Source organism: Hypanus sabinus, chromosome 9, assembly GCF_030144855.1.
Source record: "Hypanus sabinus isolate sHypSab1 chromosome 9, sHypSab1.hap1, whole genome shotgun sequence".
Classification (NCBI taxonomy): domain Eukaryota; kingdom Metazoa; phylum Chordata; class Chondrichthyes; order Myliobatiformes; family Dasyatidae; genus Hypanus; species Hypanus sabinus.
In genome coordinates this window covers 128559616-129024913 of record NC_082714.1, presented here as the reverse complement: position 1 = coordinate 129024913, position 465298 = coordinate 128559616, and the positions used below count along the sequence as shown (strand labels likewise).

Genomic DNA, 465298 nt, shown 5'->3' with positions numbered 1-465298 from the left:
TTCGCTGGAAGTACATTCCACATATCCACCACTCTCCATTGAAAAATTTACCTCTGACATCCCCTTGTACCTGCTTGTATGCACTTTAAAACTATGCCACCTCATGCTAGCCATTTCAGCCCTGAGAAAAAAAGCCTCTGGCTACCTACGCAATCAATGCATCTCATCATCCTATACATCTCTACCAGGTCATCTCTCATCCTCCATTGCTTCAAGGAGAAAAGCCCAAGTTCACTCAACCTATTCTCATAAGGCATGCTCTCCAATCCAGGCAACACCCTTGTAAATCTCCTCTGCACTCTCTCTGTAGCATCTACATCCTTCCTGTAATGAGGTGACCAGAAATGAACACAGTTCACCAAATGGTGTCTAACTAAGGTCTTATATAGCTATAATGTTACTTCACGGCTCTTAAACTCAATCCCACAGTTGATGAATGCCAAAACACCATATGCCTTCTTAACAACACTGTCAACCTGTGCAGCAGCTTTGAGTGTTCTATGAACACAGACCCAAGATCTCTTAGATCCTCCACATTGCCAAGAGTCTTACTATTAATATTACATTCTGCCTTCAAATTTGACCTACCAAAATGAGCCACTTCATGGTTGAGCTCCATCTGCCACTTCTCAGCCCAATTTTCCATCCTATCGATGCCCTGCTGTAACCTCTGACTACCCTCCAGACTATACACAACAACCGTCCTCCATGCAGAATACGAACCATCCACAACCATCTTTTGCCTTCTATGAGCAAGCCAATTCTGGATCCATAAAGCGCTGTCTCCGTGGATCCTCAATGGAACATACCTATGCAGAACACCATGCAAATGTTCCCTGAACATTTACCACATTCCTGGCATGCACTTCCCTGAGAACATCTGCTCCCTATTTATGTTCCCAAGTTCCTGCCTAATAGCATCATATTTTCCCCTACCACAATTAAATGTTTTCCCAAATGGTCTGTTCCTATCCCTCTCCAGTGTTATGGTAAGGAGATAGAGTTGTGATTACTACCTTCCAAATGCTGTCCCACTGAGAGATCTGATGCCTGACCAGGTTTATTTCCCAATACCAGATCAAGTATAGCCTCTCCTCTAATTGGCTTATCTACATATTGCATCAGAAAACTTTCCTGAACACACTTATAAAACTTCATCCCATCTAAACCCCTTGCTCTGTGATACCAGCCAATATTAAGAAAGTTAAAATCGCCTATCACAACTTTTCTATTATTATTGCACTGTTCCAGAATCTGCCAACCTATCTGCTTCTCTCTGTTACTATTGGAAGGGGAGGGCTATGAAAACACCCAGTAGAGTTATTACACCATTCCTGTTTCTGACTTCCATCCTCAAGGACTCAGGAGACAATCCCTTCATGATTTCCTCCTATTCTGCAGCTGTGATACGATGTTTTGGGCTTTTCTGCAACCCAAAACATTGACTGTACTCTTTTCCTAGATGCTGCCTGGTCTGCTGAGTTCCTCCAGCATGTTGTGTGTGAAACTCTAGAGACCACTCTGCGTGAAAATCCCAGGAGATTAGCAGTTTCTGAGATACTCAAACCATCCCATCTGGCATCAACAATCATTCCACAGTCAAAGAAACTTAGATCACATTCCTTCCATTTCTGATGTTTGGCTGAGCAACAACTGACCCTCTTGACCATGTCTGCATGCTTTTATGTATTGAGTTGCTGACACATGACTGGCTGATTAGATGTTTGTATTAACGGTTTAAGAATCTCAGACAATACTGATCTCCTCACGCACAGCAGTCTCTAGAGTTTACAGAGAATGGTGTGAAATACCATCAGTTACTGTCATCCTGTTTCTCCCATGAATCCAGAAGTGTGGTGATTATAATAGTGCTTTAACACCCATCTACCACCCTACAACTGTCCTGAGTCAAATTTGCAACATAACAGGTTATTAAATTAAAATTGATGTGTTCTGAATAATGTGTGCCAAAACAATCAAGTAGTTCATTAGAATTCTTTAGAGAATAGAACTTGCTAAACTTAGCAGTCCTCTATATGAATTGAATGCTCTATATGTATAGCTCCCATGAAATTTAAATAGGTCTAATTACGTAGTGGTTAGCACAGCACTTTACAGTACCAGTGACCTGAGTTCAGGTCCCTCTGCTGTCTGTAAGGAGTATGGATGTTCTCCCCATGACTACGTGTGTTTCTTCTGGGTGCTCCAGTTTCCTCCCACAGTCCAAAGACATACTGGTTGATAGGTTAGTTGGCCTTTGTAAATTGTCCCAAGATTAGATTAGGGTTAAATCAGTGGTTGCTAGGTGGTATGCCTTGAGGGGCCTGAAGAATCTATTCTGCGTTGTGTCTCAATGGACAAATAAATAAATACAATGAGTCATCAAACAATGGCTGCCTTCTCAAATGGAAAGGTGGAATCTCAACAAAAAGCAATTTAAAAATGAATTTGTTTAAAAAATTGTTATAATTGTGATCTCAATATCTATACAATAGAGCGAAAGTTTGACATTAAAGTGAAAGTGCAATTCTTCGGTGATTCTTAAGGTTGAGAGAGCTGTGACATTAATTGCATTAAACGTACTACTATTCCAGCACCAGTGACCTGATTTCAGTTCCTCCCGCTGTCTGTAAGGAGGTTGTACGTTCTTCCCATGACCATGTGAGTTTTCTCCAGATGCTGTGGTTTCCTCCCATATCCCAAAGACTTGCAGGTTAGTTAGATAATTAGTTACTTGGATAAAATTGGGTGACACAGACTTGTTTACTGTTACCATGCCGACTGTTACCATGCTGTATTTCTAAATAAATTATTAATCTGGTTCTGATACAATACAGATTATCCAGTGTGTATGAAGCAATTTTTTATCCTGGATCAATTTAACATTCAGTCATCATCATCATCATCACAATGATCATGTGCCGTGTCAAATGACACAGGCGATCATGGTCTTCCATTTGTCATGACCATGATTGTTCTTGGAAAGTTTTTCGACAGAAGTGATTTGCTATTGCCTTCTTCTTGGCAGTGTCGCTACAAGACAGGTGACCTCAGCCATTAGCAATACTTTTCAGAGATTGCCTGCCTGGAGTTAGTGGTCACATAAAGAGAACTTGAGATATGCACCAGCTGCTCATACGATCATTCACTGCTTGCTCCTATAGCATCATGTGACCCTGATGGGGGGGGGGGGTGACTAAGTAGGTGCCACATCTTGCCCTAGGGTGACTTGCAGGCTAGCAGATGGAAGGAGAGTCATGCACCTCCTTTGGTTGAAACATATCTTCACCTCACCACCCTTAAACTTCAGTATTGTTTTCATACGAACTTTTTTGTAAATCTATGTCAGTTTTAATTGACTCTTTAAAATTTACCCTGGCTTTTCCCTCATCATAACTTTCATGTATTTATTTATTTAAAATTACAGAAGTTGGTAAAAAGGTATCCTGGTATATTAGTACAGGTTGTCTGCATTCCAGATTGGCAGATCAAAGTCTTCCATTTTCCAAGTCTTCTCATGACAGAACATCATGCCAGGAATTCAGTGGTCATAGTGTGTCCAGTTATATTCAACAACTTTTTTTTGTAAGCACCAGCTGTTGACTGCACAAAACAGAGCTTTGGAGCACACCACTGATGAATTAGCCTGGAGGAAGTCACCAATTTGAATGTCAAAAACTCTATGAGGTGAAGGGAAAACCCTTTCAATGTGATACAAAAAAAACATTCTTTTACTGCATTCACCATTTGCAAATCCCAAAAATAAATTTTTAAAAAACATCAAAGGTTGTGGGAAAAAAGGCAGGAAGATAAAATACTGTGTCAGCAGATCAAGCAATTGCATTGAACAGCAGAGATAGTCCAAAGAGCCAAAATACTTGCTCTTGCTCCTGTTTTGCTATGTTCAATGTTCAGCATGTTTAACTTCAACATCATATCATTTGTGAGGACTGTAGAAAACTGCTGTAAAATATACAAAATTATGTACTGTATACACATGAATTTTATCAGAATCATAATCTACATGGAAGCATTGAAGCCATTAAAAAGTAGAACATAAATTGACTGTTAACATTTGTAATGAACAAATGTTTAATTATTTATATGACAAAGTTTTTGAACATATAATGGCACAGTGCAGAAATAGGCTCTTTGGCCCACAATGTTGTGCCAAACTATTTAAATTAGTAATCAATTGGCCAGCTAAACTAGTCTCTTCTACCATTGATTTTTTAATTGATTTTATTTATTTTATTTTTATTGATTTTTATAAATCAATAAAAAGATTGAAAAAGTAAGAAGAAAAGAAAAGAAAAGAAAGTAAATGAGGGAAGGGGAAAGGAGATAATGGGGGAGGGGTGGGGAATGGAGAGAATGGTTAGGGTTAGGGTTAGATATTTGATGATCATAAGCATAGGCATAGCGAGTCAAAACACCCTTCTCTGTGATTCATGGTTCTATGACTATTTGACTCGCATGCTGATAGCCAGAATACTGTTGCTTCTGGAATTGCAATAGAAGAAAAATACTGTTTTCAGTTCCTCCTACCAAACAGCAGAACTAATATCTTTGCACAACATATTCCAAGCATCACCTCACACCATTTGCTTAACATGATAGCATCCCTTTGCAAACATTTTACATCCTCTTGACTGATTACTTTCCCAAATAGTTAGGAAGTATTAGCAGACTTGTGTTTGCTACAGGCTGTTTTATGATCAAATATACATTATGAAAAGTTGAGGGCCCATTATTAAACATGTTAACATGCCCCCTCCCTCATTACTTTAATTTCCCAACTGAGAGCTTCCTCATGAATTCCTTCCATTTTCCATAACCCATTGTATTCTTTGCCTGTCTTCTACACTATCCACAGCACCATTTATCTTCATATCATCTGCAAACTCTTCAACCAAGTCATTTATAGGGATGGCAAACAGCAGAGATTCCAGTACTGAGCCCTATGGGACATCACTAATAACCATTTAACCATATAACAATTACAGCACCGAAACAGGCCATCTCAGCCCTTCTAGTCCGTGCCAACACTTACACTCACCTAGTCCCACTGGCCCGCACTCAGCCCATAACCCTCCATTCCTTTCCTGTCCACATACCTATCCAATTTTACTTTAAATGACAATACCGAACCTGCCTCTACCACTTCTACTGGAAGCTCATTCCACACAGCTACTACTCTCTGAGTAAAGAAATTCTCCCTCGTGTTACCCTTAAACTTTTGCCCCCAACTCTCAAATCATGTCCTCTTGTTTGAATCTCCCCTACTCTCAATGGAAAAAGCCTATCCACAACAACTCGATCTATCCCCCTCATTATTTTAAATACCTCTATCAAGACCCCCCCTCAAACTTCTACGCTCCAAAGAATAAAGACCTAACTTGTTCAACCTTTCCCTGTAACTTAGGTGCCGAAACCCAGGTAACATTCTAGTAAATCTTCACTGTACTCTCTCTATTTTGTTGATATCTTTCCTATAATTTGGTGACCAGAACTGTACACAATACTCTAAATTTGGCCTCACCAATGCCTTGTACAATTTTAGCATTACATCCCAACTCCTATACTCAATACTCTGATTTATAAAGGCCAGCATACCAAAAGCTTTCTTCACCACCCTATCCACATGAGATTCCACCTTCAGGGAACTATGCACCATTATTCCTAGATCACTCTGTTCTACTGCATTCCTCAATGCCCTACCATTTACCATGTATGTCCTATTTGGATTATTCCTACCAAAATGTAGCACCTCTCACTTATCAGCATTAAACGCCATCTGCCATCGTGCAGTCCACTCTTCTAACTGGCCTAAATCTCTCTGCAAGCTTTGAAAACCTACTTCATTATCTATAACGCCTCCTATCTTAGTATCATCTACATACTTACTAATCCAATTTACCACCCCATCCTCCATATCATTAATGTATCTAACAAACAACATTGGACCAAATACAGATCCCTGAGGCACACCACTAGTCACTGACCTCCAACTTGACAAACAGTTATCCACCACTGCTCTCTGGCATCTCCCATCTAGCCACTGTTGAATCCATTTTACCACTTCAATATTAATACCTAACGATTGAACCTTCCTAACTAACCTGTGCAGAACCTTGTCAAAGGCCTTACTGAAGTCCATATAGAGAACATCCACTGCTTTACTCTCGTCAACTTTCCTCGTAATCTCTTCAAAAAATTCAATAAGATTTGTCAAACATGACCTTCCATGCACAAATCCATGCTGACTATTCCTAATCAGACCCTGTCTATCCAGATAATTATATATATCATCTCTAAGAATACTCTCCATTAATTTACCCACCACTGATGTCAAACTGACAGGCCTATAATTGCTAGGTTTACTCTTAGAACCCTTTTTAAACAATGGAAGCACATGAGCAAATCACCAATCCTCCAGCACCATCCCTGTTTCTAATGACATTTGAAATATTTCTGTCAGAGCCCCTGCTATTTCTACACCAACTTCCCTCAAGGTCCTAGGGAATATCCTGTCAGGATCCAGAGATTTATCCACTTTTATATTCCTTAAAAGCGCCAGTACTTCCTCCTCTTTAATTGTCATTGTTTCCATAACTTCCCTACTTGTTTCCCCATACCTTACACAATTCAATATCCTTCTCCTTAGTGAATACCGAAGAAAAGAAATTGTTCAAAATTTCCCCCATCTCTTTTGGCTCCACACACAGCTGACCACTCTGATTCTCTAAGGGACCAATTTTATCCCTCACTATCCTTTTACTATTAATGTAACGATAAAAACCCTTTGGATTTATTTTCACCTTACTTGCCAAAGCAACCTCACATCTTCTTTTAGCTTTTCTAATTTCTTTCTTAAGATTCTTTTTACATTCTTTATGTTCCTCGAGCTCCTCATTTTACTCCAAGCTGCCTATAATTATTGTACATCTCCCTCTTTTTCTAAACCAAGTTTCCAATATCCCTTCAAAACCATGGCTCTCTCAAACTTTTAACCTTTCCTTTCAACCTAACAGGAACATAAAGATTCTGTACCCTTAAAATTTCACCTTTAAATGACCTCCATTTCTCTATTACATCCTTCCCATAAAAATAAATCCACTCCTTCTAAATCCTTTCGCATCTCCTCAAAGTTAGCCTTCCTCCAATCAAAAATCTCAACCCTGGGTCCAGTCCTATCCTTCTCCATAATTATATTGAAACTAATGGTATTGTGATCACTGGACCCGAAGTGCTCCCCAACACATACCTCTGTCACCTGACCTATCTCATTCCCTAACAGGAGATCGAACACTGCCCCTTCTCTAGTTGGTACCTCTAAGTATTGCTGCAAAAAACTATCCTGCACACATTTTACAAACTCCAAACCATCCAGCCCTTCTACAGAATGGGCTTCCCAGTCTATGTGTGAAAAATTAAAATCTCCCACAATCACAACCTTGTGCTTACTACAAATATCTGCTATCTCCTTACAAATGTGCTCCTCCAATTCTCGCTCCCCATTAGGTGGTCTATAATACACCCCTGTAAGTGTTACTACACCTTTCCCATTCCTCAATTCCACCCAAATAGTCTCCCTAGACGAGCCCTCTAATCTATCCTGCCAAAGCACCGCTGTAATATTTTCTCGGACAAGCAATGCAACACCTCCTCTTCTTGCCCCTCTGTTTCTATCACACCTGAAGCAATGAAATCCAGGAATATTTAGTTGCCAATCACACCCCTCCTGCAACCATGTTTCACTAATATCTACAACATCATATTTCCAGGTGTCAATCCAAGCTCTAAGCTCATCCACCTTTCTTACAATGCTCCTAGCATTAAAATAGATGCATTTAAGAAACTCTCCACCTCTTCCTCTCTGTTTATCCCTAACGATGCAATCAACTTTATTATCTTTTTCTTCCTTCTCCCCCACATCTTCGGTCTGAGTGCTCCCCTTCTCTTTCACCTGCCTATCCTCTCTCACACACTGTCTACTAGCTTTCTCTATTTGTGAACTAACCTCCTCTCCCCTAGTCTCTTCAAATTGATTCCCACCCCCCAACCATTCTAGTTTAAAGTCTCCCCAATAGCCTTAGCAAATCTCCCTGCCAGGATATTGGACTTCCTAGGATTCAAGAGTAACCCGTCCCTTTTGTACAGGTCACACCTGCCCCAAAAGAGGCCCTAATGATCCAGAAACTCGAATCCCTGCCCCCTGCTCCAATCCCTCAGCCATGCATTTATCCTCCACCTTATTCCATTCCTACTCTCACTGTCACGTGGCACAGGCAGTAATCCTGAGATTACTACCTTTGTGGTCCTTCTTCTTAACTGCCTTCCTAACTCCCTATATTCTATATTCAGGACCTCTTCCCTTTTCCTACCTATGTCATTGGTACCTACATGTACCACGACCTCTGGATCCTCACCCTCCCACTTCAGGATATCTTGGGCGCGATCAGAAACATCCCGAACCCTGGCACCAGGGAGGCAAACTACCATCCGTGTCTCCTGATTGCGTCCACAGAATCGCCAATTTGACCCCCTAACTATCGAGTCCCCTATTACTACTGCCTTCCTCTTCCTTTCCCTACCCTTTTGAGCTACAGGGCCGGACTCTGTGCTGGAGGCATGGCCACTGTTGCTTCCCCCAGCTAGGCTGTCCCCCCCCAACAGTTCTCAAACAGGAGTACTTATTGTTAAGGGGTACAGCCACTGGGGTACTCTCTAGTACCTGACTCTTCCCCTTCCCCCTCCTAACCATGACCCACCTGTCTGCCTCCCATGGTCCCGGTGTGACCACCTGCCTGTAACTCCTCTCTATCAACTCCTCACTCTCCCTGACCAGACGAAGGTCATCGAGCTGCAGCTCCAGTTCTCTAACACGGTCCCTTAGGAGCTGCAGCTCGGCGCACCTGGTGCAGATATGGACGTCCAGGAGGCTCAGAGACTCCAGGACCTCCCACATCTGACACCGAGAACAACAAGCTCCCCTCACACTCATACTACCCCTTTCCTCAAATAACAGGAAAAACTGAAACCTGAACCTACCTTGCCTTGCTCATTTCCGCCTAAGCCCGTTGAGCCAAAGGCCTTAAGCCTTCACTCTGCTCCCAGCTCACTCCGCTGCCCGCTGTATAAGGCTGTGTTCCTTTTAAATCTTCCACGCTTCACTGCCCACCATTACATGCCTGCGCAGTCCCGCCTCTCTTAACTCCGATGAGAGTAAGAAAAATTCAAGATGGCTCCCGCCGCACTTCTGTTCTGATCCTCAGACTCCCTTCTCCAAACGAAATTGCAGACCTTCAGCTAGAATAAGTTCCTTTAACCACTACTCTCAATCTTCTACTGTCTGTCTTCTATTGCAAACCAGTTCTGAATCCCAAGGGCAATTCACTCTGGAATCCATGCATCATAATCTTCCGTATGAGCTTTGATGAAGGACCTTGTCAAACAACTAGCTAAAATCCACATAACATCCACAGTTCTACCTTCCTTAGTCACCCGTGTCACCTAATCAAAAAACTCAGTCAAGTTAGTAAGACATGACTTGCCCTACTAAAAGCCATGCTGGCTCTCCCTAATGGTTTTCCAATGCTAATAAATCCTATCCCTAAGAATTCTCTCCAATAATGTCCCTACAACTGACACAAGGCTCACTGGTCTATAGTATCCAGGATTACTCCTGATTCACTTCTTGAATAATGGAACAACGTTAGCTACTCACCAGCCCTCGAGAACCTCACCTGTGGCTAGAGGGGACAAGAATATATTGGTCAAGACCCCAGCAAACTCGTCACTTGCCTTTCTCAATAACCTGGGGTATATCCCATCAGGCCATGGGGACTTATCCACCTTAATGTTTTTTAGGGCCCAACACTACCTCCTCCTTTACACTGACGTGCCCACACATATGAATATGCTCAACACCATAAGGCCATAAGACATAGGAGCAGAATTAGACTATTTGGCCCATCGAGTCTGAACTTCCAGTCAATCATAGCCAATCATTTCTTCCCTCCTCAGCCACACTCCCTGGCCTTCTCCCTGTAACCTTTGATGCCGTGGCCAATCAAGAACCTATCAATATCCGCCTTAATGATCTGGACTCCAAAACAGCCTGTAGTAACAAATTCCACAAATTCACCACCTTCTTGCTAAACAAATTTCTGCACACCTCTGTTTTAAGTGGATGTCCCTCAATTCTGAGGTTGTGCTCACCTGTTCTAGACTCCCCCACTATGGGAAACATCCTTTCCACATCTACTCTGTCTGGGGCTTCCAACATTTGAAAGGTTTCAATGAGATTTCCCCCCCCCCCCCATCCTTCTAAATTCCAGCAATACAGTCCCAGAGACATCAAATGTTCCTCATATGATAACCCTTTCATTCCCGGAATCATCCTTGTGAACCCTCTTAGAATCCTCTCTAATGTCAGGACATCATGGATGTTACCTGGGTTTCAGCACTTAAGTTACAGAGAAAGGTTGAACAAGTTAGGTCTCTATTCATTGGAGCGTAGAAGGTTGAGGGGGGATTTGATCGAGGTATTTAAAATTTTGGGAGGGATAGATAGAGTTGATGTGAATAGGCTGTTTCCATTGAGAGTAGGGGAGATTCAAACGAGAGGACATGATTTGAGAGTTAGGGGGCAGAAGTTTAAGGGAAACACGAGGGGGTATTTCTTTACTCAGAGAGTGATAGCTGTGTGGAATGAGCTTCCTGTAGAAGTAGTAGAGGCCAGTTCAGTTGTGTCATTTAAGGTAAAATTGGATAGGTATATGGACAGGAAAGGAGTGGAAGGTTATGGGCTGAGTGCGGGTAGGTGGGACTAGGTGAGATTAAGAGTTCAGCACGGACTAGGAGGGCTGAGATGGCCTGTTTCCGTGCTGTGATTGTTATATGATTATCATTTCTTAGATGATGAGCCCAAAACTGTTCACAACTCTCAAGGCGAGGCTTCATCAGTGCCTTCCCTCAGCATCACTTCCCAGCTCTTACATTCTAGACCTCTTGAAACAAATGCTAACATTGCATTTGCCTTCCTCATCACTGATTCAATCTGCAAGTTAACCTTTAATGTGTTCCACACAAGGACTCCCAAGTCCTTCTGCATCTCAGAATTTTAGATTTTTCTCACTGTTTAGAAAATAGTCTGCACATTTATTTGCTCTTCCAAAATGCATGACCATGTATTTTCCAACATTGTATTGTATTTGCCACTTTCTTGCCCATTTTCATAATCTGTCTAAATCCTTCTACAGCCTAACTGTTTCCTCAGCAGTACCTGCCCCTCCGCCAATCTTCATATCTGCAAACCTGGCAACAAAACCATCTACTCCATTATCTAATTCATTGATATACAGCATAAAAAGAAACGGTCCCAACACTGACCCCTGTGGAACACCACTAGTCACCGGCAGCCAACCAGGAAAGGATCCTTTTATTCCCACATGCTGCCTCCTACCAATCAGCCAACGCTCTAACCATGACAGTTACCTTTCTGTAATACCATGGGCTCTTAACTGTGTAAGCAGCCTCATGTGGGACATCTTATCAAAGGCCTTCTGAAAATCTAAATATACAACATCCACTGTATCTCATTTATCTACCCTAATTGTAATTCCCCCCTAAAAATTCCAACAGGTTCATCAGGCAAGATTGTCCCTTAAGGAAACCATGCTGGCATTGTCCTATCTTTTCCTGTATCACCAAATACTCCATAACCCAATCCTTAACAATTGACTCCAACATCTTCCCAACCATTGAGGTCAGGAGCTCTTCCCAATTAACTCACCCTAGTTCTTGCCTAATGCTCTCGTAATTTGTCAATAATTTCCTTTCTGCTGTCTCCCTCCTTTCTTAAAGAGTGGAATGACACTGATCTCCTTATCCTCCACTTCCTTCTTCCTGGTAAATGCTGATGTATAGGATTCATTAAGGACTTCACCCACATTCTTCACATTCAAGCAAATGTTCCTCTCTATTCTTAAATGGTCCTATTCGCTCCCTTGTTATGCTCTTACTCTTGATGTATGCATAGAATGCCTTGGGATTCTCTTTAATCCTACATGCCAATGACTTTTCATGGCCCCTCCTGGCTTTCCTAATTCCCTTCTTTTCTTGCTTCTTTATAATCCTTCAGAGCTCTGTTTGATTCTATATTCCTAAGCTTTACGTACTTCTCCTTTTTCTTCTTGGCTAAATTCATCACCTCTCTTGATATCCAAGGTTCTCTTACCTTGCCATCTTTATCCTTCGTTCTTACTTGAACATATCTGTCCAGCTGGTCTTTTAACACCCTCCACATGTCAGATGTGGAGTTCCCAAAAAACAGCTCTTCCCAATTAACTCTCCCTAGTTCTTGCCTAATGCTCTCGTAATTTGCCCTGCACATTTGTAATGCTCTCCGGCAGGATCCATACTTATCCTTATCTATAGGTATCCTAAAACCCAAGGAGTTGTGATCACTGTTCCCTAACCATTCATCACTGAAAGGCCAGTCACCAGCCAGGGCCATTGACTAACACCAGGCCCAGTACAGCCTCACCTCTTGTTGGACTAACTACAGATTGATTTAAGAAACTTACCTGGATGCACCTACCAAATTCTGCCCCTACCTTTTGCACTCAGAAGGTCTCAGTTTATATGAGGGAAGTTGAAGTCCCCCAAGACATCAACCCTACTGTTTTACACCTTTCTTTAATCTGTAGGAGTATCTGTGCCTTGATGTCCCTGTAGCTATTGGGAGGTCTGTAGTATAATCCCATCAGAGTGATTGCACCCTTCTTATTTCTGAGATTTACTCATATGGATGCAGTAAATGAGCCCTCCATTATGTCCTCTCTTAATGCAACTGTGATATTGTCTCTCATTAGTAATGAAACTACCCCACCTCTTTTACCTTCCTCTCTATCTTCTAAAACATCAAAACCATGAGACATTAAGCACCTGTCTCTCTCTGAATCAAGTATGTCCGTAATGGCCTACAACATCATCATTCCATGTACTAATCCATGCTCTATGTTCATCAACTTTATCCATAATACTTCTAGCAGTAAAATATTTCAAACTATCCAACCCATCATATCTATTATTTTGCTTTTGCCTGTTTTAACTGGCCCTGACATCTACCTTCCTCTCTATCCCTCTACTTTCTGAACTGGTTCTCTGGTTTCCATCCCCTGCCAAGCCAGTGTAAGCCTTTCCAAGTGGCACTAGTGAACCTCCTGGCTAGGATATTGGTTCCCCTCCAGTCTTGGTGCAACCCAACCTGTACACGAGGTGCAAGAGAAAAGGTTGCAATTATCCGAGAACCTGAATCCCTGCCCCCCCTACTCCTGTTCCTCAGCCACTTATTCATCTGTACTACCATCCTATTGCTGACATGACCATCATGTTGCATAGGGGTAATCCAGAGATTACTACCCCAGACCTCCTGCTCTTCTATCCCTTTCTAATCCCCTATTCTCATTGCACAGGACCTCTTCCCCCTTTCTACCTAGGTAATTGGTGCCAATATGCACCACGATGTCTGGCTGCTCACACTCTCCCTTGAGAATATTCTTCAGCAGCTCTGAGGCATCCTGGACCTTAGCACCCAGGAGGCATTGCTTTTGTGACCACAGAATCTCCTGACCATCCTCAAGCTATCAGGTCTCCTATCACTAGTGCTCTGCCTGACTTTACCCTTCTCTGCTGAGCCTCAGATCAGGCCACAGTGCCACTGGCCTGGCTGCTGCTGCTGTTCCCTGACAGGGCTGATAGGTCACCCCCCTCTAGCAGTGTGCAAAGGGGTATACCTGCTGCTGAGGGGAATGAAATTATCCTTGAAATTATCATTCAGGGCTTGAAGTTGAGTGCATTTCCTGCAGATGTAGTCATCAGGGAGACTGGTAGGTACCTAGTATTCCCACATTTTACAGGATGAGAATTCTACTATCTTACCTCCCTTCTGCCAACACCTGTTATACCTTTGGCTCTCACTTTTTAAGTTAAGTTCTACAATCAACTAGATGATTTCAAAAGGCTTTGCACCCTTAGCCTCTGCCTGTTCATGCTGTTGAGCCAAAGCCTTCCACTCTAACCCTAGCAACTCCCACAATAGCCACTCTGCATTCATTTGGCTTCTTTTTATTGGTCCTTACTAGGTTGCTAATAACCCAAATAATATTCTGCTCTACAGACAAGTTTCAACAGGCCCTGCTCTCTTTTTAAAACTGGTGTGTACAGTCTACAACAAATTGTCTCTGAATCACTTCTGATCTCATGTTCTGCAAAAAAGTCCTGACGGTACCAATCACTTTTAAAAACTGGCACCTAAAGTCCACAAAGAACTGCCTCCAACTCAGTCCACAATCTCCCACTCCACAGTTCATAGTTTCCTTCTCCATTTTGCAGCAAACTCCAAACCATTCATTCTCAAGTTATTGATTTTGCAAGCATAGCAAAAATGGGAATGATGGCTTTAGGCTATGTCCACACTAAGCCGGATAAATCTGTAACTGAAGCTTTTTCTCTTCGTTTTTACCCTCCGTCCACACTAAAACGGCATTTTTGTCCCGAGAAACTGGAGCTTTTCAAAAACGCTTTCCAGGTGGGTATTTTTGAAAACGCTGCTCAGGCAGATCAGTGTGGGTGGGGTAACCGGAGACCTCTGAAAACGCTGTCAGACCACAGCGCGCTATTTCATTGTTTTCTTGAACGCAACCTAACAATTTCAGAACAGATGGCAACAAGACTGAAGTCAGAAGAGTTAGAAATGTACTCACCAAATACTTTGACCCATAACTTACTGAATAAATAACTATACTCACTTTGCCCTGTTTTCTGTCCTTGCTCGTATGAAGGTGGTTTACCTATTTATGCAAGTACTTCTCTGACAATAGATGTGTAGCAGCCTAATGTAACATTGTATGGAAATACAAGATAACACTGATGCAGACATGTTTTATACATTTAACAAGGTGCTTTATTAATGCAACAGAGTTAGTCAGTTTTTCAATGTTCATCGTCAGCCGGGTCAATCTGTCCGTGAACTCTGTTGGTTGCCACCTTACACTCCAGTATTTGTTTTAATTTTACTTTTAAGTTCTCCTGCGCGAGAGCCAACAGCTGTCCGTCATTTTAAGTTTTTCTAGTCTGTAACTACACAAACATGCACTTTTACGGCGTGATTTGACACCAAACACGTCGCTTGTTTTCGGTAGATGTGTCCTGCGCATGTCCAGTAGGAGGAGATTCACTGAAATCTCCATTTCAATGTGGACAGAGATACTTTTAAAAACGCATAGTGTGGATACCTATCATTTTTACACGAAACCGGCGTTACCAAAATTATCCCGTCTAATGTGGATTTAGCCTGAGATTTAAAATCTTTGGACAGCAGGGACAGTGGATTCCAGTTGGTTGCCGAGATAAGACAACACCTGCCCCTCCACCTACCTCTAAATCACGTGCAAGCTCCCTGCAAAGCCATTAATGCCATCAGCCAGATCATTAACATGGAACATCAGAAGTAGCAGACCTGATACTGACCCCTGTGGAATACTACTAATCACAGGCTACCAACCAGAAAGGCCTTCTTTATTTCCACTCTTCACCTTCTGCAGTCAGCTAATCTTCTGTACATACTAGTATCTTTCCTGTATGAGCTTGTATCTTGTTTAGCAGGGTCACGTGTAGTGTCTTGTCAAAGGCCTTCTGAAAATTCAAGTCCACAACATCCACTGACTCTCCTTTGTCTATCCTGGCTGATATTTCCTCAAAGAGTTCCAACAGATTTGTCAGAAAACAGTTCCCTTTAAGAAAATCATGTTGACTGTATGCTGTTTTAGTCAAGTCACTTTTATTGTCATTTCGACCATAACTGCTTGTACAGTACACAGTGAAAATGAGACAATGTTTTTTCAGGACCATGGTGTTACATGACACAGTACAAAAACTAGACTGAACTACATAAAAAACAACACAGAAAAAAACTATACAAGACTACAGACCTACCCAGGACTGCATAAAGTGCACAAAACAGTGCAGGCATTACAATAAATAATAAGCAAGACAATAGGCACAGTAGAGGACAGTAAGGTGTCAGTCCAGGCTCTGGGTATTGAGGAGTCTGATAGCTTGGGGGAAGAAACTGTTACATAGTCTGGTCATGAGAGCCCGAATGCTTCAGTGCCTTTTCCCGTACAGCAGGAGGGAGAAGAGTTTGTATGAGGGGTGCATGGGGTCCTCCATAATACTGTTTGCTTTGCGGATGCAATGTTTAGTGTAAATGTCCATAATGGCGGGAAGAGAGACCCCAATGATTTTCTCAGCTGACCTCACTATCCGCTGCAGGGTCTTGCGATCTGAGATGGTGCAATTTCCGAACCAGGCAGTGATGCAGCTGCTCAGGATACTCTCAATACAACCCCTGTAGAATGTGATGAGGATGGGGAGTGGGAGATGGACTTTCCTCAGCCTTCGCAGAAAGTAGAGACACTGCTGGGCTTTCATTGCTATGGAGCTGGTGTTGAGGGACCAGGTGAGATTCTCCGCCAGGTGAACACCAAGAAATTTGGTGCTTTTAATGATCTCTACCGAGGAGCCATCAATGTTCAGCGGGGAGTGGTCGCTCCGTGCCCTCCTGAAGTCAACATCCATCTCTTTTGTTTTGTTCACATTCAGAGACAGGTTGTTGGCTCTGCACCAATCTGTAAGCTACTGCACCTCCTCTCTGTAAGCTGACTCGTCATTCTTGCTAATGAGACTCACCACGGTCATGTCATCGGCGAACTTGATGATGTGGTTTGAGCTGTGTGTTGCAGCACAGTCGTGGGTCAGCAGAGTGAACAGCAGGGGACTGAGCTCACAGCCCTGGGGGGCCCCCGTGCTCAGTGTGATGGTGTTGGAGATGCTGCCCCCAATCCGGACTGACTGAGGTCTCCCAGTCAGGAAGTCTAGGATCCAGTTGCAGAGGGAGGTGTTCAGGCCCAATAGGCTTAGCTTCCAATCAGTTTCTGAGGGATGATTGTGTTGAAATTGCTGAACTGAAGTCTATGAACAGCATCCGAACGTACGTGTCTTTTTTGTCCAGGTGGGTTCGGGCCAGGTGGAGGGTGATGGCAATGGCGTCATCTGTTGAGTGGTCGGGACGGTACGCAAACTGCAGGGGGTCCAGTGAGGGGGGCAGCAGGGTCTTGATATGCCTCATGACGAGCCTCTCAAAACACTTCATGATGATGGATGTGAGTGCAATGGGACAGTAGTCATTTAGGCAGACACTGAAGATTTCTTCAGTATGGGGACGATGGTGGCGGCCTTGAAGTACATTGGAATGGTGGCGCTGCTCAGGGAGATGTTGAAGATGTCAGTGAGAACATCTGCTAGCTGGTCTGCACATCCTCTGAGCACTCTACCAGGGATGTTGTCTGGTCCAGCAGCCTTCCATGGGTTGACACTGCACAGGGTTCTTCTCACATCGGCCACAGAGAGACACCGTGTGTGCATTCAAGTACCCTGAAACCTCATCTTTAATAATAGTCTCTAATATCTTGCCAACTGCTGAAGTCAGGCTAACTGGCCTATAATGTGCTGTCTATTGCCTCCCCCCACCCCCACCAGAGTGGAGTGATATTTGCAATTTTCCAGTCCTTGAGAAACATTGCAGAATCTAGTGATTCTTGAAAGCTCACTGCTATTGCCTCTATAAACTCTTGAACTACCTCTTTCAGAACCCTTGGTTGTAGTCCATCTGGTCCAGGTGATTTATCCACTTTCAGCTTCCCAAGCACCCTCTCCTTAATAATAATGACTACACTCTCAAATTTCTGGCATGCTGCTGGAGCCTTCCACAGTGAAGACTGATACAAAATATTTATTAAGTTCAGCTGCCATTTTTCTGCTCCCCATTGCTGCCTCTCCAATGTCGTTTCCCAGCAGTCCAAATTCCACTCTTGCCTCTTTTTAACTCTTCAAACATCTAGAAAATATATCCCTTTTATTGTACAGAATGCCAAAGCAGGAACAGAAAATCTTTAGTAATAACAGAAGCTGCTGGAAGTACTGAGCTGGTCAGGCAGCATCTGAGTAGTGAAAAACATAGTCAATGTTCCACATCGATAACCTACTTGCAGAACAGACCAAAGTTCAGAACTTTTTTGCTTTTATATGTACTAAATTATTTTACAGTTATTTTTGGAAAATTCTGTATAATTTGAGAACTGTTCAAAAGATGAATAACCCAATAAAAGTTGCATCTGATTTTATTGTATTGGCAAGTATTCACAATTTTCTATAAGTATACATCCTTTCAATTACTTGCTCCACCGGTAGCAGATTGATTCCAGGTTTACGAAACAGGAATTGCAATTTTCTCTATAAGTTAATAATCTGTACATGAAAATTAATCTTCAATACATTGCTATTTTCCTCCCCGTGGAACGTGTGGATTTTCTCCTGCTCCTCTGGTTTTCTCCCACAGTCCAAAGATATACTGGATAGGTTAATTGATCATTGTAAATTGTCCCGTGATTAGGTTGGGGTTAATCAGGTTTGTTCGGGGTTGTTGGGGCAACGTGCTTTGAAGGACTGGATGGGCCTACTCCTTCCAGTATCACTAAATAAACAAACAAGCATGATAATGGCATGAATGAAGTTATTTTCTGTATTAGCTGCATGAAGCAGCTAACGTTATCCAGAAGCTACCAAAAATCTAGGCAAACTACATCACTTCATTCTGTCTAAAAGTTAACTGCTGTAATTTCACAGCACCTAATCCCCACTGTAAAAACAGATATCAAGGAATGATGTTATTTAACAACTTTCCTCACAGCAAGGTTTTTTGCAAAACTATGAGCTATAGTTTCTGGCCAGGATGTAGATGCACTGAATTGCATCAAAGGATATAATGTTTACTGTATTAATCAAGGTTTAAAAGGTTTATATTAGCCACAATAAAGGAAAATCAACCTCTGATTTCACCATCCTGCTAAAGCACAACATTTTAAAATCAAAATCATCACCATTGTTGAATTATTTCTTGAGTTGTGTTAATTCATTAATATTAAATGATTTTGAAATATTGTTTCTAGTATCATTAGCTTTAGTGTTTAATGCTTTTACAGTTATTGTCATGTTAAAATGAAAAATACATATATACATTGTTAACACAAGAGATTCTGCAGATGCTGGACATCCAAAGCAACTCTCACAAAATGCTGGAGAAACTCAGCAGGTCAGGCAGCATCTATGGATATGAATAAACAGTCAATGTTTCAGGATGATACCCTTCTTCAGGACACTTTGTTTTATACATTTACACAGTGTTTTTGAAATCTGGAATAATATTTAGGTAATGTTTAAGCATTGGTAATAAATATATACTGTATATTTGTGTGTGAAAAATCAATTGGTACAAAAGATCTCCAAAAATCTGAAAAGAGAAAGGGATAAAAGGTGAAAAATAATGAATTACAGATTTCCTTTGTGTCAACTCCAATAATTTTTGACTGTGTTTCCTTTTGGGATGCTTATTTCTTGCTATATGTTGAAAGTATTTATGTCAGTAATCTTATCAATAAAACTTCCTAAAATTAGCACATAAGCTGGTTTGTATCCACTGACTGTGATTGGATTGTTTGGGTACAGAACTGCATAACTTTTTACAAATGGGCCTCTCTGTGCCAAAAAAAATATAATTTTAAAAGCCTTCAAAGCATTAGTTGATTGATTTTTTGATACAAGATCAAAATTGTCTTTAAGTATAAGGAAATGATTGTCTAACAGTATTTCTCAGTTAGGGAATTGGAATAATAAGTAAACGTGGAATGCATGCTGTTTAGTTAAGGAAGGTTATGTGCAAACATTTTGCCTTTTTGGGCCATCTGGGTGACAAGTGTGGTAACATTCTTCCAGATCTTAAGTGAGTTTGTTATGAGGAAAACATCACATTGCAAGTGTTCTTGACACATGATCTGGAATATTCTACAGAGCACCATCTGACTTCTAAGATCACCACCTGACTGCTTCCTGGATATTCTTGGTGAGGGAGATGCTAATGGGCTGCCTGCCATTTTCATGTGGTCTGACGCTCCCTTGCTGTAACTTGTAATAATCTTCTCCTGTTTGGTATGTTAGACATTTAAGCCTCCTGGAGCTCCCCAGAACTCTAACAGATAATTAGCAAGGAATTAAAAGTACTGTTTCAAATTAGCACTTGAAACACTTTTACAGAGGGCGAAAAGCTGATTTGAACATACACATGTTAAGGTGGAAACTGAGATGTTATATTACATTTCAAAAAAAATAACTTCTGTGGTAAAGTTTCTTTGATCTAAACTGTTAGCTCTGTTTCTTTTGCTACAGTTGCTGCCTGGCCTGCGTGCTTCCTGTATGTTTTTTAGTTTTTATTTTAAGGATTTCAGCTGGCAATACAAATTCAAACAGGTAGACCATACTAATCTTTTGCATTTTGCTTGAGTGCAAGTGGGATTCTGAAAAACTGCCAGTGGTTTGAACTTTCCAGTAGCAATGAGAAGCACATCCAGGTGGACAGGCAGAGTTGCCAAGTGAAAAAATCACTGGAGAAAGTTGCTCGTCAGATCCTTAAACTTCTTCCTACCTTGTTGACTCGGACAACAGCTCACTTTATAAATCTCAGTTAACTCAGATTACATTATTTTTGAGTACCTCAAATGTAAAAGCAACAAACTTTGAGATAGAGCAGCACTGATCCACAAGATCAAATGTTTAATTAAGGCTTTCAGGAATCGGTGGCTTGATTGTAGGTAGAGCCAAAGTGCATGAATGAATTAGTGAAAGTAGATTGTTGGTAGAAAGTTAGTGGCAATGGCACCTTTTCAGCTATCTGCCACCAATGTTACTTCCTTGACAGTGAGGCAATTCATTTGCTCTGTGTTGCTTCCTCTGTTCTATTATGTGGGTCCGGAAAACATAGCACAGAATTTTCAATACTGACATAATTTAAACCTAAATGGTTATTGGCGAATTCAAATTGAAGTATGCCATTTTCGTTCAGTGTACCCATCCAATATCATAGCATCAGAAGCAGATTTAGACAGATGGCGAGTGTATAGAAGCAGAAAATCATATCAAGTCAAGTCACTTTTATTATCATTTCGACCATAACTACTATGTACACTACATAGTAAAAATGAGACAATGCTTTTCAGGACCATGGTGTTACATGACACAGTACAAAAACTAGACTGAACTACGTAAAAAACAACACAGAGAGAAAAAACAACTACACTAGACTACAGACCTACCCAAGACTGCATAAAGTGCACAAAATAGTGCAGGCATTACAATAAATAATAAACAGGACAATAGGGCAGTAAGGTGTCACTCCAAGCTCTGGGTATTGAGGAGTCTGATAGCTTGGATGAAGAAACTGTTACACAGTCTGGTCGTGAGAGCCTGAATGCTTTGGTGCCTTTTCCCAGACAGCAGGAGTGAGAAGAGTTTGTATGGGGGGTGTGTGGGGTCCTTCATAATGCTGTTTGCTTTGCAGATGCAGCATGTAGTGTAAATGTCCGTGATGGCAGGAAGAGAGACCCCAATGATCTTCTCAGTTGACCTCACTATCCGCTGCAGGGTCTTGCAATCCGAGATGGTGCAATTTCCGAACCAGGCAGTGATGCAGCTGCTCAGGATGCTCTCAATACAGCCCCTGTAGAATGTGATGAGGATGGGGGGTGGGAGATGGACTTTCCTCAGCCTTCGCGAAAAGTAGAGACGCTGCTGGGCTTTCTTTGCTATGGAGCTGGTGTTGAGGAACCAGTTGAGACTCTCTGCCATGTGAACACCAAGAAATTTGGTGCTCTTAACGATCTCTACAGAGGAGCCGTCGATGTTCAGTGGGGAGTGGTCGCTCGGGTGGAGATAATTTAAAAAATAATGTGAATTATCTGTCAGAAATTGTCAAAGTCTTTGAAGGATTACAGATGTCTTATCCAAGTGGTACCATTTGACTAAGGAATAATAGGAAAGATTTAGTAAGGGGCAACTTGGCTCTCGACACTTTCCCTACATTGCATGAGCAAGAATCTTAGAAGAGCAAAACATTACCTTTGATTACTCCACAAGCTTCATCTGTTCCCCTGTTCATTTTCTCAAGCCAAAATCAGTTGTCATCTTTGAAGAGCAGGAAAGCTCTGTTATCATTAGCATGCTTTTCCATTTCTATTTCTACCCTTGTCTTTTGCCTACCTGCTGCTGAAACCTATATTCAAGGTTTTGTTATCTCTGGACCCAACTACTCCACAGCTCTCTTGGCCAGTGTACCATCCAAGAGCCAAAGTTCTGTTGTTAATATTCTAAAATCACTAGGTGACTCACTCATTGACACGTGTACTATCTGATTTATATTACATCCCAAAGTTGCAACATCGTGCTTTAAAGAATCTCTTCCTTATTTATTAACGTCATGTTTCTTATATGCTCTCATGACATATGTTGAAGCCATTCAGCCTATTGTGTCCACGCATTCCTATCCACTCCATTGGGCTACTTATTTCCCAATAACATTTTGTCTTACATGCCAAACAGCTGGTCTATGATGTGCCTAACACTACCATGACATCAAGATTGCCACAGTAGACAATTAACCTTTGTCTTTGGGATGTGAACAATATTTTGAAAAGAGCTGGCTTTCTTGGAATTGGATTGTCTTCACTGTTTACAACAGTTTCCAAGAAACACCAACTAATTCTTCATGTCCATACCAACCATCAAATATCTATCTATATTAATCCTATTTACCAGAGCTTGATATCTCAAGTGTTTGTGTCTTTGCTAAGGAAATACCAAAGATGACATTACAAAATAGAGTGCTTTATTGAATGTAGTCAGCTCCCTGCTAAAAGCAGTGGCTAGCGCAACAATATGTCAAAAGTCATACCATATTGCATACTACACTAACTCGTAAATGTACTACAGAAGGAAGACAAGGTAAAAGTTGTACTGCCTTTATTGGTAGTGTGAAAATAAAATTGCTTTGATATATGTTAGGTTACAGATAATTTTCTAATGCCAATGATGCTTCAATATTTTTCAAGCAATGCTGTCACTAGAAATCGGCATAGGGTCAATGTAACATTAGCTGGGTGGGTATGACACACATAATATTCTCCATCCAAATCAGCTGACAACCAACTGGAAATTCTAAGGCAACTATCCACTTTTAGTTGCATTGAATGGCATTTTACTTAATGGAATTTAAAATGGGCAAAGTGTAAAAGAATGCAGTTCCAGGAATGTCAAAAGCCATCATGAATACTTTTAAAGAAAGATGCTTATTAAATAAATGTCATTTTAAATTAACTTTTAAACAGTCTGTTTTCCTGCTCTCTTGAAGTTTTTTTGAAGGTTTGTACTGAAATCACACCTTAGTCGGAATGTAACTGTTGAGACAAATGAAATTTGTGCGGTTTTGTTTAGATACAATTTAGATTGTATTTAGATGCAATTTTGTTCCAACTATGTGTTGACCATTCAGCCCCTTGGTCCTGCCTTATCTTCCAAGCAAATCAGAGCTGATCTTAGAAAAGTAGAAGAGTGAATTACATGGTACCCTCTGCATTTGAATTTTTTAAGAGATTAGCTTTATTTGTCACATGTACATTGATACATCAAAACCCTAACCCTGATCCTTATGTCTTTTTGGAATGTGAGAAGAAACTGGAACCCATGTTGTTTCGGGGAGAACAAGTTCCTTATAGACAGTGGCAGGAATTGAACTCCCATACTTCCAATCACTAGTGCTGTGAAGTGTTAAGTTAACCATTACACTTACCATGCTGCCCTTCACACTTAACTTGCATAAAGGAAACTGCCACTCTTGTAAATCCTTATTGTATCCAAATTGTGCTTTATTACATTTCCTATGGTAAAGCTTTTTTTAATCTTTATTTTGAATTTTTGTGGTTAATTTATGTTATTTCTCTGTTCAGCAAATGGATGTATTAGAGCAGCTGGTCACCAGATGTTTGAAATTGATATTGGCTTTCTGCCTTTTCGATTAATGCCATTAAGCAGCCAAATATTTTGAAGTAAAAGAAGGAAATGATACCTGGATTCCATAAATTTCCATCAAAGCAACATATTCTTGTAAATTGCAAAAAGTGGTTTCACAGCCAGTAGCGATGCGCACCGTTTAACGACGTTAGGAAAACTGTAGAGGCATAGTGCTAGTTCAGAGCTGGTTGCAATTTCTGAATTCTTGCTTGTGGTTAGTATTTAAATGTCCTCTTTCGATGTGAAATACTGGAGCTTCCACTGAACTGCTGATGAGCAAAACAATGTGTTACGACACGCACCCCACCACGCCAGACTCCGGGGTTTAGATGCTTTAACTCTGCAGAATATAGATAGCTAGTGCAACGCAGCCACATTTTGGCACCAGAATTTTAATATTTAAAGAGCACCTTGGTCGGTGCTCAATCATCAGCTCAACTTTCAATTCTCAACCAGCATCCAGTTTAGTACTCGGTCTTCATTTCAGTCGCATATTGTTTCTCCATTCTAGTCTCGGATAATCTAGCGCCTGCTTCCTAACACCTTCACCTAGGCCTCTTAAGAAGAAGAACAATAGCCTTTAACTTGGCAGTGGAATTATCGGGGCATCCATAGCAAGCTATTCTTTTTACGAGGCCAAATTGCTAACTCGGCGCTCAACACGACTTGGATTCGAACTCCAGAACCTTCGGTCCAGAGTCCAGTGCTGATACTATTGTGCCACCAAGCAGGACACCTAGGTCTCTTGTCACAGTACAATTGAGCCTAACGGGGAGGCCTTGGCCACTTTGTACCGCCACAGACTCCAAGGCAAATTAAAGGATAGCTGACAGAGGACAGAGGCTCTGATTGATCAGTCTATCTGCCTCAATAATTGCCTGGTGGAGTGAAAGAGGGGCTACCTCAAGAGGTTGAAGAGGGCTAGCCTGAGTCTGGCTTCAACACATCCACTTCCCGACCTTAAACAATGACCCTCCCGTCTCCTGCTCAAGATCCTGTCAAGCCCATGCAAATCGGTCGAGCAAGTCTCCTCATCAATGAGAGATCCCTGCACTGGCGTCAAGGTTGCTGCTATTACTGCAGGAAAGCAGGTCACCTGTGGGCCGAATGTCCAAAGCTGCAGCCCTCAGGAGAACATTTAAGACCATCCAGTTTTGGGAGGACTGTAAAGGTCGGAGCCATTACTCCCAATCCTACAGACGCTGGTGTCATGCCGAAGGAGGAGATCTCCTGGGAAAAGAATCAGCTGGAGGTGAATGCCTTTATGGACTCTGGCACAGTTAGTAATTTTCTAGACTTGGGGACCGTACGTCAGCTCCACATACAACTGCAGGAGTTGAGCCAGCCCATGCTCGCAACCACCCTGGGTGGTCGTCCTCTTGGTTCTGGGCAGATCCTGCAGTAGACACTGGCTTGGCGGATGAGGGTTGAGGAATTTGTGGAGGACATTTGTTTCTATATCATCAGTTCTCCACACGTACCCTTGATCCATAGGCATCCTGTCCCAGCATAACCCTTCCGTGAACTGGAAGGAAGGAAAGATTATGCAGTGTACAGTCATTTTAAGCTTGATGTTCTGACCCCCAGACTCTCCCAAGACTAACAACTAATGAAGAAGTAGACTTTTGTTCAGGGTATCCTGGAGCCTTTGGGAGATTCAAGGGCCTACAACCTGGCCCTAGTCAACAGGACCATGCGAGTGCCAACCCAGTCTAATCAGATGTGAGCTGGATCCAGTGAGAGAGGGTCTCTAGTTTAGGAGAAAGTCAATGAGGTACCCTAACAGCCCAGAGCACTGGCAGCCAAGCCTAAGGGATCCAGTCACCAGGTCCCATCTAAGGGAAAGGCTCCTAAATGTCAACCTTGGAGCCTAGTCCCAGGAGCACAAAAACTGTTTGTAGCTCCTCGCTGCCATTGCCTGAGGATACGGATGAGGATTTGGAGTCTGATTTGGTTTCTGTTTCAACAGGAAATTCTATTCAAACCATGGAGGAGACTTTGAGGTGTGCTGAATTATGACCACCCCCCACCCCACCCCACCTAAGGAGCCCAAGGAGTCACCCTCCGAAGGACGTTCAAGGGTATTGGAACACACAAGTTGGTCGAAATCCCTTCCATTTACAAGGATTTGGAAAGGGAAAGGGTTCGACTCTTCCACTGCTCTGACCCTACAATTGTGCAATAGATCTACTGCCCAGTATTTGACTTCCACGGGGTCAATTGTACACACTCTCAGGCCTGGAGAGAAACACTATGGAGTACATAAAGGAGGTTCTTGCCATTGCCGTGGGATTCATTCAGCCCTCTACGTTACCAGCCAGCGCAGCCTTCTTCTTTGACAAGAAAATGATGGAAGCCAGAGGCTATGCATTGATTATAAGGGGCTGAGTTGCATAATGGCCAAAAATCACTACCCCCTTCCACTCATGAACACTGCCTTCGAGATTATCCATATGGCAAGAGTACTCTCAAAGCTAGACTTGTGAAGTGCGTACAATCTGGTCTGTATAAAGGAGGAAATGAGGGCAATGACTACATTCAACACATCAACAGGGCATTGTTAGTATCTGGTCATGCCCTTCGGCCTTGTGAATGGGCCAGCAGTTTCCCAGGCCTTTATAAATGATGCTCTCGAAAAGTACGCCTTCGTCTACTTGGAACATAACTTAATCTTCTCAAAGTCCATGGAGTACCACATCACTCAGGTCAGAGCTATCTTGATGGAGACTCGTCACAACCACTCGCTGTGAACCAAGTCCAACGATTCCTAGGATTTGCCAACTTTTACAGAAAATTCATCAGGAAGTTCAGCTCAGTGACGTCTCCACTGACAGCACTAACTGAGTGATCCACGGGCTCTTTTGTTTGGACTACCAAAGTGGAGGCTTCTTTTGCAGAGCTCAAACAGTGGTTTACAACAGCTCCCTAATCTGGACCTTCCCTTCATTGTGGAGGTTGTCACCGCAGACGTCAGAGTGGGTGCAGTGTTGACTAAACAGACACCTTTGGACAATAAGCTGAACTGTGTGCATTCTTCTCCAGGTGGCTATGCCTGGCAGAGGTGTATTATGACACTGGAAATAGAGAGTTGCTCGTGGTCAAATTGGCATCACTAGCTTGATGGGGCCAAGAATGCTCTTACTGTATGGACAGACCACAAGAAACTGGCTTATATGCAGGAGGCCAAGAGAATGAATTCAAGGCAGGCCAGATGGTGTCTCTACTTTAACTCAATTTCATCCTCATTTATCGACCCAGGAATTATCCACATGTTCCAGGTGCAAGGGGAGATTCCCAAGAACACTCCTCTGGGTCACCTGTTCATTCCAAGTTCTGTCAAATCTCAGGTACTTCAATGGGAATGACCACTTACACAGGGGTTGCCAGGGCCCTCGAGTTTATTAAGAGAAGATACTGGTGGCCTGGAGTGGTAATAGAGGTCCAACAATATCTGCAGGCATGCGAGGTTTGTGCCCAGAGCAAGGAGACCCACACACGTCATCAAGATCTCCTTCACACTCTCCCTGTTCCGACAGAACATGGGCACACATCTCCATGGATCTTACATAGAAACATAGAAAACCTACAGCACAATACAGGCCCTTCGGCCCACAAAGTTGTGCTGAATATGTCCCTACCTTAGAAATTACTAGGCTTACCTATAGCCCTCTATTTTCCTAAGCTTCATGTACCTATCCAGAAATACCCTATCGTATCCGCCTCCACCACCATTGCTAGCAGCCCATTCCGTGCACTCACCACTCTCTGAGTAAAAAACTTACCTCTGATATCTCCTCTGTACCTACTCCCCAGCATATTAAACCTGTGTCCTCTTCTGGCAACCATTTCAGCCCTAGGAAAAAGCCTCTGGCTATCCACATGATCAATGCCTCACATCATCTTATACACCTCTATCAGGACACCTCTCATCCTTCGTCACTCCAAGGAGAAAATGCCAAGTTCACTCAACCTAATCTCATAAGGCATGCTCCCTAATCCAGGCACCATCTTTGTAAATCTCCTCTACACCCTTTCTATGGCTTCCACATCCTTCCTGTAGTGAGGCGATCAGAAATGAGCACAGTACTCCATGTGGGGTCTGACCAGGGTCCTATATAACTGCAACATTACCTCTCGGCTCCTAAACTCAGTTTGACCATTGATGAAGGCCAATACACCGTACACCTTCTTAACAACAGAGTCAACCTGCGCAGCTGCTTTGAGTGTCCTATGGACTCGGACCCCAAAATCCCTCTGATTCTCCACACTACCTAGAGTCTTACCATTAGTACTATATTCTGCCATCATATTTGACCTATCAAAATGCACCACTTCACACTTATCTGGGTTGAATATCTGCCACTTCTCAGCCCAGTTTTGCATCCTATCAATGTCCCACAGTAACCTCTGACAGCTCTCCACACTATCCACAACACCTCCAACCTTTGTGTCATCAGCAAATTTACTAACCCATCCCTCCACTTCCTCAGCCAGGTCATTTATAAAAATCATGAACAGATCTCTGAGGCACTCATCTGGTGACTGACCTCCAAGCAGAATATGACCCGTCTACAACCACTCTTTGCCTTCTGTGGGCAAACCAGTTCTGGATCCACAAAGCAATGTCCCCTTGGATCCCATGCCTCCTTACTTTCTCAATAAGCCTTGCATGGTGTACCTTATCAAATGTCTTGCTGAAATCCAAAAACACGACATCTACTGCTCTTCCTTCATCAATGTGTTTAGCCACATCCTCAAAAAATTCAATCAAGCTCGTAAGGCACGACCTGCCCTTGACTAAGCTGTGCTGACTATTCCTAATCCTATTATACCTCTCCAAATGTTCATAAATCCTGCCTCTCAGGATCTTCTCCATCAACTTACCACCACTGAGGTAAGACTCACTGGTCTATAATTTCCTAAGCTATCTCCACTCCCTTTCTTGAATAAAGGAACAACATCTGCAACCCTCCAATCCTCCGGAACCTCTCTCATCCCCATTGATCATCGCCAGAGGCTCAGCAATCTCCTCCCTCACCTCCCACAGTAGCCTGGGGTACATTTCATCCAACCCCAAATTGTTGCTTTCCAAAAACTTCTGCACATTCTCTTTCTTAATATCTACATGCTCAAGCTTTTCAGTCTGCTGCAAGTCATCAAGATCTTTTCCACCAAGATCCTTTTGCATAGTGAATACTGAAGTAAAGTATTCATTAAGTACCTCTGCTATTTCCTCCAGTTCCATACATAGTTTCCCACTGTAACACTTGATATGTCCTATTTTTTCTCATCTTATCCTCTTGGTCTTTACATGCCTTGGGGTTTTCCTTAATCCTGCCCGCCAAGGCCTTCGCATGGCCCCTTCTGGCTCTCCTTATTTCCTTCTTAAACTCCTTCCTGTTACCCTTATAATCTTCTAGATTTCTAACATTACCTATCTCCCTGAACCTTTAGTAAGCTTTTCTTTTCTTCTTGACTATATTTGTTACAGCCTTTGTACACCACGGTTCCTGTACCATACCATAACTTCCCTGTCTCATTGGAAGAGCACACAAATAATCCCTGAACATTTGCCACATTTCTTCCACACTTTTCCCTGAGAACATCTGTTTCCAATTTAAGCTTCCAATTTCCTGTCTGATGGCCTCATGATTCCCCTCACTCCAATTAAACATGGGCTTAAACACGGGTTTTTGACATGGGTCTTCTGCCTTGCAAGGGAAAGACCATCATCATGGTAATTGTAGATATTTTTCAAAGGCCTGAAAATTCATTGCCTTGGAGAAGCTTTCATCTGTGGCAGAGACAGCCAAAATTGTCCTGTACCATTCCTTCAGGATCCACAAATTTCTGGTGAACATTGTTTCAGATCACTGTCTTCAATTCGTGTTACGTTTTTGGAGGGCATTCTGAACACTGATTGGGCAGCAGTGAGTCTTTCCTCTGGATTTCACCCACAGTCCAATGGCCAGACAGAATAGGTGAACCAGGATATGGAATGAAACCAAAGTTGACTGGCCTCAGAAAGACCAGATGTATGGTGCGACAATTTGATGTGGGCTGAGGTCGCACACAACACTTTACAATATTCTGCGCACAGGATGTCACCTCCAGTCTTCCATGAGCAAGAGGCCAAGGTTGGGGTTCCTGCAGCTGAAGATCTTGTCCAGTGCTGCAAGGAAAAGTGCGCTAGGGTAAAGGAGATATTTTTGGCCTCTACCCAGAAGGCTGAAAAACAGGCTAACTCAAGAGAACACATGGTCAGGATTTACCCCTTCGAGTGGAGTCTAGGAATTCAGTGCTCCAGTTCATTGGACCCTTCAGGGTTCTCAAGAAAGTAAACCCAGTGGCTTACACCTTAACGCTCTCCAAGACCCTCAAGATCAACCCCACCTTCCACATTTCCAAATTAAAACCTGTAAACACCAGTCCTTCAGCACCACAACCATCAGTCTCGCCGCCACCCAAGTTTGTCAATGCAAGAACAGGTCTTTGCCGTTAAAAGAATTCTGGATTCATGAACTGTTAAGGATATTTGGCAGTTCCTCGTGGACTGGGAAGTATTCCGACCTGAGGAACAGCGTTGGGTTCCTGAAAGGGACATCTTGGATCTGGTTCTTATCGATGGCTATCATCATTATCTCTGCTAGCAGCCAGGGTCGTCAAGAGCCAGCTGTAGGGGAAGGGGTCCTGTTATGACACACATCTATCTGTGCCAGCCTCCAGAGTCTAGACATTCTAACTCTCTGGAATACGGGTAGCTGGTGCAGCCCCTTAAAGATTCTGGCCCGCCTCGCTAATTGGCAGCCATGTATTGGTGCCAGGATTTTAATATTGAAAGAGCACCTGAACAGAGATTCAGTGCTCAGTTGTCAGCTCAACTTCCAATTCTCATCTAGTTTAGAACTCTGTCTTCGTTTTAGTCTCAGATACTCCAGCACTTGGGTCCTGACCATCCTCGCCTCGGTCTCTTGTCAAACAATGTCTACTCAAAATCACTCTCTTCAAATCATACTGGAAAAATACCCAAAGAAGTGTTTTCCTATCTGCTTACCCACAGAAGGCAAAGAGCGGTCGTAGCCGGGTTATATTCTGCATGGAGGTCAGTCACCAGTGGAGTGCCTCAGGGATCTGTTCTGGGACCCTTACTTTTTGCGATTTTTGTAAATGATCTGGATGAGGAAGTGAAAGGATGAGTAAGTAAGTTTGCTGATGACACAAAGGTTGGGGGTGTTGTGGTTAGTGTGGAGGGCTGTCAGAGGTTACTGTGGGACATTGATAGGATGCAAAACTGGGCTGAGAAGTGGCAGATGGAGTTCAACCCAGATAAGTGTGAAGTGGTTCATTTTGATAGGTCAAATATGATGGCAGAATATAGTACTAATGGTAAAACTCTTGGCAATGTGAACAATCAGAGGGATCTTGGGGTCCGAGTCCATTGGACGCTCAAAGCTGCTGCGCAGGTTGACTCTGTGGTTAAAAAGGCATACAGTGCATTGGCCTTCATCAATCGTGGGGTTGAGTTTAGGAGCTGAGGGGTAATGTTGCAGCTATATAGGACCGTGGTCAGACCCCACTTGGAGTATTGTGTTCAGTTCTGGTTGCCTCACTACAAGAAGGATGTGGAAGCCATAGAAAGGGTGCAGATGAGGTTTACATGGATGTTGCCTGGATTGAGGAGCATGCCTTATGAGAATAGGTTGAGTGAACGTGGTCTTTTCTCCTTGGAGCGACGAAGGATGAGAGGTGACCTGATAGAGGTGTATAAGATGATGAGAGGCATTGATCATGTGGATAGTCAGAGGCTTTTTCCCAGGGCTGAAACGGTTGCCACAAAAGGACACAGTTTTAAGGTGCTGGGGAGTAAGTACAGAGAAGATGGGGTAAGTTTTTTACTCAGAGAGTGGTGAGTGTGTGGAATGGACTGCCGGCAATGGTGGTGGAGGTGGATACGATAGGGTCTATTAAGAGACTTTTGATAGTTACATGGAGCTTAGAAAAATAGAGGGCCTAGTAATCTTAGTAAGCCTAGTAATTTCTAAGGTAGGGACATGTTCGGCACAACTTTGTGGGCCAAAGGGCCTGTATTGTGCCGTAGGTTTTCTATGTTTCTATGTTTAAACCAATGCTGAGGTAACAGGAGGGCTAAGTGCAGAGACACACCTGAACTAAAGTTGTTACAGCTCTATGCAGAAAGATATCTTTGTTTTTCATATCCATGCTGGCAATACATTAAAGTTATTTAAGCTGACACTGCAGTGCTAATCCAGTTACTGTCAGTTATATCCTATTTACTTTAGCGGATAGTTAGACTGCTGGCATCAGGCATTGAGTTTCCAGAGCAGTGTGATTGCTGGAAAGCTGAATGTGAATTTTATGGGGTTGTTTTAAATGTCTTAGTTAAGACATAATCTGGGCATACTGAAGGGAGGTGGTTTTGGCAGTAAATACCCCAATCTTAATGATAAATTGAATAAACTGACCTGCTCTGGCAGAGCAGAGAAAAAGCAATCAGTTATGAGTATGATTACCACATGCCTGCCCTCATTGTGTCACAGTGTTTTAGAGTTTATCATTAATATTTCCCAGAGACTAGTAACCTTTTCCTTGTAATACTCCTTTCCTCACAATCATCATGCAGTTACTGCTGCTTAGACTAATGGAGAACATGATTCATAATGCTGAAAGAATATAAGCATGGCAACGTTGCCACCCCTCCGTCCCACTCACCTCTGAATCTCAAGACTCATTCAAACCCAACAGCCTAAGGCAAGCCAAGGAGGAATTGAAGAAAGAGAAGGTGGAAGCCATAATCCAGTAGCAGCCTTGTTCTCAATTGCTCTGCAGTTTATGTTATATGGTTCTGCTTTCTGTTTAAATTGCTCTTTTCCCTGATTTTAGTTGGGACAGATTGGCCCTGCGGCCTGCAGTCAGTGAATGACATAGCGCTAAATTGAACAGAAATAAACTAAACTGGACATTCCTAGACCATTTGAAGGCTCGGCAGTTTGATGTGTAATATTCAGTATGTTATTCGCTTGTTTTTTGCCATTTGTACGACTTGTTATTTTTTTGTGAATTGAATGATGTTTTCTTTGAATGGGTTCCATGATGTTTCTTTGTTTGGTGGTTGTCTGCAGGAGGACGTATCTCAAGGCTGTATACTATATACATACTTTGATAATAAATGTACTTTGCATCTTTGGATCTTTCATGTTTGGGCTGCATAAAACCTCTCAGGTAAATCTCATGTCCTGCGTACTCAAGTCACATATAAACTGTGCTGCTCAAAAGTCTTGAAATATAGTTCATGCATTATGAAGTCAGCCAGCTTGAAGGAGCAGCAGAGGAAGAATAAATGCTGCCAACCTCATCTGCTGACAAAGTTTATGCATTCACTGAACATACTGTCATTCAGCCCGTCTCTGCCAAGCATCACTCTAAATACATTCAACCATGGAGATTAAGTCAGTGAGCCAAAAACATCTGAACTAAATGATGTGCAAAGCAAAAAACAAATGAGGATGTAGTTGCTCTTATCTGAATATCTTCGTTACATGGATCTTGCAGATTTGGTTTTTAATACAAGCATTCTATATACAGTATGTTAGACAATGGATTATTTTTGTTGCATTTTCTCATATTTCAGATCTGTATCTTTTATTAAACTGATAAAATAATGACTATCATCCTGAAGATCAAGACCATAAGCATATGTTGCTGGATACAGATTACAAGGATTCTGAAGATCTCATTAAAGTAGAAATACAGAAGTTCTCAGAGGATTTGAGTCATATCATCTTAACCGATCCATTTACACTCAAGCTGTCCTGTTCTTGCATAGCACCTCCTTCAAATTCTGCAAGAATGGCAAATTATCAGATATTCCATCCTTTACTTACCCATCCACAGCTGCGACACAAAAATTCATGTGTACATTCCGTGGCACTACACATGGTTCTTGTATGCAAAGAGTTTGTGCTGTGTAGGGTTGTATCCCTTTTTCCTTACTCCTATGGTTGGATAGGAATTGAGGGGATTGGAACAGATGGGTCTCAAAGAAGACTCAAAACTGAAACTGTTCACAGTTATTAAAATTTATTTTGTTTTGCAAATTTATTATCTTCTACAGATCTGCACCCCATGAGAGTGGCAGGGACTCCTAGCCAGAACATTTGGTGTGGGGCACCTACATTGACAGTAAATATCTTTCAGCAACAAACATTTTAAACAATGAGATATAAACTAAGATTCAAAGTGTGAGGAAAAATAATTCAAGTTGATTCCACAAAAATCTATTGGAGAAGGAGGAGTCTCTGAATTACAGCAACTTGCAGTTAAACATCCCGTGTAAAGGGGGGTGGGGGGTGGTTCTGGCTTTTCTCTTATTCAGAGTATGTTGATATTACTAGGCGTACATATTCAAGATTCAAGTTTGTTTGTCACATGTATATTGAAATAAACAGGAAAACGTGCCATTTCTGTTAACAACCACTACACCCAAAGCTGTGCCAGGGACAGCCTGCAAGTCTCACCACATAATTTGATGCCAACATGCCCACGATGCTTGTCAGAACAACAGAGAACATAACAAGACAACAACAGCAAAACAAGCTGCTCTCCTCTAACCCAAGACAGTCTCCTGTCTTCTTCACTGACCAGGCCTAATTCCCAATGAACATTTGGGCAGTTGTTTGGGAGTCACCTATGGGCCAGAATGGTTAAGGATAACAGATTTCCTTCTCTGAACACAAGGGAACCAGCTGGGGTAATGCTTCAATCAAGTAGAATCACAGCTATTTTTTTAAAATTACATGTTTATTTAATTACTTACTTACTGCTTGCTATGCTGCTGGTGTTTAGGGCAGCAATGAAGGTTCTCCATCTTTGTCTGTCCTTGGCCATTGTGCCCCAGGTGTGTTTCAAGGTCCTCGTTTCTGCCTGTCCGGTATGGTGCCAAGTTGTTTTTGGTCGCCTGTGTTTCCTCCGTTCTTCAGGGGTCTAATGAAGTGCTATCGTAATGATGCAGTTGGCCACTCTTCTCATCACATGCCCGATCCATCCCCAATGTTTCTTCATGCTGATTGTTGCCATGTCCTCTTGATGACACTTAAGGAGAAGAGTGTTGGAGATCTTTGTTGGCTAGAAAGTACAGAGTATCTTCCAGAGGCTCATGCTGTGGAATGACAACAGCTTGGCTAGGTCACATTCTATAATGCGCCAACATTCTGACCCAATTTATTTAATTATTTGATTTTAAATTCCCCATCTGGTAAGGAAGGATTCAAACTCATGCTTCTGGATTACTGATCCAGAACTCTGGCCCTAGTCCAGTCATGCTACCAGATAATGGCTGGATGGTAGCATACTGGTTAGCAGATCGCTTTTCAGCGTCAGCATGTCACAAGTGTTCGGTTATGGCCCAAGTACAGAGGGAGGGGCATTGAAGCAGATGAACTGCTCACTGACTTTTAATAAGAATTGTGCAGGATTAAATGAAAAACAATAAACGCAAGGCCAACATGGCTGTTAATTAGAACTCTCATACTGAAAACTGACACTAACACTGCAGCTAGAAAGCAGTAACTTATTACTAAATGAATACTGCTCCTTTACAGCATCAATACAAATGGTCATCTGGTCATCCTCCTTCCTGGAACAAGAACAAACGTAAGCAGGGAGCGTAGAAATCGTTGTGTTTTTGGTCAAGTCTTGACAAGACTGAAGCGAGAGGAAGGGAGTTAAATTCCAGCAGAATGAAACACTAATTGGCTGGAATGAGCAAATTCATGGTCATGAATGTTGAACTGGCGAGGACAGACCCCGCGGCAGAGTCCGTGCTGGTGACACAGCAGTCGCTGATTGGGGTTCGATTCCTGCAGCTGCTTGTAAAGTGTTTGTACGTTCTCCCCATGACGGTGTGTGTTTCCTCTGGGTGTCCTGGTTTCCTCCCACAATCCAAAGATCTACTGTTCGGGTCAGCAAATTGTGAGCATGCCAGCAGAACAGTAACACTTACGCACAACCTTCACTGATTTGATTTGACACAAATATCCCACTTCACTGTATATTTCGATGTTCATGTGACAAATAAAGCTAATTTTCAACCTTTATTTTCTGAGCACATCCCATGCTGAATCACTACAAATCTATCACATCTGCAGTGCAGGTCTGGGTCAGGTTAAGCTGTAATGAGCTAATGGCCTTCATACATTTCAAACCAAATGCAACATTTTATTATAAAACAGGCTCAAGTGACACTTGCTTTATTTTGTCTCTGATCTATGAAAAATGAGGTTGATTTAATAGCTGCAGTGTCTCATGCTATGCAGAATATGTGAGAATAACAGTAAAAGAATGTATTTGTTTCCAAGTTGCACAACATGGATCTGTCAGCCCTTTCATGCTGATGAGATGTTATTTTCCTGGATAGTGCAAAGACACCCCTGGAGACTACCATGGCCAAAGACATTAAGCCTCATATTAAGATGCTTACCAAAGTAAATATCTTGCCCATCTGTATTGCACTTAAAAAATCAGCTATGATCAAATTCCAGCCATCTCCACTGACATTTCCAGATTTTGTTCTCAACACACACCCTATTTTATCTTCCACAATTCAGTTTTGGTCACTTCAAGTCAAGACACTTTCTTGACTTGGATCCCAGATTCAGTGCATAGTTTGGAAATCATTCATGCCTTGATCATTTTCCCTTATTCCTATGGAAGGGAAGAGATTGAGGAGACTGTAATAGGTGGGTCTGCAAGAAGACCCATTAATGTAAAACTCCTCTCAGTTGTTCTATTTAGATTTTGTTTTGAAAATATGCCATCCTCTGCCCCATAGATTAGGATTCAGCCATTTTTGGTATTGATCGTTGGCAAGACAAGAGCTATAGCTTAAATGATAAATTATTTTTAACACTAAAGTTTACCATCCTGACAGTCGAGGTAAAGTAGAAGGCGCCAATGTGATATTGTTACCACTAATGGTATCTTAAATAAAACAAGAAGTGATAGAAATACTCAGCAAGTGTGGTAGAATCTGTAGAGAAATAAGTGAAAAGATAGAAATGAAAATAACCTCTTTCTGGGTGGGGGGGTTGGCATTTGAGTATCCAAGAGGGAAGAGATCAGGAGACCATAGGTGACCCAAGTGTGTACAGTAGTGCCAGCTGAATACTGGGGGTGAAAGTTTGTCTGGAGGAGGTACAGTATGCAGGTGGGTATGGGAAGAGCTGAATGAAATATGAAATAGTAAAAGAGAAGAGTACAGAAAAAACTGAATTTTGAAAATCTGAAACTTATTAACGTGTTGGATGAAACTATGGAATTCGACACTGAGTTCTGAAGGACAGAAAATAAGATGTAATCTACTTGTGTTTTGTTAGAACTGTGTCGGATAATGAAAACAGAGAAGGTAATTGGAAGCTCAGGGCCATTGCTGTGAACAAGTACAGTGAACAGCCTTGTCTTATTCTCTCTGACTCTTAACCTTTCATCTGAAACTTCAGACTTGTTTCATCTCTAAATTTTCAAGTTGTGAAAAAAGACACCAACATGAAATCTCTCCACAAAGATGTCTCCTAACCAATTTACAGCATTGTACAGGCATTGTAGTAGCTTGCTTTTGGATCAATGACTTTTTAATGCTAACCTATAGAGCTGGAAAATAAATGGGACTGGTTAGCTTATCACCAAAGGATATGGAAATAACACTTACACCAATCCCTTCTGTTCAGAGCCATTATGAACTGGAGAAAGTTAGCTTTTAATTTCTCTCTGTCTTTCTGTATGTCTCTTTATTAGAGATCAGTTCACACAGTCCACCTGCTACATCACTGACTGAATTACCAATGTAGTCAAAAATCAGCAGTTCCCAAAGTGGGTGATATCACCCCCGGGGGAGGAGGGGAAGTTTCTGAGCGGATGATAAAGTTAAAGGGAGCCATGGTAAGGGGGCTCTCGATAGTAAGGGAACAGCTGAGGGAGTACGGGCCTTATTTAGGAAATGAATTTCTTATTACAAGCATTTCATTCCTCATAATTGATTACAATGATTACGTAATCACCTCATCTCCTGCTAACCAACCGTTCTCCTAGACTATGGTCAAGGTGCATTATAGTTGTAAAAAAATCAATGTGACTCTTCTATATTTGGCATATCATGAGAAATCTGGGTGGAAGAAATTGTGCTATTTCTGGGCCCAGTCACACATTATTGCCATTCACTACTGTAGTACAGTGTTAGCTAGTACGATTCCTATACTCTAATCACATAGAGAAGCAATTCCTGTGGATTAGGGTATGGTATTTAATGGGGTAAAGTTCAGAATCTGCCCTTCCGAAAGTTCTTGACAACATTTCTCTAGTCCACAGCCCAACCGAGATATCACAGCTCCACTTAATGCACCTTCAGGCAGAGAGTCAGGTTTTCCTGAGCAATCATGATGTCATAACTTTCCCCTTCATTGATCGTGGCGCTTTAGGTTGGTCTTAAACAAAAGATGATTGACAGTGGTCATCAATCCATAATGAAAATGGCAGAAGCAGACAAAAAAAGTGTTGACAGTATAGTGTGGAGTATCTGAAATATGGATTTACGCCAGCACCAAGCAACCACCAGCAGCCAATGTGTATGTTGTGTGAAGAAGTTCTTTCAAGTAAGGCAATGAACCCTTTCAGGCTCTTTAAACATTTGAAACACCCTGATAGAGCAAATAAGAACTTGGTTTACATTTAGTCACTTCACAAAAACTTACAGAAATAGAAAACACTTCATAACTTGCTTGCCAGCACTTCACAACTGTTACAAAATCCCGTAACTGGATCACTTACCAGCAAAGATAGAGAGGTCTGTTGAAGTCTGATGGTACTATTTTTAAAAGTATTTATTGATAAAGGGTACAAAAATAAGATTAATGCAAACATACAGATAATATACGTCATCAATACTAAATCTAAAGCGTGGGTATAATAATAACCAATAAGAAATAGCTCTATCGTTGTCTAGGGGATAGTGTATTGTCCGATGGAAATATAACAGTCACTGTTAGTTCGTTCACGCTGCAGCATTTTGGGTTTAAGAGAGCAGCGGTTTAAAACTTGCCCAGGTCTTTTAGGATGCCAATCCGTTGAGTCAGGGGAATGGGTTTCCCCGTTGTTAGCTAAAAGCCGTTTTCCGTGGTTCCAGCCACCAGTTCCAGCAACGGAACTGAACACACGTGGCCTCCTTCAGACGACTTCCTGCTGTTACGTGGTTGCTTAACGTTTCTTCTGGTGCATCTGAGGGGCTGTTCCTACAGACCCTCTTTTATCCCGACTCGCAGGGTCGTAGATGTCAATCAGGTTGGGGGTGTGCACTCTCTCCCTCAACCAGCCCACTTTGCCTGAGGGCATTCACATAGCATAGCATCTCAATCCACAAATTGGTCTCCAAGAGACAATGGCCATGTCCCGTAGCTTTACATCGCCGGGGAAACGAGACAGTCTGCACGTCTCTTCTCCCATTTCCTGGGCCCCTTGACCCAACCCAACAGTGATCTTGTGATTCTCACAAAGGAGGGGGCTACGGACATAACACAACAAACAGTGATGGTTTGCACACTTCATATGACATTTCATTGCTCATTGGTAAATCTTGAAAGCCCCATAAACTTGGAGAAGAACTGATTCTACCAGCAGTAAGGGAAGTTCTCAGTACTGTTTTGCATAGGTCACCAGACCAAATAATTAAAGCAATTCCACTCAGCGATAACTCTGTTCATAGATGAATAGGTGAGATGTTTGAGAATGTGGAAGACATATTGTGTAACATATTAGGACAACAGAATTTGCTGTGCAGTGGGATGACTCAACTTTGCCAGGCAACAAACCTTTGCTTCTTGGTTACATTCACTTCAGAAATGATGAGAGCATGGTTCAAGAGTTGCTATTTGCAATGGGACTAGGAACAGATACAAAGCAGGAGTAAAAATACCAGGTTGTTGAGCAATATTTCAAAAAGAAGGACATTTCACTCACCAACATTCTTCCTTGTGCAAAAGATGGGGCACCATTATTGACAGGATGTCATCATGGGGTTATTACTTTCTTGAAAAGAGCTGTAACTAACATAGTTAGCGTTCGATGTGTAATTCACAGACAATATTTTGTCGCAAAATACTTAAGCGACCAGATGCACAAATCATCAAATACTGTTATCAGAGCAGTAAAAAACATCGGGTCCCATGCTTTCATTTTCAACTATTTCGAGAGCCTTGTATTGAGAATGATGAACAGTCTGAACAATTGCTGTTGCACACAGAAGTCACATGGCTCTCAAAAGGAAACTTCCCGAAGCACTAATATACATTCTTTGAAACTGTAATAAAATTCTTTGAAAAGACTCAGATGTTTTATACAATAATTAACTCAAGAATACTAGGCAACACATTGCTTATTTATCAGAATATTTGCCAAGTTTAATGAAATCCATCTTCAAATGCCAGGAAACGATGTGATCTTATCAAAGTCGAATCAGCTGTCCTCACACTTCTGTCCAATATAAACCTATTTAATTGGCCGTCACAACCTTTTCCAATTTCCGAGCCTCTCTGAGTTGGAAGAGAAAGAAAGAATACTAGATGACAATCTTCAAGTATACTACCCACCTGGGTGAGTTGCATAAAGACATGTCAAAGAGATTCCAGGATCTTCTCTCGATCCAAATTCCAGATCGGATAATAAATCCATTCCTGAACATTTGCAATGAGGAATGAACAGGAAGGATGGAGGGAGAACTGATCTCACTACAAAATGACTTGAGTTGAAGCAGAAATTCAAAAAAACATATCAAAACCTTTGCTTGCAGAAAGAAATCTTCAAATGCTATCCTGCACCATGGAAAATATCAAGATGTTATTTAAGGCCTTTCCATCATCAATACAACCCAACTTCCTTGAAAGCAATGAAACAGACTGTACATTACGGAACTTAGGGATGTGAGACTCCCTCTGAGTGACATTCGGTCTGATGTTGAGAAGCTGATCTCACTGCACCAAGCCCACCCATCTCAGTGAAAGGTGTAAAAACAATGAAGTGGTGAATAATGGGACTACTAATGCATGCTCTAAAATTGTTGATGAAAGTTACTTCCACTGTAATTAAAAAGGAACTAATTTATTTGTAGCTTTAAATAAATTTGAATAATTTTTGCAATTATTTGTCACTACTTTCTTTCTGATGAAGACAGCATGGCTTGGATGGTGGGGGTCCTTGATGATGGATGGCGCTTTCTCGAGACAATGTTCCGTGTAGATATGCCCAATGGTGAGGAGGGCTCTACCAATGAGGGATTGAGCTGTATCCACTAATTTTTGTAGGATTTTCCATTCCAGGCCCTGATACAACCAATCAATATACTCTCTACCACACATCTATAGAAGTTTGCAAAAGTTTTGGATGTCATGCTGAATCTTCACAAACTCCTAAGGAAGTAGAAGTGTTTCAATGCTTTCTTCATAATTGTACTTATGTGCAGGATCCTCTGAAATGGAATGGAAAGTGGTTGATCCTCTCCACCTCTGATCCTCCAATGAGGACTGGCTCACAGACTTCTGTTTCCCTCCTCCTGTTGTCAATAATCTGTTGGTCTAGCTGACATTGAGTGAGAGGTTGTTGTGGCACCACTCAGCCAGATTTGTTGTTTTGTGGTAGCAATGCCATGCAAGGCATAAAAATTACTATAAGTTAAAAAAAATGAAGAGTGCAAAAAAAAAGTAATAATGTAGCGTTCATGGGTTCATGGACAATTCAGAAATCTGATGGCAGAGTGAAAGATGCCTTACACTGAATGTAAGGCTTTAGGCTCCTGTACCCCCTCCAGGTGGCGACGCTTTCGAACTCTGGATAGCAAGCTTCGAATCATACCCGGAGGAGATTCAAGTAACCAAGCCTGCCACGATGCACAGAGTTCTCTTCTCCAGGGTCAGTCTATGGGTCTGCTCCATGATCAGGGACCAACTGAGCTACCAGGGCGCGATGGACACCCTCAAACGACAGTACCTGTGGCCGGTGAACACCGTCTACGCAAGACATTACTTAGCAACACGTCGGCAGTGGGCAGGAGAGTCGAGCGCTGATCAGGACAGTGTATGTGCACCAGCGGCTGCTGGAACACGCTGAGCTTACCTTACATTCGGTAATTGAGCTGGCCGACATGCTGGAGGCTGCTCTGCACAACGCTGACGCTCTCCAGGCGCACAATCTCCTGACGGCCTCGTGGATGCCGCAGACCCTGCAACCCGCCATCGAATCGACCACAGCTGATGCCAGTCGCGAGTCCGTGAAGTCCCCGCAACCCGCCGGCGAATAGACCTCGGCTGCTGCCACTCGCGAGTCGGCGAAGTCTTACTTCTGTGGACTCAAAAAGCACCCCTGAAAATGCTGCCCGGCCCAAGTAGCTACCAGCTCCAGCTGCAGAAAGAAGGGCCACTTTGTCAAGGTCTGTAAGTCCAAACCGCGAGCGGGGTCGAGCAGCGCCGCGTGCAAAGCATGGGGGCAGCCATCTTGGTCGGCACCCCCTCGCACCGACTACAACCCATGGGTGTTTACCGGGCACCCCACCATGCCGGACCAAGACGGCGATTCAACTCTGGCCTCCGTGACCCTCAACCAAAGCACTCCATACCAGCTTGCAAGGTCCATGATGGACATTCTGGTGGAGGGGCACAGGACTAGATGCCTGTTTGACACGGGCAGCACTGAGAGTTTTATTCACCCGGACACAGTGCAACGCTGCGGACTTGTGACTCAGCCGGTAAGCCAGAGGGTCACCATTGCTTCTGGGTCGCATACAACAGTCTTCCGGGGGGGGGGGGGGGGGGGGGAGGTTGTGTAGCGACACTAGTGGTGCAGGGCAAAGAGTATCGGGACTTTGTCTTACTGGTCATGCCTCAACTGTGTGCCCCTGTGCTATTGGGGCTGGGCTTCCAGAGTCACTTGAAAAGTGTGACAATGGAGTGTGACGGGCCCCTCCCACCAATCACTGTCAGAAATCCTCAGTTCTGTGGGACTTCATCATATACCCTGCTACTGACCACACACACACACATCAACCTGCACATCCCACCCAACACCATGCCAACAGCCGTGCTACTGACACCACTTGCAGCCTCTCCACCCTCAAGACCCCTCCCACACACTGTTCGCCAACCTGACCCCTGACTGTAAACCTGTAACAACTAAAATCAGGAGGTACAGCGCGGAGGACAGGGCCTTCATTCAGTCGGAGGTGCAGCGACTGCTCAGGGAGGGGATCATTGAGCCAAGCACAAGTCCTTGGAGGGCCCAGGTGGTCATTGTTCAGAACGGGCAGAAAAATAGATTGGTCGTGGACTATAGCCAGACCATCAATAAGTTCATGCAGATTGACGCGTACCCCCTACCCCACATCGCGGTTATGGTCAATCAGATAGCTCAGAACAAGGTGTACTCGACCATAGACCTGAAATCTGCTTACAATCAGCTCCCCTTCCGCCCGGAGGACCGCCCCTACACCGCCTTCGAGGTGGGCAGCAGGCTCTATCACTTCCTATGCGTCCCCTTCGGTGTCACGAAAGGTGTCTCTGTCTTCCAGAGGGAAATGGACCGGATGGTGGACCAGTGTCAACTGAAGTCCACGTTCCCATATCTGGATAACATTACCATCTGCAGTCATGACTGGCAGGATCACGACACCAACCTCCAACAATTTTTCCAAGCGGCCAAAGCTCTTGACCTTACCTATAACAGGGACAAGTGTGTGTTTGGAACCACCCAACTCGCTATCCTTGGGTATGTTGTGGAAAACGGGGTCATTGGCCCTGACCCTGACCGTATGCACCCCCTGTTGGAACTCCCTCTTCCCAACACCCTCAGAGCCCTCAAATGGTGCCTAGGCTTCTTTTCCTATTATGCCCAATGGGTCCCTCACTACGCAGACAAGGCCCACCCCCGGTCAAGTCCACCACATTTCCCCTCTCAGCCAAGGCCTGCGCAGCCTTCAGCCGCATTAAAGGGGACATTGCCAAAACAGCGATGCATGCGGTGGACGAAACCATTCCCTTCCAAGTAGAGAGTGACGCCTCTGATTTCACGCTTGCTGCTACCCTCAATCAGGCAGGAAGGCCGGTAGCATTCTTCTCTCATACCCTTCAAGGCTCTGAAATTCGGCACTCCGCAGTGGAGAAAGAAGCCCAGACTACAGTGGAAGCTATTAGGCACTGGAGGCACTATCTCGCCGGCAAAAGGTTCACTTTGCTGACTGACCAGCGCTCAGTTGCGTTCATGTTTAGCAACCAACAGCAGAGCAAAATCAAAATGATAAAATTTTGAGGTGGAGAATCGAACTCTCCACCTACAAGTATGACATCCTGTACCAGCCTGGAAGGCTCAATGAGCCCCCTGATGCCCTATCCCGGGGAGCGTGTGCCAGCGTTCAGCTCGACTGGCTATACGCCCTCCATGCAGATCTTTGCCACCCGGGGGTCACCCGACTTTACCATTTTGTGAAAGCCTGGAACCTGCCGTACTCCCTTGAGGACATCAGGACGATGACCAGGGACTGCCAAGTCTGCGCTGAGTGCAAACAGCACTTCTACCATCCTGAAAAGGCACAACTTATCAAGGCCACCTGCCCCTTTGAGCGACTGAGTGTCGACTTTAAGGGCCCCCTTCCCTCCACCGACCGCAATGTCTACTTTCTTAACATAATCGACAAGTACTCGCAGTTTCCCTTTACCATCCCCTGCCCCGATACCACTGCCACATCCGTCATAAAAGCCCTGCACCAGGTCTTCACTCTGTTCGAATATCCCTGCTATATCCACAGTGACAGTTGGTCCTCCATTATGAGTGACAGGCTGCGCCAGTACCTGCTGGCTAGGGGCATTGCTACTAGTCGGACCACGAGCTATAATCCCCGGGGGAATGGACAGGTGGAGAGGGAGAATGCCACAGTGTGGAAGGCCACACTCTTAGCCCTTAGGTCAAAGGGGTTGCCGGTCTTTCGCTGGCAGGAGGTCCTCCCTAAGGTGCTCCACTCCATCCGCTCCCTGTTATGCACGTCCACCAATGCCACCCCTCATGAGCGACTCTTTTCTTTTCCCAGGAAGTCTGCCACTGGGACCACCCTACCGGCTTGGCTGATGTCCCCAGGGCCAGTGCTGATCCAGAAACATGTGAGGAGCAATAAATACTCCCCGCTGGTCGAGAGGGTTCACCTACTTCATGAGAACCCCCAGTATGCCTACATGGTCTTACCTGATGAGGACACAGTCTCCATCCACGACCTGGCACCTGCAGGAGCACCAGACCCCTACCCTGAACACTCCACGGTGACTATGAACCCTGTACCCACTGATGTATATACCCACGAGACACTGGGCACGCCAAGCCCTACACAGACTCCTCACGACACTCCCATACCGGGCACCTCGCACATGCATGAGGGATCACTGACGTCTAACTGGCTGGCACTTCAAGTCAGGCCGGAGCCAGCACAACCACCATCACCGGTGCAATCACCACCGACACCAGTGCAATCACCGCTGGTGCTACGTAGATCGCAGCGACGGACTCAACCGCCTGATAGACTTAACCTGTAAATATACTTGTCAGAAACATTGCCCCGTGGGGACTCTCTTTTAAAACAAAGGAGGGGTGACTGTGGTAAACTATGTATACCTGTCTGGAAACGCCCCTCTGCTGACTGCTCCTGTGGCTCCTCCCACAGACCCCTGTATAAAGGCTCCTCCCTCAGTCTTTGACATGTCATGCTCCCTTTTCGCTGCTAATAAAAGCCTATCGTTCACTTCCAGTCTCCCAGAGATATTGATGGTGCATCACCCGGCACTGGTAAGAATGGTGGATATGGAACTTCTGCTTCACATTCCAGCCATTCTGGCTGGCTATGTCGACTTGAGCCGTGTGGGGTCTTTTCTGCTTTCCCGTTCGTTCATCTGACGTAATAGGGAGACTTTCAATTTGCATTAGGGAAAATACATCGAGGAGTGTCCTCAGATATTTCCTTTTCTAATGGTAAACAGGACAATCTATCAGTATTTCCATGACTAGTTGTTATCTTGTATTTGACTTCATAATTGTTCCTTATGGCTGCTGTTAGTGGAACACCCGTCTTTTACCCTTGGAGGATCAACCACTGCCTAAATTTTTGTAATCCCTGTGCATCGATAATGTGACCACAGTAAGTGATGCTTGGTTTAAATAAACACACTTATTGTGTCATGCTCTGAGTCCATGATCTTCTAAGATTTTTAAAACTGTTTTGAGATTTTGGAGATGTTCCTTGTCGTCTAGATAACACTGAGCACCTGGGCAGCCTTGCAGCACCTGGTCCATAGCTTTCTGCAAGAGTGAGGTGCAGATTCTACACCAGAAATAAGCCCATTCTAGTGAGAAAGCCCTTTGTGTGTGTTTATGGTGAAAAACACTTTGGACTCTTCTTCCATCTTCATCAGTAAGTAGTCCTCAGCTACATCCACTTTGCTGAAGTGTTTCTCTCCAGAAAGGTTTACAAAGATATCCTCTATCCTGGGCAGAGGGTATTGATCTACAGTCAGTACTGGATTGATGGTCACCTCAAAATCAGCACAGACCAGTTTTCCTTGGCTACTGGGACCATTGGTGTAGCCTATAGACTCCACTCAACCTTGGAAAGAATTCCTGCAGCCTCAGTGCAATCTAGCTCACTGGCTGCTTTATCATGAATATTCAAATTTTTCAATGCCATCCATGACCACTGCTGTGGCATCATCCAGTGCCTTTCTTAATTTGCCTGCAGTTGACTCTGTTACAGGGGATGTGGCATAAAAATGGTTGATGGATCTCCAATTAAGCTGTAGTTGTTTTAACCACTCGTGACACCACAATGCTGGACCTCCTGATTTTGCCACATACAAGCCCAATATGGATTATTTCACTGTTACAAACATCATTCCCACAGTAGTTATCTTGTCTCCAGTATAAGATTTTAGATGGATATCTGCACACTTTAGTTCATATTCTTTAAAATTCTGTTCAAACCCATTTTGTGGAATGGCTGAAACAGCCGAGCCAGTGTCCAATTCCATTTTAATTAATTTGCTATTCACTTCTGGTGTAAACCATATTGCTTGTTTATTGTCAGTTTTCACATTGTAAATTTCAAAGCTACCCAGTCCCACGTCACTCTCATCCTTATCAGATTTTTCATCAACAATTTGCAGATTAGCGCTCTTAGTGAAACTGCAACTTGACGTTTTAGCTTTTTCTCTTCACTATACAACACTTTTATTTTTGTCTCCCTGACATCCTTTTTGTATGTGTCCTACTTTGTTGCATGTTCTGCAAGTTTTGCTTTTAAATCTGCATTGGTCTGGTCTGGTGTATGAGAGCCCCTACCACAATGGTAAAATAATTTGTTTGCCCAGGCCAGTTTCTGTTTAGCTGTTGCAGTTTTGTTCACACACATTTTCATTCCTGACCACAATTTAATTGTGTTCCATGTTTCCATTAATACAGTTATTTCAGCTGTTTAAATGTGAGTTGGGCTTCAGTTATTAGCCATTTTTGAATGCTTTCTTGTGATATTCCACAAACTACACAATCTTTCAGTGTATTTTTAAGACAATGCTCAGACCATCTCTTAATTCAACCACTGTGCTAAAATGGACTCCCTTTCCTTTTAATTTCGCTTATGAAACCTAAAGTGTTCTACAATCAACAATGGTTTCAGTTCTAAATGGCCCGGCATTACTTTCATGACATCAGCAAAGTTCTTTTGGCTGGATTTGTTGGAGAAGTTAAACTTCTAAGCAAACAGTATGCCTTTAGACACAATGCACTCAGCAAAACTGGTGCTCATTTCTCAATGTCTATTCTATCTTAAAATACAGGTTAATACACTCAGTATACAATATCCAGTTAGCTCTTGTGCAATCGAACATGTCTATCTTTCCAATGTAGCCAGCCATTTCAGCTCTTATTTAATTTATGATTACTATCATCCAGTACTCACTGTTTGTGAACCTGTGAAATAGTCCATTTTCTGCCTTTTTTTCAAACTTAAATGTCTCTGCCTCCTCTCAAAGAGGCTCGTGCTGCATTGTTTAGTTACTCAACTCTTACTCACTGCCCTTTTGTTAAAGCTCAAATCTCTCGCTATGCTTCAACACATAGGTAGTTGTCTCAGGTTCGTTTAAAGCTTGCTCGTCACCACTGTTACGTTTTGTAACTCTAAACAATGAAGTGAATTGAAAGCAAAAGCGCGGAGCCGAGAATAACGTGCCCTAGTGTCGCCTTTACTTTAAGCGAGGTGGAGACATAAGACGTGGTAGTGTCATGACATACGGAATTCAAATACTTTTACATGAATTATTTAAACAAACAAAGAATTCTTTCTCAACAATATATTTACAATATTACTCAAATATTACTGAAATATTAAATACACAACACACTGCATTTCACCCTGGGTGATGGCTTCTCCTTCTAAGGTTGGGGCACTAGGCACATCATTTCTCTAATCGCAATAATATTTCCATAAGACTTGCACAGCTCCTGTGGGCAATTCATCAATCCTCACTTTATCCACTATTGCCTTTAACAGGGCTTGAAATATCCACTTGTGAATTACCCGGCGTTTACTGCCTACATTACTGTTAACACTGCCCATGCCTTCCTTTGACTTCAAAACACTAACTTTCATTTCTCCCTCATCAACTTGCCTTAATACCTTCATCCTCTCTAGTGCTTCACCCATAGGGTATCCCACTTGCACCCCCAAGAAGCATATCAGATTTCCCCTTAAATGTGAGGGCTCATATTGAGGCATCCTGTTCATATGCCAAATTTGAAGACAAAACGTTGTCAGGTCAGAGTGTGGTAATGGCCTGTTTTCCCTCTTATACATCAATTCTGAATGCACATAATTAAGATGAGATATTGGTGAAGACTGTTTTCCTCCTTTCAAACCTATTGACTCCTTTTCCCTAAATTATGTTTCGGGGCTAAAGGTTGTAAGAGATAAGGGGATGCAGCTGGTAGCACCAAGGTATGGAGAGGCACTGGGCTGACAATTATATTTTGAAGGAATCTTAAAAGGTATAAAAGAGGGGCATTTTCTTTGTCCTGGTGAAATTCTTAGTCTTGGGCTAAGGCATGACCTGAGCTAGTGGTGAGAAGATAAGGACAAGTATGTAGAGAGAGTTGAATATGCTGAGTTAAAGTTAGAAAGTAGAAAGAGAGAGCAAAGGTTGTGTAAAAGATTGTTGAATTTGTTGTACAGATCAACTTGTTTAGGTGATAAGTATTATTTTGATTTTTGTACTGCTACTACAGTAAATATTTGTTTTTCTTCCACTATTGCACTCGTAGTATTTCTAATAGTGTTTTCTTGTGGCCTTGAGCACATGGCAGTGTCTACTTTGTTCGCGAAGGCTTAAGTTAATAGCCTGAGCTGAATCAGAAAAGAAAACAGAGTAAATTTTAAAATAATTTCTGATACACAATTGGCGTAGTTGACAGGATTCAGTATAATGGGCGCTATGTTTCACAAACAACAAGATGAACCCAAGGATGAGACTGAGATTAAGGTACTGGGGTGGGCAGACAACACCTATAGATTTGCAGCAGGGGCCAACATATTGTCCGAGTGTTGCCCTCCCTCATGTTGGAGAGCTGAGATGGAGAGCAGTAGAGGTGACATCCTGGGCATGGTAGCCACTCTAATTGAGGTTGAGTTCCCCAAATGGGAGGAGAGTTAGTGGATGGCCTGTTGGATTATGCTACATGCTTTCAAAATTGTATTTGACGTGTATAGGGTAGCAGAGCAAAGATCACTGAGAAACATAGAGTGAAAAAATGTCATCTTAATTAAATTGTTTATGTCAGCCTATGAACGAGCTGACAAAGCTAAAACCCAGCAAACCACCCTAGTCTGCAAGTTGCTTAGAGCATGTCTGGAGCATTGGGCAAAGCTGATTGACTAGCATCCAGATCCTATCGAAATGAGGGCATTAATGGCTGAGAGTTGGGACCCCGACAGTTGGGATACTTACTTTGGCAGTGTCCTGAGGATCTCCCATCAATACCTGAGCAGAACTTTACACGTGAGAACCCGGCAGTACAGGCTCACTGGGTAAAAGTACATAGGCATAAGACTAAAAGGACACGGGGGGGGGGGGGCGTGGGGGTGGTCTGATGACTCAAGATGAAAAAGTGATTAGGGCATGGGAGACTGAAGAAAAGGGGGATCATTTGAGATAAGTATGTGCAGAGAAACAGAGAACGTCTTGTTGTATGGTTAGCTGGCATGTGGGATATGAGTGCTGGCATGGTGCATTTGGCCAGGCAGGAGGTGATTGACTTGCTCCCACTGTCTACACATTCAGATTTGGAATGGCAATGATGACCCTACAGATTTGTTCTCACGAGTCTGTATTAAGAATTTATCTAACTGTCGAAGACTGGAGACAGTAGAGTACACATTGGCACACCGTATGCAGGGGAATTGTGATGCTTCAAGCTATAGTCAACCAACCTGACTCCTCAGCTGTACAAACTTTGAGTGAAAAGGTAAAATCACCCAACATTTTGTTTATTTTCATTTTGCGTATTCTTACACTTTCATTAATTAACAGTTCCATAATGTACTTTATGCTAAATTTAATACATTATTTTTAACTATTTCAGCTGTTTTACGACATTATTGTGATCCATTTCAATTATAGCCAGATGTTTCTGAACATTAAGCACATTTAAAACAGTGAAAGAAAACATTCGGAGTAGTAAATTGCCAAAGATGGTCAGTGCTACTGGGAGCAGAGCAGACACTTTTCTCTTTGAGGTCTGATTACCACATGAAGTCTACTCTCGCATGAAAAAGGAGCAGAGGCCTGAGGCAGGCTCACCCTGTGGGTGTCTTCCAGTAGGTGCAGAAATAGGCCATGGTATGATTCTACAGGCTGCTTTGAGTATGTTAGGCTCATGGTATCAGTGATTAATTCTACTTGAGTACAGTTACATTCTAATTTTCTGTCCATACATATAAACTTCCCAAATTGGAGTTTCAATACCGGATCCCTGAATTCCCAACAAATAACTCAGGTGAATTCATGAGATTTGTAGCCTTCCGAATTTCGACCTAACTGAGAGGCTTTCCTGCTTTACCCAACAGTAGAAATACAGAGAAGCCTTACAATGATTCTGACCACAGAATTCTTCCAAGCCAAATATCACTAAAGTGAATCATTTCCAAGGTTTGCAGATTTTAGAAATTTCTCTGCTAATTTTCCTCACTTTTAAACTTAATGAATTGACCCCATGATATAGAAGAAGTTATTTTGGAAGAGAATAGGAAGTGTTTGCAGAGATATTAGAGAATCACCACTCATATCCTGCTCCAGATCTGATCTGATAGAGGAATGAATACACTACATATTTCAATGTGGGTTCTGGGCTGTAGATTAGTAGGCAACAGAGAAGGCAAATTTTTAAATGATTTTGCTTTAGTTTAATGTTTTAACTGTTCTCATCAAGTTTATTTATGACCAAAACCACTTTGGGTGATGGGGTGGCGATACATCTCTAACAAAGGAAGTGTAAGGCATTCCTTCCCTCCATTAGACTGCAGGTCACCCTGGGCACACTGTAGCAGCTCCTTAGCCCTCCAAACAAGGTCACATTAAGCCAAAGGAGCAGGTCTTATGAGCATCTGGTGCACATCACAAGTCCTAGTTGTGCAACCACTGACGCCAGGCAGACAACCTCTGAAAAGTATGAGTAATGGCTAAGGTCACCCGTCTTGTAAAGACACACCCAGAAGAAGGCAATGGTAAGCCACTTCTTTGTCAAGGACAATCATGGTCATGGAAAGCCATGATCGCCCACACTATTACAACACAGCACATAATGAACAAACAAACAAAATTATTATTAATTTTAATCCATAATTATTATAGACATAGAACATAGACATAGAATAGTACAGCACATTACAGGACCTTCGGCCCACAATGCTGTGCCGACCCTCAAACCCTGCCTCTCATATAACCCCCCATCTTAAATTCCTCCATATACCTGTCCAGTAGTCTCTTAAACTTCACTAGTGTATCTGCCTCCACCACTGACTCAGGCAGTACATTCCACGCACCAACCACTCTCTGAGTGAAAAACCTTCCTCTAATATCCCCCTTGAACTTCTCTCCCCTTACCTTAAAGCCATGAATTATCATGAATTTGATAAATTGTAAACTTCCCTAAATGTCAGAGAAGTTTAAAAGGCTGTACAAATGTTTCACAGGATTGTCAGAATTCTCCAACATCAGCTCTGACTTTGCCAGAGCCTGTCAGGGAACTGAGCTTTGGAACTGTGATGCTTGAGGTCTTCCTACTGTCTCACCTCATTGCCTGCAGTCCAGAGTGAGTATAAGGTGAGTGCAGGATCTCAGCTTGTAAATCTGTGTAACTGACTGGGCCTAACAAGATCACACCCGTTATTAGCCTCCATTACATGAATACCTAGATATGAAGAAACCCCAAAACATCACAACATATAATTTTCCTTGTGAGTAGCCTTCCTTTCAGTTCTCATCACCTCACTGCAGAAAGGGTGTGGATACTAAAGAAGGAGAGCAGAGGAGATCAACCAAAATGTTACCTGGATTTGGGGAGTGTGCCTTATGAGAATAAATTGAATGAATTTAGCCTTTTCTCCTTGGAGTGACGGAGGCTGACAGGTGACCTGATAAGAGATGTATGAGGTGATAAGAGGCATTGATCCTGTGGATAGCCAGAGGCTTTATCCCAGGGCTGAAATGGCTAACCTGAGGGGGCATAGCTTTAAGATGCTTGGAAGTAGGTACAAGGGGAATGTCAGAAGTAAGTTTCTCGCACAGAGAGTGGTGGGTGTGTGGAATGCACTGCCGGCGATGATGGTGGAAGCTCATACAATAGTGTCTTGTAAGAGACTTTTAGATAGGTACATGGAGCTTAGAAAAATAGAGGGCTATGTGGGAGAGTACTTCTAGGCAATTTCTAGAGTAGATTACATAGTCAGCACAACACTGTGGGCCGAAGAACCTTTAATGTGCTGTAGATTTCTATGTTCTATGAGTACCCAAATTTTAACTTGCTGTTAGCTTCATTTTCATAGAGGGAGAGAAAATCTATTAGGGCTCTTGTGGAATGCAAATATTATTTAAGTTCAGGATCAGAACCAGTTGTAATATCTTTGCAATTAAGTTATCTCCTAACACAGAGAAAAGTAAGCTGGGAAAAGAAACGTAAGATAAAGGTGCTGTCAAAACTGTGCCTGCCTAAAGGGTTAGCACGCTCACAGCAGAAGTGATGGAAATAATGGAAGAAAATTATGCTGGACATAAAAACATCTTCATTCTGTTTCAGATTATTCCCTTTAGAGGCATGTGGCTTGAAATAATCTATTTTCAGTTTTTATTTGTTGTATTTTCATTTTGTTATTTTAAATTTGAGTAATCTGGGGTAGTTTGATTCTTAATCCTGTGATTCATGATATTCCTTATGTGAAGCATCTTTCTTTGGGGTTCAGATTGATATCCACACTGCGGGCAACCACCCAAGGTTCAAAATGCGAAATATCTACTCAAACTATATGGTTACCAATGGATTAGAAGCTACGTATTTACTTAGAAGGAGGCAGCCAGCAAGAATACATGAAAGACGACATGAAAATAAAATCCATTCCCAAATGGTCCACGTCCAGATGAAGAATACTTGGAATGCGATGATTTCCCCTACAAATAATCATTCTCATATTGCTGATAAAGATTACAAAAACTATGTATGCAGAGAGCAACCTTAAATAAATGCTCTTCTGGCTGGAGAGAGAAAGCCTTCCAGATGTTTACAACCACAAGGAATTTCACTAGGGATACAAAGAAGTATGTCATATTCCGGATTCCTTCCCTGAACTGAACAGCCAGTGCTTTCTTACACAAAGGAATGAAAAATAAGCTTTAAGTGCCAAAAGGCCTTTTTTTTTAGCATGTAAAATGTGAACGCATTTTATTTTGTAAGTCCCATCATTTTCTTTTGAAAAAATCCAATTTTTATTCATGGGAAAGGAATATGTAATCTTATCGTTTTCACATCATGTTACCTTGAAGGTAACATTTACCATTACTTTATCACTACTACCGGTACTTTATCACTTCCTCTCTGAGTCACCTTATGGACATACAATCAATCTATATGTATAAGCTACAGTGTGTACTTATATTTATCTCATCTTTCTATTATTGTATTCCTTATTTTATAATTTTCCTTGTGCTACATCAGATCTGAAGTAACAATTATTTTGTTTTCCTTTACACTTGTATATGATGCACTATCAATAACTCCAAAAGACTGGAAGTAGAGTAAATACTGAAAGGCTTTTATTAGCAGTAAAACAGAGCAAGTCCATGCTGGATGACTGTGGGAGGAGTAGTGACACAATCACCTTTATACAGGGGTCTGTGGGAGGAGCCACAGGAACAGTCAGCAGAGGGGCGTGTCCAGACAGATATATATGGTTTACCACAGCATACCAGAAATGACACTAAACAATCTTAAATCTTAATTCAGGGGCAAGATATCTTTAACATCTTAAATAAGGTATTAAAATATATAAAATGTTCTGATCTGCGTATATTTCAATATGTTAAAAACATGGGTTATGAACTTTAATTTTACCAAAAAATGGCTGGAGTGACTTAGCACTTTAGTGCAAAGGTGTTTATTAGATGCATCAAAAATCAAACTGATAAAGATTAAAGAGAATTAGTGAGAAAGTGAAAAATATGTCAATATTTACAAAAAAGATACCTACAAGAACCCTGTACTTATTCTTGATCAGGGTGAACACCTGGCAGCCTCCTCCCTATCTATCTCCCCTACTGAGGGTGATGGGCTCTTTTTATAGGTCCTCGGACATACCATCTTTAGTTACCAACAAAGTTAACTGAAGACTACACATGAATTAGAATATGTTCACCCCACAATGAAACGACAATCACATTACAAAATATACAGTAGTATCTGCTGTAAGTACAGTACACAAACAACATACACACATTTGCATATCCCCATTACTAAAGAAATGGAATATTCTACTATGTATGGTGAGAAAGGCATATGATAAAGACAACCCGAGTGTAACAGCTCAGTTTAGGACCCAGCCGATGCCATGGTAGTATTGGGAAACGACAGTATGATAGAGCAGAACACTCCACACTATGGGGTCCGACTGTGAATGTACATAGCAATGGGAGGAGGTTAATTACGTGAATATACCAGGGAAGACATTAAATTGTGTGCACTCTCGGCAATGACAGCAAAATGACCAAGCAATGTTTGTGAGTGTGTGAATGCGCGTGTGGATGGAGTGCATTTACACAGTGCTCTCTGTCACACAATGCAAGCATTGTAGGAAAGGCAGATGAACTTAGGGCATGTGAAATTATGACATTGTAGCCATTTGTGAGACTTGGTTGCAGGAGGGGCAGAACTGGTAGCTCAATGTTTCTGAGTTCCTTTTAGAGGTGATAGGGCAGAAGTGATAAAAGGGGAAGGGGTGGCATTACTAGTCAGAGAAAAGGGAAGTGCTCAGTCAGGACTCGTGAGGTTTTATGTAGAACTGAGGTACCATAAAGATATGAAGACATTAATGAGGTTATACAGGTTGAGTACTCCTTATCCAAAATTCCTAAATATGAAATCCGAAATGTTTTTGAGTGCTGACATGACGTCACAAATGGAAAATCCCACAAGTTGCTAGGAAAGTTCCCAGGCAATGTGTAGGTTCCTGCCCATCACAGACAGTAACGAGAAGTGACATCAGATGTGTAATGAACAGAAGTTAATGAAAAATAGAAAAAATAAAAAGCGAGAAAAGAAAATCTCAATCACGTATTGGAAGAGTTGATTCATCTGCGTTGGAGTGAACATATGCTGATCATGAAACAAGCAAAAATTTATCACGACTAAATGAAAATTGAAGGTAATTGTGAATATTCAGCAGGCTGGTTGCAGAAATTTAAGAAAAGGCATGACATCAAATCTTTAAGGATCTAGAAGTTTTTAAAGATAAAGCATCTGTAGACCACGAAGCAGCAGAGAAATTCATTGATGAGTTTGTGAAGATCGTTGCTGATGAAATCTAACAGCAGAACAAGTCTAAAATGTTGATTGCTTTTATACCTTACATAAAACCTAAACATACATGGAATACAAATACAATATACTATAACCTTTTAATCAAAACATGGCATCTTAAGTGGAGACTGAAAGCCTGCCATCATCAGAAGTTGTTCAACAGCTGATTCAGGTATTCTCCCAATGCTGCTGTTTTTATTACCCTGCACTTTAAATCACTGGTATTTGTGATGAACAAGTATAAGACAAAGACTGCTTACCGGTAGCACATAAATTCAGCCCAATCAGCGGCGGGAGCAGTGCATAGTGAGGAGGTTTCTCGTTGGTCAGTAGCACTCGTTTAGAAGGAGAGCTTCGCAGGTGTTCGGTGGCATTCTGGCAGCCCAGCCTATGGTGGGAGAAACACGGAAAGGAGGAAATGAAAGCACAGAATGGACAAGTGGAACAGCCATTGTTGGGAGAGTCGGAGTGTCAGGCTTTGGCTCAAAGGATGCTTCAGCCAAGAAGGGGTGTTGGCTCCGGGTAAGTTTCTGTTAAGTTTTCTGTTTTCTTACTGTGCCAGGGGTGCTTAGTGTGGTTCAAATGGCTGTTGGGTGTTCTTCATGATGGACGTTGGAGTCCAGAGTCTGCCAGGGAACTACATCTGCGTGAGGAGCGTCCAGCTGCAGATCCTTGTAGACCATGTTAGGGATCTGGAGCAGCAGCTGGATGACCTTCGGCTTGTACGGGAGATTGAGGAGATTATCAATCAGAATTACAGGGAATTAGTCACCACTAATTCACTAAATCTGAAATCCAAAATGTTTTTGAGTGCTGACACGACGTCAGAAATGGAAAATCCCACAAGACGATAGGAAAGTTCCCAGGCAATGTGTAGGTTCCTGCCCATCACAGACAGTAACGAGAAGTGACATCAGATGTGTAACGAACAGAAGTTAATGAAAAATAGAAAAAATAAAAAGCGAGAAAAGAAAATCTCAATCACGTATTGAAGGAGTTGATTCATCTGGGTAGCTGAGTGACTGTCAGGAGAAATGGAAATGTGAATAGGCAGTCAGCAAAGAGCACCCCGTGGCCATTCCCCTCAATCATGAGTATACTGCTTTGGATACTATTGTGGGGAATGACCTCCTCAGAGAATGCCACGGAGAGCAGGTTACTGCCACTGAATGTAGGTCCATGGTGCAGAAGGGAAAGAGGGAGAAGAGTGGAGCAGTAGTGCTAGGGGACTCAATACTCGGAGCAAAGGACAGGAGATTCTGTGGACATGAACGGGACACCCAGATGGTATGCGGCCTACCAGGTGCCAGATCAGGGATGTTTCAGATCATATCCACAGCATTTTGAAGGGGGAGGGAAAGCAGCCAGATGTCTTGGTTCATATTGATTCCAAAGACATAGGAAGGAAAAACAAAGAGGTCCTGAAGAGAGAATTTAGAGGGCTAGGCAGAAAGCTGAGAAGCAGGACATCCCGGATAGTATTTTCTGGATTGCTGCCTGTGCCACACAACAGTGAGGGCAGAAACAGGATGAATTGTCATTTAAATGTATGGCTGAGAAGTTGGTGCAGGGGGCAGGGCTTCAGGTTCTTGGATCATTGGGATCTCTTCTGGGGCAGGTATGACCTGTTCAAAAGTGACGGGTTGCACCCTAACCTGAGGACAGGTTTGTTAGACCTGTTGAGGAGAGTTTAAACTAACTTGGCAGGGAGATGGGAACCTGAGTGAAGGGACTCAGGATAGGACGGATGGTAAAAAGGCAAAGATGGCATGCAGTCAGACTGTCAGGAAGAATAGGTAGATGATAGGACAAAATTGCAGCCAGCAGGGTGAGTGTCAGTGCATTAGGGATGCAGAATCAGAAAGGGTAGCAAATACTGTACTCAAAGTGTTATCTCTCAAAGCACAGGGTATAAGAAACAAAGTGGATGATCTTGTTGCACTATTACAGATTGCCAGGCATGTGGCCATCACTGAATCGTGGCTGAAGGATGGTTGTTGCTGGGAGTTGAATATCCAAGGTTACACATTGTATTAGAGGGATAGGAATGTAGACAGAGGCGGTGGTGTGGCTCTGCTGGTAAAGAATGGCATCAAATAAGTAGAAAGATGAGACATAGAATGGGAACGTGTTGAATCCTTGTGAGTTGAGTTCAGAAACTGAAAGGGTAAAAGGACTCTGATGGCAGTTATATGCTGGCCTCCAAACAGTAGCTGGAATGTGGACTACAGATTACTAGGGGAAATGGAAAAAGCATGTCAAAAGGGCAATGTTATCTTAATCATGGGACATTTTGACATGCAGGTTGATTGGGAAAATCAGGTTGGTAATAAATCCCAAGAGAGTGAATTTGTTGAATGCCTACGAGACAGATTTTTAGAGCAGTTTGTCATTGAGCCTGTCAGAATAAAAAGCAATGTTATGTCTTGTAATTTCAGAAACTAATTGAAAGAAAAACCCAGGAGCCAGGAGGAGTGCCTACTTAGTTTTTCTTTAGTGAAGCGTTCACAAATGACATGGTGGGGTAATGATGAATATCATTTACGTACTTCTCACATATAGCCCATGAGCAAGCAAAGAACACTTAATCTAACAATATATTTATAATATTACACAAATAGTACTGAAATATTGAATACACTACAAGCAGATTTATGGGAATTTGGTTTCCAAGAGATATTGCGGTGCGGGTTGAGGAAAAGATGGAGGCACACTGCAGATATAGGGAGGACAGAACAAATGAGGTACTTAAGGAATGTAAGAAATCCAAGAGAACCCTTAAGAAAATCAGGAGGGCTAAAAGAAAACATGAGGTTGCTCAAGCAGACAAGGTGAAGGAGAACCCTAAGGGCTTCCACAGATATATTACAAGCAAGGGACAAAATTGGTCCCTTGGAAGATCCAAGTGGTAATCTCTCCATGGAGCCAAAAGAGATGAGGGAGATCTTAAATGCATTTTTGCATCTGTATTTAGTCAGGAGACAGACACAGAGTCTATACAAGTGAGGCAAAGCAGCAGTGAGTTTAGGGACCCTATACAGGTTACAGGGGAAGGAATGTTAATTGTCTTGAGGCAAATTAGGGTGAATAAATCCCCAGCGCCTGACAAGGTATTCCCTTGGACCCTGTGGGAAGCTAGTGCAGAAATTGCTAGAGCCCTAGCAGGGATATTTAAAACATCCTTAGCTATGGCTGATGTGCCGGAGGATTGGAGGATAGCTAATGTTGTTCTGTTGATTTGAACATTGATTTCTCGAACTTCCAGTAATGCTCCCCCTTCAACAATCCCTTTTCCCTCTTTCACCTTATCTCCGTTACCTCCCTCTGGTGCTCCTCCCCCTTTTCTTTCTTCCATAGCCTTCTGTCCTCTCCTATCAGATTTCCCCTTCTCCAGTATATCTCTTTAAACTATCAACTTCCCAGCTCTTTACTTCACCCCTCCCCCTCCCAATTTCACATATCACCTTGTGTTTCTCCCTTCCCTCCCCCCCACCCCACCACCTTTTATCTCTGACTCCTTGTCTTTTTTTCTCCATTCCTGCTGAAGGGTCTCGACCCAAAACATCGACTATACTCTTTTCCATAGATGCTGCCTGGCCTGCTGAGTTCCTCCAGCATTTTGTGTCTGTTGCTCAGATTTCCAGCATCTGCAGAGTTTCTCTTGTTTTTGTTGTTTAATAAAGGCTCTAAGAATAAGCCAGAAAAATATAGGTTGGTGAGCCTGACATCAGCAGTGGGAAAATTATTGGAAGTTATTCTAAGGGACCAGATATATAAGTATTTTGATATACAGGGACAAATTAGGGATAGCCAACATGGATGTGTGCATGTTAGCTGTTGTCTAACTAATTTTAAGGAGTTTTTTGAGGAAGTTATCAGGAAAAGTGCTGAAGGCAAGGCACTGGATAAGGTCCCGCATGGGAAGTTGGTCAAGAAGGGTTAGTTGCTTGGAATTGAAGATGAGGTAGTAAACTGGATTAGACATTGGCTTTGTGGGAGAAGCCAGAGAGTGGTAGTAGATGACTGGCTCTTTGACTGGAGGCCTGTGAACAGTAGTGTACTGCAGGGATCATTGCTGGGACTGTTGTCGTTTGTCATCTATGTCAATGATCTGGATGATAATGTGGTAACCAGTATCAGTACATTTGCAAATGACATCTAGATTGGGGGTGTAGTGGACGGCAAGGAAGACTATGAAAACTTACAGTGGGATCTGGACCAGCTGGAAAAATGGGCTGAAAAATAACCAATGGAATTTAATTCAGCCAAGTGTGAGGTGTGGCAATTTTGGAGGTAAAACCAGGGCAGACCTTATATGGTGAGCAGGAAGGCACTGGGGAGTGTGGTAAAACACAGCGATGCAGGAGTACAGATCTATAATTCCTTGAAGGTGGCATCACAAGTAGATAGGGTTATAAGGAAAGCTTTTGGCACGTTGGCCTTCACAAATCAATGTATTGAGTACAGGAGTTGGGTTGGTATTTTGAAATTGTGTAAGACATTGGTGAGGCCTACTTTGTAGTATTGTGTGCAATACTACCTGCAGGAAAGATATAAATAAGATAGAAAGAGTGCAGAGAAAATTTACAAGGATGTTACTGGGACTTTAGAAGCTGAGTTCCAGGGAAGGTTTGAATAGGTTAGGACTTCATTCCCTAGAATGTAGAAGATTGAGTGGAGAATTGATAGAGGTATACAAAATTATGAGGGGTATAGATAGTATAAATGTAAGCATGCCTTTTCCATGGAAAATTGATGATACCATAACTAGAGGTTATGGGTTAAGGGTGAAAGGTGAAAAGTTTAAGGGGAGCATGAGGGAGAACTTCTTCACTCAGTGGATGATGAGCATGTGGAGCAAGCTACCAGCACAAATGTGGAAATTGTGGGTTCAATTTCAACATTTAAGCAAAATTTGGATAGATACATGGATAGGAAGAGTATGGAAGACTATGGTCTGGGTGTAGGTTGATGGGACTGGCCAGATTAACAGTTTGACTAGACTGGCCAAAGATTCTGGTTCTGTGTTGTAGTGTTGTATGACTCTAAGGCGCATTAATATAAATATAAATGATAAATTCCATACATGCCATAAATGGAATTAATGTTGAATAACTGTAGAGAGCAGTTTAAAAATAAATATAAATTATATGCAGAAAAGATTACCTAGGGCTTGCCATATAATCTTCTCATCACTTTACTGGATTTGTATGGAAATGAAATTCATATCATTTTCCCATGTGGTACGTATGAACCAGTTTATATTTTTAAGGCAGATATCTAACCACTGTAGATATAGTTGTCTCCAGAAAGGCAGACTGAAGTCACTGATGTGTTTTTGAACCAGCATAGGAAAAAATTATACTTCCTTTATTTTTCTTCTAGTCTTGGTGAATTAAACTGCATACCATCAAATGGAAACTGGTAATTTGCAAAGTGGAAAAATTGCCAAAAGAACATTCTGAGCATTTTATCTACTCTACATGAGAGATTTGGCAGTATCAACACTTTAAGCATGCTAAATTATTTCCATAATACATAAGAAGATGAATGGCAGGGTTTATGCTACACATAGTTCAGGTGACTCCTTGAAGACTTCTTCAAAATTTCAATACAGAAGCTGGAGGGAGAAGCAGTGCAGTTCAATATTAGGTTGGAGTGGAGCTAATAGCAAAAGTGGAAATGCAAGACTAGAGCAGAAGGAGGTGGACTTTTAAGATTGAGATTAAAATGTATTGTCAGAAAAAAAACATGAAGAGGGTTTGGTATTCTGTAAAACACTGAACAGAATGGAAAGATATTCCCTAAAAGTTAGGATAAAAATACACAAGAAAAGTTGTGCAATACGGAGATGACAAATATCAGAGAGCAAATAGCAAAGTTCTCCAGAGGTTCTTGTGTGCTTTCTTGGCTTGTATCCTATGCACACTGACAGTATATAGTGTAGATTGTGTATTGGATCTACAGGCAACAATGCCCTAAGGTCCCCTGTAGCATCCAAAATAACAGGTAATATTGTGCATCACTTAAGAGTGCAGTTAAGCTGGTTTGAAAAATATTGTCAGCAGGTGGTGATATTTTTCCAGTAATTGTCAGCTTAATTAAAAAAGGGAGCCTAGAAATGCTTTTGCATAATGCATTGTTTTTCAAATGAATTTATTTTTAAAAATGCATTTGTGAACATGTCAGGGAATACAGGGTAATTCTGGTAGAAAGGCAGATTGCTGCGCTCCATCTGTTCATCAATTGTGCATACACATGAAGCTACAGGCAGCAAGCTTGCTGATTACACTTGTGTAGACTTCACTTGTACATTAAAAGGCAACACATGGCACAGTCCAGTCACTCAGTTCCCGGCCAGGTCAGTTCCCTTTCTGCCCAGTCTAGAAGAGACCACTAGGTTATTGGTGGTGGAGTTTGCAGGTCCTCCTAAAAGTCAGTCTACCTGAAGGTATTCTTCTTGCCCTTCTCCTCATTAGTGGATGTTCCATAGGACCTCCAACCATATGCCCTGAACCAACCCCCAAGCCCTATCTTCTGCCAGCCGATTTGTCACCCAGAATACTATTGGCTGATCACAACTCTTTATTTTTATTTTATTTAGAGACACAGAGCAGAGCAGGCCCTTCTGGCCAACAAGCCACACAGCCCACCACCTACTTATTTAACACTAGCTTAATCACAACAATTTATAATGACCAAACAACCTACTAACCGGACAGTAAACACAAGGTGCACTGCAGATGCTGTTGTCAAATTGAGACGTACAAAAAAGCTGGATGAACTCAGCAGGTCGGGTAGTATCCGTTGAAAGATGCAGTCAACGTTGGACTGTGGGAGAAAACCAGAGCACCAAGAGGAAACCCATGTTTCCCGGGGAAACCCGGGGAAAACATACAAACTCCTTCCAGACAGCACTGGAACTCTTCTCACAGATCTGACCCTCAAGGTACCACATATCACAAATTCCCTCCCCTGACTTCCTTCCTTAGCCACAACCATTACAGTAATAGCAGCATTCATCCCTCTGGAGCACCACTGATCACAGACCTCCAACCGGAGTAACTCCCCTTTGCCTTCTATAGCTAGCCAATTTTGAATCCAGTCTATCAGCTGAGTATGATTCACATGCATCTTAATTTTCTGGTAAACATACAATGAGGGACCTTGTCAAATACCCAACATATAGACAACATCCATTGCCCTACCCTCACCGATCATCTTCATCACCTCTTCAAAAACTCTTCCAAGTGTTTTAAGGCATTACCTACCAAATAGAAAGTCAAGCTTCCCTAAATGTGAGTAAATCCTATCTCTAATCCTTTTCAATAGCCTGACTATCTCTGATGTGAGGCTCACCAGTTTATAATGTTCTTCATTCTTCAGTTGTCTGGTACCTCACCTGTGGCTAGAGAAGATACAGGGGCCTTTGTCAGGGCCTTAACAATCTCCAACCTCAATAACAATCTGTTGGAGGAACTCATTGGATCAAATAGCCGAGTTCCTCCAGCAGATCATTGCTCCAGATTCCAACATGTGTAGTACCTTGTGTATCCACTCTTCTCTCCCGCGATGGATATCAGGCTCTGGGAACTTATCCGACTTAATGCTCTCTTTCTTGATTTCCATATACCCTAAATTATTAGCATATTCTATCCCAATCTTGCTATTGTCCATTGCCTTCACCATGGCAAATACTGATGCAAAGCATTTGTTTAATACCTCGCCCACATCCACTGGCTCTAGAGAGAAATTCCTTCCTTTATACTTGAGCAGTCCTGCTGTCTCCCTGATTACCCTCTTGTTTTTAATGTAGGTGTAATATTCCTTTGGATTTTCCTTAAGCCTACTCACCAAGAACATTATGTCACAGTAGCATAATGGTTAGATCGACACGATTACAGCTTGGGACGTTGGAGTTCGGGGTTCAGTTCTGGCATCCTCTGTAAAGGGTCTCTGGGTGTCCTTCCTATGAATGCATGGGTTAATTGGACATTGCAAATTGTCCCGTGATTAGGTTAGGGTTAAATCAGGGTTGTTGGTCTGCTGGGGTGGTGCAGCTTGAAGGCCCGTAAGGGCCTACTCCATGATAAATAAATTTTGTTTTGTCGGCTGTATACAGCATCTGGAACAAAATACAGCACATGGATATTTGGGTAGAGTTATCTTTTAATCATTCAGTGAGATAATGTGCTGATAACTGAATTCTCTAACCAGATTGCTCTCAAATGACACAATAGCCACTGCTCTACATACCGTCCTTACACATCTGCAGAAGAAGGATGCTTATGTGAGAATGCTGTTCTTGGACTACAGTTCAGCATCAAACACCATACTTCCATCCAGGCTTGACAAGAAGCACAGAGACCTTGGTCTTGACCCTGCTTTGTGCAGCTGGATCCTGGACTTCCTGTCAGATTGCCAGCAGGTTGGAAGCATGGTCTCCCTCACCTCCAACCCTCTGACTCACAACACAAGAGCCCCTCAGGGCTGTGTGCTGAGTCTCCTCCTTTACTCCCTGTATACCCATCACTGTATCACCACACACAGCTCCAATCTGCTAATGAAATTTGCCAGCAATACTACATTGATTGGCCTAATCTCAAACAATAATGAGGTGGCCTGCTGGGAAGAAGTCATATCTTTGACACAATGGTGTCAAGAAAACAACCTCTCCCTGTTGCAAAAACAAAGGAGTTAGTTGTGGACTACAGGAGGAATGGAGTCGGGCTAACCCCTATTGGTATCAATGAATCTGAGGTTGAGAGGGTAAACAGCCTTAAGTCCCTCGGCATCCACATCACCGAGGACCTCAAGTGGTTTGTACACACCAGCTGTGTGGTGAATAAGGCACAACAGCGCTTCTTTCACCTCAAACGGCTGAGGAAGTTTAGTATGAGCCCCCAGATCCTAAGAACTTTCTACAGGGACACAATTGAGAGCATCCTAATTGGCTGCATCACTGCCTGGTATGGAAACTGTACCTCCCTTAATCCCAGGACTCTGCAGAGAGTGGTGCAGACAGCCCAGCGCATCTGTAGATGTGAACTTCCCATGATTCAGGACGTTTACAAGGACATGTGTGTAAAAAGAGCCATATGATCATTGGGGACCCAAGTCATTCCAATCACAATCTATTCCAGCTGCTACCATCCGGGAAACAGCACCGCAAGTTAAAAGCCAGGACCAACAGACTCCGGGACAGCTTCTTCCACCAGGTCATCAGACTGATGAACTAACACTGAACTGAGTGTACTCTATATTACATTGACTGGTCTATTTATTATGAATTATTATAAATGACTATGATTGAACTTTGCATATTTAGATGGAGACTTTATGTAAAGATGTTTAATCCTTGTTATGTGAAGGATGTAAGAAATACAGTCAATTCAATTCACTTCAATTCAATTCTTTCTTACTACCTCTGAGTATCAAAAATTATGACCATCAAACTTAAAGTTTAGGGAAATAGGACTGATACTTTTGGACACCTAATCACACATTGCTCATAATCATGTTCCAATGCTGATGAGTCATGGGCACTCAATAATAGCCTTGCTTTTTAATTCAACTAAAATCTCCTTCCCTTTGATTTCCCAGGATGTGTAAGTTGCCGACAAGGTCAGTATTTATCTCTGTTGAACCACATGAAAGGTTTTGGACTGCAGCCAGCTTGTGGAGGTAGGACACAAAAGAAATGCAGCAACAGAAAAAGCACAGGGATAAAGGTGAGGAACAGATCCAATATGATCCAGCCTATTGCCCATGAATGTGGCTTAGAGTCAATATACATTGCCATGGAAACAATATAGTTTTGTGGGTGGCAAAAGGCCTTCATATGATAAGATGCTTGTGAGAAATGTTACAGCTTTATTGCTTGATAGTTAAGCTGCAAAGCATATCTTGTAGGAGATAACATCATTTTTGGAAAGAATGTGTGAAATTGGGAAGGATGACCATGTGTGGCCTTCAAGGAGAAGAGAATCACGGTACGCATATCACTTGTTAGTTGAGAAGACTGTCCAAAGTCCGACTGTACTGGCAATGAAACAATAATGGGTGACCTACTATTTCAAAGTTCAAGCAAATTTAATTAACCTAGTACCTATTGTCCCCATATACAACCCAGAGATTGGTATTCTTGTTGGCGTACTCAGCAAATCTACAGAATAGTAACTATAGCAGGATCAATGAAATATCAACCAGAATGCAAAAGGCAACAAACTGTGCAAATGCAAATATAAATAAATAGCAATGAATAACAAGAACATGAGATAATGAGATAAAAAGTCCTTAAAGTGAGATCATTGCTTGTCATAACATTTCACTGATGGGCAAAGTGAGTGTAGTTATCCCCTTTTATTCAAGAGCCTGATCGGTGGATGTAGTAACCATTCTTGAATCTGGTGGCGGAATTCCTGAGGTGCTTGCATCTTCTACGTGATGGCAGTGGCGGGAAGAAAACATGGCCGAGGTGGCTGGGGTCTCTGATGATGGATGCTGCTTTCCTACATCAGAGTTTCTTGTAGATAGGCTCAATGGTTGGTAGGGCTTTACCCATGATGCACTGAGTGGAATTCATTTCATTTAGTAGACCAAAAGAGCAATGTTACAATAGTCATGGAAGATTTCAATATGCAAGCAGATTGGGAAAATCAGGTTAGTGCTGCATTCTAGAAGTGGGAATTTCTAGAATGCCTACAAGATGGCTCTTTACAGTAGCTCATGGTTGAGTCCACTTGGGGATAAATGATTCTGGATTTGGTGTTGTGCAATGTTCCAGAATTGATTAGAGAGCTTAAGGTAAAAGAACCCTTAGGAGCAAGTGATCGTAATACGATTGAATTCAGCCTGAAATTTCAGATGGAGAAGCTAAGTTCAAATGTGTCACTATTACTGTGGAGTAAAGAGAATTACAGAGGCTTGAGAGTGGAGATGGCCAGTATTGATTGGAAAAGAACACTGGCAGGGATGACAGCAGAGCAATAATGACTGAAATTTCTGAAATCAATTCTGAAGCACAGGATATATATGTCCCAAAGGGGAAGAAGTATTCTATAGGAAAGATGAGTCAACCGTAGCATGCAAGATAAGTCAAAGCCAACATAAAAGCCAAAGAGAGGGTATATAATAGAGCAAAAATGAGTGGGAAGTTAGAGTGTTGGGAAATTTTCAAAAACCAACAGAAGGCAACTAAAAAAGTCACTAAGATAAAGATGGAATATAAAAGTAAGCTAATCAATAATATTAAAGAGGATTCCAAAAGTTTATTCAGATACATAAAGCATAAAAGAGAGTTGAGAGTGGATATCAGACTACAGGAAAACAATGCTAGAAAGGTACTAATGGGTGACAAGGAAATGGCGAATGAACTGAATAAGTATTTTGCGTCAGTCTTCACTGTGGAAAACACTAGCAGTATGGTGGAAGCATCAGGAATCACGAAGTGTGTGAAGTTACCATTACTAGGAAGGTCCTTGGGAAACTGAAAGGTATGCAGGTAAATTAATCACCTGGACCAGATGATGTACATCCCAGGGTTCTGAAAAAGGTGGCTGAAGAGATTGTGGAGGCATTAGTAATAATCTATCAAGAATCACTAGATTCTGGAATGGTTCTGGATGACTGGAAAATTGCAAATGTTACCACATTTCAAGAAGGGAGAGAGGCAGGAGAAAGGAAATTATAGGCCATTTAGTCTAATCTCAGTGGTTGGGAAGATGTTGGAGTCGATTGTTAAGGATGTGGTTTCAGGGTACTTGGAGGCACATGATAAAATAGGCCAAAGTCATCATAGTTTCCTCAACGGAAAATCTTGCCTGACAAACCTGTTGGAATTCTTTGAAGAAAATGACAAGCAGTATGGACAAAGGAGAATCAGTTGATGTGTATTTAGATTTTCAGAAGACTTCAGAAGCTGTTTAACAAGCTAGAAGCCCGTGGTATTACAGGAAAGATTCTAATATAGATGAAGCGGTGGCTGATTCGCAGGAGGCAAGGAGTGGGAATAAAGAGCGCCTTTTCTGGTTGGCTGCTGGTATTTAGAGGTGTTCCACAGGGGTCTGTGTTGGGACTGATACTTTTTACATTATATGTTAATGATTTGTATGATGGAATTAATGGCTTTGTTGCAAAGATTGCAGATGATATGAAGGTAGGTTGAGTAGCAGGTAGTTTTGTAGAAGTAGAGAAACTACAGAAGGACTTAGACCAGAGTTTCTCAACCAGGGTTCCATGAGCGGTTGCTGGAGGTTCTGTGAGAAATCATGATTAAAAAAAATAAACATTGCTTTTTGAACTTTGTGTGATGCTAGTGCTCCCAGTGGTGGGCAGCGACCGAGCTAACCCGTTAGCAATTTCGTTAGAGGACTCTCATCCAGTATGACAGTACACAATAAGACGTTGTTTATTTGGTTGAGTCCATTCTCCGTTTTTGACTCAAGATGGGGAGGCCGTTGATAATGGGTGAGGGCTGTATTGCATGGAGGAGAAGACAAAAGGCTGAAGAAATACATGAAGTTCGTTATCCAAGCATTGAATGGACTCATCCAACTTGTGCTGTTAGGGGGCTATTGTTTTACAGACATTTCTGACAGTCCAGTGTGGTCATCTCTGAAGAGGAGGTATGAGCCGGAAGAGGATAATTCTGTGCCTAGGCCTACGGACAAATCTGTTAAGGTTAATGTTGAACTATTACAATTTTCTGAATCATTTCAATCCACTAGTGCAACAACAGATAGAACTAAATCCGTCTTTACAATGAAAGCTACTTATCAATGGGTTTTACATGGACAGGTGATCCAAGCTGTCCTGTTCCATTGTGCCTAATCTGTGGCAAAGCCACTTACAAATGTAGTAATGGCTCCAGCAAAACTGAAAAAACACTTAACTAAAAACCAAACCACATGACATGTAACAGAGCTGATCATTTTAAATGGTTATTGGAATCTCAAAACCAACAGAGTAAAGCTTTTGTTAATAAAGGGTTTGTTAAAGCCGGTTTCACGTGCTAGGCCTATATTTGAGCCTGGTCATGTCACCTAGTAAGAAAATGCATTTTCAAAGTCTTGTATAAATTTATTTCTTAAGCTATATATATATATTCATATTACTTTGGCTAAAGGGTTTTAGTAACTTTACTATTCAACATCGTCAATAAATTTTCACGTCATAAATGGCGTTAATTAAAATTATTTTACAACCTTTATTTAAATTAAATGTTCTGAACCTACCTTTAGAAAAATTAAATCCCATTCTGCTTAAGGCATTAATTTAACAGAAATTTATTATGTTTGCCTCATGAAATTTTAAAATTTATGATAGGCAAAGAAATTAATTTCAAGAAAGGTAAGCTAAGCTTAACTACCTGTTTTTTTTTTCAAGAAAGGTTGGCTAAAAATTAACTCTCTACTCAGAAGAGAGTTGACAATTATTTTTGGATTATTATATCTGCAATTTACTGATCATGCTAAGGCAGGGATAGCCAACCTATGGCACATTGGATGATTAGAAATGGCGCAATGAACAGTGGGAAAATGAATTCTCAATTATAGTGGGTCCATCCGGAAAACCTTTGTGCATTGTTTGTAAAAACACGTTCTCATATAATAGAAGACATGATCTTAATAGACACTATAAAACACAAAATCAGACTGAAACCAAAGGAACATTGAAGCTAGTGCTCAGGTCTGAGTTACGGAAAGAATATGTGATTAAGCAAAAGGAAGAAATCAAAAGAAAACAAAACATATTTGTTAAAAGACTCATTAAGGTAAGTAATGTTTATCTTGTTCTTATATTAATCAACATAACATGTAGAACTGCTAAATATGTCTTTTTTTCTTTTTCAATCTTTTTATTATTATTAATATCAACAAAATAAAATTGATACATAGATAATGGGATTACAAACATACACATTTCAACTGAACATGAAAGAATACATAAGCAATGGTTACAGTATAAATGAGTATTCCCAAATCATGGACGATACAATTTACAAATAAACAAGGCAAACCTAGGTATATCATAATAGATATATTTAAAAAGACAGAAAAAAGAAAAAGAAAAAAAAAATTCGCAAAAAAAACTAATCTAATAATCTAGTAGCTAATAAGGAAAAAAAAACAAAAAAAGAAAAAAGAGAAAAGAAAAATGGAAAAAAAAGGGCTGTTTATGATATCTCACAAAAATACAAAATCTTCAGTGTCGTCAACTCCAATCCTCTCAACATATATAAAATCGAAACTGGAAAAACAAATAGGCTTGGAACAGGGTCACATTACATCATATGAAAATATTGAATAAATGGTCTCCATATCTTTTCGAATTTAATAGAAGTATCAAATACAACACTTCTAATTTTTTCTAAATTTAGACATAACATAGTTTGAGAAAATCAATGAAATATGGTAGGAGGATTAACTTCTTTCCAATTCAACAAAATAGATCTTCTAGCCATTAATGTAAGAAATGCAATCATTCGACAAGCGGAAGAGGATAAATGGAGTGAGTCCATCATTGGTAAACCAAAAATTGCAGTAATAGGATGAGGTTGTAAATCAATGTTCAATACCGTAGAAATAATATCAAAAATGTCTTTCCAATATTTTTTCAAAAGCAGACACGACCAGAACATATGAGTTAAAGACGCTATCTCAGAATGACATCTGTCACAAATAGGATTTATATAGGAATAAAAATGAACCAATTTATCCTTGGACATATGAGCCCTATGCACAACCTTAAACTGTATTAATGAATGTTTAGCACATGTAGATGATGTATTAACTAACTGAAGAATTTTATCCCAATTCTCAATAGGGATAGTAAGGTTAAGTTCTCTTTCCCAATCATTTTTAGTCTTATAGAAGGGCTCTGAACGTATCTTCATAATTATATTGTAAAGTTTTGATATTAGCCCTTTCCGAGAAGGATTTAGTTCAAACAAATTCTCCAAAATACCTGAAGACACAAAATTTGGAAAAGTAGGAAGTACAGTATTTAAGAAATTCCTAATCTGTAAATATCTAAAAAAATGAAATCTAGGCAAATTATATTTATTAGATAATTGTTCAAAAGACATAAAACAATTATCCAAAAATAAATCGGAAAATCGTAGTAATCCTTTAGTCTTCCAAGCTGAATAAGCTTGGTCTATAATAGAAGGATAAAAAAAGCAATTGGATACAATAGGAATATTTAAAACAAACTGAGTCAACCCAAAAAATTTCCAAAATTGAAACCATATATGTAAAGTATGTTTAACTATCGGGTTGTCAATTCGTTTCGGCAATTTAGAAAGAGCCAAGGGAAGAGAAGTCCCTAAAATAGAACCCAATGCAAATCCTTGTACAGATTTAATTTCCAGGTTCACCCAATGAGGGCTAAAAGATATATCCCAATCCTTTAACCAACATAACAAATATCGGATATTAACTGCCCAATAATAAAATCTAAAATTAGGCAATGCCAATCCACCTTCCTTCCTTGCCTTCTGTAATATTTTTTACCTAATCTAGGATTTTTATTCTGCCATATATATGAGGAAATATGTCTTTATTAACAGATTTTTACAAGAGTTGAATGGGGGTACAAGAGTTGTATAGCGCATCTGAATCATGCGTGAAAAAATGGACGTATGGAATGTAAAAGGTTAGCCACCCCTGCACTAAAGTAATGTGAGCTGTAGATCAATAATTTTTACGCAGGGATTCCTTGAGACCTAAAAATTATTTCAAGGGTTCCTCCAGTGCAAAAAGGTTGACAATGGCTGACATAGACAGATTAGGAGAATGGGCAATGAAGTGGCAGATGGAGTACAGTGTTGGTAGAAGAAATGAAAGGGTTGACTATTTTCTAAATGGAGAGGAAATACAAAACTGAGGTGCCAATGGACTTGAGAGTGTTTGTGCGGGATTCCCTACACGTCAATTTGCAGGTTAAGTCAGTGGTGGGAAAGACAAATGCAATGTTAGCATTGATTTCACGACGACTAGAATATAAAAGCTAGGATATAATATTGAGACTTTATAAAACACTGAGGAGGTCTCACTTGGAGTATTGTGGGCAGTTTTGGGCTCCTTAACTTAGAAAAGATGTGCTGAAGCTGGAAGGGTTCAAAGGAGGTTCGCAAAAATGACTCTAGGGTTGGACAGCTTGTCATATGAAAAGTCTTTGGTGGCCTTGAGGTTGTATTCACTGGAATTCTGAAGAATGAGAGGTGATCTTATTGAAACCTATTGAATGGGGAGAGGCTTTGATAGAGTGAACGTTGAGAGGACATTTCCTATGGAGTCTATAACCACAGGACAGCTTCAGAATAGAGGAGTGTCCTTTTAGAATGGAGATGAGGAGCTATTTCTTCAGCCAGAGAGTGGTGAATCTGTGGAATTCTTTGCCACAGGCAGCTGTGGAGACCAAGTCTGTATGTATATTTACATACAGATTGATAGATTGATCAAGTTTTGATTGCTCAGAACATGAAAAGATATGGGAGAAGGCAGGAGATTGGAGCTGAGAGGAAAATTGATCAGCCATATGGATCTGCCAAATGGCAGAGCAAACTCGATGAGCCAAATATCTTAATTCTGCTCCTATGTTGTATGGTCATATGGTCTTACGGATTTTCCATTCAAAGGCATTGGTGTTGCCATACCAGGGTGTGATGCAGCCAGTCAATGTACTCTCCATCACACATCTATAGAAGCTTATCAAAGTTTTAGATGTCATAGTGAATTTCCATAGGCTCCTAAGGAAGTAGAGACACTGCCGTAATTTCCTCATAATTGCACTTAAGTCCTGGGTCTAACATATGACATAGTAGCATCCAGGAATTTAAAGATGCTAATCTTCCCCACCTCTGATCCTCCAATGAGGACTGGCTCATGGACTTCTGGTTTCCTTCTCCTGAAGTCTATAATCAGTTCCTTGGTTTTGCTGATGTTGAGTGAGCCGTTGTTGCAGTATATGATACCATTCAGCCATATTTTCAGTCTCCCTCCTAATGCAGATTCAGCCCACAACAGTAGCGTAAACAGCAAACTGGAATATGTCATTAGAGTTGTGCTTAGGCACACAGTCATAGGTGTAAAGCGAGCAGAGCAGGGGAATAAGCACACAGTCCTCTGGTGCATCTCCGCTGATGGAGATCATGGAAGTAATGTTGTCGACAATCTGAACTGACTGGGGTCTACAAGAAAGGAAATCCAGGATCCAATTCCACAAGGGAGTATTGAGGCCAAGGTCTCGGAGCTTATTGATTAGTATTGATTATTTCTATTAGTTCAAGATAGACATGAATTTCCTTGGGTCCAAATTTGGACTAAAATAGATTTAGGACTAGCTTGAACCAATAGAATAACTTCAGCACAGAATTTCTTCTGTAGACCCTGAGCCCAAAATAATCTCCCCAAATGTGTATATCCATTTGTTTACAAATTCCAACCTTAGGCAGTCTTGCAGAAATTTTCCTGCCAATTAGCCTACAGGTGTCCACTCATTATATTTTATTCAACTGCTTGTTATTAAGTTTGCACAGTTTAAGAATTCAGAAGACTCTGTGGTAACTCGAAGTTAACGCTGCTGCTGTGTATTGTTGTTGAAGTGAATCAACCTCAACATTCAGCATGTGACTCTGAATACTTCTTGATATAATTTTCATTTCTACGTGGCCATTTACAAATACAGGAAGCTAGCCTTGGAGAGGGCAGCTTTTCCCATGTTACTCGAGTTAATGCAGGCACAGAGGAAAGAATGGGAACCTATGGGGACAATTATGTTAATGTTACAGGATGCATCAGATTCCTGTCATCTGTAGGCAGTCAAATGTTTTAAATACATCCAGGCAGCTGGGAATTCCTATAGTGTTGCCTCTGTCAGGTAATTTAATAAGATTGATGTAGTATATTAATATTCCATTATGTTCTTTAACATAAAAGCAAGAACTTCTGGAATTGTTTTAATACAAAACATAATGTTGCTCCCAAATGTCCACAGTTTTCTTCTGCACAAATACTGTAGGTGCTAGGAATCTGAAATAAAAAAAACAAAATATTGGAAATATTCTTCAGATTGTTCTCACCAAAATCATTCTAAAGTCAGAAGAAGAGCAGTTAAACTGTTCACTTAGTAGATAGAAAGGGCAACTGTACACTTCAAGATGTCTTGCATTCATCACATATCTAATAAATGTGCTGGTGCCCTACTCAATGCCCAATGGACCCAGAGGTGATTGAAAATTCCTTCAAATATTACAAGTTGAATTTTTCTTCATGGTTCATAGACCAAATTTCCCATGCATTATGAACTCAGTGCTCTGACAGGATGGACAAAACCCATTTTGAGACATGTCCCATGACTCACTTTCACCAATTATACTTGTTTCAAAACATGCACGTGGGATCATACCACTCAATTTGAAAAGTAGTGCAATGCTGCAAATATGCCCTCATGATTGACGATCTTGAAGTTAAATTAGCAGCAGCAGCAACACTGAAAAAACTATTTCCTTAGCCAATAGATTTATTTAAGTCAGGTCAAATATTCCACATTAAAAATAGAACTACAGGAGTCCCCCCCCCCCCTCCTTTACAAAGGTAGAGCGTTCCTATGAAACCTTTCTTAAGCCAAAATGGTGTAAATTGAAACACCTCTAACTTATACGGGAAAAATTTTCGTAAAAGCGAAAATCCTGTTTGTGAAGTGAAAACAGGTTACTAACCTAGGTCTTTCATAGAAGTGAAGTGGCGTAAAGCGGGGGACACCTGTATAAATGCAAAACATGTCATCTTCCGTTTGTCATGTGGTCTCAATATTTTACATGTTGAACGCTTGAATATAACAACAGCAACTTGCATGTACATAGAAGCTGAAGGGTGAACAAATATCGAGATATTAGTCAAATATCAGATGCTGCTCGACTGCTGAGTATTTTCTACTGTATTTCAGATTTCCAGCATCTGCTGTTTCTTTTACTGATTTCCACACATTTTTATGCATTATTCCCATTAGCTGTTAAAACAGATTCCCTCAGCATGAGTACCCTAAGGAGATGTAGATTCTGCCAGCAGTCTTTCTCTTTGCTCCTGTTCCTCTTCATTGCCTGGGAGTTTATACCACTCTACTCGTTCTCCTGGTTATGCTTTATTCCTTTACTGGGAAACAAATAGGCACTGCTGATATTTTGCTAAAACTCACACAAAATGCTGGTGGAACACAGCAAGCCAGGCAGCATCTATAGGGAGAAGCACTGTTGATGTTTCGGGCCGAGACCCTTCGTCAGGACTAACTGAAAGGAAAGATAGTAAGAGATTTGAAAGTAGTGGGGGGAGAGGGAAATGCGAAATGATAGGAGAAGACCGGAGGGGGTGGGATGAAGCTAAGAGCTGGAAAGGTGATTGGCGAAAGTGATACAGAGCTGGAGAAGAGAAAGGATCATGGGACAGGAGGCCTCAGGAGAATGAAGTGGGGGGAGCACCAGAGGGAGATGGAGAACAGGCAAACAACTAAATATGTCAGGGATGGGGTAAGAAGAGGAGGAGGGGTATTAAAGGAAGTTAGAGAAGTCAATGTTCATGCCATCAGGTTGGAGGCTGCCCAGCTGGTATACAAGGTGCTGTTCCTCCAACCTGAGTCTAGATTCATTTTGCCAATAGAGGCCATGGATAGACTCTTCAGAATGGGAATGGGACGTGGAATTAAAATGTGTGGCCACTGGGAGATCCTGCTTTTTCTGGTGGACCGAGTGTAAGTGTTCAGCGAAATGGTCTCCCAGTCTGCGTCGGGTCTCACCAATATATAAAAGGCCACACCGGGAGCACCGGACACAGTATACCACACCAGCCAACTCACAGGTGAAGTGTCACCTCATCTGGAAGGACTGTCTGGGGCCCTGAATGGTGGTGAGGGAGGAAGTGTAAGGGCAGGTGTAGCAAGGATAAGTTTCGTTTACAAGGATAAGTGCCAGGAGGGAGATCAGTGGGAAGGGATGGGGGGGACAAATGGACAAGGGAGTCGCGTAGGGAGTGATCCCTGAGGAAAGCAGAAAGACGGGGGGAGGGGAAAATGTGTTTGGTAGTGGGATCCCGTTGGAGGTGGCAGAGGTTACGGAGAATTATACGTTGGACCTGGAGGCTGGTGGGGTGGTAGGTAAGGACAAGGGGAACCCTATCCCGAGTGGGGTGGCAGGTGGATGGGGTGAAGGCAGATGTGCGGGAAATGGGAGAGATGCGTTTGAGAGCAGAGTTAATGGTGGATGAAGGGAAGCCCCTTTGTTTAAAAAAGGAAGGCATCTCCTTTGTCCTGGAATGAAAAGCCTCATCCTGAGAGCAGATGCAGTGGAGATGGAGGAATTGTGTGGTATACTGCATCCGGTGCTCCCGGTGTGGCCTTTTATATATTGGTGAGACCCGACGCAGAATGAGAGACCATTTCGCTGAACACCTACGCTTGGTCCGCCAGAAAAAGCAGGATCTCCCAGTGGCCACACATTTTAATTCCACGTCCCATTCCCATTCTGATATGTCTATCCATGGCCTCCTCCATTGTCAAAATGAATCCAAACTCAGGTTGGAGGAACAACACCTTATATACCGTCTGGGTAGCCTCCAACCTGATGACATGAACATTGACTTCTCTAACTTCCCCCCCTCCCCTTCTTAACCGATCCCTGACATATTTAGTTGTTTGCCTGTTCTCCATCTGCCTCTGGCGCTCCCCCCCGTTTCTTTTTCCAGAGGCCTCCTGTCCCATGATCCTTTCCCTTCTCCAGCTCTGTATCACTTTCGCCAATCACCTTTCCAGCTCTTAGCTTCATCCCACCCCCTCCGGTCTTCTCCTATCATTTCGCATTTCCCTCTCCCCCCACTACTTTCAAATCTCTTACTATCTTTCCTTTCGGTTAGTCCTGACGAAGGGCCTCAGCCCGAAACGTTGACAGCGCTTCTCCCTATAGATGCTGCCTGGCCTGATGTGTTCCACCAGCATTTTGTGTGTGTTGTTGTTTGAATTTCCAGCATCTGCAGTTTTCCTCGTGTTTGCTCTTGCTAAAACTTTTTAGCAGCTGTTGGACTACTCTTTCCAACAGCCTAGAAATTTTAAGATAAAGCCCAAAAACAGGCAACAACCTGTGTAATCACAATAAACATTAATAGTCAACCAGATAATCTGTGCTCTGCATTCAAAGGCATGTTTGTTTCAGCAAGCAGACGAAAAACTTTCATCTAGAGTTTCAAAATGTAAGTGCCAATTAATCCCATAATCCGCCTAGATCAAGAGGTCAATGTAACACAGTATGCAATTTCTGCAATAACATACCAGCCTATAACACTGTGCTTCCTTCTTTGCATCTAACTTTGGGAGAAATTCATCTGCTTGGTATGTAAGAGGTCTCAAACTGAAAGCAAATTTAGGACCAATTTTTCTGATGTGAGCACAGTATATATTCTAATGTATATACATATTCTTACTCTTGTAACATAAGTGTGTCAACTGCATCCTGTTGTATAATTAGCTCCTTTCTCTTTTTTAGTTTTTTATCTTCAGTTCAAGTTTAAGGTTTTTGTTTAGCTTTCCATGCATTATCTGCCTTGTATGTGCTAATGTGTAAGTTTTTAAACTGAACGTACAAACTAACAGGTAGGTTTTGATAAAAATTTATTCTAAAATGAATTTTGGTCTTTTTGCAAACTAGCATCTGTAAATACTTCTCTACATGTCCTTACATGAGGAGAATTCTAAATGCGATAAGGTTTTCAGTTTTCTTTAGTCTAAATAATTAATTCACTGTGCATGCTTTAACCAGAATCAACATGCCACAGTGTGTTTTCATAATTCGTTGCTTACTTGCTGCTCAAAGATCAGAAACCTACAGGTCCTAGCAGCTAAAAGGCACAAACAAATCAGTCAGGCATTTTATGACATTTGTTCTTTCTTTTCTTTTCAAATCTTTTTATAATTACTATCCAAAATTAACAAGAATACATCAAAGTAGGTAACACTTACAATGTCTCAAAGGAAAAAAAAACATTGTTTTAAAGATTGAAAAATTTGGTGACAAAAAGAAGAAAAAAAAGAAAAAGTGAGAAAAAGAACTCATTAGGAGATCAACCTCGGAGCCATGCGTCATACAAACAGCTTCTAAAGATAAACATCAAACCGCCAGCAAAAAAAAAATGTACCAGAATTTACAATTAGATTGTGGAGGAAATCTATCAATTAACTCAAATGGTAGTAACGAGCAAATGAACCCCACCTTTTCTCAAAATCAAACATAGGTGCAAAGGATTGACTTCTACCTTTCTCCAAACTAAGACATTGCATCACGTGAGAGAACCATTGTGACAGAATGGGAGCCGACGTGTCCTTCTACTTCAACAGAATGGCCCTCCTAGCTATCAACGTAACAAACGCAATAACATGTTGGTCAGACAAAGAAATACCGTGAATATTTTGAGGAATTATTCCAAAAAGCAGAGTTAATTTGTTAGGTTGTACATTAATTTTAAGTGCATTAGAAATTGTGGAAAAATCTGACTTCCAGAACTGTTCCAGTATAGGACAAGACCAAAACATGTGTCTCAGTGTAGCTGTCTCAGTTTTACATTTATCACAATAACTATCAACATTAGGAAACATTTTAGAAAATCTTCCCTTCATCAAATAGTAATGATGTACAATTTTAAATTGAATCAGTGAATGACTAGCACACATCGAAGAAGAGTTAACCAACTTCAAAATCCGAGACCAGTCCTCCATCATAAAAGTCAAATTAAGTTCCTTTTCCCAATCCTGCTTAATCTTAAATAAAGGACGCTTATTCCATTGTAATAGTAAATTATAAACTCTTCCAATGGAACCCTTCATCAAAGGGTTCATACTCGTAATAGTATCTAATAGGTTGGCATCCAATATATAAGGAAAATTACTTAAATATTTTTGTAAGAAATGTCTAACTTGAAGGTATTGTAAAAAGTGTGAGTATGAAAGCGAGTATTTATCAACTAATTGTTCAAAAGACATCAGTCTATCTTCTTTAAATAGAATTAATACCTTTATTTTTCCAAAGTAAAAAAATTAGATCACTTAAAGAAGGCTTAAAAATATAATTCTGAAAAATTAAACTACAAAGTTTAAATTTTTTAAGATTAAAACAATTACGGAACTGGAGCCAAATTTGTAAAGAATACTTAATCACAGGGTATAAATTTAAATTAGCAACTTTAGCTAATTGTACAGGTAAAGCAGTTCCCAATAACACGGTTAAATAAAATTGTTTCACAGCTTTCAATTCCAAGTCTACCCAAATTGGCTGCTTGTTCTTATCAACCCAATGTAACCAAAAGGACATATATCATACATTAACAGCCCAATAATACATTCTTAAATTAGGCAAAGCAAGACCACCATCCTTTGTCAATTTTTGTAAGTGACATTTACTAATTCTTGGTCTTTTATCATTCCAAATAAAAAATGAAATAATAGAATCAATCCGATCAAGAAACTTCTTAGTCAAAAAAATGGGGATATTCTGAAATAAATATAAAATTTTGGTAAAATCATCATTTTAACTATATGGATGTGACCAACAAGTGAAAATATGTGGGTTCTATCTACTACATAAATACTTCATAGAATCTACCAAGGGAAAAAAATTAGTTTAATAAAGATCCTTATATCTTTTAGTGATTATAACACCTAAATATCTAAAGGAATCCATAACTTTGAAGTATTATCACATATAGAAACAGATTCATTTAAAGGAAACAATTCACTTTTATTAAAATTTATTTTATATCCTGAAAAGTCTCCAAATTCATTAAATAATTTTAGCAGGGCAGGGATAGACTCCTCGGGATTAGATATTTAAACCAGTAAATCATCAGCGTAAAGAGAAATCTTATGAATAGTCTCATTCACAAGAATCCCATGGATATCTTTAGCTTCATGAAGACCGCTAGCAAGGGATTCTAATATTAAGTTAAATAGACAATAGACAATAGGTGCAGAAGTAGACCATTCGGCCCCTCGAGTCTGCACCGCCATTCTGAGATCATGGCTGATCATTCACTATCAATACCCAGTCCCTGCCTTGTCCCCATATCCCTTGATTCCCCTATCCATCAGATATCTATCTAGCTCCTTCTTGAAAGCATCCAGAGAATTGGCCTCCACCGTCTTCCGAGGTAGTGCATTCCACACCTGCACAACTCTCTGGGAGAAGAAGCTCTTCCTCAACTCTGTTTTAAATAACTGACCTCTTATTCTCAATCCATGCCCTCTGGTACTGGACTCTCCCAACATCTGGAACATATTTCCTGCCTCAATCCTATCAAATCCTTTAATTATCTTAAACGTTTCAATCAGATCCCCTCTCAATCTCCTCAATTCCAGCGTGTACAAGCCCAATCTCTCCAATCTCTCTGCGTAAGACAGCCCTGCCATCCCAGGAATCAACCTAGTGAATCTACGCTGCACTTCCTCAACTGCCAGAATGTCCTTCCTTAAACCTGGAGACCAAAACTGTACACAATATTCCAGGTGTGGTCTCACCAGGGCCCTGTACAAATGCAAAAGAACATCCTTGCTCTTGTATTCAATTCCCCTTGTAACAAAGGCCAACATTCCATTTGCCCTCTTCACTGCCTGTTGCACTTGCTCATTCACCTTCATTGACTGGTGAACTAGGACTCCTAGGTCTCTTTGCATTTCTCCCTTACCTAACTCTACTCCGTTCAGACAATAATCTGCCCTCTTGTTCCTGCTTCCAAAGTGGATAACTTCACATTTATTCACATTGAATGACATCTGCCAAGTATCTGCCCACTCACCCAGCCTATCCAAGTCTCCCTGTATTCTCCTAACGTCCTCTTCGCATGTCACACTGCCACCCAGTTTAGTATCATCAGCAAACTTGCTGATATAGTTTTCAATGCCCTCATCTAAATCATTGACATAAATCGTAAAGAGCTGTGGTCCCAATACAGAGCCCTGTGGTACCCCACTAGTCACCTCCAGCCAGTCCGAGAAACACCCATTCACTGCTACCCTTTGCTTTCTATCTGCCAACCAGTTTTCTATCCATGTTGAAACCCTGCCCCCAATGCCATGAGCTCTGATTTTACTCACCAATCTCCTATGTGGCACCTTATCGAATGCCTTCTGAAAATCTAGGTATACAACATCCACTGGCTTACCCTCGTCTAACATCCTTGTTACACCCTCAAAAAACTCCAACAGATTAGTCAAGCATGATTTGCCCTTGGTAAATCCATGCTGGCTCGGCCTAATCCTATTTCTGCCATCTAGATGTGCCACTATTTCGTCCTTAATAATGGACTCAAGCATCTTCCCCACGACTGACGTTAGGCTAACAGGGCGATAGTTCTCCGTTTTCTCCTTCCCTCCCTTCTTGAAAAGTGGGATAACATTAGCCACTCTCCAACCTTCAGGAACTGATCCTGAATCTAAGGAACATTGGAAAATGATTACCAATGCATCCGCAATTTCCTGAGCCACCTCTTTTAGAACCCTCGGATGCAGACCATCTGGATTCGGGGATTTATTAGCCTTCAGTCCTACCAGTCTACTCATCACAGTTTCTTTCTTAATGTCAATCTGTCTCAATTCCTCTGATATCTTATGACCCTGGCCCATCCATACATCTGGGAGATTGCTTGTGTCCTCCCTGGTGAAGACAGATCTAAAGTACGCATTAAATTCTGTTGCCATTTCCCTTTTTCCCATAACAATTTCTCCCAATTCATTCTTCAAGGGGCCAACATTGTTCTTAACTATCTTCTTTCTCTTCACATAGCTAAAAAAGCTTTTGCTATCCCCTTTTATATTCCTGGCTAGACTGAGCTCATACCTGATTTTTTCTCTCCGTATTGCTTTTTTAGTTAAGATCTGCTGCTCCTTAAAACTTTCCCAATCATCTGTATTCCCACTCATCTTAGCCCTGTCATACTTCTTTTTCTTTAATGCTATACAATCTCTGACTTCCTTTGTCAACCACTGTGGCCCCTTCCCCCTCTTTGAATCCTTCCTTCTCATTGGAATGAACTGCTTTTGCATCTTTTGTATTATCCCCAAGAATAACTGCCACTGCTGATCCACTGTCTTTCCTGCCAGGGCATCCGCCCATTTAACTTTGGCCAGCTCTTCCCTCATGGCTCCGTAGTCTCCTTTATTTAATTGCAACACTGACACCTCTGATCTGCCCTTATCCCTCTCAAATTGTAGATAAAAACTTATCATGTTATGATCACTACTTCCCAATGGCTCCTTTACTTCAAGATCACTTATCAATTCCTGTTCATTACACATCACCAAGTCCAAAATAGCCTCGTTCCTGGTTGGCTCAAGCACAAGCTGTTCCAAAAATACATCCCTTAGACACTCCACAAACTCCCTATCCTGGGGTCCAGCACCTACCTGATTCTCCCAGTTCACCTGCATGTTGAAATCTCCCATAACGACTACATTACCTTTAGCACATGCCAATGTTAACTCCCTAATCAACTTGTACCCAATATCCACGCTAAATAACAAAGGACTTAATGGGCAACCTTGTCTTGTCCCCCGTGAAATCTGAAAAAAGGGGATCTACAGTTATTAGTAATAACAGTAGCAATAGGAGTTTCATATATCATTCTAATCCAATTACTAAAATTAACACCAAAACCAAAGTTCTCTAAAACATTAAATAACTATTTCCATTCGACTCGATCGAATGCTTTTTCAGCATCCAAAGAGACGACGCATTGTGGAGTTTTGAAAGAAGATGAGTATATAATGTGAAATAATCTCCAAACATTTGAAAAGGAAAAACGACCCTTTATAAAGCCTGTTTGATCTTTAAAAATAATTTCACCCAAAACATTTTCCAACCGATTGGCCAGTATCTTTGATAGGATCTTAGCATCAACATTCAATAATGAAATAGGTCTATATGAGGCATATTATGTAGGACCTTTATTCTTTTTAAGAATTAAAGAAATAGAAGCCTCATTAAAAAGTAAAGGGTAAATCACCTTTCACAAAGGAGTCCTTAAACATTTCCAACATATACGGAGAGAGCAAATTTCCAAATTTAAAAAAAAAATTCTACAGGGTACCCATCAAGTCCAGGGGCCTTACCAGATTGCATTGAAAAAATAGCTTTATGAATTTCAGCTTCAGTAACTTGGGCATCAAGAGTTTTTTGATCCCCAACAAAGAAAAAGCAATCTTTCATTTAAAAAAGCATTCATTTTAGAACAATCTACTGGAAATTGAGATTTATATAGTTCAGTATAAAAATCTTGAAAAATCTTATTAATCTCTTCATATTCCCAAACCAGGATGCCATCTTTCCTATGGATTTTCAAAATTTCCCTTTTGGCTCTGGCCGTTTTTAATTGAGATGCAAGCAGTTTGTTATTTTTTATGTCCAAGCATATAAAATTGACTCTTTAAGCTTAAGCAAATAGCCTTCAATAGGATGAGTTAATAATAAATTATATTGTGATTGAAGTTCCACCCTCTGTTTAAATAAGTCAATATTAGGGGAGATCGCATACATATTATCTATATCTGTAATTTGTTTTGAAATCTTATCTAATTCTACTTTAGTCTGTTTTTTAAACTTAGCTGAATAAGAAATTATCTGACCACATAAAAATGTTTTAAACGTATCTCATATGATTAAATTAGATGTACCCCCTATATCATTGAAAAGAAAAAAATCTTTTATCTGGGTTTCAATGAAGCTAACAAAGTCAAAATTCTGCAATAATGTCTGATACAGGTGCCAAGGTGGGCGGGCAAGAATGACATCATCGAATTCAAAAGACAAACGCAAAAGCGCATGATCAGATACAGCAATAGCGCCATATTCACAATTCTTAACACTAGGCAAGAAGCGAGGGTCAACTATAATATAATCAATCCTTAAATATTTTCTATAAATGTGAATAAAAGAATATTCTCTGTCATCAGTGTGTAAATATCTCCATAGTTCAATCAATCCAAAATCAGTCAAAAAGGAATTAATAAGTGATGCGGAGTGATTTGGAAGTCGCTGGTTGGTTGAGCTCTTGTCAATTAAAGGATTTAAACAACAGTTAAAATCCCCACCCATTATCACCATATATTCACTTAAATCAGGCAGTAAAGCAAATACATTTTTTTAAAAAAGGATCATCTAAGTTAGGACCACACAAGTTGACCAAAACAACTTTTCTGTTACACATTACTCCTTTAACAATTAAAAATCAACCATTAAAATCTGACTTAATATCCTCTTGAATAAATGAAATATCAGATTTAATAAAAATAGACTTAGTTTTACTTTGAGAAGTGGAGTGAAATTGCAAACCCTTCCACCATCCAAAAAATCTATTTTAATCTCCCGCCTTGATATGCATCTCTTGGGACATTTGCATTTATGACATTTTCCTTAACTTTTCATTTCTAGTACAGTTTTAATTGTTCATTTTCTAGGTAAGTGTAACATTTTCCTGAAGCTTAAGTCATACAGCATTAAACTGGATATTTTTCCTCATCCACGTGGGAAGATATGAAATGTAAAGAGTTTCTGGCTAGTACTCATTAAAAATATGGGAGAATTTGCACATAATTAGTTATTTTAATTATACCTGTATCAAGTACAGGCAACAGAAATTTGGTTTAATTCAGCATTCTGTTTGATACGTGTGAACAGTGTGGACTGAAAGGCTTCTTCCTACACTGTACTACTCTATCAGTTTCATCGTCAGCCATAAAAATGACTCTACGAAAATCCTTTGCTTACTTATCTGAGGAAAATCATTAAGATTTCCATCTAAATACCTATAAATGAAATTATCAATTGACAAAATATATTAAAACTTACATCATTGCAAGTTATACCTGACAACAGTACTTGAGCAGCATTACATCCTGAAACAAGCTATAGGTTTGTGATCAATAGACGAAATTGAGCCTTCCGTGCAAGAACTTGTTTCACTTGACGAATGGTGTTGAAACATGGCAATGGAGCACAACTGATGGTCCTCGTCCAACTAATGGCTTTTGCATCATACAACAAAATATGCTGCAGAAGAAGATATAGCAGGTTGTGCAGCACTGACAGCGTACAGAGCTTTTGTCACCACTGCAGACACGCAGAGCCTGGACACTTCTGCAGGAAGGCACATGAAAGGAGATGGCAACCTGCATGCGTAAGAATGCACACATTCCCAGTCAATTAGGGTTTCTTTGTAATAGTATTTAACTCTCTGCCTTTGGGTGCAGTCTTGTCAAGTCTTGATTGAAGCACAAGGACAATGCTCCCAATTTATCTTAGTCCACATACCCGGAAAAAAAATTAGGGACCGTTAAAGGAGCAGTATTAGTTTAGTTCTAGGTTACTGCTTTTGAGCCACAGTGATGGTGTAGGTTTTAGTTAGTTTGAGAGTTTTTTAGTTGGAGGCCCTGTTGGCCTAACATTTATTATTTTCTTTAGTTCTGTAAAGTTCTAATTAAAGCCAAGTGAACTGTGCATTCCAAGTCCGTGTCCCTTCCTCTACACTTGGGCCATCACTGAATGCCCGTCCACAAGATTGACCATCAAAATGGACCAAGTGGAGAGAGAACAGCTGAAGTTGGCCCTGGATTTTCTTGGTCTGGTGGGGAGAAGATAAAGAGAGTGGAAGCTGCATTGACAGAAATAGCTCATTCTGTGTGACAACCACTTTCAGAGTGGCAAGCCCATTCCGAGCTGGTAGAATATGTGTCAGCACTCCCAATGACAGGTCAGCAACTCACAACAGAATCAGCTGCTCTCACTGCTGCTATTTCGTTTTCGATTCCACTTCAGTGAGCTATGCAGACTGCCACAGCACGCAACCATTTTATAAAATGGAATATATTTCCACGATGTTAAACAACGCTGTGCTCTACACATTTCACATTCACAGGTACGGATTACACTTGACAAGTGTCTTCCAGCATCTGAGAATCTTCATCAAGTTTGATACTTGAGCATTCTGAGTCTTCAATCTTTGCTCATCTCTTTTTGAAGCATTACATTGTCCTGCTCAACCATCATATATTTTTGGTTTCTTTTAGCTAACGCAAGAGCTTTAGTTTTAACTACTACTTCCAAGGGTGACCTGCCTTGATACTTGGACTTAGTCTTGGAGATCAGTGAAGGACCATATGTGCTTGGCTCATTCTCTCTTCGCTGCTTTCCAGTGTGGGCTGAGCACAGAGATTCAGCTTATAATCGCAGTGTGTGTGAAGAACAGGACAACCTCGTTGACCTGGTAAATCTGACGGCTTGAGTTGTCAACCGGGCACAAGACTGGCACAGAGAGAGGGAATGCCCCAAGCCTCCTGCTCATCAGATCACCGGCCGTCTTCACGCCCTGTGTCAACACCCAGTACAGAGTCCACGGAAGAGAATTAGCAGGTGGCCCTGGGCCTATCTCAGGAGAAACGAGCCGCACAGCGGAACAGGTTGCTGCCTCTGCTGTGGCACTCCAACGCACTTCTGGGCATTGTGTCCCAGGCACCCAGTAAAAGAGGAAGACCTATCAGTAAGAAGGGGAACCCTGATGGGTCGATTCTCCCTGCAAACATCTTCCCCAAATCGAGTAATGCTCCCAGCTTCCATGTTCTCAGCATCCCAGACAAATGTTTGGCATTTATAGACTCCATGGCAGCCAGGAACCTCATGGACATCTCTGGGGCTCTAGGATGGGGAGTTTGTATTCAACAATTGTGAGAGATTATTGATATTGAGGCTCTGAATGGTTGACCTCTGGGCACTGACAAGATCTAGTCCAAGTTCAAAGTTCAAGTTTAATTGTCATTCAACCCTACACATTAATACAGCCAAATAAAACAGCGTTCCTCTGGGGCCAAGGTGCAAAACACAGAACCAACAGTCACACACAGCACAGTTAGCACATACAATAATGATAGCAGAGCAACTTACAGGTACAAAAATAGTTTTAAAATAACAATATAGTCCAGACCCCTGAGAGGCGGGGCCTCTAGATTGATGGTGCATGGAGGAGTTCTGATGGGTATTGCCCTGGAGCCATGTTTCTGCAAGAAACTGCAGCAATTCCTCGATTCAAGCAATTGCAGCTGCAGGGGAACATAACACAACTTGATTTTCTGGGAGTGAACACTAAGGGGCAGTACTGACCGGGGAGACCAGCATCCAACCCGGTATGGAATCTGGTGGCACAAGCCAGCTCCAGTGTCTCCTTCGCCAGCAACCGCATCAGGCAAATCCAAGGCATGAGGGTAACAACTGAGGCAACAGAGCTCCCTCGCTGATGGTCTTGTCAATAAAGCAGTGAATCTAATTTGCAGTACCAATGTCCAACAGGGTCTTGTGATCATAAGAAAGCGTCCATGCCGATCATTTCCAGCATTTGTTGGATCGCGTGCCTCCTGGATTGCTGAAGCAGCCTGCAACATGGTGTGCAACAAGTTCAGCAACAATGCTTGATGTTCTTAATGTCCAGCAGACCTCCCTTTCCACAGTACCCCTCCAACTTGAGGGCAACCATATGGAACAGCTCTCCTTCTGTCTTGTTGATTCACCTCAACTGCCACTGTTGCTTGGCCTGCCTTGCATTTTCTCCAGCACAGCCAGCCTCTTGTTTTCACTTGAATTTGATTTTTGTTTCCACTTCAGAGAACTACACTGATTGCCATAGTATGTAACCATTTTATTAAAAAATTACGCAACACTTTCATCCTTACGTATCACATTCACAGGTACAGATTGCCTCTGACAAGTGCCTTTCAGCATCTGAGAACCTTCATCAAGTATTGTTTCAAGTTTGATATTTGATCATTCTGAGCTTTCAACCTTTGCTGCAGCACATCAATCTATTTTTGAAACATTGCTTTTTCCTGCTCAACCATCATATATTTGTGTTTCTCTTTGTAGAGCTAACACCAGAGCTTTATTTTTAAGTACTTTCTTCGTGGGTGAATTGCTTTGATACTTGGACTTAATTTTGGAGATTTACTAGGCTCCTTCTTTTTATCAGAAAATTCTGAACCACTGGTGGTTCTGTACATTGCTCCACTTCCCATGTTTTGAACTATAAACGCCACTATTTTTCAGAGGCCGATAGAAATCCCCACAATTGTTTCTTTTTGTTCCCTTTTGTTTTCAGCCCTATGTAAGATGATTCTATTTGCTTTTCCTTGAGATCCACTCTGTCATATCTAATTCTTATTGTGGAATGGCAAAGATCCACTAATCTTTGTAACTGCTGCAAGTGCAGGTGTTAGAGCAGTAACTATTTCTCTAACAAAGTCCCTCCTACGACACTAGCCATATGCCTGACTTTTATCTAGTTCTAGTCCTCCTTGGGTGGTGAGGCATAGGCAGTGGGTAGAGCAGATCAGCAGGGTACTGACATGACATCTCGTTCTGGACACAAGTGGGACATGCAGAGGCAAAGTCATGGACATCTTGCGACATGGATGGCCATCAAAATTTTCTCTTTATAAACTCCAGGGCCTGTTGAATCCCCGAGTGGCCAGCCAGATGGGAAGAGTGACCCATTGCAACACTCTGGGGCACACAGTGGCAGGGGCAAACAGTTGTTCATAAGTCCCCACCTGGGCCTGAATCCGTCTGTTGGACAGTCCTCACCTTTGCTTCTGTTCCCCAAATCACTGGAGCAGCTATGCATGTGTGAGGAATGATGGGTTTTGAAGTGGTGTTTTCCTCAGAGGCGTCAACAGGTGGGAGACAGCATTGGCCTTAATATTCTTGCTGCCATGGTGGTAAGTAATGGTAGATTAAACTGGCTGAAGAAGAAAGCTCAGCCTTGATGAGAGTTGAATCACTTCACATCATGAATGAAGGAGAAGCTTTTGTGATCTTTCCATACGAGAAAGCGGTGCTCTGCTCCCTCCGGCCGGTGTCGCCTTGCCTCCAGGGCCTCCTTGACAGCTGAAGTTCTCGGTTTCTGACATCATAGTTACGCTCTGCAGGAGTCAATTGACAGGATAGAAAGGCACAGGGATTCAGCCATTTTCTATTAAAGAGGTCTGGGGGAGTACAGCTACAATGCTGACATCAGATGCATCTGCAAGTTTTCACAAATAAAACAGCAGAGACGATTTATGTTTAAGTAAAACTGTAACAACTCATTTAGAACACAAAGCACAGAGTAAAAGTACATTACGTAATTATATCATTGTATTCTAACAACCTATTAAAGTGAACCCCAAGTCAATGTTGGTGGTTATGAATGGTGTGCGTTACTACCAATTACATTACCCGACACAGGCCCCTCCCAGAATTCATTAAAACCGGTGTTACACGAGCTGCCTGGCTTGGATCCTAATTTCCATGGGTGGAGAAACACGAGAGGCCTCTGACTCATCCTGAGGTGTGTTGTCACGTTCATAATTATGTTGTGACGGCAAGGATATGGTAAGACTGGTTTTGTGTAAAAATCCCAGGAAATCAGCAGTTTCTCAGATGTTCAAACTACCCCGCCTGGCACTAGAAATCATTTCACAGTCAAAGTCGATTATCATTTGGTCTGTATAACAACTGAAAACTGACCATGTCTGCATGCTTTTATGCACTGAGTTGCTGCCACATGATTGGCTGATTAGATATGTGCATTCATGAGCTTGTGTGCCTAAAAGAAGTGGTCACTGAGTGCAGATGCATTTAAGGAAAAGCCAGATTCATATAGAAACATAGAAAACCTACAGCACAATAAAGGCCGGCCCACAAAGCTGTGCCAAATATGTCCTTATCTTAGAAATTACTTAGGGTTACCCATAGCCCTCTATTTTACTAAGCTCCATGTACCTACACAAGAGTCTCTTAAAAGACCCTATCGTATCCGGCTCCACCACCGTCGCCAGCAGCCCATTCCATGCCCTCACCACTCTCTGCCTAAAAAACTTACCCATGACAACTCCTCTCTACCTACTTCCAAGCACCTTAAAACTATGCCCTCACATGCTAGCCATTTCAGCCCTGGGAAAAAGCCTCTGACTATCCACATGATCAATGCCTCTCATCAACATACTATAGACCTCTATCAGGTCACCTCTCATCCTCCATCGCTCCGAGGAGAAAAGGCTGAGTTCACTCAACCTATTCACATAAGGCATGCTCCCCAATCCAGGCAACATCCTTGTAAATCTTCTCTACACCCTTTGTAGTGAGGTGACCAGAACTGAGCACAGTACTCCAAATGGAGTCTGACCAGGGACCTTTATAGCTGCAACGTTACTTCTCGGCTCCTAAATCCCATGATTGGTGAAGGCCAATGCACCATATTCTTTCTTAACCACAGGGTCAACCTGTGTAGCAGTTTTGAGCGTCCTATGGACTCGGACCCCAAGATCCCTCTGATCCTCCACACTGCCAAGAGTCTTACCATTAATGGTATATTCTGCCATTATATTTGACCTATCAAAATGAACCACTTCACACTTATCTGGGTTGAACTCCATCTGCCACTTCTCAGCCTAGTTTTGCATCCTATCAATGTCCCTCTATAACCTCTGACAGCCCTCCACACTATCCACAACACCCCCAACCTTTGTGCTATCAGCAAATTTACTAACCCATCCCTCCACTTCATCATCCAGGTTGTTTATAAAATTCATGAAGAGTAGGGGTCACAGAACAGATCCCTGAGGCACACCACTAGTCGCCAGTTTCCATGCAGAATATGATCCGTCTACAACCACTCTTTGCCTTCTGTAGGCAAGCCAGTTCTGGATCCACAAAGCAATGTCTCCTTAGATTCCATGCCTCTTTACTTTCTCAATAAGCTTTGCATGGGGTACCTTATCAAAAGCCTTGATGAAATCCATATACACTACATCTACTGCTCTACCTTCATCAACGTGTTCAGTCACATCCTCAAAAATAAAATCAATCAGGCTTGTAAGGCATGACCTGCCTTTGACAAAGCCATGCTGACTATTCCTAATCATACTATGCCTCTCCAAATGTTCATAAATCCTGTCTCTCAGGATCTTCTCCATCAGCTTTTCAACCACTGAAATAAAACTCACTGGTCTATAATTTCCTGTGCTATCCCTGTTCCCTTTCTTGAATAGGGAACAGCATTTGCAACCCTCTAATATTCCAGAACCTCTCCCATTACCATTGATTATGCAAACGTCATCGCCAGAGGCGCAGCAATCTCCTTTGTCACCTCCTATAGTAGCTTGAGGTACATCTCGTCCAGTCCCAGTGACTTATCCAACTTGATGCTTTCCAGAAGCTCCGGCACATATTCTTCTTCTATATCTAAATGCTCAAGCTTTTCAGTCCGCTGTAAGTCATCCCTACAATCGCCAAGATCCTTTTCCGTAGTTAACACTGAAGCAAAGTATTCATTACTTGCACTGGACGCTTATAACTTGTTTTTAACTGACATGCGGCTGTTGCGTTTTACTATTTATTATGTTTATTATTTAGTGTTGTGTTTGTTATGTTATGATTGCACTGCTCCTGGGAAACACTGTCTCATTCTGCCCTGCAGAGCTGATGTACAGTTAGAATGACAATAAAGTTTTTGAATCTTGAATCTTGAATTAAATACCTCTGCTATCTCCCCCAGTTCCGTACACACTTTTCCACTGTCACACCTAACAGAATCCTCCAAATCTTGGAGGGCCGGTTAAAGGTGAACTACCAAAATACGTTCAGGTTTACGCATCTTATCTATGATAAAAGTCTTTTCCCTCTGTTCCAAAATGTGGATGGAGATCCACTTCATAAGTGGATCTAAGGGGATGTTGGTGTGCATCATGGCAGACAAAAACAAACAAGGCAAAATGTAGGCCTAAAGGAACCCCAGAGCACTCGACATTGATGGGAAGTAGGAATAGGTGAAAAGGATTTGAATTTACTGAGAAGGGTGGAATGCTGTTGAGAGGCCAACCAGGTGGTCGTGGCGGTCAGGAATAAAATCACTTGGCATTCATAACGGCTATCCATATACCAACTCAGCCGCAGATGACTACAGGTCCTCTTTTTGAGCTATTCCGAGCCCCAGCAGGACCCACAGGAGATGATAATGCCAACACTTGTCCATCAGCCTTTAAAGAGCAGGGAAACCACTTGTGTAGTGATACACCGTGGTGTGACGTCCCCTAACCCCGAGGTTCTGGGCCATTTCAGCGAGCTCTGCAATGGGGACCACAGTCAGATGGGGTGTCAAACTGAGCAACCCAGGTGTGGTTGAAAGCCTGAGCCATGTCTGCAGCGGTCATTAATGCTAGAGGGATACATCTGGCCACCTGGTGGTATGGTCTACCATGGTAAGGAGCAATGTTCCCTCTAACTTTTAGTAGTCAGTGTGCGCAAAAATCTTATGCAAACTTTTCTCTTGTGACAAACTATGTGTGCACTGAATGTACACATGGCACAGTTTATCTAGGTTTACAAAATATTTGACATAAAACTGCACAGAATAACAACAAAATAACATACATATTTAAGTCACTCAGTTATTTTTTCTCTCCTGTCTTCGGCATTTACCCATTCTTGGTAAACTCTATCTAGACTGATATAACTTCCAACCAATTGATAGCTTTTGATTCTCATTAACATAGCCAAATGACATTCACCTAAACGGTTTCTCAGCTTGTTTTTGAGTTGATTCATTAGGCTAAAACCTCGCTCACAGTCCACACTAGACAGAAGAAAGGTTCCCCCAATTCCATCAATTGCGTAAGGTCACAAAACTGTTCATTTTGAAGTTCAAATGCCACCATTTGAGCAAAGTGTGAAAGCAGTTTGGATTTAATTTTTCCTTGCATGGAAAATTTGAAATCATTAAACTGTCTAACTATTACAGTATTTTCAGCTAGAAAATCATGATATTGGAATGCCGTGATATAGCTTACAAACCGGAACAGGAAAGATGAGGTGATGTAAATTAATTACGTGCATTGTTGAATTTGAAAAACGGACTAACTAGTTAACAGAAACAGTTAGCTAAAAGATTACTTTCAGTAAGTATAATTATTAATTACTACACTATTTTAGGTAAGTAACCTTTTGTGCGCACATTAATTTCCTTTGTGTGCTGGTTGAAAAACGTGTGCGTGCACGCACACGCGCACAGCTTAGAGGGAACATAGGTAAGGAGGTGCATGGGAGGGGGAAGAGGACCAACAAGGTTCACTTTGACATTGTCTAACCATCGTTCAGGGACCTCAAAAGGTGCCAATAGCACACGGCACTCCACACAGGCTGCAGTCGAATCACGCACTTTCTTTCCAAGGCCAAGCTACACAAAGTTCAGCGTAACCAGAGAAGTTCACAATCAAATGTGCTGTACTTCCTTCTGGGGGGATGGAGCTGCCAGCTGAAGAAGGCGAGCAGCTGCCACATGACTCTGACCAACTGTCCGTGCACAAATCTGCAGAATGGTACTAAGTGTTAGTAGTAATGTCTTTAGGTGCATTGGGGAGTGGGTGCACCAGTAGAGTCACACTGGAAAGAGCTTGTTTGGTACCATCAAATGCCCTGGTCATATCTATTGACCAGTCAAGCCTGTGATTAGGGGTATTGCCTTTGAGCCATTATACAGGGGATGCATATATTCAGCAGCTTGCAGAATGAACCAATAATAGAAAGTCACCATGCCTAAAAGCTCCTGTAGTTTTTTATTAGTGCAGAGTGGTGCAGAATCCATAATAGCAGCTACTTTTGATGGGAGGGATTTTGCAGATGTGCAATGGCTGTGAAAGTCAATGGTTAACCCAAGCTGGCATTTAGCAGGGTTGACAATCAACCAGTCTTGGCTTATACACTCAAAAAGTGTGTGGAGATAAGACACGTGTTTAGATTTGGATGGACTGGCAACAGGTATGTCATCCAGGTACACAAAAAGAAAATCTACGTCTTTTAATTATGAGTGCATCAACCTTTGGAAAGCCTGTTCTGCAGTTTTCAGCCGCAAGGCATCCACAGAAACTCAGAGGCCAAATGGGGTTATCACAGCTGTTTGGGGGATGTCCTCTGAGCACATAGGCACTTGAAGTTAGCCCCTAACTAGATTGACTTTGGAAAAAATGAACTTTCCGGATAAACATACCGAAAGGTCATGGTTATGTGGGACCGGGTAACGATCGGGGCTGGTGGCCTATTAAGACATCAGTAATGCCACATGTGTGTGAACAGCCAGTCAACTGTGGGATGATATGGAGGACCGAACCCTAGGGGCTATATTCGACTGATGTACAATGCTAATTCTTTCCATGTTAGCAAACTCAGCCTTGCCAGCTTTTCAGGGTCATGTGAGCATGGACTGGCGGGCCAGTTGTAGAAATATGGTACTCAATTCCATGCTTTGTGACTGTATTGGAGAATGGGGGCTTGGTGAGGTTTGGGAATTCGCCCGGCAGTCAAGTAAACTCACATGTGGTAGCGTATGTGCTTGACAGAGTTGTTGTGGAGAACTTACTAGAGGAGCAGGGTGATGGCCCAAAATCCTTGACATCCACAATCCAGATGTTTTTAAGATCAATTAATAGTCCTCGGGCACACAGGAAATCTGCAGCGAGCAGAGGTCTAGCCACTTTACCCAGGATGAAATCTCATGTATAACAGGGCATCACCCATCGTTCCCGTAAGTCTGGATCTTGCTGCTGTTGACAGCCCCCAGCGAGGTTTGTTGCTCTTTGCCTTCACACCAATAGGCGTTGCTGGCAGCACACTCACTTGAGCACCCGTGTCACACAGGAAGCTTTGCCCTGAAAGAATGTTTGCAATGAACAGTAGATGGCAGCTAGAACTCACTGTGTTTACTGATCTCTGAAGTCCTGATGTGCAATTGGCATTTCCTAGCATTCATACCAAGGTGAGCATGATAAAACCACGGGCCCAGTGTCATCTGTCTTGCAGTCACATGCGTTCTTATGCTGGGGCCTTACTGACCGGGCTTACTGAGACAGAGAAAGAAGAGTAATGATGCACTGCTGCCTAGCTGAGTGTAGACATCAGCCATTTTAGTAAGCTCCCTATAGTCCTTCATGGGTGCATTAGCAAGGGCTATGTGAACTTGATCAGGCATTTGCTGCTTGAAGAGTTATTTAAAAATAAAACAAGGATGGTGGTTTCCCAGGAGGGGCAGCTTGTGATCCATTAGCTCCGACAGCTTGGCATCACCGAGGCTGGGCAAGGAGAGCAACTGTCTAGCATGCTCAGATTTCGATAGTTCAAACGTCAGCAAAAGGTGCATTTTCAGCAATCAGTATTTATCGTATTCGGGTAAGTGTTCTAGTAGACTCACCACATGTACGTAACCATGGAGATGCTGACCAATGCTACCACACAGAAATATCTGGTGTTGTCAATAGAGGTTTGCAAATTGGGCCTCGGCTTGCACAAACCAAATGATGCCATTTTTCTCCCAAAACCCTGACAGTTTCAAAGCAACTGCATTAGTTGAGATGGTCAATAACTCTGAAATTGTCCTAGAGTATCGGGGTCACCAACAAAGTCTTTCACAAATAAAACGACATAAGTGTTTTGTGTTTAAGAAAAACTGTAGCAACTCATTTATTGTAATCCCAACACTGAGCACACTATTGCATCAGAACAGCCTCTTAACGCAATGTGAATTATGTTCATTTCCACTAACTACATTACCCTATACATCAACCTCAACAATGAATGGATGAGATAGGTCTGTATGTTGCAGAAATAAGCTCTGAGAAAGCTTCACTTGTCCATTGAAATCCCACAGAAATGCCAGGGCTTCTATGCTGCACACCCAGAGACAATATGCCCAGCAACCTGATCAGCTCTGCTGGCAGATGAATCCTCTCAAGTCAGGTAACTAACAGGAAATGCAGCTACGATCTGTGCAAAGTCATCAAGGCAGTGAAACGACAACACAGGGATAAGTTCCAGACACAACTCTCTACCAACAATTCACACAGCTTATGGAAAGGAGCTGATTGTGAACTAAAGGAGGAAAGGGTATAGTCTAACCCCTATTAGCATCAATGGATCTAGGATTGAGAGTGTGAACAGCTTTAAGTTCCTTGGCATACATATCACTGAGGATCTCACATGGTCTGTACATACCGGCTGTGTGGTGAAAAAAACACAACAATGTCCCTTTCTCCTCAGATGGTTGATGAAGTTTGGTCTGGGTCCCCAAAGCCCAAGGACTTTCTACAGGGGCATAATTGAGAGCATCCTGACTAGCTGCATCTCTGCCTGGTATGGAAACTGTACTTCCCTCAATCGCAGAACTCTGTAGAGAGTGGCGCGGACAGCCCAGCACATCTGTAGATGTGAACTTCCCACTATTCAGGACACTTACAGAGACCGGTACATACAGAGGGCCCAAAGGATCATTGGGAACCCGGGTCATCCCAACCACAGACTGTTCCAGCTGCTACCATCTGGGAAATGGTACCACAGCATAAAAGCCAGGACCAGCAAGCTCCAGGACAGTTTCTTCCACCAGGCCATCAAACTGATTAATTCATGCTGACATAACTGTATTTCTATGTTATATTGACTGTCCTGTTGTACATACTATTTATTACAAGTTACTATAAATTGCACATTACACATTTGGACGGAGATGTAATGTAAAAATTTTTCTCCTCATGTATGTGAAGGATGTAAGAAATAAAGTCAATTCAATTCAGTTCATCACTGGGTTAACCTTCATGGATGATGGTAAGCATTGTTTTTAGGAGGCTCTGTTGATAGCCGTCTCTACTTGTATGATTCCACATTGCATGGGGCCAACTTGCGGCTCTCTGCTCTCAATGGACAATTTCTAGAGTTTCTCACCTGAATTGAATTGAACCATCTGAAGTGAAAGAGGCACTGTTGTGCTTTTCTCACCACACAGCCGATATGTACAGATCACGTGAGATCCTTGGTGATGTTTATGCCAAGGAATTTAAAGCAGTTCACCCTCTCAACCCCAGATCCATTGATGTCATTAGGGGCTAGCCTGTCTCCATTCCTCCAGAAGTCCACAACCAGCTCCTTTGTTTTTGCGACATGGAGGGAAAGGTTGTCTTCTTGACACCACTGTATCAGAGAGATGGCTTCTTCTCTGTAGGCTGCCTCATTATTATTTGAGATTAGGCCAATCAATGTAGTATCATCAGTAAATTTAATTAGCTGATTGGAGCTGTGGGTGGTGACACAGTCATGGGTATACAGAGAGCAAAGGAGGGGGCTTAGGACACAGCCCTGAGGGGCAACTGTGTTGAGGGTCAGAGGGTTAGTTAGTTCCATGCTTCATAGCTCAGATTGGTGATTTCCTTCCCCCCCCCCAGCTCCAGTTAACCACTCCTCCCCACTTGGTGGATGCGTCCCTGATCTATCCTGTGCAGTTCATCATGGCACTTCATTGTGCGCGCAAGGTGACCAGTACCACGTTGACAGGGAGGGGTATGACCAGAGGAGTGTTCTGGGGTCCAGCTTGACGTATCCCGGACAAGTCTGTCATCCGGGACTTTCAGCAGGCACGGGCCTCTGCTGCTGTGGGGAGCTGCAGCCAGTGAGGTGGGGCTGAGCCGGGGGTGGGGGGGGGGTTGCTGTCACAACTGCAGACACTGCCGTGGAGTCTGGACTCTCTCACAGCTGGGCGGCTGAAAGAAGATGACAATCATGCTCATGAGAGTGCACACATTACAGCCATTTAGGATTTATTTGCTATTATGTTTAACTCCCTACTTTTTGTGCAGTCTTTTCAAATCTTGATTGAAGCACAGTGATAATAATGTTCCCCACTTACCTCAGTCCAAGTTCCAGGAAAGAAGGTTAGGAATTTCAATAGACGCTGTTGAAGGAGTGGTATTAATTTAGTTCTAGGTTGCTGCTTTCCATCTGCAGTGACACTTTTAGTTAGTTTAAGAGCTTTTAGGTTAGCAGCCCTGTTGGCCTAGCATTTATTATTTTCCTTAGTTCGGTACAATGCTAGTTAAAGCCCAGTGATCTGTTCAACTGTGCCTGTGTCTCTTCCTCTCTGCTTTGGCCAGCACTGAACTCCTGTCAGCTTTGAAACAAACGTCAGTTGTTTGTCAGCCATTTCTCATACAGCTGCTGAACTTTTTGTGAATTATATTACAGTGAAATATGGTTATTATAATCTTATTCCCGCAGACCAACAATTAAAGTGCTGTTTCTACGCACAATTATTTAAATCCTGATCTGCAGAATATTGTGAGCATGCACCAAAAGAAAAATATGGAAATCTGAATGAAGATGTGCTTCAAAACCAGCTGCAGGGTAAGATTACAGATGCATCCAACAGTTACACGATAAGATAAAAACTAAAAAAACATACACAGCAGCTAATTCAACATTGGTGAAAAGATAAACAGTGTTTACCTTTTAAATCAAAGTCCCTTGTCAAAACAGATGAAAGTTAGGATACAAGGAAGTTTTAAGTTGCAGAGTGGCGGTAGAGGGTTGAATAGGACAGAGAGAATTGATAGTGGGGTGAGGCATGGTTTACCATGGAGATAACACTATTTGGTTAACAAATGAATAACGGCAGTTGGAGACAGCAAGCAAACAAATGGACAATTAAAATGTTGCTGAGCACAGAAAGAAAAAGGAGAATGTTGAAAATTAGCAATTGATCAGGCAGTAACTATAGAAGAAGGAAAAATTATATTAATATAATAGGTGGTTGAATTTACGGCTGAGTTGCAAACACAATAAGATCTGAAGATGCTGGAAATCCAGAGCAACACACAAACAATACTGGGGGAACTCAACAGGCCAGGCAGCATCAATGGGAAAGTGTAAACAGTCAGCATTTTGGGGCAAGACATTTTATCAGGACTGGAAAGAAAGAGGAGAAGTCAGGGTAAGGCAGGAAGGTGAAGTAGAGAGCTGGGAAGTGGTGGGTGAAAGAGATAAAGAGCTGGAGAAGGGGGAATCTGATAGGAGAGGATAGAAGACCATGGAAGAAAGGGAAGGGGAGGAGCACCAGAGGGGGGGTGATGGGCAGGTAAGGAGATGAGGCAAGAGAGGGCAACATGAATGGGGGTTGATGAAGGAGAAGGGTGGGGGCAATTATTGGAAGTCAGAGAAATGAGTAATCGTGCCATCAGGTTGGCAGCTACCTAGGTGGAATATATGGTGTTGCTCCTCCAACCTGAGGACACAGCATTAGAGAAGGTTATGGACTGACATGTCAGAATGGGAGTGGGAAGTAAAATTGAAATGGGTGGCTACTGAGGATCTTGCTTCTTGTGGCAGATGGAACATAGGTTTTTGGCAAAGCAGTCTCACAATCTACTTCGGGTTTCATCGATATACTGTAGGCCACACTTGGAGCACCAGATACAGTTAATCACCCAAACTGACTCACAGGTGGAGGGTCGCCTCATCTGAAGGGACAGTTTGGATCCCTGAATGGTGCAGAGGGAGGAGCTGTAGTGGCAGGTGTGGCACTCACTGCTCTTGCAAAGATAAGGACCTGGAGGGAGTTCATTGGGGAGGGACCAGTGGACAAGCGAGTCACGTAGGCAGCAATACCTGCAGAAAGTGGAAAGTGGGGAGAGGGCAAGATGTGCTTGGTGGTGGAATCCTGGATGAGATGGTGGAAGTTGCGAAGATTTATGTGCTGAATGCAAAGGCTAATGGAGTGGTAGGTGAGGACAAAGGGAGCCCTTTCCTTGGTGTGGCAGTCGGAGGATGGGGTGACAGCAGGTGTGTGTGAACTGGAAGAGATGCAGGTGAGGATAATGTTGATGGTAGAGGAAGAGAAGCCCCTTTCTTTGAAGAAGGAGGACAACTCAGTAGTTCTATAATGACAAGCCTCACCCTGGGAGCAGATGCAGTGGTGGTGGAGGAATTGAGAGAAGGGGCTGGCATTTTACAAGCGACAGGGTGGAAAGAAACAATGTTTTTATAAAAGGTATCAGTAGATAGACTGTCTCCAGAGATAGAGAGATCGAGAATGGGGAGGTAGGTCTTGGAAATGGACCAAATAAATTTGAGGGGAGGATGGCAATTCAAGGCAAAGTTGATGAAGTCAACGAGCTCCACATGGGTGCAGGAAGCAGCACCAATGCAGTTGTCAATGTACCAAAGGAAGAATTAGGAAGCAATACCAGTGTAGGTTTGGAACATGGACTGTTCCATGTAGCCAACAAAAAGGTTGGCTGAGCTGGGACCCATGTGACTGCCCATGACACCTTCGATTTGAAGGAAGTGGGAGGAGCCGAAGGAGAAACTATTGAGGGCAAGGACCAGTTCCACCAGATGGATGAGAGTGGTGTTGGAGGGCAACTGGTTGGGTCTGTTGTCCAGAAAGAAATGAAGAACTTTAAGGTCCTCCTGATGGGGTATAGGGACTGGACATCCAGAGTGAAAATGAGATGATCGGGCCAGGGAACTTGAAGTCATTGAAAACATTCAGAGTGTGTGCAGTGTCATGGATTTAGGTAGGAAGGGACTGAACCAGGGGGTATAAAACTATGTCAACAGAATCTCTCGGTCTCCATCTGTGGAGCTAGTCTATCTACTGATACCTTTTATAAACTCACTGATTCTTACAGCTACCTGGACTATACCTCTTCCAACCCCTTCATTTGTAAAAATACCATCCCTTTGTCTCAGATCCTCTGTCTCCATGGCATCTGCTCTCAGGCTGAGGCTCAAAACTACTGAGATGTCTCCTTCTTCAAAGAAAAGGGCTTTCTTTCTCCACCATCAATGCATCCCTCACCTGCATCTATTCCATTTCAGTGCACATCCTCCCACTGCATCCTCCCATGGATAGGGGGCCTCTCATCCTCACCTACCACCCACTATCCTCAGCATCCAGCAGATAATTCTCTGCAACCTCCGCCATCTCCAAAGGGAACACACCACCGGCTGTGTCTTTCCCTTCCCCAACTTCCTGTTTTCCACAGGTATCACTCCCTAAGTGGTTCACACCTCCCTCCCCACTGACCTCCCCCCCCCCCCCGGTACTTATCCTTACAGAACAACAAGTGCCACACCTGCTGCTACACCTCTTCCCTCTTGACCATTCAGAGCCCCAAACAATCCTTCACCTGTGAGTCTGCTGGGGTGATCTGTATCTGGTGCTCCCAGTGTGACCTCCTCTATATTGCTGAGCCCTGACGTAGATCGGGAGACCACTTCACCGAGTCTGCAGAAAAATCGGCAGCTCTTGGTAGCCACCCATTTCAATTCTACTTCCCATTCCCACTGCAATGTGTCAGTCCATTGCCTCCTCTACTGCCGCAATGAGGCCATGCTCAGGTTGGAGGAGCAACACCTTATATTCTCCCTGGGTAGCCTCAAACCTAACTTCCACTAATTGCCCCCACCCTCTATCCTTCACCATTCCCAATTTTGTTTCCCCCTCTCACCTTATCTCATTACCTGCCCATCACCTCCCTCCGGTGCTCCTCCTCCTTCCCTTTCTTCCACGGTCCTCAAAGGTGTCAAAGGTACATTTAATGTCAGAGAAATGTATACAACATACATCCTGAAATTCTTTTTCTTCGCAACCATCCACGGAAACAGACGAGTGCCCCAAAGAATGAATGACAGTTAAACATTGGAACCCCAAAGCCCCCTCCCAGCTCCCCCCTCCCATGCACATGCAGTAGCAAAACAACGATCTCCCCCCCCCCCCACACACCACCACCATCGAGTACTAAAGCGTGCAATGAATACAATGAAGACAGAGGCATGCAGAACCAACTGTTCCAAATGTAGTTGCCTAAACGTAGGCAAACCCGGATTCTTCCGCTTGGGTTTTCAACTATGAGAAGTACAGTACCGAAGTTGGGTGTGTGGCAGCGGAGTTCCCTCATGCTGAGATTCCTGCTCACCAGGGAGTGAGCTTTCAAATTCTGTACTAGTCAATGGCGATGCGGGAGAACTGGTTTTAGGCCAAAAAGACATTTTCCTTATAATTTATAAGTTAAATGTCTAATTATTTAGGGATAATAATTTTATTTTAATATATATATTTAAATACTATTGCCTTTGTAATAGTTCTCAAATGTACCGGGATGTAAGATCTTGAAAACAGGGAAAGGGGTTCCTGAAGTCTTCGAGCCTGCTCCCCTTGAGCTATTAAATATTCCGATACTCCTCAGACAAGGCAAGTTTTCCACATCCCCACTGTGAGGAACTTGGCGCCTTAAATGTACGGTGCCATTTGTGATCATAAAGCATGAAGTACCTTTTAATTAGTATGTTCACGTTTCCGTAACAAGATCCTGCATGTTTTGTGAAATAAGGTGCGGCTTTAATACTTCAAAGTTTGACTTGCCCATCACTCCCGCATTCTGAACCTTAGCGAATTGACGCCTCTAGTGAATGGCGCTTCACCTCTGGGTTTTTCTGATCTAAAAGTTTGTTTTTATTTGGTTCGCGGGACAGCCGATTGGACAGTGTTAATGGGCGGTTGCTTCTGACCTGGAACGTGTGTTTGATGGAGGTGAGCTCTTTGATCGCAGTTTCGTTGGCACCTGACTTCATGCCCCCGAACCGTACTGCCGACTGTGAAATCGATAAGATCTTTCATTACAATTTCCTTTCAGTTACATACGCTATTGTGTTCCTGGTGGGTTTCACCACAAATTCCGTGGTGCTGGTCTGTTTGTGTTTGAGGCGGAGGAAATGGGTCAGCGGGAATTTCTTCGTGTTTAACTTGGCCCTTGCGGACCTTCTCTACGTCGTCACCCTGCCGTTCTTTGTGGTGTACTATGCCAGACACGGTCGGTGGATTTTTGGGAAATATGCTTGCCGAATAAGCAGGCTCGTTTTCCACCTGAACTTGTACGGCAGCATCGGATTCCTCACTTGCATCAGCGTCCAGCGTTACCTGGGCATCGTGCATCCTATGAGGATGTTGGGCAGATGGAAGACGCGTCACTCAGCACTCATCAGTCTTCTGGTCTGGGGGCTGGTTCTGATTCAAACCCAGGTGGATTTATATTTTACCAAGACAAGCGCCGATGGTTCAAAGTGCCACGATACTACAATAAACGAGGAAGTAACCTCTTATCTACTGTATGTTAGGGTCATTTCTGTGACTGGGTTTTTGATCCCTTTCCTCCTTATCTTAGGGTGTTACTGTCAGATCGCCGTGGTGCTCAGCAGAAAACGCAGCCAGCACACCGGCCCGAAGGAACGATCCCGGAACCTTGCGATCATTATTATGCTTCTATTTTCGGTTTGTTTTGCCCCTTATCATGTTTTACGATATCTCAATTTGATGTCCAGGCAACTTCAATGGAAAGGTCTCTGTGCCGGAAATAACAAATCGGTTTACTTGTTCTACCAGATTACCAGGGGGCTGACCAGTTTAAACAGCTGCATTGACCCATTCATTTATTTCGTAACCAGGGATGGCACGGTGGATCAAATGAGAACTTTCAGCGTTAAGGTGCGTACCTTTTTGGTCAGAAGAAGCCAACCTTCGCAAAGAAATTTGTTTAACTGTAAAATACCAACTCCGAACGAAACAGTCGTGTAAACCCATTTAATATCGTTCACGAATCACGACTGTATATCCAAGAAAAGTCGTGATATTGAATAATTCAAATCAAAATAATTCAACGCAATATTTGACTTATTAAAAAGACTGGATTTTGTAGTCTGCGTTTAAAGAGCTGCAAAATCTCCTTTAATTGCACCTTTCTTTCTTCCTGTCTTCAAGATTTCCAATCAAATACTTCCGCGACCCAGTTTAGATCTTTGTCTGTAAATAAGGATTCTTGCATGTGACCAGTTGGAGAAACCTGCCATTGCTTGTTATTGTTCCCCTTGGTCCTAAATCCAGATTCCCAAGACACTATTGCAACAGGTTATGGGTTAGGTTGTTTGTGGGAAACGATAGCAGGTCAGGACAATCTCAATTGCATTACAGAAGATCTCCAATGGAGCACGAACAGGATGGATTCAAACAGTTTCCTGTAATCATGGATATTGTATGAAATTAAGGATCTGCCAGTATTTGTCCATGAAATCTGACCATTAAAATTCAAAAGTATTCCAGAACTAAGGAACCATAAAAACACAAGAGATTCCGCAGATGCTACAAATTCAAAGCAACACACAAAATACTGAAGGAACTCAGCAAGTCAGACAGCATCTATGGAAATGAATAAACCGTCGACGTTTCGGGTCGAGACCCTTCTTCGGGACTGGAGAGGCAGGGGGGAGACGCTAGAATAAAAAAGTGGTGGGGGTGAACGAGGATAGCTAGAAGGTGGGAAAGGAAACGGGCTGGAGAAGAAGGAATCTGACATGGGAGGAGAGCGGGCCATAGGAAGAAGGAACCCAGGGAAGATGAGAGACAGGTGAGAAGAGGCAAGAGGGGAGGGAACCTTTTTTTTTGCGGGAAGGAGAAATCGGTATTCATGCCATCAGGTTGTAGGCTACCCAGACAAAATAATTGTAAGGTGTTGCTCCTTCACCATGAGGGTGGCCTCATCGTGCGCAAGAGGAGGCCATTGACCGACATATCAGAATGAGAGTGGGAATCGAAATTAAAATATTTGGCCATCGCTTTTGGTGGACGACGCGGCTCCGCAATTTGCGGCGGAACTCTCCAATACAGAGGATGCAGCATTGGGAGCGCCGGGCACGATAAATGACCCGAGCAGATTCGCAGCTGAAGAGTTGCTTCACCTGGAAGGACTGTTTGAGACCCTGAATGGAGGGGAGCGAGGAGGTGAATGGGCGGGTGAGTACTTTGTCCGCTTGCAGGGAGGGATGAGTGTAGGGAGGGACGAATGGAGAAGGGAATCACGGCGGGAGCGATTGCTGCAGAGAGGGGTGGGGAGGTACGTTTGGTGGTCGGATCCCTTTGGAGATGGCAGGCACAACGGAGAATGGTGACGTTGGATGCAGAAATTCACGGGGCGGTAGGTAAGGATAAGATTAACTATCACTGTTCAGGTGGCGGGAGGATGTGATGAGCGCTGATGTTCGGGAAATGGAGGAGATGCGGGTGGGCGCAGCTTCAATGCTGAAGGAAGGGAAAGCCCGTTCTTTGAAAAAGGACATCTCTGATGTACTGGAAAGAAAAGCCGCATACTGCGATCAGATGCGGCAACGCGAATGAACTGAGAAAAGGGGAGAGCGTTTTTACAGGAGACAGGGTGGGAAGAGGTATAGTCAAGGTAATTGTGGCACTCGGTTAACAAGCAGCTTGGCTGCAGGGAAAGGGGAGGAGCTGTCAGAAAAGAACCAAGTGAATTTAAGGGCAAGGTGGAAGTTGGAGGCAAAGTAGATGAAATGGACGAGCATGGCGTGGGAGCATGAAGCAGCAACATCCAGTCATCTGCGTAGCAGTGAAAAAGTTGAGCATTGCCGGGGAAGGTTTGGAACATGAACAGCTCCATGTAGCCATTAAAAAGTCAGCCATAGCTGGAACTCATGCGGGTGCCCATGGCTACTCTTCGAGTCTGGGGGAAGTGGGAGGAGCCAAAGGAAAAATTGTTGAGGGTGAAATATAATTGTGCCAGACGAAGGAGGGTGGTAGTGGAGGGGAGCTGGTATGCGAACAGCCGAGCATTGGACCAGGAGTGCCTACAAAGGACTGTGTGAACCGCCGAGGGGATCATAGGTGTATCTCTACCACTGGGGACATCTATCAAGCGCGCTGCCTACCAAAGGTCCTTAGTATTATTAAGGATCCCATCTATCCAGCATCCTCTTTGACTTTTTACCTTCGCGTGTGAGACTGCAAGGCATAAAAACAAGAACGGTTAGAATCCCTCAGGTCATTAGAGTTCTGAGCTCCCCGCCACATCGCATTCAAAGTGTCACTGGTTAATCTATTCTCTGCCTTACAATATTTAAAATATGCACTTAAGTTTATTTATGTGTAATCTATCTGTAGATTTCATCCTTGCTTACATAAGTTATTATGTGTTATGTAGACTACAGTTCTTTACACCCTGATTCGGAGAGATGTTGTCTCATTTGACTATATACATGTATATAGTTAAATGACAATAAACTTGACTTCACTTGACTTCATTTATTGAGAAAGAAGCGGAGAGCTTTAAGGCCTTCTTCAAAGGGATAGAAGTGCACAAGGACTGGACATCCCTGATGAAAATGAAGTAGTCAGGCTAGGAAGTTGAAAGTTGGTGGGGAGATCAAGAGCATGAGAAGAGTCGCAAATGTAATGTTTGTATCTTCTTTTTATCTGGCTATGCAGACATCTCAGGCCATACTCTCCTAAATTAGGAAGCTGGCCACACTTCCTCCATGTTCATCTTCTACAAACACTATTTTTCACTTAAGAATTCTATAAGTTTCACATGAAAGAACTTGCTCAAAAAACAACCCAATTTATGAATTTTAAGAGTGAAATCCATTTGCAGGGAAAATGCTAACCCATAATGGAAGTAAATTTCCCACATTGTATCTGCTACTCATTTTGAAGCCATTGTGAGTGTTCAAGTGATTATGGCGCATTTTGATATATACCTATTCCATAAATGCTGAACCTGCAAATAGAGCTTCTACAAAAACAAGATGGAACATTAGAGAACCTATCTCATTAGAAAACACAATTCTTGCTTCAGTGGGTCGTCAACTAAGTATTGCTTAATAATTTGTTTGGTTTTGTTGTCACATGCACTGAAAAACTTCGTTAGCACGCCATCCAGACAAATCATTCCATACATTAGTACAGTGAGATAGTACAAAAAGAAAAACAATAACATAATGCAGAATATGGTGGGACCATTACAGATAAAGTGAGTGCAGATAGCCAGGCAAATTGTGAGGGCCATGATGAGGTAAATTCAGATATCAAGAGTTCTCTGTTATACAAGAGGTCCATTTAGGGATCTTATAACAGCAGAATAGAAGCTGTCCTTAAGTTTGATGGTAAATGATCTCAGCATGATGGGGGGAGGGGGGGAGAGAGATGAGAAAAGAACTGGGGTGAGTGGTCTTTGATTGTGTTGGCTGCTTTACAGAAGTATAATCAGAGTCAATGGAAGGGAAGCTGGCTTTCATGATAGACGAGGCAGTGTTCACAACTTGATGCAATTTATTGCAGTCTTGTACAGATCATTTACCATGCCAAGTTGTGGTGCACCTGGAAGGCATGCTTTCTGTAGTGTCTTGTCAAAGTTGGTGAGGACGCTAACTTTTCTTAGCTTTCTGAGGAAGTACAAATATTAGAGTGCTTTAGTGGTGATGGTATCTAGATGGCTGGACCAGAACAAGATATTGTTGATAGTTACACCAAGGAACTTGAAACTCTCAACCATTGTTAGAGCATATTATGGACTTATTGCATATAGCAAAATGTTAATTCAGCAATTAACTTCAGCAACCAACCTTCAGACCTGAATATGGACTGTAATTAAATTTAAAACGCAGCTTTGGACAAGTTCCTAAGTGCTGTGAGCTGCAGTTAGTTGGAAGACCAGACAATGCTGATTTAAAATTCATTTGTGTGTCTGTAGTAAGACTATAATACCATAACATATGGGAGCAGAAGTAGGCCATTCAGCCCATTGAGTCTGCTCAGCCATTCAATCATGCGCTGATCCAATTCTTCCAGTATCCCCATTCCCCTGCCTTCTCCCCATACCCTTTGATGACCTGGCATCCATCTCTGCCTTAAATACACCCAGTGACTTGGCCTCCACAGCTGCTCATGGCAACAAATTCTACAGATTTACCACAATCTGACTAAGATAATTTCTCCACATCCCTGTTCTAAATGGATGTCTTTCAGACCTGAAGTTGTACCCTCTTGTCCTAGAATCCCCTATCATGGGAAATAACTTTGCCATCTGTTTAGGCCTTTTAACATTCAGCATATTTCTATGAGATCCCTCCTCATTCTCCTGAACTCCAGGGAATACAGCCCAAGAGCTGCAAGACATTCCTCATACGGTAACCCTTTCATTCCTGGTCATTCTCGTGAATCTTCTCTGAACCCTTTCCAATGTCAGCACATCCTTTCTAAAATAAGGAGCCCAAAACTGCACACAATTCTCCCAACTGTGGTCTCATGAGTGCCTTATAGAGCCTCAACATCACATCCCTGCTCTTATATTCTATACCTCTAGAAATTAAGACCAACTTTGCATTTGCCTTCTTCACCACCAACTCAACCTGGAGGTTAACCTTTAGGGTATTCTGTACAAGGATTTCCAAGTCTCTTTGCACCTCTGCATTTTGAATTCCCTCTCCAGTTAAATAATAGTCTGCCCGTTTATTCCTTTCATCAAAGTACATGACCATACACTTTACAACATTGTATATCATTTGCCACTTCTTTACCCATTCTCCTAAACTATTTAAGTCTCTCTGCAGGTTCTCTGTTTCCTCAACGCTACCTGCTCCTCCACCTACCTTTGTATCATCAGCAAATTTAGCCACAAATCTATTAATGCCAGAGTCCAAATCATTGACATACATCGTAAAAAGCAGTGGTCCCAGCATTGACCCCTGTAGAACTCCAATGGTAACTGGCAGCCAGCCAGAATAGGATGCTTTTATTCACACTCTCTGCTTTCTGCCGATCAACCAATGCTCCACCCATGTTAGTAACTTCCCTGTAATTCCATGGGCTCTCATCTTGCTGAGCAGCCTCATGTGTGGCACCTTGTCAAAGGCCTTCTGAAAATCCATTGCATCTGCTTTGTCTACCCTGCTTGTAATTTCCTCAAAAAATTGCAATAGGTTAGTCAGGCAGGATTTTCCTTTCAGGAGGGGTTGTGAAGAAAAAGTTATGAAAGTTATACATAATTCAAAGGGAAGCGTTGTGGATACATTGTAATTATAGAAATGTCCTTTGACCTTTAGTATATAAAATATCATGTAGTATTGGGTTGCTTCCTCCAAGAGTCTGAATATGATGCCTGTTATATTTTATTTTGTTGAATAAAGAGACTACTTCATATCTACGAGCCACCTATCTCCAATGACTGTTTACGCAACAACATTCGGGAGCTCATCCAGGATACTTTTTTGTAACCCGTCATATGGCCAGCAATCTCAGCAGGCAAAGTGGGTGAGTATTTTTAAAATCGGTATTCACACTTGGACCTGGTTGGATCACTGACTACAGGATCATGAGGAATCACAAACACCACAGAGAGCTGAACTGGCAGATTATAAACGGGGGAGGGGAGGGATGTTATTTTGCAAGAGACTAAACTTTGTGTGTTAATTTGGTGAGACGGGGCCACCAGTTGCAAAATGTGGTTATTGAAGATTTGGGACACAAAGCAATACAGAATATAGGTATCATGAGTTCAGATGCACTTAAGTGGAAAATTGTAGAGCACATACTCTACGGTTTTAAATGTGTACTGTTTAACTTCTATCCATCATTTATATTTTGCATAGTGTGGAAATCAGTGTGCAGATATTTCCGGGAGAAGTTTGACCCAGATATACTGTATCTGTAGGGATGGCACTGATTGGCAATATCAGGTCATGAAGCCTGATCACTCAAGCCAACCTTTGACTTTGATTATGATGATCCATAAGCCCTTCACCCCCAGGGAGAAGCAGAGTACTTCGTCAAAGCTATCCTCACTTGAGGTCTCCTGCAGGAATGCAGAATTCTGGCACAAGCTTGAAAAAATGTTTGAAATTCACCAGATCCACCCCAAAGATACACAGTAAAAGAACAGTGTCAAAGGAATATGTGGGTCTGTATGGCCAAGGGAATGCTGGAAGGTACATGGCCAACTACTGGGAATGTCAGCAATGAAGAGAGATATCTTTGAGGGGGAAGTGAGGCAGCGATGGGGTGTTGGAGGTAAGGTAAGAGTAACTAGAGAATGAAAAGCTCCCTGATTCAGAGAGCTGATGAGATTATGCAAAACATAAATATCGAGATACGAGGAGTATTCGGTCTTGGATGATCTAGGGAGGGATGACCCAGTCTTCCTAAAAATGTAAAGGAAGGCCTGAGCTCGGCCTCTGGGAAGTTTTAGATTTGGAGACAGTGGTAAGATCAACATACTCTGCAATAATATCATGGGCCGGTAAGATAGACCAGAGGAGGGGGAAGAGAAGACCTAAGTGGCTGTAGTGAATGTGGGTGCTGTGATATCACAGGGAACTTGCTTTGTGTGGGGCACATAGCAAGGAACTGCTGGAATAGACATGGAGGGGTGGGGTAAAGGAGGTGATTTGTTACAGCTGCGGTTTCTCAGGCTATGCTTGGAGGCAGTGTCCTAAAAACAGAGGAAAGTATGAAAATTGCTCACCTAAGCAGGCAAGATCCACAGCAACGCCCTCTCTTTCCAGTTTTACTGCTGACTAGATTATGGAGCTGGTGAGGTCAGACAAACAGCTGACAGCAGCCTCTATTACCAGTGGTGGTCACCCATAGATGTACACAAGAGGTATATTAGGGGGCAAGCAATGTGAAATGTTAGTGGACATGGGGTTGTCGGTATTGATAACTGATCTACCCTTGCCCAGGACTGGAGAGGCAATTTACATTACCAATGCAGGAGGTGAAAGTATGAGGGTGGAGTGAAGTCAGGTACCTGAGATTGAGGGATAACAGCTTCCTGTACATTTCTGGGTGTGCCCAGATAATGCAAGTACTGTCCTGAGAATAGACACACTGAGTAAAGCAGGTATATATGTTATATGTTATATATGTAAAGCAGGTATTACCACAGACTCAGGAAAAGGAGCAATAAGGCAGGGCAATGTGTGGGAATCATGTCAGGAGGTCCCAAGGAGAGGGGCCAGGCACAGTCAGGAGCTGTTAGAAGTAGTGCAGCTGTCCAAAGCGATTATAGTAAAGACTCACCGGAAAGGGGATAGTAAAGAGCAGAAAGGGAACGAGTGGTTAGACATCAGTATGAGGAGGGCAGCAGAGGAACAAGAAGCTAAAGAAATCAGAAGTGTACAGAAATAAACTACAACTGTCAATTTGGTAAGATTACATGGGGATTTGAAGGAACTTTGTAACCAACAAAGTGTTGAAGGACTGAGCAAAACAACAACAGCACACTACTAATCAGAGAGAGCCAGAGGGAAAGGAGATCGTCCTTCCACAGCCGGGTGACTAAGTCATGGTGAGGCTGCTGCCTCACGGATAGGACCACAGATGGCCCGACTCGATAGGCCAGATGGTTGAATTCTCCTCCTATATCTTATGGTCTTATGATATTTTTGACAAATGACATGTGTCTGTGTGCAGGCTTGACAAGGTAGCCAGCGGAAACACTGAACACAGGTTAAAGCCTTCTTGTCACCCCCAGAGACAGAGCGGGAGATCAACTGTAGCCAACTACAGTGTCATTGCGGAGAACCTAAGTGACGGACGCCAGCCAGATGCACCAGGCCTGACCACAGTTGATGGAACTGACCCACTGCAAACACGAAGGCAGAGGAACCAGGAGAGTGTGACAGAACACCATGAATAGCATGTTAAAGTGTGATGGTGACGGTACTCAGTAATAAAGGCTGCTTGTTGAAGGTAGATGATTAGTTGTATAGCAGAGAATAGAAATCACATTGGGAAAAATAGATGGGAAGTTTCAGCAGAGACATCAGGTTCCACAACTTTGATGGCATGGCAGACTGAGAAAGAGAAGAACGTGCAAACAGCATCTAAAGCAGTCACCCCCAGCCTGAATGGGGACTGAGTACAAATGAGCTGGTCCCTTTCAGCACTTAGGCCAGTGATCGACTGGGCAGTTCGGAAGGGGGTATCACCAGGGAGAGGTAGATCCATGCACTCATTCAAATAGAAAACTCCCCAGCCTCTCCTGGACATCAATGAGAGGGCTTGTGAGCCTGATATGTTAACCTTGCTAGTACCCCTGGAAAGAGAGAGTTTCAGCTACCAGAGAATAAAGAGGTGAAGATAAAGAATGTGATTAAACTGCAATCAACCAGCAGGGAAGGAGGCAACAGGCACACAACGATGAAGCTGGATTTTTAAAGATAGTTGTTCAAATTTCTGGAACAATCTCTCTGCTTAGCATCTTGCAGGTAGCCATTAGGGAAGATAGGGTAGATTTAGATGCACATAAAGTATTTGGGGGGATTCCGAGGCAGGGCATTTCTGCTGTCCTATTTGAGTAGATTCTCCTTAAGGCTGGCCTTTCCTGGTGCAGACTTATTTCTGAGCTGTAGGGCCAAGAGGAGGGACTGTTAGAGAGAACATTCTGGATTTAAGGTGTATAGCAAAACATTAACTTCAGCAACAAACTTCAGCCACCAATCTTCAGATCTAAATATGGACTGTAGAGTAAATTTAAAATGCAGCTCTGGACAATGGGTTTCTAAGAGCCGTGAACCACAGTTAATTAGAAGACCAGCTGATTTAAAATTCATTTGGGTGTCTGCAGTAGGGGGTGTGAAGAAAGAGATGTGAAAGTTATATGTAATTCAGAGGGAAGCATTGTAGATACATTGCAATTGTAGAATTGTCTTTGATCTTTAGCAAATAAAATGTTATGTAATAATGGGTCAAGCAGGCCTGTTCATCTGAAAGGGTCTGAATATGATGCCGGTTGTGTCTCATGTTGTCGAATAAAGAGACTCCATATCTACCAGCTATGTCTCCCTGGTGACTTTATTCATGGGACAACAACCATCTTCAGTCAGGGTAAGAGTACAATGCCCCACTTCCTGAAGTCAATGATCAGCTCCTTTGTCTTGCTAACATTGAGGGAAAGATTATCTTGATGCCAGCATACTTCTATGACTTCTATAAAGACTAACGTTATTTGTCACATATACATTGAAAGATACAGTGAAATGCATTCTTCGTGTCAGCAACCAACGGAGTCAGAGGATGTATTGGGGAGTAGCCTGCAAATATCACTATGTTTCTGGTGTCAACAAGCATACCTACAAATCACTAGCCCTAACTTGTATGCCTTTGGAATGTGGGAGGAAACTGGAGCCCCCACATGGTCATGGAGAGTATGCACCTTAAGGCCTTAAGTTCATGACTGTACAAGTAATGAAATAAAGTGCAGAGAATAGAGCCTTGCAGGACACCAGTGCTGAGAATAATCACACTGGACGTGTTGTTGCCTATTCTTACTGTTGGTTAGTAAGTCAACGATCCAGTTGTGAAGGGTGGTGCCTAGTCTTAGTTCTAGGAGTTTGGAGGTGAGTTCGTTTGGAATAATGGTATTGAAGAAGGAGCTACAATCAATAAATAGCAGTCTAATATAGGTATCTTTGTATTTTTAAATAAATAGGATTGCTTGTTAATTGCAGTTGCTTTTTCTGTAGGAATGTAAAAATAGGAAGTGAATGAGGGCAATTACGCATGCACTGAACCCATCCTGATAAAGATGGCAGAGTTTGTCATCGAGATGCTGGTCAAAATCAATCCCTCTGCCCGGCTGGAAGCCTGAGAAGACTTTATTTGACAGAAATGCTGGGAAAGCACTAGTTCCTTTTGCAGTATTATAACCTTTTACGTTGTATTCCATCTGGGTAGCCTCCAACCTGATGGCATGAACATTGATTTCTCTACTTCTGTTAATGCCCCTCCTCCCCTTCTTACCCCCATCCCCTATTTATTTATTATTTTTTCCCTTTTTTTCTTTCTCTCTGTCCTTCTCACAATCACTCCTTGCCTGCTCTCCATCTTCCTCTGGTGCTCCCTCCCCCTTTCTTTCTCCCTAGGCCTCCCATCCCATAATCCTTTCCCTTCTCCAGCTGTGTATCCCTTTTGCCAATCAACTTCCCAGCTCCTAGCTTCATGCCTCCCCCTCCTGTCTTCTCCTATCATTTTGGATTTCCCCCTCCAACTTTCAAATCTCTTACAATCTCTTCTTTCAGTTAGTCCTGACGAGGGGTCTCAGCCCGAAACATCGACTGTACTTCTTCCTATAGATGCTGCCTGGCCTGCTATGTTCCACCAGCATTTTGTGTGTGTTGATCCTTTTACAGCATGTGTAGATACTTGGAAAAATACCTGGCACCAAACTGACCCAGGACATGTTTTCCAGTGTCCAGTGTGGTAATGTAGTACCAGAGTTCAGTTGCATGCCAATAAAAGAATCAATATATAATTTAGGATTCCTGTGAACAGGTAACATCAACCTAATTTCATTCAAGTTTCCCGGATTTGAATGTGGAATAGTAAGCTGCCAGACATCAGAAGTTAAGTTCAAATAACTTCATCTGAATTCTTGTAGATCCAGGAAAGGTATGGAGACATGTGAAACTGCAGATGCTCCAAAAAAAAGGAATGTTTCTTTCAGCACCACAACACTTCTAGGAGTCAGAAATGACACAACTCACCATCTCCCCTTTCTCACCACTACTACCACCCATGCTATTCAAGGAACCTGAAGCTCACAAATTTATGACACATAAAGTGACACCTCAATATAGTTATTGTTTGCAAGCGAATTGCAACTTCTTTCTTACCATTTCTCAAATGGTATTATGTTGAGCACCTCATCTCCCACCTTGACTGGACATAAATGGTTCTGACAAGACCACTCAAACAACAAGGGATAAACCAATATTTATCCCTCAGTATTGGCAACATTTAAAAATGCCATCAGTGTTGTCCCTGCAAGTTCCTTGACATTCATTGGAAGGCTATGTAAATGAATGTCTATGCCCTTTCCCAGGCTGACACCCAGCATTGAGGCCATTGTCACTCTCAGTAGGCAGTGCTGGACAGATTTTGCTTATCTGACACCAGACGTATACACTCTGCTCTGAGCTCTGTAACAGGAGTTTACCAAGTGGATAGAGAAAAAGATTCAAAACCTTCTTTGAAAAGGTGCAATATCCCCTCTGACTCCTGGGAACCTCTGAAACATGCCCATTTAAAGTGCAGGAGTATTTAACATGTTACTGAGAATCACAGGGCTTTGTCCCAGCAGCTCCGAGCCAGTATACCACCTCACAAATTAACCACACACTCACTATATTAGCCATATGGCTCACTGTCCATGGCACCCACACAATCCTCTTCAGAAACTGCAAAACCAGAATTAAAGAAACACCACGAGGCTGCCTGAGAGGAATTAACTCATCAAATAAAACCTTAAAAGTACATAGATGATCAAATCATAGATGTGCACCAAATGTTGCTGAAAACAAATTGTTCTTTTCCTAGAAAACTGATGACACTACAGAAGTAAATTATAAAATGAAAAGCGCTTTGGGCAATTTGACCTTGTAATAGTGCAAGATGATAATTTTCATTCCTAAGAAAAAAATATGGACAGAATAATTGATTGCTGCCACTCCCATGTTGCAGGCAAAGAAAAATTATCTGGTTTTTCCAGATAATTGGTCTTAAGTCTAATTGATGCTTTCTTTTCAAAACTTCAGAATAGAACAAGTTACTGCCCTGGTATAGTCATTTAAACAATTTGCCACAAGGCAATGAGAACAGAAAATGTATCAGACCTTTATTGCGCTCCTATATGTTCTTTGAATCATGGGGCTAATCAAAGAATGCTTATCATATCGTTCAAGCACAAATTCACACTAGTCTTCACTAATTGTATCACTGATTGAGGGAAATCACACTGATTAGATAATTCCTTCATTACAATGATTTGTTCCTGTAATGGTTTGTTTGAAGTTACAATTAAATGTATTAAGTTAAAGACATTTCTCAATTAAAGAGCATGAGTGCAAAATACAACAAACAAAAGGCTGGAAAAGAAGAGTTGCTGTTTTCTGCTACTGAATATTGTAATGCAAAGATTCTGAAGGACCACCAGTGTATTTTGATTAGGTATTAGCAGTGGAGAATAAGAAAGAACACAAAGGGGTTTTGGGAATATTGGCATATTATTTGCATAAGCAAAGATGTGATAGATGGAACATAATGTGAAATCAACCCACTTTGCTAGAAAAATAATTATAAAGCCAAGTGCTTTAAATGGTGATAGATTGCAGGTGCTGAGGGATCTGGCTGTCCACAACATCACCTCTTTCGATATCCTTCACCCTTCAAAGATGACTCCAGTTTTGATGCTGTGGTAGCTGATAAGACCAGTCCAGGAATCACAGGTGAAGCAGGTTGAGCGTGAAAGGAGGAAATGCATAATTTTTGTGGGCTTCCAATACAGATAAAAATTATTCTTAATACTTTTCCAAATGCTGCATCTCCACTGTGGATGGTTATTGGCCAATGAATCCCAGGTGTCAGTTGGATTGTGAGATTTTTCAGCACCTCCTTACATCCTTCCAACTGTCTGCCTGCTAATCTCTTCCAATGATGGAGCTCTGAATAGAATATCAGTCACCCGAGTCTAGTGTCAGACACAATAAAGATGTGGCCTGTCTGACTCAGAGTAATTAGAGCCTGAATGCTGGGGTCTGTTTGCTCTCAAGTTTAAAAGGATTTTGCAGAGACAGTACTGGTGGCATTTTCCTAATAGATAATACTACAAGATACCTACCTACCTGCTACAAGATAACTGTAGTAGGTATATGTAAGCAACGATAAGGACGTATGTCTATTCTGAGGCTGTTCCCTATGGCCTTAGACTTCCACACGAAAAGGAAACATCCTCTCCATGTTCCACATTCGATAGGTTTCAATGAAGTCTCCTCTCATTCCTCTGAATTCCAGTGAGCACAGTCTCAGAGGCATCAAACGCTTCTCATATTTCAAGCCTTTCAATCCTGGAATCATTTTCGTGAACCTCCTTTGAACTGTGTCCAATATCAACACATCCTTTCTTAGATAAGAGGATTAGAATTGCTCACAATACTCCAAGTGAGGCCTCACCAGTGCTTTATAAAGCCTCAACATTACATCCTTGCTTTTATATTCTAGTCTTCTCAAAATGAACACTAGTTTGAATGAAGAAAATTCTTCTCACCTCTACTTTGAATGGTTCAACCTTTATCCCAGCTAAGGGGGAAATCCTTATGTTAACATACAAAATTCATTTTGGGCCTGTTAATTTAGGTGTGGGGATGTTTGCTTTGGTTAAAGACAGCAGGATGCAGAACTGTCTGTTGTATTCTAGCTGTGGTCTATCTAGCATTGTATGCAGTTCCAGTACAACTCCCCACTCTTATATTCTATGCTCAGCTAATAAAATTATTTTGCTTTCTGAACCATGTTATTGACCTGTCCAGCTCCCTTTAATGATCTGTGAACACATATTCAAAAATCCCTTTGTTTCCTACCACCATTCAATATTCTCTCATTTGTTCTCTCTTTCTTGTTGCTCCTTGCATCGACCTGATTACCTCGCATTTTGGGAATAAATTCCAATGGCCCCCCTTTCTGTTCAACTTACCAGACCATAGATATCTCCCTGCTGTTGTAAATAGTTAAAGATATCAATGTCTCCAGATTGTTAGGGAGTATTTTAGAGTTATGTGAATATAGCAGGTATTAACTCAAGCAACAACCAATCTTCGGTTCTTAATGGCATTATAAATTGTAAGCAGTAAATTGAAATTAAAAGCATCTTTGCAAAGTGATGACTATGAATCATATTTGCCTATGTATCAGCCTAATGGTAAGACAATGGGTTGTGTTATTTGGCTTGCACCAAATCAGGCACATTGGTTGTTATTTGTACCATTGTGACTGAGTTCAAGCTGGCAGATCAGGCTAATGTCACTTAGCATATCAAACATTACCACAGGCATAACTGCAATCAACAGCTGTTCCATTGTGTACTCTGGCATCTGGCTCTCTGCCTTCAGAAGTTTTGAGAATATTTGTGTCAAAAGAAATGCTTGGACATTCAGAGGTGTTCCCATTCTAGATATGTAATTCAAAGGAAGCATTGGCAATCCAAAATATTGAAGTAAAAGATGTTATTGTAACTACTGAGATTGTATTTTAATCACCTGCTGTTACCTTTGATCTTAAGGGCATAAAAATGTAATGTACAAACATGTACAATACTTTTGGGTTTGTGAGCCTCTACCATAAGTAAACACAAGAAAGTCTGTTTGTCGTGATGAATAAAGACTTTCATATCCACAACTCCAGTAAATCTTTGATGACTTTGATCACAGTCACAACATTTGGGGACTTGTCCAGGATATATTTGTGACCCAATTACATCGCCAGCAACCCAGCAGTCTAAGGAGTGAATATTTCTGACTGTGAACACCCCATGCTTAGATCTGCTTGGGCCATAACCACAGTGTCATCAAAGAACACAGTGGAGATCTGGAAAGGTAGATGTGAAATTGTCGTGGTGTGTGTTTGTGCTTGTTTTGTTTAAGAGACCGATTGCTAGATAGCGCTGGATAGTTTGTCGAGACACAGCCACCAGGTGGTTACTGACCATTTTGGATGCCCAAGGGATGTGTACATACTCGCTCAGGAGATTGTACGTGTGGGAAAAATCTTATAGAATCAAAGCACAAGCCGAGAAGATAGTATAAGAATATTTAACTTGTAAAATGGATACAGCAATATCATGGGCTTAATTGTGAAAAGGAGAGAACTCGCTGTGTGCTGTATATACTTCATAAACTTGAGAAAGTTGAATAAGAAATGCATAAAGCCAGGTAGGTTAAGACCTGGAGCCCAGAGGAACATTGACAGTGGTGGAAAAGCCAGTCAAAGAGGAAGGGAGGTAAAACAGCAGTCATTCTATGTCACGTGTATTTGCAAGAGGGTGTCAGGAGTCACATAGTGTACAAATAGCAGAGCTACAGAAGGAAAGGGATGAATACAGAGAAAGTGAGACAGTGTACATGAAGATTGAAGAAACAATTAGAACACTTACAGAAAGCAAGCGAGAGAGAGATGTAGGTGAAAATGGGTGAAGCAATTAAAAAAATACACAAATATATTCGTCAAGGATCTGGGTAGACTGAGAGGTAAATGGGATAAAGCCCAGCAGGTGGGTGATCGCTGAGCAGCAGTCATGGGAATGGCTGCTAAGGAAAGCAATGTGGTGGATTGGGAAGAGTTAGACCAGCAAGTTGACAAATGGGAAAGTACCCACAAGCAGGAGAAGTTAGACCCAGTACCGCCCGCTGGGACGGCACCTATACAGACCAGCAACGACAGGCTCAGAACCCCAGTGATCCCAGCCAGCCACTTACACTCATCTCTACCATCCACAAGCCCTTCACCGGTGGAGAAAAGCATTTTATCTGAAATGCCCTCATTTAAGAGTTGCATGTAGCAATGCAGAATTTTTGCATAAGTTAGAAGAAATGACCAAGGTCCATCAGATGCACCCTAAGAACATGCACATTTTGGTTAAAGCTAAATGCCTACAGAATATATGAGCCAATCTAACCACAGGGGTGCGGGATGAAACATGGGCAACTAATGGTAATGGCAGTAATGAGGAGAAGTATCGGAATTTTAAGAAAGTAATGAAGCAGATACGAGGAGGAGTTGAGAACAACTGGGGAATGATAATGTCAATTATTCACAAAGCCAGTAAACTTGCCATGGACAATGCAGAATGAAAATACTGGACCTATGGGGAATACCCAGGACTGGGTTATACAGAGAGTGATGATCCAGTTTTCCTGAAGATGGAGGTTTTAAACTGTGAGATCCACCTACTCTACAATAGTTTCATAAGCTAGGAAAATAGACTGAAAGACAGGAAAGAGAAGTTGTGACTTGGCTGTAGTGGATATAGCTGCAGTAAGGACACAGAGGACTTGCTTTGTGTGCCAACAACTGGGCACCTAGCAAAGGACTGCCAGAACAGACATTGAAAGGAAAAGATGATCTGTTACAGCTGTTGCCTCATAGGCCATAGAGTGAGACAATATCACAAGAAGGAAAGAAAGTGAGTCAGTCATCAACCAAGACAGGCAGAAACCACAAAATAATCTTCTCTCCCACACTGACCAGACTATAAAACTAGTAAAGATAGCATACAAGTCAAACAAACAGCTAACGGTAGCCCCCACTGCCAGAAATGGTCACCCACAGGTATACACAAGAGCATTAATAGGCAAGCATCAATGTGATACATTAGTGAACACAGGAGCTTCAGTAACCCAAATTACCTATCCTTGCCAATGACTGGAGAGGCTATCTTACAGGTTTGGTGGGGGTGAATGACAATGAGGATAGAAAAAAGTGAGCTTCAGCTACTTGAGATAGAGAGAGTGCCCTTTCCAGTGGCTTTCTGGGTCTGTCCAAATAATGAAGGTAATGTCCTGAGAATAAATGCACTTTGTAAGGCAGATGGTGTCATAGATTCAGAGACGGGACGTCAGGGTCAGCAAACAGATAAGAATCACAGAACCGACAATATAGCCACAGCATCCCTGATGAACAGGAACTGGAACCAGGCTGGTTCCATATATTACGTCAAGAGATCCCGGGGTACAAGCTGAACACAAAAAAAGATTGTGAAACAGTCAGAATAGACCCAATTATAACAGAAAAACCACATAAACTCACAACTAGGTGGAAGCAAATGTCTGAACTAAAGGGTGGTGTGATAAGGATGAGATGTTCTAAAGTAGGATACATTATCCAAGACTCAAATAGGTCATATAATCAGAATTCTACAGATCAAGCTTCAAACTTCAGAGATCGGAATTTGAGAAAGCTCAGACAATGCTGCAATTTTGGTTGAATGCTTGTACATATAACCATATAACAATCACAGCATGGAAACAGGCCATCTTGGCCCTCCTAGTCCGTGCCGAACCCTTAATCTCACCTAGTCCCACCTACCCGCACTCAGCCCATAACCCTCCACTCCTTTCCTGTCCATATACCTATCCAATTTTACCTTAAATGACACAACTGAACTGGCCTCTACTACTTCTACAGGAAGCTCATTCCACACAGCTATCACTCTTTGAGTAAAGAAATACCCCCTCGTGTTTCCCTTAAACTTCTGCCCCCTAACTCTCAAATCATGTCCTCTAGTTTGAATCTCCCCTACTCTCAATGGAAACAGCCTGTTCACGTCAACTCTATCTATCCCTCTCAAAATTTTAAATACCTCGATCAAATCCCCCCTCAACCTTCTACGCTCCAATGAATAGAGACCTAACTTGTTCAACCTTTCTCTGTAACTTAAGTGCTGAAACCCAGGTAACATCCTAGTAAATCGTCTCTGCACTCTCTCTAATTTATTGATATCTTTCCTATAATTCGGTGACCAGAACTGCACACAATATTCCAAATTTGGCCTTACCAATGCCTTGTACAACTTTAGCATTACATCCCAACTTCTGTACTCAATGCTTTGATTTATAAAGGCCAGCGTTCCAAAAGCCCTCTTCACCACCCTATCTACATGAGACTCCACTTTCAGGGAACTATGCACAGTTATTCCTAGATCTCTCTGTTCCTCTGCATTCCTCAATGCCCTGCCATTTACTCTGTATGTTCTATTTGGATTATTCCTGCCAAAATGTAGAACCTCACACTTCTCAGCATTAAACTCCATCTGCCAACGTTCAGCCCATTCTTCTAACCGGCATAAATCTCCCTGCAAGCTTTGAAAATCCACCTCATTATCCACAACACCTCCTACCTTAGTATCATCGGCATACTTACTAATCCAATTTACCACCCCATCATCCAGATCATTTATGTATATTACAAACAACATTGGGCCCAAAACAGATCCCTGAGGCACCCCGCTAGTCACCGGCCTCCATCCCGATAAACAATTGTCCACCACTACTCTCCGGCATCTCCCATCTAGCCACTGTTGAATCCATTTTATTACTCCAGCATTAATACCTAACGACTGAACCTTCTTAACTAACCTTCCATGTGGAACTTTGTCAAAGGCTTTGCTGAAGTCCATATAGACTACATCCACTGCCTTACCCTCGTCAACATTCCTCGTAACTTCTTCAAAAAATTCAATAAGGTTTGTCAAACATGACCTTCCACGCACAAATCCATGCTGGCTACTTCTAATCAGATCCCGTCTATCCAGATCATTATAAATACTATCTCTAAGAATACTTTCCATTAATTTACCCACCACTGATGTCAAATTGACAGGTCTATAATTGCTAGGCTTCCTTCTAGAACCCTTTTTAAACAATGGAACCACATGAGCAATACGCCAATCCTCCGGCACAATCCCCGTTTCTAATGACATATTAAAGATCTCCGTCAGAGCTCCTGCTATTTCTACACAAACTTCCCTCAAGGTCCTGGGGAATATCCTGTCAGGACCCGGAGATTTATCCACTTTTAAATTTCTTAAAAGCGCCAGTACCTCCACCTCTTTAATTGTCATAGGTTCCATAACTTCCTTACTTGTTTCCCACACCTTAGACAATTCAATATCCTTCTCTTTAGTGAATACCGAAGAGAAGAAATCATTCAAAATCTCTCCCATCTCCTTCGGTTCCACACATAGCTGACCACTCTGATTCTCTAAGGGGCCAATTTTATCCCTCACTATCCTCTTGCTTTTAATATAACTGTAGAAACCTTTCGGATTTACTTTCACCTTATTTGCCAAACCAACCTCGTATCTTCTTTTAGCTTTTCTAATCTCTTTCTTAAAATTCCTTTTACATTCTTTATATTCCTCGAGCAATTCCTTTACTCCATGCTGCCTATATCTATTGTAGACATCCCTCTTTTTCTGAACCAAATTTCTAATATCCCTTGAAAACCATGGTGCTCTCAAACCTTTAACCTTTCCTTTCACCCTAACAGGAACATAAAGATTCTGTACCCTCATAATTTCACCCTTAAATGACCTCCATTTCTCTATTACATCCTTCCCATAAAACAACTTGATCCAATCCACTCTCTCTAAATCCCTTCGCATCCCCTCAAAGTTAGCCTTTCTCCAATCAAAAATCTCAACTCTAGGTCCTGTCCTGTCCTTCTCCATAATTATATTGAAGCTAATGCTATTGTGATCACTGGACCCGAAGTGCTCCCCAACACATACATCTGTCAGCTGACCTATCGCATTCCCTAACAGGAGATCCAACACTGCCCCATCTCTAGTCGGTACTTCTATGTATTGTTGCAAAAAACTATCCTGCACACATTTCACAAATTCTAAACCATCCAGCCCTTTTACAGAATGAGCTTCCCAGTCTACGTGTGGAAAATTAAAATCTCCCACAATCACCACCTTGTGTTTACTACAAATATCTGCTATCTCCTTACACATTTGCTCTTCCAACTCACGCGCCCCATTAGGTGGCCTATAATACACTCCTATCAGTGTTACTGCACCTTTCCCATTCTTCAATTCCACCCAAATGGCCTCCCTAGAGGAGCTCTCTAATCTATCCTTCCAAAGCACCGCCATAAGATTTTCTCGGACAAGCAATGCAACACCTCCTCCTCTGGCCCCTCCTACTCTATCACACCTGAAGCAACTAAATCCAGGAATATTTAGTTGCCAATCACACCCTTCCTGCAACCATGTTTCACTAATAGCTACAACATCATAATTCCAGGTATCAATCCACGCTTTAAGCTCATCCACCTTTCTTACAATGCTCCTAGCATTAAAATAGATACATTTAAGATACACTCCATCGCCTCCTCTCTTTCCATCCCTAACAATGCATTCAAATTTATTATCCTTTTCTTTCTTCTCCCCTACATCTTCGGGCTGAGCGCATCCCTTCTCCATCACCTGCTTTTCCTCCCTCACACACTGTCTATTTACTTGCTCCACTGGTGAACTAACCTCCTCTCCCATAGTCTCCTCAAATAGTCTCCCGCCCCCCCATCTTACTAGTTTAAAGTCCGCCCTGTAGCCCTAGCAAACCTCCCCGCTAGGATATTCGTCCCCCCACGATTCAAGTGTAACCCGTCCTTCTTGAACAGGTCACTCCTGCCCCAGAAGAGGTCCCAATGATCCAGAAACTTGAATCCCTGCCCCCTGCTCCAATCCCACAGCCACGCATTCATCCTCCATCTAATTCTATTCCTACTCTCACTGTCGCGTGGCACAGGCAGTAATCCCGAGATTACTACCTTTGCGGTCCTTCTTCTTAACTGCCTTCCTAACTCCCTATACTCTCGTTTCAGGACCTCTTCCCCTTTCCTTCCTATGTCATTGGTACCTACATGTACCACGACCTCTGGCTCCTCACCCTCCCACTTCAGGATATCTTGGACGCGATCAGAAACATCCCGAACCCTGGCACCAGGGAGGCAAATTACCATCCGGGACTCCCGGTCACCTCCACAGAAACGCCTGTCTGAGCCCCTGACTATTGAGTCCCCTATTACTATGGACCTCTTTCTTCTAACCCTACCCTTCTGAGCTACAGGGCCGTCCTCTGTGCCGGAGGCTCGGCCACTGTCACTCCCACCAGGTAGGCTGTCCCCCCCAACAGTACTCAAACATGAGTACTTATTGTCAAGGGGTACAGCCACTGGGGTACTCTCTAGTACCTGCCTCTTCCCCTTCCTGACTGTAACCCACCTATCTGCCTCCCGTGGTCCCGGAGTGACCACCTGCCTGTAACTCCTCTCTATCACCTCCTCACTCTCCCTGACCAGGTGAAGGTCATTGAGCTGCAGCTCCAGTTCCCTAACTCGGTCCCTCAGGAGCTGCAGTTCGGCGCACCTGGCGCAGATGTGGACGTCCGGGAGGCTCGGAGACTCCAGGATCTCCCACATCCGACACCGAGAACAACAAGCTGCCCTCACACTCATACCTCCCAAATAACTGAAAATACAAGAACTAAAAGATAAGCCTACTGTGCCCTCTGAGCCCAAGCCCTACACTCTGCGCCCGGCTCACTCCGCTGCCCGCAAACGAAGCTGCCCGCTTCTTAAGGCGGCGTTCTTTGTATATCTTCCCTCCTTCCCGGGCCTCCTTCACGTGCCTGCGCAGTCTTGCCTCTCAGAACTCCGATCTGAGAAGCAATTGGACAATTTGAAAATGGCCGCCGCTGCACTTCCTCTCAAGCCTCATTGTCCTCTTCCAAAAGAGCATTACATGACCATTACTTTCCAGCATTATTTGTTTCAAAACCTTAATGTCTAAAATTCTGGAAGGGGGTTGCAAATATATGTTTTACGATGTTTGTCTGAATGTTTAATCTTTGAGAGAAAGTAAGTTCAAAAAATTTGAGGAAGAAAAGTGGAAGCATCAATTTTAGTTTTGTCTTATCTGTGTTTTTTTTTGTGTATGTTTTTTTGCTTTGAAATCAAATTGGAGAGACCCAGATTCCACAATGGCACTGTGGAATCTGGGTTAAGGTGAGATTCCTGCATTCTGGGAATTTAAAATTTATGTTGTTGGAGGGAGATTGGAACTCCTGGGACTGTTCTGAAACTTTGTTTTTCTTAACAAGTATGTTCCATAAGGTTAAAATCTATATTGGGTATTGTCAGTCCATGGCCTCCTCTGTTGCCACGATACAGCCACACTCAGGTTGGAGGAGCAACACCTTATATTCCATCTGGGTAGCCTCCAACCTGATAGCATGAACATCGATTTCTCTAACTTCCAGTAATGCCCCCCCCCCCACACCATTCCCTCTCTCAGCTTATTTTCTGCTTGGAGGAGGGTGGTGACCAGTGGTGTGCTTCAGGGATTTGTTCTGGGACTCCTTCTCTTCATGAATTTTATAAATGACCTGGATGAGGAAGTGGAGAGATGGGTTAATAAATTTGTGGATGACACAAAGGTTGGGGGTGTTGTGGACAGTTTGGAGGGCTGTCAGAGGTTACAGAGGTAAATCAATAGGATGCAGAACTGGGCTGAGAAGGGGCAGATGGAGTTCAACCCAGTTAATTGTGAGGTGGTTCATTTTGGTAGACCAAATATGGCAGAATATAGTAGTATAGAATATAGTAAGACTCTTCTTGGCTGTGTGATAGATCAGAGGAATCTTGGGGTCTGAGTCCATAGGTCACTCAAAGCTGCTGCGCAGGTTGACTCTGTGATTAAGAAGGCATATGGTGCATTGGCCTTCATCAACCGTGGGTTTGAGTTTAAGAGCTGAGAGGTAACATTACAGCTGTATAGGACCTTGGTCAGACCCCATTTGGAGTACTGTGCTCAGTTCTGGTCACCTCACTGCAGGAAGGATATGGAAACTATAGAAAGGGTACATAGGAGATTTACAAAGATGTTACCTGGATTGGGGAGCATGCCTTTTGAGAATAGGTTGAGTGATCTCAGTCTTTTCTCCTTGGACCAACAGAGGATGAGATGATGAGAGGCATTGATTGTGTGAATAGTCACAGGCTTTTCCCCAAGGCTGAAATGGCTAACATGAGAGGGCACGGTTTTAAGGTGCTTGGAAGCAGGTACAGATGCCGGGGTAAGTTTTTTTATATATAAATGCAGAGAGTGGTGAGTGCGTGGAATGGCTGCTGGCAATGGTGATGGAGGCAGATACGCTAGGGTCTTTTAAGAGACTCCTGGATAGGTACATGGAGCTTAGAAAAATAGAGGGCTATGGGTAAATCTAGGTAATGTACATGTTCGGTACAGCATTGTGGGCCAAAGGGCCTTTATTGTGCTGTAGGTTTTCTATGTTTCTAATAGATATTGGGGAAGGTAGCTGAGAGCGATCCTAGTTATGGCAGAGATATCAGGTTCCACAACCTTGATGATACGACAGAGAAAGAGAGAAGACATTGCAGTGTCTGAAGGCAACCAGCCCAGCCTGAATGGGGAGGGACCACAAAGCTGGGCCCTTTGAAAGGTTGAGCCAGCAATTGAAAGGACAGCTTGGGATGGGGTGTCACTGGGTGAGATCCTTGCAGCTATTCTGAGGCCACCTCAAACCCTCCTATATATTGATCAAAAGGACAGAGAGATTTATTGTTAGATTATTCTGACATGACATGGAATTTGAACTGTTGATTCTGAACTTTTAACTACTAATAGCTAAAACTTAGCAGTGGCCATCAGAGGAGGAGATAACATGCGCACAAATCAGAAAACTGCATTTCAAACCCACCTATTTAACCCTCATCTAATCACAAGACAATTAACAATGACCAATGAATTGACTAACTGGTACACCTTTGGATTGTGGGAGAAAACCTCAGTGCCCAGAGAAATCCCACATTCATGGGAAGGATATAGAACTGAGCTCCAAATGTCCAGACGCCTGTAAGAGTGTCACACTCACTGCTACATTACTTTAATTTCTTGATGTGGCAGAAAGCAATTTAAGTTCCTGGTCATTTCATTCAGCTTATCAATACGTTACCTTATGTTTATTCAAACACTGCCACATAAAGCATTTTTGTCAACCTCCTCCTCCATAAACATTACCACCCTTGCCAGTCTCAGCCCAAAGCATCGACTCTTTACTGTTTTCCATTGATGCAGCCTGTCCTAGTGAGTTGTTCAGCACTTTGTGTTTTATACATTTACTACCTTGCACTTGACTACACCAAGTTGCACTTATGCACTAGCCTGTACATGTTCACTGCTGTGTATCACAGATGTCATTTTGAAATCAAATTTCACCAAATTCTGTTTCACCTCTCTGTAGCATCTTCCAGTTCACACACACTTTTAATGTTGAGTTCCTCTGCTGTGTTACCTTCAGATGGTATTTCAAGTTTTCAATGAGTGCATTAAACAATCTAGAAATAAATAAGGTCTATATGATACAAACAGCTGTGAAGTTTCCAGATCTACTCTAATGCTTAACTGAATGGTGTCAAAGCTCCTCAAATGGCAAGGTGTTAATCCAAGAATCAAAAATAGTTTATTATTTGAAATTGACAATGCAATTGAACTTCCAGTCTGTAAACACATGAAAACAGAAAATTTCTTTATTTTCAAATACTTATTTTACACTATTACGAGTTTGATCTGAACAATTTGAGGTTTGCCTTGAGTTTAACTCTGTGTTTTTAAGTTGTACAAAATCACAGGTGAACACAATTTTCAGGACTGCAGCTTATAATTTACATGACTGAAACAGTTACCGTCTTAAAAAGTATTTTTTTAAAAAGTTAGTAGAGCAACTGTGATGTCAGAGCACTCACATAAAGTTTCTAATGGAAAAAATCTTTACTTTTTAGTGAAACCTTCAAAAAGAGATACTAATAACACAAACACTAAGGACCATTTTTACACATCAATTTCATTGCATATATTTTACAGAGGAAAATGCCGCACAAATTGGTACACTTCAAAAATGAACAAACAGCACTGTAAGATTTAAAATCAGAATTTGGTCATCATCTTGTGCGTGTCTGCTCTCTTTTGTTCACGCTGGGCCCCGGATTCCTGAGACTTTAGATAGGACAATTGCTTCCTTGCATTAGACAACTTCTCTTCCAGATGAGAAGTTACTGCTTTGTCTCTGTAATAAATCAGTAAAGAATGCTGAAACATACCATTAAGTGATGTTAATGTTACATAATTCTTGGCATTCCTCCATTGTGGAGTTAAATCTTCACTTTTACAAAGGATTGAAAAATATTTTACTGTTTGAGACCACTTTTGTGGTTCTGTACCAGATAAACAACATTTATTCTTCCCTTTAAAAGTATTAATTTTTGCAATGATTCAACAAAAGAAACTTGAGATCAGTTACAATGTTGACAATAAATTAATGGCTACTACTTAATGTTAATTTTGAAATTAGAATCTGAAAATGCTATAGGTAGCAAATTACAAAGGGTGAAGTGTTGTAAAGGAATGAAGAAAACAGCTAGATCATATAATTAAGTGTGAGGTAAATAAAACATTCTTGAGGATTGAGTGGTACAAGACCGTTGAGTTTGGAAAGGGCTCTGTAGGTGAATTGGTTATTATGAATCTACAACCATTGGGGGAAAATTTGGAAGATGCTAGCTGAGGATTGTTGGATGTAGATTTCAACGCAAAGGTAGCAAAGATCACAAGGATGGAAATGATAAGAAGATTTGAGAATCAGTACACTGGAGAATTAAATGAAATATCAGGTGAGCAGGAGGAACAATAAATTGGCAAGGTAGCACTGGAAAACTGAATGAATGTAAAAGCGCTGACGATGTGTGTATGAATTTGCAGAAGACACCAACAATGGTGGACAGTGAAGATGATAGTCTTCAAGGTTACATGATCTGGATCAACTGGGAAAGTGGGCAAGAAAATGGCAAATGGCATTTAACTTGACATTTGCCAAGAGATGCATTTTTGGAAGCTGAACCAACTGCAGATACACTCCAGGGGCCTGGAGAGTGTCAGTGAGCAGTGAGATCTTGGGGTAAAAATACAGAGTTTCCTGAAAGTGACAACAACATGTAAATAGTAGTGAAAGCAGTGCATTATGTATTTGCCTTCATCAGCAAAGCCATTGAATATAGAAGTCAAGATAAGATGTTTCAGTTGTACGAATATTTTGTTAGGCTGCACTTGAATTATTATATTCAGTTCTGGTTACCAGATGTGAACAAGTTAAAAATGTTGCAGAAAGGATTCACAGGAATGTCGCCTGGACTAGCGGCTTGGGAGTCAAAAGGAGCTATTGGACAGGCTGTGACTAATTTTTCCTGGAGCAAAGGAGGCTCAGGGGTGATCTTAGTGAGTTTTATAAAATTATGAGAGATATAGATAGGAAATACAGTCACAGTTATTTTTCCAGGGTAAAGGAGTCTAAAACTACAAGAACATGATTTAAGGTGAGAGGAGAAAAGATTTAAAGGGGATCTGAGGGACAGTTTCTTTTCTTCCCCCAAACACAGAGGATGATAGGTATATGGAACAAGCTATCAGACATGAGACAGGCAAGTACAATTACAACTTTGAAAAGACATTTGAACAGACAGTGGACAGGAAAGGCTAAGGGGGTGGGGGGGGGGGATGAGCTAAACACAGGCAAACATGTTTAGTATCAACAGGCATTTTCGTCAGCATGGACTAAAGTGCGTTGAAGGTCTGTTTCTGTGCTGAGGGGCCATTATGGTAATCTGAGCAAAAACAATCCTGCAACATTACATAGAGGAATAATCTACCTCCAACTGCCACCTTAGCCCACTTGGTTTCACTATCACAGATTTTCCTTTGTTCCACTCATCCCTACTTCACCTTTTCTGCAAATGACAACCTAGTTTACTCCCCTTTCCCAGTTGTAACAAAAGGATACAGACCCGAAACATTTAACCCCTTTTCTCTTTCCACAAATGCAATGTAACCTGCTAAGCATCTCCAGCATTTTCTGTTTTATTTCAGATTTGAGCTATGTGTTTTGATTTTCTTTCTAAATTACTATCTAATTGGCGAAAGTGAAAAATACTGCCAGTTTCTCCCAGTTAACATACTGAGCACGCGAGAAAGTGATGGAGTGCCTATTGAGTCAAATTCGAGAGTAACTACACACTATCATAACCGAAATGATTTAATAATGTTATAGAATCCACCAATTAAAGATGAAATTATAAAGATTGCAGAAGATACCTTCCAACGTTTCTTGCAAGTGCTTCCATAATTTTTGCAATGTCCTTTTCAGTATGGTCTATCTTTTGCATTATCTGAAAGAGCTGGATACTTAGAATTTTCTTTGTGCTTTTGCTTGCCTTGTAACATTCTTTGCTGTTTCTCTCTCTTTTTGGAAATTCAGCTTGAACTGACAAGCTGCTAGTTTGCCCAGTACTTTTAAGATTATCATTCAAAAAGTCAAACACAGTTTGTTGAGGTTTTCTCTCTTTAACACATGAACCCCCTTGACCTTTCCTCCTGTGTTTCTTTTTATGAAGATGGTTCAGTTTTCCTTCTCTCTTCTTTTGCAGGATTTCAGTACACTGATCCAGGGACTTCCCTGGTGGTAAAACCACTGCATGTACAGGTTCCAATCGACCTTCAGCATTTTTTCCTAAACCTAAAAGAAGAACAGACTCGCACTAGAAATCGAAAAGTAAATGAGTACATGTAACTAAAATAAAACAAAGTTGTAAATACTCAGGAGGTCAGGCTGAATCTGGGGAGACAGGCGCAAAGCTTATCTTTCTGATCAATGATGAATTGTCACTGACCTGAAATATTAATATAATTTCTCCCTCTAAAGCTGTTGCCTACCCTGCACTTTCAATTTTAATTTGTGTCAAACATGTTGCACATAGTTATTTTCATTTAGAAGGGAGTAGAGTTTATTAATTAAAAATACAAATTATATATCTCTTCAAAAGAGTACAATTACTTCTTTAGTAGTATCTCTTGTTCACAACACTACACCTCTGTTGAAAGTCAAGAATATAAGTATTACAAGCATCAAGTTTAATTTGGGAAACTGTGTTCAGTTTGTGATACAACTTTACCTTTCCTGAAGTTACAGAGGACCATCAGTGATTCAACATGGTCCAATTTCACAACAAAATTATATTTTACATACAAAAGTCAGTAAATTAAAAAGGCCATTACTAATAGAAATAAACGCACATGCAAATTAATATTTTATTTGGATCTCAGCAGAGTACTGAACATGTTAGGAATTTTTCTACTAGGTGACTCTTAATAACCAGGGTAATTGCTTACTCTTACCTTTGCCAAATTCATAACCCATCTTAATCATTAGTTTGGATCCCATGCCACGAGTGTGGGCTTCCCAACCAGCAAATGACGAGCTGGAAGCTGCAGTCCAACTTTCTATCCCCTCAGATTTTGTATCCAAAACTGAAACAAAATAATACAAGTACAAGTAAATAGAAAGTAAACCGCTATGAACATGAAAAACATTATATAATGTAATACAAGTAACCCTTATTTGAAATTTCAAAATCTCAAAACCTCCAAAATCCATTTGAGCACTGACATAACGTCACAAATGGAAATTTAAAAACTCGCTGGGAAGGTTCCCAGGTGATGCACAGGTCACTGCACACTATGAACAATTCTAAGAAGTAAACTCAAATATGCAATAAACAGAAGCTAATGAAAAACAGAAAAACTCTGCATAAAGTGAAAATTAAAGATCTCAATCGTGTATTGAAAGAATGGATGCATCAGCATTGGAGTGCACATCTGCTGCTTAATGGGATGCTGATCATGAAACAAGCAAAGATCTATCGTTGACTGAACACAAAGTGCACTGCAGATGCTGTGGTCAAATCAGATGTACAAAAAAGCTGGATGAACACAGCAGGTCGGGCAGCATCTGTTGAAAGAAGCAGTCAACGTTTCGGGTCGAGACCCTTCATCAGGACTAAAGGAGGAGGGGCCAGGGGCCCTATAAGGAAGGTGGGGGGAGGGTGGAAAACCAATCAGAGGAAAGATCAAGGGTTGGGAGAGGGGAAAGGCAGGAGAGGTGAAGAAGGAATCTAAGGGGAAAACACTACAGGTAGTAGAAGAAGGCAGAGTCATGAGAGGTGATAGTGTTATGATCCCAGCCCCCTCCTTTGTGAGAATCGCAAGAGCACCCGTTGGGGGGGGGGGGGGGGGTCAGTAGACCCAGGAAGTGAGAGAGAGAAACGTGAAAAATTGCACATCCCACCAGGGATGCAGAATAATATGCCAGCAACTATTGTCTCATGGAGACCACGTGAAAAGCCCTCGGGCAAGGTGGGCTGGTTGAGAGAGAGATTGCATCATCCCAACCTGATTGACACCTGCGACCCCGTGAGGAAGTATAAAGGAGAGTCTCAGGGGGACAGCCCCTCAGACGCACCCAGAAGACACGAGAGAAGAACTTGAGAGTTCTAAAGGTGTTACCGATAACGAGAGGAGGGCAGTCCTAGATGGAAAGGATACCCTTGCCTCGAAGGGGTCTGCTGAAAGGACCGAGGAGGTTGTTTCAGCTCGCAGAGTTGCGCCTTCCCCGGGTGGGAGCTGCCCAGAGAGTAACTGGGAGGATCGGGGGAAGTTAGAATTTGAAAAAGGTACGGGTGTTGAAAGCCTGGAAGAGGCCAATGTCCCGTTTGAGTGTGTCCGAGATGGGGATGCCCGAGGTGCTGAACCTAGTAACGGAGCTCAGAAGAAGTCTGAGGTATCTGACCCAGTGGAACGGGGCGGCCGTCCTTGTGGGTCAGACAGACTCAGTTCAGTGGGAAAAGGGTTAACCTTGGTAACCGGGGAAAGTGTGAGTTCCCCGGCGTCTGTACTCGAAGGAGTGTTCAAAGTTAATGAATAATTTAAGAATGGGGGGTGAGGATTGTTGGCGAAGGAAACGAAAAGCCTGTAGTTTCCAAATCGAAGGAAGAAATCTTAAACCTGGCAGATCGCTCACAGAGTGAGCCGGGGAATAGCGGGGCCCCCCACTCTATTGTTATGCCAGGATGGGGTGTGAAAAGGCTGCCTTCGACAGGCTACTTGAGCAAAGAGTTCGAATCAAATACCAATAGCCTGAAGGGGACTGATAAAAAGGCCAGCCACCTGGGTAAAATCGAAGAATTGGGTGAAAAGGGTCTAAGTTTGGGGCAAGGTGTTGCAAAAATAACCCCGATGAACGAGGCTGGCGGGAGTTCACCACGAAAAATTACTCACGTTCCCCACGGGGGGGGGGGGCTCGCCAAAAAAGAGGCGACAGTTAATGGAGATGCCATTGTTAGACAGCCAGGCAGGTTGAACGGGTTTGCGCCAAAGCCTGTGAATAATAAAGACAGTCCTTTTGAGACCTGCCGGTTAAGTTAAACGACTGAAACGATTAGTATTCGCGTAAACTTTTCTAAATGCACCTAAGCTAAGGTCACACCTCCTTAGTTTTGGTGCTTAGAGAAAAAAAATTTAAATAGGTGGTTATTGAATTGAAGTCTGATGTACGGTTCGCAATGTTAAGATATGAAAGAAAGGGACACTGTAATCGTTAACTATTTAGATACTGACTGGAAGGTATAACGGTAGTATTTTGTGAAAAGAAAAACTTGTGTATTGTGTTAGATCCAAAACTCCTGTAAGGCTGTGGACCACTCCGTTTTAACCGCTGGTAAAATGTTTTTTTAAGAGAGGAGGTGTTATGATCCCAGCCCCCTCCTTTGTGAGAATCGCAAGAGCACCCGTTGAGGGGGGGGGGGTCAGTAGACCCAGGAAGTGAGAGAGAGAGAAACGTGAAAAATTGCACGTCCCACCAGGGATGCAGAATAAGATGCCAGCAACAATTGTCTCATGGAGACCACGTGAAAAGCCCTCGGGCAAGGTGGGCTGGTTGAGAGAGAGATTGCATCATCCCAACCTGATTGACACCTGCGACCCCGTGAGGAAGTATAAAGGAGAGTCTCAGGGGGACTGCCCCTCAGACACACCCAGAAGACACGAGAGAGTGATCCTGCAGCAGCGGGAAGCCATTTTGAAGGAAGCCACGTGCGTTAGATTCTGGGATTGGAATTTGTGGCTGGAATCACAGAAAACCGCTTTTAACTAACATCGGGGAGAGGAAACCAACGCTCCCCCGATTTCACGGAAGATTCATCAAGACTCGGCAAGTTCTTTCTCTTCTCCCCCAATCTCTCTCTCTCGGTTGCCCCACGCAAAACCCAGCGATTTTCAAAGGGCTGAGGCCTGCAGACTTTCAGAGTGACTTTTATATTTCCAACGGACAATTTATTAACCCCTAGTCACCAGCAGAGCTCACTTCTTAATGATGATCATTACTATACCCGCGCTTTAGATTGAATGTTGACAATGTGCACTATCTGAATATATGTATTAACCCTACTTTTGTGTCCCTTTATAAATGAAAACGTTTGAAAATAGTGACAACAGACTTCAACAGACCTCTCTATCTTTGCTGGTAAGTTATCCAGTTACGGGATACGTAACAACAGGCTGCTAGAAGAGGAGACAGAGTGAAGGTGGGATGGGGGAAAGGAGAGGGAGAGAATTACCGGAAGTTGGAGAATTCAATGTTCATACCAAGGGGCTGGAGACTACCCAGATGGTATATGAAATGTTATTCCTCCAACCGAAGTTTGGCCTCATCATGGCAGTAGAGGAGGCCATGTATGGACATATCTGAATGGGAATGTGAAGGAGAGTTGAAGTGAGTGGCAACCGGGAGATCCTGTCTGTTGTGGCGGACGAAGTGGTCCCCCAATCTGCGTCGGGTCTCGCCAATGTACAGGTTGCACTGGGAGCACCAGATGCAATAGATTACCCCAACAGACTCACAAGTGAAGTGTTGCCTCACCTGGAAGGACTGTTTGGGGCCCTGAATGGTGGTAAGAGATGAAGTGTAGGGACAGGTGTAGCACTTACGCTTGCAGGGATAAGTGCCAGGTGGGAGATCTGTGGGGAGGGACTTGTGGACCAGATAGTCACGGAGGGAACGATCCCTGCGAAAAGCAGTGAGGGGTAGAGAGGGAAAGATGTCCTTAGTGGTGGGGTCCTGTTGAAGGTGGTGGAAGTTGCAGAGGATAATATGCTGGATCCGGAGGCTGGTGGGGTGATAGGTGAGGACAACGGGGACACGGTCCCTGGTGTGGTGATGGGAGACTGGGGTGAGGGCTGAAGTGCGGGAAATGGAGGAGATACGGGTGAGAGCATCATTGATAATGACAGAAGGGAAACCACGATTCTTAAAGATAGAGGACATTTGGGATGCCCTGGAATGGAAAGCCTCATCCTTGGAGCAGATGCGGCGGAGATGGAGGAACTGGGAATAGACAATAGAATTTTTGCATTTGGCATGGTGGGAAGAGGTATAATCAAGGTAGTTATGGGAGTCAGTGGGTTTATAGAAGATGTCAGTGGACTGTCTACCTCCGGAGATGGAGACCAAGAGATCGAGAAAGGGGAGAGAAGTGTCTGAGATGGACCAAGTGAATTTGAGAGCTGGGTGAAAGTTAGAGGCAAAGTCAATGAAATTGACAAGCTCAGCATGGGTACAGGAAGCAGCACCAATGTAGTTAACAATGTACTGAAGGAAAAGTTGGGGAGCAGTACCAGTATAGATTTGGAGCATAGACTGTTCCACATAACCCACGAAGAGGCAAGCATAGCTAGGGCCCATGCGAGTGCCCATAGCTACACCCTTAGTTTGGACTGAACATTGAAAGTAATTGTGAATATCCTGCAAGCTGTTTGCAGAAATTTAAGGCATGGCATTAAAGCGTCTGCTGATCATTGATGAGTTTGCGAAGATCATCACTAATGAAAATCTAATACCAGAACAAGTTTACAATGTTGATTTTTTTATACCTTACACAAAACCTTAAAAAATAATAAAACAGTGTACTGTAACCTTTCAATCAAAACACAGCATTGTAGTTGGAGGCTGAAAACCTGCCAGCTGATTCAAGATTCTCCTGATGCTGCTGTGCTGCTTTTGTAACCTTGTACACATATTGTCATGTATGTAATAATGTTTACTGTTAAGTACATATTGTCTGTGCAATGAACATGGTAAAACACTGTCTGCCTACATAAGTTCTGAGTCAGAAATAACGGTAATCCCAAGCTTTCTGATTATATATTCCAAGTCAGAAATCCAAAACACATTCAGTCACAAGCATTTCGGAAAAAGGGCAATGAACCTGCATTTTGATTTCAATAGTCTATTTTACTTCAACAGTTTACTCAAAACATATATAAAATATCTCACAAAGCCGCACAGGAAGAAATAAAGTCATCAAGCAGAAAATAGTTAAGTGTGTTTCGACCAGGTTTATGAAGTCGGTCAATGCTGGCATATTCTTGAAAGACCGTTAATAGTGGAAGCACAATCTACCAAAACAGTCAAAATAGAAAATAAGCTTCAGAATGCTTGCCTACAGAGTTAGCTGCTGGGGGATGGGGTGGCGGGAGGAGTTCAGAAGTTAGCACAGAGAGAAAAGGACTCAGGAAGTGCTTTAATACATCAAATATTAGCAACTTTATGAAAATCAACATTTGTACTTATTAAATAACATTACAGAATATCTTTGTTAACAAAATTACTATGTAAAATGGTTGTTATACTGCATTATTTAGGGAATAATGGCAAGTAAAAAGTCTGTATATGCTCGAACAACAAGCGCGGGGAAGAGCACTTTCGGGTTTTCGCAATCCGTGGTTGGTTGAATTCATGCATGTGGAATCCGCTGATAAGGAGGGCCGAATGTACTTATCTCATTAGAGTGAACAATCACAGACCCAACTTATTCTGTGAATATCAATTAATTTCCTAGCTAAGTTCCTCAAGCATTTTTATACGAATTTGTCAATAAAGCTGGCACAATGTGCTAATATTGGATGCCAACAAGTTTCTTTGACCTATAAAAATTATTTATAGACAAGGGTTCAAGTCACACTTCCTTACACCTTTGAACATACATAAAGAGCCCAATGGAATAATACAAATATATGCTGTAACGTTTGATAATTTTGTATCCTTAAGAAGTTGGCAGTCCAAAAATGGGAGATATTCTGGATTACTGGACATTATTTCTATTAATACCTCCACACACTTAATTCACTTTTCTTTAGCTGTTTAACTGTAGTAAAATGAATTTTCCAATGAATAAGGTGAGTTTTAAAGGAACTTGGGAAGCAACCCCAGTGAATTTCAAGGAAGTATGGGAAACAAGCCGCTGCTGAGATTAAAGGAAGCATGGGAACAAGAGCTAGAGAACAGATAATGAACTATAGTGATTTCCCAAAAATTGCATTGCAAATTATTGGAACTTATTATATATCATAATGAACTGAATTTACACCATAGCCCCTAATTTTAGAAATAACTGAGAAGAGGTTGAGCTCATGTGTGTTCATAAAATAATGCCTAAAAACAAATGGAGCTCAGCCTTGAATAATGAAAATTAGACTGTTCTGAAGCTCGCATACCTAAGCCCAACTCCGGTCAAAGATAAAATTTAAATAAGTATTTCAAAAGATTACCACATACAGGACTCCCCCGCTATCTGAAGGTAGAGCGTTCCTATGAAATCGTTTGTAAGCCGAAATGCCGTAAAGCGAAGAAGCAATTACCATTAATTTATATGGGAAAACTTTTTGAGCGTTCCCAGACCCAAAAAATAACCTACCAAATCATAGCAAATAACATATAAAACCTAAAATAACACTAACATACAGTAAAAGCAGAAATGACATGATAAATATACAGCCTATATAAAGTAGAAATATTGTAAGTACAGTGTAGATTCACTTATCAAAATCGGGAAGACAGCAAGCCAAAGTCGATTTGGAGAGAAAAAAACTGGCACGTACACACCTACGCACGTACACCCATGCGCACATAACTGCTCGCACGAGGCTTCACGGTCACTGTAGTCTTTCTCAGGGTAAATACATGTATAAAGTGGGCGGCTTTTTTCATAAAAGCGAAAATCCTCTTTGGTTAGCGAAAACAGGTTCTAATGTAGGTCTTTTGTAACAGCGAGCTGTCGTAAAGCAAACGTTCAAAAAACAGGGGCCAGCTGTACTGGGATTGGCCCATAGATCCAATTGCATTTCAGGCAAATAGTCACCTTACAATTTCATCCTAAGCATTACGTTATAAGTATTGCTTAACATTTTTTTTTAAATGTTAAAACATTCGCTCTTCTCAAAGAATTGTTTTTATATAATATTGTGCAATTAATCCAATTTACGGAAGCAAATAACCAGCTATAACTTTCTGTTGTAGAACATACCTTTAGCATAACCAAGTTGGCCTTCATCCTCAGAGCTAGATGATGAGGAAGACTCATCAGTCTGATGAACTGGCATAATCCCATCCCCTTCCACTACCATTTCTTTCTGAAGCAAGGATTCAAATTTTACTGTAAAGTAACCATTGTCTATATCTGAAAAAAAATTATTTTCATGCATTAGCCAAAATTCAGAAATATTTATACTTTTTCCTAAATTGAAGTGCTTTGCCTATGGTATTATAATGAATGTGCTCCAAACTTATTATTTGTAACTGCTTTTCTTTTTATAACCTGCTTTCTCATTTTTAAATACAAGTTCTGTCATGTTATATTTTGGAAATTTATTTTGCACAAAGACAAAATAATTTCATATCACAGAATGGTGTATCAGAGAACAAGGGCACCAGGTACAAATATACACCGTTTCAACAAAATCCAAAGCATAAAACAGGCCTTCAGAAAGAAACTGGAATGATTGAGATAGCCGAGGCTATTATGAAAATCATGTTGTCATATTTTAAAGATGTACTTTAAATGCTATTAAGTTTCAAACTTATCTACATCCAAAGTCTGAAAACAAATTTTAAGTACAGTAAATGAAAGAAAGCCGTTCTAGAACGCCACCTGCTGACCAAAGCCTAGAACAAAATATGATGAAGTTCACATGCTAAAATAATACAACGAATTAAAAAGAACACATCATCTGGAAGTTTATCTAATGCAGTAACAGAATTTCAGCTCATTTAAAGCAAATAGCAGGTTATATGCTTCTTCAAGATTTTATAATTTAAAAGGCATAGTTTAAATAATAATGCTGACCTAAATTATAGAACTTATAGGGCAGAAATGGTAATTTTATTTGCAAAATAATTGAAAAAGTTTTAATTAATACATACAGAGCTGAGGAACTTGCATCTTAAGCAGTTTTTCTAAAAATCTGCTTCTGAACAGATTCAGTAGCCTGGGAGATTTAGTTTGAGACATTTCAACCTAAAATTATGGAAGCTCAGAAACAAGCCTCTATGCCCATGAAAGATGAGTTCTTCCCTTGTCAGGTTCATAGGTGCAGTGAAACCTACACACTAATGTCATGCATCACCTCTGAGTGATAAGCCAAAGCATAATTATGTATTCACAGTTTTACTGCAGACTTGTTTAGAGTGCTTAGAGCAAACACTTTTTAAAAAGCTTCAGCTGCCTGAGCTTATGTTGATAAAGCAGCAATTTTTGTCACTGATAGTTGGCAAGAAATAAGCAGCAAGACAATTCATAACTGTTTTGCTCACTGCGGTTTCAAGCAGTCAGGCTTGGAGATATCAGAAACAGCCAGGAATGAAAATGAAATTATTTTACTACTTCGTAAAGTTAAGAACTACAAAGAATTTGAAAGTATTGACAATCATCTTGAATGTTCTAATGAGAATAAAGATTTGGAGGAAAACCTGTATGAAGCCAATCGATTATCTGCACTAACTGTCTATGTTAATTTTGTTCATTTCCAATCAATCTACACGGAAGTGTATTGGCTGTCCAACAACCTGACAATGACAGTGAGACCTGGGTGGGAGAGTTCTTAAAAGTGGAAAAGCTGTGGCACTGGTACAGTTCCACTCTTTCGATTTTGGAAGTCCAGGTCGAGTGGTATGAGTAGCCATAACAAACTGGAGTCTTCCCCGGTTGCAGTGCATAACCATGACTTCCTCTATGCCCCATCATGCCCTTCACTCTCCACAAAGCACTGCAGAATTGCCTTCTCACTGTTAAGCTCATCTGCCCAGTCAGCCAGAGCTGACTTCAAATACTAGGACAGGTTGCCCCTATTTCACTAGGGTACAAGGCATGTTGGCTACCCTTACCTAGTTTAGCCTGCCTGTTAAAGTTGTGTATCAGAGTGTGACTGCTATTACATACAAATATCTACTTGGAGCCACAGGTGAGAGATGGGGACCAAGGTGATTGAGCTACCCCAGAATGAAAAAGACCAGCCCATGTACCAGAGCTACTACCCCTCCCTGGACACTCCATACACAGCAGCATACGCTGGATAAATTCCTCTGTCATTAACTATTATGAACTGGTTTGGTTTTATAGCACTGTAGTAGGATTGGTAGTGTTCTAATCTGTTCCATATTTTATTTAAATACATTATTTGCTGCTCAATTAAACAGTAGTTTATCTTCTTTTAATACGTTTTTACCCATTTCCTTGAAACTTCAGCTAAGTGGGCCAAGATGTACTGGTCCTGATGTGTCACAATTAACTGGAATCCACTTAAAATAATGTTTTCTTTTCTAATAAAATGCATTATGTTTAATAATAACAACTGATAAAAATTCAAACATTTCTTACACAAAATCTAAATAACAATCCAGGCATCCTGTAACTTTTAGCAGATCATTAGCCTCTGAACTGTAAAAGTTGAATTTATCTCATGAATATAGGCATTAAATAATTAATATTCATATTCTGAACTACACAACATACTCAGAATCTACAGTTTTAATATTATATTTTTCAGTTTCTTGGAATTAGAATTAAATGTATATGTAATGTACTCACCTAGGATTTTAGCTGGGTACCAAATCTCATCTTCAAATTTAGCTAAACAGGATGACCCCACTTCAAGTGAACTGAGGTCCAGTTCTTCAAATTCCCGTAGTTCAGATATAGCCACCACCTCTCCATGCGAGTATCTAGTCAGACAATTATTTTCAGCTCAGTAAATTTCTTCAGAGAATAGATACTTTAAAACAAGTTTATGTCCCTTTATTTTGCACTTAGTTGTGTGAAAACCTCACATTTCCCCTCCTCCCCAGTAAGTAATGAAAGGATAGTCAACAACATTGAGCATCAAAACAACTATCTACATACATACACTTTTCATTAGGACCCACTGAATAGCAAAAGGAAACCCTAGGTGATACGGCACCATACACTGCTATCCTCCAGGGCAGTTACAAATGTGAATCAAAATGGATGTCTTCCTTGGTCTGCATAATTTAGTTTCACCTACAACACATTTCTAACATCTAACAGGAAGCAAAACTGACTGGAAGATTAACTGTGAGCTACAAAAACCAGGAATTTTATCATTTACACAAAATACTACAGAACTTCCAGTCACTACGAGAGAATTCTCCTCAGCTTAACCTTATTGAAGACATCTAGTGGGTACAAGAAGCTACTACAGCAGGGTAAAACTTCTCACTTATTTGCATGCATAAAAGGTGAGGTGTGAGGAGGGGTGATCAGGAGGAAGAAACACAAGGAATGTGGGTTACCTGATATTGGAGAATTCAATGTTCATTATATTAAGTTATATTAAGAGGCAGAACATGAAGTATTGTTCTTCTAGTTTGTGTTTGGCCTCAAATTGGCAATAGAAAAAAAAGGCTGAGGACAGAAAGATCAATGTTGGAATGGGAAGGAGAGTTGAAATGATGTGCAGATATTACTCTCTGAAATGGGTGAAATATTATTCTCTAACATCCTTCCCTCTTCTCCTGTCCCATATTACCCAAAAACCTAATTTATACAAGTTCCACATCATTAAATGTAAGAGAAATGACTGAAGAAATAATAATCAAAAGTAACATTCAAAAGATGGGCTTTTAAAATTATTTAAAGACGGTACCAGAAGGATGTAGCTGAATAAAGAAAGAATGAAGATTCAAAAGACTTAAAGTACATTTAATATAAAAGTATACAACCCTGAGCTTTATCATCCGACAGCCACGAAACAAAGAAAACCATGGAACCTGTTCAAAGAAAAACTTCAACCCCCCCCCCCCATGCTCAAAGAATAAATCGCACAAATAGAACAAAAAAGTAAAAAACACTGAATATAAAACAACAAATATATAACACAAGATTTTGAACAGTCCAGGATTAGTCAGTTCAGTTCAATCTAGCACCACCTGATCAAAATAGTACAAAAAAAGCAGTAACAGGAGAGCAACCAGAAACACTTCACAATGTGGACCAGAGTCCAATTCACAAACCAAGGTTTGATTAAACCTTGCCCGAGACCCAAGTCTCCGGCACCATCAAATGAGAGGGAGAGAGACCAGTCGAATGCAGGCACCTTCCTTCAGGAGCAGCAGCGAGATCAATCACCCACAGGCAAATGGCACAGGACAAGAATTCCCACATTCTCGTTGATTTCAATCTTCCTCAAGCTTTAAGACTATAAGATACGGAAGCAGAATTAGGCCTTTTGGCCCATCAAGTCAGCTCCACCATTCAATCTATAGGAAGAAGCACTGTCGACGTTTCGGGCCGAGACCCTTTGTCAGAACTTCTGACGAAGGGTCTCAGCCCGAAATGTCGACAGTGTTTCTTCCTATAGATGCTGCCTGGCTTGCTGCGTTCCACCAACATTTTGTGTGTGTTGCTTGAACTTCCAGCATCTGCAGATTTCCTCGTGTTTGCTTTTTAAATCCACCATTCAATCATGGCTGATCTTTTTCTCCCCCTCCTCAATCTCATTCCCCAGCCTTCTCCCCATGACCTTTGATGCCAGGTCCAATCAAGAATCTATCAAGCTCTGCCTTAAATACACCCAATGACCTGGCCTCCACAGCTGTTTGTAGTAACAAATCCCACAAATTCACCATCCTCTGACTGAAGAAATTTCTCTGCATCTGTTTTAAATGGATGCCCTTCTATCCTGAAGCTGTGCCCTCTTGTGCTAGATTCCCCCACCATGGGATACATCCTTTCCACATCTACTCTGTCTAGGCCTTTCAACATTCTAAAGGTTTCAATCCCCCCCCCCCCCAATCCTTCTAAATTCCAGCGAGTACAAACCCAGAGACATCAAATGTTCCTCATATAACATTACCCTTTCATTCCCAGAATTATACTTGTGAACCACCTCTGGACCCTCTCCAATGCTAGCAAATCTTTTCTCAGATGAGGAGCCCAAAACTGTTTAAGCGGTGGGATTAGCGAAAAATGGAGTTGATCGTAGGCTCACACCCTCCAAGCTTGTTGGCCTCAAGGCAGCACACTTTGCACAAAACCTCATTGAACGCCTTCGGAAGCAGCAAAGCACCAGATTGCTCAATCAGCCCGAAAATGCACCATCAAAATGTACAGTTGCAATAACAAGTTTGTGAACCCTTTGCAATTAGCTTGTTTTCAGTATTAATTACTCACAAAATGTGGTCTGATCTTCATCCAAGTCACTATAATATAAAAACACAACCTGTTAAACTAATAGCACACAAAGTGTACTTCTCATCAACACTCAGTACACCATTTAAACAATCACAGTCTAGCTTCAAAAAGAATGTGAAATTCTGGGGTAATGCCTTCTATAACCGCAATTTGGAGTCAGGTGTTCCAATCTATGAGAGGAGACTGGAGGTGTGAGTTGTAGTGGTGCCCTGCCCTATAAAAAAAAGATGCCAGGTTAGGTGACTGACAGAGCCTGTTCTTCTCAAGAAATTCCTTGATCAAAACAACTTTCAGAGGACCTCAGAAGAATTGTAGATATGCATGAAGCTGGAAAAGGCTTCAAAAGCATTTCTAAAGATCTGAGTGTTCATCAGTCCACAGTAAGAGAAATTATCTACAAATGGAGGAAACACAGTACTGTTGCTACTCTCCCTAGGAGTGGGCATCCTGCTGATGGAGATTAAAAAGAACCCAAGGATAACAGCAAATGACCTGCAGAAATCTCTAAAACTTGCTAAAGTCTTTGTTCATGTGTCCACTATAAGAAAAACACTGAACAAGAATGGTGTTCATGGAAGGACACCACAGAGGAAACCACTGTTCTTCAAAAAGACATTGCTGCACACATCAAGTTTGCAAAAGACCACCTGGATGTTCTACAACAGTTCTGGGACAATGATCTGTGGACAGATTGAGACAAAAGTTGAAATTTTTGGCAGAACTGCACGCTGCTATGCTTGGAAGAAAAAAGGCACTGCACACCAACACTTAAACCTCATCCGAACTATATGGTGGAAGGAGCATCATGGTTGGAGAGCTGCTTTGCTGCCTCAGGGCCTGGACAGCTTGCCATTGTTGAGGGAACAATGAATTCAAAATTGCATCAAGACATTTTTTTAACAAGAGAATGTCAGGGTAGCCATCTGACACTTGAAGCTTAATATAAGTTGGATGATGCAACAAAACAATGATCCAAACCACAAGATTAAATCAACAACAGAATAGCTTAAAAAGAAGAAAATTCATGTTTTGGAATAGCTAAGTCAGAATCCACACCTTAACCCAATTGAGATGCTGTGGCATGACCTGCAGAGGGATGTTCATGTAAGGTATCCCAGTACTATTGATGAACTGCATCGTTTTTGTATGGAGGAATGGTCTAAAATTCCTCCTCGCTGTTGTGCAAGTCTGATCAGCAGCTGCAGGAAATGTTTGGTGGAGGTTTTGCTGCTGAAGAAGGTTCTACCAGTTATTAAATACAACAGTTTGCATACTTTTTCTAGCCGGGACTGTGAATGATTAAACAGTGTGTTCAATGAAGACATGTAAATTACAATTGTTTGTGTGTTATTAGTTTAGGCAGATTGTGTTCGTCTGTTATTGTGACCAAGATGCTCAGACTGTGGCAACCCATTTCTACTGCACTTGAACCGGCTCACAAAGCGGTGTGCGCCGGCACTGAGGCCGGTCCCAAAGAGGGCGCCAAGCCTGCTTCACCAGCAAGGGGAAAAACCTGCGCGCGGGACGGGACTGTGAATACGCGCCCTACAGTATTCCCGCCCTCGCTTTAAAGCGAGACCGTGAAGTTTGAATAAATCTCTTTTGCAACTGCAACTCACTGACTGCGTGTCGTTATTTCAGTGCTGCGTGTAGCACACTGCTACAATTGGTGACCCCGACGGTCCAAACGATATTTGGACCGGAGATGACTGACGCCGCATTGTTCATGCAGTTTCGTTAAAACTGCCAAGCTTCTGGACGCTGCAACCTCACCTATGGTTCCAGCAAGCAAAAGCCCAATTCCACATTCTGCAGATAACCTCAGATGCCACACGTTACTACTACGTGGTGAGCTCCCTCGACCAGGAGACAGCCGCCCAGGTTGAGGAGTTCATACAATCGCCTCCAGTGGACAGCAAACACACAGAATTCAAAGCCTTGCTCATAAGGACTTTCCGACTCTCACGGCGCGAGCGAGCTGCCTGCTTACTGCACCTGGATGGTTTGGGGGTCAGGCCACCGTCGGCTTTGATGAACGAGATGCTGTCCCTGGCTGGAGGTCACAAGCCCTGCCTCATGTTTCAGCAGGCATTCCTGGAGCAGCTGCCCGAGGACATACGCCTGCTGCGGTCTGACGCGGATTTCAGTGACCCCCGGAAGGTGGCGGCCCGGGCAGACGTGCTGTGGAAAGCCAAGAAGACAGTGGGGCATCCATCGCACAGATCACCAGGCCACACTCCCAGCAGCAAACCAGACCAGGCCCGGCCACAGAGCCCGCTAACCCCAGAGGCAGCGGTGAGGAGACCAACAAACAATGGTGCTTCTACCACCAGTGGTGGGGCGCAGAAGCCCGCCGCTGATGGCTACGGCAGCTGGCCATCGGGATAGCCTCCTGTACGTCTGGGATCAGCAGTCGGGACGCCGCTTTTTGGTCGACACTGGAGCCGAGATCAGCGTCTTACCTCCGACAAGTTACGACACCTGCAACAGAGAAGCAGGTCCCACCCTGAGGGCCGCAAACGGCAGCACAGTAAGTACCTACAGCACCTGTATGGTGCGGCTACAGTTTGGCTCCAGCCAGTTCACGTGGGACTTCACAATGGCCGCCATAGCCCAACCGCTCCTTGGAGCGGATTTTTTGCGAGCTCACAGCCTACTGGTCGACCTGCCAAGGAAGAGACTGGTCCACGCTGAGACCTTTCAGACGTTCTCCCTGGGTAAAGCCCAGTTGCCGGCCTCACACCTAGACTCCAACACACTGTCCGACAACAACTTCACCAGAGTCCTGGCGGATTTCCCATCGGTTCTGGCACCACAGTTCACGGCAGCCATGCCCAGACATGGCGTACAGCACCACATCCCGACACAGGGACCACCCCTCCATGCCTGTGCTCGAAGGCTTCCCCCGGACAAGCTCCCACTGGCAAGGGAGGAGTTCAATAGGATGGAGGAATTGGGATTCATACGGCGGTCCGACAGCCCATGGGCCTCCCCCCTGCACATGGTGCCCAAAGCAACAGGGGGCTGGAGACCATGTGGCGACTACCGCAGGCTGAACGAGGCTACAACACCGGACCGCTACCCTGTCCCGCACATTCAGGACTTTGCAGCAAACCTGTACGGCGCACGGATCTTCTCCAAGGTGGACCTCGTCTGGGGATACCAACAAATCCCGATGCATCCCGACCCCAAAATGGCACTCATCACCCCTTTCAGCCTTTTCAAGTTCCTCCACAAGCCGTTCGGCCTAAAGAATGCCGCACAGACGTTTCAGCAGTTAATGGACACGGTGGGACGCTTTGCTTTCAACTATTTGGACGACATCCTCATAGCCAGCAGCAGTCGTCAGGAGCATCTGTCCCACCTCCGTCAACTCTTCGCCCGACTGAGTGAATACGGCCTGACAATCAACCCGGCCAAATGCCAGTTTGGGTTCGACACCATTGATTTCCTGGGCCACAGGATTACTAAAGACGGGGCAACCCCTCTGCCTGCCAAGGTAGATGCGGTCCGCCATTTCCCCCGACCCAACACAATCAAAGGCCTTCAGGAATTCGTGGGTATGGTGAATTTCTACCACTGCTTCCTCCCTTCAGCTGCCCGAATCATGTGCCCCATGTTCACCCTGATGTCGGGGAAGGGCAAAGACATTACCTGGGATGAGGAGTCCGTCGCCGCTTTCATTAAAACCAAAGAAGCCTTGGCAAACACCACGATGCTAGTGCACCCCAGAACGGACGTCCCTACTGCCCTCACAGTGGATGCATCTAACACGGCAGTCGGTGGAATGCTGGAACAACTCATTGAGGGTTGCTGGCAACCCCTGGCGTTTTTCAGCAAACATCTACCACCACCCGAGCTCAATTACAGTGCTTTCGACCACGAACTGATGGCGCTATACCTGGCAATCCGTCAGTTCAGGTACTTCTTAGAAGGTAGACCCTTCACCACGATCACGAACCACAAACTGCTTACCTTTGTGTTCACGAAAGCATCCAACCCCTGGTCGTCCCTCCAGCAGCGACATCTGTCCTACATCTCCGAATACATGATGGATGTCCGGCACGTCTCGGGTAAGGACAATGTCGTGGCGGACGCCCTCTCCCACCCTAACATTCAAGCCCTGTCCCAGGGGGTAGACTATGAAGCACTGGCGGAGGCGCAGCAGGCAGACGAGGAGATCCCTAGTTATAGTACTGCAGTCTCCGGTTTGCAGCTCCAGGACCTCCCCGAAGGCCCAGGTGAGAGGACCCTACTCTGTGACGTCACCAGCGGCCAACCTTGTCCCTGTTGTTCCGGCAGCCTGGCGGGAGCACTTTTTCAACTCCATTCACAACTTAGCGCACCCCTCCATCAGGACAACCGTCCGGATGGTAGCAAACAGGTTCATTTGGCACGGACTCCACAAGCAGGTCAGTGAATGGGCCAAAATGTGCATGCACTGTCAAACAGCCAAGGTGCAGCGGCACACCAAAGCTCTGCTGCAGCAGTTCCATCCCACCCGCTGGCGTTTCGACCACATTCATGTGGATATCGTGGACCCCTGCCAGTGTTGCGAGGAGCACGGCACCTCCTGACTATCATGGACCGGTTCACAAGATGGCCAGAGGCCGAGTTGGTGTACGGCGCACCCCTGGTTGTCCCAGGGGAGTTCATAACAGCCCCAAGGGGGCAAGAGGAAGAACCCGCAGCAGTCCTGGGCAGACTACGTGAGAGGTTCGGTAACCTGGCCCCCATACCCACTTCGCAGCATGGGCAGAACCCGACCTGCGTACCCAAAGACCTGCTAAACTGTAAGTTCGTTTTTGTACGACAGGGCAGACATCGGGCACCACTACAGCGGCCGTACGAGGGGCCGTTTACGGTGATCAGGAACAACAGGTCCACATTTGTGCTGGACATTGGGGGGAAAGAGGAGGTTTTCACGGTGGACCGACTCAAACCGGCCCATGTGGACTTGGCGCAGCCGGTCGAGATTCAGGCACCGCGGTGCAGAGGCAGACCTCCCAAACAGAGTCCGACCCAGACTGTGGACATTGGGGAATGTATCGTCGGTTCTGGGGGGGGGGGGGGGGGGGAGGGGGGTTATATGGTGACCCACTTCCCAGCGCACTCGAACCGGCTCACAAAGCAGCGCGCACCCGTATTGAGGCCAGTCCCAAAGAGGGCGCAGAGCCTGCTTCACCAGCAAGAGGAAAAGCCCGCGCATGGGACGGGACTGTGAATACACGCCCCCTACAGTATTCCCGCCCGGGGAGGGCAGGATCAGGAAGACTTTAAAGTGAGGCCACGAAATTTGAATAAATCTCTTTTGCAACTGCAACTCGCGTCGTTATTTCAGCGCTGTGTGTAGCACACCACTACACATCTTATGAGTAATTAATGTAGAAAGCAGGTAATTGCAAAAGGTTCACAATCTTTTTCTTGCAACAGTAAATCATGGGCTCCAATAGTGGCGGAATCACATTAGAAAGTAGAAGCAAAGACCTGAAAGAAGCAGTTTTGTAAACTATCTGAAGGATGTTGGCCCTGGCACCATCTTCTACAAATACTGTATTTATATTGTGCCTTCACAGGAATAGTAACTTGGCCTATTGTATCTATGCTGGTCAAAAATATTTAATAATTTTTTACAATTTACTACCAGAGACTTGCATACTATTGTTTAATGTCCATTTTAGGAAACATATTGGTTTAAAACATCATACAAGTCTATTTAGAAAAGTTCAGAGTAAGAGTCATAGAGCACTACAGCAAAAAAAAAACAGGCCCATATGGCCCAACAAATCCTTGCCAAAAACTGTTATCCAACTTAGCCCCATTGGCCCACACTTGGACCACAGCCCACACATCTCTCTCATCTACATAGTTATCCAAACTTTTCTTAAATGTTGCAATCAATCCTGTATCCACACTTCTGCTGGCAACTCGTCCCAGATTCTCACTACCTTGCAAGTGAAGAAATTCTTACACAGGATCTCATTAAATATTCAACTTTAATTCCCAACCTATAAACTCTAGTTCTCGTCTCACTCAACCAAAGAGCAAAAAGCCTGATTGCACTGTTGTATCTATACCCCTCTATTCTGTAAGATCACATCTCGTTCTCCTACACTCCACTGAATAAAGTCTTAATCTATTCAACTATTGCCTACAACTCAGGTCCTGACAACATCTTTGTAAATTTTCTCTGTACTCTTTCAAGCTTACTGACATCTTTCCTGCACTTTGGTGACCAGAATTACACATAAAATACCAAATTTAGCCTCACCAACATCTTAAGACAACTCCAACATAACATGCCAACTCCTGTTCTTCCAATATTTTGACTCATGAACGGCAATGAGCCTAAAAACCTCTTTACACCCCTATCTAGCTGTGACTCCACATTCAAGGAGTTAGAACCCTAGAACCATAGAACATTGCAACACAGGAACAGACCCTTTGGCCCTTGGCTGTGCTGAACCATTTTTCTGCCTAGTCCCACTGACCTGCACCTGGATCATATCCCTCCATACCCCTCTCATCCATGTAACTGTCGAAGTTTTTTCTTAAATGTTAAAAGTGAACCTGCATTTACCAAGCAAACACGAGGAAATCTGCAGATGCTGGAAATTCAAACAACACACACAAAATGCTGGTGGAACACAGCAGGCCAGGCAGCATTTGTGTGTGTTGCCTGCATTTACCTCTTCATCTGGCAGATCATTCCACACTCCCACCACTCTCTGTGTGAAGAAGCCCCTCCCAATGTTTCCTTTAAACTTTTCCTCCTTCACCCTCTGGTTTTTTTTCCCTCCCCTAGTCTCAGTGGAAAAAGCCTGCTTGCATTCACTCTTATCTATACCTGTCATAATTTTATATACTTCTATCAAATCTACCCACATTCTTCTACGCTCCAGGGAATAAAGTCCTAACCTATTCAACCTTTCTCTGTAACTCAGTTTCTCAAGTCCCAGCAACATACTTGTAAACCTCCTCTGTACTGTTTTCTTTTTTATATATTGGTGAGACCCGACGCAGACTGGGAGTACATTCCGCTGAACACCTACGCTCTGTCTGCCAGAGAAAGCAGGATCTCCCAGTGGCCACACTTTTTAATTCCACATCCAAGTTCCATTCTGATATGTCTATCTATGGCCTCCTCTACTGTCAAGATGAAGCCACACTCAGGTTGGAGGAACAACACCTTATATACCGGCTGGGTAGCCTCCAATCTGATGGCATGAACATTGACTTCTCTAACTTCTGTTAATGCCCCTCCCCTTCTTACCCCATCCCTGATATATTTAGTTTTTTTTCTCTCTCTCTCTGCCCATCACTCTGCCTGTTCTCCATCTCCCTCTGGTGCTCCCCTCCCCCTTTCTTTCTCCCTACTCCTCCCATCCCATGATCCTTTCCCTTCTCTAGCTCTGTATCCCTTTTGCCAATCACCTTTCTGGCTCTCAGCTTCACCCCACCCCCTCCAGTCTTCTCCTATCATTTTGTATTTTCCCCTCCCCCTCCTACTTTCAAATCTCTTACTATCTTTCCTTTCAGTTAGTCCTGACGAAGGGTCTCAGCCTGAAACGTCGACAGCGCTTCTCCCTATAAATGCTGCCTGGCCTGCTGCGTTCCACCAGCATTTTGTGTGTGTTGCTTGAATTTCCAGCATCTGCAGATTTCCTCGTGTTTGCCTGTACTCTTTCAACCTTATTAGTATCCTTCCTGTAATTAGGTGACCAAAACTGCTCAAAACACTCCAAGTTTGGCCTCACCAATGTCTTATACAACCTCACCATAACATTCCAACTCTTATACTCAATACTTTGATTTATAAAGGCGAATGTACCAAAAACTCTCTTTACTACCCTACCTGTGACACCCCTTCTAGGGAATTATGTATCCGTATTCCCAGATCCCTCTGTTCTACTGCACTCCTCAGTGTCCTACCATTTACCTTGTATGTTCTACCTTGGTTTGTCCTTCCAAAGTGCAATACCTCACACTTATCTGCATTAAACTCCATCTGCCATTTGTCAGCCCATTTTTCTAACTGGTCCAAATCCCTCTTTGAAAACCTTCCTCACTGCCCACTACATCTTTGTATCATCTTTGTATCATCAACAAATTTGCTAATCCAGTTTACCACATTATCATCCAGATCATTGATATAGATGACAAATAACAATGGACCCAGCACTGATCCCTGTGGCACACTACTAGTCACAGTCCTCCACTCAGAGAAGCAATCCTCCAGTACCACTCTCTGACTTCTCCCATTGAGCCAATGTCTAATCCAATTTACTACCTCTCCATGTATACCTAACGACTGAATCTTCCTAACCTCCCATGCGGGACCTTGTCAAAGGCCTTACTGAAGTCCATGTACACAACATCCACTGCCTTCCCTTCATCCACTTTCCTGGTAACCTCCTCGAAAAACTCTAATAGGTTGGTTAAACATGACCTACCACTCACAAAGCCATTTTGACTCTCCCTAATAAGTCCCTGTTTGTCCAAATACTTGTAGATCCTATCTCTTAGTATTCCTTCCAATAATTTACCTACTACTAACGTCAAACTTACCGGCCTATAATTTCCAGGATTACTTTTAGAGACTTTTTTAAACAACAGAACAAAATGAGCTTAAAAAAAAAGAGTTGTGGATCTATTCCCAGATCCCTCCATTCCTACTGCTCACCATGCAAGTTTTACCCTGGTTTGACTTCCCAATGTGTAACTGCTCACATCTATCTGCATTAAATTCCATCTGCCATTATTTGGACCATTCTCCATCAGGCCCAGATCTGTTGCATGTTCTGATAGTTTTTACTTGCTGTCCACTACACTCTCAATCTTGGTTTCATCTACAAATTTGCTGATCCACCTTCCACATTACCATCGTTGGTACAGATGATAAATAACAATGGACTCACCACCAATCCCTGCTTCACATCACTAGTCATAGGCCTCCAGTCAGGAAATCATTCACCTACTCTGTGGCTTCTCCCGCAAAGCCAATGTTGAATCCAAGCCACTGAACCTTATTGACCAGCCTTCCATACGGCACTTTAACAAAATCCATTTTCTTTCTTTCATCAATTTTCCCAGTAATCACCTCAAAACAGTCTATAAGATTGCTTAGGCATGACCTGCCACACACAAAATTATGTTGACTATCGTTAAACAGGCCCTAACCACCCAAATATTAATATATCTGGTCCCTTAGAGAAGTTCCAATAATTTACCCACCACCACATTAGCTATCCTCCAGTCCTCTGGCATCTCACCCATGACTAAAAATGTTTTAAGTACCTCTTTTGAAGGCCTACAAGCATCCCTTTGCCAGAAAACAAACTATCCCAATGTTATCCATGCTAACTTGACTCAGTTTTAACTGACCCTTAGTTCCAGTACAAGAGTATGGTTTTCTTTCTCAAAAGGATGCTATGTAATTGGGTAAAAAGGATAACAACAAGGAAGTCGAGATGAAACTTTAACAACTCGACTATTGTATTCAGATCTAGGTAACACACTTCAGGAAGATGAAGGGTGGAAAAACACGAGAAAAGGTTAATCCCAGAGAAATGGAACAGACTGGAAAGATTGTGAAATGTTGCAATGTACTCCTAGGAAGTAATTATGCGGGGGGGGGGGGGTGGGGAGGCAAAAATCAGTGATTCAATGTACTCCTTGGAGGAGATGGCTGCAAGTGAATCTAGTTGAGGCGTGTAAACTCAACTGTATAAAGTGGATGGACAGCAACTGTTTTTATTGGGCATAAGGGTCAAGAAGCATGAAGCAAAGAATAAGCACAAGAAATTCTGCAGATGCTGGAAATCCAAAGCAACACACACAAAATGCTGGAGCAAAGAATGATTGTTACTTACAGAACAGCTGTGACTAATATGAAAAATCTATTTTACATAGCATGGGGTTGAGGTTTAGAATGCATTATCACAAACAGTAATGGAGCCAGATTCAATTTTACTGAACTAGGGGGAGATGGATCTGTAAGGACTCTGGGATGTTATGTAATTGGGTAAAAATTACCCAAAAAGTTTAACCAACTGGATTGCTCTTGGTACAGACTTGGACAGAATGGTCACTGGTGTGCATATTCTATGATTCTATGAAATCATATTCTATGATTTCACTGTGAGATCATGCCAAGACCATGTATTAAGAGTTTTAGTATATTACTTCTTCCACTTCTAGAGTACCACACAGTTCACATTTACGGAAGCCAATGACCTGATTTTAATTATCAGCATCTTGCTTAATTTTGATTGGTATGAAGGTCATTCTTGGTAGAGCCAGTTTCATAGTTAATCTGGTCATATTTTCATGGTACTTGCAATTCTGCAGACCTTGAGGCAAAAGATCAATTTATATTGCACAAATGCAACTATATTTTTGGCTAAATAAGCAAATGCTAACATTTATAATTTCTAATCATTTCCATAACTGAGAAATTTTTACCTCTTGCATGGGGATGGGAGAGATTCTGGAGGATTGGAAGATTGCAGTTGTTCCCTTATTCAAGAAAGGGAGTAGAGATAGCCCAGGAAATTATAGGCCAGTGAGTCTTACTTCAGTGGTTGGCAAGTTGATGGAGAAGATCCTGAGAGACAGGATTTATGAACATTTGGAGAGGCATAATATGATCAGGAATAGTCAGCATGGCTTTGGCAAAGTCAGGTCATGCCGTACAAGCCTGATTGAAATTTTTGAGGATGTGACTAAACACATTGATGGTAGAGTAGATGATGTAGTGTATATGGATTTCATCAAGGTATTTGATAGGGTACCCAATGCAAGGCTTATTGAGAAAGAAAGGACACATGGGATCCAAGGGGACCTTGCTTTGTGGATCCAGAATTGGATTACCCACAGAAGGCAAAGAGTGGTTGTAGATGGGTCATATTCTGCATGGAGGTCGATGACCAGTAGTGTGCCTCAAGGATCTGTTCTGGGACCCTTTCTCTTCATTACTTCCATAAATGACCTGGATGAGGAAGTGGAGGGATGGGTTAGTACATTTGCTGATGACACAAAGGTTGGGGATAGTGTGGAGGGCTGTCAGAGGTTACAGTGGGACATCAATAGGATGCAAAACTGGGCTGAGAAGTGGCAGATGGAGTTCAACCCAGATAAGTGTGAAGTGGTTCATTTTGGTAGGTCAAATATGATGGCAGAATATATTAATGGTAAGACTCTTGGCAGTGTGGAGTATCAGAGGGATCTTGGGGTCCCGAGTTCATAGCACACTCAAAGCTGCTGCACAGATTGACTCTGTGGTTAAGAAGGCATACAGTGCATTGGCCTTCATCAACCGTGGGATTAAGTTTAAGAGCTAAGAGGTAACTTCACAGTTATATAGGACCCTGGTCAGATCCCACTTGGAGTACTGTGCTCAGTTCTGGTCACCTCACTACAGGAAGGATGTGGAAACTATAGGAAATGTGTAGAGGAGATTTACAAGGATATTGTCTGGATTGGGGAGCATGCCTTACGAGAACAGGTTGGGTGAACTTGGCCTTTTCTCCTTAATGTGACGGAGAATGAGAGGTGACCTGATAGAGATGTCTTAGATGATGTGAGACCTTGATTGTGTGGACAGTCACAGGCTTTTCCCCAAGGCTGAAATGGCTAACACAAGAGGGCACCGTTTTAAGGTGCTTGGAAGCAGGTACAGATGTCGGGGTAAGTTTTTTTAAAAAATGCAAAGAGTGGTGAGTGCGTGGAATGGGCTGCCAGCGATGGTGGTGGAGGTGGATACGATAGGGTCTTTTAAGAGATTCATGGATAGGTACATGAAACTTGGAAAAATAGAGGGTTATGGGTAACCCTAGGTAATCTCTAAAGCAAATGCATGTTCGGCACAGTATTGTGGGCCAAAGGGCCTGTATTGTGCTGAAGGTTTTCTATGTTTCTATACTAATCTGGCTTTTCCTTAAATGCATCTGCACTCAGTGACCATTTCTTTTAGGTACACAAGCTCATGAATGCAAATATCTAATCAGCCAATCATGTGGCAGCAACTTAGTGCATAAAAGCATGCAGACATGGTCAAGAGGTTCAGTTGTTGTTCAGACCAAATGATAAGTGACTTTGACTGTGAAATGATTATTGGTGCCAGGTGGGGTAATTTGAATATCTGAGAAACTGCTGATTTCCTGAGATTTTTACACAATACAGCCTCCAGAAATTATAAAGAATGGTGCAAAAACCAAAAAAAGACCCAATAAGCTTCAGTTCTGTGAGCAAAAATGCCTTTTTAACGAGGGCGATTAGACAAGAATACCCAGACTGGTTCAAACTGATAGGAAGGTAGCAGTAACTCAAATAACTAATCATAGGAAAAGTGGTGTGCAAGAGAGCATCTCTGAATGCACAGCCTGTTGAATCCTGAAGTGGATGTGCTACAGCAGCAGAAGACAACAAATATACATTCAGTGGCCACTTTATTAGGTATATGATGATGACGTCGACTCAGGCCCGAGAGACCAGCGTCGGGTATTTTCATACCTCACAAGGCGCGGAACGAAAGACTGTGCGGCGCGCCACTCCTCACACAGACATTATTAGGAACAAGAGGTACATAATAATGACCACTGACTGCATTGACATACATGGGTATGAATGTCAACATTTACATTAATAGGTTCTTTCATGGTTTATGGAGAGAGGGGAAAAATTCAAAGGGGATCCGAAGGTGAACTTTTTACACAGTGGTGGGTATAGGTGCCAGAAGAAATGGTAGAGGCAGGTACATTATTTAAAAGACATTTGGACAGGATAGGCAGGAAAGATTTAGAGCAATATGGGAAAATGGAGGCAAATGGAACTAGCTCAAGAAGGTACCTTGGTTGGCACAGCTAAATTGGGGTAAATGGCCTATGCTGTGTAATTCAATGATCTTAAAGACTTTCTCTCAGTTCAATCTTCAGATATTTATTTTCTTTTAGAAAACCAGAATAAGCAATATGGCATCATTTCTAATGGATATCGCTTGATCCTACTGTCATACTGGCTACTTGACCTACTGGTTTAGAATTCTTATGACCTGGCTTCAAACCTGAGCTCTGATGTGTCTGCCAAGAATTCCCCTCCACGTTCAAGGGCCATGCAGGTTGGTAGGTTAATTAGCCACTGCAAATTGACCCAAGTGTGTGGGTGAATAATCTGGACGAGTTGATAAAAAAGGAAAAATTAAACTTTCTTTCATTACAGAATTGATGTAATGAATTTTGATGGCCCATGCAGATCCAGTAGTCCAAAGGCCCTCTTGCTGTGCTATATGAATCTAAGACAATGGCTTGTTATTTCAGGCATTATTATATTTATTCCAGTAGTTTGTGTATGGATTCTCTCTCTTTGCTCATTAAATTGATGCTGCTTGGTACACAAGAGTACTTTCAGAAGATTGTTTGTTAATCCAGATTCTAGAATCTAGTCTCATGTCTTCAAACCCATAAAAGATTTTAGTTCGAAGACCATTTATCCTCATTAGAACATTAGACATTTTTTGACAAGAGCAGGCCATTTAGCCCAACAAAGCTTGCCAAAGTCCTATTTACGTACTGCTTTGAAATAACTATCAAGTTTAAATTCGAAAGTGTCTAAGGTACTACTCTCAACTATACAACTAGATAAGTTCGTTCCACGTGTCTACATCTCACTGTGTAAAGAAATGCTTCCTGATGTTAGTTTGAAATCTCCCCTTAACCAATCTCCATTCAAGGCCCTGCGTCATTGATGACGGATTGATTTTGAAGTAGCAGCTGGCATTCACTTTACTTATACCCTTAATGACTGAGAACAATTCTATCATGTCTCCTCCCATTCTACGTCTACTTAGGCTAAAAATATTTAATTTTTTCATCTTATTGCCCTTCTCTGGACTCTCTCCAGTGCCTTCATATCCCTCACGAAATATGGAGACCAAAAACTGTACACAGCATTCAAGGTGCAATCTCACTAGTGCATTATACAGCTTAAGGAGAACATCTCTTGACTTGAACCCCACTAAGCGCATTATATAGCCCAACATTCAATTTGCCTTCCTAATTCCTTCTGCGCGTGATCCAGATGTTGATAGTGATGAGTCTGCCAAGATGCCCAAATCCAGTGTGCTTTCTAACTCAAGATCCCCATTGAAAATATATATTTGATATTTCTTAACTTTACTTACACAACATTTCATCTGCCATTTACCTGCCCACGTCTGAATTTTAAGCCTGTAAAATACAGGAGTAGAATTAGGCAATTTGGCCCATCAAGTCTTCTCCGCCATTTAATCATGGCTGATCCTTTTTTACTCCCCCTCCTCAGCTCCACACCCCGGCCTTCTCCTCATAACTTTTGATGCGGTGTCCAATTAAGAACCTATCAAGCTCTGCCTTAAATACACCCAATGACCTGGCATTCACAGCTACCCGTGGTAATAAATTCAGCACCCCGACTAAAGAAATTTCTCTGCATATGCTTTAAATCAACACCTCTCTATCCTGAGGCTGTGCCCTCTTGTCCTTGACTCCCCCATCATGGGAAACTTCCTTTCCATGTCTACTCTGCCTTTCAACATTCAAAAGGTTTCAATGAGATCCCCCCTCCCACCCACATATTTCTAAATTCCAGCAAGTACAGACCCAGAGCTATAAAATGTTTCTCCCATGATAACCATTTCATTCCTGGAATTATCCTTGCGAACCTCCTCTGAACCCTCTCCAATGCCAACACATCTTTTCTTATGTCAGGAGCCCAGAACAGTTCACAATACTCAAGGCAAGGCCTCATCCGGGCCTTACAAAGCCTCAGCATCACATACCTGCTCTTGTATTCTAGACCTCTTGAAATGAATGCTAACATTGCATGTCTTCTTTACTACCAACTCTACATGCAAGTTAACTTTGAGGGTGCTCTGCACAGACTCTCAAGTCCCTTTGCAGCTCAGATGTTTGGATTTTCTCCACATCTATAAATCAATGTGCACATTTATTTATTCTACCAAAGTACATGACCATGCATATTCCAACATTATCTTTCATTTGCCACTTTCTTATCCACTCTCCTGATATGTCCAAGTCCTTCTGCAGCCTACCTGTCTCCTTAGCATGACTTGCCTCTCTACCAAACTTCATATCATCTGCAAACTTGGCAAGAAAAAGCCAGCTATCCCATCATCTATATCATTGATATACAGCATAAAAACATCCCAACTCCAGCCCCTGTGGAACACCACTAATCACTAGCAGCCAATCTGAAAAGTATCCTTTTATTCCCACTCACTACCTCCTACCAATCAGCCAATGCTCTAACTATGCCAGTAACTTTCCTGTAATACTATAGGTTTTTAATTCAGTAAGCAGTCTCATGTGTGGCTACCTTGTCAAAGACCTTCTAAAAGTCTAAATATACAATATCCACTACATCCCCTTTATCTATCCTACTTGTAATGTCAAGGAATTCCAACAGGCTCCTCAGGCAAGATTTTCCCTTAAGGTACCAAGACATCTGGCTGCGCTCCCCCACTCTCCAAAATGCTGTGGATGCGATCTGAGACATCCCTAATCCTGGCACCTGGGAGGCAACCTACCAATTAGGTTCATGTCCACAGAATCTTGTCTGTTCTGCTGACTATTGAGTCTCCTATCATTACCGCTCCCCTCTTCTCCCTCTTTCCCTTCTGCACCACAGACCAATGTTCAGCACAAGAAACCCAGTCTCCGTGGCATTCCCCTGGAGGTCATCCCCCACAACAGTATACTTATTATTGAGGGGAGTGGCCACAGGGGTGTTCTGCACTGACTATTTACATTTCCACTTCTAATGGTCCTCCTGCAACTTAGGAGTGACTACTTCGGGATAATCTCCTCACTCTCCCTTACAAGTTAAAGGTCATCTCGCTGCTGCTCCAGATCCCTACCATGGTCTTCAGGGAGCTGCAGCTGAATGCACTTCATGCAGGTGTAGTTGCTTGGGAGACTCTGGATCTCCCAGGACTCCAACATCTGGCACGAAGAACACACACAGCCATTTACTACCCTGGATACAGTGAGAGAGAGAGAGAGAGAAAAAGGGAACCTTAACAGAAGCTTACGCAGAGCCAATGCTTGACACTCCTACTTTCACCATTGGCCTACTCCCGACAATGGCTGCCCCACTTATCATATCCACACCTTCAATGAGTGTTACCAATCTGTGAGAAAATTCACTGCTGTAGCCCAATCCTACCACTGACTGGAATGAGCCTGAATGCCCGCGAATCACACCTTTTAACAAGTGTCGCTGCCCTGCGAGAAACCTCATCACTGTGTCTTGCTCCTGCCTCTGAAATGAGCCTGAACGCCCACAAAGTTCTCCTTTGAAACAAGTATCGCTGACCTGTGAGAAACATTGTCACTATGGCCTGCTCCTGCCGCTGATTGGGTAACTTTTGTTTAGATCTAGCTGCATTGATCCTGCTGCCTGAATGTTTCCAGCCCATCCTCCTAATTTTATGTCATCGGCAGTGTATTTATTATTTACTTATCCAAATCATTAATGTAAAAAAATAGCAGCACCCCCAAAACCAGTCCCTTTGGAACCTCACTTTTAAGTGTGAAAATGTTTCTCTCACCATAACTTGTTTTCTGTTTTTGAGCCAATTCTGCACCCATTCGCAAACTTTAACCTGAATCCCTACTTCCTGTAATTTGATTATTAACCTATCGTGGAGTACCTTGTAAAAAGCCTCTGAACGTCCAAGCAAATTATACCCACCACTCTATTGTTATCTTAAATTTTAGTTGCCCCTTGATAGAACTCCACAATATTAGTAAAACATGATTTCCCCTTTCTGAACTCATGTTGGCTTTCTGCCTTTTTGTATCAGCTGCTTTTCCATCTCATTCTTTATTTTTGTTTCTATTATCTTGCCTCCGATACATGTTAAGCTTAGTGGTCTATAGTTATCTGGGTCAGTATAGTTACCCTCCTTTTATACGTTGTACACGTTAGGTCATTTCCAGTCCTTGGGGATTTCACTAGTCTTCAATGACTTTTGAAAAATACATGTTCTGGATTTACAGATATTATCACAGACCTCTAAGTACCGTTGGATATATGTTGCCTGTCCCTGAAGATTCATTAACTTTCAGCCTCTTTACCTGAAGCAGGACCTCATTTTCTAAGATCTCTATGTCACTTTAAACAACCTTATTTTTCTCTACACTTACTGACATATTGCTAACACCTTTGCAAGTGAATGCTTTAGCAAAATATGAGTTAAAAGACTAACTGCTATATCATTCTCGGCATAATTTATCATTCCACTATTATTCCTAACACACATAACTTCCTCCTTGAAGTTTCTTTTATATTACTTGAAAAAAAATCTCTTAGGGTCAATCTTAGCATTATCGGCAATATCCTTCTCAACCTGCCTTTCGGCAATCTGAATCTCTCTCTACTATAGCTCTCATATTTTCATATGCCCTACCGATAACATCATGAATATTTTTTCCGTAATCCTTATTTTCAATTTTTATGTATATCTTTATTCATCCATGTAGTTGATCTATTGTTTTTATTGCTTCACCTAACCTTGGACATGAACATTTCCTGCACTGTCTGTATTACCTCTTTAATTCAACTCAATAGTTCCTTAACTGACTCAACATCAAGCAGTTCTTTCCAGTTTACATTCTGAAGTCTTTGCCACATCTGCACAAACTTTGCCTTTCTAAAATTCAATTTACTGGCTGATTTTTATTGATATACTCTTCCAAAAAAACTGGTGAGACTGCAAATATAGTGATCACTTGTTCCTAAAGGCTCAACAACTTCGGTACTCAAAATTCTATTCTGATTGTTACAGAATATCAAATCTAGACAGGCTTCCCCTCTTGTTGGTGCATTAACACACTGGGTCCAAAAAAACAATCATTCAATAACTCTAATTCACTTTCCTGTAATCCATTAGCCACTCAATATTTGGGAAATTAAAGTCACCCATAACTATAACCTGACCCTCAGAACTTGCTTATTTTAATATTCTGATAGAGCAGTTTATTAAGATCACTATCAGCATTTGGGGGTTTATAACATACAATGTTTATAACATCCAATGTTATTCCTTTATCTTTATAGTTTTCAATTTTCATCCAGATATCTTCACCAAGTCTCAATTCATCTCCTATCTCATATCATGTTTAAATTATCTCAGGTATATTGCTACTCCTCCAAAATTACAATCTTTGCTAAGTATATCCTTTAATACTTATAATTCTTTATATTCATCACCATCCTTTGAGGTCAGATAAGTTTGTTACTGCTATTATATCATAGTAATATGCACTTGCATATAATTCCAGCTTTTTTTTTTATTCGTAATACTTCTTGAATTTATACAAGTCATCCTTAATCTATTACTGATCTTTCAATCTATTCTGACCCATTTTTGTATTTTTGAAGCCTATAATCAGTTTATCTACTCAGCCAGGGGATCTCCTACTTGTGGCCCTGGTACATAACACACCATACTAGACTCCTTGTCAGTACACAACCGATTCTCAACCTCCATCTCCCCTCCCAATAATTAAGTCCCCTACTATCAATACTTCTTTTTTACGAGGTTTCGGATTAGGAGAGTCTTGTGGGGTTCCTCTGTCCTGCCTACCACTTCAGAGGTTTCATGGTCGCCACTGAGCATCACTAGATGTTCAAAACTTCCAGCTCCGGAGTTGTCACCCCAGGACAGTGTGCATCTCTTATCCTGCTCTTCCTTCCCACAGTCACCACCTGTCTCTTTCTTTCTGGTCTGGAGTCTCAACCTGTGGTCATCTTGGGATGCACTCTATATCCCTAAAGGACATCTGGAGCACATCTGCCAATTTTCTACATCATGGGTCAGGTTCCTCCTCAAGTTCAGCCACCTTGCTCCCTTAAATAATATTCAAGTATTCAAATAACTTTTGCTTATTGCTTATGTTTATTATACTTCAAGAATTTAACTGACTTAAACTTTGCAACTTATGGCTAATGTTCATAAACTACCTCCTTACAAGTATCAGCATATTTTCTTTTCATTTCTCCCTCATGCAGGCTTCTGGATAAATAAAGCTCCCCTTCCCCCACCCCTCCATTTCAATCAGCTAATTCTGCTGGAGACAGTGTTGATAATTTACCTGATATTCACGGAGAATTGTGTGGGAGATTTTACTTTAATTCTCCTATTCTATTTACTGGGGAGCAACTTACACTCAGGCCCCACAAATGTTGATACTCAGGCCCAGAGATTTTAACGCTCACCTAAGTAGACAAGTTGGTCTACTAATATCAGCACGTCAAGCAGTATCTGTGAATGGAGAAACAGAATGAACATTTCATGTCCATGAAATACCGTTTCTCTCTCCACAGCCTAAATCTGTTCAGAATTTCCAGCATATCTTTGGGTTTTACTTCAGATTTCCATTACTTGCGGTCTTTTCAACATCTGGTCTACCTCTCAAATCCTTCCGGAACCCAGAGAATCTCTATCAGGCCAGCCTCGGGCCTCAACTACCTGCAGGAGTCCTGGAAGCGACATGTCCCATTGAGATAGAAGGGGCAAGGCTTCATGGCGCGCTGGGTTGGATGGATCCACAGGACACGAACGGTAGGTTCTGGTGGCTCGTCGCTCTCGATGCCCACGATCATGGCGTTGTGATATTGCAGTGGCCCCCACGGCGTGCGGTAGGGAGCCCGCACCTTAGTGCCGCTGATCTCTTCCTCAGATCCCTCCGGTACCTCATCACCAGCCTCGGGGTCCTGGTTCCTCCCCACCGTCTCGCCGTCAGGCTCCCCGGCCAGAGCAGCCTGGAAGGCGGCATATTCTGCGTCCAGCTGAGCCCCTTCTCCAGATTCGGGCCCCGGGGAAGCCGTCTGGTGCAACTGCTCCAAGAGCTGGCTCTTGCGGACCGAGAGGAGACTGGACTCGGTGAGCGCGATCAGCTGCTGCAGATCAGCTTGCAGCTGAAGCAGGTCAGACTGAGCCTCGGCCTCGGGCTGGTTCTCGGCTCCCAGCGCCGCCTCCACCTGCTGCAGCTGCGCTTTATACAGTTCGATAGCCGCCTCCAGGCTCGCCTCGTTCATGGCCATTCCGACAAGCAGCCGGGACAATGTAGCAGAGAGTCGGGCGGCCTACGGCCTCTCAGACCGGCTTCCCGGTACCATCTCAGCTGCCTGTCTAATCACGGCCCACTGAATACACCTCCACTCCCGCGACAGCGGCACCTTGCGGCGCGCATGAGGAACTGCGCCAATTCCCTGCCGGGTCAGCTTCTGCGCTGGACCGCCGTCTACCTCGTTCTTCTTCCTATTCTTCTGACTCTTAGTAGCGGTTGGCACATTACCAACTGGCCTGGAGTGTGGTAAACAGAATGGGAAACAAACCCCTACTGTTTCAAATGAATGCTAAACTACCCCCCAAAGCCCTAGATTTTGCTATTAGAGTCCATTGCCAAGAAGGCCCACCAGCGCCTTTACTTCCTGAGAAAGCTTTAGAAATTTGGCCTGTCCCCTAAAACCCTCACTAATTTTTATAGGTGCATTGTAGAAAGCATTCTTCTAAGGTACATCACAACATGGTATGGAAGTTGTCCTGTCCAAGACCGGAAGAAGCTGCAGAAGATCGTGAACACAGCCCAGCACATCACACAAACCAATCTTCCATCCTTGGACTCACTTTACACCACACGCTGTCGGAGCAGTGCTGCCAGGATAATCAAGGACACGACCCACCCAGCCAACACACTTTTTGTCCCACTTCCCTTCGGGAGAAGGTTCAGGAGCATGATGATTCATACTGCCAGATTTGGGAACAGCTTCTTTCCAACTGAGTTAAGACTGCTGAACAGATCCTGACCTGAATTTGAACCGTACCTTCCAAATATCTGGACCTGACTTGCACTACCTTACTTTCCCTTTTCTATTTTCTAATTAAGATTTATAATTTAAATTTTTATTATATTTACTTCGATTTGTACTTCAGGGAGCGCGAAGCACAGAAACAAATATCACTGTGATGATTGTACGTTCCAGTATCAATTGTTTGATGACAATAAAGTATAAAGTATTAATGAAAGACGATACTGTGAATTGTAATGAAGCCCACATATGATTTCTTTCAAACTTATATGCTTCACACTGTAATAATATATATTTGAATGTTTCATAATGATGACAAACCTACACAACCCAGAATGATTTTTTCCAACAGGATGCAAGGAACAAGTAAACATAGTATTCCCAATTCTAAGTCGAGTCGATATAATTCTTTCCCTTCTTTTTTTACCCCCCTCTCCTATAAACCCATCAGTTTTGTTCTTCTTCAAAGCTGGCTCCCCTTATGACCATTTTCCCACAAGTCTTGCCATAACCCCCTAGCTTCTGATTTGCTAAGTGGAAGGTCTGTATCCACTGTTATTAGCTAAACAATCAAACTGCTCATTCCCCTCTATACCTCTATACACCAGGACCCATAAGAAGCAAACATATAAACCAATACTTTGTATATAAAATGACATTTGATGAGCTTCCAACAGTAAAACTGACCTACTGCTAGAATGTCCTTTGATAGATCCATCATTTCAGTAAATCTTCAGTGTACTCATGTATAACAAATATACAAATTTTGAACTAAGGAGTTAAAGCAGATGATCTTGCAGCAGAGTTAGAAATTAGTAGGTATGATGTTGTGGGCATCAATGAGTTATGGCTGAAAGATCACTGTTAGGAGTTTAACATCCAAGGATACACATCATATTGAAAGGACAGGCAGAAGTAAGAGATGACATTAAAATTGTAGGTATTGTGGTGACCCACTTCCCAGCGCACTTGAACCGGCTCACAAAGTGGCACGCACCGGCATTGAGGCCAGTCCCAAAAAGGGTGCCAAGTCTGCTTCACCAGCAAGGGGAAAAGCCTGCGCAGGACAAGACTGTGAATATGTGCCCCTACAGTATTCCTGCCCGGGGAGGGAGGGATCAGGAAGGCTTTAAAGCGAGGCCGCAAAGTTTGAATAAATCTCTTTTGCAACTGCAGCTCATCGACTATGTGTCGTTATTTCAGCGCTGCGTGTAGCACACCACTACAATTGGTGACCATGACGGCCCAAACGATATTTGGACCGGAGATCAACGACACCACATCTGTTCATGCAGTTTCGTTAAAACTGCCAAGCTTCTGGACGCTGCAACCTCACCTATGGTTCCAGCAAGCAGAAGCCCAATTCCACATTCGGCAGATAACCTCGGAGGACACACATTACTACTACGTGGTGAGCTCCCTCGACCAGGAAACAGCGACCCAGGTTGAGGAGTTCATACAGTCTCCCCCAGCGGATGGCAAATACACGGAATTCAAACCGCTGCTCATAAGGACTTTCGGACTCTCACGGCGCGAGCAAGCTGCCCGCTTACTGTACCTGGATGGTTTGGGAGACAGACCGCCATCGGCTTTGATGAACGAGATGCTGTCCCTGGCCGGAGGACACAAGCCCTGCCTCATGTTTGAACAGGCATTCCTGGAGCAGCTGCCTGAGGACATACGCCTGCTACTGACCAACGTGGATTTCAGTGACCCCCGGAAGGTGGCAGCCCGGGCAGACTTGCTGTGGAAAGCCAAGAAGGAAAGTGGGGCATCCGTCGCACAGATCACCAGGCCACGCTCCCAGCGGCAAACCAGACCAGGCCCGGCCGCAGAGCCCGCTAACCCCAGAGGCAGGGGTGAGGAGACCACCAAACAATGGTGCTTCTACCACCAGCAGTGGGGCGCAGAAGCCCGCCGCTGTAGCCCGCCCTACAAGTTCCCGGGAAACGCCAGGGCCAGCCGCCGCTGATGACTACAGTGGCTGGCCATCGGGATAGCCTCCAGTAAGTTTGGGACAAGCAGGTGGGACACCGTTTTTTGGTCGACTCTGGAGCCGAGATCAGCGTCTTACCTCCGACGAGTTACTACACTCGCAACAGAGAACCAGGTCCCACCCTGATGGCCGCGAACGGCAGCACAGTAAGGATCTACGGCACTCGTACAGTGCAGCTACAATTTGGCTCCAGCCAGTTCACGTTGGACTTTAAACTGGCCGTCGTAGCCAACTGCTCCTGGGCGCGGATTTTTTGCGGGCTCACAGCCTACTGGTCGACCTGCAAGGGAAGAGACTGGTCCACGCCGAGACCTTTCAAATGTTCTCCCTGGGCGAAGCTCAGTTGCCGGCCCCACACCTGGACTCCATCACGCTGTCCAACAACGACTTCACCAGAGTCCTGGCGGATTTCCCTTCGGTTCTGGCACAGCAGTTCACGGCAGCCATGCCCAGACATGGCGTACAGCACCACATCCCGACACAAGGACCACCCCTCCACGCCCGTGCTCGAAGGCTTCCCCCCAGACAAACTCTGACTGGCGAAGGAGGAGTTCAAGAGGATGGAGGAATTGGGGATCATACGGCAGTCCGACAGCCCATGGGCCTCCCCGCTGCACATGGTGCCCAAAGCAACAGGGGGCTGGAGACCATGCGCCGACAACCGCAGGCTGAACGAGGCTACAACACCAGACCGCTACAGTGCTGCACATTCAGGACTTTGCAGCAAACCTGCATGGCGCACAGATCTTCTCCAAGGTGGACCTCGTCCAGGGATGCCATCAAATCCCGATGCATCCGGACGATGTCCCTAAAACGGCACTCATCACCTCTTTCGGCCTTTTCGAGTTCCTCCACATGACGTTCAGCCTAAAGAATGCCACACAGACGTTTCAGCGGTTAATGGACGCGGTGGGATGCGACCTGGACTTCGCTTTCATCTATTTGGACGACACCCTCATAGCCAGCAGCAGTCGTCAGGAGCATCTGTCCCACCTCCGTCAACTCTACGCCCGACTGAGAGAATATGGCCTGACAATCAACCCGGCCAAATGCCAGTTCGGGCTCGACACCATCGACTTCCTGGGCCACAGGATTACTAAAGACGGGGCAACCCATCTGCCCGCTAAGGTCGACGCAGACCGCCATTTCCCCCGACCCAACACAATCAAAGGCCTTCAGGAATTCGTGGATATGGTGAATTTCTACCACCGCTTCCTCCCTTCAGCTGCCCGAATCATGCACCTCCTGTTCGCCCTGATGTCGGGGAAGGGCAAAGACATTACCTGGGATGAGGAGTCCGCTGCCACTTTCATTAAAACCAAAGAAACCTTAGCAAACGCCGCGATGCTAGTGCACCCCAGAACGGACGTCCCTACTGCCATCCCAGTGGACACATCTAACACGGCAGTCGGTGGGGTGCTGGAACAACCCATCAAGGGTCGCTGGCAACCTCTGGCATTTTTCAGCAAACACCTGCGACCACCCGAGCTCAAGTACAGTGCTTTCGACCGGGAACTGTTGGCGCTATACCTGGCAATCAGGCATTTCAGGTACTTCTTGGCAGATAGGCCCTTCACCGCGTTCACGGACCACAAACCGCTTACCTTTGCATTCACGAAGGCATCCGACCCCTGGTCGCCCACCAGCAGCGACATCTGTCTTACATCTCCGAATACACGACAGATGTCCGGCATGTCTCGGGAAAGGACAATGTCGTGGCAGACGCCTTCTCCCGCCCTACTATCCAAGCCTTGTCCCAGGGGGTAGACTATGAAGCGCTGGCAGAGGCGCAGTAGGCAGACGAGGAGATCCCTAGTTACAGAACCGCAGTCTCCAGTTTGCAGCTCCAGGACCTCCCTGTAGGCCCAGGTGAGAGGACCCTACTCTGTGACATCACCACCAGCCAACCCCATCCCGTCGTCCTGGCGGCGGCGCGCTTTCAACTCCATTCACAACTTAGCGCACCCCTCCATCAGGACAACCATCCAGATGGTAGCCAACAGGTTCGTTTGGCACAGACTCTGCAAGCAGGTCAGTGAATGGGCCAAAATGTGCATGCACTGCCAAACTGCCAAGGTGGTTCCACCCCACCCACCGGCATTTCGACCACATTCAATTGGATATACTGCCCCCTGCCAGTGTCGCAAGGAGCGCGGCACCTCCTGACTATCGTGGACGATTCACAAGATGGCCAGAGGCGCTCCCGCTCACCGACACCACCTCCGAATCTTGCGCCTGGGCACTGATTGCAAATTGGGTATCTCACTTTGGTGTACCGGCCCACATTACCTCCAAAAGAGGCACCCAGTTCACCTCCAGCCTGTGGTCAGCTATGGCCAGCCTTTTGGGGACACAGCTGCACCACACCACTGCCTACCACCCACAGTTGAACGGACTGGTGGAGCGTTTCCACCATCACCTGAAGTCGGCTGTCATGGCCCGCCTCAAGGGGCCTAACTGGGTGGACGAGCTTCCCTGGATCCAGCTCGGAATCTGCACAGCGCCCAAAGAAGATCTGCACACCTCGTCGGCCGAGTTGGTGTAAGGCACACCCCTGGTCGTCCCAGGGGAGTTCATACCAGCCCCAAGGGGGCAAGAGGAAGAACCCGCAGCAGTCCTGGGCAGACTATGCGAGAGGCTCGGTAACCTGGCCCCTATACCCACTTCGCAGCATGGGCAGAACCCGACCTGCGTACCCAAAGATCTGCTAAACTGTAAGTTTGTTTTTATATGACGGGGCGGACATCGGGCACCACTACAGCGGCCCTACGAGGGCCGTTTACGGTGATCAGAAACAACAGGTCCACATTTGTGCTGGACATTGGGGGGAAAGAGCAGGTTTTCACGGTAGACCGACTCAAACCGGCCCATGTGGACGTGGCGCAGCCGGTCAAGATTCCAGCACCGCGGCGCAGAGGCAGACCTCCCAAACAGAGTCCGGCCCAGACTGTGGACATTGGGGGGTGTATCGCCGGTTCGGGGGTGGGGGGGGAGTTATATGGCGACCCACTTCCCAGTGCGCTCAAACTGGCTCACAAAGCGGTGCCCACCGGCATTGAGACCAGTCCCAAAAAGGGCGCCGAATCTGCTTCACCAGTAAGGGGAAAAGCCCATGCGCGGGACGGGACTGTGAATACGCGCCCCCTATAGTATTCCCGCCCGGGGAGGGTGGGATCAGGAAGGCTTTAAAGCGAGGCTGCGAAGTTTGAATAAATCTCTTTTGCAACTGCAGTTCATCGACTACGTGTCGTTATTTCAGCACTGCGTGTAGCACACCGCTACAGTATCAGTATTACAGCAGAGTAAAGGGAACTACAGAGACATGAGAGAGAGCTGACCAAAGTTGATTGAAAGGGGTCACTAGCAAGGATGATGGCAGAACAGCAATAGCTGGTTTCTGGGAGTAATTCGCAGAATAGATTGATCCCAAAGAAGATGCATTCTAAGTGGCGAATGAAGCAACCAAACTGACTAGGGAAGTCAAAGACAGCATAAAAGCAAAAAAGAGGGTATGCAATATAGTGAAAATAGGTGGGAGGCTAGAGGATTGAGAAGCTTTTAAAAATCAATGGAAGGCAACTAAAAGAAGCAACAAGTCGAGAGAAGATGAAATATGAATGTAAGCTAGCCAATAACATAAAAAAGGATACCAGAAGTTTTTTTCAGGTATATAAAGAGTAAAAGAGAAGCACAAGTAGGTATTAGGCCACTAGAAAATAACGCTAGAGAGGTAGTAACGAATGATAAAGAAATGATAAATGATTTCAATAAATATTTTTCATCAGTCTTCACTATGGAAGCCTCCAGCAATGTGCCAGAAATACAACGCTGTCAGGGGGAAGAAATGAACTCAGTCACTATTACTAAGAAGCTGAAAGGTCTGAAGGTAGATAAGTCATTTGGACCAGATGGACTACACCCCAGGATTCTGAAAGAGGTAGCAGAAGAGATTGTGAAGGCAATAGTAGTGACCTTTCAAAAAACACTAGATTCCAGAATGGTTCCAAAGGACTGAAAAATTGCAATTGTCACTCCACTCTTTGAGAATGGAGGGTGACAGAAGAACGAAAATTATAGGCCAGTTAGCCAGACCTCAGTGTACACAAGATATTAGAGTCCATCATTAATAACGATGTTTTGGGGTACTTGGAGGCACATGATAAAACAGATTGAAATCAGCATGGTTTCCTGAAGGAGAAATCTTGCTGACAAACCTGCTGGAACTCTTTGAGGAAATAATGGGCAGGTTAGACAAAAGAGTTAATGGACGTTGTTTACTTGGAGGCTTAGAAGGTGTTTGACAAGGAGCCATACATGAGGATGTTAAACAAAATAAGAGCCCATGGTATTACAGGGAAGATGCTAACATGGACAGGGGATTGGCTGCCTGGAAGGATGCAAAGAGTGGGAATAAATGGGGCCTTTTCTCGTTGGCCACCAGTAACTATTGGTGTTCTGCATGGGTCAGCATTGGGGCTGTTTTTTTTCATATTATATGTCAGTGATCCAGATAACAGAATTGATGGTTTTGTGGCCAAATTTATGGACAATATAAAGAAAGAAGAAGGGGCAGATACTATTGAGGAAGCAGGGAATCCGCTGAAGGACTTGGACACATTAGGAGAATGGGCTAAGATGTGGCAGATAGAATATCGTGTAGGGAAGTGTATGGTCATGCATTTTGGTTGAAAGGATAAAGTTGTAGACTTTTCTAAATGGAGGAAATTCAGAAACTGATTGTGCAAAGAGACTTGGGAGCCTTAGTGCAGGATTCCTTAATGGTTAACTTACAGGTTGAGTCGATAGTGAGGAAGGAAAATGCAATGTTATTCATTTTGAGACGACTAGAAGGTAAGACAAGGATGTATTGCTAAGGCTTTGAAAGGCATTGTCAAACTTCACCTGCAGAGCTGTGACCCTCTGGGTCTAGAGGGCTCAGCCTCAGAATGGAAGGACATCCCTTTAGAATAGAGACGAGGAGGAATTTCTTTAGCTAGAGGGTGATGAATCTGTGGAATTCATTGCTACAAGCCTCTGTGAAAACCAAGACACTGGGTATACTTGGAGCGGAGGTTGACACATTCTTGATTAGCAAGTGTGTCAAAGGTTACTAGGAGAAGGCAGGAAAATGGAGTTAAGGGGGTTAATAAATCAATCATGATCAAATTGCGGCACAAACTCAATTGGCCAAGTAGCCTAATTCTATGTCTTATCAAAATTGGATACAATATTCAAGGCATGGTTTCACCATGTTCCTTTATTGTTACTCTAGTTCAAAATACTATTCATCTTTCTAATTGCCTGGTGCACATGTCAGCTTTGGAATCTGGAGCTAAAAGGAAGCAAACAGCTGGAAAACCTCTGTGTGGCAGGCAGCATCTGTGGAAGGCTCTGTGCTACTGTACAGGAACCTCGGTACCTGAAACAACAATCATTCCATTTCTTCGACAAATGCTGAGTTCTTCCAGCAGTTTGTTTTTCGCTACATTAACTTCCATTGAGTATGTCAGCAATCCCAATCTCTCACCATTTAAAATATACTTAATATTTCTTTTTTTTCTCTATCAAGTTAGAGGAATTCACATTTCCCACATGGTATTCCATTTGCCATGTTACCGCTATTAATTCACACCTGCTAATGATTCCCAAATCCTTGTGCTCTAATCTTGTTCACAAATCTAATTGGGTGGGACCATCCCAAAAACCTCCTGAAAATCCAAACAGATCGCAAACACTAGTGCCCCTCTCTTACTCTCCTGGATATATTCTCCAAAAGCTCCATGAGATAAGACAAACATGATTTCCTTTTAATAAGGCAGTAGTGAGTTGGCTCAATGATAATATCATTTTCCCTGCTACTGATGTCGAACTTGCAGTTTAGTAGTTCCCGAATCATTTTTTCCTTGTGGAACCCTACTTACTATCTCCCAATCTGAAGGAACCATTGCAGAGCCTTTGGAGTTTTGGAAGATGAAGGTTAGTGCACCTACTACCTCTATAACCACCTTTTTCAAAACTCTAAAATGTCCTTGGGATTTCTGATTTTACAAACTCATTAACTGCTCCAGTAGTATTCCTTTAGAAATATTTCTTTTATGTCCTCATTTCCACAGGACCCTGAGCTTATTCACTGTTTTTGGGAAGATGTTATATCTTCTTCTCCAAAGATGTAGACAAAGTATTTGTTAAATTCCTCTGCCACTTTGGCAGAAATTTGTTAAACAAATTGTTAATTGTTAAATTGTTAAATTTGTTAAACAGGAGTTGTTTAACAACTCCAAATTTGTTAAATTTGTCTTATTCCCACTATATCTTCTCCTTGTGAGGCAAACACCTTTGTCTTCAACAGCCGTTTTATTTTTCCATATCACCAGAAGCTGTTCTTGCTACTTTACTCCCCTATACTATATTCACTTTCTTTATCAATTTCATAGGCATCAGTTGCTGAAGTCCAAAGCTTCCTTACATTTAATACCATCTAAAACATATTTTTCAATCCATTGATTGGCCATATTTTCTATTGGTTCTTTGTACCTTCAAGGAATTTTACAATTCATGCATGAATTTTTTAAATGCAAATCTATTTCTCCAGTCCACCACGGCCAGCCTGCCCCTCAAGCCTTTATAACTTCATTTCTTTTAGATTGAAGTCCTGGTTTCAGATTTACTACATCACCGATGACCAATATAAAATCAGATCATGTCATGTCCACTCTTTCTCTTAAGGCCTCCTTTACAGCAAATGGTTTCATTGCACTGACCTACATCTAAAATAGTTAGCTCTTTCATGGGTTCCTCAACACTTTGATCTAGAAATCAATCTCAATCACATTCCAAAAAATCATCTTAATCTACATTGTTAGTTCTATTTGATTTTCCTAATGTTCCCCCACTATTACTTTATTAGCCTTGATAAAGGCGTCTCTTTCCCACTTAGCGCTACCCCACAGTGCTGATTTGTTATACACAGAGTGCACTTGGTCCTTTAGTCAGAACACTTATGGCTGTGTATCCTGCTCTACCTTTTTAAAAAATGTCACTCAGGCTGCATGCTACTGTGCCAGGCACTTGGTGCAGGGAATCTGGTACAGACCCTTGTTCTCTCTGCTGTTGTGAGCTGTTCTGCAGAGAAACTGGCACTCACTCTTGCTCCCATAGCAACAGTTCTGCCACAATTCAGTGTGAAGTCGGCTCATGGGGGCTGGTGATGCTGGTGCCAGGTGTCGTATTATAGGGGTTATGTGCTAATCTATGGGACTCAGCACTCCATCCTGGTTGGTGAAATGCTAGTCCCTGGTTGGGACTTTGCTAGGAATTGGCACTGCTGCCCCATGCATTGACTGCTCAGATCCTGCAGCCCCCTCATCATCTTTTTGTGGGCTGTGATAAAGACATTGCCTCCTCCTCCATTTATTTGACTGCAAAGTTCTCTGCAGCTCTGAGATTTCTCTGTGGTAACAAGCTCAAAGGTGTTTGCTGGCCAGCGTGCCCTTCCAACAGTGAGGAGAGAGGTATTAGGATCTGGAAAAGCTGTCAGTCTCTAGATAGAGTAGCACCCACCTGCTGTCCTACATCAGTGTTGAGCAGCCACACTGCTCACTTTGGCGGCCGAACACCAGACCTTGCTGTGCAGTAGAAACATACATTGCTGTAGAAGCTCCAGTAGAGGGCAGCAGTTATCACCAGGTTTCCTATGCAGCATTTGTGAGGGCAGATTCCTGCCAAATACCTGGCACAGCAGTGTTATCAGTGACAAATTTCTCTCTATATAATTACCCCTTTTAGACAGATTCCACCAGCACACTCATTTCAGGGGTTCATCCTGAGTACTAGGTGAGGGGGCAGTGCAATTTTTCTTTAATATTGTGCCCTACATCACAACCACTAATATCAGAATCAGAATCAGGTTTATTATCACCAGCATGTGTCGTGAAATCTGTTAACTTACAGCAGCAGTTCAATGCAATACATAATATAGAAGAAGAAGAAGAAAAATATAATTAAATAATAATAAATAAGTAAATCAATTACAGTATATGTATATTGAATAGATTGTGCAAAAAACGGAAATAATATATATTAAAAAAGTGAGGTAGTGTTCACAGATTCAATGTCCATTTAGGAATTGGATTGCAGAGGGGAAGAAGCTTTTCCTGAGTCACTGAGTGTGGGCCTTCAGGCTTCTGTACCTCTTACCTGATGGTAACAGTGAGAAAAGGGCATGCCCTGGGTGCTGGAGGTCCTTAATAATGGATGCTTCCTTCCCGAGACACCGCTCCCTAAAAATGTCCTGGGTACTTTGTAGGCTAGTACCCAAGATGGAGCTGACTACAAACAAACAATTCCCACCAACAATTTCAAACCTGTTGCTACACAGCTTCATTAAAATTCATTCTACTGTAATTCCAACAATTATCTGAAAAACTGAGATCCTTTCAAACTAATGTGCAGAGGTCATCCCTTACTGTTTCTTATTTTTCCGTTCTGTTGGTCCTACCAAATTAATGAAACCTTGAAATAATTAGTTCCACCTGAGATCACCCTGCATGCATATTTGTAAAATGGCAAATGGATCCTAAGAATGTACAACCAAAGTTCAAAGTACATTTATTATCTAAGTATGTACACCATATACAACTGTCAGATTCATCTCCTTATGGGCAGCCACAAAACAAAGAATCCACTTAAAAATGACCAAATTGCCGAAAAAAGCAAAACAATAAAAGAAAGCAAATAGTATTCAGAACTGAAGTTCACGAAAGTGAGTCCACAGCCACGAAGCCATTCATCACTGCAACCGATTCAGGAGCCCATTAGTTATAGGCCACAGCCTCAGTTCAGTGCAGAGATGAGTAAACCTCGCAGAGCAGCCAGCTGAATTGGGACCCTTGCCTCCGACCCTGACACCCTGACCTTTTCAATCTGGCCCAGTGCTTAAATCAGCCAAACTTTGGGTTGTTCCTCGGTCTAGGGCCAGGGCGCCGTCCCCTCCATTCAGCCCGTACACAACCTTTCCAATACAGCCTAGCACTTAAATCAGTCAGACCTCGGGTCTTTTCTTGCTCTTGGGTCCTGGCTTGGGCGGCGATGACTTGCCTCTGTTCTGCTGCATCGATTCACCTCCAAGTCCGCTCCAGCAGTAGCCAAATATTGGCTCATTCCCTGCTCGAGCCCAGGTCTCACCGTCTCGATTTGGCCAGTACACACCACGCTACAATTGTCCTGCATCTTCGAGACTTCAGTTCACACTGCAAAAATGCCAGGTTGTACCAGCAGTTCAGAAGCTCAACTCCGAAAGGGATGTTGGCTATTGATCGCAGTGATTGTATTTGAGAAAAAGTGTGATTAAAGCAGTGATTTATTGTTTTGTTTGCTAGCAACAAATTGTCGCTGTGCTTCACTGGCACCATCTTAAACTAGAACATAGAAATGAGACATGAGTAGAATTAGACCATCATACCTATAACCATATAACAATCACAGCACGGAAACAGGCCATCTTGGCCCTCCTAGTCCGTGCCGAACCCTTAATCTCACCTAGTCCCACCTACCCGCACTCAGCCCATAACCCTCCACTCCTTTCCTGTCCATATACCTATCCAATTTTACCTTAAATGACACAACTGAACTGGCCTCTACTACTTCTACAGGAAGCTCATTCCACACAGCTATCACTCTTTGAGTAAAGAAATACCCCCTCGTGTTTCCCTTAAACTTCTGCCCCCTAACTCTCAAATCATGTCCTCTAGTTTGAATCTCCCCTACTCTCAATGGAAACAGCCTGTTCACATCAACTCTATCTATCCCTCTCAAAATTTTAAATACCTCGATCAAATCCCCCCTCAACCTTCTACGCTCCAATGAATAGAGACCTAACTTGTTCAACCTTTCTCTGTAACTTAACTGCTGAAACCCAGGTAACATACCTACTTATGATTGTTTATTGTATTAATTCATACACTTTGCTCTAGATATAAAGCACATTTTGATGTAATGCCTTTAAATTATTTTCATGTTTTCCATACCATGACTGTATTTACATCTTGCCTTTATTTCTGCTACCTGTTTTATGCTTACTAGATTTCTACCTTCCACTTTTAGCTTTCTTACTCTCACCTTCTAAGGACACAATCTCCCTGTCAAACTAGTTCAACCACAAAGCACTGCTACTGCTCTGCAAGATACTGGCCCCAGTCATTTTGAACGTTGTTGCATTTGACCTATATTTCACAATCAGAAATGCCCCCCATCAGAAAAGTTTCCCCTTTGAATTTTTGAGCTTTGAACCTGATGAACACTCTCAAAATTATAAAACCTTCCCTCTTGCACCATTTCACCAGGGACACATTCCTTTCCTCTTTCTCCTTCTGCTTCTGTAGTTGTTGGCACATGGTGTTTGAAGAAATCCTGAGATTACTAATTTTGAGATCGTGATTCTTAACCTGCTTCCCAGCTGCCTAAAATCTGCTTGCAGGATCTTTTCCCTTCTTCTCTTCTTGTCCCTGGTAGCCGTGTGAACCACAATTTTTTCCACTATCTCCCATCAGGATATTTTGTAGCTTTTCTCTAACTTTAGCACCAAGGAAACAACATGCCACGGGCACACAATCCCGATGCAGGATCTTAACCTGAAATATCAACAACTCCTTTCCCCCAACAAACATTGCTCGACCCTCAAGCAGATAACTTGTTGAAACAACACACCGTCCTGGTGTCCTGTCTGAAGTTACAGCTACGCCGGCCTCTCCCTCTAGATATTGAGTCCTCATCACTCTCCTGTGCACCTGAGCTACTTGTGATTCCATTCTTTCATCTCTGGCTGCACTCCCCGGAAGAATCATTCCCCTCACCGGTCTCCAAAAGGGAAAATCTGTTGTTGAACAAATTGATTGGTGGGGACTCCCGTACAATCTCCCTGCTCCTCCAACTTTACTTGGTGTCCATCTAGTCTATTTCTTTTTGCACTCCCTTTGGCAGCAGAGTGACAAACATGTTATTCCCAAAGTCTTCAGCACCATGCATGAACCATCTACATTGCTGCAGTCAAAGATACTTCCCTTACGTGTGGTTGTCTAGGAACCGAGAAATGGCCATGGCATTCCACATGGGCACAAGATGTATATTCCACTCTGCTGAGTTGCCCCGTCATATCTAACCTTTACAGATACAGAATGAAGTAGAAACTTATCAGAAAATACTCATCAGCTGATTACCATTGTCACTTTTGAATGGTTTATCACACTTTTTTAAACTGCAGCCATCATTTTGGAGTTGGCAAAATCAGTCTGTGACTTTGTCTCTCGAGTTTAGTTTTACTGATTCCGCTCTTTTTATTTGGTCCTGTTGTTCTGATTCCTGTTGCCTGTTCTCACACTAATTAATCTGTTGGTATTGATATATGGGGGGAGGGGAATAAACATTTTGGGCAGAGACTCTTCGTCAGGACTAGAAAGGAAGAGGACAGAACCTGCCTTTCTAGTACTGACGAAGGATCTCAGTCCGAAACATTGACTTTTTATTCCCCTCCATGGATGCTGCCTGACTTACTGAGTTTGTGCAGCATTCTGCATGTATAGCTCAAGATTTCCAGCATCTGCAGAATTTCTTGTTATTGGTGTTGATACTGTTTATTGCCTGTTGAATGCATCAAGCCTACAAAAGATTTAACATAAATACACCTTGTGTCTTCTTTTGGTGGAAGGATAATTGCTGGGTTACCACGTTAGAAATTTACTGCTTTTGACATGATGTTGTTGCATCTTCCACCTTAATAGTTATAAACATGGTTTAACATTTTATAAAGAGGCCACATTTTGACTGCACAGTCTTGAGTTCTGGAGTATGTCCAGTTTATACAATGATTGTGGAAATACTGCTTTCAATTCAGCAGGTCAGGCAGCATCTATGGAGGGAAATGGACAGTCAACATTTCAGGTCGAGACATGTTATTTGTGCTGGTTATTAACTATATCTGCTACTAACTATTGTTTCATTGATACCGACACATTTTACTGCAAGATGGCATTATTTATGACTCTATGGGTCAGAAATTCAGGATTACAAACTCATTACAATTAGAGACTGGGATTCCAGATTCGAATCAGAAAAAATAATTAGAGAAGAATTGCGCAAAAGCAAAATCCTACGAATGCTGAGAATTTAAGATGAAAGTGATTCTCTGATATTAAATCGAGCCTTTGCATATGTTGTAAATTCTCAAGTCAGGCAACGAGGGAGGAGGGAAACAAGAAATCGAGGAATATTGTTAAATGGCCACATTATCCCTGCTGAGAGTAGCTCACTGTGTTGCTGGACGATTCTTGCTGAAAAGCAAACAGATCTACTGCTACCTTCTGCTTTCATTAAACATTTTACCGCCGCATTTTTCTCGTTTGTGAAACGATCCATTCGCGCTGCGCATCTGCTTCGTCACAGTACTGGTGTTGCAGTGGAGCATGGGTATTGTAGTTTAGAGTAGCGAATCCTGTCAGAAGGGTCCCTCATTAGAACTACAGAGTCCAGAAGCCAACGATACTTCCGGTGGTTCCTGCTTGTTTCGGGCAGGCTTGCTTTCATAAAGTGAGGGGGTTTAACGTAATAAATGGCTAGAAAGGTGTAACAGGTAGGAGATATATTTTTCCGAGTGTTGTCCAGAAGGTGACAACCTTCTGAATTCCTTCCGAATTAAGGATTTGTTAATGGTAGCTGAAGCTGCTTCTATTCAGTTCCGACTACCAGGAGGTTGACAACTAGACACGTTTTAATGTGTTTACGATTGAAAAATTAAACTCTTAAATGTATTCTGTTATGTGCGCAGAAGCTACAGGCATATGGACGTCGACAGATTTCTTCGGAATTAGGAAACATTGTTGTATCTTCTGGGCTGCTTTATATTGGCCTAATACGTCTAATCAAGATTAAATGGTGCTTTTGGATTAAATGTCCATAAACCCGGGCAATGATGGTCCACGGGCGATGTTAGATAAATACAGCACCTTACTTTGAACAGAATCGGAGTTAAGAATATTTTCTCAAACAGGAAGGCATTCTATCACTACGTACCGTAAAAATAGAACACAGCAGCGTTTTTAGTTTGGGGACAGTAGCAGCTGAGACTCTTCTGTCGAAACTAATTTACAGTATTTCACCAGAATCTCGCTATACCTTTTTTAAATAACAACTATTAATGTACTGATGTTTGTCTAATTATCTATATCCTTACCAGGTTTTCAATGAATATTTTTACATTTTTGTGTGATTTGTCACTCTTCTACCCTCTCACATATTTTAGCCTTATTGACTAAATAAGCAAGCAATATCTATCTTGCCCTGTATTAACTCTCTTCAGTATTTATTAATAATAATTTATTATTCTGGCGATGAGGATTACAATGCAAAGAACCAAGTTACTAAGGAATCTGGACTAGTTAGGATAGAATGGGAATGTAGTGTGGAGTGAGGCTTGGGCATAGTGGAACTGGTCTGGGCTGGGGTTATTATGGAGGAATAGATTAATGTTGGAAGTTGCACACAAGTTGGGGGGGGGGAGAGAAGGTTACCCCAAATAATGAGCAAGCAACAATTTTGTGAGTAAACAGTTGATGATGGGAAATTGTGCATATCTGTTGATACCAGGATGGGTGTTGAAGGAAGATGAGTGTTTTATGGAGCTAAGTGGAAGAAACCTGATTAAAGCTAATCCATCTGAGGCTGGAAAGAAGGTGAAGACTATACAAACCTTCTGGACTAGGTTAGCTGCAGCTGATGGAGTTTGAGAGCCTCAGGTGGCAGCAGTGGAAGATCTGTTTTAATAATCAGATTGTAAAGTGTAGGGGTGGAGCAATAAGAACGTTTAATTTAAAATAAACAACATTAAGAAATAAACAACACTGCTCCATCAGCCAAAAATGAAATATCCAGGTGATCAACCATTTTATTTTCTATCTCCATTTCTATTCCAACGTGTTAGTCCATGCCCTCCTCTTTGCCAAGATGAGGCCATCCTCAGGGCAGAGAAGCAATACATCATATTCTGTCTCAGTGGCCTCCAACCTGATGGCATGAACATTGATTTCTCCTTCTGGTAACTCCCCCTCCCCTTCCTCTTCTATTTCCCACTCTGGTCTTTTTCCTCTGCTCACTTCCCTGGCCTTTCTCCCCCCTCGGTATCCCTCCTCCTTCCCTTTCTCCCATGATCCATTCTCCTCTCCTTACCAGGTTCCTCCTCCTTCAGCCTTTTACCTTTTCTACCCAGCTGGCTTCACCAATCACCTTCTAGCTAGTCCTCCTCCCCCCCCCCCCCCCCACTCCCCCACCACGTTTTACTCTGGCGTCTTCCCCTTCCTTTCCAGTTCAGAAAAGGGTCTCGGCCTAAAATGTCAACTCTTTATTCATTTTATGAATAAAGTAATGGAAGAGTGGGCCAAATGTGGGAAACAGAGCTGGCTCGATGGGCTGTCAGCATAGACGAGTTGGGCCAAAGGGCTTATTTTGATGCTGTAAGACTATGGCTGTGTTATCCATAACCCTTCATTTGATGCTTATTCACATCTCTCTAAAAGCCTCTTAACATTACTCTCATTTCTACTTCCACCACTACTTCTGTTCTAGTCAACTACCATTCACTGTATGCTTTACTTAAAAAAAAACTTGCTCCGCGCATCGCCCTCTCACCTTAAATGCATGTTCTTGTGAAAAAGATATTGATGGTCTAAATATTATTTTTAAATCTGTGGAACAGTATCACATGTATGGGTGTTTTTAACAGGCGGTGCTCATACCACAAGCAATTTTATGATAACTGGAAGGATCCTTTACTTGGCCTTATATTCACAGCATTGAGTCTCCGTGGGTTATGTTGTTTGTACGCCTGATACTAGTCTCCTGAAACAGATGCCCTGTTCCATTGTGGGAGGAGATCCACAGATTAGAATGGAAGGAAAAAGGATCTGCTTGAAGTCCAATATCCCCATTGACTACTGGCCCTTAACGACTCAAAGTGCCAAATAAACATACAAGTTGGTATTGAGAACCTCAAAGCCTCACTCTGGGAGCACCGCTGATCCTCTAACGTAAGCAGCAGGAGAAGCGCACACTCACATGATCTGCCGCTTCAGCCACTGTCAGTGACATTGCAGTTCCCAGATTGGCCTCATTGGACACCGCAGAATCCATAAAACCAGAGCTAGATATACATCGTCCACTTAAGATCAAAGTTTGTAAACAGAGTCTGATGTTGTTTGTGGCCATTCTGTATGAGGTGGAGCCTCTACATATTTATTTGAAATGAAATATTGATAACAGCCATTTTGCTTTTCAGGATGTATACATTGTTGTCAGGCCTGTGGAAGTACATGTTCCAGAAGGATGAATATTGCATACTTATCCTGGGATTGGATAATGCAGGCAAAACAGTAAGATGATATTTGACCTTTTTCTTTCTCCATCTCTTATCTCTCTCTATATATAAAAAGCTTGTATCATCATATTCTTCTCTTATCTTCTGGGGGATTGATGGTATGGTAAAACTCCATCACTATTTTTCAGAGTGCTGAATCTGTGGAATTCTCTGCCCTATGAACCAGTGGCGGCTATCTTAAGACAAGATTGGATAGATTTTTGCATAGTAGGGGAATTAAGGGTTGTGGGGAAAAGGCCGGTATGGGGAGATGAGTCCATGGCCAGGTCAGCCATGATCTTACTGAATGGTGGAGCAGGCTCGATGGGCCAGATGGCCTACTCCTGCTCCTATTTCTTATGTTCTTAATCTGACCATTTGAATATCTGAATGTTTTGACGTCTAGATCACGAGATAATATTTGCTGTATTGCCTTCAAACTTGCTGGGGCCTCAATTCCTACTCTTCCTTTAACTCTGCAGGTCTCACAGGGAAATTTATTGTATGGATGTTATCCATACTTGATTGGCTCGGTGATTGGCAAGTCGTGTACTGTCTAGGGATAGTCAGTATGACGTTGTGTGCAGATCCTACTTCAAATGTCATTTTTCAGGAAGTAATGATGTTGGATTAAGTTAGGACAGTGGATGTTGTCTGTGAGGACTTCAGTAAAGCATTTGACAATGTCCCACATGGAAAGCTGCTGTAGAAATTTGAGCCACATGGGATTCAGAGTGAGTTAGTAAGTTGGATCAGAAATTGGCTTTGCTTTGGAAGACAGATAGCAGTGGTATGGGGTGTTTCTCTGACCAGAGGTCTGTGACCGTAGTGTTCTGCAAAGGACCAGTTCTGAGACCTCTCCTATTCGAATATGTATTTATGATAGTGATAAAAGATAAAGATCAGCTTTGCTTGTCACATGTATTTCAAAATGTAGAGTGAAATGTGTCATTTGCATCAGATCAAATCAGCGAGGATTGTGCCGGACAGCCGCACGTGTCACTGTGCTTCCGGTGCAAGTGTAGCGTGCCTGCAACTTACTAACCCTAACTGCATCTTTGTAACGTGGGAGGAAACTGGAGCGCCTGAAGCAAACTCGTATGGTCACGAGGAGAACACACAAACTTTTTGTGGGCGGTGGCAGGAATTGAACCCCATTCGATGATCACGGGCATTCTAAGGCGATGTGCTAACTGCTGTGCCTCTGTGCCGATTTCGAATGAAAATGTAAGTAGATTGATTTATAAGTGTTGCAGATGACATAAAATTTGATGGAAGAAGGTAATTAAAATTATACAGCAAAATAGATTTCTATGCGCAAATTTCCAACTGTGAGGTGGAGTTTAATCCAGATAAATGTGAGATGACTGTAGGAGGTCCAGAGTAAGGAAGTGGTAGGACCAGTGGGGACACTGATGTACAAAGGTACCATGGGGTGGAAGTCCATAACTTCCTGAAAGTGGCAATATAGGGTGCTAAAAAGAGCATATTGTCATACTTTCCTTTATCAGTTTGGGCATCAAGCATTAAAGTCTGGAAGTCATTGCTTTGAATAGACCACATTTAAATTATTGCATGCAGATCTGTTCACCACACTACAAGATGCAGAACAGGTTCACCAAGTTGTTGTCTGGACTTCAGTGTATCAAGCATAAGGTGAGGCTGGACGACCTTGGGTTGCTTTCTCTGGAATGTTGTTGGCTGAGGGGGGCAGCCTGATAGAAATATATACAATTATGGCAGGAATAGATCGGGTAGATAGACACTTTCCCTAGGTAGAAATGTAGTAACTTCTATGCTTGGTTTGAGGCGGAAAATGACGTGGTGGCGAGGAAGTCCACCCCTCCTGCCAATGACCAAGTGCTGTGACTCTCCGTGGCCGACGTGAGAAGAACCCTGTGCAGGGTCAATCCATGGAAGGCTGCTGGACCAGACAACATCCCTGGTAGAGTGCGCACAGGATGTGCAGACCAGCTAGCAGCTCGCATTCCCACGAGGCGGCGCGGCATGGCAGCAGCAGCCTTGTAGACCTGGTGTTACTTTAATTTAATTTTCTATTTTAAATTTGATACACAATTTTCGATTAGGGCACAGGGATAACAGAGCGACTATCTACCATCGCCAGATACTACTACAATACAGAGATCACCCAAAAACAAACCTCCACAAAGATCTGCTGGCTGAATTACGCAACGTCGGCTTGCTGAGGGGAACGGGCCTACAATCCTCAGACTTGCCTGATGTTGGGAGCCGGAGATGAAGACATTGAAAGCGATGTGCGAGAAAGCAGAAGCGAGGCAAACGGGCAGGGGTCCGTGCCAGGCTAAAAGCAAACCCTAGCCGGCCGGCTCTCCTTTCCATTCTGCTCTCCAATGTCTGCTCCCTGAGCAAAAAAAATGGACTACATCCGACTCCAACGTAATACTCAGTGGGAGTACAGAGTTTGCTCCGAGTTTGTCTTCACAGAGACATGGCTCACTAATGGGATTTCGGACACTGCCATCCAGCTAGACGGGCTAGCTTTGTTTCATTCGGACAGAGATGCAGCCTTCTCCGGTAAGACTCACGGTGGCGGTGTCAGTGTTTACATCGACACGGAATAGTGTAAGAACTCTGTGCTGGTTTCCAGACACTGCTCATCGTTAGTGGAATTTGTGGCAGTTCGATGCAGACCATTTTATTTGCCACGGGAATTCACCTCTGTCCTTATATTCGGTGTCGACATTCCCCCCAGCACTAATGCTCTGTGAACTGTACGGGACTATTGGCGAACTGCAGAACGCACACCCTGATGGTCTGTTTATTGTTGCTGGTGATTTTAACCACGCAAACGTTAAGTTAGTGCTTCCCAAATTCCATTAGTATGTGGACTTTGCAACGAGGGGGGAGAACGCATTGGACCTGGTTTACACAAACATTCCCGACACGTACTGGGCTGAGCCCCGCCCCCACCTCAGATACTCAGACCACATCTCTGTTCTGCTAATCCCAGCATACAGACTGCTCATCAGGCACTCCAGACTAGTTCAGAAGCAGGTGAAAACCTGGCCAGCAGGAGCCATCTCTGCTCTTCAAGACTGCTTTGAGCACACTGACTGGCACATGTTCAGGGAGGCTGCAACCGATGGCGACTCTACCAACTTAGAGGAGTACACAGCATCAGTGACCAGCTACATCAGCAAGTGCATTGATGATGTTACCCTGTCCAAGATCATCACTATACGTGCCAACCAGAAGCCATGGGTGTCCGCAGAGGTGCGTGCGCTGCTGAGGTCCCACGACTCCACCTTCAGAGCAGGCAGCAAGGCAGCGCTAACAACAGTGAGGGTCAAACTGTACCGGGCCATCAGAGGTGCAAAGCGTGCACACGCCCAGCTAATCCACAGTCACCTCCAGGACAGCGGCGACACGCGGCGCATGTGGAAGGGCATCCAGGACATCACCAATTACAGGACAACATCATCTGACTGTGCAGTTGATGCCTCCCTCCCAAATGCGCTGAATAACTTCAACGCCTGGTTTGAGGCGGAAAATGACGTGGCGGCGAGGAAGTCTACCTCTCCTGCGAATGACCAGGTGCTGTGTCTCTCCATGGCTGACATGAGAAGAACCCTGTGCAGGGTCAACCCACGGGAGGCTGCTGGACCAGACAACATCCCTGGTAGAATGCTCAGAGGATGTGCAGACCAGCTCCCCACTGAACATCGATGGCTCCTCGGTAGAGATCGTAAAGAGCACCAGATTTCTTGGTGTTCACCTGACGGAGAATCTCACCTAGTCCCTCAACACCAGCTCCATAGCAAAGAAAGCCCAGCAGCGTCTCTACTTTTTGCGAAGGCTGAGGAAAGTCCATCTCCCACCCCCCCATCCTCTTCACATTCTACAGGGGTTGTATTGAGAGTGTCCTGAGCAACTGTATAACTGCCTGGTTCGGAAATTGCACCATCTCGGTTCGCAAGACCCTGCAGCAGATAGTGAGATCAGCTGAGAAGATCTCTCTTCCCGCCATCACAGACATTTACACTACACGCTGCATCCGAAAAGGAAACAGCATTATGAAGGAACCCATGCACCCCTCATACAATCTCTTCTCCCTCCTGCCATCTAGGAAAAGGCTCCGAAGCATTCGGGCTCATACAACCAGGCTATATAACAGTTTCTTCCCCCAAGCTATCAGACTCCTCAATACCCAAAGCCTGGACTGACACCTTGCCCTACTGTCCTGTTTATTATTTATTGTAATGCTGATACTGTTTTATGCACTTTATGCAGTCCAGTGTAGGTTTGTAGTCTAGTACAGCTTTCTCTGTTTTTTTTATTACGTAGTTCAGTCTAGTTTTTTGTACTGTGTCATGTAAACCACGGTCCTGAAAAACATTGTCTCATTTTTACTATGTACTGTTCCAGCAGTTATGGTCAAATTGACAATAAAAGTTGATTTGACTTGACTTGAACTATTAAAGGAATTGACTTTAAAGGCGAGAGGTGGAAAGTTTAAAAGAGATATGCTAGGCAAATTTTAAACATAAAGTGGAGTAGGTGTCTTAAGACACTGCCGATGGAGAAGGCAGAAACTGTTGCAACAGCAACTTTGAAGGGGCTTTTTAACTGACATAGGCAGGGAATACAAGATTGAGCCATGTGGTCAGTGCCATTTGGTGGGCTGAAGGCTAACTTCTGTAACAATGCTCCAATTTCTAAAAGAAAATAATTTAAAAGGAATGTAAATTAATAGTTTTTTGGGAGTCTAAGGAATATCCAAATCTTCAAAAAATGTGCTAATCTGGCACCATGCAAGTCCTAAATGTTGGATTGTTAAAATTGGGAACTGAAATTCTATAATTGAAACTGGATTGCTCAAATCATAAACGCAGCAGATGCTGGGAATCCACAGTAATTAATACAAAATGCTGAGTTTTGGAGAGCTGCGTATTAGTACTGAATAACATTAATCTTTTAGAGTAGCATTAGTGGATGTTTGGATAAATGTCACCAGGACCTTTTACAGGAAGGATAAATTGATGAAAATATATTCTGAATTAGGAAGTAAATGTGTTTTTTTTGGATAATATCAAGGATTGTGTCCTGGTAATGTAAAAAAAAACAAAATTCAACACAGTGACTAAAATCCAAAATCTATTAAATGTATACATGTTCTCTAAGAGTGTATAGACCTAAATTCTTAGCTGTTACAGATTGAAAACTTTTATCAAATATCCTTTCCTCTTGTATTGTTTAGCATTGGGTTATAGTAGTTAGTTAGTTAGTTAGTAGTAGTTAGTTTTCATTGCTTTAAAATAGAATTAGGTGACTTAATCGAGTTAACTGCATAAAAAGAAAATGCTATGTTGTCTGTCACTTTAATAGTGTAGGGGAAAACACATCTTGTGGATTTAATGTTTGAGGAATAACATCTTGTTGAGTTTATAAATAACATTCTGTCCATTCACTGCTGCACGTTGAATTGCCTTTTATCATGTTTCTATGCCTCGTATATAAGAACTATTTTTTTGTATGGTAAAGTTACCATTTTTATAAGGTAGAGTCTGACCATTTTTCTCTTTTGACCAATGTGTGCAGACCTTCCTGGAGCAGACAAAAACTAAATTTAGCAGAAACTACAAAGGGATGAATTTCTCAAAGATAACTACTACAGTTGGCTTGAACAGTAAGTTTCTAAACTGTGGCTGTGTGAGATTTATTTTTAATATTGATGGATTGTAGCTATGTTTAGAGTTTAAGAAGTATGCATAGATTTTTAATTGAAACATTAATTTGATGAAGTTCAAAATCTACGTATCAAAGGAAAGTGCCTTAAAACTCAGTACAGGTAGTCCCTGAGTTACGAATGACTCGTATTTACAAACCGAGGAAGGAGAACACCGTCCACCATTTTAAGTCAGATCGCGAAGCTGCCTGCCATTTTAAGTCGTTGCCATTGACACTGTGTTGAGTTTGTGACACTGCCATTGACACTTTGTATTTGGCTTAAATTTTTCTTAACAATATTCACCCTGAACTACCCCCCCCCCCCCACCCCCGTTCCGGTCAGCTGGTGGCGCAGTGAGATCAGCGCCAGGGTCAAGAATGAAGGTTCCTGAGTCCGATGCAGTGACAGACCGCTCCCATGCCAGGTTGATGTCGATCCTGTGAGTCCTGTACCATCCGTGCTGGATTGATTTCGAGCTCGCAACTCAACCTCATAAAAAAAACACTGCCACCTCCAGTTTAAATTCCCACGCAGAATATTGTGGAGGATCAAATACCCAAACCCAGCACAGCCCCCACTTGTCCCATTTAACCTGTCTCAGTACGGTGGACTTTAGGATCCAGAGAATTCAGTGCGGTGGTCTTTAGGACCGGCGGAGCTCGGGACCCGCCACCCGCAATGTTTCTGTTCCATTGACGGGAAGCAATCGCAATTAAAAATAAAGTGGAAATAATAAAGCGCTTGGAAAGAGGTGAAATGTCATTTAGGTGAAAGAGCTGAAAAAGCGTTAGGCTACATTTGGTCAACAAGTGGAACAATTTTAAGGGATAAAATGAGAATAATGGAGCATGTGAAAGGCCCTGCCCCAATGAAAGCTACAATTATTACTAAACAAAGCAGTGGTTTAATTATTGGAATACATATGTATCGAAAGGTAAAATATATACTATGTACTAAGACAAACATTTGACTAACTGACACTAAATAATACCGGATGTACTTGTTCTGACTTACATATAAATCCAACTTAAAGACGGACTCCGGAACGGAACTCGTTCATAACCCAGGGACTGCCTGTAGTGGTTTCACTGTACATAACATACTAGAACTTGCTGCTGCTAATATTTAGTTCCATTGAAGTTATCTATGTGCTTTATTTATTTACTTGTACACTAGTTAATAATCCTTTTAAACAATTTAATTTTATTTCTTAAAGTTGGCACCATTGACATTGGTTCAGCACGCCTCATGTTCTGGGATTTAGGAGGACAAGAAGAGCTCCAATCATTATGGGATAAGGTATTCTACTTTTTCTTTTAAAATGCAAACGAAGGCTTTGTTCAAATCAGAAAACTAAACTCATTAGAAACCAGGCAGTGTTCAAATTGCTATACCATGAGTTATTAATTTATGGAAAGTAGCCATCCAGTATTCTTCTTAAGTGATCATACTTTGTAGACAACTGGATGCTTAATGTTGATAGATTCCATTTGTGGAAGCGTCACATTCGAACTTCATGCTCTCATCTATCATTCGATGCAGACAAATTCTGGCATTCTTAGTAGCTATATTCCAGTCTGAATTCCTTGCATTTTTCTAACTTGGAGCCAATTATAGTGATTTTAAAGCAAACTTTGCTGTGCTGTGGTATGACTAAATATCCTGCAGCATTAAACATACAAATCTGAAGTAACATAGAAACATAGAAAACCTACAGCAAAATACAGGCCCTTCAGCCCACAAAGCTGTGCCGAACATGTCCCTACCTTAGAACTACCCAGGCTTTACCCATAGCCCTCTATTTCTCTAAGCCATTCAGGAGTCTCTTAAAAAATCCTATTGTATCCGGCTCCAGTGCCGCCGCCGGCAGCCCATTCCACGCGCTCACCACTCTCTGCGTAAAAGTACTTACCTCTGACATCTCCTCTGTCAGCATCTTAAAACTATGTCCTCTCATACTAGCCATTTCAGCCCTGGGGAAAAGCCTCTGACTATCCACATGATCAATGCCTCTCATTATCTTGAACACCTCTATCAGGTCACTTCTCATCCTCCGTTGCTCCAAGGAGAAAATGCAGAGTTCACTCAACCTATTCTCATAAGGCATGCTCCCCAATCCAGGCAACATCCTTGTAAATCTCCTCTACACCCTTTCTATTCCCCACAAAGTCGTTAATGCAAGAAGTAATGAGAAGAATATAACTTACATGATGTCAGTTTAGCTACTGTCACGCACTTCCATGCTAACTTCACTTTTTCAGTTTGAATGGTTATTATCCCTCTGTAATGTTTAATGAGTCATTAAAAAGAAAAATGCAATTAATAAATGGACTTAACTTGCACCAAGCCTTCATTGTTGCAGATTTGAATAGTTTGTGCTGTTCTGTTCTGCAAATTGTGGAGTAGGGGACGCAAATGGGTAAACTAGAGAAATTTCAAAAGATGTTTGTGGGAACAGTACCAAAGTTAGTCATAATTATCAGCAAAAACCTAAATGTGTTAGGGTTCTTTCCTATGGAAAAATTGAAGTTGTGGGATGACAAATGGCTTATTTCTGTGATGTACACTCTTTACATTGTGATTCAATATGAAACGTGCATGTTATTTTGACCTTGTAACATAGCTTGGCCAGGCCTCAATGAGAAAATTTAATTTGCCATTTTCTTAAGGTGTTTGTATTGGGGAGAACAAATGAACTCTCAGTTTAAATTGGCTTGGTTACCCAGACAAGGTCGAGTTTCTCTCATTACTGAACAGTAGAACATCATATTGTTTTGACTAACATTGATAAGATGAAGAGAGGTTTGGATTATACCAAATCCAAACCTCTCAAGGGGTTGGGTTCAGTGATTCTTTACTTTGGAAATGATTAATTATAAGTGAGCCAGTGATTCCAAATGAGACAACAGTGGAGTCTAGGCTGCTTTAATTGGAGGTTTGGTCAGAAACTATGAATTAAAGTCTAATGTATTTATTTCATGGAAGTAAATAAGTGTCATTAAGTAATACCATGCGGAACCAGGCCCTTGGGATCAACTTGTCCATGCTGACCAAAATGCTCATCTAAGTGAGCCCCATTCAGTGTGATGCTGGAGGTCAGGCAGCATCTATGGAGGAGATGGCCAGTTGACATTTGGGTCACGATCCTTTCAGATACAGAATGTCAACGGTCCATTTTCCTTGAAGGATGCTGCCTGGCCCGTTGAGTTCCTCCATGTTCCATCATCTGCAGTCTCATGTGTCCCTATTTGGCTGTGTTTGTTCCATATCCTTATAAAAATTTCCTATCCAATTACCTGTCCAAGTGTCTTTTAAATGTTACTGCACCTGCCTCAACCACTTTTTCAGGCAGCTCATTCCGCACAAGCACCGCCCTCTGTGTGAAGAAGTTGCCCTTCAGGCCCATTTTAAATCTTTCTCCTCTCACTTTAAAACCACACCACCTAATTTTTGATTTCCTTTCCTGTGGAAAAAGACTGCATTCACCCTTTGCGTGCCCCTCATGATGTTCTATATCTCTGTAATATAATCCCTCAGTCTCCAAGCTCCAAGAAATAAAATCATAGTGTTAGAACTGGGGCCCTCAAGTCCTAGCAGCAGACCAGTGCATCTTTGCGTAATGACATCTTTGTTGTAATGCAGTAACCAAAGCTATACACAATACTGCAGTGCTATTATGGTAACCAATGTCCTCACATACAGTTTCTGCTGATAAATGAGATTGGTAGCAGACTGTGACTTGGTTAAGACTTGAAAAAACATGTAAATTTGGATAATAATGAAGAAAAACAAGTGACTGTCTGCTGCTCATAATGACAATTTGCTTTAATTGCTGGCTCATGACTCTGTCAAGTACTTTGAAATAACTTAAAAATCCCCTTGATTATAGAAATATTGCTACAAAAAAGGAATTGGGAAATGAGTCTGAATATCTGACAGATTAACTAATAACTACATTAGTACTGAGTCAGGAGAGGGCTGTGATAATCAAAGGCCAAAATTATTTTTGTCTCATGGAGTTGAGAAAAATGTTTCCCAAAATGAGCAGTATTCTGATATGCTGTTTTGTCTTTTATTGTCAGTTCCTTTTGTGAGAATATAATATCACAATGAGTAGATTCTTACTGATGTTCTAATGCATAAAAATGTTAGACTTTATTTTTCCCCCAGCCAATCTCCACTCAGTAAAATTTGAGAGAATCCATGCTTAGAAGCTACTTTCCATAGTTGTTTGGAGCTCATCACTTTCTACCCTTTGCTAAGTTCTGTGAGACAGGAGTGGGGATGAAATGTAAGAGGATAGAGTTGATAAGTATTCAGTAATTGGGGGACAGATGGGCAGTTGTGTCATCCTAGAAGGGATTTGCAGGATGTTATTGTTATAAGGATCTACTCCTTTGTAATAATCATCAGGGAATGACAGAGAGAATCTGTATTACTGCCAAATAACCTTTATTGTCTTAACTAAAAAGCTCATTGGTTTACAAGCTAACTAACTGCGTACACACCCACTAGGATTCCCTGATCCTCCATGAAAGTCTATGAAAAGAATTACCTGGGACGGGAGTCTGCATCTTGATCTCCACCTGTCTGTGGGGTCCTCCTCATCCAGAATGGTGGTTGTGTGGTTGCTGAAGAGTTGATGCTGCCTCGTATTTGAAGCTTCTGATTCTTATAGTGTTCCTCATCAGTTCGACTGATGTATCTCCATCCAGTTGGCTCAAGGTCACATGACCTACCGGAGTCACTTTTGGTCCAGGGCTACAACCGGCATTGTTTGATGGTTCCTGCCCCCCACCACCGTACCTAACCTCGTGTGTTTATTCCTGTCAACTCTGACTGGTTCAAACCAGCTAAACTAGGTTACCCTGACACTGAGTCGAATAAGATTACAGATTGCATCTCCAGCAAGCCTGCCACTTTACATAATAAATAGTTGCTTGTCTGAGAATGGTCTCAGGGTTAGCAAGTCATTGATCATTGAGGACCCGAGTCACCGCAACCACAAACTGTTCCAGCTGCTGCCATCCGGGAAACAGTACTGCAGCATGAAAGCCAGGACCAACAGGCTCCGGGTCAGCTTCTTCCACCAGACCATTAGACTGATTAATTCATGATGACACAACTGTATTTCTGTTTTTCTTTCTTTTTCTGTCGTACGTACTATTTATTATAAATAACTATAAATTGTACATTTAGACAGAGACATAACGTAAAGATTTTTACTCCTCATGTATATGAAGGATGTAAGTAATAAAGTCAATTCAATTAGTTGAAACTCCTTGTGTCCACATTCAATTGCTCTGATTAGATTATCCCAGAGCAAGAATCAGTTCTGAGATCTCAAGGTAATGGCCGGCTCCGTCTCCTTCAAGCTCATGGCAAGAACAACGACAATTGGTTTGTCTACTTCCACTAACGTTGATTAATTTGAATTTACTAGCTTGTAGACTGTAGTTCTTTCTGGCCAGTAGTATGTTGCCTCCTTAGAGGTGGGGTCAAGTACATCACTGAAGAGTCAGTGTGCCTGGAAAAAGAAGAGTGAACAACAAAGGTCATAGTCCATATCGATGCCAGTGATGACATGGGAAAAAGTGATGATGTCTTTGAGGCAAAGTTTAGCAAGTTAGGAAAGAGGTTAAAGGTAGGACTTCAAAGCTGATAATATTTGTTTTGCTGCCAGGGCCACGTGGGTGTGAGTACAGAAACAGAAACGAAAACTAGACAGGTGGTGTTGGAAAGAGGGCATTAGACTGCTGAGCAAATAGAACTGTTTATGGGGAATTCGTGTTGCACCTCAACAGCAACAGGACCAATGTGGGAGAATTTGCTAATGCTGTTGGGAGGTTTTCGGTAGTTCAGCAATGCTAAGGATGGAATCAGAAGGGAAAAAAACCTAAACTGCAATGGAAAGTAGGCTTTCAGGTGAGGGACTGTTTGGAAGGGAAGAGAGAGTAATATATAGCAGTGACAGCCATGCTGTTGGAAAATGACACAGTACACACAAAGATAACCATGTTCCAGCAAATAGAATCACAGAGGTAATAAAAAATGGAGAAGATAGTTCTTACTAGATTAGATAAGCATTAGAATTTATTGGGATCAGTGAAATTGATATAACTATATTTGGTTAACTGTGTATGAAAATGAATGGGCAGAGTTTGGTAAACAAGAATAGTGAGTCGCAGGTGGGCACGGTTAGCTATGTGGGAATGCAATATGCTGTCATGAACAGAAATTTGGCTCGAAAAGGGACAGAAGTACAAACTGAATATTCCTGGATATAATGTGTTTAGGAAGAATAGGGAAGCAATGAGAGGAGGCAGTGTTGACTAAATTTAGCAGTTTTGATTCAAGATTATTACAGTGCTGGAGTCAGATGGTACAGAAGAGTCAAAGATGGTAAATTCTCCTCCTCCCCCTTTCTTTTTTACATTCACTCTTCTGGTTCCCACTCTCACCCTTTCTCCTCTCTTGGCCAGCTCCTCACTCTGGTGCCCCTCCTCCATCCCTTGCTTCTACCGTCCACTGTCCTCTCCTATTAGATTCCTACTCCTTCAGCCCTTTTTGCCTCTTCTACCAATCATTTCCCAGCTTCTTTCTTCATTCCTCACCCCCACCTTATCCTGGCTTCTTCCCCCTTCCTCTCCAGTGCTGATCAAGTCAAGTCACTTATATTGTCATTTCGACTATAACTGCTGGTGCAGTACATAGTAAAAATGAAACAGTGTTTTTTCAGGACCATGGTGTTACATGACACAGTACAAAAACTAGACTGAACTACGTAAAAAAACAGCACAGAAGAAAAAAAACTACACTAGACTACAGATCAGATCCCATACGGCATGAGGGAGAAGAGTTTGTATGAGGGGTGTGTGGAGTCCTTCATAATGCTCTTTGCTTTGCGGATGCATCGTGTAGTGTGAATGTCCGGGAAGAGAGACCCCGATGAATGAAGCGTCTCTGCCCTAAATGTCAATTGTTTATTCCCCTTCTTCGATGCTGCCTGACTGGCTGAGTTCTTCCAGTATCTTGTGTGTGCTGTTCAAGATGTTCATCATCTGCAGAATCTTGTCTGTGTCTGTTTGGTTAGATCTGAGAAGCAATAGAAAGAATATTATACTGCAAGATCTTGCATTAAAATTGGTCACCAGTGCGAGGGAGTGATGCCCAGTTAGATGCATAAACGATAGGGGAGTTATAATAGGGCAATTTATTCCTATCCCAGTTTGTGTTGGATTCATTAATGTTAAGGGTGAAGAATTTCTAAAATGTGTCCAGGATAACATTTTAGAGCAGACAGTTTCTGCTCTGACAAGGGAGGAAGCATTGTTTTATTTGTTGAGTCAAGTGCACCAGATTTCTGTCAGGAAACACTTGGCCTAAGACCTCTGAAGTTAACTTTAGAAAAGATGGAGCAATTCAAAGTAAAAATAAGTAACTGGTGGGACGTAAACCAGCCTCAATGAGATGAAAGTGAATCTGGCCCAAGAAAACTGGAACCAAACGATGATGAGAAAATTTGATTTCATTTCAAGAGGTCTTGAATATAAGAGTAGGGATGTGATGCTGAGGCTTTATAAGACACTTGAGGCCACACCTTAAGTATTGTGAACAGCTTTGGGCTCCTCAACTAAGAAAACGTGCTGGCATTGAGAGGGTCTGGAGGTGATGATTCTGGAAATGAAAGGGTTATTGTATAAGGAACATTTGATGACTCTGGGTCTGTACTCGCTGGAATTTAGAAGGATGAGGGGTGGAATCTTATGAAACCTTTCGAATGTTGAAAGGTCTAGACAGAGTAGATATGGAAAGGATGCTTCCCATGATGGGGCAGTCTAGGACAAGAGGGCACAGCCTCAGGATAGTGGGCGTCCATTGAAAACAGAGATGTGAAGAAATTTCTTTAGCCGGAGGGTGGTAAATTTGTGGAATTTGTGGAATTTGTTGCTGTGGAGGTCAGGTCATTGGGTTTATTTAAGGCAGAGATTCATAGGTTCTTGATTGGGCACAACATCCAAGGTTAGGGGAGAAGGCCAGGGAATGGGATTCCCCAGGGAAAAAAGGATCAGCCATGATTGAATGGCAGAGCAGACTCGTTGGGCCAAATAGTCTAATTCTCCTCCTATGTCTTATAGTCTAACAATGAAGTTGTAACACAACAAACCCATTAAGAAAGGGACGGTTTAGATGCAGTTGTGACACATTCCCACACAGGCAAATGGAAGATCAAACAACTGCAGAGTGCTCAGTGTGATGTAAGAGAACTAGGAGAAGATAAAGCAGGAAAAATTTACTAATGACAGGACTCTGAATACCAGAAAAAATCCAGTTTGACTACAAAAGAATAAAGGAAAGTGAAAATTAATGTGAGCTGCATAGGGAAAAAAAAATTAGCTACCAATACAAACTAAAAATCTGATTGGGCATATAAATAGTTAAAGGGAAGTATTGGAGTTATGCCTAAAACAGTCAAAAATAGGATCATGGATATGGGTGCTGAGAACCTTGTTAAAAATACTAAATGATTACTTTGTTTTTATCTTTGCTGATGTGACTGTGAATGGAGTTACCAGAGAGACAATGAAGTTGATGACATAAAAGTCTTCAAGCAGGTATTCTCCTGGAGACTGTCAATCGAGTCTCCCAATCTCAAAGCACAGCTGATATTGTTATACTCTTGAGAGCAAAAGTAACAGCAAGTGATACAATTCAATTTCAGTTGATATTTTGACATCCCTTACTTCATTACCTTGAGTCTAGTCAGTGTCACTGAGTTAACTACTTCATTGAGAGACTTTCTGAATGTTCAGACACCTTTACTGGGACAAAGTAATTCAGATGGATGGTCTGAAAGCTTTTGAAGACAGAGAACGCAGATATCCTATATTAATCCCGTGTGTGCACAAGTATGCCTGTGACCATGTTTAATATGCTAAGTGACAATATCAGTATTGTCTGCAAGCTTCCTTGAATTCACAACAGCTTTTAGATAACTATAGTCACTTGGTTTTGATGCAGGCCGATTTACATAATCCCATTGTCTTGCATTTGGCTGATGTATATGAGAACCATCTTGTGGCCACTTCACTTTGCAACCATATCTCTTGAGCAGCCTGCTCTCTACTGTGAGCTATCAGCCTGTGCTCTGTAGACAGTACAGCTTGGTTACAAAGTTGTAACTTCAAATTGATTATTGGTTGCAATTTACATTAGGAACTGAAGACTGGGTGCTGTTTGAATTAATGAGTGAGATATTCATGTAATTTCATAACTCCTGAATCCCTAACATGCACCATAGAAAAGGTGGCTTTCAAAATAATATTAAAGGAGAACATTGTGTTACTAGATGACTCAATACATCCAGGCTTCAATTTTGGAAATGTAGGCTCCAGAGGGTTCTAGACTTGCCCAGCTCCATCACTATCCTCACTATCAAAGACCTCTTCAAAAGGTGGAGACTTAAGAAGGCAGCATCCATCAGCAAGACCCTCATTGTACAAGACCTGCCCCCTCCTTGTTACCGCCATCACGGAAGAGGTGCAGGAGCCTGAAGACCCACACTCTATGGTTCAGAAACAGCTCCTTCCCCTCTGCCATCATATTTCTGAACAATCCATCCGTGCTACCCCTTCATTCCTTTTTTCTGCACTTTATTTTTCTTGCAATTTTGTGTCTGCATTGGACTGTTGCCACAAAGCAAATTTCATTTCACATCAGAGTGATAATTTGATTCTGAATGTAAAGTTAATGTTGCATGAGGATTTATCGGAATGCAGTTTGAGGGAAACCTGAGAGGAGATAGGGGCCTCTCTAATATTTCAATGCTCTTTAACGTGGGGGTGATCCAGAGAACTGGAGTGTAGCATATGTTACTCCCTTAAAATAAAGGGATTAAGGTTCAGCTGAATAACTGCAGCCTGTCAGTTTAATGCCAAAACTTTCCACTTGCTATTTATATTTTTCCAATTATGTTGGTAGTTGATCTATTTTTTTGCTGCCTATGTACCTCTTGTTTTATGTTTAACTCCCACTTAGAATAGAATAAAACTTTTGTCATTGCTCAAGACAACAAGATTGCGGTGCTACTCCAGTCTGTGCGAAACAGATATTTATAATGCATACCATGTGGCTTAATTTAAAAAAAACACTTCCCATATTTACATGAAATAAGTACATTACACTCAAATGCCTTTGGCAAGCTGCGGTGTAGCATTTTTCAAATGCATGACAGCCCTTGGGAAGAAGCTGTTTTTCAGTCTTACTGCCTTGGCTCAGATGTTTTTATATCTCTTACCAGATGGTAGTAAATTGAACAGACTGTGTCCACGATGGGATAGGTCTTTAATAATGTTACGAGTGTGCTGTAGGCATCAAGAGTTGTAGATTGTCTCCAGGTCCACTAGTTGTCTCGATGACTCACTGAGCTGTCCTGATCACCGGTTGGAGTGCTGTGTTCTGTCTTGCAGCAGCTAGAGTACCACATAGTCATTCTATATCTCAGTATGCTCTCTATTGCACATCAATAGAAGTTGGCCACCAATTGTTTGGGCTGATTAGCTCTCTTTAAGCACATCAGGTGGTTTAGTCTCTTTTGTGCCTTCCCTACTATTGAGGTTATGTTGATGGACCAAGAGATACCCTTGGTGACATTCATCCCCAAAAACTCGAATCATGGAGACCCTTTCCACTACCTCACCACTTATGAATAGTGGGGCTTGTTCAGGACCTGTTGCCTTCCTGAAGTCAATGATGATTTCCTTTGTCGTTTTGATGCTGATTGATAGGTTGTGGTTCCTGCACCAGTCAGCTTCAGCACCTCCAATGTGCAGATTCATTGTGATTAGATCAATCCCAGTAGGGTCATCTAAAATTTATTCAGAATCAGGTTTATTATCACTGGCATGTGACATGAAATTTGTTAACAGCAGCAGATCAATTCCATGCATGATACAGAAAAGAAAAAAAAATAAATAAGTAAAGCAATTACAGTATATGTATATTGAACAGATTAAAAATGTGCAATAAAACAGAAATACTGTCTATTTTAAAAAAGTGAGGTAGTGTCCAAGGGTTCAATGCCCATTTAGGAATCAGGTGGCAGAGGGGTGGAAGCCGTTTCCGAATCGCTGAGTGTGTTTGAAAGATTGAGTTTGTAGCATGATCAGGAGTGCAGTCACGGGTGAAGAGAGAGTAGAGAGGTGGGCTCAGTACACACCCCTGCGCCACACCACTGTTCAGTCAGGGGGAGTTGATGGGCATTTTGAGTCATTGATGCATGATGGTCACCTGGAGGAAGATGGATTAACTAAGGGGGCCAGTTAGGGGCAAATAGTGTTTAGTCAACTTGGTAGATGTTTCTGAGGTTGGTGATGATTGATGTCATGTCTGTGGACTCCCTGAAGGTTTTTGATAGGGTGCTACACAATAGGTTTGTAAGCAAATTTGAAGTGTGGCATAAAAGAGACATTGACAGTATGAATTCAAAGTAACAGGGTACAGTGTCATAGTGAATAGTTGTTTCTCAGAATGGAGTTCCCCTGGATTCAGTGTTAATCTTGTTTTTTCTCTATTAGCAAAACCTAAGCTACTAATTTGAAATGTATGGATGGCACAAAATAGAATTGTGAATTTCAAAGAGGATAGTGATAAATTACAGCAGGGTTTAAACTGATAACCTGGGCTGTTGTGGCTGTTGCATTTCAGTAGAAAGAATGAGGAGAGACAACATAAATTTTACTCAAAACAGGTGCTAGAGGAGCGAGACCTTGGCGCAGAAGTGATTGGAAAAAGACACTTAAGGTTGAGAAGTGGTGAATAAGGGAAACACAGTTCTGTGCTTTATCAAGAGAGTCATTGAGTATAAAAGATAGGGTAGTCACCCCTAGCCTTTATAAGTAGGCCTCAGTTGGAGTATCATGTTCAGTATTGGCTGTCTCATTACAGGAAGGACGTTGAGGCAAAACAAAGGATTCAGAAAGACTTTTCAAGAATGTCGTCCCTTATCTCAGGAACCTGTTACAAGGGAGGGACTGAAACAGAAAGTTGAAGGTTCACCTGATTGAAGTATAAATGAGGAGTCTGGGCAAGATAAGATGACATTCAATACCCAATGGTAGAGAGGACAAAGTGTGAGACAGTATAAAATAAGTTACAGGCTTGTGGTTGAAATCTGGAAAGTGTTGGCTGCAGATGTGGTACATATAGGTTCTCTTTTGGGAACCGTATGAATGTGAAAAATCACTACTGTGGGAATAAATGGGGCCATGCAGGTTGGTTCAAGAATAGAAAGTTGAAGGGAAACAGCTCCTCTTGAAGAACATGGTGGTTTCAGACTTCTGCAATCAATATTTCTTTTGTTTGACTATATGGGTCTCGAGTCACTGCAATATGGGACTTGACCCCGACAGCCAGCAGATCCCCCATCTGCTACTTGTATTGAACATTTTAAAATCAGAAGCAAGGGGATCAAGTGTTGCTGCAGAGAGGTACGTGCATTCATAAAGTAATGGCAGCATGTCAGGGCAGAGGCAACGCGATTTGCACATTCCCCTTGGACCTTATGATTTCCCTCCCACATCACGTAGCTAGAGCAGTAAAACAACATAGCTGGTTTATTGGTTACTGTATATAACCCCAGATATAGATGAGTGACAAAAGAATCAACATAGAATTAATGGATGTGAAAGAGCATAAATTGATGGATCACAGAGAAATAAGAGGAGGAATGGGATTGCTATGCTAGGGGACTGGTATGAACTCAATGGGCCAAATTGCCTCAATATCATAAGTAGAGCAGGGTGAGCTGCCTCAGTGACGTTGTCTAGTAGCACTGTGCTTTAGGAGGTTGGTCATGGCTAGAATTAACTCCTGCTTGAACAAGGACCTGGACACCCTGCAGGTTGACTACCGCCACAAGACTACAGCGCGCGCAATCTCACTCACTCTCCACTTGGCCTTTTATCACTCAGACAACAGCAAAAACCATGCCATGCTGTTCCTTATTTATCACAACTCGGTGTTCAATACCCTCTGTGCTAATCAGCAAGCTTCAAAACCTGGGCCTCTTTACCTTATTGTGCAACGGGATCCTTGGTGTCCTCTTTGTGGGACCACAGTCAGTGCAGATCAGTAATAACATATCATTGCTGATATAATCAGCACAGCTATATGTCACGGATGTATGCCAGTTCCCTGCTCTACTCTCTTTACACTCATTAAACTGTATGGCTAGGCACATCTCAAAATGCTATCTACAGATTTGCTAATGACACCACTGTTGAATTTCAGATGGCGAAATAGGTAGTTTTTAGGTGCGAGGCGGATTGGCTGGTTAAATGGTGTTGCAGCAACAAACTTGCACTCCCACACCTCAACATCAAAAAGGCCAAAGAATTGACTGTGAACTTCAGTAAAGGGAATTTGGGGTACACACAGCAGTCTTCATTGAGAGATCAGCAATGGAAAGGATGAGCTGCTTTAACATGGCAACATCTCGGAGGATCAATCCTGTGCTCAACGTATTGATGCAATCATGAAGAAGACACGCTAGTAGCTATACTTGGTATGCTACTAAAGGCTAGCCAGTTTCTGCAGATGTGCCATGGAGAGCATTGCAGCTGGTTCCATCACCATCTGGTATAGAGGCTCAATACAGAGGATCAAAAGAAGCTTGAAGGCTCAGTCAGCTCCATCATGAGAACACGCCTGTCCACCATCAGACACTTTCAAGAGATAGCGCCTCAAGAAGGTGGCATTCATCATGAAGAACCTTCACCATCTGGGACATGTACTCTTCTCATTACTACCATAAGGGAGGAGATACCAGAACCTGAAGGTTAATTGTCCCACGGTCAGGCCCCGATTTAAAATGGGCAATTGTTGGGTGGCGTGGTTCGAAGGGCCTATTACGTGCTGCATCTCAATTTAAGAAATAAAAATATAAGCCACACTCCCAGTTTACCAAAACGGGATGTGTATGATGGTGAGACATTGAAAAGGTACAAAAGGTTAATTGTCATTAGTAAACAAAAAAAATAATCATTTAAAAGAAATAAAAATAATTAAATAAACATAAACTTTGAAATTTGCTAGTCTCTGTTTGAAATTATTCCACTCCACTGAAGTTAATGGAGTTGCTAAAACTGTATAGATCTTGTACCAAGTCCAACCCAGAACAGTTTTCATAAGCAATGGTGGGGGGGGGGAGGTCACAGGTTACATTCCATCTTGGAGCAATTTGGTAAAAACTGGGACTTGGTTTATGTCATTTAGTTTTCAATTTGCAGCAGATTTGTTCATATAATGCAGATAACTCTGTCAGTTTGAAGCAATTACATATTTTGAACAGAAGAAGTCACTGTGACCTTGTGTGCATTTGTACATTATGTGGACACATCCATTTGATCGTGCTCTGGGCATTTCAATGTCAAAGATGTAATAGTGATTAATAAATGAATTTAATATAGAATTGCGCATAGAAATAGTATCAGAGTCAGGTTTATTATCACCAGCATGTGTCGTGAAATTTGTTAACTTAAATAAAGATAAATCCTCTACAGTTTTTACAGAATTAAACTGGTTCACAGAGAAATCTTTATTTTTAAAAAGCAAAAATCCTTCACTTTGACCAAAATACACCACTTATGTTTTTGTAGTTTTGGGATCAAAATATAAAAGGACCAAAGGCAGTTAGGAGGGAAGGAGCATTCTTAAAGCTCACAATCTTCTATCACTAGTATTTGCCTCTAACTATTATAATAATCATTGTTACTGTTTTAAGAAATTTCACCTCTAAGCCAGTTGTACTTTTCCATCCAACACAATCTACTACAATACTGAAGACCCTCATACACTGTTGACCCACTATGTAGGACATCGATATTGCACTTTTATCAGTGCTGCAAGCAATCTTCCTCTTAATTGTCTTTGCCTTCATATCTCTTCCTGCTCTCTTGCACAAGTTTACCGTCCTAACTTTACTTGATGATATAATCCACTTTCTCTTGCACACGTACTCTCCATGTATAAACGTGTCTGGTTTGGAGCTTGGTGAAGATGACATGAAAGATATCCTACTGCTAAATTAAATATTTAGTTTATAAAATAATGAGGGTAGTTAAAAGTAATCTTAGTGATGAAATGTTTCTTCCTGTTTGTCTTGGCATCCCCTTGCAAACGTGGCTGTTGAATGTAAGGCTGACGTATTCTAAAATACTCTAAACAAGTTGATTTTTACAAATATTGTAAGGCAGTAGTTTTGGCAATACATTAACTATACAGTGGCATGCAAAAGTTTGGGCACCCCTGGTCAAAATTTCTGTTACTGTGAATAGTTAAGTGAGTAGAAGATGAAATGATCTCCAAAAGTCATAAAGTTAAAGATGAAACATTCTTTTCAACATTTTAAGCAAGATTAGTGTATTATTTTTGTTTTGTACGATTTTAGAGTGAAAGAAAGGAAAGGAGCACCATGCAAAAGTTTGGGCACCCCATTTGAGCTTTCAGATAACTTTTACCAAGGTCTCAGACCTTAATTAGCTTGTTAGAGCTATGGTTTGTTCACAGTCATCATGCAAATTTCAAAGCTTTATAAATACCCTGACTCCTCAAACCTTGTCCCAGCAATCAGCAGCCATAGGCTCCACTATGCAGCTGTCTAGCACTCTGAAAATTTAAAATAAATGATCCCCACAAAGCAGAAGGCTGTAAGAAAATAGCAAAGCGTTTTCACGTAGCTGTGTCCTCAGTTCGTAATGTAATTATAAACGGCAGTTAACAGGAACAGTGAAGGTCAAGTTGAGGTCTGGAAGACCAAGAAAATTTTCCAAGAGAACTTCTCGTGGGATTGTTAGAAAGGCAAATCAAAACCACTGTTTGACTGGAAGAGACCTTCAGGAAGATTTAGTAGACTCTGGAGTGGTGGTGCACTGTTCTACGGTGCAGCGACATCTGCTCAAATATGACCTTCATGGAAGAGTCATCAGAAGAAAACCTTTCCTCTGTCCTCACCACAAAATTCAGCGTTAGAAGTTTGCAAAGGAACATCTAAACAAGCCTGATGCATTTTGGAAACAAGTCCTGTGGACTGATGAAGTTAAAATAGAACTTTTTGGCTGCAATGAGCAAAGGTATGTTTGGAGAAAAAAGGGTGCAGAATTTTATGAAATGAACACCTCTCCAACTGTTAAGCACGGGGGTGGATCGATCATGCTTTGGGCTTGTGTTGCAGCCAGTGGCATGGGGAACGTTTCACTGGTAGAGGGAAGAATGAATTCAATTAAATACCAGCATATTCTGGAAGCAAACATCACACCGTCTGTAAGAAAGCTGAAGATGAAAAGAGGATGGCTTCTACAACAGGATAATGATCCTAAACACACCTCAAAATCCACAATGGACTACCTGAAGATGCGCAAGCTGAAGGTTTTGCCGCGGCCCTCACAGTCCCCCAACCTAAACATCATCAAAAATTTGTGGATAGACCTCAAAAGAGCAGTGCATGCAAGATGGCCCAAGAATCTCACAGAACTAGAAGCCCCCAAACAAGAAGTGGAAGATTCTTAGCTGGCTACAGAAAGCATTTACAAGCTGTGATACTTACCAAAGGGGGTGTTACTAAGCACTGACCATGCAGGGTGCCCAAACTTTTGCTTCAGGCCCTTTTCCTTTTCTGTTCTTTGAAATTGTAAAAGATGGAAATAAAAAAGTAATCTTGCTTAAAATATTAAAGATATGTATCATCTTTTACTCTATGTCTTTTGGAAATGAGGTCATCTTTCACTAGCTTAGCTATTCAGCGTAACAGAAATTTTGACCAGGGTACCCAAACATGCCACTGTATAATGCATCATGTTGAGCAATGCCCAAGAAAATTTAATACAGTACCTACAAAGCCAGTTAAATCTGTATTCTGTCAGCAAACTCTGAAATACAATCACCTACTTGTTTTTTTTTTCTCTCAGTATTATGCAGAATCCCATGGTGTAATATACGTAATTGATTCAACCGATGAAGAGCGATTGTCTGAATCAAAGATAGCTTTTGGTATGTACAAGACAATGAAATATATCGCTGCATTGCAAGCTAACATCTTATAAAAACTTCTTCTAACGTGTATAATGTGAATTTTGAAAAGTGGTCTCAGATTCCCACAAGCACTAACCCAACAGTTCCCCATGCAAGTATCAACAAGATCTACATTCCTACAATTGCATGTGAATTAAATACTGTAGTTGCTAGCCACTAGCTGGCTGTTGGAGTTATGTTGTATGAGGTTTATGGGCATTTTTTAGATGTTTATCTTGGGGAATTTGCCAAGGAAAATCCCATGTCATAGATGCTCAAGTTCATTATAAAAATTTTCATTATTTAATGGGAAGGAGCAGATACAAAGGAACAAAATTAGTGCAAAGATGGTTTTCATTAACTTCTGTTTAGCTTAATTTTATTAATTATTTTGATAATCCTTAAAAATATTTCAGAATTATTATAATTATCAGATACCCAGAAATAATTTTGACATCTGCCAATGTCAGTTGTTTGCCTTGTTATCTGCCAATATTTCAGTTGATACGTTTGATGGGACGTCGTGCTATGTTTACTATTGTTAATCTGTACCATTATGCAAGTGTTATTTAAAGTTTTGTTCAAAATTTTGACCACATTCTGTCTGCGCTGCTTCTAGACTTGGATAATTTGGGGTATTAGAGGCAAGGAAAATAAATTTATTTGTAGCAATGTTACTGAAAATGCCTGAATAGATGTTGGTTTATATCTTGTATTCTGCCTTTATCTTGATACCTTTTAGAATATTTTGTAGTATTTCTACCAAATGCATCGATTATTCCAATAGAGAGATTGACGCACTGTATATCAACAATATACATCAACATAATGAAATGGGCCTTTAGTCTGCTGGATCTATATGTGATTTGTGAAATAGTCATATGCCAACAAACTGTCATTATACTTAAAACAGCACATTTTAAAGAGCAGAGGGGACTGTACTTGTGACATGTATTCCCGAAAATCAAAAAAAGGGAAGTCTCTTAAATTTCATGAATAGACATTTGTTGTATGCTATGCATCAAATAGACCTGTTACTCACTGCAATAAGGTTACTGAACATGACTTAATAGGGGATCTTATCCTATCATGTTCATTCTGGCTCAGAATAGTTTTCAGTGTCAGCAATCGTATAAATGGGCAGGTTTTAAACCATGCAGGGAATACAAACTATTCTGGTTAAGGTGCATTTTTCACCAGTCATTGTAAAATGAATTCAAGTCCAGATCCCAAAAGTGATGGGATTACATGTCAATCCTTTGCATTTGTGGGTTACTGGTTGCATGCATGTCATTACTTCTCCTTTTGTTTGGAAATGGTTTTATTGGTATTACTTGAGATCCTGGGAATGTGCTGAAGTTTCTGTTAAATTCCACTTCTCTAGATGCCATTAATGTGTTTGAGAATTTTCACATTTTCATATTCCATAGAGAAAATGATCACAAGTGAAGTACTTGAAGGAGTTCCATTGTTGGTATTGGCCAACAAACAAGACATTGAGGTATTTTTCTTGTTGCCATAATTAGTCCCATTTTCTTTTGTTAGTTATAGCAATGTAATTTTTGAAGTGACAATGTTTGTCTTAACACTTAAAGCTGAGAAGGCTCTTGGATTATGAGTAAGGGGAATTATTCTCTTACGACATATGGGAATTACAAATCCATTATCCTTTCATGCCATGGCCTTATTTGTAGAAGATAGTTATGTAAAACAATGTTGTTTGTATTTCAAGTTCTTCCCCCTCAAAATTGCTTGCTTTTGTTGCGAAGAATGTTCATAATTCTGATAGCTCACCCAAGTAGCCCTGTTTCAAGTCTGAGCTCTGTAAAAGATGGTATCATCCAGATTTGTTTCTGCATTTTGGGTAAGAAATAGGAGCACAGCTGTAGTTTTATTTGCTCAGCTTCCCCATCCTCTACCCTCAGAGTCTGACTGGTGCACAAAAGTGTGACTGTTGATTAGCCACGGTTGAAACCAAACCAATGGACTTGTGGTCTGTACAAACATCAGGTAGTAAAGCTACTTGAGGTGAAGGGAAGTAAACAAACTATGTTGTGTATTCACTCATCAATTTCAATATGCTGCATAGGATATTTGCATTTGAATTTAACGAATTGCTCCCTAACTCTGTTTCCAGTAAGCCAACTGAAAATGCATCAGAGATTGGCATTAGTGCTCTTGTGTGACGAAACAGCTCACTCACATCATGAGCTGAACCAAATTAACCTGAACCAAATTAACCTGAACAAATTAACCTGTTTGTCATCTTTCTGAATTAATGTAATTATTCCTTGGAGTGAGGGGGTGGAATAGTAAAATCTGGAATTCAGTACAATTAAAACCTCTATTATGTCAGTATGCAATTGACGTTGTTATGGTCTAGATTCTTTTTGCCCTGTATTTTTGCAGTTTTAGATCATTTAGATTACAATTAATGCTTTGGTCTTTCCCATGATTTGATAGACCTGCCTCTCAGTTGGAGACATAAAAACAGCTTTTAGTGATTGTGCTCCAAAAATAGGGAAGAGAGACTGCTTGGTGCAACCATGTTCAGCACTTACTGGGTAAGTACTGGTTCATAGTAAATGAGATTGGGGGCATCAGTACTTACACTCACCATCTGATAAATGTTGATTTATTTGAGATGGATAATGCTCATGTTGGTTAGCTGGTTGATGGGAGGTGAAAGAAGACTGTTAAGGTATGGATATAATATAAAGAGACTAACATACAATCTGTAGTATCATGTAGCACTGAGGAATTGATTATTGGAAGTAAACTTGATGATCTGTAGTCTGAGTATTTAAAAGAAACAGAAGGTGGCCGACATACTGTTTATTTATACTTAGTTTCCCAAGAAGACTATGGACAGCTTTGTCATATTGAATTTAACTCTCAATATTTCACTGTTGAACCAGTTCAACTAAGGCCAAATGGGGCAATTCAGTATATAATAGGTCAGAATAAGAAATTTATTTGTTTTTTTTTTACCCAAAGTGTATGAGAAAAGTATGTTGTGTTGGGATATGGGGAATAAAGTGTAGTAGTGGAGAGGGTCAGATTTTAGATTGAGGCTGCTTCTAAGTAACTTGAATTCACAGAACTATTGTAGATGCTACCACATTACATTGGATTTCAACAGATATATCTTAAAACAATGTCTAGAAAATAAGTTGAATTAAATCTACAAAAACAGATAAAGGTTGGAGAAATTAATGATAGAGGTATCTTATGATTTGTATTGAATTGTCTGAGGATAAGAGGATTTGTAAACCCAATGTTCATTGGCAAGGTGTTTCCACTAGGTGTCACTGAGTTTCACAGTGCAACTCGCACAATTGGCCAACCATTCAGGTGTTAAGCACAGTATTTTTGGTATGTATTGAAGATTATGCATCCATTTGAACTAATTTATGCACGTTATTTGATTTTTTTTTTTGCCCAGATTTGCTCAACCAGTTTCAATTAATTACAGTTTCTGCTAATTGGACTTCTAGGTCTTTGAAGACACTTCAAAATTTTCTTTATTGTGCAAGGTTGCCTATATCTTGTTGGGTGTAATTAGCTTTGATAAATAAAGGACCATTCACAACACCAAGATAGTTATTATCCAGATTGCTCTACACTACATCAACATGATTGTTTGTAAGAGCTTTGCCAAATGGTTCCAGTCTTAGTTAATATCCATTGTTGTGCAAAAGTCTCAGGCACATGTAAAACAAACATGTAAAAGCTAATATGCCTTCAAAAATAATAAGTTGAATATTTTCTAAATATCAAAAAAATTACAGTAAGAGCAATAAACAGTTTAAAAAAAACCTAAATAAAATTAATATATATTGTGTCTACCCTTTGCCTTTAAAACTGCATCAAGTCTGTTGGGCAGTTTTAAGGAAATTGGTTGTTTATTCCAAGAATGTTGGAGAACTTGCTACAGTTCTTCTGCAGACATTAGCTATCTCGATTGCTCTTTGCAGTTAATCCCGGACACCCTTGACGGTGGTGTTATCAGGGCTCTATGGCGGCTATACCATCTGAAACCCTATAAATAAAAATCTAGTTTTTGCACAGTACTGTAGTTACTAGCAGTAGAGGAAAATGTTAATTCAGTACAATACTTTCCTATATATTGCAGGCCTAATATGAGAGAATAGAATTTCAAGCCAATATAAGCTAACAGCAGGGAATTTTTAGAATAATTTATATGTAAAGAGGTCCGGATTCAGTAGTGTAGGCAAGATTTAGGATTAATTTATCAAGTGATTGGACATAGTAAATGGAGTTGTTCTGCCATGTGAATTAATTGTTTATTATGTTATGGAGCATGTAGTGTATGTCATTTGGGAAATAAAGGGGGCAGGGATCCATTGATTTTGTCCTGGGTTTGGTCATTTGTGTTTGACCTAGGTATTGAGACCCAGGTGAAAACTTGGGAAAGTGCTAAATTATCTTTGGACTTTTTTGATATATTCATGAATATTAAATCTCAATTGAAGCACAAAAAGATTATTTTTGATCCCAATGGCACATTGGCACAACCAGCGGTACTAGTGGAGTGTGGTGATTGTATGTTCTTCCTGTGATCACAGGGTTTCTACCCACATCCCAAAATAGATAGGTTGATAGGCTAATCGGTAAGTGTGAACATGGGCTTTATGTGTGGATGGGTGGCAGAAACTGGGAGGGGGAGTTAATAAGAATGCAGACAGTATAATTGGTGTGAAAATGGGCCCATGAAGACCATAGGCTGAAGGCTCTGTTTCTGTGCTGTATTTCTCCATGACTTTTGACTGATTGCTCTATCAGGCTACTTTTTGCAGTGTTCCAGAAAAGATTGAAAAGAAATTTGAATCAGTTTGAATCAGCACAATAATACCGAAACAACTGTCTGATGCATTTGTCATAGTTTCTCATTCCTCATCCTTGACTCCTGAAAGGACCTGTTTGAATTGGAAACAATGTAGGCGTGATTTAATTGGATGTAAATTAATTGTGTGGAAGGGCATTCATTCAAATTAAGTTAATTTTCTAGAAAGAAGAAAATTGTTTTTGAAGATTGTTGTCAGAACCTTTCTTCAGGCCTTCAATTTGATGCTAGTTTAGCAAAAAAAGAATGATGGCACACAAAAAGCCTCAATCTGACTAACTGATTTTCATAACTGACTATATTGTTCTTTCACTATTTTACAGATTTTGTTAGACTGAACCATTTTTTTTTCTCTTTCTACTAGGCAAGGTGTAAATGAAGGTATTGAATGGATGGTCAAATGTGTCATTAGGAATATTCACAGGCCACCAAGGCAAAAGGATATCACATAAAGACTCTTCTTTGCTTAGAAATGCAAAATGGACTGTCAGTTGGTTTTGTGGATCTCCAACTTTTACAAGCAACACCAACATGAAAAGAATTGGATTGTATTGACTCCAGTATTTTTTTTAAATTTATTTTTCATTTTACCTACTCCTTTAATTTTGTGGCAGTCTTTATCTTCTGTACACTGCATTGTTTTGTACCCAGGGGAACAAACCCAATTGCATCATAGTAGCTGGGACCATTATGATGAGAATCTTTCCCTCCCTCTTGCCCACTTTTTTTTAACCTTAAGTGCAAGAGAAAGCTTTCTGAAAGCTGAGTTTAATGAGTGATGGAAGATTGAAGGTAGAAAAGATCCAGGTTTGATACTTTCTTTGGAAACACACGAGACTTCAGGTGGTAGAATCTGAAGCAAAAACAAACTACTGGAGGAATTCTCTGAAGGGGAATTGACAATTGACCCAAAATGTCAACTGTCCATTTCCCTTCATAGCTGCTGCCTGACCCACAGAGTTTCTGCAGCAAGATTTTCCTTCTTAATGTTATTTGATTAGTTGGCTAATCATAGCTGGAGTACCAAACTAATTCCAGCACCCTTGCTCAAGATTTAGACAGCCAGCTCCTATGCAGCAATCCCTTCCTGAAGCATGCAGATCAATATGGGATGTGGATATAACTGGACTTCTACAGTTATACTGAGGGTTAATCAAGAATAAAAGTCATCAAGCTAGATACAAACAGCAGTTCAATAGGGGAGTGGCAAATAAGGGTGATAAAGGGGCGGACAATGGTTAGTGCTTGATATTTTGAGTTACTATGTGCAATGTTGTGATGTAATTTGATACAATTTAGTTTTGAAGCTTGCATATTTCCATTCAGAAATAAAGCTGTATGTTTAACCCATGACAAGACTGTTTTCCAGAAAAGGAATTGGATTGGAAATGTTATTAACTGGTGCAGGGTACGTGAGATGAGATTGCAACAGGGCAGTAAGGATATTTAAACTGAGAAGTTGATGAAAAGCCTGGAAAGCTTTATTTCCCTGAGTAGCACATTATTCCGGGTTGGGAACCTCTGAACTGGTATGAAGCCAGAAATGCAATGTGCACTTTTATCTTTCTTTGCTGACATCTTCATTTGAAGCTTTGGAGCTAACACTATCCTTTGATTAAATATTGTTACAACTCTAACATTTGTAGCCAGCCTTTGCAAAAGAGCACTTTGCTTTCATTTTGGATTCAGACTAGTATTGAGGGTAAAATTTCAAACAACATTAATTCTGAGATTTTAATAGTAACTATATACATTTTCAGTTGTGTTATCAAAATAATCTCACATTGTAGTTGAATACTGAAATTGGGTGTCAATTATTCTTGCTTTTGTAATAGCTTCAAATTCAAATGATCTATAATGTAATTAATTTCATTTTGTATTTAACAAATAAAGATGTGCCCTGTTTTAAATATCTGTCAATCTAGTGTAAGCATTATTCTCTGCCCTATTGCTTGTGCACTTAACTGATAAGAGTTATGTAGATTCTGTGTGCATGTGTTTTTGTATTACAGAATTGTCACCAAGCATTTTTACTTTTATTTCTGCATTTCAGCAGAGGAAGTAATTTAGTTGATTAGATCCTGTGGCTCTGAAATTTGGCGTTGATTTAGTAGATTTAAAGAGAGGGTAATTTACTTGTGTCTGTGACTTGCTACCTTTTGGCAAACATAACAGACAAATGTCTGTGCCAACTATGATGCCAAATTAAACTCCAGTTTTCAAGAATCCTTCTACCGATAAATATGAATTGCTTCTAGTTGAGTGATGGCAGAATGTACAATGTATCCCAATCACTCAGCCAGCTCTTCATGTCCTATACCTGTGATGACCACCAAGGACAAGAGAAACAGCCAAATGAGAGCAGAGCCATTTGCAAGTTTCCCCTCCGTCCCCCTATCCCTGAAGTCACACAACACCTTGATTTGAAAATATTGTTGTTGTCATTAGGTCTAAGTCCTAGAGTCCTTGTGACAGTATTGTCACCAGAAGCACTGCAGCAAATCAAGGCTCAACTATCATCTTCTCAACGCATTTTCAACTGGGCAGTCAATGGTGGGCTTACCACAGATGCCCAGATCACAAATATGTTAAAGGCATCATGATTTGTTGTGCTCAACATTTGATAAATTCAATCCAGCCGAACAAGTAGCCACCATAAAAAAATAATCAATTTTATGCACATGTTTTGACATACAGCCAGGAGCGGCAGAATGCTCTTCAGGGCTGTATCATCCTGAGAGCCACTAATGTTCACTCTCTTCTCGGTACTTAGCTAGGGAAACTGACAAAGGCTGTCATGCTAGAGGTTTGGAGGTACACAAAATGTCAGATGCTGCGGTCTGGAGTGAATAAAAAGTACTGCTGGAGGAACTAAGCAGACAAGCCAGCACCTATGGAGTCGAAGGGCTAGTTGATGTTCACAGAATGTGAAGTAACCCATTGCTACCAGACCCGCTGAGGTGGTCCCGTGTTTGTGTGTTTTTTTAATCCCAAACAGGGGTGCTGCCTACGAACATTCAGCAACTGTCAGTAATTTTCCAGATTAAATATACAAGATTCAAGGACTTCAAAATAATGTTTTCAAAAGGATATGATTTTACTTACACAACTGAGGAAGTGATACATGTTCAAATGTTCAAGTAGATTTTAGCTTGAAACATTGAGCTGCAGCTTAATCTGTTCTCACATCTGGATATAAGAAGTGTATTTATCAGTAGAAGAACGGAATTATTTTATTGATATTTTCATCAATGTCTTCCCCAACAGACATCACGTAAGCGCACTTCATTGTGATTATCTCCTTGCGGGTTCATTCATTTCTTTACAAGAATGTACTCTCAGGTGTACCTGTATGCCTGCTTGTTAATGCAAATGGTGGCATCCGTCGGTCTCGAGAGACCATGGATCTGTGCCTGGAATTTCCAGGGTGCAGGCCTGGGCAGGGTTGTATGGGAGACTGGCAGTTGCCCAAGCAGCAGGTCTTCCCCTCCCCATGCCACGGATTTTGTCCAATGGAAGGGCACTAGGACCCATGCAGCTTGGCACCGGTGACGTCGCAGAGCAATGTGTGGTTAAGTGCCTTGCTCAAGGACACAAATACGCTGCCTCGAACCAGTGACCTTCAGGTTGCTAGTCTGACGCCTTGCCCACTAGGTCACGCGCCAACATAATGCAAATATCAGCCAATCATATGACAGCAACTTCATGCCTAAAAGTATGCAGATAAAATCAAGAAATTGAATTGTTGTTCAGCCTAAATAACAGAGTAGAGAAAAAATGTGAACTAAGTGACTTTGACGATGGAATGACAATTGGTGGCAGATGGGGTGGTTTGAGTATCTCAGAAACTGCTGATCTCCTGGGATTTTCACACACAACAGTCTCTAGAGTTTACAGAGAATACACACAACAGTCTCTAGAGTTTACAGGGTCTGGGGAAAAAAATAAAAAAAAATCCAAGTGGCGATTCTGGGGGCGAAGATACTTTGTTAATGAGAGAGGTTAGAGGAGAAGAGCTGGACTGGTTCAAGATGTCAGGAAGGTGACAGTAACTCAAATGATCGTACATTGCAACAGAAGCATTCAGAAAAGCATCTCTCAGTACACAATAAGTCAAACCTTGAAGTGGATGGGTTACAGCAGCAGAAGAGCATGAACAAACACTCAGTGGTCAGTATATCAGGTACACGACCTACCTGGAGGGAAGCAACAGCGCCATGCTTCTGGCACTGAGTCTGACCCTGTGGCTCAGAAGGGTAGGGAACTGAAGAAGATGGTAGCAGTAATAGGGGACTCTATAGTCAGGGGGACAGACAAGCAATTCTGTGAAGGTGAAAAGGAAACACGGATGGGAGTTTACCTCCCAGGTGTCAGGGTCCATGATGTCTCTGAACATGTCTACAATATCCTAAAATGGAAGGGTGAGCAGCCAGAAGTCATGGTACCAATGTCATGGGTAGAAAAAGGGAGGAGGACATCCTGAAAAAAAGAATACAGGCAGCTAGGAAAGAAGCTGAGAGGCAGGACCTCAAGGGTAGTAATTTCAGTATTGCTGCTGAGCCATGTGACTATGAGGATAAGAACAGAATGAGGTGGTAGATAAATGCATGGCTGGAGAATTGGAGCAGGAGGCAGGAACTGGGATTTCTGGTTAATTGGGACGTCTTCTGGGACCTGTAGAAAAGGGACGGGTTGCACTTGAATCCGAGGGGGACCAATATTTTAAAGTGCTGTAGCAACCCGGCATAAAACTGTAATCAATGTTAAATACACTGGCATTACACAACCTTGGATCCCCTGCTGATTTCCTATTATTGTTTGAACATGGTTCTTTCATAGAGATTTTGAATTTCTGTTTCAATTTAATTCATTTGTTGCTTGTGCTAATCTTTAGAATGACTAAAGCTAATCTTTATTGCCATTTTATCTAAAAATCAAAGTTATACAATAGTTTCTATTGATGTCAAATGATCTAATGCAAAGCAATATCTGTGTAAAGAAATAATCATAGACCAATCAGTAAGGAAACAAAGGACAAGAGCTCTGATTGAGCATACGAGAACTGAAACTAAAATGCAGATTTTCAAGAATTTGATACGGGTGCAGTTTTTCTTTTATTTATTACTTGATCCTGTTTAAACACGTTGCTGAATTAATTCAGGGTAACCAGAAACTACTACTTTGCTATTGGTTTTAAATGTCCATAAAGTCATGTTGTATCAAGAATGATTCATGCTCCTTTTGTAATTGTGCATGATATTTGCCCTTGTAATTTTTTGAAATTTTATGTCTGTCATTTGTGGATAAAAAACTATCTACAACATTTGCATCAGGAAGTTATACTGACTTAACATAGGTAATGTTTGTGGCATAAGTATGAAGTATAATATTTTAGTCTCATAACAAAGATTCTTTAAGTTGAAGGTTTCTTAGGATAGGAATTTCCATTATGAAACTTAAGTGAGGATGAAGCAATATAATTAATATAATCTTCCCTGATGTTCAACTTCATTAAAAAGGAATTTGAAATGTGTATTTGTAACTGGTTACAAATAGGTGACGAAAGTGCCTGTTGCATTATTAAGAATTTGCTTATTTCTCACAACCTCCTCGGAAAGGAGTGAGCTTTTCTGATTGTATAGAATGTATTCCAGGAGCGTGAGAGATTGCACGAGATGTGCACTACCAGGAGTTTGAAACTGAAAGAGGAATGTGAGTGTTGCAAGTCCTCCTGAAGTGGATAATCATTTCCTTTGTCTTGTTGGCACTGTGGAAAAAGTTATTTTTCTGTCACCAGGCCTTGAGCTCTGCCTTCTCCTCTCTATAGGCCATCTCATTATTGCTGGTGATGAGCCCCAGCTCTGTTGTATCATTGGCGAACTCGACAATGTGATGACTCCGGTGTTTGGCCGGGTAGTCATATGTGAGCAGAGTGTACAACAAAGGGTTCAGCACAGATCCCTGGGAGCACCTATTTTGAGGATGATGGGGAGGCAGAAGTGGGTGTGCGCCCTGACTCTCTGAGGTCTGTTGGTTAGGAAGTCCAAACCTAGTTGCTTAGTGGTGTACTTCAACTGAGATTTAGGAGTTTGTTCACCAAGTTTTGTGAGACAGTGGTATTGAATGCTGAATTAAAATCCAGAAGCAGCATTCTGATGAGCGTACCCTTGTTTTCTAGGTGTGTTTGGGTCAGGTGCATAACATGCTATGGAGCAGTTCTATTGGTAAGCATGTTGGTGATTGACCGTGTGGCTGGAATGGAATTTTTGATACATGCCATTATCAGTCATTACCAGCCATTGCTGCCTTCTGAATTCAGCTTAAATCTGTCTAGGTGGTCTAAAGCTAGTTAATCTGGAGCAAAAAACAATCTGCAGGAGGAACTCAGCAGGTCTGGTAGAACCAGCACAGGCAAAAACTTTGCTGATTTTCCTGGAACGTCAACTACCCCGTTGCTTGCACAAAGGCTGCCTGACTGACTGAATTCCTCCAGAGATACGTTTGCCTTTGTGGCGGTGGGGGCAGGGGTAGGGGGGTGGGCTGCCGATGAAAGTTTAGCAACTGTCAGTAGTTTTCCAGATTATTCAGACAAGATTCAAGAGCTAAACCTGGGCTGGTTTGGGCCGGTTTGGGCCTTGTGGTTGAAGTATCTATTGTTGTCTCTGTATTTGAAAATATGTATTGATCAACTTTGTCTATATTTTATAGCATATCTGTCAGGTGGGACCTAAGTGTGGCCCTCTCTCCTTTAAAGATAATGTTTTCAGGATAAGGGTATTGTTCTAATGGCACTGCTGAGGAAATGATGCCTGTTCAAATACTCATCCTGATTACGTATTATCTGTCTCGTCTGTCCTTCCACCTGGATATAAGAGATGGAATCATCTGGAATAGAACAGAGAAATTTCTGGTGGCTTGATGAACAAACATCACAAGAACACCACCTCCTGATTATCCCCTTGAAGGACCTTGCACTTCTCCACAAGAAGGCATTTCTCAGTGTTGACAGCCAGAGAAAGCTCAATTCCTGGAAAGATTCTTGCCTCAAAAGCACAAGCGAGCGAAGCAACAAAATAAAACTGGTGGTGATGTAAATAGAAAAATAATTACTGCATGGAAAATTCTATCATAACTCTGTCTAATGAAACACATTCTCATGTTATTCCTTTGTCCATTTAGCATAGCCTTAGCTATAAAAACTATAATCTTAAAACGTGGGAATAAACATTTGGGACCAATTAAGCAGAAGATATTTTTTAAAGGTCAATGAGGAACATACTCTCAGTGGCTACGTATAAGGCACACCTGTACACCCACTTGTTAGTGCAAATATTTAATCAGCACATCATGTGGCAGCAACTCAATACATAAAAGAATGTAGACATGATCACGAGGTTCATTTGCTGTTCAGAATGGCAAAGAAATGTCATTTAAGTGACTTTGTGGAATGATTGTTGGTACCTAACAGGGTGGTTTGAGTATCTCAGAAACTACTGACCGCCTGGGACTTTTGCACACAACAGTCTCTAGCATTCACAGTGAATGGTGTGCAAAACAAAATAAAAACATCTGCCAAAGGATTTCTGCCGGAAACGTTGACTGTACTTTTTTCCATAGATATTGCCTGGCCTGCTGAGTTCCTCCAGCATTTTGTGTGTATTGCTCGGATTTCCAGCATCTGCAGATTCTCTCTTGTTTGTGAACGTCCTGCAAGTGTCAGTTCTGTGGGCAAAGACATCTTGTTAGTGAGAGAGGTCAGAGGAAAATGGCCAGAATGGTTCAAGGTGACAGTAACTCAAATAACCACATGTTACAACCCTAGAGTGCAGAAGAGCATCTCTAACCACACAACATGTTGGAGCTTGAAGTGGATGGGCTACAGCAGTAGAGAACTGTGGCTGCTTTACTCAGTACAGGAGTTGCCTAATAAAATGGTGACTGAGTGTCTATATGGATGTAGTACATCTGAATTTGCCAAGACATTGAATAAGGTACCACATATAAAACTCATCTATCAGAGAGTGCCATCTTCCATATCTATCTTATGAATTCCCTTTTGAGAACTCCAGTCATGCTTGTCTATAAATGCTGTGTTGCAAGCAATTTAAAACAATACTAAACAAGCTGATATTTCAAAACTTTGGATTCTCTGTTGATTTCCAAACATTGTTTGAATATTGCTCTTTTGTGGAGATTTTGTAATTTCTGTTTCAAACATTTTGTCTTGTGCTGACTTGACTGGGATGACTAAAGGTAACATTTCTTCATTTTTAATTTTATGTAAGACCATAACACCATACAATATAGGAGCAGAATTAGGCCATCTGGCCCACCGAGTCTACTCCACCATTCAACCATGGCTGATCCTTTTTTCCCTCCTCCTCAGCTCCAGATCCCAGCCTTCCCCTGTAACCTTTGATGCCATGTCCAATCAAGAACCTATCGATCTCTGCTTTAAGTACACCCGATGACTGGGCCTCCACAGCTGCATGTGGTAACAAATTCCACAGATTCACCATCCTTTGGCTAAAGAAATTTCTCCACATCTTTGTTTTGAAAGGGTGCCCTTTTTTCCTGAGGCTGTGCCCTTTCGTCCTAGATTCTCCCACCATGGAAAACATCCTTTCCGTATCTACTCTGTATAGATCTTTCAACATACGAAAGGTTTCAATGAGATCCCCCCCCCCCCATACTTCTGAATTCCAGAGAGTACAGATCCAGAGCCATCAAATGTTCCTTGTATGATAACCCTTTCATTCCTGGAATCATCTTTGTGAACCCCCTCTGGACCCTCTCCAATGCCAGCACATCTTTTCTAAGAGGAGGGGCCCAAAACTGTTCACAATGCTCAAGGTGAGGCCTCACCAGTGCCTTATAAAGCCACAGCATCACATCCCTGCTCTTGTATTTCAGACCTTTTGAAATGAATGCTAACATGGCAGTTGCCTTCCTCACAACCGACTCAACCTGCAAGTTTACCTTCAGGGTGTTCTGCACAAGGAATCCCAAGTCCCTCTGCATCTCAGATTCCTGGATTTTCTCCCCATTTAGAAAATAGTCTGCACATTTGATCGACCATAACTGATGTGTGGCACCTTGTCAAAGGCCTTCTGAAAGTCTAAATATTCAACATCCATTGCATCCCCTTCATCTATCCTACTTGTAATCTCCTCAAAGAACTCCAGCAGGTTTGTCAGGCAGGATTTTCCCTGAAGGAAACCAAGCTGACTTTGTACTATCTTGTCCTCTGTCACCAAGTACTCCATCGCCTCATCCTTAACAATTGACTCTATCATCTTCTCAACCACTGAGGTCAGGCTAACTGGTCTATAATTTCCTTTCTGCTGCCTTCCTCCTTTCTTAAAGAGTGGAGTGACATTTGCAATTTTCCAGTCCTCTGGCACCATGCCACAGTCCAGTGATTTTTGAAAGATCATTTCTAATGCCACCATAATCTCCAATGCTACCTCTTTCAGAACCTTTAGGGTGCAGTTCATATGGTCCGAGTGACTTATGTACTTTATGTACTTTAGATCTTTCAGCTTTTTGAGCACCTTCTCTCTTGTAACAGTAACTGAACCCACTTCTCTTCCTTCACACACTACAACATCAGGCATACTGCTAGTGTCTTCCACAGTGAAGACTGATGCAAAATACTCATTTAGTTCATCTGCCATCTCCTTGTCCCTCGTTATTATTTCTCCTGCCTCATTTTCTAGCGGTCCAATATCCACTCTCATTTCTCTTTTATTTTTAACATACTTGAGAAAAACCTTTACTATCCACTTTGATACTATTTGCCAGCTTGCTTTCATATTTCATCTTTTCCCTTCTAATGATTTTTTTAGTTGCTTGCTGTAGGTTTTTAAAAACTACCCAATACTCTATCTTCCCACTACTTTTTGGTTTGTTGTATGTCCTTTCTTTTGCTTTTCTAATAGCTTTGACTTCCCTTGTCAGCCACGGTTGTACTATTTTACCATTTGAGCATTTCTTCACCTTCCCCATTTTTCCCAGGAACACAAGCCATTGCTGCTCTGCTGACATCCCTGCCAGCAGCTCCTTCCAATTTACTTTGGCCAACTCCTCTCTCATACCACTGTAATTTCCCTTACTCCACTGAAATATTGCTACATCAGACTTTACTTTCTCCCTATCAAATTTCAAGTTGAACTCAATCATATTGTGATCACTGGATCCAAAAGCTTCTTTTACCTTAAGTTCCTTAATCACCTCCGGTTCATTACATAACACCCAATCCAGTATAGCTGATCCCCTAGTAGGCTCAATGACTAACTGGTCCAAAAAGCTATCTCTTTGGCATTCAACAAACTCACTTTCTTGAGATTCATTACCAATCTGATTTTCCCAATCAACCTTAATGTTAAAATCTCCCATGACTATCATAACATGTCCTTTTGACTCGCCTTTTCAATTTCCTGTTGTAACTTGTGGTCCACCTCCCAGCCACTGTTGGGAGGCCTGCATATAACTGCCATCAACGTCCTTTTACCCTCGCAGTTTCTTAACTCAACCCACAAGGATCCTACATCTTCCAATCCTATGTCACATCTTTCTACTGACCTGATGCTATTCTTCACCAGGAGAGCCACATCACCCCCTCTGCCTACCTTCCTATCCCTCTGATATAACGAGTAACCTCGGACATTCAGCTCCCAACTATAACCACCCTTCAGTCACAATTCATGATTCAGTGATGGCCACAACATTATGCCAGAAATCTGTATTACAAAAGCACTGTAATACAACAGTTTCAGTCATTTGTGTTAAATGGACTTGAAATGTAAAGTAGTAACTTTGACAAAAAATTATTATTGCAGACCAACAGGAGAGGAAAGTTTTTGTGGGTGCAGATCTTCTATTTGAACTATTTTTAAACACTTATGCTGAAATAGTGTAATGAACAATTGTCGGGTTTCAGTCTTTTGTTAGTTGTTTTAAAAGTCATTCATGTCATGTCTCATTTTCAACATCAAAGTAAGGTATTGCTTATTTAATACACAGATGTGATGAAACCTTTCATGAAACTTTCCTAACACTCTGAATCTTAGGGTGGGGACAGCAGAATGGATAGATAACTGATAACTAATGATGGGTGGGTGGGGAGTCACATCTCACAGGGCAGCACAACCCAGTCTTCACTTCTGCAGATGCTGGAAATCTTGAGCAACCCACACAAGTAACTGAAGGAACTCAGCAGGTCAGGACAAGACCCTTCATCAAATCCTGATGAAGGGTCTTGGCCTGAAACATCGACTGTTTATTCCTCTCCAAAGATGCCCTCTAACTGGCTGAATTCCTCCAGCATTTTGTGTGTGTTACCTTTTCATGAAGGCCCAGCAAAACGGTACTAACAAAATAATGTAAAAAACGTACTTCAAATAATACTCAGTATCGAGCAAGATGCTACATGTAATTATTAAATTATGTAAAATACTACAAAATATTGTGAACCAATACAATCTCCTTCTTCTAACATTACTACATAACTTCAACGTAATTGGAGTTGTGTTTTGATGGCATCTTGTTCTTATAGTTTTGGATTTCTCTTTCAATATTTTTATTAGTTTCTGCATAGAGGAATGCAAATTTTGACATATTATGTCAAAAGGAAAAAATAAAGTAGTACCAAATACATTGTATTAAAAATACAGTTACAATCACAAAACCCTGTATTCATAAAAATTAAATTAAATCATAATATTGAAATATAAAAAATTAGGTACACCAAAAAAAAAATCTAAACCCACTACCAAAGCCAGAGCTGTTAGGAAAAGCAAGAAAAAAGGGGAAAAACCCTTATCATATAATAAAATATATTATTAGCCACCATCTGTACCTTTACAACAAATTAAAGGTTTTGAAAATAACTCAAAAATGGGCCCCACAATGTATTAAAGTCTTGGCTAGATTCAAAAACTGAACATCAGATCTTCTCTAAATTTAAGCATGACGTAACATCCCATAACCATTGAGCATCAGTAGGTGGAATTGCATCCATCCATTTAAGCAAGAGCACCCTCCTAGCTATAAAGAAGTAAAAGCCAAAATATGCAAATTGGGTGTCTCCAAAATAAAGTATTTTCCTCCAAAAATACCAAATAATATGGTCAAAGGGTTAGGCTTAAAATTTACCCTGAAAAGTACCAAGAAAGTTTGGAATACTTCCTTCCAGTATCTTTCAAGGCTTGGACATGTCCAAAACATGTGAATTAATGAAGCTTCTCCATTATTACATCTATCACAGAAAGGAGATATATCCGAATAAAAACAAGATAGCTTATCTTTAGACATGTGAGCCCTGTGAACCACTTTAAATTGTAAGAGGGAATGACGGGCACATAATGAAGTTTTAACCAATTTAAAAATTTCATTCCAAGTTTCCTCAGAAATTTAAATCTGTAAGTCTTGTTCCCAAAGATTTTTAACTTTGTCTATAGGAGCATTTCTCATTCCTAGCAACATACCAAAAATACTGGATATCGAACCATTATAAAAAGGTTTCAAATTAAAAATTACATCTAGTAAGTCCTTATCAGAACTTACAGGAAATGTATATAGTTGGGAATGCAGAAAGTCTCTAATTGTAAATAATGAAAAAAATGAGTTTTGGCTAACCTATATTTAGCTGACATTTGCTCAAACGAAAGAAGACTTCCTCTAACAAACAAGTCCAGGAAGCATTTAACACCCAATCAATCCCATTCTTTAAAAATTGAATCGGTCATCAAAAGTTTAAAAGAATAGTTAAAACAAATGGGACTAGACAAAGAAAATCTCAATAGAGCAAAGAATTTCCTAAATTGTACCCAGATCCTCAAAGTATGTTTAACTACCAAATTTGCAGTTAATTTACTAAAAGATAAAGGGAGTGAGGATACGAGAAGAGAAATAATAGAAAATTTATTAACAATGTTAGCTTCTAAAGAAACCCATATCAGACAGTCCTCATGGTTAATATATGTACAAAACGTAAGATTTTGTATATTGACTGCCCAATACTAAAACCTAAAATCTGGTAAAGCTAAACCTCCATTCTTCTTAGATTTTTGAAGATAAACTTTATTTAGTTGAGAATGTTCGTTTTTCCATATATAAGAAGGTATAATAGAATGGGGACAACCAAAAAAAGATTTAGGAATAAAAACAGGTAATGCCTGAAAAAGGTATATAAATTTAGGTAAAACGTTAATTTTAATAGAGTTAATTCAGCCAGTCAAGGATAACAAAAAAGGCAACCAGTTTGATAGTGTCCTTTTAACCAAATTCAGTAAGGTAAGAAAAATTTCATTAAATAGGTATTTACAGTTCTTGCTAATTGTTACACCCAAATAGGTAAATTGTAAAATTTTAAAAATTGTATAATTGTAAAATAGGAAATTGTAAGCTTTGGATTTCATAACTAAAATTTCTCATTTTCAATCTTTTTTAAAATTGATTTTTCAACAGAAAACAAGATACAAATCAGAGGAGAAGTTTTAGCAAACAAATAATACAAAAAATGTAGAAACAACAAAAATAAATATACTGTCAAAGTCAAATAAATATAATATTAAGCTATTGTATGTAAACAAGAAACAACAACTCCTCTTGGCACATCGAAGAGAGAAAAAAGGATTGGAAATTTTAATAATAAGAAGGAAAAAACCCTGCTAAACTAACCTAAAACAAAAAAAAAAGAAAGATTGGGCAGTCCATTTGAGGATAAAATTTGAAAAAAAGAAGAAAGAAAACATCCTTCTAATCATCTCTAAACCTTCAAGGGTCAGGATGAACAAAAAAAAGAAGGAAAAGAGAGAAAAAATTAAATCATATGAGTATATTGAATGAAAGGTCGCTACACTTGCTCAAAGTTAAAAGATATGTCAAATGTCCGGCTTCTTTCTTTCTCAATCTTTTTATTATTATTATTAATAATATGAACAAAATACAAATGATATATTAATAAAGAAATTACAAACATACAAATTCCAGTACAGATGAAAAAATACATAAGCAATGGTTACAGTATAAATGAGTTTACCAAAACATGAACCATACAGTATATGTATGAACATGGTAAGTCTAGATATTTCATAATATATGATATAAAAAAACAGAAAAAAGAAAAAAAAATATATATAATGCAAAATTAACTAATCTACTAATCTAATGACTAATAAAGAAGAAAAAAGAAGCAAAAAAAAGGAAAAAAAGAAAAGCTAGAAGAGAAAAAGAAAGGGCTGTTTATAATACCTCACAAGAATACATAATCATCAATGTTGTCAACTCCAATCCTCTCAACATACATAAGCTAAAAACTGGAAAGTCAAATGAACTTGGAACAGGGTCATATTACATCATATGAAAATATTGAATAAATGGTCTCCATATCTTTTCAAATTTAATAGAAGTATCAAATACACCACTTGTAATTTTTTTAAAAATTTAAACATAACATAGTTTGAGAGAACCAATTAAATACAGTGGGAGGATTAATTTCCTTCCAATTCAACAATATAGATCTTCTAGCCATCAGAGTTAGAAATGCAATCATTCGACGGGCAGAAGAAGATAAATGCAGTGAGTCCATCATTGGTAAACCAAAAATTGAGGTAATAGGATGAGGCTGTAAATCAATATTCAAAACCGCAGAGATAATATCAAAAATATCTTTCCAATATTTTTTCAAAAGCGGACATGACCAAAACATATGAGTTAAAGACATGATTTCAAATTGACATCTATCACAAATAGGATTTATATAAGAGTAAAAATGAGCTAATTTATCCTTGGACAAATGGGCCCTATGTACAAACTTAAATTGTATTAATGAATGTTTGGCACATATCGAAGATGTATTAACTAATTGAAGAATTCTATCCCAATTCTCAATAGGAATAATAAGATTAAGCTCTCTTTCCCAATCATTTTTGGTCTTATAAAGGGGCTCTGTATGTATCTTCATAATTATATTAGAAAGTTTTGAAATAAGCCCTTTTTGAAAAGGGTTTAATTCAAACAAATTCTCCAAAATATCTGAAGGCACAAAATTTGGAAACGTAGGAAGTACAGTACTTAAAAAATGCCTAATCTGTAAATATCTAAAAAAATGAAATCTAGGCAAGTTATATTTATTGGATAATTGCTTAAAAGACATAAAACAATTGCCCAAAAATAAATCAGAAAATCTTAGCAATCCCTTAGTTTTCCAAGCCGAATAAGCTTGATCTATAATGGAAGGGTGGAAAAAGCAATTAGATACAATAGGACTATATAAAACAAATTGAGTCAACCCAAAAAATTTCCGAAATTGACACCATATACGTAAAATATGTTTAATTATCGGGTTGCCAATTCGTTCCGGCAATTTAGAAAGAGCAAAAGGGAGAGATGTCCCTAAAATAGAACCCAGAGCATAACCTGGTACCGATTTAATTTCTAAACTCACCCAATGAGGGCCAAAAGATCCACCCCAGTCTTTCAACCAACATAACAAATATCTAATATTTTTTAAAGCTTTTTTTTATTGCATTTTTAAATGGTTACAAAGTAAAGTATGAAAAAACAATGTATATAACCCTTACCCCCTCCCCTTAACCCCTCCCCACTAACTGCCCTATAGAAAAAAAAAGAGAAAGAAAGAAAAAAAAAGAAAGGAAGAAAGAATGTCTGGTTGTTGGAAGATCTCCACGTGCTCCATGGAATTCGTAACAACTTTAATATGTATATTTATTTCTTTCCCCTAATAACCAATTGTTTCATCTTCAGAGCATCTATATATTTAATCCTGTCTTTTGTAAATAAGGGCTCCAAATTTTCAGAAATGTTTCATATTTATCTCTTAAATTATAAGTAATTTTTTCTAATGGAATACAACCATAGATTTCTTTCTTCCAAGAGTCAATACTTAAATGTGTATCCGATTTCCAAGTAACTGCAATAGCTTTTTTGGCTACTGCCAGTGCAATTTTTATAAATTCTTTCTGATACTTATTTAGTTTGAGTTTCGGTTTTACCCCTTCAATATCACCTAGTAAAAATAATATTGGATTATGAGGAAATTGTGTTCCTGTAATTTGTTCCAGTAAAAGTCTTAAATTTGTCCAAAAAGGTTGAATTTTAGAGCAAGACCATGTCGAATGTAAAAAAGTACCAGTTTCCTAGTTACATCGGAAACACTGATCCGATAAATTTGGATTTAATTTTTTTATTTTTTGTGGTGTAATATATAATTGATGTAGAAAATTATACTGCACTAATCTTAACCGAACATTTATTGTATTTGTCATACTATCAAGACATAGTCTTGACCAATTTGTTTCTTCAATTTTAATATTCAAATCACTTTCCCATTTTTGTCTTGACTTATGGACTCCTTGTTTAATTACCTGTCTTTGAATCAAATTATACATACAAGATATAAATTTTTTAATATTTCCTTTTTGAATTAAAATTTCTATTTCATTAGATTTCGGCAATAACATTGTTTGACCTAATTTTTCTCTTAAATAAGCCCTTAATTGAAAGTAACAAAATAACGTGTTATTTGATATTTTATATTTATTCTTTAATTGATCAAATGACATTAATATACCTCCTTCAAAACAATTCCCTATATATCTAATCCCATTTTGAATCCAATTATATAAAAGTTGATTGTCCATTGTGAAAGGAATAAGTCTATTTTGAATTGAAGATCTCTTTGCTAATAAAGATTATTTTGTCTCATCATCAACATTTATCTTATTCCATAAATCAATCAAATGTTTTAATATAGGAGATTCTTTCTTTTCCCGTATCCATTTAGATTCCCATTTGTATATAAAATCTTCTGGTACGTTTTCTCCTATTTTATCTAATTCTATTCTAATCCATGCCGGTTTATCTTTCTCAAAAAAAAGATGCAATAAATCTAAGTTGATTTGCTTTATAATAATTCTTAAAATTTGGAAGTTGTAATCCTCCTAGATCAAATTTCCATGTCAATTTTTCCAACGATATTCTTGACATCTTACCTTTCCAGAGGAATTTCCTCACATATTTGTTTAACTCTTGAAAAAACTTCTGGGGTAATTGTATTGGTAATGATTGAAATAAATATTGTAACCTAGGGAATATATTCATTTTTATAGTATTTACTCTACCTACTAATGTTATTGGTAATGCCATCCATTTTTCAAGATCTTCCTGAATTTTTTTCAAAAGTGGTAAATAATTTAATTTGTGTAAGTTTTTTATATCATTATCAACTCTTATACCTAAATGTTTTATACCATTTGCTGGCCATCTAAATTGAGTTATTAATCGACATTGATTATAATCTCCTTTAGTAAGAGGTAAAATTTCACTTTTATCCCAATTTATTTTATAACCCGATATTTTCCCATATTCTTCTAGTCTATAAGATAATTTGCGTAGTGAATGTAATGGATCTGTTAAATAAAGTAGAACATCATCAGCAAATAAGTTAATCTTGTATTCTTCCTGATTAACTCTGAAACCCTTAATATCTGGGTCCATTCTAATTAATTCAGCTAGTGGTTCTATTGCCAACACAAATAAAGCAGGTGATAGTGGGCAACCTTGCCTAGTTGATTTTGTTAACTGAAATGATGTTGAAATTTGACCATTTGTCACTACTTTAGCTTTGGGATTAGTATTTAAGGTTTTAATCCATTTTATAAATGATGTTCCTAGTCCGTATTTTTCCAATACCTTAAATAAAAAATCCCATCCAATCTATCAAATGCTTTTTCTGCATCTAAAGCAACTGCCACACTCATTTCCTCCCTCTTTTGTGCTAAATGGATTATACTAAATAACCGAGTTACATTATCTGCCGATTGTCTATTTTTGATAAATCCTGTTTGATCCATATGCACTAATTTTGGTAAGCATTTAGATAATCTATTAGATAAGATTTTTGCTATTATTTTATAATCGGTGTTTAATAAAGAAATAGGTCTATATGATGTTGGTTTTAAAAGGTCTCTATCTTTTTTTGGCAATACTATTAAAATAGCTGTTGAAAAAGATTCTGGAAGTTTATGCGTTCTTTCACAAATATCTAATATTAACTGCCCAATAATAACATCTGAAATTAGGTAATGCTAACCCCCCTTCCTTCTTTGTCTTCTGTAAATATATTTTACCTAACCTGGGATCTTTATTCTGCCATATATATGAGGAAATTTTTGAATCAACATTAGTAAAAAAAGATTTCGGAATAAAAATTGGTACAGCTTGAAAAATATATAAAAACTTAGGTAAAGTAACCATCTTAATAGCATTAATCCTGCCTATTAGAGATAGAGATAATGGTGACCACTTAGTAAACAAGCCTTTAATCTGATCAATTAAGGGTAAAAAATTAAACCTAAATAAATCTTTATGGTTTTTTGTGATTTTGATCCCTAAATAAATAAAAGAGTAAATGTAAGACAAGATCATGGAATTTATTTTACGAAAAAATATTTTCAGAACAAAAGATGGAACTGCTTGAAATGTATATAAAGATTTTGGTAAAATAGCCATTTTTATAGCATTTATTCGACCAATTAATGACATCGACATAGGCAACCATTTAGAAAGCGCTTGTTGAGTATATTCAATTAGAGGGGAAAAATTATACTTATATAGGTCTTTAAAATTTCTTAACCAGCCTCAACATTACATCTTTACTTTTATATTCTAGTCCCCTCGAAATGAATGCCACCATTGCATTTGCCTTCCTTATCACTGTCTAAACCTGCAAGTAGGGAATCCTGCACAAGGATTCCCAAGACCTTTGCACTTCTGATTTCTGAATTTGTTTCCAGTTTAGAAAATAGTCTACTCCTTTATTCCTTCTACCAAAGTGCATAATCATACACTTCTCTACATTGTATTCCATCTGGCATTTTGCCCATTGTCCTAGTCCCGCAGACCTCTGGCTTCCACAGTACTACCTGTCCCTACACCAGTCTTTGTATCGTCCGCAAACAAAGCCATCAATTCCATCATCAAAACCATTATAATGTGAAAAGAATTAATCCCAATACCAATTCCCACAGAACTCTACTAGTTACCAAAAGCCAACTAGAGAAGGCTCCCTTTATTCCCACTCTTTGCTTCCTGGCAGTCAGCCAATCTTCTATCTATGCTAGTATCTTTCCTGTAATACCATGGGCTCTTACCTTGTTAAGTAGCCTCATGCGTGGCACCTTGTCAAAGGCCTTCTCAAAATCCAAGTACACAACATCCACTGACTCTCCTTTGTCTATCCTGTGTGATATCTTCTCAAAGTATTCCAACAGATTTGTCAGGCAAGATATCCCCTTTACGAAATTATGCTGACTTCAAACTTTTTTATCATGTGCTTCTAAGTACCCTGAAACTTCATCCTAAATAAAGGACTCCCTCATCTTCCCAAGTAAGGCTAACTAGCCTATAATTTCCTGTCTATTGCATCCCTCTCTTCATTTCCAATTTTCCTATCCTCTGGAATCATTTCAGAATCTAGTGATTCTTGAATGATCACTACTAATGCCTCCACAATCTCTTCAGAACCATTGGATTATTAAAACTTGATTGTATATCTGTGAGTTAACATCTGCCGGACGATGCTGAGGATGTTCTATGAGGCTGTGGTGGTCAGTGCTATCGTGTTTGCTGTTGTGTGCTGGGGCAGCAGGCTGAGGGTAGTAGACACCAACAGAATCAACAAACTCATTTGTAAGGCCAGTGATGTTGTGGGGGTGGAACTGGACTTTCTGACGGTGGTGTCTGAAAAGAGGATGCTGTCCAAGTTGCATGCCATCTTGGACAATGGCTCCCATCCATTCCATAATGTATTGGTTAGGCACAGGAGTACATTCAACCAGAGACTCATTCCACCGAGATGCAACACTGAGTGTCATAGGAAGTCATTCCTGCCTGTGGCCATCAAACTTTACAACTCCTCCCTCGGAGTGTCAGACACCCTGAGCCAATAGGCTGGTCCTGGACTTATTTCCACTTGGCATGATTAACTTATTTTTATTTAATTATTTGTGGTTTTATATTGCTATATTTCTACACTATTCTTGGTTGGCGCAGCTGTAACAAAACCCAATTTCTCTTGGGATCAATAAAGTCTGTCTGTCTGTCTGTCTGTCTGTAATTAGAAATGATATGAAGTGAACAACTGAAAATGAATTTCAGTTTAAATCAATAGGAAATTTAGGGAAAACATTTTATCTTGAATTAATGAGTCATTTGCTTTTGCATACCTATATTTATTGTACACTTTAATGGAACATATTCCCATAGCTCCATGTATACTCCTGTCAACATACTTATAGAGGAAATTACTATGAGGTTAGAGGATTAACGTTCCTAGTAATAAAGCACTAGTTCCAAAGGGACATCGAAGGAGTCTGTTTTGGTTAATATATTTTATAAGGAAAAGGCCATTCAGCTCATTGAGAGTCTGCCACCTTTCAGAGCACTCCACGTTCCCATTTATTTTCCTGTAGCCTACTCTCCACCAATCACAACTTACAGTAGGCGATTAGTTTAGCCTCCAGCAGGTCGGTGTCATGTGCGAGGAATCCAGGAATGACATGCAGCCATAGGGAGAAGGTGCAGGACTGAGCCTGGATCACTGGAGCTGAGAAGTAACAGCACTGCCCACAGTGCCCGTTTGTAGCAATGTAGTATATTTTAAACGAGAAGCACTATGAAAGCTGGAAGTCAAAATTCAATGGATAACAAACTAGCATGAAATAATTAAAATGTTCGATATATAGGCAGTACAATAAAGACAATAGGCACAGTAGAGGGCAGTAGGTTGGTGTCAGTCCAGGCTCTGGGTATTGAGGAGTCTGATGGCTTTGGGGAAGAAACTGTTACATAGTCTGGTCATGAGAACCCGAATGCTTCGGAGCCTTTTCCCAGATGGCAGGAGGGAGAAGAGATTGTATGAGGGGTGCATGGGGTCCTTCATAATGCTGTTTCTTTTGCGGATGCAGTGTGTAGTGTAAGTGTCTGTGATGGCAGGAAGACAGACCCCGATGATCTTTTCAGCTGACCTCACTATCCGCTGCAGGGTCTTGCGATCCGAGATGGTGCAATTTCCGAACCAGGCAGTGATGCAGCTGCTCAGGATGCTCCCAATGGAGTGATCACTCCATGTCCTCCTGAAGACAACAACCATCTCTTTTGTTTTGTTCACATTCAGAGACAGGTTGTTGGCTCTGCACCAGTCCATTAGCCGCTGCGCCTCCTCTCTGTAAGCTGACTCGTCGTTCTCGATGATGAAACTCAGCACGGTCGTGTCATTGGCAAACTTGATGATGTGGCTCAAGTTGTGTAGTCAGAAGCCTCTGACTATTTGATGATCTGGATGTCTTGAAAACTTTAGTGCAACTCTGACTGCTGAAGCAGGATACTGTCTGCCCTCCTGAAGCCGAGGAGATTTCATCTCCCAGTAATGTGGGGAGGCAAGTGTCAGGGGCCCAATTCACCCACAAAATCTCCATTGGTTTCCAAGGAACTCAGCTGAACTGGCCACCTTCTAAAGTAAAATGACAATACATAAAAGCAATAAATGCCTGGAGTCTGGTTAGCCTTTCAGTCTGTTACAATGTTCTTTCATTGCTTTGAATGAGTTCCTCAGAGAATATTAATTAGCATCTTAAATGATCTAAAGTATGGAAATATACAATTAAGTGGCAAACTGATGAACAAATCCAAAATAACTTAAGATAAAATAGCAAACATGAAAAAGTTCACAGATGCTTGAAATCCAAAGCAACACACACAAAATGCTAGAGGAACTCAGCAGGCCAGGCAGCAGTTCTAAAGAAGGATCTTGTCTGAAATGTCAACTGTTTACCCTTTTCCATAGAAGCTGCCTGATCTGTTGAGTACCTCCAGCATTTTGTGCATTTTTCTCAAGATAAAGTTGATAAGATATTAATCAGCGAAATCCAGGTGGTGAAGTTGTAGATTGAATCAATGTACAGCATTCAAGTTTTGATAAATTTTGCTACTGAAATTTTGTGAAAAACAATGATTTAATTCACAACAGTCATACAACCAATTCCTTTAATCAAAAGAAATCCCATACTTTTTATCTGAAATGTACCTACTCACTCCTGTATATTGTGTACACCAACTATCATCGGAGGAATACAAGTAAGAAAATATTTGTTTGTAATGCATAGATCATTTGCTTAATCTGTAGTTTCAATGTAAACTCTGGCCCCACCTACAGAGGTATCACCTTTGACCTACTCAACCCTAAAACGTAAAACTATCTTTCCTAGTATTAATAATGTCTTTGACTTTAACTGATCTGCTAAGCGCTTTGTATTTTTTTTAACTTTTAGTTCAGAATTTCAGGAAAGCAATTTGTTTCAATGTTCATTGGTACTGGTATGGGATTACTATCATCACATACAGTGAAAAAAAGCATGTTATTCAGACAGATCCTTTAATACAGTGAGGTAGTAGAAAAGGAAACAGAGTGCAGAATATAACATTAAGATCCTGGAAAAGTTCAGTGCAGATAGTCAAATAAATAACAAAGGAGACCGATACTTCTTCTTTTTGTATATGAAATGTAATTTGAGAGTCCGATAGGTCAGGATAGAGGCTGACCTTTAGCTTGGTGGTAGGTACTCTCTTCCACCCAGTGGAAGAGCGAATGACCAAAACAGGAAAGGTCCTTGATTATGCTGGCAGCTTTCCCGAGGTAGCAAGAAGTGTAGGAGGAGGTCACAGAGAGGAAGCTGGTTTGTGTGTTGAACAGAGCTGCATTCACAGCCTTCTGCAATTTCCTGTGGTCATGAACAGAGCAGTTGCCATACCAACCTGTGATGCGCCTGGGTAGAATGACCATGCAGTGTCTTTGTAAAAATTGGTAAGAGCACTGGGAACATAGTACATAGAACAGTACAACAACTGAAAAGGCCCTTCTGCCTATGATGTCTGTGCTGAACACAATGCCAAATTAAACTAACTCTCATCTCTCTGCACATGACCCATACCCATTCATTCCTTGCATATTTCTGTGTCTATCTAGAATCAGATCAGATCAGATTCAGATCAGATTTAGTTTATTGTCATTTAGAAACCACAAATGCACTGCAGTTAAAAAATGAGATGACGTTCCCCCAGAATGATATCACAAAAGCATATGACAAAACAGACACCAGAAAATCCATGTAACGTTTGGCAATCCCCAATCCAGAGTCCGGAGAGGCTGCTACGTATTAATATTGCGCTACCGTCTAGCGTGTTCCCTGGAAAGGAGCTCCAAATCCACCAGACAAAAACAAGACCAAAAACTAAAGCTACAAGACCTGCACAAAACCACATAGTTACAACATATAATTACAACAGTGCAAACAATAGCATAATTGATAAAAAAAAAACAGACTATGAGCACAGTAAAAATAGTCCAAGATGTTAAAGGACTGTAAGTTCAAAAGAAATCACCACAGTTTCCACAAGTCCACAGGGTCCCGACAGACTTGCCATTCCACACCGGCTGCAGAAGGGAATACCCTCGCTATGGACTTCCAAGGTGCCGCCTGACTCAGCCTCGTAGACACAGCACACACCGAAAGCGACCTGAGTCCGTCAAAAAGACTCTGAGTCCGTCGAACCTCCAAGCTGACGACCATCCCCTTTGGCACAGCTTCTCCGAGTACCATCCTCTGCCGAGTGTATTAGGACACCTCCGCCAACAGCCATCGGCAATGCGACCCCAAGGACTGGGGGCCTGTCCTTCCCAGCAGAGTCCCGGACCTCACAGAGGCAGCAGCAACAAAGAAGGTCTTCCTGGAATTTCCCTATGTTTCTCTGTGATTCCATGTCCGTTTTCAATCAACTATGATTGCGCACGGCACCCCACTTCACAAATAACAGATAATCAGTTCCAGAGTGGCCGCTGCAAGCTGTGTCGCGCTGCCATCTTGGATATGATAGAAGCCTCTCAAATGTCTTTATCATATCTGCTTCCACCCCCTACATCCTGAAGAAGTAAAGACGTGTGCTTTATGCCCGTAATATCCAAGCAGCTGCACAAGGATAAATTTTTGGTGATATTTAACCTAGGAACTTGAAGCTCTCAACATCAGTACCGTGAATACAGACAGGGACATGTACTCAGCCCCACTTGTTGAAATTAATGACCACTCCACTGTTTTGAAAACGTTGAGGGAAAGGTTGTTGTCCAGATATAATGCCACTAGACTTTTCCTTTCTCCCTCTCTATCTCCTTCCTGTACTGTATCTTATTGTTGTATGAGATCGAGTCCACTGTGACAGTATCTTCTGCAAACCTGTTACAGATTTTTAATGAGTACCCTTTTAAAACATAAAATCTAACTTACCAGAAAATCAATGAGAGAGTCATCAAATTCATGAGGTACATCAGAACTAACCATCTATGAGAAAAACTAAGATTTTGTTGATAAAGAAAGTATTAACTCTCAGATTACTTCACAAAATACCAATCCCCAAATCATCAGTTTTGAGCATCCATTAATTTTGTTTCTGGAATAAGGGTTTCTCGTATCATATTAACAAATATTGCAAATGGATATTAGGAAATTCAGCCTCTTATTTTTGTTCCAATATATTATTAATAATAAAACGCCAAACACTGATAAACAATGGAGAAGTAAACAAAAGGAAATTAAACAATTAGAATCCACAGGAGATGACTATAAAATGTAACAAAAAAAGATTCCCACAGTGAAATAAAAATTTAACAAACATACTAAAGGTCAAAGAAGAAGTTTGAAGGTGAGTGATGTCTCACAGTAACGCAGTTCTTAAAGAGCCATGTGTGGACGACCTGTCCTGTGAGTGAGACAGGAATTGTGATGGTTTGTGATGGAGGAGTCTGACATATGTTAGGTTTCCTCTCTGGTTTATGGAACCTCTCTCGCAGCTTAGAAAATAGCTCCCAGGTTATTATAAGGAGGCATTTGCAAAGCTGTCTAGGAAAGGATTAACTCCAACATGTCAGAACTTGATTCCTAGTTCAACACCAGCTCCATTGTCCAGGTTTATTCTTTCCTTGTTTGAAAATGGTGTTAATGGTATAAGCGGGTGACACTGTGGCCACATAATATTGAAAGGCATGGACAGAGTGGATGTGTCAAAGTCGTTTCCCACGGTGGGGAGTCTAGTACGAGAGGACATGACTTAAGGATTGAAGGGCGCCCGTTCAGAACAGAGATGTGAAGAAATTTTTTTAGCCAGAGGGTGGTGAATCTATGGAATTTGTTGCCATGGGCGGCTGTGGAAGCCAAGCCATTGGTTGTATTTAAGGCAGAGATTGATAGGTATCTGAATAGCCAGGGCATCAAAAGTTATGGTGAGAAGGTGGGTGTGTGCGACTAAATGGGGGAATGGATCAGCTCATGTTAAAATGGCGGAGCAGACTCGATGGGCCGAATGGCCGACTTCTGCTCCTTCGTCTTAAGATCTTATGACTCCCAACCACAAGGGAGTGTCACATGAAAACAGGTCTGAAGGGCATTAAAGAAGTTGATGGTGTTTTTATGGCAATCCTATGGTTTTGCAATGTTATTTTCAAATTCTAGATTATGGGCTGAATAAAAATTCCACACTTTCCAGTGTAGGACTTACAGTCAGCTATCTAATAGTTGTTCTAGTTCTCTGAAATTTTAATATGTGCCACTTCTCTGAATCAGTTCTGGAATAAAATAAGACTTATTCACAAAGGTTAAACGGGCAGGACAGTGTAAAGCACAATCATGCTCAGTGCCAGAAGACTAATTAAACTTTCATGCTGAAGCTCTGTAATACTTTGCTTAGGCCACTCTTAGAGTATTGTATGTGTTTCTGATCTCTCCATTATTAGAAAACATTCATCAGGATATCGCCAGGACTCGAGTGTACGTGCTTGTAAGGAGAGGCTGGACAAACTTGTCTTGTTTTCTCTGGAACTTTGGAGACCTGATGGAAATTCATAGGGTACACAGTCGGAGGCTTTTTCTGAGGATATTAACGTGAAATACTAGAGAACATGCATTTAAGGTGAGAGGAAGAAAGTTTAAAGAAAAAGTGCAGTTCAATTTTTTTACACCAAGAACGGTAGGTGCCTAGAACGGGCTGCCAGGGCAATGATGGAAACAGATACAAGAGCTGCATATAAAAAGCTGTTGGATAGATATATCAATAATGATCACATGCAAGCTGAAGAGATATAGTTTACTGCAGTGTCAAGTTTGATGCAGGGCCTGCCCCTGTATTGTTCTGTTCTAAATTCTATGTTCAATAAATGCTGTAAACTACAGATCATGCAACCACCTACATTCAAACACCATTCACCACAAAAAAAGCATTAACCACAATTCCAGTCGCCTCTAAGCTTTCACACTTCCTCATCTCTGATCTACTACTAAATTCATTTTATGAAACCTGCTTCCCCAGCAGTATTGGGAAACAGGCCCAAACTTGTCACTATCAATGCGTCTTGTCAGCAAAGCACCTTTCGTTTCAGACCTTTCTCCTTTTCATTTATGCTTTAAACATCTTGTTTGTAGAATATGTTTTCTAAGAATCAGAAGGATTTGAATTCCACTGACAGTTGGACTGTATCTTTGATCTAAAGTTATCATTGTCAAGGTCTTGTTAAGTTTGTACCATCTGAATTATAACCAGCCTCCCCAAATTAACTTATGTTTCTGTTGTGCTTGTGTCTCTGAGATACTGTTGACATACTGTTTTAGCAGTAGGTTTCATGTGAGTTACGTGAGCTTTTGTTCATCAGTGACTGTGATCTAACCCACCTCCTGTGCTATGCTGTAGGCAAACCTTCCTTTTTATTTCAAAAATATGCTTTATCCATAATAAAAATATATATAAACAAGGTAAGAAACAGTGCAATGAACTTCTCCGTTCATATTCACTACATTTAGTAGTATAAACTTTTATTGAAAGGAACAAACAAACATAACACATTGATGTGTCTCCTTGAGGTGTTACCTATTTCATTATTCAAGAGCCTTGCCCACCAATGATGCCCCATCATGTGTGGTAGTGAAAGGAGCTTATACTGTGGTCCTTCCTCACAGGGCCCAGGCATTGACAGTACCAAACTTCAGTGCATTCCTCAGAACATATTCCTGCAGACTGGACTGAGTGAGCCAGTTTGCAGTTGGAAGGTCATCAAGTTTTGGGCAGACCAAAGGGTGTCCTTCACCAAGGTGATGACCTTACAGTAACCCTTGTCTGTCTCAATGTGTGTCGCTCTGATCAGAGCTGTGTCCTCTGCTACACAGCTGCTGGGGGTGAACAGGAACAAGGATCCTTGCATCCAGCTCCATATCCTCTTTGCAATTCCACACCATGCAAAGAGGTGAAGGGTCATCTCTTCCCCACCAGAGCCCTTCCAAGGGAAGAGTATTGTCCACAACTGATGTAGTCTCACTGGCTCTCTAATCTGCTTTGAAGCTCCTAGACAGCACAGGACATACTGTACGTATTTATCAATTATAGCTCAAATCATCCTTTCAATACTAGTAATTCAGCTTCAAGCCAAGTCCTTTGTACCACCTCCAGAAATGGATCTTCATTTTTCTTATTGGGAGACCGCAGCCAGTGTGATTGGTGATAACATCTGCTCTTCTCTGAATATCAATGCAAACCCAGATAAGGATGCTTGCTTAGCCCACTGCTCTTCTTTCTCTACGTTCATGACTGTATGGTTAGACACTGCTCAAATGCCTTCTCTGTGTTTCATGATAAACCCCTCATGGTGCTCAGACATAGCAGTCTTGTTATACTCTTGTTCCCCTGACCTGGAACATCTAATGATTAGGTTCTCCTTCGTGATATCAACAACGGTTTACATACTGCAAAAGTCGAAAGTTAAGCAAGCACTTGAGGTATCTAGTGTTGCCATTAGCAAGCAAGAGACAGCCTACCCCAACACCTTTCAAATCATTGTTGGGGACTTCAACCAGGCTTATTTGAAGAAAGCCCTGCCCAATTATCGTCAACGTATCACCTGCAGTGGAAGTGGATCCAACACACTTGTCCACTGTTATACCATGATTAGGAATGCCTACCGTTCCATCCCTAGACCGCATTTCAGGAAATCTGATCATTTGGGCTATCCTCCTTCTACCTGAATACAAGCAGTCACTACAGAGCAAGACACCAAAGACAACAAAGAGCTGGTCATAAGAAGCAGAGAAGCATTGTGGGATTGCTTCAAGTCAGTGGACTGGCCTGCGTTTGGGGACTCAGTAGAGGATCTGAACACCACAGTTGTCACAGACTTCACTAAAACAGTCGTATGTGTCCCCATAAATCCATTCAGAGTCTTCCCCAACCAGAAGCCCCGAATGAACCACAAGATCCACAATCTGCTGCATGCCAGCTCTGTGACATTCAGGTCTAGCAACCAAGTGAAATACAAGAGGTCAAGGTACAACTTCTGGACAGCCAGTTCACATACAAAGGGACAATCCCAGACCAAAACTGAGCCACTGAAGGATGCTTGGCACCTTCTATCACCTCCTACAAAGTGAAACCAAGCAACGCAGGTGACCACACGGTTTCACTCCCAGATGAGCTCAATGCCTTTTATGCTTGCTTTGACCTTAAAAACATGGCGGCACCTGTCATGAATTCCTTGACAACTCGGTGATTTCAGTGTCTGAGCCCGATACGAGAGCATCCTTCAGGAGTATGAGCCTACAGAAAGCACCTGGCCCAGATGGGGAACCTGGCCAAGTACTAAAGACCTGTGCTGATCAGCTGGCTGGAGTGTTCACTGAGATCTTTAACCTCTCACTTTGGCTGTCTGAGGTACCCACCTGCTTTGAGCAAGCTTCCGTTGTACTGCTGCCTAAGAAGAATGTAGTAACCTGCCTCATCCAGAAGCACTTACATCCACTGTGATGAAGTGCTTTGAGAGGTTAGTAATGAAACACGTAAACTCCTGCCTGAGAAGTGACTTGGATCCACTCCAGTTTGCTTACTGTTACGCCTGTGCCCCAACTCTGAGGGGCCGAAGGGTACAGAGTAGCCCCCTCCTTTTTGAGAATCGCAAGATCGCTATTAATGCGGGTCTGGGACCCAGGAAATGAGAGAGAGAGACGCAGAATCCACAAGGGGTTTGGAATTGGTGGGCCTCACCACGGAAGAACGGCTTTAACTAAAAGGAGAAACCAGCCCCAACGAAATTTCGAAGGATCGACATCATAAAAAGGAAAAACTGGCAAGTTCTAAAAATCCATCTCTCTCTCTCTCCAACCAAAAGCTGCAGCCTGAATGAACTTGAGTGACTTTTATATTTCCATTGGACAATACATTATCCCCTAGACAACGATAGAGCTATTTCTTGTTGATTATTATTATACCCGCACTTTTAGATTTAGTATTGACGATGTATATTATCTGTATGTTTGCATTGATATTATTTTTGTGTATTTTTATCAATAAATACTGTTAAAAATAGTACCATCAGACTTCAACGGATCTCTCTATCTTTGCTGGTAATTGACCCAGTTACGGGGTTCGTAACATTACCATTAGAACAGGTCCGCAGCAGATGCTTTTTCAGTGGCTCTTACTCAACCCTGGAACATCTGGAGAGTGAAGGTGCATTCATCAGGATGCTCTTCATTGGCTACAGCTCATCATTCAATACTATCATCCTCTTAAAACTGATCAATTATTTCCAAAACTTTAGCCTCAAAACCTCCTTGTGCAATTGGATCCTTGATTTCCTCATCAACAGACCCCAGTCAGTTTGGATTGGCAGCAACATCTTCTCCACAATGACCATCAGCACAGATGCATCACGAGGCTGTGTGCTTAGCCCCTGCTCTACTCGCTTTATACTTATTCCTGTGGGGCAAAGCACAGCTCCAGTGCCATATTTGATTGCTGACACCACCACTGTTGTTGGCCAAACCAAAGGTGGTGACAAGTCAGCATATAGGAGGGAGATTGAAAATCTTCCCAAGTGGTGCCTCAGTAACAACCTCTGACTCACCATCAGAAAAACCAAAGAGTTTATTATTGACGATGGGAAGAGGAAACCGGAGGCCCAAAAGCGAGTTGTCATTGGGGATCAGAGGAGGAGAGGATCAGCAACTTTAAATTCCTACTTTTTATCATTTCAGATTTGTCCTGGGTCCAGCATGTAAATGCTATTACAAAGTAAGTAGGGCAGTGTCTCTACTTTCTTAGAAGTTTGTAAAGATTTGGCATGTCATCTAAAACCCTGACAAACTAGAGGTGTGCAATGAAATGTATATTAACTGGCAGCATCATGGCTTGGTATGGAAACACCAATGCCCTTGAATGGAAACACCTGCAAAAAGTAGTGGATACAACCCAATTCAGCACAGGTAAAGCCGTTGAACACATCTACATGGAGTGCAGTGGCAGGCAAGCAGCATCCATCATCAAGGACCTCCACCATCCAGGCCATGCTCTCTTAATAGTGCTGCCATTAAGAAGGAAGCTACAGGAATGTCAGGAACCACACCACTATGTTTAGGAACAGTTATTGTCCCACAATCATCAGGCTCTTGAACCAGAGGGGATAATAGCTGCGTAGGAGAACGATGGTGCCTAACGGCAACTCCTTTGCTTACATCTTCAGAAACAGCTTTATTTCTGTCTTTAACATTTCTTTTTCCCTTTCAATGTTCTTTTGAAGACCCCGACCTGGAGTTACACGCTGACTTTAGTTTGTTGTAGGAATGGGACCTGCTCTCAGGGTCTCATGACTGGCTGTTATTCAGTACGCCAAAGATGCAGCCTAGAAGATTAGTGTGCCTTCAGGATTCCAGGATTTTGTGGCTCTGGAAGTGGGTGGACTCAAGGACGGTACCACTGCAGGAAATCAGTGTGTCATGGGAGACGGAAGATCGAAAGCAAGCTGGGTGCTGGTTGTGTGCACGGAGACCCGAGTTCATTGGGCTCAGCGCTCAGAAGAAGCGATGCAATGGACTTTTAACATCATAAATCAGTGAGTTGTTTGTTATGTCTCCCCTCTCGCTCTGTTTCCCTTATTAGGGAGAGAGAGAGCTTGTGGTATGTAGAATTACCAGGTGAACGAGTGGTACTTGGGGTACTGAAAGTCTGTGTCTTTATTGATGCTTTTCTGTATGCTTCAGTGCTTGGTGGCGGGGGGGGGGGTGCAGATTTTTTTTTGCTTGTGGGGGAGGGTGTTGCTTTGCAGCTGCTTATGCATCAGTGGGGTTAGCTGGGGGGGGCTTTGGGGTTCTAACATTTAACTGTCATTCATTATTGGAGCACTCCTCTGTTTCCGTGGATGTTTGTGAAGAAAAAGAATTTCAGGATGTGTATTATATACATTTCCCTGACATTAATTGTACATTTGAAACCTTTGAATTTCACTCAAATTTGCGCCAGCACTGTACTGTTCCCGCAGTTTATAGACTCACTTTCAAGGACTCTTTATTTCATTTTCTCAATATTTATTATCTCTTTTATTATTTTCTTTTTCTTTTGTATTACATGGTTTGCTGACTTCTGCACATTGGGTGTTTGTCCATCTTGTTATATGCAATTTTCATTGATTCTGTTGTGTTTCTTTGTGTAGCCTGGGAAAAATACACACTCAGGACAACAAATACCGTTTTGGGTCTTTAATTCCTAAATCTGTTTTAAATGTTTTAATGCAGAAAGATGGTATCAAAATAAAAAAATAAGTCTGAAAAAACACAATTCCTTACAGTCTCAGGTTAATTTTGGTCCACTTACTTGTATATCAACTAGTTACATATGCAGTATGAAAATACTTAAAATAAAATAGACAAAACTAATATGGCAGTTGCAATTTTTGGCACACACGTACTTAAATTCCAAACATGTATAGGCTAGACCTTGAAATGAATTCTCCTCGTTCACACTACTAGTCTAATAAGGAATTCGCACAACGAAGCTATCCACTGCCAATACCTTAATTGTGAAAATCTTTCCTCACCACACGACCAGTATGCCCGGGAAAAGCAGCTCCCAGTACTTGATGTTCGTCTTTCTAGAATATTGTAACTCTTATTTTCTACTCTGTATGTGCATAATGATGTCATCGTTCTCTCTTAAAGGCACAGGCAGCTGTTTTCGCATTACTGGGGTGAATACATAAGTGCACTTTTAACAATAATAAAAAGTAATATTCAACAGTCACCTGGTTACATTTATATTTACTGTGAATGCCTGCAAGAAAATGAATCTCTGAGTTGTACATGGTGATAAATACGCATTTGATTATAAATTTATTTAAAACAGCCCCATCTCTGGGTTGATCATCCATATGTTGTTTTGAGACACCCTCCTGAATGCACCAACAAAGTCTAATCTAATTCCTTGGCACTAAGAGAGTTGACATGGGGAAGTTAAAAACACTCAGTACAACTACTCTTGTCATTTTTACATCTTTCCATGATCTGCTTGCAATTCTGTTCCTCTAGCTCCCACTGGTTATTAGGAGGCCAATAGCATAAGCCCATCATGATGATTGCATCTTCCTTATTCCTGACTTGTACCAATATGGCCTTGCTGGATAATCCCTCCAAGGTGTCTCCCTCTCTCTGAGCAGCCATGACATTCTCTCCAATCAGTAAAAAAATTGCACTATTTTCACATATGCCATGCCTAAAACATCTATTCCCTGGAACACTGACCTGCCAGACTTGCTCTTTTCTCAGTTTCTATTCTTTCCTACCATGTCTAAATCATTCCCTCCATCCACCAACCCTCCCACTGCTCAGGTAATGCCTTGTAAATTCTGCTGCAGCCACATCTGTTGAATAATTAAATTAAATCCACTCTGATTCTATGTTGTAAAACAATGAAACATGAAAACCTCCAAGGGGGTTGAATACTTTTTATAGGCACTGTAAATGTAGATCTTCATCCCATTCCTCTGTCTGGTTTGAAAGAACTGTGTACTGTTGCAATTAATATGTACATTGCTGGCTTTCACACCTAATCTTCAAGTTAAATCTGAACCCATGCCAGCTGATTAAAACTTGTCAAGATTCACAAAGTACCACAATTCAGAAAGTTAATAGTTTATTAAAACTGAATAAGCACAATCTGCAATGTGACATATTACATGACAAATAATATTATAAAAGCCTACAACAAGTTATTTGAAATGAAATATTGTAAAATGCTATTGGCTTACATGGCCTTTGTACTCCATATGTACATCCTTAACTCTTCATTGTAACTGACTGAATCTTATGTATCCCTAACTGGAAATATTACACACTTCTAATCATCACTTAAAGAAGATTGATCCTAGAGATGGAGATTTACTGTGTTCTCAGTTTCATTGTGACATGGCTTACTCTGGATACGTAGGTAAGACCCGGAGGCTTCATATTACAGAGGATGGACCAGAATGCTGATTTGAAGAAGGCAAAAGGGGAGGGTCTGTGTTTCATGATAAACACCTTGTAGTGCTTGGATGCAGCAGATTAATTACACTCTTGTTCCCCTGACCTGGAATGATTAAGTTCTACTTACCAAGAGAGTTCTCTCCTCGATCCAAAGGCCAACATTAAGCATGCACTTGAAGTACTGATTGCAATCATTAGCAAACAAGAAACAGCCTACCCTAACATACTTCACATCATTGTCGGGGACTTCAATCAGGCTTGTTTGAAGAAATCTCTGCCCAATTATCATCATCATATAACCTGCAGTACCAGGGGTCCAAACACTCTCAACCAATACTGAACTACAATTAGGAACCCCTACTGTTCTGGGAAAGTGGATCACTTGGCTGTCCTTCTTCTACCTGCATACAGGTAGAGGCTAAAGAGCAAGGCTCCAGAGATAAGGACAACAAAGGGGCGGTTATGGGAGGCAGAGGAGCGGCTACGGGATTCCTTTGAATCAGTGGACTGGGCTGTGTTCAAGGACTCAGCGGAGGATCTGAATGAATACACCATTGTTGCCACAGTCATAGACAAGTATGTCCCCACAAAATCATACAGGGTATTTCCAAGCAGAAGGCCTGGATGAACCATGAGATTCGCAATCTCTTGAGGGCCAGATCATAGCATTCAGGTTTGACAACCAAGTAAAATGCAAGAGGTCCAGCTACGATCTCCAGAAAGTCATTTCAAGTGCAAAGTGTCATTCTGGATCAAATGTGAATCACTGAAGGATGTTCCACAGCTGTGGCAGGGTATGAATGTTTTTAACTCTTATAACGTGAAAAGAAGTGACATAGGTGACAACAAAGTTTTTCTCCCAGGTGAGCTCAGGGCTTATTATACTCACTTTGACTGTCAAAACGTGGAGGCACTTTCACAAACTCCCACAGCCCCTGATGATCCAGAGCTTTCAGTCCATGAGACCGATGTGAGAGCATCCTTCAGGGCTGAGAACCCACAGAGAGCACTTGGTCCAGACAGGGTTCCTCATGGAGTGCTAAAGAGTTGTGTTGATCAACTTGCTAGAGTGTTCACTGATAAATCCAACCTCTCATATTGGTAATCTGAGTACCCAGCTGCTTTAAGCAGGCTTCAATTAGACCAGCGCCTAATAAGAATGTAGTAACCTGTCTCGATGATTATTGTCCAAAAGCATTTACATCCACTGAAATGAAGTATTTTGAGAAGTTTGTGATCAAGCATATCAAACCCTGCCTGTGAAGCAACTTGGATCCATCCCAGTTTGCCTACCAACACAACAGGTCAACAATAGATGCCATTTTATTGGCTCATTACTCAACCCTAAAACATTTGGGCAGCGAAGATACATACATCAGAATGCTCTTAGAAAAACATAGAAAACCTACAGCACAATATAGGCCCTTCAGCCCACAAAGTTGTGCCAAACATGTCCTTACCTTAGAAATTACAAGGCTTACCTATAGCCCTCTATTTAACTAAGCTCCATGTACCTATCTAACAGTCTCTTAAAAGGCCCTATAATATCTGCCTCCACCACCGTTGCCGGCAGCCCATTCTATGCACTCACCACTTTCTGAGTAAAAAATTTATCCCTGACATCTCCTCTGTACCTACTCCCCAGCATCTTAAACCTGTGTCCTCTTGTGGCAACCATTTCAGCCATGGGAAAAAGCCTCTGACTATCCACATGATTAATGCCTCTCATCATCCTGTACACCTCTATCAGGTCACCTCTCATCCTCCATTGCTACAAGGAGAAAATGCCAAGTTCATTCAACCTATTTTCATAAGGCATGCTCCCCAATCCAGGCTACATCCTTGTAAATCTCCTCTGCACCCTTTCTATGGTTTCTATATCCCTCCTGTTGTGAGATGACCAGAACTGAGCACAGTACTCCAAGTGGGGTCTGACCAGGGTCCTGTAAAGCTGCAATATTAACTCATGGCTCCTAAATTCAATTCCATGATTGATGAAGGCCAATACACCGTACACCTTCTTAACCACAGAGTCAACCTGTGCAGCTGCTTTGAGTGTCCTCTGGACTCGGACCCCAAGATCCCTCTGATCCTCCACACTGCCAAGAGTCTTACCATTAATACTATATTCTGCCATCATATTTGACCTACCAAAATGAACCACTTCACACTTATCCAGGTTGAACGCCATCTGCCACTTCTCAGCCCAGTTTTGCATCCTATCAATGTCCCACTGTAACCTCTGATAGCAGTTACACAACACTTCCAAACTTTGTGTCATCAGCCAACTTACTAACCCATCCCTGCACTTCCTCATCCAGGTCACTTTTAAAAATCACAAAGAGTAGAGGTCCCAGAAAAGATCCCCGAGGCACACCACTGGTCACCGACCTCCATGCGGAAGATGACCTGCCTACAACCGCTCTTTGCCTTCTGTGGGCAAGCCAGACCTGGATCTACAAAGTAATGCCCCTTGGATCCCATGCCTCCTTACTTTCTCAATAAGCCTTGCATGGGGTACCTTATCAAATGCCTCGCTGAAATCCATATACACTACATCTACTGCTCTTCCTTCTTTAATGTGTTTATTCACATCCTCAAAAAATTCAATCAGGCTCATAAGGCATGACCTTCCCTTGACAACGCCATGTTGACTACTCTTAATCATATTATATGTCTCCAACTGTTCATCAATCCTTCCTCTCAGGATCTTCTCCACCAACTTATCAACCACTGAGGGAAGACTCACTGGTCTATAATTTCCTGGGCTATCGCTACTCCCTTTCTTAAATAAAGGAACAACATTCGCAACCTTCCAATCCTCTGGAACCTCTCCTGTCCCCATTGATGATGCAAAGATCATCGCCAGAGGCTCAGCAATCTCCTCCCTCATCTCCCACAGTAGCCTGGGGTACATCTCATCCGGTCTCAGCGACTTATCCAACTTGATGCTTTCCAATAGCTCCAGCGCATCTTCCTTCTTAATATCTACATGCTCAAGCTTTTCAGTCCGCGGCAAGTAATCCTTACGATTGCCAAGATCCTTTTCCGTAGTGAATACTGAAGCAAAAGATTCATTAAGTACATCTGCTATCTCCTCCAGTTCCAAACACACTTTCCCACTGTCACACTTGATAGGTCCTATTCTTTCATGACTTATCCTCTTGCTCTTCACGTAGTTGTAGAATGCCTTGAGGTTTTCCTTAATCCTTGTCACCAAGGTCTTCTCATGGCCACTTCTGTCTCTCCTAATTTCCTTCTTAAGCTCCTTCCTATTAGCCTTATAGTCGTGTAGATCTCTAACATTACCTATTTTTTGAACCTTTTGTAAGCTTTTCTTTTCTTCTTGACTAGATTTATTACAGCCCTTGTACACCATGGTTCCTGTACCCTGTCTCAATGGAATGTACCTATACAGAACTCCACACAAATATCCCCTGAATATTTGCCAGATTTCCTCCGTACTTTTCCCTGAGAATATCGGTTTCCAGTTTAAGCCTCCAATTTCCTGCCTGATAGTCTCATAATTCCTCCAATTAAATGCTTCACTAACTTGCTTGTTCCTACCTCTCTCCAATGCTATTGCAAAGGACGCAGAATTATGATCACTATCTCCAAAGTGCTCTCACACTGAGAGATCTGACACCTGACCAGGTTCGTTTCCCAATACCAAATCAAGTACAGTCTCTCCTCTTGTAGGCTTATCTACATACGGTATCAAGAAACCTTCCTGAACACACCTAACAAACTCCACCTCATCTAAACTCCTCACTCTAGGGAGATGCCAATCGATATTTTGGAAATTAAAATCTTCCATCATGACAATGCTGTTACTATTACATCTTTCCAGGGTCTGCTTCCCTATCTGCTTCTTGGTATCCCTGTTACTCTTGGGTGGTCTTTAAAAAAACACCCAGTAGAGTTAATGACCCCTTCCTGCTCGTAACTTCCACCCACAGAGATTCAGAAGACAATCTCTCCATGACTTCCTCCTTTTCTGCAGCTGTGACACTATCTCTGTTCAACAGTGCCACGCCCCCATCTCTTTTGCCTCCCTCCCTGTCCTTTCTGAAACATCTAAAACCCAACACTTGAAGTAACCATTCCTGTCCCTGAGCCATCCAAGTCTCCGTAATGGCTACCACATCATATTTCCAAGTACTGATCCACACTCTGTTCATCCATCTTGTTCACAACAATCCTTGCGTAGAAATAGACATATCTCAAACCTTTGGTCTGAGCATGTCCCTTCTCTATCACCTGCCTATCATCCCTCTCGCACTGTCAACAAAATTTCTCTATTTGTGAGCCAACCTCCTTTACCCCAGTCTCTTCAGTTCGGTTCCCAACCCCCAAGAATTCTAGTTTAAATTCTCCCCAGTAGCTTTAGCAAACCTCCCTGCCAGGATATTGGTCCTCCTGGGATTCAAGTGCAACCCGTCCTTTTTGTACAGGCCACACCTGCCCCAGAAGAGGTCCCAATGATCCAGAAATCTGAATCCCTGCCCCCTGCTCCAATCCCTCAGCCACTCAGTTATCCTCCACCTCATCCTATTCCTATTCTCACTGTCACATGGCACAGGCAGTAATCCTGAGATTACTACCTTTGTGGTCCTGCTTCTCAACTTCCTTCCTAACTACCTATAGTCTTTTTTTCAGGACCTCTTCCCTTTTCCTTCCTATGTCATTGGTACCAATATGTACCACAACCTCAGGCTGTTCTTCCTCCACCGCAGGATATTTTGGACGTGATCTGAAACATCCCCGGACCCTGGCGCACCTGAGAGGCAAACATCTGAGTTTCTTTCCTGCATCCACAGAATTGCCTGTCTGACCCCCTAACTATAGAGTCCCCTATCACTACTGCCTTCCTCTTCCCTTCCCTACCCTTTTGAGCTGCAGGGTCAGATTCTGTGTCAAAGGCACGACCACTACCACATCCCCCAGGTAGGTTGTCACCCCACCCCCAACAGTACTCAAACAGGAGTACTTATTGTCAAGGGGTACAGCAACGGGGGTACTGTCTGGTACCTGACTCTTCCCCTTCCCCCTCCTGACTGGGACCCACTTGTCTGTCTCCCATGCTTCTGCTGTGACCACCTGCCTAGAACTCCTTTCTATCACCTCTTCACTTTCCCTGACCAGGTGAAGGTCATTGAGCTGCATCTCCAGTTCCCTAACTCGGTCCCTCAGGAGCTGCAGCTCAACACACCTGGTGCAGATATGGCCGTCCGGGAGGCTGGGAGACTCCAGGACCCCCCACATCTGACACCGAGCACAGAAAACTGGCCTCACACACATACTACCTCCTTTCTGCAATTAACACAGTTAAACCTACCCTGCCTCGTAGTTACCGCCTAAGGCTGTTGAGCCAAAGCCCTGTCACTCTGCTGCCCGCTCCGCCGCTGCCTGCTGCATATGGCAGTTTTCTTTTTAAACCTTTCGTGTGCTACTGGCTGACGTCACGCGCCTGTGCAGTCTTGCCTTTCTTTTACCCGAGTAGTTAAAAACTCCCTTCGCTCCGAAAATTCAGCTGTTCACTTGCAGCCTTCTTGTTCCGAAGCAAATTGACTTCATTGACTTCACTCTTCATTGTCTACAGCTCAGCGTTCAATTTTATCACCTCCAAAAAACTAATCAATAAGCTTCAAGACCTTGGCCTCAATACCCCTTGTGCAGCCAGATCCTCGATTTCCTCATTTGCAGACCCCAGTCGGTTCAGATTGGCAACGACTTCTCCTCTATGATCTCCATCAGCATAGGTGCACCACAAGGCTGTGTGCTTAGCCTCCTGCTCTACTTGCTTTGTGAGTGTGTGACTACGCCTGGTTCCAATGCCATATTTAAATTTGCAGACAACATCATTGTCATTGGCTGAATCAAAGGTGGTGATAATTCACCATGGAGGACTGAGATTGAAATTCTGGCTGAATAATGTCATAACTCAACCTTTTACTGAATGTCAGCAAGACCAAGGAACTGATTAGAGACTTCAGGAGCAGCAAACCAGAAGTCCATGAGCCAGACCACATCAAAGATGGAGAGGGAAACAACTTTAAATTCATAGATGTTATTATTTTGGAGGACCTGTCCTAGACCCAGCATGTGATTGCAGTTACAAAAAAAGCATGGCAGAGCCTCTGTTTTTTAGATGTTTACAAAGATTCTGTGTGTCATCTAAAACTTTGTCAAACTTCTATAGAAATAGAAATATGGTGGAGAGTATATTGACTGCTTGTATCACAGCCTGGTATGAAAACACCTATATTGTTGAATGGAGAATCCTGTAAATGTAGTGGATACAATCCAATTCAACACAGGTAAAGCACTCCCCTACACTGAGCACAGCTACAAGAGCAGTCACAGGAAAGCAGAATCCATCATCAAGGACCTTCACCATCCAGGCCATGCTCTCTTCTTGCTGCTACAATCAGGAAGAGGGTACAGGAGCCTCAGGACTCACACCACCAGGGAAAGTAACAGTTATTACCCCTCAACCATCAGGCTCCAGAACTAGAGGGCATAACTTCACTCAATCTCACATGCTCCATCACTGACCTGTTGTCTCATCGATAGACTCATGCAGCAACTCCTCATCTCATGTTTTTGATATTTATTGCTATTATATTTATTATTACTATTATTTTTTCTCCATTTTTGCATCATTTTTGTCTTTTGCACATTGTTTGTTTGTCCTTCCTGTTGGGTGTGGGCCAATAGAATAGAGTCCTGTTGATTCTATTGTGTTTCTGAAGTTCACTGTGGATGCCTGCAAGAAGCTGAATCTCAGGACTGCATATGGTGACATATATGTACTTTGAACTTTGACAAATAGGTGATCAGTCGTGCGCTCAATTTCTTACAGATTGGTGTAACTACATTCTCCAACATCTTTATTAGAACATAAAAGGTCATGCTCACTACAATAGACATCTCTGCCTGGTATAATTTATGTTCAAGATCATATAATTTAATGAATTGATGGATTTCATTAATCTATGACATTAATTGTCACAGAGGAAGATCTCTGAGCCCATCAGCACCTTGAAAAGATCTTACTCATTCCGTCACTTGTAAATTGACTTCAAAATTCTGCTGACAGTCATATTACAAAGGATCCATGCAGCAGGCAAATAAATCGCAGTCTTAGATCTCCTTGAACAATTCCCGTCAGAGATTCATATCCAGTCTCTTTAGAAAGCTCTGATTCTTCAAGCATCTAGTTTTAGTCAATGTAGTAACTGACTGCACCTTTATCAAGCATCTTTCAAACTGACAATGCAAAACATTGGAAAAAGCAATGGATAAAAAAATACTTGATTTTTATTTAGAAATTCTTCAAGTACACCGTCTATTATAGCATATCTCTAAATATAAATGTCGATAACTTAGTGGCAGCTTCACAGCTTTGTATTGTTTCAATATTCAGTCACAAGTTATTCACATGTTGTCTTTAATTCAACTAATATAAATTAAATTTCAATGTCAAGGTATCCTAAAATAATATAGAACAGACAAATACTTTTCAGGATCAAGTGTTTGAACAGATTTCCAATGACTTACTGTTGCCCTGTAAAATTCATTGGCTGCAATCTTGTTGAATGTTCTAATGGTATACAAACATAATTCCGGAATGACCTCAGATTTTATTCCTGTGCAATATTTTTTCTTCATCCACATCAATATTTTCATGCACTTAATCTTTTTAAAATGATTTTACACCTTTCTCCTTCATTTTTGGTGTTAATTTTATTTTACTTTCTGTCAAATTAAGTATGATAAAAGCTACTGGTTAGTTGCTTTTTGCTGTTACCTGGAATTCTTCCATGCAATTTATCAGCCTGGGTAAGATCAGAACTGTTTTTGGATTTTCAGAAATTGAAGGCTGAATAAAATTAACATAGGGGTGGTAGAGTACATGCTAAGTGAAATGTTAGACCTTATGAGTAACTTCTTTTGATATTTAGTATATTATGATGTGGAAATTCAACAAATAGCTTTAGAAAATTAATAAGACATATTTCTAGCTGCGTGGCGTTCTCTCACACCTTTGTTAAATTCAATGATTGTTGAACAATTACCATTGACAAATTCTTATTTAACGGTAAAATATCTTGTTATTTACAAGAACACGAGCCAAAAATTGACTCCAGAGCAAAGAAGCAGATCATCTAATCAGTGAGATATACAGCGATTGACTGTTGGATAAAGGGAGCTGCATATGCTTACAAGGCTAGACTTACAGGAATGTAGAATACTTGGAAGCTTGCAGCATGCATAAGGAGGAGTAAGGTCACAGAACAATGGGGGAAAGAATGAAATCAGGATTAAAATTGGGCTTTCTTTAGTGCCCAATACCATAGAGCATTTGCTGCTAGTTAAGATACAGGCGATAGAGTTTTTGGATCAAGATTACAGACGAGAGAAAATAGAAGCCTGACTGGTGAAGCACTGTAACAGATAGGTTGGATCAGGGCTTCAGTAGCAAGTGGGCGAGGTAGGAAGAAATGGGCAGTATTAGAGAAGTTTAGGTGCACTGCTTTTCTAATTCCGATAGAGACATGGTGGAATTAGAAGGCCTTCCCAAGGTCAAAATGACATTTGGGTAGTCTCCATATTCTCCTCCTGTCGAATTTCTCCCCTTTTACGACATTGATATTTGCTGAAGTAAAATTGCCCAGATATCAGTAATATCCAAGTAACAGTTTTCCATGTGTAACTCCAGACAATGCAAAACATGATAGATGAGCCAAACTTCAGCACACACATGTCACAGGATACCCAGCAAGAGTGGAAAGCTCAGCTAGCTTTCTTCCTCCATTTGCAAAGTTGCATTCAACAGCTGCTGAATTAGTTTATTAAAAACTGGAATAAGGTCCAGATCCTCCATTTGCGTATAATTTACTAATACTTTTGTTTTAAACCCTTGGCCTTTAGACCAAGGGGATTGAGTAATTCTGAACTTAAATGATTTTGCACCTGAAACGTTCCTTCACATTTTTTGAAATATTTTTCATCTTTGCCTTTTCAAGTACTGAGACCATTTTTTCAAATACACGCTCTTCATTGACATCTTCTTTCCATTTCATTAACAGGGGGTGTAATGTTACAAACATCATGTTCTTGTCCTCCAGTTTTTCTTGCTTACGTATTTTCCGAGCATTTTGAATCTGAAGTAAATTAAGAAATCTAGCAAGCCTCTTTACTGGGATCCTCTGATAGGCCACAAACTGAATAAGTGCTTCATTGCACTCTGTTGAAAAAAGAAAAACCAAGGTTGAACAATTTATTCAACAATCTATATTGGTATTAAACTATTGATATTTCCAGCCATAATAAACCTTTGTCTTTTCCTTTCTCGAGAATGTCACAATAGAAAGTGCCAATAGAAGTTCTAATTGAATTTCTTTTTAAACTGAAGACTTGAGTGGAGCTAATATTATGCAGGAATGTACAATGCAGAACTATTAAAACAATTCTCATGTCAAGCAAAATAAATAATTTCAGCAATTCAGCTATATTCATGTATTTCATTGTAGTTCTACTTATTGAATGGAGTTGATGGTGAGGATGAACGAAGAGTGAAAGTATATTTCTCTCCTTTGTTTCTTCTGATGGTTCTCCTGAGCTCAGATATTTGTTAACCTGTGCTTTATGATCTGAATGATTCTAAAGCTGTGGTTGTTATATGTGTGCCTTTGTGTTGGAAGGCTGGGGTTCAGGTCCTATTCCAGAAAAACTCATACATGCTGCAATAGTAAAGAAGGAGTGCACTGCAAGAAATGCCTTGAAGGAGAGATAAGGAATTACTCAGAATTCAGGTCGATGGATTTTGTCTACACTTCTCACTGCTTCAATAAAGCAGCCAACATAATCATAGACCCTACCAATTCTGTACCTTCTTTCTTCAATTGTATCCCTTCTTCCACTGTGCAGAAGATACAAAAGCATGTAACACTAAGCTTAAGGACAGCTTCTACCTGCTGTTATAAGACTGTTGAATGGCTCTCTGGAATGTTAAGGTTAATTCTTGACCTCAACATCTACCTCATTATGATCTTGCACTTTATCATTTACCGACACTGAAGAGAAAATTCCAAAATGTGAGATGCATAGGGACTTGGGGGTCTTTGTGTAGGGTTCCCCAATGGTTAATTCACAGGTTGAATCTGTGGTGTGGAATGTTGGCAATGTTGGCATTCACTTCGAGAGGACTAGAATATAAAACCAAGGATGTAATGTTGAGCCTTTATAAGGCACAGGTGAGGCCTCACTGGGAGTGTTGTGAGCAGTTTTGGGCCCCTTATCTAAAGATGGATAAACTAACATTGTAGAGAGTTCAAAGGAGGTTCAGAATAATGATTCCGAGATTGAACTGCTTATCATATGGGGAGTGTTTGATGGCTCTGGGCCTGTACTCACTGGAATTCAGAAGAATAAGGGGGAAGATCTCACTGAAACCTAACAAATATTGAAGGGTCTAGATAGCGTGGATGTGGAGATGATGATTCCTATGGTGGGGGTATCTATGACCAGAGGACACAACCTCAGAATAGAGGGATGTCCATTTGGAACTGAGATGAGGAAGAATTTCTTTAGCCAGAGAGTGATAAATCTGTGTAATTTATTGCCACAAGTAACTGTGGGTGACAAGTCGTGGGTATATTTAAGGCAGAGGTGATTATTCAAGGCACGATAGAATGCAGGGAGAAGGCAGGAGATTGGGGCTAAGGGAGAAATGGATCAGCCATGATGAAATGGCAGAGCAGACTTGTTGGGCCAAATGGCCTAATTCTGCTCCTATATTTTAGGGTCTTAAGATAATTTTGATTAGAAGAAGTTTGTTACTGGATGGCTAAACTGTTCATGCCAGTAACTGCTTTATGTGATGAGCAAGAGAAATGTAAGGTCCTATTCATGACTTTTTTTAATCTTATAAGTTTGTGGAAGGTGCACAGAACATCCAGTGAGATTAATATTTTGATTCTACCGACCTCACAATGATAAATTCTGATTATAGAGAAAATATTTGATTGCATATTGGATATTTAAGAGAATCTAAGCATTACAATGAAAGTGAGAAACACATACCTGTTTTATTGATAGAAGATCCAATATATTTCTTGCAGGGAGTACACAAAGTGTTGTGATATCGGTTACCTGGGACATTAACCACTAAACCTTCATCACAATTTGTGTGAGCTTTACAAGGTTCTGAACTAGAGGGTGTTGAAGAGAAAAAGCCATCAGAACATTGTTCACAGATTGTGTCTTGGAAAGCCGTTCCTAGGAAACACAAAACACATGGGTCCAGTTAAAATTCAGGAGAAAGGAAATTCCTTTCAGAAATACATAATATTATTGAATACTTTGTATTTCAATCTCAGACTAACATATTTGTGGTCTATAATGAATTTAGGAACCCCATTATTTGACACATAAAGTAGAATCAAAAAGAAAATTATTCATCTGTTTGAATATAATCTCTTATACATCAACCTATTACAGTTCACGTTTACAAAAAAACCTATGTGCTGTAGGTTAAAATGACAGCCAAATTCAGCTTTAATTCTGAACACTTACTTTCAACTGATTTAGCAATAGAATTCTGTCTTTCAGAATAAGCCCACCATCTGTACATATCCTTACAGTTTCCCACACATCCTTATATAGCAAGTTATACACATCATGATTTGCAGAAAAATAAATGTATTATATTTCCCGATAAAATCCACGGGTATCAATACAACAGGTGTCGATAAGGATCCATTAAGAGAGGTATTAAATTTACCTGCTTTAGTCACACCAGAACCAGCGGGGCACTCTTTGTGTTCCAGGCAGAATTCAAACTCTAAGTAATAACCAGGTTTGCATTCGCACACTCTGTTATGTGTGGAGTTACATTGCTGCTTTTCGTACTGATGCTCCACACAGAAAACATTACAGTAACGACATTTCCGAAGATAATTCCAGTACTGAGTATAATGCAACTCTGGGCAGGACCCACATATTGTTGGATGTGAACTGTTACAGTGCTTTTCTACAAACGTCCCCGGTGGGCACTTCTCACATGTCACCTGACCATCACCATTTCTTATTTGGTAAGTAGGTTTGGCTTCTAACAGAACAGCATCTGCTCTTGAAATAATTCCTCCGAGTGCAATAGAGATGATGTACTGTAGAGGAAATTATAATAAAGGAATTATTCAATCTATCTATCTTTGCCAATACATTCGAAATAATTTTGGACAAATACTCCTTTTGTTTGCCTGTTTTTAGAAATTAATAGCACTTTAAAATGTACCAAAAGCAATCAGCCGTTTCATTCTTCAATAAACACGCAGGCACGATAAGCCGAATGGCAGCCTGGTTCAATGAAGTACAATTTAAAACTCAGATCTGTAAGTTATTAAAGTTATTAATACTTCAGTATTGGGGTTTCCGACTTAAGATCCCGAAAACTCCAAACATTTCCACACCATAAGCACAAAATCTGCACTATAAACCAAAAGAGTTTGGCTAGCGGGAGCTCAAGGGATGACAACTCTGCCTTCAGACTTTGATCGAGCTGTAAACTCACTCTGCTTCACGAATGGAAAGTGGTACACAGATAACTACCAGGATCTTTGAAGCGCAATTTAAATAATCTACTGATTCTCCTACGAGTAAAATGCTTAGTCAATTGTGCTGCTATGTAAAATATGTATATTTATAGTTCGACACATAATTATTACATTGAAGACAATATATGAAAAATGTTTATATATAAAAGACTTTCAATTATTAAATGTGGGTAAAGTTTCTAAAAATAGGAACAGCGTGACACTTTAAACGCTTTCGAACCACAGTTTAAACATTGTCAATGCAGAGTCAATAGCAGCGAAACCTTTCACAACTGTTCATCCGCTTACCTTGAACATCATGTTTGCTTGGGATTAGCTCAACTATTGAAGAACCTGATAATCGCATCATTTATAGTGCTGCAATTACGTAAGGGATGAATCATTGCAAAATGACTCAGGAAGAAGGAAATGATTGGAGGGATTTCCCAGTGTTCCTCTGGATTACTTTAAAAACATCACCTTTGGGGAAATGATCCCAAAGACTTCATCGGTATTACAAGCTATTTATTACAAGAGTGACCGCGCAATTATAATTCCTGGAATATGACTGGTGGGTCTAAAACAAATGCTCGTCGATATTACGCTAAGCGACTAGAACGGCTGCTTGTCGTTAATGCAATATACACTGTTCTTGTGTGCGGCAATTGCAAATAACGTGATTTCTAAGTTATAAAGAGCAGGGTTTATATGATTTTCAATAAAGAAATCAAAAATTGCATTAAAAGATTCAGCATGTGCAGTCTCTGTAAAAGGCTACCAATAATTGTATAGGAACAACATGGGGCCGAAAGTTTATTACAGCTCTTTTCACCTCTCACAACACACACAAAATGCTGGTGGAACACAGCAGGCCATGCAGCATCTATAGTGAGAAGCGTTGGCGACGTTTCAGGCCGAGACCCTGCGCCAGGACTAACTGAAAGAAGAGATAGTAAGAGATTTTCAAGTAGGAGGAGGAGGGGGAAATGCGAAAAGATAGGAGAAGACCGGAGGGGGTGGGATGAATTGGAAGAGTTGGAAAGGTGATTGGCGAAAGTGATACAGAGCTGGAGAAGGGAAAAGATCATGGGAAGGGAGACCTCGGGAGAAAGAAAGGAGGGGGTGGGAGCTCCAGAGGGAGATGGAGAACAGGCAGAGTGATGGGCAGAGAAAGAACAAAAAGGGGAGAGGAAAAATAAACAAATCAGGGATGGGCTAGAAAGGGGAGGAGGGGTATTAACGGAAGTTAGAGAAGTCAATGTTCATGCCATCAGGTTGGAGGCTACCCAGATGGAATATGAGATGTTGTTCCTCCAACCTGAGTGTGGCTTCATCTTGACAGTAGAGGAGGCCATGGACAGACATATCAGAATGGGAATGGGACGTGGAATTAAAATGTGTGGCCACTGGGAGATCCTGCTTTCTTTACACCTCTCATATTTTTATTTACAAGGTAGAAGGAAACCAGGTCTTTGTTGGCCCTCAGACCAAACCCATCTCAGTATCATCTTCCCACTTACTTCCCTGTAACCTGGTCTCTTTCACAGAAACATTAATACCCACAACTACCCCCACCCCACCAACAAACACTGATATACTGCAGAACTACTGCTTAACAATATCTATGCTAATCCCGTATCACATCCTTGGGCATATTGGCTGCAAACACAAATGACACGTTTCACTGTATGTTTATATGTACATGTGATCAATAAATTTGAATCTGAATAGGAATCAGATCAGAAAAAAATCTTTGGACTAACACTGAAGCCATCTAAGGAGGTTTGCATTAGCTTCATTGAAAATCTCGTGCAAAGACTTGTGCTCAGTAAACATTAAAAGATTCTGGCCATGCAAATGCTTGTGGAACTTTGTCAAACAGAAGTGTTCACTAACCCTCCCCTTCTCAGTCACATTGCTTAGTTTAGGCTTCAAGCTCACTTTCCAATGAATTGCACATACTGCCATAAGATCACGGGACTGCAGCAATGTTTTTGTTCCCTTGTGATCAACAACTGATGCAGACGTCCGACAGATGGCAGTATTCATCGTAGTTAAGCATTCAAAAGCATGTCTTCGGCTCTGTCAGGGTGACTGGAAGGAGCAGGAGCACAAGGGGTGCACACAAAATGCTGGAGGAACTCAGCCGACCAGGTAGCAGCTATGGAAACGAGTAAAAGCTATGGGACGAGACCTTTCATCAGGACTTGGATTTGGTTGCTTGGATTTCCAGCATTGGCAGATTTTCTCATGTTTGAGGAGCACAACGAGAATTGTTAGTCAAGTCCAACACCTGGCATGTGTCATAAGTGTGTTTTATGGCACGTGCTAGGTCCTGAATTTAACTGATCATTGCCCCGCAGGAAGAGGAAACCAGAGGTTCTAGAGCGAGTTGTCATTGGGGATCAGAGGAGGAGAGGATCAGCAACTTTAAATTCCTAGTTTTTATCATTTCAGATTTGTCCTGGGTCCAGCATGTAAATGCTATTACAAAGAAAACAGGGCAGCGTCTCTACTTTCTTAGAAGTTTGTGAACCTTTCAGGGTTCCGGGATTTCGTGGCTCTGGAAGTGGGTGGACTCAAGGACGGTACCACTGCAGGAAATCAGTGTGTCATGGGAGACGGAAGATCGAAAGCAAGCTGGGTGCTGGTTGTGTGCACGGAGACCCGAGTTCATTGGGCTCAGCGCTCAGAAGAAGCGATGCAATGGACTTTTAACATCATAAATCAGTGAGTTGTTTGTTATGTCTCCCCTCTCGCTCTGTTTCCCTTATTAGGGAGAGAGAGAGCTTGTGGTATGTAGAATTACCAGGTGAACGAGTGGTACTTGGGGTACTGAAAGTCTGTGTCTTTATTGATGCTTTTCTGTATGCTTCAGTGCTTGGTGGCGGGGGGGGGGGGGGGGGGGTGCAGATTTTTTTTTGCTTGTGGGGGAGGGTGTTGCTTTGCAGCTGCTTATGCATCAGTGGGGTTAGCTGGGGGGGGGGCTTTGGGGTTCTAACATTTAACTGTCATTCATTATTGGAGCACTCCTCTGTTTCCGTGGATGTTTGTGAAGAAAAAGAATTTCAGGATGTATATTATATACATTTCCCTGACTTTAAGTGTACATTTGAAACCTTTGAATTTTATTCAAATTCACGCCAGCACTGTACTGTTCCCACAGTTTATAGACTCACTTTCAAGGACTCTTTATTCCATGTTCTCAATATTTATTATCTTTATTTATTATTATTATTATTATTATTTTATTTTTCTTTTATTTTGCATGGTTTTCTGGCTTCTGCACATTGGGTGTTTGTCCATCTTGTTATATGCAATCTTTCATTGAATCTGTTGTGTTTCTTTGTGTAGCCTGGGAAAAATACACACTCAGGACAACAAATACTGTTTTGGGTCTTTAATTCCTAAATCTGTTTTAAATGTTTTAATGCAGAAAGAAGGTGTCAAAATTAAAAAAAAGTTTGAATAAACACAGTTCCTTACAGTCTCAGATTAATTTTGGTCCACTTACTTGTGTCTCAACTAGTTACGTACGCAGTATGAAAATACATAAAATAAAATAGACAAAAGAAATACAGTAGTTGCAATTTTTGGTACACACATACTTAAATTCCAAGGAGTTAGAGGAGATTGAGTCTGTCACCAAAGGCTCTTATGAATGTCTATAATACAGAGTGTTATGGTGGTGGTATGGAGCTTCCAACGCACAGGATCACAAGAGACTACAGAAGGCCCTGGACCCAGCCAGCTCCATCACAGTCACAAGAAGATGACATCCATCATTAAGCAACTTTACCATCTAGGACATGCCTTCTGGTTGTTATTATCATCAGGCAGGAGGTACAGGAGCTGAAGACCCACACTCAACAATTCAAGAACAATTTCTTCCCCTCCATCATCAGATTTCTGAATGGTCAATGAACACATGGACCTTTACCACATTATTCCTTTTGTCACCCTATTTATTTTTGTAATTTATGGATTTTTATATTTTTGCACCATACTGCTGTTGTAAAACAACAAACTTCACCTAATAGGTCAGTGAAAATAAATATAATTCTGATTCTCGTTATGATTCTGACTGGGACAGAACCACCAGCTTGGTGAGGACCTGGTGCTTTTTGTTTAGATGTGGTGATAAAGCATTCTGTCAGATGGCGAGGACAGTCTGCTTAGGGAATTAAGTTCCTTCTTATAATGCAGTGACCAAAACTCCACACGTGGTCTAACCAGAGTTTTATAGAGCTGCAACATTATATTGCAGCTATTGAACATAATCCCCCAACTAACGAAGGTCAACACACTTTCTGAATCACTGTATAAACGTGCATGCAACACACACAAAATGCTGGAGGAACTCAGCAGGTCAGGTAGCATCTAGTAAAAGTGTATAGTCAATGTTTCAGGCCAAAACCGTTAAGCAAGACTGGAGAAAAAATGCTGAGATTTAAAAGATGAGGGAGGGGAAGAGAGGAACACAAAGTGATAGGTGGAGGGGGAAGGATGAAGTAAAGAGCTGAGCGGTTGATTGGTTAAAGGGACAAAAAGCCATGGAAAAATGAAAAGGGGGAGGGCACCAGAGGAAAGCGATGGGTGGGCAAGGAGCTCTGAGCGAGGGAAAAGGGGTTGGGAAATGGTGAAGGCAGACATTACTGGAAGTTTGAGAAATCGATGTTCATGCCATCAGGTTGGAGGCTATGCAAACCAAATATAAGGTGTCATTCCTCCAATTGAGTGTGGCCTTATCATGGCCAAGGAGGTCATGGATGAACATATCAGAATGGGAATAGGAAGTGGAATTAAAATGGGTGGTGGCCCTGGGAGATCCCACCTCCAACCTGATGGCATGACCTTATGATATCTTTTGACGTCAGAGGTTCTTGAACCTTGCCACCCTTATCCATGATCTTCACAGAAATATGCTAGTTCCGAACCTTAACCAACTGGTCTTTAAAACACTTCCACTTGTCAGATGTGGATTTGCTCTCAAACAGCCACCCCAGTCTAATTCTCCACTTCCTACTTAATACTGTTTTAATTAGCCTTCTTCTGATTTAGTACTTTCACCTGAAGACCAGCCTTATACTGATCCACACCTATTTTAAAACTAACTTAAATACGATTGCTATTCCTAAAATGCTCCCTCCACTGAAAATTCACTCACCTGGCCATGATCATTCCTCAATAGTACAGCCCCATCTCTGGTTTGATCATCCATATGTTGTTTTGGGACACCCTTCTGAATGCACCAACAAAGTCTAATCTAATTCCTTGGCACTAAGAGAGTTGACATGGGGAAGTTAAAAACACTCAGTACAACTACTCTTGTCATTTTTACATCTTTCCATGATCTGCTTGCAATTCTGTTCCTCTAGCTCCCACTGGTTATTAGGAGGCCAATAGCATAAGCCCATCATGATGATTGCATCTTCCTTATTCCTGACTTGTACCAATATGGCCTTGCTGGATAATCCCTCCAAGGTGTCTCCCTCTCTCTGAGCAGCCATGACATTCTCTCCAATCAGTAAAAAAATTGCACTATTTTCACATATGCCATGCCGAAAACATCTATTCCCTGGAACACTGAGCTGCCAGACCTGCTCTTTTCTCAGTTTCTATTCTTTCCTACCATGTCTAAATCATTCCCTCCATCCACCAACCCTCCCACTGCTCAGGAATGCCTTATAAGTTCTGCTGCAGCCACAACTGTTGAATAATTAAATGAAATCCACTCTGATTCAATGTTGTAAAATAATGAAACTTGAAAACCTCCAAGGGATGTTGAATACTTTTTATAGGCACTGTAAATGTAGATCTTCATCCCATTCCTCCGTCTGATTTGAAAGAACTGTGTACAGTTGCAATTAATATGTACATTGCTGGCTTTCACACGTATTCTTCAAGTTTAATCTGAACCCATGTCAGATAATTAAAGCTTGTCAAGCAAGTACCACAATTTAGAATGTTATTAGTTTATTAAAACTTAATAAGCACAATCTGTGATGTGTCATATTACATAACAAATAATATTATAAAAGCCTACAACAAGTTATTTGAAATGAAATATTGTAAAATGCCATTGGCTTACATGGCCTTTGTACTCCACATCCTTAACTCTTCATTGTAACTGACTGAAAACTATGTATCCCTAACTGGAAATATTACACACTTCTAATCATCACTCAAAGAAGATTGATCCTAGAGATGGAGATTTACTGTGTTCTCAGTTTCATTGTGACATGGCTTACTCTGGATACATAGGTAAGACCTGGAGGCTTCATATTACACAGGATTGACCAGAATGCAGATATGAAGAAAGCAAAAGGGTCTGTGTTTCACGGTAAACAGTTTGTGATGCTTGGATGCAGCAGATTAATTACTCTTGTTCCCCCGACCTGGAACGATTAAGTTCAACTTACCAAGAGAGTTCTCTCCTCGATCCAAAGGCCAACATTAAGCAGGCACTGTTTCTTGTTATACAACCATAAGCAAACAAGAAACAGCTTACCCTAACACATTTCACATCATTGTAGGGGACTTCAATCAGGCTTGTTTGAAGAAATCTCTGCCCAATTATCATCATCATATAACCTGCAGTACCAGGGGTCCAAACACACTCAACCAATACTGAACTACAATTAGGAACCCCTACTGTTCTGGGAAAGTGGATCACTTGGCTGTCCTTCTTCTACCTGCATACAGGTAGAGGCTAAAGAGCAAGGCTCCAGAGATAAGAACAACAAAGGGGCGGTTATGGGAGGCAGAGGAGCGGCTACGGGATTCCTTTGAATCAGTGGACTGGGCTGTGTTCAAGGACTCAGCTGAGGATCTGAATGAATACACCATTGTTGCCACAGTCATAGACAAGTATGTCCCCACAAAATCATACAGGGTATTTCCAAGCAGAAGGCCTGGATGAACCATGAGATTCGCAATCTCTTGAGGGCCAGATCATAGCATTCAGGTTTGACAGCCAAGTAAAATGCAAGAGGTCCAGCTACGATCTCCAGAAAGTCATTTCAAGTGCAAAGTGTCATTCTGGATCAAATGTGAATCACTGAAGGATGTTCCACAGCTGTGGCAGGGTATGAATGTTTTTAACTCTTATAACGTGAAAAGAAGTGACATAGGTGACAACAAAGTTTTTCTCCCAGGTGAGCTCAGGGCTTATTATACTCACTTTGACTGTCAAAACGTGGAGGCACTTTCACAAACTCCCACAGCCCCTGATGATCCAGAGCTTTCAGTCCATGAGACCGATGTGAGAGCATCCTTCAGGGCTGAGAACCCACAGAGAGCACTTGGTCCAGACAGGGTTCCTCATGGAGTGCTAAAGAGTTGTGTTGATCAACTTGCTAGAGTGTTCACTGATAAATCCAACCTCTCATATTGGTAATCTGAGTACCCAGCTGCTTCAAGCAGGCTTCAATTAGACCAGCGCCTAATAAGAATGTAGTAACCTGTCTCGATGATTATTGTCCAAAAGCACTTACATCCACTGAAATGAAGTATTTTGAGAAGTTTGTGATCAAGCATATCAAACCCTGCCTGTGAAGCAACTTGGATCCATCCCAGTTTGCCTACCAACACAACAGGTCAACAATAGATGCCATTTTATTGGCTCGTTACTCAACCCTAAAACATTTGGGCAGCGAAGATACATACATCAGAATGCTCTTAGAAAAACATAGAAAATCTACGGCACAATACTGGCCCTTCAGTCCACAAAGTTGTGTCGAATATGTCCCTACCTTAGAAATTACTAGGCTTACCTATAGCCCTCTATTTAACTAAGCTCCATGTAGCTATCTAAAAGTCTCTTCATAGACCCTGTAGTATCTGCGTGCACCACCGTTGCCGGCAGCCCATTCCACGCACTCATCATTCTTCGAGTAAAAAAATTACGCCTGACATCTTCTCTGTACCTACTGCCCACCACCTTAAACCTGTGTCCTCTCGTGGCAACCATTTCAGCCATGGGAAAAAGCCTCTGACTATCTACACGATCAATGCCTCTCATCATCCTGCACACCTCTATCAAGTCACCTCTCATCCTCTGTCGCTCCAAGAAGAAAAGGCCAAGCTCACTCATCCTATTCTCATAAGTTATGCTCCCCAATCCAGACAACATCCTTGTAAATCTCCTCTGCACCCTTTCAATGGCTTCGACATCCTTCTTATAGTGAGGCGATCAGAACTGAGTACAGTACTCCTAGTGGGGTCTGACCAGGGTCCTATATAGCTGCAACACTACTTCTCGGCTCCTAAATTCAATTCCATGATTGATGAAGGCCAATACACCATAGACCTTCTTAACCACAGAGTCAACCTGTGCAGCTGCTTTGAACGTCCCATGGACCCCAAGATCCCTCTGATCCTCCACACTGCCAAGTCTTACCATTAGCACTATATTCTGCCATCATATTTGACTTACCAAAATGAACCACTTCACACTTATCTGGGTTGAACGTCATCTGCCACTTCTCAGCCCAGTTTTGCATCCTATCAATGTCCCACGGTAACCTCTGACAGCCCTCCACACTATCCACAACTCCTTCAACTTTTGTGTCACCAGCCAACTTACTAATCCATCCCTCCAATTCCTTATCCAGGTCACTTATAAAAATCACGAAGAGTAAGAGACCCAGAACAGATCCCTGAGGCACACCACTGGTCACCAACCTCCATGCAGAATATGACCCGTCTATAACCACTCTTTGCCTTCTGTGGGCAAGCCAGTCCTGGATTCACAATGCACTGTCCCCTTGGATCCCATGCCTCTTTACATTCTCAATAAGCCTTGCATGGGGTACCTTATCAAATGCCTTGCTGAAGTCCATATACACTACATCTACTGTTCTTCCTTCATCAATGTGTTTAGTCACATCATCAGAAAATTCAATCAGGCTCGTAAGGCACGACCTGCCCTTGACTACACCATGCTGACTCTTAATCATATTATACCTCTCCAACTGTTCATCAGTCCTTCCTCTCAGGATCGTCTCCATCAACTTACCAACCACTGAGGTAAGACTCACTGGTCTATAATTTCCTGGGCTATCTCAACTCCCTTTCTTGAATATAGGAACAACGTTCGCAACCCACCATTCCTCCAGAACCTATCCTGTCCCCATTGATGATGCAAAGATCATTGCCAAAAGCTCAGCAATCTCTTCCCTTGCCTCCAACAGTAGCCTGGGGTACATCTCAACCGGTCCTGGTGACTTATCCAACTTGATGCTTTCCAAAAGCTCCACCACATCTTTTTTTCTTAATATCTATACGCTCAAGCTTTTCAGTCAGCTGCAAGTCATCACTACAGTCACCAAGATCCTTTTCCATTGTGAATACTGAAGTAAAGTACCCATTAAGTACCTCTGCTATTTCCTCAGCTCCACACACACTTTCCCACTGTCACACTTGATAGGCCCCATAATTTCACGACTTATCCTCTTGCTCTTCACATACTTGTAGAATGCCTTGGGGTTTTCCTTAATCCTGTCCGCCAAGGCCTTCTCAAGGCCCCTTCTGGCTCTCCTAATTTCCTTCTTAAACTCCTTCCTATTAGCCTTATAATCTTCTAGATCTCTAACATTACCTATTTTTTTAAGCTTTTTGTAAGCTTTTCTTTTCTTCTTGACGAGATTTATTACAGACTTTCTACACCACAGTTCCTGTACCCTACCATAAACTTCTCTGTCTCATTGGAACGTACCTATACTTCAGTAGTAAGTGGGCGAGGTAGGAAGAGATGGGTAGTATTAGAGAAGTTTAGGTGCACTGCTTTTCTAATTCCGATAGAAACATGGTGGAATTAGAAGGCCTTCCCAAGGTCAAAATGACATTTGGGTAGTCTCCATATTCTCGTCCTCTCAACTTTCTCCCCTTTTACAACATTGATATTTGTTGAAGTAAAATTGCCCAGATATCAGTAATATCCAAGTCAGTTTTCCATGTGTAACTCCAGACAATACAAAACATGATAGATGAGCCAAACTTCAGCACACTCATGTCACAGGATACCCAGCAAGAGTGGAAAGCTCAGCCAGCTTTCTTCCTCCATTTGCAAATTTGCATTCAACAGCTGCTGAAGTAGTTTATTAAAACCTGGAATAAGATCCAGATCCTCCATTTGCGTATAATTTACTAATACTTTTGTTTTAAACCCTTGGCCTTTAGACAAAGGGGATTGAGTAATTCTGAACTTAAATGATATTGCACCTGAAACGTTCTAGCACATTTAAAAAAAATATTTTTCATCTTTACCTTTTCAAGTATTGAGACCATTATTTCAAATACACGCTCTTCATCGACATCTTCTTTCCATTTTGTTAACAGGGGGTGTAATATTGCAAACATCATGTTCTTGTCCTTCGGTAATATTTGCTTACATATTTTCTGAGCATTGTGAGTCGAAAGTAAATTAAGAAACTTAGCAAGCCTCTTTACTGGGATCCTCTGATAGGTCACAAACTGAATAAGTGCTTCATTGCACTCTGTTGAAGAAAGGACAAACAAAGGAAAACAAAGGAGTACAATTTATTCAACAACCTATACTGGTATTAAGCTATTGATATTTCTAGCCATAATAAACCTTTGTCTTTTCCTTTCTCGAGAATGTCACAATAGAAAGTGCCAATAGAAGTTCTAATTGAATTTCTTTTTAAACTGAAGACTTGAGTGGAGCTAATATTATGCAGGAATATACAATGCAGAACAATTAAAACAATTCTCATGTCAAGCAAAATAAATAATTTCAGCAATTCAGCTATATTCATGTATTTCATTGTAGTTCTACTTATTGAATGGAGTTGATGGTGAGGATGAACGAAGAGTGAAAGTATATTTCTCTCCTTTGTTTCTTCTGATGGTTCTCCTGAGCTCAGATATTTGTTAACCTGTGCTTTATGATCTGAATGATTCTAAAGCTGTGGTTGTTATATGTGTGCCTTTGTGTTGGAAGGCTGGGGTTCAGGTCCTATTCCAGAAAAACTCATACATGCTGCAATAGTAAAGAAGGAGTGCACTGCAAGAAATGCCTTGAAGGAGAGATAAGGAATTACTCAGAATTCAGGTCGATGGATTTTGTCTACACTTCTCACTGCTTCAATAAAGCAGCCAACATAATCATAGACCCTACCAATTCTGTACCTTCTTTCTTCAATTGTATCCCTTCTTCCACTGCGCAGAAGATACAAAAGCATGTAACACTAAGCTTAAGGACAGCTTCTACCTGCTGTTATAAGACTGTTGAATGGCTCTCTGGAATGTTAAGGTTAATTCTTGACCTCAACATCTACCTCATTATGATCTTGCACTTTATCATTTACCGACACTGAAGAGAAAATTCCAAAATGTGAGATGCATAGGGACTTGGGGGTCTTTGTGTAGGGTTCCCCAATGGTTAATTCACAGGTTGAATCTGTGGTGTGGAATGTTGGCAATGTTGGCATTCACTTTGAGAGGACTAGAATATAAAACCAAGGATGTAATGTTGAGCCTTTATAAGGCACAGGTGAGGCCTCACTGGGAGTATTGTGAGCAGTTTTGGGCCCCTTATCTAAAGATGGATAAACTAACATTGTAGAGAGTTCAAAGGAGGTTCAGAATAATGATTCCGAGATTGAACTGCTTATCATATGGGGAGTGTTTGATGGCTCTGGGCCTGTACTCACTGGAATTCAGAAGAATGAGGGGGAAGATCTCACTGAAACCTAACAAATATTGAAGGGTCCAGATAGTGTGGTTGTGGAGATGATGTTTCCTATGCTGGGGGAATCTATGACCAGAGGACACAACCTCAGAACAGAGGGATGTCCATTTGGAACTGAGATGGGGAGGAATCTCTTTAGCCAGAGAGTGGTAAATCTGTGTAATTTATTGCCACAAGTAACTGTGGGCGACAAGTCGTGGGTATATTTAAGGCAGAGGTGATTATTCAAGGCACGATGGAATGCAGGGAGAAGGCAGGAGATTGGGGCTAAGAGAGAAATGGATCAGCCATGATGAAATGGTGGAGCAGACTTGTTGGGCCAAATGGCCTAATTCTGCTCCTATATCTTAGGGTCTTAAGATAATTTCGATCAGAAAAGGTCTGTTACTGGATGTGTTATGAGTGCTGAACAGACCTGATGGAAATGGGGTCCAGAGTTAACCCCCCCCCCCCCAAACTATGCTGCTAATGAGGGAGATGAAGAACAGAGGTAGAGACATCTGCTACAGATAAGAGAGAGAGACAGCTGATTTATGTATTTTGGCTCTTCACTGATTATTTACCTTTCGCTGGAAGGACGTTTCTTTGCTCATTAACATTCTTGAGGAGACAGCAGGAGTGGTCTAGTTTGATGGACGTAGACATGTGGAGTTGATGGATAGTTGATACCCCGTCCATGTGGATAAAAGACAGGTCTGGGGAGACACCCTCAGGCACACCAGTGGGCACTGACCAAGTGTTGTGCGCCCATAGGAAGGTGGGGGCTTCGAGGACCAAATCAGGAGATCAGTCAACAAAGCTCACAGTGTGATGGCAGGGTCGGTGGGGACTTGTGTGTGTGTCCACTCATGTCAGAGTGACGAGTCCACCACAGAAGAACGGTATAGCTGAAGACCAGAGGGGTCATGACCACAACAATACAACGGATTAAGAAAACAAAGGAAGGTTTGGCTGCTGTAGCTGTTACCTCTCGCTCGCTCGCTCTCTCTCTCTCTCTCTCCAACGATTTCAACACAACAACCATAACTACTTCAGCATTTATGAACTGAACTTTATACTTTTCTATGACAATTCATTTACCCCTAGACATCGATAGAGCTTGTTTATTATTGATTATTATTATTCCTACACTTTTAGGTTTATTACTGCTAGCTTGTTTTATATGTATATTTGCATTTTTGATATTGTATTGTGTAGTTTAATAATAAACACCTTTAGTTTGGTACCACCAGACTCCAACGGATACTCTTATCTTTGCTGGTCTGACACCCAGTTACGGGGTACGTAATAGTGAAAATCCCAGGAGATCAGCAGCTTTTGAGATACTCAAATCACTCTGTCTGGCATCGACAATCATTCCATGGTCAAAGTCACTTAGATCATATTTCAAAGTTCAAAGTAAATTTATATATGTCACCATATAACAACCCTGAGATTTATTTTATTGTAGGCATACTCAATAAATCTATAGAATAATAACCATAATAGCATCAATGAGAGACCATCCAACTTGGGCATTCAACCAGAGGGCTTTAGACAATGAACTGTGCCAGTACAAAAATAAAGAAATAATTCTTACCCTTTCTGATGTTTGGTCTGAGAAACAACTGAACCTCTTGGTCATGTCTGCATGGTTTTAAGCAAAGAGTTGCTGCCACATGATTAGCTGATTAGATATTTGGATTAATGAACACATTTATAGGTGTAGCTAATAAAGTAGCCAATGAGTGCAAATACCTTGTTTGTACTCTTCCAGCTCATTGTTTTCCTCATCTAATTCAAGTCTTTAAATATCAAAAAAAGAAAATGCTAAACGTTCAGGTGCACAGGCCATGTTTATGGAAGGAGAAACAGCTAACGTTTCTGGTTGAATGATTTTCTTCCAAATATTCATCACTTCTCTCTCCACAGTTTCTATTTGATCTGTTGAGTACTCCCAGTATTTTCTTCCTTTATTATTTTAGATTTTCATCATTTTCAGTGTTTTTGATTTTCAATGATCCATGGACCTCTTGCTAATAAGCTTTTCTTGCTTTAGGTGCCTGAATTTGTCTAAAATCCTAAAATCTAATGGAAGACATGTAACACTCCTAAAGGCAAACTATTTAGTTTTAGCTTTTTCTTTTCACTAACTATCATGACTATGCCTTTGCATGATGAATAAAAGCTGCTAATATTCAGCAGTGAAATGCATGTTAAAGTTTTTATTTTTATTTAAGGGCAACTCATTCAATCGAGGGCTTGATAACAAATACAGTTTCCTACAGCTCTTTAAATACTACTTTAAATACATTAGTATTCTTTAAATATAGAAGGTCAAGAATAGTCTGGATAATAAAGATGAATTTAAATCTAAATCAGCTATCAATTTCTTTACAGATATAAAATAATGGTATTGAAAACCTTACCTTTTTGTAAAGTAACTTTTCTATGTGGAACCAATATCCTCCATTTCTTGGGACAATTTTTGTCTTTTGATGAATGATCATTGTCATCACATATGGCTGGACTTAAGGTATTTTTAATTCAACAGACTCGTCACCTTCAAATTATTGGCCCTCAAAATGGTATCAGCCTTGATGGCCCAGCTGTTCCATTACCAGATGTCACCCTAGATATATTCAAACTGTGATGTAAGGCAACTACATAAGTCTTCAGTACAACACTGATTTGGTGATCCAGCTTGTGGACATCAGGTCCTCTCATGACCCCTGTGCTGAACAGTGTGTGTCAGAGAACAGGGCAATGAAGTAATCCAGGAGGTGTCCATGCCCCACCCCAGATGTCTCCAATCTTAGTGCTGTTTATTCTCATACCATTCCACTTGATGGTTCCATTCCATATTTTGCCATCATATCCAACACCCACATTGAAGTTGTTCTTGAGAATTACTTCATCATGCCTGGGATGGAGGCATTATCAAAATCATTATCTTTCAATGTTGCTGTCATGGAATGCCCTGGTGATAATGGCATGTTAATCTGGTACAGGGTCATTAGCCTTCCAGTAACATTTACGGCAGCATGCCAGTGTAACAATATCCTTTCTACAAAGAAGTGGATCTTCCACCGCTGATCCTTCAGCAAGCTGAGAGCTACACTGTGGTGTCTGTTGAGCTCCGAACATGTTTAAGTACTTCATGCATTCCCTTTAACCTGCCCACTTTTATCATTCATCTATATACTAGCAACAAAATCAAATATCAAATTACTTCCCTACCCACACACTCTTGGAATGCAGGTAATTCTGAGCAGCCAGAGGAAGCCAACATAGTCAAAGACACAATGTGAAAATTCCACACACACAGCACCAGAGGTCAGGATTGAAACCAGGTCATTGGAGATCTAAACACGAGGAAATCTGCAGATGCTGGAAATTCAAACAACACACACAAAATGCTGATGGAACACAGCAGGCCAGGCAGTATCTATAAGGAGAAGCACTGTCGACGTTTCCGGCTGTCCTGACGAAGGGTCTCGGCCCGAAACGTCGCCAGTGCTTCTCCTTATAGATGCTGACTGGCCTGCTGTGTTACACCAGAATTTTGTGTGTGTTCATTGGAGATGTGATTACATTAAGGTTGTTCCTTGTGAGATCCTGGACAACAATGGCTACTCATTATTCTGGGTGGTCACTCTTTGAGCTATCCATGTGTGTTCCCATGTTCCAGATTCCCAAGTTTATCTTTTCCATGTCTTGGCCCTAGTAACAGAGATTCCATTAAGTTCAACTTCCCATTCAGTAGAGATGGTAAAGCCTATATTTACCACTGAGGATGAGCAATGTGTTTACCTTGAACAGGGCTGATCTGCCATTGATCCAGCTGCTGCAGTATACTCCTGTCCTGAGATGGGTGCCTGGGCGCCCCCATCACATGGCTGCTGTCAGTAGGCAGATTTTGACTGGGGGGCTTTGTGTATCCCAATCATGCCCCTATTGTTAATCCTCCACTACCACGGAGTTTTTGAACTTGATGTAAACCTGGATGTATTTTACTTAGCAAAATTTCACCATCCTAGGAATCAGTTTTATGCTCACCCATGCCAGATTTATCATTTCTCGGATAAAGAGACCAAAGCCGTACAGAATATGGATTTTTTACAATGATTCAAATATTGAGTATTGAACATGAGATCGGTTTTAATCTGTTTGAACAACTTCTGAGCCATTCATATTAAAGTGCTGAATTGCAGAGAATGCCTACTCATTCTTTTTCTCATGTAATTGATCTGTAAATGCAAAACATTTTCAGGTAAATCTTGTGCTATTTTGACTCATACTCTTGAAATTAAATTAAATTGCATTCTGATATTGTCATCCGTTATTCAGTCTGTCAAAAAATATTTTACCATCTGAGTCATCGGTTTGCTTTATCATATGGGGGAGTGCCTCAATACTAGAGAACTTGTGGAATCCTGTAATGATTAATAATCACAACAAGCTGAACTGATGTGACACTTGTCGCAGTTCATCGATAAACATGTTGAAAGGTCTGAGACAGCACAGGTGTATGTGAAAGAATGTGAAAGGTGTATTTGAAGCCTCCCAGCTTCAGTAATCTGGGTTCAATTCTGACCTGGGGTGCTGCGTGTACAGAGCTTGCACTTTGTCCCCATGACCGTGTGCATTTAGGTGCTAAATTCCTCTGCTTCCTGGTTTGGCAGGGTAACTGGATATTGGATGTTGTGGTTAGGGTATAGACGAGTGATTGAACCTGAGTGGAGATAAAGGATGTGTGTGAAGAATAACACAGGTTTAGTGCAAGTGGGTCCCTGCTGTTCCTATGCTCTATGGCTGCATTTTTGAAGACAAGTGCAGGGCCTCCAAAAGTCAGAAATGGTAGGATTCACAATATGAAAATGGCAGATCTTTTCAAGTTACTTTCAGAGAGGTTGTGAGGAGGACGCAAGTGACTGCAGGTGACCTACCACAGAAATTGTTTTGTCAGAGGAGCACGTCAGACAGACCACTGGGCCTCAGTTCAGTGATGAATAAAATAGACTGAAACATGAACAATTTCACGTGGTGGATGCAGTGTTGATTTGATGACTTAAGAGAAATTTGGATAGGAACATGGATGGGAGGGGTATGGAGGGCTATGGTCATGTGCAGTCAATGGGATAGGCAGATTAATAGTCCAGCACAGGCTCGATTGGCTGAAGGGCTTGTTTCTGTGCTATAGTGTTCTATGTCTCCATGACTGTAAGCATGTTTCACATCCACGGCATCCTGAACAGAATCAGAGTCACAGAGTTGTATACAGCACAGAAACAGGCCCTTCAGCCCAACTTGTTCGTGTTAATCAAGATGCCCCATCCAACATTTGACACATCATCTTCAAAGCCTTTTTGATCCACATACTTGTCTATCTGCATTTTTAAAGTTGTTATTGTACCTGCCTCAAATGCTTCCTTGGCAACTGATTCCACATAAATACCATTCTTTGTATAAAACAAAGTTTCCCCTCAAGTTCCTATTTAATCATTCTCCTGTCATCTAGTTCTAAGTTTGGCAAAAACTACTGTGCGCATTCACCCTATCTCTGAACTTCATCATTTTATACACCTCTATACGATCACCTCTCAGCCTCCTGTGCACTAAGGAATAAAGTACAAATCTGTTGAATGTCTTCCAATGACTTAGTCCCTCAGTGTTCTTGAATATCTCTTTTTTTGTACTTTTTCCATTTTATTACTACCTTTCCTATACTAGGGTGACCAAAGCTAAACACAATATTCCAGATCTAGCCTCAATGGTTTTATTTATGAAGGTCAGCATGCCAAAAGCTTTCTTCACCACCAGTCTATTTGTGACTTTATTTTCAGTGAACCATGTATTTGTGCCCCAAGTTCCCTTTATTCTACAACAATCTCCAGAGCCCTGACGTTCACTGTGAAAACTCTACCTGTACTGAACATTCCAAATTGTAACATTTCACACTTAGTTTAATTAAACTCCATTTGCCATTTCTGGGCCCAATAGCTCAGCCAATTTTTGATCACATTCTTCATTATGCATTATAACACCTATCTTAGTGTCATTTGTAAACCCACTAACCATGCCTTGTACATTGCGTCCAAATAATTGATATGGATGACAAACAATAGGTGTTGCACCAGTTTCTGAGGAACATCAATAGACATGGGCCTCGAGTCTGAACAGCAATCTTCTTTCGTCATGCTCTACTTTCTACTATTAAGTCAGTTGTATACCTAATTAACAAGCCCTCCTTGGATTCCACATGATATAAACTTTTAGAGCAATTGAGCATATGGGACCTTATTAATTTATTTACTGAATTGCCACCATCCTATCATCAATTTTCTTGGCTACTTCATCGGAAGTCTCCATCAAGTTTCTAAGACATATTCTTCCACAAGAAGCAGTAGTTATTATGGATATTGGGGAAGGATCACGGCCCAAAATGTCAACTGTTTGCTCTTTTCCATAGATGCTCCCTGACCCGCTGAGTTGCTGCAGCATTGTGTGTGCGTGTTGCATTCATTAAGGACCTTGCTCATCTCCTCCAGCCGCACAGAAAGATGTTTCCTTTGGTTGTTGAGGGTCCCTGTTTTTCTCAAGTTAATCTTTTCCCCTTAATATACTTATAAATTTTATTTGTATTTTCTTTAATTTTGTTTCTGCCGAAGTTATCTTAAGCCTAATTTTAGCATTCCCGATTTCCATATTAAGTACACCTCTGTATCCCTTATATTCCTCCAGAAGTTAGCTTGACCTTCCTGCCTGTACATGATCCATGCCTCCTTTTTTTTTCTGGCCAGGGATCAGTATCCTTGGTCATTGAAGGCTGCCTAATCCTACCAGTCTTCTCTTCACATCAACAGGAACAGGCAGGCTTTGAGCTCTCACTATCTCACTTTTAAACCCTTCCATTTGTCTACGGTTCCTTTGCCAACAAGCAAGCTACACCAATCAATCTTTGTGAGCTCCTGTTCCACACTGTCAGACTTCACCTTGCTCCAATTTAGAACCTGAACAATAGATTATTTATTCCCATAACTATTTAAAAACATATAGAACTTAGAAATCTACAGCACATTACATGGTTGTTCTGACCATGTAAACTACTCCAGAAACTACCTAGAATTACCCTACCGCATAGCCCTCTGTTTTTCTAAGCTCAATGTACCTATTATCTAAGAGTCTTTTAAAAGACCCTATTGTATCCGCCTCCACCACCTTCGTTGGCAGTGCATTTCACGTAGCCACCACTCTGTGTGAAAAACTTAAACCCCTTACATTCCCTCAGTACCTACTTTCAAGCACCTTAAAACTATGTCCCCTTGTGTTAGCCATTTCAACCCTGGGAAAAAGCCTTTGGCTATCCACATAATCAATGCCTCTTATCATCTTACACACCTCTATCAGGTCACTAATAGAACTATGGTTACTGGTCCAAAAGTGTTCCCCCATTGTTATCGCAGTCACTTGCCGCACCTTATTGACAAGAATAGACTGAGCTTTGGCCTCTCCCTAGAAAGGCTTTCTATGTAACAAATGACGTGCACATAACAAATTCCATCCCACTTAGGTCATTAATTGTATGGCAGTCCCAGTTTATATTACGAAGGTTATAAATCGCCTCAGACAATTCTATTGTTCTTGCAGCTCTGTACTTCTTCCTGCATACTGTATTTGTTCAATTTCCAATTGACTATTTGTGGCCTTATAGTATATGAGTGATTGTACTATCTTATTTCATGGCACATAAAGCTACACTGGATGATCATCAGTGATTTCATTTCTGAATACAGCTGTGAAATTCTCCTAAAATATTCCCTCTATTTTTCTTTCCCCAGCTGCATGGGTAAAATCATTGCTCTGAGCAGGAGATTTTTACGTGGCCTGAAAACACAGTGCACTGTAACTTTTTCTTTGTAATGTGCATAATATGAGTGTTTAGAATGAAAATTGAAAAATTACTTTCTTTTGATTTTACTAATTAACAGTACAACATAAGAAATCTTTCACGTTTTGTAAACTTTATTTGGGTTGGTGCATGGCCTAGTGGCATCGGTCTAGTGATCTGAAGGTCACTGGTTCGAGCCTCAGCTGAGGCTGTTATGGTCCGGTCCGGAGCCCGCATTCCAGGTCTTGATCCGGTCTGCGGACTCTGGACTCCGGGTCTTGTAGCCGTCCCTCCTTTCACCCTTGACCCCAAATAGGATCATCTTGGCTTAAGGAGGTGTAGTTGGGTAAGCAGGCTGGACTGCTGTTGCCCAGTGGTGGTGGGGGGGGGAACTCTGACCCTTTCCTACCCCTTGCTTCTGATGGATGGTGCCCTGCATCCTGCCCAGGTGTCCTGTGACCTGCCCAGGCCCCCGTGTTCCTGCCTGGGAGGCTGGGCCCTGCCCAGAAGTAATGTGGCCTGCCCAGGGGGCTATCCTCCCAGCATTCCTTGTCCCATAGACCCATCCTTTAGCCTAGCCAGGGTCCTGCCTTTGCCATGAACTCTCTGAACTCCAGAATCACCTTTGCATGCCACAGTCTCCCCATCTTGTTCTATCCTTTAGTTGTTCCTGTCCTGCCCCTAGTACTTCAGTGCCTGTGTCCTGCATTTGGGTCCAGTTTCCATGCCCCCATGTGACAGAGGCAGTGTGTTGTGTCCTTGAGGCACTTAACTACACATTGCTCTGTGATGACACTGGTGCCAAGCTGTTTGGGTCCTAGTGCCCTTCCCTTGGATAACATTGGTGGCGTGGAGAGGGGAAGGCTTGCAGCTTAGGCAACTGCCAGTCTCCCATGCAACCCTGCCCAGGCCTGCGCCCGGGAAACCTTCCAAGGTGCAAATACATGGTCTCATGAGACTAATGGATGTCTATAAAACTTTATTTGCTTCTGCCTTTATTACAAGTACATTGTTTATAAACATTATCCAAATTAATTTTGCATCCAGACAAAAGATATGTCTTAATCCTTGAGATCATTCAAATGTTTGAGAGAGAAAAGAAAAAAAAAGAATAAATAAATAAACAAATAAATAAATTGGGGAGGGGGCATTAGTGGAAGTTAGAGAAATCAATGTTCATGCCATCAGGTTGGAGGCTACCCAGGTGGCATGAACATTGATTTCTCTAACTTCTGTTAGTGCCACCTTCCCCTTCTTACTCCATCCCTCATTTATTTGTTTGTTATTTTTTCCCCCCTATTTTTCTTTTTTCTCTCTCTCTGTCCCACTCACAATCACTCCTTCCCTGCTCTTCATCTCCCTCTGGTGCTCCCCTCCACCTTTCTTTCTCCCTAGGCCTCCTGTCCCATGATCCTTTCCCTTCTCCAGCTCTGTATCACTTTGCCAATCAACCTTCCAGTTCTTAGCTTCATCCCACCCCCTCCTATCATTTCGGATCTCCACCTCCCTCTCCCACTTTCAAATCTCTTACTATCTCTTCTTTCAGTTAGTCCTGACGAAGGGTCTGAGCCCGAAACGTAGACTGTACTTCTTCCTATGGATGCTGCCTGACCTGCTGCGTTCCAGCAGCATTTTGTGTGTTGGTTGAATACATTTCATTTGAATTTTTTAAATAGTGCAAGAAATTTGTACTTTAAAACTTCATTAATTTTAAAGCAAATATTTACACTAACTGAAATGGGATCACACAGGGTACATATGGTATGATAATGGGCCTCCGTCAGTCAAGGTCGACCACGATGTGGCACCCTTGCCGTTTTGGTACATAAGTCCACAGTACAATATGGAGAGCAAGCCGTTGCCCATGTAGCGAGTTCTCCCTCTCCATGCATCTGATGAACTCAAAGGAATGTCAGAGACCGATAAGAGTCTGGCACCCGCAGCGTCACAGGACTTGTCAGTCAACATTAATCTCAGTGTAAGACTACCTTAGGGACTCCAGCTCCAATTTTTTCCTGTGGGGTTTACATCTGAAGCCTTCCCCATGAGAGCAAGGCAGTGGAGATTTGAGATCAGAGTTCTCCTTCTCCTAGATGAGGGGCCGACCAGAACTGATGAGCCCCATCTGCCTGAAATGACTGTTTTAAGGAGCCAGTAACCCACCATTGCCCCTTCTCCTGTCAGTAGAAGTGGTTCTGCTGGGCTTAGTGGCTAAGCCAGACATGAAGGCCAGGAGCTGGATTTGGTTATCAGAGGTTATTTGAAGCACATGCCATTGGAAGCATTTAATACATATTGGGAACTTGTCCCCATTATCAGCCCTGGCTATAACAACCTTAAGGAATCACACAGGGGTCACACCTGCATAAACTCTGCACCTTAGAACTTCACCATGGAGTTGGAAGCTCAGACACAGTGATGCATAAAGGGTGGGGAAGTTATGTGGATACATTGTTTCAAGAAGCAGACACATTCCCTTTGGATTAATTTTAGAGTTAAGTCAGCTAAGACAAACAGGAAACTGTGGTTATGAGTAAGGCTGGAATGCAAATCCAGAACATAGGACTGGAGAAACCTCAATGCTTGGGGTTTATCCAACAGCACAGAACTCTTACAGCTTCTGAGGATGAGAGCAGAAACCGTTGGGACGGCACGTAAACTGTACACAACTTGAGGCTATTCAAGTAGGGGAATGAAAAGGATTGTCGTAATGATAACTATAGTTAGGGGGACAGATACACCATCTTCAACAATGAACACAGCACAGCGCAACACAGGGCCCTCAGCTTTCAATGCTGTGCTCTCCTTTTTAATCTAATCCAAATTCAGTCTAACCCTCTTTCCCACATGTGTCAATCTAAGAGTATCTTAAAAGTCCCTAATGTATCTTCCTTTACCACTATCCAGAGAGCACATTCCATGCATCCACCACTCTCTGTTTTATTTTAAAAAAACCTACCTCTGATATTTCTCCCTCTAATCAACTTAAAATTATTTCTTCTTGTACTAGCCGTGACCACAATGGGTAAAAGTCCCTGCCTGTCCACTCTATCCATGTCTCTTACCAGCTTATACAATTCTGTCAAGTCTCCTCTCATTTTCCTTCGCCCTCAAGGAAAGATTGAGCCTCATGAGGAAAACCTCAAACTTTCCTCACAAAAGCTGCATTTTTTCTTTGCGTTTTCTGGAGAGAGTCTCGTGGATACAAATACACAATTAGTTTATAAATTGGTAGCATAAAACAGAAGAAAAATAATGCAGAATAAAGTTACAGTTCAAGCAGACAAATAAAATGCAAGGACTGTGACAAAGTTGATGGGGAGATCAAGAGTTCATCTTTACGGATAGAAATTTATCTTCCTGTTCCATATAGCCCTATCACCCTCTGGTGAATCTACAGAATTGTTAACACTTAATTAATTACTTTGAACCTAACAGTACTACTTCAACCATTTCAACAGAATCATAGCTGATTTTTTACCTCAGCACCACCTACCTCACCAGCACCCTTATCCCTCTCTTTCCTTTAGAGCTAGACATCTCCCCCTTTGGTACAATCAGAGAGTCCCAAAAATTCACGATTAACATAGAACAGTACAAGCCTTTTGGCCACAAAGTCACGCCAAATTTTTAACCTACTCCTAGAATCAATCTAAGCCTTCCCTCCCACATAAACCTCCATTTTTCTTTCATCCAGGTACCTATCTAAAAGTACCTTAAATTTCTTCAAAGTACCTGCTTCTACCACCACAACATCAGTGTGTTCCAAGCAATCTGTGTCAAAACAAAAATACCTCTGACATCTTCCTTATGCTTTTCTCCAATCACCTTAAAATTATGCCCACTTGTATTAGCCATTTTTGCCCTTGAAACAAAAAGGCACTGGCCTCAGATGGAAGTCAATAACTGGAGGTTGTTAAACTCAGGAACCACTGAGGAATGGGTGAAGTGGAAGGAAAGGAGGAGGGAAAGGGTAGGTTGGTTGGTGTGCTGGCATCAGTGGGACAGTGTATGGTGGGAGGAGACACAGTGATAACTCCATCTACTGGTTACAGCATAAGTAGTCCGAGCACTCTGCTGGGCTAAATGGGGGAACTCCATTCAAACTGTTGACTTTAAATGTGGGAATTAAATTCTTACTGCAAAATAGTGACAGTGTCGCACCATGACGGGAAATGCAGATGTAGTGAGAATCGATAAAAATAGAGTAGTGGCATAAAATGTTTGTCAAGTGTCTGGACAGAGATCTTGCTGACAGACCAGCTGTGCTGTTGCCTGGGCAAGAAGTCATAAAATAATACAGCATGGAAGTAGGTACTTCAGACCAACTCATCCATGCTAACCATGGCACCCACTGAGCTAGTTCCATTTGCCCATTTGATCCTTAACCCTCTAGCTTTTCCTATCTGTTTACTTAGTGTTTACTCACAAACAAAAAAAGACTAGTTTATTTCATTTAAGGAACTTTACTTAGTCCTTTCAAGTTCAGTACGAAGACTGCCATCTTACCCACAATCCCTCACACACACATGCCATAACAGAGAAAGTGATCACATCTAGATGACCGGAACTCAACAAGCTGTCATCCTTCATGTATATTAAACAAATTTTTAAACATTTAAAAAAAAACAATTCAAATGTCTATTGGGATAAGGGAATTAATTCTAACCTTTAATGTTGATACATTTCTTAAGCCTTCGCTAAGTGCCTTTAGCAGCACAAGAGCTGGTGCTCCCTTCTTTGTGAGACAGTCAGCTAGTTGTTCCTTTGCAGTTCACCATAGCACGTGATGAATTTTCTGTAACTCGGCAGACCAGACTGCATCTATGGAAAAGAGTACAGTCGACAATTTGGGCCGAAACCTTTCAGCAGAAGTTAAAAGGTGTGGGGAAGGGAGGGAGAAACACAATGCATTGTGCATGGATTAGTTCCTTGACACTGCTTATCTCTAGATGAAGCCTCTTCTCTGTAAATGACCTGGTGGATTTGATGGCAACAACCAAAGAGTAGTTGTCTGCGAAGCCATTTATTTCTTCTTTGGGTCACCATGGACAATCTCAGAATCGCAGAACACTGCAGCAGCAGCTGCGTAAAAAGGGCCCAGAGGATCATCAGTGACTCCAACCACAAACTCTTTCAGCTGCTACTGTCTGGCAAATGGCACCACAGCATTAAGGGCTGGACAAACAGGCTCTGGGACAGCCTCTTTCAGATTGGTCTATACACATTGATCTGATTGTATATCTGACTGTACATTCATATATACAAAACAATTATGTATGCAATCTTACTGTTTGGGCAATATCCTCTCACATTTCCCTTCCTTATCGCTTGTACATTATAACAGAAATGCAACATAAGGATTTTTATTTCCTCATGTTGTGAGATGGATACAAGAAATACAATTCTAATTGTAATTCTAATTCCTTAATTTCCCATGCTCTTACGGATGAAGGCCTAGCCTACACAACTTCTTCGAATTTGAATTTACTTGGAACAATGCCACAGTCAAGTGGACAACGATACTTTAAAAGAAACAGTGGTAAACCACTGGGAAGGGCTCTAGAGATTAGAAGTTGCAAAAGATAAAGAGAAGGAACAATGATAAATTTCAAGAATATAAAGTTAGTAGTACAGTCGGCCCTCCTTATCCGCGGGGGATTGGTTCCGAGACCCCCGCGGATACCAAAAATCGCAGATGCTCAAGTCCCTTATTTAACCTGTCTCAGTGTTGTGGTCTTTAGGACCCAGCGGAACCCAAGATTTTATTTAACATTTTCAGTGTGGTGGACGTTAGGACCTGGCGGTGGAGCTCTGAATCGGCAGTGTTTCTGTTCACGAAAATAATCATGATCACGATTGAAAGTAAGCTGGAAGTAATAAAGCAATCGGAAAGAGGTGAAACACCATCAGTCATTGGAAAAGCGTTAGGCTACAGTTGGTCAACGATCAGAACAATTTTAATGGAGCATGTGAAAGGCCCGGCACTGATGAAAGCTACAATTATTACTAAGCAACGCAGTGGTTTAACTATTGAAATACATACGTTTCTTAAGTGTTATATATGCATAGAAAGGTTAAATATGGACTATATACTAAGAAAAATATTTGACTAACTGATGCTTAATAATACCGGATGTACCTGTTCCAACTTCAAATCCGACTAAAAGACAGACTCAGGAATAGAACTAACTCGTTCATAACCCGGGGACTGCATGTACTTTTAAGTCATTTCTAGATTACTTATAATACCTTATACAAGGTAAATGCGATGTAAATAGTTGTTATTCTGTATTGTTTAGGGAATAATGACAAGAAAAAATAGTTTGTACATGCTCAAATAATGAGTGCTGGAGGGAGAACTTCCAGGTTTTCCCGATCTGCGGTTGGTTGAATTCGCGCGTGTGGAATCCACGGATAAGGAAGGCCGACTGTATACCTGAGTGGGAGAAAACATACTAAAAATATCTTTAATGAGTCAGCCTAGGTAATAAAGGTAAAAATGTAAACTTGAAGGCTCTTTACTTTGAATATATAAAACATTCATAACAAGAAAGGTGAATTAATGGCATAAATAGAAATAACTGACAGAAATATGTAAATTGATTAATGCTATTCTAGGGTAAGAGATGGCAGAGTGAAAGGTAGTTTAACACAGGCACTAAGAATGAAATAAAGGTAGCAGAGGTAAAGAATTTTCCCTTAGAATATCCAGTAAATTCAGTTTGCAATGTGCTAAATAAAAACAAGGGGCTGAAAACAATGGTTGTAAAGTGGACCATAAGATAAATCAGGGGACTACACCCTCAAGAACAAGAGGGCAACTTTCACCAATATATAGACTGACAAACTAAGCCCAGAGAATGAATTTGTGCAGTAGATCAGAAATCACAGCTCCAAAAGTCCTATTTATTGTAATTGAATTCTTTTGCTTTCAAATAGAGAATGTACACATTTAATATTTGCAATCAGTGATCCACATTCTTGCATTTTCAAGGAATTGAAACCAATTCCTCAATTGGTCAGCACTGCCTCAATCATCCCACAAAATTTGAACTTTTATGTCCAACTCCAGAGATTAGTGCAAAAATCTAGGTTAACAATCCAGTACTGTACTGAAGAATTGATATATTGGAGGGATTGCATTCTAGATAACAATTTAAAACAGGGTTTCTCAACCAGGGTTCTGTGAGATTGTGATCAAAAAAATATCTGGTTTGAATGTTGTGTAATGCGTGATGCTAACACTCGCACTGCTGGGCAGTGACCAAGCAGCCTCATTAGAGGTCTCTCAGCCCAGTGCACACTCGGACCATGTCCATTCTTAGCTTTTGATGCGAGGCAGAGAAGGCCATTGATAATTGGTGAGTGCTGTATTGCACAAAAGGGAGGACAGTGGGCTGATGAGGAGCGTGAAGTCATTTTACTGCTCTAGTGCAACAACGGATACAAAAAAGTCTGTCTTTTCAATGAAAGCTACTTATCAATGGGTTTTACATGGACAGGTGATCCAAGCTGTCCTGTTCCATTGTGCCTAATCTATGTTAAACAGCTTACAGATGTAGCAATAGTTCCAGCAAAATTGAAAAGACACTTAACTATAAATCACAGCCGTGTGACATGTAACAGTGATGAGTATTTTAAATGGCTATTGGAATTTCCAAACAGAGTGAAGTGTTTGTTAATAAAGTCACAGTCAGTAAAAGAATCTGGCAGCAAGTTAATTAGTAGCAAATTGATTGGATTACTGAGCAGACAGAAGCATTTGTGTGCAGGTCTGGCGAAGAGCTTCAGAATGCAGGGATTTTTCGATGGGAGTCAGACGCAACAGAAATATTCCCATGAAGATCTGGCAAAGAGCTTTAAAAAGCAGGAAGGTTTTCGATGGGAATTGTTGATTGGAGTACTGCACAGATGCAACAGAACCCTGCCTGTGCAGGTCCGGTGAAGAGCTTTAAAAACCTAGCCTTTATAAAAGAGAAGTATCACCTAGCAGAGCGGTCATTGTGGGAGAGGTCACTGTCAGAGTTGTCTAGCAAGGCTTTGGCTCTGCGAGAATAGGCAGAGTAAGAGAAGTAGGTAAGTTCATTCCATCTGGGTAGCCTCCAACCTGATTGCATGAAAATATTCCCATTCCGATATTCTGAATGTTCCAGAGATTAGAACATGTCCACATTATCCTGAAAAGGGAGGGTGAGCAGCCAGTAGTCGTAGTACACATTGGTACCAATGACATAGACAGAAAAAGGGAGGAGGGCCTGAAAAAACAATACAAGGAGTTAGGAAGGAAGCTGAGAAGAAGGATCTCAGGGGTAGTAATCTCGGGATTGCTGCCCATGCCATACAACAGTGAGGATAGGAATAGAATAAAGTGGCAGTCAAATGGGTCGCTGAAGAATTGGAGTGGGGGACAGGGATTCAGAATTCTGAATTGGGACCTCCTCTGGGACAAGTGTGACCTGTACAAAAAAAGATGGGGCATACAAATCTGAGGGGAAACAATATTCTTGTGGGCAGGTTTGCTAGAGCTGTTGGGTGTGGTTGAAAGTAAGATTTGTGCAGGTGTCACTGCATAGTAGAACAGTGCACCACCACTCTAGAGTCTGCTAAATCCTCCTGAAGGTCTTTGCAATCAAACAGGGGTTTTGATTTGCCTTTCTAGCAATCCTACAAGCAGTTCTCTCGGAAAGCTTTCTTGGTCTTCCAGACCTCAATTTGACCTCACCGTTCCTGTTAACTGCCATTTCTTAATTACATTACAAGCAGAAGAAATGACTACCTGAAAACGCTTTGGTATCTTCTTATAGCCTTCTCCTGCTTTGTGGGCATCATCTATTTTAATTTTCAGAGTGCCAGACAGCTGCTTAGAGGAGCCTACGGCTGCTGATTGTTGGGACAAGGTTTGAGGAGTTAGGGTATTTATAAAGCATTGAAATTTGCATCACCTGGCCTTTCCTGACGATGATTGTGAACAACCCATAGCCCTAACAATTAAGGTCTGAGTGAGACCTTGGTAAAAGTTATCTGAGAGCTCAAATCTCTTGGGGTGCCCAAACTTTTGCATGGCGCTCCTTTCCTTTTCTCACTCTAAAATTGTACAACGCAAAAATAACACTAATCTTGCTTAAAATGTTGAAAGGAATGTTTCATCTTTAACTTTATGACTTTTGGAGATCAGTTCATCCTCTACTCACTTAACTATTCACAGTAACAGAAATTTTGACCGGGGTGCCCAAACTTTTGCATACCAATGTATACAGACTGCATGCTAACAACTATATTTAATTACGAGTTTGAGTGGATTTGGCATAGTGTTTTATGAAAGATTCTGGCAAATATTACAGATGTATTATGGAGAACATTTTGATAGACAATAGACAATAGGTGCAGAAGTAGACCATTCGGCCCCTCGAGTCTGCACCGCCATTCTGAGATCATGGCTGATCATTCACTATCAATACCCAGTCCCTGCCTTGTCCCCATATCCCTTGATTCCCCTATCCATCAGATATCTATCCAGCTCCTTCTTGAAAGCATCCAGAGAATTGGCCTCCACCGTCTTCCGAGGCAGTGCATTCCACACCTCCACAACTCTCTGGGAGAAGAAGCTCTTCCTCAACTCTGTTTTAAATAACTGACCTCTTATTCTCAATCCATGCCCTCTGGTACTGGACTCTCCCAACATCTGGAACATATTTCCTGCCTCAATCCTATCAAATCCTTTAATTATCTTAAACGTTTCAATCAGATCCCCTCTCAATCTCCTCAATTCCAGCGTGTGCAAGCCCAATCTCTCCAATCTCTCTGCGTAAGACAGCCCTGCCATCCCAGGAATCAACCTAGTGAATCTACGCTGCACTTCCTCAATTGCCAGAATGTCCTTCCTTAAACCTGGAGACCAAAACTGTACACAATATTCCAGGTGTGGTCTCACCAGGGCCCTGTACAAATGCAAAAGAACATCCTTGCTCTTGTATTCAATTCCCCTTGTAACAAAGGCCAACATTCCATTTGCCCTCTTCACTGCCTGTTGCACTTGCTCATTCACCTTCATTGACTGGTGAACTAGGACTCCTAGGTCTCTTTGCATTTCTCCCTTACCTAACTCGACACCGTTCAGACAATACTCTGCCCTCTTGTTCCAGCTTCCAAAGTGGATAACTTCACATTTGTCCACATTGAATGACATCTGCCAAGTATCTGCCCACTCACTCAGCCTATCCAAGTCTCCCTGTATTCTCCTAACGTCCTCTTCGCATGTCACACTGCCACCCAGTTTAGTATCGTCAGCAAACTTGCTGATATAGTTTTCAATGCCCTCATCTAAATCGTTGACATAAATCGTAAAGAGCTGTGGTCCCAATACAGAGCCCTGTGGTACCCCACTAGTCACCTCCAGCCAGTCTGAGAAACACCCATTCACTGCTACCCTTTGCTTTCTATCTGCCAACCAGTTTTCTATCCATGTTGAAACCCTGCCCCCAATGCCATGAGCTCAGATTTTACTCACCAATCTCCTATGTGGCACCTTATCGAATGCCTTCTTAAAATCTAGGTACACAACATCTACTGGCTTACCCTTGCCTAACATCCTTGTTACACCCTCAAAAAACTCCAACAGATTAGTCAAGCATGATTTGCCCTTGGTAAATCCATGCTGGCTCGGCCTAATCCTATTTCTGCCATCTAGATGTGCCACTATTTCGTCCTTAATAATGGACTCGAGCATCTTCCCCATGACTGAAGTTAGGCTAACAGGGCGATAGTTCTCCGTTTTCTCCTTCCCTCCCTTCTTGAAAAGTGGGACAACATTAGCCACTCTCCAATCTTCAGGAACTGATCCTGAATCTAAGGAACATTGGAAAATGATTACCAATGCATCCGCAATTTCCTGAGCCACCTCTTTTAGAACCCTCGGATGCAGACCATCTGGACCCGGGGATTTATTAGCCTTCAGTCCTACCAGTCTACTCATCACAGTTTCTTTCCTAATGTCAATCTGTCTCAATTCCTCTGATATCTTATGACCCTGGCCCATCCATACATCTGGGAGATTGCTTGTGTCCTCCCTGGTGAAGACAGATCTAAAGTATGCATTAAACTCTGTTGCCATTTCCCTGTTTCCCATAACAATTTCTCCCAATTCATTCTTCAAGGGGCCAACATTGTTCTTAACTATCTTCTTTCTCTTCACATAGCTAAAAAAGCTTTTGCTATCCCCTTTTATATTCCTGGCTAAACTGAGCTCATACCTGATTTTTTCTCTCCGTATTGCTTTTTTAGTTAAGATCTGCTGTTCCTTAAAACTTTCCCAATCATCTGTATTCCCACTTATCTTAGCCCTGTCATACTTCTTTTTCTTTAATGCTGTACAATCTCTGACTTCCTTTGTCAACCACTGTGGCCCCTTCCCCCTCTTTGAATCCTTCCTTCTCATTGGAATGAACTGCATTTGCATCTTTTGTATTATGCCCAAGAATATCTGCCACTGCTGATCCACTGTCTTTCCTGCCAGGGCATCCGCCCATTTAACTTTGGCCAGCTCATCCCTCATGGCTCCGTAGTCTCCTTTATTTAATTGCAACACTGACACCTCTGATCTGCCCCTATCCCTCTCAAATTGTAGATAAAAACTTATCATGTTATGATCACTACTTCCTAATGGCTTCTTTACTTCAAGATCACTTATCAATTCCTGTTCATTACACATCACCAAGTCCAAAATAGCCTCGTTCCTGGTTGGCTCAAGCACAAGCTGTTCCAAAAATACATCCCTTAGACACTCCACAAACTCCCTATCCTGGGGTCCAGCACCTACCTGATTCTCCCAGTCCACCTGCATGTTGAAATCTCCCATAACGACTGCATTACCTTTAGCACATGCCAATGTTAACTCCCTAATCAACTTGTACCCAATATCCACACTACTGTTTGGGGGCCTGTACACAACACCCATTAGGGTCTTTTTACCCTTACTGTTCCTCAGCTCAATCCACACAGACTCTACTTCCCCTGTTCCCAAGTCACCTCTTGCTAAGGACTGAATCTCATTCCTCACCAACAGGGCCACCCCACCCCCTCTTCCCATATTTCTGTCTCTACGATAGCACGTATACCCTGGTACACTCAATTCCCAGGCCTGATCCCCTTGCAGCCATGTCTCCGTTATCCCAACAATATCGTAGTTCCCCATTTTCATCTGAGCTTCAAGCTCATCTGTCTTATTTCTGACACTACGCGCATTCAAGTATAGAATTCTTAGCCCATTCCTCCTCTCTTTGCTTAAAACACTGTCTACTGTACCTAACCCAGCTCCTTGAACTTCCATCGGGCAAATTGCACCCTGAATTTTGATGACCTTCTCAAGATCACCCAAACCTTGTACACATTTAACCCCATGCACCTTCTGACCAACCCTCTGGATCTGGATCCCTGCCCCCTGCACATCTAGTTTAAACCCCCCCGAGCAGCACTGGCAAATACTCCTGCAAGAATGTTAGTACCCCTCCGGTTCAGATGTAGACCATCCCTTCGAAACAGATCCCAATGTCCCTGGAACAAAGACCAATTATCCAAAAACCTGAACCCTTCCTTCCTGCACCATGCTCTCAGCCTCGTATTAATGTGCATAATCATTCTATTCTTCGCCTCACTCGCACGTGGCACAGGTAGCAATCCCGAGATTGTCACCCTGGAGGTCCTACCTTTCAGCTTCACTCCTAACTCCCTGAACTCTCTAAGCAGGACCCCCTCACTCACCTTACCTACATCATTGGTCCCTACATGGACCACTACATCTGGGTTCATGCCCTCACTCTCAAGAATAGCCTGCACCCGATCTGAGATGTCCCGGACCCTGGCACCAGGGAGGCAACATACCATCCGAGACTCCCGATCTGCCCCACAAAATCTCCTATCTGCCCCCCTAACTATAGAGTCCCCTAAAACTATCGCTCTCTTCTCTTCCCTCCTCCCCTTTCTAGTTGAGGGTTCAACCTCTGTGCCAGAGGCAGGACCACTACAACTAATTCCTGGTAGGTCATCCCCATCAAGAGTATCCAGTACGGTATACTTATTGTTAATGGGAATGGCCGCAGGGGTGCTCTGCTCTCTCTGCCTGCTCCCCCTGCCTCTCTTGACCGTCACCCATCTGCCTACTTCTTGGTTTTTTGGTGTGACTACCTCCTGATAACTCCTATCTATCTCTGCCTCCACCTCCCGAATGATCCGTAGTTCATCCAGCTCCTGCTCCAACTCCCTAACTCGGTCTGATAGGAGCTGCAGCTGGACGCACCTTTTGCAGGTGTGGTCATCAGGGACAACTGTGTTGACCCTGACCTCCCACATACTGCATACGGAGCACACCACTGCTCTGACTGTCTCTCCCATACCTGAACTGGATTAAAAGAATAAGTCTAAAAAGCACCTAGCAACCTTACCTTCTTCCCCTCAGCGAGCAATCACACAAGCTTACTGAAGTCCCCTTACGCCGAAGCCCACTTAGCCAAAGCCCAGGACTCTGCTTCCACGGACTCCGCTGCCCGCTCTGAAAAGAAGTCCTGCCTTTTAAAGTGCGCGCTCGACGCTGACGTCACTCGCGCCTGCGCAGTTCCCCCTGCTCCACAGGTATTGACCAGGTAGGCTTAAATCCTACCTACACGGTCGAATTCTCTGAGCTCCCAGCTGAATCACAAGCTGTAACTTGCTCCCGACAGGTTGCGTCACTGTCTGGAATAGAGACATTAATGTACAAGATCAGGAAAAAGCTGCAGAGGGTTGTAAATTCAGCTAGCTCCATCATGGACATGAGCCTTCCAACCATCGAGACCATGTTCAAAAGGCAGTGCCTCAGGAAAGGACCCATGATTAAAGACCCACACCATCCAGGACATGTCCTCTTCTCATCTCTACTGTCAGGGAAAAAGTATAGGATCTGAAGAGATACACTCAAAAGTTTTAGGAGCAGCTTCTTCCCCTCCGCCAACAGATTTGCGAACAGACCTTAGATGCCACCTCACTTTTTGCACAACTTATTTTTAAAAATAAATTACTTTTTGTAATTTGTAAATTTTTTATATATTGCATTGTATTGCTGCCACAAAATGAAGTTTACAACCTATAGTACATCAGTGATAATAAACTTCATTCTGATTCTGATACTGAGCATTCATACACAGTGCCTTGTTTTCAGGCCCCAACTCTTTGTTCACAAAAGTGAGCATTACAACCATGGATTTTTATCAATTTAGCTGTGAATCACATGTTCTGTTTTTCACAGTAGAGCCCCAAAAAAAAGAAAGTTGTAAAGCATGAAAAACAAAAATAACTGAAATGTTAGCAGTTCAAAAGTATTCACCCTGTTTGCTCAGTACTTAGTTCATCCACCTCTCGCAGTTACTGTATTACAGCCAGTAGTCTTCTTCGATAAGTCTCTATTAGCTTTGCACAATGTGTTGGGCCAAGATTTGTCCATTCCTCCATGCAAAATTGTCCAAGCTTAGTCGGTGAATGGCAGTGGACAGCAATCTTGAAGACTTGCCAGAGATGTTCGAACAGGTTAAGGTCATGACTCCGACTGGGCCATTCAAGGATTTCAATTTTCTTAATTTATACCCACTCCATGGCTGCTTTGGCATTGTGCTTTAGTTTGTTCTCCTGCTTAACTTTCTCCCATCCAGTTTTAGCTTTCTGGAAGAGACTAGCAGGTTTCAGAATCAGAATCTGGATTAATATCACTGATGTATGTTGTGAAATTTGTTACTTTTGTGGCAGCAGTACAATGCAATTCATGATAATAGAGAAAGAAATTGAAAGTTACAGTAAGTGTGTGTGTATGTATGTATGTATGTGTATGTAAAAAGTGGTGAGGTAGTGTTCATGGGTTTAGTGTTCATTCAGAAATTGCACGGCAAAGGGGAAGAAGCTGTTCTTGAATTGTTGAGTGTGTGCTTTCAGGCTTCTGTACCTCCTCCCTGATTGCAGCAATGAGAAGAGGGCATGTCCTGGATGGTGGGAGCCCTTTCCTTGATGAGGTTCTGGAGATTACAGAGGCTAGTGCCCATGATGGAGCTAATTTTTCAACTCTCTGCAGCTTGTTTTGATCCTGTGCAGTAGCCCCACCTAACCCCATACCAGACCAGACAGTGATACAGCCAGTAAAATGCTCTCCACAGTATACCCATAGAAATTTGCCAGTGTATTTGGTGACATACCAAATCTTCTCAAACTTCTAATGAAATATAGCTGCTGTCTTGTCTGCTTTACAGCTGCATCAATATGTTGGGTCCAGGTTACATCCTTAGAAATATTAACACCCAGGATCTCTTTCCACTTCTGTATGTTCCCTCGTCTTTTCCTTTCTTAAGTCCACAATCAGTTCTTTAGTCTTACTGATGTTTTTATCCAGGGTATCTTCATATTTAGCAGCATTTATCTTCCACCAATCCTGACCAGATTTCCAGCCCCTGCTGCTGAAAAGCATCCCCATGGCATGATGCTAACTCTACCATACCTTACAGTAGGGGTGGAGTTACCGGGCCAATGGCTGTGTTAGAATTATGACACACATACTGATTAATGTTGAAGCCACAAAGTTCCACTTTAATCTCATTCATCCACAAGAACTTTGACATACTTACAGAATCTTCTAAGTGATACTTCGCAAAGTCTTTACAGGCAAGGATATCCTTTTTTTAAGCCAGGGCTATTTCCTTGCCACTCTCCAATAACTACCCTTTTTGTGCAAGGTCTTAAAAATTGTGGAGCCATGAACTTCATCTCCAGTTGCAACCACTAGTTTCTGCAGATCACTCAGAATGATGGTTGGTGCCTTAGTCGCCTCTCTTACAGTGTCATGCTTCTCTGGTAATTAAGTATAGAGGGACAGCCTGAACAAGACAGTGTAGATGTGGTTTCATATTTTATCCACTTTTCACAATAGATTGCACTGAGCTCCAAGGTATGTTCAGTGCCTTTGAGATAGTCTTTTACCATTCCCCAGAATATGCTTCTTTATTATCAATTGCTTGATTTGTCTTGAATGCTCTTGTCTTAATTTTGGTTCAGTCTATTGAAAATCTATCATACTATTGGACCTTACCTTATTTATTCTTATGAATTAATTGAAAACAGGTGATCATCCAGTTTTCTACATCAACAAATTGGATAAGTTGGTAAGATAATATATTGCTCCTGAGGAAACTTAACATAGTAACATTGTCACATGGTGCAAGCAGAATCATCTGCAGCTTAATGTGAAAAAGACTAAGGAGCTGGTGGTGGACCTGAGGAGGGCTAAGGCTCCAGTGACCCCTGTTTCCATCCAAGGGGTCAGTGTGGACATGGTGGAGGATTACAAATACCAGGGGATACGAATGGACAATAAACTGGACTGGTCAAAGAACATTGAGGCTGTCTACAAGAAGGGTCAGAGCCGTCTCTATTTCCTGAAGAGACTGAGGTCCTTTAACATCTGCCGGATGATGCTCAGGATATTCTATGAGGCTGTGGTGGTCAGTGCTATCGTGTTTGCTGTTGTGTGCTGGGGCAGCAGGCTGAGGGTAGCAGACGCCAGCAGAATCAACAAACTTATTCGTAAGGCCAGTGATGTTGTGGGGGTGGAACTGGACTTTTGACGGTGGTGTCTGAAAAGAGGATGCTGTCCAAGTTGCATGCCATCTTGGACAATGACTCCCATCCACTCCATAATGTACTGGTTAGGCACAGGAGTACATTCAGCCAGAATTTAACACTGAGCGTCATAGGAATATTAGGAATTGATATATTCCTGTCTGTGGCCATCAAACTTTACAACTCTTCCCTCGGAGTGTCAGACACCCTGTGCCAATAGGCTGGTCCTGGACTTATTTCCACTTGGCAAGATTTACTTATTATTTAATTATTTATGGTTTTATATTGCTATACTTCTTCACTATACTTCATTGGTGCAGCTGTAACAAAACCCAGTTTCCCTCGGGATCAATAAAATATGTCTGTAGTAATTACCAAGCGGATGAATACTTTTTTCAGCTTCACAATTTGGTTTTAATTTTTGGTAAATTGTTAACAGGTTTCTTTTGATTTGACATGATGCATAATGTTTTGTATGTTAACTCAAAAATTCTACTTCAATATTTTAAATTTAGAAATTGAGACAGTAAAATGAGAAAATATTTGCTTTCTCAATGCAGTGTAAATGTTTTATGAAATCATAACTTAGGTGAAAAAATCAAAATGACAGTTATGCCACAAAATCATGTCAAAACATTCAGTGTACTTAGTAAAAATATTGTTTTTTGACCAAAATATTTATTATTCACATACTCTGTGCCTTTTACAAAAAAAATGATAATGGTTGCTACAAATTACAGTCCTACACTTTGACACTCTCTGAGAATCATATTCAAGCTGTATTCATTCATGAATGTCCGTCATAGCCTTGTGAATTATCTGTTTCAAAGAAAACTTGCCTCAAGTATCTTCTGGTGGTGGTTCCTTTGCATCGAGGGCACATTTTACTCTCCTGGAAGGATAGAAGGACAAAGAATAAGTTTGTAAACTGAACTGCATTTCAATATAGGTGTGTACATTAGACAGCTGAGAAAACAATGACGCTCTTTAATGCTCTCAACTTAATATGGCTTACAGTGCGAAATAATTGTAAATATTAGAATAAAAATATCAGTCAAGAATAGCATCAAAGTGATTTTCATGTTTTACAAATAATACTTAAAACAGCTTTATTTTTTCTTTTCAATGTAATTTATGTGTTTTCCAAAGGGAAAATTCTGCAGAAATGGAGAAAACAGATTAAATGCCGTGACCAATTGAACTGCAGTGCCCATAAAAAGTATTCCACCCCCCCCCCCCCCCCCCCCCGGGGAAGTTTTCATGATTTACTATTTTGCAACATTGAATCATAGTGGATTTAATTTGCTACTGATCAACAGAAAAAGACTCTTCTGAGTTAAAGTGAAAACAGATCTCCACAAAGTGATCTACATTAATTACAAATATAAAAGTATTCACCCTCTTCAAGTCAGTATTTGATAGATGCAGCTTTGGCAGCAGTTACAGCCTTGATTTTATGGATAGGTCTCTATCAGCTTTGCACATCTGAACACTGCAATTTTTAACTGTACTGTATAAGATTAGCTGTGTATTTCAAAACCTGGAAAAGGTTTTGTGAATAAAGTTCCTTTGGAACATTTAAGTATATGGTAATTATTGTGTTGCTTTATGTGCAATTTGATTGGAACTCTGTCAATACTACTTGTTTCCCCAGAACATTTCATACAACCCACATGCTGCTCCCAATTAAAGATTATGATTATTGACTGTAAAACCTTAAAGATCAAGAGAGTGTAGATCTAATGTACTCTAATGTACAGAGTTATTACAGACTTCATGATTGTTATCAATTTTTCATAATCTAACAACTTGTCTGGCATTTCACAATCCAGACAAAGCTTGTTTAACATTAACAGGAACTGCTATTCCACTGAAACACCATTGAAACATTATACGTCATGAACATAATATAATACCTGGAACTTAACTGGCAAGTGCAAGTAAGGAACATTCCAAACAATATGTACTTTGTTTTGGATTTAACTATTTAAATTGCATCCATAGACTGGAGAGTATTAGCTATAAGGAGAGGTTGGACAAATTAGTTTTTTTCTGGAAGGTCTTACACTAAGATCTGATATAAAATTATGAAGGTCATAGGTAGGTCAGATAGTCATTTAGTCTAGGTGCAAGTGTCAATAGAACAGAAGGCATAGATTAGCAGCATCTCCATGACGACCAAAACCTTGTCGTGGTTTGGAGGCTTGGGTGCCTCAATGATCCAGATGGCTATGTTGGCTGCAGTCAGTGCTTTATGCTTTGGCTCTTGGTTGGGTCACTTATGCCAAACAGATGAAAGAGTAGAGGACATACTAAGAGTGGCTCACAAGTCCTCCAGGCTCAGGGGTTCAGATCAGGAGAACACTGATAGGAAAACAAACTTGTTACTGAATCAATAGTGACAAAACCTTCTACAACTGAGTGCAATGGTATTCCCAAATCTCTACCTGGGACTTGCATGACTGAAAACCAAGGAAGCTATCACATGATGAAGAAAGCCATGAAAACTGTCAGAAATGTATGACCTTCATTGATGCCCTAAATGCCAGAGGCAGGAGCCTGTAACGTGGTGCCAGAGGCAGCTAAACAAGAAGATATGATACCAATTGCTTGCATCCATTTACAAATAGGATACAGACCATGTTCATGCAAATGTAATTAGTTACATTGGCCTGTAGCTATGCAGTACTTTTGTATGTTCTGTTGTAGGCCATAAGACATAGGAGCAGAATTAGAAAATAGAGCAGCCCATCGAGTCTACTCTGCAATTTCATCATGGCTGATTATTTTTTCTTCTCAACCCCATTCTCATGCCTTCCTGGAATGTTCAGAATAACCAAAAACCTATCAACCTCTGTCTTCAATACATCTGAAGACCTAGCCTATAATACCATGGGTTCATAGCTTGTTAAGCAGCCTCATGTGTGGCATCTTGTCAAAGGCCTTCTGAAAATCCAAGTACAGAACCTCAAGTGATTCTGCTTTATCTATCCTGCTTGTTATTTACTTCAAAGAATTCCAACATATCTTTTCAGGCAAGATTTTCCCTAAGGGAATGATGCTGGCTTTGGTCTACTTTATCATGTGCCTCCAAGCACCCTGAGACCTGATCCTTAATAATCAACTCCAACATCTTCTAACCACTGAGATCAGATTAAATGGTCTATAATTTCTAGGGGGTAGTCCATCTGATCCAGGTGATTTATCTACCTTCAGACCTTTCAGATTCCCAAACATCTTTCCCCTGGTAATAGAAACTGCACTCACTTCTGCTCCCACACATTCTCAAACTTCTGGCATATTGCTAATATTTTCCACAGTGAAGGTTGATGCAAAATATTTATTCAGTTTGTCCACCATTTCTGTGTTTCCATTCTACCTCTCCAGCACCATTTTCCAGCTGTCCAATATCTGCTCTAGCCTCTTTCACACTTTATATACCCGAAAAAGTAACCGCTCTTTTGCTTTTATGGTGTAGTTGACTTCCTTTGCCTGCCACAGTTGCATCATCCTGCCTTTCGAATACTTTTTCTTTGGGATGTATCTATCCTCCGTCTTCTGCATTGCTCTCGGAAACTCCAGCCATTGCTGTTCAATGAATATCCTTGCAGGTGTCCCTTTCCAATTAACTTCAGCCAGCTCCTCTCTCATGCCTCTATAATTTCCCTTACTCCACTGTAATATTTATACTTCTGACTTCAGCTTCTATCTCAAATTTCGGGGTGATTTCTATCATATTATGATCACTGACTCACAAGGGGTCCTTTACCTTAAGCTCACTAATTAAATACGGTTTATTACACAACACCCTATCCAGAATAGCTTCACTCTAGTCAGCTCAACCACAAATGATCTCTCTTAGGGTACAGTTATGTGTTTTATACAAGAGTTTTCTTCTGACCTCAATGAATTAAAAAAAGTAACAATGCTATGTACCCTTATTCCAAAACACATAGGATGAAAAAGATAATTAATCCTACATTATCCTATTGGATACTGATAGGCTTGGATAGAGTGGTTGCTTCTATTAGGAGCAGAATCTAGCATAAGAAGGCAGAGACTCAGAATAAAAGAGATGAGGAGAAATTTCTTAGATAAAGGGTGGAACTCTGCAGAACTCATTGCCACAGAGGGCTGTAAAGGACATGTCTTTGGGTTTGTTTCAGGCAGAGATTGATAGGTTGTTGTTTGATAATGGGATTATTGATTATGGAGAGAAGGTAGGAGAATGGGGTTGATTAAAAATAATTCATGATTGAATTGTGGAGCAGACTCAATGGACCAAAAGACCCACTTCTGCTCCTCTATTTTATTGTCTAATGGGGGACATACATCTAAGGTACACTTGGGAACCAGTGTCAATGTGTGACAGCTGCACTTTCAACTTTTTAAAACTCTCCCAACATGCATGGAACTATATAAAGTTAAAGAATGGTGTCCATTTCGTCACTAGATCTAAATAGGCCAATAGTGAGAAAAATCCAATTCCACTGCCTGATTCTTCTTCTGGAGACCTGCATTTAGTAGCTTGAAGTATTTATCCAATTTCTCTTGAAAAGATGCAATATCCCTTGCCTCAAACATTTATTAAGTTCAAGTTTATTATCATTTAAGCATATACATGTATACTGTCAAACAAAACAATGTTTCTCCAAATCAGGGTGTAAAGCACCGTAGTGCATACAACACACAATAACTTATGAAAGTAAAGATAAAATCTACAGATGAATTACACATAAATAAAATAAGTGCTAAATTAAATATCATAAGATAGAGAACAGATTAACCAGTTTGAATGCAATGCGGCAGGGAATTCAGAAGCCTGAGAGAACAAGCTGTTTCTCATCCTGACTGTTCTTGTTTTTATGCATCGGAGTCTCTTGCCTGCTGGTAGAAAATCAAAGAGTATGCTGGATGGATGGGCAGGATCCTTAATAATACTAAGGACCAGGTATACACAGTGCTCCTGATAAATGTCCCCAATGGATGGAAGGGAGACCCCAATGATCCTCTCAGCCGTTTCTCGCAGTCCTTTGTGAGGACTTCTGGTCCAATGCTCAGCTGCTCACATACCTGATGGAGATGCAACTTGTCAGGACGCACTCAATGTGCTCTTATAAAATTCAATTAAGATGACAAGGGTGGGTGAGAAGGAGCTTCTCCTTAGGAAACGGAGGCACTGCTGTGCCTTCTTGTTCAGGGAGGTGATATTAAGAGACCAGATGAGGTTATCTGTGATGTGAACTCCCAGGAACTTGATGCACATAACTCTCTCCATGCATTTGCAGAAGGGAATGGTTCATCTGCACCTTCTTGAAGTCCACAACGATTTCCTTGGTCTTCTCCATGTTCAAACTTAGGGTTTGCATCTCACACCAATCCACCAGCTGCTCTACTTCCACTCCGTACTCCGTCTTATCGTTTCATTTGCAAACACGATGGCACAGTTTGAGCTGAATCCTGTGATACAATCATGGATCAGCAGTGTGCTGAACACACAGCCCGGGGGAACGCTCGTGTTCAGCATAATAGGACTAGAGACGTTGTTACCCACACACATTGACTGTGGCCTTTCTGTTAAAAATTCCAGGAGCCAGTTGCAGTGGGAGGTGTTGAGACCCCAGCACTGACAGTTTCCCCATTAGTCTCTGGGGTATGATGGTGTTAAACATCGAACTGAAGTCTATAAAATAGCAGCTTGGTATTTGAGACCCCATTTTCCAGGTAGGGACATGACAGAGTGGAGGCAGAAGTTACTGCATTGTAGTGCATCAACTTGAGCAATAAGCAAACTGGAAAGGGTTCATTGTAGCTGGGAGGAAGACTTTAATGCACTCCATGACTAGTGCTCAAACCATTTCACATTGGTTATGTTAATACCACTGGACTATAGTCATTTAGAGAGATTACTGTCACCTTCTTTGGCACTGGAATGATAATTGCCGCCTTAAAAACCAAGGGGATAACGTACTGTTCCAGAGTGATGTTGAATCCATTAGCACCTCAGTTAGGTGGTCTTTCAGAACCCAACCTTGTATATTATTGGGCTCCATAGCTTTGCATGGGTTGACTCTGGCCAGGGTCATCCTCACCTCAGCTTCAGCCAAACGGAGTGTCTGCTCCCTGGGGGAAGGTACGTGAACCTCACAGGCACCTTGATCTGTGCATCAGACCAGGCATAAAATACATACAGCCTCTCAGGGAGTGAAGCATCCTGGTCACTGACGTGCAGGGTAGCCTTGAAGTCTGTAATCCTCTGAATTCCCTGCCACAGGCGCCTCGTGTCTCTGGTATTGGAGAAGTGGCTATAAATTCTTTGAGAATGCTCCCATTTCGCTGTCCTAATGGAGTGGAAAAGCAGTTCTTGCTTCCCTGACAGCTGTCACATCCTTCAATTTAAAGGCAGTATCACAATCCCTCAGCCATGCACGGACCTCTGCAGTTAAGCCATGGCTTCTGATTTGCCCTCACCTTTGTGTGCTTGTGATGTTAACATCCTCAGTACACCTCTCTGTGTAGCTGGTCACGGAATCCATATATTCCTTGATGTTAACGTGGTTGCCATTGGTAACAGCCTCCCTGAACCTTCTCCAGTTTTTGTTTTCAAAGCAGTCCTGCAGTACTGCCATTGCCCCCTCAGGCCAGGTTTTCACCACTTTAGAACCAGTTTGGCCCTTTGATCAGTCGTTTGTAAGCTGGAATTAGCATTACAGATAAGTGATCCTAGAGCCCAATGTGGGGATGGGGAGTTGCTTTATATGCACCTATGTTAGTATAAACCAGGTCTAGTGCATTTTCACCTCTGGTAGCAGAACCAACATTCTGGTGGAATTTAGGCAGGACTGTTTTTAGGTTTGCATGGTTAAAATCACCAGAGACAAGGAAGATTTGAAAGTCACTGATGCACTGCAGAGCTCACGCAGTGCCTTGCCAGCATTAGTGGGGGGGGGGGGGGTAGGGGGAGATATATACACTTACCAACACAACTGTGAACTCCCTCGGTATATAAAAGTCTGCATTTCACAAAAATGAACTCAATTATTGGTGAACAGTGGGATGCCACTGTTAAACCATCCGTACACCAGTTTTCATTTAGATATATGCAGATACTGCCACCACAGGTCTTGCCTGAGATCGCTGGGCTCCTGTCACCCTGAAACACGCTGAAACCTTCCACCTGGATGGCCGCACCTGGCATCAAGTCCTGAAGCCAAGTTTCCGTGAGAATTAGTGTGCAGATGTTCTTCATCTCCCGCTGGATCAGTCTCAGGTGCAGGTAGTCCAGTTTATATTCAAGTGAATGGATGTTTATAGTAGGAACGATGGGAGAGCTGCCTGAAAGGCTTTGATCTAAGTCGCTCCTGGTTCCCAGCGTGCTTTCTTCTCTTTAACTTTTGTGCGCACCACTTTTGACGGCGCCTCTTGCAGAAATCTGTAGCAGCCAATGGCGTGCACAGTAAGCACAAGCTGTGGAGCTCCTCTGCAGTCCAACAGTTCACTAGTGAGGTGGAATTGCTGTACAGTATATTTAATAGCCAGCAGCGTTTTCTGATCATACTAAAGATGTACAGGACACGGATGCAGCAAAAGATTCAAATTTCCAACAAATTTTTGTGTTTAAAGAATTCTCTTCATCTCCTTCCCTAGTTTGTCAACAACTCTCAACCACAAAAAATACTTTTAAACCTAGTTACAATCAGATCTTTGAATACAGAATTGGTTAAATTTTCTTGTCTATCCCACTTTATTGATAACATAGTATTTGAACCATCCTCTCATGATCAGATTTTCTTCCCAATAACCACAATGGTGATTCCACAATATACACTGAAAATGCCCCTCATCTCTTATTATGTAATAAACTCCTAAGCCTACTGTACCAAGGCTATATCCTGATAATGGTGCTTGTATCCCCATATGCCCAAAATTCTAATTCATTTTCTAGCACATGGCACTTACAACTTTAAGTATTGATATATTTAAATATTTAGATTTTTTTATGGCCTTATACATTCCTCTGTTCCTCTATATTTATCAGACAAATTATGATGGGAAAACATAGTTACTTCCAATTGAGCATATACTCAGTGGCCACTTTATAAGGCATACCCACTCATTAATACAAATATCCAATCAGCTAACCATGTGGCAGCAACTCAATGCATTAAAACATACAGGTACGATCAAAAGGTTCAGTTGTTGTTCAGACAATACATCAGAATGGGAAAGAAATGCGATCAAATTAACTTTGACCATGGAATGATTGTTGGTGTAGGATGGAGTGGTCTGAGTATCTCAGAAACTGATCTCCTTGGATTTTCACAGACAACAATCTCTAGAGTTTACATAGAATAGTGCAAGAAACAAAAAACATCCAGTGAGCTGTAGTTCTACTGGTGAAAACACTATGTTAATGAAAGCTGTCAGAAGAGAATAGCCAATCTGGTTCAAGCTGACAGGAAGTTGACAGTAACTCAATCAACTAAGCATTACTACAGTCAGTGGCGTATCTGAGGTATGGCATGTGCCCTGGGCGCCACTGAGCAGTTTCTATTAAAGCCAGACAAACCATCTTCGGATAGTGGAAAAAAATGTTCTTCAGATGTATGATCTGTCTTTGATTATCAGGGGTGAGAAGCACTAGGATGGCCTTATTTCAGAGCATTATGTAAGAAGACCATGAAAAGTTTCTTCGCAAAGCAGGAAAGTGGAGCTGAATGATGGAAGAGATGAAAGTTGGAGGTGGAGGAAGCCAAGATGTCAAGCAAGTTCTTCATGCCCTTCTTTGAAAAGCCCGGAACAAGTAGTTCAACATGTTCCATGGAGTCGTCTGCACCTACTACAAGTTTGTTAGAATCCAAAGGTGGATCGAGTACAAATGCATCACAAGCCAAGCAGGAAGTCAAGTCAGATAAATCCGAGTATGACGAGATTAAGAGTGAGGCTTCCACAGAGAATGTGGACACGACAGGAGAGGAAGACAATGGTGGTGGTGGTGATGTTGAGTTTATTGACAAGATTGTACCTGATGAGATTGAACCTGACAACAATGAACCTAATGAACTGGATCATGTCAAAGAGCCTCAAACTGTCATACCAGAAGTGATTGAACAGCATGGCATTGGACTTCTGAAATTCGATAAGGATACTGGAAAAGCAATTCTGCCTGATGTGTTGAGAACAGAAATAATAAAGCTGGGTTCAATGTATTTCCAGAACAGTGAGAGGCCTTTCCTACCAACAAATAACTGCTCAATGAACAAAACTTGCTTCAAGAGGAAATTGGGAAATGGTCATGGTGAGGAAGTGCCTTGTTCATGACTGGTCTATTCCCCTTCTAAAAAGTCTGCATTTTGTACCTGTTGTCTTCTCTATTCCCCATCAGACCATCAATCCTCATTGGAGCAGGAAAGTGGATTCAACCAATGGAAAGCACCTGAAAGGATCAGTGTTCGTGAAAATGCAAAAATCATCGGGAATGCTTCACACAATGGAAAGAAATTTAGCTGGAAATAGAGGAGATATTGACGCAGTATTTCAGTCACAGATTGAGAAGGAAAAGCAGAAGTGGCGTGATATGTTGATGAGAATCATTCATTGCATAAAATTCCTTGCGACTCAGAATCTGGCTTTGCAAAGAGAGATATTTCAGCCAGACGATGACTTCAATGTTCCCACAATGTTTCCTTGGCTTACTGAAACTACTGGCCATCTTTGACCCTGTCATAAAAGAACACCTCACTCATTTGGAAAGTCCCCTGGATCCACGTCTTATCATTCACCGGGTGTCCAGAAAAAATTCATCCACATGATGGCATCCACTGTTCGCCAGAATTTACTGAGAAACATCGGTAAAGCCAAGTACTATGGTCTCATGTTTGACTCGACTCCTGACCAAGCACACCCGTGAGCAGATGTCAGAAGTAGTGAGGTATGTGGAAGTTGATTTGAGAGTAAAACAGTCCATGTTAGAGAATCCTTCCTTGGTTTTATCCAGGTAAGCCAGAAGGATGCTGAGAGCTTGGTTGAAGACATCTTGAAACAGCTAGAGAAGGATGAAATGGAGCTACAAGATTGTCGGTTACAGTGCTATGACAACACTGCTGTGATGGCTGGACACAGATGTGGTGCTCATCAAAGAATAAGTGAGAAAAACAAGCAGTGTTTGAGAATTGCGATAATCACTCACTCAACTTGGTGGGAGTACATGCAGCCAAGCAGGATATAATGATGGTCATGTTTTTGGAACCATCAAAGCTCTTTATGTATTTTTCTCTCGTTCAACACAGTGCCGGGAAAAACTCAAAAACTCTGTGCCTGCGTTTGTTATGTCGGAGTCCAAAACCAGGTTGAGTGTAAGGACAGAAGGAGTGAAGCCCGTCAACAAATACCTTGAGGAGATATTTCAAGTTCTCTAGGACATGATAGACAATGAAAACAAGATCAGTGAAACAAGAAGTGACGCAAGGCAGCTGTACAACCGCATGCTGAGTTATGATTTTCTGATTTTGCTAGGATTTTGGATCAAAGTACTTATTCGCATTGACCGTATTCAAAAGAGGCTGCAGGATCCTAGCATGAACTTCCACGATGCTGCCCTGGATCTGAAAGCCCTCTGAGATCACTTTTATGATGAAAGAGAAGTGTTGGTCAATGAGTCACTTGAAGAAGGAGTCGGTCTCTGTCAAGAATGGAATACTGAAGTTGAAAGACATCAGAGACGAAAGAAAAGAATGGCTGATGAGAACTCAAGAATGTTGCTATCAAGGTGGGTCAACATTAAAATATCAAGACCTGAAGAGCTTCTTGAACTTATTGTTCAGTATGGAGATGAGAGTGTCTTCCCCAATCTTCGCTCTTCAGATAATACTAACCATCGCAGTTTCCATCCTCAGCTGTGAGAGATCATTCAGCAAGTTAAAACTAATACTTTCCTATTCGAGAGCCTCCATGGGTCAAGGCAGATTCTGTGATCTTGCTCTGCTGAGTGTAGAAGGAGAAGAAACTGAAAAAACTGACTTTGATCACATCATAGACCAATTTGCATCCGTGAAAACAAGGAAGGTGCAGTTATAATTTTTATGCAGTGCCATAATTTGTTAATTAAAAGATTAACGAGGTTGACTTGTATTTTTGAGCTGATATTAAGGTAAAGTTATCTAAAAGATGGGTGTCAGATGTTTGGACAGGGGCACAATTTCAGTGCTTGCCATAGGCACTATTTTCCATAGATGCGCCCCAACTACAGTGGTGTGCAGAAGAGTATCTCTGAACACAACACGTTGAGCAATCAAGTGGACAGGCTATAGCAACAGAAGACCATTCCTGTATCTAATAAAGTAACCACTGAACATGCATCAGAGGAAGCGAACTCAATAGACAGTTATGGATGCACTTTATAATTCCCAAGTAGCAGAAAAACAAACATACACTTGGCGCAAGTCCAACTTATAATGAGCCATCAAAAGGAGAAAGTAGCAAAGGAAAAACAAATAAACTTCAATCCAATTTAAAAATGAATGTGCACATTTACATAAGTTAAGCATTTACATTTAAGCATTGCAACCCAAGCCAAACTAAATAAACAATTACATTTTAATTAATAGTGAAAAAAACCTAGTTAACCATCTATCTGCTCCTAAATATACATGCAACAGGAGACTGTCTTTTCAGTTAATTTTCTCAGACTTGATCTGATCATGATTATAATCGATCAACCTTCCAAAACAGTTAGAATCTTTTTCCCCATCACAAGTTTAAAGATCAGTCTAACCTTCAATAACTGCTTCCAGCAGGACATGCAGGAGGTGAAGTCACAGTACTGACAACTAAATGGCACTGCTGCATCAATTCTACAATGTGTGCAGTGGAAACCTAGCAGAATATGTTGCAAAGTTTTCAATATTAAAAAATGATTCAAATAAATTAAACATTATTGTGCACATTCTTTATGTCATACAGTACCTTTCAGTACAATGCAGAAAATGAATCAGGAAACAGCACAGAAGGAGAATGTTAAGGAAAAATTTTAAGCAGACTCTGTTGCTGTATTTACCTAGCTGGAAACTGTTTTCACACAAATTTTCATACAATGGCAGTTACTACATTACAAACAACTCTACAACTGTATCTTTTTTGTAACTTAACTACTGAGACAATAATAATATGTGAGCAGGTGATGATATTCCTTTGTGGTTAAAAGTCTGAGATCAAGTTAGGGAATATTTTCCAAACTAATATGTTAGCCTCACACACGAGCCTGAAGTGTACAGGTATCAACAATCTAGCTCTAAAAAGCAAATTATACTCAATAAAACAACATCAAAAATTTAAATTTGGTAGAAAATTAAAAGTTAATCTTAATCTGATTTTTAAAAGAACTTTTAAAATGTAAACTTTGTGGCAATTTTGTTTTATTCCAAATCAGTTCAGTCTGAGAATGTTGAAACTGGAGTTTACAATGAAAAAATGCAACAGAGATTGCTTTAAATACCTAAAGCATTTCAATATCTAAATCACCAAACATGCAATTCAGATATTTTAAATGGATTACATCACATTTCAAAGTAATATAAAATCCATCTAATTTTTCTAACACATCTGTTTACTGGCTTATAATGACTGCTCATCAAACAGACTTTGTATTAAAACCATAATTTGTGATGTCATTTCTGACTCAGTGATTATTTTTATCATCAGGTTTAATTAAATCAAGACGATGTCTGTAGGCTAAAGAGATTAAGCAGTTTTGGAATGTCCTGAGGAAGTGAATGACACCATAAATGCAAAGAAAGGCTTCAAGCTCTTCCCTGTCACTTCTTCCTTCAATCCATATTAGGAAGTACTCAGACTGACCTATGAAGAATTTCCAGGTAAGTTAGTATAGGCAAAAACTCTAGAACTGTGTAAACATGCAGAGAAGCCTTTGTTAATGGCAAATAACCACAAAAGAAAGCCAAAATATTTCCTCCAATTTACTAAAAGAAACCTAAAAGTTATACAGTAATTATTATGCAGTACAAAGATGACTTGCAATGGAATATACACTAAAAAGCCTATTACGCTTAACACAGCTTCCATTAATCTTCTACATTCTATTGCTTATTCTCTGGATATTTACTTACCTTTTCAAAATAAACCATGACATTGATTTTCACCGAGATGAATGAATAACACGTAAGCAAGCTAGCTTATCCAAAAAGATCTGCTTTACAGAATGCCTTGAACAACATCAGGACAACATTAAGTGGTCTTCAATCAATTAAAAAAAACAGTCTATATTATAATCGAGGATACACAGCAACTAACTCACTGAAACAAATGGTCAGCTCAACAGATTTAGACTTTGATTAAGAGATAAATTTTGTCTTGGTCACTGGAAAAACTCTTGCTTCTTTTCAGATTGTGCCACTGTATTTTTGAGTCAGTGTTCCTTTCTAAAGACAGAAGCAAGAGTATTATCACTGAACACTTTGTCCAGTAGAAGCATGGCAAAGGGCAAATACCTGAAAGTGGTAGATTTTAAAAATTAACTTTGGATATGGAAACTATTTTAGCAAGTTAAAAGGGTATGTTTGTTAAATGTCAGAAATACTGTAAACTTGAGCTCAGTTCTAGCATAATTTAATTCATTTAACTTACCAAACTTCAAATTCACATCAGAGGAGAAAGGCAACAGTGTTTCAGTTGATGTTGGAGGCCGTATAGTTTTTGTTGTTATTTCCTGAGCTTCAGAGGGACAGCTTTTTACTGAACTGTCAGAAACACAATGCCAAGTGTTTGAAGTCCCTGAAGCATTTGATGCTTTTAATTTCTCACTCTTTGGAAAGAATGCCGAAATCTTACATTGTGTTGAAACAGATCCTTCACCTATCAAAATATAATTGTAAATTACATTAATTATTTAAGCAGAAAAAGGTATCACTACACACAAAAACTTGTGACAGTGATCTTTATCTTGATTACCCACAAACTGTACCTGAATTTATTGTTCTACTGAATAATGCTGCTGTGAATGTACCATTCAGTTTTAAGTGAAAATTTTTTTTGAAGATTATCAGTTACAATTCAGCATGGCTAAAGCCTCATACAGGATTTAATTTTCGACTGTTCTCTTAAAAGTACATTTCCTCTCCCCATAGCTGAGAAGCCATTTGGTTCTAAGCCATCCCAGTTATTGTGCTTGTCCACTGGTTCTTTTCAATGTAATAACTATGCAGAATCTACAAGTATAATTCTGTTCAACCAATATTCAAATATGGTCAGATTATGCCTTTTGATGGTGGTACAATGTTCATGATGAGAAAAAAATGACCTGTTGCTCTGTAATATAATAAATATCGATTGATAATGCTTTCATAGAAAAATACAGCGCAGGCCCTTTAGCGCAATTAGTCTATGCCTACCAAGATTCCTATCTACATTAGTACTATTTGGCCCATATCCCTCTAAACCTCTCCTATCTGTCTGGCTTACTTTTAAATGTTGTTACTATATCTGCCTCAAATACTTCATCTGGCAGCTCATTCCATTCATAGATCATACTCTGGATGATGAAGGGTCTCGGCCTGAAACGTTGGCTACTCTTTTCTCACGGATGCTGCCTGGCCTGCTGAGTTCTTACAGCGTTGTGTACATATTCTTTGATCCACAGCATCTGCAGTTGTATTTTTGTGTTTTTATACTCTGGATGAAAAGGCTGCCCTTCAGATTCCTATTAAATCGTGCACATCACCCTATAGCACTGCCTCCTGCACGCATGCTGAGCTCTGACGAAGGGTCTCGGCCCGAAACGTTGACAGTGCTTCTCCTTATAGATGCTGCCTGGCCTGCTGTGTTCCACCAGCATTTTGTGTGTTGTTGAACTTCCAGCATCTGCAGATTTCGTATTTGCACATGCTGAGCTCGTTGACTTCATTAACTTTGCCTCCAACTTTCACCCTGCCCTCAAATTTACCTGGTCCATTTCCAACACCTTCCTCCCCTTTCTTGATTTTTCTGTCTCCATCTCTGGAGACGGCTTATCTACTGATATCTGCTATAAGCGTACAGACTCTCACAGCTACCTGGACTATTCCTCTTCTCACCCTGTCTCTTGCAAAAATGCTATCCCCTTCTCACAATTCCTCAATCTCTGCCGCATCTGCTCTCAGGATGAGACTTTTCATTCCAGGACGAAGGAGATGTCTTCCTTTTTTAAACAAAGGGGCTTCCCTTCTTCCACCATCAACTCTGCCCTCAAACTCATCTCTCCCATTTCCCATACATCTGCCCTCACCCCATCCGCCCGCCACCCCACTCGGGATAGGGTTTCCCTTATCCTCACCTACCGCCCCACTAGCCTCCAATGTATAATTCTCCGTAACTTCTGCCACCTCCAACGGGATCCCACTACCTAGTACAACTTTCCCCTCCCTCCTCTTTCTGCTTTCCGCAGGGATCGCTCCCTCATCCCCCCCATCCCTTCCCACCGATCTCCCTCCTGGCACTTATCCTTGTAAGCAGAACAAGGGCTACACCTGTCCTTACACTTCCTCCCTCACCACTATTCAGGGCCCCAGACAATCCTTCCAGGTGAGGCGACACTTCACCTGTGAGTCGGCTGGTGTGGTATACTGCGTCCGGTGCTCCTGGTGTGGCCTTTTATATATTGGTGAGACCCGACACAGACTGGGAGACCGTTTTGCTGAACACCTACGCTCAATCCGCCAGAGAAAGCAGGATCTCCCAGTGGCCACACATTTTAATTCCACATCCCATTCCCATTCTGATATGTCTATCCATGGCCTCCTCTACTGTCAAGGTGAATCCACACTCAGGTTGGAGGAACACCTTATATACCGGCTGGGTAGCCTCCAACCTGATGACATGAACATTGACTTCTCTAACTTCTGTTAATGCCCCTCCTCCCCTTCTTACCCCATCCCTGACATACTTAGTTGTTTTTTTTCTCTCTCTCTGCTCATCACCCTGCCTGTTCTCGATCTCCCTCTGGTGCTCCCCCGCTCCATCTTTCTTTCTCCCAAGGCCTCCTGTCCCATGATCCTTTCCCTTCTCCAGCTCTGTATCACTTTCGCCAATCACCTTTCCAGCTCTTAGCTTCATCCCACCCCCTCCGGTCTTCTCCTATCATTTCACATTTCCCCCTCCCCCCACTACTTCCAAATCTCTTAGTATCTCTCTTTTCAGTTAGTCCTGACGAAGGGTCTCGGCCCGAAACGTCAACAGTGCTTCTTTCTATAGATGCTGCCTGGCCTGCTGTGTTCCACCAGCACTTTGTGTGTTGTTTGAATTTCCAGCATCTGCAGATTTCCTCATGTTTACCCTATGTCCTTTATTATTTTGTACACTTCTGTAAGCTCACCCCTCATTCTCCTACACTCCAATGAATGAAGTCCCAACCTCCTTAAAACCTTTCCATAACTCAGTTCAAGGCCAAGCAACATTATCGTAAATCACCTCTGCATTATTTCCACTTTAACAACATGTTTCCTATAGCATTGTGACCATAACTAAACAGAATATTATTCCAAATGCAGCCTCACCAATAATCTGTACAACTGTAACATCATATTACATACTTCATCATATTACAACTTCCATACCGGCAGTCTGCGGGTTACGAATGAGTTCTGTTCCCGAGTCCATCCTTAAGTTGGATTTGTACGTAAGTTGAAACGAGTACATCTGGCATTATTCAGTGTCAGTTAGTCAAACGTTTGTCTTAGTATATAGTATATACTTTACCTTTCTATGCATTTAAAACACTTAAGAAATGTATGTATTCCAATAATTAAACCACTGTGTTGCTCAGTAATATTTGTAGCTTTCATCGGGGCAGGACCTTTCAGTTGCTCCATTATTCTCACTTTATCCATTAAAATTGTTCCAATCGTTGATCTAACGCTTTTCCAACGACCGATGGTGTTTCACCTCTTTCCAAAAGCTTTATTTTTTCCACTTTATTTTCAATCGCAATCGCTTCCCGTCAATGGAACAAAAACACTGCGGGCAGTGGGTCCTGAGTTGTGCCGACTCCTGAGGTCCGCTTGCTCCTAAAGACCACCGCACTGAATTCCCTGGGTCCTAAAGGCTTACTGCACTAAGACAGGTTAAATGGGACAAGTGGGGGCGGTGCTGGGTTTGGGTATTTGATCCTCTACAATATTCTGTGTGGGAATTTAAACTGGAGGTGGCAGTGTTTTCTTTTACGAGGTCGAGTTGCGAGCTCGACATCAACCCAGCACTGGATCGAACTCAGGAACCTCCATTCTCCAGCCTGGCGGTGATATCACTGAGCCACCAGCCGACTGGAATGGAATGGGGGAGGGGGGGCGGGGGTCAGGGCGAATCTTGCTAAGAAAAATTTAAGCCAAATACAAAGTTACACACTCAACACAGTGTCAACGGCAACGACTTAAAATGGCGGACGGCGTTGCGATCCGACTCAAAATGGCGGACGGCGTTCGTAACTCAGGGACTACTTGTACTCAATGTCCTGACTGACAAAATCCAGCATGCTAAAATCTTTCTTCACCACCTTCTATGATACCACTTTCAGAGAGTAATGTACTTGTACTCCCAAGTCCCTATATTCTCCAACACTCTCCAAGGTCCTACTATTCACTGTGAAATCCTACCTGATTTGTCTTCTTAAAATGCAAATGCTCTTATCCAAAAATAAGATCCATTTGCCATTCCTCAGCTCACTTACCCACTGATCAAAATCCATCTGTATATTCTGATAACAATCTTGACTGTCTACACCAATCTTCTCTACCTTCCTGTGTTCTTGATCATCCCTAGAGATTTATCTATCTTCCTAAGTATTAAGACATCCAGCATTTACTCTGTTATAATGTGGACTACCACAAGACTCATCTCCAGCTCCAAAGTCCAGGTTTTTCTTCACAGGAAAAAAAAGGGAGAAATATTCAAGACATCGCTCAACTCCTGCAGCTCCAGACAAATTGTCCACTTGGTCTGTGAGGTCCATTTAAGCAATTAACACTCTGGCAGTCCATAAGCATGACCTTATTATTTCTCTTCTGCACTATTTATTTTGTAATTTATAATGATTTTTGTTTTAGTGTTAAAATATCTTTTTCCCTTAATATTCTTATAAATCTCTTTGAATTCTCCACAATCTTATCTGCAAAGCTACCTCATGTCACCTTTTTGCCCAATTTCTTTCTGAAGTATACTCCTGCATTCTCCTATAATGATTCACTTGGCCCCAGCTGCCTGAACCTGCCCATGCCTCCTTTTCTACCTTACTACAGGATGACCCTTTCCATCCAGGGTCTCCTACTTTTGCCAGACTTGATTTTTACTTTAACAAAAATATGGCAAACTTAAACTCTTGTCATTACACTTTTTAAAGCCTTAAAGCCCTCCACTTCCCTGTGGTTCACTTGCCCTCAACTTACTCCAATCAACATTTGCAAGTTCCAGTCTAACATTGTCAAAATTTGCCTTGCTCCAATTTAGAACTTAAACTGAAGGGCCAGTTCCATAGCTATTTTAAAATTAATAGAATTATGAACTATTTCTCAAAGTTTTCTTCCACTGTCACCAGTCCCCCCCCCCCCCCCACACACACACATTACTCAAGAGTAGGTCAGGGTTTTGCCCCTCCCTGTAGGGCTTTCTATATATTGCCTGAGAGAACTTTCCCTGAACACTCTTAACAAATTCCATCTATTTAGGTCCTTATCACTCATTATATCAATCCATAAACACAATCTCATTACTACTTTTTTACATTATTTATTTTGTCATTTATAATAATATGACTTTGTACTGTACTGCTACTAAAAAACCAGATTCTATATACTATACTGTAGGTCAGTGATAATAAACCTGATTCTGTTCCATTTTATATTAGGAAAATTTAAAATCCCCTACTATAACTATGTTATTATTCTTGCAAATTTTTACAATCTCGCTGCATATTTATTCCCTTAATTCCTGCTATTAGGAATCCTATAGTACATTCCCAACAATGTTATCATCACCTTCTTATTCCTTATCTCCAATCATGAAGATTCTTTGGATGACCCTTCAGTAATTTCATCTTGGATTACTGTGTGATGTTCTCCTTAATGAGGAATGCAACTCCCTCCTCCTCTACCCCATCATACCTATGGCACCTGTAACCTGGAACATTTAGCTGCTAGTTCTGCCCATCCTCTAGCCACGTTTCTCTAATGACTACATCCCAGTTCCGTGAGTTATCTATGACCTGAGTTCATTTGCCTTTTCTGTCAGGCCTTTTACATTGAAATAAATGCAATTTAATCCAAAAACCTTTCCTTGTTTTCTGTCATGCTGCCTTTCTTGTAAACTCAACTTACTGACATTGAATTCTGCATCAGATTCCAGCCCCCCACTGGCCTTGCTGCTTCTTTGTAACCTGCCCCACTGCATTCTAGTTTAAGCTCTCCCTGGTAGCACAGGCAATGGCCTTACCATGGAAATATTGTACAAATATTACTTGTGAAAGACAGTAAATGGCTACCTACCATTTTCTCTATTGCTGGCAATTTCCTTTTCTGTCATAAGTGTATGCTTAGGGAGCTTCTGTTGATCCTTGTTCAGAATTTCCCCTTGTTTATCAAGCTGATGCTCCTTCTCGAAGAACTGATTACAGTCTGCTCCTGTTAGTTCTTTGCACATCTGGTTAAACTGTGTTTTGTGATGTGTTCTAACAAACATATAAAATCCTGTAACGATATAATTAGTAAATATTGCCACTGTTTAAGCAATTCAGTACTTTATTTTTGTTGAAAACTACTTTGAAACTGATATCAAAATGTGTCCAACGCTACCAAATAATTCTCCCATAGGCGAGCTGAGAATATCGGATCAACTGAGATTTCTATAAAATGCTCACTTTTACTTGTGTGTCGATTTTTGTTCCTACTGTAAAATTTTCCAATAGCTTCTCCTTGATTTCTAGCCATGATTACATCAAATGGTATGCTAGGCTTTTTTGCATTCTTTTAAGCTAATTGCAACTTCTGGGCCACATGATCAACAGATATGTATAAATACTTTTAAACTCAATGCAGCTCTCCCTTCTTTGCCACCATTTCAATGCCTTTTCCTGCAAGTGATGGATTTGACAGGCAAAACACAAAATAGAAAAGGATCAAGAGCTAGAAAATGGGAAAACAAATTTATGACTGCGAGGTTAAGTCCAGCTCTGATGCTATATTCAAGTTTGCTGAAAATACCACTGTTGCTAGCCAAATCAAAGTTAGTGACAAATTGGCATATTGGAGGGAGATTGAAAAGATGGCTGAATAGCGCCACATCAATAACCTCGCAATCAACATCAGGAAACCAAACATCTGATTATTGACTAGAGAGGGGAAAGCAGAGATCCATGAGCCAGTCCTCAGTGGGGATTAGAGTTGGAGAGGATCAGAAACTCTAAATTCCTTGGCATTATTATTTTAGAGGATGTATCTTAGGACCAGCACATAAGGCCTTTGTAGGCCATTGTAGGCCTCCATTAGTCTCGATAGACCATGGATTTGCACCTTGGAAAGTTTCCAGGGTGCAAGCCTGGGCAAGGTTTTTTTTTATGGAAGACCAGCAGTTGCCCAAGCTGCAAGTCTCCCCTCTCCACACCACCAATGTTGTCAAGGGAAGGGCATTAGGATAAGTGCCATTACAAAAAAGGCACAGTAGCACTTCTACTTACTTTGAAGTTTGCACAGATGCAGCATGTCATCTAAGACTCTGACAAACTTCTATAGATGTTTGATGGACAGTATCCTGACTAATTGCATCATGGCTTGGTATGGAAAAATCACTGGCCATGAATGGAAAAGCCCACAAAAAAAAAGCGGGTACAGCCCAGTCCATCGTAGGAAAATCTCTCACAACTGCAAGGAGTACTGCCACAAGAAAACAGTATCTATCATCATGGAGCCCCACCATCCAGGCCATCCTCTCTTCTCACTGCTGCCATCAGGAAGAAGGTACAAGAACCTTAGGTCCCATACCACCAGGCTCAGGAACAGTTATTACCCTTCAACCATCATGCTCTTGAACCAGCGTGGATAACTCACCTCAACAATGAATTGATTCCACAACCTATGGACTCTACAACTCATGTACTCAATATTATTTATTTATCTAGCTATTTATTATTTATTGCATTTGCACAGCTTGTCTTCTTTTGCACATTGGTAGTTCATCTTTCTGTATAGTTTTTTATTGACTCTACTATGAATATCTGCAAAAGTGAATCTCAGGGTAGTATATGCTGACATCTACATATTTTAATAATAAATGTACTTTGAACTAAAGAATGTTATGAATGCAAGACATTGTTTATCCAAAGTAGATGTAGCATTAACACTTATTCATAATGAGTCCTGAACAGTTTCTATAAATTTAGCAATTCCTTCTGTTATAGTCAGGTTTAATCCTGTCCTTAAAGATCATACATCATGATCAATGGTTCAGATATTTGAGATAAATTACATTCCTGTGATGACATTAGCAATGATTGAATGACAATTCATTGATAGTTCTTAAATGCAATGGCAAAGAACTTTGAGCTTCTAAGGTAGAGTAATTTATTAGGTACTGTATTTATGTAACTGATAGCAGTTTTAACTGTTGTAAACAGTGATCAGCAAGTAATCTTTTCTTCAGAACTTTAACAGACTTAAACTACTCAGCCCCAATTGTGAGCTTCCAGATCCTGTACACTAGAGTCCTTACAAACATACTCATTTTATACGGAAGTATTTTAAGACAATTAAATGGAGGTGAAGAACATACTGCAGTTGCAATGAGTCAATTCATTTGGTACATGACAAAGCATAAATAGTATCAAGCTGAAATGGAATCTAAATTAAGGAAGCACATGTAATCAACATTAAAACAACAATCTGTAAATCTGAAATATCAACAGAAAATGCTTAGGTCAGCCATCAACCACTTTACAAATCACAATTCAAGCAACAAAACCACTATTAGCTGTGCTGCCTGTGTTCTGTAAAATTGTTTTACAATCATTGGAGAATCTAGGTATTTTCAGAAGAACTTAGTGAATGTCTTGGAAGTAGTCAACCATATAAACACATGGAGATAGATGTAGCATTGGAGAACTAACTGCAAAACAAATACAACCTTACTATACAATTCAACATTATTGGAACAGTAGTTACTTACTTCTTAGCAAATGAAAATCCTCACACTTTTCTGTAAATAGCGCTGCTATTTCTGACACCATGTTTTCATAGTTATCAGTCCTTTTATACGTCTGAAGTATTGTCGAGAATCTGCTGTATTTACAAGGTCCTAAAGCTTTCTTAACATCATTAATATAAGCAGCAAGTAATTGTTGCTTCTTCTGCTCTGCTGCTGTAATTGATGTTTTAGATGTGCCCGCAAAACTGGTTAGTTCATTATTAGATATTTCATCTATATTTAAAGACAAAAGCCTATATTAATGCAATATTTTAAGCAAGATAAAATAATTAATTGAAAATCTCATTCATTTTTAGTTGCAATAGAGAGGACATTCATAATAAAACTTAAATTTCTTAGTCCTAAATTCCTAATCTTTCCTACAGGAGTTTTAAACTGTAAAACACTGAGATATTGCAATAGCAGAGCTTATTAAAAAATGACAGGTGAATCAGAGATCAATGTATGTTTAAATTTCCCAAATCATACTCTTGGGAGTTTTCCAGTTAGGATTATTGAATAGCAAGGTTTCCTAAACAAAAATAAAATTGAGAGAACACAAAATAGGAAAACTAATCAGCAAAAGAAATAATAATATTACATAATACAGCCTAAAAATTCACATACCTTTGGTAAGAGGTCCATAGTTTAAATGCTGTCCACCTTTATTAAGGTGTGTGCAAGCATTTAGCTGTTGAGTTGAACTTGCTGTTGATGTGAACTTACTCATGTCGGAATCTGCACTCGCAAATTTCCACTTATTTTCACCACCTGCATTTTTCATAAAATGATGAACTACAATTATTCTGTTTAAACATAAGGGTAGTAAATTTGCAGCCTTCAATTTAACCTAGATAGTAACCAATTTTAAAAATTCTATGGCTATAGTAGAATTCCAATAATTATTTGTAAATAGTAACCAAGATGTGAAAGTCTGCATGTTTCTAGCTTATTTTTATCATGATTCAAAACTGATTCTTGCCATTCCGGATCTTATGCAGCAAAAAAAAAACACAGTTAGCATAAAGAATGCAATAAAAACAATAAATACAGTAAAGGCCGGTTAATTGGGACATTGGTTTATTAGGCAGCCAGTTATCTGGGACAATTCTTAAAGAACAAAGTCAAGTTTGAGCAAATACCTTGGGATTCCCTTAATTTACTTGGGACACTATACTACTTAATCAGGACAGGAGACAGATACTAGCGGTGTTTGCGTGCACTTGTGTGAGATCCTACACTATGCTCAGAGCACACACTTTTTAAATAGCATCAGTTGTGTGTATTTCTGTTCAAAAACTAGCGATTTCTGTCACTGATAGTTATCAAAATAAGCAGTAAGATAATTCAGAATTGTTTATGCTGACTGCGGCTTCAAGATTGAGACTGGAGGTGCCAGAAAAGCCAGGAGTGAAAATGAAACTATTTCATTACTTCAACAGGATAAGGACTACGAAGAATTTGAAGGTATCGGCACTCTTCTTGAATGTTGCAGTGTTAATGAAGATCTGAAGGATACAGTCGGTGAAAGCATTGTACGAAGGCAATCCATTATCTGCACTTGGTGTCTGTGCTGATTTTGTTCATTTACAGTCAAAAGAATATGGCAGTGTACACTGGATGAATTCCTCTGTTGATAAATATTGGGAACTAATACACAGTTTTACAGTACTCTGTTAGTATTGGTAGTGTTCTAATTTATTCAGTATTTCATTTAAATACACCCAGACCCTGCATAATACTACCCAGCATAGTGCTGATTTGTTACAATGCGTTTATTCAATCCTTTATTGAAATTTTAAAAAATGACAAAAATTCATTCACACACGTCTATTTACATAATGTTATAATGACCCTGCATAGTGTTGATTTATATAGCATTCCAACTATAAGGAATGCATCCTCAGTGTTAAGCAGGTCTGAGTGCACATAATTTGTTATTCTGTCAAACTGTAGTTTGCCTATTTAACTCTTTAACTATTTCCATGAAAGTTTGGAGCTACTAGCTTTGTCTCTTCATTTCTCTGTGAACTCAGATCAGGATCCTGATTGAACCAAAACTTTTGGTGTGAGGATTTACATTTAGCTCCCCACATTGACCTCTGCTTTTGAAGACAGCACATACTCTGGGAAACAATTTATGGTTTTGATGAACCCTGTTATAGGCTATGCCAATATTCATTTTAACAAATTCCAGATGGTGCCCTTTTCTTCTTAGGGTGAGACAATCCAAATCAGCTCGATTCATCACGATTATTTAATGGCTGAAGAATAAGCTTAGTTTCAGAATCATTAGTGGTCCAAGCAAAATAAGAAACAAATCTGAAACCATCTAACCGTATAAGAAATATTCTACATGTGCATGACAGCTTAGAAGCAGGGGAATAATCAGAAAATAAACACTAAAGTGAAAGTAATTATTGTTCTGTGAAAAAGAGTTATGCAATATGAGGAACTACATTATTTGTATTTCCTGGAAAATTAACCTTGTGAATTCCAGATTGTTCCACTTTTAAGAATAAATATTAGTCACAGCTGTCAGTTATAAAATTTCTTTAGCTTCTTTTAAAACTTATTGCTAGAAAATAAACCTTTTGCAGTAGCTTCTGCTGCAATCTTCATATGGTTATATTGCAAGCAACAAACAAAAAAAGCTTGAGGAACTCAGCAGGTGGCGGGGAATGGACAGTCGACATCCAATCCAGATGAAAAGTCTCGATTTGAAATAATGTCTGTCCATTTTCCTCCACTGATGTTTTAGATCTGCTGAGTTCCTCCAGCTTTCTGTGTTACTCCATATTCTAGCATCTGCAGTCTCTTGTGCCTCCATTTGTAAACTATATTGAAGTATTCTGAATTGAACAGGCACATTGTTATGTGCTGATGAAATATACACACAGATTTCAAGAGTCCAGGACTTTCCAGAAACTGTAACTTTGATTTATTGATTTGATGCATAAATTTGCTATTTCAAATTTCTTATTAAATCAATAAGCTGATTGACAATGGAGCATGCAGTAAAATACATATTACTTAAAACCTCAATAAATAAAACAATTTGTTTAAAGTTAAACAGGATTTAAATTTCACATTCAGTTTGGGCTCTCGGATTTTACTCTGTCTCTCAGATTCTAGGACACCATGGTGAAGACCACAAGACCATAAGATAAAGGAGCAGAATTAGGCTGTTTGGCCCATCTAGTTGGTTCAGCCATTTTATCATGGCAGGTCCATTTCCCCCTCAGCCCCAATTTCCTGCCTTCTCCTTGTATCCCTTCATGCTCTGACCAATCAAGAATCTATCAACCTCTGCCTTAAATATAAAGCCTCCATAGCCGCCTGTGACAATTCCACGGATTCACAGACTCCGGCTAAAGAAATTCCTCCACATTGCTGTTCTAAAAGGACGCCCCTCTATTCTGAGGCTATGTTCGCTAGTCTTTGACTCTCTCACCATAGGAAACAGCCTCTCAACATCCACTCTGTCAAGGCCCTTTATCATTTGATAGGTATCAATGAGACCCTCCCATTCTTCTGAATTCTAGTGAATACAGGCTCAGAGCCATCACTCTTCATGACAAGCCATTCAATCTTGCAAACATTTTCATGAACCTTGTCCAGTTTTAGCACATTCTTTCTAAAATAAGAGGCCTAAAACTGCTCATAATACTCTATGAGGCCTCACCAATGCTTTATAAACTCCCAGTGTAACATCCTTGCTTTTATGCTCTAGTCCTCTTGAAAGGAATGCTAACGTTGCATTTGTCTTCCTCACCACACACTTATCCTGCAAATTAACCTTTATGGAATCCTGCACAAGAACTCACAAGTCCCTTTGCGCCTCAGTTTTTTGTATTTTCTCTCCATTTAGAAAATAGATAACCCTTTCATTTTTTCTACCGAAGTGCATGACCATAACTTCCCAACGTTGTATTCCATCTGCCCATTCTCCAAATCTAAGTCCTTCTGTAGCCACTTTACTTCCTTAAAACTACCCCTGCTCTCTGCCTATCTTCATATCATTTGCAAACTTTGCAACAAAGCCATCAATTTCACCATTCAAATCATTGACATAAAACGTAAAAAGAATCGGTCCCAACACAGACCCCCGTGAAACATCACTAGTTATCTGCAGCCAACCAGAAAAAGCTTCCTTTATTCCTACTCTTTGCTCCTGCCAATCAGCCACTTCTTGAGCCATGATAGAATCTTCCCTGTAATACCATGGGCTCATAATTTGTTAAGCAGCCTCACATGTGGCAGCCACAAAGGCCTTCTGAAAACTGAAGTACACAACATCAACCAATTCTCCTCTGTCTATCCCACTTGTTATTTCTTCAAATAATACCAACAGATTTATCAGGCAAGATTTTCCCTCGAGAAATCCATTCTAAGACCTATTTAATCACGTACCTCCATGTATCCCAAATGACATCCTTGATAATCCATTCCAACATCTTCCCAAACATTGTGGTCAGACTAACTGGCCTATAATTTCCATTTCTGGCCTCTCCCTCTTGAAGATTGGAGTGACATTTGTAATTTTCCAGTTTTCCAGAACCATTCCAGAATCTAATAATTCTTGAAAGATCATTACTAATGCCTCCACAATCCCTTCAGCCATCTCCTTCAGAACCCTGGGGTGTACACCACCTGGTCCAGGTGACTTAGCTACCTTCAGACCTCCAGTTTTGCAAGATCTACTGCCTAGTAATAACTTCAGACTTCATGACCACTGACTTCTGGAACTAACACCATACCACTAGTGCCTTCCACAGTAAAGACTGATGCTAACAATTTTTCAGCTTGTCTGCCATTTCCTTGTCCCTCATTACTAACTCTCCAGTATCATTTTCCAGTGGTCCGATATCCACTCTTGCCTATTCTTAAACTTTATGTATCTGAAGAAACTTTTGGTATTATCTTTAATATTATTGTCTAGCTTGTTTTCATATTCCATCTTTACCTTCTTAGTGACTGTTTTAGTTGTCTTCTGTTGGTTTTTAAAAGCTTCTCAGTCCCCTAACCATACTAATTTTTGTTCTATTATATGACTCTCTTCGGTTTCTATGTTGGATTAGACTTCTCTTGTTAGCCACAGTTGTGTCATCTTGCCTTTAGAATACTTCTTCCTCTGTGAGATGTATATATCCTATGCCTTCCGAATTGCTTCCAGAAATTCCAGCCATTGCTGCTCTGCTGTCATCACTGGCAGAGTGATTTTCTAATCAATTCTGGCCAACTCCTCTCACAAGCCTCTGTATTTCCCTTGAATCCACTGTAATACTGATAAATCTGAATTTTGTTTCTCCTTCCCAGATTTCAGGGTGAATTTGTTCATATTATGATCACTTTCCCCTAAGGGTTCTTCTACCTTTAGCTCTCCAATCAACTCCAGTTCTTTGCATAACATGCAATCCAGAATACCTGATTCCCTTGTGGGCTCAACCACAAGCTGCTCTAAAAAGCCATGTTGTGTGCATTCCAGAAAATGCCCCTTCTTGGAATCCAGCACCAACCCAATTTTCCAAATCTACCTGCATATTGAAATCACCCATGACTATTATAACATTACCCTTTTGGTATGCATTTTCTATCTCCCATTGTAATTTGTAGACCACATCCTCACTACTGTTTAGGGGCCTGTATATAACTCCCATCAAGGTTTTCACTCTTGCAGTTCCTTAGCTCTATCCACAATGATTCAACACCTTCCGACCCAATGTCACATCTAATGACTGATTTCATTTTTTACCAGCAGAGCAATGCCACTCCTTCTGCCTTCCTCCCTGTCTTTTTGATACAATGTGTATCCTTGGACATTAAGCTCCCAGCTATAATCTTCTTTCAACTACTATTCAGTGTGCCTACATCATACATGCCAATCTGTAACTAAAAGTTCATCTACCTCATACCATATACTGCGCACATTCAAATATAACACCTTTAGTCCTACATTTTCCCTTTTTTATTTTGTCTGCCTTTTAAATTGCAACTCATTCTGTAGACTACAATTTTGCCCTATCATCAGCCTCTCCTTGCTAGGAGTCTCACTGCACATTGCCTCTGTTTGTAAACCAAGTACCTCATCTTCAGCACTATCACTCTGGTTCCCACCCCACTGCCAAGTGAGTTTAAACCCACCCGAACAACTCTAGCCAACCTGCCCACAAGGATATTGGACCCCCTTGAATTCAGGTGTAACCCATCCATTTTGTACAGGTCGTAGCTTCCCCAGAAGAGATCTTAATAATCCATGTATCTGAACCCCTGCCCCCCGCATCAGTTCTGCAGCCATGCATTCATCTGCCAAATTATCCTTTTCTTGTCCTCACTGGCACAGGCAGAAATCCAGAAATTACTTTCCTGAAGGTCCTGTTTCTCAACTTTCTACTTAGCTCCCTAAAATCTCTCTTCAGAATGTTGTCTACTTATGTCATTGATGCCAATATGTACCAGGACTTCTGGATGCTCACCCTTGCTCTTGAGAATGCCATGGACCTGGTCCGAGACATTCTTGTCCTTGGCCTCAGAACCTGCCGCAAAGCTCTGCGTTTTAAATCTTGAATGCAGACTTGCCTGAAAAGTAGCTCTTTTCATTCACTTTGCAACTCAGAGAAACTCTGCCTTTAAAATCTCAATTGCCCTCCTGATTAAAAGATAGCTCTTTTTATGCAGTCTTGACGTTGATTGTCGTTAACTCAGAGAAAACTGCCACAAAGCACTGCTTTTTAAACCTTAATCATCATCCTCATTAAAAGGTAGCTCTTTTTACACAGCCCTGACATTGATTGTCCAACTCCATGGCAAAATGGTGCCAGTTTGTATGGAATCATAGAAACCTAGAGCTCAAGAGCTCACAAATGATACATACAATTATAAAGTTGATGCTTATCTAGCTCAGCAGTTCTTCACCTTACAAGTTTCCGCATGTTAAAATTTCTTCTAGGTACATTATGAATGCATTGAAGAGTTCTACCTTGCTTGTGGCTAGTGATCCTATCACTCTTTGGGTGACAAAATATTTCTTTGAATTCCTTCATTAGATTTTGACTCCTGCTAAGTGAACAAAGCTCTTCCTACTCACATAATCGAGACTTCGTGCACTGCAGTCCTAAAGAAAATGATCTCCACCTCGTAATCATGCTTCCTATCTAATCTTTTCCAGTCTCAACCAATTCTTGTAATTCAATTCGAACTATATCCATACTCCAATTGTGCTCTAACGAGTACTTACAGTTCTTCCATCCCCTCCCTGTTCTTGTATTCAATGTCCTTGGAGCACACTTTAGCATATTTCAAAATCAGTGACATTTTCCATTAGCAAGTACAAAATCCATAAAAGCTACAGCACCATTTTACAAAACTTCATATAAAACATGCATTGCATTAGTCTTGCTCTTCAGCTACTTCTCGGGAAGCATGTGCACTGGGACTCCAGCTGTACATGAAAGATCTGACAAGTAGGGCCCCTCTCAGGCCCAGTCAAGCAAGGTTTGGCACCAATTTGAAAGTTTGGACAAGGAGATGTTCTGGCAAATGACTTAATGACTTTAACAGACTGCCCAGTAAACCATCCACCAGGATCCATCATCTCCTTCACAATACCTCCTCCTAATAGGCTTTGAGTCCGGATGAAGTGTTTTGGCACAAAACATCAACTCTTTACTCCCTTCCACAGATGCTGCCTGGCCTACTGAGTTCATCCAGCATTTTGTGTACGTTGCTTTGGATTTCCAGCATCTGCAGATTTTCTCGTATTTGAGGTTTTGAGAATGTTTTATGTAGACAATGACTTGCGGTTCTTCTGGATGAAATGTTCCATCAGGGACAGGAGGAATAGAAGAATGCTGCTGAAAGGAATGTTCTACGGCAACATTGCCAACATCATCCTTCACAATATTGGAAACAGTCAGAATTCCAGTACATAACAGTACTGCATTTGGTATTGTACCAGGGTCTATGTCAGGGGTGGGCAAACTTTTTGACTTGTGGGCCACAAAGGGTTCTAAAATTTGACAGGGGGGCCGGACCAGGAGGAGATGGACAGAGTGTTTTGGTAATACACCTCATAAGAGAAAATAAAATATCATGGGATATGTAGAAAACATGTGCTTTAATTTCAATTGAAAATGAACAAATGCATTACAACAAAATATCTGTCTTTGAAGTCCCATGGTATTTAGCTATTTATTGAAATGACTTTTTAAAACCGAAAATTAAATTAATAAAATACAGCTTTTTTTAATAGTAACAGTTATTACTTTAAAGCACTGAAAATTCTGTTATCCTTCAAGATATTATCATCATCACTCTCTTCCTGACTGTCTTTATTTCAAAAACGGTAGGAGATGCAGGTCTACTTGTCCTGCTCCTTCTTATTCAATTGTCCCGTGCCAAAACTCAACAACGACCAGCACAAGGACAGAACAGTGACAGCGCGCCAGTATGCGGAGTGCGTTATTTGATCTGGAGCGCATTTTTTATTTTGAGAACGTACGTGCACCTGCGCACTACTCATGTCCATCACTTAACAGAAATGACATGTAACATGTAAGGCTTATTGAAAAAACTATTTTCAAATGCATTTTTTACATAACACAACGAAGAAACTTATTTTTAATTTCAGTGGGAACAGTGTTGTTGGTCTCCCTTTTTAGCCAGCGCATCAAAGTCAGGACTTAGTTTTGTTGTGGCGATTCTCAGGATGGATCTGAGGTGTTGGTCAGTCAACTTGGATCTGTGGCTGGCTTTGTTGATGTTCATGACGCTGAACGCTTGTTCACACAAATAGGTTGAGCCGAACAAAGAGTAAAGCGCAAATGTGGAGTCATACGCTGCACCTCAACAAAGGTCAATGTATATAGAGTGCGTCATCTATTGGGGAAACGCCAGAATTGTGGGGAAAAAAAACGTTAACAAGGTTTATTAATATAATTTCATCAAATTCTGCGGGCCGGATTAAAAAGCTTATTAAAGCTTTATTATTAAAGCGGATTAAAAAGGCATATGGCCCCCGGGCCGTAGTTTGCCCATGCCTGGTCTATGTACAACTTGATGTAGCCACACACAAAGGTTGTCTTTAGGATAAAAGACAAGTTAAACACATTTTCCACCACTTTCCTTGGAGATATATACGGTGTATTTTTGATATTGGGATAAAACAGAAAGTGGTTTGGGCAACTGCACTTGAATACTGAGGTGCAAGGCCTGGTATCCTGTATATGATGAACAGCTTCTTTGTCCAAGTGGGAGTGATAGCTGTTGTTAGAATCCAGTTTCTATTTCAGCCTAACTGCAGGCAATGTTCAGCTTATGGTGTATATCCCAGCTCTCCTATACCATACTCCCAGAACCTACAGATAGTCAGAACTGACAGTATAGGGAGATTAGATAATTCGGAGCTATAACCAAAGAATGTGGCCTCACTTTTGCCTGACCCTTAACTTAGTACAAACCGGTTTCAGATGCCAATCAATCTGCAGAACTATCTTGAGTTGCATTTAAAGATTTATAAGATTCGTCCTGAGTGGCAACACTGTCTGGGCTCAGCTACCCTCTTTTGCCCACATCCTTCCAGACGGGCTCAGCAAAGGATACAACGTAACATAGAAGACAGAGGATAAAAGGGGAACCTTGTCTAATTCCTGAATTTCCTTTGATTTACTGAAAAGCAAACACTCATTAGTTATTTCATAATTTGCAACATTTCCCATTAGAATATCTTAACTGGAGGTACACATATGGTTACAGTAAAACCAGACAAATTATTGTTGAGATTGGTTGATGGAAAGTACCTTTAGATACTTCCTATTTATTATCTCAACAGAAAATGACAAGTGAGTGTTTAATTTCATCTGTTCTGCATCTTGAGGGGAAATATGAAGGAAGCTTTTTTCGCAGGCTCGTGCAAAATTGCTTTCTCCTTAAGAGGAACTGATCAGAAATTAACATATTCCAGTTAATAAAGGTTTAAAATACATACCTGCATCGGTTTCGTGTTCTCTCTTCTGCCTCTCTTCTCGTGGAATGGCATGCTGTGGTTTAAATCCACAACCTTCACCAGTCAAATTATAGCAGGCTTCATCAAACATCTTCTTGTGATGTGGGCGAACAAACTGATAAAAATCTGTTTGTAAGGAAATGCATCAGAACCAGAAAATATCTCAAGAGTGTTAGTTTGTCATTATTATGTAGCATTTCACAACACTCCAACCTGATATAGTTAACATAGAATCACAATTATCAAGCAGTATTGGAGTTCTCCTCTTTCATCCTACACATGTAGACAGCTAACGGTGCCAAGGTGCAGAAGAACACATACAGTGGCGTGCAAAAGTTTGGGCACCACTGGTCAAAATTTCTGTTACTGTGAACAGCTAAGGGAGTAAAAGATTACCTGATTTCCAAAAGATATAAAGTTAAAAATGACACATTTCTTTAATATTTTAAGCAAAATTAATTTTTTATTTCCATCATTTACAGATTCAAAATAACGAAAAAGGAAAAGGGCCCAAAGCAAAGGTTTGGGCACCCTGTATGTTCAGTACTTAGTAACACCCCTTTTGGCAAGTATCACAGCTTGTAAACACTTTCTGTAGCCAGCTAAGAGTCTTTCAATTCTTGTTTGGGGGATTTTTGCCCATTCTTCCTTGCAGAGAAGGAATCTGTGAGATTCAGAAAGAATCTGTGAGATTTTTGGGCAGTCTTGCATGCACTGCGTTTTTGAGGTCTAACCACAGATTTTTGATGATGTTTAGGTCGGGGGACTGTGAGGGCCATAATGAAACCTTCAGCTTGCACCTCTTGAGGTAGTCCATTGTGGATTTTGAGGTGTGTTTAGGATCATTATCCTGTTGTAGAAGCCATCCTCTTTTCATCTTCAGCATTTTTTTTTACAGACTGTGTGTTGTTTGCTTCCGGAATTTGCTGGTATTTAATTTAATTCATTCTTCCCTCTGCCATTGAAATGTTCCCCATGCGACTGGCTGCAACACAATCCCAAAGCATGATCGATCCACCCTTGTTCTTAACAATTGGAGAGGTGTTCCTTTCATGAAATTCTGCACCCTTTTTTCTTCAAACATACTTTTGCTCATTGAGGCCAAAAAGTTCAATTTTAACTTCATCAGTCCACAGGACTTGTTTCCAGAATGCATCAGGCTTGTTTAGATGTTCCTTTCCAAACTTCTGACACTGAATTTTGTGGTGAGGACACAGGAAAGGTTTTCTTCTGATGACTCTTTCATGAAGGTCATATTTGTGCAGGTGTCGCTGCACAGTAGAACAGTGCCCCACCACTCCAGAGTCTGCTAAATCTTCCTGAAGGTCTTTTGCAGTCAAACAGAGGTTTTGATTTGCCAAACTTATGCATGCCACTGTATCGTCACACCCATCACATACAGTTACAATCCAGCACATACAGACACAAAATAATATTAGCACAAGTCCACGAGAGACATGGTCTGAAGACTGACAAATTGACATAAAGTGCAAGGTGTAGGATTATGTAATATTCCTGGAACAACTAAAATAAAACAAGAAATAGTACAAACATGTGAAACAGCAGCAATAAAAGATAAAAATGAGCAGTGAAAGATGAGAGAGTGTCTGTAATTTAGGAATTGACTCACTGAAAGTGGAGTACAGCTGGCAGAACATAAAGTGGCATGCAAGAGTTTGGACACCCCGGTTAGGATTTCTGTTACTATGAATAGTTAAGTAAGTAGAAGATGAACAGGAAGATTTAGCAGACTCTGGAGTGATGGGGCACTGTTCTACTATGCAGCGACACCTGCACAAATGTGACCTTCATGAAAGAGTCATCAGAAGAAAACCTTTCCTCCGTCCTCACCACAAAATTCTGTGTCAGAAGTTTGCAAAGGAACATCTAAACAAGCTTGATGCATTCTGGAAACAAGTCCTGTGGACTGATGAAGTTAAAATAGAACTTTTTGGCCTCAATGAGCAAAAGTATATTTGAAGAAAAAAGAGTGCAGAATTTCATGAAAAGAACACCTCTCCAACTGTTAAGAACAAAGTGGATCGATCATGTTTTGGGATTGTGTTGCAGCCAGTGGCATGTGAACATTTCAATGGCAGAGGGAAAAATGAATTAAATTAAATACCAGCAAATTCCGGAAGCAAACGTCATACCGTCTGTAAAAAAAAATGCTGAAGATGAAAAGAGGATGGCTTCTACAACAGGATAATGATCCTAAACACACCTCAAAATTCACAATGGATTACCTCAAGAGGTGCAAGCTGAAGGTTTCATGATGGCCCTCACAGTCCCCCGACCTAAACATCATCAAAAATCTGTGGTTAGACCTCAAAAGCGCAGTGCATGCAAGACTGCCCAAGAATCTCACAGAACTAGAAGCCTTCTCTGCAAGGAAGAATGGGCGAAAATCCCCCAAACAAGAATTGAAAGACTCTTAGCTGGCTACAGAAAGTGTTTACAAGCTGTGATACTTGCCAAAAGGGGTGTTACTAAGTACTGACTATGCAGGGTGCCCAAACTTCTGCTTCAGGCTCTTTTCCTTTTTTGTTATTTCGAAACTGTAAAAGATGGAAATATTGCCGAACTATTAATCTGCTTAGTCCCATCAATCTGCACACGGATTATAGCCTTCCATATCTCACATCTGTGTACCTATCCGAATTTCCCTTAAAAGTTGTAACAAACCTGCATCTATCACTTCCACTAGCAGCTTGTTCCACACTCTCACCGCCCTCTGAGTCAAGAAATTTTTCCTTATGTTCCCTTTAAACATTTCATCTTTCACCCTTAACCCATGACCTTTAGTTCTACCCACGCCCAACCTCAGTGGAAAAAGCCTGTTTGCATTTAGCTCATCTCTAACCCTCCTAATTTTGTATACCCGTCAAATCTACTATCATTCTGCTATACTCCAGGCAATAAAGTCCAAACCTATTGAACCTTACACTTGTTTGCATTAAATTCCATCTGCCATTTTCCCAGCTGGTGTAGATCCCACTGCAAGCTCCATGTCACCACAATCTTGGTGTTATCAGCAAATTTGCTGATCCAGTTAACCACATTATCATCCAGGTCATTGAAAGATGACAACCAACAATGGACCCAGCACCAGTACCTGTGCACACTACTAGTCAAGTGCCTCCAGTCAGAGAGGCATCATTTACTACCACACTCTAGCTTCTGCTGTGCAGCCAATGTCTAATCCAATTTACTACCTCATTCTGAATGAATGACCTTCTTGACCAATCTCCCATGCGGGACCTTGTCAAAACCCTTGCCAAATTCCATGTAGACAACTTCCAAAGCCTTGCCTTAATCAACTTTCCTGTTAACTTTCTCAAAAAACTTCACAAGATTGGTTAGACATGACCTACTATGCACAAACCCATAAAGACTATCGCTAATCAAATACTTATATATCTAGTCCCTTAGAATACCTTCTAATAACTTACCTACTACTGATTTACTTTCTATTTCCCACTGCTTAAAAATTGTTTTATGTAGCAGTGTCTCATTCTATTTTATATTGTTTCATTTAATATTACTGAAATGTGCTATTTTCCAATTAAGCCTTTAATCTCTCCTTGTTCAATTTTAGTACTGAATCTAATAAAGCAATGGTTACTATTTTACAGTAATTTTTGGCATTTTTCACAGAAGGTACAAAGTTCTAAATTGTTTACGTTTTACCTTGATGCATGAGTGTTCAAACAATTCTGGAGCCTCAACAAACATATTCAATTACACAAAAGTCTATTTAAATTAAAATATTGTTGCAAGAGAGTCCAGAGATATTCAGAAAAATAAATTAGCTTAATAGCTGAACCCCAAGAAAATTTAGATTGCTTAAAAAGCTTCGGAATAGAAGTATGGCATTATCATCAATTCTATTTTCAGTGATAGAAGCATTTCTATGACCAATACAAAATAATCTATTACCTAAAGAAATACAAAACTGTGAACTTGCAGATTGGCATTCCTAGCACCAGTCAGGCAGATCAACTTAAGTTTATTATACAGAACATATCAGAAGTATTTACATTTACTTTATTATGAGGGGGAACAGAGAAGCAATGATATATTTTTGAACATCTATAGTGCAAATAGTGCATATAGTATATGGAGATAGTATAGTATATAGTATCAGAGTCCAATGGGTACAGTTGTCTATTTTTAGATGGCGTGACTCAAAATAACTACTTCATTTAAAACCTTATTTGGTAGTATTTAGTTCTGTGTTTTTGGTGAAGCTGCACAATACTTAACTTTTTACAATTAATTACCTCGCAGAAGGTTGTTTTTCCTCGAATCTTCTATAAAAAGAGCGGCCATTTCACTTAACATGGCATTAAAATCATCAGTCACTTTGTACTTCTGCATTGCTTCTGTGAAACGCTCATAGTTTGCCTTGCTGAGAGTCTCTTTTACAGCTACTATGAAAAATTTGGCTTTTTCTGCTTTTGTCTTCTCTGATGGTGGTAACACATCAAAGCCCTATATAGAAAGAAACATATCAACTGCCAAATAAACAAACCTATTGCTGAAAAGATATTCAATAAGATTAAAATTAAAGTAAACACTGAAAACAGAATTATCCTGACAGTGAAGTGACATCAATTAATGCTGAATTTTCAGTACAATTAAAAGCAATAGTTTTTAAATACAGTTGATTCCAGTTAACTGAGCCATCAATTAATCAGGGCAGTCAGTTATTTGGAACAACTCTATAAGAACAAAAACAAATGGAGAAAATACCCAGGATTCCATTTGTTTATTTGGGACACAATGGTGCTTAATTGAGACAGGACATAGTTGCTGAACATTTTCTAACCAACATCAGTAGTATGCATGTCACTTGGCTGTTAGACACTACAATAGTGCTTAGAGTGAACAGTTTTTAAAATAGTGTCATTAGCATGCTTGTGTTCAAAAAGGTAGCGACTGTTCTCACTGATAGTTGATGGTTTCAAGCATTCAGGCTCAGAGAAGTCAGAAATGGCCAGCAGTGAAAATGAAACAATTTCACTACTTCAACAAGTTAGGAACTGCAAAGAATTTAAAAGGTATTGACAATCATACTGAATATTACAATTAAAATAAAGACTTGGAGGATGCAGTCATTGAAAGCACTGCTTGAAGGCAGTCCACTACCTGCACTAGCGCTGACTTTGTTCATTTACAGTCAATCAAAATATGTCAGCGTGCACTGAATGAATTCCTTCGTCAGTAACTATTTAGAAACTAATAAACAGTTTTATAGTACTGTAGTAGTTTTGGTAGTGTTCTAATTTATTCTGCATTTCTTTTAAATACATAATTTGTTACTCAGTTAAACAGTAGCTAACTGGTGCAGTTGCTTAATTGGGTCACAATGTACTGGTTCTGATATGTCCCAATTAACCAAAATCCACTGTACTGAAGTAGTTGGGAATACTTTAAATACAGTTCTATTGAAGTGCTAAGAAGCTTGAAAAATAACATTGTGTATTTTACTTTTCAGAAACTGGCCACTCATCCTTTTTATTGGTTCATTGGAAGTACAGAAGTTCTTCCACTCACGACTCACATTTGGTCATAAACTTGTATATTCATCATTCTCAAATACCTCTGCAATTCAATTTTAAGTTTCAAAACCAAATTAGTTTCTCCACCTTTTAGGTTTGACATTCCAGATCCAGAGTGAAAAAGAAAATTTCTCTTCTCTTCTCTCCAAAGGAGCTTTTGGCATTGAATTCATAAGACCATAAGGCAGGAGCAGAATTAGGCTATTCAGCCATTGAGTCTGCTCTGCCATTCCATCATGGCTGACCCTGAATCCCACTCAACCCCATACACCTGCCTTCTCGCTATAACCTTTGATGCCCTGGAGCAATCAAGAAACTATCAATTTGTGTTTACAGTCTTGACATCCACAGCTGTCTGTGGCAGAGCATTCCACAGATTCACTACTCTCTGGGTAAAATAAATTCCTCCTTACCTTTATTCTAAAAAGTCACCCCCCCCCACCCCCAAATCTGAGGCTGTGCCCTCTAGTTCTGGATACCCCCACAATAGGAAACATCCTCTCCACATCCACCTAATCTAGACCTTTCAAAATTTGCTAGGTTTCAATGAGATTCCCCCTGCATTCTTGTAAATTCCAGTGAGTACAGGCCCAAAGCTGCCAAATGCTCCTCCTATCTTCAGCCCTTCATTCCTGGAGTCATCCTTGTGAACCTCCTCTGAACTCCAATGACAACATACCCTTTCTGAGATATAGAGTCCAAAACTGTTGACAATCGTCCAAGTGTGGCCCAACTAGTGTCTTACAAATTCTCAGCATTATCTCCTTCTTGAAGAGTCAATTGACATTCTACTCCCTTTAAAGTAAATACCAATACTGAATTTGCCGTTTTACCACAGACTTAACTTGTAAATTAATCTTCTGGGAGTCTTGCACAAGGACTCTTAAGTCCCTCTGCACCTCTGATGTTTGAATTTTGTCCCCATTTAGATAATAGTCTGCAAATTTTGTTTCTTTTACCAAAATGCATTATCATACATTTCCCAACACTGTATTCCGTATGCTACTTCTTTGCCCATTCTTCCAATTTTTTTTAACTACTTCTGCAATCACATTGCTTCCTCAGCACTTCCTACCCCTCCACCTGTTTTTGTATCATCTGCAAACTCTACCAAAAGCCATCAATTCCGTTATCTAAATCACTGACAAACAATGTGAAAAGTAGAAGTTCCAATATCAACCCCTGAAGAACACCACTAGTCACTGGCAGCCAACCAGAAAAGACCCCCTTTATTCTCACTCGCTCTCTCCTGTCTGTCGGCCATTCCTCTATCCATGCCAGTATCCTTCCTGTAACACCATAGGATTTTATCTTGGTAAGCAGCCTGATGTGTGGCACTTTTTCAAATGCTTTCTGAAAACCCAAGTAAATGACAACCACTGTCCAACCTGCTTGTTACTTCCTTGAAGAGCTCTAACAGATTCATCAGGCAAGATTGCCCTTTACAGAAACCATGCTGACTTTGACTTATTTTATCATTAGTCCCCAAGTACCCCGAAACCACATTCTTAATAATGGACCCTAACTTTTTCCCAACCACCGAGGTTAGGCTACCTGGCCTATAATTTCCTTTCTTTTGCCTTCTTAAAGAGTGGAGTGGAGTGACATTTGCAATCTTCCAGTCTTCCAGGACTACGCCAGAGTCAAGTGATTCTTGGAAGATCATGACACATGCATCTGTTATCTCCTCAGCAACCTCTCTCAGGACTCTGGAATGTAGTCCATCTGGTCCAGGTGACTTATCTCTCTAAAGACCTTTCAGTTTGCCTAGAATTTTTTCCTTTATAACACAGTGGCTCTTGCTCCCTGATACTCACAAACCTCTGGCACACTGTGTCTTTCAGAAGACTGAAACAAAGTACTTATTAAGTTCATCCACCATTTCTTTATCCCCCATTACAATCTCACCAGCATCATTTTCCACTGGTCCAATATCAACTCTCATCTCTCTTTTACTCTTTATACAATTGAAAAAAAAACTGTTGGTATCCTGCATTATATTATTGGCTAGTTTGCCCTCATATTTCATCTTTTCTCTCTTATGGCTTTTTCAATTGCCTTTTGGATTTTAAAAATTTCCCTACCATCCAACTTCACACTTATTTTGCTACTTTATATGCCCTTTCCTTAGATTTTATGCAGTCCTTAAATTCTCTTGTTAGCCATGGTTGTCCACTCCTTCCATTTGAGAACTAGTACTTCTGTGGGACATATCTATCTTGCAACTATTACCTTCTTTCAGCCATGACTCAGTGACGCTGACATCATACCGAACAATTTCTAATTGAACCACAAGTTCATCCAGCTCATTCTGAATTCCACGTGGATTTAAACACAATTCCTTCAGTCCTGCATTCTTTGCTCTTTTGAATTTTGTCTCTGAGATATAATTTTACTCCCTATACTGTCTACATTTGAACTCAATCATTGGCTTGTCCTTCCTTACCTTTATGATCTCTTGTTTTGTTGGTATACTTGCAGAGGGGATAGTTTACTCTGTCAGTTCTATTAAAACAGTTAATTATTTTTAAGTTCTCTATGTAGCCACCTTTCAAGTGGTTGAAGCCTAGTACCAACTTATCCTACCTCTCCTCATAACAGTTTGTTCCTCACATTTACTTTGTAACTTTTCTGTGATCTATACTCAATGATTTCTGTGATTTATACTCTTTTGTAATGTGGTCTCCGGAAAAATTCTAAATACTGAGGGCTTACTTTTCGTGTTCCTTTTCTCTATTTATAAACTCAAGTAACTCATATGCATTCAGATCATTTGTCAACTTGACTTGCCATCTGTAAAGATTTGCAAATAGAAGTCTATTTACCAACACTCATTCATTGCTTTTGGATAATACTCTTCCAAAACTGCATAACCTCACACTTCCCCAACTGTACTCCATCTGATGTATTTTTGGTCTTTTATCACACTGTCTTGTCTTCCTCACTATCCAATACTCTGACAAGTTTTCCATCACCTGCAAACTTTAAAATGTTACACAGTACCCCAGGTCTTGGTTAATGAAGAAATTTGAAAATAATGCGTGAAATTATAGGCATACATACATAACTATTCACAAGTGTGATTTTTTTTCTGCCTCCTTTTTGTTCTCCACTCAGATGTTTAAGTGATGTAGTTGATATCTTAACTGCCTAAAGAAATAAGGAAAAAAATAACAATTTGTCACATTTACCTATAAAGCAAAAGGTGATAAATGTTCAGAAGTAATTCATTCATGTCACATATAATGTTACATTAATGTGATTTCCGTATCTACTAATTATCTCAGTTATTATAGTGCAAGAAATGGGCTTACATCTGACTCAATACCAACACTGAATTAGAACTCGAATTTTATTTCTTACATCTCACAACATGAGGGAGTAAACATTTTTATGTTGCGTCTCCATCACTAAGTACAAGTGATAAGGAAGGGAAATGTGAGAGGATATTGCCCAAACACTAAGATTGCATACATCATTGTTTTGTATACATGAATGTACAGTCAGTTATGCAAGTAGATCAATGTGTATTGATCAATCTGATGGCCTGGTGTAAGAAGCTTTCCTGGAGCCTATTGGTCCAGGCCTTAATGCTGTGGTACCATTAGCCAGATGGAAGCAGCTGGAATAGTTTGTGGTTGGGGTGGCTGGAGTCTCTGATGATCCCCTAGGCCCCTTTTACATTGCTATTGCTGTAAATGTCTTGAATAGAAGAAAGTTCACATCCACAGATGTGCTGGGCTGGCCACTCAGTTATTCACCATGATCTTCACAAGTTCTCAAGTTCAACAGGCTGATGCATCAGCAAATCCTTGTGCCATACTGGCCTTAAGGGTGCTGCTGGGTTGTAAACAGATTTGAAGATTTATTTATCACCTCCACTTATAACTAAGTGGAAGCAGGTGCCTCAGAACTAGCTCCCCTCCAGATCATTTGGAAGACTAAAGGGAATAAGACTACAGAATCCAGAGTGGAAGAACCTTTTACAGCAACTGAGAAACAGATGTTGCTGAATGAAATAACTGCTGTTAAATGTCAATGAAAATGTTCCTTTTTGGCAAGGGAATTGAAAAATTAAAGGAGGCTCATCATCTGAATCTAAATGATATACACGTCCTTTTGAAGGTTAAATTATTAAGTAAAGTCTGGTCCATGCTGCCTGACAGTGTCCAAATTAAGAATTGGCTTAAAGAATGAAGCAGATCCCCAGAGGGAGCCAGTTAAGGATGCAAACACGAGTAAGTCTGCAGATGCTGGAAATTCAATCAACACACACAAAATGCTGGTGGAACGCAGCAGGCCAGGAAGAAGTACAGTCAATGTTTTGGGGCGAGACCCTTTGTCAGGACTAACCAAGTCCTAACTAACTAAGCAATGGTTAGTTCAGTTAAGGATGCAATAGTTAAGGGTCAGGCGAACCAGAACAAGGTCAGTTTAATTAAGCAAGGTCCATAGGAGAAAGTTGAGGATTTTCCTGAGCAAAGTATCAGGCATTTGAGCAACATAGTTGCCTAAAGATGATCCAATGGATTGATGACATCTTCTTACAACTCCTGATGGAAGGTATGGGTCCACATTTGACATTAATAAAGATGCGATTATCTGTGGGTCACATGTTTAGCCAGATTCTAAATTGGATAATGGAAGCAGAGGCAGAGGGGGGAAAACCAGGAGAATGCCATAATGGCAGCTTTGAGGCAGGACAGGCAAGGTGATGTAGAACTTTTCAGCTGAAGAAGTAAGAGGCATGTAGTCCAGGGCTGTAAAACAGGAAAAGTCCAAATTAGGTGAAACAATTGTGAAATGACAGGACAATTGTTGGTTCAAAGGCAAGTGGAAGACAGTACATGAACTGCAGACCCAACAGGCTGAGGATTAGCACTTGGCTTCATGTGGTAGTAGAAAAAGACCTATCTTCCAGATCTCCCAGAGGAGTTGAAATGACTCCAGATCTATTAGCAAGTATTGACCCTTTTCAGGAAGGGTGGGGACCCCAGAATGTTTGTCATTGTGCTTGATTAGTTTGCAGACACATAGCTATGTGGATGATTAAATAAAGATAACAAATAGATAGTAAATAATGATATAATGAAATAAACAAACTAAACTGATTAACAGAAACAGAAATGGGTGTAGAAGGATTCAAAGTGGATAAAGGGCAACTAAATTTAAAGGTAAGGGTGTGGCAGATGTGACATTTTAACCTTCAAATCATCAACTCTTACATGTTACGCGTTAACATAATATAGCAACACGACACAAGGTGGCCATCCTACATCTGTAAGGTCTCTCCCAACCAGAAATTAAATGGCAAACAGGACTTTCAAGATGTGCTGTCTGAACTCTTTTGAAGAACCACAAAGAAGCGGGCAAGGTTGAAGACCAGAAATGCAGTGGTTAGTCACAGAAACTGAGGGCAGCACATGAGAGAATCAGCAAACTAATGTCAAGATTCAAGAATCAAAAACTTTATTGTCATTCTAACCATACATCAGCTAGGCAGGGCAGAATGAGACAGCGTTTCCAGGAGCAGTGCAATCATAACATAACAAACGCAACACTAAATAATAAACATAACAATAAATAGTAAAACACAACAGCCACATGTCAGTTAAAAACAAGTTATAAGTGTCCAGTGCAAGTTAGAAGTGTCCAAAGCAGAGTCAGGTAGAGCAGCTATTTAGCAGTCTGACTGCCTGTGGGAGGAAGCTGTTTAGTAGCCTTGTGGTTTTAGTTTTGATGGTCCTGTAATGTTTACCTGTTGGCAGAAGAACAAACAGTTAATGGAGAGTGTGAGGGGTCTTTAATGATGTACTGTGTCTTCTGGAGGCATCAACTCTGAAAGAGGTCTTGGACAGAAGGTAGGGAGACCCCAATAACCTTCTCTGCTCCCCAACCACCCTCTGCAAGGCTTTTTTGTCGGCAGCACTGCAGCTGGAGTAACAGGTTGTGATGCAAAAGGTCAGCACACTCTCAGCCACTCCTCTGTAGAATGTAGTTAATGTTAGTGGGGAGTGATGCTTGTTTAAGTTTCCTCAAAAAGTGCAATCTCTGCTGGGCTTGTTTCAAAATCCCAGTGGTGTTCCTGGACCAGGGGAGATTGTCCGAGATCTGCACCCCAAGGAACTTGATGTTCTCTACTCTCTCCATTGCGGAGCCGCTGATGCTGAGGGATGTGTGCTCAGGCTGAGACCGTCTAAAATCGACGATCATCTCCTTGGTTTTGGTGACATTGAGCATCAAGTTGTTGTCACTGCACCAGCTCTCTAGGTGTTTAACCTCCTCCCTGTACATTGTTTCATCATTTTTGCTGATGAGCCCCATCACTGTGGTATCAGGTTCTCCTTGAATCTGGCTGCACAGTCATATGTTAGCAGTGTAAACAGCAATGGGCTAAGCACACAGCCTTGTGGGGATCCAGTGCTCAGTGTGATGGAGTCAGAGATGTTCCTGCCAACATGGACTGACTGTGGTCTCTCTGTCAAGAAATCCAGTATCCAGCGACACATGAATTGGATAAATTGAAGTTGTTGAGTGCTGCTATCAGCTCTGAACTCACATAAACCACTAGGACCCAAGTACACCCCTCTATAGTCTGTAGAAGTCTTGTCTGAAGTGGTCTTGAATGAGTGAATGAATGAATGAATGAATGAATGAATGAATGAATGAAATTAATTTATTTCTGTCATAACAAAAATGATTTCATAGGACCAAATTACAAAAAAAACTTAGATATTCTTTAAAACAGACCAAAAGGGTGTAGGCTGAAGCTACAGCTTATTACGCCTACCCCTCTTACTTATACAAAAACATATTTGGCGTCAATCATCACATCAAAAACAAAAAAATTCATAATCTTTTTAACACAAAATCCAATTCCAAATATCAGTTATTTACATTACTCCCATTCATTTTGAATCATGTATTTTATATTTGTTCATTAAATAATTTTTAAACTTGTTAGGTCAGATTCAGATTCAGTTTATTGTCATTTAGAAACCACAAATGCAATGCAGTTAAAAAATGAGACAATGTTTCCCCAGAATGATATCACAAAAGCAAATGACAAAGCAGACTACACCAGAAAATCCACATAATGTTTGGCAATCCCCAATCCAGAGTCCAGAGAGGTTGCTACGTATTAATATCGTGCTACTATCTTAGCGCATTTCCTGGAAAGGAGCTCCAAAGCCACCAGACAAAAAAAGACCAAAAACTAAAGCTACAAGACTTGCACAAAACCACATAGTTACAACAGTGTTACGTGTAATGCATGTTTTTAAATTCTTACTACAACTGTTCCATAGATTCACCCCCCTGACTGAAATACAATGATTTTTTACATTTGTTCTTATCCTTTGTTTTTGAAGTATACATGTTCTTCTCAAATCATGTTGCCTTTCTCTCATCTTAAACAAACTTTTGATACTTTATGGTAGCTGTACATTTTTTACTCCATACATAATTTGTATTATTTTAAAATCTACAAAATCTCTAAATTTTAAAGTAATTAGTTAAATAAATAGTGGATTGGTTGGCTCATAATAACTTGTCTTATTTACAATTTGTATAACCTTCTTTTGGAGTAGAAAAACAGAATTTGTATTTGTTTTGTATGTATTTCCCCATACCTCTACACAGTAAGTCATGTATGGGACTATAAGTGAACAGTATAATGTACACAAAGATTCCTGATTTAAGGAATCTTGCACTTTTGTACAGTATTGCAATAGATTTTGACATTTTTGCTTTGATATAATTTATTTATGGTTTCCAGCTTAATTAACTATCTATTACCACCCCTAAAATTTCATTTCAGATACCTTATCAATTTCAACATCATTTATTCTAAGTTTACTATATGATTTTGGTACACGGTTTCCAAATATTAGGAATTTAGTTTTACTTAGATTCAGTGACGATTTGTTAGTATCAAACCATTTCTTTATAGTTTTTAGTTCTTTCTCCACTGTATCCAAAAGTTGTTTCAGATATTCCCCACTACAAAACATAGTTGTATCATCAGCAAATAAAATACATTTTAATGTCAGAGAGATCATGGAAGAGTTCCTGGTAAAGAGCCATTTCTCCAAAGTAGAAACAGAGCCAGACTCACCTACGCACAAAAACACAAAAACTGGGGTACTGAATAATGAAAGCAAGTGCCCTGGACTGACAAGTCAAAATTTGAAATTTTTTACTCAAACAGGAGGCAGTTGGCCCAAAGAAGAGCAGGAGAGTGCTACATGGATGAGTTTCTGCAACCAACAGTGAAACACTGCAGAGGTTCTATGCAAGGTTGGGGCTGCATTTCTGCAAATGGGGTTGGTGATCTGGTCAGAATTAATAGATTCCTCGATGCAGAATTAATAGATCCCTGAGAAGTACAAGCAGATTATCATCCATCACGCGGCACCATCAGGGAGGTGTCTGATCAGTCCCAACTTCATTCTGTGGGCGGACAATGACCCAAAACACATGACCAATGTCATAAAGAACTACCTTCAGCAAAAAGAAGAACAAGGAGTTCTGTAAGAGATAATTTAGTCTCCACAGAGCCCTGATTATACAGACTGTCTGGGATTACCTGGAGAGACAGAGGCAAGCAAGACAAACAAAGTCTGCTGAAGAACTCTGGCAAGTTGTCCAAGATGCTTGAAACAACCTACCAACTAATTTCCTTCTAAAACTGCACGATAGCATACCTAAGAGAATGATGCCATTTTAAAGGCAAAGGGTGGTCACACCAAATATTGATTTGACTTAGTTTTTTTTTAAAAGCTGTTGACCTGCCCTTTATAATAATTTTTTTGATATTTAATAACGTTTCATTTCATTATTTTTGAAAGCACCTTTACAGAATTATTTTTACATGTACCCAAGACTTTTGTACAGTATTTCTACAGGAATAATAAACATGGAGTCAAACAAGCGTTATCCAGAATATTTTGAACAACTGGGTGGGTTGTTGTTTTGAGCTCTCCTAAGACAGCAAGTAAAATACATACTGTAAATCAAGGAAAATATGCAGAATGACTAGTGGCAATGGAAGCAATGGTATATAATTTTACATGGGGACATGATAGCATGTGATGCTATGAAATGGATATTTGAAAATAACATGCACTAGAGAAATGTCTGGTGGCGAATGACCAGGCATGAGGGGGGTATATTTCCTGTTAATACCTGTCATCGGACAAATAAACCATTCATGCCTGACTGCAGCAGATATATGTATATCTCAGGCTACAGGCACATTCAGTTATCTTTTAACATTACACCTCCCAAGGTGGTGTGGTGTGGGGCAGCACCCAACACCTCTTCCAACATTTACTCTATAGGTAAGTTACTCATTGTGGGTTTAAGGCAGAAAGTTTGATAGGATTATTATATACATTTTAATGTCAGAGAGATCATGGAAGAGTTCCTGGTAAAGAGCCATTTCTCCAAAGTAGAAACAGAGCAAGACTCACCTACGTACAAAAACACAAAAACTGGGGTAGTGAATGATGAAAGCAAGTGTCCTGGACTGACAAGTCAAAATTTGAAATTTTTTACTCAAACAGGAGGCAGTTGGCCCAAAGAAGAGCAGGAAAGTGCTACATGGATGAGTTTCTGCAACCAACAGTGAAACACTGCAGAGGTTCTATGCAAGGTTGGGGCTGCATTTCTGCAAATGGGGTTGGTGATCTGCTCAGAATTAATAGATTCCTCGATGCTGAGAAGGACAAGCAGATTATCATCCATCACGCGGCACCATCAGGGAGGTATCTGATCAGTCCCAACTTCATTCTGTGGGCGGACAATGACCCAAAACACATGACCAAAGTCATAAAGAACTACCTTCAGCAAAAAGAACAAGGAGTTCTGTAAGAGATAATTTAGTCTCCACAGAGCCCTGATTATACAGACTGTCTGGGATTACCTGGAGAGACAGAGGCAAGCAAGACAAACAAAGTCTGCTGAAGAACTGTGGCAAGTTCTTCAAGATGCTTGAAACAACCTACCAACTAATTTCCTTCTAAAACTGCACGACAGCATACCTAAGAGAACTGATGCCGTTTTAAAGGCAAAGGGTGGTCACACCAAATATTGATTTGACTTAGTTTTTTTTTAGAAGCTGTTGACCTGCCCTTTATAATAATTTTTTTGATATTTAATAACTTTTCATTTCATTATTTTTGAAAGCACCTTTACAGAATTATTTTTACATGTACCCAAGACTTTTGTACAGTATTTCTACAGGAATAATAAACATGGAGTCAAACAAGCGTTATCCAGAATATTTTGAACAACTGGGTGGGTTGTCGTTTAGAGCTCTCCTAAGACAGCAAGTAAAATACATACTGTAAATCAAGGAAAATATGCAGAATGACTAGTGGCAATGGAAGCAATGGTATATAATTTTACATGGGGACATGATAGCATGTGATGCTATGAAATGGATATTTGAAAATAACATGCACTAGAGAAATGTCTGGTGGCGAATGACCAGGCATGAGGGGGGTATATTTCCTGTTAATACCTGTCATGGGACAAATAAACCATTCATGCCTGACTGCAGCAGATATATGTATATCTCAGGCTACAGGCACATTCAGTTATCTTTTAACATTACACCTCCCAAGGTGGTGTGGTGTGGGGCAGCACCCTACACCTCTTCCAACATTTACTCTATAGGTAAGTTACTCATTGTGGGTTTAAGGCAGAAAGTTTGATAGGATTATTATATACATTTTAATGTCAGAGAGATCATGGAAGAGTTCCTGGTAAAGAGCCATTTCTCCAAAGTAGAAACAGAGCAAGACTCACCTACGTACAAAAACACAAAAACTGGGGTAGTGAATGATGAAAGCAAGTGTCCTGGACTGACAAGTCAAAATTTGAAATTTTTTACTCAAACAGGAGGCAGCTGGCCCAAAGAAGAGCAGGAAAGTGCTACATGGATGAGTTTCTGCAACCAACAGTGAAACACTGCAGAGGTTCTATGCAAGGTTGGGGCTGCATTTCTGCAAATGGGGTTGGTGATCTGCTCAGAATTAATAGATTCCTCGATGCTGAGAAGGACAAGCAGATTATCATCCATCACGCGGCACCATCAGGGAGGTATCTGATCAGTCCCAACTTCATTCTGTGGGAGGACAATGACCCAAAACACATGACCAAAGTCATAACGAACTACCTTCAGCAAAAAGAACAAGGAGTTCTGTAAGAGATAATTTAGTCTCCACAGAGCCCTGATTATACAGACTGTCTGGGATTACCTGGAGAGACAGAGGCAAGCAAGACAAACAAAGTCTGCTGAAGAACTGTGGCAAGTTCTTCAAGATGCTTGAAACAACCTACCAACTAATTTCCTTCTAAAACTGCACGACAGCATACCTAAGAGAACCGATGCCGTTTTAAAGGCAAAGGGTGGTCACACCAAATATTGATTTGACTTAGTTTTTTTTTAAGAAGCTGTTGACCTTTATAATAATTTTTTTGATATTTAATAACTTTTCATTTCATTATTTTTGAAAGCACCTTTACAGAATTATTTTTACATGTACCCAAGACTTTTGTACAGTATTTCTACAGGAATAATAAACATGGAGTCAAACAAGCGTTATCCAGAATATTTTGAACAACTGGGTGGGTTGTCGTTTAGAGCTCTCCTAAGACAGCAAGTAAAATACATACTGTAAATCAAGGAAAATATGCAGAATGACTAGTGGCAATGGAAGCAATGGTATATAATTTTACATGGGGACATGATAGCATGTGATGCTATGAAATGGATATTTGAAAATAACATGCACTAGAGAAATGTCTGGTGGCGAATGACCAGGCATGAGGGGGGTATATTTCCTGTTAATACCTGTCATGGGACAAATAAACCATTCATGCCTGACTGCAGCAGATATATGTATATCTCAGGCTACAGGCACATTCAGTTATCTTTTAACATTACAGCTCCCAAGGTGGTGCGGTGTGGGGCAGCACCCAACACCTCTTCCAACATTTACTCGAAAGGTAAGTGACTCATTGTGGGTTTAAGGCAGAAAGTTTGATAGGATTATTATATACATTTTAATGTCAGAGAGATCATGGAAGAGTTCCTGGTAAAAAGCCATTTCTCCAAAGTAGAAACAGAGCCAGACTCACCTACGTACAAAAACACAAAAACTGGGGTAGTGAATGATGAAAGCAAGTGTCCTGGACTGACAAGTCAAAATTTGAAATTTTTTACTCAAACAGGAGGCAGTTGGCCCAAAGAAGAGCAGGAAAGTGCTACATGGATGAGTTTCTGCAACCAACAGTGAAACACTGCAGAGGTTCTACGCAAGGTTGGGGCTGCATTTCTGCAAATGGGGTTGGTGATCTGGTCAGAATTAATAGATTCCTTGATGCTGAGAAGTACAAGCAGATTATCATCCATCACACGGCACCATCCGGGAGGTGTCTGATCAGTCCCAACTTCATTCTGTGGGCGGACAATGACCCAAAACACATGACCAAAGTCATAAAGAACTACCTTCAGCAAAAAGAACAAGGAGTTCTGTAAGAGATAATTTAGTCTCCACAGAGCCCTGATTATACAGACTGTCTGGGATTACCTGGAGAGACAGAGGCAAGCAAGACAAACAAAGTCTGCTGAAGAACTGTGGCAAGTTCTCCAAGATGCTTGAAACAACCTACCAACTAATTTCCTTCTAAAACTGCACGACAGCATACCTAAGAGAACCGATGCCGTTTTAAAGGCAAAGGGTGGTCACACCAAATATTGATTTGACTTAGGTTTTTTTTTTAAAAGCTGTTTACCTGCCCTTTATAATAATTTTTTGATATTTAATAACTTTTCATTTCATTATTTTTGAAAGCACCTTTACAGAATTATTCTTACATGTACCTAAGACTTTTGTACAGTATTGCTACAGGAATAATAAACATGGAGTCAAACAAGCATTATCCAGAATATTTTGAACAACTCAGTGGGTTGTCGTTTTGAGCTCTCTTAAGACAGCAAGTAAAATACGTACTGTCAATCAAGGAAATAATGAAGAATGACCAGTGGCAGTGGTAGCAATGGTATATAATTTTTCATGGGGACATGATAGCATGTGATGCTATAAAATGGATATTTGAAAATAACATGCACTAGAGAAATGTCTGGTGGCGAATGATCAGGCATGAGGGGGGTATATTTCCTGTTAATACCTGTCATGGGACAAATAAACCATTCATGCCTGGCTGCAGCAGATATATGTATATCTCAGGCTACAGGCACATTCAGTTATCTTTTAACATTACAGCTCCCAAGGTGGTGCGGTGTGGGGCAGCACCCAACACCTCTTCCAACATTTACTCTGCAGTAAGCTACTCATTGTGGGTTCAAGGCAGAAAGTTTGATAGGAATATTAGGAGTAGGATGTGCAGTGGGATATCCTAGATACACAGCAGAGATAGATTCATAAGCCAATTATGTTCTGCAAAAGTTGAAGGAGCAAAATTATGGTGATCTGGCACAAGTTGGTAAACAAGGAGCAGAAGTAGTGTTAGAAACTATTCAGTTACTGCAGCCATTAAAAGACATAACTAGTAAGAATATTGATAGAATGAATAATGACACTCAACACAGTGAAAAAGATTAAATTTGTGCAAAATACTGTGTGGTTCATATCTGTAGTCGGAGCACATATTCTGCATTTAGAAGGCCATAGAGTGCCAGATTGGATTAACAGACAAGCAGATGAAAGAAAAGGTAGAAGATGCCCATGTGTGCCACATTTGGAATCTCACTCTCACTAGTCACATCCTGGGGGACTGCAAAAATAAGAGGAGTCCACTGTATACTGCAATAGTCCTGCTTATTCTCTATCATGGCGAAAAACATAAGTACTCACTTATTAGAGTGCATCACTTTGGAAAATACAATGAGGGAATGTCAAAGTGAAATGTAATTTATTTTCAAAGTATGTACATATATGTTACCAAGTTGTACCTTGAAATTCATTTTTTGCAGGTATTCACAGGAAAATAAAGAAATACAAAAGAATTTATGAAAACCTGTACATAAAAAAAGACTGAATATCTCTGAGCAACCAGTCGACTTAAGTTATCAAGTCTAAGACAGGAGATATGCACGTGATGCAATGCCAACAGAGGGGAGATCAATGAGTATATCCAGAGATCATACCAAGGGGCCTGACTGAAAGAGATTTGCTACATATGACAGGTGTTGCTTGTCCACTTTGCCTATTAATACTGGGATCTTCTTGAAGTGTGCTTTGGTGAACAATATTTACTAAGCCATGACAGCAGCAAAAACATATTACCGTACAAGAAGCAGTTACAATGCAATTCGCCTGGCTGTAATGTGGCAACAACTGATACCTCATAATTGTAGGACAGAGCTATTTGCTGACCTAAGCTAGTTACAGAAGAAATGCTGAAGTTGGAATTTACCACTTGTAGTTTCATGAAGAACCGCAGAAGTATTGTATGTAGCTACAGAATTACTACCCATTTCACACTTTACTGCTGATTGGGAAAAGACCATCCAGGAGCAGAATCAGAATCTGGTTTATTATCACCGGCATGTGACATGAAATTTGTTAACTTAGCAGCAGCAGTTCAATGCAATACATAATTTAGCAGAGGGAGAGAAAAATAATAATAATAAATAAAATGAACACCATAATAAGCAAGTAAATCAATTACATATATTGAATAGATTTAAAAAATGTGCAAAAACAGAAATATTGTATATTAAAAAAAGTGAGGTCGTGTCCAAAGCTTCAATGTCTATTTAGGATTCGGATGGCAGAGGGGAAGAAACTGTTCCTGAACCTCTGACTGTGTGCATTCAGGCTTCTGTACCCCCTGCCTGATGGTAACAGTGAGAAAAGGGCATGTCTTGGGTGCTGGAGTTCCTTAATAATGGACACTGCCTTTCTGAGACACTGCTCCCTGAAGATGTCCTGGGCACTTTGTTGGCTCGTGCTCAAGATGAAGCTGAGTAGATTTACAACTTTCTGCAGCTTCTTTCGGTCCTGTGCATTAGCCCCTCCATACCAGACAGTGATGCAGCCTGTCAGAATGCTCTCCACGGTACAACTATAGAAGTTTTTGAGTGTATTTGTTGACATGCCAAATCTCTTCAAACTTCTAATAAAGTACAGCCTTCTTTATGACCACATCGATATGTTGGGACCAGGTTAGATCCTCAGAGATCTTGACATCGACGAACTTGATGCTGCTCACTCTCTCCGCTTCTAATCCCTCTGTGAGGATTGGTATGTGTTCCTTCGTCTTACCCTTCCTGAAGTCCACAATCAGTTCTTCTGTCTTATTGACGTTGAGTGGCAGGTTGTTGCCGCAGCACCATTCCACTAGTTGGCATATCTCACTGCTGTACACCCTCTCATCACCACCTGAGATTCTACCAGCAATGGTTGTATCATCAGCAAATTTGTAGATAGTATTTGAGCTATGCCTAGCCACAAAGTCATGTGTATACGGAGAGTAAAGCAGTGGGCTAAGCACACACCTCTGAGGTGCGCCAGTGTTGACTGTCAAGAAATGGGATGCACCATTGAAAAGAATGATGGATCACGATGGACTAAAACAGCGAAGTGTAGAACTTCCTCTACCCAGTATCTTGTTATCAAATGTAGTCATTGGAGAACAAGATCGAGGACTAAAGGACAAGATTGCTATATTGGAGGGAAATGAGAGATTACTGCATTCTCTGTTTCACTAAGACATGGCTCACCCCTGATAAAGCCAGATACAGTGGTCAGGCTCGAGGGCTTTTTAATCTTGGCAGTCAAAGGCAGACGTTAAGCAAACACTCAATGTATTGAGTGCTGCAATTAGCAAACAAGAAACAGCTTACCCCAATGCCTTTCAAATCACTGCTGGGGACTTCAGTCAAGTTTACTTGAAGTAATCTCTGCCCAATTATCATCAATATATCACCTGCAGCAACAGGGGTCCAAAAATTCAACCACAGCTTCACTACTATAAGGAATGCTTATCATTCCATCCCTAGACTGCATTTTGGGAAATTTGATAATCTGGCCATCCTTCTCCTATTACATACAGGCAGAACCTAAAAAGTACAGCTCCAGAAGGAAGGACAATGAAGAGGTAGTCACAGGAGATAGAGGAGCAGCTGTGGGACTGATTTGAGTCACAGACTGGGCCATACTCAGGGACTAAGAGGATCTGATCGAATACACCATGGTTGTCACTTGTAGACCAGTCATTTTGGATTGGTAACAACATCTCCTCCATAATCACCATCAGCACAAAGCTGTTTGCTTATCCCCCTGCTCTATTAAATTTTTACTTATGACTTTGAGGTTAAGCACTACTCCAATGTCATATTTAAGTTTGCTGACGACACCACCGTTGCTGGCTGAATCAGCATATAGGAGGGTGATTGAAAATCTGGCTGAATGGTGCCACAACAACTTCTCATACGATATCAGTAACACCAAAGAGCTGATTAATGACTACAGGAGGGGGAAAGCAGAAGCCCATGAAGAGGTAGTCATAGGAGTTCTCATTAGGGGGGGTGGCAGAGGTGGGGAGGGTCAGCAACTTTCAATTAACTGGTGTTACCATTTTCAAGGATCTGTCCTGGGTGCCATTACAAAGAAGGCATGGCTGCGCCTTGTACTTTCTTAGAAGTTTGCAAATATTCAGCATGTCATCTCAAACTTTGACAAAAATCTATTAGATATGTGCTGAAGAGTATATTGACTTATTGCATAATGGCCTGGTCAGGAAACACCAATGCCTTTGAACAGAAAACCCAACAAAAAGTAGTGGATACCACCCAGATCATCACAGATAAAGTCCTCCTCATGCTGAGCACATCTCAAAGAGCCCTGTCATAGGAAAGCAGCATCTATCCTTGAGAACATTTCCACTATCTATGTCATGCTCTCGTCTCACTGCTGCTATCAGGAAGCCTCAGGTTCAGGAACAGTCATTACACCTCAGCTACCAGACTCTTGAACCAAAAGGTATAACTCCTCTCAACTTCACTCACTCTTAATCTCATGTTCTGAATATTTATTGCTTATTTATCATTATTATTTTGTTTGTTTTTTTTTGTATTTACAGTTTGCTGTCTGTTGCACATTGGTTGTTCGTCTGGATTTGTGTACAGTGTTTCATTGATTCTATTATAGTTCTCTGTATTTACTGCAAATGCCATCAAGACAGCGAATCACAGGGTAGTATGTGGTGGTTTATACATGTACTTTGATAATAAATTTACTTTGAACTTTGGGGCCAAAGTGGCTCTGGAGAACCTCTCTTTTTGGGACATTACTTGGAACTGGAGTTTGAATATATAATTCCATTCCTGGATTCAACTTGTATCTCATACTGTTGTTGTTGAACAACTGATTGCTTTAAAGGCTGTTATTATTTTAATGTGCTCTGTGACAACAGATAAAGCATTGGCATCAGTGGGAGGGCAGTTTAGAAGGCCAAACTGAGATACTTCTAGGGATAGAATCTTGTACACTGTACTGGCTACTTTAGACCAAAGGCTAAATGGCATGCTTATCGGAACTGATATCTGAACTTTCCTTATGGGCAAAATAAGCATTGCTTTTCATTTCTACTTAGTAATTCCTCAACCTTGTATCCTTCCAACACAACAGCTCTCCAAAACGTTAGGACCAGACTATGCCAGAGATCACCTTCCTTCCCCAGATTTCACTGAGCTAAAGGTCTCCCACCATCCAGCAGGCATGAACTACTGATAATTCCCAGTAGAGTCTCAGCTGATCAGAAGAGAAGGCTTCAGCTAACACAATGATGGATGATTCAGCAACTCATGCCATGGTCAGGGAACCAAATAACTAGCCAACTGTGAGGAATTTGTTGTCAAATAATTGGTGAGAGATTTTACCAATCATCCCACCTTCTAAGCCTGGACTAAGTACAGACAGACATAGCATATGCTTCTTCTATTTAGGAAAAAGATCCAACAAAACTTTGCATTAGAAATTTACTTATCAACCCTGCAGCTGACAGTAATTCTACTTGTGTTGACACACAGACATGCACAAAAGCCAATTTCTTGAACTAGATGGTCCACAGTCCACAAGTTAAATAAAGTCCATCGACCATAAGACATAAGAGCAGAATTAGGCCATTCAGCCAATCGAGTCTGCTCCGCCATTCCATCATGGCTAATCCCAGATCCCACTCAAGCTCATACACCTGCATTTTGCTATATCCTTTAATGCCCTGAATTGTCAGAAAACGATTAACTTCCACCTTAAATATACCCATGGACTTGACCTGAATGCTGTGACAGAGCATTCCACAGATTTAATACTTTCTAGCTAAAAATATTCCTACTTACCCCTAAAAGGTCGTCCCTCAATTTTGAGGCCATACCTTCTAGTTCTGGATACCCCCAACGTAGGGAGCATCCTCTCCACATCCACCCTATCGAGTCCTTTCAACATTTAGTATGTTTCAATGAGATCCCTTGCAGTCTTCTAAATTCCAGTGAGTACAAGCCCAAAACTGCCAAATGCTCCTCACAGGTTAACCCTTCATTCTCAGAATCATCCTCGTGAACACCCTCTGGACTCTCTCCAATGACAACATATCCTTTCTTAGATATGGGGCCCAGAACTGTTGAAACTCCAAGTGCAGTCTGACTGGTGTTGGTATTCTATAAAGGCTCAGCATTATCTACTTATTTTTATACTCTATTCCCCTTGAATCAAATGCTAACATTTGCCTTCTTTACCACAGACTCAACTTGTAAATTAATCTTCTGGGAGGCTTGCATGAGGTCTCCCAAGTCCCTATGCACCTCTGATATTTGACACGTACAAAACTTGGATGAACTCAGCAGGTCGGGCAGCATCCGTTGAAATGAGCAGTCAATGTTTCAGGCCAAGACCCTTCGTCAGGTCTGCGGTGGAGGCCAAGTCCATGGGTATATTTAAGGTGGAACTTAATTGTTTCCTGACAATTCAGGGCATTAAAGGATATGGCAAAATGCAGGTATATGAGCTTGAGTGGGATTTGGAATTAGCCATCATGAACCTTGCCCCCATTTAGATATTGTTCCATTTACGAAAATGCATCACCATACATTTCCCAACACTGTATTCCATCTGCCGCTTTTTTTGCTCATTCCTCCAACCTAAGATTTGCTTCAGTCACATTGCTTCCTCAGCACTACCTACGCCTTTATCTACCTTAGTATCATCTGCAAACTTTGCCACAAAGCCATTAATTCCATTATCCAAATCACTAACAAACAGTGTGAAAAATAGCAGTCCCAATACTGGCCACTGAGGAATACCACTGGTCACTGGCAGCCAACCACTATAAGGGTCCTTTTATTCCAACTCGCAGCCTCCTGTCTATCAGCCCTTCCTCCATCCATGCCAGTATCTTTCCTGTAACACCATAAAATCTTATCTCATTAAGCAGCCTCATGTGTGGCATCTTATCAAATGTCTTCTGAAAATCCAAGTAAATGACATCCACGGCCTCTCCTTTGTCCACCCTGCTTGTTATTTCCTCAAAGAACTCTAATAGATTTGTCAGGCAAGATTTCCTTTCATAGAAATCATGTTAACTTTGATTCATCATTAGCCTCCAAGTACCCAGAAACCTCATCTCTAAAAATAGATTCCAACACTTTCCCAACCACTGAGGTCAGGCTAACTGGCCTATTATTTCTTTTCTTTAGCTTTCCTCCCTTCTTAATGAGTGGAGTGACATTTGCAATCTTCCAGACCTCGGGACCATGTCAGAATCAAGTGATTTCTGAAAGATCATGACCAATGCATACATTATCTCTTCAGCAGCCATTCTCAGGACTCAGGGATGTAATCTATCTGGTGCAGGTAATTTATCCACCTTAAGATCTTTGAGTTTGTCTCGCACTTTTTTTCCTTTGTAAAAGCAATGGCACTCACTCCTGCTCACTGACACTCACTGACCTCCTGGCACACTGCTAGTGTCATAGAAACATAGAAATCTACAGCACATCTGTGTGAAAAACGTACCTCTGACATCCCCCTTGTACCTACCTCCAAGCATCTTAAAACTATGCCCCTCGTGTTAGCCATTTCAGCCCTGGGAAAAAGCTTCTGGCTATCCACATGATCAATGCCTCCCATCATCTTATACACCTCTATCAGGTCACTTCTCATCCTCTATCACTCCAAGGAGAAAAGGCCGAGTTCACTCAAACTATCTCATAAGACATGCTCTCCAATCCAGGCAACATCCTTGTGAATGTCCTCTGCACTATCTCTATAGAATCCACATCCTTCCTGTAGTGAGGTGACCAAAAAATGAACACAGTACTCCAAGTGTGGTCTAACTAAAGTTTTATATAGCTGTAACATTACCTCCCAACTCTGGAACTCAATCCCACGGCTGATGAAAGCCAACACACTATACACCTTTTTAACAACACTGTCAACCTGCGCAGCAAGTTTGAGAGTCCTACGGACACGAACCCCAAGATCTGACTGATCCTCCACACAGTCAAGAGTCTTGCCATTAATACTGACAAACTGAAATGAACCACTTCACACCTACCTGGGTTGAACATTATCTGCCATTTTTCAGCCCAGTTCTCTATCCTATTTATGATCTGCTGAAACCTCTGACAACTCTACAGACTATTCACAACACCCCAACTTTTGTGCCATCAGCAAACTTGATAACCCACCCTTCTACTTCCTCATCCAGGTGATTTATAAAAATTGGAAAGAGGAGGGGTTTCAGAACAGATCCCTGCAGAAAACCACTGGTCACCATTCTCTGTGCAGTATACGAACCATCCAGAACCACCCTTTGCCTTGTATGGACAAACCAATTCTGGATCCAGAACGCAAGGTCTCCTTGGCTCCTATGCCTCAATACTTTCTGAATGAGCCTTGCATGGTGAACCTTATCAAATGCCTTACTGAAATCCATATATACTACATCCACTGCTCTACCTTCATCAATGTGTTTTGTTACATCCACAAAGAGTTCAATCAGGTTCGTAAGGCATGCCCTGTCCTTTACAAAGCTATGCTGATTATCCCTTTTAAAAGCTTCCCAATCATCCAGCTTTCTACTCACTTTTGCTACCTTATATGCCCTCTCCTTTACTTTAATGCAGTCCTTAATTTCCCTTGTTACCCACGGTTGCATACCCCTGCCATTTGAGAACAATTTCTTCTGAGGGACATATTTATTCTGCACCTCAAGAACTATTCCCAGAATCTTCAGCCACCTCTGTTCTGCCACCACCTTTGTCAGTATCCTCCTCTAAATCACCTGGACAAGCTCTTCTCTCATGCCTCTGTAATTTCCTTTATTCCATTGTGATACTGATATGTGTGACTTATGCTTCTTCCTCACAAATGCAGTATGAATTCAATCAGATTATGATCACTGTCTCCTAAGGGTTCCATTACAGAAAGCGCCCTGATAAGATCTGGGTTATTACACAACACCCAATCTAAGATAGTCTTTTCCCGAGTAGACTCAGCACAAGCTGCTCTGAAAAATAAACTCATAAGCATTCAACAAATGCCTCCCTACCCCTCTCAGCTTTTCGCAGGGATCGTTCCCTCTGCGACTACCTGGTCCACATGTCCCTCCCCACAGAACTCCCACCTGACACTTATCCCTGCAAGCACAAATGTTACACCTGTCCCCACACCTCCCCCCCTTACCACCATTCCGGGCCCCAGACAGTCCTTCCAGGTGAGGCAACACTTCACCTGTGAGTCTGCTGGAGTCGTCTATTGCATCTGGTGCTCCCGGTGCAGCCTCCTCTACATCAGTGAGACCCGATGCAGATTGGGGGACCGCTTCGTCGAGCACCTACGCTCCATCCGTCACCATAGACAGGACCTCCCTGTTGCCACCCACTTCAACTCTGCCTCTCATTCCCATCTAGATATGTCCATACATGGCCTCCTCTACTGTCATGATGAGACCAAACTCAGATTGGAGGAGCAACACCTCATTTACCTTCTGGGTAGCCTCCAGCCTGGTGGTATGAACACTGAACTCTTCAATTTCCAGTAATTCACTCCCCCCTCCCCTTCCCCTATCCCAGGTCCCTCTCCGCCTTTCAACTTTCTGCTTCTTTACCTCTACAGTTCTTTCATGCTTATCCCCTCTCCCTCCCCCCTTTATCTTTCCTCTGATTGGTTTTCCACCTGGTGCCTCTAGGCCCTACCCCCTCCCCTATCTCTATTACTGGGCTTTGGCCCTCTCTTCCCCCCATTCCTGATGAAGGGTCTGGGCCCGAAACGTTGGCTACTCTTTTCTCACGGATGCTGCCTGACCTGCTGAGTTCTTCCAGCATTGTGTACGTATCCCTCTCTTGCGATCTAACACTAACTTGAGTTTCCCAATCCCCTTGCATATTGAAGTCCCCACCTCAATTGTGACATTACCCTTAATACTTGCCTTTTCCAGCTCCCTTTGTAATCTCAACCGCATATCTTGGCTACTACTTGGAGGCCTATATATAATTCCCATAATGTTTCCTGCCCCGTTGCAATTTCTTATCTCCACCCACAAAGATTCAACTTTCTCTGACCCTAGTCACCTCTTTCTAAAGATGTAATTCCATCTCTCATCAACAGAACCACACCATCACCAATGCCTTCTTGCCTGTCCTTTCGATACAACATGTATTCTTTGATGTTAACATCCCAACTGTGGTCTTCTTTCAGCCATGACACATTGATGCCCACAACATCACACCGACCAGTCTGTAATTGTGCCACCAGCTCATCCACCTTATTCTGAATGCTACTCATATTTAAATACAGCACCTTCAGTACTGCACTCTTTGATTTTTTTCGAATTTTGCCTCTGGTAAAATCTAACTCTTTGCTCTGTCTGCATTTGTACTCAATCAGTGGCTTGTCCTTCTTTACATTAATGTTACATCCATCATGTACTTGTAAACCTGCTGGCTCATCATCTCTATCATATTGGTTTCCACCCCGCTGTTGTAGTAGTTTAAACCACTTCCAATAGCTCTAGAAACCTGTCCGCAAGTTTCTTGCAGTCCACAGTGAATTACAACCCGGCATTTGAATGTGATTTGCTTAATCCTACTCTCCAGTGAGGGATCGATTTGAGTGATGAACATCAAGCGGGAAAAGATATAACACTCCGGCAAGGGATGATCTGCATGAAGGCTCACTCCAGCAGGACCTTCTACCTGATTAAATGTTTGGAGCACAGTCTAAAGCAGAGCATGGTAACTCGTTGCAAGCTGCTCCCAGCAAATCCACTCAGAACTATTATAATCATTCTGTTTTCTTCTACCTCAATGCACTATGTGTAATGACTTGATTTATATGATCAAAGTATTAAAATAAGCTTATCACCATATCTTGGTACGTGACAATATTAAAGCAATAAACTTTGTTCATCAGAGACAAGTAAAACTTCTTGGTAATACCCTGGCTCTAGACAATGGTACTGATTGAAACACAAGATTGGCCACATTACGTGTGCAGTGCTGATGTCTGTAGACTGACTATCACCGAATCCATTGTTACCTCTGGTTCTAAAACAAGAAAATCAAGTTACAAAGATAATTCTGCACAGATGACTTTTTGGCTGTCTGCCAAAGGTGTAAAGTTTATTGACTTCCCTGAAGTTTGTTGTTATTTCGGCTGTGTTGGAACTCATGTGTTTTTGCACACAACAATCAGGATCTAATTTCGTGAAAATGACAAGGGCAGGCATACCAATCTAATTGATCTCAAGCATAAGGCATCATTGAATCAGAAGTAGCAGTAAGTAGCAGAAATCAAGGGTCTCATCCACTAAAAGCAGACCAAGGAAGAGTCCATATTCCTTCTAGCCAGCCCTTTAAAGATGTCCCGACTAACACAGATCAATATTCTATATGCCTTCTTAACCACATTATTTCCCTGGATTGCCACATTTGAGGATCGTTGGATTTGTGCTGTTTAATGCTCTGCTGTTTAATGCTCCTTCAGACCTTAACATGGTGTACATCTTCTTCATTAAAATTCCATTTATTTAAAGTTCAAAGTAAACATATTACCAAAGAAAACCCAACAGGACAGACAAACAGCCAATGTGCAAAACGGCAACAAACTGCAAATACAAAAGAAGAAAATCAAGCCATGCCACCCAGCAACCCACCTATTTAATCTTAGCCTACTCACAGGACAATTTACAATGACCAATTAACAGACTAACTGATATTTGGACTGTGGAAGGAAACTGGACACCCACGAGTTCATGGAGAAGACATATAAACTCTTTACAGAGAACTCTGGAATTCCTAAGCAGTAATAGCGTTGTGCTAACCACTACATTACCAAGGCACCCCCACTGGATTAAAACCCATCTGCTATTTCTCACCCCATTTCACCAGCACATTGCAATCAACTCTGTGCCCCAAGACCCTCCACCAATCTTCATGTTATTTCCAAACTTCCTGATCATGCCCCCAATATCTGCACCCAAAGCATTCAAGTATATTACAAACAGCAAGGGTCCTAGCACAGATCACTAGGCATTCAGTCACAAAAATAACCTATTACCATCACCCTCTGTTCTATCATCAAGACAATTTAGATCCAATTCACCCAGGATCCCATGGATCATCGAACAGTACATCACTGGCATAAAAACGAGAACATCTGCAGATATTGAGAATCCAAAGCAACACACATAAAAGCCTGGACGAACTCAGCAGGTCAGGCAACATCTATGAAAAGGAATAAACAGTCAATGTTTCGGTTTGAGACCCTTCTTCAGTACTGGAAAAAAAAAGAGAGAAGTCAGAGTAAGAAGGTGGGGGGAGGGGAGGAAGAAGTACAAGGTGGTAGGTAATAGGTAAAACTGGGAGGGGGGAAGGGGTGTAATAAAGAGCTAGGAAATTGATTGGTGAAAGAGATAAAGGACTGGAGAAGGAGGAATCTAACAGGAAAGGGAAGGAGCAGCATCAGAGGGAGGTAATGGGCAGGTAAAGAAAAAGGTGAGAGAGGGAAACAGGAACGGGGAATGGTGAAGTGGGGGGGGTGGGGGGGAGAAATTAACAGAAACTCAAGAATTCAATATTCATCCAACCTAAGCGTGGCCTCATTGTGGCAGTAGAGAAGGCTATAGAATGATGTGTCGACATGTCAGAATAGGAATGGGAAGTAGAATTAAAATGGGTGGCTACATGGAGATCCTGCTTTTTCTGGCAGATGGATTGTAGGTGCTCAGCAAGGTGGTCTATGTTGGGTCTCACCAATACATAGCAGCGGGCAAACTATTTGGTCCACATTGTTGGGCCGATTTTGATGTTAGTTTATACTAAATGTCCTCCTCCTATCATCCATATCACTACATTCCATTTATACTTCTTGGTGTCATCTGCATTTTTATCTGAAATTTTTATCTTAAATGCTACAAAACTTCTACTCCTATCCCGGGTAACTTATTTCAGGCACCTACCATTCTGTACATAAAACACTTGCCCCTCACGTTACCTTTTAAATTCCTCCCTCTAATCTTAAAAGTATGTCCTCTGGTGTTTGACATTTCTACTCTGGGGAATAGCTTCTGACTCTCATGATTTTATCAAAGACTCTCAATCTTCAAAACTTTTATCTGGTCTCCCCTTAGTCTTTGAAGATCTAAAGACAGTAACCCAAATAGCCCATCCTTTCCTTATAGCTCATGCTCTCTCATCTAGGCAACATCATGGTAAACCACTTCTGTACCCTCTTCACATCCATCCTATATTGGGGTGACCAGTTATTGACACAATATTCCATGTGCAGTTTGACTAAAGTTTTATATGCCTGCAACACGTCTTCCATAGTTTAAAACTCAGAACACCCAAGAATGAAAACAAGCATGCATATGCTTTTGTTACCACCTTCTCTACTTGTGTAGCCACTTTCAGTGAACTATGGCTCTGGACCCCAAGATCCTTCGGTACTTCAAAGTTATTAAGAGGTCTAGCATTAACTGTATACTTTCTCCTTTCACTTAACCCCCCAAAACGCCACACCTCACATTTGCTTGGATTAAACTTTGTCTGCCACTTTTCTGCCAATATCTGTAACTGACCTACATCCTATTGACAGTCCTTCACACTGTCCTTATCTCCAACAATCTTTGTATTATCCACAAACTTGCTAATCTATCCATATATGATTTCATTCAGATCATTAATATACTGTATACACAAATAACAGAGCTCCCCTTTAGAACACCACCCACAATAACAGCCTTACACCCCTGACTTCTGACAAGAGAAAATCTATAGATGCTGGAAGTCCAAGCAACATACACAAAATGCTGAAGGAACTCAGCAGGTCAGGCAGCATCTATGGAAAAGAGTATAGTCGACACTTTGAGCCAAGACTTCCACAGGACTGGAGAAAAAAAGATAAGTAGATTTAAAAGATGGGGGAAGGAAAGGTAGAAACATAGGGTGATAGGTGAAACCAGGAGGGGAAGGGGTGAATAAAGAACTGGGAAGTTGATTGGTGAAAGAGATATAGGGCTGGAAAAGGAGGAATCTAATAGAAGAGGACTGAAGGACAGAGACCCCTAATCTCTGTCTTCTATTGGCAAGATAATTCCAAATACAAGCTTGCAATTCACTCTGGGTCCTGTGCATCTTTATCTTCTGAATCCATCTACCAGGAGGGACTTTATCAAATGCCTTACTGAATTCCATGTTGATAACATCCTCTGCCTTACCTTCATCAAGCTCCTTTGTCATTTCCTTGATAAACTCTATCATGTTTGTGAGATATGACCTGCCCTACACAAAGCCACACTGACACACTAAGCAGGTCATATTTATCCCTCAGTATTCTTTCCAACAGCTTCCATAGCACTGATGTGAGGCTCACTAGCCTACAATGATCTGGAGGCCACACAAACCACAACTACTGCACTGCATGTCAATACTCCACTGTCAATGCACACTTTGCTACCACTTCCGAAAATGCAGGCAAAATGGTCAGACAAGATAGACACTTGACGAAGCCACGCTGGCAATCTTTGATATGTCTCTGCTTTTTCAAGTTATACTCAGAAATGTCCCTCAGAATTTTTTTCCATTAATTTTACTACTAATCATAACCAGGTCACAAGACTGTAGTTACCACTGCTGCCCTTCTTGAAAAGAGTTCAACATTTGTAGTCATCTGCAATCTTTTTTCTTTATTTCCTTAGCAGACTACACCTCTCTATAGGTCCTCCTCAACCAAATTCTCCCAGTGACCCGAGAATTGTTCTGCAAATTCTGCTGTACTGTCCTCCCATCAAGAAGCTCAGTGGAAATGATCTTCATACAGTGGTAGTTTCCAAGAGAAATGCAGGGAGTAGCTGCAAACACTATAAATAGCTTATCCTTATTCTTCTGTCTCGACAACAGAGCAGCCTTCTCAATTTGGCTGTCCTCATGAATTTGGTTTCCTCTTATGTTTCCTTTGTGGTGGTTTGCAAGGCATGATTCTAACTCATGATTCACAACAAGTTTGGAGCAGCTCAGTGTCAAGCAAGGCTTTGTCATTGTCCTCAGACTTTCTCACTACAGTGGTATACCTCATCTACAACAAGCTTGCTGGTGGAGTGGATCTAAGGAAAATTGCTCAAATTGTATACCAAAGTTACTCCAACCCCAATATCCAAGCTGCATAACACAGGCTATTTTACATTTTTGCAACAGAGTTCTAAGTTATGGAGGTCTTACATGATGAAGCATTTGAGAGGATGGGTTTTATACTCAATATCCACAAGACTAAGATGACCCTCACTGGTCAACACTGTCCTTTATAACAATACAGATTCACATCATGGTACTGGAAAACATGTCTCGTTCTGTGTATCTCGGATGACACCCCCTGATGAAGGTACATATTAGTGATGAGATCCACCATAGTCTTAAATTTGCCACATCAGCCTCTGACCAACTAAAGCAAAGAATGTTTGAAAATCAAGACCAGGCACAAAATTCATGCTCTACCAGTCAATGATGATTCTGCCCTTCTTTATGTTTTTGAGACGTGAACTTCCTACAGGCACTTCAAATCAATGGAAAGACATCACCAACATTATGAAATTAATGTCTCCACCAAAGAACTTCAATGGTGTATGTTAACTTTTTAAACTTGTCATGTTATAAAATGCTTTTGAAAAACTAAATCCACTGTTTTTACTTACTTAGCTACATCCAAAAAACTATTACATTTGTTACAAACTCAACAAAATAACTAGAAAATGGAGTGACCTGTTGGGGCATCCTTTGAGAGAAAGTTAGTGCAGTCTGACGTGACCAGAATGAACATTAAATTTTCCTTAATGCTATTGGTACTGCTTTGCTTTGGAAATTGAAGAATTTTATTGAAGAAGTTTATTAAAGAAGAAAGACACGTAGCAAGGCAAACAACACACACAACATGCTGGTGGAATGCAGCAGGCCAGGTAGCATCTATAGGAAGAAGCACTGTTGACGTTTCAGGCCGAGAAACGTCAGGACTAACTGAAAGGAGAGATACTAAGAGATTTGATAGTGGGGAGAGGGGGAAATGCGAAATGATAGGAGAAGACCGGAGGGGGTGGGATGAAGCTAAGAGCTGGAAAGGTGATAGGCAAAAGTGATACAGAGCTGGAGAAGGGAAAGGATCATGGGATGGGAGGCCTCGGGAGGAAGAAGGTGGGGGGGGGGGGGGGGGCACCAGAGGGAGATGGAGAACAGGCAAACAACTAAATATGTCAGGGATGGGGTAAGAAGGGGAGGGGGGGCATTAACGGAAGTTAGAGAAGTCAATGTTCATGCCATCAGGTTGGAGGCTACCCAGTCGGTATATAAGGTGTTGTTCCTCCAACCTGAGTTTGGATTCATTTTGACAGTAGAGGAGACCATGGATAGACATATCAGAATGGGAATGGGATGTGGAATTAAAATGTGTGGCCACTGGGAGATCCTGCTTTCTCTGGCGGACCGAGCGTAGGTGTTAAGCGAAATGGTCTCCCAGACTGTCGGGTCTCACCAATATGTAAAAGGCCACACCAGGAGCACCGGACGCAGTATACCACACCAGCCAACTCACAGGTGAAGTGTGCCTCACCTGGAAGGACTGTCTGAGGCCCTGAATGGTGGTGAGGGAGGAAGTGTAAGGGTAGGTGTAGCACTAGTTCCGCTTACAAGGATAAGTGCCAGGAGGGAGATCAGTGGGAAGGGATGGGGGGTTACGAGTGGACAAGGGAGTCGCATAGGGAGCGATCCCTGCGGAAAGTAGAAAGAGTGGGGGAGGGAAAGGTGTGTTTGGTAGTGGGATCCCGTTGGAGGTGGCAGAAGTTATGAAGAATTATACGTTGGACCTGGAGGCTGGTGGGGTGGTAGATGAGAACAAGGGGAACCCTATCCAGTGGGGTGGCGGGCAGATAGGGTGAGGGCAGATGTGCGGGAAATGGGAGAGATGCGTTTGAGAGCAGAGTTGATGGTGGAAGAAGGGAAGCCCCTTTGTTTAAAAAAGGAAGACATCTCCTTCGTCCTGAAATGAAAAGCCTTATCCTGAGAGCAGATACGGCGGAGATAGAGGAACTGTGAGAAGGGGATAGCATTTTTGCAAGAGACAGTGTGGGAAGAGGAATAGTCCAGGTAGCTGTGAGAGTCTGTAGGCTTATGGTAGATATCAATAGATAAGCTGTCTCCAGAGATGGAGACAGAAAGATCAAGAAAGGGGAGGGAGGTGTCAGAAATGGAACAGGTAAATTTGAGGGCAGGGTGAGAGTTGGAGGCAAAGTTAATGAAGTCAACCAGCTCAGCATGTGTGCAGGAGGCAGCACCAATGCAGTCGTCGATGTAGCGAAGGAAAAGTGGGGGACGGATACCCATATAGACTTGGAACATGGACTGTTCCACAAAGCCAACAAAAAGGCAGGCATAACTGGGACCCATACGGGTAACCATGACTACACCCTTGGTTTGGAGGAAGTGGGAGGAGCCAAAGGAGAAATTATTGAGAGTAAGAACTAATTCTGCTAGACGGAAGAGAGTGGTGGTAGAGGGAAATTGGTTAGGTCTAGAATCCAAAAAGAAGCGAAGAACTTTGAGACCATCCGGGTGGGGGATGGAGGTATATAGGGACTGAACGACCATGGTGAAAATAAGGTGGTGGGGGCCAGGGAACCTAAAATCATCGAAAAAATTCAAAGCATGAGAAGTGTGACGAACATAGGTGGAAAGAGATTGAACAAGGGGGGGATAAGACAGTGTCAAGGTATGCAGGAATGAGTTTGGTGGGGCAGGAGCAAGCTGAGAGAATAGGACTATCCGGACAGGCAGGTTTGTGGATCTTGGGTAGGAGGTAGAAACGGGAAGTGCGGGGTGTGGAAACTATGAGGTTGGTGGCAGTGGATGGGAGATCCCCAGAGCTGCTAAGGTTGGTGATGGTATAGGAGACAGTGGCCTGGTGCTCCTTAATGGGGTCATGATCAAGGGTTAAATAAGAGGAGGTATCAGAGAGTTGTCGCTGTGCCTCAGCCAGGTAGGGGTCAGTACGCCAGACAACAACAGCTCCCCCCTTATCAGCAGGTTTTATAGACAGGTTGGGATTGGTGCAGAGGGAGTGGAGAGCAGAGCGTTCGGAAGGAGTTGGGTTGGAATTGGAACAGGGTGTGGTGAAGTCGAGACAGTTGATGCAAGGCAAACATAGCTCCTCCCCGTTTAAGGAAGGACACTTCTGATGGCAACATTTCTAGTTGATCTGCCACCCTTGTGCCTCTCATTGTCATCCTGGATTCGTGCAGCCCTTTCATCCCCTATCTCTTCATTTCTTCTGCTGTTTGTTCTTCGTCTCTGACCTTGGAGACGTGCATTTCTCTGCTCCTTTGTCTCTTCCTCTCTCCTCCTTCTTGGCCTGTTGTTGTCATTCTGGAGACGTGCATGCCTCTCCTCCTCTGTCTCTTCTTCTCTCATCTTTTTTGTTCTGACTCTGATCCTGGAGTCGTAAGGCCCTGGCCTCATCCAATTCATGTTCTCTCCCTCTCCTTGCCACTTCCTGATGATGTCTGGCGTTCCCCCTTCTCTTTCCACACGGCATAATTAGGGTGACTATATTCTTTTAACCCTAATGCTGGATAGAAGATTTGAAGCAGTAATACCAAAAGAAGCTGATTATTCTTGATGATGTGGTTGGCACTCTCCTAAATGGATGTAATATAGTCACCGGTGTCCTTTGACTGCAGCAAAGGGTTTTATTTGTGTCTTGAAGTACGTCATTACGGGTTATAGGATGTTATGTCATGCTTAAATTTAGAGAAGAGCCAATGTTCAGTTTTTGAATCTCGTCAAGACTTTTATACATTGTGGGGACCATTTTTGAGTTATTTTCAAAACCTTTGATTTGTTGTAAAAGTACAGATAGTGGCTAATAATATATTTTATTATATGACAAGGGTTTCCCCCCTTTTATCTTGCTTTTCCTAACAGCTCTGGCTTTGGTAGTGGGTTTAGATTTTTTTTTTTGTATACCTAATTTTTTATATTTCAGTATTATGATTTAATTTAATTTTTATGAATACAGGGTTTTGTGATTGTAACTGTATTTTTAATACAATGTATTTGGTACTTTTATCTGACATATAATATATATCTTCTTGTACTCTGTATTCCTTTATGCAGAAACTAATAAAAATATTGAAAGAAAAGTATGTCATTACAATAAGATTTAATGATCACTTATTGATGGGTGGCAGTTAGATCTGTCCCAGTCTTGCACATGCTGATGGTGATACGTGACCACTCAAAATAGAGCTGTCCTGCCCTTTTGCTCCGGTTGGTGTCGCTGCTGAGGCTGGCCGTGCACATGCGTCGCGGTGTTGCGTCCCGATTTCCATAATGGTGGATCAGCTCTCGGGTGAAAGGCGAATGAGCAAGTTTATACGAACATATAACCCTGAACTTTGCCTGCATTCTGTAAGTTAGCGCATTTTAAGTTGATTTATTGGAGGTCACAAACAGACAGAGCATGAGAGCTTTAGAGGTATATAGATGTTAATTCTTCAATGTTATCTTTGTCTCCCTTTGAAATAGATAGAGTGACTTGGCATTTTCTGTTTTTATTTTTAAGATGTTAACTCTGCTTAATCATAGTGATCTTCCAAATCCACTGCATGATAGTTAATTAATGTTTGTGTCCTCCTCTAGGTCAACATTCCCAGTTACAAAGTCCGCGTTATACTCAGTCAGCTCTGCTTGGGTTGAGCATGTCATTTACATGCCCAATACCAGATGCTGAAGCAAATGCACTATTCTGAGTTCCATCAGGAATTGGTGGACATGAATACGAAAGAACCAAAGATATTTTCAAAGCTTTCCCACAAAAATATAAGTAGCATTCATGGCTGATGACCACACAAAGTAGATCAGCAGGTCAGGTAGCATCTATGGATGACGTTTCGTGCTGAGACCCTTCATCAGACTGGAAAGGAAGGTGGAAGAAACTTGAATAAGAAAGTGGGGAGTGGGAGGAAGAAGTACAAGGTGGCAGGTGATAGGTGAAACCGGGAGAGGAGGAGGGGGTGAAGTAAAGGGCTGGGAAGTTGATTGGTGAAAGAGATAAAGGGTGGGAGAAGGGGTAATCTGATAGGAGAGGACAGAAGACCATGGAAGAAAGGGTAAGGGAAGAGCACCAGAGGGAGATGATGTGCAGGTTGAGAAGAGAAGGCATGAGAGGGAATCAAGAATGGGGTATGGTGAAGGGGGGAGGCGCAAATTTCAAGAAATTGATGTTCATGCCATCAGGTTGGAGGCTACCCAGAAGAAATGAAGGGTGTTGCTCCTCCAACCCGAGTGTGACCTCGTCGTGGCAGTAGAGGAGGCCAGGGACTGAAATGTCAGAATGTAAATGGCAGGTAGAGTGGAAATGGCAAGTACAGTTGAAATGGATGGCAACCAGGAAATCCCACTTTTTATGGCAGATGGGGCAAAAGTGCTTGACACAACAGTCTCCCAATCTATGTCAAGTCTCTCCTCCAGGAGGCCACAGCTGGAGCATTGGACAAAGTAGGTGACCCAAAGACTCTCAGGTGAAGTGTGGCCTCACCTGAAAGGACTGTTCAGGGCCCAGAATGGTAGTGAGGGAGGAGGTGTGACACTTGTTTCACTTGCAAGAATAAGTGCTAGGAGGGAGATCAGCGGGGAGGAACGAGTGGACAAGGGAGTCACATAGGAGTGACCTTTGCAGAAAGCAGATGTGCTTGAGTGGGATCCTGTTGGTGAAGGCAGAAGTTACAGAGAATTACATGCCGAATGTGGAAACTTGTGAGATGGCAGGTGAGAGCAAGAGGAAACCGACCCCTGATGAGGTCTTATGTGCGCAAAATGGAAGAAATGCAGATGACAGCAGCGCTGATGGTAAAGGAACAGAAGCCACTTTCTTCGAAAAATCTCTCAGTTGTTCTTGAAAGAAAAACTTCATCCTGTAAACAGATGCGGCAGAGAAAGAGGAACTGAGAAAAGGGGGAAGTCATTTTTACAAGTGACAGGTTAGGAGGAAGTAGAATCAAGAAAGCAGTGAGAATGAGTGGGTTTATAAAATTTGTCAGTGGATAGACAGTCTTCAGAGACAGAGAAAGAAAGAGAAAGGGGAGACAGATGTCAGAAATGGACAAAGTAAATTTGAGAGCAGGGTGGAAGTTGGAGGCAAAGATGATGAAATTGATGAGCTCAGCATGGGTGCAGGAAACTACACAAATGCAGTCATCATTGTCGTATAGGAAGAGCTGAGAAATGATGCCGGTGTAGGCTTGGAGCATGAAGAGTTCCATATAGCTGACAAAAAGGCAGGCATAACTGGGACCATGCAAGTGCCCACAGTTACGCCTTGAGTTTAAAGGAAGTAGGAAGAGCCGAAGGAGAAATTTTTGAGGGTGAGGATTAGTTTTGCCAGATGGAGGAAAGTGGTGATGGAGGGTAATTGGTTGGGTCTGTTGTCCAGAAAGAAAGCTTTAAGGCCCTCTAACAGGGAGGGACTAGACAACCATACTGAAAATGCTACAATCAGGGCCAGAGAACTTAAGGTCATTGAAGAGATCGAAAACATGTGAAGCATCATGGACATAGGTAGGAAAGGACTGAACCAAAGGGGATAAAATAGAGTCAAGGTATGCAGACATGAGTGCAGTGGGCCAGGAGCAGGCAGAAACATTGGGTCTACCTGGACAGTCAGGTTTGTGGAACTTGGGTAGGAGATAGAAATGGGAGCTGCAAGATAAGGGAACTATGAAGTTGCTGGCAGTGGATGGGAGATCCTCAGAGTTGATGAGGTCAGTGACGGTGCCCAAGACAATGGCCTGGTACTCCTTAGTGGGATCCTGTTCAAGGGGTAAGTAAGAAGTGGTATTCTGAGAATTGCCATCTGGCCTCAGCAATGTAGAACTCAGTCCACCAGACTACAACACCCCCACCCTTATCTGAGGGTTTGATGGGAAGGTTGGGATTAATATGGAGACTGGAGAGCTATGCGTTTGAAGGGAGTGAGGTTTGAATTGGAGCGAGAAGTAATAAAGTTGAGATGGTTGATACCTCATCCAGAGCAGGCAGAAGACCATAGTGGGGTGTCTAAGAATTTGGAGGAGGTTTGAAAACAGGAGAAGTGGTCATTGGTACGGGCTGGAGAGTCCTTGCCAAAGAAGTAGGTATGGATACGGAGGTGACAAAAGAAGAAGTCAACGTTATGGCAGGCACAGAACTCACTGAGAGTGGGCGGATGGGGACAAAATTGAGGCCCTTACTAAGAACAGAATGCTCTGCCACAGAGAAGGGGAGGTCGGAGGTGATGGCGAAAACATAGCAGGGGTTAGAGCTAGGGTCGGGGTGCGTTGAGTGTTGGAGGGGTCAGAGGAGGGGATGGGGGTGTTCTGGGAATGTAGAGTGGGAGAAAGATGGGGTGGGACTGTTCTGGGATCGTAGGGTGGGGAGAAGACTGAGGTAGTGGAAGAACAATGGAGAGTAGCCCAGGAGACCCAGGATTAGTGTGGAGTAATGGTGGTGGAAGAGGAACCACGGGACCCAGTAGCAATGAGAAAGGTCTCGGCCTGTGGAAGGAGGTGGCTGAGGTTAGAGCTGGAGACAGTGGGATCTGCAGTTTGAATGCAGCTGGCGAATGGGTTGAAGAGAGAGCTGGTGACAGCGAGGTCTGCGGTTTTGAGGGGGCCAAGTTCAGTACCGGAGTTGGAGGCGTCGGTGTCCACAGTATGGAGGAAATTGATTCCGAAGTTTGAGCCTGAGCTGAAGGCAGCAGAGTCAGCGGCTTTCAGGAGGCCGGGGTCCAAGCTGAAGGAGGCAGGAGCTACGGCTCCCATTCCTAAGTGGATGCAAGGAGAAGAATCAGCCGTTGGAGGTGTGGATTCAGCAGAGGACGAAGCGTTAGGGAGGTCCATGGTAGGCAGTGAAAAGTGAGGTAGAGATTGGGAGAATGCTTGCAGGTATCTTTGCACAGTGGTGAGTGTGGTGTATCGAGGCTGGAGGGAGCAGCGGCAGGAGAAACAGTCAATCAAATGTAGGTACTTTGAATTCTTGCTGGGTTTAAATTCAGAGACCCAGAAATGGAGCTGGAAGCTACATGATATAAGATGGCAGCAGAGGTAAGTTCCCAGGAAGAATAGTGGCTGGAATAGTGAACCTGGGTGAGCACGTGGTCGAAGAATCGGAAAGCAGCAGAGATTCCAGTGGAGGAGCAATGAGAGAGGCTCACTGAGCTCCTGTTGAAGAGAAGATTTAAACTACTTCAGGGTAGACTTATCTCAAAGAGACTTTGCAGTGGCGAAGTAAATCAGACACAAGAGGTACTGCAGATGCTGGAAATCTAGAGCAATGCACACAATGTGCTGGAGGAGCTCAGCAGGTCAGGCAACATCTACGGGTTGGAATAAAGAGTCAACTTTTTGGGGCAAGACCCTTGATCAGGACTAGAAAGGAAGAGGGTAAGAAGTTAGAATAAGGTGGCAGGAGTGGAGGAAGAAATACAAGATGTCAGGTGGTAGATAATCCAATCACAAGCAAGACAAAACCTACAGATGCTGGAAATCCGAGCAACACACACAAAATGCTGGAAGAACTCAGCAGGCCAGGCAACACCTATGGAAAAGAATACAGTCAAAACCTTGGAGTAAAGAAACTGAAGAGTAGATTTAAAAGGTGATAGGGAAGGGAGAGAGAAAGACAAGGTGATAGGTGAAGCCTGAAAGGGGAGGAATGAAGAAAGAGCTGAGAAGTTGATTGGTGAAAGAGACAGAAGACCATGGAAGAAAGGAAAGGGGGGAGGAGCACCAGAGGGAGGCGATGGGCAGACCAGATGAGAGATAAGAGGGGAAAAGGGATAGTAAATGGTGAGGGGGGGGGGGGGGAGCATTACCGGAGGTTTGAGAAATCACTGTTCATGCCATCAGGCTGGAGACTACCCAAACGGAATTTAAGGTGTTATAAGGTCCGACTTAAGTGTGGCCTCATCTCAACAATGGAGGAGGCTATGGATGAACATATTGGAATGGGAATGGGAAGTGGAATTAAAATAGATGGCTACTGGGAGATCCTGCTTTTTCTGGCAGACTGAGCATAGGTACTCAGCGAAGTGGTCTCCCAATTTATGCCAGGTCTCACTGATATACAGGAGGCCACACCGGGAGCACCGAACACAGTAGATGACCCCAAAAGACTCACAGGTGAAGTATGCCTCACCTAGAAGGAGCATTTAGGGACCTGAACGGTAGTGAAGGAGGAGGTATAGGGGCAGGTGTAGCACTTGTTCCGCTTGCAAGGATATGTGCCAGGAGGGAGATCAGTGGGGAGGGACGAATGAACAAGGGAGTCACGTAGGAAGTGATCCCTGCGGAAAGCACAAAAGGTGGGGGGGGGGGGGGAGGAGAGGGAAAGATGTGGCCGGTGGGGGAGAGTGGGAAGAGTGGAAGGTAAAAGAGCTGGGAAGTTGATTGGTAGAAGAGGTAAAGGACTGGGTAAGAGCGAATTTGATAGGAGAGGACTGAAGACCATGGGAGAAAAGGGGGAGGAGCACCAGAGGGAGGTGATAGGCAAGTAAGAAGAGAAGGTGTGTGAGGGAAACAAGAATGGGAAATGGTGAAGAAGAAGGATGGGGAAAATTACTGGAAATTAGATAAATTGATGTTCATGCCATCAGTATCCAACAATTGAACCACAGATTCTCAGTTGTAGCCAAAATGGTACAACTTATTCCATCTGGGTAGCCTCCAGTAATTCACACAAAGATCCTGGATTAGAAGCAGGAGTACACCACCTCACAAGTGAACCAACTAACCATCTTCTAACAAACTGAAGGAAGAATTTGCAGTTGCTACATTAGTTTCATCATCCACCTCAGAACTCAAAGAACTGGTCTGAAATCAGGCCAGCTAACATTTTGAAGGACGGCCATAAAGAAAGGGTTTATATCTAGCAAATTACCATTAATAAAACAGACCCATCCTAACAGCCATGATCTTATGATTTAATGTTTGATGTCTCATGTTTTCAAATACCAAATAAAAATCCGATGACCTACGATTGAGAAGAATTACATGATGACATTGAGATAATAAGTCACAAATCAAAATATGAGTTACTCTGAATGCATAATTAGGGAGTAAACCAAACACCTATTCACACTTGGATAGCTCATATTATTACACCTTCAAGAAATTCTATTTGATTTATGACACACTATTTCCTTTTCATAACATTGTTCAACTTTATGGCAGTAATTTTCCAGAATCCCCATTTCCACTCCCTCAGTGATAAATACTAGTATTTTCCACCCTTTTGATGTCAAGTAACATGGATGGATATTTCCCTCTTTTCTTGACTAAGTGATCAGCAGAACAGTTTAAATTTGCTACCTTCCAGTCCACACAGATCATTCTAGAATGAAGGGGTTCCTAGAAGATTAAAACTATCAAATGCATCTGTGGTAATTTAGAAACTTAGAATGGGGGCATATGAGTCCAGTAGGTCTTTTATAAGTAAAATTAAAAATATATCGATGTTATTTACTAATATTAGCAAGTTTACATACATCAATCTCATTTGACCCTCTATACCTTGGAAAGGAGATGAGACTAGTTGGAATGCTTTTCAAAGTATTCAGTGTGGGCTTGATGGGTGGGTTATCATTGGGCGAGGAAGGAAACATCACTCTGTGAAGAGTGACAGTACAAATACAATGATGGGGAAAGACTAGACAGCAAGAGGGAAAGATATTTGATTTGGTAACCATAATAGCGAAAACTAAATCATGCTTTCTCTCCCAAATGTCTATTAGAGCAGTTTCAGAGAAAAACAAGTTGAGCTAATGGGCTGATTAGTAATAGTTTAAATACGAGCCGTTAATACTAACATTTCAAGGACAGTGAATTTTTTTGGAATGATCAGGTAAAAATAACTTACATTTTCAGAAATACTTACTTTACAAAAACATACCGGGTAATGGAGAACATTTGTGTTGGTAAAGTGTAAATGGTATTGTAAAATATTTCATTCGAGGACATATCCTACCTTTTTCTCACCTAGGGAAGTCCCTTTATCCGCGTTCGTTTCACTATGTTCTAAAGCATCAAGGAGACTTTTGGGTTTCCTTCTTGTGCTTGCAGAGTCTCTGTCATATTCAATGCAAAGCTTAGCCATTCCATCTTCCCCAGAATGACCATCTGTGTAAAAATACAAAATTAGTTAAGAATCCTTCTTCAAGGATGCAGAAAGAGTTAGTGACCTCACAATCTGAAAAAAAATAAAAGTTAATCTTGTCCAAGTGAAAATGGATATGCTTTAAAACAATTAAAATGGCATTAACTGAAACAAAAACTGCACTCTTAGAAGAGAAAATAACATAACATTTCACTAAACCAGACTTTCAAATGTTGTACTGTAAAACACGCTACTTTTTCAAAATATTTTGGATCTGGGTATCACTGACAAGGTCAGCATTTATCGCTCATCTCTAAAATATAAGGGAGAGTGTTGGCTACATTTCCTTTTAATGAAGATATTTCTTCTAATGAGGGCACACAGTAGTGTAGGGATTAGTGCAATCGCTTACACTGCCAGCCCCACCATCGATCGGGATTCAGTTCCCACTGCTGCCTGTAAGGAGTTTGCACGTTCTCCCCATGACTACATGGGTTTCCTCCAGGAGCTCCCGCTTCCTCCCACATTCCAAGCACATGCAATCAGTGAGTTGTGGGGACGTTAGGGTTGCACCAACAGCATGGTGACATTGGCAGGCTGCCCCTGCATATTCCTTGAATTTTGTTGGTGATTCACACAAAATAACTCATTTTACCATATATTTTAATGTGCAAATTATATTGTACAAATAGAGCTAACTATTAGTCTTTAATTTCCAGTGGACTGTTGAGTAGGGAATTCTAGGCTTTAGATTCAATGACAATAACAGGAAAACATTTCTAAGCTGGCATAGTGTATGGATTGTACATAACTTTTAAGTGCTGGTGTCCCATCGGTTTGGCTGCCTTTGCTTTTCTCGGTAGTAGAAATTGAGTGTTTGGGAGGTGTTTGCTAAAAAACCTAGATGAGCAGCTGGAGTAACTTCTGTGGGTGACTTTCACCGTAATCACTGTAGACCGGTGTCTAAGGACTGAATATTTATTCAGCTTGATGGAGTACGCTGCTTTCTTCTGACTGATACAGTTTCCAGCAAGTTGACAGACTTCCAGAACACCAGTGACTTAGAAGGAAAAAAGGGTTTGATGTGTCAGAAAGCACACCACACACCACAGGATATCTTGCCTCTAACCTTTTATGGCAGCCACATATTGCTGGCTAGTTTCCAGCCGATGATGGCCACTCAGATGTTAATTAGAATATCAAGGCTCCTTCTTGCTGGAGACAGATATTGCCTAACACTTCCGTTGCATGAATATCGCTTGACACATCAGCTCATGCTTGAATGTTATCTGGAACCACTGTCTGGTGACATAGAAACACAGAAAACCTGCACCTTTTGGCCCACAAAGCTGTGCCGAACATATCCTTACCGTAGAAATTACCTAAGGTTGCCCATAGCCCTCTATTTTTCTAAGCTCCATGTACCTATCCAGACATGGACTGCTGCACTTGCTGTCAAGTTGGGAATTAAACTAAATTGTGTCATCATCAGTGAACACTTTCACTCCAGACCTTGGGATGGAAGGGAAGTCAGCGATGAAGGAATTGAAGATGACTGTGCTGAGAATAATGCTCTGAGGAACCCCTACAGTGATACACTGGGGCTGGAATTATGAATATGCAACAACTCCTTATTGTACTCCACTTCATAATGTACTGGTTAGGCATAGGAGTACATTCAGCCAGAGACTCATTCCATCAAGATGTAACACTGAGTGTCACAGGAAGTCATTCCTACCTGTGGCCATCAAACTTTACAACTCCTCCCTCGGAGTGTCAGACACCCTGAGCCAATAGGCTGGTCCTGGAATTATTTCCACTTGGCATGATTAACATACTATTATTTAATTATTTATGGTTTTATATTGCTATATTTCTACACTATTCTTGGTTGGTGTGGCTGTAACGAAATCCAATTTCCCTCGGGATCAATAAAGCATGTCTATCTGTCTGTCTGACAACAGGCATTTTTTTGAGTTATAAATCCAACTATTTTAGTGTTTTCTCCTTCAGATTTACCAGATGTCACACTTGGTCGATTGCTCTGTCGGATTCAAGAACAGTCACTCTGATCTCACATCTAGAATTCAGCTTATTGGACCATTCTTAAATAATGGCTGTTAAGAAGAATGAAGCTAAGTAGCCCTAGATGGGCATAACTGGGCATCAGTGAGCAGGCTATATTGGTTAATAAATATCACTTGACAAAACTGTTGACAGTACCTTTCATCATTGAGTGTAAATTGACAAATTAGTAATTAGCCAGATTAGAAATCAATATTGAAAACCATGGATACAGCAAAAGCTACAGTGGCACATAACATTGCTGCTGAAGATCTACACTCACAACTCAAGTGTAGCCAAGCTGTACAAATAAAAGAACGTAACACAACAGCACAATCATCAGTGAATTCCCTTACCTGACTAAATCTAAAGCTTTAGCATTCCTGCTGTATTACAGCCTGATCCATGAAAGTGTCATCATTCCCAAAGTGATATGTCCACAATATTCCTCTAATACCTCCAGCCCACACAATTGCCTTTCATTTTAATCCACCAACCACACGCTGGTTTGGTAGAGATATAGACAGAAGGTACCTTCCAGTCTGCCAGTCTTATTGTGATTTGGCAAGGGAAACTATATCTACAACAAATAGAACTCAGATAAACATAGACTTGCAAAGAATAACTAACTGCCACTGTTTGTTCAAAATAAATGAGATCCTAAAGGAACTTTTCCTATTGGAAGGCAATCTGAAGGAACAGTTGAAACCAAAAATGCAATTTCCTGTTTTCATAATATCGAGCACAACTTGGATACTTGTTATGCCATATGGTAGCAAGAGTTAACAATAAAAATGCAGTAACTGTTAAACAAAGTTTGCGGTGAACTTTGCAGAATGTCATGTGTCATGTGCAAATGTCATGTGTCAAATACTCAGCCACAATCCCACTTCCTCCCATCCCCAAGTCACTCAGCACTAATTATATCTTTTATAACAATGTTCTATAAAATAACAATATGAACTGGCAAGTAGATAAATGTGTACTATGCTACACTTTCAACATTACATCTTTAACCACAATCCCAACCAAGAAGGAAATCTGCAAAAGAGCCAACTCAAATTAAATGGCAAATAAGTACCTCTAGGAGAGGTAATGTCATGTTCTTCTACCACACATAGAGCTGTATTATTTTTTATTTCCTCTTTTCCACTAACATTAAAAACCTACCTTTGACATCCAACGTTCCGCATCATCCACAGTGACACTTGAAAAAAAAACTAATCATAACAAGCTCCCAGTTGACAGGAGTCTAGATAAATTAAGATCCCTCCCATAAAGCACTTGAAAAATTGAATTTAATCTAGCCATCAGTCTCTCATCTCTAAACGGTGACTAAATTGCATTCCATGTCTATCTGAGAAACCAACACTCAAGGAACAGAAATACTATAACAGCCACACAATTTCAAAGTGAATTCTACCTCCAGCATCAAAGACAACTTGTTCCCTTCATAAATATGGGTTATACCTAAACAAGATGCAAAGTGTTAACTCATTTAAGTGATAATGAGCATAAAAAACTAAAAAGAATGGGCTTCACTAATCTGTTTTTCTCCTCATATAAATCAGGACATAGGAGAGGAGTTGCTATTCTTATCTCAAGTAAGCTAAATTTTGAAAAATATACGAAATAGGAGATAAAGAAGGCCAATATATTCTGGTAAGGGGGAATATAGACGGCAATTCAGTTACTCTATTGAATATATACGCAGCCCCGGGAAGTGATATTGGTTTCTTTCAGAAAATTACTGATATTATGGTAACGGAAACAGAAGGTCTCCTGATATGTCGGGGAGACTTAAATTTACAATTACAACCAAACTTAGACTCTTCCAATAAAAAAACTTATGAAACAAAATCTTTACATAAGAAAGTTAATACACTTTTTGAGGATGTTGGTTTAATTGATATATGGAGGGACCTTTTTCCTGACAGAAGGGATTACACTCATTACTCTGCTCCCCATTACACTCATTACTCTGCTCTTGTATATACAAGAATAGACTATTTCATAACATTTGGAAAAGGCAAAGACAAAATAAACACCTGTGGAATTGGGACAATAGATGTAAGTGACCATGCACCTATATATTTATCTATTGATTTTGACCTACAACCAAAGAATACTATTTGGAAACTAATTTCAAGTCTACTCAATGATCCGTACTTTAAGGAACAAATTGAAAAAGAAGTTGGTCTCTACTTAGAACTTAATGATAATGGAGAGGTTTCACCTCTCATTTTATGGGATACTCTGAAGGTGGTCTTAAGAGGGAAAATTATAGCAATATCTTCATATAAGAAAAAAATAAGGAATAAAACATTAGAGGAATTACAAAATAGGCTGAAGGAACTAGAGAAAAAAACACAAGTTGAATTTGGCACAGGATACATTAGGGGAAATTAAAAGAATTAGGAATGAAATAAATAATTTGGCTGCGCAAGAAATCAGGAAAAACTTAATATTTCTGAAAGAGACATTATGAAAGTGGATCGAAATCTATGAAAATACTGGCGTGGAAACTGGAAAAAAAGATAGCAGTAAATACAATTCATAGAATTAGGGACCCAAGAACAAAAATGATAAAAAAAATAAGCTAAGTGAAATTCAAGAAGCTTTTGAAGTGTTTTACAAAATGCTATATTCCAAAGTTCCAGGGGTAAGCATAACCCAAATTGACACATTCTTGAATTCTCTAGAGTTACCCACTTTAAGCGAAGAACAAAATAGAAGAATGACTGCTGACATAACTGAAGTTGAATTAAAAGCTGCAATTAGTAGGCTTAAATTAAGCAAGTCACCAGGATCAGATGGGTATATGACAGAGTGGTACAAAGAATTCAAAAATGAGTTAATTCCTGTTTTACTCCCCACACTGAACCGGGCTCCAAAAAAGGCACAAATGCCACCCAGCTGGAAGGAAGCGATAATCTCAGCTATACCGAAAGATGGCAAGGATAAAATGGAATGTGGGTCATTTAGACCAATATCCGTGCTTAATGTAGATTATAGGTTATTTACCTCCATCATGGCCAAATGATTAGAGGAGTTTCTACCCATACTGATACGTAATGATCAGACAGGTTTTATACGACAATGCCAGACTCAAGATAATATATGAAGGACACTTCGCATTATGGATCATATACAAAAAAATAAAATCAAAGCAATAGTGATAAGCGTGGACGCTGAAAAAGCATTTGATTTGGTTAATTGGAATTTTCTTTACAGAGTTTTACATAGATTTGGTTTCCAAGACACAATTATTAAAACTATACAGACACTATATGACAATCCTACTGCTAGGATTAAAATCAATGGATATTTATCAAATAGTCTTACCCTAGAAAGGGGCACGAGACAGGGTTGTGCATGGTCACCACTACTCTTCACGCTATATCTGGAACCATTAGCTCAATACATCAGACAAAATGAAGATATCAGGGGAATTATTATTAAAGGGACAGAGCATAAATTGGCTTGTTATGCGGATGACATTTTGATCTACCTACGGCAACCAACATACTCTTTACCTAAATTGATGCAATCCTTTGAACAATATGGTTAATTATCAGGATACAAGATCAACATAGATAAAACCCAATTACATTCATATTACTATAGCCCACCAAGAGAAATTGAAAGTCGATACCCCTGGGCATAGCACAGAGTCTTTCAAGTGTTTGGGCATCATTATGCCAAAAGATTTGGCAAAATTATCATAATGTAATTATCAGCTTCTATATAAAAAAATTAAGGAGGATGTGGCAAGATGGAGCCTGATTCATTTTTTCAGTCTCAGTTCAAGGATTGAGTCTATTAAAATGAATACACTGCCCAGACTGTTATATCTCTTTCAGACCCTACCAATAGAGATTAATCAAAATCAATTCAATGAATGGAATAAGATGCTATCAAGGTATATTTGGCAGGGTAAAAGGCCTAGAGTTCATCTCAAAACTTTACAATTAGCAAAGGAAAAGGGGGGATGGGGCTTGCCTTCTCTTAGAGATTATTATTTTGCAGCACAGTTGAGAGCTGTGATATGTTGGTGCAACCCATCATATGACGCTCAATGGCAAAACATTGAAGAGCGGATACTTCCCATCCTCATACAAGCAATTTTGGCTGATAACAACCTGCAAAGGTACATAAATACTATTGATAACCTATGGGTGAAATTGACTCTTAAAATATGGAAAACCACTATAAAAGAATATAATCTAGAGGGAGGTATTGCAATCCTTAAATGGTGTGCATATGACTCTGATTTTACACCAAATAAATTGGATGCTAGATTTAAGGACTGGACAGCTAAAGAAATAACAGTTCTTTGCAACATAATGAAAGAAGGAACACTGTTCAGTTTTGAAATGCTTAAAGAGAAACTCTTATTGGAAAAACAAGATTTTTATCGGTATTTACAGATGCGACAATATGTTAATAAGACGCTTAAAAATGTAACCAAGGCAGATACAAGCTTGATAAAGCTCTTTAGAAAAGCATTTAATTCAGATAATGGTAGTAGAGTCATTTCAAGCATGTATAAGGGGTTGTCAAATCTTAAAACACATTCGACTTCATACATTAGAACAAAATGGGAGAAGGAAGGAGGAATAATTATATCGGAGGAAGAATGGACAATATGGAGATATCAATGGAAGTGTACCAATTCACAGAAATGGAGGGAGTTTGGATATAAAAACTTGATAAGATATTTTAGTACACCCTATCAGAAATCCCATTATGATAGTAACCTCCCTATTTGCTGGAGAAATTGTGGAAATCAAAATGCAAATCATTATCATATTTTTTGGGACTGCCCTGTTATCAGAAACTATTGGAGGGGGATACACAATGCCCTACAAGACATCTTTAAATGTGAAATACCCTTAGAGAGTAAGACCATATATTTTGGATATATACCTCAAGAATGGTTGAAAAGAGATCATGAATATACTGTTGGTGGCTGGTAAAAAGACTCTTACTAGGAAATGGTTATCACAGGAGAGCCCAACTTTAAATACATGGATGGAAATTACAATGGACATTTATAAAATGGAGAAGATAGATAGATAGGTACTTTATTCATCCCCAAGGGGAAATTCACCATTTTTCCAGTGTCCCATACACTTATTATAGCAAAACTAATTAAATACAATATTTAACTCAGTATAAATATGATATGCATCTAAAATCACCCTCCCAAAAAGCATTAATAAATAGCTTTTAAAAAGTTCTTAAATAGTTTACTAAAGTGCATTGAGTGGTAACTTAAGCTCAGTCCTAACCCCGGCACTTTAACATGTCTTGCCCCTGGTGGTTGAATTGTAGAGCCGAATGGCGTTGGGAAGTAATGGTCTCTTCATCCTGTCTGAGGAGCATTGCACTGATAGCAACCTGCTGCTGAAGCTGCTTCTCTGTCTCTGGATGGTGCTGTGCAGAGGATGTTCAGGGTTTTCCATGATTGACCGTAGCCGACTCAGCGCCCTCCGCTCTGCCACCGATGTCATACTCTCTAGTTCTGTGCCCACGACAGAGCCCGCCTTCCTTACCAGCTTATTAAGACGTGAGGCGTCCCTCTTCTTAATGCTGCCTCCCCAGCACGCCACCACAAAGAAGAGGGCGCTCTCCACAACTGACTGATAGAACATCTTCAGCTTCTCACTACAAACATTGAATGACGCCAGCCTTCTGAGGAAGTACAGTCAACTCTGTGCTTTCCTGCACAGGGCATCTGTGTTGGCAGTCCAGTCTAGCTTCTCGTCTAACTGCACTTCCAGATACTTGTACGTCTTAACTTGCTCCACACATTCTCCATTAATGATCACTGGCTCCATATGAGGCCTAGGTCTCCTAAAGTCCACCAGCATCTCATTGGTCTTGGTGATATTGAGACGCAGGTAGTTTGAGTTGCACCATATCACAAAGTCGTGTATCAGTTTCCTATACTCTTCCTCCTGACCATTCCTGACACACCCCACTATGGCCGTGTCATCAGTGAACTTCTGCACTTGGCAGGACTCCGAGTTATATTGGAAGTCTGATGTGTACAGGGTGAACAGGACCGGAGAGAGCACGGTCCCCTGCAGCGTTCCTGTGCTGCTGACCACCGTGTCAGACCTACAGTCTCCCAACCGCACATACTGAGATAACAGCATCTGTTAATCATAAGCTGGAACAATTTGATTCATACTGGGAAAAATGGTTTAACTACATAATGCCTCATAGGCCTGATTTTATTCTCACAAATCAATGAATCTGTTGTAAAAAAAAAAGATCACTCCTACTTGTAAATAGTTCTTTCCTTTTGCTTGTTTTTTCTTTCCACTCTTTTCTATAAGTGTATACCCTAGATTAATACTTTGTGGAGATTTTGTGATATATATGATTATATGATATATATGTACAATGTCTGAAATATATCTTATGGAAATGTTTGTTTGATGAACTTGAATAAAAAAAATACAAAAAAAAAGATGCAAAGTGTTTAGGGTGTACAGAACTAATAATTCTACTTGGCTGGCAGAAAACCGACCTTTCAATAAATCAATATTAACATTGCTTTAATCATCAAAGCCCCTAGAGGTCTCCTAACCAACACTGTAACACAGACCATTAGAGCCCACACTCATCACTGGAGGCCACATACCTTCTAACACGTTTGACCAGATATTATCCTTTTCACCTGATTATACGCACAAACCATAAGACCATAGTAAGATAGTACAGGAACAGAATTAGGCTATTTGTCCCATTGAGTCAACTCCATTACTCAATTATGGTTGATTTTTTAAAATCCCATTCCCTTGCCTTTTCCATAAAACCCTTAAACTTCATTAGCAATCAAGATCCTATCAATTTCTGGTTTAAATATACCCAGTGGCCTTCACAACCCTCTCTAGCAAGATTCCATAGAATCTGGTCATAAATGTGGTCTGACCAGTGCCTTATAAAACCTCAGCAGGACATCCTTGATTTTGTGTTCTAGTTCTTGTGAATGAATGCCAACATTAAATTTGCCTTCTCTAGTACTGATTCAAGAAGTGGCACCACCAAATTTTTTTCACTCTCTATCCTGACCTCTTCTAGGTCAAATTTAATTAACCTTGGTCATCTAAATCAATTTGAACTGAACATGGTACATGACCTTGGATTCCCTCTGTGTAATACTGTAAAACATTAAATTCTTGCATGGTAAACACTGCTGAATTTATCATATAATACTGTCTAGCTGAAGAAATTCCTCCACTTTTCAGTTTAAAGAATCATCCCCTTACTCTGAGGCTGTTTCCTCAGAAGCTAGATTCTGTTAAAAATAGAAACATTTTCTCAACGTTCAGTCTATTCAGGCCTTTCAATATCTGGTAGGTGTCAATGAGCTCTCCCCTCATCCTTCTGAATTCAAGTACAAGCTTAGAGAAATCAAATTCATATGTTAAGACTTTTGTTCATGGGGTAATTCTTATAAACCTCCTCTGAACTCTTTCCAGGGCCAGCATATCTTTCCTTAGATAATAGGCTAAAATTTATCACAGTATTCTAAATGTGGTCTGACCAGTGCCTTATAAAACCTCAGCAGGACATCCTTGTTTTTGTGTTCTAGTTCTTGTGAATGAATGCCAATATTAAATTTGCCTTCTCTATTACTGAATCAAGAAGTGGCACCACCAAATTTTTTTCACTCTCTATCCTGACCTCTTCTTAGTCAAATTTAATTAACCTTGGTCCTCCAAACCAACTTGAACTGAACATGGCACGTGACCTTGGATTCCCTCTGTGTAATACTGTAAAACATTAAATTCTTGCATGATAAACACTGCTGAATTTATCACTACTATTTCTTTTGCAAAGATTGAAATTTTGTTTATTTAGTTAATCTTATGGGAGCGTTGTCTATTCAAAATCACTGGAGATAAGATTTCTAACACACATATAAATACCCAAGTATGAAAATGGTTGATTTAATTTACAATAATTATTATACTGTACCTGTACGCTTTCTTTTGAGGCTGGGGACATGAGAATCTAAAGTTTTTGCTTTCTTCAGAATTTGTACAGAAGCAGAAGGAAAAGATGAGGTAGAATTTACTTCCGAGCACTGGGCACTACATGTCACCATCTTTGGTTTTGGTGGAGGCATCTGTTTGTGCAAGGGAAATGCTGTTATTACACTAGTAAGCCTGTAAGTAATGGTCATGCAACTATATCATTTTATGATTAATAAATGTATTTAATTTGCCTAGAAGTGGCATACCATAAATTCCGGTGTATAAGCCGAGAATTTGGCCCAAAATTTTGGTCTTAAATTTAGGGGGTCAGCTTATACAGAGGGTACCAACTTTGGAAAAATGAATACACGGAAGACAGGTTGTATTTATTGGTTGTTTTTGAATCAAATTGGTTCCACTGCCGACACATGAATTCTTTGGTTTGTTTAAACTCACATCCAGTGGCTGGAGCACGGACATCAAACCACCGGGGATGACTGCAATGTCTGTATTTTCAGCTTTCAATGCTGCTTTTGTCTCCTTTGACAAGTGCGCTTTGAACATGTCCCAGACAAGCAGCGTCTTTTCCTTCCTGACACCTTCCGGATGTTGACGCCACACATCTTTGACCCATTTCAAGCAACCAGCTTTGTCCATCCAACAGCAGCCTTGAACGGGAATTTTCTGAGCAATCTTTGTATTTTTGTCTCAACACAAGATCACGTCTATTCATAAATCGGGTGCACCAACTTCGCGTAGCTTTGAAATTTTTGCTGACCTCATGGTGTTTTTCGTCCCATTTCAACGCTTGAAATCGAATCATTTCTCTGGTAACAATGTATCCAGCCGATCGCTGCCTTTCTCCACTCTCTCTCGTTTACACTAAACTTCTTAGCAGCTGCAGAATTATTTGTTCCTTCGGCGAAATCAACAACCTTCAGCTTGAAGCCAGCATCATATCGCACTTGTTTTAATCTTTTGTACATGGTGGTCGCAAACTCAATACTGAGTACACGTTTTGATCCCGTCACCTTGTGTTATGTTTTAACGAGATTATGATGGGTGCTGAATGGTTTCACGAGGGTTACATGTCAGAGGATTCTTTTCCATTGGAAACCTAATCCAAAATTCCTCTCCCTGATTTATTTATTAAGAACTTGCCTATGACGCTCTACTATGTGTAGGCCTGCTTTCTTAGCAGGTACTGGTTCACAAATTTTCCAGGATCCGGATCCAGCAAAGCTGAGTACTGGCATATGAGATCTTCTGATCTTTTCTGGTTAAATCAAAAACCTCTACAAAAGGGGTCTGCTTATACAAAGGTAACATGAAAAAGCCACATTTTTAAACCTTGAAAATGGGGGGTCAGCTTACACTCCAGGTTGGCTTATACTCCGTAATATACGGCATTCTTAAAAACAACATGTGGCACTAAAGAACCTTTTGAATAGGCTAAAAAATTCATGGTTGATGAAAATTCATGGTTGAAATATATCAAAGCTTTGATCAACTTTAAACTGAAATTCTAGAAGGGATGACACTTGTTTAAAATTACATTGCATTAATTTATATAAAAGGTTGACACAACTTCCAAATAACCTTTTTAAAAAAATTAGCTGTAGTGCATGGTGCGAAAAAAGATCACAGTACTAAACTACTCTCTAAACCACATAGCCTCCCAAAAATAATCTCTCTTTGCCGCTGGCCTACTGTTCTTCCGCTAATAATAAGTGGGAGCAGCACTTTGTAGGTTCAATTCAAATATACTGTAGGATACTTACTACTTTTTGAGCAACACGAAAAAACTGAGATACATCTCGAATTATATGTCCGAAGTTATCATACACTTTGACATATGGCTGCAACCATGACGGTAACTGTGATTTCACTTCAGTACCTGTAAATCTAAAAAGAAACAAACTCAGATGAAGTCGACAACAAATCCTAAATTTAGGAAATTAAAAGCTGACTGAACTTAAGAGAATAGTATTTTTTAAACAATATCTAACTAACAAGTTCAAACATCAATGACAAAAAATATTTTTAAAAATCTGCTATCAGTTAAAAATATGCACTTACTCAATCAATTTTTTTCCAACATCAGTCTAATCAAATTCAGTAGTCCACTTTGCTCAACATTAATCTTATTTAGGTTACACGAGGAAATCTGCAGATGCTGGAAATTCAAGCAACACACACAAAATGCTGGTGGAACACAGCAGGCCAGGCAGCATCTATAAAGGGAAGCACTGTCGACGTTTCGGGCTGAGACCCTTCGTCGGTCCTGATGAAGGTTACCTCATTTTTCACAGCAAACACTACACACAATGTTATAAAAATAAAAAATGATGTCGAAGAACTGACATATTGTGCTGAGTCAATAGTTTAAGAAATAACCTTATTTTGGTAGAACCATTTAGAACTGGTAGAGACAAAGGGGATAATACTATGATGGAGGTACAAAGTATAAGGCTCAAAGGGTTTGCATAATGAAATACAATGGATTCTGGTTAATCGGACCATTGTGGCAGCAATTTATTTGGAACTTCTCTGGAACAACAAAAACTAATCAAGAAAATAGCTGGGATTCCCTTTGTTTGTTTGTGACACTGTGCCGCTTAATTGCGGCAGGAGACCGTTACCAGTTTCTAACTAGCAACAGTCATGGGCATTGTGTGATCATTAGACACTACACTGTGCTTGGAGCAAACAGATTTTCAATCATGCTGCGTTTGTGTTAAAAAAAAGTGATTATTGTCACTAACAGTTGGCAAGAAATAAGCAGCAAGACAACTCAAAACGATTTTGCTCATTGTACTTTCAAACATTCAGATTTGGAGTTGCAAAAAACAGCTAGAAATGAAAATGAAACAATTCCACTACTTCAACAAGTTAGGCACTCTGAAAATTTTGAAGGTATTGACAATCATTGTTAATGTACAATGTAAGTGAAAATTTGGAAGACATAGGCAAACTCAAAGGTCTCAAGGTGAATAAGTCACCTGGACCAGATGTACTACATAGCAGAGTCCTGAGAAAGGCTGCTGAAGAGATACTGTATGCGTTGATCATGATCTTTCAAGAATCACTTGATTCTGGCATGGTCCCGGAGGACTAAAATATTGCAAAATGTTCTCCACTCTTCAAGAAGGGAGGAAGGCAAATTAAAGTAGATTATAGGCTAGTTAGCCTAACGTCAGTGGTTGGGAAAGTGTTGGAGTCCATTACTAAGGATGAGGTTTTGAGGTACTTGGAGACTAATGATAAAATAAATCAAAGTCTGCATGCTTTCTGAAAAGGGAATTCTTGCCTGACAAGTCTGTTAAGAGTTCTTTGAGGAAGTAATAAGCAGGGTGGACAAAAGAGAGGCAGTGGATATCATTTACTTGGATTTTCAGAAGGCATTTGGTAATGTGCCATACATGAGGCTGCTTGACAAGATAAAATCCTATGGCGCTAAAGGAAAGATACTGGCATGGATAGAGAAATGGCTGACAAACAGGAGGCTGCGAGTGGGAATAAAGGGGACCTGGTCTGGTTGGTTGCCAGTAACTAGTGGTGTTCCTCAGGGGTCAGTATTGGGACTCTACTATTCACATTGTTTGTTAATGATTTCAATAATAGAATTGATGGCTTTGTGGCAAAGTTTGCGGATGATACAAAGATAGGTGGAGGGGTAGATAGTGCTGAGGAAGCAATGCGATTGCAGCAGGACTTAAGTCAAATTGGAAGAATGTGCAAAGATGTGGCAGATGGAATACAGTGTTGGAATATGTACAATAATGCATTTCAGTAAAAGGAACAATATTTGCAGATTATTATCTAAATGATGTGAAGGTTCATCACAGGTGTGGAGGGACTTTGGAGTCCTTGTGCAAGACTCCCAGAAGGTTAATTTGCAGGTTGAGTCTGCAGTAAAGAAGGCAATTGCAATGTTGGTATTTATTTCAAGGAGAATAGAATGTAAAAGCAAGGAGATAATCCTGAGGCTTTATAACACACTAGTCAGGCCGCACATAGAGTACTGTCAACAATTTGGGGCCCCACATCGCAGAAAGGATGTGGTGTCCTTGGAGAGAGTCCAGAGGAGGGTCACGAGGATGATTCCAGGAATGAAGGGTTTAACATATAAAGAATGTTTGGCATCTTTAGGCCTGTACTCACTGGAATTTAGAAGACTGCGTGGGGATCTCAATGAAACCTACTGAATTTTGAAAGGACTAGTTAAGGTGGATGTGGAGAGGATGTTTCCTGTGGTGGTCATATCCTGAACTGGAGGGCACGCCTCAAAATTGAGGGGTGATCTTTTAGAACAGAGGTAAGGAAGAAGATTTTTTAGCCAGAGAGCAGTGAATCTGTGGAATGCTCTGTCACAGACTGTGGTGGAGGCCAAGTCCATGGTATCTATCAGGCATAGGTTGATAGTTTCCTGATTGGTCAGGGCATTCAAAGGATATGGCAAGAAGACAAAGTGTATGGAATTGAGTGGGATCCAGGAGCAGCCACGATGCAATGGCAGAGCATACTTGATGGGCGGAATGGCCTAATTCTGCTCCCATGTATTATGGCAATCATCAAATGGATTGCATGAAAGCAGTCCATTATCTAAATTAGATGTCTGTTCATATTGTTCATTTATAGTCAAATAAAAGAACAAAATCAACAAAAGATGAATAGTTCCGTGGTAGAATTGATGGTGTTCAAATTTGTTCTGTATTTCATTTACATACATAATTTGTTTGTTGGTTAAATGGTAGTTTGCCTTTTTTATGCCTTTTTAACTACTTCCACTGCTGCTGTTTATGTTTGGGTTATTGTTGAAGGTAAGAGATGAGGAGAAATGTGGGCCATCCAATTAAGATGGTCGAATTGAAGAGGAGGTTTCTCTGATGAGGGACACTAATGTTGGGCTTGGAGTTTTTGTTTGAGAGGAGTTGAAGAGGGAAGACGCTGGGGAGGAGAGGTCATAGGATTTGACCCAGAACAGGACTGTGTTTTGACGAAGCCTGGGATGAGATCAATTGAGTGCTGGTGACTTGGGGAAACTGTGAGCGCCAAATTGTGCACATTAGATTGTTTCATTAAAATGTGCCTTTGTCTATTTTTGTTCTTTTCTTTACTAACCCTTTAGTCAAATTAAGAATTATAATATCTTCTAATAGTAGGCAGTGTACTGTCTGTAATTTTGTGGCACTAATTTGTAACAGGATAGTGAATTACGCAGCATCCACGCAAACAAGGAGTTTGGGGTGGGATCACACGTCAATTTCACTAGTTTGGCGAGGCCAGAGATTGTCTTCTGTAAACTTGCACATCTGAGGAAACCACAATGGTATGTGTGTATATACACACACACACACACACACACACACTGCTGCTGCAAAACAAAACAAATTTCATGACATTTGTGAGTTGTGACAACCTATTTCTGATGTGGGTCTCTAATTGTGGACTGAAAGTGAGAAGTGAGAAAGGAGCAGGAAGAGTGGAATTATGGTTGGAAAAAAGGGAAGGGAGAGCGGAGGGAGCGGGAAGCACCAGAGAGATGTTCTGCAATGATCAATAAAACAATTGTTAGAAATTAAATGACCTTGCCTGGTGTGAGCTGGGTGTGTCTGCACCTGCTTCACCCCTTGTTCTTGGCACTCTTTTGCTGCCACCTGTTACACATCACTCTGGTGGTGCTCCACCCTTACCTTTCCTGAACATCCAATGCTCCCATCAGATTTACAAACTCAATCTCTGCTCCATGTCAGTAGCGTGTTAAAGCCTTAGGCACTCTAGCTATATGTAGATGCATTAAGACCTTTGCATAGTACTGTATAGAAACATTATATGCCTCCAAGTTGGGGGAAATACAGAATTTAATGTCATTTACCATGTAGTAGGTTTTCACTACTAGTTTGTTCTTACTATTTAAATCAGGGGTGTCAAACTACCGGCCTGCAAAGGGGTCCAATCCAACCTGCCGGATGATTTGGGGGGAAAAAGTATATTCACAACCATTTATAATGTATCAGTACAGCAGCCGTACAATAGGTGGCAGTTAATCACCCGCCGTGCATAAGTACCTACCACTCTGCACTGAAGACCACAACGTCATCAGACACAGTATAAACACACAGATTACTCAGGTATGTAACACTTGTAGCAAGGCTATGATTGTTTGCTGCTGTGGTTCAAAATGCTTTCCAAGAAAAATTGACATCGAAGGTCGGATATTCAATGATAATTGGAAAGATGTTTTTTTACTTCTGTGAGGTCAACGGCAAACCTGTGTGTCTGATATGCTTGCAACAAGTGGCTGTGGCAAAAGAGTACGATATCGAACAACACCATGTCACAAGGAGAAAAATATGACAAGAACGCAGGACAACTCAGAACGCAGAAGGTAAATGAGCTTGAAACAGCTCTGAGAAAACAGCAATCAGTGTTCACCAAAAGTTGACAGACTCATGATGGAGCTGTCAAGGCCAGCTATACTATTGCCAACAAAATAGCTGCTACGTCGAAGCCATACTCAGAGGGGAAATTCATCAAAGCAGGCATGCTGACGGTGGCTGAGCTGGTGTGCCCTGAAAAGAGATAGGCTTTTGGTAATATCAGCTTGTCAAGAAATACTGTGGCAGAGAGAACCGGAGACCTTGCAGGAGATTTGAATAGTCAACTAAAAGACAAAGTGAAGTCATTTATTGTCTTCTCTATTGTAATTGATGAGAGCACCGAAGTGACTGATGTAGCTCAATTGGGAATATTTATTTGTGGTGTTGATGCATCTTTGACCATCACTGAGGAGTTTGTGGAGATGGTGCCCATGACAACTACCACAACAGCAAATGACGTCTTCTCCAGCCTCTTCAAGGCCTTGGACAGACTGGGGGTTGACTGGAGTCACGCTGTCAGCGTGGGAACAATGGCGCACAGTCCATGGTCAGGAAAAAGGCAGGTGTTGTTGCGAAACTCAGAGAGAAAGTTCAAACAGAGAATCCAGAGCAGGAATTCTATTTTCATTGTATTATACACCAAGAGACATTATGTAGCAGGAGCCTGAAAATGGACAATATCATGGATGTAGTAATCAAAACTGTTAATTTTATTAGAGGCAAGGAACTCAACCATCGGCAATTTGACACTCTATTGTCTGAAAGTAGTATTGGACACGGCCTACCTTACCACACTGAGCTCCGCTGGTTGAGCAGAGGGGTTGTGCTCAAACGTTTTCTTCAATTACGTGCAGAAATTGGACTATTCATGAACTAGAAAGAGAAGCCAGTGGCAGAGTTGGATGACCCAGACTGGCTTCACGATCTTGCATTTTTGGTGGATATAACAGAGCACTTAAATGTGCTTAATGTTAACATGTAAGGCTGCAACCAACTTGTTAGGGAATACTACGACAGCATTCGTGTCTTTCAAATCAAATTAGGCTTGTGGCATATGCAGCTATCCCGGAGCAACCCAGCTCATTTCCCCTCTTTGCAGTCTGTGCGTGTTGCTCATGGGAATAATGACAACATGGACAGGTACAAGGATAAAATATCATGGCGGAAAAGTGAGTTTCAGAATCGTTTCCAAGTCCTCACTCAGCTCAAGAAGGAATTCTCACTATTTTGCTCGCCGTTTGCCATCAATGCAGCATCAGATGTGCTGGAGGAACTCCAAATGGAACTAATCGAAATTCAGTGTAACTCGGCTTTGAAATATAAATTTGAGACTGTGGGTCTGGACTCATTCTATCGATAGCTGGGACTGATGTACCCCAAGATGACAGACTTTGCTTCAAAGATCCTTTGCATGATCAGGACAACGTATCATCATTCTCCATAATGAACATTAACAAATCCAAACCGCGCTCACAGCTGACACACAGACATCTAAATGACATTATGAAAATCACAACCGCCCAGAACCTGGTCCCTGATGTTGACAGGTTGGTTAAAGCCAAGAGATGTTAGGTGTTTGGAAGCAGCGAGTGAAAAAATGAGTGACACTGTTCGATGCACAGCGACACGTAAGCAAAATGCATTCTGAAATATTGAGTGTCATAATATTATGATTCATTAATTTTCTGACTATTTTATTATTGTAAATGTGATCAGTTCAATAAAAGTAAAGGCTAACTGTGTTCATTGTCTGACTCTGATTGCTAATAAAAAATTAGGTGCAGTTGTGTAGCCTACATTTACAATTTGTTTTGTTAGGTCTACATTTGTGTCTGCTAATGTTCGATTTCAAATGGTTTATTAAGGAAAGGGTGTAGCTCCCAAAACAATCTTAGCCAAAATAGCATCGTTTTTTTCTCTCTCTCAACACAACTTTCTTGTAGCCTACGACTGTAAGTTAATACCAAACTTAAAAATAATGCTTGCTAGGCAATCTTCTTCATAAGAAACGAAATTTGTAAAGTGAAACACTTTGTAGTTATAGCAGAGACTGAGACACATGAGAGCAGGTTGAAAAAACCAAGGCAACGACAGCTGTGGGAGCACGTGCATGTGCGTTCTCGCGTGCACAAATGATCTGGCATGTGTGAAATCGCATTTTGCCCAATCTGGCCCGTGACCTAAAATGAATCTGACACCTCTGATTTAAATGGTAAATCGTATGGCATACTAGAATTTAGTAAGTTAAAAAAAATGTTGGTAGTAAAGTTACATTTGTGATGATATTGTAAGTTAATTCTGGCACTAACTTTTATCATTTCTTGTTGCATTGGAATAAGATTTTACTTGATTCATTTACACACCTGTGATCACAAAGAAAAATGGCTCCATAGTCATTTCGGTGGCGAATTACCCTTCCAATAGCTTGATTGACAGCACGTGAAGCTTGCTGCCTGTACCATTCTTGTCCAGACAAATACTTAAAAACAAACATGCCATAAAACTGTGAATTAAATGAATAACATTGCCAATGCAATAAAACTTAATTTGTTGTGAACACTATTGACAGACAGACCTATCAAATAGAAGCAATATGATTTGTGTAATAACCTAAAAAGCAAAATTAACTTCCTGAAAAGCAAAACCAGGTATCCTCTCACAGAGATGGAATATTTTGACCTTATCTATACACAGTTACCGAGAAGTTTACTTTTCATACCTGGACAGTATAATTTGAACTTCATATAGTGTTAATAAATCGATAACCATCAAATAGCAAGTACTAAGTACCGTAAATTCCGGACTATAAGCCGCTACTTTTTTCCAACGCTTTGAACACTGCGGCAACACTGCGGCCTATACTACAGTGCGGCTAATGCATGTTTTTTTTTCATGCCGCCAAAAACATTTTGCCTCGTAACAGTAGACCAATAAAATTTATGAGTAGTTCACAGAGGTCCAATGAAATTGTACGATAAATCAAGTGCACTTTCACAATTAAATTATTGTAAATCAGTCATTTGTACTCACCCTCATCAACATGGAAAACACTCGAAGAAAAGCATATGATGCTGCTTTTAAGTTAAAGGCAATCAATCTGGCGGTTGAAGAAGGAAATGGAGCTGCTGCACATAATCTTGGCATAAATGAATCGATGGTGAGACGGTGGAGACGCCAGTGTGAAGAACTGAGTCAATGCAAAAAGACGACAAAAGCTTTCAGAGGTAATCATAGCAGATGGCCCGAACTTGAAAACTTTCTTGAAGACTGGGTTAACACACAGAGAGCACGCGGCCGTGGTGTTTCCACCGTGCAGATCAGACTGAAGGCTAAAGCAATCGCCACCAAAATGAAAATCGAAGATTTTAGAGGTGGGCCATCGTGGTGTTTTAGATTTATGAGAGGAAAAGGCCTGTCCGTCAGGGTACGCACGACTCTGTGTCAGCAGCTCCCTCCCGACCACGAGGAAAAACTTGCTAACTTCCGCACATTCACTCAAAGATAGCGGAGAATTCCATCGGGCCAGATGATATCATAAATATGGATGAAGTACCTTTGACATTTGACCTGCCTCTCACTCAGACTGTTAATAAAAAAGGTGACTCGTCCATCACACTGAAAACAAGTGGCCATGAAAGAACGCATTTTACTTGTGTTCTGAGCTGCACAGCATCCGGACTAAAGCTTCCACCGATGGTGATTTTTAAGTGGCTGACAATGCCAAAGGAAAAATTCCCAAAAGAAATCATGGTGAAAGTCAATAAGAAAAGTTGGATGATGGAGAGTCTAATGAAGGATTGGCTGACAAAGTGCTACGCCAAGCGACCAGGGGGATTTTTTCACAGAAAAAAACGGCGCTGCGCGTTGAGTGGGAGGCTTGGATGACGAGCGGTGGGAAATCCTTTACCAAAACAGGACGCATGCAAAGAGCATCTTTAACTCAAGTCTGCCAGTGGATCCTAAATGCCTGGAGCCATGTCACAACATCCACCATCACCAACGGGTTTCGAAAGGCTGGACTGCTGCGTGATGAAGAGGACCGAGTGCGCTCAAGTGAGAGCGACAACGAAGAGACTGAAGTGAGTGATGAGATCCTGAGGTTGTTCAATTCGGACACTGAAGAAGAGGACTTTGATGGTTTTAGTGCGCAGGAGGAAGATGAAGAAGGCGATCAATAACTTTTCCTGGTAGGCTGCAGTATATATATATTTTTTTTACCGGTCGTTAGGAGATATTGGAATGTTGTTCGTGCACTGTTCAGTAAAAAAGTATACGCAACGTAATTTGTGTGTTACCGATACGTATGTATATTTAAAAGTAGCTGTGTTACAGGCACTGTTCGAAAAAAAGCATTTGCAATATGTATTGGTTTATGTTACCATACAGATTTAATTAAAAGTTAAAAAATCCTCACGTGTAATATCTTTCTGTGTAAATATCTCATATTACAACGTGGGACACCTGCGGCTTAAAATCCGGTGCGGCCTGTACAAGTACAAAATTAATTTTCTTTCTAAAATTAGAGCGTGCGGCTTTTAATCAGGTGCGCTCTGTAGTCCGGAATCTACGGTACATAGGTCTATGAATCAGATGCTGTTAAAGGACTGGCTCATTAAGCTGCTTTATGCTTTGTCTGTTCAATACCTGAACACCTCCAATGCAATTTCTTCTCATTTCATCAAGGAATTGCATCTTCAGTATTACTCTTGGATCCATTCGTGGAGGAAATGGCAAACCAGTGATAATCACACCTCGCCCATTCATGTCAGCAAAATCCAAACCTTCACTGGCCTAAAGAAGGCAAAGGTATTTATACAATACAGAGGAAATTAAATGGTAGAAGTATCTTTTTTCACAAAATTGATATCTATTTTAATTAATTCTGTTCAAATTGTCCTAATTCTTTTCAAGGAGATATGTTGAATCAAAGGACATAATCCCACCATGTAGACAGGAGCTCAATATACTTGAAAAGGAGGGAATGCTAATTTTCTTTTCATTCACATACACCTGCTAAATTTTGCACAAATACACCTTATTTTGCTAGATATATTTTTGCTAAAAATGCAGAAACTTTTTCTGTAGTATGGATTACATTACTATCCATTGCTGATGCAATTTCCTGTACTTAGCATCTTCATAACTTTGGTCTGCACCCTATTTCAGGCATTCCTTTAACTGATGTCCACTGCTCCCCCTGCATTTTAAAACGTTTGTTTTTGTTTTTCCAGTTCTGATGAAATATTGACTCCACTTCTCTATGAACAGATGGATGCTGCTTGACCAGTTGAGAACTTGCAGCATTTTCTGCCTTTATGAGTTATCTTCTAGCTGAAATAATTCCAAAAATCACTATAAGCCAGAAAGGCAATTTTCTGTGGCAGAATAATTTACTCATTAAATTAGATGTGCATCTTTAACTCCAGAACACTGATGCCAAGTTTCAATCAATTAAATTCCAAGAATGGTGGTTACTGCAGACGTGCAGCAGAATAATTACTAGACTATTAACAAAGAGGCTTGGGGGAAGAAGTAAACACAAGAGATTCTGCAGATGCTGAAAATTCCAGATTAACACACAGAAAATACTGGAGGAATTCAGCAGGTGAGGCAGCAGCTATGGAAGTGGACATTTTGGGCTGAGAGCCTTTATCAGGAATGGAAGAGGATGGGGGAAAATGCCAGAATAAGAAGGTGGAAGAAGGGTAAGGAGTACATGCTAGAAGGTGATAGGTGAACCCAGTTGAGTGGTGGTGATAGGTGGGGTGGGTAGTGAGAAGCTGAAAAGCGATAGGTGCACAAACTAAAAGGATGAAGGAGGAGGAATCTGATAGGAGAGGAGAGTGGACCATGGGAGAAAGAAAAAGAGGAGGGCACCAGGGAAAGGTTATAGGCAGATCAGAAGAGAAGTAGTAAGGGAAGAGGTAGGGTGGGCAATGGAAGAAGAGGGAGGGGGATGGAGAAAATTACCTGAAGTTAGAGAAATCAGGTTAGAGGCTACCCAGACAGAATACAAGATTTTGCCTCTGGAGTGCCGTTCAACTGGCTGGAATATTCAAGATATCTTTAACTTCATGCTTCAGCAGTTTGAGATACTCAACTGCTTCAATTATACCTGTGCCCAGGAAGGTGGTAACTTGCCTCAACAACTATTATCTAGTACCACATAGATCCACTGTGACAGTGCTTCAAGAGGCTGATGATGAAACATACCAAATCCTGCGACTTAAATCTGCTCCAATTTTCCTACTTTAAATTATTGGCTAGTTTTCCCTCATATTTCATGTTTTCCCTTATTATTGCTTTTTTAGTTGTCTTTTGTTTGATTTAAAAGCTTCCCAATCATCCAACTTTCAACTCACTTTTGCTACCTTATATGCTCCTTCCTTGGCTTTTATGCAGTCCTTAACTTCCCTTGTCAGCCACAGTTGCCTACCCATATCGTTTGCAAATAACTTCTTGGGACATACCTATGCTGTGACTTCTGGACTATTCCTGGAAACTTCAGCCACCTTTGCACTCCCGTCATCCCCACCAGTATCTTCCTCAAATGCACTTGGGTAAGCTCTGCAAGCTCATGCCTCTGCAATTCCCTTTATTCCATCGTGATACTGATTCATGTAACTGATGCTTTTCCCTCTCAAGGTGCAGTATGAATTCAATCATATTATGATCACTGTCTCCTGAGGGTTCCTTTACATTAAGCTCCCTAATAAGATACGGCTTATTACACAATAATCAATCTAATATTGTCTTTCTCTGAGTAGGCTCAATCGGAGGTTCACGAGCTAGTTCTCATCAGGGGATCACAGGTGGAGAGGGTGAGCAACTTTAAATTCTTCTGTGTTAATATTTCCCAGAATCATTTCTGGGCCTAGCACAATTATGAAAAAATCCATTTAAATGAATGAGATCTAAATGGGCTTCAGTTAACAAGTGGTAAATATTTAATGTACAGGAATTATTTCAAATGCCAAAGATAAATAACCACCAGGTTGAGTTAGTAATGATGACACAATGGCTTTAATAATGTAGTGTAGTTTACTTATGAAAATCCAAACCCAAACAGACTTGTCCCAGAGTGAAGGGCAATGACAAACATTTATGGCTGTTCTGTATCACTGTGGGAACTCAGCACACAAATGCAATTATGAAGAAAGTACGGCAGTAGCTCTACTTCCTCATAAATTTGCAAAGATTTGACATGACATTAAAACTTTGACAAACTTCCTTAGATGTGTGGTGCAGAGTATACTGACTGCTGTATTGTTGCCTGGTATGGAAACACTAATGCCTTTGAATGGAAAATCCTATAGGAAACAGTGAATAGTTCCTGGTCCATCATGTGTAAAGCCCTATCTACCATCAGGAAACATCTACATGGAGAGCTATTGCAGGAGAGCAACATCCATCATCAAGGACCCCCATCACCCAAGCCATGCTCTCTTCTCACTGCTGCCATTGGGAAGGTGGTGCAGGAGCCTGAGGGCTCACACCACCACATTCAAGAACAGTTGTTACCCCTCAACCTTCAGGCTCTCGAGCCAGGGTGATAACTACACTTGCCCAATAATGACTCTTTATCTCATGTTCTTGACATTTATTGCTTATTCACTTAATATTATTTCTTTTTTTTCTTTTGTATTTCCACCATTTGCTGTCTTTTGCACATTGGTTGTTTGTTTATCCTGCTGGGTGCAGTCTTCACTGATTGATTCTTGGATTTACTGTGTATCTCAACAAGAAAACAAGTTTCAGGGTTGTATATGGTGACATAGATATACTTTGTTAATAAATTTGCTTTGAACTTGTCTAATTATCTTTTTGATACCCTTCCTGGAAAACACTTCAATTACTTTATCTAACAGCTTGTGTTGGTTTTTCCTTTCTCCCTCAATGCCTTTAATACTTGGTAGGATAATGTACAAAATACAATGACAGAAAAGAATTTGCTATTCCTGCACATTAATTGTGCTTGTATATGCTGACAGTATTTTAACTGGTGAATTTAACATTTACAAGTATATTAAGCAATTACCAAGTTGTAGAATACTTTGAATACAAGAGTAAACTTGTCTTACTTGCAATTGTATGGGTTCTTGGTAATACTTCATGAAAGGACTATGCTCTCCTTTTCTGAGAAAAGAGGGTATTTTTGATTGATTCCTGGGATGGTTGGTTTGTCAGTAGAGGAGATATGAAGTAGGTGAGGCCTCTATTAAGGAGCTTAGAAGAATGATAGATGACCTCATTGAAATGCACAAAATTCTTCCTGGAGCTGTAGATGAGGATAATACTTGCCCTGACTAAACAACTCAGAACACTGGAGGATATAATCTTAAAATAAGGGACTGGCTGAAATTAAGACAATTGCTTATCTGCAACAGAGTAATGAATCTTCAGATATCTCTACCCCAAAATGTAATGGAGCCTTAATCATTGATTACATGCAAAACAGAAGTCAATAAATTTCTGGATATTGAGAAAGGGCACCAAATAAAGATGGTTGAAGTAAGAGATCAGCCATGACCCTGTTGAATACTAAAGCCACCGGGAATGTTCGACCCCCCCCCCCCCCCCATTCCTAATGTTCTAAACATTCTAAACATTAATATCAAGATTAGGGACAGCAATTACCCTTTATTACAAACATGAAACATTATGATTAAATTTTGCATTTAATAAATGCTACATTATCTCAAATTAATTGACAAATCAGACAGTAACTTGATTTTACAGAAGCCAATGAATCTTGTTTGCTCACCTTTCCTCTGCACACTGCACAGAAACAAGCCCCATTTGACTTTGGATTATTTACTTTATCATAGTATGCATCCATAACCTGAAATAGATTTTCCATTAACTAGGAGCAGGTTGTGAATGTCAAGGGCTTTAATTTTCATTAAGTTAATAGAAACATAAAAAGTAAATTCATAAACCAGTGAAAATGAGTAAAATTTATCAAACCTCTGTGAATAATCCTTTGCCCTTTACTTCCACAAAGATAGGCTTGATCTCATCTATTTTATTGGAAATTCCCTCTTCCTGTTAGACAGAATAGTGTAAAATGAATCTGACTCTTAAAGACTTTTGATAAATCAGTGATAAAAACTTTTGTGATGCATAAATAAGTTTAAAGTAAGTGCCATGCACTCTCTAAGCAGAATGGACAGAAGTCTTGCTGAACATGTTTCAAACAAGTTATCTAAACACAGAGTAATTATAACTTAAAATTATTATTCAAGCTGAATGTGTTAAGTTCTTCACCCTACTTCATTTCTTTATTTGAACAATAAGTACTCCTGTTTGAGTACTGCTGGGAGGGACAGACTAACTGGGGGAAGCAACAGTGCCCGTGCCTCTGGCACAGAGTCTGGCCCTGTGACTCAGGAGGGTAGGGAAAGGAAGAGGATGGCAGCAGTGATAGGGGACTATAATTAGGGGGTCAGACAGGCGTTTCTGTGGACACAGGAAAGCAACTCGGATGGTAGTTTGCCTCCCAAGCACCAGGGTCCGGGATGTTTCAGATCGCATCCAAGATATCCTGCGGTGGGAGGGAGAACAGCCGGAGCTCGTGGTACATATTGGTACCAATGACGTAGGTAGGAAAAGGGAAGAGGTCCTGAAAACAGACTACAGGGAGCTAGGAAGGAAGTTGAGAAGCAGGACCAAAAAGATAGTAATCTTGGGATTACTGCCTGTGCCATGTTGCAGTGAGTATAGGAATAGAATGAGGTGGAGGATAAATGCGTGGCTGAGGGATTGGAGCAAGGGGCAGGGATTCAGATTTCTGGATCATTGGGACCTCTTTTGTGGTAGGTGTGACCTGTACAAAAAGGACAGGTTGCACTCAATCCCAGGGGGACCAATATTCTAGTGGGGAGGTTTGCTAAGGCTACTGGGGAGAGTTCAAAGTAGAATTGTTGGAGTGGGAACTGAATTGAAGAGACTGGGGAAGAGGCAGTTGGCTCATAAATAGAGAAAGCTTGGAGACAGTGTGTGATGGAGGATAGGCAGCTGATAGAGAAGGGATGCGCTCAGACCAAGGGTTTGAGATGCGTCTATTTTAACACAAGGAGTATTGTGAACAAAGCAGATGAGCGTAGAGCGTGGATCAGTACTTGGAGCTATGATGTGGTGGCCATTACAGAGTCTTGGATGACTCAGGGACAGGAATGTTTACTTCAAGTGCCGGGTTTTAAATGTTTCAGGAAGGACAGGGAGGGTGGCAAAAGAGGTGGGGGCGTGGTACTGTTGATCAGAGACAGTGTCACGGCTGCAGAAAAGGTGAACGTCATGGAGGGATTGTCTAAGGAGTCTCTGTGGATGGAAGTTAGGAACAGGAAGAGGTCAATAACTCTACTGGGTGGTTTTTTATAGGCTGCCCAATAGTAACAGGGATATCGAGGAGCTGATAGGGAAACAGATCCTGGAAAAGTGTATTAATAACAGAGTTATGGTGGGAGATTTTAATTTCCCAAATATCGATTGGCATCTCCCTAGAGCAAGTGGTTTAGATGTGATGGAGTTTGTGAGGTGCATTCAGGAACGTTTCTTGACACAATATGTAGATAAGCCTACAAGACGAGAGACTGTATTTGATTTGGTATTGGAAAATTAACCTGGTCAGGTGTCAGATCTCTCAGTGGGAGAGCATTTTGGAGATAGTGATCATAATTCTTGTCTTTTACAATAGCATTGGAGAGAACAGACAAGTTAGAAAAGAGTTTAATTAGAGTAAGGGGAATTATGAGGCTATCAGGCAGGAACTTGGAAGCTTAAATTAGGAACAGATGTTCTCAGGGAAAGGTACAGAAGAAATGTGGCAAATATTCAGGGGATATTTGTGTGGAGTTCTGCACAGGTACGTTCCAATGAGACAGGGAAGTTATGGTAGGGTACAGGAACTGTGGGGTACAAAAGCTTACGAAAGGTTCAGAGAAATAGGTAATGTTAGAGATCTAGAAGAGTATAAGGCTAACAGGAAGGAGCTTAAGAAGGACATTAGGCGAGCCAGAAGGGGCCATGAGAAGGCCTTGGCAGGCAGGATTAAGGAAAACCCCAAGGCATTCTATAGGTATGTGAAGAGCAATAGGATAAGACGTGAAAGAATAGGACGTATCAAGTGTGGCAGTGGGAAAGTGTGTATGGAAACGGAGGAAATAGCAGAGGTACTTCATGCAATACACACAAAATGCTGGTGGAACGCAGCAGGCCAGGCAGCATCTATAGGAAGAAGCACTGTTGATGTTTTGGAGCGAGACCCTTCGTCAGGACTAACTGAAAGAAAAGATAGTAAGAGATTTGAAAGTAGGAGGAGGAGGAGGAGGGGGAAATCTAAAATGAGAGGAGATGGAGTGAAGCTAAGAGCTGGAAAGGTGATTAGCAAAAGGGATACAGAGCTGGAGAAGGGAAAGGATCATGTGACGAGAGGCCTAGGGAGAAAGACAAGAGGAGAGGAGCACCAGAGGGAGATGGAGAACAGACAAAGAGTGATGGACAGAGAAAGAAAACAAAGGGGGGGGGGGAATATATCAGGGATGGGGTAAGAAGGAGAGGAGGGGCATTAACAAAAGTTAGAGAAAACAATGTTCATGCCATCAGGTTGGAGGCTACCCATATGGAATATAATGTGTTGTTCCTCCAACCTGAGTGTGGTTTCATCTTGACAGTAGAGGAGGTCATGGATAGACATATCAGAATGGGAATGGGACGTGAAATTAAAATGTATGGCCACTGGGAGATCCTGCTTTCTCTGGCAGACCGAACGTAGGTGTTCAGCGAAACAGTCTCCCAGTCTGCGTCGGGTCTCACCACTATGTAAAAGGCCACACCAGGAGTACCAGAGACAGTATACCACACCAGCCGACTCACAGGTGCAGTGTCGCCTCACCTGGAAGGACTGTCTGGGGCCCTGAATGGTGGTGAGGGAGGATGTGTTAGGGCAGGTGTAGCACTTGTTCCACTTACAAGGATAGATGCCAGGAGGGAGATCGGTGGGAAGGGATGTGGGGGGACGAATGGTCAAGGGAGTCGCGTAGGGAGCAATCCCTACGGAAAGCGGGGTGGGGGGGCGGAGGGAAAAAATGTGCTTGGTGGTGGGATCCCGTTGCAGGTGGCAGAAGTTACGGAGAATTATACGTTGGACCCAGAGGCTGATGGGGTGGTAGGTGACGACAAGGGGAATCCTATCCCGAGTGGGTTGGCAGGCAGATGGGGTGAGAGCAGATGTACGTGAAATGGGAGAGATGCGTTTGAGAGCAGAGTTGATGGTGAAGGAAGGGAAGCCCCTTTGTTTAAAAAAAGGACATCTCCTTTGTCCTGGAATGAAAAGCCTCATCCTGAAAGCAGATGCGGCAGAGACGGAGGAATTGCGCGAAAGGGATGGCATTTTTGCAAGAGACAGGGTGGGAAGAGGAATAGTTCAGGTAGCTGTGAGAGTCAGTAAGCTTATAGTAGTTATCAGCAGATAAGCAGTCTTCAGAGATGGAGACAGAAAGATCAAGAAAGGGGAGAGAGGTATCGGAAATGGACCAGGTAAATTTGACCTCCTCTTTTCCTTTGTTACATCGACGACTGCATTGGCGCTGCTTCCTGCACGCATGCTGAGCTCGTTGATTTCATTAACTTTGCCTCCAACTTTCACCCTGTCCTCAAGTTTACCTGGTCCATTTCCAACACCTCCCTCCCCTTTCTTGATCTTTCTGTCTCCATCTCTGGAGACAGCTTATCTACTGATATCTATTATAAGCCTATGGACTCTCACAGTTACCTGGACTATTCCTCTTCCCACCTTGTCTATTGCAAAAATGCCATCCCCTTCTCACAATTCAAGAAAGGGAGTAGAGAGAGCCCAGGAAACTATAGACCAGTGAGTCTTACTTCAGTGGTTGGTAAGTTGATGGAGAAGATCCTGAGAGGCAGAATTTATGAACATCTGGAGAGGTATAATACGATTCGGAATAGTCAGCATGGCTTTGTCAAGGGCAGGTCGTGCTTTACGAGCCTGACTGAATTTTTTGAAGATGTGACTAAAGACATTGATGAAGGAAGAGCAGTGGATGTAGTGTATATGGATTTCAGCAAGGCATTTGATAAGGTACCCCATGCAAGGCTTATTGAGAAAGTACAGAGGCATGGGATCCAGGGGGAAATTGCTTTCTGGATCCAGAACTGGCTTGCCCACAGAAGGCAAGAGTGGTTGTAGACAGGTTATATTCTGCATGGAGGCCAGTGACCAGTGGTGTGCCTCAGGGATCTGTTCTGGGACCCTTACTCTTCGTAATTTTTATAAATAACCTGGATGAGGAAGTGGAGAAATGGGTTAGTAGATTTGCTGATGACACAAAGGTTGGGGAGTGTGGAGGGCTGTCAGAGGTTACAGCGGGACATTGATAGGATGCAAAACTGGGCTGAGAAGTGGCAGATGGAGTACAATCCAGATAAGTGTGACGTTGTTCATTTTGGTAGGACAAATATGATGGCAGAATATAGTATTAATGGTAAGACTATTGGCTGTGTGAAAGATCAGAGGGACCTAGAGGTCCGAGTCCATAGGATGCTCAAACCAACTGCGCAGGTTGACTCTGTGGTTAAGAAGGCATATGGTGTATTGGCCTTCATCAATTGTGGAATTGAATTTAGGAGGTGAGAGGTAATGTTGCAGCTACATAGGACCTTGGTCAGACCCCACTTGGAGTACTGTGCGCAGTTCTGGTCACCTCACTACAGGAAGGATGTGGAAACCACAGAAAGGGTGTAGAGGAGATTTACAAGGATGTTGTCTGGATTGGGGAGCATGCCTTATGAAAACAGGTTGAGTGAACTTGGCCTTTTCTCCTTGGAGCGACGGAAGATGAGATCACCTGATAGAGGTGTATAAGATGATGAGGGGCATTGATCGTGTGGATAGTCAGAGGCTTTATCCCAGGGTTGAAATGGCTGCCACAAGAGGGCACAGTTTTAAGGTGCTTGAGAGTAGGTACAGAGGAGATATCAGGGGTAATTTATTTATTTATTTTTTACACAGAGAGTGGTGAGTGCGTGGAATGGGTTGTCAAAAATGGTGACGGCGGTGGACACGATAGGGTCTTTTAAGAGATTTTTGGGTAGGTACATGGAGCTTAGAAAAATAGAGGGCAATGGGTAACTAGAAATTTCTAAGGTAGGGACATGTTCAGCAGAACTTTGTGGGCCAAAAGGACTGTATTGTGCTGTAGGTTTTCTATGTTTCTAAATATATTCAAATGGAACAAATGGAAAAAAAAAGTGAAGTAATATAACCCAATGAATCGATAAATAGGCAATAACCTACACAGGGGGAAAAAACTGACTTATTCATTCACCAGCCCTGTCAAATAACTTAAAAGCAACAGAAATTTATTTTGAAAAACCTTCAAATAAAACAAACCATGATGAAAGAATATTGGATTAATGACTAACCTTCCAAAACTCTAGACTTTTTTCCATAACTGGATATGACGGAAAGAACACCAACAAACCATCTGGCACCACTCTACATAGATTTACTAGAAGTGAAAAATGGTGAGCAAATTTACATGATAAAATACATGTCTTGATAAGTAAGTTAATGCTTTCCAATTATATTCGCAATGTTAATAATGATTCACTTTAAAATATTTTCTTTGTTAGTTCGGGAACACAAGCATACACAGAAAAACAATTCTATAAAACTGTATAGGAACAAATAACATTCATGTTCTGATATGAGAATGAATCGTTCAACTCAAAGGAAAGTTTGTAACAGTATACAGAAAGCAAATAGAGAGGAAGATTGCATGCAAGCTTGAGATCAAAGGCAGGCTGCACATTTCTACATATATATATATTTTTAAAAAAGCTGTATGCCTTCCATTTAACCTGTTATTTCAAAATCTGAAAGGAGGTAAGGCCTGCTTCATTGAAAAGGTAGTCTTTTTTTCAGCAATATGTTTTTTCCCAGCCACAAAGCCCACAGGCCCCATTATCAGGACTACTTCCTACCACAGCATCCCCCAATTCCAATTCATCACACACACCTTCAAGCTATCCCAACCTACAGACTTTTTCTGAGTTCCTTAGACATGCTCCCCATAGAGCAATACTCCATTCTAGTACTGATCACTTAACTAATTAAGACAGGACTAGAGAATGAGAGAAAGAAAGACTGTAATTTCTGTTTTGAGGACTGACACATCATCATGTACTTTGAGAGCTAGACATCTAGAATGTAATGATTAAAACAGTCTGAAAAATAAAACTAGCAGTTAATGTATGTATACAAGAGCTATCTCTGTATAGTTAGAAGCATTACCTATGTGTAAAGTATTAGTAAAAATGACTATAAACCTACTACACGTAAAAGTCAATCTGGGTTACTTATCTCCATCAATGAAGGAAATCTTCTCCCCATAATCAGAAAGCACCATATGTAACTGAAGGAACACTAATGCACTTGAATCTCAACTTTCCTATGAAATGATCTGTGAGTAAATAGGAATGGATAACAAAACAAAAAAAAAAGCTACTTACTCATTGTTTTTCCTAGGGAAGACATATACTCAGGTGAAAATCTAAACAGGGAGAAGAATGCCATTACTAAAAGCCATAAAGCTTTTTTTTATATACATTTACATTTTAGAACATAAGAAATAGGAGCAGGAGTAGGCCATCTAGCACATCGAGCATGTTCCATCATTCAATAAGAATAAGTGATCTGACCATGGACTCATCTCCACCTATCTGCCTTTTCCCCATAACCCTTAATTCCCCTACTATGCAAAAATCTATCCAACCTCATCTTAAATAGATTTACTGAGGTAGCTGCCACTGCTTCACTGGGCACCACTCTCTGGGAAAAGCAGTTCCTCCTCATCTCCATCCTAAATCTACTCCCCTGAATCTTGAGGCAATGTCCCCTAGTTCTAGTCTTTCCTACCAGTGGAAACAATTTTCCTGCCTCTATCTTATAACTTTTAACTTGCACTGGACACTTATAACTTGTTTTTAATTGACATGTGGCTGTTGTGTTTTACTATTTATTGTTGTTTATTATTTAGTGTTGTGTTTGTTATGTTATGATTGCACTGCTCCTGGGAAATTCTGTCTCATTCTGCCCTGCAGAGCTGATGTATGGTTAGAATGACAATAAAGTTTTTGAATCTTGAATCTTATCTATCCCTATAAGACCTCTCATTCTTCTTAACTACAGTGAGTACAGTCCCAGGCGACTCAATCTCTCCTCACAGTTTAACCCCCTCATCTCTGGAATCAACCTGGTGAACCAGCTCTAAAGCCAGAGTATCAGACCAGAACTACACGCTGTACTCCAGATGCGGCCTCACCTGTACGGCTGCAGCATAACTACCCTGCTCTTAAATTCAATCCCTCTGGCAATGAAGGTCAATATTCCACTTGCGTTCTTGATAGTCTGCTACATCTTTATATACTAATGCATTTTAATTTTGATATAATAAGATAAAGTAATAAACAGAAGAAATCACATTGGTGCTAAAATTATCTGATAAAAATAAACACAATCTCAACTGACACTGATAACTATACAGAAATGCTAAAATAACAAGCACCAAAATAACTACTTATAGTGTGGTTTTAAGCATTTAATTCACACCCTTTTTAAACTACAGTATTTGTGATGGATGTATCTAAAACTATAGACATAGCAAGTGTTGGATTAGGGTGTACAACTGTTATTTTTCTAATAGTTTTCTTGTAGTTTAACTTTCCTATACTAGCTTCTATTTTTATACAATCACCAATATATACTGATTTTGCAATGAATTTTCCAGTATTCGTGGTACAGTTGTTTCCATTTTTTTTTCTAGAGGTTTCTTTGTATTTTTGTAGCAGGTCTCACACCATTTGAATCTGGCTATTTTAATTCTTACCACTGGAACAGTGTTATTTTTTTAGTTGGAGCTAGCTTTTATAGAGGATGACCATAATGTCTTTTCTGTCAGCTCTTCATTATTTTTTTTTTGTTTTTGTAACACTTAATAAAACAGTTGTAAGGAACAAGTTTCTGACTTTTGGCGAACCTCTGGATAACAAAAGCACCAAGATCCGACACGGGATTACAGTAAGTGCAATGCATTTGTGCTCTCTAAATTGTGGAGAGCCAGTGGTAGATTGGTTTCTTATCAAAGCAAGCATCAAAAAATTAAGGACAGAGTTCCACTGTTCCTGATCTTTAGTCATAACAGCTTCCACGTTTAAAGGATTACCTTTACATTTTTCACAAGATTCCACCACCAGATACTGTACTTAGTCCTCCCTTCTCTTGGCACAGGGTCTCCCTGCTTCAAATATTCTGTCCCTACCAAGCACTCAACAGCAAAAGATTCAGCAGAGATACTTTCATCTTGTCCCTTCTCACCACAGCTTATTCTTATGGTAATACTCTACTACAAATATTACTTTAATTCCATTCATGCCACAACCTCTCTCAAATTTAATTCAATTTTTTCTCATCCCTGTTCTGACAAATGGCCTTCAACCTGAAATATAATCTTTGTCTTTCCACAGATGCTGACCAACCTGTTGAGTGTTTTATGCATTTTCTACTTGTATTTCCGTGTAATGCTCTGTTTTTACTGTTATGCTGTATGTATTTCATTTAGCAGTTCTGTAAAAGCAGTCTATTCTGTTTTCAGCTTGTTTGGGTTATTGTTGAAGATAAAGGATGAGGAGGAATGTGTACCATCCAGTTAGGATGGTAGAGCTGAGGGAAGGTTTCTCTGGTGAGGAACACTAAGGTTGGGGCTTTTGTTCAGTAGGAGATGTAGAGAGAAGACACTGGAGATGAAGAGGTCGTAGGATTCGACCCGGATGGGTCTGTGATTCCATGAAGCCAGGGCAAAATTGATCGATGATCGGTGAATATGACAAGACTTTGAGCTCCAACTTATGCACATTTGACTGTTTAATTAAAATGGGCTCATTTCTTTTTGTTTTCTTTACTAACCCTTTAGTTAAGATTCATAAGTATTATTCCTTGAATCGTATGTGGTGTGCTTCTGTTATGTCGTAGCATTAATTTCTAACAGGGTAGCAAATTACAGAGCATCCACACAAACTGAGGTTTGGGGTGGGAGAGCTGTCGCAATTTCATGAATTTGGTGGGACTGAAGAGTGTCTTCCTGTGACTTATGCCGCCATGGAAACGGGAGAGGGGGAGGGGTTCATCAGGTTTCTAACATTTGTGAGTTTTTTTTGATTTTCAAGTTTCAACATTTGTTATGGTACAGGCACACATTTGCATTCAAGATGTCTTCTGCTGGTTCTGTTGCCATTGCAAATGAGCAACTCTCACTCTATGAATCAGGGCAAGGATGATGAACTCGTAAATTTCTGACGAACTATACTGGAAAAAAATTCTGAGTCACAAAGACTTTAAGTGTGCATAAGACAGTGAACAAATTTAATTTGAAAATTAATGCACCTGTCTGTAACTTTTTAAGTAAATACTAACAGTATTTCATTTGCAGCCTACCTTTTGTTATATGCAGAGCTCAACTGGACTCCATCAGGGCCTCTTGGAACAATCCCAATCCATATCTGATGTTTGTCAATTACATGAGGATTTTCCAGACTTACAGGGAAAGGACTTAAGGAGATGAGGGCAATATTAATAAAGATATACTATTGTTGTATACTTATCTCTTCATTCTAAGAATAAAGATATAATGCAGTAGTCATCAAAAATTAAGTATTAACAAAATTATTCCAGGGTTATATATGCATTATAATGGAGATATTCATTAAAAGAACTTCTCCTAATTTAGATAGCAATTTATTTGGATTAAGTCACAGAGTATGTATGTTTAAAAATGAGATCACTTCTAATTTCCTGTCATGGCAAACATCTACATAGTATAGTTATTTCAAAATACCACTAACACAAGCTTTTTTTTTTACATACACAATGTGGATTAAAAATTGAATTCTTTAACTCTATCATTTTGAAACAGAATCAAAAAAATTGAATGTTTAGACCTATTGAACTTTAAGAATTAAATTTATTTTGTACATCTAGAGTGAAAACAATTTTTAGTTGGAAATGTTGTGACAAAAGGCAGCAAATGGCTTAGTAATACATTTCTACATGCTTCAACGGCCATACTCACATTTGCATTTCTGATGTGAAAGAGGACAGTGGAGAAAGAGTACCACTTGTGAGGATGATGGACCGAATCCCTTGACGAACCAGCTCAGCCATACTGTAGCCAGGGCAGAAGCACCAATAACTTAAAATTTTTCCTGTCAATATGAAGAGACCAACATATTAATGAATGACGATTGCAATAAATTTAAATACATCTGGAAAAAATGCTACCAGGTATATTTGCAGATAAATAAAAAAAAATAAGACTCACAAATAAATAACTTGTCTTAGTGCTTTGTATATCCCCTCTACAATTTTAGTACTGAGGAGTGTATTCAAACAAAAGTCATATACTATCCTGACACAAGTATACCTTAGCTTATTGTTTTACTGGTCCTAAATACTGTTACTATCATCACCAGAAGGAATACAGGAGTTCAAGAAGTTGGTTCACCATCCACCAACTTCTCAAGGGCAGTAAGGGATGGCAATAGACATCGACCTTGCTCACAAGTACTCTCACGTCCATTGTTTGAATAAAAACAAATGACAATGATAATGGTAACTTCTATGCAAAGTTGTGAATGACATGCCCAGTATAATTGGATACAAAAAATTTTCCACTAAATACAGGTACCTTTAACTGGACACAAACAATATGTCTGAATATTAATTTTACACAGATGTATTTTAATGAGTAACATGCAGAAATATGATTTTTTCCAAAATTTTAAAGGTTCATGTAATAAAATCTTCCCTTTAGTCTATAAACTACACATCATCAAAATGTATAACAAAAGGTCTTAAAGCCATCCATTAGCTTAGTAAAATAAAACACAAGAAAGATGTCATTAAACAATACAGCTATCAGCAGACCACTTGTCCCTTTCAGAAACCCCTCTAATACCTTCTTCCTCTGACTTGTCCAATTCCTCTTAAAAAGTAAGTATTTTCTGTATGATAAATCTACTCCCTGTGACTAAGTATCTTCATGCTCCATGGGAAGAAATGCCTCATTTTCCACCACAAAAGTTTGTGAACTTTAAATTGATACTATGAAGTTTTTGTAACTCCAACCAGCATTCAATCTTTTCCTAGTGCAAAATCAAAACCCTTCAATGAGTTATATACACTTGCACTGTTTGGAATGTAGCTCCCCGCCTAATTTTGAGATTCTGAAAATAGTTTGTTACACAAACAACAGCATGAACATATTATTTCTAGGATAGAAGATAGCTTGATTTGCTGATTCACACTACAAATATATGTAATTAGAAACAACATAATTAGTGAATTGTTACTCCAGCTATAGCACTGCAGCTGTCGCCATCTGACCAAGGCTGTACAACAGTATTAAATGAGAAGTGACTTAAACATATATCAATAGTAGGTTGCATAAATCATTTGAAGCCCTACATATGACTGCATTCAATCAGTAAATTTTAAAAGTAGGAGTTTCAAACATCACTAAGTACCACGTACAAAATAATGCTCACAGGACTGATTGAAACATTTGATGGTTTATCATTGGAATTACATAAATACCATTTTCCGGCAAATTTAAAAAAAATCCCTTTTAAGATTATGCTTAGTTTGAAAACTGAAAACTCTGTTTTTTATTTGTTTCACACAGAATAGGATTTTTTAAAAAAACACCTAAAACTCAACAAAGCAAATTCAGGATCTGGCTGTATTTTTCTTGGCTTCATGGTATACATGCAGTCCCCAGGTTACGAACAAGTTCCGTTCCCGAGTCTGTCTTTAACTCGGATTTGTTCATAAGTCGGAACAAGTACATCCGGTATTATTTAGAGTCAGTTAGTCAAACATTTGTCTTAGTATATAGTATATATTTTACCTTTCATTGCACATAAAACACTTAAGAAACTTATGCATTTCAATAATTAAACCACTGCATTGTCTAGTAATAACTGTAGCTTTCATCGGGGCAAGGCTTTTCACATGCTCCATTATTCTCACTTTATCTTTTAAAATTTTTCAGATCGTTGACCAACTGTAGCCTAACACTTTTCCAATGACCGATGACGTTTTACCTTTTTTTAAAAAATTTTTTTTTACCCTCCCCCCCCCCCCAACCCCGCGAGCAGCTTCCTGGGTCTGGGGCCCAGCGCAAGTGCCAACCGACACCTCTTTGCAAAAGCTTTATTATTTCCACTTTATTTTCAATCATGATCACTTCCCGAACGGAACAGAAACACTGCAGGCAGTGGGTCCTGAGCTCCACCGGGTCTAAAGGACCATCGCACTGAATTCTCCGGGTCCTAAAGTCCACCACACTGAGACTGGTTAAATGGGACAAGTGGGGATGTGCTGGGTTTGGGTATTTGATCCTCCACAATATTCTGCGTGGGAATTTAAACTGGAGGTGCCAGTATTGTTTATATGAGGTCGAGTTTCGAGTTCGACATCAAACTGGCACGGATTGGAGAGCGCGCTCGGGAGCGGTCTGTCACTGGATTGAACTCAGGAACCTCCATTCTCAAGCTCAGCGCTGATCTCACTGCGCCACCAGCTGACTGGAAAGGGAGGGAGCGGGGTCAGGGTGAATCTTGCTAAGAAAAATTTAAGCCAAATACAAAGTTACACACTCAACACAGTGTCAACGGCAACGACTTAAAATGGTGGACAGCGTCACGATCCGACTTAAAATGGCGAATGGCGTCATGATCCGACTTAAAATGGCGGACAGCATTCTCCTTCCTCGGTTCATAAGTACAAGTTGTTCGTAAGTTGGACGTTCGTAACTCAGGGACTACCTGTACTTCAGCTCAATCTCCTTTTCATCATATCATCTGCTCGTGTAATTCTCAACAGCTCTGTAATAACAGCACCTTTTCTTTACTCATGTTTCTCTCCAAGAGGCAAGTTGCATGAAGGATTTACACTCAGTGACCACTTTATTAGGTACACCTATTCTAATCAGCCAATCATGTGGCAGCAACTCAATGCATAAAAAGCATGCAGACATGGTCAACAGATTCAGTTGTTGTTCAGGCCAAACATCAGAATAGGGAAGAAATACGATGTAGGTGACGTTGACTGTGGAATGATTGCTGCCGCCAGATGAGGTGGTTTGAGTATCTCATATTCCTGGGATTTTCACACATAATATTCTCTAGCGTTTACAGAGAATAGTGAGAAAAACAAAAAAAATCTGGTGAGTGGCAAGTCGGTGGGTGAAAACACCTTGTTAATGACAGAGGTTGGAGCAGACGGGCTCAAGCTGACAGAATAGCAACTGCAACTCACTTAACCATGTGTTACCACAGTGGTGTGCAGAAGAACATATCTGAAGATAGATGCTTTATTGATCCCAAAGGAAATTACAGTGTCACTGTAGCACTACAAGTGCACATTTATACAAATATAATGAAGTAACAAAGAATAAAAAATAAGTTACCTCAAACAGTCTAAGAGGCGGTCATCACCTCCCTGGCTATAGGTTGACTCATTACAGAGCCTAATGGCCGAGGTTAAGAATGACCTCATATAGCACTCTTTGGAGCAGTGCTGTTGTCTTAGTCTATTATTAAAAGTGCTCCTCTGTTCACCCAAGGTGGCATGAAGTGAGTAACTCCAGATTTGCTAGGATTTTCTATAGGGTCTTTTGTTCTACCACAGCCTCCAGTGTGTCCAGTTTGACTCCTATAACAGAGCCAGCCTTTCTGATCAGTTTAGTAAACCTGTTGGCATTACTTGTGCTGATGTCATTGCCCCAGCATACCACTGCATATAAGATTGTACTGGTGACAACAGATTGGTAGAACATGTGAAGGAGAGGCCTACATACTCCAAAGGACCTCAGTCTCTTCAGAAAGTAGAGGCAACTCTGGCCCTTCTTGTACACAGCCTGTGTTGGTGCGTCACTCAAGTCTGTCATCCAGGTTCACCCGCAGGTACTTGCAGATCCTCAACACATCCTTGTCCACACCATCAGCAGTACAGGGAGCAGTGCAGGCTTAGTCTTCCTAAAGTCCATCATCATCTTCTTTGTCTTGATCTTCTTTCTCTGATGTTGACATGCAGATGATTCAACTTGCATCATTTGACAATGTCCTTCACCAAGGCCCTGCATTCCTCCTCCCTTTATACACCCAACTGTTGCTGCGTCATCAGAGAATGCACAGCATTTCAAACCTTGAAGTGGATGGGCTACATCAGCAAAAGACCACACCAGGTTCCACTCCCATTTCCAGATTTACTTTTGTTAGCACAGACTAATGCTTTTTTCTACAGAAGACCGAGGAAAAGTTGAAGCTTTTACATTCTGAAAAGTAATTGTACAGAAGAATTATTGCGGTCAGTGGTATGGGTGGGTGCTGACAGGCAAAGGGAAGAAAAATGGAAGAAAAGTCAAAATGAAAAACCATAATTATAAGACGGTCACAAAGAAATGAAACTTTATAAATAAATCACCCTAAAATGTCATTCTTTCACCACTTAGGCACAATGAATCTACGTGTATCATTAAAAAAAATGCAATGTAATAACTCAGCTAGGCTACTCCATGTCTTGGCTTCTATAATCAAGGATGAGGGCAGCGTTAGGTCTATTTGCAGGTTGCCCTGCAAGTTGAAGTCCTAGTTTGGAAATAAAAACTGGATGCCTAGCTGCAGCAACAATCCAAACATGAACCAACTTGATGAAATATTCTACTTCTGTTCAGGAATACTGAAAATTGTTTTACTAATTGGAGACATGATTACATAAAAGAAAATAAAATTTTGTTAGCAACTTCTTGGATCTCTGAGAATATTTGAAGTACAGATGTTTGCTGCAAGTTCAGAAATATGGCAATTATTTTGCACACCTTCGGACCTCAAGCAACAGATGATTAAACACAAGTAAGTTATTTTTTTACAATGGTACTATCCTGCATTGGCAGTTAAATTATTCCTATAGATTTGTACCGTGTTTTCTTGTAACCGATGAAGTCCATAAATCAGATCTCTGCTGCTTCTTGTTCCCACTGTTATCTGGGTGTATGTGAACCTAGTGAAATTTAAAACTGCATTTATTTGTACAGCAGTAAAACTGGTTTGGCAGTTATTTAAACAATGAGGAAACAAAGTTATGAGCAAACAACAAAGATAATACAGTGCCATCAGCACCTTAAGTTGATAAATAAATTTACATGTGGTAGTACAGTGGATTCTGGTTAATTAGGACACATCAGCATCAGTACATTTTGACCCAACTAAGTGCCTGCTTCAACTTGCTGAGTTTTCATTGAAATAGATAAAAAGGTATTAAGAAAAAAGGCAAACTACCATTTAACTAATTAACAAATTATGTAAATAAAATACAGAACTAATTAGAACACTACAGTACTATAAAACTGTGTATTGGTTCCTACCAGTTATTGATGGAGGAATTCATCCAGTGTATGCTGCCCTGTTCTTTCGATCGACTCTACAATAAGTCTACAGCAGATATGATCTCATTGGCTGTTCATGCGGCCTTGGATCACCTGGATAATACTTATGTCAGGTTGCTGTTTATTGACTACAGTTCAGTGTTTAAAACAAACATTCGTACAGGTCTGATCAGAAAACTCCAAAACCTGGGAGTACTGTGATCACTTTTAGGTCCCTTATCTATGAAAAGTTCTGCTGTTATTAGAGGGATCCAGAAGAGGTTCACACGAATGATTCTGGGAATGAAAGAGTTAGCACATGTGGAGTGTTTGATGACTCTGGGCCTGTATGCGCTGGAGTTCTGAAAAACAAGGGGGGACCTAATTGAAATCTTTCAAATATTAAAATGCCTAGATAGAGTGGATCTGTAGACAATGTTTCCTATGGTGAGCACACAGCCTCAAAATAGAGGGACATCCATTTAGAACAGAGATAAGGAGGAATTTCTTTAGGCAGAAGGTAGTGAATCTGTGGAGTTCACAGCCACAAACAGCTGTGGAGAGCAAATCATTGAATATATTTACAGTGGAGGTTGATTGGTTTTTGACATTAAATGTTACGAGGAGAAGGCAGTAGAATGGGATTGAGAGGGATAATAAGTCAGCTGTGATTGAATGGTGGAGCAGACTCTATGGGCCGAATGGCTTAATTCTGCTCCTATACCTTAGATCTAAAATTAGCGCGGACACCTAGTGCAGATAATGGACTGCCTTCATACCATGCTTTCGACGATTGCATCTTCCAAATCTTCATTTTCATTGTAACATTCAAGTTGATTGTTAACACCTTCAAATTCTTCGTAGTTCCTAACTTGAAGTAGTGAAATTATTTCAGTTTCACTCTCAGCCGTCTCAGGCATTTCCAAGCCTTAATGCTTGAAATCACAGTCAACAAAGGAGTTCTAAATTGTCTTATTTCCCACCAACTATCAGTGACAAAAATCACTATTTTTTGAACACAAACACAGGCAAATGATGCTATTTAAAACCTGTAGATTCTAAGCAAAGTGTAGAGTCCAACTGCAATGAAGTTGTAGGTGACTGAGGATAGTTTGAAACTGCTTGGCAACAGTTTCCCAATTAAGTAGTGTAACGTTCCATACTGCATTCAGACTATCTATAAATTTATACTGCACATTTCCCATGTACATCATTAAAGATGTGAATATGAGAATCGATTATTTTATTCCAAGAAAAGTGTCAAGCTGCTGTTTCCACTGAAGTTGCAGCTCATATTTAGTGGTTCTTTGAGTTGTTTTCTTAGGTTCATAGGCATGGTTTTGAGGAAGGGAGTTAGGGGTCAGATTCAGCCTTAAGGACTGGAATGTAGGAAAATGAGATATCAGTTGGGGTCTAAGCTTGCACTCCACATTTGAAGGTAAGTGTTACAAACCTGCAGGTTTCGTTTACTGTGGACTGTCACTTTAAAAGAGCGCTTCAGTGAGGCAGGACTATGACGTTGTTCACTGACTGACTCGCAGCTTATTTAACTTTAAAACAAGGACACAGACAGTCACAGTCAGAAGTCAGAAAAAGAGAGGGAGAGGAGCAAACCTGGAAAACGACAGCAGCTCCAGTTTGTCAAAGCTGGGAATTTGGAACGCTGCTATACCCACAAGGGTGGGTTGATTATCGATCCAGTGCACATTGAATGTGTGGTGTCACTTCATATAATCCATAGGAGTGGATTTAGGAATGTCCTGTGGGACCACTCACAGTTAACCTTGCCTGGGTAGGTTGAAGACAACGTCCCTGTGACAAATCACTTTGGTGGTAATTCGTATGTGGATTTGGAAAGGCTCGACGGAGGATCTTCTACCACTGATATTTATTAATGACCATCGTGGAACCTGTGGAATTCGACATAATTGCCTTCTCTCTATGTTTTACCTTGGATTACAAATATCTCTCTCCCATCATTTATTCTGTGGATGAACTGAACCTTCATGCTTCACCATCTCAAGACTCTGAGCCTTGTTACCCCAAGCTCGATATATTTACACACACATAACACTGTTAACTTTTGTTTATCTTGGTTAAGTTGCTAATTATAAGCAGATACTAATAAAGATAGTGGTTTTAACATCAAAACCAGGCTCCAAGCGTGAACTCTATTGCTGCGGGCTCATTTCTAAATTGTTACAGATCGTAACACCAGTGACATGGATATGGTACATTTGTGGTCAGATGTCGGACTGGCAGACCAGTGCAAGCAACCCCCCCCCCCCCACAACCACCCTCACAGGGTCAGCAAACTGTTGGTGGGTTCTGGAGTTGGAAGTCCATGTGAACAGCAGTAATGAGTCTGATGAGCCCCTGGGTTTGTGAATTGGTGAGTCCAGATTTCAAGACCCAGTGTTTGGTGTCCTGTTATTGGCAAGTCTGGTGTTTCAAGGCCTTCTACTTGGTGACTGGCCAGTCTTGGGGTCAATGCCTAAGGTTTGAATTGGAAGTCCAGAATTCAACAGATTCTGCTGAGAGTGGTGCGGACAGCCCAGTGCATCTGTAGTTGTGAACTTCCCATGATTTAGGACATTCACAAAGAGAGATGTGAAAAATGGGCCGAAGGATCACTGGGGACCCGAGTCACCCCAACCACAATCTATTCTAGATGCTACCATCTGGGAAATGGTACCGCAGCATAAAAGCCAGGACCAACAGGTTCCGGGACAGCTTCTTCCACCAGGCTATCAGACTGATGAACTCAAGCTGATTTGAGTCTATTTCTATGTTACATTGACTGTTCTATTTATTATAAATTACTATGCTTGCACATTGCACATTTAGACAGAGACATAACGTAAAGATTTTCCCCAGCTATGTGGAGTACTTCACCATGTCTTCAATCTGAGCCTGAGTCTCCAGAGGGTTCCTGTGCTGTGGAAGATGTCCTGCCTCGTTCCTGTACCAAAGACGCCGTGCCCCAGTGGCACCAATGACTACAGACCGGTGGCATTGACCTCCCACGTCATGAAGACCCTGGGGAGATTTGTTCTAGAGCAGCTCCGGCCTGTGGTTAGGTCACATTTAGACCCCCTCCAGTTCACCTATCAGCCCCGACTAGGAGTTGAGGATGCCATCGCCTACCTGCTGATCCGTGTCTACGCCCACCTGGACAAGCTGGCGAGCACTGTGAGGATCATGTTTTTTGACTTCTCCAGTGCGTTCAACACCATCCGCCCTGCTCTACTTGGTAAGAAGCTGACATTGATGCAGGTGGATGCTTCCCTGGTGTCATGGATTATTGATTACCTGACTGGCAGACCACAGTACGTGTGCTTGCAACACTGTGAGTCAGACAGAGTGGTCAGCAGCACTAGGGCTCCACAGGGGACTGTCCTGTCTCTCTTTCTCTTCACCATCTACACCTCGGACTTCAACTACTGCACAGAGTCTTGCCATCTTCATTAGTTCTCTGATGACTCAGCCATAGTTGGATGCAAGGGAAATGAGCTGAGTACAGGGCTACGGTGGGAAACTTTGTCACATGGTGTGAGCAGAATCATCTGCAGCTTAATGTGAAAAAGACTAAGGAGCTGGTGGTGGACCTAAGGAGGGCTAAGGCACTGTTGTGGAAGTCAATCCTGGAGTGGGGGAGAGGTAGTTGGAACACTTTATATTGTATGTGAGTGGGAGGTCACAAGGCGGCTTATTTTGCTGGTGCTGTTTTGTTGCTTGCTGTGTTGTAAGTATTGTGGGCATGCTATGTTGGCACTGGAAAGTGTGGCCACACTTGCAGGCTTCCCCTGCACACCCTCAGGAGTGTTTGTTGTTAATACAAGCAATGCATTTCACTGCATTTTTTGATGTACACCTGATAAACAAATTTGTATCTTGAATATTGAAAAAAAATTCACAATAGTCATGATGACTTACCTGAATATGAACATTGTAAGAACACAATCTTAAAAATAAAGTAAAATTCAATAACCTTGTAATGTTTGGCTGCATTCAGTCCCATCCGGTCTTGGACACCACCTTCAGGGGGATCTATGCAAAAAACAATCTGGAAAAAATACTTTTTTATCAGTAAGACTGACTTATTACAATAACATTGTAGTATCACCAACTCTAATAACGGACGGCATGGAAGGTAAAGATGCTGCCTCACAGCTTTGATGCTACCTTACAGTGCTGCGTGTTGGTGTGTGGCCTAGTGGGCAAGGCATCAGACTAGTAACCTGAAGGTCACTGGTTCGAGCCTCAGCTGAGGCAGTGTGTTTGTGTTGTATGTCTCCCATACAACCCTACCCAGGCCCGCGCCCTGGAAACTCCAGGCGCAGATCCATGGTCTCTCAAGACCGACAGATGCCACCACAGTGCTGCACATTTTCACCATGACTATGTGGATTTTACCTGGGAACTCCGGTTTCCTACCATATTGCTGGGACATGCTACATGCTGGTTGACAGGTTAAATGGGCAATGTAAATTACCCCTAACATAGACAAATGGTTGGAGAATCATGTAGAATTGCTGGGCATGTAAAATAATATGTTACACCAAAATGCTGGAGGAAATCAGCAAGCCAGGCAGTATCGATGGAGGGAAATAAACAGTCACCATCTTAAGTCAAGGCTCTTCAACAGGACTAGAACAGGAGAGGACAGAAGCTAGGATAAGAAGGTAGGGGGAGGGGAAGAGTACAAGCTGAAAGGTGTTAAGTGAGACCGGGTGAGGGGAGGGGGGACGAAGTAAGAAGTTGGGAGGGAAGAAGTGGAGAGAGGGAAAGAGCTAAAGATGAATGAATAATAGGCAAGGACAGTGGACAATGGAAGAAATGGAAGGAGGAGCGGAAAGAGTGGGAGGTGATGGGCAGGTGAGGAGTACGGTGAGAGGATAACCAAAATGGGAAAAAGAGAAAAGGAAGGAGGGAGGAGAAATTACTGGAAGTTAGAGAAATCGATATACACACCATTCATTGGAAGGCTTCCTGGACATAACATGAGGTTTTGCTCCTTCAACCCCAAGTTTGGCAATATCACAACAGCAGAAGAGGCCATGAACAGATATATCAGTATAAGTCAAATTAATATGGGTAGCCACCAGATCCTGCACTTTGCAAAAGACTGAGCAAAGGTGCTTGACAAGATGGTCCCCCAACCTGCATGGAGTCTCACCAATGTAGAAGAGGCCACACTGGGAGCAATAGACACTGATGGACTCACAGGGACTTTTTGGGACCCTGTATGATGGTGAGGGAGGAGATACAGGGGTAGGTGTACCATTTGTCAAACTTGCAAGAAGTAAGTGCCAGGAAGGAGATCAGTAGAGGGGAATGAGTGGTCAAAGGAGTCATGTAGAGAGTGATCTCTACAGAAAGTGGAGGGGGGAAAGAGGGAAAGCTGTGTTTAGTGGTAGGATCCCGTTTGAGATACCGGAGATTATGGAGAATGATATGCTGGATATGGAGGGTTGTTGGGTGGTAGGAAAGCACAAGAAGACCCCTACCCTTACCATGAGAGCAGGAGGATGGGGTAAGGGCAGATGTGTGAGAGGTGGAAATATGAATGAGGGCAGCACTGATGATGGTGGAAGGGAAACCCTACTGTCTGAAATAAGAGGACATTGTAGATATTTTAAAATAGAAAACCTCATCTTGAGATCATATGTGACAGAGATGGAGGAACTGAGAGAAGAGGATTGCATTTTTACAAGTGACAGGGTGGGAATAAATACAGTCAAGAAAACTGTGAGAGAAAGTTGGGTATTGGAATTGCTCTGCGGATAGCACAGACTCAACGGATTGAAGAGCCTAGTGACTTCTTACATCCTGCCATAGCACATCTCGCCTTCTGTCACCCAGAGAATTAATTAAATCGAGCTAATAAATCGGTTATAATTCCATTTCAATTTTAGCCAACAGTATCTCCTAATTTTATCTAATGACTTGTAGAAATGCTTTAAAATAACATCCATATAAATTTCTATTTACTTAGTCAACCCTTTAAAAAAATCAAACAAGTCCATCAGATACAAATTACCCACAAACCTATGCTGCCACTTTGAAAAAGTTTCTTCAATGTGTTCAGCCATGTTATTAGTAATCCTTTACTCTGGGTTAATTTCTCTGAATGTCGCACAATTCATTTGTTTCTACCCTTCTCATACACTTTAAAGATGCTGTCATCAAACAACAAATGCAATGCAAGTTTGTTAACCTCATTCATTCATGCACTGTGTTAGCACTGTATCTTCAAAATATTTAACTTGAGCTATTATCACATCATTAAATGATGATGCTAATGACATTAGGAGCAAGTTACATTATCAGAAAATGGCTATCAATACAACTTCTGCATGAAAGTGAAACAAAGTCATCAAATCTAAATTTGGTTTCTCTGGATCAGAGGAGACCACATCAAGAGCACTAAATGCAATTGAAAGTCCAAGTGAATTAGGTTCCTGGATGGCAGAAAGTAAGAAGTAAACAAAAGAAAACAATTGCAGAGGTTGCGTGGGCAAGTGTGATCCACTTCTGAATGCTGAAAGATGGGAAGGGGAGGGAAAGATTACGAATCTTTAGACATTGCTGTCCCTCCATTATAATTGAAAGGGCTCTCATCTGCATCTGGCACACTACTGCTCTCACTCATTCATCTCAGTCAGAATAGAATTCCTTTCATTCTTGCTAGCCACCTAATAGACTCTGCAATCCATGGATCATCCTCTGCAAGCTTTGTGGCATTCTAAACAATGCTACCACTAGAAATATCTTCTGCTCCCCTTCCACCATTCTGAAAAGACTACTTATTTCTCCATTTCCTTTTCCACTTCCATGAAACTTTCTCTTCTCGCAGCATTATTCAAGCAATGGCAAAAGGTACCTCACTTCCACTTTTTCCTCTTCCATGCCCACCCTCTAGGGACTAAAGCTGTCCTTCTAGTGAAGCTACAATTCATTTGTAGTTCTTTCATTTAGTGCATTACACATTGTGCCCATAATAGTCACTGGAGGAATTAAGAGTAGATCAGACAACTGTTTTGCAGAGCACCTCCATTTAGTCCATAAGGGTGACTCTGAATTTTCAGTCACCTTTCGTTCTATCATGCTAGCTCTCCTTCCAATTTTCATCTTCACGATCTTTGGCCACGTACACCATTCTAATGATGCATATCACATGACTGAGGAGTACCAGCCCATTGGACATAGTGCAGCCTTTGGAATTAGCTGTTTAACTCAATTTCAAAGAACTTGTTTTCCTCCCTCCATAGATGTTTCTGTCTATTTGTTTCAACTTGTTCCTTCATTTCATCTCTGCTCAATAATTACCTTGACAACTTTGATGGAACCCCACCACAAATATTCTCCCCATCCCTTCACTCTCTGAAACTTAAACAAAAAATGCTTATTTTCATTTTTTCTACCTCTGATGATGTGAAATCCTCTGTTTCACTCTCCAGGAATGCTGCCCATACTGCTATGACCTTCTGGCACTTTTGCTTTAGTTTCAGATTCTGTTATAGTTAATGTCAGATTGAAGAGCTGCCTGCAAACTGAGCATCTTAGGTGATCCAGAACTGGGTTTCTGAGGTCTAAAAATGCTTCTTTCTTTAAACAGAAAAAAATGTGTTATCACAATTTAACAAGAGCATCTTACCTGCAGAATATCTGCTAACTTCTGCAAACCACTTGTATTGGTGAATATTCCAACACCTAAGGTAAGTAAATAAAGACCCTATTATAACTTCAAGTTCCAATGTTGTCGTGGTTTTAACTTCTTTGATATTGAAGAGAAAGCTTACTGGCTTCAACATCAGAAACACACTTTTGATGTCAACATCAGCAACACACCAGATATTGGTAGCAGACTTCGTGATATTTCACTTTAGCATTACTCTTCTAAGCAAACTCAAGTTATGCCCTGGCTGAGGAATAAGTACAAATTAGTATACAAGGCTGCATGCATATGTATGAAAGGAACTAACATGAAAACCTGAGGGAATCTATGTCATTACAATCTGATAACTAGTTTACACAGAATGCCACCATATAAATTTATTTATACTATTGAGATAAATACATTTACAGTCTTACCTGTAGTCACTGACAGTTCAACCCTTCCCTACTGTTCTACTTATCATTCTGAAGTCAGACGGAAATAGATCTGAAATGTTGCATCAGTAGCAAAGAAGAACCCAGACTGTACAATTACTTGGATTGTACTTTGAGAGCCACTCTCCAATAATGTAAAAGTTACACTATGCAGTGAAATTTCTCAGGCAGCGTGTGTGAGTGACACAAAATTAAAATGAAGCACAAATACTTACGTTCTGACAGAGCACTCATAATCTGGTCCAATGCTTCTAAAATTGCAGACTTGTTTTGGAAAGTAATTTGGGCTTTTGCAAATAATTCGAAGATGAAGCTGTAAATGACCATCAAACATTAATCAAAGAAAAGCAGCAATTACGGAACAGAAAGCTAGAAAATAATCTCTGTCAAAGAACTCAAGACTTAATAGAATCACAGAGAAGTACAGCACAGATAATGTTCTTTGGCCCACCTAGTCCATGTCAAAACCATTAAAACTGCATACTCCCATTCACCTATACCCGAACCATAGCTCTCCATTCCCTGCTATTTATGTACCTATTTAAACTTCTCTTAGATTTGAAATCAAGCTCACATGCACCACTTGCACTGGCAGTTCATTCCACACACTTACCATTCTCTGAGTGCACAAGTTTTCCCTCATGTTTCCCTTAAACTTTTCACCTTTCACCCTTAACCTCTGGTTGTAGTCCCACACAACCTCAAACTAATATGCAGGCTAACTCCAGATTACATATTTGGACTTTTTATTGAAATATTCCACAGCAGCTCGAATTGTACAGCCCTCTAAAAGAGTGAAGAACCAAAGAAAGTTCTGTGCCTGTCCACACAGTGAAAAATAAATTGATTATATTGCAAAACACTGTTTTGATAAAATTAGAGTTCTGCATCCAATTCTGATCACAACACATTAAGATATGAAGGTCTTAATGCAGCTTAAAGCAAGTACAGGAAAGATTTTCCAAGGATTTATGAATGAGGATCTGTTATGGACAATGATTGGTTAGGTTGTTGTTCTTCTCAAAGTAATACCCTAAACCACAAGGATCAAATGGTCTTCTCAGGTGCCAGTACCACCGTATGTCAGAGAGCACAGCTGATAGAAGAGGGGGAGTGGCTCTGTTAGTTTTTTAGGATTTGAATCTCTTTGCACCATTCACCTGGTCATTCACCAATCTGATGCTGAATTGATGTACAACTCCTACAAAGCAAGGTACTTGCAGTGAAGCCCAATAGCCTAGATAGGCCAGAAACCTTTGCAAGGATTTCAGCCCATTGTACTCAAGTCTAAGGTTGGGCTTGGGGCTTTTGTTCGACAGGAGATGAAGAGGGAAGATGCAGGGGAGAAGAGGTCATAGAATTTGACCTGGAGCGGGACCATGATTCGATAAAACCAGGGGGTGAGATCAATTGAGGATTGGTGACTATGGAGAAACTTTGATCTCCAACTTGTGCACATTTGACTGTTTCTTTAAAATGGGCCCTTTTCCATCTTTTTTTGTTCTTTTCTTTACCAATCCTTTAGTCAAATTAAGATTCAAAAATATAATCTTTTAGTCTTATGCTGTGTACTGTCTGTTATTTCATGGCACTAATTTTTAACAGGGTAGCAAATTACATAGCATCCACACAAACAGGGGTTTACGGTGGGAGAAGGCCTCAATCTCACGAGTCTGGCGTGCCGGAGGTTGTTTTCCCTAGACTTATGCAGCCAAGGAAACCAGGGCATTTTACCAGGGTGTTTCATGGAAATATACCAACGTACTGAAGACCATGAACATAGTGATCTTTTCAACACTTCTCCTGTACTGAAGATTTATTTGCAACTACAGCTGAGGCACATTTAATCACAGTAGCTTTAAAGGAGTGTAGATGTCTCACATGCTGTGCCTCGCAGAGTTACTGGTAGGAGAATTATTCCGGATTCCCTTGGGTAGATGTACTTTCCCACAGAGATCCCTTCCTCACTACCTGATTGCACTTCCTGTACTGCGTAAACAGTCTATTTAAATGCCCCCTGGTCTGGTAGCATCTGCCTTACTCAAAAGCATAATTCAACATTGGGCAAACCACTGTTTACGGACTTAAGCTACTTCAAGAAACCCTAGAAAGCAGATTTGTAGTGATGGGCAGTGGAGGATAATCAGAAGTAAACCTGAAAATTAATCCTTTAAATTACATTGGGAAGGAGTTCTACATGTTCTTATTCATGAGTTAAGTTGAGAGATGTTGACACAGGGTACTAGTTGATATGTTTAGAATCAATTCAACAGGTTTTAAATGAGCACTATTTATGGCATCAGCCTTATTTTATTGTTTACTGTCCTTATCGTAACAGCTTGATTATATACGTACAACAACACACACAAAATGCTGGTGGAACACAGCAGGTCAGGCAGCATCTATAAGGAGAAGCACTGTCGACGTCTTGGCCCGAAACATCGACAGTGCTTCTCCTTATAGATGCTGCCTGGCCTGCTGTGTTCCACCAGCATTTTGTGTGTGTTGTTGTTTTAATTTCCAGCATCTGCAGATTTCCTCGTGTTTGCTGATTATATATGTATACAGGTTTCCCCCGCAATCCGAAGGTAGAGCGTTCCTATGAAACCGTTTGTAAGCTGAAATGTTGTAAATCGAAGAAGCGATTACCATTAATTTATATAGGAAAAGTTTTTGAGCGTTCCCAGACCCAAAAAAATAACCTACCAAATAACACATAAAACACATAAAACCTAAAATAACACTAACATATAGTAAAAACAGAATGATAGGATAAATATACAGCCTAAAGTAAAAATATTATATGTACGGTGTAGTTTCACTTATCAAACTCGGGAAGGCAGCAAGCTAAAGTCGATTTGGAGAAAAAAAAATCACACGTACATGCATGTGCACGTACACGCATGCGCAAACAATCGCCCGCACAAGGCTTCACTGTCATTGTAGTTTTTCTCGGGGTAAAGACACGTATAAAGCAGGCATCTTTTTTCTGTAAAAGTGAAAATCCTCTTTGGTTCGCAAAAACAGGTATTAATGAAGGTTTTTTGTAACAGCGAGGTGTCATAAAGCAAACTTTCAAAAAGCAGGGGACGCCTGTAATTGTTCACATACACATTAGATGCCATACTTAAAATAATCTGAATCCAATTAGGTATTAGGTGAGTACCCAACTAATTGTTGGTAATGACAAGAAAAAACCTTCTGCGGATCAGTATGAAGCTGAGTTGGAAATCAAGCTGAAGCATGAACACAGTATGGCTAAATGGAGGGACAACTTGAAGCACAAAGGGACAAGGGAGTCGCGTAGGAAGCGATCACTGCGGAAAGCAGAAAGTGGGTGGTAGTGGGGGGGAGGTAAATGTGCTTGATGATGGGATCCAGTTGGAGGTCACCATTGAATGAACACCATTCTATGTTTCATTTATATTCATCGGAACTATAACACTGATAAGTAGTACTAATTTAAAAAAATATTTTCCAGCTCTTTGAGCCTTTTATTTAAATCTCAAGTAATCTTCTGTTGCTCATTTCTTCTTACAGTTCTGTAGATGTCTATTTGTTTTAGCATTAAATAGTAACTAGAACAAAGTTAGGCAAACAGTGTTATCCACCTGTTGCCCTAATAATCTCACTGCAATGGTGCACCAATCAATGTAGTGCAGAAGTCTGACACTACAAAAGCAGAGTAAAATGAAAAGTTCCTGGCACCTTGCATGCGCTAAGAAGTGCAGCTCCCTATGATAAGCAAGAGGTTTCGATGTTCTTGACTCATTATAAGGATAAAAAGGAAGTCTAACTTAAACTTCAGTGTTCGAATTAATGAAATGCATTTCTTTTTTCCCTGGTTGTAACATATACATTACCAAATTTGTAATACAAAAGGGCAAAAGGTAACCTGTTGTCACACCTAACAATTAATGAGACAGAAGAAGTATTCAATTCATACCTTCCTGGTTTGGTCACTCCACTTCCATTTGGTGATAATTCAATTGAATCTATTGTGCTTTCTAGGTCAAGGAGGATTTCTTTCAATGACGGAAGATATAAAAAACAAAAACAGTTATAATGCATAGATAAGAAAAATTGTGATTTTTATACTGAAATTACTGCAGTTATTCTGACATCTGAAAGTGATTTAAAGTTTAACTAATTTATCAAGCAATAATTTATTTTTAAAGCAAATGAAATAATCTTTACTCAGAAAATAAATATTTACTTGGCTAAATAAAATCAAAAATCACAGAACTTTAGTAGTTACTTATCCCAACACAAGCTCTCAATCAAAAATTCTAATCTTCAATATAATCTTCCCCATCACCAACACAGCTTTTAATAATCACAGTTCTCTACTTTGTGACACTTCCCTAAAAGAACTGTAAAATTACATCTTAAAATCATATCGCTTAAATTTCAGCTTTTAAGTCATCTCTTTTGATATACTCCTTCAAATCTTGCAGTTGTTCACTTCCCTCTACAAAGTTAACAATTTTGTCATCATTCCAGTAGTAAACATTTCATGGATATAGAATGTTTAATGTATACGTATAAATACCTACAGAAAAGAAGTCATCACCCTGACACAGTGGTGTCAAAAAAAAACCTCTCCCTCAATGTTGCAAAAACAAAGGAGCTGGTTGTGGATTTCAGGAAGAATGGAGACGGGCTAACCCCTATTGACATCAATGGATCTGAGGTTGAGAGGATGTACAGCTTTAAGTTCCTCGGCAAACTCACCACCAAGGATCTCATGTGGTCTGTGCATATCGGCTGTGTGGTGAAAAAAAATACAACAGCGCCTTTTTCACCTCAGACAGTTGAAGAACTTTAGCATGTCCTCAAGTCCTAAGGACTTTCTATAGGGGCATGATTGAGAGTATTCTGACTGGCGGAGAATCTCATCTGGTCCTACAACAACAGCTCCATAGCCAAGAAAGCCCAACAGCGTCTCTACTTTCTGCAAAGGCTGAGAAAAGCCGATCTTCCAACCCCCATATTCACCATATTCTACAGAGGATGTATCGAGAGCATCCTGAGCAGCTGCATCACTGCCTGGTTCAGGAATTGTTTATTATTAATTAATTATTGTGCTGCCCTGCACTGTTTTGTGCACTTTTCTTGTGTAGGTCTGTAGTCTAGTGTAGCCTTTGTGTTGTTTTTCATAGTCTAGTGTAGCCTTGAGTTGTCTCACATAGTCTAGTGTAGTTTTGTGTTGTTTCATGCAGTACCATGGTCCTGGGGGACCATGTTTTGTTTTTACTGTGTACTGTACCAGCAGTTTATTTTTCAAAATGACAATAAAAAGCGACTTGACTTGGATGCATCATTGCCTGGTATAGGAACTGCACTTCCCTCATTCACAAGACTCTGCAGAGAGTGGTGTGGACAGCCATAAGGATCACTGGAGACCCGAGTCACCCCAACCACAAACTGCTCCAGCTGCCACCATCTGGGAAATGGTACCGCAGCATAAAAGCCAGGACCAACAGGTTCCGGGACAGCTTCTTCCACCAAGCCCTCAGCCTGATTAAATCACGCTGACACAGTTGTATTTCTTTGCTATATTGACCGTCTAGTTGTAAATGTTATTCATTACAAATTACTATAAATTGCACTTTCAGATGGAGACATAACAAAGATTTTTACTCCTCATGTATGTGAAGGATGTAAGAAATAAAGTCAATTCAATTCAAATGTTTGTTATTTTTGTTCATCTTGACCAACAGTCAATGCAATTTCACTTATCCAAGTTATATTTGATATAAAACATCCTCTGAAATTCTAAACTAACTTACTTTTTATTTTGGCCAGGTCACTCAAATCCATTTTCAGCCCTAAAAAAGATAAATTACTTGAACAGCAATGGAAAACTAATATAATTGCACAACCTGGAATATGAAACTAGAACAGAAATACTGAAAGAACTCAAGCAGTAGAGCACACAATAAGAAGTGGGTTTTGATGAACATTCTTTGACCTTAAAAGTTAATTAACACTTTCCACAGATTCTACTTCACTGGCTGAACTTTGTTGGCATTTTTGCTTTGTATAATTTCAATATTATCTTTTCCAACATACATAACATCTCATTTAAAGTTAATGAAAGGCTAGTATTTCAGTCTTTTAAAATTCTTCATGGTTTTATTTTGTTTACTGGAACCATCACTTTATGAGCAAGCACAAATGCATGGCTGATTTCCAACATGAGAGTTCTAGTTTGAATATTAATCTGAACTATATCTATATTTAGGCTTAAAGGTTACTAAAGATTATCTACCCATTCAGTGATACTCAGACTATTAAGAAATTGATTGTTGGTGGTGCTTACTGCACTCTGTATTGTGGCATACATTCTACTCTGCTGTTGTATTTCAGTTCAGTTGACTTCATAGAGAAGAATGTGCTGCTATTGTAGAAAGCAGTTAGCGCTATCAACAGGGGAATGAACATCAAGATAATAATCTCAGAAAACCATTATTATTAGAAATTAAAGTCATTTGTAAAAGTCATCATTTATTTCCAAAATCTTGCAATTATAAAATGAAGAGAAACACTTAAATTGCATTTAAGACTTGATAAAATAATTTTGCTTGTTAAAATCCCAATCCTAGCAAATGCATTAAACAGACATCTAGTTATTATAAACTTTACATAGAAATTAAAATCATAGCAGTTTCATATATTTAAATGATGTTCCAGATTATTCATATCCTGCTTGGTGTTTATGCAATGGTACTCTGATAAACAACCTGGAACTGACTACCAAACTAAAAAAGAAATAAACAGAAATTCTGAAGCCCACAAATCGAGACTATTTATTTACGAATACAACAAAGTAACAGATCCTTCCTGCCCAATTACACGAATGGGATAAATAAACCTACTAACTCATACGTCTTTGGAATGTGGGAGGAAACCAGAGCACCTGGAAGCAACCCACACAGCCACAGGGAAAACATACAAACTCCTCACAAGATGCGGCAGGAATTGAACCCGAGTTGCTGGTGTTGGAATAGTGTTACTCTAACCACTATGCTACCATGCTACTGATTATTCCCTTGAAGTTCATTCCCAGTTGGTATCAAACTGCTTTATATAACAGCAACAGCACACTTCTTTCTAATTTATGAAGCTGGCCAACATTCCTTTTTTTACAGTTTTTTTACAGCTGCGTAGTATTGCTCTCAGCAGGAAACATTTCACATGGCCTGAAACCTGAGTGGCACTTTATACTAACATTATTTAAAAGAAAAATTCCCACAGTACAGCAACAAAGACTACATACATGGGAGCGTTTTAGTTACTGCGTGGCTGTGCAGCTTAGAGGGAAGTGAAGCTGACTGAACTGAATTTCAGCAGCAGAGTAGAATGCACTGCCACAAGAGACGGTTCAGTAATTCCTGTTTACAAATCATAAAATTCCCCACTTCTCATCAAAACTCATATGAGGGCATTTACCAGAATTCACACAGGCATTTGAAAAGGTTAATGCACAAACCTGAGTTGACTGATTCAAGATTGAAGTCTGTGTTGCCTTCAATGTGTTCTAATTTCTTTGCTTCCTCCTCCAAGATCATATTAACTGCTTCAATTCCAGAAGCAAGGTCATAAGGAGTAAGGTCAAATGAAGCACACTCTTCACACATTTTTTCCTACGATTTAAAAAAGATAAACATCACCTATATAGGCAATTGAGTACAACACAATCCATTCAAATTTTATAATTTTATTACACATTCCACACCTTTATTTTGACTTGGATCATCAAAACTTAATTTTATTAAACCAGCGTGACAATTTTTGTTACAAAACACTTATCTCAGCTACACACAAATAGCACTGAACCTGACCGAACAGCTTCAAATTTGTTCACTCCCAAGCTCCAGAATGGAATTAATGGAGTTTGTATATTCTCCTCTTGATCTTGTGGTTTCCTTAAAATGTTCCTCTTTGCTTTGGCACCTCAAAAAATGTTGGTAGGTTAAATTGCTCTCGTGCTTACAAGTGGTGGAGTCTGGCGGTTGGTGGGGATTGAAGGAATGTGGAGAGAATAAAACATTATTAGTATAGATAGTGTAAATGGATGCTTGATGGTTGGCAAGAACTCATTTGGCTGAGGGACCTATTCCCATGCTGTACAAAGAGAAGAAGATAAAGATAGATGTCTGAGTTTAGCATTTAGCATTAAACTTTGTTATAAGCATAAGGTTTAGCGATAAGAAAACAGCAACTGATTTTAGAAAGTTACCCACAAAGCAACCATATTTACTTAGTCACTGACATAATGTAGAATCCAACTATCAAATGAAGTTTAGGGCTATTCTGAAATCTGTTTTAAATAGCATCTGAAGTACTTTTATGTAAACCATCACAAATTCATTTTGTTGTTTTTACAGTCCAACCTTTACAACACAGAATCCTTATTAAAGTCTGTAACTTACATCTGTTAAATTACAATGCACTCTTTGTTCCTCATTTCCTCAACCACCCTGTAACTGTTTTTTTTATTTAGTGATACAGCATGAAGTAAGCCTTTCCGGCCCTTCAAGCTCTGCCATCCCTGCAACCCCCACAACTCTGATTAATCCAATCATGGGACAGTTTACAATGGCCAACTAACCTTCCTTTGTCAAGGACATAGTGTCCACAGCCACTGTAATTCTCCACTTGTCAAAATTAGATTTAATGCAATCCCTGCAACCTTGATCCACAACCGGTTAGCATCCAAAGATAAAAAGGTCCAAAGCTCAGGAACTCCTCTCAAATTGTTGTTTTCTTTTTAAAAAATTCACCTCATTTGCAGGTGTCCAAACAATTGTGCTCCGAATTGATTATGGGAAACTGCTTCACAGTGGAGTAACTTGTCGCTATGTCAGATAAGAATCTTTAAACAGCTTTTCAAAATATATATACACAATGAATTCCAATTAATTGGGATACATCCGGACTAGTTCATTTTGGACTAATTAAGCTGCTACCCCAATTTGCCGATTTCATGAAAAAGTTAAAAAGGTATTAAGAAGATAAACTGAGTAAAAATAATGTCTTTAAATGTAACACAGAACTCAGCAGAACAATAATAATAGTACTACAGTACTATAATAGACAATTGACAATAGGTGCAGGAGTAGGCCATTTGGCCCTTCAAGCCAGCACCACCATTCAATGTGATCATGGCTGATCATCCACAAATAGTACCCTGTTCCTGCCTTCTCCCCATATCCCTTGACTCCGCTATCTTTAAGAGCTCTATCTAACTCTTTCTTGAAAGCATCCAGAGAATTGGCCTCCACTGCCTTCTGAGGCAGAACATTCCATAGATCCACAACTCTCTGGGTGAAAGCGTTTTTCCTGAACTCCATTCTAAATGGCCCACCTCTTATTCTTAAACTGTGGCAACTGTCTCCTGCCCTAGTTAAGTGGTGTAGTATCTGAAATAAATGAAAGGATTTCCAGCAATTTTCTCAATTAAGTTTTTGTTCTTTATGATTAGTCTCAAATAAGCAACTGCCCCAATTAACCAATAGCCCATATTAATCAGAATCTACTGTGTGTATATATATATATATACTTCTACTTTTATAAAATATCCTCATAACATCAGTACAATAAATTTCCCTATCAAAAGATGCTCTAAATGAACCCAAATGGTTAATTTTATTTTGATGTCACTCAATTCTAAAGTACAAATTCCTCCCCAACCTAATCCAGCATTACATTCCTGGAATTAGGGTGTTAAACAGAAACAATTGTTTAACTACTCCAGGAGTCTAATAAATCAAAACTTCATGGTGTTGGGTATGATGGCAGATCTAGATAATCAATTATTGAAGAGACGACAGGATATTAAACACAATATTAGACATACAGTTCTAATTTGATACATAAAATCTAAACTAAAATTCAAATTTTATAATTTTATTACACATTCCACACCTTCTTGATTATCCTGCAATCATTCAGTAGTTAACTAATACTGATTGAGATATGGGACTACACAAAGCTAATATAATTATTGTGCCATTAATAGATATTAGCTAAGAAAAGTGAACTACTCACAGCAAGTAAAAGTAAATTATTAAAGCTCTCCTACTGATTTGTTCTACAGAACCTGCTGCTCAAAGCACTGTAAGTACAAAATACGAAGCAGATGTATGCATCCACAGTAATTCTGCAATGTGATGAGGCTCACCTCATCAAAGATGCAAAGGGACACTCCAGTGAGATAGCAGACAACAGCACTTTAAAAAAAATAGGGACCTTCTTCACCCCAAATAAAAAAAAATCAAGGCTGTAGCATTGGTGCTCTGGTTTTTGGCTGCCTAGGTCCCAAATTAGAGATTCCTTGTAAAATCTATTTACTTTCTCCCATCCTTTATGCTCATTTCTTGGATCAAACTTTTTAATTACCTCTCTAATAATCTATGGCTTGTTGTCAAATTTTGTTTTGATAATGATTACATTAAGTACCTTGAGGTATACTACTAAAGATGTCATATAATGAAAAGATATCACAAACTTCATCACAGATCAGAACGCCAAGTGCTCTACTAACATTTTGAATCTAATTTGATAAAATGCCAGACAATACACAATTATTTTGTGAAACTCTATTGCTTTGATGAGCCAGATTACTTTCAAATGACTATATTGAATATGAAGCTTAAATTAATTAAAAACTATACATATGCAGCAATGTTTTTCTTTAAGAACAAATACTAAATGCTGCTTGCATTCTGATGCCATACTTTTAAGTAGACATCCTATTCTGAGCTACGTTGTGGGTGGCCACACACAGAAAATTTCAATAATCTCCTTAAAACTTGCTTGAAGAACAGCAACATCCCCAATCATGCATGAAGCTCTTGAGGGATAGTATCGAGAATATAGAAGACACATTGTGGAAGTATAAAAAACCTTAAGTAAGTAGAGGAAGGAGTTCACTGACTCACAACTACCCACTCACTTGCCCAGCCAGCTTCCATCTGTTGAAGAGTCTGCATTTCCAACACTGGTCATTTCACAGCCCACAAAATCACTGAGGAAATAAGTCATCCTAAACACCAAGATTAAGAAAACACTATGCAAAACAATTTTCTAATGAAAAAGTGCTTACCACATTATGTGCTTCATCAAAAATAACTATCGTGCCACGAAGGTCTAAATCATGGGCTTTACGACTCTACAGAGCAAAAGTACAAAAGGTTAACCAAACAAGACATGTCAATAACTTAAGTAAGTGAATTCATATTGGTGAAGTATTTTCTTCTTCTATAAGAAAATTCAAATTAAAATTAATTTGCCTGCATTACAATAGCACTTTTATTTCGAACCAAAATTAGAGCTTGAGTGGAGTAACTTGATGTAAAACTTCTTCTTTCAAGTTAAAATTAAATAAGAAGAGATTTAAAAAGGTAATATGTTCCACTTTACGCACTTTACTCATTTACGTTTACATTTCATGGCTATAATGAAAGCAATTTTGTCATTTAAATAATGGCATTGAAAAACTGGAAAGAATTTCTATTTAAGCATTGTAAAATTCCAAGCTGAAACTTAAAGTTAAAATTTCTTTGGACTCTTTCAAAATGTCAACATTATTAAGACTCTCGACAGAATACATCAGATGAGATACAAATTCAAATTTAACAGAAGTAATGATATCAGACTGGTGATCAGTGGTAATGGCAACAAAATGACAGCCACTTAAAACATTTTGCACTGTTCACTGCAAATATCACAAAGTCAGTGTAAATAATTCAGTGTTCCCATGAAGGCCATGTGGTTTTAAAATCGTTTTTATGGTTAAAAAAAAACTACAAGAAATTCTGGTATTACAAAACCATCTTGTTATAAAATGACTGCATGAAATATAATTTTTTTTATGGTACTCCAGGCTGTAATAATAGGTTTGAAGGGTTGAGAAGTCTGCTTTTTCCCATAATTTGTATGCTCATTGTCAGCAAATGAGGGAATTCTGCATTCAAGCTGATATGACTGGAAATCCAGAACATGCTGACACGACTGTTAGCATCATTCTCTGGTGTAACTGTACAGTATTGCCAGAAATTCCTCACAAAATACAGGGCATTAAATTCTACTGCAGAGATAGGATCACATAATTGGTCACAGACCCACAGTTTTAAATAGCTGAACTGTCATATAGAATATAGTTCTCTAGACCACCTGTCATATAATGCAACATTGTGCCAACGTGAGTTGAGTTTTTTTGGAAGATAAGCAATTTCAATTCTTAAGCAGAAAATTTGAAGGATTGTGTCAATTTATTAGCATGCTGTTCCCCAATTTCTTTAAGGAAAATGAAAAGGATCAAGGAAATGTTTGCATAACATGACATTTTATGATCTTCCATACTTTTTAATGCTTTCCAACATCATGATTTTAATAATTCTGAAATCCATTATTGATATATCATAGGATTTTCCAAGAATATTGTATCTATTCATACCAGAGTTTACCAAACTTACTAAGAGCTTCTAACGTATCAAAACTACTAGACATCATGAATAAACTCTTCTTGGGCTTCCAGCCAGGTACAGGTATCAATTTTAACCAACGCTTCGATGACAAACTCTGCCATCTTCATCAGGGGTAATGCCTAAGCATGTCTAGTCCAGTGGTATTTATACCCCTGTCGTCCATCCCTCTTGCATGGTTAGTCCTCATCTATACAGGTTTCTGATGTCCCAGCTTGTTTGCAATTGAATATCAGTTCTTACTTAGAGAGAGACCATCATCCTTGGTAAAATTCTTTTCCTCTAGTTTTATTCCAATAGTTTCATTCACTAGGCGGTCCCAAAAGTCATTGGCTCAGTACAGTAGTTTTGTGCCAAAGTCAGGAAGGATGGACGACAGGGGGAAAAATACTACCTGACTAGACATGCCCAGGCATCATTCTAGGTGAAGATGGCAGAGCTTGTCATTGAAACATTGGTTAAAATCAATACCTGCACCAGGCTGAAAGCCTGAGAAGCGTTTATTTGTCATATAGGACTGAAAAGCATTAAATCCTTTTTCACTAGATGTCATGTCAATATGACACATATCATGACAGTACCATGACTATTAAATAAAGGAAATCTTCGTGAACAATACCTTTGGATCAAGTAAGTAGTTGTATGGCATGAAGATTATTTCAGCGCCCTGCTTCAACGCTCGAGACAAATAGTAAGGACAAACTCTGTTTAAAGACAAAATCAAGTAGGATGCAAGTACAGTTCCACGTGAAAATTCTAATTAATGTAAGAGTGCGCTTGACAAAACTTAAGTGTTTTAAATAACTATTGAAATACTAACATTGTAATAATTTTTGTGCCTAGATAAACAAAGTGGATAGAAAACATTAATCGCTTCTCCTCTCAAATACACTTTGTTCATCTGAACTATAATTCATAAAACCTTGTAGAGCTATTTCCATCATCCTGATAGCTTTCCATTATGAAAATTACTAATTACAGGTACTTGGAGATCTGTGTGTTTTGGCAACTGAAAATGTTGTGGGATGTTTTGTCATTCTATTGTAAATTATTTACAATTTTTAAATATCTGTTATTAAACAGATGCTTTGTCCTCAGCTACCCATCTTGTGCAAGCTGAGCTTCATCTCAGCTACTTGCAACAAAGTTGAAATTTAGTAATACTTGAAAGTTTCAATAGTCATTTATGAGAGTTCCACGTTTATGTATCCTGGTAAATGACATTACAGCTGATGATACTTTCGCACTGTAAATAGTTAACAATAATACTTGCAAACCCATTATAAACTTAAAACAAAGTATCATATAAACGTGACTCCATTTTATTTCGGTGTTATCTTTATATGAAAATTTGCCTTCATCATACAATGCAATGATTTAATGTTTGTTCAAAAGCATAATAAACACTATTCATGCGACTGGTTCTAATAAATAGCCTTCAATTTAAGAAATCAAAATTCCCTTTTTCTACAAATGTTGAGTAACTGCTGAGTGCTTCAAGCATTTTCTATTTTTTTGTATTTGATTGCACTTCTTAATACACTTAAGAAATAAACTTAAGTGTATTTCTTAAAAACACTGTACTTATTTCCCTTTACTGGTCAGCAGGATTTTTTTGGTATCATTTTCTGGTACTTAGTGTGCAGTTTGATGTTATTCCTTACTTTATAAAATATGAAAGTAAAAATAATACTATGCCTTTCACTAAAATTAAATTAAAGAAAATTAACAAAAATTAAACAGGAATCCACAAATGTTGAACAAAGGTAAGTATTCTATGGCCAATACCATAGTCATCTGTTGTATAGCAAAATAAAATTCATTTTTTGGGCTGGAGCTATAAACTTCATTTTCCTTAAAGTGCTCCAATCCTCTTTTGTATTTGTCCCTACTATCATTACTTATCCATACTAATCCAGTCAAAACCTTTCCCACATATTCCATAATCTCAGACAGCATCCCTTCACTCAAAGAGAATTTTGAAGAATTATTAAAATTCACAACACAGGTGTCCCACCCTGTCTGATCAGATAAGAAATAACCCTCTAGTTTTACCCCCAAATCATTGCCATCCCTCATATCTCAAATTATTGTGCCCTGTGAAAACCCAATTAAAAAATTTGTATGCTGGCAGTAGCATTTTCCTTAACCACCTGATCCACTTTGTTGTGGTGCTCATTTGATATTCAAAGCTGAATGTATCGAAACACCCAATATGAACATAAGATTGGCACAATCTACTATCCTTGATCTCTGCCACAAACTCTATCCCTACCAATTCTACCTATGTCAGAGGTTATAAATTGTTTGCAATCTTGGCAACTTCTTTGATCCCATGATCATATGACTTCATTATCTCCATACGACATTATTCAACTTCAGTTCATCTTTTGCTTGCAAAACTTGCTCTAGCCTTATCTCTAAACTCCTCCAGCATGCTCCTGGGCTGCTTCCCATCCTACGCCCTTTGCTGCTACATCCTATTTAACCCCAACTTCAATTTAATATTATTCTTGCACTAGCTGTTGAATATTAGTCCCCAGAAGAACAATGGCTTAATTTCAATATTTTCATCCTCCTCTTTTGAATGTTACCATAATCTCACCCCATTCTCTTACTTTCTCCAGAATTTCTCATTTTGCCCATCTCAACCCAGAATTTACCACTCCCCTATAAAATAATCAACCTGCATATCTTGGTAATGTGGGAAGAAACTGCAACATGTCTAGTATGTAAGTCACCCTATTATGAGAAAGATATTATTGAGCTGGAAAAAGAATAAAGATTTCCAAGGACACTGTCAGAACTCAAAGACCTGAGTTGTAGACTGGACAGGCGTGGACTTTATTCCCTGGAGTATAGGAGATTGAACATTGTTCTTACAGAGAAGGATGAGATCACAAAGGACAAGGACAGGGCGCATACAGTTATTCCCTAGGAAAAAGGTACTAAAAATAAAGGGCTTAGGTTGAAGGTGAGACGTGAATGATTTAAAAGGGGCCTGAGGGTGGTGTATATATGATATGAGCTGCCAGAGAAAAGTGGTGGAGCCAGATACAATAACAACGTTCAAAGGACATTTCATAAATAAATGGACAGGAGGAGTTTAGAGATATGGGCTAAATGCAAGCAAATGGGACTAGCTTTATGGGCACCACAGTCGCAATGGACGAGTTGTGGAGAAGGGCCTGGTTCAATGCTGACTTACTCTGTGACCTGGAGGGTTGATGGGCACCACAGTCGCAATGGACAAGTTGTGGAGAAGGGCCTGTTTCAATGCTGACTTACTGTGTGACCTGCAGGGTTGATGGGCACTACAGTCACAATGGACAAGTTGTGGAGAAGGACCTGTTTCAATGCTGACTTACTCTGTGACCTGGAGGAAACCCTAGTCACAAGGAGAACATGCAGACTTTTCCAACTATACTACTGTGTTACCCTTTCACTTTTGCTCTATATTGCAACATTTCTCAAGAATTAATGATCCTGACACACGTTATCCAGTACATGTTATCCAAAAGGAACATAATTTCAAAATTTTACTGCAATTAACAAATCATACCTGTGCTTGTTGCCACTCTTAACAAGATCTTCTACATCAAGAATGGACTCTGAAAATTCTTTTTCAGTACTCTTTTCTGAAACATATGGGAAATCCTTAAGGTGATGCACGTTGCACTAATCACATTATTATGCTTTGTGAATACCAGATGAAAGTCTAATGAAATAAATCTTCACAAAGCTTTAAAAAAGTGGAGTTTGATGAAATAATTTCATCATTTTGAAATAACCAGAAGTAGAGGAACAAAATGTGACAAACCTACAAACAACAGCAAGTCCAATTCATTTATCCTATTGAGTTCAATGACATAAATTAGGCAGAAGTGTGAAGAAGTACTCTTTCAATCTCTTAGATATTCTTTCCAATAGCATCTACAAGACCGTATGTGTTTAGATTATTTACCGTCATTTATAAATTGTTTCAATCTGGCATTTTAATTTAATTAATATTTTGCCTGTAGCAATTTAGTACTCTTTAAAAGTTTGACTTGTTCATTGGAAGATGCTTCAATTGTAAGATTTCAGCAAAGTTTTAAAACTGTTACCTAAACGTAAGAAGAACAGAAACATCAAAGCAATGTATCACAATTTACACATTTAATACACTTTGCTTTGCTACTCTTCGTAGAAATGACCATTTATTTCACTGCAAGAAGTTGGAAAGCACAGAGAACATAGCAAGAAAAGGAGTGCAATGACAATAAACTAAAAATGTCAGCAAGAAACTTCCTCAGAAAGGACACATGGATGATGTGCATCATAGCACTATCCTGGGAGTGACAAATAGGATACTGGTAAAAATAAAGAGGACTAAAAACCGGTGTTGGGGAAAAAAATGAGGGTTTAGAACAGAATCTTGAGAAACAGAGATTATCTGCTACCAGCTAGAAGAAATCCATGGCAGAGGAAATAGCAGAACATCTCAAAGTCGATGAACCCAACCTTTCAAGGGATATCCAAACTTCAATTTTTACCAGCTTAGTGCTCTTTGTCTCAGCTAATCAGAACTTTATCTTGTTAATTTCTTCCCAGTATGTTATCTCGTTTTCATTACACCAATCATTTAATAGGCCTTGTTTCCCAATAAAGTATTTTTCGTTTTTCTTATTCCTTTTCCTAAGTATTTTTCTCTTTTGCCTTTTCCACTACATATTTCAATGCAATCAATTTGCTTCTTTAATCATAAAATTATTTTTTGGAATGCAAAAAAAAATCCCAGCAATGGAGGAAGGTCCGTTCAAAATCAAACAGCAGCTAGGCTGTTGCTTCTTGTAGGATGTGTAGTTAAGGAATAAACTGGCAAGGAGTGTATACAAATCTCAAAATTAGAATTTTGCTCTTACCCTCAACATTGTTATAGAAGTGGCAGGTATGTGAGGATGTTTTTGCTCGACACATATGGACCTGGAAATTAAAAACTCTCAAATTAATGTACTGTGTGCATGAAAATATTGTACAATTTGTTTCCCATAAAAAATTAACAATATTGAACAATTCCATTTAGTCTCTATAACTCAGAAAATGCTTACACCAATGTTATCAGTAGAGCTGGGTAAATAAACTGAGAAATTAATGCAGTCAGACTACAAACTCCTGAACTTCTTGATCAGTACAAGTCATATCTATGAATCAACAAGGGAATCCATATTATGTGCATTAAATAGAACAAAAGAGAATCAATTAGCCAAATCCAAACTTGAGGTTTGTAACCCATTTCTGGCTAATTTTTATGGTTTCCACCGCATTAGAGTTCAAGGATGAATTTTGAGGGCAAATTATAAATGTCACCCTGAATCGAATTAAACAGTGAATCTGATTCTCCTTTAGATCCTCATGTAATTCTACAATGTTTTGTACAGGAGATTTCTCTGAACACACGAAATGCTGGAGGAACTCAGCAGGCCAGGCAGCATCTATGGAAAAGAATACAGTCAATGTTTCAAGCCAAGACCCTTCAGCAGATTTTCTCTTGTTTGAGATTTTTCTGGAAGTGGTTTTGCAAAAAATACCTGCTGATGAAAGGTTAAGAAATTCCACACCTGTGAAACTAGGTGGCACTACTAATTTTCAAGCTGCTTTTGCACTTATTAAGTACATTTTTCCATTAATTATTGAAATCACTTAATCTAAATGAAATTAGCATGTTTCATTTGCTAACAAGGAATTTAAAATGAATATAAATAACAGCAGCGTTCAAAAAGATGAGAAATAATTGGACAAGATGAAGAATTCAAATATTGAATGGTCTTTAAGTGTGGATGAGAAGACTATGTTTTCTCTCATGGGAGAATATACAATTAGGGATCACTGTTTAAAAATGGGAAGCTTCCCATTAATGACAATGACCAGGAAATTTTCTTTTCCCTTGAAATTTTAGAAGGTTCCTCAAAAGGCAACAGAAGTAGAAGAGCTTAAAATTTTCTAAGCCAGAAGTAAAAAGACTCTTGACAATGACAGGAGTGGATGGTAATCAGGGATAGGCCTGAATGTGGAGTTAAGATGACAATTAGGTCGTTAAGGTCTTAATGAATTACAGAGCAAAGTAGCTTATTCTGTTCTTTACAACTTTCTTGAATTGAAGATCTCACTTCAGACTATAAGTAACCATAGTGAGGACCAAAAGCATTAAATAGGAATTGCAGCAAATCACAACAGTAGTCTAGATATGGCTTGACTCTACAGATTGAGGGTACTAGTTTCTGACAACATGCACCAAGAATGAAAAAAAAATTCAGTAAGAACACACACATGAGTAAAACACACATCTATTTAATTTCTGGTTTATATTGCTTCAATATTAAATAGAATTATCTCTTAAAACTATGTTACAATTAAATAAAAATATTAATAATAAACAGGTAGAAATTAACCTAATTTAACAGAGACATGTACAGTGATTATTAATTTAAACTCTATATGGATTTACATTACAAGGATATTTGCTTGTTGGTCAGATCAAAAGAATATCACTTAATTTTTAATTAACAAAATTCAAACCACAGTATTTTGTCCATAATATTGCATATTACATATTGAAAGGCAACATCCCTGTACTTTATCAGTGCAAATTTTATGAAGCCGAAGAGACTGCTGCTTTTTCTCAGCCTGTTATTATTGCTATTTAGCCTGAAAAATACACAATACAGTGTGTTAACACCCAAGTAATTTTGTATTATGGTGGTTTTTGACAAAACACATAAATTGGGTTAACTACTGGAAGGTATTCTAAGGGACGGATGTATAAGCATTTAGACAGACAAGGACTGATTAGGGATAGTCTAGCAACATACACAAAATGTTGGTGGAACGTAGCAGGCCAGGCAGCATCTATAGGAAGAAGCACTGTCGACGTTTTGGGCTGAGACCCATAGTCAGGACTCATAGTCAGGCATCCTGACGAAGGGTCTCGGCCCGAGACGTCGACAGTGCTTCTTCCTACAGATGCTGCCTGGCCTGCTGCGTTCCACCAGCATTTTGTGTGTGTTGTTTGAATTTTCAGCATCTGCAGATTTCCTCATGTTAGGTGTAGTCTATGTGGCTTTGTGCTTCGTAGGTTGTGTCTAACAAACCTTAGAGTTTTTCAAGAAAGTTACCAAGGAAGTAGATGAAGGCAAAGCAGTGTATGTTATCTACATGGAGTTTAGCAAGGTCTTCAACAAGATCCCACATGGGAGTTTGGTCAAGAAGGTTCAGATGCCTAGCAGTCAAGATGAGGTAGTGAATTGGATTAGACATTGGCTTTGTGGGAGATGCCAGAGAGTGATAGTAAGTGGTTGACTCTCTGAGTGGAGGCCTGTGACTGGTGGTGTGCTGCAGAGATCAGTGCTGGGTATGTTGTTGTTTGTCATCTATACCAACTATTTGGATGATAATGTAATAAACTGAATCAGTAGATTTGCAGATGACACCAAGATTGGGAGTGTACTGAACAGTGAGGAAGGCCAGCAAAGTTGATCTGGACCAGCTACAAAAATTGGCCGAGAACTGGCGAATGGAATTTAATGCAGACAAGTGTGAGGTGCTGCACTCTGGAAGGACAAACCAGGGTAGAGTTTACATGACGTACAGCAGGACATTGAGGAATGCAGCGGAACAGAGGGATTTGGGAATACAGATCCATAATTTCTTGGGAACAACATCACAGGTAGATAGGGTCGTAAAGAAAACTTTTGGCACATTGATCTTCATAAATCAAAGTACTGAAATCCTACCGAAGTGTTTCAGCCCAAAATGTTGACAGTATTCTTTCCATAGATGCTGCTTGGCCTGCTGAGATCCTCCAGCACTGTGTGTGTGTTTATTGAATACAGAAGTTGGGATGTTATACTTCAGTTGTACAAGATGTTGGCGAGGCCTAATTCAGAGTACTGTGAGTAGTTTTGATCATCTATGTACAGGAAAGACATCAACCTTCAGGAACGACACCAATAAGTTTGAAAGAGTGTAGAGAAAATTTACAAGGATGTTGCAGGGCCTGAGGACCTGAGTTATAGGGAAAGGTTAAATAGGTTAGGACTTTATTCCCTAGAGCGTAGAAGATTGAGTGGAGATATGATCGAGGTATAGAATTTATGAGATGTATAGATAAATGAGGTTGGATGAGACTAGAACTACAGGTTCTAGTTAAAGGTATAAGCTGAAATGTTTAAGGGGAACATGAGGGGGGACCTTCTTCACTCTAAAGGTGCTGAGAGTGTGGAACGAGCTGCCAGTGGAAATGGTAGATACAGGTCTGATTTCAGCATTTAAGGGAAATTTGCAGAGGTACATGGATGTGAGGTGTATGTGAGGTCTGGGTGCAGGTTGATGGGACTAGCCAAATTAATAGCTTGGCATGAGCTAGATGGCCTAAGGGTCTTTTCCTGTGCTTTAGCATTCTATGATTCTTTGACTCCATGGAAGAAAATTAAGCCTGAGAATTAAAGATTAACCAAATCATGAGGATAGCAGGCTAAGAAGAAAATGGGGTCTGTCTGCCTACTCATACTAATTAGCAATAAGTCCTGTTAGAAATGAAGAACTGATAACACACAGGTGTAATAAGTCCTGTTAATAATGAAGAACTGATAAACATGGATGTTGCGTGTAAGGATGATCCTTAGCACTCAAAGCTATATGACTAATGAATTGTCTTCTATAATCAACGGGAAGGAACCACTGGTCTTTTAGACTACATGACTAGCAGCTTGGCTTCTTCTAATTAATGGGGAACTGATTGTGTAATGTAGGGACCCTATGTCTAATTTTGTGTAAGGTATGGAAGCATCCAGTACATTGATGATAAGTTCTAAGCGAAAACTCCTGGCCCCAGAAAACTGCTGAACTACATGTACGTTAAGGTATAAAAAACCATGACTGTGCTCGCATTAATAGAGTCTCTTAGTGAGCGCTCCATGGTCACATAATAAAGTAATTAAACAGAATACTGGGGTCTGTGTAAGTCTAATCAGCAATAGTAAATTTCTTTGACAGGCTCCAATTCTGATTCACACATCAAGAAATGAAAATTCCCTCGTCATATACAGGCAGTCCCCGGGTTACGTACGAGTTCTGTTCCTGAGCCCGTCTTTAAGTTGGATTTGTACGCAAGTTGGAACAAGTACATCCAGTATTATTTAGCGTCAGTTAGTCAAACATTTGTCTTAGTATATACAGGCAGTCCCCATGTTACGTAAAAGTTCCATTCCTGAGTCTGTCTTTAAGTCGGATTTGTTCATATAGCGGAACAAGTACATCCGGTATTATTTATCGTCAGTTAGTCACATGTTTGTCTTAGTTTATAGTATATATTTTACCTTTCTATACATATAAAACACTTAAGAAACTTTTGTATTCCAATAATTAAACCACTGCATTGCTTAGTAATAACTGTAGCTTTCATCATGGCAGCTCCTTTCACATGCTCCATTATTCTCACTTTATCCGTTATCCTTTAAAATTTTTCTGATCATTGATCGACTGTAGCCTAACACTTTTCCAATGACCGATGGCGTTTCACCTCTTTCCAAACGCTTTATTATTTCCACTTTATTTTCAATCACGATCGCTTCAATGGAACAGAAACACTACGGGTGGTGGCTCCTGAGCTTTACCGGCTCCCGTGGTCTGTTGGGTCCTAAGGACCACCACATTGAGACAGGCTAAATGGGACAAGTGGGGGCTGTGCTGGGTTTGGGTATTTAATCATCCACAATATTCTGCGTGGGAATTTAAACTGGAGATGGCAGTTTTTTTTTACGAAGTCAAGTTGCAAGCTTGACATCAACCCAGCACGGATGGTACGGGAGTCACTGGATCAACATCAACCCAGCACAGCTAAACACTCAACACAGTGTCAACGGCAACAACTTAAAATGGCGGACAGCGTTGCGATCTGACTTTAAATGGCGGACTGCACTCTCCTTCCTTGGTTCATAAGTATGAGTTGTCCGCAAGTTGGATGTTCGTAACTCAGGGACTACCTGTAATCATTATTCCATTCTTAAAGTTAAAAATTCTATTAAGATGATTTAACAGTAACAAAAATATTATTTTTTTCTGAGTAAGCATTTTTTTCTTATCTCTTCTTACGTACGTGTTATAATGCAATATCTCAAATTATTTGGGCTCTCTTTACAATTTGCAAAACAAAAGCCAGTAAAGTTAAAGCGCAAGGTGAATGCACACAAGGAAATCAACTGAATTGCTTGGTTTTACCTTTGCATGATTGCTTTCCAGTTTCATTACTTCAGGATGGATACAGAGCTGTTCTCTTGATCCAAGTACGCACATCTTTGGTCTAAATGGTTAAAAAAAAGGGAAGTGTTAACAGAGGTGATGAGGCAAAGATCATTTTAACTACTGAATCAGTAGCTTTCACCATGTTTCCTTCAAAAGTTCATAAATTTATAATTCAAAATAAGACCACACCAAATATAATCTTTGTTTGTAAAGTTGACTAATGCAGCCTAACTGTTTACACAATGCCAGTACTACAATGGCAGTAACAGAAAAGTGGCAAGTATTGAATATGAAAGAAAAAGGACATTAAAGGAAGAGCCAAGTGCGGCAATAATACCAATTAGGCATGACATTGCAGCTTTGGTAAGACAGGATGACTTCAAAGAAATAAATAAGGTAAAAAAAAATATTATGACTTGAAGAGCTACAGGAATTCTGCAGGTCTCCAAACAGAGAGGAAAATAGAGGATTAAGTCAGTAGGGAAATCTCCAAATACGATTGTGTTGACATTCCTTAAATATCAATTGAGTAGATAATAAAGATGTAAAGGAAATAATTCCAAAATTCCAAAATTCCAAAAGAACTTTGACCACTTTGTCTACAGCCAAACAAATCAACATTCACTGCTGGATCTGGTGGTGGAAATGAACTGAGTCAAGTGGATCAAATATCGGTGGGAGAACTTTCAAATCAATTTAAACATTGTATCACAAAGTTTAGATTATTAACAGAGAAGGGTAAACATAACTCCTGAATTTCAATAGCATTAGAGGGGACCAAGGCAGGATAAAATTGAGTGGAAGAATAATAATAGATCTTTGACTAGATGTCTAGTGTATAGCCTAGGTACATTCCCATAAAAGGTGGGATATGAAACTGCTACTCGTTAGATGAAGTGAAGAAACTGCATGTTATTAAACAAACTAAACAGCAAAGAATTCTGAGAATAGAGTGACAGTCAATATAAAATCATCTGCTAGCTGGTAGGAAGTGAAGTGGGGATCTTTGGACTACAAAGGTGATGTGTACAGGTGACCCTCGCTTTTTGAACGTTCGCTTTATGACAGCAGGCTGTTACAAATTACCTTCGTCAGTACCTGTTTTCGCTAACCAAAGAGGATTTTCGCTTTTACGAAAATAAGATGGGGGGTGGAGTTTCAAGATGGTGACGTAAGCATCTGCCTTTTAGGCGCTTTTCACTTTTTCAACTATAATCACCCTTTAATCAAATCTTTTCGAACCTAATCATATGAGTTGATACTTTTGATTAACTCTTTTTTTCTAAAACAATATTTGATTTAATCTTGTCAAACTTAAAATGGCTACAAGCAAGAAATTGTCTAAGGATCCTCTATCCATCGACGCTATTTCTCATCTTCTGGACGCTAAACTTGCAACTCTGGAAAGCAGGCTAGAAAGTAAATTGGAAAGTAAACTGGCAAGTTTGGAAAATAAGCTTACCACGAAAATATCTGAACTCGAAGGATTTGTTAGATCGCTTGATATTAAGCTTCAATTGCAGGCATCAGAAATTCAGCGGCATGAAGATAAGATCACGACTCTTGAAAAATTAATTTGCGAAAAAGTACGTACAATTGAAGCGCTGGAGAAGAAGGTACACTCGACTGTTAAAACATTAGATCAGTATAAGTTTAAAATTACTGATCTTGAAAATCGATCTCGCAGACAGAATTTGCGAATTATCGGGTTCCCCGAAAAAGTTGAGTCCGGTGATTTAACTGAATTTTTCTCTGAATTATTGTGGGAAATTTTCGGTGCTGAAGGTTTGCATACTAAACCTGTTATCGACCGCGCTCACAGAGTTGCGAGGTTTTCGGCTGCGAGTGACAAACCACGAGCTGTGATTGTTCGCCTTCATTATCTTCGGGAGAAAGAGCTTTTAATTCGATTAGCTCGTAAAAAAGGTATGATTTCTCACAACAGCAACACATTTCGAATTGTTGAGGATTATTCATTCGAAGTAATGAGAGTGAGAATCGCTTTTAAGCCAGTGATGGCAGAGGTTCATTCGATTGGACTTAAACAAGCTTTAAGATTTCCAGCGAATCTTAGAATTACGTTGAACAACAACAGTCAGCAATTTTTTAATACTCCGGAAGAAGCGAAGAAATTCGTTGAAGAATATCGATCTTCTAGTGCAAGTTGAACTATGTGTTATGCTGAAAATTTTTTGGAGAGAAGATGCCATTTCATTTTAAGTTTTAACCTATGAAGCTGGGTTATAACTTCTTATCCTGATCTACAGGTCTGGTTTCTTTTTTTTTACTATCACCATCGTTTATAGATGCTCTTTTAACTTTTTATAATATCTCTTTTTTTTTATTATTCTTTTTTCTGTTTCGGATATACACGTTTATATTTTGTAATAAGGATTTACTTTTTTTAAGATGTCGTTTCTTCTTCCCATAAGACTTTACTTTCTGTAAACATTTATCTGTTTGCCTGCACTTGGAAATGGGACGAATGTTTTGGATTTTTTTGGTCTTTTTTTTTATTATATATTGTAGTGTCTATTAAATCTTTTTTTTAATCCTATTTTGATAACTTTTTTTTCTATTAAATTTTTTTAATAGATCGTTGAACTATTGTAATATTTTGTAATATGGCTTTTTCAAAATGTCGTTTCTTCTTCCCATAAGTCTTTGCTTTTGAAACGTCATTTTTCTTGTATTTGAACATGGAATTTTTTTTAAAGGTATATTACACTTTCAAATTTTAATGTTTATACCTTTTTTTTATTAATGATCGTTTGTTTTATTATATTATTTTTTATTCATTCTGATTGATATACATTTTCTCTTTGCAACCCTATATTTAAATCTGGGTGTTATATAGTTTTTTTTAATCTTTTCATGGAGCTGCCATCTTGAAATGGGGTTAATATTAGTGTTAGTTTATGCGCCTGGCGCTTGGCTTTCTTTCGAGGGGTGGGGGGAGGGGGTACGGATCTTTTTTCACGCTTTTGCTTTTTATTTTTTTGCTTTTAGTTTATGGGCCGACTTTAAATTATTAATATTGTTGAAGTGTCATGTTCTCCGGTTGCTCCTGTACCATTTTTCCTTCTTCCTGAATTATGGGTTATGTGTTTTTTTCAACCTTTCATAGTATATACAATTAATATTAGCATGATGGATAAGTCTATTAATTTTATTTCTTGGAATACTAATGGTTTAAATCATCCCATTAAACGTAAAAAAAAATTAAAGTATTCCATAGACTAAATGCTAATATTATCTTTGTACAGGAGACCCATATTAGGAGGGAGGATAATCAACGCTTTTTTAGGTTCTGGCAGGGTCAACAATTTCATTCATATTGTACTGCTAAAATTAGGGGTGTGTCTATTTTTATAGACCCCTCAATCTCGTTTATACATCATGAAATTATATCTGATCCACAGGGCAGATTTTTGTTGATTACTGGTTCACTTTTTAACCAAAAAGTGGCTTTAGTTAATATTTACGCTCCAAATTTTGACTGCCCTGAATTTTTTAAACGTTTATTTACTACCCTTCCTAATCTAAATGAATATATTTTGATAATGGGTGGAGATTTCAATTGTTGTTTGAATCCTTTGATGGATAGATCTAAACCTATTCGAACTCTTCCGAATAGATCAGCTTTACTTATTAACTCTTTTATGGTTGATTCAGGAATTACTGAAATATGGCGGTTTTTGAACCCTGAAGATAAAGAATTTTGGTTTTTTTCACATGTATATCATAGTTATTCTAGAATTGATTATTTTCTTATTGATCATCGTTTATTACCAGATGTTATTGACTGTAAATATGATTCTATTGCTATTTCGGATCATGCACCTTTGAAGTTATCTATCAAGATTTCGGACTCTTTCATTAATACTAGATCTTGGAGACTCAACGCTACTTTGTTTCAAGATCCAGAATTTATTACCTTCATAAAACAGCAAATTGACTTATTTTTTTCAACAAACTATACTAAAGAGATTGACAGAGGAATACTTTGGGACTCTTTTAAGGCTTTTATTCGTGGACAAATTATCTCATATTCTGCTGGTAAAAGAAAACAAAGATATTTAGATATAGCTTTATTGGTGGATAAAATTAAAGAAATTGATAAGATTTATTCCGTTACTCCTACCAAGGAACTTTATAAGAAGAGAGTTGAACTGCAAATGGAACATAGCTTACTGTTATCTTCTTCAATTGAGAATCAATTAATTAGGACCAGGGCTCAATTTTATATCCATAGTGATCGAACTGGTAAATTGTTAGCTAATCAATTCAAAGCTATTTCAACTAAGCGACAAATTATTAAAATTTGTAAACAAGATGGTAATCTGACTACGGATCATACAGAAATTAATAATACCTTCCAAGATATTTATAAATCTTTATATCAATCAGAATTTGATGGTGATCTGTCTATGATGGATAATTTTTTTAACAATTTGAATATTCCCAAATTGACAGATGAAGATCGAAGTTTATTTGATGCTCCTATTTCTATGGCTGAGGTAGGAGAGGCTATTTCATCGATGAATTCAGGGAAAGCTCCTGGCCCTGATGGTTATATTATAGAATTTTTAAAAACTTTTTCTTCTTTGCTTTCCCCTTGGTTATGTGAAATCTTTAATGATGCATTTATTAAGAAGAGACTACCCCAGTCCTTTTATGAAGCTACTATCTCTTTAATTCTTAAAAAAGATAAAGACCCTACTTTATGTGCATCTTATCGCCCTATATCGTTATTAAATGTAGACTCTAAGATTCTTACAAAAATTTTAGCTATTAGGTTAGAAAGGTACTATCACAGATTATTTCAGGAGATCAAACTGGTTTCATTAGGAACCGATACTCCTTTTTTAATGTTAGAAAATTAATTAATATAATTTACACTTCCTCACCCACAACCCCAGAATGTGTTATTTCATTAGATGCTGAAAAAGCTTTTGATAGAGTTGAATGGACATACTTATTTAATGGCTTGAAGAATTTTAATTTTAGTTCTAATTTTATATCATGGATTAAATTAATATATTATAAACCTGTTGCTTCTGTTCTTACGAATAATTATAGATCCTCTTTTTTTCAATTATCTCGTGGTACGAGACAAGGTTGTCCCATAAGTCCTTTATTATTTAATATTGCATTAGAACCTTTAGCCATTGCTATTCGTGAATCCCCTAATATTTCTGGTATTACCCGTAATGAGAAATTATACAAGTTATCGCTCTATGCTGATGACTTGTTGTTATATATTTCAGATCCTGATAATTCTATTCCCACTATTCTATCCTTGTTGGCTCAATTTGGTAGTTTTTCTGGTTACAAATTAAATTTGGATAAGAGTGAACTTTTCCCTTTAAATGCACAAACTTTACTGAATGACAGGATACCATTTAAAATTGTTACTGATAATTTTATTTATTTAGGTATAAAAATTACCAAGAAATATAAAGATTTATTCAGATTGAATTTTTTACCTATGCTTCATCAAATTCAACAACTTACTACTAGATGGTCTCCTTTATCCTTATCATTGGTTGGTTGGATCAATGTTGTTAAAATGATGATTTTACCGAAATTTTTATATTTATTTCAAGCCTTACCAATTTTTATTCCTGTCTTTTTTTGATAGCATTGATTCAAAAATTTCCTCATTTGTGTGGCAAAATAAAAACCCCAGATTAAGTAAAAGACAGTTACAGAAATCTAAAAAAGATGGTGGTTTAGCTTTACCCAATTTTAGATTTTACTATTGGGCGAATAATATTCAGAATTTATTATACTGGAAATTAGATTTAGATTTACCATTGTGCCCACAGTGGGTAAATTTAGAATGTAACGCTACACAAGGATATTCTTTATTTTCTGTTCTTGGCTCTTCTCTCCCTGTTGACTTAGCTAAACTCAATAAACAGATATCTAACCCTATTGTCAAACATACATTACGAATTTGGTTTCAATTTCGTAAATTTTTTACTCTAAAAAACTTTGTTCTTGATAGCCCTATCTTACTTAATTTTTTCTTTAAACCCTCTTTAACAGATCGAGCTTTTAGTATATGGAAAAGGAAAGGTATAATATGCTTTCGCGATCTTTTTTCTGAAGGTAGTTTGATGTCTTTTGATCAACTTTCTAACAAATTTAAATTACCTAAATCTAATTTTTTTAGATACTTAAAATTAGAAACTTTTTATATAAAGTTTTACCATCCTTCCCTAATTCAACTTTGATAGATTTTTCAGATATGATTTTTACTTTAAATCCCTGTCAGAAGAGATTAGTGGCTGTTATTTATAATATGATTATGGAGATACAACCAGAGATATCAGGTAGAATGGGGAAAAGAACTTCAATACAATATTTCAATGGAAAAATGGGAAAAAATTTTACAAATGGTTAATTCGTCTTCTATATGTGCTAAACATGCTTTAATACAATTTAAGGTTGTACATAGAGCTCATATGTCTAAAGATAAGCTTGCTCGGTTTTATTCTCATGTTAATCCTCAATGTGACAGATGTCATTTAGATGTGGCTTCATTGACCCACATGTTTTGGTCATGTCCTACTTTACATAATTATTGGAAGGACATATTTGCTATCATTTCCTCAATTTGGAATATTGATTTACAACCTCATTTTATCACTGCAATTTTTGGTATTCCAAATGAAGATGATAGTCGATTCTCTCCTCCAATTAGACGAATGATTGCCTTTGTAACATTAATGGCCAGGAGATCTATATTACAAAATTGGAAAGAAGTAAATCCTCCTACCACATTTCAATGGTTTTCTCAAACTATTTCTTGCTTAAGTTTAGAAAAAATTAGAAGTACTATTTTTGATTCATCAATTAAATTTGAAGAAACTTGGGGACCGTTCATTCGACACTTTCACATGAATTAATTTGACTTCTTCTAGACCTTTACTCTTATTATTCTTGTTCTGGTATGGAGTTCCGGAGTTTTTTGACACTATCATATACTTATAAACTATTATTATTGCCCATGTTAGTTTAGGTTTAGTTTTTTTTATTATTTCTTTAAATATACATTTTTTCTTATATTTTACATTTTTTTCTTTTTCTTTTGATGATTATTTTTAATCTTTTCATGTATAATCAATATAGATTAGATTGATATTGTATGATCCTTTTTTGCTGATAGTTTAATAAGATATTGTTATCTTGTTATCAACTCAATTTCAAATCTATTGTATTCATAACATATGTAATATTATGTTACGTTTTTTTAAAAAATTAATAAAAAGATTGAAAAAGAAAAAGAAAATAAGATGCCCACTTTATACGTGTCTTTACCCCGAGAAAGACGACAATGATTGTGAAGCCTTGTGCGGGTAGTTGTTTGTGCATGCGTGTACGTGCGCACACATATGCGTACATATGCGTGCACGTGTGTAGGCGTGTACATGCCAATTTTTTTTTCTCTCAAAATTGATTTTGGCTCGCTGTCTTCCAGATTTTGATAAGTGAAACTACACCATACAATATTTCTACTTTATATAGGGTGTATATTTAACATATCATTCCTGCTTTTACTATAATGTTGGTGTTATTTTAGGTTTTATGTGTTATTTGGTATGATTTGGTAGGTTTTTTTTGGGTCTGGGAACACTCAAAAATTTTTCCTATATAAATTAATCGCAATTGCTTCTTGGCTTTACGACATTTTGGTTTACAAATGGTTTCATAGGAACGCTCTACCTTCGGATTGCTCGGGAAACCTGTATCTAATCGTGCATGGCAACACTAGGAAATTTAATAAGCTCATGGTGAAGGATTATGATAAAACAGGAAAAAAAATTGGGCAGGGACAAAATATGGATCAACAAAGGAATTGTAGTTGATTTGTAAAAGTTAGATTGCATGACTAATTTAATTGGATGTTATAATGGTTGATGAAGGAAGCTCTATGGAGTTGTTCATATTGATTTTAAGAAAGTAACAAAATACCATAGAAAAGGCAATACAATTACACTGAGACACTTTCAACAGGTAGGTCAATGTAGACTGAATAAAAGCTTGGCTTAAAGACAACAAAGAGGCAAATGTTGGTCTTACAGAGAAGGAAATGGTATGAAAGTCATTTAGAGTTAAAGCGAACAGCTTTATATATGAATAAATGTTATTAGAATACAGGGTAAACTTCCAAAATTGCCAATGATACCAAATTTTAGGTGATAATAGAACTAATTGACCGCAACAGGCCACGATAAAACTAGTAGAAGCAGCGGAGATGAGTCAAATAGAATTTAGAAGAGCATTGCAAAGTGATACATTTTGGCAGTAGGAATGTGCAGAGGTAATCAAGATTTAATGACATAATTATAAAGTGCATTTAGAAACAGAGGGACCTGGTAGCTAATCTGATTAGATCTATAAAGGTGAAAGGAAATATTGGGAGAATAGCTAGTAAAGCACATAGGATCATGTTGCCCTCAGGTTATGACAGGACTCTGTTCAGATGAACTGTTTGCAACCCAAAACAGTTTGCAAGTTAGAACTGCGGCCAAGAAGTAATTCCCCAGATGGCAGAAGATGCCTGCAGCTCTACAGCAACCAGAAAATTCATCCCAGATCTCCAAAACGCTTGTTCACTTGTATGGCTGCTGATACAGCACTGTGCAAAGGTCTCAGGCACATATATATATCTAGATAGAGTGCCTAAGACTTTTGCACAATACTGTATTTGTCAATGTGAAGTGGAGAGCGAGTTTGTAAATCTGGCAAGAACAAAGCATGTTCAGGTATGGGGAGGATGCAGCAGTGAAGTGGTGTGGGGCTGGTGGTAGTGAAGGAATGCCAGGGATGAGAGGTGGCACGGATGCAGACACACACTCAGCCCTGAGATACCAGGCCAGGTCATTTGACAATTGGTTTACTGATCACTAAAGAATGTCTCTCTGGTGCTTCATACTCCCTCCACTCTTCCTTCCCCTTTTCCCAACAATTCCCCTCTTCCTGCCCCCTTTGTCCTCTCAGTTAACAATAGAGATTCATACCGGAATAAGGTTTATCATCTCTTGCATATTTCATGCAACAGACTAAATTACTACAGTACTATGCAAAAATTTTTGGCTGTATCTATGTGCCTGAGGCTTCTGCACACTACTGTAGGTCAGGTACTCATAAGTAGGGAGGATATATAAAGGCCTAGCATGCAAAAACAGAGAAGTTTTGTTGAACTATTATAAAACTCTGGCTAGGCCATAACTAGAACACTGGATGTGGTCCTTGAGTCAGTGCCGTGAGATTTAATAATTTTAAGGATGGAACAAAGGAGGTTGAGGACAATTTGATAAAGACCTAGAAGATAATGACAGCAACCCACACAATATGCTGGAGGAACTCAGCATGGCAGGCAGATTATGTGGAAATGTTTAAATAGTTGATGTTTCAGGCTGAGACCCCTTGTCAGGATTGAGCGATTGAGGTAAGGGAGATAAAGAAAATCTGTTTCCATTAGCTGACAGTATAGCAGTTAGGAGACATGGATAGGACAAGAGGTACAGGCGAAGTGCAATGAAGAACTTTTTACTGGAGAGTAGGTAATGATTTGGAATGCCATAACTATGAGAATGGTAGAAATGGGAATGATTAATGATTTCAAAAGGGAATAGGGTAGTCTCTTTTTTAAAGATGCAGGTTATACTTTATAAAAGGGACTAGTGATTCATTCTGCAGAGTTGGCAATGCTGAATGGTTCCACAATAACAAATTGAAGACTTACAGCATCAATCATACAAAAGGGAACTTCCTACTTAAGACTGTTCCTTTTATATTCATAATTGTGACTTTTAAAATGAACTCTGAAACTGTCTCATGAAAAATAGCTCAGTGTCCTGCAACTGAAAATCATCATTAATCCTCTAGATATACATTAATTACACTTTCAGCCCAGAAGTTTCATATAATGTATCTGTAAAATATTCAGTTCCACCAGACTTAATTGTTTTCTCTTTGAAACAACTATTATTTAATGAAGAGTATTCTGGTATGGCAAGGTATTTAAAAGTTTACATTTACAATTTCTGCAGTAAAGATGCTGTAGTGAAGATAACACTGATTTCACCAAACAGATAACTGAATAAAGAATCTTTACATTCCATTTTCATAACACAAGTTTTAGGTTGGTAAAAATTAATCCACAATACTTTATCACCTTAGACATAATAGACAGAGCTAACATTTGAGAAAAAGGCAAATGCTAACTGAACTGATGTGAAAGAGGTATCTCACCTATATGAGGTAGTTCTTAGCTCATTAATAACCTGAGTGAGCTGTGAATGAGTTCTTGAGGCATAAATGATCTTTGGAATATCACCATACCCTACGAAGGAGATATTATCAACAGAAAATTAACATCAAAAATGAAAATGATGCACCAACATATGGTAGAATGCAAAATAATGTTTGTTTACATAGCAAAACAAGAACTATTGAAGCTTCTATATATGACAGTGTTACCCTGTCAAAACATGAGAGAAGCAGCCCTGTGATGCATTTTTTCTCCATTCTTTTAATAAAACAAGATTGTGTTATATTAATGGAAATTTAAGAATTATGGGGCTATTCATATAAATGTTGAAATGGCAACAGAGAGATTAAGTTCTCTGTACCGTACAAGTTCACTTATTGGCTTTGTATAGCATCAGAACCACAAACAGCAGAAGAATGGAATTATTAAAAATGTGCAAAGAAGGATAGCGTTACGTACAGATAAATTTCCCTGAATTTTAAGCAAAGAAGTTGTTTATCCAGCCCTTTACACGCCCTAAAATCTGACTTGCACACTGAAGAATGAATAATAGCTGTTTTAGAATGGGGGAGGGAGGAGCTTAAATCCTCAATTAAGCTGATGTGTTTTGCACAAGGAAGAAAGGCATTTTAAAGGAATCAGTAACATGCAATGTTAATCTGTAAAGATAAAAGAGACCAGTAATATCAGCAATCTCAGATGTGAATTTCAAACCCCTAGGACAAAAATATCATTTACAATAAAAAAATATAGAAAATGCTTGAAATAATCTTTTCTTTTTTTATTGCACATCTGCAATCTTTTGTTTTTCTTTTTGGATTTTGCTACCACCCCCCCCCCCAACCGCCACCCAAATACTTGAGTAAATATGTATTATTTTAGTGGCTAAGAAAGTTAAAATTAACTCCGTCTTTAATCAATGTGGTAATACCCATTAAAAACCTGTGACTTTCTGCTACCTTATGCAAGTGGTGTTTACTTGTGGATGCATTGGATGCCGAGTTCTAGTGGACCATTTAAGTTACTTGATAATTAATGCACCTGCCATCTTCTACATAACTCAGTATGGCAGTCCTTCAAAATTAGTTATTTTCTTTTCAAACTCAATGACTCATGGAATAGAATAGAATCATAGAAAGTTGAGCCAAGGAAAGAACTCATTTGTAGTCACCCTACTTTCCAGCTTTTGCCGAGTTTTTTTACTGAGGTAAAAATGAAATACTAAAAGTCAGAAGTAAAACTGCAAACACTGGATATGCTCAGCTGGTCAGTGATATTGAGTACTTGTACCCCCTTTTTGTTTTATTACGTTATCAGCAGGTTGAAATGTACTTAATTCAGCCAATATTCAGTAAGATATTTTCTGTGTGAGGTCAGTTAAACTTTGAATTCTTCAGCTGCGCACTGAAACACAGAAAGCAGATTAAGCTGAAGATGAGCAGCCAGTGCATCTGATCCTCTGAGCCACTTACTGCCAAGTCCAACGGCAGATACACAAAAGCACCTAAATTCATCTTAGCCTGGTGGCTTTGCTTATGCAAAAAGATCACCAACTTTTATTGCAAGGGTACATGCCTTATATTTTTTGTTTGAAGCAGAGATTTAGGATTCAATGCCTGAGGACACAAACTTGCTCCACAAACTTGTAGCTCCATTTTCAAATTACAAAATGACTGCTGAGATTTTCTATCAGGATTGACACAACAGTTGTAACTCTGATGGCCATCGCAATGTAATATACTTACTCCAAAAGTTCATCAAAAGGATATTTTAATTACATTTGATAGAACAAGTAAGTGGCAGTGATGGCAGCACTGATACTGGTGAACTATTGTAAGGAAATAAAGGAAAAAATAAAGACAGGATTGCAATTTCAGCTCTGACCACATTTTTTGTTGAAAAATGCACATTAATAGACGTCATGTGATAAATTTCACTTTGGTTCTTCAATGAGGCACCTATAATGTGCAACTAATATAACAGATGGATGAAAGGAAGCAAGGTAAAAGTTGATCATACCCAAGTCGGCATCTACAGATCCACTGCCCCACGAAGATAGAGGCCTGTTACTGAAAAGTTCATCACCATTTAACTTCTGGGCTATTTTATTTGCTGAAATGCTGTCTCTTAAATGTTGCCTCCAGGCCAGAGAAGCACACAAAAGACAAAGTGTTTTTCCTGTCCCTGTAGGGCTTTCCAGAACTCCATTCACCTTCTGTAAAATAAAAACAGAATATATAATCTTCCATTACATTGTTCCACCACCTCCAAACAATCTTCACTAATACACAACAATCTGTGAAACTAATTTATTGAGAGAAACCTCCATATACAGCAGATCACCTTTAGACTGGTAGTTTCTACCCTTTACTCAGCCAACAAAATTGAACCCCCCCCCCCCCAATGCATTTATACACCGTAGTGTAGCAGTTAGCACATGCTATTACGGCTGGGGGAGGGGGTGGAGTTGAAGATTGGAGTTCAATTTGTGTGCCGTCTATAAGGAGTTTGTACATTTTCCTCACGACTGCTGGGTTTTCTCCTGGTGCTCCGGGGTTCTTCCCACAATCCAAAATGTAACAGTTAGCAGGGTAAGTGATTCTTGTAAATTGTCCTGTGATTACGCTAGTGTTAAATAGGTGGGTTGCTGGATGGCATAGCTTGTTGGCCCTGATCGTCCTGTTCCGTGCTGTATCTCTAAATAAATAAATGAAGTATGAAGCAGAAATATTGTACCCTAGTTCTTATTTCAGGCTGAAATAAGTACAATATTACCTATGACCGGCCACAGTGATGATGGAAAACATCAGAGCCATAAGCACCAACTTTAATAGGAAATGTCTTGCACACAATGCAATGCTCTTTGTGTATCTACTTACTTAAAAGGTACTTCCACAATTCAGTATAAAACTGTCCAGATTATGAACAGCTGGTCCACTAATGCTCTTTGCCCTTGGGCAGCAACTGTTAACTTGAAGAAGTCATTATGACCGATTGCAGAGACATTAAAATATGGCGCTAATTAAAAATGGTTTTTAATTCTGTGCCCTATCACCCTTCACAATAAAAGCCAAATGGCAAATGTAGTACAAGGTGATAACTAGACTAACTTCAATTACATGATATATTAAATTATGTGAAACACTATTAAAGGTTCTCATATACACCCAGGACCAAACCTAACAAACCAACATGATTCACTTTTAATCCTCAGTGCCGCATTGGATCCTGAGTAACAATTACCTTGTTCTCCTTACACCTGTGTTAATGAAATGACATTAAACAATCTTAAATCTATTTATCAGATAGATATTAAGTTTGTCAGGAGACAGGTGGGAGGAAAATCATTTTTATGATTTGACATACTGCAATAACTATTTATTCACTAAAATTTAACAGTACCTTAGTTTCACTGAATGAACAAACCACAATGCATCGTGCTTGAAGATATGTTTTAATACTCGAAGGAAAACAGTAAAAACAGTGCTGAATAATATGTAATACAGTATATATAGCTTATTACCTTTTGTAGGCATTCTATCACCTTGGACATATAATCCTCCTGGCATTTATACGGAATATATGGAAAATCTATACTAATCCCATCAAGTTGGATTTGGGGCATCTTGGTTACTAAAAGAGAATAAACGTAAACAAAATGCACGTGTTATTAAGGTTCCCTCTTTCAGCTTTCCAAATTTACTCCATGGTAATAGTGTTCCAATTTTTTTTTGATTAAAAGCAAATTCTGTTCACTGTCTCAACTGGTGAAATAAACAAAGGAAGTTATGGTAAGGTCAGAAGCATATTAAAACATATGATAATAAACAGCAGTAACATTCCACATCTTTTCAACTCCAACGTATCTGTTGTGTGACATCTGTACTCATAGAATCTTGAATGTATTCCAAAACAAGCAAACTTATACTTCAACTACATTGCTATAAGGCATAATAACAGTGCACTGAACATATTCCAATTATCATTTACATGAGAAAGTCTGCAGATACTGGAAATCCAAAGCAACACATTCAAAACGCTGGAGGAGCTTGGCAGGTCAGGCAGCATCTATGGAAAGGAGTAAACAGTCCCTATGTTTCACTGCCAAAATATTCTGTAACTATGGAACACCTCCACAAAAAGGTGGTTAAATGTTCTCAATCATGCATTTGTATTCACAAACAATTATGAAACCAGGAACTTTTGTATTACGGAATAACAAAGTAGCTTTAGCAAGTAAAGAGGCCTTTTGGCTTGTCAAATCCATACTGACTCTATGTTTGAGCAATCTATCCTTTCGTCCTTAAATCCAAGGTTCAAAGTACATTTATTATCAAATATGTATAAATTATACAACCTTGAGATTCATTTGCTTCCAGGCAGCCACAAGAAACCCGAAGGAACCAATATAGTAAAAAGACCAACACCCAATGCGCAGAGAGGAAAAAAAAAACAAATCATGCAAACAATAAAGCTAGCACCAGCATTCAGAAAGAAATTGAACCCATAAACCAGAAGCCTGGAGCAGCTAAAGTAAGTCCATATCCTCATTCTCAGTTCATCACACAGTAGGGCAAATCGTGACAAAGCTCACCAGCACTAAGCCTGGAACGAGGGAAGCACGACACAGTCTCAGCACTGAGAAGAGCGGATTAAAATGTCGCTGAGCGGAACTAGCCCCAGCCCTCGCCTCCGATCCCTACACCCTGACTTTTCAGTCCATCTGGACATGGCATCAGAATCAGGTTTATTATCACCGGCATGTGACTTGAAATTTGTTAACTTAGCAGCAGCAGTTCAATGCAATATATAATCCAGCAGAGAGAGAGAGAAAAAAAATAAAATAATAAATACACAAGTTAATTATGTATATTGAATAGATTTTTAATAATGTGCAAAAATAGAAATACTGTATATTTTTTTAAAAAGTGAGGTAGTGCCCAAAGCTTCAATGTCCATTTAGGAATCGATGGCAGAGGGGAAGAAGCTGTTCCTGAATCACTGAGTGTGTGCCTTCAAACTTCTGTACCTCCTACCTGATGGTAACAGTGAGAAAAAGGCATGCCCTCTGGCTGCTGGAGGTCCTTAATAATGGACGCTCCCTTTCTGAGACACCACTCCCTAAAGATGTCCTGGGTACTTTGTAGGCTAGTAACCAAAACGGAGCTGACTAGATTTACAACCTTCTGCAGCTTCTTTCGGTCGTGAGCAGTAGCCCCTCCATACCAGACAGTAATGGCATTTAAGCTGTCCAAGCACTAGGACCCGCTCTGTGCTGGCCTGTACGTGATGTTTCCAAATCTGCCCAGTGCTTAAATGGATCCAACCTCACTCCTGATTTAGGTGGATGGGTTCAGGAAGAACTCTGCCCCAACTTTGTCAACTCCGCTTGCTCCAACTCCGGCTCTGACTTCCACTCGAACATGCCTTAACTACGCTCTGATTCTGTCTTGCACCCACATGCCTCGACCCTCAGATCAATCTTGCCTTTTCATTGTGGTGATCGGTTACAACAATTTTTTCCCACATAAAAAGCGTTATTAATAGGGTATTTAGTTGTACTTCTTGCTTTGAAAACCGCCAGTAAGCTTTCGCCCACCTTCAGTAGCACCATTGTAAACCTGCAGATTCTTTCCTTTCAGATAATTACGAAGTTCTCTTTTAAACATTGCAAATAAATCTGTTTCTGCCTACTATGAAACCCTAAACGTTTCAGGAGCAGCTTCTTCCCCTCCACCATCAGAATTCTGGATGGACAATGAATCCAGGAATACTATCTCACTATTTTTTCTCTCTTTTTTCACCACTTGCTTAACCTTTTTTAATATATGCTTTCTATTGTAATTTAGTTTTTTTATTATGTATTGCAATAAACAGCTGCTGCAAAACAACAAATTTCACAAAATATGAAGTCAAATTAAATCTGATTTTGATAAAAACTGACAGAAACTGCTTTACAAAAGTGAAAATGTCCCTTTTCATTCATTTATCAGTTACCTTCATATTAAATTCTCATCCTCTTCTGCCATTGGGAACTGGCTCCATCTAATTTACATATGGCCTGTCATATCTCTGTCCATATGAAGTCCTAAAGCACAGAATCATTTGAATAAATCTCTTCAGCCACCCCTCTCACACCTTCACCTTTTTCTGACAGTGTGGCACTCAGAACTGGATCCCATATACTATATCAAAGTTTTACAAAGGCTCATCATGACCTCCCAGCTATTGTGTATGATACCAATGAATAAAGACAAGGATCTTATCTGTTCTGTTAACCACTTTATCAAACTGTCCTGCAACTTTCAATGAACAATGCAGATGAAATCTCAAGATATTCTACCTGTATCCCTCTTCATGTCAAGTCAAGTCACATCTTATTGTTATTTGGACTATAACTGCTGGTACAGTACATAGTAAAAATGAGACAACGTTTATTCAGGACCATGGTGTTACATGACACAATAGAAAAAGTAGACTGAACTACGTAAAAAACACAGGAAAAAAATACTACACTAGACTACAGAACTACCCAGTACTGCATAAAGTGCACAAAACAGTGCAGGCATTACAATAAATAATAAACAAGACAATCGGAGGGGGGGGGGGGGGGGCTCATTCTCCCTACCAAACTGTGACAATGTACATTTCTCAGCATTAATTTTCATCTCAGCTACCCATCCCATCTATTAGCAAGTCAATTATGACACACCTATGTTATGTGCACTGTTTTGTGCACTTTATGCAGTACTGGGTAGTTCAGTAGTCTAGTGTAGTATTTTTTTCCTGTGTTTTTTTACGTAGTTTAGTCTACTTTTTCTATTGTGTCATATAACACCATGGTCCTGAATAAACGTTGTCTCATTTTTACTATGTACTGTACCAGCAGTTATAGTCGAAATAACAATAAGATGTGACTTGACTTGACAGGAAGAGGGATACAGGTAGAATATCTTGAGATTTCATCTGCATTGTTCATTGAAAGTTGCAGGCAGTTCACTATGCCAAGTTTTATATCATCTGCAACTTGTAAACTATGTCCTGTTCACCCGAGTCATCATATACACCTGCATCTGTTGCAATGTCAAACTTTGAAACATTGATGATTCAATTTTGTTTATACATTGGAAAGGATACTTGCCTTCTCTTACTTGTCTAAGTTGTGCACATACAATGTTTTGGGAAGAGTTCAGTGCATTACTCATAATAACTTGTGATCATTGATAAATTTCTACCCTTTAGAATTGTTAGCAGAGAAATGGACCTTGGAGCAACTGAACTTGCCTTTTGTTAAAACTACCCTTAGCCCTGGTATTCTGATCACCTCTTTCTGCATTCTACCTGTAATTTACCATTTCTTATCTGTTCTATGAGCATACCTAAAGTGCTACAGATTGGTGTTAACAGTAAAATTTATATTCTAGTCAATCCATCTCTACAAAATACCATCTGCTCCATGTTGTCAATGCCATGTCAGAATCAGGTTTATTATCATTGACTCAGATGATGTGAAATCTGTCTATTTGTGGCTTTAGTACAGTGACATGGCAGCATAGTGATTGGCGCAACGCTATCATAGCTTGGGGCGTTCCAAAGTTTGGAGTTTAATTCTAGCACCATCTGTAAGGAGTTCTTACACTGTTATTGGTCCCTGTACATTGTCCCATGATGGGGCTACGGTTAAATAGGTGGATTGTTGGGTGGTGATGCCTGTTGGACTGGAAGGGCCTGTCCCATGCTGGTTCTCTCAATAAATAAAAATAAAAGGACATAGCTACCACACATTGCAAAGGTAGTGCTCACAGACTATTCTGAAATCTGATAGCAGAGGGGAAGAAACTATTTCTGAATTACTGAGTGCAGGTCTTCAGTAGGAACACGTTCCAGACGCGGAGGTCCCTCAGTGATAAATGCTGCATTCCTAAGGCACTGCCTCTTGAAGAGGTCCTCAATAGTGGGGAGGGTTGTGCCCATGACGGAGCAGGTTGAGTCTATAGCCCTCTGCAGCCTTTTGTATCCCTGTGCATTGGAGGATAGGTCACTCAGCAGGTCGGGCAGCATCCGTGGATACGAACAGTCAACGTTTCGGGCCTGATGAAGGGTCTCTGCCGGAAACGTTGACTGCTCGTTTCCATGGATGCTGCCCAACCTGCTGAGTTCCTCCAGCGTGTTGTACGTGTTGCTTTGACCCCAGCATCTGCAGTGTACTTTGTGTTTATGCAGTCACTCAGAACATCTACATCATTATGGTTCAAACTGTTATTCCAGTCGAGATTCAAGCATCACTTTCCAGAAGTATGAGAACAGCAGTTCATGGGCAGGTATGAGACTGAGACTTGGAACTCACAGTGAATGAGAGGACAAGAAAATTAGAAATATGGGACGCTCAGCACTGTTCCCCTCAAATTTGTAATGACCAGTGTGCACAAAAATCTTGTGCCGTGCACTTTTTGCCCAGTAACAAGATGTGTACAATGAATAATTTGTTCAATAAAAACAGTACAAATGAGCCATTCTAAAATTTGCAGACAATTCACTGCAACTTTGACAACACCGTCCACATGAAAAACTTGAAAAGGAAATGTGATTGTGTACGATTGTTAAATATACTTAACATATCAACAAGGTAAAGGGTGACGATCTTTTGTGCGCAGTTTAAATTCCTGTGTGCTAGTAGCAAAAGATGTGCTTGCGCACAAACCTTAGAGGGAACATTGGCACTCAGGCAGTAGGAGTGAAGAATCACAAGAGATAATAGTTTCATTGGGAAGAGAAAACTAGAGAAAGTTGTAGTACTCAACATTTCCTAAAGAACCTGGATCAGAATGAAGGCAATGGGCAATGAAAGAGGTCTTGAGAGCCATAAGAATTATGCTCCAGCTTGCTGGTTTTGTCAAATCTTTCTGTTACGATCAATGTCTTCAAATGTTCAGTTATGCATTTCATTGATCTGATCGTTACATTCCAGAGAGGAACAAAATCCAATCAGATTACTTTGACTGGTGACACAAATTTCCATGAGACGCAGTAAGACTTCCTCCCTTTCCCATCAAAGTGACACAGTATTGATGAAAAAGTTGTCTCTTATTGACTCAGTTGTCTCTAGCACTCATATAACTCATTTTTTCTCACTGGACACCTTGTGACATAGCTTTATCTTGGCAACAAAGGTGATGACCACATTTCCATTCCCCCACTGCAGCAAGTCCCCTTTGCCCTCAGCATTGTGTCCTAAGAAAAACTATTTCACAATCTTCAATATCTTTTCCATACTTATTGGCATTTTACACACTCCCTCAAAAGGACATATTAGAGGAGTTGCTCTTGTACTCACTCAAAAAAACCTCACATTATACTGTTCTCAATTCCATCCCTCCCAATGGCCTCTAATAATATCACTTGCTCACAGAAGCATCTCCAGTTATTCCACGTAGTCCAAATGCTTGTGGACACACACTTTTCCAGCTCATCTCCATATCCACATCATCACTATTACTACGGGCCTGCTTCTTTATCCTCACACGAACTACTGCCTTTCTTCTACAGGAGCAAGATCCCATACTCACAGGAGCTTCCATGTGCTTTCAGTAAAGGAAGCATCATTTTAAGGTAAACAAGACTCATTGACAGTGGCAACAAAGCAGAAGTCATGCATCTTAATTTTAAAAGAATTACATATACACTCAATATACTACAAAAGCAAATTCAGCAATGCAAGTACATGGCATAAATGGAATGTAATTAACACAGGTTTCACGCACATTAAGAATTTGCTGCTAAATTAAAAGTGCCACCAGTTTGAAATTCACAAATTTACCCTGGGGAGGATCTGCGCTACACCTGCAAAAAAAAATTGCTCATTAAACTTCTCAAAAGTCATCACTGGTAAAGGCGGAGGGGCAACGCTAACAGCGAAAGTCTCATTAACGAGCGACTAACCTCAAGCTCAAATTGAATCTCCGGCTCCGCGGCCCAAATCCGCGCGCTGGACCGACGGAAAGCATTCGCCGCCATGAGCGCCCCCTACTGGATCGGTAGGCGTGCTCCTGCAGTCCTCCCAAGCTGTCGCCCAATGGACAGGATCGGTCCTCCCAGGTCGCCGCTGCCTTCAGCGCCCCCAGTCGGCTGTTTCGCTTACTCTGAGCTGCGAGTTAAACATCACGCTGCTGGCGGTTCTCTTCTCCGTTTAATGTATAATTAAATAAGAATTTCAAATAGAGAACAAGAGAAAGAAAAATAATAGTGCTTGTGAGGTAGTGTACATGGGTTAATTGTCCATTCAGAAATCTGTTGGTAGAGGGGAGGAACTGTTCCTAAAATGTTGAGTGTGTGTCTTCAGGCTGCTGAACCTCTGAGGAGAAAAGGTCCTGGGTGACGGGCGTACTTAAAGACAGACATCACCATTTGAAGATGACCTCTAAGCTGGGGAGGCTAGTGACCATGATGGAGCTGGCGGAGTTTGCAACTTGCTGCAGCTTTTTCCAGTCCTGTGCAGTGGCCCCTCCATACCAGACTGTGATGTAACCAGTCAGAATGCTCTCCATGGTACATCTTGTGGTGAACTACATATACCTGTCTGGACACGCCCCCTGCTGACTGCTCCTGTGGCTCCTCCCACAGACCCCTGATCCTCGGCCTCAGTCTCCAGGACTAGGAGCTTGAAATTGCTCATCCTTTAGAACATAAAATACTGAAATCTATAGCACATTACAGGCCCTTCAGCCCACAATGTCGTGCTGACCTTGTAACCTACTCTAGAAACTGCCTAAAATTTCCCTATCGCATAGACTTCTATTTTTTTCTAAGCTCTATGTATCTAAGGGTCTCTTAAAAGACCCTATTGTGTCCGCCTCTACCACCGTGCATTCCATGTGCCCATCACTCGCTGTATGAAAAACTTACCTCTGACATACTCCTTGTACCTACTTCCAGGCAGCTTAAAACTATGCCCCTTTGTATTAGCCATTTCAGCCCTGGGAAAAAGCCTTTGGCTATCCACACAATCAATGCCTCTCATCATCTTATACAGCTCTATCAGGTCACCTCTCATTCTCAGTTGCTCCAAGGGAAAAGGCCAAGTTCGCTCAACCTTTTCTCATAAGGCATGCTCTCCAATCCAGGCAACATCCTTGCAAATCTCTTCTGCACTCTCCCTTCAGTATCCACATCCTTCCTGTAGTGATGTGACCAAAACAGAACATAGTACTCCAAGTGGGGTCTAACTAAGGCCTTATATAGCTTTAACATTACCTCACTGCTCTTGAACTTAATCCTACAGTTGATGAAGGCCATCACATCATACGGCTTCTTAACAACACTGTCAACCTGTGCAACAGCTTTGAATATCCTATGGACACGGACCCCAAAATCTCGCTGATCCTCCACACTGCCAAGAGTTTTACAATTAATATTATATTCTGTCTTCCAAATTTGATCTACTGAAATGAACTACTTCACAATTATCTGGGTTGAACTCTATCTGTCACTTCTCAGCCCAGTTCTGCATCCTATCGATGTCCTGCTGTAACCTCTGACAACCCTCCAGACTACCCACAACACCCCCAGCTTTCATGTCATCAGCAAATTTACTAACCCACCCTTCAATTTCCTCATCCAGGTCGTTTATAAAAAAAATCTCATAGAGGAGGGGTTCCAGAACAGATCCCTGGGGAACCCCATTGGTCACTGACCTCCATGCATTATACGAACCACCTACAACCACCCTTTGCCTACTGTGGGCAAGCCAGTTCTGGATCCACAAAGCAATGTTTCCTTGGATCCTATGTCTCCTTACTTTCTGAATGAGCCTTGCATGGAGAATCTTATCAAATGCCTTACTGTAGTCCATATACACTGCATCCACTGCTCTAACGTCATCAATGTGTCTTGTTATGTCCTCAAAGAATTCAATCAGGCTCTAAAGGCACAACCTGCTCTTGACAAAGCTATGTTGACTATTCTAATCAGATTATGTCTCTCCAAATGCTTATAAATTCTACCTCTCAAGATCTTCTCCAACAATTTTCCCACCACTGAAATGAAACTCACTTTCCTGGATTATTTCTACTCTCTTTCTTGAACAAGGGAACAATGCAACCTTCCAATCCTCTAGTACTTCTTCCGACCCTATTGATGATGCAAAGATCATCACCAGAAGCTCAGCAATCTCCTCCCTCACTTCCCACAGTAGCCTGGGGTATATTATCAGTACCTCCAGTTGAACTCTGTCTTTTTATGTGTTTCCCCCTAGCTGTCAGTCTGTGGTTTTGTATTGCCATGTGCTCCTGCTCTACTCTGGCCCTGGATTACTGAATACTCTGTCTCTCATCTGTTTCTCTTTATTACCTGTATTGCTGTCACCTGTGTCTCATTGTGCTCCACCTATCATCTGCCTCTCTGTGTATTGCTCAGTGTATTTCAGTCCTGTGTTTTCACCTGTTGGTTGCTAGATTATGCCAGTGAATTTTCCCGAGTCATTCCAGCATTTGTATCTGTACTCTGCCTGTCTATCTGTATGAATATCGACTCTGCCTGTTTCCCGATTCTGGTTTTTGGATTTCTCTGAATATTTTGATCTCTGCTTAAACTGTGACGCTGACTTTGTTTGCACCTCAGGATTTGTTACTCAATTAATATCACTTTGTACACGGTACTGGGTCTGCAACTGGATCCTTGCTCCACTGTCCTGATATGTATCTTGTCCGGTCCCAGCAACTTATCTAAATTAATACGTTTCAAAAGCTCCAGCACATCCTCTTTCTTAATGTCTATACACTCAAGCATTTCAGTCTGCTGTAAGTCATTGCCATAATTTCCGAGGTCCTTTACACTGATGAATACTGAAGCAAAGTATTCATTAAGTGCCTACGCTACCTTCTCCAACTCCGCACACACGTTCCCACTACCACACCTGATTGGTCCTAGTCTCTCATGTCTCATCCTCTTGCTCTTCACATACTTGTAGAATGCCTTGGGGTTTTCCTTAATTCTGCTCACTAAGGCCTTCTCATGACCTCTTTTAGCTCTTTCATTCTTGAGCTCTTTCCTCTTGTAATTGGAACTCTAGTAATTTTCTACAGCTCTAACAGTACCTTGTTTCTTGAACCTTTCATAAGCTTTTCTGATTAACTAGATTTTCTACATCCTTTATACACCATGGTTCTTTTACCCTACCATCCTGTCCCTGTCTCTGTGGAACAATATATGCAGAACGCCTGAACATTTGCCACATTTCTGCCATGCATTTCCCTGAGAACATCTGTTCCCAATTTATGCTCCCGTTCCTGCCTAATAGCATCATATTTCCCACTACCCCAATTAAATATTTTTTCCAAATTTTCTGCTACTATCCCTCTCCAGCACTATTGTAAAGGAGATAGAGTTGTGATCACTACCTCCAGAATGCTCGCCCACTGAGAGATCTGACACCTGACCAGATTCATTTCCCAACACCAGCTCATGTACAGCCTCTGCTCTAGTTGGCTTATCTATATATTGCATCAGGAAACGTTCCTGAACACACTTAACAAAACCCTTGCTCTAAGGAGATGCTAGTCAATATTAGGAAAGTTAAAATCACCAATCACAACAACCCTGTTATTATTGCAGCTTTCCAGAATCTGCCTCGCCATCTGCTCCTCGACGTCTCTGTTACTATTGGGGGGTTCTATAAAAAATCCACATTCGAGTTATTGCCCCCTCCTGTTTCTGAACTCACACCCACAATGAATCAGTGAACAATCCTTCCAAGACTTCCTTCTTTTCTGCAGCCGTGATACTATCCCTAATTAGCAACTTCCCCACCTCTTTTTCCTCCTTCCCTGTCCTTTTTGAAACATCTAAAGCCCAGAACACCCAGCAGCCATTCCTGCTTCTGAGACGTCAATGGCTCTGTAATGGCCCTATCCGCTGCCAATTCCTCCCAGAGGACTTCTCCTTCCTGAAGTCCGCAATCAATTCCTTGTTCTTGCTGATGAGTGAAAGGTTGTTGAGGTAATGCCATCAACCAGCTGATCTATCTCCTGTACATCTCCTTGTTGCCTTCTTTTACTGGCATTAATTGGACGTCCACTGGTACTAATTGTGAATTAGCTATTTTGCTCCACTCCATATGGGAACAGGGAACAGAAATGGAAATGAAAAATCACTTTCCTTTTAACAATCACAATACCCAAGAATTAATAAAGTTCAAAATAAATGTATTATTAAAGTACATATACATTATCATATACAATGCCGAGATTCATTTTCTTGTGGGCTATCGCAGTAAATAGAAGAAGCACAATAGAATCAGTGAAAGATCACACCCAACAGGGCAGACAATAACCATGCACAACAAGACTGAACTGTGTAAATACAAAGAGAGAGAGAGATAAAAAAAGAAAATATATATATATATATATATATATAAAGAACATGAGATTAAGGAGTCCTTGAAAGTGAGTCCATAGGTTGTGGGAACATTTCAGTGTCAGGGCAAGTGAAGCTGAGTGAAGTTATCCTCTCTGGTTCAAGAGAGTGACAGTTGAAGTATAATAACTGTTCCTGAAAGTGATGGTGCAGGTCCTGTCCCTTCCTCCTGATAGCAGCAGTACAAAGAGGTCATGGCCTAGATGGTGGGGGCCCATAATGATGGATGCTGATTTTGTGCAGTGGTGCTCCATGTGGATGTGCTCAATGGTGGGGAGGGCTTTACCTGTGAAGGACTGGCCTGTATCCACTACTTTTTGTAGGCTTTTCAGGACAAGGGCATTGGAATTTCCATCTTCTATAGTTAATGAGACAACCAGTTAATATAGTCTCCAC

At 40.8% G+C, this 465298-nt stretch overlaps 5 protein-coding genes across 15 annotated transcripts; 2 read left to right on the top strand and 3 right to left on the bottom strand.

The window, feature by feature from the left end:
- The first annotated feature begins 102710 nt into the window (after positions 1 to 102710).
- On the top strand, positions 102711 to 110094 carry LOC132398915 (P2Y purinoceptor 1-like). Its single transcript, XM_059978749.1, has 2 exons — positions 102711 to 103622; positions 110068 to 110094. Exons 1-2 carry the CDS (start codon positions 102711 to 102713, stop codon positions 110092 to 110094), a joined length of 939 nt encoding a protein of 312 aa, XP_059834732.1.
- A 17749-nt stretch (positions 110095 to 127843) lies between these two features.
- On the bottom strand, positions 127844 to 163979 carry zgpat (zinc finger, CCCH-type with G patch domain). Its single transcript, XM_059980553.1, has 6 exons — positions 163291 to 163979; positions 141138 to 141271; positions 138579 to 138731; positions 131560 to 131691; positions 130480 to 130900; positions 127844 to 128401 (listed from the first exon to the last, which is right to left on the bottom strand). The coding sequence occupies exons 1-6, from the start codon at positions 163863 to 163865 to the stop codon at positions 128263 to 128265; spliced, it is 1554 nt and encodes a 517-aa protein (XP_059836536.1). The 5' UTR covers positions 163866 to 163979; the 3' UTR covers positions 127844 to 128262.
- Positions 163980 to 179151: 15172 nt separating this feature from the next.
- arfrp1 (ADP-ribosylation factor related protein 1) lies at positions 179152 to 211580 on the top strand. Its single transcript, XM_059980552.1, has 8 exons — positions 179152 to 179251; positions 181949 to 182042; positions 187607 to 187694; positions 188953 to 189035; positions 204701 to 204782; positions 206234 to 206304; positions 207267 to 207367; positions 210035 to 211580. Exons 2-8 carry the CDS (start codon positions 181950 to 181952, stop codon positions 210120 to 210122), a joined length of 606 nt encoding a protein of 201 aa, XP_059836535.1. The 5' UTR covers positions 179152 to 179251; position 181949; the 3' UTR covers positions 210123 to 211580.
- Positions 211581 to 230655: 19075 nt separating this feature from the next.
- Positions 230656 to 266084, bottom strand: LOC132399793 (tumor necrosis factor receptor superfamily member 6B-like). 5 transcript variants are annotated; one of them, XM_059980548.1, is made up of 5 exons: positions 265946 to 266084; positions 254866 to 255250; positions 254166 to 254360; positions 252054 to 252327; positions 230656 to 231208 (listed from the first exon to the last, which is right to left on the bottom strand). In XM_059980548.1, the coding sequence occupies exons 1-5, from the start codon at positions 266039 to 266041 to the stop codon at positions 231142 to 231144; spliced, it is 1017 nt and encodes a 338-aa protein (XP_059836531.1). In that variant the 5' UTR covers positions 266042 to 266084; the 3' UTR covers positions 230656 to 231141. The 5 variants fall into 5 exon arrangements, with proteins under 5 accessions (XP_059836531.1, XP_059836533.1, XP_059836534.1 ...); XM_059980550.1 differs by lacking the exon at positions 230656 to 231208 and adding an exon at positions 241299 to 241326; XM_059980551.1 differs by lacking the exons at positions 230656 to 231208; positions 265946 to 266084 and adding exons at positions 243401 to 244281; positions 255986 to 257192.
- On the bottom strand, positions 266044 to 460515 carry rtel1 (regulator of telomere elongation helicase 1). Of its 7 annotated transcripts, XR_009514082.1 has the most exons (38): positions 460433 to 460515; positions 454017 to 454126; positions 452513 to 452708; positions 450475 to 450565; positions 440182 to 440263; positions 434829 to 434889; positions 433487 to 433562; positions 430544 to 430628; positions 428544 to 428609; positions 424926 to 425079; positions 423223 to 423261; positions 421377 to 421455; positions 417646 to 417743; positions 416976 to 417031; positions 413307 to 413381; positions 408870 to 408951; positions 403961 to 404093; positions 403327 to 403440; positions 400347 to 400387; positions 399258 to 399343; positions 393783 to 393860; positions 393580 to 393657; positions 389460 to 389606; positions 387179 to 387294; positions 380214 to 380337; positions 378434 to 378584; positions 368246 to 368397; positions 332734 to 332820; positions 328390 to 328600; positions 324089 to 324232; positions 314731 to 314874; positions 314086 to 314337; positions 311415 to 311615; positions 305533 to 305760; positions 303665 to 303765; positions 292731 to 292783; positions 279932 to 280086; positions 266044 to 266175 (listed from the first exon to the last, which is right to left on the bottom strand). XR_009514082.1 is itself a non-coding variant. In XM_059980540.1 (37 exons), exons 2-37 carry the CDS (start codon positions 454116 to 454118, stop codon positions 281599 to 281601), a joined length of 4086 nt encoding a protein of 1361 aa, XP_059836523.1. In that variant the 5' UTR covers positions 454119 to 454126; positions 460433 to 460515; the 3' UTR covers positions 280107 to 281598. The 7 variants fall into 7 exon arrangements, 6 of the variants coding, with proteins under 6 accessions (XP_059836525.1, XP_059836523.1, XP_059836527.1 ...); XM_059980540.1 differs by lacking the exons at positions 266044 to 266175; positions 279932 to 280086 and adding an exon at positions 280107 to 281701; XM_059980542.1 differs by lacking the exons at positions 266044 to 266175; positions 303665 to 303765 and having other exon boundaries at positions 280005 to 280086.
- Between the last annotated feature and the right edge of the window lie 4783 nt (positions 460516 to 465298).

Excerpts from the sequence above, each read along its gene's own strand:
- zgpat (XM_059980553.1), bottom strand. The coding sequence starts at position 163,865 with ATGGCCATGAACGAGGCGAGCCTGGAGGCGGCTATCGAACTGTATAAA. Across the intron at positions 141,272-163,290 it reads CGCTTCCAGGACTCCTGCAG|ATACTCGCATGGAGAGGTGG; the intron begins GTAGTTGAGGCC and ends TTGTCTGACTAG. Across the intron at positions 131,692-138,578 it reads CCAACTTGGTTATGCTAAAG|TTTTGGATACAAAATCTGAG; the intron begins GTATGTTCTACA and ends ATTTTGTTTCAG.
- LOC132399793 (XM_059980546.1), bottom strand. The coding sequence starts at position 266,041 with ATGATGTTTGCAATATTACACCCCCTGTTAACAAAATGGAAAGAAGAT. Across the intron at positions 255,251-265,945 it reads TGGTCTCAATACTTGAAAAG|TACATCATCTCTATTGCACT; the intron begins GTAAAGATGAAA and ends TTTCCTCTACAG. Across the intron at positions 244,282-252,053 it reads AATGTGAAGGAACGTTTCAG|TGGATGTAAATGCTTTTGGA; the intron begins GTGCAAAATCAT and ends ACTTCATTTCAG.
- rtel1 (XM_059980540.1), bottom strand. The coding sequence starts at position 454,118 with ATGCCCCAAATCCAACTTGATGGGATTAGTATAGATTTTCCATATATT. Across the intron at positions 452,709-454,016 it reads TGATAGAATGCCTACAAAAG|AAGGTGAATGGAGTTCTGGA; the intron begins GTAATAAGCTAT and ends TTTATTTTACAG. Across the intron at positions 393,658-393,782 it reads GCAAAGGATTATTCACAGAG|GTTATGGATGCATACTATGA; the intron begins GTTTGATAAATT and ends AATCTATTTCAG.
- arfrp1 (XM_059980552.1), top strand. The coding sequence starts at position 181,950 with ATGTATACATTGTTGTCAGGCCTGTGGAAGTACATGTTCCAGAAGGAT. Across the intron at positions 187,695-188,952 it reads TACTACAGTTGGCTTGAACA|TTGGCACCATTGACATTGGT; the intron begins GTAAGTTTCTAA and ends TATTTCTTAAAG. Across the intron at positions 189,036-204,700 it reads TCCAATCATTATGGGATAAG|TATTATGCAGAATCCCATGG; the intron begins GTATTCTACTTT and ends TTTTTCTCTCAG.
- LOC132398915 (XM_059978749.1), top strand. The coding sequence starts at position 102,711 with ATGCCCCCGAACCGTACTGCCGACTGTGAAATCGATAAGATCTTTCAT. Across the intron at positions 103,623-110,067 it reads TGAGAACTTTCAGCGTTAAG|ATACGAGGAGTATTCGGTCT; the intron begins GTGCGTACCTTT and ends ATAAATATCGAG.